Raw genomic sequence first — 456,692 nt, forward strand, 5'->3', positions numbered from 1 at the left:
GCTGGACATAAGCACGACATACTATGGTCTCTCAGTGTGTCACTGTGTCCTGGTTATGTAACTGAATCATGCTGCTACCTACTGCAGTCAGGGAAGTCTAAGCAGACCTTGGAATGCCCAGCCCCTGGGCCACGCAGATATAAGCATCTTATGCCACTACAGGCGTTTCAGGGGTCCACCTGCCACTCCGGAAGGACACTGGTTCCCTGTGGATGGCAGCGTGTCTGCCAGCCTGTGCAGGAGCTGTGGATGCTGCGAGATGTCTCGGAAAGCACCTGATGCAAGGCCACCAGCTCTATAGGTCGGGATTCAAACACAATATGTGAACAAACTGCAAAGGGCAGCAGACCTGACCCACCGCTGACCAAACGCGCGCTTTCTTCGGCATTGAGATTTAGCTCTCCCAGAATGAAGAGATAAGGCTCAGCAGATCCTGTGGGAATTAACTGTATGACCCCTTAAAGATGACAGCCTGGGGCGGTGACCACACCTTTGATGCCAGAGGAACTGCCAATGCAAATAAATCCTGAACTGTTGGCGAACATGGAACTCAAGGAGAAAAGCTCTTAATCTCACTAGACAGCTGGGATAAACATTTATAAAGGAAACATTTTCAAAAGGCTAGGCAGATTATAAAGGCACCAGGAGTCACTGAAATCTTGTTAAACATTGTTCACTGCATTACTCTAGATTTTAGTTCGAACTTACACTGTCAGATAAATTCCATTTATCTCCTGAATGCTTTTCTCACTGTGTTTGTTGCTAAGAATTCACACCTAAAAGAAGATTTACATTTTCTCCTTGATCAAGACAAAGATAATATTCAGCTTCAATCAGTCTAAGATGCCTTTCTGGGTTTTTTTTTTCACTTTTCTGGGTCAGTGTTTCTTGGTGTGACACTGAAAACACAGGCTGTGGTGTTCAACCCTTAGTGTAGGAGAGAAGGATGTTCTTACAGGAAAAGGACTGAATGAGTCCCCAAAGAGAAAGACTCTCAAACACTTCCATAGACTTCCAGCCTGACCTTGGGAAAACTACATTACTCTCCTCATGGATCTATAAAATAAGGAAATAAATGCTTTTTCTTCCCCTTCTGCTGACCTTGCCTTTTCCTACACAAAAGACCAACCACAATGGGAACAAATTTTAGTCAAGGCTCCTAATCATTCTTTCAATACAGCCTATCATGAATTATCAACATCATGGTAAATTTGGTGATTTAAGCAATGCAATAGCTTCACTATAATACAGAAACATAAAGACCTAAATGATATTTTTGGAAGAGCTGTAGAAGAATTCCCTTGAGCGCTCCCACACTTCCATTTGCTATCGTATCTCACTTGTCATTAATTACAAACTAATGAATGCCATTTTCTGTTCTGCATTGATACTTTACTTTCTCCTCCTGTGGGGCCATCAACCAGCACTGAAGGACGTGTGCAGACTGACAGCATTTATCTATGCCATCTCACAAAGCTCAGCTTTTCAGATAAAACAAGACTTTATTACAAAATAACCCCTCTTTCCAAAAACTAATTTCACTGATAATCCCTTCAGTTAGGTGCAGTCTGAACCAGAAATTAATTTTATCCATACTCTTACTTAGATGATGATAAGGCTGACCACATGTCCTGTGACATTTACCACAGCCCTCTGTACATTTTCCTGATGTGCTAATACCATCTTTTCACCCAAACTATCCTTAAGTAAGTCTGGTTTCCTGCATATTTTGCTTCCTTGGCAATACAGAGAAGATTATTTTGCTCCAAGTTCTTCATTATAAATTATGTTTGAGGCAGTGGAGTGATTTATACCAATAAATCTTGACCATTATCTCTATGCACTTAATGACTGTTTACAATAATTACCTGTGATATTAAATCTATACTTTCAAATTGTTACAGTAGTTGCTTGAATGGTTTTGTCTTGGGCTCACAAGCTCATTAACTCATGGGCATAGTGAAGTCATTAACAGAAACCAGGAACCACTCCTGGAAAGCTGTTTGGACAGAGTGATCTTATTTTTGGGTGGTTACAAGTCTGATAGTGCGACCACGATCTGTTCTCTTCTCCTTGACTGCCAAGTCACAGAATAGTGTGGGGTGCATTTAGCAGCATACATAACCACCTGAAAGCATAAAGGAAGGAACTGAGAGTGTGTCTGAAAAGTCAAAATTATCTAATTGCCTCTAAAACACACTGTAGATGGGCTACAGATCTGCAGACTATATGCTCTGTTAGCTGATGATAGAGTAAAAATGATTTTATATCACCTGGGAGATGGATGGGGATACAAGCTATCTCATGTGCAATCTAAAATAGACTAAGGACTGCCTGGACTATCCAGGACTCCTTGTAAGCTGGTCAGAAGTCCCATACCTTCATGGACTCTCTCCCTGAGAGCCAACCTTGAGAGAGACAGAAGCATCAGCAACTCCTGTTCCTACACCAGAATTCCTCATTGCCCATTTTGTGTAAAAGATGACAAGTGGTTTCTGGGGCTCAGATCACAGACTCTTCCCTAATGCCAAAATGGAGAAGGAAATAAAGAAAAAAAAAAAAAAAAAAAGAAAAATATCACAGAACTTAAAAGTGATCGAAAACTCAGTGTCATAACTTCCCTTCCCACCAATAGACATACTGAAGTTACTGTTAAAAGCTTTAATTAATCACACAACTTCAAAATCTGTGTCAGTAATAAAATAAATACAGACAGTACAGCCTGACTGAATATTGGATATGTTATTGGGTGTGTTATTAGTAATTAAGGTGAATAGTGATTACCTGTCTTGCTTGTTGATATTTTCTTGGGCAGATAACTATAGCTACACTAAATGACATTCTAAACATATGTTTGGAACATCATTCACTGATACATTAACCTCTTTCATATGGTAAGAAAAAGCCACACATATTAAGTTCTAATGTGCAATATTCAACTTGAGCTTCAAGGAGCAGTGATGGGAAATAAACTGTTTGCAAACTACAGAGTGAAACCATGTTGTGGCTTTATCACTCCACCATGAGTGTAAGATCATTGTTTACTCAAATTCTGAACTATGAGTCTTCTTTGTAAAAATACAGCATATTGATAGAAGTGAGTTAGACACAGACAGAATAAGTATGGTTAGTATCTGTCAGTGCAAAAGATCAGAGAAAATAAAATAAAATGACAGCAGTTTACCTTTCCCCCAGGAAAGAGGGTAAGAGGAAAATTACTGGATTGGAATTAATTTTAACAAAAAGGGACTTTATTTTCAAAACAGAGAATGGATGTTGCAATTAATTATTCCCAATTACTGTAGTCCAGCATATTTTGCCATATCCAAGATTCACTTCAGAAACTGGCAATATTTGGCATTTCACGTGATTAGCCCCTGCTTCAGGGTATCAGCTTTACCTCCAGTCCCCTCTCCTTTCCCCAGATTACACTGTCCTCTCCCCTGCTCCTGCAGTACCTGTGTTTTCATCTCCAACAGCAACCAAACCTTAGCTGCATCTCCAAGTCACTTTGTCTCCCACTTCCCATCAAAAGACAGCACTGAATATATGGTAATTCTTTATGTGCCTACATAGACTTCCCATCTCAAATTCCTAAGTAGCACTGTTCCACATTCTTAGATATCCACTTCTTTCCACTACAAAGGAGTCTGCACTCCATTCTTGCGGGAAGAGATGGATTAGATTAGACTGATTCTATGAACTGCTTTTTTTTTTCCTTTTGGAAACAAGACATTATAAAAAGGCAGGGGTTTGTATTATAATTAGAGTGATGAACCAAATTATCATTAAAATGTAGAAATTGCCAATGGACAACCAGAGTTTTTTCTATTAGTAAAATCCACATTTTTTCAAAAGTTAAAAGATCACATGGAAGTTGATCTTGAGTGAGTTTTCAAATGTGCAGCATCAAATGTACAGAATTCATCTACAAGCTCTAAAGATGACACTGCCTGGATATACCAGCACAGCAAAACCACAAAGGACCAGCTGCCTTCTGAGCTGGGAGGAGCACTTAGGTGAAATCAAACTTTTATAAGACAGGAAAGCGGGATCCCAGCACATGAAGGCTAAATAGCTGAGGAGCCAGAGTTGAGTGCTGAGGAGCATCACAGTTTATCCCATCAGGCTGAAACAGAGCACTAACAAGAAGTCTAAGCACAAAGAGAAAGGGTTTAAACCATTCAAGTTGAATAGCAGAAAACCCTGTTTATACCTCAAGTTTCTCTGTGATCTTGAGAGGCCACAATAATTTGAACCATTAGAAGGAAGAAAGACAGCGGCCTGTGTTGTGATACAGAGAGCAAAGTATTTCAGAGTCCCTTGGAGCAGCCTCTGGGGCATGAGTGAGGAGATTGCACAGTCCAGGGGAGGAGGGTGATAGCATATGACATCAATGGAACCATGAATGGTTTGATTTTTCGCATGCAGAAGGAAGGGATAGAAGCACAGATCATATCAGGTACTCCTAAACAGATGTAAGATAAGGGAGAGTAGGAGGGCTGTGTTTTTCAGGCAGAGAGTGAAAATGAAATAGATCTTGTATAAATAATACCTAGGAGGGTCAAACTCATCATTAAAGGACTTTCTTGGAACTCAATTTGTGCATGACGTTGGGCTCAGATCCACAGGACAACACGGGCATCTTGTTTCCGTTGACTTAAAGAGAAGGCAAGATCCTCAAAAGACCAGACATAAATAATATTTCTCTATGCCATTTCTCCATCTATAAATCAGGGATACCAGCACTCTGCTGGGATTTTGAGAAGAGAAACCCATGAAGAGTTTGCTTACACCAGGAGCAATGAACATATGAGCAATGAAGGTAAGGTAAACAATCAGACACTAATAACTTGTGTCTTACTAGTTTGTAAATATTACAGACATTGAATCCCATTCATTCCTGGTACAATGTCATTAATGAGGTCACATTCTGCATTGTCTGTCTTTATCTTTCTAATGATCCCTATGGAAAATTGAGGCAGAGAAAATGAGAAGCTTCATTGTGCTTAATATCCAAAGTGACAAGCCTTTGTAAGTGGTGAAATGAGATTCTTCTACACAGGTATAGTGATGAGGCTTGAAAGAAACCTGTTGCTGGATTAAACAGAGTAATTGCAGTACAATTAGGTACAAGCACTTAACTCCCCTCTTCCAAATTCTCAATTATAGTAATAAAAATGCTTTTGTTTTGTCTTTTGTGCTTCATGGCTTACAAATGCTCCTGTCTTCTGCAGCTGAAGAGAAAAAAAAAAAAAGGAGAGAGAGAGAAAGAAAGAGCTTTGACACATATCCAATGCAAGTGGTACAGTGTTCCTCGTGATACATTACAGCAATGCTTAAACCCTGACAGCCCCAGTGTAACAGCACAGCTAAGTCTATCACGGTACTTTCCTGCCTTCTGAAAAGACCTTTGGATAAAATGCAAAGAAACACTCTTAAAAAACCTTGCAGTGGTTTTCAGAATTATTTTTTGACTCATCTGGTGAATCATCTTCACTTGCAGAGTTCATGGGAGGCAACAGATGACAAATTGAAAACAGGATCCTTGTGATTTAGTCACCCTTGTGTTTCATGAGCATCATTCCTAACAGCAGGCAAAGGAGTCCTGATTTCTGCAAACATATCCATTATTGGCAAATATTCTCTAAGTCACCTCAGTGAAAAAAGATCTCCAAGATGAAGAAAGCTGATGTAGCTTCTTCATTACTTGCATTTCTTTTCTCACTGAATTTGAAGGACACTTACATCACTTAACACTGTTTCCTGACTGTATGGCTTTAACTTTTTTAAAAATTTAATTAGGCCAACAAAAAATAATCACTGGTGAAAAACAATTATCTTTATATTTCTTTGCATGTAGATCTGGGTATTTACATAAAAAATAAATTGCCAGGCCCTAACCAAATTTTACTTTGATTTTTGCCTGTCCATTGCACTGTTCACAAGTGCCCACCTCTAGTTCATGTCCTCTGCTTTCTTCCATCTCCCTTTTCTGTTTACAGGGCAGAGTTATCTAGAAATCTGCTGTTTGGTGGTCCTTCTTGATTTTGTTGGGTTTTTCAACATTACACAATATTTTTCACATTGCACACTCCTTCTGGGCTTCTTCACACCTTTTTAGTATCCAAAAATGCACAAGAGCATTCAAAATAAGCCCCACAGGACATGGGGTATGTAAAGGGGTACAAAGCAGAATGGAATCTTTAGGACCTGTAACAGAAAGCATTTTGGAAGTGTTTACAATTTCCAGGAAAGAGGAGGGTAGTGTTTGGTTTCAGACCCTAAACGGGATGGTGGATTTTGACCTTATCACCCTGCCACTTTCCTATAAGGTTAGTATTCAGGAACACCCTGGTATTTTTATCCATAATTTCAATCTCTTGGATGCTTGGGGAGGCTGTAGTTCATGGTAAAGCAGATTTACTTTAAGGCTTTACTGCCTCAATCATGCCTGCCACATGTTTTAAGCTTTACTAAGCCCACTGCTCTTAACCAGACCAGCTCCACATGTATAGCCACTCAAGAGATATTTGGATACCTGTTCAGCTGTCAAAACCAAAACAGATTCTCAATCTTTCAAAAAGTATTACCTCTTCTCAAGTGTTCTAGCAAAGGAAAAACCTTTCCTATAAGCGTTTTGGGTGATGCTGTGGCCAAGCAGAGTAGATGCTCAGAATCAGAAAAAATATGCATGCATCTTGGGCTCTGACTACTGAAAACTCAGTCTTGAAGAGTATTGAAGCAGTGCAACCCCCCTGTGCGGGGAATAGGGCGCTCTGACTCCATGTTGCAGAAGGCTGAACAAATTGCTTTGATTAAGCTAAATTATATTGCATTAATACTATACTATACTAGAACAATATCATACTAAAAAGATACTAAAGAAAAACCCATGACTGTCTCTAGACAGTCATGACACAGCTTTGACCCAGTTGGCCAATAAATCCAAGCAGCCTTCACCGGTGTCCGATTAACAAATCACTCTTCGGTAAACAATCTCCATAACACATTCCACGTGTGCCAAACAACAGGAGCAGTGAATAGAGATAAGAATTGTTTTCTTCTTTCTCTGAGCTTTCTCACTGCATCTCACAGCTTCCCAGGAAAAATCCTGGGAGAGAGAATCATGTCTCTCTCTCTGTTCAGAGAATATGAATACCACAAAGAGCACTTAGGTATTCACTTCATTTTATTCATATGAGTAGCCTCAATGACATTAATAGGCATGGGGCTTAAATAATAGCTGGATAAGTGCCCCGAGTTACAGAAAATAAAGTAAGAAAAAAGAGAAGCAAAAAGGAAAGAAAAACAATGCAAAGATTAGCTGATTTTTTTATTAATATTATAATTTCACTGAAAAATTCTTTTGTATATCATTATGCTAAAATCTATGCATAAATATGTATGCCTGAAGTTCCATTAACACACATTAATCCCACATTTTGTTACTGTGCACATTTCAGATAAGTAGGGAAAAAGATTCCTTGACCCAAAGAAAACGTTGATTCTGCCTACCATTTATGTAAAGTTACATCATATCTCCTAGATGTGTTTCAAGAGAACAAATGATTGTATTTAATTTTAAAAGCATCTCAGAAATGTCCAGTTTACTCTAAAGGAGTCACTTCTAAGCTTCTGCTGTTTGTCACCTTTCAGTCATTTCCTACATTTGATCTTGCCTGCCCACTTTTATGGACAACCTGGAATAACTTCCTGGTCAGCCAGCACTGTAGGCTCTTTCAGTAGCGCATAACAAATCTCCACTCTCACTTAAAATGCCTGAGGACTTAAATCTCCAGCTGCAGCTTCAGAAGAGCCTAGAAATTCCTCTAAGTCAGTACAGACAATGGCACCTAGAGACTGCTTTAGCAGACCCCAAAACAGGCAGAGAGGTTCAACTCAGTTGACTAAACAAGGTGCCAACTAAAACATCCCAGGGATTCAATATGGCACATGCACCTGAGAACAGCAAGGGCTGATGATGTTCCAGCAAGTAAAGGGGAGCTGGGAGCAGGGATGACAGCAAGGCAAGAAGGGCAACTTGCCAGTCACAGGAATGACTGCTCATCATCACACAGATCAGCAAAGGTCAAGGAGACTACTAGATACAGCTCCTAAAAGAAAGATGGGAGCTGCTGTGTTCGTTATTTCTCAGACAGTTCCTTGCAACCACCTAAGCTGGTCAGGACCCTCACACCATAAGAGGGATGACAGGACGAGGAGTTCAGGGTAGCCCATAACACCTGAGACAACACCAGACACTCACACCTAGGTAGCTGAACAGGCACATATGGGCATCTAACACCATGTAAGAGAACCTCACTGAGTGGCACAAGACCCAAAGCACTCTCACAGCCTTCCCATGCAGATAAAATACTGCAGGCATTTCAGATGTCACTGGGTGACTGCACAGACAACAGTGTCATGCTTCCAGCTGCTGGCCATCTCAATGTCTCTGTAGACTGCATTGATCCCATTATTGCCTATCTTCTCAATATCAATATTATATATTAATATATCTATTATATATATATATATTATATATATTAATATATCTGTATCTATAGGTAGCAAGTATCTATAGGTGGCCTAGTAGCTATAGAGGTCTGCCTACAGATGAATAATTTCAGATTCCTAATCTCTAAATCTGCCCCAGCTGTTTAATACAGTTTGTTGCGAAAGAGTCGGAAAAAATGGTCTATAGGAGCACTGGTTCCTGTTCACTGTCAAACAGAGAGAGACATAAGGCTTTTACTATTACCATTCTTTTGATCCTAGCTGTTGTGAAACAGAGCCATCTGCACTTACAAAAATAAAATCAAAACTAGACTATATATTTAATATTTTATATATGCATGGATATATGTTTGTATAAAAAGTAGTGAATTATAAAGGAACAAAGAGAAGGAACTCTTACTGTATTGGGGGAAGGACTTAAAGGTCACAGATATTTTATTTTGCAAGAGTCCTTTCCATGTGTCTGCTGCAACAAATTTCTTTGTAGATATGTTCAGCCCTAGCAGGCTCAGAAGTAGACATTGCTTTGTCTTTTCTGGATAGAAATATAAATGTTATAGGTTGAAAATTTATATGAAAAAAAAAAGACCTTTTAAGAGGTTATTGTCTTCTGCAGATCATGTTCTAGCTACATGAGAAAGAGATACTTCACAACAATAAGATATCTGGGACCCCAAGAGAACTCACGGATGAGGGAGACAGGGTGAGAGGCATCAGATACCCCACCTGAAGTCACTGCATGGAAATAGCCCCTTCTGTCTGTGTGCTTCATCTGCAGTGATGAGGATAAAAGCTTCTCCTAGGTTTGAAAGGAAAAGAGCCTTGAAGATTCTGAAGTGTTTCTGTACTTTGGTAAGTCGCATTGCATGAGCCACAGACAGAAACTTTAACACACATCTCATTAGAAACTGTTTGAAAACCACATACATCCTCTTTCTTTTTACAATGTCATGGTTTCAGGGCATTGCATTTGCAGGAAATTGGGAACCAGTCAGTCTAAAAAAAAGTTTCCTCTGGTATGACATCCCATCTCTCCTCTAAAGATCATCTTTTCTTTTCACGCCTCTCTCCTTTCTGACTTCTTGTCATGAATCAGAAACAGATGTGCTCACTTTTCCTTAAAGGCAAGTAAATAACCATGGCATGTTGTGATCCTACTGCAATGTATCCTCCTGCCCACCGCCTTTGTCCCTTTAGAACTCCATTGTTAGAGTTTTCAGAAGATTTGAGAATCTTCTGTAAATTTTCTGGCCAGAGTACGCTACATAGACTCTTGTTCTCCCAGACACACTGTCAGTGCTCTGTATTAGATCATAAATATGTATTTACATGAGGCTGATGCTGATAACAGCTATGAACCTAATAGAAGATTTTGCATTCACCAAGAGAAAAGATTTTCCTTTTTCATCAGCCTGTAAGTCTTGCTTTCAAATTCATTTCTTTCCACTGGATACAATCTAATATGGTTTGAGAGTATCATAGCAATCTTGATGCAGCACCTGTTGAAAAATACATGGCCACCTCCTGGGGTGTGGATAAAACCTCAAAATGGAGAATAAATAACTTATTATAAAGAACTGGATTTCCAGTTGTTATTCACGGTAATATAAAAGAACTCCTGCTTTATAATTTAGAAACTCCATCAGTTTCATATCTTTATAGTATTTTGAAGGCATACATCAGCTAGAAGGAAAGAATAACCATTTACTTTTCCATTAAGAAGGGTAGAAGAAGGGGAGTGATGTATTGCTTTCTATATAAAGGTACTAGACACTGCTTAAAAACTGAAAATGAAAAACCTCATAAAAATAAATAAGAACCTCATGTATTTCACCTGTAAAATAAATATGCTAAAGAAGGCCCCTTTCTTTAAAATTTTAAGGGGGAAAACCCCCTCAAACTAACCCCCTAAAAACCCAAAGAAAGATATACAAAGATATACTTTGACTTTGGGTCAAAGAGTGAGAAGACATGATCATAACAACAGATTTGTACTTCTGGCCCCAAACCAGGTGGAGAATGAGTTCGTAGTGGGGGTTATAGGTTCCTGTTGCATGCAAGGTGGGACAGTGGCTGTATCAATCATCCATGGTGTCTCAGTGGCAAATCCATGGACCAATGAGACACCTGACACTGAATTGAGTTTTTGGCCTCTTGTCCAGAACAAAATCAAATGCCATGGTATCACAGCAAGTGGAAACTAAAAAATGCAATATAGTGAACAATAGCACATAAAAAATATCAGAAGGGGATTCAAAGACAGAGTAGGCTGATATTTAGATGTTGTATTTCAGTTTCAAAAAAGATGGCTATTATGTGAAAGCTATGAAATGTGACATTTTTTACCAACTAGCACAAAGCTTCTTGATATATCTGTTACATACTTTCTCGGTGTGTACCTATGCCTGTGTGTGAGCACAAGAAAATGTAGGTTTTCATTACAGCTTTGCACTGCTTGAAGCAATCAGAGTGCTGAAGGTCTAAAATTATCTCATATTCTTTCTCTTTAGATTGTTTTTTCTGTCCCAAGAATGGGGTTGGATTTTCAAAGCTACCTGGAGAATATGGATGAATCTCAGTATTCACCCCATCAGCCATTATCTTGATCTAAAGTACACAAACACAACAGGAGCTGTCTGAGGATGGTGTATGCATAGGACAAAAAGAATTTGTATTAACAAGACCCAAACTCAGTCTACTGCCTACATCTGTACTTCTAAATTAAACAGTCCAGGGAGCCCACCTGGCTGTCCTGTTAAATGGTTTGCACAGTGCATGGCATGCTTTTTCAAAAAAAAAAAACTTGCAGACATAGTTTAGGACTTAGCATTGGCCATGGCCCATTCCCAGTAGGCACATCAGATGCAGCTCCCCTGTGTTAAAGGACCAGCACTATCATGCCATATCCACAGCCAAATTAATGAAGCCACTTCATGAAGTGATCATGGCACGACCACAGGCCCCTCTAATTCTTTTTGATACATCACACACTATGCTCCAGGCAAAAGAACCAGTAAAATGCAGTGAAAAACAGTGATTAATTATGTATACTTTCGGCAACAGTTGGGAGCAATGCAATTCAGAACTTATTTATTTGCATTAAAGCAAAACAAACAAAAAAAATCAAACAATAAAAGAGTACTGGAAAGATAGTCTTGTGCCTGATCACAGATCTGGCACAGCAGTGGATACAGGTCTTACCTGTGCTGAGTCCTGCTCTGTGACCTTGGGACTTCATATTCCTGCATCTCAGCTCATCAATAAAACTGCAATGACAAACTACCCTCAGTTCTCAGCTATTATACTCGCTCATCAGGGCAGTGTGTGAACATCTCTTATTATCCTTTTGGACAGCATGAAGCTCAATGGGCTCTCGCTCTCAATTTGGGCCTCTAGGCTTCTGGAATGCACCAAACAATAAAGTTGTATATTTTGAATAGCTTTAGTAAATAATCTATTAAAAAAAGAGTTTTCGCAGAGCTCGCAGTCTGCCTCATCATGGGATGTACTGCCAAAATTGTAACAATTAGCTGTCTATCTTAGGTACTTCTGTGGCTCCCAGAACCCTAGTATATCAGTATATCACAAACTTTAATGGATTTTTCCTCCCCATCCAGCTGTGAAGCTGAGAAGGCAGTGTTAGCATCGCCCTTTTACAGCAGTCAGTGAGACCTGTGTCTGAGCAGGGGAGCCTGGCAGCTTGGGAAGAGCCCTGCATGGCCCCATTGCTCCTTGCCCCCTGTATCCTCACTGTAAAGGAAATCCCAGCCTGCAGGATGGAAGAGGTTATGGCATGTCCTATCCAGATCCCAGACATGGGGAGTGAGGGACCAGGATCATGCAGAGCACATTTCTCCCTCTGCCTGGAGTTAGTCAGCAAGCCCAAGTAATTGGGAAAACTAAATGCCACTGATTTCAGAAAGGCTGATTTTAAATACACCTACAAACCCAGGCTGAGGCACAGATCTGTGTTTTTAAATTACATCTATATCTGATCACAACGTGAGATAGCTTACCCACTGTAGCTGCAAATTGTGCCAGATTGAGTGCAATTGTCTGTGTGAGCTGTGGGGTTGACAAAGCCCAAGGGGCTGACCAAGGCTACACAGGGCATTACTGACAGGGAAAGCCATTTTTCCTCCAGAAACTCCAAGGCAGACCTGCAACCTCTAAGCTGTTTTTTCCTTCTAGACATAATTTCCCTCCTGGGTAGCAGAATCAGGGAATCAGAATTTTGTAAATATCCTTTTCTCATCTTGATGATAATTGACCAAAGAAGTTGTCTTGCAGCTTCTGGAAATAAAGTGGTTACCTCGATTAAGTTTCATTTTAGGAATATGTTTTATTCAAGAGACTGTCAAACCGATTGTCAAACAATCTTGAGTACAAATTTTAGGAATAAGTACCCTGGAATTGCTGCCTTCCTTTCACAGAGACCAGGACCTGGAAGCAGAAAACGTTGGGTCCTTAGTGGATCTGAACGAGAGAGGAGATGTGGTCACCAGTTTCTTCCAACTAGACCTTGAAACCCTAGGCAAGGTCCCTGACCTATCACAAGAGATGGAGAGGGCCAGAAGGAGCTGAAGATTTTAAACCTGTCGTAGAGTAAAATGAAACTGTGAAAGTAATCTGCATTTTCAAAGAGAATGAAAGATGAGTTAAAAGCCAGGTGTGTTCTTTTCAGGTGATTTTCCCAAAGAAAATATCTGTAAATTTGTTTTCTGACAAAGAACTGGAGCTTTCCTGGTTCTTCTGTGACATATGTCAGCACTGTCATTATTTTGCTAAGCAGACACACTGGGTGAACAAGGCAGAGGTAGAAGCTGAGAAAACGGTTGGTTGAACAAAGCCATCCTTTCTTTTCCTGCTGTTAGGCAGCACTTAAAAGAAGCTGAGGTGGAAGCTAGTTTTCTTTTCAGCATGAGGTTGGAGAACACACAGGATCTTTAAATGCAGTTCAGCACCTTAGCCATTGAGCAAGAAGTAATTAAATTACATTTGTCCAGGCTGGTTGTTAAATTGTCCTGGGTGGCTGAACAATGGGTTTTTCTGAGCTTGGAGAAAATACATATTTTTACAATTAGGTGAAGAAACAAGAAGACAAAGAGATATAAGGAAGGATGTTTTAAATGACAAGAGCTACAGAGACAGAAAATTCCATGTTTGTGTTGCTAAGACAGCATGAAAGGACTTTAAGAAGGCTTTGAAAAAAGAAAGAGGATGTAAGGCAGAAAAAATTCAGAGGTATGCACATAGAAAACATATAAAGGAGACCAAAAGTATGTTACTATTTCTGTATTTTGTTTTTCTCAAAAGTCTGTTATGGAGTGATATAAATCTAAAACCAATAGCTGCAATATTAGTTAGACTATGGAGAATCTACAAACAACTCCTGCATACAACTGCATCTGCCTCTGCTCCAGGCATTCCCCAACTTCAGCTTTTCAGGCTCCAGTATGTGAAGGGCTCAGTGTTATACTCTGGAGGGGCATTGCTTTGAGATGCAGTGATTTGTGTTCCTCATGAAGTAATATGGTCTTTCAGGACACAGAGTTGCTTTTTTTTCTGGAAAACGCTTGCACACACATACAGACACACTTCACTTCGTGTGATACTTTCAGCAAATTTTAAAAAACCAGTTATCCATATTCCTAAAAACAGATGTATATTATCATTTCAGGCAGTGAGATATGAACATTTTTTAAATAAGTTACTGTTTTGTAATGCCTGTCACCACTGTCTTTTACTTAAGATGTGCAAAACTTCTATTGCGCTGACTTAAAAATTAACATTTCCTTTTACTTTGGGGCATGAAGACTCATAATTTACATTATTGAGAAACAATTTTCACAGTATGTTGATCTGAAAACCTTATGTTGTTTTTTGTGCTGTTACAAATTTTTCTTTATGTCTTTTTAAGCATCCCATTGCCACTGCTTTATGACAGTATGAGTGATCATTTGTGTGTTTGCATGTCTGTGCAAGTCAAGGCCTGTGTAAAAGGGAGCAATAATCCCCTGGCACACATATTTCACACAGAAGGTTTTCTATTTTTATATAGTCTTTTGTCCCACTACTTTACTTCAAGTCTTTTCAAAATATGAACAATGGTTGCTTCAATACATTTAAGATGCAATATGACAAATAATTGTTTGTAATAGATGTTCTTTTACAAGACAATCCACTCATGGCAGAGAGGCTCTTCTCAGGCACATGAGGGTGGCCTTTTGATTGAAAACAGCATAATTTCTGTCAAAAATGAAGTCATCAGGGACAAAAAACAAAATGCCAAGAAAATGCACACAATATAGCAAATTTAAAACACAGCTGTACCTTCCTTCTAGTGGCTAGTTCAGCTGGAGAAAACCATAATTATCTACTTTAATGTGGCTATGGGACCACCACAGAGTTTAGGAGTCCTGCAATTTTCCATTAGCAGAAAATTGACAGAGTTACAGAATATATTTTAAGTTGGACATGGATTTTGCACTCCTACAGATGGTAAGAAAAAGCCAAGAAGAATGTGAAATATTTCAATCCTTATGCTTCTGATTTAACTCTAGTCTTCTGTATCTTTTATTACTATTAATTTTAATTTAATTGGAAGGGCCTGCCCTCCTTTGCTCTAGGCACCACATACAGTAATTAAAATAATAAAAAAAAAGATTAAAAAGTAATTCAACAAAAATTCTTTTGATTAGACCAAATATCAGGGTCCAGTAGGTCATCTTACAGCATTTCTCAAAAATATTGTTCACAGTAACTACAGCTTTTGCTCTTGGGCCTCTCCAGGATAAACACCAGTGCAGGAGGTCAAGCAGATTAGAAAATCTGAGCTGAAGAGGAAATCAGAGTATTTCTGGCAAAAAAAAAACCAGCAAACAGGGTGCTCCATTCAGATGGAACTTCATTGCTAACCCCAGTTGCCTGGTTCAGGGAAGGTGAGGAGAAAACATTCTCCCAAGGAAACAGGTTAGTACTGTGCTGCTGGCATCAGTTTTCCAAATTCTCCTCGGCAGAGAGTAGAAGCCTGGCAGCCTGCAGGGCAGCAGTGCACCTGCTCCAGCTGTGTTGGCTCCTAAGTGGACTTGTACATTTTGCACCAGCTCTTGTTCCCAGATGCTCCTATAGGAGATGCCACAACCACCCTTCCTTAAGGTGGCTGATGCACTGGATGTGTCAGAGAAATGATCACACTCACCTCATCAGGAAAGGATTTTGTTGTCTTTGGCTTTACTCAAGGCCTCAGCTGTATTTTAAGTGCATTTTGCTTTTTGGGAACCATTGTTGTAAACCCCTTTTCATACTGACTCTCTCTGTACTGATTGACTTCCTGGGCAAAGGAGGTTATAGTTCAAATCTTCCAAGGATTTTAGGAATAAAGCAGCTGAGATGATAGCAAAATACACAACCTTTCTTTCAAGATAGCTACTCTATTAAACTTTTGTGGGATTGCTTGACAACACAGGTATACTTTAGAAAAGGCTGGACATACACTAGTATACCTTGGTAACTTTCTAAAATAATCATTGCTTATAGAATAATGTTTCTTTATAAATCAAGAAAAAAACTCTAATTAACGCAATTTCTGCTGAGAGAAACTATGCCTCATTACTCTATTAGTATTCTTTGAATGTGTTGATAAATTAGCTAGTAAAGGAGAAAATATTCCTTTGATTACACAAAGTTTTTGACAGGGTTGCCAACAACATGGTACTCTTGAACTTAGGAAGTCATACAGAGGCAAAGTACCACTGTGAATTAAGAAACGGCTAAGAGACAGGAGACAAAGTTAGAATTAATGGCCAAGTTAAAAATTTAAGAGCAGATACCTTTAGATTTTACGTTTGCACTGGCATTATTTAACATACCTGTTAGTACCTGGAACAGGAGATGAACAGTGAAGTATCTCAATTTGCAAATGACAATATATTATTTACATAACTGAGATCTGGCTATCATTTTAGGGATTCTCAAAGAAATTTAACATATACAGGTTTTAGCTTAATGAACACCAAAAATTCACCACTAAAAATCTGAAAGTGATACATATCAAACTGAGTTATACAGTATACACTGCTTCAAACTATGTTAGGAAAGAGATCAGTTGCAATTGTGATCATGTAACAAAGACTGCACTTGCAATTAAACAAGCAAATGCAATTTAATAGCAAGAAAATTCCTAATACCAGCATGTGAAATAATGATGTGCCATTATAATCTTGTATCCAAACAGACCCTGTTATCTCAAAAAAGTTATTAAAAATTACATGTTCAGAGACAGGTTGAAAATCATTACGAGCACAGAGGTCACTTGCATAAAATCAGAATGAAAAGACTGGGATTGTTGACTCTGCAAATTAGAAAACCAAGAAAGCCTACACAAAAGCATATAAAATAATGAATTGCTCAAAAAGGCAGATTGGTAGCTCTGTTCTCCTTAGCCAAGGAGACATTCAATGAAAATGAAAGATAATCAATTCAAAGCTGATAGAAAGTAATAATTTTTCATCCAGTACATGATAAGACTGTGCTACTCCCTGCAGCAAAGCAGTCATGAGACCAATAGCCCACTAAAACCCAAAGAGGAACCAGCTTTCTTACTGACAACAGAAATGTCCCTCCTTTCAGGAGCTTGGCAAAGTACACTAGAAGGATTGAAAATTCCAAGGTTTAAATCAAACTCTGGTGATTATGGACATCTTTGAACACCTCTCCTGCAGCATTCCCATATGGGGGAACATTGACTCAGCTGGTTTTGGCCATTTGCCAAAGATGGTCTGAATGGATCCTAAGTCTGATCTAATAGGGCAGCTCCATATATTCCCATCTTCTCATAAATAGGATTAAAGGACATGCCTGCAGTGATCCTCTCAGTAGGATTTTAGAAAATGTGTGGTGTAGTTACTTGCCAAGGAGCAGTTTTGTATTTTTGGGTGTAATTTCCACGATATGGCTCCTAAATAGTCCTTCCTGTGACGCTTCTGCTTTTACATGTCAGACTGCAGCACCTAGTGAAGGCAGAAGCTTTTGTATTGTCAGATAGTTCATAAAGTGAATTTTCTCTCTTCTTCTCATCGTGATAGATAGCAAAACTCTCCTTCCTCTCATTTACAAAGATTTTTCTCAAATGAACTATGAATAATTAAAATCTAACTCCATTTGTTCATTTTTTTCTTAATTGAAGAAATTAAAGATGTATGTAGTGTGACTTCAAGGACTGCATATGAAAAGATATACATTATTTTATTCAAGTATAGCACTTCAAATGGCACAGCACATATTTCTCTACTAATTCATGCCTCATTCAAGTTAAATATTTGCAATATATGTGGCAAATTAAGCTAATAAAAGCAACTTTATTAGACACTGGTGTTTTTGTCACATCTGCAAACTCTAATTTTTCCACCCTTGTGCTCACTGAACACTAAAAATTTCTTTCCTACATTTTCTTCTCCCTTTTTAACCCCAACATTGAGTTATTGCAATTATATTATTAATGAGACTGTCCATAGCCAAATAAATGAAATATAGATTCATTATGGACATAAGCCCTCTTGCTGCAGGGCACAAGCACACCACTGACTGTTTGGGTTAAGCAGAAATCTCCCCAAAGGTCTGCTTGTTACAGTTATTCATTAGGAGATTAGCTGCATCCTCCCTAGACGTATCTCATTATGATGGCTTTTGGAGTGTGGATACTGGAACAGACTAATAATTTATCAGGTTCTGTGCTGCTGTTCCTCTGATCCTAACATGCCACTGTTAGAAAACTTATGGGAGGTCATTACTGGAGGCAAAAGAATAAGCAACACCTAATAGGAATTATTTTCCATATGGATCATTTGCTAATTAATTTCATCTATGGCTAATGAAAAGATGATAGACCAGTAGATCATTGGATCATTGTAAAAATTTGCTTGCAGTGCATTCCTAAAGACTTTTATTTTTTTATTGTAAACATGCAACTGTTAGAATTTTGCTTCTCATTCTATTCCAGTGATTGTCCTTCCTACCCCATTTTTAAGCCATCAGTATATTATAACTTCAGTTAATTACACAATATAAAACATAGAAGAATGAGAAGTTTTTGAATAATGAATTTCACAGTGACATGGTTCCAAAATCCCTCCCATCAGACTATTTGCTGCTCCTCCTTATCTCCTGAAACATAACACTACCACAATTCCCACCATTTCTTATATAAAATATCCCTCCCAATTTCCCAAAGCCACCTTCAAACCCTCTTTCTCAACTTTGCTTGCCTAATAGGCAGGTGAAAGTTGACTTGGGCTGTGATTAGTTCAGCATTTCTGCACAGGGAATGTCCAATTGGTTGTTGCCAGATGGAACAAATAAACCATGGGTTGAATGCTCCTTGACATGACTTCAGCTGGAGCAAAGATATATAAACATCTACAAAGCTGTTGATTTCCACAAAATTTGTAGGAATGTAGCATCTTTGAAACCTTTACTCCTCTGTCAAATAGAGCTGAAATTCGCCCCCAAGTTCAGAAGTTACAAGGAAGGAGCTGACAGACAGCATGATGGCATCAGTCTCATTTCCTTAGGAAACTTGGCTAAAAATACCAAACCTTAAAAGCAAGAAAATTAAGTGCAAAAGACATCGTAAACTCTACAGTGCTCTCACAATAAATAAAAATATGTTATCCTTGCCAAGCACAATGGAATGAGATTTCACCATCTCGTAACAGGCTGTGAAGTGCTGATTGATGGTCGAAGTCAATGGTGCAATAAGAAAGAGACACACTGCAGAGTTAGCAACATAACTCTATTTACTGCCCTCAATTAGGTGTTGAAAGTTAACATCATAAATTAGTGTCTGTAGGACCTGACATGGATTGTTGTTCTGATCCAGTGTTTGACACTACGAATAGGAAATGCAGGTCCAGAGCTCCTCTTTAAGTATGGCCTTAAACACTTGAAGTCTTTGGTGATATTCACCTGTCATGAAGTCAGACACCTTGCTGGAGGTGCCCAAGCTGCAAGGCTAGTCATCCAAGCCTCTCACTATTGATGCTGGAAAAAGACTGGTTTTTCTGAAGAGCACCTCAAAACAGCTGCTGTGCGGATTCATCCTTTGAAGGAAGTTTTAACTTTCTCCTGATCAGCAAAAGAGGCTTGTTATTCATCTCATAACTTAAGCTCCAAACGTCGGTGTCTAAAGCTAGATAGAAGCACCATCAACCTTTAAAATACTTGCCAAAAGATAGAGGGGTTTATTAACACTTTTCCTTTTCATTTTTTCTTCTCTCTGATAAGACATAAAGCAAAACATCTTCATTTATTTCTTCTTTAATACCAGCATCACATATTCCTTTGCACCTTGAAAGAAGTCTATTAGTTGGCCACATTTTCCTTTGCTGGCTCTGTTAAAACGGAGATCAAGCAATGCTGATCTATGATTCATGAAAAGTGAGGTCTCATACAAATCACTCAGGCTCAGCCTGTATCTGTTGCAGTTTTGAGGAAACAACAAAATGTTGGGAACTAAAGTTGGGTCCAGGCCAACTAATTTCAACAAATTATTTCTGGATCATTCTGCACTGAAATGATTAGGGTGTGAAACTGTGAAAGCAGTAGTTTAAATAAAATATTTAGACCTAGAAGAATGCATCTTACCAGTCTAAAACAACTGCAAGGCTCAGTGATCTAAAACCATTTTGAGTCTGAGCTAGCAGACTGGATCAACTAAAGGGGTAAGAATAAGAAGATTAATCTGTTGTGATTGATCCTCTAGAGTGCTTATTGATATGAAGGGGGGTATGATAGCTGGGCTCCTATGTTCCCTCAGCAAAGTCTAAATTCCAATAACAAATGGCTGCATACTTTCAAAGTTCTTTCATGCATACCCAAAAAACTTGGTCAGCAAGTTACCAATTTTAGGCAAGCTATCTGACCAACAGGGCTATACCTCAGTGGTTAATTCTACTCACAGACTCACAAAGGACTAAACTGCAACTTCACCAGCAGCTCAGGGGAAGATCAGTGGCATAATTCACTGCCAAAGAAGGGAAAGGGAAATGGACTGTTTTTCAGAGGCCACAATCTTTTCCCCATTTCCCTCCAGCACAACCGTCTCAGCTCCATTATTTTGAACAGCTTTTTCCCCTCAGGCTCTTGCAATGCCCAAGCCTGCAGAACCATGACAATAATCCATCACCTCCCCATGTCTGTGGGGAAGTCATTCCTTCAATAAAGTTTCTCTCTGCAATGCATGGGTCACTCCACAACAGAAGATGGGAGGAATGCTGCACCTGTTGCATTAGATGCCATGAATGAGTGTGTTTCAGACAGTGGAAATAAACATGAATTCCTCCTTTTTGCCTCCACGTTATTAAACAGTTTAGTTTAGGACAAACCAGGCTGAAGGCTGATAGCCTTCATTTAGGAAAACCTAGCACTGTGCCTGTGCCTTTAGACCAGAATAATTCTAAGAAACCATACATTCAGGTCTAATCAAAGCTTTTTAAAAATTCAGCAGGTACCACCAGGCTGCAAGCAAATTTTGGCATTTCCACCTCCCATTAAAGTCCTTACTTGAAAATGAAAAACAAGTGAGATTCTCATTTATGGAAAGGTCCCTTTACATTGCAGAGTGGTGTGAATAGGTATCAAAAATATTGTGCTGCATATATATAACTTCACATGTGTGCAGAATATCTTGTGTGACAGGAAGCACTTCAATATTTGCTCAGTATTTCATCTCCCAATATAATTTCAATATGTAAAACAAATGTTACTTATGCAGCACACTCTTGTAAGTCATACAGATGCAGTTTGTTCCACCAGGCAGTTTTTATTAGTCACAAATCCTAGCCAGCTTGTTTCTTTTTCTTGTATGTTGTAGTGTTCATAAGACAATTGAGTCTGGGGACTGGAAAGCATCCTCATATGCAAATTTGCATATAAAGCATACCTTTTAATTTATTGTTTGGATATTAGGTGCCGTGACAAGTCGTATGATGTGTAATTGGGCCAGTGAGGATTTGTTGGTGTGTATAATGTATACACTTCTATTAAAGTACAGAAAGAAAATTACTTTGTCAATCATTTCTAAGATAAAAAGGGCCTGGAGAAAGCATTAATTCTTCTGCTGTCACTTCTGGCACTATAGTCCTTTCTATGCACAACTACATTTCAAAAAATATTGCTACTGTAGTTTAATCTTAAATAATTCAGAAGTTTTCTGATTTCTGATTTGATGCAAAAGATGGTCAGATGTGTTCGCACAGGCATGCGCATGCACACACACAACAGGCACCAAGGTCTGAGTTAATAATTTATAATTAAAAATCCAAATAGATAAAACAGAGGGGAATGACACTGCTGTCCCCATTTTGTCAGAGGAGAAGTAAACCCCACCAACAGGTAAAATTAACCCAAAGCAAGACTGGCACTGCTAGCACACATATCTTATCAATACACAAAACCATTCTATATCTGTGTTGATGCCTTCCCACTTTGTTGGAAATAAGAAGACCAATTCAATCATCATCAGAAACAAAAGCATTTCCTTTGCTTTGCTTTTACTCCAGCCTCGTCCACAACAGTGTTATCTTGCTCACAAACATCTAAGGGAAGTGAAGGAAAGGCAAGGTCCTCCGCTTTTAAGCTCAGACCTGCTGTCCAAACCCTTTTTTTCCACCCATCACTGTAAGCAACAAGGTCTCTCTTCCTGCCTCCTTGCTTTGTGTCCTCTGTCAGCTTTTACTGGATTTTACACTGCTCTTGGGGTACCGCAGCAAATTTTGTCACAAACTATCCACAAACTATCCTCATGCACCAAAGTGGAAAAGGTTCTGTCTTTGGGCATGCATGGAATAGATTAACCTACAACTTGACTGGAGTATCTGGATTTTTATAAAGGAAAAGAAAAAAAAAAAAAAAAGCAACTTGTCTTTAAGCAAAGCTGAAATCCATCTCTGGCTTCACAAACAAAATTTTTTGTGAAAACACCTTACAGTTAATAAAGTTTGCAAAAATACTGATTCACACCATGCAATCCATCCTGGGCCACCACTGCTTTAGCACTCAAAGCTGGTTCTTCCTACACTAGACAAACACCCATTTAGACTGCTCAGAAATTTTGAAATATAACATCACTCCTCAGGGGCATTTCAATAATATAATGAGCCAAAAGGCTCCTAGGGTAGCACCTCTTTGGATCAGTTCCCAGCCATGTTATGCACATGTGTACATACACAATCAATTGTTGATCAATGTGCAGCCTGGGGAAGGGCTTTGCAGAAGTTGCCAAGCCATTTAGTAACCAAGAACCAACCCACTCTCTTATTTATTGGCCACTCATTTAGTGGTCCATTCACTCAGTGTCTGAAGTAAGCCCTGCCAGGAGGTTGTGAGCCCATGCCAGCAATCCCAACAAAAAGCATGGAGCCCAGGGAGCTCCCTGGGCCCAGGTCTGCTCCAGGAGTAAAGAGCTGGTGGCCAACACACCCATCAGACTCCTCACGGTGTCTCCTGAGGGCTGTAGCTCACAAAAGCACAAGCATTTTCCTACCTCTGCTGTCCTAGGGCACTCTGACTAAATGGCAGAGAGGAGAGAGTCAGAGCCATCCCTGGCTTGGCATGGCCTCCTCCACTCTCTCCTGCCACATCACCTCACTTTTGCAGCCAACTATTCTTTTCCTGTGGGTTGCTCTTTTTGTATGTAACTTCTGAAGCATTAGTGAACTCGAGTCTTTAAAAGAATTGTAAAACAGCACAGCATCACATTGCTTCCTGTACTCTCTTCCAGCCTGGCAGAAACCTCAAGATCTGCTCTACAGAGCCTGCCAGCAGATAGCAAGAGAGCAGCTGACAGTGATCCCTGTTTTTCATCCTCTAGGTGCAGATGAAGGGCAATAAATGAGGTTTGTTTGGTTTTTTTTCAGTATGGTTTACAACTAAAGACAGGTGGAATGGGATGGTTCATTTCAAAACAGCACACCTTCCCCACCACCCCAAACCAGGGGGCCTACACAAAAATACGTCTTGCAAACAGTTCCTGACACAGGCTAACACTGGACCTGAGCAGAATTTGGGAGTGTGATGATTTATGCAGGCCAAAACTGTAGCAGGGCCTAAGATAAAAAATACAACAAAATAAACTGCAGTACTTCATGTGCCCTGGCACTGACCTGCAGGCATAACAGGCTGTCCTTGTACAAAGGGGCTTGGTGGGGGGGTTGGAATAAAATGATTTTTAAGCTCCCTTCCATCCCAAACCATTCTGTGATTCTATGATTCCACAATTTTATGAAATACCTCCCCCAGTGCTCCTCTGCTGATTCCAGGTATTGTTTACATATCTTCCCCCTTTTTTTTAACCAGGATTTTTCTACTTTTCTTGACTTCCAAAGCACAGACCCATCTCTGAGCTCCCAATCCCAACCACTATGGCTATGTCTGTTCTCCTCCTCCTGCTGCTCTTCATGTCCCAGCCGTTCATGATGCAGCAGATCCCAGCTTGCTCACTAGGACTGAAATCTTTAGGACCCAGAACAACTTTCCAGTGACAAAAAAAAAAAAAAAAAAAAAAAAAAAAAAAAAAAAATAAAAAAAAATAAAAAATAAAAAAAAATAAAAAATAAAAAAAAAAATGGAGGTAGCTGTATGCAAGGACAGCACTTCCCTGACACACAGGCAATCTATCTGCCAGACTTCAAGTCCTTGCCTGAATTAACAGCTAAAAGCAGAACTGGCAAAAATTTGCTAATAAAACAACTGTAAGATTTTTGTTTTAATATTGGCAGAAAAACATGTTTTCCCTGACCCAGTTTTAAAAAGTGCTGATTCATTTTTTTAAAGCCTCCTAAAATACTCAGCTAAACACAGACGCTTTTCATATTTTTGGAAAGTTTTAATCCAAGTTATTACAGTCTGGCAAACTTATAAACCACTGAAAACAGAACTCAAAAATGATAAGGACTAAGAAACTTTAATCACAGGCTTTGCAATGGTGGTTAATCCCCAGAGGGGGTTATTACACCAATAATAATTTTTAAAGATTATGGAATTATTTAATTTTTTATTTCTTGATTTGGAGAGATTTCTGGTCTAAACATTTTTTATGTCTAATTATGATAGAGAAATACAGCACTAGTAAAAGTTATAGCAGCACTCACATTATTTAGACTGCTAGATCTTGCTAAGTAAAAAAGCTTCTTGGTAGAGGGAACAGTGGCAGAGTAGCAGAGACCTTACTATTGTTCCTAAGCCTGGATTTTCTTCCAAAGGATAATGCAGTCACTAGTAGGCTGGTAACAAATTCACATTTCTGTACTTGAATATATGATTTCATTATTTTTAAAAAAGAGAGGGAAAAAATATATGTACACTAATTTTATTGCTTTTAAAGTGCCATAATGCTGTGAACATCATCTCTTAACTGGTGGAAAGATGGGCTTCCCCACACCATTACAAAATAACACACATTTCAGACTAGAAAGTAGGGAGAGTGATAAATCTCCCTTCTGAGTACCAGTCATCATTTTTATTGTACCAGGCAAATGCATTCTGGTTTTTAAACCTTCACATTAGAAACAAGGAATAGCTAGTTTAAACTTTGTTTAAAAGCTGGCCAAGGTTACATTTGCTTATGTAATCTTCATTAAATTCCAGATTCCATTCTCCTTTTTTTTATACTATTTCCAAATCCTAAATAAAAATATTAGTCCTCTCTGCTAGTTATTTAAAACAATTCTTGTCAGTTATTCTCTATCAACAAAAAACCTCCACCCTTAAAACCTTAGCTGATAGCTCTTTATAAAAAGCAATAACACTACCAAAAAATCCCCAACAAAAAAGTCCCCAAAAACCCAAACTCCTGGCCTTTCCAAACAGGCCAATATATTTGTAACAACATCTTTACCGAGTTCATGTATCTTCTTTATTGCTCTTCATAAACAGGCTATTGGATCCTTCGGACTTCCAACGTGAAAAATGAAAGAATTTCCTCCCATTCTTGCTTCTCTTATCTCATAATTGTTTTGTTCAGAGCAGTAGGAGAGACCAATATAAATGTCTCTGCTATTTATTTGCCCTTTTCAAGCTCATTCATACTTTTCTTGAGGGCATTTTTTTCTCCTTTTCCTTTTGAATTTTTATGCTTTTACTGCTCTGTACACACAAGCGAGTGAAATTGTTTGAGACTCTATTCCAGAGCCTTATGTAATGCTGATAACAGAGCAAAATATTTAACACTAAGATTTCACTGTGCTTTGTAATGGTGGTATGAGATAAAAAGTTTAGGGATGTGTTCAGCCCCCAGGAATACTTGTACAACAGAACTTACGTTCCCAAACTTGTTAATCTTTTGAACATGCAACATCAGTCATCCTTCCTTCCAGACATCCTGGGCTATGTTGTTAGAGCTCTTGTTCTGAGCTCATAAAGAAAAGGATGCAGGAGACAGCTGGATACCAACATCTGAAATGTCTGTCCTGCATGATAGGGTTCACAGATCATGCTTGTCTAGAGGTATGGCAAGTGCAATTGGAGAACTCCAACAGCTGTCTTCAGGAAACACAGTCTTTTCTCATGATTTTAGGAATATAAATTCAGTGTGGGCCTTCAAAGAAGTCCTGGGACAGGATACTGGTTGTATTGGGTTTCCATAACAAAGCTTTTGCTAGTAGGAGTTTTACAGGGGTTGCTTCTATGGGAAGCTGTGTAAGACTCCTCCATATCCAACCGAGCCAGTGCAGGTCAGCTCCAGGATGGACCCACTGCTGGCCAAGGCTGAGCCCATCCGAGATGACAGAAGCACCTCTGGGATAATAGAATTAAGAAAGGGGACAAAAAACAACTGGTCAGTTAGAGCCAGAGAGGGAAGTGAGAATGTGTGAGCAACAGCCCTGCAGACACCCACGTTAGTGCAGATGGAAACACAGGAGATGTTCCAGGTGCCAGAGCAGAGATTCCCCTGCAGTCCCTGGTGCCACCCATGGTGAGGCAGCTGTGCCCCTGTGGCCCATGGAGGCCCATGGGGAGCACAGATCCACCTGCAGCCCCTGGAAAACCCCACAAAAGAGCAGGGGGATGCCCAAAGGAGGCATCCTTTGTGGCTTCATTTCTCATTATACTACTCTGGTTTGATTGGCAATAAATTAAAGCAATTTCCCGAAGTCAAGTCTGTTTTGCCCACAACACTCCCTGACTATAATTCACAAGCCTTTTGTTGTATTTTTCTCTACCCTGCCCAGCTGAGGAGGGTAGTGATGGAGTGACTCTGGTGGGCACCCAGTGTCCATCCAGGGCCAGCCCATCACACAGATAAAAACCCATTTCCTGTGGCTGAGCCGTCTTGCCATATAACTCTGTTAACCAAAGTAGACACAATCTGCTCCTGCCTTGCTTCACCTCCCTGCCTGTAGCTAAGAGAAATTATTATGGATGCCTCTACCAGGCAAAGGTTTAGAGAGGACCATGGGTCAGCTGAGCCTTATGCATGCATACATATATATATATATATATGTGTATATATATATATATATATATATATATATATATATATATGAATATATACATAAGTAATTTGGAATTGAAATTCTCTACCTGACTCTAACATTCTCCCATAACCTTTTCCTAACTAAAACCTAGCACAGCACAAAATCTCTGCCTATGTTTTCAGATGACAGCCTGTAAGGTATAAGACTGGTATGGGAATAAAGGTGATATGCTATTAATTATACAACAGAACCTGCATTGAGAATCTAGACAAGGAAGTGTGGAAACAATCTCTTAAGGGAAATTGTCATTTGGTGTTTTTTTCTATCCTCTTTTTTCATCTGTAGGTTCTTATACCACGCTCACATCTGTAGCATCTAGTGGAGCATTAAGCAATGTGACTAACATCTGTCAAACGTGTGGTATCTGCCTGTGTGAATACTTACTTGGAGTGCTCCAGAGGCTTGGCAGCTGGTTGTCTTTTGTGATCTGGAAATCAGTCAAGGAGGACTTCTGCCAAATCAGAGATTTTTAGACTCTTCTCTATACTAATTGCAGCAGACATTCTCTTACTGAGGCAAAGACCAGCAAGTTGAGGACTGAAAAACAGAAGTACCCAGAGACACACCTTGCCTGGGATACTTGGACAAGTTATGTCTCCTGGGGACTGGTGGGAAATAGCACCTGTGGTGAAGTGCAACTGCTTTAACTGGCCACGTTGTGAGGGTCCAGGGACATTTTATTCAGGAACAGGGAAAAATTGCCTGAAATCTTTTATTACAGAAGTTGTCCAAAACTGACAATCCTGACACTTCATGATGTGGGTGACAGCTCATGTTCCCATGGCCAGCTCTTCAGTGATCATCAGGCTGCTGGGTAAGGCAGATCAATAACTGCTTTAATAAGACAGAATAAGAAGAGAAATACAGATAACAAATAAATCTTACATCCTTTTTGTCCCAGCACTCTGTGTTTGTGCAGCATCGCACACACCCTGGCTGGAATTTGCCATAGCCCACTGCGGGGAGTGGATCCCACCCAGGGAAATAAATATCACCATTTTGGTCATTTCAGCTAATATGTATTTTTTGTAATAGAAAACCACACTATTCACAAAGAACTTTTGCATGACAGCTTCTCACTGTACTTTTCGATAAAGGCAAGGCTGAGCAAGAAGTGTAATTGCTGCTACCAGGGGGAGCTGCCTTTGGCATCACTCACAGTGCTCTGGCTGAGGATGTACTGTGACCAGGAGGTTTGTGCAGCACGACACAGCTTGGAGGCCACCCTGGATGTGCAGCACAGGCAGCATGGCACAGGTTGCTCAGGCAATTGCTGTGTGCGTCACCAACAATCACAACATGCAACTGTCTCCCAGTAAAGACCAGTATATTCCATCCACCCCTTGATCCATACAGAGCCTTCCTGTCCCAAATATAACTTACAGAATATATCAGTAACGTATGGATTTCTCAGGTGTTAAATACAATGGCCAGTGGAGCAGACAGGGCCTGTGAGGGATCACTAATTCTTGACATACCACACCTTCCACACAACTCCCAGTACTGGCAGTAATGGAGGTGGGTTTGGGAGGTTGTAGCAGGGCTCCCCATGGAGGCAGGACAGTTGGGTGGCTGGGTATAGCTGCTGCCCCAGGATGTAGCACTACCTATTCTGCATTGTTTCCTCCCTCCTGATCTCCATTCCAGGCTCATAGTGAGCCACAGAACTGCTGCCATTGCCCCAGACGTGCCTTTTACCATTGACAGCATCAAGATGCATAACTCCATTTTAGTCATTTAATGGTCCTGCTTTCTGGTGAAAAGCTATCCACAGACTTTTTATGGCAATGTGACCTTGGTCAGCATTGCAGGAATGAGGATTTAGTTACGCCAGATCCCAGATTCAGAGCTATCTAAATCACTAATAATACTATTGAGAGAGAGAGGAATCTGTGTGGGATCACATCAGAGGTCTCCTGACAGCAGTGCTGTTTCCTGTCAGTGCCTGCTGTAACTGAGCTTTGCAGTAGGTCTCACACCATTTAAGCTCATTACCCTGGGGCTCACAGCCTCCCTGAGACAAGAAAATGTAGCTTGTGGCCGACAATGTCAAACATGACAGAGGGATCCAAGTATGAGAATGGATGTTTACCTTTTGTGATGCCTGAGAAATCTATTTCAAAAACGGAACTAAACATTATATCAGATAAACTTAGTTCTGTCATTTATGAAACACTTAAAGAAAGAATAGTTGCTGAAGTACACTTATATAATACAATACTGTAATAAAAAACCTAATAAAAAATTAGCTCAATTAGCTGAAACATTATTCTTTCAACCACTACCCTAAGACATATGTAAAATTTTATTATGTTTAATGGCTGTCTGGGCTCCTGCTGTAATGACTTCAAGAAGCTCACTGAGCTATGATGTTTTTGCCACATGAAGTTTAAATGGAGGGCAAGACATACAGAGGGAAATTTCAGAGAGAAACGCGACAACGTGCTGGGTTTGATGGAGGCAGGGAGGTCAGGAAAGAACAGGTAGATTTGTAAGTCATTGATGCAAAGCAGATAGCTGAAGCCATGTGAGGCAGCAAGCTCACTGAGAGAAGGGTTTTAAATGAGAAGATGAGCCAAGGACAGTATCAATAATCTGCAAGTAATTGCCTGGTTTTACACATCATGTCAGAGACACTGTAGGAGGTGCCTCCTGGGATTCACCTTAAATACTGTGGAGGAATTGAGCGTGGAAGGAGACAGAGGGTGTTTCTACAGAACTACTTTAGCTCCATTCAGGACTGTGTGCTAGGAGTAAATCTGATAAGTAAAGAAGTAAACCTGTAGGCTCATATCATGAGTAGTCTCAGAGGAGGCGAACTGGACTCTTGGATGGTTGGATTAAACCAAAGGATGTGCACCAGGTGCATTCCAGCTGCCAACAAGAGTTCATTTCCCTGGGTGAGAGTAGATCCAGTCCAAAGTAAATCCTCCAAACCAATTTTAGTGTGGATGACAGGTCCTGAGCACTGCTGCTGTCAGTGTTGCAGCTCACTCCTGCAGTGCCCCACTACTTGCTAATGTAAACACAGCCACAGTGGTATTTTCTTTCTAACTTTGCTGAAGACTTCCTGGATGGACTCACATAAATCATTTCCCTTCTCACGGTTGTGTCCTTCATATACAAAATGCTCTTAATACCACATCCTGTGCTCTGGGATGTGGAAAGGGTAAAATTGTCAACATACATCAGGCACGCAGACATGATGGTGACAAACATCCCAATATAATGCAGGGAAAACACTCTGAAACAATATTTGACCAGCATTCAGTACATAAGATGGGGACCTTAGCCTGCACCCTGAGGATACGCATATGGACGAGACTCCTCAATTTAGTGACTTGTGCACTTCTTTGCACACTCTGAAAAATGGGTCCTGCTGGAAGAGAGCATGACATAATAAAAACAAAGAGCTGAAGGAACAGTGCTGCCAGCTCTAACTGGTGGGTACCTCACCTTGCTGTCTTCACATCCTTTTGAGATACCCTGGGATGTTCCTCTGCTATGAAATTGCATAATGTTCTGTCATTGTCTCTTTCAGGTGGTTACAAAACGCAACTCACTGAACAACAGCAAAGGTAGTCTGTCCACATATTTATAAAAGGTCTACCATCTAATCTCTTTGCTTGAAGTCTGGTCATCATTTATTGTGGCATTCTTGAGGTTGATTCATTTCCATATTGAACCCAGCTGTGTTCTGTTGCAGAATCCATTGAATTCAAATCAGAAACACTGGTCTGGTACCACAAAACCTTGAAAGATTTTGCTAAATAATTCTACATTCAGCAGAACCGCTACATTTATGTTCTGTAGCAATCATCAGCGCAAAGGCTACTGATTTAAATGTAAATCACCCTTTTCACAAAAGGAGTGCTATTCCCTCTTACTTCAACAGTATTTCTTCCTCAAAAACAGCCAATTGTACAAACACTCCAACAGGATCTGTTTCTCTTGCTGTCAATAACTTCATCACAGCTGCAAATGTTCACAAATAGCAAACTTCTCAAGCCCTAAATCAAGAGGCCATGTCCTACTATAGAGTTTTAAATCGGTGAAATTCCTGAATTAACTCAAAAAGGACAGTTAGATTTTTGGAGCATTTTCTTTGACACACTTTACCACTTTTCAACAGTTACAGTATCCAAAGGTTTTCCCAGCTATTGAATTTGTGTTTGTTTGCTCGTTTCTGCTATTTGCACACAAATATCTCTCCACTACACTTGAATAACTGAAAAAGGGAAGATCCACACTCCTAACACCAAGCTGTAATAGCAAAGAACATTTTCTTGCTTTGCTAGCACATCACATTATAGAGGCTGCCCGTAATCTTAGGAGAACAGACAATGTAAAAAAACCTTCCTGCTTATATCAGACCTTGTTATTAAATTTATATCCATTTCTCATAATAACCTACATTTTCCTTTATCAGAACTCTGAAAAATAACTTCTTGTGCAGGACTTGAGCATGGCATTTGATACAGTCATCAGAGGAATTCTGATGTCCTGTCTGAGGGACATGGCAGGGATTAGTGGGATTGCAAGTAGATGGCTTCAATCACTCCTCACAGACAATACTCAGTGAATCATGAAGACTTTCTACTTCCAGAGCTATCACCCATGAAGTTCTGAAAGAGTCCACCTAATTCAGTGTTTAGAAGGCGACCCTTAGTGTGAAATAGCTTGGACTAAAACACAGGTAACACACCACAGGCATCCAGCACAAGCTGGAATTGCCTCTACACTTCTGTGCCCAAGGTGGCACAGCTGGCTGAACTGTGGACAAGGGGAGCTGGGCTGCAGAGGGGAGCACCAGTGACATCACTGCAGCCATACCAACCAGGGACAGTCATCCTTTCCACTGCTCTGCTGCCCCAAAGATCCTGGAACTTACTATAAAACCACAGTTTTGTATGGAAAATGGGAAGGATCAGTCTCCAGTTAGAACAAGAGGACCTCAAACAGCCTCTCTCTGCTCTCAACCCTACCTCGCCTTCTGGCACCTCTTTCCTGAGATACAACTAAAGACATCAAAGCCAAGTGATCAGTCACCACTCCACTGACAAGGGGCCTGGAATTCTTTTTCCAGTCCAAGGAAACACTCTGATCAGGTACCTTCTCCTCAGCACAAGGCTGGGAATATTTATGCAGAATATTAATATCTTCATTCATAGTTTTTGCAGATTATCCTCTGTTTCTTGTCTACAGAACTTCAAAAGCACGATTAATTTTAAATAATGTAATTGAAACAAAGACTCAAATTCATCTTTAGCAGGAAGAAAAAGAAATTTCACTGCAGTGTGTGCAGGGAAAGGCAACTGGACTACCCATATTCTGTGGGAGTGGTCCCTTGGCATCCAGTTGTCCAGTTTACTGACAAATTAAAACCAGGATGTCATTTCTTTTTAAAGACTTCTTCTTTGCCTAGATCTAATTATTTATCCTTCTCACCTTTTTACACAACATAGCTATTTCAGAAACTCTTACTAGGAGTGACATATATAATGTTATACCTACCAGCATGAGAAAAAAAGATTTTATTTTTTTTAATAACTTGCATCAGGGATAATACATTCTTGCTTTTTAGAGGGATCACATAGGTGTATTTCTCTTTGTTTTGTAGACCTGGTCAGCACAGTCTAGAGGCAAAGTTAGATATGAGAAACAAAAAGCATTTAGTACTTTCACATTACTTTAGTAAGATGCAATAAAAACATATTTTTAAACTATTTCTAAGAAATAATATATTCAACCAGACCAGCCTTTAGAGTACTTTTTTGCTGGAGCTCTCTGGTGGCACAGAAATTATTTTTACCAGAGATCTGCTTAGGAGAAAAAGGAAGAAAAGGCCTCCAGCATTCGTCTTGGAGTTGTGTGATACTTTTAACCCTTCTGCATGGCAGAGGGAGTTCACATGCTTTCCAGTTTATCCCATGTGCCTAAAATTTATACCCTGAGCTGCTGGCTTGTATTCTGACTGTATTTTACCTTTTAGTGTTTAGCATAAGCAAGCCCTGTGAATTGGGACACACTGTATTCCTGATGTTTCATATCAATCCTGCCCAGCATCTCCAAGATAGGATCATGGCTTGTGGCCCGCTACCATAACTCTATCAAAACACAGATTGAAAGAAACACTTCTCTACACACCTTCCCATTCATATCTACAAAAGCTTTCATTAATCTTCTGATTCCCAACTTCAAAATGAATCAGAGTATTTGAGACATCCCTTCTCCACTTTGCTTAAGGTTTTAAGTGGGAATCTACCCCTTAATATCAGGATGTTGAGCCAGTTGTCCAGATGGTGGAAAGTGATGACACTGTTGCTTCACGAGTATTTGCAAGCAGAGGGTCTGGCTTACTGGCCATGGACCTCCAGTAAGCCTAAAAGAGTAATTATCTTTAATACCCTAGTTAACACCTTGGTTAATTTAAAGATTCCAGAGTAAAATAGCTCCCATGACTGTAATAAAACTGCAGTCCGTTGACTATGAATGTTTGTACAGCTTAAGTCAGAAAAAGTAGGTAATTTACAATGACATCTCCTTTGCCTTATTCACTGTCCAGTGAAGGAAGCTAAACACCTCAATCAAAATAGTTATCTCATCCTTAAACTGATCATTCTTCACAGGCAAGACCAGGTTCTTCGTACAGCCACACTAGATGTGAACAGGTAGGCGAGGATTGTCTCTGGGCTCTTAGTTTATAATCTAAGCAGACCAAGTGAGAAAAGAAAATGTTGCCCTCCCCTGAGGGTAAACTGAGTCCAACATAAAGTGGTTTACTGTGAAGAAGGATTCCTCACAGCCAGAAACTTAACTGAGATATTTTAAGGTGCAGCTCAGCACCTTAATTACTGAATCATCTGTGTTGTATTCTCCTTAGAAGCAAAGGTTTTTCCATAATACAAATTCTTCCTGCAGGTCTGAAAGGTTAAGCTATTTAAGAAATGTGATTTCTTAAACCTGGCAAGATTTGTCCACATAAAAAATATAAAATAACAGTAATAAAGCATAAGTAGTTTTTACATCTCCAAAGGAAAGCAGAAAATATTAGTTAATTCAACCTTATAAGACCCCTATGAGTTAAGTACAGACTACACTTCTCAAATATGCATTTTATCCCTCCCATTCTCTTTCTCTAAACATGCAACCAAAATTATAAACAAGGTGAATAATCCTTCTGTGTGGTAACCATGGAAATCAGCTATATCAACTACTGTAAATGGCAATATATCCAGCAAGTTCACAAAAAGCAGACCTACTCCACCCTCACAGTACATTTCCTACATGCAGACACCCAATGACCTAAAAACTACTTTAATATTTTTGCTGAGCAACCTGTTGCAATATTTAGGTAGTGCCCTTTGTAAGCTTGTTTTAGAGGTGAGTAACTAATCATTTTAGTTAGACTGCTAAGGCAAATCCAATCCCAGTGCCTATCCATGCTTTAGACATTTTCTGGCCAACATAGTCCTGGCCTTTATTATGTCAGACCCTGTACCCGAAACAGGACAGGCTGTTCCATGCCAACTCTTTCTATCCAGATGAAATTAGCACTTGGAATGTTAATAAATAATATTCTAAATTAATGAGGCCAGAAGCACTATATTTTATGGTTTTGTTTCACCAAAGTTTTACATTTCTTCATAATTTACATTTACATTGTTTTCTTCATCATTTTAAGCAGACATGGTTTCACAAGAAGTCTCTGGACAGCACCTTTAGGATACAAACATGATTTTCAGCCTACTGCAGCTATACCACTGACAGATGCTCTACTTTTTTGATTACTTCAGCTGAAGAAATATGAAAGCAAATCCTTTTCTCTAAGTGCACTGATACAAGATTACAGTCACCTCTAATTCGTATAACCTCTACCCTTTTGTATGTCCTACCTCAAATGTTTTTTATTAACCTTGTTTTCTTTCAAAACTCAATTCCTGCAGGTGCTTTCCGGCCACATGATGACTAAGGCTGCTTAGTTTAATAACATCAGAAACTTTTTATGTCCTTTTTGTCCCATGAGGCTAAAATTCCTCTTACCTGCAGATATAATTCTTCACATAGGATCATAGGATAGTTTGGGTTGTAAGGGATCTTAAAGATCATCTCATTCCAACTCCCTGACATGGGCAGGGACACCTTCCACTAGACCAGGTTGCCAAAAGCCCCATCGAACCTGGACTTGAACACTTCCAGGCATGGGACAGCCACAGCTTCTGGCAGTAATCTGTTCCAGCGCCTCACATCCTCACAGTAAAGAATTTCTTCTTAACACCTGATCTAAACCTGCCCTCTGTCAGTTTCAAGACACCCTCCCTGGTCCTACCACTCCATGCCCCTGTAAAAAGTCCCTCTGCAGATTTCTTGTCAGCTCCTTTTAGGTACTGGAAGGTTCTATAAGGTCTTCCTGAAGCCTCTCTTCTCCAGGCTGAGCAATCCCAACTTTCTCAGCCTTCCCTCATAGGGGAGGTGCTCCAGCCATCTCATTTTCATGGCTCCTCTGGATCCCCTCCAACAAGCTGTCCTTTCTAGTGGTCACGTCATAGTGACCACATCCTAGTGGTCAGCTAACCTGGGGGCTCCAGCAAGTTGAGAAGGGACTTGGGCAAGCTAAACAGAAATAATTTAAATCCAAACAAGAATTTATGACAGGCAGAAATGGTTCCACTGCCATTTGACATGCCAAAATTCATCTTTTGGTCTCCAAAAGCTTATATCAATAAATGCAGCATACCTGTCCAGTTCTGCAAACCCTCCTGGTATTTAGAAAAGCATTACAGCTGATCTCAGTGAGAGCTCAGTCTGAACCTGCACTGCGTGTGTCTGTGCTCTCTTTCAAGCAACAATTTGCATAACAGTGTTCATTTCCAAAAAAAAAAAAAAAAAGCTTTACAGCCTTTATACCCACAAGGCCATCTCTGGATGGAGAAGACAGAAAAACAGAAAACAGAATGTTGGCCACCTGAAGAAAAAAAGGAAGATTTGGACAATACTGACATTTGGGACTGAAACCCTGGGTTTGTAGCACAATCATTGGTAGAGACCTACAGAGCAACATTCATCAAGCTCTGTGTAACTCTGAACCTCCAATTCCAATGAGCTGGGTGCCAGACTGGGACCATTCCACACAGAAGTGCCCAAACCTCAGTATTCAGGTTTAATTCTGAAGATAAACACAGAATACTTTATTAAGTGACCCACGAATCCTAGGAGATTCAGACTGAATTAAAGCTACTAAATATGTACCTGCAATTCTAACAGTTGTTTGCAAACAGATTCTTAAAACACTGTCCAGAAGCTCCCTCATGCTCCCCCATCTCCCTAAACAAAGGGAAATTGGCACATTTTAATTCTGTTCTAGTCAAGGTAGTTTTGTAGTGCCCCTTGCTCACTAGTAGCACTACCAGTGACATGATAAATACTTCTCAGGTATCATTCATCTTCTCCTTCTTGTTATTAAGGTGAACTGTGTGTGCAGCATAACATTTTGTTTTAAAAGGACTTGGGATTTTCACAGGAAAAAGAAGAAGATTGATACAATTGTCCATTCTTATTTTGGAGAAGGCAGGTGAAAGAAGCAGGTACCCAGGAAAATGGGACGTGGTGAGGTTTGCAAAGATCCTCAGTCCCTGAAATCTTGATTTAGTATGGAAAAAACACACCATGAACCCATCAGTGGCTCATGGACAGCAGGGCAGGGGGGAGGGAGGCTCAGGCTGTCACCAGAATGATTTGAGGGGTGGATTCACATCCCTGAGGCTGAACCTGGCCAGGGACACGCTGAGATCAGCACCTGTGGGCGATGGGCAGTGAGCAGCAGGCAGTGGGCAGGCAGGGATGGACAGCAGGCGGGGATGGACAGCAGGCAGGGATGGACAGCAGGTGGGGATGGACAGCAGGCAGGGATGGACAGCAGGTGGGGATGGACAGCAGGTGGGGATGGACAGCAGGCAGGGATGGACAGCAGGCAGGGATGGACAGCAGGTGGGGATGGACAGCAGGTGGGGATGGACAGCAGGTGGGGATGGACAGCAGGTGGGGATGGACAGCAGGCTGGGATGGACAGCAGGTGGGGATGGACAGCAGGTGGGGATGGACAGCAGGCTGGGATGGACAAAGGACAGGGACAGATAGTGGACGGCAGCAAAGCAGTAGACAAAGATGGAGAGAGGGCCGGGATGGACAACGGGTAGGGATGCTCAGATGGACAGCAGACAGGGATGGACAGCGGACAGGCAGGGATGGACGGCAGGCAGGGACAGACAGTGGACAGGGACGGATGGACAGAGGGCAGGGATGGACACAGGACAGGGACGGAGAGCGGACAGGGACAGACAGTGGAAGGGACAGACAGCGGACAGGGACAGACAGCGGACAGGAACGGACAGCGGACAGAGACAGACAGAGGAAGGGACGGACAGACAGCGGACAGGGACAGACAGACAGCGGACAGGGGCAGACAGACAGCGGACAGGGACAGACAGACAGCGGACAGGGGCAGACAGACAGAGGACAGGGACAGACAGACAGCGGACAGGGACAGACAGCGGACAGGGACAGACAGCGGACAGGGGCAGACAGACAGCGGACAGGGGCAGACAGACAGCGGACAGGGACAGACAGCGGACAGGGGCAGACAGACAGCGGACAGGGACAGACAGACAGCGGACAGGGACAGACAGCGGACAGGGACAGACAGACAGCGGACAGGGGCAGACAGACAGCGGACAGGGACAGACAGCGGACAGGGGCAGACAGACAGCGGACAGGGACAGACAGACAGCGGACAGGGACAGACAGCGCACGGCAGCCCCGCAGCGGGCCGGCAGCAGCAGCGCGGCGCTCGCCCTCTGGCGGCCGCAGCCCGCAGTGCGCAGCGCCGCTCTCCCCAGCGGCGCGCGGGCAGAGGGAGAGCGGGGCCCGACGGCCGCACTGAGCGCTGCTCTACCCTTTCTTTTCTTACTATTTCATCCTTTTCTTGGTCAGAACGCGAGATTTTCACACTCTGAAATGGCGCCAAATTGTAAAAAACGCGAAGCATTTCATTTTCATACTTCAGCAGGACTGTAAGATATATCGAAAAAGACAAATTAAGGCAAAGAGTGCTCTTCTTGATCCCTTAAAGTTTGTATTTTTGAATTTCAAGTCTGTGACTGAAATGGGCTTTATAAAAAGTGGATACTTATGACGTTATTTAAATGTTATTGAATGTAGTAGAGGTTAAGCAAGCAGAGTCCAGACACAGGCAGTGCTGAGTGTGGCATGAAATGTGAAAATGAAAAAAAAAAAAAGAGGAAATAATAAACCCTGTATTTATCACAGGCAGCAGCATAAGAGAGATCTAAGGAGAAAAGTTCAGTTTGTCTGACAGTTTAATCTGAAATTAAAATATATTTAACTGTTTATAAAAGGGACATGACAACACTTCTGCCTGTAAGGGGAGATTTCAGAAACCTGAAGATCATGTTTATAAAACAGAAAGTGAGGGCAAAATCTTTTCTAAATTAGGAGCCCTCTTCCATAAAGTCTCTAATTTAAAGAGAGACAGTGCTATATTGCTATAAAACAAGAGGTATTTACAAGGTAAGAATGTTGACCACTCTGACCCTTTGTGCATTGCTGCCTATAATTCAAATAAGAAATATTTTAAAATACATCCTAAGGTCTGTCAAGTTTTTCTCAACATCAAGCCCTGTTTTGTGCTGCCCATTCAAAGACAGCAGCAGGTTGTGTAGAGATCCAGAAATCAAAGAACACAACAAAAGTATAGTCCCTTAACTTTACTTAGATCCTGACTCTATATATGGATATAGAGACGAAAAATTGCATTTCAGAACTGTAAATATTCATGTGTGTGTGTCTCCCACAGCAAGTGCATCTCAGAAGGAAAGTTCTTAAAAATTGAAAGACACATTAAAATCCAAGCAGAATAATTTTGTATATACAGAATGTATAAACATCTGTTGCTTATACATAGTGAGGTTAAAAGTTAATGCACAACCAAGGGCCTTTCCTAATGGAAGCACAGCTCTCCTGATTGGAACTCCTTCATACAGAAATGCAGGATGTGTGTGGCAGAAATCTTGAATTCTCTTAAATTCAGTCATTTCCCTTTTCAGTACCTGCTTCATTCTCCTTTCTTTCAATGGAAGGCATCTGGTGTTAGACCACAGTCACTGTCCCCCAAAGAAAAAAATCCAGTATTCACATTTACAACTCTATATAAATATACCCCAATAAAGGCATTTGTGTGAAGTGTGGCAGGTAAATAAAGATGATGACATAATGGTGCATGCACTATTTAAAGCAAAAAGAGAGGAAAAAACGCTGTACGCTGGCCCTTGGTAAGATTAAACATCCTTCTCTTAAGGAAGGAAGTGAACCAGAACTGATTGGAGCTGGAGTCAGTGGAGTTTGGGAGAACTGCATGTCTGTGAGGAGGGTCATTCCAGTTCTTTTGGAAATCGATTACATTCCCCAGCTACCTACTGTTATATTGCACCAGGATATTATTGTACAGTCTTGCTACAGAGCCCTCCATTATAGAGCAGCTCTATTGGCATTTCAATGCTCAATGAAGGCTAGAATTGCCACAGAGGTTTCAATTAAAGAAAATTCAAAACAAAAATGGAGAAGGAAAAAAGAAGAAAAAAGGCTGGGTTGAAAGTTTCCAGCAAAGGTATTTATGGCTGTCTGTCACCTTCTTTTTTTTCTTCCTGGCTCCTGAAGGGAAGTCTAAAGCATCCATTTAAATTGATGTGTTTTGAAGAATTTTTGGGAGGAACCTTAATGGCATCATTCCAGTGGTGTAGTAATAAATAAAAAAATAGATATCTTTACCCATTTGGTATAAACTCAGCACTGCCTAAGTTAGATGGGGGTAAACTACATTTACCTGTATTCCCCCTTGACTGCATCACTGCAGGATGCTACTAGGACGTATCAAAAGTAGTTATTCCATCCATAGCAGGCTGTAATCACTATTTTTTCCTAACTCCTAGTCTGGTTCAAACACCCCGTGGTACCCACCACAACTACACAGGACTCCATATATTCTTTTCTAAACTGAACAGAACAGAAGAATGAGTGTTTACTGATTATTTTATACACAGCAACAAAACCAGGGCGCTGCCTGGATTGGCAGAGAACACAACTGCTTGAAAAATATGGCTTAAGTTTGCTTCTACTACAGTTTGATATTTTTAATGTTTTATCTTTTGTATTTATGGTCTGAACAAATTGGGTTAATTGCTTTATTGGCTGTACCAGACCCTATATTTGAGTTCAAGATTAACATTGCAGCCAGTTTCCAAGGTGATGGCCATTTAATTATTGTTTATGTAGAAGTGATTAACTAAATGCCAAAAAAAAAAAAAAAATCCTAGCTAAAACTTGAAAACAAGGAAGGTCTGTAAAAAGCTAAACAAAAACCTAAAGAATTCAGGCAAGAATGTGAGATCCTGTCTATAAGGGGGTTTATTTCCCTTAAACAATTTGATGTCAAGAACACCTTGCTGTTTACAAGGAATTTTCAAATCTTTAACTGCACTTTCACCATTCAGTTACATTCTTTAAAACTTTCCACAAGACAGGTCCAGAGTGAGAGGCTGTTGTGGAGGGCAACAGCCATAGTGGAGAGGGTTCTTTTCATGCACAGGTCTCTCTTTAATCCTTATTTTTACATCTTGATTGCATTTCACAATAGCAACCAGGCACTCCAGGCAGTGTTTTTAGGGCAATTACTACAATTCTTGGGTGGTCACTCTGCATTAGATTTCATGCCTTATAAAACAACATGAGGTGTGCCATAATGACTCAGAAATATACAGCCTTTCATGTCCTATTGCTTAATTAAGGAGGGTGTTTTGCAGGACAGATATTATTGCTAGTCTGTGGTTTTTAATTTTACTACACAGTAAAAGCACCCTAATTCATACCAGGAACTGGCAAACCTGCAAATTAACGCATTTTCTGAATTAGAAAATAAGTGAATAAAACTGCAGAAAGAAAATCTAAATGTGAACATGGCAATATTAAAGCAAATGTGCTCATTAATCCTGGGAAATATAGCTGAGTCTCATTCTGTTGATATTTAATAGCCTAACACCTCGGCTTTTTTAAAATATAATGAGTCTTCAGACCCCAGACCTACAATGAGCTCCCTGTGTGCGGACTCCTGCACAAACATGGATTTCAGCAAGGCCTCCCAGGAGAGCTGTCTGAGCATCACTTGTGGCCGTACTGAGAACAGGGTAACAAGATACTGGAAGGACTTGTTGAGACAGCAGGGTTTTGTGGCAATTATCATTTCTGTGAGGTGGTGAAATAAAAGCCAGTGATCTTCCAGTCACTTTTACATTAGCGTAAATACTGTAACTTTTAAAGCTATGCTTAATTTTTTGAGAGGCACTGATAAGCAGATAAGTCACAAAATTTGACCTACTTGAATAAATATCTATAATCTGACAAACAGTATGCTGCAATTTCCCTCTCCCTTCTTCATAAACCCACTAGCTTTTTTTTGCTGGCAATCTAAAATATCCAAATGCACAAACACATGGAGTAAGTGCACTCACCTCCACCTTGCTCACCTCCCTTTCTCCCTGTGCCAAAAGTTAGCAAAAATGTTGATCCCAACCTTTACCCCAAATTATTTTGACTCTGACAATTTTCCAGATGTAGGCAATGAAGGGTACAATTTCTAACAAATGCCAGTGATGTTAATGCTCTCAGGGTTCAAAGCCTGGTGTTTGAAGGCAGTGGGGCAGCACATAATGAGTACAAGATTCTCTAGCTAAACCCAACCATTCTTTTTCAAGCCACTGGTTCTTGCTGAAGGTCCTTGCTCTATCATTTTCCACTGGCCTTGTCTGGACAACTCTGCCTGCCTCATTCCTCATATAAATATACCCTAGACCATAGTACATTTATGAGCTGGAGGAGATGAGCAACAACCACCTATTCAAGCTTTGGTCAAGTTGGCCAAAACAGATTATTGACCAAGTTGGCCAGATGAGGTCATCAGCCAAGTTGACTAAAACACCTTCCAACCAAGGCTCTGCACAGCTTTGTTGACTCATTCCAGCAGCATACTCAAGAGCTCAGCCAGAACTGTAGCTTTCATCCTACCTTAGGAGAGTTTCAGCTCACCAAACAGCTGCCTGCACCTGGCTAGCAATCATTAATGCTGAATTATAGTCCCTAGTCTGATGGAAGCACATTCAGTCAGCAGTGAGCTAATTGCCTATCTACTCAATAAGTTCATGGGGTCACCCCTACAGCTTCAGACAGAAATCCTAAATCATCCATAACTGCCTAGTTCATGGTTTGCCGCTTTTTTCCAACAAATTATACTGGTATCACTCTAACCTGCAACAGCAGCTTCTGAGCATGAAGGTGTTATCCCATGGAGAATAAGGGAATTTTTCACCTGTATGGGATCCAGGTTTCATCCTAGGTTCCTGAAGAAGTGTGTGATGTCCCTTCTGAAAGTAAAGAAACACTGTACTACTGCCAGAGGAATTATTCAGGGTTCTTCAGTCTGAGACCTGACTATTTTGGGACCATGAGCCCCAAAATTACTGAATACTTTTGAAAATTACTTTGGGTCTCTGACCCACAGCAGCCATTATCTTAACAGCCTGTCTACAGTACAGCATGAGGAAATATTTCCTTCCATTGATTTAAAATTTATATGCAACCTACTTCAATGAAATGCACTTATTTTTCTCTTCCCCTTGGAAAAAGAGTGGGGGTAAAAAATAAAATAGCTGCTCCAATTTTATTTATGTTCTCTGTAGTCATAAATATCTGCATTCAGTCTCTCTTTTACATGCAAAGCAATACTGCAATCTCTCATGCCAGGCCCACTTCTGCTGTGGACCATTGTAGACAGTGGTCAAAATTTATATGGATCTCACAGGGAACCAGAATAAGGTCTGTGTATGAGCTGTCCTTCTACATCTCACCATCTGCACTGAAGTAAACAAAAAATGCCATATTAACATAGCTGGAAACAGAAGGAGAGAATGATATACCAGCATTTGCTAAATGTAAAGCGATAAACAGTTCTAAAAGGTGCTACAAATTATGGATGGCTTTAAAAAAAGAAGTTACAGCTGCACTATATGTGACTTTCTTAAACAGGTCCATGTTGAGACTCTTTTTTTAATGATTATTGCCTTTATTAATATGTTGTTGCAAACAATATGTAATATTAACAATATAGACAGCACTATAAAATAATTAAAAATATTGACAATTTTTCAACCTTGGAAGGAGAAAGATTTCATTACAGCCCCAGGTCTGTCATGGGCTGTATGTGTGCTCAAATTTGCACAGTTTCATTTAACAGAGAACCACAGAAGCCCTGGGATTTATCCCCAAAGATTTTGCTCAGGAGTGACAGGGTGAGAGTCTCATTCTGTAAAATACGATGATGTGGCACAGGTTTTAAATCAGTAAAGTATCCCTGTTTAGGAAAATACACCTAAGACAAGAAGCCGTAGGCATGTGCTTATGTGCTTCCACGAATCAGCCTGATTGCTGTATTTTTCCTGAGGCAGAGATAAGGTTTACAGACACAGGCCCCAAATTTGGACCAACCTAAATATTATTTAAATGCATCTCTTTCTCTTTCCTCTCCCTCTTTTTGCTGAAAGAGCTGGGTTTGCCACACATCTTATTCCTATCTGCCTTTATTAAGCTTTTCATAAATGTGTAAGAAAAAAAAAAATAATTCAGCATCCCAGACATCTTCTTGGGTTTAAGATCTTAACAAATGAGGACACAGCTGGGCTACTTGGTCTGTGGATTTGCTAGCTGCAGGATTAAGTCCAGCTGAGCTGAAGTTTATAAACCAAGTTATTGACTTTAAAAATTCTCATACCGCTTATCAAAACACACCACATTGAAAGAACGCCCTTCCCAGAATCAAATGTGGCAAAGCTTTCTCAATTATAGACAGCCTCTCCCCATACAGCCGGCCTTACCATAACCTTACTAGTCTCCTGCATCTATTTTATTTCAAGACTCACTCTCAACCTGCTGTAAAAAATAGTCTTTTCTATCTCCCATCCTAAATAAGCAGGGTCTGGGCAGCAAAAGGCTGGTGGCATATAGCCCAGCACTGAGAGTGGAAACAAATCATGCCCCAGCAGGCATCATCCTCCCCTGGCAAAGCCCAGGCTGCCATTAGGTGCTACTCACCTGAAAGGATTTGTCTCTAGTCTGATGTTAGCACAGCGCCTTTGCACATTGCTTTTCACTAAAGGTCTGATCCAGCTGCCATTAAAATCAATGAAAAGGCTCCCATTGACTTCAAAGGAGTTGAGATATATAGTATATTGCAGCAGATGAAAAATACCAAAGGAAAAGAAAACCTGTCTTTTAGTATATACTTTCGATTTTTATATAGTCTTCACCATAACAATGCTCTGAAGAAAGGGACTGGAAAATTTTCCATGTCTGTCAATGCTGAAAACAGGTGGGGGGTTTGGAAGGGGGGGGTGGGGGAGGAAAGTTTTGACAAAAGAAGATACTTCCCCATTCACTTCAAACTGCATTTTTCTGTCAAAAATTGTTTTCAGTAGCAAACATAATAAAATTCTAAACTGCAAATAAAGCCAGGGAAGTATTTTAAAACAGACCATCTTTGGAAACATACACTTACTCATCAGTCACCAAAATTTCTGTGACTTTGTAGGCTTAATAAAAAGAAAAAAGGTCGAATATTAGTGCTTTTATTGCTTGTGTCTATAGGGAGGATCCCAGTGCCTGACTCAGCCCAGCACTCTGTGACAGACATAAGATGGGATAACATAGAGGAAGGAGAGGGATTTATTTGAATACAGAAAGCTGGGCCTGACATCCACCTATAAAGCTTTATAGATGCATGTATTCAAAACACCTTTCAGCAGCTTTATATACCATTACAGTTATTGGATTTTTCATATTTGACTTAGATACAAATTATTTAATTAGAAATTTCAATACCTGCCTAACTATGAAACTCTTCCACTATTCTTTCCCCCAAAAAAAGAAAAAAAAAAAATATATATATATATTTACACCTAAGAGAATTTCCCAGCAGTCAAAACTTCTATGGAAAGCAATAGTACAACTGTGGTAGGCTAGATTATTCAGGGATTTGGATCAGGCCACACTTTGGTTCAGATCACATCTGGCTTTCCTTGAATGCAGCTACCCAACATTTGGTTATTGTTTTGTGAATACGATTTACTACTAAATTATTCCCTCTGGATTCACTGGAATCTGACAGAAAACATCTTGAAAGCACACATATGTTTCTATTTTTTTAAAAAACACTCAATTAATTCTCTGGTTTTAAAATATTTTATAACTCAGTACGTACAGCAGGTTTTTCTTTTTTCCCACCCCCAGTAGACTACTTTGAAGGAATGACAAGCTGCTGAAACTCTACACAGGGCATTTGTCCATTATGGAAGGGAGATCACAAAAGCATTTCACATCCTGCTGTTCAGAGAAAGAACAAGTCTATTTCTACCTCACATGGCAGGGTCGTGCACATGGTGGGTTCAAAGAAGAATGATGGAAAAAAGCTCTGTATATCAGATACAATTATACGAGACTTATAATCGACTGCACAAATGTAACTTACCCAAGAGATTCCTGCTGACCCTCTCTCAGAATGGCTTCACCTCAGGGATTCCCATCCACCAAAGGGTTCTGCAGATAAACAGTCTTTCCTCTGGGGTTAACCCCTTGCACACCCCAGCAAACACAGCATCCTTCCAAGGTACCCCAACAGAGGTGCTGGGAATTTCTGCTAAAAATCTGACCTGCTGGAGTGTGGGATGCTGCTGGGAGGGCAACACATGCACTTGAGACACACATGAAGTTCCTCCCCTGAGACCACTGTCCCCCCATCTCTGCTCAGATGACAACTTAGAGCTCAGGGACCTGATATATGCCTACAGGATCCACTGTCTGTGCTCAAATCAATCTTACATTTCCCAGTTGAGCGTGGGACGCCCTGTCCTCCTCACATGGGCAGAACACACTGCACTGAAACACACTGGTTTGTCAAACATTTTTATTAGTGACTACCAAAATACTGCTGGGAGCTGGCAGAAAACCCAAAGGTTTGGGTAAATGACTGAACAGCTCAAGGCCACTGCTAATGCAGTTCCCAGGACAGCAGCCCCCACACCAGGCAGAAAGGGAATGGCTATGTTAAAGGTATGATGAGCCTGATTTGTAGTCTTGATAAACAATTAATGCCACAAGGAAGAGATAACACAGTATTTTTCACTGACTCTAATGTCAAAATGTTACCTTTTCCTTTTGCTTCATGTTGGAGAAAGTATGGCGTTAGCACCTCCTTTTTACCAACACTACTGTCCTGTGAAAAGCAGAAGCTGGAAGCAATTAATTTTGGAACTCCAGCCCTGGACAGGCTAACCCATGTACCTAACTCCACATGAGTAGCCAAAGACCAAGGGATTATTCTTGAAAGTCAAGTGACAAACGTGAGCTTCTCTGGCTGAGGGTTTCTGACACGAAGGAATCCCAGCTCCACAGGACAAAAGGATTAGGTTTCATCCCTAGTGCCTAACAAGATGTTGCTCTTTAAAATAGTCATTGGTGCACAGGAATAGGAAATATAAATGCCAATTCTGAGAGAGACAAATTTTTTTTCTGTGTAGTAACAAATATGTTGAAATAGTCTGTGCTGATGAGTGAACAGAGTATTAGATTTAAATTCAACATATTAATGTACATTTCTAATCCTAAATTTCAAAAATTATTGGCTTTTTATAGGCTGAATAACACCTTCTGCACTCATTTTATCAAGTATCAAAATCATAAAGGTTAGTAAACTGGGTGGATCAGAATATAAACTAATCGGCATCTGGGATTAGGAAGAAATCTCCTCCAATTCATTGGTAAAGGCTTCCTCAAATATGGAACAGAGCCCATTATTGTTTGGCTGTTAATAATTGAAGTGACATTTGCCATATGCCATCAAAGAACCCGGAGTCAATACGGATTTTATCTCTGTTAAGGTCTGCAGATTCAGCCTCAAATTGTGAGTTCACAATTCAATAGTGAGTTGAGCATTCCCATTTTAAAACAGTTTTTGAAAATGGTGGGGATTACTTGGAAATTGTGTGATGCCAAGGTGCAAGGGAAGAAGTCACAGAGGAGCAGAAGAGAAAGGAAATAAGATTTTGACATAGGACAAATATCAAAGTAGGTGATCTTTTTTCCTTCGCCAACTGTGCTAAAGTTGTCTTTTTAAACTAGAATCACTGTGTAACTCCAATCAAATCACATTCAAAGCAGTTATTCCAGTATGTCCCTAGCTGCATTTCTGCAGTAATTTAAGTACGTTATTCATCTGCTGTGTTTCTCAGAGAAAGGGAAATAAACTGAAGGTGGATTTTTTTTTTCCCCACAGTTAAAAGTACATTGAAGGTATGACCTTAAAGTTAGGATAAACCTTAAGATATTACTCATTGCGGTTTTTTTTTTTTTTTTTTTTTTGAATAAATTTTGATAGCCTAATATAGGTGGAATTAAGACTCAGTTTCTTACACTTCAGAATCTCTAGAAAAGTCACAATTTGTGCTAGAGAGGAACAGCAAGAAAATGTCAGGGTCTCTGAAGGGGCCATCTCTGCCACTAAGCATTAATGACAAGTCTTTAGAGGCAGTGATAGTCCTTTCCCAGAAGTACAAGTCAGCTCCACAAACTAGCATTTTTCTAGAGCTGCCAAGCTTCTCAGCTAGGAAAAACCCTCTCTCCCTGATATCTCTTGCTGAAATGACTGCATCCCATGCCCCTGCAGTGCAGACCTACTGCTTCACCTGCAACTCCAGACAGCCTGTACTGTCCTTAAGGAATGCCGGTGGAAAGACTAGAGAGTCATAAAATCACAGAATGGTTTGAGTTGGAAGGGATCTTAAAGGTCATCTAGTTCCAATCTCTTGTCATGGGAAAGGAGCACCTTCCACTAGACCAAGTTTCTCCATCCAATCTGGTCTTGAACATTTCTAAGAATGGGGCATCCACAACTGGGTTGAAAAGTTACATTTTCCCCAGAAGAGTCCAACCACCAAAAGCTTTCCTCAGGTTTAGGTTACCATATAAAATCAGAAGTCTGTCTGTACTTGGCATGGCAGGGGCCAAGGGAGGATGCCTTGAGAAGAACGTAAGATGCGGAGCTTACGCAGGAATAGCTCACTGGCATGCCTTCCCTCACTCCAGCTAACTGCAGCAGTTGGATTAGTGACAGTGCCTCTGTGTTCAGCATCTCTCCACCAACGTTTTGCCTTTGGGAATTCATCCCAGCCCTTTCTGAACCACACAAACTCCAGCATTCAGCAGCGTTGTGCATGTCCTGCATCGAGAGGCTGCCCAGTACAAATGAGCAGAGCTCCCTCGGGCTGTTTCGAAGCTGGCGCCTGCTATTTGCCTCTGCTGCCCCAAGTGCAGAGGTGATGTTGTCACCTGCCTGGAAATGCTGCCAATCATGACGCCTGCCAGAGCAGCCAAACATGCTCCATTTTCAGGAATATGAGAGGTTATTGCTGTTATTTCTTAATGCTGAGTGAGGGTCTGCAAGCCTACAGCCCCAGGACTATGTGAAATATAGGGTTCCTAGAGGTTCTTCCTTGGGCTCCAGCCAGCAAACACCTGCTCACACACAAAACTCTCCATTCAAGCCAAAGGGATGACACCTGTCAGCACAGACATGCCTGCCATGATACCTGTTTGGCTTCCTCAGTGGAAGAAAACCTGCTCCAAGCTGCACCAAGGAGCCTGATGTGCTCCATGCTAATATTTGATTCACAAGTCATAAATTTGCATTGCTCATGTGGATGTGGGGTAACAGTAAAACAACCACTGAAGGTGGAAACTGCCACAATTTCAGACACTGCCAATGAGTAGTAAGTTACTGTAGTTTGAATACTTCATGCATTACTGAATCAAAACTTAAATTAAAGGCAACTTTTAGAAGACACTAATATGATTTCTCTGATACCTTCCAGATCTATTCTTTGAGCATTAAATTTTTAGCTATAACATGTACAGACCTGATGTTGTAAAATACTGAGAGTACTGACCTGTGATTTCCAGTCACTATTGAGAGTTTTCTGCCTGGGCTTTACATATACATGGAATCATTGCCAGAAACTAAGGTGGGTGTTCACAAAAATCACTTAGATTACTTCTGAAAACCACTAAGATATTTGGGATAAAAGACAGATTCCCTGTGGAAAATAATCATACAATCATAAAATAGTTTGGGTTGGAAGGGACCTTAAAGATCATCTCATTCCAACCTCCCTGTGCCATGGGCAGGGACACCCTGCACAAGACCAGGTTGCTCAAATTCCCATCCTACCTGGCCTTGAACACTTCCAGGATGGGGCACCCATAGTTTCTCTGGGCAACCTCTACCAGGTCCTCACCACCCTCACAGTAAAGAAGTTCTTTCTTTCTAATGCCTATCCAATGTGTTATTATTGTCTGCTTCTTCTAATGTCTATTATAGAAGTAAAAAGACAGATTTATATTAAACACTCACTCTGAAACAATGAGACTAGTAACAAACCATCCTTTTGAGACAGAAGGAAACATCTCCCAAAATATCCAGACATAGAATGAGATACAAAGAAAAATACATTTCAGGAATATTACTGCCTCTTTTTTTAGGCATATGAGGGAGAACACTCAGATAAGGGTGAGTCTGTCCAGCCACAATGCACAGAGAATTTAATGGAAAACACAACTGACACGACTACTTGTTGGCAGCATTCATGCTTAATTTATTTCTACGTGATCCCCTGGAATATATCCCTTTCCCCAGTATTCAAAGGGTTATATATATATATATCCCTTTCCCCAGTATTCAAATACAAAGGATTTCAAGATGCAGAAAACTTGCATCCAAGTAAAACAGAAAGGAGAGTGTTCCCCTCTTCTTCACTGAACAGGCTACGGGATTTATTGCATTGTATTGTGCCATTTCAAAATGGTTGTAAAAGTTTGTCCCTAGGCATAAAACCTGCTCACTTACTTTTTAGCAGTGCATCAGCTAATGAGCTCTTATTTGCCTTTCCAAATTAAATTATTCGTTACAGGTAGAAGGAATTCTGCAGTGGTGGGTTAAAAGTAAGAGAGTGAAAAAAGCACATTAAGCAACTTTTCTAGTCTGTTCTAATTCAAAGGTACTTTACTGTTCTAACACAGAAGTACTAAACTCACACATCAAGTAAAAGTTGCTGGCAAACTCTCAGGAAAGGTGCCCTTTTCTTTCACCATCGTTCAGCGGCAATGCTGCCATTCTCCTCTGCCTCCAGTGGTTATGTCATCTCTGAGGTCAGTTTTCTGCTTCTTGTACATGACTTGGCTGTTTATGAAATGTGAAATCAGCATCAACAACCTGTAGCAACTTCAAGAATGAAGCCCTGGGCTAACAAATAATAAAAAAACCCCTTATTTTTGCCCACAATGAGAAAAATCTACAGAGCTGCTACCTAAGGGCTTTCATTGCCTTCGGCACAGAAGGAATCCACATTTATAGAGTGCAGCCTAAACATTTTCACTCTCTGAGCTCATCATTTATTTCAGTGGCAGATGTCTCTATGTGAGACAACCTCGCCAGTCATCAATCCCTCTTTAGATTAAACATGAAAGGGGGTCTATCCTCCCATCAACACAGGGGAGATGTACTAATATGGCCCAAATTAATGTACTAATCATCCTTTGACAGAATAGAATTTAAAATATCCCAACTCTACCTCTACCACTCCAAAATCACACAGCCTGAGTCTGATAGTTTGAAAATCAGTGTTGGTCATCAGGGATCTCAGATTTAATCTGAATTTTTTCAGGGTATTGGGCACAACCACACACATTATGCTGGGGCAGAGGGGAAGAGAAATGAAAGGGGCAAGTCAGGGGACCGTGGTGAAAATCCCAACACAAGGCAGTTCAGCCAAACCCCGGCTTCTCCCCAGTTATTTAGTTACAAACCAGAATTTTTGTCCAAGAGAGCGCTCACAGAAAACACTATCTTTGCACATACTTGCTTGAATACACACTCGCATGGGTTTTCATTCTCAGTGTTTACTGGGGCTCTGGTTACATTCTCCAGACAATTTACTCATATAATGTGTTTTTTTTCTCCCTCTGGCTACCGTGAAGCAAAGCTTCAAAAGGGATAGGCAGGAAAAAAAAAATTCCTCTTGCTAAGGTTTTTCTCTCCTAAATACTGAGGAATTCTACTTCCCTGGCACCATTCTCACTATTTACATGCATGTAGCTGTGTACATACCCCAGCTTACTAACCCATGCTCTGCACGAGGGATATAACTGAATAGGGTTATTCATAACCAAACCCTCATACAGCTCAGTCTGTGCAAGGATTTTAGTCTATGCTCACGAGGCTGTGATTAGTCCTAGAGAACATTATGAAAATCAACCTGGCTAATTATTACTCCAAATAACTGAGACAGGAATGCAATAGAGTCTCCAGGAAATACTATAAGAGAAGCAAGATTTGAGTGTTTGCATTTGTTTGTTTGTAAATGTTCTCATTAGCTCATCTGCAAGATTTATGCTCCATGCAAGAATTACCAAGGGAAATTCTATAGACTGTTCAAAGAAAGAAGTCAGAAAGATGATCACATCACTCTTTTTGGATACAAAAGCCTCTGAATGCAAAAATTTTGTGCAGAATGTTCATCACAACATTGTTAATCATATCCTTATTGACTATACAAACCATTTATAGAAAGTTTCCCAGCATTTAAAAACAGAGCTGAGAGCTTGATTTTTATATGTCTCCAAGCAAAATGTTTTTCCCTATTTTAAACCCCTAAATTAAAGCACAGCAGTTTAGTCCTTGAGAGAGTACATTTATGTATGAAACAAAAAAAAAAAAAAACAAAAAAAAAAAAAAAAAAAAAAAACCAAAACAAAAAAAAAACAAAAAAACCCCAAAAAACCCACAAACCTGTCAGCAATCTCAAGACCTCTGCAAAAGCACAAATAGACAAAATGAGAAACATCTAGGTGATCCCAGTATGAACAGTGTGCCTTATGCACTGGAGACACCATGTAACCTTCAGGACCCCTGCCAGTCTGACATGAGGGAAAAGACCTAATCAGTTTACCTACTGGAATTAATTTTACCATAAATATGAAAGGAAAATAGTGCACTGAGGCACCTATGATGAGAGGAGGGTGTGTCTGCACCAGTGCAGAACAGTGGTAAAAAGCCATCCAAGGCATCTCTGATGCTCCAGATAAATGCAGAAAAATGAAACAACTCCCAAATAACCAAGATAATATGTGGTCACTTTCATCCAAGAGAAAAAAAATAAATCCTTCCTGACAGTCTGCAAGACCTCACTAAAGCAAAAAAATGAGACAGTGATTATTTGCCAATAATTATTCTATTTTGAAACTGTAGGTGTTCCGAGGATGGTGAGAGCAACCCTGGCAGTGCTGGTCCCCAGAGCCTCACAAGGGACTGAGGAATAGGAGGAATAACAGGTTCTCAGAGTGAGAGACAAGGAACTGCCACCAACATCCTGACAGGACTCCCACTCACACATGCACAGAAAGATGTACAGATTTTTCCACAAGGCCTATGAAAGGAAGTATTTAAAAATACTTATTTAACATCCTCCTAAACATTACTACCTGTGACAGCATTTACAGGGCAAACAGTGTTATTATTTAGGGCTCTGCAGGCTAAGAAAACATTTCTTCTTTTAAGAGTGGATTTGTCTGACTTAAGTTGGCAAACACTGGGTCCTGTTATGTCTTTGTCAGGTAGATAAAGCGGCTCCTCACTCCTGAGTATCTTTTCCATGGGTCAGTACCTACCTGCAGTGACCAAGTCACTTCTCAGCTTCCTCCCTGATGAGCTAAATAAGTTGAGCTGCTTATGCTTCTTGTTGTCATGGTTCTTTTCTGAATCCTTTTTCATACCTTTCCTTTGAACTTCCCTTACTATTTCCACATTGCTTTTGAACTGCAAACACCAAAACTGGACACGGTTCCTAAGAGTGGCCTTACCATATTGTTCATGTGAGCAGCATCAAATCCTCTTATCTGCTTGATATTACTCTTTTTTACATCTCAGGATTGCATTGGCCTTTTAGCAACAGAATTACAGTGAGATTTCATTTTGAGGTGCTTATTCAAAAAGAATCCAAAATCTTTTTCAAAGTCCTTGTTTTCCAAAAAGAGCTCCTACCCTGCACAGCCTCTTGTCTTCATGCTTTATTACACTGCTTTGCACTAACCTAATGTTCAGAATTTTTTAATTTTATGTTGACCTCTTCATAAACTGAAACAGGGTAAGTTTAAATTAGATATTAGAAAGGTATTCTTTACTGTGAGGGCAGCACAGGCTGCCCAGAGAAGCTTTGGCTGCCCCATCTCTGGAACTATTCAAGGCCAGGGATGAGGCTTTGCACAGCCTGATCTAATAGAAGGTTCCCTGCCCATAGCAGGGGAACTGGAACTAGATCATCTTTAAAGCCCCTTCCAATACAAACCATTTTATGATTCTATGATTGAGCACTTCAGGTCACTCAGCAATAATAATTTGTCCCTTTATTACTTATTCTTCCATTTGTTCACCATTAACCTGTGCTATGTGTAAACGCAATTCTGTAGAATTTCTTTGATAAGTGATAGAAACACTTGGCCTTTGCTCAAAACTTGATTCCTAAAGGAATCCATTAAAAAAGAGTTTTATATAATGTTCAGAATCTGTGAAAAGCATTAACCAAATAAAACCCAGACGTATCATTGTCATTTTAAACTGACTTTTACAAGACATAAGTATAAAGAAGGAAAATTTCTTTTTATAGTCAGAGCAATGATGCCACCCCCTTCCAGGGTGTTGTGGGGATGAACTCCCCTAATGCCTGTAAGGTACTGAAGGGACAATCTGCTTGCCTCAAACACCTACCTCATATGTAAACTTTGGGGTAAATCAGGCCTTCTAAAATAGGTGTCTATAGGTATGTGAGACCTTTGAGTGCCTCCAGGCTCCAAGGTATGCTGGCATGCCTGGCTGTACCTCAGCTCTATCCCCAGGAAAGCCCAACATATTCTCAACCTTCCCCTATCAAGTTTTCTATGGGTCTGAAGGGACCTTCTCTGGTCAGTCTTGATAGAAGGAAAACAAAGGCTGTGGAGAGTAGCACTGTCTCCACCTCACTGCAGAGCTTGGATATGATTCCCTACATTATCAGTGGCAACTAATGCAGGTGGCCACTAAGTCTTCTGAGAGGCTTCAGCAGCACCTACTTGTCTCATTTTCCTCTCTGTGAACCTGCTTCTGGTTCTTTCCATAGTCAGGTTTATGAAGTACTTAATATTTACACGGAAAATTCAGTATTTAATTAAGCTGAATTACATCTCAGCATTTTGCCGAGGTTGTTTGGAAGGCCATCTAAATATACAGAAAAATTATGTGTATATGCTGAACCAAAATATTATAGCATATATTTTGGTCCCTCTGATAAATGACAGAACAGCAACATCTCTGTGCCCAGAGTGTCATACCACTGCCTCATTCAGAGATGAAATGAATTATTTACAATTACATTTACCAGAATCACAGGATATTCTGAGTTGGAATTGACAAGAATGGGGGGCATGATGCGTCTTCTAAAGGAAATATGACTGAGTCATTTATATTTTTTTGTTCTCACTCTCTGTTCTAGTTATGCCACAGATGGTAGAAAAATAGAAGTCAAACCAATTTAATACAGACATTCAGTTCAAAATGGCATGTATTTTAGTTCTCCCTGTATAATTATGAGGAATAGGTGGAAACATATTGTTACTGTTTTAGACAAACAAATCAAACAACACAACTCCCTCTAAAATCACCTTGAAAGTCCAATTCCTCCCACATCCTCCCTCATAAACCAGTGTAGTAGAGTTACTCTGATAAAACTCAAGCAGCTGATACAATGACTTCAATGGCAATGAAAATGGCTTTCCATGTGACTGTGTGGGACTAGAGGTGACTGGAAATAAAGTTGTTTAACAGAACCCTCATAAACTTTCAAAAAGTCCAACAAAAACCTGACTTCTCTGCTCTCCCTAACCATTAGAGATTTTCAAATAATTCAAGACAGTGCTGTAGACTCTGCCAGTATAGTGAAATAGATCTTACTTTTATTACTGCCCATCAGAAATCACAATCACAACTCCAGCAGAACCCACTTCTGTCTTCTGGGGGAAGTTTTAGCAAATGGTTCTGTCATAGCTAAGAGAAATCAACTCAATATACTGCTTGCTCTTAGAGGATCAGACTCTTCTCATTCCCTTGACAAGTCAGGGACAAGGACGCTTTGGCTCAGACACCTAAAATCACACAAATCTTTATTTCACCAATTCCAAGCAAATGACTTCATAACCTCTGCCCACAGAAATGTGTGTGTGTCTGCAAACAGTTTGTGGTCAGGTTAAAGAGCTAAATGCCTGAGGATGTCAGGGATACGCAAAATTGAGGAGTTAGAATATAACCCCCTTGTGAAAAAACATACAGGAATATGGGGATGATCACATTTCTTCCTCATCTCTTGGTACAATAATTTCCCCCAGTAGGTTATCAACCAAACAGTGATGATCTGACACTCCTCTTCTTGTCTGAAGGTTGATTCTTTTCACAATAGTTGCCTGCCTTGATGACTACCCTGTAAATGACATGGAGGTGGGTATGGTTTGGGATGTATGAAGGACAGAATCCTTTTCTAAGCAGCTCCTGGTGACAGGACATTGTACCTGCCACCTCTGCCTTCCCACCCCTGAAAGCAGCTTTGGTTGCTCAGCTAAAGATAAAAGATTTGCTCAGAGAAAGAGGTATTTCATTTAACATGGTGTGCCCATTGAAGTCAGCTCTGTTTTTCAATAAATTCCACAGGTTAGTAGTTTTAAGCCATCTTAAATTCATATTTTGGCAATTAACTCAAACTGCACAGATAAAAATTACTTTAAATGCCGTTTCCTGCTTCCTTTGGGCATTATCTTTCTGTTAAATGCTAAGGATAATTGTAACAGATATATATAGATGAATGCTAAAGCAGAAGCAAACAGTCTTTATACTTCAAATAAATAAAAATAGATGATTGAAAAAACCCCTAAGATATCTTTCAAATCTCCACTGACTTTTTCAGAACCCCTAAACCCTCTGAATATACAAAATATCGTCTACCATATTTTCTAGATATTCTACCAGATCTATTAACATTTTCAGACAGCAAAAAATTAATGCATTGACATTAGAATCTATGTTGTAAACCTGTAATTAAGGAGATCTTAATTAGCTGAATGCAGGAATGAAACCTTCCAGTTAAGATCTGGGCAGCAGACATTCCTCTTTGGCTATGCTTAAAAAAATCTCAGGTAGTAATAATTTTGAAGATGAAATTTCATTACCTTTGAAATAACTTAACCTGCTTAAAAAAATAGTAGCAATCTAAAGAATTCTGTTTTGAATCCCTTACAGTAAATAATAATTTCACTTCCTTAGGCATATACAAACCTAGGGGATAAGTTTTACCACAAAGTAGGAAATATTTATAGGAACCTCTTTGCAAAATCCTAGTACTCAACTATTATGCTGGTCCCTGTGATACATGCTCACAGCTAATCTAATGGCATTGCCATCAAATATTTTTCAGACTAAAATGAAATCTCCAATAAGATGAATAGACCTGTGTGTCTTCCAATATTTTATCAGAAGATGGACTTGATGCTCTGACAATTCAAGATGCCATTAGTTTTGATATGATCAGCAAAGACAGGGGAAGTTGTATTATTTTCATTCTAATACATGCCTTGTAGCATAATGATCTATTGCTAAAAGAGGAAATCTCTTCTTTCAGAGGAGCAAGCTTTACCAGCCACCAAAGTCTTGCAGGCTATCAGCTGCCTAATCCAAAATTGGGATTCTTTCAAATAATCCTCAGCCTGTCAAGCACAACCCCATAACAGATTCTATTAAAGAAAAACCACAGCCCCATTCAAATAAACCCCTCACCCCTCAGAATACTTGTGTTTCTGGAAATAGATATTTTGTTTCATTAGCATTGGTAGGATCTTTATTTTCAGTGTTATTATGTGGACAAAGTTTTGCTTCCCTTAAAACTCGAACTACATAAGAGTAGGGAGAGGATTTCCCAAATGCTGAGAAAGGATGGGAGCGGCAGTGGATCTTTTCCAGTGCCAGGAATAGCATGCCAAGCATTGGCAATTTCTCCAGATCCAGGTATTCATCTTAATTTTTAAAAAACTTACAGACTGTTGCTTCACTTCATCAGTAGCAGGATGCCCCCAAATTCAGCCCCCTGACCTTTTCTACAAAACCTGCCAGCTTTCTTCTCAGAATCAGAGAAGAGAAAAAAAAAAGAATTAAAAAAAATAATAAAATGAAGCAGTTTCTTCTTAAATAACTGAAGTTACTAAAATAAAATTGGAGCAAGAAAATTAAAGTATAATGGTATATTCAATGTAATCAAATGCTTATTCTTCATGAATATGAAATTATGATGCTAATTCTGAGTCGAACTGGTTTAGATTTAGAGCAAAGTCACCAAGGATCAAGAAATTCTCTGAAATTCATTACCTGTAACTGAATGCAGAATCTGACCCTGTGTCAGCATTTGTAAATCAGGTATTTGACAAAATTTGATGGGAAAACGAAAGTCAAGATTTGAACACTATCTTCCTGAAGTGAGAGTACGGAAGTACCTTCCTAAAATGAAAAATGCGGAAAATGGTCAGTATAATAGACTCATAGGACTTCATAGCTTAAAAGTGCTCTCCAAATATTAGCTAAATCCTTACTATAAACCTGTGAGGCAGATAAGATGGAAGCACTTATGCTAAAAATAAATAAAACCTAGAACTGTCTCATATAACTGTAAGATTTTATTAAAAATAAACAGGGCTGGTTGGTATCCTTAACCTCAAGGTCACAAAACAAACTACTAGGCACTGGAGGATAGCAGCAGAAGCCAGTACTCCAAAATCACTGTGTCTAATTAAGGATTCCAAAGAATCTCTGCTTTATGCTCTCTCCTGTCTCGAAGCATTCGCTGTGAGAACATTCAAATGCCACCAGGAGACTGACATGCTACTTGTTAGGTCAACAGTCCCATTGAGACTTCTTCTCATCAGCTTCGTCAGATTCTGAGCCAACCATATATGCTGGGCAAATAATGCTCCACCAGGGCAAATAACACTGGGCAGGGCTCTCCTGTTCGAAAGGGAGAAAACCGAGGGGGGAAAATACCAGTTTGGAAATCAGAAGAGTGTGTCGTGTGTGCACGTGCTAAATAATTCAGCTTTAAACTGTTCTGAACTTCTGACCCTCACACTCCACTGTGATGTACAGGACTGGAGGTTTCAATGTTAGTCCATGATATGTGAAAGACAAAAATGTATGAAGCCTGCCTGTTCCACCGTGAGGCCATATTCAGCTAAAAGCATTCTAATATTAATGATGATGGCTGGGTTTAGAACTGTTTTAGTCCACTGCAATAATTTTCATTTGTTTATGAGGTTGGGAAGGGAGAAAATGAAATTGGTCTGTTAGTGCTGCACCCTGCTTCCTCCAGGCATTGGGCAGCATGTGTCCCTTTTCCAATAAAAACATAGATTTCCCTGTTTCTGTGGGTTGTGTGCTTCCCTCCCTTCCCTTTGCTGGCATTTGGCACAACTGCCTTACTTCTAACACATTAGAGCATAGATGCATTTTTTAACCAGGAAAGTAAGGAGAAAAGAATTTGATTAAGCTTATTTTTATGCTTACAGGAAATATAAAAGACAAAGTGTTCTATGTTTAAAACTACAGCATATGCAGCTTGTGTGCACATCAGAGAGATCCCTACAAAGCAGCACACGCAGATACAAGATTATACAGAAGAGACAGATGCAGATTTCCACACAGAAAATCTCTTGTGACTCCAAACGCGATGGATATAAAAATTAAAAAAAAAAAAAAAAATTGCGTTGTTGGGTAAGAATGGTATCAACGTATTCCAACACCCCTGTGAACTTGGAGAGGCCCGGGACCACGGCCTCGGGGAGCGGCGATTTCATAAAGCGGGGCAGTATTTCTTTCCAAGTACCCGCTACTTTCCCGCAGGCAGCGGGAGCGCGGTGACCTTTGGAACGCGCTGTCCCCCCGCACGTCTCCGCCGCGGGCCGAGGGCAGCGCTCGGGGCTGCGGCGCCGCCCGCACCTGCGCCCGGGCGGGGAAGCGCGGAGGGAGCGCGGCGGGGCGGCCCCACGGGGCGGCGGCGGGGCCGGGGCTGCCTCCATCCTCCCTCCTCGCCTCCCTCCCTCCCGCGGGGGCGGTGCGGCGGACGGGGCGGGCCGGGCCGGGCTCCACCGCCTCCCGCCGTCGCGGTGATTGGCCCGGCCCGCCCCTCGCCCCGGCGCCCAGGCCACCTCCCTCCCCGGCTAAAGCGGGCAGTAGGTGAGGGGAAGGCGGCCAGACGGGAGCATGGTCGCGGCTCCGCAGCCGCTTCCGCCGCCGCGCCGCGCCTCCCTGCCCGGCCTCCAGCGCGGCTCTCGGCGCCCGCAGCCGCGCGGGGCTCTGCGTTAGCGGCGGAGGCTGCGATGCACAAGCCGCCGCTGCCGCCTCCCGCCGCCGCGCATCCTCCCGCCGCCTGAGGACGCGGCCGCCTGCGCCCCCGCGGAGGGAGGTAAGCGGCGCGGCGGTGCCCTGCGCCCGCCGAGCCCCCGCCGCCGCCGCCCGCCCGCCGCGCCGGGCATCGCGGGGCTGGGGCTGCCCTGCGCCTGCGCTCGCTGCCCGCATTAAAAACTTCCTGCGTGCCTCCCGCTGACTGGGGGGTGCCGTGCGGGGGCCGGCGGGCCCTCAGAATGTTGCTGTGATGGTTTGGGGTTTTTTCCAGGGTTTTTTAATCTTGGCGTGGGGGTCTCCGCCCCCGCCGCGCACCCACAACTTCAGGCGCTCGCTCGAGGAGCGGCGGTGGCCGCGCAATTCCTTCCCCACCCCCCAGTCCCGGGGGCGGCGGTGTCCCCGCAGACCCCCATCCCTCCGGGGGCGGCTGTCCCGGTGGATCGTCCATCCCATTCCCGGGCCCGCTCCCGGAGCCGCCGCCGAACTGCCTGGCACGGATCGGCGCGCACCCCTCAGGCAGCCTGCTTCCCTCCCTGCCTGCTTCCCAAACGCCTCGGCCAGCCCCGTCCTCTCCCTGTGCCTGGCATGCATTCCCGTTCCCCTTTCTCCCTTTCTTGCTTCTCCGCATCCCCAAGCGTGATACATACGAGGAACTTTTCAGCACAACATTACTGAAATATATATATATATATATTTGTGTGTATATAAATATTAAAATATTTCATACGATTCCCATGTCGATGACATGTCCTCGCTGGTGTGAGGTTTGTTTGGCTGCTGCTGTGCTTTTCCATTGATGCTTTCCTTTTTTTTTTTTCTTTTTTTTTTTTCCTTTTTTTTTTTTTTTTTTTTTTTTTTTTTTTTTTTTTTTTTCCTCTGAGGGTTGTTTTCCTGTAACTTATCTCCGAACCCGAATGCTGCCTGGTGCCGTTCGGAGCACAGAGATGCATCCCTTGGGTGCCGGTTTTCGGAAGGTCTGGCTTAGGCTGGGAGGGAAAAGCTACTTTCTGTTTTGACATTGAGTGGACGTGGCGAGCTGTCCTTGTCGCGTGAGGATGCAGGTCTGTGATCCCCGGGATTTTGGGTTCAGGTCTCTGTGCCTCCCCGGAGGATGGAGGAACGGACTTCTGGAGATGGATGGTGGTGTTTGTCGTACACTTCATAAACAGTGTGTGCTCATCGTCTCCAATATTATTTTATTTTTCCTCCTCTGGTCTTATTTATTAAACTGAAAATACACATTGAACGCTGGAGACAGATTTATTTCCCCACCACAACCAAAAATGATGGAGCCTTGGTCATGTAGTTGGCTGCTTATCTTTTGTTACTGTATATAAAAACTGCATAGAGAAAGATACAGCATTCTAGTAACTAGATTAAGGGGGATTTAATCACTTTTCCATCAATGAAGGAAAAAGCCATGCATGTTTGCTGCAGGCTTATTACTTGTTTAAATGGAAGATTATATAGAGCATATTTCTGATAAATGAAGAAACTTTCTTTTTCCTGGTAGTCTTGAAAACAGCTGAGCAAGTGTGTGTGTGTGTGTAGGCACGTGTGAGTCTCTTGCACCGATTTAAACATTTATCAGGTTCTTCTTTTGAGGTACTTAAAAAACCCAAACTACTGTATCTTTAAGGTGACTGCAGATAACAGTATTATTGTTTCTTATAATTAGCAATCTGCTGAAACTTTAAATCCTCCTTGAAAGGTAGGATCTGTTTGAGAAAAGGGGTAGTGTTCCATAAGCTTTATTCTTTTTTTTATTATTTTTGCCTGCAAACCAAAGCAACAGTGTGTCTATTATTGTTGTATTCTGGCTTAAACTACTAATAGCTTTATTTTTTTCCCATGTGGAGAAAAATCAAGTACAGCAATATTTTACTGTGACATTTATCTGCGTCAAACTTTAGTTATGCTCAGGAGGTTGTTTAATCTTCTCTGAGTAATGTTCAGGATTGTGGCTTTTTGTTTATTCTTATAACCTGTTCTTATTGTGTGTATTTCTAGAAGTTATCTTCAGTTTAGGATGAAATATTGGAGCTATGCAAATAATTTAGTGATCCAACCAGAATGAGACTTAGCCTGCATATGTAAACTGTGCTTTTCATTGCCTTGTTTTGCATAGCTGTTTTTTTCCCATAACATCCATGTTGATATTTCCTAATAATGCCTATGGTAATTTAACTGAAAATTAACATTTGGTGTTTAAATAACTAACTCTTTGAAAAAATGAGGGTATCACTGTGATTTATTTAAAAGTGGAAAAACATCCTGTCATATCAAGTACTTGTCTTGCAAATAATGACCTGTAACACTTAATTTGGATGAATTACTGTTCATGTTCATTTTGCATACAATGAAGGGTCTTAAATGAATTCTGAAATACAAACTGGGCTCTTGGTGTCAAACTGCCTGACTTTCCTGCATTTGTTGTCTCCAGTAGCTTATGAAATGTGTGCACAGTGTGTCAACCTTTCCCTTAACAACAAAACCTATGAGCAAATGTTCAGTGTGAATTATATTACGGAAATAAAATATTCTATAGTTGTCATGGTTACAAATAGAGGCAGGGTTACTGGTTTTCATCTGCATGCTGGGGAGGGGGGGATCTAGTTTTGTCACTTTTTAATTACGTTTCTATTGAGTGATGGTCATACTTCAGATACCCAATATATTAAATACATGGCACGGTGATTTAGATTTTGTCAAAGTCTTGCTGAAACGAAACAAAAAGTAGTGGTGTGCAGGAACAAACCCTTGTTCATTTGTTTGTTTTTTTTTTTTGAAGCAGAAATCTTGAGGGAAGAAAGTAACCAGCTCTGTTTTGTCTTGGTTTCTAGATTACCATGCTGCCGGCATTGCTGCTCTTCTTCAAACAATAATAAAAAGTATATTGTGTGTATGTTGACTGGAAATCTTCTCAATGAAAGGAGAGGAAGGCACGGATCTAAGAATTACATGTGATTTCTGGGTTTACTGAGCGCTGTGCCTGGTACTATCACTTTTAGTGCCTGTTTGCGAGCGGAATTCATTATGCCCAGGTTTGCTGTGATAGTCTCTCGGTGATGTTGCTCTGCTCCCACACGTCCTCCTCTGCCAGGTAGCGATCCGTGGTGTCCCTGGGAGCCGCTGAGCTTTGGGCTGCGCTGCAGCCACCAGAATCGGGACCGTGACTGTTTGCAGTTGTTGGCGCTTATCCCAGTGCAGTGTCTCTCCTTCTCCATGCTCATCTGCAATTCAGTCTTGTCTGTGCCTACTTGTTTTCCTGACCTTTTAATTTAGTTCCGATACCTGATGGACCCAGTTCTTCTGAAGCAGAGAAAAAAAAAATAAATAAAGGACCAAAATAATTATTTTTTCCTTCCCTTCTTGCCTTTGTGTGCTGTGGTGGAAACTCACACACAGCATTAGGGTGGGAAAAGTACCCCATTATCTGTAAATGGAGAGTGAAATTCCAGGCTGTCCCACCTTGTTTAACCCTTGTAACTTGCATCATACCCCTGATGTGCAATTTATTTTTAATCTTAAAACTAATTTGGGGTTTTCTGTTGCACTTTGTAGTTTTGGTCTCTCTTTAATATTTTTGTTGAGGTTTTCTATCATCCCTTCCTTAGGCTGAGCATGGTCTTACTTGAGGTCTTGTAATGACTTGTCCACTAAACTACATGGATCATTTGAATTTGCTGCTGTAGGCTGTGGACCGAGGGAGCCCAGACAGCTGAGGGCCTGATCCCAAAGCTGCTCTCTTTGCAGAGCCTCAACTTTGTAGTGCAGCACTGAAGTCTACATCATCTTCAGATCACTAATTCTTTGTGCTGCAGTCGAGACTTCTAGCTAGCTAAAAATCTCAGCATGGGTTAGTGACTTACTTGGTCCTTCTGCTTTTTTGTTTTTCCTTCCAGATCTCCCATTTTGCACGGTTTGCTGATTCAGTAACCTTAAATATGATGTAGTATCATTAGGTTCTGTGATTTGTGTATCTAATCACTTCCTTAATGTACTCACCTCTCTGCAGAAGAACGACAGTGTGAAACCTATATCCTAAATCCCATAAACATACAAATTAGATAAGGTTGAATATACCTGCAGGTAACTGAATTACTGCATTAACCCTTTGTCATATTTTTAAAATAATTCCTCTTCTTGTTTTATGTTGGCTTACCCAGTGTGGAGAATGATTTCAACATCCCTCTGTGCAGACAACTCTTCCATAAAGTTACTTGTAGGAAGGTGGAGCTCCTGTGTGGAGGCTTAAGATGCTCTTCCCAAGAAGTAAACTGCCAACAGCAAATCCGAGTGTGAGGCTGTATGAAACATAAACAGCTTTGACATGCTTCTGTCACTTCTGTGTTTCCTTTGTTACCAGAAGTACAAAGAACTCCTCCTCAGCTATAAAGACATTAAAAAGAAATAGATTAGAAATATCTTATGGGAACACCTTTCTGTCAGGTTTTTGCAAATCAACAGTGTGTCCCAGGGTGTGAATATGCATCGTGTACCTGGTAAGGTGAAACGACCTGGTGCAAGTGGTGCCCAGAAGCCTTCCCGGTGCTGTTGTTATGCAGCCAGTTACCTCTGTGCTGTCTTGACCATCTGATAAATGACATTAACTGAATTCCTAGTCACACTCTTCCATAAATAATTTTATGTTGTGGATTAGAATATGTGGAACATGGGTCCATTTTGTCTAATTTTTACGTGCTGCTTTCTTTTTTTTTAATCTATGATGCTTAGGTTTGGGTTTTCAGATATTCACAACTTGGATTTTGGCCATAATTGGTACTAATATCAGAAAAACACAGATTTTTTTTTTTTTTGTGGTCTTAAATTTCAGGTAAATATAGTACTGGATTGCAATAATAATACTGATTCTGTGAAACAGTCTGCTGAAATATAGACAAAGACTTATTTTAAAATGAACTCAGTGTTCCTTTTGTAGTGTTCTGTGATTTGTGTTTTTGTTTAATTCCCTGCCATCCATTACAATATGCTATGTGATGTGTGATGTTAAGTGCTGGGATTTCTGTTCAGGTTTGGTTTTTCTTGGGTCAGTCTCCAGTTTTAGAGCTCTACATAAGTACAGGTATTACACAGTTTGATTGGGAAGCAGATTATATCTCCAAGTATGCAATGGAAATCCTTCAGTGCAGCAGTTTGCAAGAGAATCTGCCACTGATAAAATTCCTCTGCAACATTGCTGTTAACTAAAAACTGTTAAGTTGTGGCAGGAGTGTTTCTTGGACTGTCAGTGTAGTTGAGAGATACTGTGAAGAATCCTTCAAGTTGATACAGGGGTATCTGAGGCAATAACCACGTTTGGTAGCAGGACTCAAGTTCAGAAGATGCTAATTTATTGAGCTGGACTCTATTCATATGTCTCTTCGTATCTTTGAATCTTGGAGACTCATTATCAATCTCCACTCCTGTTGTTTTTTTTTCAAAGCCCTCTAGACAAACTCAAAAACCTCCACCCCAAAACCAAGATCTGCATGACAGTGCAGACTTCAGAAATCCTGAGTTTAAAGTGTGATTTAAGGCCTTTAGCTTCAGACACTTCTTAAAGTCCATGCTGATGAGTAATTAATATTTAAATCGGATAATTCTGCTCTAAGATCTGCTTTGTCAGACCTTGTTGTAGGATTTTGTTTTTGGTCTGCAAAAGCAGTGTTAGTGGATTTGCAGATTGCAGCATGCTATAGCTACTCAGAGGAAGGTTTATTTTCTCAATCTGAGGCTTAAACATGCTTTCTCCCTTAATTAGAGGGAGAAGAATTTAAATGCAGTTAGTTTTTCCAGCCACAGGTAAACCCCAGATCAAAAGGAGAGGTGAAAGAGTTCAGGAAGTTCATTGCAATAATCACAAGACATGGAGTAACTTTAAAGTGGATGCAGCTGTGTTTACCTGTGCTTTGAAATCTATATGTATTGCAAAGTTCAGTTGATTTGTAGCTTGTTGAGCACCTGAATTCATTAAATGATTCCTAACATATTGTGTACTTCAGAAACTTCATTTTTCACTTTCTCTTGATTTTTTTTATTGTCTCTTGCCTGCCAAGGGTGGAACAATGCCAAATTGGAACACTTCATACTACACAATGTTGTTGGATATATAAATGTCTGGAAAATACTTTTGAAACTATATGAAATGCTGCAGAATGAAGTTAAGCAGTATCTTTTTAAGCTTATTCATTAACTCTTCATAAAGTTTGGTAGACCAGTGGCAGACAAGCTGCTAATTTTATGAAGTTTCTTATGTTCTAATGCAAGCAGTAGAGCACAAAAATATATGTTTATATGAAATGTATAAACTATTTCAGCTGTATTGACCTATACACAATGAAATGGCTTCTTGACAGTGCCTGTATTCCTAAGTGCATCCTTAATATGGGATTGCTCAGTAGAGCTATTTAGCATGGTGTTTGTTCTTGGGTTATCATGTCCTGGAACACTGATGGCAGTGGAAGTTGGTTCTTCTGGTTGAGGCTTTTTTTCTTTTGCCCTTTACTGAGTGGCTTTTTAAAAAAACTAGTTGGAGGCTATAAGGGCTATCTGTGAAGACTCCATGAATGAAAGAAGGAAAAGAATAGAAGGAACACTTTTCCTAAAATTTTACTGGTAGTCACTGGAGTAGGGAGAAATTTCTGTAAGGGTGGAGTAAGTAGCTGCTTGATTATGAGATACTGGTTATATTTTAAGGGTTTTATTTAAAAACTGGATCATATAGATATGTACTTCAAAGATGCATCCTGTTTCTTTCTCATCATCTCTTCTCAGTTGGGGATAGGAGTAGATGCAACAAAGCTTAGCCAGATGTTCCTCATGACAGTGGACTGGCCTGCTTTCCCCCCAGTTGTGCAAACAGCTCAGTAGATTACATCTGAAAAGCCTCTCTACTACCACAGACACTTTGCAATCCATCCTACTCAGAGTAGAGAAATACCAGATACTCTAGGGGTATTGTGTGATAAGAGGTTATGAAAAATGCGGTGCCTTCTTTCTGTAGAAGGGCACAAAAAGTGTGTGACTAAAACTCCCAGGTCATCTCTGACAGACTTGCTAATAAAATGCAAGGCAAAATGTTAAATGTACTGCACTGCCCTCTTTATTATGCTATTTTTGGCTGATCATATGAGGAAAGTATGTATCACTTAAACAAAAGTCACTGCTCTGTCTTCCCTTCTTTCTCTCCCCCACACTGTTTCACATTTCTAAACACTGAGCATACCAATCAATATTCCATTAAGAGGAGAATTAACTTGGGAGAAGCTTGCATGTATTTGCATGTAGTAGCTTATTTCTTGGTCTGTGGCTTTGTGTTGCCTTTCCCCAGTGTCATATTTTCTTTTTTTTTTTTTTTAAGAACACTCCAAATATTTGTGCAATTACTTCTAGTAGTGAGGTTTGCCATGCCCCATCTTAATTTTGTCAATATGAATTGCTGGTAGAGCTGTCTGCAATGCCCTGCTTGCAGGCAACATCAGTCAAATGTTTGTAGTTACCTTTTTGCTTCTGTTTTACAATAGCTGGGCATCAAGGTACTAGGCTTCAGATCAAATGTTGCCCCCGGTTACACACATGTAGTTAACAGAAATCAATGTTGCATAGGCGTAAATGAAAGTTGGGTTTGATCTTTGGTCAGTTAACTCTTATCTCTTCTACACTGATGCTAGTCTAGATTTTCTGCAGGCTGGATTGAATGCCCATTCTCAAATTCAGAATTTGTGAGGCTTTGGCTGTCTGTGCCAACATTTTATTCCTTATGGTCTTTGCATGAGACTGAAAGTAAAAACCTCCCGCTTGCTTTCTGAGGTCTGAGCCTTAAGACTGCAAACAAATGTAATGAGATGTGATTAAAACTGCCTGTAGCACATAAGAGTGTGGGTTGTGGCTGCGTGGGACCTCCTGGGGAACCTCTCAGTTGATCTTGATGTGTGAATTGTCACAAGAGCTGCTGAACTGTGGACCAAATCCCGATCTAGTTAACACCTGTGGAGCTGACATATTCCAATATGTATCTGATGTTGCACCATGCTTCTCTGCCCTGAGGAACAAATCACTTGTGAAATTCAACTGTGAAGGTCTTGAGGTCGAAGGAAAAGTCTGCAAATCTCAGCAGATGACAGCAAATGCAAGAGAGGGGGAAGGAAATATTTGCTTGTTTCTGGTTTGTATGGTCTAGCTGCTTCAGTAGCTTTTCTTTTTTCCCCTCAGTTCATTATTATATAAAATAGACCAAATTTGTGCTTGGCCCAGATCTGTGCAGTCAAATGAAGTTACATTTGGTACCCTGAAAATGTACCATTTTTTAAGTTTATTGAACCTTTGAAATAAAGCCTCCTTCCTAGTACTTTCTTCCTTTTTGGAAGAAAAGTGTATAGTTTTATGATTAAACTTCTGGGCAGTTTGAGTTTAGCAACATCACAGCCTTATCTCTCTGGGCACTAAAAGGCAATGAGAAGTTGTGGCCAATATCTGAGTTACTTGGAGGAGGAAAAAAAAGAGCCTAGAAATGGTATAGGAAGTAAAGAAATATAAGGCTTGCCTGAAGTCCCTAAAATGTGAGATTGACTTTAAAAGTGGTACTTGGATACAGAACTGCAGCCAGAGATGAAAAGGAGAATTATGATTGCCCTAATACTCTTTATTTTGGTTTATTTGTTTTTCTCTGTCTCAGAGAGAAATTCTGAAAGCCCATTTGTGTGTGTATAGGGTATGTTCTTGCTAAAAAAGAAATTGAAGCAAGTTTTCCTTAAATTCACTGTTTCAATATCACACTTGAACAGTTCACAGCAGCATCCTTCAAGCCTTCTAAAAACTATTCTTAGACAAATATTGTTGTTGCTGCAGCTAAGTTACTGAAGTATTTTATTTCAAGAATAATACAAGTAAAACAAAAAAAAAAACCCCAACCTTTGTGCCATGCTGGCATTTTTATTCAAAGAACTGCATACAGCTGCAATGCACTGATGGCGGAATTGAGGGAGCGTGGGCTGGAGATCAAGAATGACACCAGTTGAGTCAGGTTGAGAGGCTTAAACACTGATTTTATGATGTAAGTGCAGGTGCAGCTTGAGCCCAGGCATCTCCTGCTTGAGGTGATGGTTAACCAGGACATCATCAGGCATTCATCTGGGGAAGCCAGGAGGCTGGTTAGACTCCTGCTGGAAGTCCTTGTTCACCGTTTCCTTCCCATTTTTAGGCTGCACTGTTTTTTCACGCAGTTATTCAACTTTAGGAAAACATGAACAGGCTCAGAGTTCCTCAAGATATTTACTAAAATGGCATCACACATGAATTATTTTAAGTCTTTTCCTGTCTAAATGTTACCTTGTGAAATTAAAATCTATCAGTTCATGGCTTTCAGTAGACCAGTCATCTCTTAGATTTGACTATAGCCACTTCAGGGCTACAAGTGGATAAGTTAAGTGGATAGTTTTACTCTAGAAACAAAGCATGAAACCCTTATTTTTATATAAAAAAGATTGCAAACTTAACAACAGTCAGAACTGTTCAGCCTTGGGCCATCTTGGTTAGAAAATTGAAGGATTATAAACCTCAAGATTAACCACAAGGATAAGATCCAAGAAATGTCAGTGCTCATTTTACCTAAATAATGTTACTTTTAATTTTAGGCAAAAATTTAGGATTAATGCCTGAGCATTGTGTTGTATATAACTATTACACGCACAAACAGACCATTTAATCTTGGCTTGCTATATCTAATAAATATGTTTCACTGTATCTGCAGTCAACATAATGTTCAGAGGCTTACAAGAACGATTAGCAGAAAGCTCATACAGGAGAACACCAAATGACAGCATTGCTCTGTGAAACCCATGGCCTCTGTCTTCAGAAAAAAAATGGTAAATGTAACTGTGAATATCTGTGTGGGCTGTTGGCCAAAAACAATATTACACGAAACATTTCTGATCTTAGCCAAGCCCAGAGCAGGTTCTAAGCATTGGTATCTGACCTGTCTGCCACTGGAGAGGGAAGGAGCTCTATGCAGAGCAGGGATGCAGAACTTGGATAAAGGCACGTGTCAAATAAATGAGTGGATTTTGACAGTGTTTTTGTTTCTGAGGGCAAAATGAGGGGATGAATGTTAAATCACATAATTTCTTTATACCCCAGAACAATATTGTGAGCAAAGGTTTGTTGCCCAGAAGCATCCAGAAATGCTTCACGCTCTATGTATGGTGGAAAGTTGCAAATATTTTTGCCATAAAGCAACAGCTAACTGCAAATTGTACTGTGGAAGCTGGAAACAAATACCTAACCATCCTGATGAACCAAGAAATTGCCATATTCTGTATGAAATGGAAGCACAAAGATTCCCAGGGAACTCTGGAAAGCAGTGGAATTCTTCCATTTTCCTTCATGTGACCTCAGTGTTCCAGTCTGCCTTTTTATTTAGCTGCCACTCTGAAGCTTTGCTGTTGCACACACATACACACACACACAAAATCCCTAGAAACTATGTGGGGTCATCTTGAGTTCTGTGTGTAACTGCAGTTTTTTTGGGCTGCTTTAGGGTCAGGCATGTACAGCCTCATCTGCCTGGTAGCTCTCCTCTTCCAGTGTGGCTGGTTTGCCAAAGCAGTCTGATATATATATATATGTATATGTGTATATATATGTATATATATGTATATATATATGTATATATATATATATTCTCAGAGTAGCTGTACATGCACTCTGCTCCCAAGTTACTGCATTATCTCTTCTGCCAATGCATCTTAAGCCTTTAGCTCTCTTTTTTTAGACTTATCTTGTGTCAGATTAATGAAAGCACCACCCACAATTATTGAGCATCTGAAGGATAAAACACATCATGTTAACTTCAGTTTATATTTGAGTTTTTTTTTTTTTTTTTTTCAATCTTTGATTTTTCTGTTGAGGCAATAAACTCTTCTGGAACAAGGGCTGTTATTTTTTTGCCTGTACAGTCAGAGCTGTCTCCCTAGTTGTGCCTGGTGCTCTAACAACACAAAAATGATTCATAAGCTCTGAAAATGCTGTTCTTCTCCACCCCTCCTTTCTCCAGTTCAGTCGACAAAGATTCTGTTATGCTGAGGCAAAGCAGAACTTTTCTGTTTCTCTTAATTACTTATTTTTAAAGATGAAAATACATCCTGGAGAGGTAAAATGAACGTGACAGAATGTTGTGATTTCTAAAACTATTTTCATAGGATTTAAAAAAAAATTGGGATTATTCTAGTCCAGAGATAGTGAGCAGTAAAACAGGTTTCTTAGTCAGGGGTGTGTGTATCTGTTTCTTCTGGAAGGCAAGTATGTGCTTTGTCTCACTCCATTAAAAATAGTAATCCCAGGAATATATTGAAGGCTCCAAACTATTTTGGAGGTGGTTGTTGATGTAGAGGTCCACAGTCACGCCCACCAGAGGGCATTTTATCACCAGTTTCTTGGGGAAAAAGTTTTTTTCCTTAAGTCGTGAATAAAATAGTAAATATTGGACGGGAAAGGAATGTATGAAACATTGTACAGATAGCTTTTTTTGTTTATATATAAATACATATGCTTATTTCCTGGCTGTATTTATATGTAAATAAGTAATGATGTCGGCTTGAATGGTTGGGTTTCCCCTCTGCTTTCTAAATACTTTCTAATTTTACTTAGGGATAGTCTGGGAAGAAAGGAATTCCTTAAAGCTCTCCCACAGCTGGTGTAGCCATCGCTTACCAGGACACTGCCCTCTCTACTACACAAGTGCAGCAGATGCTCTGGATGATTGCAGTGTAGCCTTGCTCCCCCTCTCCAGAGCACTCGGAAGCAGAGGCTGCTGTTCAGGAGCCCCACTCATTTAGGAGGCTGGAATTTGTGAATATAGTTCATAGCGAAGCCCCTGGATCTAAAGGAAGCACTTGGCAGCTGGGGAAGTGTACATCTGCCAGATGGACCTGACATCTTGTGTTTGGCAGCAGTTAATGCTAAGGCATGATATGCAAAATGCAAGGATGACAGCTAGGAAATGAATTTTTATTCTAAAAACTGTGTTTTGATTTTGGTTTTTGCTTTTTTACTCATCTATCTTCCATTATGAAATAAAGGTCTGCAGGAAGGGGAAAAAAAATCTGCTCCTGAAAATATCTTTTCTGGACAATTTTCAGGGTGTTTCCTCATGAAGCTGACATCTGTGCTGAAGGTTGGGCTGCCCTAGTTCAGATGTGTGACCTTCGTTGGCCTGATACAGAACATAAAATGTGATTAATTCCCTTCGATTCCCTATGGATAAATAGATTCTCTCCAGCAGAGCCCCTGTGACTTGTTTGCAGCCTCAGCAGAGGCCTGGGGTCATCTGAGACCAAGCTGCAAAGCCAGGCAGGTCTCTGAACAGCTTGTTCTGGGACATGTAGGCAGGGCAGTGGTAAAAGCCTTTCTCTTTGCAGGACATTCTCTGTGACTGTGTGGGATGTGCTGAGAATCTGGCCCTTATCCACAGTGGACAGTGATCTTGTTTGGGATGAAGGGAGGCCAAGATGCAAGGCAAGAGCATAGTTCCTTGGAGCACAGCCTCTGGACAGGTGCCCGCAGTGGGGATGGATGCACTGTCTGTTTCATGTGCTGCTAGTGGGGAGGCAGAAGGGCTTCATGGTGCTCTGGTCTGAACACTTTTCTATGCAAAATAGGGTGAAGACCCTAAAAAAATGGTGTCTGGGGGGCTGTGTGGAAACAATTGCTCAGATCTTAAAATGATTGCAATGAAAAAGTGAGGTGAAGGATTAATCAAGATTAGCTCTGCCTCATCAGCAGCAGGCAGTCTCCTACTAAACCACCTCAATGTTTTTCAGCCTCTTTTTTCAGATGATATATCCTTTAGCCAGGAAATATTTTTTCCCAGCAATGTTAGTGTCTGTGCAAATAAATGACCTATAAAAGAATTCTATTAATTCTCTAGGACTAAAACTTTGCATAACATTTTTAGCTAGATAAATTTGCTTTCTAGAACTGTCCAGATGATTTAATAAAGACCTATGTCTTTGCCACCCTGCCATCACTGAATTTAGTAGCTTAACATCTCCAAGGGTTGTAAAAGATATCTTGTGGTCAAGAGTTGAGAGAGTTGTGGGGGTTTATTATTATTTGAGGGCTTGAGTGTAAATTAATGTTAAGAGGACTGTGGATGTGATTCTGTATTTTGTATTTTAATTTTGCCTGTGGTGATGAGCTGGACCATGTATAAATGTGAGGACCCAACTGTAAAGACTGAATTGAGGGAGTGTTGTCATAGTGGGTGAGTTAGTCTGCTAAGAACTTTGCCAGTATAAAAACCCCCAAACCTGTTAGGGTAAAAAAAAAAAAGTAGATGGCAGCACTAAGCTGTTCTGAAGGAGAGAGAATTTGAAGGTGGGAAAGATGAAAAAGCCTGTTAAATCTGCAATTATTGCAACAGTGCAGAGCTCCTGCAACATGATAGCAACTCATATTAGCAAAAGAACCTTGCAATCTGGTTTCCCTGCTGTTACGCTGGAAGTAGATGCTACTGCTTCTTCTCGTTTCATTAGTAAGGACCCTGTGAGGTCTCAGTGTAACTCTGAGCTAAAACAAGCTCATATCTAGATTTCCTACAGAGTAACTTAAGGATTTGACTTGATAGCTGTTTGTATCTTGGTGCAATTGTATCAGAAACAAGTCCTTTGCTTCCAAAGTATGTTCAAAGACATGTAACCTCAACATATTTTCACTGAGGCATGTAGATCTGTGGCAGAGTTCTGAGTTATTTGTTCTGTTAGTAGGACCACGTAGCCAATAGTGTTTTTTCACAGAATTAGCCAATACCAGACTGAAATCTTATAAAGATGCTGAGTATTCTGCATTTGAATTAATATTTTAATGTGCCTCAGCAGAAGCCTTTCATATTAAAAAGAACTACTTGTCACCTTTTGCTTACTTTGCTGCTTTTCTCAGTCTAATGTCAAACACTGATTTAAGGCACCTCGGGAGGGGGAGGAGATGTTTGCCTTGGAGTCAGGTGACTGTCTTGCTTGAAATCTGTTTCTGAGCAGCAAAAGACTGTCTGCATTTTGTGAACTCCAAAATAAAGCAAGCAAAAAACCGAGTTCACTGTTATTGTACTTACGCTTTGAGGTAGCCTGTCCACAAATAAACTAAGGAGTTGGCAACATTGCGAGGGCAGGAAACTTGAATACTTTCAGGGCATTCAGCTTTGAACAGAATGGGAGAAAATCCATGTGTTTTTAATTACCATACTAGCTGTTTCCAACGTTTTGTCTGACCAGCACTCTCTTTAGGGTTCAGGAGAGCCTGCTGATGGTGCAGAAGGTGAGATGCTTGGACTCTAGTCAGGCTTGGTGCTGTAACAGCTTCCCTGGGGAAGCCTGTTTCAGTGGTCAGCCACCCTCTCAGTGAAGAACCTCTTCCTAGTGTCTAATCTGAACTTTGATCTTCTTTTGCAAATGGAAAACTAGTTGTGTGGATGGATATTTGGTGTAGCTAATGAGAAAACCGTAAAAATAATGTAAGACCCAGTAAATCAACAAAAAGAAAGAAAGAAAAAAAAAAAGCAAACCCTAACAAAAAAACTCAACCCAAGAATTTTTTACATGCGTTGATTTGTAGCTTCTCCACTGAAAGTAACTAACTTTATATGGTGGTGATTGCATGTATTGTTTGTTATTAGAAGTATTATAGGAATTTGGCAGGGTTTAAGAATGCTAAAATAAACTGTTATTTTAAGAAACAGCAAGTAAGTTCTGCTTCTGGAGAACTGGATATGTTTTGAGGAAAATTTTTAATATTACAATTTTTGTACCTTCTTGAGCAGCTAAGGTGGTTAATTGATATACACTAGGAATGAACTTGTTTATCATATGAATCTTATTGGTCCAGTTGTGACCTCAGAAAGATGGGAAATATGATATGTTTTTTTGTCTGAATTTAAGTTTGTGATACTCCTTAAAAAAAAAACCAAAACATTTAACTTAGTGGTTTTTTGGAAAAAAAATATTTAGTGCTTTTAAAGGGCTGAATATGTTGTGTCCAGATGAAGCTTAAAAACAGACTGACCATGGAGCTGCCAGACTTAAGTCCATTTAATCAAATACCTACTTCCAGCAGTTCCCAAGGGGGACCATGTATAAAAGGAGAAATGCTATTTTGATTTGGGCTGTTGTAATTATCTTTGTCTCAAAATACCTTTCAGGGGTTATCCCAGAAGTTTAATACTTTGTACCAAGATTTGTTTTATCCTACACTCTTTAATCTGTTGATGTTCTTAATCATATGTGTCTGCTTTGGGGCAATTCTTGCTTTTTTTGGCCTTGACAGCTTCTGGCTTCAAGCTCTGCAGTCTGGTTAGACATTTTTGAGACTATCTTATTTTTATCTCTTCTGTAACTTGTAGCTTTTATTGAATTTCCCTTTGTTATGCAACCAAGAAGAGAGAAATTGAAGTTATGATTTCTCTCTGCTAGTCATGATTTTACATTTTTATTTCATCCCTGAAGTCTGCTATCCAGTCTTCAGTTTGCCTTCAAATGAGCTTCTCCACATCCCAAATACTGTTGTTATGGTCCTCTGAGCATTTTCTGAGTCTCCAGTATTTCCTGTGGATTTGGGTGCCTAGCACAGAGTAAGGAAGCAATACTGTTGATTTGATAGTGGCGCTTCAAAACTGCATTATTCCTCAAGCTAACACATTGAAGGTTTCTTGGTATTGTTTTCCCTGCCTCACTGAGCAGTTGTTGCAGGGTTTTCTGTGACCTCTCCAGAATGGTGCCCATAGGAATTTAGGTGAAGGACTGAAAGTCTGGATTGCTTTCCTTGAGATGAAAATACTTGATATACTCTGTTTATTTTAGTACAGGTTATCATTGATGTTTTTAAGGTTAGGGGTTTCCCCTTTGCTCAGATCAGTGGCTCTTCTGAATGGTTTTACAGATTTTGGGGAATCTGAATTGGATCTTATTCTATCTTTGGAACTCAGCTAATGTCAAGAAATTCTCATTTTTTGTGTGTATATCAAGGGTCCTGCAGTTCCACAGGTTTCCTTTCTTAACCAAGCTTTGCATCAGTAGGAGATGGTGATTTGCTGAAGTCTGGCTGTTCCCTTACTGTGCTCAGGATTAGACACTAAGTTTTGTCCCTTTCTGGTTTTTTTACTCTCAGGAACAGATCATGGAGAGGAGGGGAAGGATGAGCAATATGACTCAGTGTACAGCATGTCCTCTCTGTCTGACAAGCTGTGCAGTCCCTGAGGTTTCTGTCAGCTCAGGCCAGAGCAGTGGCATCTTTAGTGCAGCCAGGCTTGTGTTTGAGTCCTCCAGGTCTACACATCTGTGTGTGATGGATTCCCCCAGCTGAGCAATGCTTGTCTCTGCTTGTATGTCTCATCCCCATCCCACCTATTTTCCTGTGTTGCCTTTATAATGAGTCAAGTTGAATTTCTTTAAAAAAACTTGATACCCACCTTCCCTCTCTGGCTTTGACTTCTGGTTGTCATTTCTCAGGTGTCTGAACAGTTGCCTCAAGGCTTCTGCTTCTCTGTTCATTTGTGCTGATTTAAGCTGAACACGGCTGATTTATGAAATATATCTTAAACAAAGTTGGCTGAATAGCAAGGTTTTATTTATCTCATTTTCTGTTTTTTTTCACCTCCCTTCATGGGAACTTAATTACTGAGGGCTAGAAATTATTTTGGTGGCTGGTATTTTTCTGTTTTTATTCAATTTTCATGAAAATTAGATCCAAACATAAGTACTGTGCATTTCCTTCACGCTGCAAATTCTAAGAAAATATCACTTATAAACAGTGAAACAAACAAATAAAAATGTATCCATTGCTTGTTTGCTTTGAAGTAATACTTGTATATAATCAAATGACTCCAGGAGCTGGCAGGCAGCTTTAAGAACAACATCAAATGTGATTAAAGCAAATACTCAGTTGGCAACCACTGGACCTTTATCACAGTTAAGGCTTCTCAGCATCAGACTTTCAGCACTTCTGAAACACTGTGAGAATGAATAAATAACCATCTTCAAAAAATCTGAGGTGATTGCATCTGTTTGGCCTTTGCCGTGCCATTTCTGCTCTGTGACTTTCTGCATTTCTGCTCCACGACTTTCTGCATTTCTGCAGTGTTTCATGTCAGGCTTTGCAAAGCTCTAGGAACTGGGAAGCTGAGATGCAGTGAAGAGAAGGGATTTGCCTGAGGCACTCAGATCAAATGTACTCCCAGTTCTGGTGGTAGAAATTGCGACTTGCACATTTCTCTCTAGGCTCCAGTGATCTGTTGTCCTGGAGGGCAGCACTGTTTGTTTGTGCCTGGGCAGCCTCGAAGGTGACCTGCCCTCAGGGCTGGGTTGGTGGCTCTTGGCTGCAGTGGGCAGGTGAAGTTTTGCCTGTGATTTGAACAGGTTGTAGTGGTGATAATAAAACCACATCTGCCCCACTGCCAAGGACTTGACTGGCCTTGTAAAGATGAAATTTACTTCTCGTGTGCCTTTCCATCCTAGTCATCATAAAATAGACAGAGACAAGACAATGGTATTTTATAATTTATTTTTTTTTTAATTCTCCAAAAGTAAAATGGTTCTTCCCCTCAAAAAGATCAAGAAATCTTCCTTATCATGTGCTGCCACAACAATGCCTGTGGCTTCCAGCACTTGAGTTTTGTCACTTTATTTTATGGGATACTTGTTCTTTATTTCAGTTGTACACTGGGCTGTAGAATGTGGTAAGCTCCTGTAGCAATGCCCTCAGTCTGCCCCAGTGTGCCTCTGTGATGGCTGACAGTCCCAGAGACCTTGCCAGGGAGCTGCTGAACACAGTATGCAAAGAAGTAGCAAAAAACCTATGGAATTGAGCTCTAGCAGGCAAAAAAATTATTCCAAAGCTGTAACTGAGGCAAGTTTTTCTGAGCTTGGCAAAGTAGGCTGCGATGAAGGTTGCCTTGGAACTGTCGTCATGCTGAAAGGGAACTCATGGTCTTTGGCTTGGGTATTATAGGATGTTAGCATAGATTAGAGCCACAGGGTCCTAAAGGGTTTGGTTGTCTTAGATAATTTTTGCTAGTGTGAGTAGTTGAATTGAGGCAGCTGCTGCAAACTGCTCAGTTCCTTAAATGAGGTGCCTCTTGCAAGGAGTCAGCAGTGTTCTGGTAACCTGGAAGAACATGGGTATCATGGAAGAACTAATCTGCAGTACAGTGCAAAGTCACACCTCTGGCACCGGTGCTGTGCAGGAGCCTGTGCATTGGCACAACCATGAATGGAGCTGATGGAACTGTGTGCAAGGCCATGGTCTGTCTTGATGAGTAGTCCTCATCCTATAGCTGCTGGATAGCTGTGGGAATTATTCTCTATTTCCCAGAGGTGATGTTTTTGCTTGTGAAAACTGAGTCATGAGGTAGGAAAAGCCCTTTTTATACCATTCTGGGTGTCTGATGCCCAGACGGCAGCAACAGCTGTCAGGCATCTCTTTCTCAGTAGCACAGAAAAGCTGGGGCTGTGGGACAGCACTGAAACTTCAGCACAAAGGTGCTCCTTCAGCACAAAGTGCTCCTTAGAGCACTGAGCTGGGGCTCAGAGCAGCAGCAGGTAACACTGCTGCAGAGACAAGGGCTGTAAGTGGAGTGCCGGAGCAAATCGAGTCTTGGAAATCTGAAGCACTGTCGGGAAGGGAAACATCCACTAAAGGAAAGTCAGCTGTGCAGGAAGGAGATGATAGAGCTTTTCCTGTTTGCACTTAAAGGAGAATTAAGGGGATAATCTGCTGTGGCAGCTGCCAGGTACCTGCTGTGGAGCTGCCTTAGTGATGCCCCAGTCCTTGCCCAGCACCTGTGCCTGCCAGCTGCTGATAGAGGGATGCAGCCATGGATGGCCCAAGTGGAAACGCCACTCCTTTTGGAAGAAGGAAGAACTTGGCTTGTGGAGAATAGGAGAACAATTACAGAGAGAAAAATACTTCCTTTCTGCATGGAATTAGTGAGTTCCACTTAAAGATAGTAGTATTGCTTTTGCAATCCTGAAAAGTTTCAAGAAAGGAAGAAGTAGCAATCGAAGGCATTGTTCATAACTAATCTTGTTGCTGAGACCTGTCAAGTCTTTGCGTTACTTGAATTATTTCCATATTTTAAAACCATCTGAGAAGGAAATTACTGTCCAGCTGTCTTCCAGCTGTATTTTCATAAAGTTGACCCTGCTTTTAGCTTGAGAATATGTTGCCAATTACCTCCCTTTCTTTAGTTACTTTCTTTAAATGCCTTATCTCCTAGTTCTTGACTTGATGAGGTTTCTCCCCATCAGTCATGAAGATACTTATACAAGTGTTAGGACAAGTCTTCAAACTTTGAATGGTGGTTGTGGGAGAAAATATTTTAAAGCATTTCACCCTTTTAGGGGAACATGGTCTTTCTAAGTCTGCATGGGCCGTGTTCTTTTAGGTGCTGTAACCAAGCTTAACACTGCTGTGATCTGGCAGGACTTGCTCTGACCTGAGCATGGAGAGGTCATGGGGTCCCATTTCCCTCTTTGGCTCTTGGTGTTTGACTGCCACTTGAGAACTAGACTGAGAGGCTGTCATTGGGCAGCATTTCTTGAAGTGACCTGCTTCTTTCACCTGGCAGTGACACCTTACCTAACCAGCAGGGCTGTGTGTGCCATACTGTATGCTTGCTTGATAGCTCCAGACTCCAGACCACAATCTTTTTGTAGTTTAGAAGCCAAACCTTGGAGTTGGGCTAGTCCCCTATAGTTACCAGCTGCCTGGCTTATAATCTTGAAGTAGTGCACCCAACATCTAATGCTAATTATTTGTCTATGCAAGCTTTCACCTATGTCTTTACTAAGAGGCAAAGGTTTGTGCTTTCAACATGAGAAAGGTCAGGGTTTACACTGTCCTATAAAAGCTTGTGGTTATGGACTGAACTCCTTGCTTTTGATGTAAAAAAACCCCAAAAAATCAACAAACTAAAATCAGTAGTTCAACACTCTTAAGCACGTATCCCTTAAAAACATGTTGGTCAGTCCAGAAAAGCCTCTTACACACTTATGAAAGAAAGTGTTGAATGTTTCCAGAAATGCTGTGTGTTACTGGCTTAGGACACTTCTGGCAAGTTCAGTAGTTAAGCAGTATTCTAAGCAGGGAAGCAGTAGGGAAACTCCCACTGATGGAGAGCTTGTTTAAACTATTTAAAAACTTAAACTGGCCATATCTTTACTTAAGTCAGAGGAAAATATTGGAATGTGTTCTTTTACTGAAAGAGATTTTCTTTTGAACCCAGCTGGACATTTTTAGCCTGAAAAAAAAAAATCATCAGCACAGGTAGATACCAAATCTGGTCTGCTGTTAGTCCTACTGGAAAGATTCCTGAAATGAAAACAGAATCACAGAATCATGAGGTTGGAAGAGACCATCAAGATCAGAGAGTTCAACTCGTTCCCTGACACCTCAACTAAACCATGGCACTGAGTGCCACATCCAGTCTTTTTTCAAACACATCCAGGGATGGTGACTCCACCACCTCCCCAGGCAGACCGTTCCAGTACTTTCTCACTCTTTCTGTGAAAAACTTTTTCCTAAAACTTCTCCAGCACAATGACGTATCAGTAGTGCATCCTTCCCCACAGTGGAAGTTCAGAAACACAAAATGTGGAGTCCTTTGCTACTTCATTAGTCATGAGAGGGGGCAGCCAGTGTTTGCTGTATCAGTTTGTTTTGGGATGGTGTTTTTTGTTGTTGTTATTGTATTTGTTTTGGGTTTTTTAGTTTTTTTTTAATAGTAGCTCTGAGGGGAAGCATAATAGCAATTGGAGTTCTGCAAACTTCAGCAAAATAGTAATCTGTTAGGAAGTATGATAATCAAAAACAAACTACATTTGTCAAAATAAATGAATGAAAGAGAGTTTATGGTACATTAACTTGTTTGCTTACTTGCATGTAACCAAATTCATTTGGATTAGCAATTGGTGTCCCACTCATTAGTGAATGTTAATTAGGTTCTATTGTGATACTTATTGGCAAATTTGAGAACGGAGAAAGAAAAGGAAACAAGTTATTGGGACCAGGCCCAGTAAACTGCTAAGCACTCTTCGGTTTGATCTGAATTTAAAGGTATTACTTAAACTTTCCTTCAAAACAGGAGAACCAGCTGCCTGCAGCCCACCAGGACGGCAGCAAACTTGCGTTGTCTGTCACAGCCCAGTTGCTCTGTGATTTTTTGGAAGATGTCAGAAGTGTCGCTGACCCTCCTGTGCTGCCAAGCCTGGGCCAGAGTCTGGCTTTCACCTCTCCCTGTCGTGCTGGGGGGTGAGCAGTGCAGCTCAGCTGCTCTTGTGTTCCACCCTTTGGAGCTGCAGCTGCTTCTCCTGTTATGCACAGCTTTTCCAGAAGGTACAAAGTTAAATTGGGGCGAGTCTTGCCAAATCCTTTGCTGACTTTGAGACTGTGTGAATACCATTAGTGAAAACTGACTGTATAAGAAATTCTCATGTTGCTGTTGGGAGAGGTAACGGCTGTGTCTCAAGGATTTCCATGCTACCGACATGAGGAATGAGGCACTGGTTTGTGTCACAGTCACAAGCCAAATCCCTGCAACGGAGCAGGCTTCTACATGTGTTTGAAGGTAGCAGAGGAGCTGTTTTGGCAAGTGCATTAACTCTTGGAGAATGATTAGGTGAGATGGAGCTCTTCCCCCTCTGTATCAAGGTGGTTTCTCTCCCGATTGTTTAATATTTTATGAGTAAGGTACAGGAAAGAAATTGCGTAATTCATTGAACTGTGTTTTAGTCAGATGTTAGCACTTCACAGTTCCATATGTCTTACTAGGTATCTCAGCAATTTTTTTTGGGAAGCAGTAAAACACGAAGCAAGCCACTCTTATCTCTTCTTGCTTCACCAAGCAGGACTGAAATGAGGAGATCAGTACAGTGATCCTGAGCCAAGAGCCTCAGAGGTTTTTAGCAAAGACTGCAGTGGCAAAGACACTGATGAGGTGACGTAGCAGAAGCTTCTTAATGTTTTTAACATTCAGAATGTAAAGGAAGAAGCCATTTTTGCTCCTACCTGAATGTTGTTTCTTTGTAGCAGGTAAAGAAGCTTGGTGCTTTCTTTGAAGCACTTATTGATCAGTGTCCCCTGCCTGGTGTGTCTGTGCCATCTGTGGGTAGGGATGTATTCCTTAATATTGTCCTGGTGAACTTGGCATAGTATTGGTGCTTTCTTGTATAACTCTTAATTAATCTCACCTGAAGTGTGCTTCTGATATTCTAAGTTTTGTCACCAAACTCTTACTTCTATTAGAAATATGATTGGCATATACATTTAGTGGTGTTTTTTGAAGAAGTTGTTGTTTCTTTATCTAGAGGAATATGATGAGCAAAACCAGGTTGAAGGAGTTGGTTATACTTGGTCTCCAGTGCAGCATTAGCTGCATACTGCTGACAAGTTTGGAAGATTACAAATAGCTATCGTTTATGCTAAACTCCTTATTTTCAGGGTATTACAACCTCACTCTAAAATGCTGAAGTACTTCCAATGGCTTTAAATAGGTACAAGTTAATTTCAGAACCTGTGGTAAAGCAGATTGATGAGTAACTTGGGGTAGTTAGAGCATGAAGAGCAATGGGATGTCATAACTCTCTGGAAGAGTCATCTGTGTCTAACTGAGCTCAGGATGATGTCATATCTCAAGCCGTTCTGTGATCACTGAAGTCTGCAGAGATAGATTTTCCCCTTTGTTGTCATGGGGAATCATCTGGATCAACTCCAGGCTGCAACTTGCTTGGACCTTCTGGTCTTTGGCTGAGAATTTTTTTTCAGGCATGCTGGAAACATGGTTCATTTAGCAAGGCTTATCAGCAAAGCCAAAAGCTGTGTTAAGAGAAGGTTTCTTACATTATTTCCATATGAGTATTTTTATTTTGCTGTGATTGATGGCCAGTGCTTAACCAGAGCATCTTGGGTTATGCAGAGCTGAATGTTTGAATGCTGAGCTGTTAGGTGCATAGCCAACAGTTGAAATACAAAGATTCAAATTAGATACCTTCATACTGAATGCAGTTCAAGGAATCACAGAATGGTTTGGGTTGGAAAGGATCTTTAAAGTCTAGTTTACCTCCCATGGTCAAAGATGTCTACAACTATGTAGAGCCCCATGCAGTCTGACCTTGAGCATTTCCAAGGATGGGGCACCTGCCACCTCTCCACAGAGAAAGATGTGCTAGTATTTCACCACCCTCATTGTAAAAACCTTCTTTATATTGAATCTAAATCAACTCTTTTATTTAAAAATTATTGCTTCTTGTCCTATTGCAACAGGCCCCGCTGAAAAGTTTGTACCCATCTTTCTTATAGGCCCTTTTCAAGTACTGAATGGCCACAATAAGTTCTCTCTGAGGCCTTCTCTTCTTCAGGCTGAGCAACCCAGGTCTGCTTTTCCTAACAGAAGAGGTGTTCCATCCCTCCAGTTATTTTTGTGGCCTCCTCTGGACCTGCTCTAGCAGGTCAGTCAATGTACTTTGTGTGCTGAGAGCCCCAGAGCTGGATGCAGCACTGCAGATGTGGCCTCAAGAAGGTGGAGTAGAGGGGCAGAATCACTTCTTTCTGAGTTCATAAGAATTCCTGAGCTCATGTCCTTGAGATAAACTGGATGTAGGAACAGTTAACTAAGTTCTCTTGTTGTGCTGTGAAAACACTGAAAGTGCCTGTCTTGGTCCAGTCGTAAGTGGAGAAGCAGAAGTGAGGCTCTCCTAGGGGTGTGCACTAGGGTAGCATCAGCCTTTTGGCACCACTTGGACTCAGCTGGGCTTTTATTTTTGTACCTGTCATTAAAAACTTAAACACTGAAGAAGGACATAATTGCAAGAATATTATATTAGGATTATTCTAGTAAAAGCCATTGGAGTTGGGATTATTAAAATCCATTCACTAGGGGCACATCAGTTCCTGTCTTGATCTAGTCTCTGTGATTTTTTTAAGCTGACTTTATTCTGTGTAAATTAAAACCAAAATTGAGACCAAACTCATTCTGAGGAAATTACTAGACTCCATGGAATTGAGCATAGTGCTTCTGGTCTTCGAAAATCATGCTTTCAACTTCTGCTCCAGGAATATCAAGTTGAGACTTTCTCGCAGTCATCTAAATCTTGCTGAGTGCTTTGAGTTTATCAGCAGGAGTACATGATGTGTTCTTCCCTTCCTACCCTCTACCCCCTCCCACAACTTTTTATTTCTACATGATTGGCCCTATGGGATATAAAATAAACATGCTTGCTCCAGAAGGCTCTGTAATGCAAGGAAGAATAGAGATCTGCTCTTCCCATGGTGACAGAATGCCTAAATAAATAGTTGCCAGTATGAGCATAGAAGCAGGAGTAATGGTAGTTTAACCACTAGGAAATGTATTCAAAGAACTATTGGTAGTAGAAGAAAATAAGCTAAAAATAAGTATACCCCTTCCTAATGTTGCATGGTGGGTAAAAGGGAAATATTTCTCAATTATCTATACCTCCCCTTCCTCCCCCCCTTCCTTTATTTGAAAATTCTCATTCAAAAGCGTAAGGGGATTGTCAATAACTGGGTGTGCAACTGTAAGTATTTTTTCACCCAGTAAAACTACTTTTATAGTTGGGAAGTACTGAAAATAGGTGCCTTCCTGCAGGAGGGTGGAAAGTGCTGCAAAATGAGATCTTACTCGCAGAAAAATGTGTCCCTTTGTTTTAAAGACAGCAGTAAAAGGATTTGTTTTAGGTGTTAAATATGTCAGCATTGTAAAGAGCCAGCAACCCACTTCATTTTTATATGTTTAAATAATTGTCCCTATGCTATGCTGCAGTGAATTATGATTAATTATACAAGTCACAACTTGGTAAGAACCAACCCATTAATGAAATACTATATTCAAGGGTTTGTTTTTCTGCACTTCTTTTTTATTAAAAAAAAAAGGCTGGCTAAGAGGGGCCAGCTGGCACTATTATAGAGTGATAGGGGAGAGCTGTGAGCATCGAGGAGGCACAGCGTGACGGAAGGCAGCCAAAAGGATTAAGGTATCTTAGAACTTCTTTGCCGCAGGCTTAGTCTGATGGCAGAGGGAACGTGTAATTCCTGCTTTATTTTATTTGTGGCACAAGTGAGGAAGGGGGTTGGAGTTCTGATGACACATTTTGAGGTATGCGGCCAGTGGAGCTGCTGCTAGGACATCATGCAAGTGCAGAGGGATAAAATGGGAAAGATGTTTTAGGTCACCTTTTTTCCTAAAGCTGCCTTCATGTGGGTCTGTTGGCATAAAAGAATAGTGAATGGAACTGTCCAAATGGCAGAGGTTTCAAGGGAGATTGGGAGTAATAAAAGAGTCCTCTGCTTCAGTATTGATGCTAGGTTGGTAGAACTCTGCAAATATTATCAGCTATTTTCATTGGACATTCAGGGACTACAGTAGTCTCCTATATTAGACAAATGTCTCGTTTAACCTGTAAGAGGATAGGCTGCCTTTTATTTCTGCTTTTTTTTTTTTTAATAAGCTACAACAATAAAGTAGTAGATATTGATATCTTTACAATTTGTTTCTTTGAACATTCAGAGACTTTATTTTACATTCCGGAGATATCATTGATACCAACTTCTGTGTGTGCATGTATTTGCTTGCTTATATATCAACTTACATATATTTATCGGTGTGTGTATATATATACATTGAAGGCACACAAAATTAATAATAAAAAAAGGCCCAAATTCTAGTTGGAAGTTTTAATATTTTTTAATAATCTAGATGTGAAGTTGATGGTGTCACTTTAATGCTTTCACTGGCAGTATCTCTTAAATACTTCTATATTCAGTTTTAAAACATAAGTACTTGTGCCTCTTATCTTCTGTGGCCACTGTTCTAGGAAAGAAAATCAACATTCTTTGTAGTTTTTTTACTTTCAAGGTATTGAGCCCTTGTGCCCTAATCTCTCTCGGAAGGGATTGTAGGAATTGAAGTGCTGACTTGCTGCCTGTATTTAAATCCTCTTTGAGAACTTTTAATCTTTTTTATTTAATATTTTCAAGTCAGTTTGCAGCTCAAGACTGCTCACAACTGCAGGGAGACTTGCATTTTGGGAAGGCAAGTACAACCTGTTCTGTGATGATTGAGATCTGGACTGTGGCATGATTAGTCAGCCCTTGGGGTAGAGGTTGGCTGGCCCTTAGGAGCAGCCCTTAAATACACACACATTCATATAAAGCTGTATAAAGCTGCTCATACTTCTGGAAATACCCAGTGGGTGTGCCAAAAGGCTTCTTGCTGGCACTTTGGGGTTGACTAACATCATTGCCTTAGCTGGGCTGAAGTGGATTTAGCTTAAGGCCACCCTCACCCTTTGGATGCTATTTTACAAAAGTAATTTGAGAAAACCTGAGAGCTGACAGAGATGGGCACATCTCAGAATGGTGGCAGGTAAACACTTGCAGAAGGAATACTAGCTCTTAGAAGTTCTGAGTTTGGAAATCTTTGGGCTTTGCTTTACCACAATCAAACTTTTTGGAAGGAAATCTTTTAATTCTCTCTGACTCAGAGCCTTGAGTGTTTTATTTAATATACTTGTTTAACTTACAGGTCTGATTGAGGTTTTTGAGTTGTGGGTTACTGCTTGTTTTTTCGATTTGCATTTGTTACAGGACAAAATAATTTTTGTCTTTACTATGTGTACTTTATAGCTTCCTAATACAATCTAAGCACTCTTTAGTGCAACGTGACTGGCCAAAAACATAACGAGCAGTAAATACTTTTATTAATATTTTTTCCTCTCTATTAAATTGCCATAATTGATGCAAGACGAGCACCTTATGGAGAAGTAGAGGAAAATTGCAGCTGGCAAGGTTAAAGTCTAGTCTGAATTGAGTGTTGATAAGACAGATGTGATGAGGGAGGCCATGTTGTCACTGTGGCAGTGTTAAATCTCACTCCCAAAACAATTGCGTGTAAAGCTCCACCTATGTGGCTAATCATGTTTACATTGTTGAATGTTTCCATAGCACAGCAGTGCCTGCGTGCTGCTTTAGATTAGATTAGCTGCATACTGTGTTGAATAGATAGCATTTTGACTAACTGTGTGTCAAATGATACAGCCACTATGAAGTGACTGAAGCAGCATCTTCCCCCGGCCTACCCAAACCTGCAGGTTTGTCTCCATGAGGCCATTAAAAATCATTAGCATCAACAGCTAAGTAGGGCTGACCAGAAGAGGGGATCTGAAAATATTTTTTTCTGTCTGTTGGAGGTTGAGACTGTTTTACTTGTAGGAGAATACTAATTTTGAAAAGCAGTGGTTCTCAAAATCCACTTTGTCCCTTACAAAGGGAGAGCATCACCATTTCTGCTGTGCAGCAATTTTGTGATCAAGTCCTGGATGTACAATCCTGCATAGACTAATATCTGGAAGTAGGTTATTAAAGAGAAGGAATGTTTCTCTTGCCTAGATGCTTATGTCCTAAGTAGAGATTTTTTTTTTTTTAATCTGGATATCAAGGGAAGTGGTGCCGTATGAACAAAAAAGGTGCCCTTTTGTTCATGCAGCAGTAGCACATGCTACGTTGTGTGGGTACAACTCTCTCAGGTGGCTGACATGGGGATGTCACTGTCACTGTGTGCACATCTGTCTTCAAAGCGTCTTGGCAGTTTGTGGATGCCTGTTGTATAGAAGCAAAAATAAATACACAGTTGTGGCAGTGTGCATTGCTTGACAAGGTGAGTTTGTTTCCAAAGCAGAAGCCTCTCCATTCTGCTTATTTTTAGGGGGTGGGGGAAAACTGATTAAAATTAGTTTGGAGGAACAGAAGCCTTCTAGACCACTTTAAAGCTCTACTGACTGCTGCTTAGATGGACAACTGCCACTGGTTTTCTTCTTACTACATTCACAGTATCATGACTCAGGCAAGCAGACACTCAATTATTAATGACTTATCTACAAAGAAAAATAATTAAAAACAAACCCAAAGCAATAGAGCACTTAATTAAGAGTTAGTGGTGGAGTTTCCGCTGTCTCTTAATGGAAAGCTTCCAAGAACAATTTACCTTCCAGAAAGAGTACCTGCATCAGCCTGCCTCATTAAAAATGCTTCCCGCGTAAACCAGAAGTTGGATCTTACTTTTAGGCAGGCAAATAAACTTATTGATTAGACACTAATTGGAGTTCTGCAGAGCAGGAGGGAGCCTGCATGTATTTCAGAGAATTCATGTAGAACCTTGCATTGGTGTTGCATTGTTGATGATCCCAAGAACAATTTACAGGAGGCCTAAGGAAACTTTGTCATAAAGATGAGTTTTAAGACATTTTACTCCTCTATCTTTTATGGCATCTCTTGGTATCTGGTTGGCTTCAAATCCCTTGGGCATTTCAGCAATGTCATTGTTACTGTGTGTAGTACCATTTATTTTTTCTTTGTTCATCCCTTTTCTATGTCTTAAAAAAACAATCTGTAGCAAGCTTCCCCCAAAATAGAAGGAAAATCTAAATGTCTGAAGTAGAATTAAGGTTTTCTGAAAATGCAAGTTAGCAGTACCTACTCATAAGATGTAAATCCCTTGTGGAAGAGCTGTGTATGCAGCATGTGCAAATTAGCCTGTTTATTTCTCCAAGAGGACGCATCCAGGCTGGCTCCTGCCTTCTGCCCTGGAATTCTCTCCCCCAGCAGGACTTTCAAGCTACTACAGTTCAGAAAACACAAGCTTTATCATGCAGGTCTTACTGCTGTAAGACCTGCATGAATAAAAAGCTGTCTGGGTCTTAGGAATTCACTGGTCACTGTTCCTGGGGCAAAAAGAATATAATTAAATAAAATCAACTAATTTTAGTGGAATCAAATTTCTGAAGGTGTTTACATCCTCACATTTCTGTCTTGTTTCTCTATGTTGCTGTGTGCTTGCTCCTTTCACAGAGTCATAGAATGGTTTAGGTTGGACGAGACACTTCAAAATCAGACCTTCATCCAGCCTGGCCTTGTCTTTGGTGTCTTCCTCCCTACCCTGTGTTTCTGTGATTTTTTTTCTCTCCATGCTTGTAGTGTAAGGTCTTTATCTTTGAAGTCCTGTTCTGTTCCCCTTCCATCTGTGAATGTGTGTCAGTAATTCCTGAGGATGCACAAACAGAAAGCATGCCAAGTAAGTTTCTAAATGCAATTTGGTAGCTGGAAATAAAGAGCAAAACCAGCAGGATGTGACCAGCAATGGCTTTGCAAACCAAAGGGTAAGTGTTGTGTTAAATGGAGTCACAGTCCTTTCTCTATTATTTTTTGATTTGAAATGCTGGCAGTTTCATTGCTGGAGGGTTTTAATTCCCCTTTAGTCCTCTGTATGCTGTGAGAACTGACAGTAACTGGCTAGTGAGGTAAATGATCTCATGACATTACTGTCTGTGATGTTTTTGTTTTGCTTTTCCCCCCCTCTGTGGAAGTCTTTAATTTAATTACTTGGTAAGAAGAGTTGGTGAGTGGTCAGTCAAGATCTTGCAGAGAGTTTTAACCTACAACTCGTTAGTGTGACTTGGTAAAAACCCCATCTGGGCAGGCAGCTTTTTGCAATCACTGTGGTCATCTGCTTTAATTATGTTACTATGTTCCCTATATAGAAGTAAATAGCCAAAATTAAATTGTATAAGTAAGCTGGTAATGAATAGTAAGTCACTCAATTTCTGACTTTTCAGTTAAATTAGAGATAATAAATAGTTGAAACCTTGGTAGTGTTTGTTCTAAAACTTGTTCTGACTCAGCTGTGCTTTCTCAGAAAATTAGAAGAAAAATTCTTTAAGCGTCAAGTTTTCTGTCATTCGTGTTTGAGTTGTGTGGGTAACAGAAGCTCAACAGTGGCAGGATGCCCTTTACATGAATGAGTAGAGAAAACAGCATTTATGAGACATTAGTCTCCACCTGTTTTGCATCAGCGATGGGCCCAAATTCAGTGGCAGAGAGAAGAATTGGAAGAGTTAAGTGAGGTCCCTGCCTACAAGATGACTTCGGCAGCAGTGGTGTCATGGCATGCATGTCCATGTCGCCATTCAGAGCCCTTGTTCTTTGTGTTTATTTAGTAAAGTTTTGTTTTCTCTGAAGGCTCAGCTTACCATGGTTTTTTGGCACATGGAGGCTCTTGGTTGGCACAGCCAACAAAGAAGTGCCTTCAGAGGGGCTTTGTCAGAGAATGCTTCCCCCCTGTGAAGATACCTAGATTTTTTTTTGTTTTTGCTTTCTACTTTAGCTATTTCTGAAACTTAGCTATTGATCTTTCAAAAACCTGTACAGTCTGAGTTTTTGTAAACCACCTATGATGGGAAATCTGAACAGGGCTGCTCCTGCTGGCAGCTCATCCACTAAAATGGGGCCCTCCATTGAGAACAGCATGTTCTCCTTCTCAAGACAAATAAATACCTTTTGACAGGTAACTTTCTAACTGTGTATTTGTGCATTGTGTTGCACATGATTCCTGACATGCCTAATTGCCTTGAAATTATAGATAAAGGTCCCGTTATACTGACTTGACAAAAAATGTTTTTGTTGTAATTTTTATTTATAAGAACATGGCATTTTTTCAAAGATATTTTTAAGTAAACCTGTTTATTCTCTAAGTACAGCTGTAAAACTGCTTTGACAGAGGATTGTTGATTACCCTTAAAACTACAAGACAAATTTTGGTCCATTTAACAACTTTGTGTGCATGATAGAAAACAGTCCAGCTAAAAGCATGTGGTGTAGCTGTTCCTTTTCACATGCAGGATGTTGTCAGTGGGGGATTGTTTGGGTATTTTTTTTTCTTTTTGTCTCTGATTCTGTTACTAAATGTTAGAGGAATCTTAAGGAAAATATCATCTGAATTTTTAACCTTGCTGAGCAGCCAGCCTGCTCTGAAGCTCCTGATTAGTGCAGAATTTGATCACAAAGCATGATTGAGAGTAGCAGCTTGTCATTGTGTGTGATTAATGACAGCTCCACCTGCCATGGAGTTTCCTAAGTGGTAAAAGCAATCCAAACTGGAGTGTCCTCTTCACTCAGTTGCAATTTAGGTTGCAAATTTAGTCTCTCATCTCCTCCCCCCTGGGCCCCCCCAAATAGTGTGAAGCTGAAAGAAATGATCAGAAATACCTGCAAAGATTCAGGATTACAACAGGAAATGGCTGGCTGGTGAGGGGAAGTAGTGGCCCAGAAAGCAGGGCAGGTTTGTTGGTGCTTTTGGTTGAGGGTCAGTGGAATGTATAAATACAGGTGTGCTGTGCTGCTCCTGATGGAGGTACAGCTGGTGCAAGAGGCTGCACAGAGCTAGTTCAGGTGCACTCCCCTTGGCCAGACAGGGTGAACCACTGGCTATCCAGCCTGCTCTGACTAGATCTTAGCCATATTTCAGGTTAGTTGTTTACTAAGTGTCAATTAGAATTCTTGCTACTTTCTTTTTGGAACATCTGCAACACAGCACCTCTCACAGTTAAGCTCATGTTCAGCTTCTGCTGACCAAAACCTTCACAGCAGTAGGAGCAGGCCTGTATATCCCCTACTTGGCTTTTGAGAGCTAATCAACTTGGTACTATACCTGGAGAAATGAAGCTACCTGAAGTATATTCCTCAGTAGTGAATGATTTCTGCGTGAATGAAGTCTTGCAGATACACCTAGTCATCCTGACTGATCTCACTAATGTTATTATGGAGCAGAGTCTTTCATGTGGCCATGGTTTACACCACAAGCACAGATTATAGACCTGCCTGGGGAAAGTGTGTATTTCTCTCTAATGGGAAAAGAAATTAAACTTCTGCAAGAAAGACAAAGCTATCATTAGTGGTAAATAATGTACTTCAAAATTGTGTATCAGTGAGGGCCTGCTCCTTTGCTCTCCTGCCTCTGGTAAACACTATACATAAATGATGCTTACAGTTTTGTAGCTGACAGATCAGAAATAAAAATACATTAAAAAAAAAAAGTTTTTCTGGCATTCTGTGCCAGCTGCAGATAGTTTGTCCTGGTAAAGCAGGTGGTGGTCGCAGGGATGCACAGGGCAGTGATAATGTCTCGTGGTAGGAAGCATAGTCAGGCTGGGGGAGTCTGTCCTAACACTGGAGGTCCAGAGGAGAATTTGAGAGGTGGCCTTGGATTGCGAGAATGACTCAAGCACATTCTAGCACTGATCACCTTTCTTAAAATAAAAGCTGTTTGCATTTGAGTCAGTGAGGGTGGGATTTGTCTCCCCTTACCTCAGACATCTAAGTTTAAGCTCCTTGCCCCAGGGTGCCTGCATGGACAGGAGAAAGAAATAGATTGCCCTGACCATGTGCCTGTTGTGAAACTGTTGGTGCTGAGCTTAAGATGGGGTTAGTGTCTCTCTCTCTTGGCCAGTTTGTGCTGATGTAACTGTTCCCTATTGTTCACCTCATGAAATTCATCAAGGCCAAGTGCAAGGTCCAGCACATGGGTCAGGGCCATCACCAGTGTCAGTGCAGACTGGGTGGTGCCACCTGGGGGTGTTGGTCAGTGAAAAGCTGGACCTGACTCAGCAACATGTGTTTGCAGCCCAGAAACCAGAAGCAGCAGTGCCAGCAGGCCCAGGGAGGGGATTTTGTCCCTTTGCTGTCTCTGGAGCTCTGGGATCCTGGGTACAAAAGACATGGACCTCTTGGAGTAGCTCCAGAGGAGGGCCATGAAAATGGTCAGAGAACTGGAAGGGTTCTCCTGTGAGGGCAGGCTGAGACACTTGGGGTTGTTCTGAGGATATCTTAATTGTGGTGTTTCAATGTTTAAAGGATGTACAAGAAAGCTGGAGTGAAGCTTTTTACCAAGGTCTGTAGTGGCAGGACAAGGCGTTACAACTTCAAGCTGAAGGAGGGCAGATTTAGATTGCATGTAAGGAAAAAAAAGATTCAGACAGGAAAAAAAAAAAGGTGGTTTAGAGAAAACCATTCTGGTGTCAGTCTGTGGTTGCACTGGATGTAGGGATGCTGCTACATTTGGTACAAATTCAGCATGAAACTCTCTGGCTGCCTCTGTGGTGCTGCTTGCTTCCAGCGAGCCTTCTTGGTGTTCTCGGCAGGGTAAAAGCTTGACACTTCATTTTAAACAAAAATATCAGTTTCCAGAGCTTCTGTTTTGAATGCAATATGAGAGAGTGTGTATATAAATACTTCCTCTGGCTCATGCCTCTGTCTGCACTGTGAATTAACATCAGTGTTTTGTCTTCACAAAAATGTTACCACACTATGTTGTTACATGCCAGTATGACAACCTAATAGGATCACCACTTCCAACTTTCCCCTCTCCTTATTGCAGGAAATTATATCAATTTAGCTAATGAGGAACCCAAATACTTGCAAATATTTGTATTTTGGCAGGCTGGTGTCTCTGCAATATATGGGCCTGTCTCTCCCAGTCTTTTGGTATTAGAAGATAATACACTAGTTATTTCCATTTCCTAGCCTTACCACAGAGTCTGAAGAGCTGCGTCTGTTTAAATGCAACATAGAACGTAATGTCTGGAGAAGTATTTGATCTGATTTGCCTTAAAAATGTGTATTTGTGGGGAGGGAAATACTAGGAGATGTTCAGATGATAGGAACTCTTAGAGTGCTTTTATTTATAGGTTGGCATTGCTAAGTGTATGAGCACATCAGCTCATCCTTTGAGATGATAAGGAGGTATTTCTGTTACAAGTTGAAATTGAGGCCAGCAGGGAGATGGTGGCCTGGCCCAAAATCCCAGAGACCCTGGTAAAAGAGGCAGCAAGAACCCAATCCTGTGAGTTCTGTTTCCTCTCAAGCTGGTTGGAAACAGGATGTACAACATCTCTAATGTGTAGAGGAGCATGACTTTGAGACATCATGGATATCCTTTGGTCCTGACACAGTTCAGGTGATCCTGCCTGTTACCCAGGCCTGGCAGCAGTAACATCTTGTCTGTGACAGTCCCATGTGCAACTTGCCGCACAATCAAGGGAATTAAACTCAGAAGACAGCAGTTAAAGACTTACCTTATTCCCTTCAAGCTAAGGATACAGCTGGGAACCTCTCTTGCTACCATGTGGTGACTTGCAATGACTTGATCAAGAATCTGTGTGATTGGGTAAATTAAGTCATTTATATTGCAAAGCTAATAATATTCTTGTAACTGTTGTGAAACTGGAGGTAGTTGTGGGGTTTTATTCCTTTATGGGTATTTCAGTTTGAGCAGTTGTGCAAAACAAATTATATTTATTTGGTTGATACCAAAATATATTCATGTTCTGTAATTTTGATCTATCCCTTTCCTGATACATAATTCAGTTACTGCCTTAAAGGCAGAAATAGCTTTAAGTGTACTGTTGTTTACTTCCATCAAAGCAGGATTTTACCTGCTGACCTATGAAGGACTCTTGAAGTTAGCTTTGCTGTACATGAAATGCTATTCAGCTTTGATAAATCTAAGGGGACTGAATATGTATGTTGTGAAGTCCCAGTAATGTGCAGAAAATGTAGCATAAGTATATTTTACAGTTGCAAAATAAAAAAACCAAAAGCCCTTGGTAAAATTGCTTAGCTGATAACTCAGAAACCAGAGGCATAAGTTGTTCAGAAACAGCAACAAAAAGAAAAACCAAAAAAGTAGCTTTTGTTTTTAGAAAGTGGAAAATAAGTATTAACATGACTGCTATCAGGAAAGGGACTCTAAAAAGGTGAAGTCTTGCTCAGCAGGTCTTAGCAGACCTGCTAAATTTCTAGGCTGTGTTTCAGAGTTTATTTTTCTTGCTTTCTTCTCCCCCTTCCTCCCAATGCATCCTTGGTTGGTTTCACAGAGCTAGCACAGCGCTGATCCAGATGCAGGGATCGGAATTACCAATGGCTTTGCCAAGCTGTGCCTCGCGGCTGTTGTGTGAGCCCCAAGGGGACAGGGAGTGTGCAGGGGCATGAGCTTAGCCAGCGGTCCCAGCGCTACTGGAACTGACGGGCAACGAGAAAAGAGTCCAGCATGACTCAGGAGTCTGCTGCAGGAGTATTAAGAGAGCATCTTTTTCTTGTAAACTGAGACTTGAGCTAGAAGCCTGGAAGCACAGTCAATCTGGAATATAACCCATAGCCTCTTAAAGTCTGGTTTTACCTCCTCTTCTTGTCCATGTACACTCAAATGAAATACTGTTTTCAGTCCACTTGGAAGAGAGCTGGTTGCTTGGAGTACGGGAAGAGAATAAGAAAAAAAGTTAAAACTAGTTTCTTCTATGTCAAATGTTCAATTTTGTGAAAATTGCCTCCAACTGATAAGGCTGCGGAACAAGTTCTCTGTGAATTCAGGCCATTTTGTGCCTTAAAGGCTTCTCCCTCAAGAAGCAAAAAAAAAAAAAAAAGAATAAAAAGAAATTCAACCGTCCAATTAAATATTGGAATTTTGAAAACCTCGACATAGCAATTAAACACAAGCCCCTTCCTCCTTTAATTTTTTCCGCCTATTCTAAACAAGCCGAAAGCACTTTGCAAGCTACAAATGGAGGTCATACAACAACCTAGTCCCTGTGGTCATTAGCCAGAAAACTGAAATACAGATGTCTCTGGGGCAAAATGAAGTAGTTTTTAAGTAGGACACAACTTTAGGACAAGAAAAGAATGTCATCGAGCCGAGCTGAGATTCTCAAGGTAACTAAGAAGTTGAGCCCTTAGGTTGTAATTTTAAGGGTCTGCAGACAGCTGGCAGAGGGACCACAGCCTTAAATGTGTATTTATTGTTGCATTTACCTGTGTCTTCAATGCCCTTTCGTGTCCCATCTCCCCCTTGATACGTGAAGTTTAGTTTGTAGCATCCTATTTTAAAGTCATTACTTGGAAATTTTGTGGTTGTTCATTTAAAATGTCACAGGAAGGTTGAAGGACTTTCTCTTCAGCCAAAGCATAGGAAATTTTTCCTTAAGTTGGAATAATTTTACTGTTGTGGTAACTGGGGAAATAAAATAATCCTGCAGAACCTGCCAAAATGGAAGCATAAACAGAAGCTTTGAAAGCCCACATCTCAAATGGAAAAAAGAGCATGTTCTCAAGCTGTGATGGTTGATAGATGTTTGTAGTATTTTGACAATAAATGCCCAAACTATATTAAAAATAAAGGAAAACATTGGAGTTTTGTAATAACTAGTATTTTTTAGAGACACTTTTGCTAAATTCCATCATCTCACTTAATTGTTTCATTAAATTACCAATATTCATTGTAGCAATTACAAGTGCATTTATTTTTTAATTTTAACCTACCATAATGGTATCCTACAGGTTGCAGAAGAGCACCCAAAGACATAAGTCTGAACAGTGTTTTTGTGAACATGGGATTTTTAACAGTCTTCCTCTTCTGTTAAAGGCTTTTTAAAAAAAGTCTTGATGATTCAACCATCTGGGGATTCATAATAATTTTCTGGAGTGTGAGAAATGGTCTCTTTCTTCATTCTATGTAGAACATTATGGGAGGTGTGGTAAAGCTTATGAAGTCAGTGTTGCCTCTGTCCAAAATGAGTCAGGCAGGATTCCTCAGGACTTGCTCTGTACAGGTGCCACCTGCTTGTATTTCTACCTTAGGCTGTGGTTTGGTAAGCAACCAGACCATTTTTTTGGGAGTTGGGGTGGAACATGGAGCCAGAGTAATGAGACGAGTGGTACTGAACTCTTATTACCGAACTAAAGTAATGTATACTGCTCTTCCTAGAGTTGTGTGATGTTATTTCAACACATGGAAGCCCTAAGCATACTGCCTATGGGAGGGAATAATGGTGTTAAATGGGAGTGAGGGCTTGGTCTTCCTCCATAACCTACCTCCAGATGTGGTAGTGGCCATAAATCTCTGGATGTGGCTGGTTCTAATATTAAATAGGACTCTGCATTTTAATGGGATGAGCATAGATCTGAGACATTAGCTCATGAATCTTAATCCACCACTGCCTATGACAATTCATTAACTTTTCTGTCTGCCTTTGAAGCTGTGAAATGGGTGAGTTTGTAATCCCTTCCAGAGGAAATTCTGGGAAGGGTTCCATGGCAGAGCAACCCAGGGGAAGCACTTGTTCCAAGGATGCTGCAACAAGATCCTTGGAAGGACCAAGATCTACATGATTTTCACTGTCCCATAGAAAGGTGTGGAGGTTGTGGATAGAGAAATATCCTGGAGGTAGGCTTTCCCAGCAAGGGGTAATGGGAACCTGCCTGGAAGCTGTGGATTGGGAAGAGGATGTTTCTCTGGAGCCCTTTCCTCTAGTCTTTCCACACAGTGTCCTTTGCTGGCTCTTTTATTAACATGGGTTTTAGACCTTCCCTCACCCTCCCTGCTGTGTCAGTGTTTCATCCCATTTTTTTTTTCTTTGCCTCAGAAACATCAAGACAAAATTAAACAGGATTTGAAAAATTATGTCACTCACATAAAGCTTTTGTCATTTTTTTTTCTGGGGTCTGCCTCTTTTTCTGCACCTACTACCATCTCTGTTATTTCGATGGGCTTTACAGAGCAGGCAGTGCTAGTTGTGCATTGCAGATAAAGCTATGACAGTGGTTTGTCCCAAATGATTTTAACACGAAAATAGTAAGTTCAGCATGCTAACTAAAATCTCAATACCCATAAAAGAACAAGAGGCAGTTCTTCTCAGGTGATGTTTGCTACTTCTCAATTCAACCTCTCCTACTCATCTGCAAGGTCACTGGGGAGGTCCTGCAAATCCTGTGTTTAATTTGATAATTTAACTTTGTCCAGATGCTTGTTATTTAGGTTTCTTGTTGCTGTGGCTGTTGAGAGTGATCCTGCTGGGTCTGTGAACACCCCATCTGTCTGACATGAAGTCTGAGTGGAAACGTAGGTAGTAAATGTACAGTAAGCCTGGCTGGTTGCTGGGTATGTTTCTTTTCTCTAGGATTGGGTTTTATGCGTAAGGATATTGCAGCAAGATCACTGGAGTTCTTAAGAGCTACTGGTATATTTGACTTCAATGTTTTAGATGAGCATTGTTTTAAGAGTGGTAACCTTTTACTGGTCTTTTTGATTCAAATAATGCTAATTTGATATATATTCCTATTGATATATATGATGGGGAGAGAGCAACTTCTCACCAGAAGCACAAGCTGAAATGAATGGATTGCACTGAAGAGAATCATGGGTTTCATTTGTTTAGGTATATTTTTTTTTAAGAGATTTTGACATAATTCTTTCAAAGACAGACTCTTTGTAATTTAATGTCTGGACTTTTCTTCCTTTTAGAAATGTGAAAATTGTTCTTTCCTCCAGCTATTTTCAGTGAACCACTTCCTAGAATTTTATAGAGAAAGAATAATATTTAGGTCATGGAAAGAAGGCTAATGGAAGTTGCCTTCAAATGTACTGTAAATATCACAGCAACAGTTATGAAAGAAGGAAAATTGTAGCTTCTCACAGTTTAAAAAATCAAGTAGCTCTGTTAAGCTATTACTTAAAACTATATGAAATGCAGTGTAGTGTCACATTAGACTTCTGTGAATGAGCCAATAAGATTCTTTATGAAAGAGGAGAAGTAACCATCCAAGAAAAGTAAAAGTGGGAAGATTAAGGCTGGACTATTTTTTTATTTAAATAGAATAAACTAGAAAGGAAAAATAATTGTCCACCAGAAAAGGCCTTTTCAGTGGACAGGCAAATCTTTGGGACTGAAAAGCTGCAGATGCCGTCCAGGCATACCCATATCACAATGCAGACATACTTGCAAGGATAAATAAAAATTGAAGACTTGTGGATGTAAAAATGAATGTAATTTTTTTTCCGATAGCTGAAAAGAGGTTTTTTAAAAGCCTGGGAATGGCTTGACAGAAATTGTTAAATATGAATAAGTTTGAGGTTTTTTAATTGTTTATACCAAAGTTGTGCGTATCAAAGAAGAATGTTAGAAACTGGCCTAGATAAGCATTCATCTGAGTACAGAAAGTCCCTCAGTGGCACCTGGTCAAATGAAGAAGTTAATCTCTCTGCTCTCACAGGCTATCAAATGTTACACTTGGCTCGTGGGTAAGGGCTCGTTAGTGACTGGGAGCTGCTGGTATTGGTTTTCAAGGGCCTGGGGAGACATTCCCTGGGGTTTTATGGCTCTGTCAGCTCAGGGAATGCTCAGTCAGGCCAGAAGAGGCACTGGCATGGCTGTGTTTCCTCATCTTTCCCAAACAAGGGGGTTGCTTGAGCTGCTGAACATCTCTGAGGCCGCTGGTGTGGAGATGCCCAGGCAGAATGCTGCAGCCTTGGAGCTGGCTGTGCAGAGAATGCAGTGCAGGTGCTCTGGAAGGATGGGCACATGAGAGGTTTTCCTTGAGTTATGCCTCAGTCCAGCTCTAGGTGTGCTCCTGAGGAAAAGCAGACAGTTGGTAGGAATTTGGCCACCAGCCCAGCTTTCAGGCCTCTCATACAGAGAGGGAAGATGTCTTCTGTGTCACGCAGTTGGACACTGTGGTTTGTCTCTGGCAGTTGTAGGGAACAGATACAATCAAGGGCAGAGAGCTTGGGAAGTTGCTGTTTGGAGAAATGTAATGTGAGAGGTGGGAAGCAGAGGGATTTTCCTCACCTTTGTTTTCATATAATCATCATTTCACATTAGTGTCATTAAGAGGGGTTTTTGAGACAGTACCAAGTCTGCACTCTCACTGCTTTTTCCTTTGGAGAGGCAGAAGGAAAATGCTTGGTACCCTATGGCTTGTTTTCATCTTGTCTGACTTGAGGCGTGAGTGGTTCAGCATAGAGCTGCCTCAAAAACACAAAACACAAAAACACAGTTGGGAAGTGGATTGGGTGAATGGAGTAGATATAGCAGACTTGAAACTCTTTAAAAAGCAATCAAATTTGCCTGTCGCTTGCTATTTAAATGAGTGCAGGTGGTATGTTGATGGGTTGGTTTTGGCCTGAAATGCTGTTGTGTAGAAGAAGATGCAGAGAGCTCTGGTTTTATGTGGTGGGTTTTTTTTTTTGGTACCTGCTAGGAATGCTCTAAAGTAAAAGTTTATGGCGCTGAAAAAATGGTTGAAGCATACCCTCAGTAAAGCAGATGCATGGGGAACTCCAGAGCAAAATGCTTCCTTCTTCCAAATAATCAAATTGGGGGAAAAAGTCAGGAAAGATCAAGATTGTCTGAAAATGAAGCTCTTCTATCATAAAGTACCCAGTTGCAGCTTACCTTTCTCTTGCCACACTCCAGACATTGATGGGACTCTAAATGGCTCTCAGTTAAATGTATGCAAACCAGATTGTACAAAGCAATGATTTAAAACAACAACTGTCTTTCATCTTTGGTGAAGACAACAAATATTATAAAATCTAAATTGTCTGGAAAAAGTAGTTTATCTTTGAATCCTGACAGCATTCAACAGCTGAAATATATAAATGCACTCAATTCTAGCTTTGGAACCTAGATTTAATGAGATGCTCAGAGGAAAATCTTTGGAAGGGCTTATATAAATTGTAGAAATGGGCCACTATGTTGTCACAGATAACTACTTTTTTTCAACTTTTGATCCATTTTTATAAGCAATGATTTTATCAGACAACACTTGGGTCTGTGCTTTACCTGTCCTTTTTTGAAAATAATTTTCAGCAGTAACAAATAATCATAGGCTGGAAATTGAGTCCTGTCACTGATGCCACTGAATAACAATCGGCAAATGTGGAGTGGAGCGTGAGCTGCTGGGCTCTGCATGGTGCAGGATGCACCTGCCTGCAGCTCAGCCCCAGTCTTCCAGTTTATTATCTATGGTGCAGGAAGAATGGAGGGGGAAAAAGAGAAAGGGTGTGGGTTAAAGCAGAAAAGAAAGTATTTTTCTGTTGGTTTCTTATCCTAAGAAAAACGTGCACCCTATAGCTGAGAGGTTGCAGAGCTCACACTTCCTCACAACTGACTTTCTTCTGATGCAACAGATTTCACTGAGCAATCTGCCATTCTCATTTCCTACTTGGTATAGCTTAGTGATGAGAGATGATACTGGCCTCATTGTCTTCCATTTAGTTAGGAAACAGCCCAGGATGTTTTTCAAAAGAAAGACATTCCTATGTTAACATGAAAACAAAATATGTTTTGACAAAGATAGGCTGATAGGAATGGAAACCCATGGAAATGCTGAAGGTTGCATCAATCTTAGGAGAAAGTTATTAAATTGGATCTGGTATCTGCTCACTAATTATAAACCGAAATTCCTGGAAGCAAAGGAATGCCCTTTTTATTTTCCCTGTTGTTGACAGCTAAAAATAACTTACGCTAAAATAGATGTGTTCTTTGTTTCTTTTTCGGTGTGAACGTGAGCTGTAGATACTGGAGTCTACTGCTTTTTCTTCAAAGAGCCACTCTTTGGTGGATATCAGAAAAGCAGTTAGGGACCACAGTCAGCACTGGGTCCAGCTGTCCATTCCATCTCCAGCTCAAGTTCCTGAAGGCCATCCTTCCCCAAAGGGGCAAATCAAAAGCAAGGAAAGGGAACCAGAAAAATGCCACATACCTAAAGCACGGCTCCCCTGTACATATTTCTTATGTGAATCTATTTATTGCCTTACATTCTGGGTTATCTAAGCTTGCTTCTTTCTTATGCCGCCAAGGCCAGCAGTCTTTGATGTGATCTGGTCTCAGTTTGCCAAATAACAGTCACTTTTCAGATACAACAGAATTTTTACCAGCTTTTTCTGCATTTTTCCACAGTGGCTTAGCCACCCATCTAGATATTGGCAGATGTTGTGGCCTTATAAATATGACAGATTTGAAATACTTTCATCTTTTCCTGGGAAATACCAATTTTGGTGACTCTTGTTTATTCATTGACTTCACTTATTTTAATACTTGATCCTTTCCAAGGGATTTGTTTTGAAGGTATTCAAATGTCCAGCTGTAGTTTCAGATTTTCCTTTCATTGCCAGGCAGTAAGCTGGAAATAACTTTAAAGTCATCACCCTTACCCCTCCTCCAGTGATCAGATCATGCCAGCATGTGTCCTGTCTGTGCTGCAAGGTTTTGTTTCTTCTTGATGATGAACTGTTTGTGCATTTGTATTCTTCTCTCTTCTTTCAAAATGTTTGACTTGAGTCTGATCATTACATTTTGCAGCTAATTAATCTTAAAAAATACTCAAAATTCGAATGCAAAAATAAATTCAGTTAATACTTGATGCTGAATAGGTTCCCCTTCCCTGCATACTTCAGTCTTCACTTCTGCACTGGCTGAGTTATTACTCAGAGGAGATATGCTTATGAGCAAATTGCATTCTTCTAATCAGAATCCCAGATTAGTTTGGGTTTGAAAGGACCTTTAAAAATCATCTAGTCCAACCCTTCTTCCTTGAGCACCTCCCACTATCCCAGGTTGTTCAGAGCCCCATCCAGCCTGGCCTTGAACAAACATTTCCAGAGATAGGGCAGCCACAGCTTTGCTGGGCAACCTGTGCCAGGGCCTCGCTCAAGGTTTATTGAGCTGCAGGAGTGGGTAAGTTTTTCATACATTTTGGAGTGAGATCTGGGGTAATAGTGCATTTCTGGTATGAGAAGGGTGTGTTGGGACTGGTTAGATGTTGGGATTTGACACTAGTAACTGTTTTAACACCATTTGTTTGGCTTTAGTTTAACCATACAGAATAAATGCAGACTGTGATGTTCTACTTTTGTTCCATGCTTTGTTCCATGAGGGCATCATGGGGGATTATTCTGCCTCTGTGGTGGCAGAAAAGAGAGAGTGTTTTCCATTTGATATGCACTTGTTAAATTTTGAGCTGGAAGATTGTAGGTTAGCTATGGGTTTCTGCTTCCTTTTTCAGTGGTTGAGATGATGCTGGAGGAAATTTCTTGTTTACTGATGGAAGGAGCCTAATATTTCTTAAGTCATCTTGGGTTGATATTTTGAGTATAATTTAATTTTCCTGTTTTTTCTCTGTATGCTTTTCCAGATCTGGAAGAATTTGGGGATTTTTTTTTTTTATCAGTCATCTCTTTATCCCAGAGTTTCAGCATTTTCTCCAGTTGGTTTCCACTGGCAGCTTTCCCTTAAGCTGCTGTTATTGTATCTTTCATGCCATTGTCTGTGTTGTGAAATGTTAAGCAGCTTAGCCACGACTGTTTAATTTCTCTGTTAAAGCTGATGTTTTGAATAGACTTGGCTTGCTTAGCCCCTCTCCAAAGTTGGTGGACATCCTCCCTTTACTCTTTTGGTGCAGGCTTTCACTTTCTAGGTGACAGCAGATTTCTGGGTCAGGCCCCTGAATTTAGAAGGCATTTTCTTTTAGTTCCTTTCAGAAACTACCAGTTTAGTGTAGTAAACTACATAAATCTTATTTTCAGGCTTTTTTTTTTTTTTTCAATTTATTCCTCATGCCAGCTGCTGATTTCTCTGAACCTGTGCATGAGAATTTGAATGTGTTGTATCATCTTTCCTACAGAGATATCTCTTGCCTCTGATTTCTGCGTCTCCAAAATTCATTTCCATTGTGGGAAGTGATTGGTGTACAGCCTAAAACATGTCAATTCTGAATTGTGTTGGATATGCATCTTGCAGTCCATAAAATCTTTTATTGATATTGATCTGAAATTGCTGCTGTAATCGTATTTAGTCCTCCAACGTGGATTTCTCTCAGTACTTTTTATTTTGCCTTTTTAAAGTTTGGGTTTTGTTCTTGCTTTGCATGAAAAGTAATCAGATCAGATGTCAGCTGCACTACACACTTTAATATCCTGGATAAGTTGAGCTACGTTTTCATTCCAGTAGACAGGTTTTTAATCTGATCTATGGGTAGATATCTTACTAGAGGAATGAATATTCCACCAACAAGAAACCCCAGAGCATTTCTGTCAGTCTTTTGCCATCATGACTTTTAAAAATTATTTTTATTTATTTATTTACTTATTTATTTCCAAGTATTCTTATGAATTTCATGCTGGTTGTTGTCAGGGCTCTGCAGTGTAAGCAGGTGTCATGGCTGAGGACCCTGTCACAGTTTGCAGTAAGATTCAGCAGCACAGTCGTTTTTCAGTGTGAGGAATCCTGTAATTGTTGTTTTCCTGTGAAAACATGTGGAAAGCAGAAGTTGGCTGTTAATTGGCTCTCAGTACACCAGCAGCATTTCAGCATTAGAAATCCTAGTTAAATGTTCTTTCTGCAGGGAGGGAGAACCATTTTCCCATCTTGTTTCATCATGTCTATAATGAATTCTTATATTTAGCTATATCTTTTAACCTACTCCTCAACATCAACATAAGCTGTGGATTTTGAGAACACACTCCTCTGTTTTCTGTTACTTGTATAGCTTTTGACCTTGCTGATTTTTAGTATCCCAGAGAACTATAATTGTAGCTAGTAGAGAACCACTCATTTTGGAAATTGCTGTTGCATTTGGAATATGTTACTGCCACTCCTCTGACTTCCCCAGCTGTGTGGTGCTGTGCTGCAAGTAAAAGGGGACATGGGAGCGCTCCATCATCCAGTGTTGTCAGCCAGCCTCGCCTGAGAAGTCACTGAAAGGGATTTGACTAACCCAGGCAAGGAGAGGCTTGCAAAGTGCAGCAGGGATGAAAACATTACTTGACAGGTTACTATTATGAATGGTAGAGCACAGTAGCTGTCTTCAGCTGTTTGTGAATGTCCACAGGCACAACTGACTTGTCAGAGCCTCCTTATCCAGATAATTTCTCTAAAGGCTCAATCCTTGAGATACTCCTGTAGCATGGTTTGTTGTAGAGCTGGCCTTGTTTGGCTTAGTGAGTTAACCTGCCCTACTCAGGTACATCTGTTGGCTTGTCAGGTCAGCTCATTCCTGAGGGTGATTGGAAGCTGGTGGGTCTGAAACACAGAAAATTACATGCTTTTTTTGTGTGATCTTTGCTCTTCTTGACCTGCCTGGCTTGGCTTAGCCTATACTGAAGAAAGTTGCAGCTCTTGGTGTAGCTTGCCAAGTTCCTATGATGTTCTGTGGCCTCTTCTGCCATGTCCATGTGTAGATCCTCAGGAAGATACCACTGGCTCAGGTGATGTTAAATTCTAAATTAGATCTTTCTCTACTTAGAGATGGATGTTTTCCCATTCCTGGTTGTGCTCAGCCCTTTTATACAAAAAGTAGGCACTTTTGAGCGTGGTCTTGATTGCATAATTTTTATACTTGTATTGTTATTATTATTATTTTTAGATCCAGCTTTGTGTGCATGGCAGGAAAATACCCATTCATATTGAAGTTGTGAAGTTTGTCTATTAAGGAAGTCAAAAATGATATGTGACTTGCTGTCATGTAGTATAGGATGCTGATCTTCAGTCCAGTACTGCATGTAGGTTTCTTGGCTGTCATTCTAAATTTGTAAATACATATAAAGCTATATATATGTCATATATTAAAAAAACAGGGAGTGTCTCCTGAATGTAGCAGAAGTATTATTTTAATGTCTTTTTCATTTATGTGACAGGGAATTGCAGTGGAAAAAATGTGCAGGCATGCATCTCCAGCTTTCCTTGGGATGTTGGACAGTGTTACAGATTAGTGATAACACATGTAATCACAGGCTGAGATTCTGCTGCAGGGATAATCTCTTGTTGTTTGTTACGTTGAGTGTTTTTTCTTTCCTTAGCCTGCTTTTTCATGAGTCCCTTTCTGGAGTAGATGAAGCCTAGTTTTCCTTTTATGAAATCCCAGTTGGTGATTGCTATTAGCAACATGTTAACATATTTCCACTAGCTTGCACCTGGTTTAAAAAAAAAAAACAAAACAGCCTGTGCTGCTTTGTTGCTTGGGTTATGAGGTTCAGTTTGAATAGCTGATTCCTGCTCTGTGCTGAGGTACTCAGTATTTTGCTTCTGAAAGAAGCTGAAACATGTTTCGTTGTGCTTGTTGGTTATCAAATTAAGTAATCTGGAGAAATTTAAAATGCAGCTATCTTCTGTCTTTTAAACAGTAATGGTGGACAGTGTCACAAATGGAAGGCAGAAGATGAGGTGCCACTGTTGGTGTGAGGATTTTTGGTAAGAGATAAAGCTTGCTGGCTGGAGGATCCTTGTAGCTGTGAGCAGTTAATTGTTTGATTAGAGGTTGGATTATTATATCAGCTTTGAATATCCATGAAGCAGTTACTGAGGTCCTTCCTAGCAGCTCTTCTACAGACAAAAAAGGACGGATAAAGCTGAATCAAACATTCCTTAAAATCAGTGAGAAGGATGTTTTATGTTTGGGAAATTTGGATTTGGTCCTATGATGCTAGAAACAATGAAGTGATTTAACAACTTGGCCTGTGTTCTGCTTGTTACCCACCACCCACCCCACCACTCAGTTTGGGTTATTAATTTTACTAATAGAAAATATATTGACTTTATATAGGATTCTTGGTAGTATCTCTATGAGCTTCTAAGATGCCAGCCAGGCAGAATCTGGGGAAACTAATATTACAAACTGATGTGGAGAGGGGAAAGCAAATTGAATGGCTTTCTAGAACATGACCCCAGAAATTTGAATGTGTCATCTGGAGAAAACATAAATCTCCAGAGTTTACATATCTGAGTCTGTGCTTAGTCTTTTGATTGACAGTAAGTAGCATTTCCGTGTTCCAGCACTCAGTAAACATGTTTTTAGGAAGCAGAGTATATCTGTTCTGGCTGAGGAATATACAAGAGTTGAACTATGTCAGTTGTTCAGGTTAAGTTCTTCTTAACCATCTCTTGGGGAAAAAAAAACAAACCACAACAATGTAATAAAACAGATGGAGAGCACTGTTTCTTCATATCTTTCTGTGACAGGCAGCATTCTTCTAACAGAATTACCTATATTAAATTATAGATGAGCTATATTGCAAAACTAACACAAACTTCTGTATTTTCCAGCCATTCTCCCCATGTTTGTCCCAAATGGCATTCATCTACAGATATCCATGACATTTCATTGTGGTAAAGCAAAACTATACTCTCATGCAGCAAAGTCCCTGATGAAGGGATTTCAGTGAAATGAGTGGGAGCAAGTCATTCTAGATCCATTCTCTGCAGCCATCAGGCAAATATTGCAAGAAACTTCCTGGAACTTGCTGAACTTCCCAGGGGAAATAAAACAAAAAAAAGAAAGCTTTTCTTGGTGAATTAAGTTGCATATATTTTATGTGAAGGTTAGCTGGGAATTCCATCTCGGCACAGGAGGCTGTCACCCTAGCTGCTGAGGAGATGCTGTGTGTTCTCCCTTGGGGCAACCAGATCCTTTGCCCAGCAGTTTGGAGATACCAAGGAAGAAAACAAGATTGGTGCTAACAAGTTCCCAAGGGGGCTTTTGCTCAGCCCTCTTGCGTTGCTGTAAAGCAACCTTCTGGGTGAGAAGCAGCTGGGCCAGAGGAGAAAGCAATGGGGTCCTTGCAGAAGAGCTCTTAAACACAGATATGCCCTGATGTAATTAACTCCCTTCCCTACCTAGTATGTCTTGCAAGAAGTGGGAATGCTTCACAGGAAATAGAGCAGCTATCATAACAAATGTGAGGTTTGAGGGGGTTTGTTCCTCACCCAGCACTGGCCTCATTAAATTGGAGCACAAGTTTTATGAGGAGGAACTGGGGATATCTAGCCTGGAGAAGAGGAGGCTCAGGGAGGATCTTACTGTTCTCTACAAGACCCTGAAAGGAGGGTGGAGCCAGGTGGTTAACAAGCAGTAGAGCAAGAGGAAATGGTCTCAAATTGTGCCAGGGGATGTTTAGATTGATTACTAGGAAAAATTTCTTCACTGAAAGGGTGGGCAGGCATTATAAAAGGCTGCCCAGGGAAGTGGTGGAATCACCATCTCTGGAAGCGTTTTAAAAAAAAAAGTGTAGATGTGCTTAGGTTTAGTGGTGCACCTGGCAGTGCTGGGTTAATGGTTGGACTCAACAGTCTTAGAGATCTTTTCCAGCCTTAATGATTGTGAGCTGCAGTTAAAGCAGCGTGGGCTGAAGCCCTCACTTGTGACTTAGGTCATCCAGATGTTTGCTATTACAGTCCTCTTTAGGCTCTGTATTCCTGAGGTTGCTTTAAATGCTGTAATTTTATTTTCGTTTGATTCTGTATAGCTGTATCTATATTAGTAAACTAAACAGGGCCAAGGCACAGGCTCAAGTGTACTTGTGCATTTGGGTGATGTCCACATGCTCTTGGGCCAGGTTTTGGATGAGGGCTTTCCCTAAATCATGCCCAGGTGTGGCCACATCTGTGGAAACAGACTGGACAGAAATGCATCCTGGAGGGGAGTTTGGGCAACTGGAGTGGCAGCTACAGTGTACCAGAAAATTGGCACTGGCCTGCTAAATGCGTCTTATTGGTGTGATATTTAAGTCAAGAGCCTTTTAGATGTTCTGTTTTTTTGGTTTTTTGTTTGTTTGTTTGTTTGTTTTTGTGGGTTTTTTTTGGTTTTTTTTTTTTTTTTTTTTTTTTTTTTTTTGTTTTGTTTTTTTTTTTTTTTTTTTTTGATGCCTGGAGCTGATAAGCATGTGGTGTATACATACAGGTGTGTGACATGAGATGGCAGAGCTGTTTCTGCCCCATGTGGTAGAGCTGGGATGGGGAGCAGGTTTGCTTTCCTCCCTGCTGGGAGAAGTAGGAAGAGTTCTACATGCATGCTCACATCCCATACCATGCTTTGATAGCCTGATGGTTGTAGCTGGCTCCTGGGGCTGATTTCAGGTGGGATTTCAGGTCTCAGGCAGTGGAGAGGTTTGAAGCACAGATGTCTGTGTTTAAGGCAAGTGCTTTAGCCACTGAGGCATTGAAGGGAAAGGGAGCAATGCTTTCTAACTGTTAAAGGGGAAAAGGCAAAAAAGCTCCACTTTTTATTGCTCTTGGCAGAGGGGGAGGGAGATGAAATGGAGCAAATTCCAGCAGGGAGATCACACCTGGGAAACAGAAGTGAGGGTTTTACCTACCTGCAGAGGGCCAGATTTCGTTATTTATTCATCTCTGTAGTATTTCCTGGGTTTTTGCTAGTCTCCTGGCCACCCAGTATCCCATGTTGTACAAGCCCTGCCCTAGTGTGCCTCACATGGTGCCTCATGGTGCCTGGCAGGGAGTGGAGCACTGCACTGCCACAAGGCAAGCTCCTCACTGCTTCTCACTTTCTGCAAACACTGAATTATCTTTTGTGATCTAATCTGTTTTAAGAGCTAGGAGTATTAAGTTTCATTCTCATACTGTTTTAAAGGTGGTGTATAACTACAGACCATTTTTTTTAAACATACTTTTCTTGATGTTTATGTTAATTCCTCAATGTTCTTGAGTTGCAGTACTCTGAGCTGATTCTGTTACTTGGTGAAATCCCATTCTGGTGCTTTGGAGATGCTTTTAATAAATACTGGTGGGTTTTCACCCCCTTTTTCTGGTATGGTGTTAATTTCTGACAGAGTTCTGTGACTACAGCCTTAAGTTAATGAAATTAACTTTTCTTGATCCAAGAGATTAAATGTGTCTGTAAATTTTTAAGCAGAACCAGTTGCTGCAATTCTCCATCAAAGAAAATCTTGTGGACTTGAACGAGTAAGACTTACAGAGTGTTCTCCTGGGGAAGCTGATTAGTTAATACTTCAGTAATATATTTTTCTTTCCTCTCCCCCTGCATCTCCAGACCTGAAACAACAGAAACGATTCCTAGATCAAAAGACTGTTTGAGTCCCTTTTATCGGACAAATATCATAAATGGTAGGCTCTTAACTTTTCACTTGAGTAACAGCTCAGGCTTTCACGATTCCTTTAATAAATTTAAAGTAGGTCATAATACCCACCACTGCATCCTTAAACTGGTATAAATCTTGGTTTTCAGAGTTTTAATTACAGTGGCTGCTCCCATTAGGTGGTCTTGTTTCATGGCAGGATGCTAGACAGCTCTCTTGCTCTAAGTCATTTATGTGGACTGCGGGTATGTCTGTCAAACCATAATGAGCAATGAAAGAATGAAGAATGTTAATTTAACCGATGCTGCTTTTGCTGTTAACGTAAGTACCACCAGCTGCACCTCGTAAACATTTGCTGTTTGCTTGCCGGCGCTTTGCTGTTTAGCGAGGCCTCGCGTGATTGATAGAGGCAGAATCAGACTGATGGCTGGCGTGCTGCAACTTTTCTGAAGCGCTGCTTCTCTGAATGCCTTTTTGTTGCAAGAGACAGCTCCTAAATTTTAATTGCTTTTCAAGCTACCGAGTGCTGCTCGTGTCAAATGCGGATAATTGTTTTATGACATAGAGGTGCTATAAATTAAGGAGAGGTCAGTGTAGATAATGCGTGCATTACCTGCTGGAGGAGTGATGGTTGGGTGGAAGTGACACGTAGGAGATGCTCACTTCGGTGTGCGGGGGTTCTCGGTGCTCACACACAGCTTCTTAAACAATGGGCCCTAATAGGAAAAGACTGGTTGCAACAATAGCAGTGCTTGAAATCACTTTATAATTAGAGAAATTACTGAATAATGCAGAACTCCACAAATGGCTTTTTTTCCCAGCCCATTAAGCGTTCCGGTGAACATTCGGAATAAAGCTGCAGACCTCCATTCACCTGTCAGTTGTGGTGTGCACTCAGCAAAAGCATATTTGGTTCCTTTCTGGTGGGTCATTAAGAGGGTGATGGACCCCAGGAATTTGACACAGGCCACATGTGCTCCAGTGCAGCTCACCAAGAATCATCTTGCCTTCCTGCTCTTGCTTCACTGATTAAGGTGCTCCTGTACTTCTTGGCATGAAGCTGCTTCTTATTGACATCCTGTCCAGCTTTTTCTTCTTTGCCTTGATAGTTTCTTGAAGTGTTTTTGATCTCTAGCATAGTTCCTTTCTCTCTCTGTCCTGATATACTCAGTTACTTTAGAGATTATTTACTACACCTCTGTTTTTTTATGCCAAATGTATGTCAAGGTGAAATGCTCTAAATCAAAATGACTGCAGTCTTTAGGATTTAAATTATTTAGGGTTAAAACAAAGACATACTCATAGAAGTAATTGATTTCTTTTTGTTCTGTGTTGCATATAACTTATTTTCATAATATACTCCAGTTAGTAATAATTGAAATGTTATGAATTGCAATGAAATATCTTAAATTTATACCACTCTTTGCTAATTGTAATAATATGCTTTTATCTCTGCACACTATTAATTTTTAAAACTTTATATTCTCAAAGTAAGGTAGCTTAATTAAATTTTTAACAGATTAATCCATGGCAAACTTTTTTTTTTGTACAGCTACAGTGAAACTCTGTTTTGAGTAGAGATGGGAGAAATGCAGAGTAAAGTAAACTCGTGGTTATGACTCACAGGACCGGATGGTTATGGCACTAGGCCACAGGCCAGGGTCTCATCCCTGCTTCTGGAATACTCCAGAGGAATGAGAACTGTAGTCACAATGGATAGAAATTTGTAAAACTTGCCAAAATTGTGTTTTGGATACCAGTGTCCTCCTTGGGTCAAAACCTACAACAGTAGTGTGTGTTCCTAGGCTTTAGAGTTAAATTTCATTGATTTCAGAGAATTACATTTATGTAAACTTCTAGTGTCTGTGCACTGAGATGCTGTAGTGAGATTTTTAAAAAATGCTTTCATGTAGTTCTAGGGACCTAAGCTGATTATTATAGAGATTCGTGCCTGTAAGGCTTTGATATTAGACTATATTATCTTTCCCACTTGGTTCCCTTTTTTCAGCCCATGACTGAGAAATTAACTTTCCTTGGTCTTATGTTCAGTGAATTGGTCCCAATAAAGAAAATACTTTCTGGATAACAGCTGGCTGTGTTGAAACAAAAAAAAAATAAAAATGTACCTCTGGACAGCTGAGGCTGAAAAAAGAAGACTTCCTGAGAAGGATTACCAAAGAGAAAGACAAATATACTAGCAGTTATGAAAGTAAATTATTTTACTTTTTAATACACAAACATGCTTGAGTTGACTTTAGATGTATTATTTCAAGTTGTTATCTTTTTGCTCATAATCTGAAGAGAATTCACTGATATAATGGTTTGGGTTGGTAGGGACTTTAAAGATCATCTAACACATCCAATAAAATTTTCTTTAAACCCTAATCTGTTTAAACCCTTATATTAAACCAAATTTTTAATACTTTGTTTTTTAAATTGAATCTGAAATTATTACATTTTAATCTCATGTAACTGAGGAATATTTGTTTTAATACAATTTAGTATGAATTGCATTATGCTTTCTTAAGGGAAAAAAGATCATTTCACTGTCGTGTAACAGTATTTCTGTTTAGTGGACTGTTTAATTTAGAGCCACAATAAATAAAAGTATATTTTTTATAACTCAAAGGATTGTTTTAATGGCCCTGACAAAAAAAAAATCCATTAAAATTTCATACCAGCTCCAAAGCAGGATGTTTTCCTTTACTGTACAGTTTTTCTTCTGGTTACTTTTTCTCCCCCCCACTCTTGACTGTGTTGTGAGCAAATCGAAGAAAAGACTATGTGGGTGTATTCAGGTCCTGTTTCCACTGTTCCAATGTGTAGCTTCAGCAGGAGACCTGTCCTCCCCCTCAGTGTGGATTCCTCACCCTCTTTCCATTGGCCAGCACAGGCTTTGAGTGATCGAGGGAAGCAAATCCCAATTCCTCAGTCCGTGTTGTCTCCCAGCAGCTTTTCTAGTGCTGCTTTTAGCAGCAGCCCTGAAAGCAACAGAAGACTTGAGCTGTGGTAGGAGGTGACAGAGGTTAGTGTTGGTTCCTCTTGCCACATAGCTGATTTGAAACTTACACCTGAACACAGTTTATGGAAGTGAAGAAGGGATAAGAGACCAAGCAAGCTATGGGTGTGCTTACCACCAAATATTTCTTTCATCTGGTTTCAGAGAGGTTGATGGTGCATTGGGACTACAGTGGTCTGTAATATGTTATATTGCTAATCCCCACTTAGACACACAAATATGTGCATATATATTTTTTTTTTTTTTTTTCCTCGAAGAACAAAAACCTCGGGGGTTGTAAGTCTACCTGGGTTGTGTTTACCTTGGTTTTGTATGCTGGACATGAGAAAATGAACAAGGAGATAGATACTCCAGCCTTCCAGCTCTTTTTGTTAACCTATGGGGGGGTCTGAATAAAGAGCACTGTATCTGTCCACACGGAGGCCACAAAGGTGGGATGCAATGGGTGAAACTCACAGCTTCAGTACTTCTCTAATGAGTTGGTAGCAACATTTCTTCCTCTCTGGCACTGGTCTAAGTTTTGCTTGAAACAAAATCTACTAGATTTCTAGATTAGATTTCTACTAACAAAATCTAAAAATATCTACAGTGTGAAGAACAAGAGTGCTTCAGTGGATGAAATATTCCATGTTTAAAATTGAATGGGTGGAGAAAATTAACTTCTGCTGAAAAAAACACCAATGACTTCTGATCTTCTATTAGACATAGCTGAAGTCAAGTCAGGTTGCATTAAGCAATAAACAAGTAACACTTTTGTTTTTCAACAGCTTCACTTACCTCATGCTAACTTTCATCAAGATTCCAGATAATATACTACTAACCATTATTTTCTCACCTAGGTTGCTCAGTACTGACAGATAATAGATGATCCTATTACAGATAGATTTGACACTGCATCCATGAAAATGTGAAAATTGGAGTCTCTCGTCATTATTTAAAATGTGTGCTCACTCACTCAGATGAGGTATAAGAGTCTGCTTTGGAGATAAAATAGTCCAGATTGCTGGAAAGGCTGCTCCAGTGTCACCCAGGTTAATGTAGATGTATTATGTATTTATATAGCCTATAGGAGGATAACTTTTTAGCAAGTGATTTGAACTGACTATGTACTTGATCAGGACTCTCATTAATAACCCATGGCCATGCTGTTCTCCTGGTAAGAACTTACCCTAGCGATCACAAAGATTAATTCTGGGGCTGTCCACTTCAGTTTAGGAGAATGTGTCCAAAGAAACGGGTGAATCATACAGAGACCTGCATAAACCCTGCTATAGATTAAGATCCTGTGCTGTCCTTGATATTTTGATTAAAATTACCATTTTTTTAGTCAGACTTCTGGAATTTGGAACAACAGTGTTTTTGTCTGAATGTGATGGGTACTTGCTCACACTGCATCTCAGTTGAGGGCCTGGTCAAACTGTAACTTCTGTGCTTGAGATGTCAGAGATAAATTGACTTCTTTCTATTAGGTTTCATAAAAATTGCAGTAATGTCGTTCAGAAATTAGCAACTGATGGATTGACACACAAAGTGGGATTTGATGTGAAAGAGGGAAGAAAGAATTGATTAAAAGTGAGAGAAGAAGCATTTTCTCTTATACTGGTAACTGGATTTCCCTGTTTGATGGGTCATGAGAGACCAGCATATTTGAAGTTCTTTGGAGAGTAGACAACATCCATGGACTGTTAGGAAATTCATTATTTTGCACATCTCTGAATTCTAATTATTGCAGAAGCCCTGCAGCTCAGCAAAACGATTTTGATAGACTTTCTTCTCAGCAGTGTGTACCTCTAGCATGGCACTTGTGGAAGTGGTCTTGGACCAGAGAATTGTCTGGACGAGTCATGTGAAGGCAGGGAGCGTTTTGAGAGTCTCTGAATTACGCATATGACAAATGTGGACTGTAAGAGAGGACAGTGATTGAGGAGCATTTGGATGAAGGTAACAGATGAGATGGAGAGCTTGCACCTGAAAAGTACATCACCAGAGAGCTGGAGCTGGGGAGAGAAGGCCTTTTTACTAATCCTGACATTGCTGTTAGGCCATGAGTTAAAAAATGAGGATGTAAACAGCAGCATCCCTGGTGCTGGGGCATGATCATCGTACATTCTCTCTGTCATCAGCATATTCTTTATGTCAATAAATGGGAGTGTGGTAGTCTTACTCAAAGCCTTTGATAACAGGCTGCAGGACACTGCCTGAGGCTGTGAGACAAATAACAGTGGTCTTCTCCATGGGTGCTATCTGACTTGTAAAAATGAGTACCTTCCTGTCTGTGCCAGTGCTGACTTGTTAGACACAGGCAAGCTCTGCTATCTGTGCAGCTGCTGAACTTGCACGTGTTTTAGTCAGCGCTGTAAACAGGAGCGTCAAGGGAACCACTACATTTTGTCTCCACAGATATGGCAAAGCACGAGGAAGATGGCAGTCATTTAATGATGGAAAGTTACTTGTTGTAATGCCTCAATTCATAATATTTGTGTAGAGACTGTCACCCGGGCTTATTGAGGAAGCTTGCTAGTTGGGAGGTGCTGGAGGTAGCAGTGATGTGTCACCCACCTACTGTGCAACTGAAGATATGTGATGGCCAGGATAATATAAATCCTCTAGGAAAATTATTTTTCTCCACTTATCTTGTATGTAGGCATCTGGATGACTGCAAGCAGTGCTGACTCTCCTTAGGGAAGGTTAGTGCTCAGGCTACCCACTGCTGAAAGTTTCTTGGCACCATATGTAAAAAACCTAAACCCTATGTTTTTATATAACTTAATTCTTAAATTAAATCTAGCTGCTCATTTTTAACAGCATGATCTCCTCACACAATTGAATCAATTCTGTGATGGTCATATGTGCTAAATTCAACAATTTGCATCTGGAGAACAAATTCTCACTGTGAAGGAATTGCTTCTTTTTCCAATTATTCTTATGGAATCCAAAGTTTGATTGACTGTAACCTGCACACCTCCCACACTTCCTCTTCTGTCTTTGCTTGCTTTCTTTTCTCTAAAGGGGATCTTTTGTAACTGATCTGCTTGTTCTGCTGTTTCTTTGGGAATGACAAATTAAGCCACGGGTCTTTTTATAGTGTTGCCATTGGGAGGTGGAGAGAGGGGATTTAGGGCTCCATTACTCTGGTGTGCTGCTGGCAGTCAGCTTTGGAAGTTTGGTTCATTCCGTCAGAAGAGTGGCTAAGACCTGTGCCTCGATGGTGTGAGTGTTTGACTCTTGTAATTTTAATAGTGAATTAGGATGTAATAAATGGGACAGCTTGTAAAGGGTTGACTAAGAGGATTATAATTAATGCCAGTCAACATGAGCTTCTGGAAAACAGATCCTGTCAAGCTAAGCTGGTACCTATTAAGTGTTTTTAATATGATTGCAAGTTTGATATTTATGGCTTCTGCAAGGTGAAGCCATAAATACTTGGTGAAACTTGACTTAGTGAAACTATTTTGATTAAGAAACAAGAACAGTATAGAAACATAGATCTAGTTTGATTTTGCAGGTATGAGGGATGGGAACTGAGATTGCCCAACTTCACTTCTCAATTTTGCACTCTCTCCTAAGCCAGTTGTCCTGGACTCCTTCTGAAGTTATGGGAGAGGAGAGAGGGCCATTGCTCCACCCTGAGTTGACAGTAGGGGAACATGAGCTTGTAGAATAAAGCTTTTGTTGCCTGTGTCAACAATCTTTATGTAGGTCCATAGGAGAACTTTAGGGAGGCTGTGCTAAATCTGGGTCTGCCCATACTGCAGACACTCCCAGAATGTCATGTTCAGGTTTGTCTGCACCTCTAGGAGGTGGATGAGATAGTGAGCAGATTAGATGTAAAGTAGTAGAGTGGTGATGGTGGCTAAGGGTGGAAAAACATACCTTACAGCCAGTGGGATTTCTTGCAGACATTCATTACCCTAATCCAAGAGAAAGAAAGAATTTATTAGCTTTTCTATTTGGGAAAGTTTAAGAAAGGAAGAGTCTTCAGTCTGTTTGACAAAAATATAGCAAGATTCCTTGTCTAGAAATGAAAGCCAAGAAAATTCAAAATAAATAATGAAAAAAAAAAACCAAAAACCCAAATAGGTTTTGGCAGCCAGAATAATTAATCACTAAAATCTTTTGCCAGCACCAGAAGGCATCACTAGAACTTTGGTAACTATGACAGTTTGGGGGTTTTTCTTCCTGAAAAAAGCAACAAATTAAGTCATGTGCCTTATAATGCGCAGGAGAATCAGACTGAGGTCAAAAAGGACTGCTATGATTATGCAGTCTGTTAAAAGTATGTTGGTCCCTGTGAAGAGGCTATGGTTTTCCCTGTTCTGGTCAGGTTCTGAGAGCCCTATTTGCATAGGGATGCTGTATTCTCCTGGTGTATGGCAGTGTTAGTTCACATCATAAGAGAAATGGTTGCTTTTGCCCTTTTGAGCACAGGCTGTTGTTTCCAAGCTATGGTACTGTGCTCTCCCTTTCCTTTTTGTAGCATCAGACCCAACAGAATGAGCTGTCATCATCCCTCATGTCTCTGGTACATCATGAACCAAGTGCAGTTCCTGCTTGGTTTCTTGGCATTGTGCAAGGCTTCAGATAAGACAAGGAGGGACACAGAGACTCTGAAGAGCCAAGTACTTACTTTGCCACCATCCTGACATTTTTTGCCACAGCCTGATCCTATCCTGCTGCTCTCCAGCTGCCTAATAGCGTTTCTCCCACACTACAAAAGGCAGGATCTGGCTGCTCTTACATCACCTGCAGTTGGTTATGTTACCTGACTCCTCAGCAGTCTCTGAGAGTCTTACTAGAAGAGTAGGGCTTTGTATTAAAAAAAAAAAAAAACTATCAGGAAATAGCAAACCAACAGGTTTTGTTCTGCTTCTGTTGGCTTTTGACAAATATCTGGAAAAGACATTGAACTGCAGAAAGTCAGTTCATGGTGTCAAAGAAGCTGAGGTCTTCTCAGTCTCAAATGTTTTAGTGCTTTTAATGTGAGTCTCTCCAGCTGCTTCAGTGAAGCATTGACATTGAGAAAATATGTTAGTCAAGCTGTCCTAAAACTTTCAGTCTTTTAATCTCAACGCCTTCAAACTATTTCAGAAGAAGGCATCTTTGCTGGTCTTTGCTTCAACAAAGAAATAAAAGATACTTCAACAAATGTACTTCCTTGCCTGCTACCTTTAAACTAAAAGTTCAGAGGGTTTTAAACTAAAATGGCCAGTTTAGGGGAACCTCAGTCCATCCCACCCATATCAGTTTGATGGCATTCCCAGCAGGAGATGCCCAGAACCTGGAGAGGGAATTGCAGATCTGCAGGAGAGTACCTGAATCCAAGCCAGCTTCCTCAGGGGCCCAACTTAATGCCACTGTGCAGATGTGGGGAATAAACAAGAGGAGTTGGAGATGTGAATGCCTGCAGGGCTGTGGTCTTACTGGCCTTGTGGAGACATGCTGGGATGGTTCCTGTGACTGGAATGTTGGAATAGAAGGATGTAGGCGCTTCACAAAGTGCAGGAGGTGGAAATGAGGAAGAAGTGTTAGTGGCCAGCTGGAGTGCATGGAGTTCTGCCTGGGGATCGATGAGAAGCTGACTGGGAGCTTATAGAACAGGATTAAAGGGAGGGCAGGGACAGGTGATTTTTCTGCCTTGGTCTTCACTGACAGGTGTTCCAGCCCAACTGCCTGAGTTGCAGAAGGCAAAGGCAGTGATTGGGAAAATTAAGAACCACCTGCTGTAGGAGATTATGAGTTTGAGAACATCTAAGGAAGCTGCAGAGGCACAAGTCCATGGGACCTGATGAAATGTGTCTGTGGGTTCTTAGGGAAATGGTGGATGACATCACTAAACCACTATCCATCATGTTTGATAAATTGTGTCAGTATCATGAAGTTCCCACTGACTGGAAAAGAGGAAACATACCTCCCATTGAAAAAGGAGGACATGGGGAACTATAAACCAGTCAGTCTTACCTCAGTGCCTGTCAAGGTCATGGAGCAGATTCTCCTGGAAACTATGCTAAGGCACATGGAAAATCACAAGATGACTGGTGACAGCCAGCATGACTTCACTGAGGGCAAGTCATGCCTGACAAATCTGGTGACCTTCTATGATGGGGTTAAGAGTGTTGGTGGATAAGGGAAGCACAACTGATGTAATCTACCTGGACTTGTGCAAAGCATTTGATGCTGTTCCGTGTGAAATTTTTGCCTCTAAACTGGAGATGTGAATTTGATGGCTGGACCACTTGATGGATAAAAAATTGGCTGGTTGGTTGCACTCGGAGTTGGGATCAATGCATCAGTGTCCAAGTGGAGAGCAGTGATGAGCTGTATTCCTCAGGGGTCAGTTTTGGGACTGGAGCTGTTTGACATCTTTGTTGGCAACATGAACAGTGGGACTGAGGCACCCTCAGCAGTATTTCAGGTGACACTGAGCTGCGTGGTGCAGGTGACACGCTGGAGGGAAGGGATGCCATCCTGAGGGGCCTGGACAAGCTTGAGAGGTGGGACTGTGGGAACCTCATGAAGTTCAACAAGGCCTTCAATGTGCAAGGTCCTGCACCTGGATCAGGGTGATGCCAAGCACAAAAAGTCTGGGCAGTGAATGGATTGAGAGCAGCCCTGAGGAGAAGGAATTGGAAGTGCTTATGGATGAGAGTCTGGACAGGACCCAACAATGTGCATTTGCAAAGTCATCAAGGATCTTCTTCTTAGGGCCATGAAGATGATCAGAGGGCTGGAGCATCTCTCTTGTGAAGAAAGACTGAGAGAATTGGGTTGTTTAGCTTGGAGAAGAAAAAGTTCCAGGGAGACCTTGTAGGCCCCCTTAAGGTACTGGAAGGCAGCAGTAAGAAAGCTGGAGGGAGACTTCCTACAAGGACATGCAGTCATAGGACAAGCTGGAATGGCTTTAAACTGCAAGAGCAGATTTGGATTAAGTGTTAGAAATTTTTTACTTTGAGGGTGGTGAGACACTGGCACAGGTTGCCCCGAGAAGCTGTGGCTGCCCCATCCCTGGGAGTGTTCAAGACCAGGCTTGATGGTGCTCTGAGCAATCTGGTCTAGTGGAACATGTCCCTGCCATGGCAGGGGGTGTGGCAAAATGATTTTTAAGGTTCCTTCTACCCAAACAACTCTGTGATTCTGTGACCTTCATCCAATCTCCAGCAAATCCAGTGGACTTCAATGAATTGTGAAGTTTACTCTAAGGCAATCTACTTTTTCACTAGATTGTATGTATTAGTCTTTCAAGAACTCTCACTATTAGGGTTAAGAATTTTTGACTGAACATTTATGATCCATTCAAGCTCCGTAATTTTTGAATGAACAGTCTTTTTTAGTACTTTATTTTTGCATGGGAATATTTTACATATCTTTTTTTGAAGCCCGGACATATCAGCAGCTTTTTTTTTGAGCTTTTAATGGGAATTAAAAAGTAAATAAACTGGGAATGAGTTAGAAGTTTTGACTTGCATCCTAAGAGTGATCTCATTTTGAGTCTTAACTACAGCATACCACAGAACTTAATGTCATCTGGATAAAGCAAGTCTATGTTTTACATGGTTTGGGGGAGGTAGTGAATTACATGCTCTGAGGATGGGCTCCTAAAGTGTTTTTCTGTGTTTTTTTTCTGGAACTTTGTTCAGTTGGTTTGGTGTGTATGCTTTAACTTCATTTGCAGCATCAACTAAAGGCCATTAATAAAAAAAAGAAGATGGGACTTGACAGACTATTAATACTGGCTAGCTGATCTTCTAGGGCTGTAAACTCATTACTAACCTGTAATATCTGTACATCTTTTAGTGTTTTGAAAGCATTTTTTAAATGAAAAGGCATGTGTAAATTATCTTGGCAAACTTTGTCAGAATTGCTCATTGCGTTTGAGTTTGCAAAAATAGCTTTGTTTATGATGTGGTATTTTTAATGGCATATTTCACTGTTTCCATTTAAACTTCGAAGTGACATCTTTGTTTTTCCCCTTTAAAGAGGAGCATAATCCAGATGTCTGTCAAAAGAGTTGTTGATGTAGCATTTTATGAGTAATCCTTATGTTTGAGGTTTTTATTTTGTCAGAACTGTTTGCCAAGCTCTTATGAAGCTCCCCATGAATATTATTGATGTACACTTCCTTTTAAAGAAGTGATTATCCAGGCAGGAATACAAACTCAACAGCCAGTTCTAAACCACAAATGTTTTCTCAAAAGTTATGTGATGTCACAGGAGGAGTTAATTTGTTGATGTTATGGAACAGGGGGAATACTGAGTGAATATTATTCTCCCCTTCCCTTTCCCCTTATTAACCCTTTGAAACACAGGCCAGCATTTGAGTCTGGGGACTTCAGCTGTTGCACAGAGTGACCTCAGGGGTTGCTGTGTGTCTAAATCTTTGATGAAGAGATGTTCATAGTTCCCAGCCTGTTTTCAGAGAGATCAGTGGGATTACGAGAAACTCAGTAAAACATTCCAAGTAGCTTTAGGTGTCTAGCAATTATCATTTCAAACCCAGAACTGATGGTACAGTGATGCTCTCATTTGTTGCTGCTAAAAAGTTTTCTATAAATATTTGAACATTATGTGTGTGCAGGCATCCTTCTCTAGTCATTTTTTCTCAGGTATTTCCTTAGTTTAGGTGGCTGTGGCTTACATTCTTTGGACCTTAGTGAAGACTGGCAGCATTGCCAGGCTTTTCCCAAGCATTTCAGAATCCTTATGGCTTGCAAATGCCCTGGGATCTACAGACCTCACAGCATTTTAGCTTGCAAATTAGTAGTTGGCTGGTTGTCAGTTGGGAAAAAGAGAGAGCTGTAAATTCTGTAATAAATAATATATTAGGGTAAACATAACAATAGTATTCTGCAGACATCGTGGTGCAGAGCAGTCGCTCCTTTTCATCAAGTCAGGTGGGACTGTGAAAAGGGATACATCCTTCATTTCCAGATCTCTGTTTTATTATTTCTATCCCAGCCTGCAACTCTTTTTCTATCCCAGCTCTGCCGAACTTCAGAGCCTGTGTAGCTTTTTGTGGGATATGTAATTACTCCTTTCTCAGACCACTTGCTTGGCTTCTGGCAAGCAAGGACAACAGCAGGACAACAGGTTACACTAGGCATTATAAAGCTTTTCATGGTAAACATGCTAAAGATACCAGATAAAGATAGCAGCACACAGTTGTCCCCAGCCTGGCAGTGCTGACAACTTTGGGTGTGTTGGTCTGTTCTTCCCTCCCATGTCCATACAACTTCCCAGCCGTGCTGAGCTCAGCTGCTTACAGTGACTGGTCTGATTTGGCAGATACACTGCCTATAGCACCCTTCTGCTGCCTGTAAAGCTTCACTTAGCTGGCCTAGCAAGTGCTCATACTTTATGCTGGAGTCGGTTTTTCCTCCCCCACCTCTGATTTTTTTTTCCTTTGCCTTGTTTATTTGCAGAGAGGGTGTTCTGTGTCTGGTATTTCATTCCTGCACTTCAGCCCCTGCCCCAGGCTGTGGTACCTGACTTAGGAGAGGTTGTTTGCAGGGCAGAGCATCTTGTAAAGGGCATTTTAAAAGCACTTCGTGCTTCAGAGTTGATTTATAGCTTGTCTGCACAGGCAGGCTTTCATAGAATATTTTTGTGTTAAACTTTTTCTGGGTAATTAACCTACAATAACTATATCCACATCCTTGGCTTCATCCTTTTTCTTGTCCAAATACTTTTTTCAACCACAGGTGAGACGTGGGAATGCACTCCATGAAGTGTTGCATCCTCACTGAGGTCCATGTTGTGCAGCTCTGCTGTTAAGTGATCACTTATTCAGGGAAAGTGATCTCTTATTTAGGGAGGCTCTGGAACAATGAGTCCCTCCTTGCAGTACTGAGTTGCCAAATGTTGCTGCCTGCTCCTTGCCTTTCTTCGGATCTGCTGTATGGCTTTTGGATACTTTGTCTCTGACTGAGAAGCTCTGAAATAGTGCATTGATACATAAGAAATTTGTGGGTTTGACTTGACATTGTATGAAATCATTGTCTCTCTCTCTTCCTCTCTTGCCTTTTGGAAGCTTCTTTTCTAAATTACTACTTAAAGCTGAGCTTTCTGCTTGCTGCTTGTGCTGTTACATATCTCATTGTTTGCTGGTGCAGGTGAACTTTTCTTTGGCCAACCCAGAACAGTAGAGGGGAGTCCAGCTGAAAAAGCTCCTCTCACTAAAAGATCCAGACCTGCTTCTCACTGACCAGGTCTTTCATGCCAAAGGCACTTCTGATTATTCCATTCCTTCATGAAGATACTCGTGTTGATGAGAGGTGAGCTGACACCAACTTTTTATACTATTGCCTGCAGCTGATTTAACCTGACTAAAGAGCTCTCTCCTTCAGGAAGGAGGAGATGCAGTATCTAAAGTACATAGCTTTAGATCCAGTTGCTTCAAGTCACTTAATTTAGAAGCACAGGACAGAATCCTTAACCTGTCTATTTTGCAGTAGTTAGACTCCCAAAGGAGAGATAAGGCTGCCTGTAAGGCACCTTCAGCTTCATGAGAATTAATACAGGGAATGCAGGTTTTACCTCTGTGCAGGGTGGTACACTATGACGAGAGAGAACCTGGGTTTGCTGTTGAAAGCTCCTTGCTGTGTTTCTGCCTTTTTCAGTTTTAATATTTTATTTTAGTGGTTCAGAACTGCCTGGCAGGTGTTGCTCCCCCACAATGGTAACTGCAGTAAAGTTTTGGTAAGCTTAAAATCCTTTCCTATAAGCAGCCAAGATTTTCTAAAACAGGGGAAAGAACACTCACCCAAATGCTAGTAAATCATGTAAGTTGCAGTCTGTTAAAGACCATTAAGTCTGTCTTTGTATTTCCCCAAGTGGTTTTTTACACTTCTCTGGAACTGTGTATCCAAGAGTAAGCAAACAGATTTTGAACTTTGGCCCATCTTTGTGTACCATTTTCATGGTGACAAGTAATTGCTTTTCTTGTTCCTTCGTTTCCTTCTGATTCTTCTTTCTTCAGATGTCCCGTATCCAGCTGCGAGTTCTGTTTTGCCTTTCTATATCACACTGCTGTCTAGAGCCTGCCATGTGCTTTGTAAATATTCTTCATGTCTTTCATTATTGAGGTGAGAGAGAAAAAGATTTCCTTCATATAAAACTGGCATTGGCTACTCAGACTTCTTTCCTGTCTGAAACCCATTTTATTTTTATTAGTCTCAATTGTTTTTTTTTCCTATTCTGTGAACTTCTGGAACAAGAGTCCTGAGATGGCTTTGAGAAGTGAAGATTCCCTAAGGAGAGCTTTCAGAGTAGCTCTGGCCTAGTGTTGCCCTTGGAGATCATGGGGTAACTATGATATGATGAGTCACTATGCAAAACAGAAATTGCTCCCTTGAGTAATTTCTCCTTTTTTCTTTCCATAAACTGCCTCATGAAAACACTGTTTTTTTCAGCAAACTAAAAACAAAGAAAATATTCCTTTTTTGTTTCAGCATTTTTAGGCAGTCCATGGTGTTCTTTAGTTATCTTGTGAAAGTCAGAAATTCTCAATTAAAAGTAAATTAAAAAGTCACAACAACATATTCAAGAAGTGTTAAATAAATAAATAAGTAGACCAGCTATTAGAAAAGTCTCAGCTCCAAAATGAGTCTAGACCTGTAAAGAAGAAAGGCTCAGGAAGAGCATGGAGCCCTGTTTGATGGACTGAACTATTAAGATGAGGGATAATGTGGACAGGATGTTTACATTTCCACACTTTCCCCAGCCTTGCATGTGCTTCCTCTTCCATCATCTTATGTTTTCAAGAAACTAACCTGCAGCTGGCTAGTGCTTAGACAGCAGAGAGATTTTTCTGCTTGGAGCTATATGACCTTTAAAGTTCCTCCCAACTCAAAGATGGCCTTGAACACCTTCAGGTCTTCTTTCATAGTGGGTGGTTCTTCATTTCCCCATTCCCTGCCTGCAGCTCTGGCAGTGTGGGTGGAGCACCTGTGACTGAAGACTGAGGCAAAAAAGTCATTAAGAATCATAATGTCCTCCATATCACAAGTAACTAGTATTCCAAACATTTTCACAACATTTTCACAAGTCTTCCCTGTTGTCACAAAAGTACCTATAGACACATTTGGTGTTGCCCTTGATGTCCTTGGCCAGATTTAGTTCTATCAGCACTTCAGCTTTCTTAACCTGATTTGGGGTGTCATTCATCTGGCCCTAATCTCATGCTTTTAAGCTTTTTTTTTTAGTAGTTTGATCTTTTTTCCTTCGTTTCTCAGGCTGATGGTGCGTTGTGCCTTTCAGCCAGCTCTCATTACAGATCATTCATTGCAGCATGAGCCATTTGGTCAGCTAGTCAAGCCAAAGTTGCTATATGCTTCATTTGCAGAACTGTAGTAGGAATTTAGCAGTTTTATTAAACTCTTAATGGAGCTCATTGCCTGACTGATCCACAGAATGACCTTGGATAAGTCATTCAGTTTTTCTGTGTGCTCGTACCCTTACCATCCTCACTTTCACCACACCTCTTTGGGCTGTAAATATTCAGCACTGAATCAGTTTCAGGTTTTCACAAGGGAAATTACTTGGTCAGGCTATTTAAACATAGCAAAAGTCATACATATATTCTGAAATATCCTAGCAGGGTAGGGAGATAACTTCCAAGGGGATGTTTTGTGTGCTAAACTTTCCATAGCTAGCAGGTTGGATTAGTGAAGTGTTACTCTACCACTTCAAAATTATTATAAATCATACACAAAAATAAAGTTTATATAAAATGAGAAAAAACTTAAGCTGAGGCAATGGGACAGAAGCCCCAGTTGCATTGCAGAGGGAAGTGCACTGTAAACTTCAGATCCAGATTGTATCAACTCAGTTACATGCATGCAGCAATCTTGTCATTGTAAGAATCTTCTTGGTAGAAACTGAAACTCTAGGGCTAAAAATGTGAAATCAATAGGCACAGTTATATCCACTTTTAAAAAAAATTGTATTGATTTGCAGATAATGACAGCAGTTCATTCTTGCAGGATTACATGCCACTTCCTGTCATAAAGATTACTTCAATATGTATTGCATCTGAAATGGACACTGTAGAGATAAAACTGCTTTGCTTTAATGAATAGTCATTTTACTCTGTGCATTAAAATGAGATATATTCCTTTAAATTTATCTCCAGGGATTATTTTGATTTCATGGGCAAACTCTGTGTTACCAAAGACTCTAGAACACTATTAAACTTTTAAATAGTCTTAGATTGCCTTGTTTTTGCAAGTGCTTGAACTCATCCTCTCTTTGATAGCAACTAATTAAGCAAAATATTGTGCTCTTTCTGGTCTCCTCCACATCCTTGATTAGAGGGTTAACACCATGTTGTCTTGGGTATTAGATGTTCTTTACTAAACCCTGAGTCCTACCAGCATCTAACTCTGTGCTTTTAACAAATTTCTGTCACCTTCTGGGGTTTAAGTTCTCTATTCTGATCATGGTGGTATCCCATTGAGCAGCTTTTTTCTTTTTTTTTTTTTTTTAATTCTGGTTCTGTGATTCATTTGAAACCTATTCTCATTACACATAGGTGATTTTGTCTTTGTGTGTTAAAGTAACTCTTTTCAACTCTTCTAGGTAATCTGGCTTCTCAGAAATCTGCTAAATGCAAGGGTTTGCTGTCCTGTTTACTGACTGTTACCCCTGAGGCTGATTTTGATACAGATTGTGGATATCACAGGGTAAGTGTGTAGATGTCTCTTTTTTGTGTGTGTGTGTTTTTTCTTGTATGGTCTCTTCCTTGCTTACACAAACACAATTTGGGCATTGCTCTCTCTTTTAGTGGCTGCAGCAAGTCCCTATTGCAGCACGTGCAACTGAGCATCTGTGTTACAATAGAAAAATATTGTAATATGATAAATGCTAATGCTGTAAACCTGATCAGGACTATTTTAATTTGGTGATGTAGCTCCAAGAGGGAGCAAAGTTTTTTGTGTATATAGGCCTAGACTCATGGGGCCATATCTTATAAAACTGTAAAAAGCTGTAAGAAGCTTATTTGGGTGTAGTGAACTTTGAGTTTTAAGCTGATAAAAGTGCATGTATTTTTATATTACAAATGAAACATTCTTCATAATGTACATAGTTAAAATATCTCTGAAGTTTGCAAGGTTGAGTTCAAATATTTGGAAAAGGGAGATTAAAGGTTAGTTGGTTTCTTGGAGGCATGGGAAGGGAAAAGAAAGAACTGATTCCCTCTCTTACCCAAATCTACTATGCAGATTACCGTTGAAACTTAAATACTTGACTTCATTGTTGAATGACTCTTGTGGAATTTTTCACCTCCTGCCTATGGGAGGAAAGTTCAATTTTGTGAACATTTGACTTTTCTTCTTTTCTTTTTTTTTCTTTTTTTTTTTTCTTCCTCAGTCTTGATCCTGTCTGTTATTTTTCTTGCTTATTCTGTTTCCTAGCTTCTTTTTGCACTTCTCTCTGTTTTTTTTCATTATGGAGCTAATCCTGTGCCTTTATGCTGTTTCTTGTCCTCTTGTCTTCCTTTGACCAGCTTTCTGCCTTCTTCCATCCAGATACATAATTTTTGGGATAATTCAGGCTGGAAAACACATGTGCAGTTGTCTGGTCCAGCCTCCTGCTCAGAGCAACATCACTTTTAAAGCAGGTTGCTGCGGACCATATACAGTTGAGTTTTGAATATCTCCAAGGATGCAAACTCCAAAATTTTTTAGACCCCTGTTACCATGTTTTACCACCTCATGAAAGATATTTTCTTCATTTATAACCTGCATTTTCATTATTGCAGCTTCTTTGTTCTTGTCACATCACCGCCCTTTCAATAATAGGCTCACTCTGTTCTCTCTGTACCTTCCCTTTGGGGAATTAGAAAACACAGTGAGATCTGGGGGAGACTTCTTTTCTAGACACCACTGTCCTCCACTGGGTTTTCTCCTGTATGTCAAAGCCTTCTTGTTCTGGAGGGCTCACGAATCCTGCAGGAAAGGGGAGGATTGCTTCCGTGGGCCTGCTGGCCGTGCTTTCATCAGCACAGCTCAGAATGGACACACTTGGTGTTTGTTTCAAGGGCATGTTGCTTGCTCAAATTGTACCTGCTGTCTGTCAAGACCACTAAGTCCCATATTATTTTTCATATTTTCAGTTTGTTTAAGCTTTCTCATACACTGTCATGCATTCCTTACTTCCAGAATTTGCTCTTTCTTCACAGGATTCCTTATTGAGCACCTGACTATCCCCAGTGCACCTTTATCACAATGTTTCTGGCAACCTCTTCCCATAAATGTGCATGAGCTACGCTTTGGAAATAGTGAAACACTCTTGGAAATAAGTTTATTTCCATGAGCAACTAGCTTAAACTTTCTATGCAGCTTTGATAATTTAAACTTATTTTTCAATTCCTGTTGTTACTATATTCACAATAGATCAGGAAGTTGTGTGTGTGCTTGGGTGTGTGCAAATGTGCATGAGAAAGTGTATTTAATCCTTTTTTCTGTACTGCCAGTACACAGCCATAAATAGTGTATGTAATAATATGTATATGAAACTTGCTGGAAACCAAGTCTGAGTTATGAACAAGACTTACTTTATATTCCTTCTTTATGTTTGTCCCTGCATGCGTGTGTGTGATGCTACAAATTGCAGATGCCAACAACTGTAATTGTAGTGGTGGTTAAATCAAATGCTCTACTCTTTTTCTTTTTTTGGTGGCCCTCATGATGAGTAATGCATCTCCTTTTCCTGTATTTTAATAGAGTATGTATGTTGGGAGCTATTCCTGAGGAGAAACACTCAGGAATACAGTCTCAGCGTTAGCTTGACATGATGATCAGATGGTTCTTGGGGAGAGGAGATGTAGTCCTGTGGTCCTGGAAGCTTTGCTGTCTGATTCCTTAGGAGAAGGACCAAGAGGACATCAGTAGTCCAGTGCTGAGTACATCATTACTAGTTTGGCCAGGGTGGCTGGAGCTCCTGTACAAATCCCTCTATTTATATCTGCCAAGGATAACAAAAGAATGCATTGGAGTGCAAGTGGAGCAAAGAGGGTTAAACATACTAAGTCAGGGGAAAGAACAATTGAGCAGAAAATAAGAGAAGTGGAAAGGAAAAGAAAATGTACAGAAAGGCGGATAAAGACTTGCAAGAAAGTGTGTTGGTTTTAATTCAGAAAAGTGTTGTCCAACTCATGAAGAAGTAGTTACACTAGTGCAGCTCATACGGTGATGAGTGACAGTTTAATTCACTTTCTGTGGTGGGGAATGTCTAGTGAATCTGGCTTGTGATAAGTTGCCACATTGCCTAGTCACATCAGTATGAAATGTCTGGGATAATCTTAGGCTGAATACCCAGTTACTGCAAAGTGATTCTGTTGGGCTGTGTTTCTGCCACAGTGGTCTAGTTATATAACATATAGAATTAAAAAAACTAGTAATTTGGAAATGAGAAGCCAGGTGTGTCCAAGCTTCCTCTTGGAGGCTTCTGCTGTATGAGAGGAATTGTTTGAAAATGCTCTGAGTTTCAGGATAGACTCCCACTGTCTCCTTCTGGTAGTGAGCTGCACGTAGGAGTTGCACACTTGTCTGTCTCACCCGTTGTTGGATATTCCTAGCTCAGCTGTTCCCCTTAAAAAGCCTTCTAACTCAATTTTTCTGAAGGATATAAATGCTATTTCTGCATGTTGACTGTAGCCCTGTATATCCTGACAGTCATGTGTGGTTGCAGTTTTTGTATTCCAGCTGAAGAAGTACTTAACCCCAGTGTTTTCTGGTTCAAACTGAATTAATTTTCACCATATGCAGCACCTCTTACAATAGTGCGGGTGGTGGGGAGGAATTTGAAATGATGTTGAGAGCTGTTTTGGTGATGAAGTTATTTTAATAACTGCAGGTCTCCCTGCACAGCAGACTGATTGTTTTTTGGAGTATTTCTTAGGAGGAGAGGTCAGGAAGGTGTGTAAACTCTAATGACCACGTGTGTTTAGGAGCTTGAGCACAGTGATTGTGTTTTGCTTTTCATTTTTCACAGTTTTCAAGTGGGTGAAAGCAAAGATTTGGATTTGTTCCATTTTATCCCTTTCAGAAGAAGGAGCAAGCCAAATAAAGTAAAGAAAAGTTAGTCACAGAAATCCAGGGTCACACTTCGTGGGTGAATTTGTGATAAGATTTGGGATGCAGCAGAGAAACCAAATAGCAACCTCACTTGTCTTTGAGATGGTATTCAAAGAACAAGTCACTTTGGGAATGACCTTGGAGGGATTGTCTTGTCCAAGATCCTGCTCAAATCAGGGAAACTGCAGAGGCAGGGCAGGTTGTTCAGGGCTGTGTCCATGTCCAAGCAAGTCCTTTAATACCCCTGAGGATGAGAGGTTTGCAGCCTCCCCACAAAGCCATTCTGATGCTTAAGCACCTGCTCTGAATTCTTCTTCCTTATCCCTTACCAGATTTTCCCTTGATGCAGCTTGCACCTGTTGCCTCTCTTACTGCACGCCCCAGGAAGATTCTGGCTCACCACATGCTCCACACCTTTAACCATCCACTAAATCATGACAAACTGGAGATGTATGGATATAAAAAGCTCAAATCAGTGCTTCCCAAGCACCTATGAATCAGGCAGTATTTTTTGAGTTTGCATCCATTTAACAGCATCTGTGTTGGGGTTTGGGGTTTTTTCTGGGTTTTGTTTGGTTGTTTTTGGGTTTTTGTTTGTTTGTTCGTTGGTTTTTTTGGCAGGGGGTTTGCTTTGTGGGTGTTTTTTATTTTTTTGTTTGGGTTTTTTGGTGGTTTTTTTTTTTTTTTTTTTTTTGAAAGAGGACTCTGATTTTACTGTGCTCTTATGTCGGGGAGCAAGGATGGAGTGAGGCACAGATAACACTCAGTCTTAACATCTCTGTAGATGCCAAAACAAAAATACCTGTGTTCATTTCTGCCTTTTCTGCCTATAGATAATACATGTCAAATAGACATGAATTTAGTCATGGAGCTTGGAGTTGGATATGGTTCCCATTCCTGTTTTTTCCACACCTGTCTTAGTAATACCTGTGCCTCAACTTCCATACCTTTAAAATAGAGATTATGCACTCTTATTCACAGGAATGCTACAAGTCCTACAGTAACCTAAATGCTTTTAGTTACTTAGGAGAAAACTGCTATAAAAAGGTTAAAATATGTATTTTTATGGTATAAACTATATGTTTGTACTTGCACAGATTTATGTTAACTCTCTACTCTTTGTAGGCTGCTTTTAAACCTAAGAAGTGTTATTCTGTAACGCATTGTGTTACTGTACAAATTGGATGCTTTTATCCAAATTACATGCTGGAAATCAAAGGTGACACACACAGGGGTTGTTAGGATAGCCTTATTTTCACACAGAAGATTTGGAAGTAGAAAGAAAGCTTAGAAACTTGATTCTTTTAAAAAGTGAGTTATTTTATAAAAGCAGTTAAGTATTCTTTCTGTCATCTTTAATAATAATGAGCTTTTTGGTGCTGGGATGAGTGATAATTGCAAATGGCAAAAAGTCATCAGAATGTTGTTGCTCTGATTGCAGATTTTATTAATCGTAAAAGAAATGATTCACCTAGAAAGGCTCTTTTATAAGTACTCATTTATATGAAGATTTTTGCCTAATTTATTTTGTTAAAAAAAAAAATTAAAAAACCCTCAAAACCCCACAACCAGGAACCTGCATAAACATAGTCCTGTCCTTCAAAACACTGATTATTTTGTCCTTCCCATCTAGCTTGCTTAAAATGTCATCTGTGGTCCTTCTTATCAGTGGCACCAATATTATCTTTGCCTCCTCTTCCTCAGAAATGTATGTGAAGCTTCTTGGAATTATTTTATAGTTGAGTACTGTGCATCTTCCCTGCATGAATTTCCTCCACATTTAAAAAGGATGTTTATCTTTTATGAATGACTTCTTGGGTAGATGAGTTGTTTGGCCCTTTACATGTTTCTGATATCATGATGTGTTGGGATTTGCAGATGTAAATTAAATTTTCATCTGTTTTCTCCCACTCTTTTTATGTTGTTTTCAACATGAGTCTTGAGTTAATAAAATGGAGCACATCCTTCACTGTAAGAGTACAATTAATCAGAGAGCCTGCCCTGCGAGCTTAAAACAGGGTACATGCTAAAGTATCTCTTTAATTGGGGTTTTCGATGGTAAACTTTTTGGGGTAATGGTGCGGCCTTTTCATGTGCCTGCTAGAAAATTCCTACAGAGAGCATTGCTATGGCATGAATATTCAACAGCTGTCTGCCCCTTATTCCTTATGCTGAAATATTAATAGAGCAGTGATTCTTCACCTAATAGTGCCGAGATCAGGTGCCTGCAAGTAATCCCACTGACAATATCCCAGCATCCTGCACACACCCCAGCCTTCTCGTGGGATCAGACCTTCCTGGACCACGCTGAACACCAGTTCCTCTCAGTAAATCCACAATTGCTATTGCTAAAATCATGATGGGCTCTGCTCCTGGCTGTGTGCCACCAGGTCACTCTTTCAGCCTGCAGAAGGACAATAACTCCAAGGGGGCAATAAAGCTGCTACTCACCATAGCAAAAGAGAGTTCAGATGTGCAGATGGAGAAGCACTTTACTATAATGCCCATTGTGACAAAGCTGTCTTTGAACGTTGCCATATTGAGACCCTTCACCTGGCATTGTGATCACTTGGGCCTTTTCAGGACTGGGTTGCAGGAGAGTTTGTAGCAAATCCTCTAAGGAAGCACAGAATTCCTGTGCCCTGCCATGCTTTGGGCTGTAACTTGAAAACAGAATTTCACAGGATTGATGTGGCAGTCTTCTCAGTGTATTTTCTAAACTAATATTTAAAGTATGTCCCACTAATTCTGGTCTCAGAGCTGGCTGTTGAAAGTCTAATGTATTTTAACACAAAATTATGCAGGCTGAAGTGAAGTTGGGTATGGTAGTGGAGCAGAGTCTTCTGTTTCATGTGTATTTGAAAGCTGAGAAAGCTTCTGCTGAAGTCAGACAACACTGGCTTGTCAAATTGCTCACAAACGAAAAGATTGCTCTGGGATGGAATTAATTTGCAGTATCTCATTTACTATCTTAGTTTTGTCATGAATTTCCCCTACTCGGCAGCCTGAAATGCCAAGTGAAAAAGTGTTTCAGTGGGAGATAATATAATATAGTAAGAAAATGTTATTGATCACAGTATGCTTTTACTGGAAGATGACTTTTTCTGACCGGAACACAAGGGACTTTGCCTTGTTATAGTAGGAAAATGTATTGTAATATGCAAACAGGATTATTGTTACGGTCACAGCAACTTTGTTTTTACATTCCACTTCTTCTGGAAGCAAGCTTCTCCACAGCTTATGCTGTCAGCTGGGCTAGAGTGAGAACTATTTCAGTTTTGAACTTCCAAGCAAGAGATTGCAGCAAGTGTTCTTAGTTTTTGAAGTAGGGAATAAATACTGTTTTCCATATCACCAAAGGTCAGGACTATAATTCAATAGGGATTACTGTAAGCATTTCATTATAATGATGGACTGTTTAGTGGTGGTTCTTTGTCATAATCAATTAATGTAAGTTTCCTCATCACACACGTGTTTTACATGTACCTTACAGACAGAAAATGTTGCACACTTGGGTTTAGAGTGGCTTCCACACACAAGGACTATGAGGCACTTAATTTTTCTATGTAATGCGGGAAGATTAGCGAGATGGAAGAGTCCATGTTGCTCACAGACATCTTATGTGGGTCTATGGACATAAGTGCTCTGCAAAGCATGAAGGCATAAAGTTGTGATGAGGTGCATAGTACAGGCAACTTCAGAACAAAGACACTTTTAAACATGTTTGATCGTAAAGAGGGCTTCCACTGCAAAAACAGTAACTCAGAGCCATTAAAATCCTACTTGCAGTGAGGTTGCTTTCTGCTGAAAGGCTCAAAATTTCCCCTTAAGAGTAAGCATGTAATTAAGATTATAATTCTTAAAGTTATTTTGAGCTATTTCTAAGGAAACTCATCCAAAGAACATTCTGCAAAACTTTACTCTTCACCAAATCTTATCTCTGTGTGATATAAGTCATAGTAGTAGCCATGTTAATTTAGACTAGAAACACGAACTCTCTTGGAGAGAGAGTTCAGGGAGAGTTGTGCTGCAAATCCAAGAATATTGTCTTTTCTGTGTTAGTTTTCCTTTTGCCCTGCTCTATTTGCAACATATCCCTCCAGTGGTTTTCTCTGTTTTTGTTGCAATAAATCTCCACTTCAGTGAATTTGAAGATACAAAGCTGTCTGCAGAAATTAATCTCTGGTACAGTAGTGGGTTACTAACCTGCTCAAGGTTTCCACATGGCAAAATTATTTCTTTACTTTAAGAAACCATTTCCTGCACAGGGAAAGCACTGTTACTAAAATGGTTGTTATATTCTGAAATTTAATTGTATTTCTTTGCAGGTTTTTCTAATTCAATTTGTACAATGAGAAGTTGGTGTAAATCAGAGGAGCAGATGTTAGTTGTGCACAAGACCTTTTTCCCTGGTCCCCTTTTGCAGACTCCTCTTCTGACATGTGCAGGAGAGAGACAACTTGTGTTATTAAAGCAAGCAGAACGGAACAGTTTAGATTTTGGCTTTTAAAAGAGTGAAAACAAAACCACAAGTCCCTAGATTTTCTTTTTGCCCTTTTTAGCTGCAGGAGTTTGCTATATTTTATTTAGCACAAGAAACATGACTTGACATTTAAGTGTAGTGAACGTTAATTGTTGGACTTCCCACAAGAATTAATCCATTGTTTGTACTTAGGATGTTTAAAAATATGCAAAATACTTTTTATTTTCCTTCATGGCTTAAAGAGAAGCAAGAGTTATGACCATCACTTCACTTCCCAGTCCCTATGGGACCTTGGTTTAAGGCATCTTGGCTCACAGGATCAGCTCAGCTTGTGTGGATGTCTGCCCTGTGGGACTCGTGCTCCTAAAGATGCTTTATGTTGCCACATGTTTTCTTGCTACTTGGCAGGAAAACGATGCTCAGCCTTTGTAATTCACTTCGTCTTCCCAAGATGTGCCAGAGCTCACCCCACTCACAAAGCCTGTCTTGTGCAGACACCAGTCTCCAAAATGCAGTGGCAGTTCAGGACGGCTGGGAATGTGTCCCTGTCAGCTGTGTTCAGTAAGGATAGGTAGAGTTTCAACACGTGTTGTTTAAAAACAACTCTATCAACACAGCTGTTCAGCATTTCCTTGCAGCCTTTTGTGACTAGCTCTCCAGAATGCTGTTTAAAATGCTACTAGAATCAGCTACATCTGGCCAACCCCTTGGATGAACTCAGGTATTAGTTTGATGTGCCTGAAAAGATGAATTATTTACACATAAATCCATTTAGTTTTCATGTTCCCTATCTTCATGAAGTGAAAGATGAATGGAGGGAGAGAGGAAAAAGATAAACCCCATGGGAGAACAGTTTGTGCTGTTGAAATCATAGTTATTTTATTTGGTTTTTTTTAATGGTTCTTGGTGGGCACAGTAAACACAGGGAAGGTATCATTCACTTTTACTGCATCTTGTGCTGAGTGTGAGAATTCAGTAGTAAGCAGAAAAGACAACAGTCTATAAAATCCCTTTGTATGTTTGTAGAAGAGCTTGATATAATGACATGAAAGGTATCTCTTAATCTATGCATCTAATTGTAATGCAGTAAAGAACAGCTTATCTGCTTACAAGTATGTGAGCAAAAACATTTACGCTGAGCATTTATGGGGACACAAAGAGGTGGCTCTTGAGGAGCAGAAAAGGCTTTCTAATTTCTTTTTCCTGCTTACGGGAGATTTGTTTTTTTAAAAAAGTCTTTTGCACAGAAGAGATAAATTGAAAGATGCAGATAAATTGGAAGAGGTGGTGAGGTTGCTGTGGGAAGATCATGGCCAGATTTGAATCTTCCCTTGCACAGTCATAAACCTGCTCCTGAGCTGCTTCATGTCCCCGTGAGACATGGCTCTGTACAGCCTGACTTTAAATAATAGAGTTGCCATTAGAGTCCAACATAAAAAAGATGATTGGCTGTGTGCTTGATTTACGGGAAGGCAGAAGTGGTGAAGCGTATGGTACACCAGGGGATATTTACGCCGCTAATGCTTAAAACGCAGCCCAGTGTTTTGCGCGCTGTAGATGCTTTCAAATGGCAAAAACAAAGGTGTGAATGGCAGTAAATCCAGTTATTCTGATAGTTGAATGGCCCCAGATCAAGATCAGGCTGTGCAGTCTCTTCAACATGCAGAGCAAGTCTGTTAAAGCCCCTGTTTAGTTACTGCCTGTTACAGGATTATCGGCTTTGAATCAAAGAAAATAATTTCAAATATGTTAGGATTTAGGGTATATTGTTTCATCTTCATCAGTTTCTAATGCAAGAATTATTTTTTCCAATTTATGTGCAAATAGGCTTCCAAAATCTGTTGCTGTGAACTGAGATTTTGTCAGATTCTTTTCCTTCATCAAATTACTCCTGTTCTGCTAATAACTGTCAAATTGCACCTCAACTCAGCATTTTCTTGATTTATCTTCCCTGCAGTAGCTAACAGTAGCTCTCTGAGGTGTATCACTTGGCTGCTGTGCAAACAGGCTGCTCTTAAGGTCCTGAGCTGTGCATTTAATTTTTTTTGAAATGTTACAGCAATTATATTTGATTCTTAGAAGAATTCACTGTTGACTCAAACTGGATAAATTTTTCAAAATGTGGAGGGTTTTTTCTCAGTTGTTCATAAGCTGAGCGGACATTTGGCATTCATCATTCTGCGATGTCTAAAACAAAATACTAGCTCTATGTTTTTAGTCTGTTTTTTCCTAAAGAAAATATTAGTCAGATCTTTCTGCTAAATAATACATTCTGCTCCATTTGCACAAATCCATCCCTTTCTATGCTTCTCCAGGAAAACACTTTATGGAGAGGGAGGTCCTGGAGAAGCTGGTTTGGGGTTGGTTAATAGCTCCCTTAATGTAAAGATGTTAGGGTTGCTTCTGTCTGCTTCCTTTCTAAAGGTCTTACTAATTAAAGAGCATTTGCTGAGCTTGGATTAATTTTGTGTGATACAGAAAATTCACCTGTATTCCCTAAAACACCATTTCTAAACAATTTTCTGTATTTAAAGCAATTTATTTCTCTCAACCCTCTATTTGGGGAAGACGGCTAGAAGAAAAAAAAAAAAAAAACAAAACCTAGTTGTCTACTAAGCCTCTTCATGCAAAGTGCATATTAGCCCTTCTCCACTCATGAAAGAACTCACAATTTTATAGAAGTTGCTTGATACTAAGAAAATGTAGATGCACACCTGTCTCTGTGTGCTGTGTGGACTTGAACCAACAAGATCGATATATCCAAATTACAGTCGCTTTGTCTAGTATGAATGAGATGCTACTTCCATTTTCAGGTAAAAGAAATCAACAACTATTAATTTGGCAGAATTATTTATTTCTTACTGATGATATTTTCAGTGTATCTAATCAGAGCACTCATGAATAGAAATGAAACAATTTAAATAGAGCCAGTGTACATTGTATGATCTTGTTTTCTCAAACTGTTCCATAATGCAGTGAATAAATTTATCTGTTCTACTGAAAAGACTTCTGCAGAAATCATGCACAGTGCTTTCACCTCTATTATTTAATACAACTGTTTTATAACTCTTGGAAGATGGTTATTTCTGCTGCTGCTACAGGCATCTGGAAAAAATGTTCATTTTGGGGCAAGAGAAGGGAAAAACAGAGAGTCTGAAAGTCCAGGAAGGTGCACCAGGAACACTTAACTGAAAGGTGTGTAGAAAATGATGAAGTGATCTTACTTCATATTGCCCCCCAGCCCCTGGAATAGCAAGGTCCAGATTTTCAGAGGGTAAAGTAATGACTGAAGGAAGGCTGGTCTGAATCAACATCTGAGCCCATTGGAGGCACAGGGAGAAACGCATCTGTGCAGAGGCAATGCTCACAGAATGTCCTTGTGGAACTTGAGTTTTACTCTGTATGATTGGATAAATGTGGGACACTGTGAGAGAGAGACAAGTTTTAGGTGGCCTCACCACTAACCAGCTTTTGGCTGTCCATCAGGCCTGTTGGGAACCTGGTGGGCTTTGCAGAAGGCTGTGTTCTCCTTGAGGCGTTGTCCACCGAGTGTGCAGTTTGGGGTGGTGGTGGCCAAGGGTGCCAGCATTGCACTTTACACTTGATGCTGGTGGAGACCACTCTGTCATAAGGGAATCTGACCAAGATTCTGTGGTCTGCACTGTTTAAAATGCCTTTTTAGTAAAACTTTTCATCCAAAATTAGAATTTGTTTATTAAAAGTTAGTGTATACTTAAACGTCTTGGCAGGCTAATTTTTTTCTCTTTCCTGTTTATTTTTTTTCCCCTGGGGAGTTCTCTTTTGCACACTCCAGATTATTTTATATGGGGAGCTCTGCTTATCCTTGGTAGCTAAGAACATAAACTGATCTTAGAGGTGAATCTACACAAGCTGGAAGCAAACTAGGAGACCAACGTGTTGTCTTATCCTTCCTACTGAAAGGATGCAGATATAAAATGCCATCATCATATCTGTTACAATGCCTTTAAAAATTGCAACTCTACTATCCAGGCAAGGTTTTGGTAAGCAAAATCTCCTAACTCAAACAGGTTTTAGATTGCCATATTTCATTCATAGATGCCAGAATAGAAATACTTGCTACCTCCATAAAGCTACCCTAGGATCATTCAGTATAAGCCATGGTATACATTTCACTTTTCCATAATTAATTCTCTAATGCTTTGGAAAGGGTTGTGGGCAGTGCAGGTCGAACTGGCTGCTGTTAATGATCTACCCTTTACTTCTTTACTTTTCTTCTTCTATTTTTTTTTTTCTTTTTTTTTTTTTTCACTTGAGGAATTTTAATCCCAAAATGAATTCCAGCACTTAAATGCTTTTAAAACCTTACTGGCAACCATCACCTCTTAATCTTTTTGCATTTCTTATGATTAGCAGTGCTTTCTAATCCTAACACCAGACCCAACAGCAACTGCTAACCGTACTACTTGTTTTACAGCTAAATCTAATCCTTCTAGGAGTCTGAGGCCAACATTATATTTGTCACTCTGAAATTACTAACTACAAGATGTTGTGGCAGTTCTTCAGTTGTTTTTTGGGTTTTATTTTGTGTGGTGGTTGGTTTTTTTTTTTTTTCTTCTTTTTACTTTATCATTCCTTATCATGAATTGATAAATACAGCAATTGGTATATTTCCAGAAAAAGATGAAAATGGATGCTTTCCCCCCCACCTTCAGTCTTATTGTTCTCTTTTTCTTCTCCTGGTCCTGGAGAAGAATTTGCTTTCTATCCGATTTTATGATTAGTAGTGAGATGTGTAGGTGTAATGTGTTTTAGTGGCTTTTTCCCCTCTTCCTTTCCCTCCCCCCACACCTATTAATATATCTGTTAGTAAGCTAATGCTGTTAGGCTATGCAGACTGCTCAGTGTGCAAGGAAAGCTAAGACAGCCATCAAATCCTCACTCTGCCCTGAAACATCTCTCCCTTGTGCCAAAGGCTCTGTGTGTGCTTGTGCATGAGGCAGCGACAGATTTTATATCCAGTGACTTCTCAAAAAAAGGGTAAGGAAATTGCTGTTGTAGATTTACTGGTGTGAGGTTTTTTACCTTTTTCCCACCTGGAAAGTTGTGTAGGTGTTCACAATCTCTACAGGAACTGCTCTGAATTTACATTTGGAAAGTAGGAAGGGAACATCATAAAACTGAAAACTTCTCTTTGTTGCTGCTTGGATTTTTTTTCCCCCATGGGAGGGGCCAGGGAGATTTATCCAGGAGCATGCAACCCCCAGATGACCCTATTTACTTAAATCCTGGAATTATTTTCAAGGTGAATGAAAAGAATGGCAGAGAGAGGCTGCAGAATAAAATGTAGCATTTTTCCATAATCACAGCAGGTAATAGCTAATGGCATCTTCTGCTGTTGCTGGGGTCTTCCATGGTCTGTTTTTCTTAGGTGTGATTTTCTTTCTCCAACCAAAGGAAATTTGAGCTTTATTTATTGGCAGCACTGAGAAAGCATTTTGGATTTTAAAGCAAGATAGGAAGTTTTTATATATTTGTATATATAAACATGTCCATTTGTGTTTATGTATTTAAAGAGCAGTGGTCCTTGCTCTGTGAAGATCTCCTGTCTGCTGGTCCTGGTGTCTGAAAGCTCGTCTGTATTCTCTGACAATGGACTAATAAAAAATGGTACTTCTCTCTGGGTTCTTTGCCTTGTTCATATACTCTTGCCGCCTCAGCTCTGGCAAAAAGTGCTACTTTTGTATTTAAAACAGGAACAGAATTGCAAAGCAATATGTAGTTCAAAGCAATCAAAATGTAACTGTGTCGTTGCCCTTTTCACCTTATTAAATGTATAGTTACTTAAATGACTTTAATCCATTACTAGCGGGATTGTCTGGCTGCTGGAAGAGGATACAGAGCTTCCATGTCTGCTCAGACAGAGCTGCTCCACATCTCTGGGGGGGAGAGCGAGTCCATGCCTGCTCATCTGGGATGTCTTCTTTTTCTGTTGAGCCAGGAAATCTCAAGGAGCTGCATCTTCCCCATGTACATGTGTGCCTGCCCAGCTGTTCTCCCTGCTCTGGCTGTTTCCTGAAGAGAGAGGTTCTGGCTGCCCCTTCCAGGGAAGTGTTCAAGGGCAGGCTGGATGGGGCCCTGAGCAAACTGGTCTAGTGGAAGGTGTCCCCCGTGGGAGAGGGGCTGTGGAACTAAGTGGTCTTTTAAGGTCCCTTCCTAGCCAAACCATTCTGTGGTGCTATTTCTGGTTTCCCAAGGTTTTTTTGGGGCTCTTCATGCTTCTTCTAACAGTTCCCTCTCCACTTTCTCTGTTTTTCTTTTTCCCCACATTCTGGAGTTCAATCAAGGTCCCTGTTGAGTTTGTACAAGGTTGTAAAATATTTTAACTGTGATTAATTTAGTCTTGACTTTCCAAAGGGATAAGTGCTTGTAATATATGATGAAATCAGGCTCCCACCCTTTTTAATTATTTCTCTGCTTCACACCTTTGAGTCCCTTCTCCCAGATAACTTCAAAATTTTGTGAGGTGGGGCAAAAATATATACGCACATAAAGTGCACAAATCAAAATTAGGCATTTTTAGTCAAATGCCATGGCAGGGGAGAAGCTGGGACGCTGGCTGGGTTTTCCCTGGCAGCCTGGCAGGAGACACTGATCCCTGCTGCTCTTGTGAGCTGCAAATACTCATGGCTGTGGAAGGAGGGGATGAAGTGAGAGCCAATCTGGGAGTTGGCAATATTCATATTGTGTCTTAAGTTACAAGTGCAAGTGCAGGGCTCTTAGTGCAGAAAGGAGAGGTTGAGGGGGTAGCCCCAAATTTTAGGGTCCTTATGCCTTGAATGCCATTTCAGTGAGAAAGTGGCTTAAGGAGGATCTAGAGTGAATTAGGAAAGCGTGATGATTAGAGATTGGGGTGAACAATACAAGAGAAGCACGGGGTAAAGAAACAATATGAGAAAAAATAAGTTGGTACCGTGCATAAAACATAAAGAAGTCAGGGGTGATGTTTGCAGACTTGCTGTAGTGTTGCTGATGGCCAGAGAGACTCTTGAGCTTGAGTGCTGCTGTTGTTCTACTCTGTTTACTTCCTTTTATAATTTCCCAAAGAGAGACATTTCCTGAGCCCTGCCTGCATAACTCTTCACTCTCCAGTCAGTGCTCCTGTTTCCTGCACATCATTATACCTACTTACAAAAACCACTCTAGTGAAAAAGGCAAGCATATTTATCTGACAATTTTGTATTTTAGCAAAGGCAGAATATCTGTTCCTTTCAAGTCTTCTGACTGAAAGCCATGCCAAGCTGATTTATGTAAGAAGTTGGATCTTCCACCATCTCTTTTTTTTAATTCAGCTTTGAGCTCCAACTACAGAACACATGTGGTGGGAAGCAGACAATCCCATTACCCTGTTCCTCCTTCTCTATATCTGCTTTTTTTTTTTCCGGTAGGTATTGCAAAAATCAATATTCCAGTTGCTGGGAAGGAAGGAGCGCTGTGCAGGTTGATACTGAGGGATCTGCAGTCTGTTAGGTGTGAGATTGCTTCCTCCTTGCACTGGTTACAATCTTGGCCTTGCTGCTTACACATTTTGGGTTTATAGACATAAGACAGATGCTTTTATGTTTCTATGGTAAGTTTCAAAGGAGCAGAATTGATCAAGGCTGCTATCATGAATAGTAGATGTTCAGTCCCATAAAAATTGCTTGTATAAGTAAACAGTGTTCCAGAAAGTGACAGTCCTAATGCCATATGTTGAATTTCATTAATTCTTTTACCTCTTTAATTTTTTTCAGTAGCTTTTGAGGCATGGAAACTGATAACCTTCAGGCTACTTTGTACCTTAGAAACCTCTCTACCTTAGAATAGCATAAGCAGTGACCTGTGAAGCTGAAAGGAAAGAAGATAGTGATTTAAAACATAATACAAATGTGTGGAAAATGGGAAGAATCTTGAGTTCGGAAGACATTGCGATTCAAGAATAAGAAGTTTTAACACTCACAGGGCCCTGAGTTCCAGCAGGGCAGCAATAATGATAGGCATAGCAGTACTTACTTGAAAAATTTTTTTTCTTACCAATCCCTCTCACTGATGCCAGCTCAGGTGTTGGGCTGGAGAACAGGGGTGGCTCTGGCTGTCAGCACTGAGGGTGGAAGGGTGAATCGATATGCAAAGCATGTTTTTAACTGCTTGAAACCCAGGGACATGCTGTACCTGACCACAGCCTATTTCAAGGTCTGTCAGCTTTGAGGAGTCAGCGAGCTGGCGGTGTCTCCTTCTGAACATACCCATGAAAATAATTGTGAATGATTAATTTTAATTACTTCTGGCTGAGGGCAGATCCTTGGCTGTGTGGATGGGTTTTATCACTCTCTGTCAAAGAATTGTCTGAGCTAGAAAAGTCTCAAACTTCTTGCTGTTGAAAGGTGTGTTAAGGAAAAGGTGTATCTGCAGGAGTTTCTCTTCCCATCCCTCACAGTCGCTTGGTGGTGCAGCAGCTTCAGCAGCTGCCCATGGTGTGTGACTTAGTGCAGAAAGCACTTGAAACTGGGAGTGGGGAATGGCTGGAGGAGAAGATGACTGATGGCTGCTTCTGTTGCTTTATGGTCTCTCTTCCACATGTTGTGTTCGTCTAACCTGAGAAAAGCAGACAGGATGACTACGCCAATCTGAAAGGACTGTATTTCTGTTACAGCTTTCAAGCACATTCCCTCTGCCTCATCATGCAGTGTGTTTTAGGCTCTGTCAGTGGTTAGAGTAGCTCTCCTCCAAAACAATCATGTTGGAGTTGCTCAGTGTACCTCCTGTAAAGCCTAATCTGGGGGCAGTGGTCTTTTTTCTCTGTTTTAGAGATGTACCTTAGACAGAGTGATCAGCTCTTCTTTACTGAAATCCCTGGCTTTCTCATTGTTTGTGTGGTATCCCAAAGGCTGTTAGAGAAGAACAGGTTTGAACCTCTTCTCAGTGTAGCACCTAGTTTCCTCTGAGGCATTAAACCAAAGTGTCTTCATTCTGGTTTACGAAGGTTTATTTATTTATAAGGTTGGAGTATGCATTTAGATACCCAAGAGCCAAGAGGAGGTCTATCAGGTAAGCTGCTGGTCTCAAAGTCTGAAACCTACAGCTGAAATCATGTGCTCAGCTTCACTCCCAGTTCCCCACTAGCTTGCTTTTTGGCATTGATCAAATAATTTGACCTTTTTTCCTTACATTTTTGCTTTTCTATTAAAAAAAATATACATCTGCTGGGCAGAGGCTGAATTTGTTTGTTTAATCCTTTTCTTTTTATATTCTTGTACAACATTAACAGGAAAAAATTTTGATTGGGAGTGTGTAGATGAGAATTGAAATTGCATGCAAAAATATCTTCCAGTCATTACAAAAAACCTAAAAGCATCCCTAATTTAGAAATGTCTGCTCATGGAAATAGTTATTCTCAGCCAGTGAAATTCAGTTTGGTACTACTAGACTTTGAACTATGAGAGTGTGCAGATCAGCAGCAAGGATTTATGTCCCTACAGAGTTTTAAGAAATATTCCTAATCCAAGAATGGTTTTTGGAAAGGTTTTCATAGAAGGCTTGCTACTTCTGATTTCAGTGGAGCTCTGTAGACAGCTGAACTTCAAGCCCTGGGCTCTTTATATATTCCTTACAATTTTATCATTTTATTATATTTAAATATTTATACAGACTGTATAAACTTGATACAACCTTGCTCTTGTAGGTGGAGGGGAGCACTACATTTCCCTGGGAAATTGCATGATGGTGTTAGAGTGGAGCCCAAACCACCTGAACCTCCCACCAGGGTTTGGACCATAAATAATGCCACCCTCAGTGCCTGGCATGGAGGGGTGTGTGTGACTAAGCTGCATTGCTGCATACTGTGATGGTAGATTTTCCTGCTTACACTAATCATGGTCATGTTCACAGCACCTAATGGAGTGCCAGAAATTAGCAGACTAGGCAGCAGCTGAGTCTTGTTCCAGCATGTGGGGATGGTTGGAGTATGTCAGCTTTAAAGGTTAGCAAGGTGGGCTTGTTTTATCCTCTTCCTTTAGTTCTGTTTTCTGTTCAGAGCTAAGATACAGTGATCGTGGCAGTCTGCCATTGTATTGTCTGTGCAGTTTCCTTTTGCCAGGATAATCATCATCTGGACCCTCTTTTAATTAAATTAGCTCAAACAATGAACCATATGAAAACTGCGCTGGGACTTCAGTGCAACTGCTGCATTCTTTTGGGGAGACTCGCACAGCATTGTTTGGTTTGGAGACTGATGAGGGGACTTGGCTGGGCATGCAGAGGCGGGGAGGCATTTCTTCATACTTGAATTTTCTTGGGCTGAAGTTTTCAAATTGGCAATTTTGAACAGGAGTAGGCTTTTTAATAGGCAACCTCTGTTTTTACTGTTTCTCAGAGGAAAGAGATCTTGTGAAAAACTGCTTCCATTTGAAGATTTTTTTCTGTATTTATAGTTGTTAAATGAAGAAATAAAGAAATTAAGTTGGTTGTTTCTACCATTATTTCCCAGATCATAACGGGTCAGTGGGAAATCTGCTGTCAATTACTGACTTCTTCTTGTTAATCTCTAATTTTTCTTAGCTCATGTATGTTTTGTTTTTTTTTTTTTTTGTAGATCAGTATACAATTTTTTCCTTTTCCCTCCACTACTAACTTCTAACCTCACACTTCCTATGGCACCCTTTACTTATTTTCTGCATTTTTGTTCTCCCTTTGTTTTTCCCTTCTGTACAGTCAAAAGAGATATCAAAATACATGCTTAGAAAATATACCATGAAATGGGGAACAAATGGAAGAAGGGGGAAAAATCATGTGCACTGTCTTTAAAGCGTGCAATTCCTTTTTGCCTTTCCTTAGGCATTCCTGATGTAACACAACTTATTGAATGATCTCTAATTATGCACACATCTTTATTTTTTCTAGTCTTCTGTATGGACTAATAATTAAGTAAATGGTCTTTTCCATTCCAACATACATGGAAAAGGGGTATTGTGATCTTGAACAGTTGTGCAAGGTGAGTGTTTGTTCTTGCACAGCCTAAGCAGCATTTAAGGTGTCAGAACCCCTTCCAAATCATCAAGAAATTTTCAGACAAAATTTCCCAGTTACCTACCTGCCTGTTTGTTAGGAAATGATGGAGAAGATAAGGAAGGATCTTTCTTTGTGAGTGCATTATGCTGGAGGCCCAGCTGCTGGTTTTTTTTCTGTCTGTGTACATTTTGATGTGTAAAAAACATGGAGGCAATGTGATTTATCCTCACTGAAGGATTTTGCAAAAGGGTGGATTCCATTTTCTCTATAGCTCTGTTTTGATAACGTCAGTTACACTTCAGCCAGATATCAAAAAACAGCAATGTAATTTCAGCACAGAAAACAGAAGTCAGAGGATGATTCTTAATCATACTTATACATCCAAAGCAAGGATAGAAGTGTTTTAAAGAAAGCACATCTGCAAAGTACAATGGTTTCCATCCAAAAATGCTACTGTATGTATCTCCCAGGAGACAGCTTGTTCTCTGTCACCATGACAGTGTCTCTTGGTGCAAATGAGGGTCTCAGGAGGTCATTCACTGAAAGGAGAATGTATAAGGGAGCTAGGGGGCTTGCCTTAGCTGCAAACAGCACACCTTTATTTAATGCCACGTGCATGGCAGTACCAGGGATGTGCACTGGAGATGGTGTTGCATGGATATGGAGAGGACAGCTTGAGTCTGAAACATCTGTGAATGGTGGTCAGGACTTTCTGAGGCTGCAGTGCCATTGTTTTCCCCCAGGATATGGGCTGTGTGTCACTGTGCCCTCACACTGGACCATGACCAATGATTCAGCTGGTCCATCCCCCCAGACCTGCCAGTCACCCTCCTGGACTTCCTGAGCTGTCTCCAAAGTGGCACATGGATTAACCAATAGCCATGTGTGCCTTGCAGGAAACCCTGAGTGACCCTCAGGAGATGATTATGATTTGCTCTTTTTTTCTTGAGGGCTGTTTTGATTAAGTGCCCTGGCCTGCCACATAGGGCAGCTACGTCATTGCTTTTGTTTACTGAATAATGGCTGAGGATTTGTGTCTTTGTGAGCGTGCATCAGTTTCTGCTGTTACTTTCTGCAGTGCCAGTACTAATTGTGGTGACAAGAAGCTAGGAAAAAAATGAAACAACATCCTAAAAATCATAGAAGAAATAAAGAATCCATTTCACTTTTAATAAGTCTCATGATTTTTTTTAACGGGCTGATTTGTGATTTTTTTTGTTGTCTTTTGCTACTTTAAGCTACTCATTGCTTTCCTCTTACTGAAGGATTTTGCAAACTGCTAGGTTTATGTTAATACACTAGCTTCATATTAATATGAAAATTATGCAGCTTTTGTACAGTTCCCTTCCATCTCTTTCTTCTGCTGTTTTCTTCTAATTAATGTGCAACAGAGTCCAGCTACATCAGGTAATTTGCCATTTGTCAGATCAGGTGAAGGTAGTTTGGTGCAAAAGGCACTTTAATGACATCTGGGTGAGCTTCTTTGCTAATTGGGTTTCAACATATGCATTATTGCCCACTTTAACTCAGCAGAATCATTTAAGTCTGGTTCCTTCACTGTTATTTTACACTTAGAATTTGTGACATTCAACCTTTATTTTCCAAGGAATATATATTATTTAATTATCAGAGATTGACAGAACCACTGAGGTTGGCAGGCCCCTCATATCCAGTCCAACCTGAGGCTGCCCTCAGTGTCTGCATGTCTGATGCTTTGTTCATGGAATGGCTGAGAGAATCCAGAATTTGGTGATCTTACTGAGAAAATACTATTTAAGGTCAAAAAATCAACATACCTTGCTTATTTAAAACGCTTCAATTCTGGTTTACACATATATCCTCCTGCATCCTTCATGGAAATGGATATGTGCTCCCCTCACCTAGGACACCATTTAGTTACTGTTCTTTATGCCTATAACTGTAGAGTATCTTGATTTTCATACAACTGTGTATTTTCTTTGTTATCTCAGATTCCCTTTTTTACCCAGAAGAGAATTACATTTTCTACCTGTGAGCACTGCTGCTGCAGCAAGTTGGAAAGCAGGATGCTAAAGGCATTTCGTTGGTACTTACTCAGTATGTTGATGTTGCAGTCACAGAAGGAATTGCAGTGTCATGCAAATACACCCAGTCTAGCTTGGTATCTTCAAATGCACCAAAGCAGTTTGTTCAGAAGCTTGTAATGCTCTACTCACAGTCAGATGGGTTTCATAATAAGCTGGTGTACCCTGCTGCTGCTTCAGCTGATTTATGGTGCTTGTATTTACCTTGCAACCCTATGACCATGTCATAAAACTGCTGATGTCGGAAAAGACCTCTGAGATCACTGAGTCCAACCATTAATCCAGCACAGCCATGTTCATCACTGACCTATGTTCCTACATGCTGCATCTAGATGATTATTGAATGCTTCCAGGGATTGTGATTCTATCACTTCCCTGGACAGCCTGTTCCAATGCTTGACCACCCTTTCAGTGAAGAGTTTTCTCTTAATATCCAATCTAAACCTCTCCTAGTGCAACTTGAGACCTCTTGTCCTATCACTTGTCCTTTATTCCTGCATGATATACTTGGAGGTGGGTTGTTTTATTTATTCTTTTTCCTAGGAAAAAGCCCTTCTTTCTTAATGTTTTGCACTTCAAAAGCCCTTATTTCTGTGAATATATTTTTTGGTCAGAAGGGAGTATGGTTAATCACTGACCTGGTTCCCTTGGGGAAACCTGTATTTTAATTTATCTGACCTTCGTCAAAAGCACTTACGCCTGTGGGGCACACTGGGGAATGCATAACCCCCTTTTTGAATCATAACCACAGTAATGCAATATTGTCATACAAAGGAAATTAGAAAAATGGATAATCAGGCTGGAATTATTCAGGAATTTAACTCCAGGGGAATCCTGACTTGCACAGGTGGTACTTAGTTTCCTGTTTCTAGTGCAAGAGCATACTTCTAGCAGCCCAATAGCCCTGTGCCTGGGGAATGGTTTCTGTGTGTCTTTTTAAGGGGGCTGCAGTGCAAAATGTCATGAGAACCAGCTTTTGTCACTGATAAGCAGTTAATGTTTCTTAAAAACTGCAGAATGGGCAGGATTTGGCAACTTCACAGAATGTGGCAGCGTCAGAGCAAGCTGGGCTCCCTTGATGTGACGGGATACACTCCTGACGTGCCAGCCTGTAAGGGCTCAGAGCCCTTGTTCTCATTAATGCTGCTGTTGAACACAAATGCACAGAACCACTTCTTTTTGTCTTCTGCAAAAATCCAAGCTCCTGTGCTCAGAATTGTTTTGACAGTTGGCTTTCCATTAACAGTGGGGAGAAGAGCGAAGAGCCCCTGTCTAGACCTACTTGCAGAACTATTATGGAGAGAAGAATAATCTTACAGGAGAAGTTCCTATTTCCAGGACCTATTTGTACATTCTGACTCCTCTCCGTATAATAGGATTACACATTTCTTATCACAACCACAAACTGGATGTGAGCCAGCCATAAACTGTGCACAGTGTAACAATATGATTGCAGGCGATCTTTTTTTCCCCTTCTCTCCTTTTTCTCTCCATTTCTTCTTATTCTGCGTTAACAGGGGAAAAAAATCATATTAGTGTAGGATGAATCATAAAGCATCACTTAAAACATTCCTATAGCCCAATATAGAAGCAAACCCACTTGACCAATGGAAAGTAATTACAGACAAGAAGTGTGCCTTAGGAGGAAAAGATATTGATGTTTGAAGTGTTTCCTGAATGCATACATTTGAATCTGGGGAAAGAATTAAGATTCTGTTGCTTTGAGGGAATCTTCATCTATTCATATGATAAACGTGGGAGTGACACTTAAAGCTGAATGACTGTGGACTGGCACTCATTGCATTGCATTGCTGTTTTCCTTAGCATGTGGGTTTGATTTACATAGTACTGTGGCAGTATTCTCTCTGCTCTGAAGTGTACTGGCTTCTAATATAGGGAACAGATAAAGTTTGTTTGGCCTGAAGTGTCTTAAAGCTAAATAAATTCTAAAAGGGGAAATCTGGGCATGTGGTGACTACCATTAAATAGGATTTAAAAAAAAAAAAAAAGGGTAGAGGGAAGAAGCCCACCCTCTTAAAAAAAAAAAATCATAATATACATAATTAGAAGTGGAAGTCTTTTATGGTTCCTACTGTTAAATGTTGCTGTAGCCATCTGCAGGGAAATGTGCATTCCTGGAGTCTGGCCAGACTTCAGCATTGTTCTGTGAGGAGAAGACGACCCAGATTGCCCTTCCCCACGTCTGTACCAAGCACATTCGCTGTAGCTATTTTGGGATTTTTAAACCTTGGTCTGGGAAAGTAGGATGAGTCGTAGCAGTCATTTCAAAGGTAGAGCCTCTGTTGAAGCTGGGCTGAACTATGAACAAGTGTTAAATGGTATTTGCGATCTGCTCTGCATCTCGAGGCTGCAAAATAGAAATGTTTGTCACTTGCTAACCTCCATTTATGAAATATGTTCTTGCAGGAGATGAGAGTGTCATTGTTCTCTTGCTGTTTGGACTAGCTTGCAAATTGGGGCAGAAGAAGAATAGCTTTCAAATAGTTTTGTACCTTAGTCCTAGTTTTGGAAGGACAACGCTTTGAAGATACTTGCTAGGTTATGTCAGCTCTGAGGTCTTTTGTTTGTCCTGGATCCCTCTTTTCCTCCCTGAAGCAAATGTGAACTTAAGAAAGGAGTGTGTGGGAGTGAGGATTCGGTTCTGGCAGGGATGCTGACCTTAAGGCAGACGTGGATGGGGATAACTGAAGGGCTTTCTCTCCCTTTACCCGTATGAATTAGGGTGAAATCGTTTGTGCTAGATATTTGCATTTGGTGTCTTCCTGAAGAAAGCCTGCTCACTGAGTTGTTAGAAAAAGAGCATTTTTAACTGAATTTTGCTGGCCATTTGTAGGAGGCTCAAAAACTTCTAATCAGGGTAAAAGTGTCTTGCTATAAGTACATAATGAAAAAAGCATAAATGTTCAAGCTGGGTGGGAAAAACTCAAGTCAAAGCTGTGGTCACTAAAGGCACCAAGTGCTTCTCAAGCAAGCGTAGGTGGCATCTTGGCTGGGGCAGCTGCTGCTGTGTTCTTGGCCCACAGATTTTATTAACTCAGTTACAGAAAAAAATTGTCAAATGAAACTGTATTAGTCATGATTCTGAGGAGTGGTTTTGGGAAGGGTGGGGAGGAAGGCTAACACAACATGAACCAGTTCTCTCTGGGTGGGGCTTTTCAGATTTCCAAGTCCCCTTCTCCCACCCTGAACCTTAACTGTGTTGTGTCTTTTTGAGCTGTCTGAAGTAATTCTGGAAGTTGTTGAGGGTCTAGTCACACATTTAGTCTGTAAATTGTATGTAATGTTATCTGCATTTATTTCAGTATTCAAGAATTGTTTCATTAATTTATTTTAAAAGCGTGGGAAATAACAGTTTTGAAAAAAAAAAAAAAAACAAACCAACAAAAACCACCACAACCAAAAGACAGTTAGCATGAAGCTTTATTGGGAATTTAATGTACAAGTTAGGAAATTAAAAGTTCCTGCAATAAATGTGACTCTTCTGTTACAGGTATACTGCAACATAAATTCCCCAGCCTCTACAACAACACTAATTTCTGAATATGTGCAAGATGGTTGACGAAGACTGGTTAGGAGAATTACAGCCTTGTTTTTCCTAGCTACTTCATTTAAATTCTTGACCTTAATGTTCTGTTAGCCTTCCATTTTCATGCTAATCTACTTCAGAAAAATAAAGTACAAACCATAAGTATCTTGCAACTCAAAGAACTTGGAGGGAGAGAGAGATTGCATTAATTTTTTGTGGCTTCATCGGTGTTGAATCCGTGACCACTGATACTGGTGCTGACATCCCTTGTCTTCATGGAAGTTGTCAATGGACCTATATGATCTGCTCTCCCTGAGACTGAGAAAATGGGATAGAAAGCAGTTTTTCATTTCGAGAGTGTGTAAATCATTTTTGGGCCCCACGTGGGACACTTTTGGGGCTGCTGGGAATGGGGAGGTGAGTAGGAGAACACATCTATGGGGTGCAAGGTGGAACCATTGCATCTCTGCAGGGGTAGGATCCATGTGGGGGACTACTCTGTCCCAGCCAGCCTTTGAGGTTCTTTTTAGGTCTGTGTCCTCTTTGCAGATATGTCCCTGTCTTGCTGACCTCCTGCTGGGATCACTGTTGTGATATTGCACTCACATGATGTGGGGGTTTTTTTGTGTGGTTTTTTTTTTATTGCAGTCATGATGTGTAGCATTTTCATGGTGCAGTATTCACTCAGAGCAGGACATGCAGACTTCTGGGGGCTCTTTCCCAGCTTTCCAGAGCTACAGTAAATCACACTTCTCTGAATTGCAGGAAATTTGAGCCATCTTTGCTGGGCCCCTGTCAGCAGTTAGCGTTTACTTCAGGACATTGTACAATTTCCCACTTGCATAAGAAACTGGCACACAGAACTGATAAAGAATCACTTCTGAATGTGGGTCACCCTTTGTGTGGCATCAGGCTGTATGTGGTGCTGGCAGAGCTGAGAGCCAAGAAGAACAAAGTTCCAGAAGTAGCCTCTACAAACTAGTTAGAGGCCCCTGGGAGACTGAAAACTGATTTTGTAAAATAAATCTCTGTCATATTTCATATGCAATGCAATACTAGTCCCTTTTTGAATTCTCTCGTGGCTAAACACTTCTATCATGTCCTTACCACCTGCTGCAAATCCAACAAGAAAACAAAAACAACCAAATCTTAAGTTGTAGCAGCTGAACCCATTTCAAATAGATCGTAAAAGCTATTGTTTACGATAAGTGTTATCTGATTGCTGGCAGAACCTGTGTTTATTGCTTTTTCCATTGTACAGAGAGATTTGTAAGTAGACAGAAGTCTATAATTATACTTAGTGGGACTGGAGAGCATATAAAGCATAAAATGAAATTGCTTGGTTTTAATCTGAAGTAGCATCACATCAAATTTTCCCCTTTTTTACATATCTTGGAACAAATATTTTGCTTTGAATAACATTGGAGGACATTTTGGGACTATCAGGAACATACTCTGTGCAGACTGTTTCCGTGTACTTAATGTTTCAAAATATTTTCACTGAAAGTCAAACACTGTGTGCTTATTGTGCCGGTGGTCATGAAGAAAAGCTATAAAGTGCAGTCTGACAAGTGTCATTGACTATCCAGAGTGAATCTTTCATTTCAGAACAGTAATTGGATCTTTTTCCCTCTCTGATTAAAAAAACAACAATAAACAAGCCAAGTGCAAATGGATCGGACAGTTCATTGTTTTCCATGTTCTAGCAGTCCACTTTAGAGCTCATTCTTTTTTTTTTTTATTTCCCACATGAAGAACAGAAAAGCCCAAATTATGTATATAATCCCAAGTTACAGCTGTAAAGTCTCAGCTCAGATATATTCAGTTGTATGTTTTTGGATGTGCTTGGCTTCATGTCTTTATTATTTATTGACAGTTTATAATATATTAGGTTTTTTTGTGGAGATAGAAAAATATTAATATAATATTTTCGTATTTTTATTTTCTCCAGTAGTGTCACACTTCATGCTAACAAAGCAGTCAACAACCCAATCCTCCTGGCAGTCACAACAGTCAGGAACAGAGAAGTGTGATCCACCATGACCAGGGTTTAATTTGATATTAGATGAGCCTTACTGCTGCCCTGTTCTCATTTTTGTTCTGGTGGTGCTGGCCAAGGTTGGTTGCTGTGACATTTCTTCCAGCTGCCTCAGTCATAAAGTCATGGAATGGTTTGGATTGAAAGGAGCCTTAAAGATCCTCTAGTTCCAGCCCCCGAGCCATGCCAGGGACATGTTCCACTGGAAGTCATCCATGTTCATCTAGACACAATTAAGTGAATCCTTAAGAATTTGAGATGTTGACTCAGTGAGAGCTGCCCACCATTGTCCAGGAGAGATGGTTTTACTTAGGGGTAAAACCTGCATGTTACAATCCCTGTGAGATGAGGAATGAGGGGGTTGATTCCCTCAACCAAAAGAAGGGGTTGATCTGTGGTTTTTGTCTGTTAAGGCTCTATCTGTACCGAGAAGATCAGCATACAGGCATTTTGACTAGGTAGGAGCTAACCTTGGTGGTGGTGAGTGCTGGACAGCCACAAGGGCAACACCTTTACCCTCTGCAAAAGCAGGGGAGGGAAGGGGAGGATCACATCTGAAAGGACCATTTTGGGAACACACTGAAAGCACTTCTCTGCTTTTAAATCAAAAGCAATGAAGGGTAGACCCTGTGAAAGAAAATTCAGAATTTCATGACCCAAATTCCTTTGAACTCAGAATGCTTAGTGTATTACAAGTCTGGACCATTGTGATAGCTTGTCTTAAAATAAGACTAATCTAAATTAGTCTTAAGTCTAGAACTTAATCTAAATGTTCACTGTCTTACAGAATGTGCCTGTAGGAGCATACTTGGCACAATCTGAATGTCAGATCTTTGAAATCCATTCTTCCAGTATTTGCCCCTTAGACTCACACATGCCTGGTAATAACACAAATTATATTGAATCATCTGATCACGATGCTGGGTCAAGAAAAATGTACCAGCATGTCCAAGAGCAAGAGGAGCAGGTTGGTTTGGACTCCCACCAAGCTTGACTAGCCTACTTACATATTTTGAAATTGCAGCTAAAGCTAATGGTCTAGGTTGGAGGCATGGAACAATGATATTATCTGCTCAGCTGGGTGGAATTCATTTCACAGATGCTCGTGCATGTACTGGTGCCATAAAAATGAAACGGTACTTGGTCAAGAGGATTTTAAAAATATCAGACTCTTCAGGTCATGACAGGTATTGCCAAGTAATGTAAGATCACGTGAGTTCTGTACAAGGACAGGCAGCAGCTGTCTTACACATGCAGTCCAGAAATGCCTGCAGATGTCCACTCTCTGTCCCTTCTTCCATGCTACTAGCTGCTAAATTTATCCCAACAATTTGGAAGAACATAAAGACTTTAAAGACTTAAACCCAAAGTACACCATTGCCCTCTGCAAAGAGGAGGAGCCCTCTTGGGCATGCCAGATCTTGAGGCTCCTGGAACAGCTGAGAGATCCCATGGTAGAACTTGAGCTGGACCTGCTGTACACTGTTACTTGTCTTCTAGAGAACTGAAGAGCGGGGTGCTGCATCAGCTCTTCTCCTTTATTTTCAGTATTAAGGACAGGTTTTTCTTTTCACCTTTAAATTTACATTAGAATTCTTGCATGATTTCATTCTTCTTTCTGCTTTGAAAAGCTAGAAAAGTAATTTAAAAATATCTTCGTTGTATTGGCCAAAAAAATCTCTTTCACTTTTGTTTCCTTATGCTCTGTGTTCCTACCTCTGATCTGTGTACCAAACCTGCCAGGGTGAAATTCAGATGTGGTTTAGAGTGTCTCACCCTGGTGACATGGTCATCTCTGACAGCTTTCTTTGTCAGCCTGTAGCAGTAGTTTCATATGATGAAGACAGGGAATAAATGTCTGAAAAGCAAATACGGTTGTAAAGCCCAGTGACAGAGGCATTAATTTCCTCTCTCTGAAAATGCACCATCATTCCCATTTCAAAGATAAGAGAATGCATCCATAGAAAACAAAACCATCTCCTTCACTCTGTTTCTGTTGGGAGCATTCCTTGGAAATATTGGCCATTTGTGGTATATTTTAGAAACCAGAAGACTATTTATGGAAGTTGCTGACAGTAACTGCAGGAAGCTTTTCTGTGTTGCACAGTCCAGTTTGCTCAAACTGGATGATGCCTCTCCACTGAGACTGCTGTCAAACCAGTGGGTGACATATGGGCAGCACTTGGGAGCTGGTCAGAAGTCACTGGAGGCCACTAGTTTCATATCTAGAGAGCAGTAAAATTGTAGGAGCCTTAGATGGGCTGTTTGACTAAACCTTGAATAAGACTATTCTTTCAAAGTATTTCTGTTACATCTATATCCTACAGCCCTGACTGTCTTGAGGATAGCTACAAGAAAGGTTCACCAAGTATGTGCTATATATATTAAAGATATGTTTACTATTTAAAAAAAAAAAGAAAAGAAATGCATTATCCTTTTACTGCTGGGTTTAGAAAAGATGAACATGTAGAAGTTGCTGATGAATTGGGGTGGCTGGTTTATGTGCCATGCTTGGGCTCTCCTTGCTCAACACATTGGAAAAATTTAGGCTTCTTGCCTTGAGTGTATGGCTGCCTTCTGCTGGTTGCTAGAAGACCATAGCATTAAATATAGCATTAAATCCATTTCCCCCAACATGTCAAAGCTTCAGGCATTCACATCCATCTATTCAAACCTTATTTTTTGGACCTTTCCCAAAGGCAGGCTCTCTACTCCTCTGACTAAAAATCCAAACTGGCATGTGATGTTCTTTTTTCCTATTGTTACAAAACCAGTGCCAGCAGTTGAGGTACAAAAGCTGATAGATGCTGTGGTGGGTAAGAGCAGTCAGTTCACTGGTAGAGATGCTCAGAAATGAAACTCAGATGCAGCTATGGACTTTGGGAGTTCACAAAACTTCAGTTAAGTGTCTCCTCTCTGGGTTGTAATAGTATTGCAGCTGTAGGCTTGAGAGGCTCTTTCCTTATTCTTTGGGACACTGAAAAAACTGACAGGTGAAGGAAAACTCATTGAAGATGTAGGATAACTTAGGTTACTGTGCTGATGTACCGGAGCATGTGGAGAGAAGCTCCCCGGGGTTGAGGCAAGGCAAAGGTCCCCCGAGCCCCAGCAGCACTCCTGGCTACACCCTGCATCACGCTCCGGGGACGCTCCAGCAGCCCTTTGGATATTTTTCATGTTCTGCAGCAGTGTTTTCCCTTGGCCCATATGTTTTCCCTTTTGTATAGGGCTCTGCTTCCTTGCCTGAGGAACTGTTGCAGACATCTATTTCCCTCATCCTTTCTGAGCCTTTTCTAAGCTTCCTTCCCCTTGCAAGTCTTTGATATATTCCCTTCCCTTCCTGATCTGAAGACTGGTAAGCACAGCAGGTGAGGAGTGCTAGTGCTGCATCCACTGCTAATTGGGCTCACAGGCTCATTCAGAGAGCACTGGCAAGTGATGTGCTGAGTTAATCAGGAGCTAGGTTTGTAGGAGAATGTTCGTATTATGTAGGGTAAGTAGAGATTTGCATGTCAGCTTTTAAAATGGGAGCTTACCAAAATGAGCCTGGCTGCTGCTTTCTGTTGTTGGTATCCCCATGGCCCGCATTTACCTGTGGTGTCTCAGCACCTTGACTCTATTTGTCCCCTCTAACGGCCTGGGAATGTGAAGGGTGTTGCCATCCCCAGCTAGGTGGTGCCTGGAAATCCAGGGCTTAGGGAGGAGGTTAAACATGTGTTGCATCCAGTGCTGCTGGTGGTTTCAGCAAATTCCTGGCTGTTTCTTCCTCCAGATAGCAGCAGGTGAAGTGTTGACACATCTTTCCTTCTGCTGCCCTTGCTAGGAGGGCAGCCATCCCTGCCAAGAGGGCCAGAGAGGCAGCTGGAGAGAGGGAGCCACATTCATCACAAACATCAGCGGCTGACACTGTCCACAGGCACATCAGGCATTGCTGAGGAGGTTCTTTCACCAGTCTTGGACAGCACCTTGTCATTGCAGCCCTCCTCCTGCTTATTCCAGCCCTTGTGCCATCATGGATGGGCTTCCCCAGCTTCACCTCTGCTGCTGTAGCTTATTGATTGTGGATCCTTTAATCAGGCCAATGCAAAATTACCCTCCTGCCTGTAAAAGACAACCAAAACTTGCTTTTAACATCATCCTGTTCAGTAATTTGGTTTACAGGATAGTGCCTGTGGGCTCTTGGGGCAATGCAAGTGTGGAGGCAGCAAATGACAGGCGGGGGCAGGCAAGAACTTCTTAGGCTGACTTTGCCTTTGAAGCCAAGGTATCCACTAACTATAGCTTCAGTGTTTTTGCCTAAGGTCATGCAAGAACGCTTGGCAGAGCAAAGAATTGAAGTGGGTCTCCCCAGATCCAGGTTACCACTCTAACCCCAGGACTGTTTTTCTTTCAGCCCTTGAAAATGGTCTAAACCTCCCATGAGGTGTTTTGCCTAAAATCTTTTTAGGCAAAGATTTTGCTCTAAAAAAGCAAGACTGTTTTGCTTTGAAAGGGGAAGTTCTTGTTCCTGTTTCCTTTTTTATGTAGTCCTTCTAATCTTGGCTTGCTAACTTATGATACCACTCCCCATGCATTGGGCAAAAGCTGTTTTCCCTGTATTTGAAGAGCCAGGAGGAGCAGCTGCTATCCTGCCTCTAATCTCTAGTTCTTCCCCCACTCCTGTGCCATGCCAGTGGGAGCCAGGACAAAGGAGCTGTGTGCAGAACACAGATCCAGAAGTGAATCTGTGTCATCCTTGAGGCCAAGAAATGGTTCACTGATGTTTGTTCATGAAGGATCCAAAGTTTGTCCAGGAATGACACAGCTGTGGAGCTGGCTGGCTGTGGAGCACACCTGCAGCAGAGGAGGTGGAAGCCCTCACCACCTGGTGACTTCCCTGTGACACAGTATGGGAAATGAGACTTTAGTGCTTTCCACCTGCTGCCACAGGATGCCCATATTGGAGCTGTGGGTACAACAACATCTTCTGGCTTGCCTGCATGCTGTAGAAAAACTGTATGAGCAATTAATTTCACTTCCTTATAGGCAGCTTCCTTCAGTCAGGTACTCTGACCGCCCCTTCTTCCAGAGGGCCATCATCCACTTGGGTCCTTGGTGCTTAACTGCACTGATTTTATGTGTTTGGAAAAAAATTAAACTTGGTCCCTTTCCTTTATGTCCTTTTCTGATGATGATATCTCATTCTTTTAAAAAATTGAGTAATTGCTTCAGCACTATTCACAGCTCAGTTGTGCAGGTGCCTGACTAAATTATCCCATGCATGTATCTAGTATTCACTCCGGCAGTCTTCTGTAATTGACAATTAATTTGTGAATCTTTTTCCATGCTGTTCTTTCACCTTGAGTGCTGGGCATACTGGATCTCTGCCACCTCATATTTCTTGGATAAAGTCACTGTGGCTTTTTGTCTTACAATGTCTGACTCTGAGCCAGTGCAACTTGTTGGGAAAAAAAAAAAAAAAAAAAAAAAACAAAAAACCTGCAAAATATAGTGTGCATTGGAAGATGCATTTAAAAAGGAGAAGTAGTTGCTGGAGAACAGTCTCTAAAACAAAGTTAAAAATCTTGATGTGTCCAGAGAAATTTCAAGAGAAGTTATTTACCAAGTAACACGATTAGGCAATGCCTTTGTCACCATTGCATTTTTCATTCTTTTGTTGTGTGAAGAGGGGATGATATAAATAATCTTCTAGGATGCCTTGTGTCCATCCCATTCAGTTGTATAAAATTCCACTGTGTGGTGCTTTGATTTCTAACCTTTAAAAGTTATGAGCTATGACAGAAAAAATTATAAACTCCCATTTGTTTTGTGTGCTTGTGTGGGGAAATTCTGTCCCAGTCCAAGCACCATGAAGCCTACAGTGCCTTAAACTGATTTATGAAGCCTTTTCCTTGATTTGCTTGCAGCTAGTATGTGTAAAGCCAAATACAGTTACCACACCTGCAGTAAATCAGCAATATATAAATGTTTTCTAACTTGGGAAAAAGTCCATTAGTGGGTGAATTAAACCTTTAAAGGACTCTTACTTCCTGAGTGTTAGGGTACTATAACTTTTATGTGTGATTTTAACACATTCTGAAATGTTAGGCAAACTACAAAGAGCCAGTGAGTATGTAAGTTGTTAATATATTTTAAGAATGGTTTGCTTCTAATAAAAAGGGTTCTGTAATGTAAATGTTGATGTATCAGCTCTAATGAGGGGCTTACAAAGCAATCCGAAGTTGGTGATTTGGTAGGTTTTATTGTTTTCTTCACCTAAGAGACCATCTCTGCCTTTGTAATAACATTTAGTTTTTATTAGGGACAAGCTAAAAGCCTTAGAGAATGACCAGAGAAATAACAGAGCGTTTGCTAATAAACGTCCCCCTTTTCCATATTCTGCACATCCTTCTTCCCTCCGCAGTCACTGGGAGCTGAACAGGGAGCAGAAGTGACCCTCAGTCTCCTCTGTGTTCCCGGTGGCAAAGGCTGAGGATGCCCCTGTGCACAGCCGTGCCCTGAGCTGAATTCCCAAGGCCTGAGCGTGTCCTGCCCCAGCAGGAGGAGCCCCGTGGTGGAGGGGGTGGTGGATCAGGCCAGGCACACACTGCCCCATCGGATCTGCCATCGAAGCTGCTCGCCTGGGCATTTCCATCATGTTCAAATGAGCCAGAGCTTAAACGCTTCAAGCACAGCAAGGCTTGGATAACTAACCCATGTAATTCTGCTGGCATGCTGGTGGCCATATGGATGCTGCTTGCATGGGCTGCTAGGCAGTGGCAAAATTGGAGGCCTGTCCTACAGTTGGCTCTTCTTTCTCCTCCTGTAATTCCCTCTCTCCTTTCTTCCCTTTGTCTTTCCTTTCCTTTGCACCTCCCAGCTGAGCAGGTACAGAGAAGTAAACAAGTTGCATCACTACACTAAATTGCTTTCTCTCTTCTTTCCTTCTCAAAAGCACAGAAGGGAATAGAAAAGGAAGATTAGTTGTGTTGGAGTTCCATCCTGGAGCTGTTCCTGTGCCATGGATTGCTCAGAGCTGAGCATGTATGCTTTGTCTGGGATAAATAACACTGAAACTCTGTCTCAATTTTCTCTGCAGTTTCTCCCTCTTGCATTCATTTTAAAATTTCATTCCTCACTCTCATTATTGCCAGGCCTGCTGTTGCGTGCCCAGGGGAGCCAGGTAAAACATTTTTATTTACTTTTGGTTTGGTTTGGTTCCACTTTTAGCTTCATCTCTCCAATTTTTTTTTGTGGGTTTTTTGTTTTCCAGTGACTTTGGGAGGAATGGGGGCAGCAAGGAAGGAGTGACATTTATACCATGTGTGAGACACTTTCAGATGTAAATCCATCTCCGGCAGCGTTAGACTGCTGGCTAATTCTTTCCCTATAAAGTCATCCCAGTCTGGGCTTACTGTCTCTACTACTGGTTGTAGTCTTGATCTCAAAAACATTTACATGGAATGAAGAGCACCAGGAGCTGAGAAAATTTGGGAATTCTGGATTGGATTGCTTAGATTAGTATTGGATAATGGATTAATTGGCAGTTTAGAGGTACCAGTCAAGTACCCTGATTTTCTCAGGAGCAGCAATGGTTTAAAGACTTCACCCTTTTTCTGTGTATTTATCTTCCCTGTAGCCTTTTCAAGCTGCCTGTTCAGTGGTGCTGATGCTGTAGTTTGAGACATGCCGTGAAACAGATTATCAACTGGTCTGGGCTAAAAATAATCCTTCAGCATCAGGAAGAGGGGAGGGTGCTGGGGTTTTTTTTTTCCTGCTTGCATCAGTTCACCATTTGGCAGGATGACCCACAGGTGATTGCTGCAGCTCAAACCAAGGGACGACACAGTGGTATGCAAGGATAGGAACAAGACAGTAGAGAGCTGGGGAGATGTAGGAACTCTATAAAATAGCTTTTCCCTAAGAATTTTGACTTCCCACTTGGCAGCTGTTTTTTGATGCACCTTGCTGTAGAAGTTTTCAGATGTTCTCACCATGCCTCTCTCTGACAATTCCTGTGCTTGCAGCAGCTGCTCTTCTGGTATCTCAGTGCTTTTGCTCTGTAGTTGATAGGTCATTTCAAATCCACCTTTACCAGCAGTTGCTCTGGGTGCTGGGGGAGAGACACACATCCCATTTGGCTACTGTTGATCTGAGAACAGTAACCTTTGCAGAAGGCCAGAGCAATAATGTTTTAAACCACAGACACTAAATCTGCAAGAGCATACCTGTCAGAACACTCTGATATAGAAGGTAATATCCTTCTGCAGGATTACAAAAGGGACATCAACTGATACAGAATTTACACAGCAACTTCCAAATTTGTGACTAAAACAGCTTCTGGGGTGAGGATGTGGAGCATTTTCTTACATGCATGCCAGATAAGTGTGGATGAGGAGGGGTTTGCAGAAGAAGCTCAGAGATGCTCTCTGCCTGTTTGTAGTGGAGGAACCATGGAGAAGGCCATGTGGGTTAGCAGACCACTAGACTGTCTAAACGCTCTTAAGGGACAAAGTTCAATCAGCTTTTTCCAAAGAGCATTATCAGTGTGTTGCACTAATCCCATGTAGCGGTACTCTAGCCTGACATAGGTACCGTGAAGTAGATTTTGGTGGCCTGGATTGGCCATGCTGATTTAGCAAAGACATTAAGATGCTGTCAAAGTTGATGGCATGAAAGACTTTCTTAAATTACTTTGTTCTTCTGATTGATAGAAATGAGGCTTTGCCCCAGGCGGGTTTCAATAGTTAACATGCCATGAACTCTGTGATATTAAAATTATTGCTCAGTTATTTTTGATTCTCCTGACTATTTTAGTATTTAGTTATCAAATTTATTACTTTGAGGTGTTGCTTTTTTCCCTTAACTGTGGCCATTGTGTGTTGAAGTTGGAAGTGTTCTGCTCGGTCAGTCAAGTATTTGTGTCCCTGTGTGCACTGTGCCAGACTGGGTCTGGGTGACAGAATAGCCTGCACTCTGATAGTACCTGGGTCAGATTTCAGCTCTTCCAGCTTCTGCAGTATCATTTTGGTTTTAATTTTAAAGCACATGGTAGAGGCAGGAGGGAGTAATCTTAAAATATTCACAGATACTCACATGCACAGTTGGGTTGTAGCAGAGATTTCCTAATCTTTCCATTTTCAAGGAAAGAGATAGGAAAAAACCCTTCAGGTCATTCAGGGCTTTGCTTAGAAAATGGTGGATTTATTGAGTCTGGAGACATCCTGCTGTTAGGGCTGCTGGGAAGGAGAAGGCCCAAGGTTCCTATTCATGCACAATAGTCCTATTTTCCCCCATTTCTTTCTTTTATTTTCCCTATGCCTTTATATTGCATTACCATGCTCTTGCCCTGCTCCCCTCCCAGCCAAGCGTGCCTCTCCATCACTGCACATTGTGGTGCTTTTCCCCTGCTGTGTCACTCTCTTATGTGCAATGGCAGCAGCAAAGTAAAACTGACTGAAATGCTGATCTCTGAAGCCCTGGCACACAGTGCTTTAGAGATTAGGATTTTAGTGCATTATACTCAGCTGCTATCAGAGCAGAGCTCTGTGACAGGGAAACACAACGCCAGAGCCAGGGGATCTGGCTTGGAGCTGAAGACCTGGTCCCTCCAGGCAAAGCTCTTCCCACATCTCCTCCTGCAAAACATCTTGGTGAGCGTATGCATGGATGGGCTTGAGTTTATGCAGAAGATGAAGAGGGATATCCAAAGGCAAGTTGAGAGCTTTTTCATCTAAATCGTTATCTATTATTAAGAAATTAAAAAAAAAATCTTAATAGTGAAACTGAAAAGCTTTTATGGCAAAATTTTTCTCATTGTTCCATCTACATCCTCATTCTTCCTTTTTCTTTGCTGGATTTAGCTTTTTGTTTTCCTAGAAGCTAAGGAAGACGGATATTTTTCCTCTTCTCCCCACAGACTTGCAAGCTCATATTGCTGCAGTAGCAATTTGCTCTAGATCCAGATCCCCGAGGTTCTTGGACAGTACGGGCATTTGGGGCAATGCAGTGTTGTAGGAGGACTAACAGCAGGCTTGCTGCTTGTCCAGCTTGCAAGGAGCCTGGCTGGGTTGTGCTGGGCACTTGCCAATTACCCCTGGAGCTGCTTGGTCTGTGAGTACCCACGGCCAGTCCTGCAAGGTGGACCATGGGATGTTTTTACACTTCGAAGAAGGCTTTTTAATTACTGCCCTCAGCTAGTGCCTGCTCCTCATTGCTTTTGAAAGAATCATTATTTAATGACATAAAGTCATTTTAAAAACTTGGCAACCTCTAATACCTTTATCAAATATCAGATAATCACATATTTTTCAGTGTATAGTTTTTCCATTGGCTTAAGGCCACTTAGTTATATAAATATTAACACTTGCTGCTGCTAGGTTTAAATCCTATTTAGAAGTGCATCTGTTCTGTATTCAGAAAGGGAAGAAATTATATCAGGTACCAGAAGAAATTCTCTCTTCTGGAACAGTGAAATGTTTCTCCAGCATAAGCTGAGGTTTGTGCTGCCTGCAGATGCTGGTAGTATCTGTCTCTCTGCTCTTGCTCTGTTCAGCGACTCCTACTGCTGCTTGCTTCAGCATCCCATTTCTCCTTCTCCTCAGCACCAAGCTTGGTTCCTCTTCTTATTTTCTTTATCCATTGGCACCACTTTCCCTCATGGCTTCTGCTGATTTTTGCATGCCATTTCTTTCCTGGTTTTTTCTGGTTTCATGCTTTGACCTTGACCTGACCTTCAAACTCTAATGAATTTTCTCTTCTTTGAATGTGGCATCTTCTTGTACCTTGGTGCTTTAGCACACTTTCTTTTCTGATCTCCTTCTCTGATCCATGATGTAGGTTTCCTTCCTGCATATTCTGTGACTTTAACCATCCAAGGCTCCTTTTCTCCTTTTCTTATTATAACTTTCCTTCACAGCCATTCTTAAGTGGGATTTTCCTGGTTTTCCTCCTCTACTACCCTGTTGCTGTGAAGCCATGAGGCACAAACTGCAGGTCCCTCACTGATTTCCTTCTTTTCACGTTCTTAATAGCCACTTTGAACAACAATTATACTTTCTCATCATATGCAGCTCTGCACTTTCAGTCATTTCCAGTAACTTCTCTTGGATTCTTGGTCTGACAGATTCATAGGGTATTCCACCCAGCTGTAGTTCTTGTTTTGCTCTCTACCACATTTTCCTGACTTTGGTTTTTATCTTTTCTTTCTGTTTTCCTGATTTTGCTACCTTCCACTTACTGTCCTCTTACAACCTGTCATCTTTTTTTTTGTGTTTTCCATATAAAAGCAAAGTCTGGTAGCTTTGAAGCATCCCACAAGTGGCCATTTGTATTTCTGTTGTCTCTTTTTCCTTGTAAACATGAGAAGTCAGCACTCACCCTGCTGGGGTTAGGCACAGTGGGAAACAAAAAATGAGAGTCCTTGAGCTGGAGTCCTTCTTAGTGTGATTTGAAGCACACACCTGGCTCCTGTGCAGACAGACTAGGAGCTGCATATGCATGAGCCATCCCATACCCCATTGCTGTGCTACAGACATCCCTTCTCTAATCATTTGGAAACTGAGCCCACGAGCCCACACACGAGCTGTGCTGGCTGCTTGTGATCTGCTCTTGGTCCCCTCTAGTCACCCTGGATTCTGGCTCTGAAGTGCCTCCCCTGTTTATCTTCTCTCTTTGAGAGGATGCTGAAAAAGCAGCTCTGGAAAGGGAAGCGAGACAAGGGGGAGGAAAATATCAGAGCCAGGAAAGTGGCAGAAAGGTCAACAAAAGTAGGGATGAATTACAGCTTTTCAGCTTAGCCAGGAACAGCACAAGGGAGACTGTGATAGGTGTTTCTCTAGCAGGGGAACACAGGTCAGGGAGTTTCCAGCTACATACTATACCTTCTAAATAAATAAACCAGTAAATAAGTAATGTGCATGTGGCAGAATTTTAAATAAAATAGAAAAGGCCTGAATTTTTTTCCAAGTGGAAATGTTGTTGCTCAAGTTACAGGACTCTGCTTTTCACCAGAAGCTGTGGATCCTAGGCAAACACTTCCACTGGCAGGGTTGGTCTGATTGACAGTTCCCAGTCTGCTGCCAGCAGACACATGACTTAAATAGACAGTGAGCTGTCCTGGGCACTATTTTGTTGGATTTAGTAGCATTTCCTAGCTGTTGCATACAGTGCCTGTCATGGAAGTGGCTTGACACTGTGTTCACCATCCCTCATGTGCCATGTTTTCCATGCAAAAGAGCGAGGACCCCGATGATGGGTGTCCACTGGGGACCCACGGTGACACCAGCTATTTTCCCGCAGTCCAGAGGCAGCTGTAGCTCATGGGTGCAACCAATGATGTGTGTGAAAAGCATGAAAGTGGAGATTTGCATTGGAATTTTTCTTCTTTGAGTAAAATATAGGAAATGTCTTGCAATTGAGACCTTTTCACATTTGATTAACCCTCATCGGAGATTGTGTTGTTCATATTTGCTTTGCATGTCTGACCCATGAGGCTGTGTCAGACCCAGGGCAGTACCATTGCTATGAGGAAAGTGTTCATGGACAGGCTGGATGGAGCTTTGAGCATCCTGATCTAGTGGAAAGTGTGCAGCAAATCTGGGTCTTCAGCAGATCTGTTTGATGAAAAAATGTTACTGTTCTCTTAAAAATATGCCTGTATATTTTTTTGTGATCAGCATAATGCTGTGCATTTAGAATTTCTGTGTGGCCAGTGCTGGTCACTGACCCAGGGCTTCTTTTTGAACAGGGAAAAGGGAGAAAGAAAGGACTGAGAATCCTATTCATTTCTTTAATTTATGCTTTCAAAAAGTAGCTGCTGCAATATTTGGGCCAGCACTGGCTGTGTTTCAGTATTCATGCCTGGTTACCCAAGAGTGGTTTTTTTTGTTTTTTTTTTCCCTTGGTCTCTCAATTTAAGTGATGCCTGGGGAAGTCACTGCTATGGGTGTGGTGCAGAGCTGGTGCTTGGTCTGTGCTGGTTGCTGCAAACCAAGAAGCTGGTGTGCTCTCTCACTTCGGGCCAGCTCAGGAGCAGCTCAGAAAAGCCAGACACAGTGTGTTCCAGTGGCCTGAAATCCTGGGAGCTGAGACTAATCTGCAGCGAGACGCTGATTCTCCCTGTGCCCTCAGGTCCTGCTGCCTGCTCTGCGCTGGGGACCCGTGGCCTTATGGCTGCAGCACAGCTGTGCAGCCATGAAGCTCCCTGCTGCTTGCCTGTGCCCAGAGCCTGCTTTTACAGGGCTCTTGCTGCACAGGAATGAGGGGAAAGCCCAGCCCAGCGTTTGCTTGGTGCAAGCCAGACTAGTTTCTGTCCTTGTCAAAGTGTTCCCACTGTCACTGCACCTTGTGCAAGGCAGGATAGCTGTGCTGCAGCCACAAGGAGCCCAGCAGAGCTGCTGTTTTTCCTACCTGCTCTCACTGCCACATTTACACAAGAGACAAGTTAAAGGCATGGCCTGAACTGTGCAGAGCCAACAGGTGTAGCCCCTACCCTGCCCCAGCTGTGTAAAGCCAGTATATCTGTGACCACTTGCTGGGCAAAGCAGTGTCAGGTTTGTGGGCAGGCAAACCTTGCTTTCTTGTCTCTAGGTATTAGCTCTGGGAAGGGCAGGATAAAAACAAGAAAAAAAAAAAGCCACATTCCAATGGTGACTTTCTTGAGAGGATGATGCCAGACTCTTCCAGAAGCTGGTGTGTATAGAAGTAAGATAGGGCATCGTTGCTCCTCTCCCTGGTGGGCAGCAGTGCAGAGAGGTCAGAGCTGCTGGGGATATGCAGCACTGTGCTGCTGTGCCACTTCCTTGCAAGGTTTTCCTGGTGCCAGGCTTTCTGTTTGTGCTCTGCCTTCTGCCAATCTGCACATGGTTAATCCCAGCTGGCAGCGAGTGAGATGGGATGGGATGGGCATGAGATGGTTTGTTCTGAGTGTCCCAGGAAACCTTTTCAGTGCTCTGTAAGACTTCACAACTTAAAACTCCAAACCTGACCTTTATTTTCTTACTGTTTATTCACATACATTGAAACACCTTTTTCTTTAATTTGCTCAGCATCTCCCAGATAGATGGTGTCCTGCCATGAAGTGCTGCTTCCAGAGCAAATCTTCTGTGATGGACAGGCGAGATACATAACCTTGCCCGAGTTTCTGAATCAGATTTCCCTGAGCTAAGGAAGGATCTGAATGGTGGTCAGACTCACTCCAGTGTCTGCTTTTCACAGATGTAGTGAAAGAAGCCTTGCTTTTTAATAGCCAATTCAGGCTCTGTAAATAGCTACTTTCATTTACTTTTAGTTTTACTTGTGTCATACACACAGACATACATATTAAAAAACCCCAGCTCTATCAAGAAAATTACACTGGAGCTGGGCTCTTCAGTGGTTATTTTTCTCCTGCAGCTCAAAACAAGTGCTTTAAGCTTCAAATCATTTTTAGAAACCTCTAGAGCATCATCATCCTATATTTGCAGAGTAAGGCATCCTGTATTTGTGAAACCACCATCTTCATGTGCTTTAGCTATGATGGCTGTGATGGCAGCCACCAGTTGCACTACTTGCTTATTCACATATTGGTGCTTCAGATGTGCAGGGTTTTTATTCACTTTGAGAGGCTGAGTGCTTCCAGAAGGGACTAGCACTCTGGCTGGGGCCTTCCTGCAAGTGGCTGTAGTGGATAATGAGCACAAACCTATTAAATAGTGAAACATGAGATTCCCTATCAGATAACGTGGTGCTGCTAATTCGGGTGTGAGGGAGATGAGGAGGTCATGAGGATATACCAGTGAGTAAGCAGGGAGGGAGCGGTCAGCAATGCTGGGGGTTTAATTCTTGTACAAAAAAAATACAGGCAGAAATACATATATTTTTGTGATTGCTTAAAAAAAAAAAAAAAAAACCAAAACCCAAAAAACCAAACCAGCTGCAAAGCAGAAAACTCCACCAGAAAGGCTTTAAATACAGAGGGAGTTAAATCCAGGTGGTATAGATGGGCTCAGATATGGTCATAATGGCATTTTCCCTTTGTAATTCCTGAGAGTTGTTTTTTGTAAACTTTTTTTTTCCTATTTCTGTGCAGACACTATATTACATTGGCATTGATTCAGTGAATTTATTAGTCTGCAGTAAAAATGAATGAAATTCTAGATGTACAGTTTCAACCACCTGCTGTTGTTTACTAGTGAGACTACCAGTGACCCTTGCCATCTATAAATACTTAACTGTGAATTAAAAGCAGGGGACTATCCAGTAGTTTTTCTCTTCCTCATCTTTCCCAGATACTATCTTGCTTTGCTTCCCCCCCCCATTGTTATTTTCAGTCTCATCTCTACTGCTTCAAGAAAAGCCAAACATTAAAAGCAAGATTTGATTTCTAGTGAACAGTAGACTTGGTCATTTGTTAAAAGGCTCATCAAGTTGTTTGACTGTGTGAAGATTTTTCTCTGGTCTGTATGGTGCTGACTTTTGGTAATGGCATTTTAAAGTGAAAACTCAGATATAAAATATCAGAACATTATTTTTGGCTCTCCTATGCTCGTAATTCTTATTAAGGAGAAAGTTGTATGCATTCATTGATTAGTTACAATTGTAACTTCCAAATAGCTTTAGGCAATATTACATCAGGACTGCAGTTTCTAATCTCCTTTTTCAACACGTTTTTCATTTCCCTACTTTTGCAAGTTTGACGTGGACCAACAGGTTTTTTATTTTATCACAAGACATTTAAAACCCCACTATTTTTGCTGAAGCCTAGATCAGCCTTACAATGTAAGCCCCTAGGAAAGATTTTGCTCCTCTGTAGTCTCACCAAGTAAAATTCACCTGCTCCCTCTGTGTCGTGAGCATCTCAGTCAACAAGACTATTACTTACCCTTTGATAAAAGCTTGGACAACATCGCCATCCTCACATCGGAGTTTCTCAAGGCCTTATTAGCTGTTGTTAGAGATTTTGGGCTGGGTGGATGTTCAGCTTTCCCACCTGCTGTGAGGGTATGCTGAGCTCACAGCTCTGTGCTCTCACTGAGAGGAGGGAGGCAATAAATTTGACTTTGACGCTGCAGAGCAGGGCAATACCCCTTAGCTGGCTGTGCTGCTTTGGGCTGGGATAGAGTTAATATTCTTCAGAATAGCTGCTATGGGGCTGTGTTATATTTGTGCTGAAAACAGTGCTGATAACACAGGGATGTTTTCATTATTGCTGGGCTTCCACAGAGTCAGAGCCATTTCTTTGCCTCACCCCACCAGCGAGGGGGCTGGGGTGGACAAGGAGCTGGGATGGGACACAGCTGGGACAGCTGACCCCAGCTGACCCCAGGGATATCCCAGACCATGTAGTGTCATGCTCAGCAGATAAAGCTGAGGGGAAGAAGAAGGAAGAGGGGATGTTCTCAGTGATGGGATTTGTCTTGCCAAGTCACTGTTTCATGTGAAGGGGCCCTGCTCTCCTGGGGATGGCTGAACACCTGCCTGGCCATGGGAAGGGGTGAATGAATTCCTTGTTTTGCTTTGCTTGTGTGCATGGGTTTTGCTTTCCCTGTTACACTGTCTTTATCTGAACCCCTGAGTTTTCTCACTTTTACCCTTCTGACCTCTCCCTCACCCCACCAGGGGCAGTGGCTGTGTGGGGCTGAGTTGCCTGCTGTGGTTGACCAGGCTGCTGCCCTCACACCTACTGCTGACAGCACAGGGCTGACTAAAATCTCTGATAAAAGGACAGTTTAGTGCCATTCATAAAAAAACCCCAAGAGCCAGACGGAGGTGGTTGCTCTCTGTGGGTCTGTGATGGGATGTGAAAGGAGATCTCACACCTCTCACAGAGCACCAGACAGCCTCTGTCAATCTCTGCCAGTAAAGCTGTTCTGGTTTCCATACGGTGTTTCTGCATTTATAGAGTTAGAGCGAATGAAGGACTTCTCAGCCTCAGGATTAGAGCCACTGATGTTACTGCTGGTTGTCCCTCCACCTTTACACAGAGCAGAGATGCTTCCAAAGCAGAAATCTGGGAAGGACCCACCCAAGAAAGGGGGGAGTTTTACAGGACCATCTCCATTTTTACTAAAACAGAGCCAAACCAAACATTTTCTTACTCAAAAAAAAAAAACAAAAAAAAAACAAAAAACATTCTTTTGCTGTATGCTTTATGTTTTATTTTGGTTAACCACCAATTTTGTGTCTAAACCCTGTTATTCATACAGTCCCAACTGCTACAGGATATGAAGTTAGTAAACAGCTAAGGAGAGGCAAAATTTGTACTGGATCAAAATGACAGGCAGCAGAACACTGGGAATATGTAAACCAAAGAAGCCATCGGGTTTGGGGTTCAGCTGCTTTTTGATCATAGGCAATGGGGATTTTTCTTCAGCAAAGTACACGTCTTGTTTTCTGGTCAACTGTTGTTATAGTCTTTTCTTCAGATCTTCCTACAGGGATATTTTTCCAGCTACAGCTTTTCTCTTTCACTGATGAGAGTACCTTTTGTTATCTAGAAATAGTAATTTTTATGACAGGGTAGCTGAAGTAATTTGAGGACTTAGCCTTGCAGTTTGCTCTCATTGAGCAACCACACAACTTGATGAAATAGTTGAATTTGAAGATGCAATTTCCAACTTTCCTCATTAATATCCTACATTAAAAAGTTAAAAAAAAAAACCAAAAAAAACCAACTGCTTCCAAACTTCTCCTGATGAGAAATTCTCCCAAATTCTACCACTTGTGTCCTGAGCACAATGAGAAGCATTCGGTTTTCCTGATGGTCTTTGTGGTAACAAGGACAAAAAGATGATGATGTTCAGAAGGTTTTGTAGAGAAGCCTATTACTGTTTGCTAGTGTTTTAAACCAGGGAAATTAATTCTAAGCTGTTTTGCCTAAATGGCTGAGTTTTGTAATTTTACCTGCAATTAAAAAAAATCAGCTTTTATTGAAGGTAAAAAAAAGATAATTATATAGTAAAATTGTTGCTATTCTCTTTTTTTAAAGACAAAGAAACATCCATCAGAACAGATGTGAATATGCAGACCTGTAGTAGTTTAGAATAATTGCTGTACCCATATAAGCCAGTATTTTTTTTCCCCTCTGTAATTTCAGTGTAGTTTTTCTTGTGCATTTCCACGTTGGCCATGCTTTTTCATTAGCTCTTTCATGGGCTAGTCCGTGTATTCTGAGCTCGAGTAATCCTTTTTTTGGAAGTGGTGTGCTTTTATTCCCCATGTTGTTATTGCAGCAGGAGGAAGGGGAAATGTGTGATGATGGAAGAGTTTTAACGTTTATGTATGCCACACATGAAGTTAGGCATCCCATGAGAATTGTTTGTGTTCTTGTATATGTGTGAATGAACATCTGTGGAATGACAGCTTAACAACTTCCTTCTGACATTATAAACGGCCCATAATGGTACTATTTATTTTTTTTTAAGTTGGCTTTCTTTTGTGTTAACACTTCTAGTTCCATGCTGATTTCAAACTGTGTTCACTCTATAATGAATTAAAAAGTTACATTGTTTTAGAGTCAATTAGACCTCAAATTTGGAATTAATGTCAGAATAGTAAGCCTTAAATGTTCAGGTAACAAGGGTCTAAATCTGGGTTCTTTCCCTGTTATTTCCTGTACTAACTTGCTCAGATGAGATATGATCTTTTTCCTTCCCCTTCTAATTTCTCTCTCCATGGCCTGAGAAACATTCTGCAGGTAGTCAAATTATCAGTTATACCTCAACAACCTGAAGATGCAGAGGTGAATATGTCTCACTGCTTTGTATCTCAGACATAATTTTAAGAAAGCAGAGAGATGTTAGAAATTCTTCATGAAGTTTTCAGGCTGTAAAGCTTGGGAATGCCAGGCTTGGAAGTGCTCTCAACTCACTATATCCAGTCACTTCTGGTGGATCTCCATCCTGGAATAAATCATTGAAATTTCAGCTTACACCCTGGCATGTTTTATGTCTTTATCTCAGCTATTTTTGCACCTTGTGAATGTTTTCAGTGCACAAATGTGTATAAATGTATCCTGAATAAAGTTCAAACTGAAAATGGGAAATCAGATTTGAAAGCAGCATTTTACTAAGTTTCTACATTAACTTCCCAATAGGAATAATAAAGACTAAAAGGAAAAAACAACCCCAAAACCCCAATAACAACAAAATGCCTCTCAATCTATTTTTGAGGGCTTGATCCAAATCCCAAAGCACAAACCTAATCAACATCCTAATGATTAGAAAGTCTAATGTACTTTCCTGGTAATCTCTGCCTCAAACCCTTAATTTCTGTCTGAGCTATAGCAGATCTTTTAGGACATTAACTTGTCTGGTTTACAAATTCTGAGTGATTAAAAGTCCACACCATCCTTATGTTTTTTTTCCCAGTGATTAATTACTACATGAAACCAACTGGTATTTAATATGTATTAACTATTTCTGTCTTGCCTTTAATTTTGGTTTTGTCTTCCCACTGACTCTTCCGATGGATTAAAGACCTGTGTTTAGAGATGTTGATCAACAGCCTTGTTAACCTCCTGCTTGATAACATCATGCTTCTTGAGCCTGTTCTTTATAGGCCAAGTTTTCTGTGCATTTTCAGATCTTATTTAGTGAATACTTTTTGATTTAATTTCTCTGCTTTATAGTAGAGGCACCAGTACTGGCTTTACTTATTTGTTATATTTTTCCTATATACGGAAGGATTTATTCAACTGCATAACTGCGACATTGCATAGAAATCTAATGCTCAGTTGGTAATTTATGATAACCCCTTCTTAGCAATGGAATATTGATTTCCCCAGCCTCTTCTATAGGAAGAAGGGGTGGCTTGAATATTAGAATTCTCTTGCCATGATAGCTCTGTTTAATATTGATTATCATAACCATATAAACTCTTGAGATCTAGTTGATAGAAAGTTGCTAGAAACTTTGAAAAACACATAATAGCTTCCAAGTAAATAGTAGAATACCCAGAACTGATATTTCTGACATCAGGCAATTCAGCTCCTGCATGTAAGAAATATGTGTTTATGCTAAAAATCCTGCCATAATTTTCTGCTTGGGGAATTGAGACTTGCTAAAAAAGTTTAATATGCAAAGCTGAAAATCTACATTTTAAAGTCCTTTTTATGCAAAGACACAAAAAAATTAGCAATTTTTAATAAGCAAATGTATAACTTAAAGAAAAATGTGCACCAGCAGTATGAACTGTATAGGTGGCAGTCATTTGGCTCAGGAGCATGGCATGGCAGACACTGAGCTCCCATGGAGGAGCAGTACAGTGTTCCCTGGAGCAGCACCCGGCCACCCTGTGGGACTGTGCAGGGTGGACAGTGCAGGAACCCCACCTTCAGTTGAACCTCTGTGGGGAATGCAGATGGGCAGAAGGTTATCATCAGAAGACAAATTTGGCCAGGATAGCTGGAGTGTGTGCTGCTGCTCTCAGGATAATTGCCATCAGCCTCACCGTGGGGTTCACAATCTCTGCTCGACAGCTCGTCTGAAGAAGAGTTGCAAAACCCCATCCAGCGGCAAGCACTCAACAGAAGCCACCTGAGATAAATAACCTCACTTTAACACCATTTATTTTTCGTTAGCAAATGGTTTTACTGTCTACTATGCTACATAAAGATTTTCTGATATTCATTATGAAAGTTGTATGTTATGTGCTTTAACTCAATCTAATTTGAAAAGGGGAATGCATGGAAACAGGCAGCCTGAGAAGAGCTCCTGATCTTCCAAGTCCTGGCTAAGAGAAAGATCCATGTCATGAACTTACTGTGCTCCCTTGTGAAACCCTTCAGCTTAAAACTGCTTTTGGAAGCTATTCCCCTCTTCTCCTGTCTTGTGGTTAGAAGTTTTCTGTTTTCTAACCTAATTCTATTTAGACATGATTATAACATGATCTCTCAATGTTATTTTTTCAGTATCTTTTGTAGAGTACAGTCGGGGCCCCCAATTCTAGATTATTGTCATTATTTTTCATACTGGGTTATGTCTGAGAGTCTTTACCAGATTTATGCCTGCAATGAATGTTTAAAATAGAGTCTGGAACACCCAGTATTCCGTTTGTAATGAAAAACTCGAGTTTTTGTTGGAGTAGAAGCTACTGCAATTACCAGTAACAGTTTTGCTATCCTAGCCTGCTTATTCTGACTCCTCTTGTCTCTGAAGACCAGCAGCACTCAAAAGCCATGTATAATTCTGCTCTTTAAGTCTGCATGTTTCCTTGCTGAAGTTTTGAGTTTTGAGATGTGACTTTGTGACTCCAATGATAGCATTTCCCACTGAGATTTATTGTGAGGCTCTACCCAAACATCTTATTCAAAAACAAACCCAGTTTTCTATTACAAGGAATTTTTGCTGGTGTACAAGTGAAAGGAGCTTTAGCCAATCTCATCTTGCTACTTTGCAGACCTATTTTATATAATAATATGTATTCATTTGACCCTGCAACTCCATTAAAAAACCCTCATTTTAATCCTGAAAATATCAAGCATCAGAATATCAAGAATACAGAATCAATAGTTGTCTTTTCTGTACTTAACATATGTCATTAAAGGTTGGATTCAGTGGTGAAATTTCATGTTTCACTTCACCCCCCCTGGAATTTTGAGTTTGTTTTCTGCAGAAGTTTAATATGCAGTGGTGCAAGGAGGATATTTAACAATACTCCTGGTTTCAGCTGATTTCCTTAGCAAATAATTTTGTGTGCTTCACTTTGCTCTAGTAATTTCCATAGTGTCTCAGATAAAATACTAAAAAGGATCACATGAGCTTTACCCCTCCCTGTAACATTTAGCCTGTCTCTTTCATTATAACAAAATATTGCATTTTACATGCCAAGTCTTAAAACCTTCCTTCTAAAAATGGTAACTGTATTTAATAACTAATTACTCTAATGATCCTACAGAAGTGCTCGAGACCTGTTTTAGTAGTGGTGTCAATTACAACCATCTGCACGATGAATAAAGGAACCGTGGCCCAGCTGTAGAGTTGAAGCATGTTGGCATTTTCCTACGGGCAGCCATATGGTACTTAACGAAAGCGAATTGTTCACACTGCAAACAGCTCTGCTCCTGATGAATGATAACGTTTTGTTCTGGAAAATGGTTCCACAAACACCGGGAGTATTTTTAAATCCTGGAAGTGTGTCTGTAAAGTGACAGGCTATAAATGGGAAGGTCTTTGGAAGGAGGAGAGAGGGTTGAGAAAGGGATTGTTTTGATTGCCTAGGGGTGTTCTAGCACAGCCTTCCTGTCTCTAATAGCAGTATCTTTTTTGTGCATACATAGCCCTGAATCTGTAAATTTTATTTATTTTGGTAAGGAAGCAGATAATTAGAAATGTAACTCTCATTTGCCATCAGCATGCCCAAGCTTGAAGCTGGTGTGAGCTTTAAAATAGCGAAGCTGAAGCTGTGAAGAATTAATAACTCTTTGCCTTGCATATGTGCAGACATTTTCTTACACTCAGAAGAGGAGGCTCAGAGTTGTCACCGCAGTAAGTATGTGAGCACACAAGTTGGAAACAGATCTTGGCTTCTCAGCACTTGGTGTTAGTCAGGGAAAAAAGGGCAGATAACAAATCAGCTGTAGAAACGATCTTCCATTGCTTTTTGTTAGGAACAGAAGTAGTGTTTTTTTTCCCTTCACATACATGATTGTCAGAGAATGGCTCAATGAACTCATTGTGAGACTGATGGCTCTTTAACCCCCAAATCATTAACCCCAGATCTGAGCTGAATCAACAATAGGTTGTTCCCATTTTATGGTTGATAGGTAACATTTGTGTAATGTGTTTGGTCTCAGTCCAGTATCTGTCTTCAAGACCTAACAGCTGCTAATGACCAGGATTGATCATTTTATTAATCTCGGAAATTGATTTTTTCCACGTGGTTTACTGCTTCTGTACATTATATGCAATCAGGAATCTTGTATCATCTGAATTCCTGTTTGATTAATAAATGCTTAATCTGGGGATTTTTGTTTTCTCCTCTGTGATGTAGCTGTAGGTGGAGGTTGGTGGTTGTTCCTGAGGTTTCATGCCCCGATCTCACCGAGGTGATACAGTACTCCTCACAGTCAGGTGCCCTCTGCATTTTGCAAAGAGATGACTGGTCTTAAGTGCCAGCACTCTGTGTATTTGCAGGCATCAGAGCTGCTTAAAACCTCTTGATAGGTCTTGCAGCAGTTTTGCAGGAGCAACACAGTAAAAAGCCTCACAAAGGAGTGCCAACCAGGTTTTCAATACATGCACCCAGAGGTATTTGCAAATGCACAGCAGCAGCACGGGGCCTACAGCTCTGAAGCCCTGTGCTTTTGGTCTTGGAGCATCTGTCACTTGAGCTCAAAGCAAATCTTCCTTAGCTCTCCACAGCACAGGGTGGATCACACTGCTGAGAAACCCTGAGTAATGAAACCATCGTCTGCTAAAGCCTCCTAACGCCAAGTGTTAGAATGAACACAAGGCTAGGAAATTGCTCCAGAGTCAGCTCAGATGTTTTTTTCTTGCAGCCGTCTTGTAAGCCTGTGTTTTTATCTGACCCTTCTTCATAAGCCATGGTTTTATGTTATAGGTTTATCTGCAAGCAGGCAAGGAACCCAGACATGGTGGGGTGCAAGCCCACCCTGGCACCCATGAAACAAACGGGGCTGTAATCTAAAAGGCATTAAGCCTCCAATTGCAGCACATTGTGCCTCATATCCTTCTGCTGTTTGATCTGTTACAGCAGCACTGCCTAATGCAATAAATCTTCCTCACTTTTAATTAATAGTTGTTCATCTGTACTGCAAGAATTTCAAGTAATATTTACATTAAAAAGAAGGCACAGGGTGGAGTAGGGAAAAATATCTCCAGGCAGGAGCATAGTAAAAAAAGCCTCTTCATCCAACTGAGAAGTAAATATTATAATTTGGGAGCAATACATTGAGTGTGTTTTACAGAGGAAGGCATAGCCCTTCCATAAGAAGCCAGCATCGTGAATTAAAACTCAGATGTCTCAAAGCTCTGCAGTGTTATTTAACAGTAATTCTGCATTGCATTTCCTCAAGGGCAGGTTCAGAGGTTCCTGCAAGCTCCTATGTTGCAGTTTGCAGCCTGTCTGCCTTCCTCTTCTGCCCTCTCACCCCTCCTGTGCAACCTCTGCTTTTTTACACACTCCATCACAGAGATTCATTTGACTTAGAATGTAGGAAAAAAAAAAGAAATGTGGGCCTGGGTATCTAAATGTGGAGATGTGTACGAACTTGAAGGCAAGCTCATGAATCTTATAACTAATACTTACCCAGTGTGTAGCTCTCTAATCGTGTTACAGGTTTCCATGATGCTTGGTCCTGAAGGGAATGAGTGAAAAAGTCACAAGGCACAGATACTGGCAGTGTGGGGTGCAGGGCTGCTGGTAGCCCATGGTGCTTGCTCAAAAGGCAATCTGCAGAAAGCTGATTAAAGGGAAGTATAGTGATGATAACTGTGTTCAGGCAGAATGTGTTGGAAGACCCAGCTCAGGATGCCTGAACTGAGTCTCAATATTTTGTGTATTTGTTGCTGTTGTTCACTCTTCTAGATTCCTGTGACTTTGTGCTAAAAATGCATTGGTGAAAGCTGGGAATTTTGGGTTGTAGCCATGTGGTCATGGAGTGGAACTTGAAAATGTCACCCTGTAAATAGTACAAGCATAAGAGCATTTGAAATAAATAAATGAGTAGTTTCTGAATTGGAATGCTTGTGTCCCAATTCAGTTGGCCCAACATAGGCATCCAGTGCCATTTAAGATGCTTCAGGGTCTCCTGTGGTGCCTCCAGCTTGCCATGCCATATGGGTACGGGTTTCCTGTAAGTCTGCTGTCATATTTGTCTTGCTGGCTCTGTGAAGATGTCTCATATACCCTGGAGGGTCACAAATGGTGCTAAGTGTTTGTGTTTAGGCAATGCAATCAGCCCTTCTTGTTGGAGAGCTGTGCAGCCCACCTGAGCTGTTCTTACATTCTCAACATAAAGGAAATCTTTGAATTGCAGGTCCAGATTACTGGCAAATTTGAGAAATTCCATTTGAACCTAGAAGAAGCCTCTTACTATGAGGAGAGTCAAATGCTGGAACAGGTTACCCAGAGTGATTCTTGAGTCTCTGTCTTTGGAGATGGTCAGAGCCTGACTGAACATGGCCCTTGGACACCTGCTGTACATGACCTGGCTCTGTGTGGCACAGGAGGGCTGAACTATCTCCAGAGGTGCCTCCCAGCCTCTGCAGTTCTGTGTTGTATGTGGCTCTGTGACTCTTAAGGCTTAGTCAAATAAAAGAATTGGAATTTAAGAGCTACTGCCATGTGTCAAAGTTTGTTCCAGTGATGTGGCAGCATTTCAAGCTTTTCTGTGTCCAGACTAACCGAGTTCAGTTCCTGCAAAAGATGCTGTGATCTTTGGTATAATTCTCTCACAGCATCTGCTGAATGCATCAGGAATTGCAGTGATCCACCTCTTTTTCACAAATAGTTTTAAGCTGTGGATGGAGAAACCTCACCTTTCTCACTCCATAGCAATGCCTTTGTGGTAATCCAGCAGAGCCTTCCTTCTTTAGCAGGGGAGGCAGACAAATAGCTGTCTATGCTGGAGTATTGAAACAGCCATGTTCAGTATTTTGGCCTGCAAATTTGGTTTTAATCACTGAAAGTCCCTCTTCCCACTCACTGTTTAAAAACAATTTTTTTAGCAAAATGGAAAAATTCAACCAATGGAAGATATTTTGTTTGGACTTAGTAGTTTTTCCACATACTAAAGAAATGCCTTCTCTGATCAAGCGAGAGCTCTTCTCCAGTTTCCTTTAGGAAAATATTTACAATTGTTGTTTCAGTTTGGAAACCTCTTCCATATTATAGCACTTCAGCTACATTAAATATTTAAAAAAATAATGACTGTAGAGCTGTGCCATTGGATGAAAGACAGAACTGAAACCACTTATGAATAGAATTGGAGCAGAGCAGTGTACTTTCCAAGCAGAGTGAAATTCAGAAATGAAACATCTAATCAGTACTTACCGTAGAATCATACTTACTTTTAATGTGTGTACACACCCCAGAGTATTTTAAAGATAAGAACTCAATATTATATTTATTTAGTAAATCTGAGTTTGTTTTGAATGCCACAGTGTAGTATTGAGACAGACAAGCTTCCATTCACTCATTAATTTCTACTACCCTTTTATTATATTTTTTTTTTTGCTTTATTTTGAAGACAGGAACAATCTACAGTCTGCTTAGATGAGTGGTGTGCAACACTTAGGTACTGGGGAGCTGCTGTGGTCCCCAAGCCCCCAAGCTCTCCAGCTCCTCTTGTTTTCATTTCTTTGGCAGGAGATCCCAGCACAGTCTGGAAACTTCATGGATGAATCTCACAACAGACAAACAGTGACTCCTGACATAGGATAAGACATGTGTCAAATGGTCACATCTTCTGAGCACAGCACCAAGTATTTTGAAAAGAGGGAGAGATTTTGGTTTGTTGTGCCCTGGCAGGAGTGCGGGCTGCAGATGAGCGGCACTGGAGCGCTGTGCTGAGGTGGTGAGAGCTGACATGGCTGATCAAAGGTGGGAGTCAGCACGTCAGGGGCACAGAGGGGATAACAGCCTGAAAGGGCATGCAGAGCCAAGATGCAGATGCTGATACAGTGGGGAATGGGGAGGGCAGGCAGTCTGGGAAGATAATCCCTGTGGCAGCCATTTGAAGAGATCACCAGGCTGCTGCCTTGCAGCCCTTAACCTTGATAAGGCTTGAGATTTCCAGTGAGACAGCCCCAGTGACACAGCTGTAGCTGGGGGAAGGAGACTTTGGGGGATGTTGTGACTTTCATAAATGAGCCAAGCCGCATGCGCTTTCATCCCAGGGAATATAAAAAAACTATTTAAAAATTGATGTGCATATATTAACCTGTTCCCCAGCCTTTCTCCCCTACCTTTGGTTTCACAAGTACTAACTGAGAAATCAGTATAGGATTACATTGAAGAGAAGGAACTAAAAACCACTTCAGCAGATCAGAAATAGCAGTATCACTTTCACAGCATTCGGACAAAATACACATAATTGACACAGCGTGGTGGTAGCATGAGCCTCGTTTTTAATGCACTTGAGGAGGGAACCTTGAGATACACTGGCATGATACAGAGAGAGTAGACTTGTTAAAGCCAAAGCTGCATCCAGGTTTTACAAACAAAATCTGACCCTATTCTTCCACAACACAGCTTTTTTTTTTCAAGTCACACAGCTTTTACTAGGGAAAAAAAAAGTACTTTAAACACTGCCAAAAATTACTAGAATTTGTCTTCAGATTTCAAAGAAAATTAAACAGATTGAGTTTTATAGTCCAGTTGTCTGGTAAAAGCTACTAGGAGGATAAAGTGGGATGTACACTAAATTTTACCTCTTCATTTGCTTTATTGTTTAGCTTTCAGTCTCTTACAAATGTCAACCAGAGTGGCCATCCAAACCTCTGGGTACCCATGATATATGTTGTAATATATGGGAATGTTCCACATACAAAAATGCCTATGAAAATGCATGTAAGAATACTTTGAGGGATGGTTTAGTTTTCATTTGAAGCAGGTTTTTTTAGTGTCTCTCAATGGCAGAAGCAGATAGCTAATCCGTACTAGAAACTCTAAATGGATGCCAGTTGTAAATGCAAATTACTTCAAGGAAGGAGCTTTTTAAAAGGTATTTTTTTCATTTTTAATTGGTTATAAAACTAAAAGCTGATATGCAAGTATTGTCACCGAAGTAATTAAACTGGACTTCAAAAAAATTAGTTTAATTATATTTGTGCAAGTTTCTGTGTGGATGACCCTAATTTCAGAATAAATATAGCCTGCATTGAGATAGATAAAAATCCACTTTCCAAACAAAAAAAATAGTGGCAAATTTGGTTTTGGAATCTGGATGTCCATATACATTTGTATGGCAGTAATATGTGTGGGAGCTAGTTTGTTTTCAAATATATATATATTTTTTTTAATACTGGTTCTAAAGTATTAACTGAAAAACCCATTTCAGGCATTTGCAGTTTTACTCCCTTAGGTAAAATGTTAGAAGCACAAAGAAAAACTCTCGGACCTCCTTGTCATTTTTTTCTCAGATGGTCACAAGTAAAAAGGGAAAAGCAAAGGCTAGATTTTATTAAAAATTAAAAAAAAAAAAGAAAGAAACAAAAAATGCTTGAATGTATTGCATATCTTGCTTTGATGAAATCCTAGACTCTTTCCTAGTGAAATTAAAGTAGATGTTATAAAATGCCTGGTAAATCTGCACTTGCCCTGGCCTCTGTGTTTTCCAGACCTCACAGGCTCTGCTTTTGGAAGGTTTCCTTCTGCCTGTTGGTGACAATATCAAGGAGAACTTCATAACACCTGAACACAGTTGTTTAGATTTTTAATTTTTTTTTTCCTCCCTGAGGGTCTTGAGCAGCCTTTGCTTACCACGAATCTCCTGAAATCTCTGAAGTTTTATACTTCTGTATCCTAGTTTCTGGCTGTGTTTGCCCATAGCCATCCCAACATGCCTGTGACAAAGTGATCAGGGAACTCAAGTTAAAACTCTGGTTTAAAACACATCATTTGCTTTAGCTGCCTCTGCTTTGGGTTAGGTAGTTTTGTTTGGTTTCTGTTTTCTTAAAATGATCTTAAAAGCCCACTAGCTGGGCTGACAGTTGCGGAAAACCGAGGTGGTAAGGGAGGATGGTTTCTCTCCAGCTCCTCCTGGGCCAAGCTGCTAGGAAAGTATTCAACAAATGTTTTGGAAAGTTCCCTCTTTTGGCACCTCAAAAATCTCTGCATGAAACTGTAATTCTCCTGCACAGCAGGAGTTAAAGCAATTAGCTCTTTGTGTCTCTTAAATCTCCCTTGGGTTGTGAGATATTTAACATATAAGTACTGACCACATCAGATGGCAGATATGATGGTATGAAAGTAAAAATAATTCCTCAGACACTGACATGGTACACAGTGTGATGTCCAGAAAATACAGAGAATAAACAAATTATTTGTGTCAAAGAGAAGTTTCTGTTTAAGCTGCAGGGAGCTGCCAGTGCCACCCTTGCTGCTGCCAGGACTTAGAGGGAGAAATGGTTGTAGTTAAAGTTGATCCTTAATGCTTGTCTCCTCCCAGCCATTCACTAAGTCGACCTATAGTCGTGGGTGGACAACAAAGAGAAGTACTAACTCTACAGTATGGAGAAAGAAGCTCAGAAATAATTGAAGTTCCTGGCTTTCATTGTGTCTTTCTAATTGTTGTTGTCCAGCTGAAGGAGTCAAAAGGGGGATTTCTATAGAAGTCCAGGGTCATTGAAGCCCTTGTTGGAACAACGAGAGCTTCAAGTTTCAAGCCTGGCCCAGCAAAGCATCTCCTGCCTTCAGTCTTTCTGTTGGAGAAAAAAAAAGAATCCACATATATTTATAAATCTTTCAGTGGTATTTTAACACTTTTATTCTCAATGCTTTTAGTATATGCTGCTTAAAATGGGCCTGTGTGCAGCCACATTATCCGCCGCCTGAATGACAAATGGTTTATCAAGCCCTGACAGAGCACTCGCTTCACACTGAATGGAGCAAGGCAGCGGCAAGGACTCTGGCTTCAGAGAGATTAACTTCCAGATAGGAAAATAATAATAAACAACAGCCCATAAGCAAAGGACTAGAAAAGAGAAATCGAGACCATAAAGCAGAATCACAATGATCCGAACGGACAAAGGAAAGCGGATTTGTATATCTGAGCTTGAAATATGATAAATGAGTGGCAGATTAACGTTGCTAGGCTCCATGATCGCAGTGAGATCTGAGAGAGGGAAACGTGGGAAGGGCGCTGCAGGAGAGCAGCAAATCTGACAGCAGCCAGTGAGCAGGGAAAGAGGGGGAAACTTGGATGGGGGTGAAGAGTGCAGGTCCCCGAAGGTGAGACTGGGGAGCTGCACCCTCGTGGAGGGTTTTGCAGGAGAGAGTGGTTTAAGGCTGGAAGATAGGTGGTGAGAACATCCAGTTTAATAAATTCAGCACTATAAAATTAATTATTTTAGCGCCTGAACTATGAACGCCCCCAGGATTTTAAAAAGGGGCATTTAAAGGATATCTCAGAGTTCATACTTTCACACTCAGATATTTGCATTCACATTTCTATTAATATGTCTTGATGCAATTTTTCTCCCTCATGGTGGAAATTTTTTTTGAATGATCTGAGATAAGTCTCATGGCATAAGATCCTGTTTGACCTGGACATCTGGGTAACCTTGGGCAGTTACATGAGCTATTTAAAGATCCTGCTCACCTGATTACTCTGAAGAGTGGCTCCCAGACTGCTCCCTTGTTTTTAGAGTCCTTTATTGGATGGGGGGACTTACAGTTTGGGTGTAGCAGTCATTGAGCATCAGTGCTAATTCCCAAGGTTATACATGGCTGTGAGTGCAATCCCTACCCTGTGCTCCTCTTAGGGATACTGAGTATCTTGTGCTATGGCATGGGAGAAAGCTCACAGAGAGACAGTGAAATTATGAAAGTTTTCATAGTAGTGTCACTTATCACCTGTTAACCTTCATAAATCACCCTATTACATGCTATTATGACCTAACAAATCACTCCGTTACAGCAAAGATTTTAATGTTAGTCCATGTGCCAATGCATTAATTAGAAATAGTTAATGGAAGCAGAGCTGGTAGCATATGAGAGCTGAAGAAACAGCATGGCCCAGTGGCTGGACTTGAATCTCAAACTTGTGGCACTCTGTTCATGATGTAGTTTGGGACTTGAGTAGGTCACTCACTCCCTGCCTCAGCTTCTTCACCTTGCAGAGATCATAATCTACCCTGCTTTTATGAAATACTCCATGCTCTAGAACTGAAAACTTTGCATCCTTGCTATATTTGGGAGAAGAATGGAAATGCTAGTGGAGTAATTGTATTTATTTTCAAAGAATTTGATAAAGAACTACAATTCAGATACTTTGGAGTGAACGTGCCCTGGATTTTGCACATCTGCTATGAGATGGCATCACTCTTGGAGAAATGTTTGGATAATAAAATACTGTGAATTGACACTACTGCCAAATGAGATTGTGATGAATAGAGCCTTGTAGTATTAAATCTATGGGTACTTTATGTTGTTATGACAATAATAGTTTGCACTATTGTAATAAGTTCCACTTCTTCTTTTAAAAAATAAATTTAGTTAGACCTTAATGCATCTTGGAAAACATACCCTCCACTGAAATCACATATACATCTTTTGGAATAAAATTGCTTTAAACATATATAAATGTACATTGTATGGCATATCATAGGCAGTTGTGAAATAAATGATGTTTATCAGTGTGCCTTATGTAAAAAGACTGCAAATACATGTTCCTTTTTGTAGTTCAGGTTTGACACAGTCATTGCCATAAGTCTTTTGCTTTTAACAAACAAGATTACATTGTAGCTGATACTTAAAACTCTTTTATTAGAAAAACCCAGGTAGAAAGCCATGCAGTGAGGGGCTGGGGGGTTATACAGAGCATTCTAGAGATTTTATTCTCCTTTCCCTAATTACAGATAAGGAGTGCCATGCTTACAGCTCAGCTTCACAGGCCCTTGAAGGATTTTATGATTCTGCAGTTGCAAGTGCAGTTTGTTGAAAATCTTGCATTTTCATAACGGGAGCTGGGATGAGACTCTATTCCTAAATCGGCAGGATAAAAGTACTTTAACTTAATAGGTGCCATCCATGTTAAAAGGATGATTTTGAAGATTATTAGCTGGCATGACTAAGATTTATGATGCAATCTGCTTTTTTCTCTTCCTTAGTACAGATAAGGGGGGTTATTATTGTTAGTAGAAATACCTATTAAAATAAACCCCATGAAGCAGTTTCAAGGATTTGATAAAAATGAATGTAAAGTTGAAGCTCCCAGCTTATCTCTAACTCAAGTGATTTTCATGGGGTTATAACTCTTCTGGCATGGGATGAAGGAGCAGGAGTGTGATTTTTATCCTTACTCTACAATAGAAGGGAAAACCAGATTTTGTATTCCTTTCATTAGCACATTACTGCTCATTACTGCTCAGGTTTACTTCTGCAAGGGAGAGTTAACAGAGATTGCAGGTAGGTGGGAGTGAGCTGGGAATTTGCATGAATGGCTCGTTTTCAGGCTGCAGTCAGCAGTGTCTAAATGCCAGGTTCTACAAGTAGTTTTAGGGAGAATCTTTCCTGCCAAAGTCGTGCTTAGAAGAGCTGGAGAAGCTATGGGTGGGAGACGCTTTAAAACACTCCCCACATGATGCTTTTTGCTGTCAAACATCAGGGTTTCAGGCTTCCAGTCCTGCCTGCTGAGTCACCTCATCCCTCTCTCCTACTTGTTGCTATCCTCTTACATCTAAACACTGCCAGGGCTTGATCTGTCGGTCCTGAGGAGTTGTCATCAGCATCAGCTGGGGATTTTGGCCACACGGTGTGTTTTTATGTCTCTATTTTTCCCAGGAAAAATGAGTGGGAATTATACTGAATTTGCACAAGAACAATAAGACATGCTATTGATTCTTTCCTTGATTTCCCAGCTTTTATATTTTTTCATGCTTCTTATTCTAGGTTTCAAAGGCAAATAAGCCACTTTTCATTCTTTTGCACTTGTTTTTGGGGTGTGTACATTTTGCTATTGCTGGATTACTGACTCACAGCCTTGTATTCTGAAGTGATCTTCTATACAACATCTAGTGAAACTAAATTATTACTTTGATTTAACTAAAAGCTAAAATTTTTAGGTTTCCTTTTTTTGATTAAAGAAAAAGTATCAGTGTGAGTGACTCAGAAAACATTCAGAAAATATCATTGCTTAACATTAAAGGAATAATATATAATTTGATATTTTAGGATTTTTTTTAAAAAAATAATACCTAATTTTTTTTTAAATTATACCTTTTGCATTTATGGGCCTTTCTGAGGATATGGGGGATATTTGTAAAGTGCTGAGGGTTTTTAAAATATATATATATATAATTTGTGCTATCCAGATTTTAAATGCTGTTGATTTAGACAACTAATTAAATTAGTTTTTTAGCTTCCCTTCTGTGCTGAGTAAGATATATTTGCAGGTTGTACAGCTGAGCGTGATCTTCTGTCCCCAAAAATGCTGGGGAATGCTGCATCTGCAAAAATATTATTTTGGCTTTTGGCTTCCTGTAGCCTGAAAACTTAACCTGGAGTCTAGTGACATTGGTTTGACTAATATTGTTTTTGCTTGGCAATGCATTTTTTCTTTTTCAAGGGATTTTGTTTCTGTTTCTTGGTGTTCTGCATGCTGCTGTTCAGGATATGTAAAAGCAAAGGAGTTGTGTCCCCAAGGAACAAAAGATTTTGCATTGGTGGAAGAGCATGGGGAATCATTCCTCAGCATTCAGATGCTGACTGAGAAAGAGATTGTTACTAAAATCGAGTTAAGTTTTCCATCAGTCCCATGGCAGAGCGCACTGGGCCCTCTACAAGCAGGTTCTCCAGTACAGGGATTCGTGTCTTGGCAGAGCGCTGGGATCTTCTTAAAATCATCAAGACTTGGCTCTGTCTGCTTTCTCAAAAGCCTTTTTGTGTCTTAGCCAGGTGGTGAGATGTTTTGGATTAAACTTCCAGCTGTTTGGTTGAAAGTTTCAGTGCCAGGTATGATCCAGTGATTTCTTGGAAGCTGGTGCAGTTTCCTCTCAGTAGTTTGGGCAGGGAGGTGTATGTGGCATTGCTCAAACAGGTCACTTCAAGCAGCCCAGTGCCAAAACTTGCATTCTCACTTCCTTCATATTTATTAAAAATGACTTGAAGGAAGTTCAGAACTTTTGTATTTGAGATGTGCTACATCTAATCTGGTTATCCAACAACTAAGAAAAAAGTCACTGGCTAATGAGTCTTAATTGTAACAAAACATCAAATCATTGTCACTTCTGCTACAGTAAATGGCATTCATTAAATTAATCCACTCCATTACAGAAGTATATTGCAGAGAATACCATGACCCAACTGCTTCTGTAACAGTAATAAGCTGAACATATCACTGTGGCACTATTAGGTATATTAGAAAGCAGTTTGAAGCATGGCTGCATGACCTGGAGCAACATCAGCAGGTCTCAGGTAGCATGTTTGAAAAAATAAGCTGCCTTAATTAGAGACAGGACCAAAGCAGAGCCTAGATGTGAACATTCCTGTAGTTTAACACAGCAGGAGATCAAAACCTGGAGCAAGAGCCTCTTTGGCTCCATTTGTAGAGCAGCACAAGCCAAAAGAAAACTTAGACCTTGAACTGGAAACAGGTAATTTAGAAATCTGAATATTGCTTCTTTTTCTTCACTCTTATGATCCCCTTATAACTTCAGAGTTAAACCAAACATGCTGTCTCTCCCCTTTTCACCCAGTATCAGAAAACAGAGAACAGCATCATTCCCCAACGCCACTTTTATAACTCTGCCATCAAAAATTTCTGGCAGGAGTTGCCTTGACTTTAGCTGCATTCAATTTCATACCATATGTGTACATGCACCCAAGGATGATAGAGCGCCTTTGTTGCTGGGGAATGGCCTGCTTTATTAAACATCCCCCTTGCCAAGGGGGAAAATGAACAGCCACAGTAAACACAGATGCAGGGAGGGAGGAACAGTCCGAGCCGTGTCACAGCGCATTGTACCTGAGGAAAAGCATCAGCCCCTAATTGGCGCTGAGCGCAGCCCACCTACTTAGCAAGAGAGGCTGCCAAGAGCAAATTGCCCCGGTGCTCTGTGCACCGTGCTGCCTTCCCATTGAATTCACTCAAATGGAAGGCTTTTGCCTTCATTTTCAAAACTCTCCATGTGTTGGCAAAACGCTGTCTTGGGGAGAGGCTCTCTGTCTAGAATAAAAACCTCCTGAGGATGCATTCCCTACTTTGCCTCCTCCAAGGGTGGTGCCACTCCAATTCTTCTCGAAATTTGAAGATGACTGCGGGGGAGGAAGGGGGGTGTATTTGTTTTGGGAAGAGGGGATTTATTTATTTTTTTTCTGGGAAAACACATTTTGGCCCAGGAAGAATGCGCAAAATGACAATCTGTCTTGGAGCTCTTAAGCTACTAAGCACAACATTCAGTGCTTATATGTTGTCACATTGCCAGCAGCGGGTATGCAGAGGCAGTGCAGAATAGAATGAATTAATGTATGCCATCCTTAAAACAATTCTGTTGAGAGCCAGTGCTTTGTTTTTACTTACAAAATCATAATCTCCTGTTTTGGCCCTTCTTTTGCACCCAAGCACTGAGATGTGGCAGGGATGCTCCTGGAAAAAACTGCACTGTGGGATTAACTCCATGAATTCCATCAGAAATAGAAATGGTTGGTCGATTGGCAGGTTTTCCTGCTGGTTGCTTACATTTTCCCTTCTAAGCTAATAAAATTAATTGTCCAAAACTAAAGTCCCCTGTGAGGAGTTAGCTGTAGACAGCTGAATTGGAACAGAATGGGGTTGCTGGTTCTCTTAAAGGTTTGTGCTCAATACCTTATTTAGGAAGGAACTTCTTTTGCCCCTGGTTTTTGGATGAAACTATGCTTAGAAACTTAATAAATTATAAGCTTGTCACTTCCATTTCATCACCGCTACATTCCCACCTGCTTCTTCACCTCAGTTTCCTCCTCTCTACATCTGAGAATAGGATTCAAGTCCTTTGTTTCTTTTTAATGGTGGGAGCTTGCCAAATTCTTGGTACATCGGGTCATTCTTGCTCACCTAATGATTTCACTTAGGGATTTTAAGTTGGATAAAACAAGGTTAAAAAGGTATGAGTACACAAGTACAGAAAGTTTTGCAAACCACCTATTTGAGTCCATCTTGTTTGAGGACTGGGGAAGGTCTTGGAGGAATTCTTCCTTTGACATGAAGCAAAGAGAGAAAAGAACCTGGATGTGGTAGAAGGGAAGGTGTGAGTAGAAATGGGAGATGTGGTGAGAATAAAGGGGAAAAATTGATTGAAAGATTAATTAAAACTGGGGGATAAAACAGGGAAAGGCATCAGGGGGCTGAAGAGTCCTGGGTTAAGCTGCATCTGAAGGTGGGGTGTTGTTGCCCCTTCCCAACCCTCCTCTGATCTAACTTGGGATCACTGAGCTTTCCTCAAGCCTTTCCTGTCATTCTGGGGACCCCGTGCTGGTAGGGTAGAGAGACCTAAGCTACCCTCAAGTCATGGCATTGGAGGGGTGAAGGGATGGGCACGGTACCTCTGTAGGGTCAGCAAGTATGATAGTCAAGTTTTCTTGGCTGCTTCAGAAAGACAGTTGAAGATTAAAAAAAGGTAGTAACAGCAAACTGTGTTTTGTACATTCCTGAAAAAGACTTTAATCCAGTGGTATGTGGTATTTCCCTAGTTGTGACAACTGCATAGTTGTTTTTCTCATTAGAAAAATACAAAACCACAGTGACTTCATGACTAAGGTTTGGACTAATTCCTCCATGAGGAATTCAATCTTGGCCATTTTGTTAAGTGTATTAAAATACACAAGAAAATTGTTGTTTCTTTTCTCTTCCATATGTGCATTATTGCCACAATATGACTTTGTGCAGACTTTACTGTAACCTGTACTTTAGCTGGTCAATGTAATTTATAACAGAAAAGCTACATATTATAATGCCAGAGCTTTCATAGTATGTGTGTTGCCTCCACTCTGCTCTTTCATGGCAGTGCTACAAAGTATTTTACCAGAATAAGTGTAAATCCTATAATCTTCAAAATTAAATGGGGAGGAAAAAAAAAAAACAAACAAAAAAAACCAAAAAAAACAGCCTCCATCAGAGCAGGAAGGCAGAAGCCTTCTGCAGTACCTCATGCAGTAATTGAGCATGGGGTTGCTTGAGGAAGGTCATGACAGACTTGCTGAATTGCAGAAACACCAGTGCCCTCTCTCATGAGTTTTGGCTGAGATGCTGGTGTTGGCTAAGCCTGCCCAAAAGCTCTTGTCAGAACAGTGGTGGGGACATGGTGTTCATTTGCCAGGTCCCTGGTTGTTTTTCTCATGTGTCTCCAGCGAACTCCAGTGCTCTGTTGAGCTGAACCTGGAGTGACGTAGGACATCTGAAAGAGCATAGGATTGTATCCACTCCTTGTCTTGGGTCTAAAGCTGGAGTTACAAACCAGCAGCACCACCTGAAAGAGAGCTTTAGCCCCAGTGCTGAGCATGTCCCAGGCTCATCGGCATCCGGTTTCTGGCATGGAAACTCTGAGCCCAGCAGATTTCTGTAATGCCTTGTGCTTCAGTTATATAGGGAGCCAAAGCTGGAAACCAGATCCCTCATCAGGATGAGTCACAATATATTATCTCCCCTTGGTGCTCAACTCAAAGCATCCCTGTGTTTTGGAGGGGCTTGTGACATGACACCAGAGGATTTGGGCAGTGGTAGCTCATTTGGGAATTTCCAGAAATCCTGCAGTGATAAATGGGCAAATGATGTTCCCTTTGGTTTATACAACAGCAGGACACTGGGCACCTAAATAGCTTTATTAGCACTAATGTGGCTTCCTGCAGACTCTGAGGTACATAAGCCTAAAGGGGTTTTGCACATGTTTAAATTAGATATAATGTCTGACCTCTGCTTTCCCTACCTGAGGACATCTTCTAGTTTCAGCCCATATTCTTTCCATCCTCAGCTCACCAGCTGAAGAGGAGGGATAATAACATTCTTGACCTCAGAATATTTTGTCATGGTTAAACAGGTATCAAGGGTGTTTGGATCTGGTGGCACTGGAGCAGTGTAAATGGTGAGACAGAACCCAATGGCACAGAGGAGGCAATTGTGCAATATGCAGATTTATTTTTTGTTTATGTTTGGCTCCTACCATTACCATGTTTCTCTAAAATTCTGAGTGTATTTTGTGTACTGTTGATCTTGCACATGTGCCTGCATTTTGCAAGAGAATTAAACAGATCCAGTGTAATGCCAGGAGCCCGTCCCCCATGTGAGTGGTACTGCAGACTCCTGTGCTGTTTCCTACGTGTGTTAGCAAAGGATGCTCTGGCACTCACTGTCACAGTATCTGAGGCTGGATTTGGCTTTCCATTCAGCCAACAGATGATGTTTCCAAAAAAGAAGCTTCTACAAAATGGGGAGTCTCTGGGAGATAATTACGTGGTTGTATAAATAATGAGTGAGATATTATCTGCTAGCTCTATAGTCACATCCACAGAGAGAAGAGATGAGCTTTCTTCGAGGGCAGTAGAGTTCTCTCAGCTCAATTAAATGGACGTATAGTACCAGCCTGACACTGAACATTTGTTCCCATAGGAGCCTGTTAAAGGGAAATACAGTTAGTGTTGCATACAGCCTGTGTTTAGACCTCCTGCTTAGATTATGAAAAATGTTAAAGCTAAAAAAAAGCCCTCATTATTTGAGTTCCAAAAGCTGCCTGGCTCCTGCACGCTCCCTGCAGCAGGGCACACCTTTCGCACTGCCCGATTAGCTCCGTGTTATCTAGCTGCAAGTGCCTGGCTTCACTATTCCTGTACTTTATTGTAAAGGGCTTTTGCTGTATGCAATTGAATGTACTGTAATCTTCTTATCAAATACCGAAGCTCTTTAGTGATGCCATTTTGAAATATACTTTGGTTTTTTAAATAGCAAATTCTTCTCTGGCTGGAAGGTCTCTGTTCTTGGTTTAGGCAGTGGTTGGTGTGTGTGTGTGTGTGCGTGTGTGTGTGTGCGTGCACATTTGGCTATATATAAATGCCTGAAACATGCTGACCCCTTTCCTGATAATGTTCAGTTGTGGGTTTCCCTCTAAAACACTAGAAAGAGAAGACATGGGTTACAAAGCTGGTAGCTGCCCTCCTGGGTAATTTTGGGTGCTTTTCCTGTGGTTTTTTTTCTTGTTATTGTTGTATTTAGAACCTCCAAATAGCTAAGTTCTCTCTGAACAAGAGCAAGGATTTTCATTATTATTTATATTATTTTAAGGGAAAGAACAAGGCTGGTCTAGTTTTGGGTATGAAACTGAAAATCTGAGCTCATATATTCTGGTCTCACATCTGTCAGTAACTTGTGATGTGACTTGAAACAAAATCACTTAACCTGTGAGTCTCTTTCCCTACCTGTAAAATGGGGTTGAGAGTAAGAGGGATGCCATAAGCATTAAATATTTAATGTTTGTAAAGTGCTTTGAAGACAGAGTGCCACATAAATGCTTATCATTGTCTTCAAATCCAGTGAACTGGGTAACCTTTTGTGGGAAAAATTTGCTAGAAACTGTAACTTTACAAATGAAGACCAAAGCAGAAGAAGAAAGGACACCTTGCAAAATTGAGTGTTAAGAATTTTTTACAAAGTGCAGTGGAGTGTCTGTCTCTAAAGAATTAGCAGAGGCAGTCTTCAGGAACATTGAAAATACTTTCAGAACATCATAGGATTCAGTAAGCCAAATTGGACTTTCCTGCTAATAAAGAAGGAAAAAAAAAAGAAAGTTCTAAACAAATGTCTCTGTTTAGCCTGGCCATAGTAATCAAGCATGTAATGGGGCCATTATGTGAATGCTGGGAAATAAGACATCTAGTTATAGACAGGCATTATTTCGAAGTGTATGTCTAATCCATCCTCAGTAGATGTGATTACTTACCTAGAAGACCAAGGAAATGGTATGGATATGTACTTTATTCGGGAAAACAATTGGTAGAGCACGTCATCTGTGAAGATCATTCCAAGCAGCTCGTTCACTTACATCAGTTTAGAAACTGTTTACAAGTGGATAGGCAAAAAGATAATAATAGAATGCATGGGGAAAAAAGTGAAAGAAACTGGGAATGCACATGTCTTCAAAGCATGAAATTAAGCAAAACCCAGCCTTTGAAATTATGTAGGTCTTCCCCATGATGTCTTTCATAAATACACAAATATATTGCAGATACAGAAATATTCAGTCCTTTCTGTCCCTCCTCTCTACCCCTACAGAGGATGAATGCGTGAACTGCCTTGGGAGATTATGGGAAAAAACTTAAACATCGTCAGGGCTGCAGTTCCTCCACATAAACCTGTTCCTGGATGAATCCTCCTCCACAGGCTGCAGCTCTTGCTTGAATCCTGCTTCAGAATGGGTTCCTCTCCATGAGGAGAGGTCTTCCATGGGCTGCAGTGTGGATATCTGGGGAAAAAAATCAATGCTGGAAATGAACTTCTTTCAAGGGCATAGTAATAGGACAAGGAGTAATGACTTTAAAATAAAACAGGTTTAGATTGGATATTAGGAGGAGATTCTTTACTGTGAAGGTAGAGAGACACTGGCACAGTTAGCCCAGAGAAGCTGTGGATGCTCCATCCCTGCAAATGTTCAAGGCCAGGTTGGATGGGGATTGGAGCAACCTGGTCTAGTGGAAGTTTCCCTGCCCATTGCAGGAGGTGTTGGAAATAGAGGATCTTTGAGGTCACTTCCAACGTAAACCATTCTATGATGATTCTATGGTCAGCTTCCATCATGGTCCTCTCCATAGGCAGTAGGGCCACCCCTGCTCCAGTACTGGGAGCACCTTCTCCCCCTCCTCCCTCTTTGGCCTTGATATCAGCAGGGCTGTTTCTTACACTTTTTTTCCATATTCCTCATTGCCTGTGCAGTGTTCTTGCCCTTTCCTAGGAATGTTTCACAGAGGCCCCACCAGTTTGCTGCTGAGCTCTGTGGTTCCCTGCAGTGGGGACAGGGAACTGGCTGTGGGCAGCACAGGGCCATCCCTTCCCCCCACTTTGGCACCATCCCTGCAGCTTCCCCAGGTCAGAGAAACTGCTAGGAAGAAAGGTGTTGAGAGGTACATCCGTTCAGTGATCAATAATTTTACCTTTTTATCTCTTTTTTTTGAGAGGGAACTGTTGTGGTGCTCACGGGCAAACTTAGGCATGTGTTTTAATTTTATGTACGACATTCCCGGTCCCTGTTTGTGCCCAGCAGGCAGGCTGCTGGATGAGCCAGGAGAGCTGTGCTGTTCAGAGTCAGAGCAGAGCGATTGTAACAGCCTCCTGCGCTTTTTGGCCTAAAAATCTATAAATTCATAAGACTTACAAGAGTGGTGTGGTGACTCATCCGTGCAGCAATCAAGGTGTCACAGCAAATCAAAAGTTTCCATCTCTTCTTTGAGATGGGGATTCGGAGAAAATGCTGACGGTAATTAAAAGAATTGCTCATCCCTGGCTGTGAAACTGCGGTGTGCCTCATAAGATATGCGTCTTATCTCCAAACTATTTATGGCTCTGTCTTGGGTAGTACGTGTCGGCACCCAGAGCTGTGGAGCAGGATGTGGCTTCCCAAAACGGGGTGTGCTGCTGGCACCTCATGCCGCATGGGGCTGGATTTGGCATTTGATGTTTTCCCCTGGTGTTCAGAGCTTTGCCATCATCTGTTCGGATTATTTACTTGGAGTGCAGTACCTGTGCCTGCTTCTGTTGATGCCTAAGAATTGCTTAGATGATGATAATTCTCAGTCTCAGCCTTTGACCACTGTTTGTGCCTTCACAGAGAGCCTGAATTTTAAGCCAGACTGATTAGTTAAGCTGCAACAGCATCATTGCATGGATGCTTCTCATAAAAGATGTAAGGTTTTGCATGTGAGGAATAAGTGCTCATAGTGGTGTCTCTGTAATATTTTCATTTATGTCTCCTTGTTACGTTCTAGATCTCTGAAAACAAACTCCGTAATAAGTTTTATAGCAGTAGCAAAATAATTTGCTTCAAAGGCTCACTATTAGATGTCACAACATACTTTTGGTTATCCTTCCAATGTGTATGGGGAAATGGCAATGTGAAGAAAGATTAATCAATCAGGAGAATGATCTATTATTTCCCTTCTCTTTTCATCTATTCCAAAAACCTGATGGACTGCGAGGCAATGTCTCTAAGCAGTGCATATAATGTATGCAGTTACTGCATGCTCAGCAGCCAAATGCAAACATTGCAAAGTAGAAACACAAGGTTTATCTAAAAATAAACAAAAAGGAAACAGAAATCTGTACTTCAGATTCTACACACAAGCTGTTCAAACAGTAAGGTCTTAATAGTAGATTTAAAAGTGTCAACAGCAATGGCCTTGTGTTTTTGCATGGTTAGAACTTGTCAGCAAATGCAGTCTTTTGAGTGATAATAACACTAAAAGGCTTACAACAGACAGTCCTTGGTGTACTGCAAAACAAAAAAAACCTCACAGGAACAACAAGTATCTGTTGACCTGGGGTCAGCATGGGAATCACAGGTCACTCTTGTAGGCTGAGAAGCTTCTTGAGGAAGGAGCAAAATCCGTGAAATCATTACATTGCTTAACCACACAAGTGGAAGGTCAGAAGGGAACAGACCTCTTCAGATTATATTTAGTACTATGAAGATTTTGGTTCTAGTAGTCGCTTTGCACTGCATAGTATTTTTCCCCCCTACTCCCTGCGCCTCCTCAGAAAAATTTCATCCGATCCAATCTGAAGGTAATCACATACTCATCAGCAATTTTTCAGCAGACCAGACAAAATTATTCTAAAAGCAAAAAACAAATTATTTTGCTCTACATATGTTTATGGACAGATGAGCCAGGCCAGGTCCCTTCAGGAAGATGCAAGGATGGGATGGTAGCAAATAAATATGCAGTGCTTCCAAATATTAAACTGTCCCCTGATGCACTACTGTAAATTGAAGTGAGTACTGTTGCTGTTAAGGTTGGCTTTACACATATTTTTTGCTGGTGTTGACATCTACTGGATAAATTTGCTACTGACAGGAGGAATATGCTCTGTTTCAGAGAACAGGAGAGTGCTGTCCCCTCCTCTCAGGAAGCTTGCATTGCACAGCTCTGTCTTGAACAGTCATACATCCTCACCGCTGCTTTTTTTGTTGTTTTGTTTTTGTTGTCTTCTGTTCCCAAAATTGTCCTGTGAGCAAAAATTCAATTTAAAGATAGTAAATGGCAAACACATTTGGGCAACAGACTGATGAAACAGCTGCTGTCTTTCTCCCATAGACCTGGATTTTTCTGTTTTGCCCAAGGCAGTAAAGGGAAATTAGTTTATTAGTTTCACGTTGGTCACTGGTGAATATCATCCTCCCTCACAAAAATAACACTTTAATTCTGCTTGATTTGAAATAATTGACCGATCAGGAGTGAGGTATGTGAAGGGAGCTACCAAGACAGAATTACACCGTTGGGCTGGAAGATCAATTGTTGGGGAGGAGAGCTGAGACACTGCAGCCTTATATTACACCTGCCTGTTTATTACACTTGGCCTGAGGGGAAGGCAATGCACCATTCTGATCTGTTGCCTCGGAGAAGTACGGATGTAAAATGAATGCAAAATCAGGGAACAGCAAGTTGGGTGTTTATGTTAATACATTTTATATTGATATTGAGGACATTTCAGTAAACTGAGCTTCTAGTTTATAGAACAGCATATGTGTTTTTCCTTTTCTCTATGCCAATATACTTTCCTAAATGTGGTTTGATTTTTATTTTTTTTAGCTTCTCAATAATACTTGTAGTGATTGACTGGTAGCAGTAGCACAAATACTTAGTAAAATTAGTCCCACTGGAAGATTACTCAGATGCTAGAGCTCTTCTTACTCCTCCTTCCTCCGCTCTTTCTGCCTGTTTTAACGATTTCATTTTAAGAAAAACAACCTTAGGCACAGGAGAGAGAGGAAAAAAATAAAAGTCACAAGAAAAAAACAATAGATAGACTTATGTTCAGCAAATCCTGGAACAGAAGCAAGTCCAGATGTTTGCTATACAGGCATTTGGCATGTATATAACAGCCTCGCTACAAGACTGCTTATAGAGTTTTTGACAGCTTTGGTGGAATGAAATTGAATTATTGCATTCAGAATAAAATGCAAAACATTTTGGCCAGTGCTTGCAAATCTAGTAGTTTTCAACTTATATTTTTAACTAGATTCTTGGTATTCTTAAATGCATATTTAAGTAGGTGCTTGGCAAACATGATTTGATTTCTCTGTAGTATTGAAAGGTTCTACATTGCCTAACATATCTTGAGAGGGATATGGTGAGAGGTTCATGATCTGTTTATTATTTGATCCTGTTACTTCTAAAGCAGCTAATTAAAAGCTGCAGACCTCTGGCCTGGAAAAGGTGGGCTGCTGATTTCCTGCATTCAGCAAACAGCCTTCATCCAACAGCTGAAAAGATAAAACACGAGTCACTTGCGCCAAATTAAAAGAGGGTGGTGGAAGAAATGGTAACAGGAATAGCTTTTAAGAGGCAGAGGAGCAAGCAGAGAGGCAGTTAACTTTGATACTGGCTGTGGTATTAATTCATTAGCATGGTGGCACTGTCCCTCTGGTTCTTTACGCATCACCTTTCAAAACAAAACATAAATAGCAAGTGGATGTAAGTGATACTTACTCTATTGAACCAGCTGAAAGTAAAGTCAATCCATTTTATGAAACATGGTTAGGCCATGAGAGGTGATGAGCTGTGACTGCAGATGGACAGATAACATGGGCTCTGGCCAACTCCAGTGACATGCACTGAGAAGGGAATGTTTTGATCCGAAAGCCCCAGGTGTCTGCCCAGTATTCCTAGCCAGATTAAGGGGTCCCAGGTACTGATGGACTGGTACTAATGGTGCCATGAAGCAAAAAGTGCCATGAAGCAAAAAGATGGAAGTACAGAAATATGCAGAGAAACTCCTCTCCAGACTCTCTGTGATCTCTAAAACAGCAAGAATGCAGGTGTCTCCTTAAGTGAAGAGCAAGCTTGTGAGGCTTTGTGAATGGAGGCTAGTGGCAGTCACACATTTAGGGCACCAGAAACTGGAAAAACTGTAGTTATTCCCCATGGGTCAGAGATGTTGTGCGTTCTCTGGAAATTCACTTACTGGAGGATTGGGATAGCTGCACCTTCATACTTCAGAGTGCCACAAATCATGTTAAAGCTTTGGAGGTCTTTGGATGCCTGTTGCTATGGACTGTGCTAGTCTCATGTTCAGTAAATTTAAAAGACATGTAGATGTGGCACTTAGGGTTTAGTGGTGGACTCGGCACTGTTTAATGGTTGGACTTGGTGATCTTGAAGGTCTTTTGCAACCTAAATGACTGATTCTATGACTTAATGTTTCTTTTATTTATTTTTTTTCCCTGAGACAATTTTAATGGAATGAGCTCTTTTTATATACCAGATGGTTAGAGTCTGTTTTGTCCTGTAAGTGTACATGTGCTCTTGATTTGGGGGAGTGATACATGTCTCCTTTTAACAAAATGTGTGTCAGAAAATTCTGTGTGGTCAGAGGACATCAGTCCTGGAAGAGAAAATTTATTACTTCACCTGGTGCTGGCTGAAGCTTTTTAAGTGTGAACAGTGATGGGGTGAGATGACCCAAAAATATCCTCTAAGAGGGAAATTTGAAGTGCGTTTTCTTTATTACAGCATTTTGCAGCACTGCAAGTGACTCAGAGATCTTATGCTGTAAAATAGGCTGCATTTAACCCTTACCTTGGCAGAGAGCTTTCTCCTGTAATAGTTTTGACTGATCGATCAGTCTTCCTTTAGGGTCTGGAAAATTGAGAACAGCAGTAAATAAAAGGAAATTTCTTTTGCCTTGTCCAAAATGTAATTTGAAGACCTAGTCCCCTTCTCCTCCCACCCCGCCTCACCCACCTAAGAAACCATCCCCAAAAGAGCCAAAATCCTGCTAATTAAATTTTGTGAGATTTATTTTGTGACATTTGGCAACACTGACAGTAGCTTATTCTACATTTCTGCTTTATTAACTATGAAGTCTTAGGCAAGATTAGGTATGTCAGGTCCTGGCAGCCGCTTCACACATTTTGAGAAGATGGCCCATTTCCCCAGAAGAAATCCAGTCGTGTCCCTGTCTCCCCTCCCCACCTGTCCCCATCAGGCACCCCTGGACCCTGGCCACCACTCGTCATCCTGCCAGCCCCTGTGCCAAGGTGTTGGCCACCGGCTCTGCCGTGCAAGTCTTCCTGCACAAACCCTGCACCAACTGGCCTTTAACACAGCAGCTCTTGGCATTTGGTTTCCTTTTGTTTGCTTTTCATGTTAATGAGATAATTTAATTAGGGAAGACAATGTTTTGGGCAGTGTTTTGCAAGCAGGAGTGTTACAGAGGGACATCGTTTTTCTCTCTCTCCGTTTTTAACGAGGCTGGGTTCTAGACACTGCCAGCTACCCTGGACCCTGCAGAGACATCTGAGGAAGTTATTTTGCTTTTGTGTGAAGTTCTGGTAGATTTTCATTTACAAAACTGCTGCATAAAATTTCAGTCTTGTTGCTGTAGAAGGTCTCTGGAAAGACCAAGAATCTGCAGCAAGTGGCACCTAGAATTGATTTTGGGGGCTAGAGGGTGGTGAGGGTTGAATTTTGTGCTGAGTTTTTTTGTAAGGTTGTGGGTATGGTTTACAACAAAGCCATGGGGGAAACCATATCAACTGTGAGATCTTTCCAACAGAAGCTTGAAGAGAAATAGATTTAGTCGTTTTCTCCTGGAGTTAGGAATTTTATTCAAATACATATCCCAAACCAGTATATTTTGACATATTTTCTATCAATTTATGGTGATAAGTATATCTGAGGATGTGGATGGAGGCCTTTTAGAATAGTCCAAGAAACATGTATGAGCACTCCTGCACCTAGTGTAAACTTCATGAGTTTGTGTATGTCCAGGTTTGGCAAGCAACAGGATTCAAGACAGGACTCATCTTCACCTTCTGTTCCAGCAGTGTGAGCATCGGGACAACCCTGAATCTTCATGAACTTTTCTCACCCTGCCAGTGCTCATGATCCCTGAATTGAAGGATGCGTTACCCACTCTGCTCAGATTGTAAAAAAATTAGTATCTGAAAAGCAGATTACCATAGATAGGAAATGATCACAGTGAAGATAAATTTCCTAGAAGCGTAGTAATAAACCATACACTTAGAGATTTAGAGATATTTTAGTAACCCCTCGTTTAGGAAGGTTATATTCTGTCAACTGTGAAGGAAAGAAACTCCAAGGTATGGTTTCACTCGCATCATGAGTGGGTTTTTCTTTTTTATTTGGATAGTCTAATTTATCTTTTTACTTACCTAGGGGGAAGATTTCCATATACATCTGAAGTACTCAGAAATAAAAAGTGCACAATGTTTTCTACAATATTTTGAGATAGCAAAGCAAAAATCTAATTTTTGCTTCTTGCATAGTGAGCTTTCTGCTGAGAAAACACTGTTGTATTCATGCTCAGAACTTTTTTTTAATATATCTCAAAGCATCACCTCCTCCAGCATATATTTGGAAAATTAAATCCTATACAATCTCTTTAATCTACTGCTCCTTTATCACTTACAGGGTTAGGATTTGGGCTTTTTTTTTTTTTCCTTTTTTTTTTCTCTTTAAGATCTGATTGTAGCAAAGCAGCTCAAGTCTCTCTGCCTTGTCTTGGATTTTACAAGAGCTTTAAAACTGTTTACAAGACTAAATCAGTGGTTTACAAAAGTAGACCTTGCTTGATAATAAAATTGTTTCCTTGCCTCTCAAATATTTCTGGATCTTATCTTTCTACACAGCTGCTTGTAGTTCAGCTTTACAGATTCTCTTGATTGCATTCTTTTTGCACTTGTCTAACAGAGTTCTTTCATTGAAGTCACCCAAACAGAAAAATAAAAGTAGCTAAGTTAAAATAGGGAAAATGGATTAGTCAGATCGGTGTAGGCTTGTAACAATGTTTCTATATGTGTCTAAGAAAGTCTTTGTAAGTTATAAAAATGTTGAGCTCGAATAAAACATTTTGCTTGGCATGTTGCGGAAGAGCTGCTCCTGAAGCTGCCAGGACTGCTAGTACCTCGTTTTATTTTGACTTCCTTGAAGATGTGTACATCTATGACCTGACGATGGAGTTATATCCAGAATTTATTGTAATACTGATATATTTCGATGTGATTTTGGTGCCATGTGCATAAATTCCGTTTTCAGACCTGTGCCTGGGGAGAGGTTGTTGTGTTGATAGACTCTGATAAAACTGCATGTTGTAACATTTCCCCTGCAGCATATATGTGAAATCATTCAAGCTTAGGTACTTAGACATCTTCCTTTTTATCAGTTACAGTTCTTCATGCTGGATCTGATTCCAGCAAATCTCTCTTTTCCTCTTTTTTTTTTTGTGTGTGTGTGTATCTCATAAAATACTTAGGCATTACATGCACTTAACTGCTTTTAAAGCTCTCTGATGGGCTATTTTACCTGTACTTCCATTTATCCTGTCTGAAAACACGTAAGATTATTTAGCTGCATATTTTAAAGCTGCAGCTTCTTTCTTTCTCCTTTTCTGCCATTTCCCTAATGACCATGTATCTACTTCCGTCACTGTCTCCCAACATCTCTCGCCTATCATGTTTCTGTAATGTTATTATTTAAAAGGTAAATTTAGAAACAAATGCTTACCCAGGAAAAATTTAAATTAAAAGCTTGACCTTTATTTTTGAAGTCACTTAATGAAGTTGACTAATAGTCTAAGAAATCTGATTCTCTAGCTTCAGACTGGCTGAAAGCCTGTTTTTCCTTATATTTATATCTGTGGGGACAGGCACTTTAAGGAGACCTTGACTAGATAAGCGTGGGAAGCAGGGAAAAAGCTGCTCCAAGGCTCGAGCCCGGACTGTCATTTAGAGGAACATGAATAGGAAGCATTTTTTCTGCAGAACAGTGAGTGTTTTGGGCTTGGGGGAAGAAGGGCTATGTTTAAATGTATCGAGCATAAAATGAAATGTTAACCACTTGAGTTTAATAAATCTGCAGCAATGATCTGTTTGAATCTGGTAAGAGCCCTGAGGACAGCATGCTGCTATCTCACACGCTGCTGGCCTTTTCCTTTCCTCTGAGTGTGTGTGTGTGTGTGTGTGTAAGTTGTGGAAACAAGGATCAAACGAACTTGCATAAGAGATTTGGTGAAAAATGAGTACCAGGAGGAAGGTGGTTATGTGCGATGGAGGATTTCCAAGTGGCCAAAGTGTTTGGGGTAAATTTGGAGGCAGGATGCTGTCATCTGTGTAAGTGCCCTACATTTGAGTCCCGAAGACACTCACATTTTGCCGAAAACTTCCTCAAATATTATTGTTGAGTAAGCTGTTAATATGAGATATGTCTAAAATTCCTGGTTGTAGAAAAAGTTATGTTCTCTAGCAGGGATTTACTTTGCCTTGAGAGGGATAGATTTAAAGTAACTTCTTTTTATGGTCTCTCTCACCTTGCATTGCATGTTGTGGCCTTGTCCCATTCCTCTGAAGGTGTTTGGTATTGTTTCATCAGTCTATTACCCTCTCCTGGTCTACCCTCCCAAACCCATCTTTCTCTAAAAGTAAATGATGGGGGAAGGGGTCAGGTGCACATATAATCCTCATGCCTGGCTCCTGCATAACCTGTCTGAAACAAAGAGGGCTGTGTTCTGGCATTCTTTTTGCAGCACAAGCACAGTGATGCAGTCTTGGGGACTTCTTACCTTGACATATCACTAAATCTCATTTTACATTTATCATGGGATTTGTATTTACCTCTGGTTGCTCAATCTCTCTTCTTGAGCTTATAGCCCTTTCCACAGCCCTCCTTTAATACCAATTTATCTCCTTTTTTTGCTTTGAATTTATCAGTTCATCCAGTAACTGCTATGGGCTTCTCTCTCTTTTTTTCTCTCTCTTTAGTAGGGTGAGGGATATTTTCCCCTCTAAGAGAGTTTTTGTTCCTTTTGGCTGCACAATAAAATCCTTTGATTCTATGTGACAAATAGGAACACTTTTCCTTTCTAGTACAGATTAAAGACACCTGGCTACTCTAGTGATTACATCTTGAGTAGAGGGTGAGGGAAGTGTCTCACTGACTTCACCACCTTCTCCAGACAGTGTGTCAGCTGAATTGGTTGTACAGAGGGATTTTCAGCAGTAACAGGGTACAATACACTTCCTCATGGACTACGAGTCTGAGATGCACAAATCATACATTCTTTCTCTTGCTGGCTGTGTCTCCATCATGGGTTTATGGCTCTGATGTACAATGGACATATCTGAGATAGCCCAAAGCTTATCTGCTCTAGTACTGGCTCCTGCATGTGACAGTGTGGAGCATCATGCTGGCTGAAAAATCAACCCCACAGCTGAGGTTGATAGATCTGTAATTAGCTGGCATGGTGTCTAAAAAACAAGGTAAAAATCTTCTTTCTTGTCCCCAGTGCTGCTTAGAGGGATCTAAAACTAGGTAAGAGAAAATACCTGCACATGAATGTTGTGGAAAACTTCCCTTAGAAAGGTAAAAACACATTAATTAATTGTAGCTATTGATGTTGATACTTGTAAGAATTAGGCATTGATGTTTCTCCTTCTCTCTCTCTCTGCAACAGAAAGGGGTTTTTTTGTTGTTTTTGTTCTGTTTTGTTTTGTTTTGTTTTGTTTTGTTTATTTTAGGAGGAAAAAGAATTTCAAAGAACATGTCTAGAAAACTGTAGCCTAAAATCAGATATTGTGGAACTTGTAGTGACAAGGTTAGGGTTGTGGCTGGATTTGATTATCTTAGAGATCTTTCTCAACCTTAAGGAGTCTGTGATCTGTGACTGCTGCCTTCCCTGCTGTTTGAATGAGGTTTCCACTAGCCTCTGTCTCTGCTGTTTCTCAAGATGGTTTATGCTGCCCTGTGTCAAGTTCTGTGCAGAGGAATGTGATGATTACACTTGACTCGGGACACACTGCTGGAGAAGATCTTCTTATGAGTACAGAATATGTTTAAAGCATCATTATTTTGATTGTGATCCTCAACATCAATAGTCTAGACAAAGCATAAACTCTGGATCTAAAAATACACTTAAAAATTAGCTAGTCTGTTCACAACCCATTTCTTACCTCACTCAGCAGCTATTTATGAAAACACTTTCTATTCTTTCTAATTTTAAATAGCAAGCACTAGCAGTTGAATACTCATTTATTAGATAGTTATCCCCTCCGGTTTTTCTGCACATCTTGTTGCTGTCAAGAAACTTTGTACCCAGCCAAAAATGACATGTTGAAACAAGTAGTCTATATTTAATGCAATGTACTGGGGAGAAAAAAAAAAGAAAAAAAAAAAAAAAAGAAGAAGAAAACTGATGTTTAGCCCCAGCTTTTATTTTTTCATTGGAAGTATGAAATACAGTAGCTGGGCTGAGAAGAGAATGTGCTCATGAAGAGGGTGTTGGGTTTTAAGTAAACTTCTTATTGCGTGGCTTAGTCACAGGCTTTTTTCCTGCTTGTTATTGACGTACTTGCCTGTCAGCCTCATCTGATAGAAGGAATGCTAGGGGCAGGGTGCCTGGGATCGTGTGGCAAAAACTGCTTTCTGTTGACTTGTGTGCATGTGTGCCGCTGCTCTCCGCTGAATTAAATGTCAGATGTGCTCAGGAGTGTGGGTGGGTGGGTGGGGGAGATGTGATTTGGTTCTCCCTGGTTGCCTTGTCAAGGAGTACACTAATACAGCTAATGGAGATCCTCGGGCTCGAGAGGAGAAGGGCATTCACTTGACAGCCACCATCCAAACAATCACAAAAGATAGCTTCATACAGCAGTGGAGGCTGTTGGGATTAAAAAGAAACTCTTTTGGAGGCAAGGAGTAATAAAGGATATTTTGAAATTGCAGCTTGCAGTTTGCAGGCTCCTTTTTTGCCTGACTTAGCAAAATGGTTATAGAACAAATGAAAGTGACGTTATACCTGTGGAATTTCTAACCTTTAAAGACACTGTGTTTAGGTACTGAATTCATTCTGAGATAGTTTTCACTAGAGAAAAAGTTTGCTTTCTTAACCTCTACTAAAAGAAAAGGTTCTGTTTTCACTGCAGCAGCTTTCACAGCACTGGTGTCTCTGGATTTTCCTGTGGTCATTGTACAGCTGAGCTCACATGGTCCTCTGGAAAATACAGAATTAGCTTTCTGAATGAAAGTATCAGATGGCTGCAAAAATGAAAGAGAGAGGAATCTAAGTAAATATCAGAACCATCAGCCCTCAAATCATTGAGTCAAACATTGCATCACATTCTACTAGAGGAAAAAATAGTTGGGTTTAGAAGAATGTTAATTTTGTGGTCAATACCAACACCACTATGGTGTGGTTCCCTGTGTAGGCTTTTGCTTGAGGTGCTCATTCCTGGAGAGCGAAAATATAACCATCAAAAATGCAGCTTATTGGGAGATTTGGTTTGGCAAAAACCAAAGTGTTGAATATAATGATTTTGGGAGGGAATTCGGTGGGGTTTTGTAATATTCATATATATTATTGAATTTTTACCTGAGGAAGTGTATTCTTTGTCTCAGCTAGTAACTCTCTAGTGAACCAGGTGAACCTTTCATCCTTTAGACATAGTGATTTGTTTTGTTTGCCTTTTTCATTTCTACCAGGTGAATAACTAACATTGTCAATAGGCACACTGTTTTATAACACTTCTAAGTTTTTTATCTCTCTTAAGAAGTTTCTTATCTTCAAGTTTCTGGGTGGGTTTAATTCTGGCTCCCTCCACAATCCTTATAAACAGAGAGTCTTATCATCCATTTTTGTATCTAAGAATCTGTGAAACAGCATTGCTTCCACTGACCTGATGTCATTATTACAAAGAACTTAGTGGATTGTATAATGCAAATAAAATAAATCAGGTGCTGCAGTGACCTGAATACTCATTATTTATTTATGGAAATAAATACATTTAGAATTTATTCATATTGTTTCTTCTATTGCAAATGCTGTAAACTTTCACTTACTCAGAACTCTGCTGGGAAAATAGCATTATTGCCACCATTCTGCACATTAGGAGACCTTGCCAGGAAGACTTCAGTAACTGCTCTAGGCTATGTAACATATAATTATCAGAACTAAGATTAGATGTTGGGAGTCTAGACTCACAGCGTTGTGTTAAGGCATCCCTCACCTGTCAGATGCAATCTGTAGATAACAAAGACTGAAAGGGGATAAGGACAGGATGATCATAGAACAACTTGGCCATAGATTGCCTATGTGTATTAAGTGTTTTAAGTCTAGCCAGAAGCACAGGAGGAGACAGAACATGTTCACCTGCCCTATACAGCAGCCTTACTGTGGGGAGGTGTCACAGAGTGAAATATTCTTGTAAGAGCTTCCAGTGAGGAGCTCTAGCAGAAAGGGGAATGTGTGAAGCAGTATTTGGCTTTGAAAATAGAGAAGTAATGAGTAGATTTAGCGGGTAGATTTTTTTTCTCTTTGATTTTCAGCATCAATATTTGGTCATGTGTCAGGTACAGGAAAGAGGCTACAGAAAAGATCTGAAGGCTACTGAAAAAACAGAAAGATGGAGCTGGTGGGAATGTTTTCCTGTTGTCAGAACATTGAATTATGACTTTCTTCTAGCCTGGCTTTTCACAATTTGTGTGTTTTTGCTTGTTATTTTGATGAAGAGTTTGGGCAGACGGTGTTTCTTCAAGTCTGTGGGACTGGGCTCTCCACTGTGTCTTTGTACTTGTCTAAACTCTTTCATTTGTGTTCTAGATTAATATTCACTATGACACTGCTTTCTTTCTCTTGATGTTCAGCTGGGAAAAGAGGAGAAACTGTGCTCTCCTAAGGCAGAGAAGGCGTGACAGGGTCTTGCCTGGTGGTTGCAGTCCCTGTGCTGGGCCCTCATCCCTTACTCCTCTGTGTCGTTATTCTTCCAGGCAGGCTCTCGAGTTCCCCCTGAGCCGCAGCTGCCCTCCAGCGAGATGTCACGGCACCACAGCCGCTTTGAACGAGATTACCGTGCCGGGTGGGAGCGCCGGGACTGGAGCTCCAACGGGAACCATGTGGGCAGCACCAACTGCAGCAGCGCCGCCAGCACCACCAGCAGCTCCCGGCCCGGGCTGCTGCCCCTGCCCATCGTCCCCTCGCGCCTCCCCACCCCGGCCACCGCCACCTGCACCACCGGCAACAGCGAGGTCATCACCAGCCTGGTGGCCAACTCCTCCCCAGCTTCCAGTACCAAAGTAAGAATTCAGATTTTTTTTTTTTTCCTTTTAATTTTTTTTTTTTTTAACGTGGTTGATATGTTGAAAGGATGTTAGAGATGGACCATCCCCTGTCCCTTTGTAAGGCTTGCATTCATGGGATAGCCAAGAGTAGGAAAACAAATTTATATGCGTAGTCTGTGTATTTTTAATTCTTTTCTGTGTTGTGCATACACAACATAGAAAAGAATTAAAGGTCATTCTTGCTCCAAGACTGCGTGTCTCCATGCTTCTGAGAGGCCCAGGCAGAGCAAGTGTTTCCCTCCTTTCACCACTGCCTACGTTTGGGCTTTCTGTGGCTTTCCCTGGAACTTACTGCTCCCATTTTTCTTTTGGGAATGCTCTTCTTGTCTGTTGACCAAGGCAGAGCTGTGGTTGACAGCAACTGGATGTGCTTCTCATCCAGAGGCAGTGGAAAGTGACTAAAGGTCAAAATATTGGCTGAATGGTGTTTTCTCTTTAGTTAATAGTTTCCCATAAGGTTTTCAAAGCCTCATTCTTAGTGCAGGGTGGAGTAAAACTGTGGAACTGCTATAACCAGGCTCACTCATTTGTGCAAAAATGCACACTAAGGACTGATACAATGTTAAGCACCAAAGAATAGAAGTCACTAGTAAACTATCGGGCTTTTTTGTTCTAATATATTATTGGAGGGAAGAGGGTGAGTTTTCCTTTAAAAAAAAAATTAGGTATTGTAGAACGGCAAAGTACATTTGATATTCTTGGAGAAAGTTTGGGTTTCTTTCTGCATGCAGATTCAGGCAGAACAGCTGGGAACAGAACAACCTGGCAAATGGTAAAGGTGACCACAGTGCTGGCAAAGTGAGACAGAAGCGCTGCTGGGTTTCTTTTTATGATATTTAACATTTTCTTTCAACTTACTTTCATTTTAATAACTGAAAGTGCCAAATGCAGCAGATGTAGACAGAGGGAAAGGAGACAATGAAGTTATTTAAAGTAGGCCAAGAGCAAGCTGAAATTTTGCTGCAGTACCATTATTCTATTGATTTTTTTCACACTGTAGAAAAACAAGGTCAATGCTACAGAAGGAAACATTAGCCTAAAGTGTGGTTGTAAAAATTTGCCATGGCATCTTAAAATTATTATCATTTGGAAGAAGCTACTCAGATTCTGATCAAAACATTTTTAGTGTTCTCCAGATGCTATCCAGTGATAGATGCATTTCAATCATGCTTTGTCTGGAGATGATTGAAGCAATTTTGGAGCCAAAGCAGTAGTTTCATTTATCATGACCTTTGTTCCTGGGTCTGCTTAGAGTCCGACAATTGTCTGGAGCTGATCAGCCCTTTTCCCAGATGTTCAAAACCATTTTGAAGCTTATCAGTGCTAGTAAACCATGTGTTTATTGGGGGAGAGGAGGCAGGAACAGCAAGTTAAGTGCCTTTTGATCATATGCTAGATGTGAACTGTCTTCTAAATTACCTTATTAGACAATTTTCCGATGACTTTCATTAGTAAGAATGTTTTGGCATGAATAGATCAAAAGCAATAAATAGACAAGAATGGAAGTAACAGGAGACACTTTTTATTCTGAGAACTGTTAATCAGCTGTGTAATCTCCCATAAAATAAGTGTGTAAAAATGCACAGAGTTTTTGTCCCAGCTTCTTCTGCTGTGAATCAACTAAGCAGCTCTAACTAAAAGCTCAAACTTGCATGTATTAAAGAGGAACAAACTGTGAAGAGGTGAGAGAGGTAGGGAGGTAGGTAGGTAGATAGGGTAAACAGAGATGTAAGGGTATGGTGCTTAGCAAGCTTCTTACGAATAATGTGAAATGATGTCACAAAAAACATTAGGTGCTCACACAGACTCCTGTTCACCCTGCCTGCCATCTCTCTCTCCCTCTCTCTCTCTCTCTCTCTCCCCCCACCCCTTACACACAGCAGACTTACACTTATGGTGAGTAGTGTAACCAGCCAAGGCTTTTCCCTGGTAGAATCTAGCTAATGGCTAGGCATAAAAAATTGCAGCTATATACTGAAGAGATCACAAGTTAGAAAAGCAACATGGTTACTTGGTGTCTTTTAAAAATAAAAACATAAAAAATAAAAATATAACAATACTTTAAAAACAAGCCAAGCATGTGCTAAGTTGCCTTGAGCTGTGGAGAGATCACGGCCTGCCTACCTTTTGCAACCATTTGTGTCAGCATGTTTATGGGGATACCAGGTTGTGGGGGATAGGTGACATCTAACAGCTGGATTTGTTAGTTCTGTTTTGGGACTGAGATATTTGGTTGCCAAGCTGCCCATTCTGCAGGCTGAACCTCCCCCAGCATTATGGCAGGTCATTAAATGCTGGCAAGGGTGTGCCCTGCACAAAAGGTGAACAGTGGATGAGGCGTCATGAAGCAAGAAGATTGATAACCTGTATCTCCTTGTCCTATTGTCTGAGGAGATAAGTACAGCCACCAGTGCTGCCCCAGGCTGGGGTCAGAAGGGACTCTTTGTCCCGTCCAGTTACCAGTTTTGACTTCAGCATATCTTCCCGAGCTGGTTTGGTGATCTCAAATCACACAGAACTACCATCTGTAGCCCTTCAGATTGGGTCCCTTCTTACTAGTTACCCTCCCAGTTAAAAGTTTGCTTCATTTTTTTTTGTAAATCATCTAGTCTGTCCTCAGTCCTTTGGTCCCTGGTTTCTCTAGTTTCCTGCTATTGACCAGTTTTGGTAGCCTCCAAATAGCTCTGCATCTTTTGCATCCCCTCCATTCTTCATTTGCCTTTGAAAATACAGGTGCGAAAACTTAGATACCCAAACCACATGCATCCTTTCAGCAGCAGACTCACCATTCCCTTGCATGGGGATAAGACTGCTCCCTCCCTCTGTTTCCATGTCTGTGTAGCTAATAATTGCTCCAGACTTTTTTTGCCAAAGTGCTAAATCAGTAGTTATTTAAAATGCATAAACATGGCATCGTCCTCAGTTATGAGTTATCAAACAGCCATAGTATTGTTAAAGACTAAAGTGAAGTCTGTTTGACAGGATCTGTCTTCTGGGTACCTGTATTTGCAGATATTGGTCATATTCCCATCCTTCAGCTCAAGGTTAGCTGAATTCTAAAGTGACAAATTCAAAATGGGGGAAAAAACTTCTTTTCTCTCTGACATGTAACTGGACTGTATGACTTGCTGTGTGATGGAATTGTTCAGGGAATTTATAGATTAATTGTTTTAAGGACCAGTAGTCTACCTAATCTGGCTGAACCATGGTCTTTAAAATTGTGTAAATGTATGTAAGATTGAAGACTTTGCCAGACTTACATGATATGAATAGAAAAAGCATTGGAAAGGAGAGAAAAAAATGAAACCATCTTCAGGGGGAAGCTTAGGATATGTAAGACTAGCTGTTAGGGGGTTGGGTTTGGTCTATATTTTCATGCTTCTGGAAGAGCTTTTTACTATCTGTGGAGGACTTTAGAAGGTTTTTATTACTAATTATTAATGTGTAGGAGAACTTTCGAACTAATTATGCTTTGCAGACCTTTGAAATTTATTCTCAAAGCGTACCTGTAACCTTCTTACCACAGATGCATTGGTACAAATCACACTTAGTGGATCTGCCACCTTTAAGTGGTTATGGATGTTTGGTCTGCGTTATTTAAAAAGAAAAGCTGTCTTTTCCCAAGCTGAACAAAACGACTTTGCATGCTGTAACCCATTTCATTGGAGGCTGCCAGAAAATATCAGAAAAACTATTTAAACCTCATCAACCTCTAAGTTGATGCTGCACACCCAGTATATTGACAGGGAAAGTGAGGCACGCAGAGGTAGTGATTTTTGAGTTTTCTGCTCATTCTGTGCCACTGTAAGCAAAGTTTTAATTCTTTTACTCAATTTGTTTTTTCTACCCTGATTCTCTACCTAAAGGGTTGGGCCACAGACTGACACCCAAAGGCAGCACAGTTTGGAGGAATGAGTCCTCTGCTGGAGATATTTCCTCAACCCCTCTACCAGTAGTCCGTAGGAAGGTGGAAATCTTGCCAATAAACTCTGTGTTTGGATCAATGTGTCAGACTCTGAGTGCAGCCGTTTATGATGACTGAGTTCAGGGCAGGTTCTGTACATCGTGGGTGGGGTTTTGTTTTTTTTTCCTGCCGTGAGGTTATTTATTGGTCGAAGGAAATTATCCAAGAAATCCTTATAAGACTACAGCACTGCTTAAGATACTGGCAACAAAACAGTCTGAAATTCATTTAAGGATGCTGCACACCATTCCAGCTATGTTTTCTGTTCATCTCAGCAGCACCTTCATTCTTTGTTGCTTTTGCGAATTACTTTGCGAGTTACTTGTACAATTTTCTCCATCAAAGCTCCTGTATCACAGCTTCAATTTAGAAGTGTTGTCATGGGCTGTAATTTGAAATTTTATTACCAAGAGATTTTTTGGTTATAGAACATTTACTTTTATCATCTCTATATTATTTTTAAATGCCTGAAAAGATTGATACATCAACAGAATCTGTACACCACCAGCCAAGATCTAATTTTTTTTTCAACCTTAATTTTAAAAACCCTTTGCTTGGAACATAAATTGATTCTTCAGCCCCCCCCAACACTTAGTGATTTGTTATTCTCAAGGTTAAACCTATGACAAATTTTACAAAAACAACAGTCTTCAGTTTTGATAAAATTTTTTCTAGTTGAGCTCAGGGATAGCTGTGCAGTTTTAAGTCTTTAAATAGTGTAACTGAGGCATGATTGTGGCCTCCTGTTCTCACAGTACTCCTTTAGCATTTAAGACTTGTGTGTTTTTGCTACCAGAGTTTATCCCACTGTGGTTAGCCACAGGTTATGGTGTGGGAGGGAAGACAGTGATGATCAAACATTTGTTAACCTCTCTGGAAAGTCAGGCAAGGATAGCAGGCGAAGAAGTAGCCACCGCTGACTTTGTGCATCTGTGCAATTAAATAGCATTAAAAAACAAGTGGGGAGGGAAGAAAATTCTTATGTTAAAGAAAAAAATAGTCAGTGTGGCTGAGGAATGCATTGTAAGAAGGAATAAAGGGAAACAGAAGTAAAATGTTATATTCTTATTTCCTTCATGGGCCAAAAAAATGTAGCTCCCTGAACAGCAGCCTGTCAGATGCTGATGATTTGCAGTAGGTTGCAGGATTTGTGTTGTCTGTTCTCTTTCTCTCGCTTAGGAGGTGGTGATTTGTGAAGTTGGTGTACGGCTTCCACAAATATTTAAAATATTGATTAAGCAGAGGAAGAATAAACACGAATTGTTTTTCAAGTTGCGCCTTATGTTGTACATGACTAATTACATACAACAATTTGCTCTGCTACGGTAACTGAAATTTATGTACTCTTTTTATTATAAAACATAAGATGCTTGCATAAAGAGAGAGATTATAAATATTGGAATAGAACAGTTGCTAGAAAACAGTCAAAATATGCGGTGATGAAATATATGGGATTTGCTCTTCCAGCTTCTCTGTGAAAGCTGTTCTTCTACTCCCCTAGGGTTTGCACTCAGAGCTGGCGTATTTTTGTCACCATTTCAGATAGCAGCCTGGTGATTCTTCAGTGAGGATGTGACATAGCAGTCCAGTCCAAGTGCAGTCCAGTGGCAAAAGCTGTGTTAAAGATCTTCAGGTTCTTTTGGCAAATTATTGTGATGGTACACAAGGCTTCAGTTGCTGAATGTCAAATTGTAACAGTGATTTTTTTATTTTCCAGAAACACATTTTTACCTCTGGATACATTTTTAAAATAGAGTCATGTCTAGTTTCATTGATAAATGAGATGCAAGTCTGTTCCCATCTAAGCAGAGACTTGGGATGCACATGAAGTTCTGATTATGGCAGACTATGACATGAATGCTTAGGAAATCAGAGCAATACAGAGTACATAACACTGATGGTTTGTAACAGAACAAAAGGACTGGTTTTCCCTGGCACCCAAATCACATTCTCCTGGTTCTTTAGGCTTGAAAATTCACTAAGCTTTGTAAAATTTACATTTTGGGCTGACACACAATTTAACTGGATTGCAGCTGCCAGACTGAGGCTTTTGTGAGTAGTCTGCAAGCAAGGAGAGAGAGACAGAGTGAATTATGTTGGCCATGACATGCCATCACACCAGCCCAGCTAGGGTGAAACCAGCAGGGTGCACGAAAAAAACCCAAATCATTATAGTATCGTATTGGTATCCTCAAATCAGAGAGTTACTTTAGGAGTTGAATTTGAGGAATCAACAGCTTGAACAAGAAATGAGAGGAAGAAACATAGATTTGGTCATTGACTCTCAGGACACATTTTTCTTTACTCTAAATACAAATTGACAAAAAATGTCTGTAAATTGAACTGAGCAATGACTTCTGCTGAAGTAATCGCATTACGCTACTACAAAAATTTACAACTCCGGGGTATATTCATACCACCAGGGCAAAGGGAGATTGGTGATGGGTTCCAGAACTGATGTGATGAAGGTACTGAAGCAGAGGAACAGATTCTTTCCTTTGAAGGAAGTGGAGATGTCTTAGGTGTTTTCCAGTCTCCTCTCTAAAAGGCTATTCCTAATGATCTGTGGCGCTAGGGCTTAGACTGTGCTGATGATCTGCCACTTCCTCCTACCATCTCATTTCAGTATTTTTTCTCAGATGCATCTGTACATATTTTTAATGGTGTATAAATTGGAACATACAAAATGTGGGTTTAATTTGTCAACTTTTGCAGATACTTTCTTGGAGCAAAATAGGTTGGAAAGCCCTGGCATGCTCATTAATCTGTAAAGTCATAAAAAGCTGCTTGGATTTTTTTACTTGCAGTGTGTTTATCATCTGTTGAAAGAGCTAAGAGGTCTGGCCAGTTTCTAGGCCCAGTTCCATTTGAAGATGAAAGGCAGCATTTTTGAAGCACTAATTGACATCGCCAAATACTTACAAGGTCATAAACATGACAGCTTTGGATAAAGAAAAAGGAGTATTTCTGGGCCTTGGCACTTTAAAGAAAAAATCTCTTAACTTCCAAAAGGAATAAATATCAGTCTTAAAACCTAAATAAAATTTGTGTTGGCCAGGATTTAAGTCCTTGATTCTTTGAAATTATTTAGAGTTATTTTTATTTTCTTATTTCTTTCTCAGCATTACATCATTTTCACGTGTATTAGTTGCAGATTATCTATTGAAAATAAAGCAATATATATACTTCTGTCATTCAGGAGTCATGGGTGTTTCATGATAAAATTTGTCCCAGCCTCCTGTCAAGATAAAAAGGCCTGGAAACTGCCTTGCCTGTGATTTGATGTGGGTTACTAGAGGGTTTATTTCCAAGGAGCAGCACTTCTAAAGGAGGGCAGGTTCTCTGAGTCATAGGTGCATATAATCCTGAGGTTGGTTGCTGTAATTTAGGAACGTAATGCTATTGTCAGCATCAAACACAGCCACAGAAAGAATTTTACAGGGGATCACTTGGTGGTTTCCTATTATTTTGCTGTCAGTGCTTAATAGGTAGGGTCTGGAAATTATTTTCAAGAAAGCTGATACTTTCTCAGCAAGGTAATTTCTGATTTTGGTGTTGCATGAAGAGGGTAATGTCAGAGAAATCATTGATGGGAAGGATAGCTTGATTGAGGTATAAAGGAGCCTGATGTGAACAGTTTTTAGAGGGCTGCTCTACTGTTTGGGTGCACTGTCTGCATACCATAATTTTTATTATAACAGGAAAACAATGGTATTTTTTTAAAAACACAGTTTTAAGGCATAGCAGAAGGAAAATGCATTATATGTATGACAGATGTAATACTTTCTTGATGACATCGGATTCCTCAGCTTGCAAAGCAAATGAACCAAATGAAAAGGAAAGAAAGAAAGAAAAGAAAGAAAGAAAAGAAAGAAAAGAAAGAAAGAAAGAAGAAAGAAAAGAAAGAAAAGAAAGAAAAGAAAGAAAAGAAAGAAAGAAAGAAAGAAAGAAAGAAAGAAAGAAAGAAAGAAAGAAAGAAAGAAAGAAAGAAAGAAAGAAAGAAAGAAAGAAAGAAAGAAAGAAAGAAAGAAAGAAAGAAAGAAATAGAAGGGAGAAAAGCTTCACTTCTCCCTGTGATTTCCATGGGCCTTGAGTTCCTCCTTGATACAAAACTTGTCTGTGAAGCTGACAGACACAAAAAAAAATTTGTCCCTGGGAGTGATTAACAGGACATTAAACTCTGCACACTGGCTCTTTGAATTGGGAATGCTGCACCTTCAACCACTGGACACAGGCTGAAGTGCTCCGGGCATACCGGGAAGCTCTGATCAGCCAGGGCTGACGCTCCAGACTGATGTTAAAGCATCACCGCTGCCCTGTCTACAATCCTGAAAATCCTCTTGAAAAAATGTCCAGACCTTGAAGAGGAGCGTGAGGATCTTGTGACTCTGTGGCATGAGGTGAGGGCAGGCTGGGCTGCTGCTAGGGAGGGCGGCAGTGCCAGGAGTCCTGTTACAGCAGCGAGGCTCCCTCTGCCCCCACAGTGCCACAAGGTGCAGTCATCTCCTGCAGAAATGGAAATACACGGACTCACTTCCTTGGGTGTGGGCAAAACAGAAGTTCCTTGTCAATGCCTGTGAGAGCACTGTAAGGGAGACCGTGGAAGGAATTCCTCACACTTTTTCCTGACTCTAGTTTCACTCTGTAGAAGCAGCTCTGATGATTTGTAATTCACATTTATTTTAAAAGAAGCGTGTGTAAAAGGAGAACCAAGTTATTTTGTTGGGGTTTCTCTTGGAATTTGAGGCATTACTGAACGTTCAAGTGATGGTTAGCTGCTGTAACATTCTGTTCTTGGATGAAGTGGGCACTTTTCAGGAAACAAAATTCACGTTTGTTTTGGTTTGGAGGAGCCAGCTATTCCAAATTCTCCCGAAGATTGGTCTGCCTCTGCTGGTTTTGGTTGTTCTCTGCTCCTGTCAAGTTGAAACATATGTGGTTGTTACCCACTACAATTTAGCACGACCAAACTGGTTCACTATGGAAAAAAAAAACTTGTAGAAGTTCTTCAGAGAAATAAATGCTGTCTGTGAACTGGTGTTTGGGTGCAAAACAATATGCATCCACTGTATAAATAATGAATAATAACTAGTAATAAATTCTTCACATCATAGCATTATTTCTTACTGTTTATGATCCCAGGTCTCTTATGGTAATCCTGAAACAAAGCACTGGGATGTATGTGAATAATATTTACTACTACTAAGTTGTTGCACAAACATGCCCAGAAGAAGCAGCTTTCTTGGCTGTGTCATTTGAATGTTTAAGATTATATACTGCTTATATTATAATAATATATATAATTAAAGTTATCCTTTAATTCCAAAGGGTTATACAAAGCCCATGCTTTCAAAACCACTGAAGTAATGCAGCAAGTGAAACATTTTTCATCTGGCAAGTGAAACACAAGAATCATTGAGGTTGGAAGGGGCCTCTGCACATTGTCTGGTCCTGCCCCCTTGCTCAAGCAGGTTCACCTTGACCCAGCTAGCCAGGACTATGTTCAGAGGACCTTTAATATCTCCAAGGAAGGAGACTCCAGTCCTCTGTGGGCCACCTGTGCTGGTGCTCTGTCATCCTCTCAGTAAAAGAGTGCTTCTTGCTGTTTATAAGATTACAGGAATATTTAGGTTGGGAAAGATCTTTAAGATCATTGATTCCAACCATTAGCCCAGCACTGCCCAGCCACCACTAAACCATGTCCCCAGGTGTCACATGTACACATCTTTTAATACCTTTGAGGGTGGTGACTCAACCACTTCCCTGGGCAGCCTGTTCTCAATGCTAAATAAATCTTTCCAGTGAAAAAATATTTCCCAATATCCAGTCTAAAACTCCTCTGGTGCAACTTTCCTCTTGTCCTATTGCTTGTTATGTGGGAGAAGAGACTGATCCTCACTTTGCTACTAACTACAAACTCCTGCTTGTTGCACATTAGTGCAGGTGCAGGGTCCAAAACTGAGGAAGGTCCCAATATAGCTTCAGAATCTCCATAGGAAACACTACAAACTCAGCTGCACATAACCAGAAGTACTCTGACCTAACATCAAAATGTGCTTTGTTTTGAGCAGGAGACAGCCAAATGATCTGCAGAGGTCCCTTCCAACAAAAAGCATTCTATAATATCCTGACAAAATCCTAGAACTGAACCAACTCTTCAGTGTATTTCCCAAGGCAGAGGATTTGATGGTTTGCTTTAAAACAATACCCAGAATCCTCATCGGCCAATAAATACCAGAACTTTGAATTTATTTTAGGTCTTCTGAGCCTAACTCCTATCTTGGCATAGTCATCACAGTTTTGCTTTTGAACAGCTTGTTTCCTTTAGAATTTTTGTTTCATGCTGGGATGGAGTAAGACTGAATAATTTATCTTCCTTTTCCTCAAAAGCTGAGCAATAGTTATACCCCACATGGATTTGAGACATTATTATCTTTCTAAGCTTCCATTAATTATCTTTATCATCCCTGCTTTTAAAGGTCTAGCATTTATCTTTCCAAGGTTCTTCAAGCTGGATTATAGAGGAAAATTTGAGTGTATTAATTCCATTCTTGCTTATGAAGTTTTAAACTCCATTTCATAAACATTTTTTCTACTGCTCACAATAATTGTACTGATAGTTTTCCTGTGACCAAAGTGTCTGATGCATAGAATTGATGACTTTTAAGGCCATCATACATGTGAATAATTATCTCAGATGCACTGCTTTGATTAAGACACAGATGTGTACAGGTTTTGAAGATCTGGATTGTACGTGCATTGTTTGCAACCTGCAAAGCTGCCATTCACCTTGTTTTCTCAGCCTGCTTAGAAATGTTGTACTGCTGTACAATAAAGTTTAGCTCAGGAGCACTGCAGGATAATATTTTAAATTGTCTTACATGTCATCTCAGCTATGATTTGTACAGCTGTTACAAATTTTACAATAAATCCATCTTCATAGAATCATAGGATGTTTTGGGTGGGAAGGGACCTTTAGTTCCAGCTCCCCTGCCATGGGCAGGAATACCTCCCAGTAGAAGAGGTTGCTCTGAGCTCCGTCCAACCTGATCTTGAACATTTCCAAGGGTGGGGCAGCCACAACTTCCCTGGAGAACCTGATCTAGTGCCTCACCACCCTTGCAGTAAAGAATCTCTTCCTAATCCCTAATCTAAACCTACTCTCTTTACATTTGAAGCCATTCCCCCTTGTCCTGTCACTCCATGCTCTTGTAAAATAGTCTCCCTCCATCTTTCATATAAGCTCTCTTCAGGTACAAGAAGGCTGCAATTAAGTAACACCAAAGCCTTTTCTTCCCCAGGCTGAACAATCCCAATTCTCTTCGTGCTCATTTCCATTTTTGTGCTAGGTAGATAATTCCCAAGTTTGCCTGTAGGTTGCCAGTGGTTGCTTTGCAAAGGGACAGGGCAGTCCAAGTCTGCTGTCAGTGCTCTTTAGAGACTGAGAGATGCTCTTGGATGCAGTGCACCAAGTGGGGTGACAGAGGACCCTTCTAAAATAACCAGAAGTCGAAGAGTAGAGCAAGACACCTCTAAATTCACCCAGACAGACCCCAACTGACCACTTTACTTTGTGTTCCCCTTCAGTTCCCTGTGGAGTATGTTATTCCTCAGCTTGTGCTAGGTGCTTCTCCTGTAAAATAGTGCAGTGGAGTCCTCTCAGGAGTGGAAATGGAAAGAGAAAAGACAATGCACACAAAAGTCAGCAAAGGAATTAATGGTTAGAAAGAATGAAAGAAAAAATGGCTCGCACTGGGTATAACCAGATACTGGCACAGATGCACAGAGATGTTGCTGCATACCCTGGAGCTACCCAAAATTTAAGAGGTCAAAACCCATGCAATCCAGTATTGTCTTTGGCTGCTCTGAGGAGGAATTGTACATGGTCACTTTCCAGAGCCCCTTCCCATGAAACCAGGCTGGTTATTTTTTGATGGTAAAAGCCAGCAAAGAGCTGTGGAAAAGAGCCTTGGAGAAAACTCAGTCTAGACTCTCCTAAAAGGTTTCCTTCAGAGAACAGAGAGGTAGTTATGGAAGTCACCTTGACCTTGACTATAAGTCTGCAAAGGCAATCTTGCTCACCTCACCTTCTGAGCTGTTGGTAAGGGAGCGAATTTGCTCTGCAGCAAAGACCTTTTTTATCATTCTTTTGGTATGGATCAAAGAAAGTGGTTCAAAACCAGAGAGAGATAAGGCAGTCACAGCAGTTGTTGAGCAGTGTGCTTTTTGCATCCAACTCTTTGAACCAGGACACAAAGCAAAGCTTAGGCAATGCTGCAAAGTTTGTGGACCAATTAATTTAATTAATTTATTTTTTCACCTTTTTACTTCAGTCTCAACATCTTTCTCCTCCTGTCCCATTTTCCATCAGACACTTGATTTAAACTCTTCCGACACTTCCCACAGCATTCCTGACTGTACTGGAAGCACCATCACTTGTTGGCAAGTGCCTCTGAATCATGGTAAGAAATGAAACACCCTGGGTACTTATCACAACTATCCTGACCTTCTGTTCTTTTGCCACAAGGAACACCTTGGTGGAAATAAGGCTATCCGGAAAACAAAGGAAAAAAAACAAAAGCAAAACAAAACCTGAAGAATAAGGAAGGGAATCATGACAATGCTTCAAGATTTAAATTTGGTTGGATACACTTTTTTTTGTCTGTGTTCCAGCCAGCTCTGCTCACAGTACAACTGTGTTTGGCGAGGCCTCCCCGAGCAGATGAAGCAGTGCCAGGGCACAAGCCCAAGAGCTGGAACTTGACCATCTATACCATTAAATTGTTAGCACAGGCTCTGCCTTGCACTCAGCCTGGACCAGCTAGTGCTGTCATAAACAATTCCCAGGCATGGCCTAGGGATTAGCAAGAGCCAGCAGCCATTCCCAACTGGCAGTTTGGATATAGCCACCTTGTTTTGGAGGGTAAAAGTGTATAATCCTGTGAACGTGGCCAGGCCATATAATTTGGCCTTAGAGCCATATAACAGCTCCTGGCTCAGTTTTGCTTTCTAGTTATTGGGACGATTTTGTGTTTGAGGCAAGTGTAATTGGTTTTACTTGACTCCACAGTTTCATACTTGATCAAGTTGTATCTGAACAATAAGGAGCACAAGCACATCTCCACTTTGTCTCAGCTTTAGGCCAGTGTACCTGTGCAGTAAGATGGTGTGGTCTGACCCTATTGAAAATTGTCACAGCAACTTGAATAGTTTCTGAATTCACTTTTCAATTAAAAATAAAAATGCATAGTCTAAGGGAGTCTAGAAATTTATCTTCTACAGAGTTGTGTCAGCTGGTTTTCAGAAATCTTTGTCAAGGTTTTGCACATGGGCCACCAATTCCTGGCAAATTGAGTTTCTATATCAAAATGAATATGTTCTATGCCAGGAAATTATTTTTGTATTTTCAGTTGCATCTGGAAATAAGAGATTGTGTTAGATATTGGACAGATGTTAACATGCATCTGGTATGAAAGATCATGATGGCCATTAAGCATTGAAGCAGAAACACCTCTCAATACCTGCAAAGTTGATTTTTTGTTTAGTAGCCTGTCTCTTTTCTTCTTTTCTCACCACAGCAGTGAAAAGAAAATAATACTGCTTTTTACTAATGAAAGCCCAGTAAACCTATGCTAGCTGCCAGGACTGGGGAAATTCCAGAAGTGTGGTTATATCCTTTTATTCTGCCCTGTTTTCATCCTCATGCTTATATTTCCAGCTGCCTGAGGTACAGTTATGTATGCATCTTGATATTTTTTAAGATGAATTATGAATGCCTTTTATTAATGGAAGTTGCCTGATTCCATGAGCAGAGAGCTCCAGACAGCTTTACTGGCACATCTTACTAGCACTGCAACAAGAAAGACCTGAGGTTTTGGTTCAGCTTCAGCATTTTAGTCATCATATGAACCAAAATTAGTGTTCCCACATGTGGCTCTTTCAGACCACACACTCCTAGCACAGCCACAGCGTGGGCAAACAAAATTAGAGCAGCCCTGTTACTAAGTGTGTCTTCATGTGGGGTGGATTTGGCCTTGATTTTCTACCAGTGCTGACAAATTTGGAGACTTCTCAGTGCCAGATATTTTATCTGAAGCATTTCTCATAGGAAATGTCTACTGGTCCATTTATGATGGCATCTGGATAGAAATCCATGGCCATATGTTATATTTGAGATAGTTCCCCTCAGAAGAGGCTACAGAAACAAAGCTTGGAGCACCTCACCTTTGGTGTTAGATTTTGAAGACTTCTGGGGGACTCACTTTCTTCATCCAATCAACCATAAAGTCTGCTGAATCTATCATACCTTTGTAGAAGAACAGTAGAAGAACATGAGTCTATTTGATGAAGAGCTTAGGAGTTAATAGTGGGGTGTTTTGCCAGTCAGGTTCAGTCAAATGTAACAATATTAGCTTGGGGTAGTTGTTCAGTACTGTTTGAAATGAGCTTTTTTTTCTCAGCTTTTTTCCCTTTGTGTTTCTGCTTCATTGTGTTCAGTGCCCTGGCTGTTTGCTTTTCCTTTGGAGGTGAGTGTTCCTGGACAGAATGAAAGTACAGAGATGCACGATGTGCAAATGTGCATTCCACTGCTGAAATCTTTTTACAGGAGCTGCACTGCTTGGAGAGAGAAAGAAAGGAAGAAATGCAGTTGCCAGAAGCAAATCTAAATAAGCTCCCACTCCACTGTTTTCAATTTACTGGAGGAAATATCTTTCTTCATATCATTTGACTTTTTGATTGTTAGATCAAATTGAGCCGGGTGGAATGAGCCTCAGTGATCAGAATACACGACCTGAAAACCTCTGTTTGGCTGCTCTCTGGTCTTTGTGCAATTGGTTTGCTTAAATTTGCTGTAATAACCTTTCAAGAGTCGTGTACGCATTTTTCACCGGACCCTGCTGTGCATTGTGATTATGTTATCTGTTGCCTCCCTGTTTAAAGTGTTGTGTTGTGGGACTTGGTTTTGGGGAAGTTTTTCTTTTTGCCTAGGTCTGTCCTGTGTCTTCTGTTCCCTCCAAGCTTTTACTTGCAAAATAAAAGGTTATGTTGCTTGTTATGTATTACTGTCTGTATGTCAGCCCTGATTTTCTTCCCCCCCTCCCTTATCCTTTTTAAAGTATCTGCTTAGTAAAGGATAGAGCAAGCTCTGAGTAGCTCTGATAATTGGGCAGTCTGAATTCGGGCATGGATGTTGGATGGTGAGTCGTGGGATGGAGGCTGGGTTGGAAGGCCATGTACTCTCTTTCTGAATAGGACAGAGTGGAAATGCCCTTTCTCTGAGTGCCTCTCATCAGCGAGCCGAGGGGAGAGCATTGAACAGGAATGCAATTGCATGGCCTCGTCCCCCCACTCAGGGAAAGCAGCAGATGCTGGCAGTGAACATAGTGAACTGCAAATGGGTGAAATAATGAGCTGAAGTGATAGCTTAATGGAATTATTAATGGGATTTGTGTTCAAATAGTGAATGAGGATTGATTTTTATTAGCATAGGTTTTACACATGTAAACTTATGCAAAAGATTACACCCCACTCATTTCCCCTTCTCTGGTGGAGTGTTTATAGAGTACGCTGTGTGCTTCAAACTTCTTTAAATATTGCCCTTTCTCTCGCTTATCTACCAGTGCTTCTCAGTGTGTAACTCTTCATCTGAATCTGTATAATAAACCCAGAGATTTAACGAGGAACAACGAGGAAACCTTGGAATGAAAGCAGAAGTAGTAGGTGTTCGGTGGGAGTTTGCTGTTTGCTTGTTCATTCTCACCAGAATAAAAGACAGGAACATGATGGAAGCTCGAAATGCTAAAGTGCAGCTCTCCACAAAATGTGAGGCCTCTGCTAGGAGGGTCTGTATTATCTACGAGGTGGTAGTGAAGATGTCATAATTTTGAGCTGGCATTTAAAGAAATGTCAGAAGCATTCAAGAAACCCCCTCTTCAGCTTCCACCCATGTATCTTTTTGTGTCCCCAGTCCTGCCATCTGTTTTCCCAAGGACTCTGGTTTTGATTACCTTTTTGTTTGTTTTTCTGATAAATGCTGTGTATATCCTCTATGCCTGGCATGTGCTTCCAGAGATTGTTTGCAAGCCCCTCACCCTCTTTGTGCAAGGTTTTCTCCTAAAGAACTATTTACCACCATAAGTCTGGCAAAGACTAATCCTCTGATTATGGCTGGATTGTGAGTATTTCTGAATGCATCTGTATTTAGGAGCAGACTTTGCCAAATACTTGTTTGGGAGTGTGTGTGCAGAAGCACATATGGTAGTACTCAACATTTTTACCTGTCATCTACTTGCTTGCTTCTTGTGTTATTTTCATCACATGTCATTTTTGGATGTGAGCTCTGCAGGGCAGGGACTAGACCATTCCTGGCATTTGGGAAGTTCTTTGTTTCATTTAATAGATTTTTATTCCTACATGTCTTTTGAAAATCAAAGAAAATTGCTTTGTTGCCTTTCTGCCCTGGTACCACAAGGTCTGTGCAAAGTTCATTGGTGACCTCTAAAAAAAGCTTTTTTTTCCAAGGAAGCTGCCATATTTCACTGGTATTGTGATAATGTTAAAGCATGTTTTATGCTGCTAATGCTAAATCTGTTCATAAAAGGTGAGAACAGTCATGGTAGGCGAGACTGTGCATTCGTACAGCTCAATACTCTGCCTCCAGTAGGATTGATATTGCAGGTACACTAGATGCATCCTTCCCCAGAATGTACTGCCCACAACTGTACCTTGGGGATTTCATTTACCACATGTATCTTTGTCTTTTTGCCACATGATAAAACATGGAGCATTGGCTTGCCTGCAAGCAGGCAAGTAGCCCTGTTGAATTCAGGATGGCTGTCCTCATCCCTACTGTTCATGGGTTTAGTTATTTAGATGGATTGCTGTTTCTTAGGGAGAGATATCCTCGGCAGGTGGCTGCTGTGAGCAAAACAAAAAGATCTGAAGTGTGCTTGAATCTGTCTTATCCTTAAAATCTGCTTCTATAAGGGAGAAGGAGTTCCTCAGGCTCACATCAGTGCCTGGAGGCATGCACAGGGACAGGACTTGGTTGTGTCTGTCCATCTTGTACTCCCTGGGCCAAATTACCAAGTAATTTCCTGGGCTGAGGAGGGAGAGCCTGCTGGGTGAGCCTTGACTTGCTGCTTGGGAACCATAGCTAGACACTTTCCTAAACGCTGGTATTTTAACAACCAAGCTGTGTCAGGCAGGAGGAGGTTGGATATTAGGAAAACTTTCTTTGCCCAGAGGGTGGCTGGGCACTGGAGCAGCTCCCCCGGGCAGTTGTCAGAGCACCAGCCTGACAGAGCTCAGGAAGTGTTTGGACAAAGCTCTCAGGCACATGGTAAGATTCTTGGGGTGTCCTCTGCAGGGCCAGGAGTTGGACTTGATCATCCTTATGGGTCCCTTCCAACTCCAGGTATTCTACAATTCTGTGACCACAAATGTACATGTAAATTATGTCTGATGATTCTGTGGAGTCAAATGGATGCAAGATTGAGGTCAGATACATAGTGATGCAGGAAGACTAATCTCTGATGGCTGTGATGTCTGTTTCTGAAAAAAATTGCTGACTATGGGATTTTTTTTTTATTGTAGAATCACATTAGTCCTGGGATAGAAAATATTAGGTAAAATATATTGTACTCATAATTCATATTAATGGAAATTCAATAATGGCAACCTGTCACTCAAAAAGATTAGAAATGAGTCCAAGTGTTGTGCTGTAAAAACATTAAAAAAGCATTATGAATTACAATCTATTGCACCATGTTTTGCACGTTATAAATAATGAAGGGAAAAACTAGTCCTTGGAAGTTTTTGGATTGTCCATTTTGAGAGAAGCCAGCAATTACTTTGTAGAGCTGACTGTGCACCATTGATCTGACTTATGGATTTCATAAGTGCAGTGGTCTGCTAATTTAATAAACGTGCTCAATCTGTTTTTAAACAGAATACAGAACTTTGAAAAATGATTTCCTTTCAAACTAAAATTAACTCTTATGGCTTTTAAATATTAGACTGTGATATTTGCTTCCAGATTTTCATTAAAATACCTTCTGGTTTCACATTTTTCCTGGGATGGGCTCAGTGCTTGCGGCTCATGTTTTATTATATTAAATACTCATATTTCACTTATGCTAATTTGGCATCGAGTTATGAATTGGAGTTCTTAGGCAAACCTTTATTTGGTTCTACATTGTCAGTAAAGCTTGCAGCTGCTTAAAAAGTTTGCCACTGCCAAAAGCTTAGATAAATATGTGCTCAGAAAACTAGAACTTGCTGTGTATTGGACAGAATATTGATAGACTGTATGTGATATCTCATCTAAGTAGTTTGTATGTAAAGCTGCAAGTTTTTGGGAAAAAATTTGCAGTGTTTTCAATAAATTTGCAGCAAACTGAGTAAAGGGAGATTTCCTTGTCAATTTAATGAGTACTCTCAAGCATGAGCTGTGATTATTTTTGTCTCTACTCTATTTTATCTGTTGTAACCACAGTAAGTCATAAATCAGTTCAAGCTGCTCTTACAATCTGGCTCCTTTTGTGAATCTAAAACCTATCTGTTGGACTTTTAGGTGTAAAAAGGTCAAACAGTGTGATGGCAGTGTACATCAGCTGAGTTTCAGGATTTGGTGATGGAATATCCATTAATGTCCATGGGATCTTGTCATCTGAATTCTTTCTCCCTCCGTCTGGATACTCACCTACTGTGTTGGAGCACAGAGTGTAACTGGGGACCAAAGTCTTCCTTGTTAAACAAATTCTGAACTTCATAATGTCTAGATCCATCCTTCCTTTCCTTCTCCAGTCTATGCAAAATGTATGGTATCTTGAATTAGCACTGACAGGGTAACTGAAGGAGCTTTAGTCATGTGCCAGGTTTAATTCATTTGTTATCAAGACCAAGAAGTGCATGTGACAGTGACAGCAATAATTATCTTCTTCTGTAAAGAAATGCAATACAAGCTTATGCATGTTTTTTAAAGGGGGTTAAGGAAGATTAAGGCAATTATACCTATCATACACTTGTGACCTGTATTTTTATCAATCTCGACAAGCTTAGAAAGTCTGATGGTACATCCTGGGCAAGGAACACCTAAATCCAAATAAAATAACTTTCAACTGGTACCGTATTTGTACTGCAGACTGATAAATTGCTTTTTCAGAAATCGGCTCTGTTGAATTTTTTAATAAAGTTAATGGGCTAGGACAGGTTGCTGTCTGCTTAGTGTATTCTGGATACAAAATGAAATTCCCTCAGTCTTATTTAATATTACAGGTTTGGGGTTTCAGAGGGAGAAAATGAAAATCAATGACATTTGCAACACAACACAATATTGAAGCAGCAGGATTCAGGAAAAGTAGCTAGTAACTGTCCTTGAGGACTCCCACTAATTATATTTTTTAGCTTCCACCTCCTGCAGATACAGGACTAATGTTATTTACTTTTCTTTATTCTGGCTCTGTTGGATTGCTTAAGCAGCTCTTATGAGCTATTTGAATAGGGACACCTTTGAAATTCATGCATTGCCCGAGATCCATTTCTTGCTGATATTCAGACCATTCCAGGGTGTTTCCATTGTGAAGGTCTTTTGAAGAGCCTGAAAGGTGAGGTGGTCCAAGCACAAGCATTTTGAAAAATTGACTTGAAGAAGCAAACTTCTACTTGACATAGGGCAGGGGCCACGGTCACATAATTTTGGATGCTGATCTCTCTACATTTGGGTACTGGTATAGACTTTGCAGCCTTGCTTTGGAAAAGGCTTGTCTAAAACTAAATGGAGATGCTTTTAAGAGAAGTGTCTGTGAAAATACAAGTTTGCAGCAAGTACATTTGTCTTCAAATGGAGAAATATAATGATGTCAGGTCAGCAGCAGAGCAGCAGTGCTCCGTGCCGTGCTCCGCTGCCCAAGTTGAGCCTGTCAGTCCTTGGGAAGTTGAGAAGTCAGCTGAGAAGTTGACAGTGTCATCAAGACCAAGTCCTGAAGGCCTGGTCAAGAGGCTGTGTCTGTCAGCTGAAAGACTGAGCTTATGGGCTGTGTCTCGTGGTAGGAAGGAACAGACTTGGCAGTGTTTCCCTGGAAAAAGCGACATTCCCGCGGACAGCAATCTCTCTGCTGCTCATCGGGCCGTTCGGCACGTCTGCGTCCTCTCTCCTGATCCTGACAAAATGTCCCTTCTCTCTGCTGAGCTCTCTCCTGACTCAGCAAGTCTTTCAGCTGTATTTGTGCTCTTCCTAATGAAAAAAAAAATAGAAAAAGCTGTTTCTTTTTAATGAAATTTCTTGTATGAGATCAGAAAATGTCAAATTGTTTCATTGATCTTTGTTGTTTTGTTTTATTACTTAAGCACTAAAAATGAAATAGATAAGACATAAATGAACTGGCTCATCTGTTGTTTCTTCCCTGCTCTTGAAAGGCTTTATTTTTTGTGCCTACCATACAGATTTGTCATATGTAATGAACTTTTTTTTGCTTCTCATCTATTTCCATGCTTTTCCATTTATTTCTCCATCCATTTCCATTTATTTTTACCTCCAGCAGTGTGGGGTACCTGAAAACTCTCTGTTGCATTCCTGGGAACAGGCTAAGCAGATGAGGCATAAGGAGAAGTTTAGGGAAACACAGAGCCCGATCCTGTTTCAATTGACAGCTTCTGTTGAACCCTTGAGGCTTTGATTCACCTCATATATCTTTGTCCATCCAAATGTTAGGCATCTGTTTACAGTTGGCCTGTAGCCCCTCTTTTTATTCAGCAGAGAGAACTAGCACTCTCCAAAAGATGATTTTGATTTTTCTCACCCTGCAGTAGGTGGTTTGAAGGTCTTCTTTGGTATCCTTTTCTATTCCCATTGGATACAGAGGGACCCTGTAGATCACTTTTGGAAATCTGATATTGAAATGAAACCCATCTTCACATTCTTTATCATTTTATCCATCTGTGGCAGCAAAAGCTATATAATTACTTGAAGATCTAAATGTGAAATTAATGCATGTTCTGTAATTGGTTATTGATACTGTAAGTATTAATATCAGTATTATTATTATCCACCTGCTGAGGGAAACAGAAAATCACATCTTGCCTATACTGAATCATTTGAGTGCCAGAAACTTTGCCAAGTGTTTCACTGCATACATTTATTCCCTCTGTTTGTTATGCTTTTCCTTTTGCTGTTCTTCATTAATGCAAAATTTTCTCATTTGTAATGCTAGTAGGAAGCGCTTGGCCCATTACACATGGCTTGGTCATAAACAAGGTATTTGCTCTTTCTTATGAAAAGAAAAGTGTCAGGAAATTTCATTCGGGGTTGTTGGTGACATTATCACGCTGGAGTTTGTTGTTAGAAAACTATTTTCTCTGCAGACACAGCACTCAACCTCAAGATTTTGAGGTAAAACCACACAAATAAAGCAGTTCACCATTTCTGATCAAATTGCTCATTTTCAGTTTTGTGGAAAGGCTATAAAGGAATATATTAAAGGAATAGGAGAATCTGTAGATGCCATGGGGAGCTGGAAAATGAATAAAAAAGAACAATGGTGTTTTGAGGCTATTGAGGAGATGGGACACTGATTTCAAACTGAGAAGGGACAAGAATAAGCCAGACCATTGGGTTGGCCTTGAAGCACTAAGGAGGGAAGTCAGCTTCAAAAATCACAGCTTGTACTTCTTTCCAGTGTGTGTTATCTGACAGCCCACCATGCTGAATAATGCAGGAGGTGGAATTGTTTGTTTTAAATGTCTAACCTCCATCACTATAAAGGCAGGTAAACATTTTCCATCTCTGTTACCTGGCATGAAGGATTGTGACCGCTGCAGTTGTGGAGTGATGAGAGAGCCAGTGGGAGATCTGAGGGGTCTGTGTTTACCTCTTGAATATGTTCTTCACAGAGGTCTCAGTCTTGGGCAAACCATCCATTATGTGTGGAAACCTATTGCCCCCTGATTTTAGTAAAATGTAGGTGTGGACAGCTGTGGAGCTGGACTTCAGTGTTTTGCTTTGGTGTCTGTAAGAGAGGGGAATGCAGCCATATCAAGGCTTGTGAGAATATACACATTAAAGGTGACAAGGGACTCCACAGCTTCATCTATATTTGTACCCTGAACAGTCAGACAGGACATGGGCCCAATGTTTTCAAATTTTTGAACAGTGCAAAAACAAATTGTGCTACGCAGCGTGAAGGTAAATTGATTTAAATTCTACCAAATGTTATCAATTGATAATATATCACCATTGCTAGAAAAAAATGACAGCTCACTGAAGGGAATTGGGAAAATAAAGGGATGTAATCTGGAATACCACATGGTCCAGGAAAACATAAAATAAGACAGTAAGAAACCAAGACACTGTGATGTCTTTGGGACTGGTCTGTTTGCAAGAACATGCTTCTAGGCTTTGGAGGCTTTGGGGAGAGTTTCTAAACTCTGAGAGGCACAGTGGCACCATTTTTAAACAGAACTATCTCAGCTATCTGCCTGTTTGCCATGTATTCCCTTGGAGCAAGGATTGCAGGGTGAGGATATGTAAGTCCAGCTTGGTTGCCTATGCTGGGCTTTGGTTTATGAGTAGAAACCCATCTTTCTGCGTAGAGCCGGTCTTGCTCAGTTGCTGCAGTTGAAGCTTGGGTGCACCTTCTGTTTGCTAAACCATGAGATGGACTTTGGAGCCAGCAGTGCCTAGGATCTCATGGCTCAAACCACCAGGACTTTGTTCTTAAAGCCCTCAGGAAAGGGCATCAGAACCTCCTAGATAATCACCTCCAAATTAGCTGTCAGTGTAATAGTATAATTAACGAGAGCCAGCAAAGACCTTGGTTGTATAAAAGGAGAAATATCAAGTAAAAGTAGTGGAAGTTCTTTGATTAAAGTCTATTCTATTAGAATAGTAAGGCTGATGCTTAAATACTCTGCCCAATTCTGACATTAATGACTGAAGAAGATGGAAAAATACTAAAGCAGTTCTTAAGGAGGGCCATAAAAACTATCCAGGCCTGGAGAATAAGCCATAAAATGTGTTTCAGTCTATTCAGTTTCTTAAGGGAGGTTGGAAAATGATTATTTAGGAGCTGACAAATGGAAAAATAGCTGAAGTGGAGAACATGTAAACCTTGCAAACAATATTGACTCTAAGGGGCAGTGAGATGATACTGGGAAATCAAGTAGTCCCAAATGATCTTATGAGTTCTTCTTAGGTCGTGAATCTAGAAGAACGAGAACACTTGATAAAAACTGCACTTTTAAATGACTAAAGGACCACAGTCTTCCACCTAGGTGCTGTGGTGTCTTCTGATCTCTTGAAAGGTTTTCATTTGAGTAGGTCTTCACTTGGAAGATTTATTTTGCAGTAGTAATAAATATTTGGCTGATTCATTTGGAATACAGTCAGTTGCAGAAATGAGGGGGAAGCAAGTTATATATATGTTTATATATTTTTTCTCTTTTTTAAAATTTTAAATTTTTTGCCATGAGAACTCTTGATTTTAAACCTCTTGCTGTTCCTGCTAGAAATTTCAGTGCATGCATTAGTGCTATGTTCTTGTAATGCTGGATTATTGGATGATGTGACCTCACAGAATCACAGAATATTCTGAGTTGGAAGGAGCCCACAAGGATCATGAAGTCCAGCTCTTCAGTGAATGGCCCATACAGGCATCAGTCCTGTGACCTTGGGATTGTTAGCACCATACTCTGACCAAATGAGCCAATGTCAGTGGGTAAAGGTCTCTGCAGGGAAAATGGCTGAAAATTAAACTCCTGTAACTGCAGCAATGTTTGGGATCTAAAATTATGCTTAGAGAAAGATGTGTTAATCTTACTGCTGTATTAATCCTACTTAGCACTTTACCACAATTTTTTACCAGGTCTACTGCAAATGTCAAGGTCCTCAGTTGCTAAATGTCCACATTTGATTTCTTCCATTTGTTCCACCATTTTTATTTATATAAGACTATTTTCTTCCCAGTTTTTTTCCCACAGTTCTTAAATATTTCTTTTAATCATAGCACTCATTTTATCTAACTGTCACTAAAGTAACTAAGACTACACTCAGCAAACTTTTAACATAATGCACAATTACTCAGATTGCGCTGAGTTTGAGTTTGAGGCTCATTCCACAGTAGGGCATCAGGGAGGCCATTCCTTGTATCTGACAATTTGTTAACCCATGTAGGTCTTTCTGTAAGACCTGGGTACAAAAGGAGAGGGGTGTGAAAACACACTGTGTGGCACATGTTGGGCACTGTCACATCATTGAAGGCAGCAGTGAAGGCACTTGGTGACGTTGCTGAGCTGATGGTGAGTAGGGTGTGGGGTCCATACAAGGTAGAATTGTATGGGTTTGAGGCTCAAAATGCTTCATTCAGCTTTTGGATTTTGCCTTGTTATTACTCTGTATTTGGCATTTCTCAGATTCAAACTTCTGAGAGCCTTATAGGTGGGTGTATTGTGACAGCACTAAAAATATGGACTTTAGAGTCGTGACAAATCTCGTCTAGTCTCATAACAGTGAAATGTTTACATAGTTATAAAACACTCAAGCATCTGCCCTGTTGAGGTACATCTTGCTTATCTATTTTATAACATTTTTCATCCTGTTAGCATTCGTGATTTCTAGTGTTGCCAGCTCCAGATGTTCCAATGTTGTGACAAAGTCCTCAAAGTCTTAAGATTTTTACAACATAATAAATTTTGAGTTGCTTTTGTTTCCTTTATGGCTTCTGAGATTTTGGAATATGGTCAGGTTGCATTTCACGTTACTCCTTGTGACAATCAAGGTTGGAAAACGTTTGTCTTTTTTTGAATGAAAACAGAGGTGGCCTTTGGGAATCATTTGTAGCCATGTCACTTCTACTCAGCCGTAAAAGAAGGTGCTCCCAAGGGGATGGGGGGGGAGGGAAGTAAAGTTCAAATAACAAAATCCAAAGTTTTAACCCTAAATCTTCCTGCTGCCTAACCCAAGGGATAACTGCAAGTTCTGCAGATGCCTTACTTTTTCAAAATTTGGAATAATCCTGACATCTTCAGCTAGAAATCTGTACGTGCAAGACCTATCCCTACCTTAGAGTTAAACTTGCCTGGGATGTAGAAACCAAGTGGTCCTTTACCAGAATCAACATAGTGGTATTTCTCAGAGTATGCCTTTCAAAGAAAAAAAAAAAAAAAACAAACGGATTTAAGGAAATCTGAATACAAGACTTCAGGTCAGCAGCAGCTGTCTTTTTTTTTTGTAAATAGCATAGCTCCAGGAGATCTTAAAACTGTCAAAAATGGTGGGGAAGGAGGATTTTGGATAGAGATTCCAAGTGGCATGTTCATCATCTCGTCAGGTGTGTGCTCTCTGAAGAAGCTTTTTCCTTCAAGACCTGGCAGTGGATGCTCTGCTCATTTGTAAGAGGAAAAGGAAAAAGCCAAGGTCTGAAGAAGAATGAAGGGATGTGTCCTGCATTTGACAAAAGGAAGGCAAGCCCAACTACAAGCAAAACAAAACAAAACAAAAAGAAACAAAAGAAACAACCAAGCAACAACAAAAACAATTTTGTTTTTATTAAGACAAAAGAAGGAAAAAGGTAGTCTGACAAAACATATAGTCTGAGAGTAAGGCTTCAGATCTGCAGGGCAATTTTGGGGTTCAGATCCTATGGACAGTAAAATAAAGTCAAACTCATATGGCACATAACTTTGTAATATAATATTAAGAAAGTATTTTAATTTAATTATACATTTAATTTTAGGGGGTTATATTGATTTTTTAATAGATACATTTTTGACTTTGCAAATAATGGAATAACACTTTCAGTCTTTCAAGAATATCCTTGTGATGTTTTCACTGTCAAGTCAGTGAGAGTCAGTCTCAGTTATTAAAAGTCAGACTGAAGCTTGCAAATCCAGGATGCATGTGTCCTTTGGAGGTGAAAAATCCAATTACAGCAGCATGCGTCGGGGAACCTGCAAGCCTGGGAGGTGGGTTTATCTCGATCTGAGTAACGAAGGTTTGTAAGAGAGCTGGCATCACAAGTTGCTGGGCCCCGGAGAGAAGCATTTCCCTGTAGATAGCAGCCAGGCTGCTCTTGTTAGAGGCAGAGAAGTTCTCCGTGCACCAGTCAAGCCCCAGATTGTTATAAATACTGAAGCAGTATGAAAAAAAAATCCTTTAATTTTATAAAATAACCACAGTATCAGACCACTAGCTTATGAAATAGAAGACCTACTTCAGTTGCCTCCTCAGTTTGAGGAGATTCAGACTTACACTTCTAATTCTCCAGGGCTGTTTTATAACACAGCAATGTTTCTGAACAACATTCAGTATTCCTAGAGTAAGGATACAAACCTGGGCCTCTGAGCTTCCATCCCACAGTGGGGCTGCAGAGCCACAGAGCCCTAAATGAAGTGCAGGAGAATTTGAGACTCACTCCTTCCCCCAGCTTTCCTGCTGGGCTGCAGATACTTAATGAGGTTCTTGCCTTTTGGGAGTTTTCATCTCAGTTTGCTGGGTTTTGCGAGACTTACACATATATGCACATATAAATATACATAAACATGGTACATGAAGTCCAAATGTCTGACATGGAGTTCTGGGCTCTTCTTGGATCAAGAAAACATGGATAAAGCAAACATGGTCCAAAAATCCTGTATCCTTCCATATAAGATGAAGCCACAGAAATAATCTCCAATTCCCATTCCTGTACATCTTGAGTAGTGAAATTCTAAAGCTCTGGTTTCAGAGCATTTCTGGTTAAAATCTGCAGCACTATCAAGAGTGCCTAGAAGGGACTGGAAACAAACATCAGAATATTTATAGGGTGGTCTGTGGTTCCCAGTTCAACCCTGCTGGCAGGTGCCAGACATGATGCTGGGACAGGGGAGCGCGAGACACTGGGCATTTGATGCAGGAGGGGAGAATGGATAAGGATTAATGGTGCTACTGTGAAGGTAAAGGTTAAGAATACTTTTGCTTCTTTCTGTTGCTTGGGATGAAGAGCTGTGAGCTTGATTTTTTGCCTCATTTTTTTTTTGCAGTTTCCATCCAGATCTTTCTTGGATTTATTTAGAGGGATTTTTGAGATTTTTTAAAATTGGATGTTAAGAAGATTTGTTTCTTGGTCCATATTTCTGCCATGAGAACTAAGTCTTTGAATCTTATTAAAAACTCTACAATGTGGTGTTTTGAAAGTTACCTTGCAAGTTAAGCTGAATTATTTAGCCCTCTATCCTGCTTCTGTCACCACTTCCACAATGTGAACAGATTAATCAGTGTCAGTTTTTTACTTTTTGATTGTAGGAAATTACCTGAGCTGTAATTTCTCATTCACTTTCTGTCTGTGTTTTAAGGAACAGTGTAAGAGTGAAGACCTGACTGTTGGGTTTTTTACTGTCTTTACAATTCTTAATAATTCCATCTCTGTCAATGGAGGCAACTGGCAGAGCAGCCTTATCTAGTGAAAAGTGTCCCTGTCCATGACAGGGGAATTGAAACTAAATGATCTTTAAGGTCTCTTCCAACTAAAACCATTCTATGATGGCAGGGGTCCATGTACAGAACACTGTTAGGTAATAAAATTCTGGTGCAATAGGGAAAAACCCAAACTTTTAGGAGAATCACTTAATACAAACATCTCAACATACCTGTCGAGGTTACATATGGCAGCTGAACTGGTTGAGGGACATGGACAATATTTCTTAAATGGAAAATTATTCAAGCAAGTCCTACACTCTGGGGTTCACCAAAAGATTTTATTACAGCTGAAATCTACTAAAGTAAATGTACTGAATAGACAGGGGCTGGGGGAAGCTCAGAGGAAGCCCATCTGCTGAGATACAGAGAAATCTGTGCTGTGTAGAAACGCACTATTTGTTGCATCCCTCTAGATGCCTTTCATGTTATGAGGTTGAGATGGTGAGAATACAGTTTATTTGGGTGCCTGAATCATTTGGTGCACCTGATTATTCTGTATTCAGGCTTTAGTATCTAACCTTCAGAGCCTTCCTTCAAAATGCAACACTAAATGAAAATATTAAGCACTTTGTACGTGATCCTGGTAACACTGGTAAATCCAGTGGTTTCTCATACAGAAAAGAGAAGGAACTAGCAAGAGGTTTGGTGCAGGACTGAGGTGGACAGAGCAGTAAAGACAGTAAATTGGCATCTTGCTGCACTGTTTTCACAGCAGCCAGCCCCAAATTTTCCTGAGCAGCAGGACTGACATGGTATTTAGAAGGTGAGATTGAAGAGCTTGTAATGCAGTTGTGTTAATAAATGGCAATGTGCCTGGACAGGTGAGAAAGGGCAATGCAACACGAGTTGGATAAGTGTGAGCAGAGAATAACCCCATGAATCACCAGAAGGAATGCAGTGAACGTACACCCGTGATGACTCTCCAGCCTGTAAATTTGTGGGCTGTATCATCCTGTACGTTCGAGGAGCTCTGGGTTATTGTAGCATGTACTCAACAGATAATCTGTTGAAGTTTTCACTGGAAATACACTTTTCTTTTGCCTCAGAAGAAAAAATGAGACTCAGTTTCCTTAATAAAAACAAGTTTCTACAGATACTAGAGATGCAGCAGGCAAACCCACCAGGTCTTCAGCTTCACAAGGGTATAGATCTCCTCTAGGACCTCTGCTCTGCTGCAGATGTGCGTTACCTCAGGCACTTAAATCAGGCACTTAAATCAGAGCCTTCACCACTGGTAATTTATTTAGTACTGAATTGTGAAGGCTTTTACAAAGGCAGCAGAAATGCAGGCAGTCAGCAGGTTGTTGGGATGAGTGAGTCCCATGGCACTGAGGCACCCGCGTGTTCCCTCCACCAGCCATCGGCCGTGGCCAGCACCGTCCTACACGGAGGGGCAACAGAGATTCCCCCCAGTGAGTGGTGGGATTTTGAAGACTGGCAGAAAAATTGGGAAGGGGGCAACTACAGTCCAAGCCAAGAGGAAAGCTGCTAATAGTGAGCTTTACTGTGATGTGAAGGGAGCCCTGTTACTCACGACTCCATAATGGGTGGGTTATAGCTGAAGATCCCATATTAGGAGATAATCTTACACTATCAGTGGGAACTAGGTAAGAGCATTCTAGCTGGAATGAGCAAAGAAGAAATTGCATAGTGGATTTCATGAAAATTAAGGCTTTGGGTTGCTGTACATTTTAGCAGTCTTGAGTAAATGTAAACCTGTGTGTATTTTCTGGCATGTTTTACTTTGCTCTTTCTAAGTCTTCAGCCAGATGTAGTTCCTTACATACATTTTTAAATTTCATTTTTATTGTACTGGTGAGGCAAATATTTAAAGAAAAGAAGTAGGGGGTTGGGAGAGGACCAAAAGTTAATGTTATAGCTTTTTAATTAGAAGTCTTTTAAATTACAGCAATTTTATACTCTAGTAAGTTTTCAGGGCCATTTAGATTCTAAAATACCTGCCAACTGGGAAACCAGCAGTTCAGTTGTTTTATTTTTCCTCCATTACATCTGCAGCAGAATGTGACTTTTATAGACATTTGCTTTTCCCCCAATGTTTCCTGCTGATGCATTTCTTTGCGCCACTGCAGTCTTCAAAACGCTGATACCATCTCACTGCTGTGTGTTCAGCACCTCTAATCGTCTTTGTTGGGTTTTAGGTAGGGAATTGATTATTCTTCTGGGTTTAAGGTGATCCATGTCTGCAGGTCTGCAAGTACCAAGAGGAGGAGACATCCATTAAATATTCTCACACACCCATCTCCATTCACTCTTTTCCTTGAGCCCTTTGCTTGCAGATGGAGGGTTTCTTCCCTCCTTGCCTTGTTTGCTGGCTCCTGGAAGAGTCATCTGGAAGTGGTGACATTGCCATCAGTACAGCCCAGTGGTGTGCTAAATGAGAGGCGAGTCATGTTAATAGTCCTGCACAACCCTACGTCTCATGAATATTTTAGTTTACTGGCAGAGCTCCTGTTGTGCTGCATAGTCCATGCTGTGTGGAGCTGCAGTGGTCTGGAATATAATTGGTGAACAGGGAATAAAAGAGTGTTTCACATTTGGAAATTTTCAGTGATTCTTAGAGATAAGCTTGGTAAATTAACATAATGTTGACAGGAAAACCATGGGGAATTGATTTCCATCAGGACAGAATCATAGGGCATCAAGTGGGGTTTAATATGGCAATAGGTCAACTCTACACTGACCTATCAAATACACATCTAAAATAAATCAAATAGTTGGAAATATTAAAAATCAGACCCCAGTTATTATCTCACCCTGTGTTTTGATGAAGAAATGAATGTTCAAAGGCAAACAGGCAAAAAGCACCATCAGCAATTTGCTGTGGGAGTTTTCTCTTTTTTAAGCTTATCAAGAGTTCGTTTTCCTGAGGGTTCAGGGGTGTTTGGTTCTATTCCTTAATCTTCAGAAAGTGTAGATGAGGCAACGAGAAGTAATAATCAGAGCAGAGAACCCTGATCTAAGTAGATGAGACGCTCCAGAGAGCCTCCTGTTGTGTTCAGCAAATGCCCAGAGTATCTGTCAGTGCTGGTTTGTATTAAACTGCTGCCTGACGGGGCTGGGATGGGACGTCAGGGAAGGTTACAGGACGCTCGATGATAAGTGTGAGGCCACCTGTTGTATCTGGACAAGACAAGATCTGACGTGAAAGATAGCTGGAGGTGTTCCTGTTGTTTCCCTGTATTACATTCTCTCTCTTTTTTTTTTCCTTTTTTTAAAGCAGTTATGTTCTTACAGAGAAATACCTACATTCTGGTTTTGTCTTAGTTTGTCTTTCCCAAGTGGAGTGTGTGTGTGTGTGTGTGTGTGTGTGTCAGAGGAATCTCTATAGTCTTCATTTATTTTATTTATAGCTTTCAGGGTTAATGTTGCTGTTGATTATTCATAAAGAGCTTTATCAAACTGTTTTCAGCTAGGTAAAATTGGAGGGGGAAAAAACTGTATTTAATTATTGATATGGCCAGTCTGGTTCATAATACATGTTGTCCATGTGTCTTCTAGTACATGGACAAAAGCTTGCTTGAACACTTTTTTCTCAGTTTCTGGGCTGCTTTTTCAAACGAGATATCTTTTGCAAGTTTCTTACTTCGGGGTTAAGTGTATGAACCCTGGCTGAAGGCTGACTGCAGGGATAGATGATGTTGAGAGGGTTGAAAATGCCCCCATTCAGTAAAATAATGACCCTTGAAGAAGGCCCAGCTGCCTCAAACCCCATCAGCAGGCTTGGAGCTGGTCACCAGCATTTGGGTGAAGGTGGTGGGCTCAGGGCAGAGCCTTCTCCCAGGAACACAGTCAGTGTTCTCCCTTCCGTTTGCTGATTTTCTTTGCTTTCAGGCTTTTCTGCATAGTCACACTGGAATAAAAAAACACACTCCAAAAAAAAAAGGTTATGCTGTGTATCTCCCTCGGACTCCTAACCCAGAGGTAAGGGTCTCTCCTGGCTGACTGATGTCCCTTCAGCCAGGGAAGAATTTTAAAGGGTCTGTGTGGCTCAGATACATTTCCAGCTGACAGCTCTGTTGCACAGGGTTGTTTTAAATGCAAGTTAACTGTCAGCACTGAAGCACACGGCATGAGGAGAAAACTAAAGTAGTAAACTGGAAGTTTGGCTGCAGTGCACTCGCAAGGCTTCGCCTGGCGCGCTCTGGGACGCACCGCAGCCGGAGCCAGCCAGCCGTGGCTGGGTGAAGCTGCCATCCACGCAGAGAGAAGCTGCAGCAAGGCACTGCCTTCCTCCCGCGTGTTTTTCTGCTGGGGCGTTTGGCTCACATGGCCTGAAATGAATGAAAATTTTCTTCTGGGGCGTTTGGCTCATGTGGCCTGAAATGAATGAAAAAATTTGGCAACCTGATTGACAGGTCAGCCTTGAGAGGCAGCCAAGATGTGTAGTGGTTATCAGGCAGATCCTGGGCATGGCATCACCTGTGCTACACAATAAACACAGATGTGGCAAAGACAAATAGCGAGCAGAGAGGAGGATTCGAGTGGGAAGCAAAAGCGGCTTTTGCATAGATGCGTGACTGGAAAATTTAGTAAACCAAGCAAATTGCTTACCAGAAGCTTAAATAGGATTCCTCTGGTATCCAGCAGGATTCAGAATCAGTGAGTGATTTATAAACCAGCACATCCACAAAGAGAAATAGCCTTGCTGAAACTAGCCAGCCAGTGCCTTAGCAGTGTAGTGAAATCACTTCAATAAATAACTTCCTTTTTAAAATAATACTTTAATGCTTCAGATTGTTAGCAGCATATTTGTGTAGCCTTGAACTTCTCAAGTGTGTTTTAAAGCAAAATATTTAAACAGCATTTTCTGCATTTGTAAAGTCCTGACTTGAAAGTGATGCTGCATCTTGTGCAGGGCTTGATGAATCACCGATGCCCAAGGCTGCACAGAGGATCCAGGTCGGGCTTTGTTTTAGGTGTTAGTGATTCATCAGTAGGTTCTGGGGAAATAAACTGGAACACTCGTCAGGTCAGGCATAAGAGCCTTCTGTTCATCTTTTAATCCTGGAAAAATAAAATAGATTTCCAATGAAGGAAAAAAAAAAAAACAGCAGAAAAGTATTGCGTAAAAGCAGTAGAGGGAAGATTACTCTGAACTCAGCAGAGGAGAGCAGTTATCACTTGAAGATAAGCAGTGGGTAAAGGCAGGCTTAGTTTTGAATCTTTTTAGAGCAGTGAACAAAAGAGTTATTTGGCCAAGATCAAAGGTCAGTTCTTAACTGTAGCTTGTTAATTGTTGCACTGGATATTGCTATTTAGGTACCAATTTGGTGACTATTAAGAATTTTTCCAAAGATGATGGAAGTGTTCCCAGCAAGCTTTGCCAGACCAGTTCCACTCGGTATTGATGTATTAACGCCTACAGAAATCTCCATGGCCAGGAGAGTCAGGTCTTGCACCCCATGACTGAAGGACCTTGGGCTTCTGCAGCTGGAATGGGAAGCCAGAAGGTGCCAAGAGCAGGGAGCGGGGTTTCTTCTCTGTTTGTGGGTATGGCTGAACTGTGGCTGCTGCCAGGGTCCTTGAGCTGAGTTGTAGAAAGCATCCTGGCTTATTCCTGTGTGCTGTGCTCTGCACAGAGTCCACATTTGGTCTGAGACAGCAGATCCCTCCCTCCCTTCTCCATCAGCCTGATGTGTAAGGGCCAAGCTGCAGCCAGAACCAAGTTAGCAGATTTAGAGGCACTTTAACCACAGTGGAACCACATCTTCAGTTTGATACAGCAGATCATTTGACATGAAATACCAGGGAGGCAATTGTTAGCACCAGCCCTGACTGAAGTCTGGGAATGAGTCAGCTCTTGGGAATTTATTCATATCTAGTCATAGCTGTTGGAGAGAAGATGCATTTTTCTGCCTGCCTTGTTTGTTATAAACAATGCACGTGTTATCCTTGTGAAACAAAAGTAATATGTCTGCCAAACAAAGTCTTGAAACAAAGACTGAACCTCGACAAATGCAGATAAATTCAGAAATTAAGTCTCAATTTTCAACAGTGAGGAAAATTGACCAAGAGGTCAACATATAAAGAGATTTCTGCACTGAATCTCCATCACTGTTGATTTTTATATGAAGATTAGATGCTTCTTTACAAGATACACTATAGATCAAACAACAATCAATTCAGGGAAGTTCTGTGGCTTCTATTATGCAAGAGGTCATGTTGAGTAATTTCAAAAGGTCCCTTCTGGCCTTCTCTATGAAAAAAAAAACCACCATTAAAAAAATCACAGTTTATATAAAATACAATTCTCCTCCTGCCTGATGCTAAATGAACTGAAAAAGCATGTTTGAAGGAATCTAGCAGATTGTTAAAAACACTATTAAGAAACTGCAGCTGTGCTGGAGACTGAAACACACTGTATTTTGTAAGGTTAAGCAAATAAAATTTGTTTCTGGTAGGCTAAATATGTATTCATAACCCACATGGTTACAATTTATCTCACTGTTGATGTCTTTGAGGACATAGTTTTAAAAGTCCTATGTCACTTAGTTCACTTGTGAATTGCTCTTTTATCTCCTGTACAGCTGACACTGCAGTGTTGGGGAGCATGTACTCTGCAGTGCTGTGGGGTTTGTTTGTTTACTTTGTTTGGTTTACCTTGGTGTCATCTCTGTTGGTGATGACAAGGTCAAAGAAATTTAGCCTCCACCAGGAGCTTGCTGTGGGGTGAGTAGTGATGCTTTTTACTGCCCTGGAGAGGGGCAGGAGTCCCTTTTGCACCTGCCTGGCCATTGCCTTCACCTGATGAGCTGAGCGGTTGACTGCCATCCTCATTCAACAACTTGGCTCAGTCTTTCAAGTTTTCAGGGACAAGGCTCTGGAACAGCTCAGACAGAGGCCAAGACCACATAATAAAAGTCCAGTTTGCTGAGAAGGAGAAACAGGAGCCACAGAGAGGAGTGTTGGACCATCCCTGCGATGCTTGGTTGGTGTTGCTGGTGGTGTGCACAGCAACCTGAGCTGCAGCCATGACTGCTGTGCAGTGTCCCCAGGGCTCTGAGCTGACTGAGCATTTGTGGTGCTGCAGGTCACTCAAAGTGTATAGTGACTGGTGTGGTCCTTGCTGCTCTATGCCCTGAAGGTGAGTGGAGGCTGGAGAACAGGAGAATCTCCTGTGGTTTTACTGTCACTCTACACCGGAAAGCTGTGGCACCTCCAGGAAAGTACTGCATGGAACAGAGCAGGATATGTGGTGCAGCCCTAGCATCTCTTAATTATTGTTTTTAGTATCCATAGTCACCTGAAAGGTTAGGCAATGCAACATTATTTTTGTTTTTTATTTGTTTTATTCTTTGTTTTCACTTCAGTCCTTTTGTTCTTCTGCTCCCTTAAACACATATTTTCTAGAGACAGTTTTGTGGATGCTGAAAAAGACAGTGCAGAAACCCCACCTCAGAGAAATGTGAGCTCAGGCTCATGTTTGAGACATTTTTCTTAGAGACAAAAACCACAGTAACCTGGGTAGGTAATATTGAGGACTTTTATCACCAGTTAAGTAAAGAGACTGTGATTATTTCTCTCATGCATGAGTACAGATTAATAGTACCTCTTCTCTTGATTTGCAGGACTTAATGCTGTAGAACAGCCAAGCTGAGTTTCATCCTCACGTGTACTTCAGAAAAAGTCTAAAATTAATTACTTTTATTAATGCTGTTGAAGGTTCATCACACAGTGGGTATGGGATAGGATGGGGCCCATGCAGCTCTTATGTTTGTATCACATGAGGCAAGTCACAGCACCTCTGTGCATCTCCTTTTGTGCCATCCTCTCCCCATCTCTTAATTTTCCTCTATTTTTTTTTTTTTTGAGCTAGAGACTCCCTTCTGAGGCAAGTACTCTTTCTTATGTATTCCTAGTGTGTCTAGCCCCAGCTGGGATTGTAAGATGCTGCTGTAATACAAACAAACAAATAATAATAACTAGAGATAAGAAGAAAAAGTATCCAGCTTGAAATATGGATCCCAAGGTGCTTGACAGAGAGAAAACTAAGCAAATCTTACACAGAGGTCATTGAAGGAAAATAAATAAGCATGCTCAGCTGCCAGATTTACAGGCTCCCAAGAAAGCTGCAATTAATAAAATACATTAATTGAGAAGTGTGAAGAATATCTTAAAGCTTAATGCATGTAAAATATGTCTGTATACCAGAAAATAAACATCACATTGTGAAAAGGCAAAGTTTATATTGCATAACATAACCAAGCTCAGAATGACTCCTGTAACTAAGTAAAATTTATGATGCACTGACATGAGACACAGAACACTTTACCAGTATGTAATACATTAGTCCTGATGCAGTACTTCATTGTTTCTAATGGAGTCACAAACTTAAAACATTTTAGGGATGGCTGCTTGTGATTTTATTTTTACCAAGGCTAAAAAGCCTTTAAGTAGTTGTGGTAGATCTTGAAGCTGTAACTGTTCTTTCTACATGGACATTTCACTTTTTCAGAACCCCCTGATAACTGTGGAGGGTTTGTTGTTTTTTTTTTTTTTTTTCCCTTTCCATCAAACGTTTCTTGTTGCAGTTGAGCAAGAACAAGTTACCTACATTTCCTGTGGAAAGAGAGAAGAGGGGGTTGTTAGAACCTAACCTCTGCATTTTCCTTTCAGTCAGGCACAATTTCTTTACTTTGTAATCAGTGAAAAAGACATTTTTATGCAGATCACAGTTCTGTTTATTATCAGGTTGATTGATCCCTATATATTCCTTATATGTTTTCTAGTGTCTTCAAATGTTTCAGGATTGGGGCTTAAGACTTTTTTAATTAAGTAGATTTATTGTATCTTTCATTTATTTCCTCAGCTACATGAATTAAGCTTCTTGGAGTGATTTTCATAGATTCTGTTCTTTAATCCTGAAAGCAGCTTTGTTCTCTCTTGTACCTTAATATCAGTTAAAACATTTTTGGGAGGGGAAAGAGAAAGGTTTCAGACTGAAAACAAGGCTAGGACTTGGCAGATCCAGGAGAGGACAATGATTGATCAGAAGGTTTTGTCTTGATAGTGTGGAGTTTTATGATACAACTTCTTCCATTAGAAGAGATAGAGAGAACCTGCTAGGTCATAGAGATAAGGTCTCCATCAGTGTTACTATGAATTCACTTCATTAGGGTTCATATCTTACCTTCTGTTCCAAAATTAGTAACTTGAAAAATGTGACTTCCAGCTGATTTGAGAGCAGGACTATAAACCTTAACTCTGGATTCCTTCTTGCATATTAAATGCAGTCCATAATATCATTCTCAGTATGCTTTTTTATGATGGACTGCTTTTTTTGGCTTTTATTTTGCGTCTGACATTGGTGCCCCAGCCCTCTGCCTCCAGGTTGCTCATCTGTTTGACTCTTCCTAACACTGCCATGGTGTTTGTGAGAGTGAATTCTGCTATTACTCCAGGGTGCTTTCAAAGTCCTTCTTGTGGTCAAGTTCAATTCCATTTATTTTTGACATGTGTTTCCTGCTTCAGAGACTGCAGTGCATTGCTTTATATTTCTGTCAAACTTTGTTTCATAAAAACTTTATGATTCTTCTTCATTGTCCATCTTTCTGCTGCCAAGCACTTAAGTCCTTAATTTTTTACTTTTTTTCTTTTTTTTTTTTTTTTTTTAATAGACATGACATTGATCACAACCTAGGGTAGAGGGTTAGGATGAAACATCTACACCCCATGGTTATCATGGCAGTAAATAATTGCTTCAAGTCTATTTTTTATGCTTTTCTCTGTGATTCATATCATACTATGGTGTGAATTTCACAGTATGCTTCTAGAGACTTGGGTGCATCCATTTAATTAGACACTTAAACAAGGTGCCAAAGTTAGGATGATCCCCATCTAATCAGAGGAGGGCACCCAGCAAAGGTCTTACCCATCACATCGCTGACCAGAGAGGGAACTTTGGGAACAGCATGCCTGGGACACTTCATTCACGTGCTAGGGAATGAAATCCAAGTCAAAGTTTCCCACTTTCAAATACTGGAGTAGATGAAATTGCTGTGTTTCTTATCATTTATTTACCCATGTGATTGCAGTCCTTTTACATATGTGTCCCTCAGCTGAACATCACATAAATTCTGTTTACAGACTTCATTGAATTAATCAAATGTGCCTTTAAGAATGATGGACACTGTGTTTTTTGAGAGTTTGTCCTTGATGGGAGGAGAACTGGAAGCAGTGACATTGTCATGCTTCTAGGGACCATGGCAGGTGATGAGCAGAGGGAGAGATGGGGAAATCAGCAGGAGAAAAAGAAGGCAGATTTCTGGGAGTTATTTTGCAAGGGAAAAACTAAAAAGATGGGAATATTATTCCACATACCATCTTTCTTCTGAGTGTTCTGATTCAGAAGTAGAAGTTAAGAGTGCCAGAAGTGAGATACGATTATAGTTCGGAAAAAGGAGGAAGTGAAGGACTGTCATTGAATGCTCACATAGGCAGTGACACTAGGGTACAGTCATCCAGACTGAGAAAATAAGAGTTCTTTTCCTCAAGCCAGCTCTGTAACCTTGAAAAATTGGCCTGACTTCTGGCATTGACACCTCCTCCTGGGAGTTGTCCATCTTACCCATTTAGGATATAAGGTCACTGGATTTGGGTGGCCTCCTGCAGTGCTGTGCCAGTGCCCAGCACGGCTGGGATCACATTTGGACCCCAAGCCATGTTGAAAGCAGTAATACTTTAATACGCTGCAAGCCTAGGCAGGAGGAAATTGGGAAGTGCTGTGTGAAAACTTGCAGTGAAATAACTGCTTTTCTCCCAGCAAACCACCTGGGAGATGTGTTTTGTTTTGCTTTGATAGCTTCTGACACTGTGTCTTATATTGCGACTTGTCAAATTATGTCAAAATTGTGATATGCTGCCATGTTACAAACCGTATTTATTGCTAATTTCACACTAAAATGTTATTCCATATCACTTTGTAATCTGGTGCCATATTTACTGATTTTTGTATTCCATCTGGAACTTATCAGCCTTTCCATGCTGTCTGCCAGTAGCCCAAAAGTTCCTTCCTTGATCTTCTCTAATACCCAGGGATAGCTTCCATCTGGTCTTAGAGATTTGTTGCTTTTAAATTCCTCTAGATTATTTTCTTTCTGTCTCACTGGTGCTGAAATCAGCTCAGATTGTGTATGTGACATGGGCATCTTTCCTCTTTTTTTTTTGAAAGGCATTTAGAATATACTAATTTATTTTTAGCTTTCTGGGTATCCTGCAGTTTTCTTCAATTTTCTCTTCCATTCCCTCCCATGATTCCAATTCTTCCCATGATTGAAATACTTTTGTAATTCTCCATTAGGAATTAGTAAAACAGCAAAAGCAAGAAATTAATGTCCCTAGCCCATGGGGCTTTTCACAAAGTTAGATGAAATTAAAGCAAAATAATGAGTAGAGACACAACTGACTTTTTTGCATTCTTTGATTTTCCTTTCATAATTTATGTAGTAAATAATTTCTTCTTTTTCTTTTTTTCTTTCCTTGTCTTTTTTTGAGGTATGTGACTTGTTATCCTTTGAGTGAAATTACATACCAAATGTATTTTCATGTTGTTTTGCTGCTTAGGGTCATGACATGTATTTATTATTTTTGAAACACAAGTAGTTTTAATTATTTTGCTGCTACTCATGTAATTCTGGATAGCTGCTAGCAACTGAGCTTTTACTTTTTTTCTTCATGTTATTAATAAGGTATTGTTTTTAAATTTGTGAAGGTTTACTGCTGCTCATCCATGTCAATTAAAACAATCATTTAAAGCTTTGGTCATACTCCAGGAGAGTCCATTTCACATTTATTCCAGGTCATATGCTTGTTCTCCACTTTAACCACCCACTTCTATCAGATCAAAGCTACCCTTGCAGGTGTGTTAGGAGGTTGGATTACAAAAACGTTTCCATAGCTTGAATATTAATAAATTTTGATAGCCTCCACTTTTCTTTTAATTCAGCTTGCCAGCAGACTCTACATCCCTTAACATAAACATTGCTGCCTTTTGATTTAATATTCAGTCTTTCCATGTCTCCACAGCCCCAGGAGACAACACAGGGCCCTGCATCTGTAAAAATACGCATTTTAGCAGGACATATCAACTCCCCTGCTTGGATGAAGGGGTGGCCCTTACAGCTGCCTTGCATCTTGAATCAGTGGAATTTACCACTCTGAAAATCTGGAGTGCTCCAGGGAGGGAGTTACTCCTCGTCATGAGTGAGCATGGAAGAACCAATGTCTAAACTGAATTTTGTCTGGGAAACTGTGTTTTCACTGTGGATCTGAGGTTCCAGTTAATGTCCCCTCTGCAAGGAAGGTGGTGTGAGACAGTAGGAGCTTCTCTGCTCCTGAGCTCCCCATGATTGAGCCCCTGAGAACACTGCTCTGGACATTCATGGTCCAGAGGTAGGAGATATGGTTGACTAAACGTTAATAATTATCCCTACTGGTTATAATTAAAAGATGTAATTCATACTATTTATCACTCACATTTCTGTTTTTCCTTCTGGTGACTCACTGGCTGAAGCATAGCAGATTCATCACAGGTTGAAGCATAGCTTTTTATTATTAAAAAAGGAAGGAAAAGGATTTTCAATTGGAAGATCAGAAGTTTGTTGCATTCCCATTTCTTCATTGGAGACACTTCACATCTCTTTATTAAAAAATTCTCCAGTAGAGATTATACCTTAGGCAGAGTCCAAATTAACTTTTATTAGATCAAAGTATCTTATTTCCAAAATCAGCAGTTAATGCCACCTCAGAATAACTCATAGTTATTAATTTAGTTAAGAATGACAATGGAATTTCACTTTGTTTTTTCCTTTGGGTCAATACTTTCTTAATCAACTTTAGTTTAACCCAGATTAAATTTCATTGCAGAACTTCTCTTTTTTAATCAGTTTATAAACATGTAGAGGTAAGCTAACTTACAGACTGAAGGAACTTTTTTGAGGGAAGCACCAAAAGAAGCCTTTGAGATAGTCAATGTGCTAATACTAATAATCTTATTTTTCAATAGGTCCTGCTCTTCCTCACTCTCTGAGAAGTAATAGTCTGTGCAACCTGGGATTTGACAGAGAATAACAAAAGCTGCTACTCTGTTAAATTGCAAAGATATTTCAGTATGCCATTATAAAAGCAGTGAAAAAGAAATTAAAAGTAGATGGTTTATTGGAGCTTACAAAGCTGTTAAAAATGGGAGGGGGGCGGGAAGAGGAAGCAAAGAAAACCCAAACTAAGCAGAAGTACTTTGGTAAGTGCCTTCTCACCTGTAATGCTCAAGCCTAAGTGTTCCTACGGAGGTGCAGAAGCGCTGGACTTGCTGATTCCTGGTAGCACCACTGGCTCTTCTGTTCTGAGAGTTTCTTGCTGCAGAAGATTTACTTGGAAGGAGCCAAGCAAGGAAAGCTTTGATGAGGCAGCTGCTGTTCCCTGCCCCAGTTCAGGGAGAACTTCTGCTGCAGAGTCACTTGTCAAGGTGTTGCTTGAATTCAGACTAGCCATGCCCTTCCTCTCCCTCAGGTTTGGTTCACAAGCTTCTTCCACTCCTGGGTATGGTTTGGAGGGTGAGTCGTCAGCAGGGTTGGGATTGCTTTTGTTCCTTCAGTGGAAAACTTTCCACCTTTTTTTCAATCCAGACATTTTCAGAGTTGTCCTTGTGGTTCTGTCAGGGGTAACTCAATCAAACCCCACTCCTGTTCCTAAGAGTTAAGCATGCATCTCTGAAAGTAAGATGTCTAAATTTTCCAAATTTCAACTCTTTACTCAGTATTTTAAATCATTTTTCCTTATGCCTCCTTGCAGCCTTAGTTCCTTATCCTCTTAGTCCCTTGTCTGAGTTTCCCAGTTAACACAATATTTTATGCTCAGATGCCTCATATTAAAAATTGTTTATAGCATCAAATAAAAACATGCATAAAGCATCTTAGCATTTGTGTAAATGTAATCAAGCAGTTGTAATATGGAAAGTCTGTATCCAAATGAAAGTGTTTGCAAATATGCATCTGAGGAAGAACTTCCATAATCCTTAGCACTGCAAACACTGGTGGTTGATGCCCGCTAAGTAGTTTTACACCTATTAATGTTTTTCTAATTGTTGTAGAAACACAAAGTGCTTATATATGGATGTTTAGGGGAAGTTTGGTCTTTGTTTTGGGCTTTTTTCCTTGGGTTTGGGGTTGGGTTTTTTTGAGGTTTAAATTGGAGGCTTCATTTTCCTTGCTGAAAGAAAAGACAGTTTATAATTCTAACAGTATATCCGGTGCACCCTCTTCTCAATAATTCAGTGTTAACAGGATCCTAAAGTTCTTTCTCATCACCAGGTACTTTCCAAAGGTACACCCATCTTAAAAAAGTTCTTATGATAATCTCCACAAAACCACTATGTAGTACAAGAGGGCTGTGTGGTTCTTTTCTGATAAGATGCCCTTGTTGATTTATTTGCTTATTGTCAACATGATTTCTGGATTCCATTCCTGCTGCAGAGTGTGGTTTGTAATTAAGGATGCCTTGTATGAAGAAATCTGAAGAAAGCACCATGGTAACCAAGAGACAAACAATTATTTTAAGGTCAGGTGTGAAAAAATACATACTACAAACTGTTCATTCCAAAATTGCATTTGGGATCCTCTGTAATCTCATATTATAGAAAGAAACCTGGCATTAAGGCTAAGGAGAACCTGTGGTCTTTGGCACTTGTATTCTGTCTTAGGTTGGTGGAAAGAGATCCCCACTTAAATCTTTTATATGACTCCACAAACCCAATCTGGTTGACCCCAGTACTGCGTGAGGAAGTGGTAACACAGTGCTAATTCCCTAGCAAATAAGAGTCATTCAAAATAGTTGTATTTAAAAATACATTTGCTCACACATTTCCATCAGTTGCAGGATGGAGAAGTCTGATACAAGTTCACTCCAGATGTTTTCCTTTTTCTGTGAATATTTATGGTTTTGCTTGCAGAAGGAGCAGCACTTAAACAAACACCCTTCTGTCCTTACTCCCTCTAACGTGTTTTGTTTTGGAAAAATGCAGTGTATGCATAAATGTTTGAAAAAAAATGCCCCTCAAGCTTTAGGTTTCTGCCAGACTCCTACTGATAAGCATGGCTCTGCTGGAATTTTCCTGTTCTTTTTGCAAAATCACTTGCATAGGTAAGATAGCATCTAGTGAACCTCTGGGACAGGTATATGGTTATTTGTATAATGTAAAGCAAACAAGAGATAGAGAAGATATCCTGTGTTTGCAGGAGCAGCATTGGGCAGAGGGTGTTTATTCCAAATGCGCAGAGAACTTTTGCCTTGTGTATTTATTTTAGCAATAATATACCTTCACTTCAGCACTACCCAAAAAGTTAAAGGTCATCATGTGTGGATTCAGTGCTATGGAGTGAGGTTTGAATACACATTCGTAGTCTTCGTCCATCTGGGAGTCTTCTCAGAACCTCCAGACCTCTGGGTGGGTAGAGTTAAAATCTGGAGGCAGCTCTGAAGGATATTACTTCTATTTCATCAGTAAGGCTGGATTTGCTAGCAGAGCTGGGAGGTGATACCCCCTTAGAAATACACATCAGGTCATTTGTATCCTGCCTGCAGTGCAAGGTGCATTTCTTCTGCTGGCATTTTCTAGTGTAAACAAACATTGCAACAAACATAATAGCAAGAAATCCAAGAGCAAGGGAAAAAACGTAGCAAACCAAATAAACTCCCCAAACCAGCCCCCACACTCAGAGTAAATGAAGATTTACCAGTGCACACTCATCTTTTACTTGAGCTGTGCCACCTGCCTGTACCAAATATGAGCCACTGCTGAATGCTCTGCTGGGAGCTGTGCAGAGAGGTGCAGTGTGTAAGACTGGTGAACTTTTGGGATGGTTTAGGATGGGTTGAAGACTCTGTTAGGGTTTATATTTGCATTGTTGTTTTCATGCAGTTTGTTCAGGCTAAGACAAAACCAGGCCCTTACCTGCAGAAGTGCAATCCCAACCCAGCTGGACTCAGCGACTTGGTAGAAGTCAGAATTTCATCCCATGTGTTTGGGTAAGCACAGAGAGACCCCTGAAAGTCTGAGTTGTTGTGGCAGGGTAGGAAGAATGACTCTGTACGTTGACTACACCTGTTCATAGCCTTAATAGAGGTGCATTTATGGAAAGGTTGCATGATCTTTAGAAGGGTTCCTGAAGAATATTTTCACAGTAGAAACACTATAATGCACTGTAGTGAATGAAAACTGAGATTATTCTGGGCAAAACTCTGTAATTCAGCAAATCACTTAATTCTGTGAATGGAAATGTTTTCCTTCCTACTTCAGGGTACAAAGAATTCTTTTACATGAATTCTGTAAGCTTCAGAATTCAACAATGGCAGAAATGTTCTTTTTTATACCATCCGATTTAGATGATTCCCTTTTCAGGCAATGTAAAAAGTAAGTTGGCTGCTGTTGTCTGCTTCACCTCTCTTACTTTCTTTCTTGATTGTTATTGTTCTTACCCAGAATATCCTACTGCTTGATCAGTGTCCTCATACATGGTTTTTTGTATTATACCTACTTAGAATACTTAAAATAGCTCAGTGGCACTTGAAGAATAAATCTGGAGTTAATTTGATTACAGTGGTTATAAGATGTAGCAATTAAGTGTAATAATTTTTAAATAGTATGATTTTATAAACATTGAATGAACATAATGTAAGCTGCAGATAACTCCTGCAAATTTATAGTAAACAACTTCATTGTTTATTTTGACAAACCTTCTGGAAGCTTGAAATATTAATTTACATTTTTATAGAAGTTGTTTATGCCAGTAAGAAGAGAGAGCACTGTATGTATTTTAAAGAGTGCACATTTAGGACAAGAGATTGAGTGTCTTCATGAATCTTTTTGAGAAACTACTTTAGGTTTCTTAAGCAGGGTATAAAATTTGTTTTGGGATGGCCCTGGTCTTCTTAGTTAGGAATTTCTTCAGTCTTTGTTGTCCAGTAAAGGAATGAAAAATTGTTCAACACAAACCATAACAGCCATCTCAGTGAGAGACATGCAGAATTAAATGTGCTCTGCAAAGTGTCTTTGCTATCCTTTTTGAAATACAGTAGTGAGATCTGGGCCCTGAGTAGATGGAAAAAGTCATCAGAACAACGTGAGGCTGGGAGAACTTGAGCAAAATGAGAAAGCAGCTCCTGAATCAGGGAAGGCACATATTAATTATTTGGCTTATTTGCTTTGTTCACTTCGGGCTGATTTTTGTAAGCCATCATTCTCCAAAAGGAAAGACAATAGTCCATTCCCTTCAGGTGACAAGGAGATCCTTTGTTACTGCAGTAATTCTTCACAGTTTTTGAAGCCATGGGCACACGTATAAATAAAAGATGAAGAGCCCTCTAAGAGCTCACACATATAAAGACTGCAGGTAAGCAAACCTTTTTTAATAAAGGGTTTTTTTAAATAATGAGGCAATAGCAGAGCCTCCTAATTCAGTGCTTCACTGGCTTTCTGTTGAGGCTGGTTCAGCTCCCTTGGGAATTTAAAGCCACTTTTTAACCTGCCTCACTTCTAAAGGCAAACAAGTTAGCTTAAGTTTCAAATGTACACACATGGCTCAAGCTCCTTTTGCTTCTCCAGAGGGGAACATTAAGAGAAAACAAGGATATGTTACTGCAGCTTGTTTGTTACTTGTTGTTTTACAGTAACTCAATTTCTTGTGGTCATCTGTGTATAACCTTAGTCCAGTGTAGAAGAATTTATTGTAAATAAAAAAAAATCCCATTAAATTCTCATTTTAGTTCAGCCTTTGTGCATCTGTTATGGTGATGTTTTGCTTGTATTGTGTGTCAGTCCAAAGGTCTGAATGAAAACACATGTCCTTTCAACGTCATGTGTTTGTCTGTGCTGTCAGTTGGGTAAAAAAACAGGGGATTGACATGGAAGAATTAAACTGGAATGAGACATATTGGTTAGTGTAGATCATGGATAAGACAAATTGTTTTACAGGTAAAAAAAAAAAATCCTTATTACTGAAAGTTGAATGCCATAAAATCTACATTACATAGAATTTAAGATTTGATAGCCAAAATCTTAATGCACAATTAAAAAAAAATATCTTCCAGCTGTCAGACAAGTAAGTTTTTGTTTCATGTCGCTGACTCCTTGATGTCTTCTCAGCTTAACCCATGTCCCATCCCTTCTCATCCCGAGGCAGGGAGGTAAACAGATGTCCCTCTGAATGATGGGCAATAGTAGAAGTCTTCTAGCAAAAGACTATTTTTACTTCTGACTTCTGCCTTTTTTTTTTTTTTTTTTGCTAGGTTTAAAGTGATAGTTGTAGGAAACAAGAAAAATGTATTGACTAACTATATCAAGTGAAGTAAAAGTAATACATGTTCCTTATCACCTTTACATCAGAGGGCTTTCAAAGCAGCATCTCTGTATTTGAGTTGTTTTATTTTCCCCTCAAATCCACAGTGGCTTTGTCCTCTTGGTGCCTTGGCTGCAAACACAGTCTGTAAAAGCATAAGCCAAAAGGGGTCTTGGGGTTCTGTTTGCTTTCTATCATATACAAAAAGCCTAAATTTGGATTTGGGTAGATCACCTTCACAGTATAAATGAAAAATCAGATTTTTTCCTCTTTTATTTTCTCTGGTTTTATTGCAGTGGGTCATTGAAAGAAAGCCTGGAGGGACATTCTGGAATGCATTTTTCTTCCTTCTATCTTATTTTGTACATTTGAACTACTTCAGCAATTTCTCTCCTTTTGCTGGACAACTCCTCAGAGAAATTAAAGAATTATTTATTTATGATTATTAGTTTCCTTTCAGCATTTAAAAAAAATGTCTTCAATGTTTGAATCATGCCAGCAGGCATCAGAAGCAAAATCTGTAGCAAAAAAAAATAAAAAAATAAGAAATAATGACAAATTCTATCCAAAGAGGAGAAGAGAGGAGAGCTGTTCAGCAACAATAATTAATCAAGTTTCTCCATGCTTCCGATGCCTCTAGAAACCATCTGACAAATTGATGGGGTTTGGGGTATGCCCCGAAGATGGAAAGGTCTGAGCTGTTTCCTTTGTGGCTGAGAAGGAGAGCTCCTAAGCCTACATGAAAGGCATTTATTTTTATAAACTCCTCGTTAGCTATAAAAAATAACCTTAATCATTAATGTTTATCAAATGCTGTCCTCTGAAAATGCTGGGTATGCTTCCATTTCAGGCAAGTTTCTGCTAGGCAGCTTTTCCTCTTGGAACCAGTTGGAGAAATACTGTTCCATTCTTCATTCATTCTGGGCTCTTTGAGTATTTACAGGAAAACACAAGCTCCCCCTGCTCTGCCTTCCTGCAGCAGGCCATCAGTGGAGGCACATCACAAGGAACCATCTCTGAGCTGTGTGGAACACAAAGCTGGCTGTTGCCAGCCTCCTGAATTCACTTCATCTTGTGTCCTGATTCAATCTCATAGCATTTTCCCTTGCATGTGAAAGTGGGCTTATGCCTCATTATGAGAGTTTCAAGCAAAGGGTTTTGCCTTCTGGGATCTTCTACAGTCAGTACCTCTTGATCTCTTTGATTGATGGCAGCTGCCTAATCACAGTGGGAATAGAAGTAGAAACTCAGGGCAGCAAAAGACAGGGGACGCTGGTGAAGACAAAAGAGTTTCATTGTAGCCTATCCCACAGTCTTAGCCAAAAGACAAGATTAGATTTGGGTTGTTGGGGCAGAGGCTGAATTGGCTGAATTGCACATTCCAGGAGACCTTGGTCTCACCAGAGGTCAAAGATGTTAACAGACCCCCAGAGGACCCTGAATTTCTTCACCCTTCAGCAGACACTGAGGACAGGCTACAAGGGATAAAAAATTCTCTGCTTGTCATTTTCTTAGAACATCCAGAAGCTGATGTGTGGCCATCACATATTACTAGAAACCAGTGTTACTTAAACCATCTCCTTTGTTCCACCAGTTGTTTCTCCTCCCAAGATCCAGTGTCCCTGTAAGGAGTGCAGCTCTGTTTGGTAGTTGTAGAGGACACATAGAGGGTGTCAAAGACAGATATCCATTTCATAATGGACCTTCTGTTTCCTACAGATTGTCTGAACTGTAGAATTCTCTTACGGTAGCAGCAGAAGCTCCCACTACAGCTCCTGGCCTTCAAGGGTCACCTCAGAGATGCTCATTGTTTCTGATCTTCTCATTATTAAGGCAAAAGAAAATAATTTTTCAAATCTTTCTGTTTTATTTCCTCTGAATATCCCCTTCAGATACTGGAGAATAATCTTACCTTTTTGTAGATAAGGCTGTTCCATTGAGAAGGCTGTGGGTGGTGGCTTCCCTGTGCTCCTTTAAGGTCTTGATCTTGGTTTTTTGAAGTTAAATTGCCAGAAAGGACCTTCCCTAGAGAGCACATGCTGGATTTTTTTGCCCTTATACGTCCAAAGAGGTCTGCATGTTCTTTTGAAACCTGTGGGTTTTGTGGTCACAGAACATCAGTTATCCTAATTAAAAGAAGATTTTTGCAATGTCTTTTTATTTTAAACTATGCAAAAAAAATCTGTGGTGAGATGAGCTAGCTGGAAAAAGCTAAATATGCTTATTGTGCCAGCCTGCAGCCACATTACATCCAAGCTGGCCTTCCTCTGGCGTTCAAGAGTATTAAACCATCTAAAGGGAGTTGCTCCCGTGGTCATGGATCTCCATTTATTTACATGGAAACTGGTCTAAAGCATCCTGAAATACAGGGTTTTTCCCCCCATAAGATGACCTGAAAAGGATCTTTGCTCCTTGAATCTAAACCCCTGGCATTGCATGGAATCATGTTACTGGAAGCACTGTGACAGGGAGTTTCAGTCTCCATCACTGTCTAAGGAAGCCCTTTCAGAACTCCACTTTTCTGCTGGTGTGTTCAATGACATGTCATGACCTTTCCCTATGAAGAAAAACCTCATTTTTTGTTTACCCCACCATTAGCAGGGAGCAATTATACAACCTCACGCTGTTATCTCTCTCCTGTCAGCTTCCTTGCCATGTGCTCCCTGCAAGATCCAACTTCCATGGTGACAGATTGGACCATGAACTTATTTCCAATGGAAAACAGTTTGCAGCTTTTAGAGCGAGGTTAGACCTGCTAAAAAACACTGCTATTTAGACCTGGTGAGCTCACCAGGAGGATATTAAATAGATTATCTAATCTGTTTGTTTCTCTTCCTCCTGTTGACATCCTGTCAGTTTTGTTGTTAGTCAGAGTTATGAAAAATGGACCTGAAAGGAGCCCGCAGCATGTGAACTACAGCATGTTAGGAAGGTAAGAAAATTGCTCAGGGTGTCCTGCATAGAGATTTCTCTGGATGAAGACAAAAGTTAAAAAATCCACTTGTACCACTTTGATTGTGCTCTCTTTTAGATTACTACACAGCCAAAAGGTAAAGTATAACACCTTTAGAACTGTAACTGAGAGCAGCACTGTCCCAAAAACAGAAACATGGAGAAATACTCCTTTCATGTGCAGCAACCAAGCAGACTCATGGCATGTCTGCTGCCAAGATCCAAAATACAGCCAGGAGAGCTTGCCCAGTGGGGGAAGTATTGTGAGGTCAAGGCAGGTGTGTGTGCACACTCCTGGTACCTCCATGGGCACAATTACAGTCCCACTTGTTTATTCTGTAGCTCAGTCAGTCCTTGAAATGACCACTTTAGGTCCAGCATTCAAAGTGTATCTAAAACCACAGCAATTAAACCCAAGCCAGCACAAGGTGAAAGGCCTTTGAACACATAACCAATACCATGGCAAGCATGAGAGGCTGATATCCCTGATCCATAGATTTAAGAAATTTCTGTTTCCATTTCTGGTAAAATGAGTCCCCGCAGTTTTAGTGTAACCTAATTGAACAGGATTTGAGCTCTACTGGGTTTTTGCTTATTTTTTGTAGACTGTTCCAAGGCTGGTCAAGAGAATTTGAACAGTCCTGCTCTTCCCTTTGAGATACAGGGACACAAGGCCATCCTGCTGCTGTTGGCTGGTGTAGGATTTCATGTAATACTGCCTTGATCCTGAGCTCGTAGGGTAGTAGGTGCTACCAGAAGAAAGTGCAGTACATAGGGAGGGTGTCTGTGTCTATATCCAGACAGACACTCTTAGGAACATACGACCTAACAGCGATCGCTTTGGTTCCATCTGCTTCTGTTCTCCACCCAAACATGCATACTTCTACCAAAGAAAGAAAACCTCAAATTACTTGTGTGGTCTGCAGCTGAGCTACCAACAGAACATACATATATATATTGAGTGAGCCAAGCCCTACTGTTCCCAGGCAGCTCAGCTTCTTGCCGTCATTTCAATTACAGAGTTTTGTTTTAGTGCGAGATGAGTAAGAATCGTGAGTTTTGGCCCGAGACTGCTTCAGCAGTTATGTGTCATGCTTCATTTTACTGCACAGCAGTTTGCCAGATATACCATATTGGAAACATGTTGATCTTTGTCGTTTCCAAAACTGACACTTCCTTTTCCAGTCCTGCCTGTAAAACTATTTTAGTTGGACAACACTGAGCTTTTGAAAAAGGCTGATGCTGCACCCCATTTTGATGTTGTATTTTAATTCAAGGGTTTATTCAAGACTCACATGCCAGTTCAGGTTGTGATTTTTATTTTATTAGTAAACATAGTGATATTGGGATGAAGCCATATTACGAAAACAGAGACACCCTTGGCTGATCCAGTGATGGAGAGGCATGCCAAAACCTGTTTTGCTACCCATCAGCTCTTATTTCTGTGTTGTTTCTAATTTTTATGTGAACATTCTGGCTTTCTCTTTGCTACAGAATTACTCCTGGTCATATCAGTACAGCTTGTGCCAGTACAAGCCTCTAGTACAGGCAGTGCCATAGTCTGTTTTAAAGCCATTATGAAAGGTCAGAAAAAGTGGTGTGAAGGACTTTATTACAGAGTTTTAGGATTAGGGCCATGACCTAGCTGCTGGAATTTCAGTCAGTAGTCTTTCCCAAGTTGGCCAGAACTTGAGGATGTTTTGATTCCTTGCATGCTAAATTATTAATCTCCTCTTAGGTCTCAGGTGGGTCTGGCAGAGCGTGCGATGACAGGAGGAAAATAGGTCTTTTTAGAAACTGTAGCTTGAGATAAATGAAGCAGCTGATGTTGGTCTTTGGCCTTGTTACCTCTGTCCATTGTTCTGTGTATCTGCCCTCTGGAATATTGCATAACTGTAGAACCATGGAATGGTTTGGGTTGGAAGGGTCATTAAGGGATCACGCAGTTCCAAATCCCCTGCCATGGGTAGGGACAGCTTCCACTGGACCAGGTCGCTCCAAGCCCCATCCAGCCTGGCCTTGAGCACTTCAGGGATGGGGCAGCCACAGCCTAGAGTTGTCCATCACATAGGACTTAGTGTAACCCCTCACCTGTCTCAATGTATCTTCACCAATCATCTTAAAAATGTGCTAAAGAGGAAACATACAGAGACAGCTCTTCAAGAAATCAACATGAGGAATTTTCATGCTTAAGTGATTTTTTCTTGTAAAATGAAACAAGGATAGCCTAATTTCATTTTCTTCTCATTAAGAAAAATTCCATTTTTATAGAAATTCTTTCTTTCTGACATAGATGCTTGCATCTATTTGTGATTGTCTCCTTTGGGACTGGGTGAAATCAGTAATTGCCATTGGTTTTTGCATCCACTGGGATATGCACGTGAAGCTCTGTCTGCTTCTGTGTAGCTCTTGCTGAAATCCAAAACTGCATTTATTTTCAGTGTGAACACAGCCAGAGAGAAAAGTTAATCCCAGCATCTTGAATGCAGCATTACCTAAAGGCTGATGATATAGAAATAATTGAAAGTAAGTACAGCAAAGTTGTTGAGATAAATTTTGACATAAAAATGTAGGTTGGTTTATAAAAAGTTGCAGTGACAATAGGTTATAGTGACAGCTTTTCAACAACTGTATAAGCCTCCAGATGAAAGGGAATTTGGCTTAATGAATTATAGGCAGTCTGTGTAACACAAGCTCCTTTTATAGGAGCAGCTCAGAATAAAGAATAAACTTATTCATACTGGCATGTGTTAAATAACATCATTGTTAAAAACATGGGGTCGAAAAGAGACTGAGAAATGAAGAAATTAAAAAAAAAATCTGTTAATATCTCAACCTTTGGGCTCCTGAGTAGGGCACTGACTGCTTTGTTTCAGAATGATCTGATAATGAAAGTTGTCACTGGCCAACTGTGGAAGCTCACAGCCTTCTGGTGATGAGGTGACCCTGCTGCAGAACCTCCACCTTTGTGCATTTGCTCTGGGTCTGGAGTAGCCTGAGCTGTTTAAGGTTGTTACTTACACCTGGGGACAGATAGAGCTCCTGAGAGCATTTAATTTCCAACCTGTGGCACGGACAGGCCACATGACCTTGGCAAATTACTTAATAGCTGCTTTCCCGTCCAGAAAATGATGATGATACTTACCTGTCCCCAGGAGAAACATTTGGGCTTCATTAAGGATTAGGACATGCTATTAGTTTAGTTAGTTGTGTTGAAATGTGCTCAGTAAGCAAAAGTTATTGTTAAATAATGAATGAGGAGCAATGCTGTCAAAGTAATCCAAAGGACTGAGCCAGTCTGAGAGCGGTATCCAAATAAAATCACATGTGCCATGATGTCAGAGCAGGGGAGTGCAACTGAAAACTAAGAATAAGCAGCAGATGTCAGTGACTCATTAAAATAACAAACTTGTATTTCTAATTTTGTCAGCCTACCGTGGCACTTTCGATAGGATGGATTAACCGCTGATGAGCTTGTAGGATTTTTGACACACGTGGCGGTGAGTTAAGGACATGGCTGTAGCCTTCTGCCTGCCTTGCTGGATCTGTCTGTGGCTGGCTTACAAGGCAGGATTCAAATACACAGACTGAGGATTTAGAAATGCAGGAAATTTCTGTGAAGCTACTAATCGTGGATGTATAAAATTGTTAAGTTCTCTGGGTAGGGAGCGCTTTATTTTGGTCGCAAGTATTTTTCTAGCAGGTCTGTGACTTCAGAAATTTTCAGGTGGCCTGATTTGCATCTTCCAGCTCCAGCCAGCAGCCATGTCATGGATGGATGCATTCACTGTGGAAGTGGAACCAATACAAAGTATGAGGTATTTTCTTACAGCAATAGTCATAAGGATTTGTAATTATTTATCCCACTCCCTGTTTCGTGAGTGCAGAAATCTTAATTGTACTGGCAAAGCAGATGTGTATGTTTTGTCAGCACAACTGTGTGTTTTTGATACTCCCTCTCCTCAAACTCTGCAAGGACTCATTTTTCTCAGCATATTTTATACTTAGGAGCACCTGGATCGTTACCCATGCACCTCATGAAGCCTTTTTCTAACTCATTTTCCTAATTACCAGCCCATCCCTGCCTCATGTGGATAATAATGCTTTCATCCGTGGATAACAACACTTTCATCCTTGCACAGGTGAAAGGATGCTCTCCACAGCAGCCATTTTTTTTTTCCCTTTGCATCTCTAAAATGGCCTAACTGTATTTTGGGGATGGGTTTTTGTACCAACCCTGAGCTCTGCCAAGGAATGCTGGAGGTCCTGCCAAAGCCTGTTGTGGAGCGCTGGAAGAGAGAGTCTGGGAGAAGAAGGAGCTGAGTGGCTCCGTCGGCCTTCGCCTGGCCCCGGGCACTGCAGTTCTCCCAGAACACAACAGAGCCTTGTCCAGCCCTGAATGACAAGCAGTTCTATATTAAGGGAAACATGAAAACACAGCTTATTAGAAGCCACAGGGTTGATTGAAAGCGTAATAAATGGCAGCCTACCAACAAAGATTGTTGCTCTGGGTAGATAATCTGATTAGTAAATATTTATTTCATTACAAAGTCCCTTTTATGGTTTGATCCGTGTGCAGTCAACAATTCCAAGTGACCTCTTCAGCATTATAAATGGGATCTGGAGGTTCTGCTATTTGAACCAGGGATACCATAAACAAATAAAAGTTTCAATGCTATTGGAGGTAGTGGTATGAAATGCTGTAGTATTTATTTAGAGAATAAGTGGCATCTGCTGTTTGGTTGGGCAGTTTGTTTATTTTGGACTAACTTGTTTAATCTTAAACTTTGAGAAGATACAGAAATATTGCTCTCATCTGGGGACAACTGAAAATCATTAACTCCTCAATTACTGCTGTGTGGACATTCATTTCATTGGTGCTGCTCACTAACAAATCTCATCACCTAATGGCCTGCAAATTGTTTGTACCTGGGTTTTTCAAGCTCTGTAGCAAATGCTTTCTGCCCAGACATGCCTGGTGTAATCAGTTATCAGGAAGAAAGGGAAAATACACAAATTTTCATCAGCTTTGCTGGTGCATTATATGTACCAAAGCAAAGCAAACAAATCTGAACATCGTAATAGTAGCATTATACATATATATTGCTCGTCATTGTCCTCAGAACTCTTCAATGTAATGTTCAAGGTTTGCAGATAAAATAAAAGCTTTTTTACTTTGTCCAGCATATCAGATAAAGGAATGCAGATTGAGGAGAATGCAGCACTTTATCCCACTGGAGGTTGCGGTTTTAGCTTTAAATTCGGAAAATGCTTAAGAGAACCTTATGAAATGTAATAAAGTTCTCTTTCCCTGAGCTCACACTCTCAATCTGAAATTGTATTGAGGGAATTTGGGTTTCAATAGTGTCCTTACGGAGCAGCTATGCTTATTACTTAGATATTAGAGATGCCCTGTTGATGTACAAGCGTTTGAATTCCAAAGGGAAATAAAGTCTGTATTTTCAGCTTATTATTGTACAATATTGTAGGCACTCTGCAGTAAGCGTCTGAAAAAAACTGTTCTTTTTCCCTTCTAACTTTCACCACCTAACATGTTGCCTTGGCTTTCTACCTCTACTGCAAAAGAAAACATCAGCTTAAATTTCCAATTCCCTAGTAAGAGGTTATGTACATTATAACACTATTATAGCTAATGTAGTTTATCTACTTAATTCTTTGTGCTAACAGTGGTGGCCACAGTCTGAGGTTGTCATGACACCTAGGTGCTCAAGGAAAGGAGTAAAATTACCCAAGAGCAGGCTGAGAAGCAGGTAGCATGTTGTTTCCTCCTTTGTCTATTCCAGCACTGGCTTTTAACATCCTGCTGAGTTTGCCCTGTAAATACAGGGGCACGCCAGTGAACACAGCTCTGGGATGGCTCACTCAAAGAAGCAAAAGCAAAACCACAGAGCAGGCACATGGAGGAAGTTGTGGATGCCTCATCCCTGGAAGTTTTCAAGGCCAGGTTGGATGGGGCTTAGAGCAATTTGGTCTAGTGTGAGGCATCCCTACCTACAGCAGGGGGGTTGGAATGAGGTGATTTCTAAGGTGCCTTCCAACCTTACGATGATTTCTGTACACTCAGAAGGAGCTGCTCTGGGTAAAAATGCCTTTTCACTTCCCTCACCGTCTCTTTTTGCCTTGCATTTGCTCCTGCAGCATTGTGGGAATACCTTGCTTACAGCCTGGCTTGTGAATGCCTTTCCAAATCATCCTTTTTGCCACCCATGCAGTAGAAACAGAAAACTGAAAGCTCTCAGCTTTCTCTGCTCTCGGCGTGAAACAGAGCATGGAGGGGATGCTCCAGGCAGGCAGCAGCTCCAAGTTAACTGTCAGGTCAACAGGGAAGGCCAGGAGCTGGTCAGTGAGCTCCCAGTGCAGCTGGGGTGATGTGCCCGCCTTTTGTAATGGACAGGGTTATTTATAAATGATACACAGAGGGATTTTGAGGTCTGAAAAGGCAGCGCCAGGGCAGCGTCAAAAAATACTTGAAGGTTTTAGTTCAGCCAAGATCGCTGGCCATGTTTTCCACAGCCCAAAATAAGCTTCAAAATGAGAGGGAATGAATGACTTCTACTGGGTCTCAGAAGAACTTTCTCCACTTCCAGTTGTGCAGCCATTAAAAGAGGGACAAGCAGTGCTATGCAGACATCAGGAGAGCTCCTCTTCTCTGTTTTATTTATTTCTGACCCCAGCAAGTACAGAAATCTTGCTACTTCAATAAAAATTAAGGACAGGATTTGCCCAGCTGAAATGAGGAAGCTTTGGCATTGATTTCAATCAGGATGGCTGGAGCTGAGCACCCACATGACTTTTGGTTCATGATTCCTATGGGCAACTCAGCACTTTTGTACATAACTATTCTGCTTTGCATTTCATTATGTTATTGAAGCTGTATTCTAACTCTAGGTTTGGGGGGGCTTAACCCCTGAGGTTTATTTAGGAGTGAAGGAGAAAAGTCACTCTTGTGCTATAATGCTTTTTAGGACACCCTGATGTAGCAAGATAGAAGACATGTAATAATTTATTGCCACGTTAAATATTATTTTTCATGACACATTTATGCAAAGCTTTGTGCCATTAGGTTTGCACCATCACCCTGTCTGTGTGCACATGTCCACACATCAATACTCACTGATATCGGATGTCCTGTCAATTCCCTGAAGTGACGCAGAAGTGGATTTGAAAGCATTTATTGGCATTGAAGAATTGCCTGTATCAATCCAAGATTTTTCTCCCAAAGAAAGGAAGAGCCCAGCCAAATAAACTAAAAGTCCTCTGAGATGTGCAGTCTTTGCTGCTGAAATATTGAAAGGGATTTTTTAACCTAAAGAACAGTTTTTTTGCAAAGCCTGTAGTACACAACTTGCTCAGCTGGGTTGATGGCTAGAGGGGTGTATTTTTTTGTGTTTCCACCCTTAGTTTCATGGATTGCTTACGAATAGCAAGGAGGCAGCTCTTCAAGTTGAGACTCCATACACATGGCTGCAACCTTCAGAGCCCTGGAGATGATGAGGCAAGCTGGGAGAGCCTGAGCACACCTGTCAGGGAGAGCAGATTGAGACAACTCAATATTATCACCTATTCCACTAAAACCTGATGAGCCAATTGTGCTGCATTTCTCCAGCAAAATGCATATGTAGGCTTTATGGCTAAGAAATATACTGCACAAATTGAAATGGGAGCTAAAATGTCCAGTTCCAAGGGAGTTCATTGTGGAGAGAAAAATTTCTCATGCTCTTTTCCTGGGCTTTAGTTTTCAATTTTATGGGGTTGAAGAAGTCAGCTTATTGATAGTGTTGATAGTGTGAATTGTGGGTCCTCTGCAGGTGGTGGTAGATGGCAGGGGCCTGTCCCCAGTTCCCCACACATCCCAGCTAGGTCTGGGAGTTACTTTTCAGTTGATTGGCAAAGAGTTTGCTGGAAATATTTTTTCCAATAGCTTCTTTCAGAGCAAAGTGGGTGGTCTGACTTGGGTACGAAGGAGTGGATAAGCAATTTCTAGCAGTTGGCAGTTCATCACACCACTGGCCTGTGCATCCTTAAGCAACAGCCTGACTTCACATAGCATTTCCTTCCACTGCAAGTTTTGGCAGCTCCGGAATGGAAAGGGCTTCCATAAACAAACAGATCCTTGCATGGATCAGGACTCAGGTCTCAATCTCCCTGTAACATTGCCATATGATGCCTTTGCTCTCACCTTCCTCAGCTGGAATTTGAAAAAACCAAACTCAGACTCGAGAGAGGCTGTTGCACTGTAAAGTTTTTAATCCCTAACTGATCAAATTGCTTCATGATTGGGCATATCCACTGTGGGCCAAGGGGTGATGGAGGGCTCACAAGTGATCCTCCACATGTGCCTTTTCTAAATATAGAGATGTTGATGAAATCCTGGTCTCCAGAGGGTTTCTAAACTGGACAGGGCCTCATGTTCCTGTGTGGCACCCTGTCCATAGCACTCACAGCTTTGCAAACAGGAAAGCCTTCCAGCCCATCCCCATGAAGGTCTTGGGGTGGTGTCACCCATGGCACACTTAGCTCATGGGTGACATCAGACCTGAATTGAACTCCATGGTCAGTGTCGGCCACCAATTCAGTCATGTCACACTGACTTGTCCAATGTCTCTTTCAATTATGCCCTCTGTTCATATGTCCTTTAAGTAATTTCTTTCCTAACTTCCCTCTGTTAACAATTTCATGATAATATTTTTCATTTTTCCCCAAATGTCTGCTACCTGCCCATTTTGTGTCCTGTTTACTGTTGAAACTCCTTTGCATTATGTATTCAGTAAGAAATGTCTTGCTCTACGAAATGCCTTCTGCCTACAAACACCCCATTTCCCTTAAGACTTCCAGCAATGATCTCTGAAAATATCCACACCACTTCACAGAGAGCTTGTCTCTGGTGTATTCAGATGTCAAACTGTTTGTGTCTCGGCTTGGAGCAGACACTGTCTCATTTGTTTGCAAAGCCCTACTGCACACATGGGATACTTCTCAATAAATAATAGCACCAGATTTGTCTGCTACATCCTATAGTAAAATTTCAAAATAACCCCAAACTTTTCACAGTTGAAGACTGTCTCTCCTTGCTTTCTTCCCTGCATTTTAAAGTATGTTTTTGCTGTACCTCCATTAAGCTTTTGCAATTGCATTCTTCAGTGTGTGAGAGCTCACCTTGCACAAAATCAGGCTAAAAATCAACTTCAGATTCCCTGTGAAGAATCTTCCTGGAAAGGATGGGATTTCTTCTGATGAAGAAGACATCGTGGTCCCTAAATACCACTTTTTTTTTTTTTTTTAAAGCCTGGAGACTGGGTGAGATGGAGGGTGAAGTGAGCAGCAGAAGGAAAGCTGATGCATTTCCTGTGAGCTGAACCCACCATGGATGTGGGGTGTCTTACACCATCCCCACAAGGAAGGAAAGGACTTGTTCTTTGACACAGAGCTGGGCCAAGCAGGGCTAAACTGAGTAAGCTCCATGTGGCATCCCAGCCTTCTTGCCATGCTCACCTCTGACATGTCCAAACCCCTGGCAGTAGCAGGGCACTGAGCAGCGAGATGCGACTTTGGTCACGGTGCTGTTTGCTTCCTCCTCCCCTCCCACCTGGATCCCTGCTGTTTCTTTTCCACTGGCTGAGTTGCATGAAGCATCCTGGGTTTTTTTGCCCATTGGGAGTAAAATAAAGCAAAATGGGGTACTTTAGGTAGCTGTTGCAATTAAGTGAGTGGTATTGTGGAAATCATCCAGGCAGTACCAGAAGAGCGTGAGCTGCCGTGGAACCAGACAGCCCTGCTCTGTCCATGAGTCTGCTGCTTTTGATACAACAGTGTTGGCATTTTCAGGGCAGGTGCGTGTGGAAGCAAACAGGGCTCTGAGGGGGCTTGAAAGAAGGGATGTTGTAAATTTACAGTAGAAGCACTGTGTTACTAGAGGTGCCCACAGGCCTATTTCACCATCCTGCTTTTCTGCCTGTTGTCCCTGCTGTTTTTGAGCAAGCAGGATATTTAAATACATGAAAAATTGCTGTCTCCAAGGGACACTGCCTACTTAAAACAACAACTAATCTGTGAGGTGACCAACCAACACCACCACCTGAGAGTTTTGGGTTTGTTTGTGCTCATGAGTGTGTCTGCACAGCACAGCTGCTTCTCTGCTCAAGAGCCACTAGAGTATTGTAATATTGAGGAATCCTGCTCTTGCCCAGAAGCTGATAGCAAAACAAACCCTTACTGTCCTGACCTGCAATTTGTACAGTGAATGGCTTTAAAATTAAGGCTTGGCAAATAATTGATCCATCTGGTAGACTGCCAAATTGAAAAATATCATCACCAACACCAGTTAAATGCTCCTAGGTGACTAAACAGCACTGGGTCTATTTCTTCTGATCAGCACAAGAGCTGCAAAATGGAGAGGAAAAAGAAAGTACAAGGAGAAGGAGGTTTTACTGTTAAACAAAGGAGTCCAATGCACTCAAGAAAAAGCTTAGTCCTTTGTAGAAAAGTGAGGGAGAGAAAGGCAGACTTCACAGAGGAGGAGAAGTGCATGGCTGCCCTTTCCCCTGGTAACTCCGCAGTTCAATTCTGCACCGAGGGTGGCACTGACCAGGGTTGCCATCCCTTTCCTGCCTGGTAGAGCCTGGATCCATCCCCCTGTGAGCAGCCAGCCTTGTGCACTCACTCTGCACCTCCTCCTGCCCCTGCCACGGGTCTGGGTGCTCAGACAGCAAGGGGGACATCCCCACCATGACATTACTCACACCTTCATATTCTCTCTCCTGATAAATAGTGCAGATACTTCCATCCAACAGACTCCACGAAGTGAAGTGCAGCCACGTGGGAGGCTGGACTTCTTCCTGGAAAGTGGAAGTCTTGATTTGCATCTGCCTCAGAGCTGGGCTACAGCAAGGCTCCCACTATTTCCCACCTCTCAAGAGGACTATGTTGAAATTGTTTTCCTTTAGTCTCTCCCATTTCACATTAGCTCTGCTGTGCACCAAACACATAAAACATGCTGTACATATACGTGGCATCATACAGCATTAAGTAGAAATTAATACAAGTCTGCTCTTGTAGCAGATGTTCTTGCAACTCCCCAGAACAGAGCAGTCAGGCATTAAGGAAGAAAGAAAATTAAAATAGGCAGGAATAGCCCACCTGGCTTGCTGTTATGCTGAATTTTTGGAGAAGAAAGCAGCAAGAAGCTGGGAAACATGGTCAGGGATGGGGCTCTGCCATGAGAGTCCTTTGAGTGAGAAGACCTGACCTCAATCAGAATAAACTGGGAGGCCCCAAAGGATGGGTGACAGAGAGCCTTGGCAGTATGTGACATGAGAGAAGGCCAGCAAAGTATCTTGGGCATAAATTGTAGTTGAAGCCCTGCTTTGGCAGGCTGATAGATTTTTTCGGAATCAGATGGACATTAGAAAAATATATTTTCTGGACTAGATTTTAATTTAGAGACCGATCAACTGTGGCATTGTCCTTTCTCTTAAAGTAAGGTCACCTCCATGTCCTTAGGTTGTAGAATACATGTCTCTCCCAGATATTCAAGTCTCTGAGGCACAGTTTAATTCATAATGTTGTAAATATCTTCAAGTTTGCCAGTTCTTGTGATTTGATTGCAAGTTTTGCAGTACTGCGTGATTTGGAAAGGGGAAAACCTCAGCTGTGAAACTGTGAAGCTGTGAGGAAGCATGTTTGGCTGTTTTTTTTGTTTTTTTTTTTTTCCCTGCTGGCTAATACCAAAGATCTGTTAGAAGTATCCTGAATGTGAGGGGCTTTTTCTGAAATAAGTAGGAAAGGCAGTTGCATTTGCAAAGAAATACATTTCCTTGCCTCAGGTTTGGTACCAGGGAGCCCAGTGGACCCATCACATCTGGCTGTGTCACAAGGTCTGAAGCCAAGCCCCCCACTGGGGGGGCTGTGCTGTTCTTTCATGTTTAAGGACAGGTGCCCAATTGATTGTATAGATTAATCCAGACTGGGATTAATCTATACTGGGTATAGATTAATCCAGACTGAACTATTTCGTGTTCTTACTGCATTTAACCATTGCCATCTGTCTTCCTCATACAAATTTGCATTTCAGCTCTGTATCTTGATGAGAACAGGTTAGCCACATTTTCTGTTAGCTGGGCTGGTAGGAAGTAGGCTATTTTCTTTTTGTCCCCAAGAACTGTAGCAGAGTCCTCTGCTGCTTTGCATAAGTTCCCTGTGCTCAGATGTTTGATTTATCCTGGTCTTTAAGCATTAATAATTTCCTTTTCTCTCATTTATCATCTCTGGTGAAGTTAGAACTCTTCATGCAGATACAGATTGTTCTAATAATAAAAATAGCAGTAAAAATAAGTCTTGGTGCCTCTGCTTGTTCTGCAACAGCTTTTTCTGGCTGGAGAAGTATCTTTCACATACATCAGGGAAGTCCTAAGCATGGATTTAGGCTGAATAGAGAATGGATGTGAAACATGTTGGAGTGAGTCCAGAGGAGGTCACAAAGATGGTCCAAGGGCTGGAGCACCTCTGCTGTGGAGGCAGGCTGAGAGAGCTAGGTTTGTTCAGCCTAGAGAGGAAAAGGCTCACGGTAACCTTAGAGCATCTTCCAGTACCTGAAGGTACCTCTAGGAAAGCTGGAGAGGGACTTTTTACAAGGATGTAGTGATAGGACAAGGGGGAGTGGCCTTAAGCTACATGAGTGTAGGTTTAAATTGGATATTGGAAAGAAATTCTTCACTGTGAGGGTGATTAGACACCTGAACAGGTTGCCTAGAGAAGCTGTGGATGCCCCAGACCTGGAAGTGTCCAAGGCCAGATTGGATGTGGCTTTGAGCAACTTGGGATAGCGGAACATGTCCCTGCTTATGGCAGAGAGATTGGAACGAGATGATCTTGAAGGTCTCTTCCTTCCAGGCCAAACCATTCTGTGATCCTGTGGTTCACTTGAGACTGCCCTTTATGTTTGACCTTGAGTTTTTATAGAAGTATGTCAGTTTTCCTTTTCACTTAGTCATTAACCCTTAGCAAGAAAAAAAGATAAGAGGAGATTAGAAATCCAAATAGGTGATCTCTGCTGGTTTTTTTTAGACAAGTCTGTGGTATCCTCCATAGGAGATCCAGTGAGCAAGTGAAGCATCATTTCCTCTGTGCTTGCTCTCCTTGGTCTCTTTTCTCCCTGCCTAAAATGAGATTAAAAAATAAACTCATAAATACTCTTTGCTGCCTGCATATAGTGTTTCTAAATTTCGCTCTTTACATATATTTCTTTCTTCATAGCCCCTCAACTGCTATTTGGTCATTTATGCAGGAAGCTTGTCACCATTGTGACAGAGCCATCGTCCTACAAAGCCATTTTAAAATAGTCTTTTTCTATGAGCAGAACAAGAGAGGTTTATGCTGATGACTTCTCCTTTATCTCAGATTTTATGTGTAGATCGTGGTAGGCATTTTATTCATGTGTTTGTACAAAATGAAATAATTTCCCAGCTGTACAACTCTATTAGGCATGAAAAAAAAAATAGGAAGGTTTATTTTGGGCAGGTTTAGGGTGTGTTTATTCTCACACCCTTGAAATACTATAAATATTCACAAGCATTTTTCAAATAACATCAGATCTAATGGATGATATTTAAAGTTACTAAACGTTAGATGTGTTATTAAACTGATCTTCTGAAAAATACGTTCTTCTCTTGTAATTAATCTCATTAAAAAGTCTTTAGCTGGTATGGAGAAATAATGGATCTTTAATGTTTTGTTTGATATTGAAAGCAAGTTTAATAGTGAGACATTAAAAAGTAGTTTTAATGTGCCACTCAGCATGCATGGTGATCACTTGCAATCGATGATGCCTAATCTAAAGGTGATGGAAATTTCATCTTGGGCCAAAAAAGGTGCAGGAGAAATGTGCTGAGAGAGGATGGGATGGGTAACTTGGCACCTGAGGACCAACATCTTCCTGCTCTGAATAGAACAGCCCCAGTGAGAAGCAGCTCATCTTGCATGTCAGTAGTTGGTAGTTCAAGAAGTCACATATCCCAGGCTACCGGTGTGTGGTCCTATTTTATGAAATATATACACATGTATTCCCAACTTTCTTTTTTATGATAGTTCTCATAATTCATGAAAATGCTAAAAATCCATCATCTGAATTATTCCTGTTTCAAAAGCAGACCTCAAAGTTTATCTACAAGCCAAATGAGACTGGCCTCTAAATGTCTCTGAAATATCTTGTAATCACTGGAAACAGTTCAGCTGGACCTTATTCAGGCAGACAGATCTTACTCTTCTGTGGATCTTGTTCAAAGAATTTCCCTATCTATTTTGGGAATGGGAACCACCTATGACAAATATCCACAGACCTACAGGATCCTGTTGGAAGAAGACTGTGAGTCAGCCAGCTCCCTAAGGATTTGGTGTTGGCAACTTAAAGACTTTCAGGTTAGAAAAAAAAAGAAAAAAAAAAGAGTGTGAAGCAAATACATCGTTTAGTAAGAAACCTTTCACTGAGAGTAACTTAAAGATACTTCATTGGGGTTTATTGATAAAGTAAAAGACCAACTAATTCTGCTTGCATGTAGCAGGGTGTTGGGCACCCTCTGACAGGTGAGAAGGAAAGGGTAAAGGTGGAATGTTGGGATTTGAATAAGGTCTGTGATATGGTCACTTGTAACATCTTCTCAAGTAAACCAAGGAAGAGTGTCTGAGCTGACAGGGCAGCCCAAGACAACTCAAGACACGGCCTGGCCCATGCCAAGGCTGTCCCCTGTTTGTCTCAGGGGCATTCACATGTGGATGATCACCTAATGGAGAGGAGAGGAAAGCTTGGAGAATAGAGAGGTGACTTTCTGTTGACTGGTTTATCAGTGAGAGGCAACTCGGTACGTAGATGTGGAAGTAGAAGGGAAAAAAAAAAAAAAAAAACATCAAAATGCACAAACATAAAAGGGGAATTCACTGGCTGGGAAGCAATACCTGAAATAGGAGGTTTAAGTCAGCTGGTAGGAAAGTCTTGTGACAAATACAGCTAAGCACTGAATTGGGCTCCTTGACAAGGTTTTGAATTGTCTTCTCAGGAGACCTTTAAAAACTTGCGGTGATAGGACATTGGCAAACAGCTTTCAAATGTAAGAAGGCAGGTTTAGATTAGATGAAGGAAGAAACGCTTTGAGGGTGGTGAGGGAATGGCACAGGCTTCCCAGGGAGGTTGTGGATTTCCCCTCCCTGTAGATGTTTAAGGCTAGGAAGGATGAGGCTTTGAGTAACCTGGTCCAATGGAAGGTGTCCCTGCCCATGGCAGGAGTGTTGGACTAGACGATCTGTAGGGTTCCTTCCAACCCAAACCATTGTATGATTCAATGATAATGAGATGTGTACACTAGAGTCAGGCTGTGTGTGTGGGTACCACCTTTGAGGTGTCCCATTGAGCTCCTTCCAGCTTTCTGCTTGTTCCATTTTCAGGTAACACCTCACAGGCTGGGCTCATATCAATATCAACCTGTAATGGGAGAGCGTTGGCACTGCGCAAGCTCAGCGCTGCACCTCCATTCCTGCTGAATTAATCTCCCTTAACTTGTAACCTATTTCTTGACAAATACTGTCTGGATATAAAACAAAGAAATATACTTGACAATAATGATGGAATTTTTGTGCTTGTAGAATTGCTTTGGCAACATCTGTTTTTTCTAACATTTAAATAGAAAAAGCATTACAAGCTTTCATTTGCAGTTTAGGTAGCTGGGAGTTGAGGTGGAAGAGTCTTTGTTTCATCCATGCTCATTGCTAAAAAGACATGGGGAAATGGGTGGCAAAACAACCTGCTTAATATTAAGAAATGGAACTGAAAGTGCAAATTTTCTTGGCTGTGTTATAAGCTGGGTTTGGCAAGTCATACAACTCTTCATTTTACATAGCCTCTCTGAGGCTCAGTCTGATCTCTCTTGGGAAGTTCTGGAGTAATGAAGAGAGACAGAACCATGTAAGTGCTAAATATTGCTACTCTGATTTATTCTCTGCACAGTTTTTTATTTAAGTGCTACATTTTTGTATCTTCCTTAAGAGGAATACAGGGGCATTTTCTTTCCCCTTTCCCTATAGTTCATAGAAGTTTGTGTAACCAGTTTTTGGTGCAAACTGGAACCTCACAGATTTCCCATTGCTTCTAAATAAATTGCTACGTTACATCATCAACATGTTTGTGAAGAACATACATGTGTAGAAACTGCAGGTAGAATGTGTGGAGCCTGGCAGATACCCTGGTCTTGGTGGTGATACTGAATACTGTGGGCTAAGAAATATTAAGTCACTGCGACAGTGCTGAACACAAAGGGATAACTTCCTCTTTCTTGTGGCACAAAATCAATGCATAGCGTCAAGACTGTATATTGACAGCTTGATTATAAAGGACACTGAATATACTTGACCCTGGAATAGCACCAGAATGGAACAGAACAAGACATTTATACAGCTCCAACAAGGGTAGCATGCATTAAATCCTGCTTGCTATTCTTAGTTACATGAGATATTTTTAAATCTTGTTACCATTACTCTTTCTTTTTCAGATCTTTTTGCTTTCTGTTTGCTTTTCTTTAGCACTTTGGCACTCATGCTTCCTCCACGTGTGTAGCTGGCAGTTCAGCTCTGTGACAAAGCTTTGCCACAACACACCACTTCTTGCTCTCCTGACAGATCTTGCTTAGTTTGTGGGGGGAAGGCACAAGCTTGTCATTGAGACTGGGTGATAGCCAAATGTTACATGAGTTTTGTCCTTTTGATTTCTTGTAGCAGGAGTGAGGTTGATGCCATGGGGAGGTTGGCAGTGTCCACACTCAGACTGGGGTTGGCGGGAGCCACAGCAGCAGAGCTGGTGGGTCTCCATCACCCTGCTGAGCAGTAATTTGTCCTTCTGAGCATAACAGCAAAGGAGCAATCCCCATGGCATGTCTCTCTGCCTTCCTACTTATGTTTTCCATCCTGTTTCAGGTGTTATGTCCTCTCTTAACACCAACTGTGAGTTAACTGGGCAAGAGTGCTGGTTATCCTACCCACTTCCAGCTGGAGTATAAGACAGGGGACTAAAATGAAAGACCATAGTAAACATTATGATTCATTTCATCCAAAAAGGACAAAATGCTAAAAATGGTAGCAAGAAAAATCTCTGCCTTCTCTATTTTAACTTGTGGATAGCTGCAGTTACTAAAAGCATATTAGGCAGTTGCAAATGAGGGAGAAATTAGTCTGCAGTGTAATTGCTAAAAATGTATTTGGCACTACAAAATTTGTGAGAAGTTCCAGTTTTCACAGGAGAGTGTAACCTCCTGCTTGTGAATCACTTCTGTGGCTTTGCTTCCTACCTCATTACTGCCTGACCCTGAGCATTGCAAAACTTGATCTCTCTTTTGCCACAGAATAAACCACAGTGACATGATCTGCCACCTCTCCTTGACGTGTTCTGCTTCCAGTTACTGTTTCCTCTGTCATTTCATTGCTGGCATAGTTCTCATAATACTGTTATCTCTGTTTCATTGTTGTTGCCCTTATTTTCCTTTGGCAGTGAGCACAAATTTCAAAGAAATGAAAGCTATCTCAGCTGTTTCCCCAAGCAGAGCAGTCTCACCAGCCTGGCTATCTGATACACCCATCCCAAATGGGATTTTGTTCACCCTTCTCTGCACATCTCTTTTTTCTTACCATCTTCATTTCAGGAATGACTAACTGATGGAAGAATCTCTCCCAAAGCCAAGGAGACACAAGCAGTTGTATCATTCCTTTTTTCCTTTTTTCTTTTTAATATTTTTCTTTTTATTTTTTTCTTATTTGAAGGGCTAACATTTAGAGATACATCATTCATTTTCTACAGTCAGTAAGCAAAGGTCAGTCTGTGCTGTAAACAGAGGTGTGATTGTGGTACAAGTCAGGACACCATCCAAGCCTTAATCACAGCAGCTTGTAACAAAAACAGGGGAGATGCAGCAGGATAAATGTCATCTGTGGCTCACCGTGTGGCTGAGGATCCAGCATCATATCACCCAAGGAGCTGCAGTAACATTGGTTCAAGTACTGCTGGAGGTGCTGCAGTTGTAATTGCTAGCCAATTATCGCCCAGATATCTTCTTTGGTTTTTTTACCCCCTCTTTGCAACAGATCAGGAAGGAATAAAGCTGTTTTAACTGAGGTGGGTACTCATCATTCCCCTCCCAGTCTCAAGCTTTCAGGCAGGCACACATTCAGCAGGGAGGAGTTGCCTTCCGTGGTCTCAGTGACTGTTTCTAGCAAATTTAAGCAGGATATTAAATTGCTATTTTACATTCTTGCAAAGCTGCTAAAGCAGTGTGGATAAAGTTGAGTGCACATCCGTCAGGAGAGGAAACATTATCCCCTTTTTTTTATTATTTAGAGAATATTGTTGCATACAGATGAGCTTGGCTCTGGCAAGTCACTTAGGGAGAAAAAACCTTCAAATCATTGGAATCCACTTACCATGTCATTCTCCCTCTCAGAGTAACTTTCAGTCCTAGGATCTTTGTAGGAAGCAGTTATATAAATTAGGGAACTGAAACGTGTTGTGTTTATGTGTATGTTTGTGTAGTATCCATCACAAAATGCAGCTGTCTCAGAGAGGGATTTTGCAGTGCTTAAGAGGTACACCACATCACAAACCAGATGACAGCACGCAGGGAAGAGAACCTTATGCAATTAGAACTACAATTTGCTACAGAGAATAAATCTGGCAAACTCATCCCTGTCAAGTTGTTTATCTGTTTAGGTCAGTTGCATTAACAAAGAGAAACTCAAAGCACTGTCTCCGTTTGTGCTGGGGGTTTCAGCACACTGAGCTAGAAGATCGTCCTTAAAATTGGTATCTTAGGATGTTATGATACAAGACAAGAGGTGGATGAGCAAACAGATGGAGGGAGCACAACTAAGACCTTTACATTTAACATAATAAGCCATAGTGGCACCATCTGCCTAACTCTTCTGGAGTGTTTTGTAGTCGAATTCTCACATAAAACACCCCAATTTTTGGGAAGATTGCCATAAAACTTTTACTGACTGCAGGGAATCAGGATTTTCACTTAAATCATATTTCTGGAATACTGTTACAGAATTGCACTTTTGAATATTTTATCCATGGCTTTGGTCTAGAAATAATCCATCAAACTGTGATGGGATGCATGCTGTTATTAGAGCTGATTTTCCTGCTCTTGTTTGTTGTTGCAATTTGGGGAGAAAGGCCATAAGTTAAATCTCTAATTCACAAGTTTTAATGTAAATCATATCCCATTACAGTACATCATAGTGATATAATACAATATGTTAGTTTGCCCTAAGTGGATGTATTTGTCTCTATTTTCTGGCTCAGATAATAGTTACCATCTGGGTGTGTGTTAATTTTTTGTTGTTGTTTCTTTTAATCATTTGTGTTGCTGCTTGTTCTAAAGCCGAAAATGACTAAAATTTGAAGCTGATTTAGGAAATTGCCTGGAGAATATCAAAAGGAACATCAGACACTTTAAATGCTTCACATTTTTAACCTACTACCAAGAACATTTCAATAGCCTTGAGGCAAGTTCCTCCCTTCATTCTCTGGTATCTGTCTTTGGATATCTTATAAAATCAGCAGCGTTCGGGCTGAGCATGAGGAAGAAGGGCAGAATCCCAAACTTCAAGCCCTTTCTTTTATGTGGATTTAACAAATATCAGATAGTGTTGTGAAGGGCTTTGGTGTCCCCCACCCCCACATGCAGAATGAAGAGAGATATGTCCAGCCTGACTCCAAATCCGACTGTTCCTATTTCTGGCTGCTGTGAGCTTTTGTGCTGCAGTCAGTTTTGTTTTAGGAGTCTGTGCATATAGCTGTAACATTCATTATCTGTATATTTTTATATGCATGTATTTTGTATATCCTTCAGGCTGTTTGATTCAATCTCTTGCAAATCTCTACATCAAGCCAGTAACGACACATCATATGAAGGAATGTAGATGCCTACTTTGCACCTAAATTTTATGTTCTGGTGAAGATGTCCCTGTAAAGTAAGTGCATAAATTCCTTATAAAGCCACTGGGGAGAAACAATTGCTTTGAAGACTCCCAAAGAGTGATCTTTTCTACCTGACTTTGACACTTAAGTTGCTCTCAGTAGTGCTGTGATCTTTTTCCTTCTGATGAAATCTCAGGGATTTGAGGCATGATTTTTTTTTTCTTGTTCTGCTCTGGTGCAAGGTGACTGTGCTGGTCAAAGATCACAAAGAACACACTGAATTAAATTTGGCCTCTGCTGGGGAGCAAAGTGTGTATATTCAGTTTTCTGGTTTGGGGCACCTATGAAAATATTTCAGATGCTGATTTGGAGAACATCAGTGTGGGCTCCAAACCTGCACACGTTTAGGTAAGGAGTAGATGCTTCACAGCATTACACCTGCCTTCTGACTGATTCCTCATGCATAGGCAGGCATATGGTTGTAAAAACTTTGTGTTTCAAATCCTGCAACTTTTAAAACCTGAGCAAATACAACCCTCTTTATTCTGGTGCACCACTGTCCTTAGTGCCCAAAGAAGCTGTGGATGCCCCATCCCTGGGAGCATTTGAGATCAGGTTGGATGGAACTTTGAGCAACCTGCTGTAGTGGAAAGTGTCCCTGCCCATGGCAGGGGGATTGGAGCTAAATGGAAGTTCAGATACAGCTTTCTAGACTGCCTTTGAGCCCTTTGCCTAATTTAATTTTTCTCACCACAAACAGAGCAAGGGAGAATTTATCCCAACAGCTTTCCCAGACAAAATAAAAAGTGTAAATCATATTTTCTAATTATTTCTATTCAGACATGGAAATCCAAATCACACAGTCCCTAATGATGTTGCACACAATGAAAGGAAGGGCCTTTACCCAAATACTTGACTTCATTGTGTCATGATTAGAGGCAACAAATAAATGAGAGAAAACAAGAGTTTGGTTAAATGGAAAAGTCATGGCTATTTTCTCTCTTCAAACTGTTTTGATATGATAAACTGTGAAAAAAGAAATTACACAGGAGAAAACACTTGAAATTATTACTGGTATTGTCTAACAGTACCATTTGCTTGAATACCTAATGTTCAGACATCAGTATTTATCAGAAGCAGTCTTGAGATCAAATCCTCTGAGACTGACTTGAGTTTGAGAAGCATCTTCCTTTGATATAGAATTTTGTTATTTACAATATGCCTCTGATGAAGGTTTTTGGATATAACAAGACTTATCTGGACCGGATATACAGCCACATGATAGATGTATATATGTCACCACCAATATATATCGGCATCCAAATCAGACAAAAGGAAAATAGATTGAAAATTGACACCTATCCCAAATGAAATTCTTTTGTTTGTCGTACATGCTAGAGTTAAGCATGACTTTGCCCATGCTTTAGGCTCTGTCATCTCCTTTGTATTTGACTGTAAAAAATATATCAGATGGAGTGTTGCAGTTGATTCAGAAGTTCAAAGGTGGGGCACAGAAGCTTCATGTATCTGCATAACAAAGCTTCTATTAAGTGGAACCAGCCATACTGCAACAGAAAAAGTGGCAAGGGCCTTAAAGGAAATTAAAATGAGCCATAACAATTGGAATTCACACAAGAGCATAAAGGATCTTCCAAAGATAAATAATATATGCATTAAAAAGGGTTGAACAGGAATTAATGTGATAATGGAGATTATCTCTCAAAAGCAAAACAAAAATCATAAAATAAAAATAAGAATGTTGGGTGAAACACAAAGCTCCGTGACACCATGCCTATGAAGGCTTCACAGGATAGGCACATCTCCAGCCTGGGCCTTCTGCCTGCACAATCTCACAGGACACCTGTGAGATGTGTCCCTGAAATGGACTGGTACATGCTGAACTGGCTTAGGTTTGATTGCAAGAGGAAGAAATGTTCTGGTGCAGCTGTGAGTTAGTGGTTTGGATTATTCAGTTGGGGGACTTGTTTGTTTGTTTGGTTTGGTTTTTTTGTTTGTTTTAATGCACAAGGCACATAATCAGCAGAATAGCCCAATCCTTCTGAATATTGGCAGTGAGGTCATAGGCAGGATGTCCCTGTTCACTCCTTAGGCAATATCCAAAGGCTGTAATGGAACAAAAGCCATAAGAATTTGTTGTAACATGGAAACCCATTATCAGTGTTCTAGACCGTTGCAATAAGAATTTTGTTAGGTGAGTACATGCTGGTATTCGCATAAAGGACTTTGCACTGCAATAAAGAATGCAAGAAAAGCCATCTCTGACTGATCAAAGTCACAACCAATACACAGAGCTCAGGTCTGCTTTTGTAACCACCCTCCACCACCCCCACCTGGAAGATTATCCAAATGATTTTGGAAAAACTCTGACTCGTGAAGTCCTTGAGGGCTTGTCCCAAGATCATCTGAAGTCAAAGGGCTTGTTTATATTGACTTGATGAGTTTTGGATCAGACGCCTTGGCTCCTCACACATGTGACATCCAGCTCCCTAACTGTGTGCACATAAAAGGACAGAACATAAAAGCAGTCGAGTTTCTGTGACTGTGATTGTCCTCAATGATGCTTGGTACTCTTTTTCCAGAAGAGCTTCTGCTACCTTCTCACTCCAGGCTGTTTTGATGACTTAACAAGGAAAGCTGCTGCCATCAAACAAAGCTCATCCAAATACACATTTTCCTTTGATGCATCCCAGGTCTTGAACTGAATTTCTTCAAAAGCAATAAACAGAAAAAAAGAGAAAACAATTATCATCTTTGTGTGTAGACATCTGAGCTTCTAAAACAAAGCTTGCTTTCATGTCTTCCAAGTGTTCAAGGCTAGAAGTAGGCTTTTGACCTGATTCTCCAGGGAAACTCCTTTAGAAAATAACTTACTCTTTGATTTCTTGTCAGGATTTTATTTCATGCCAGTCTTCCTAGACTAATATTATAAAAATGGCAATTTCAAGAAATAGCCTTGAAGCTGTAGAGAGGATGCTAATAGTTCCAGAAATAAAGAAGTTGCACATCAATTGGAAAACACAGAATTAGCTGAAAAAATCAGCATCAGCAGATGTTCTGGCTGTCTGTCGTGAAGACAGTTTCTTCACACTGGTGGATATGGTACGCCTTTTATTCACATTACTTGTTAGAGTGGTTGTCAAATTTATCCCCACCAAGGACAGCAGGAGCCTACATTCTCAGGGATGGGAGTAAACACTTCACAACAATAATTTTCTCACATTGTCATATTATTTTATTTTACTCCTGGAAAATACATTTTTCATCTAGTGGATTCTCTGCTTGTAAGATGCAGTGGAAATACTTCATGACTGAAAATATTTCATCCTGCTTACTATATTTTATTTTTGAACTTCCTTGAGAAGTGGCTCAATTCTGAAGAATGATGAACACATTAGTGCTCACATTGAAACCTGGACTGCATGAGTTTTACACAATTTTTCTCGTTTTCTCTTTAACGCTGCCTATCTTCTACTCGGACACAAGTATTTGTAGATGGCTGACATGGAACTCAGAGCCAGAAGACCTGGTTGTACTTCTCAAACCACTTCAGTTCTTCAGTCGTGCACGATAGGACTGAATCTTTTAGGCAGGATCTTTGCATGTTCTTTAGGAGATGACACTGATACACAAGGAAATATTTGAGCAATGCTACTTCACAAGAAGACAGTAAAAACAAATAACCAAAGTTCTATTTCACATAATCGTTAAAATTGCTAGAAATTATTTGGGGGTCAAAGGAAAAGGTACTATTTCCACATCAGAAGTTAATCCCTCAGTATTCCTTTGCTTTAAGACAGCTGTCCAGACTTTTTACTCCTCACACCTATCAATTTCCATTGTGTTTTATTAGCCCAAAGTCAAACTTATCCACCATTTTTTCCAATAAAAAGCATTTGGAGATGATACCTTTCCATGCCAGGCAATGGTGTTTTTTAGTAGTCTGTTGTTTTCCTTTTATCATTGACTGTCTCTGCAGCCTGTGACACATTTTATTTCCTCATAACCAATTCAGCCGAAGTATAAGAGATTTAGTTCCTCCATGTATTTGTAGAGTTTGGGGCCACAGATGATGCCTGTGATTACCTTCTGAAAGGCAATAGAGTTAGATCCAGTGGTCCTGGAACAGATCCTGTACTTTATGATGGACAAAGAACATGGCCTGAAAATATCCTTCATTCTTAGTCTAATTCATGATGGACAAGCCTCTTTGTTCCTTGACACTATGTTCCAATGGTTAACTAACTGCAAAACCTTTATCTTATTTCCTCTCTGAATGTACCATTCTACAGCTCCCAACAACTGGATCCCTTCAGTCTTTGTCTCCTGTGTTAAAGAATTAAAAGGATTTTCCCATTGTGAGGTAGCACTATGCTTTGATAAAGTCTCCTCTTATCATTTTTAGTGCTGGAAGACATGACAGAAGATATTTTAGAGTCAGAAACCAAATAATGTAGCCTTTGAGGAAGCCTCTGAGGAAGCCATGTGCTGCATTACATGTAATTGTTTATGCAATGCAATTTCAGGGACATGACAGTCCTTTTAGTGTCATACTGTAAAGATTTTTACTATGCCCTGGAGGAAAACATGACAGAAGTAAGCAAACAAAGCTATTAATCACAAATCTATGGGTTTTTTTCTTTCTTCGTATAAAAAAGGTGTCAAAAAAAAAGCAATAAAACTTGTCATTTGTTCCGTTATTCTCCAAGAAAGATGCAAACTGCATCACCCACACAAATCATACCTAGGTTTATTGTGGAGGAAAGTGATATTAAATCCTAAAATGGAGCACAGATAATTATCATAGATAATCCAGCTAGCTCTAATGACAAGTCTGTTTAAAGAGGTCTTTTTTTTTGACCTAGCACAACTGAAAATGTTTGTGAGAAAGAGGAAAGCTTTAATTCTGTGACTTGATGTAGTTTTCACTTAAAACCTCAATATCATTTAACCTCCAGTTTGTTTAAGTAATTACTTGAGACAGAAAGTTTAATGAAAATTTAGCATCTTAAATTCAAGTTAGATCCCATATAGACTCTGTCTTACCCTTGTTGACTCACATTGTCTGGCTGTTTGGGGTTAATGCAAGAAGCCTTTAAAACAACACAAGTTAAAACAATATGTTAATGCTCAACTAAAACCAGTATCAATTACAGGTAAAACTACAATTGCTGTCATTTCTTCAGGTCTAAGTCCAGGTGGCAGCTTGTTTTCAAAAATGCAGTTGGGTATTTTGGGGGCTGTTTGGGATCCTCCTTTTGCCTCTTCAATCTTAAATATATGATCAGTGGTGAGTTTCTCTGCTTGCAGTGATGTATTTGAACTGGGCAGTAGTTTCCATTCCTAATTCACCAGGTTCTGTAATGCCTTTGAAATTTTGTTTTGAAAAACTATATCTTTTGCAATATCATTGCAGTCCCATAACTTCTTAAGCTTGACATTCTTAAGAGTGCTTGAAAGTTCTCTCACTTGCATTAAAAAAATATAGATTGTGTATATCAAAGTCTCCTGGCTTTATAGATAAAGTACTTTGAAACTTTATATTATTAGCATGGCACACTTGCTTGAAGTACTAAAATAGTCTCTTCAAGTGTAGCTTCTATTAAATCCTTCTGTAGGATTTGTGTAACTTAAAATTTTAATTAACATGTTTCATAGCCCTGCCAAATACTTAACTCCTCAGTTATATACTCAAGCAATCCCTTAGTTATTAAACAAACAAAATATTGATTACTTGTAACAGAATCTTCCTCCTGTCATAAAAGCAGGTACCTGCCATCATCCAGTTCAAAATAGCATCAAGGTTAAACCACAAGCAAAGTTTAAAGCTGGATAAATTATTTTCTGTTACAGGATTTTTTTTTTTTACAAAGTTGAGAGACAGAAAAAAGTTTTAAAATAGTCTGAACACAGGTAAACAAGGAGGTAGTCCCCTCTAAAAGAGGTAGTGAATTGACAGTAATCCAAAAAACTTCACTTGAAGTTTCTCAAATGTAGCATTCTTTTGACAGCCTCTTATTTCTTGTAGTGTTTGCAAAAGACACCAGTGTGTCATTTATATCAACATTTATAGTAAGACATTTCTTCAGAGGAAAAACTGTGGTTTACAATTACATTGTTGTGCAGGAATTAGGTGGGATGTTTTTATGGATGAGCTTATGGCTTGAAATAACTGAGGTTGCTGCATTCTCAGTGTACTCAATTAAAGAGTTAATTTCTTGGCATCTTCTAGGATAATCATATTTTGGAGGGGAGAGACAAAATTGTCTTCAGTAGAGTCCCAGAATTACTCTGATTATAGACATCCCTAAGGAAAGATTTTTGCTTGTCTGGCTTGGGAGACTTTTAGCACCTTATTAAATTTAAGTTTACAGTTTCAAGTCTCACAGTGGATATTTTATATGTGACAAGAAAATTTTTACTGTGTTTAGAGTACTTAGGAGTTTCAGGGGATGTCTGTGTCAAAATACAGAGTAGTAACCAAGTTTCCTGAACTTTTACTGTCCTTTCCTTTTACTGCTTACTCCCATTTCACTTTATTCACTGGAGATTCTAATTCTTCCCAAATTGCTGTATTGGAATCTAATTCCCTCACATTGCTGTGCTTTGAGAGTCTTTACGTTGATGAACAAAATTAGTCTTTTTAGCAAGTAATTACTTAAATTACCTTAATTATATAATAATGTAAGGTCAGCAACAAAATTATATATACTTTAGTTGAATTGTTATAATGCTAATGACATTAAGTGCGAAGCACTAACTTCCATCCTGTCTCTCCAAAAGCCAAGGTTTTGTACAATCCCACTGCAGTTTATTGAGCATAATTTAGTTTGAGGTGTTTATCATAGTGGAGATAGCCAAAAAGGTATTTGAGATAATTAGTTAAGTGATTTTATAATTGCTGAAACATCTGTTGGAATTAATTCTGGCAATGTAGCCATTTTATTGAAATAAAAATATTCTCATAATACTTTTGGCAAAATAGCTCCCTCGGAGTCATTGAAATGGCTGTGGGGAAGCATTTGGGGCATTGAATTAGTCTTTGGGTACACAGTGCATAAACTGCCTGCCCTTCTGTCTTTCCAGCTTAGGAAGACATAGACAGGCTCAGTACAGGAAGTCTTTAGCTGCTCATATTAAAACCCTTTCAGCTTCTTCGGCACTGGGGTTCTTCTGCAGGTTCTTCTGAACAGCCCTTGTGTTCATGGGGTGTTCCCTTTGTGCCTTCCCTGACCTCAAATATGCCAACACCTCAGTCCTTTCACTTCTTAGGGCTCTAATGAGAATTCACAGATCTATTCGTTTCAGGGTTATGTTTTTTGTCACTTCAGACAGCTGTAAGCCTTTTTCACATCCTTTTTCAGAATCCATAAATGAAGATGAACTTCTACAAACACAGCTATTATTTAGACCATTTTTAGAATTTAACAGCAGCTAACATTTTGAGAGCTTACATTTTGGAAAATGACAGTGATGCTGCAATTGAGTATCTGTGGTAGAAAAACACAGTCTCATGGCAAAAACTGTAGGTAGAAACTAAAGCTTGTAAATGCATTTCTTTAGTGAGAGCAGGTGGCATGTTTGCCATTAAGCCGTGCCAGTGAACAAACACAACCTGGGTCCACGGCACCCAGGAATGCTCAGCTGTCTCGGTGGTTCTTGGTGCAGTTTTGCCTTGACCCAACCGAAAATGTGATTTATGCACAAAAAAAAAAAAAAAAGGGCAAGAGATGGTGAGTGGGAAGAAAGTACTCAAGCAGTGTCCAAGCAATAACATTGCGTCTAATGTTCTGAAATTTTCTATGAATATATTGGCAAGACAGGGCAGTCAATGGACACTGGTATTAAAGACAGGGAAGGAGAAAAGAGCTCAACAGATGTATATCAAGGCAATAAGAGCATCTAGAGAGGTGTAAGTGGTGATGGAGAGGAGGATGGGATGGCGGTGTATAGTCTGTATTTACAGTCATTAAGATTAAAAGAATTTATGTAGTTCAGTAGGTGCAGAGCTGGTGTTAGCTTTCGCTTTTACCTTTTAGAACAGACAAGTTTAGTAAGAACTGGTTACTTCAAAGCTAGCTTAAAGGTATTTATGAACTTGTCATGTATCTGAAGTTTTCTCACCTCCATGAGAAAACAAGAGAATTTTTAACTCCAGGTCATTTTCTGAAAGAGTGGAGAGATGGCAGGGCAACTGGTTGGTTGTCTGCAGTGAGCAAGACCTGCTATAAGGCAGCTTACTGTTTTAAATGGGATGAAAAGTATTTGATGGAAGAGGTGTGAAAGGCATTCAAAGAAACATCCCAGGGTATTTCTGCTGAAGTGCTGCATATTTTCTCTTTCTGCATCACAGTCATCACTGCTGAGCAAGACACCCATGTTCCTCCATAGCTTTCTTCAGAGGGGGTAACAAAAAAAGTTAACACAAAAAGGCATTGGAAATAAGGACTTTTCTTTCCTCTTTTAAAAAATGTTAAGATTTTTTTCCCAGTGATATGTGTGGTTGATCTTATTTCAAAGTCACTTTGAAATTTTGGAGAAAAGGAGGCTCAGGGGGACCATATCTACAGTTCCCTAAAAGGAGGTCGTAGCCAGGTGTATGTCGGTCTCTTCTTCCCAGTAAGAAGTGACAGGATGAGATGAAATGGCCTCAGGTTGCACCAGAGAAGGTTAAGATCGGGTATTAGGAAAAATTTTCTCCACTTAAAGCATGGTCAGGAATTGGAGTAGGTTGCCCATGGATTGTGAAATCAACATCCCTGGGAATTTTCAAGAAGTGCTTGTATGTGGCACTTGGGGATGTGGTTTAGTGGTAAACACAGATGGGTTAACTGCAGGACTCCATCTTGCAGGTCTTTTCCAACCTTAATGATTGTATGACTTTAGGGAGATATATGGTGGATGAAAATTTCATTGCAAATGAAAAGAACTTCTAAGTTTAAAAAAAAAAACTGAACAAAATGTTGAATTGTATTGCAACCAACAGTTTGTTTCCTCACCATTTTTATTGGCATTATTTTTATAGTAGAGAAACTTTTTTAGTGGCAAATCTTGTGGCTTATGACATAACTAAAGCCATTTAAGAAGTTCATTCTTCTGTGACTAAACTTTCATCTTTCAGAATGTATGTCGAAACACAAACATTGACATCTGGAATGCTGAAGCTTGTGAAAAAATTTAGCTGGAGGCAGAGCATTCAGTTAAACTTGTTGAATCAAAGTTTGCAGTAGGCAATCAGCATCACCTCCCTGCCTGTAAAAAATCATTTGTTGGTGTTCAATAAAAAAAAAAAAAAAAAAAAAAAAAAAAAAAAAAAAAAAACAAGTAAGAAAATATTAGGTACAGTTCAGACTTTGCAGCTGGTGACTATTATTTGTGTCTCTAAATCCTTTTGTTTCCACAGAAAAGTTTGTCAGTTGGCAAAAGCAATACAGGCAGCACAACTGTTGTGTATAATGCTGAGAAATTGGCCAGGAATTTATGCTTAGGTAGTTGCAAGTTTGTAAGTGACAAAGAAGGAATATCTGCTGTAGAAATGGGTGGCTTATTGGGGTACATTTGCGTGCATAATTACAGAAGTGTGTGCAGAAGCACAGTGGCAAACAGCATTGGAAACCAAAAGGTGTTTCCTCTTGAAAGGAGTAGGGGAGCCTACTGTTATGACTGTTATGCATCCAAAACTCAAGAAAGATCAGCTAAACTCATCCCTGTCATTCACAACCATAAATTACCTTGTTTTAAAGAGCCTGTTATGCATTTTTTTTCCTGTTTTGATTTCCTCCACTCTGTCCTGTCCCTGCTTTCCCCAGGAGTCCCACAGGGGTTGAACCTTTGCAGTGCCAAAGAAACAGCACAGTGGGGATAAAAAACATAAGGGATGTTTAAGCCTTAGTGCCCACATTTCCCATGGCGTAGGCGTGACCAAGTGATACAGGGCTTTCACCAAATTACCTCATACTCAAGTGATTTGCTGAAAGATTGTGTCCCATAGTGCTTATTTCTGTTCAGCAGACAGCGGGTAAATAATGCCTTTCCTTAGATATAAACACCAGTAGTTTTGTCTCTGTAGATGGTGGTGTGTTCTTAGAAATCAGGGAGCTCATCAAGCCCAGACTAATCTCAGATTTTGCCCAACAAACTCTCACACAAGGACATACTCTCAGTGGATGAGTATCTGGCACTACATCTGAGCAAGATCTGCTCTCAGGTCTCCCTGGCTCCATTCCTAATGCCAGAGTTTGGAGAATTAAATTAATGTCCATGGTAGAAGAACACTAAACCAGACAACGAGAGAGCAGTGACAGTCACTGTGACTTAAGGCTTTTGACAGGTCTCCCATAGTACCCTTGTATGCAAATTAGGGCTGTTATTTCTAGATTTTGGGTAGGTATATTGTAAGGTGGGTGAAAAATTAACTGGAGTAGTCTTGCATGGTTGTGACCATGGCGTGAAGTTGGTGACTAGCTCCTGGGTGTTCCTCAGGGGTCTGGCAGAGGCAGGGGAGCACAGCAGGAAGAGAGGAGGCAACAGTCACAAGCTACAGCAAGGGACATTTCAATCAGTTGCTTAAAATAAAATTATGTGGTCTAATACTGGAACAGGCTGGCTGAAGCATTTCCATCCTTGGAGATATTCCATACTCCACTGGGCAAAGCCCTGAGCACCCTGATCTGTCTTTGAGGCTGGCCCTGCTTTGAGCAGGAGGTTGAACCAAACAGCCTTAAAGTGACCCTTCCATCTTAAGTTGTGCTACGATTTTATAAACCACAGGACAAAAACTATATTTAAGAACACCTCCAGTAGCCTGGCTCCTCATTTCCATGTAAAACATTTAACACTGACTTTGGAGCAAAGCAGGATCTATTTTAAAGTCTCTTCTGCTCTTTTGTGTCCAGGGCCACAGATACCTTCTTGCAGTAAATTGTGCTGCTGTAATGGACTTCCCAGCAGTGCAGGGAGTGGGTGTTGAACCAAGGACACATGAAGCAGCATTCCAGGGTAGCTTATTAAGTATCATGTCCATAAGGCAACCTGAGTGCTTAGAGCCTTCTACTCACAAATGAGGTCTGAGATCTTTGGTTGCCCTTTCTCTCCACTGTGCACTGAATTTGGCACATAACAAGGTAGTCTGAGTGTGATGATACCGAGCCAGCTGGAGGGCAGGAGGAGATGCTGATGGGTGAGGTATCTTTCCTGCTGTCCTTTGATATAAAAAGTTAACATTTAATTGTTGCAACTGCTTTTACTGCAGGCTCTGATGTTAGACAATTACCTTATCAATTTCTAACCTCGTACCTGAACCCTGAGGGTCAGATCTGTACTTGGTAGAGCTGCTGCGTTCACTAGGTTTCTACTAGGGATTGGTTTGACTTGAGCTAAGCTCTGCTGTTATCTAGTAGCAAAGTTTGGAGTTTCTGAAATTGCTCTGCAGTGCAACTGCTGTGCAGAGGATTACAGTAGTTTCAGTGTATCCTGTGGCTGAAGGCCACATCTCACCTGGCCAAACAATAGTTTAATGGCAAAGCCAGTTTTAAATGTTCTGTATTAAAGGTGCCTGAATTCACCCTGACCAGTTTCCGTTCTTTTTGAAGCTGTGACCTTTTATTTACTCCAGAAAATAGAGGGGAAAGATCATAGAATTGTAGAATGGGTTGGAGTGGAAGGAACCTTAAAGAATATCTAGTTCCAAGCCCCCTGCTGTGGGCAAGGACATCTTCTACTAGATCAGGTTGCTCAAAGCCCCATCCATCCTGGCCTTGAACATTTCCAGGGATGGGGCAGCCACAGCTTCTCTGGTCAGCCTGCTCCAATGTCTCACCATCCTCACAGGAAAGAATTTCTTCCTAACATCTAATCTAAATCTCTCTGCTTTTAGTTTAAAGCCATTCCCCCTTGTCCTACCACTATCTGCCTGTGTAAAGATGTGGCAAAAAATTTAAGGGACTTTTAGAGAGCCCCTGGGGACAGAAATTGGAACAGTATTTTCATAATTATTCCACAGACTAGTCTGCATGACATCAATGTGATTCATGCAAGGTCATTGCAATATATCTTAGTATCGGAGTAGGAAGTGGGAGCAAGATTCTAGGGGGAGAAAAAAACTGTTGTATGTCTGATATTGGTATAAAGTACAAACAGAATCATAAATAAATGGTTAGGTTCTGTCTTGAGAAGTTCGGGTGAAATAAGGTGGAAGGCACCTTTAGAAAGCCCCACATTTTCATAGGCCATTGACATATTGTTTGATACAGATTATCTATGAAGGTACAATTTGATGATAACCAGCACAGCAGTAAAAGTGTGTAATAAATAATAAACAAAATATAGAATGCTTGGTATAATTGAAACAGCCAAACATTTATGACCTAAACTTTCATTAGTGCCACTGCCTCTTCTAAGGGGAACAGTGAGGATTGCCACCTATTTCTAAATGCAGATATTTTGCAGAGTGATTTCTTTTTGCCTGCTCCCTCCCAGCACTTCTCATTGCATCTCTTATTCCTCTTGAATGATTATATTGCATTTTGTACAATAAATGGTATTTGAGTGTGTATTGGAAATGACCAGGATTGGTAATAGAAATTAAATAAAATATTGCCTTTTTTTTTTTTTTTCCTTTTAGTAAATTGCTCCAATGGTAGCAAATTAACAGTAAATTGATAGAGAAAGGTAAGCGCAGATCCTTTAAATCATGGTGAAGTTTTTGGCATTCAAGCTAGAAGTGTCTCAATTTAACACATCATTGGTTTGTATTATTAGAAATTTCATTGGTTTGTGGAGCGTATGATGGTTATGCTCTAAAATTGAAAGTACATAGACTCAGGACTTCCACAGCAGGCTGAGCTCTCACGCAGTTACTGATCAGTGTGCAGCAACTGCCATGGCTTGTTAATAAGCACAGGCAAGCCACCATTAAAACCCTACTTGCCACTGTATAGAAAGATTTTTAACAGTACTTATTTTCTTGTTTATAGTTCCATATCAATCATGAAATGGGAACTGAGAGACCAGTAAATGTCATTTGCCACTTTTCGAGAGGCATGAATTTATCATCTTCATTGCATTTCATCGCATTCATCTGTTTCCTTCCAAACGGGAGTAGGGGATTAGACTGGAAATGTGTCTTGAATCATTAAAAGAAACTCTACTTAAAATAGTAGGGTAAATTAAGCTAGCAAACTTGTTTCAGTTAATAGTTAGTCAGAATGATCCCAACTCTTCTTGTACTGTTTTGAGCCTTGTTCCCTGAAAATTATCCTAGAACTCCCTTGTAATAGGAGAGATACTTGGTTAAATAGTAAAATATTTTTAGATGCTTGCTAAACTTTAAGAGGGTCTTTATTTGCCAGTTTTTATGGCTGCCTTCTCCATGGTGTATTTGGTGGGCACTTAACAAGAGTTTATTACATCTATAAAGTCCTAGCATGATATATATTCCTTGTCATGTTCAGGCTATGTTAAATGTGCCTTCTGTCACGATCATGAGGCTGGTTTTATTCAGGTGGTGGTTTTCCCATCTGTGGGGAATGAGAATTCCTCCACTTTTGTGTGCTGTTAGGAGGTAATAACTTAGGACTTAAGATATAGTGTTTGCCTTTTCCCACGATCTGGTGGACTTGTCTGTTGTCAGCCTTTTGCTCTTAAGGCCTGATGTTCTTCATTGTTCCTTGCTGAATAGAAATTACTAAAATGCTTGTTCTGATGTAGCGGAAGAAACTGATGTGTCTGAAGCACAGGTGGTTTCACTGGCTTGTCCCAGTGGTGCCCCCTTGGCAGGGCAAAGCAGCATGGGTTCTGCTGGGGACATGTCTGATGACACAAAAGCTTGGGTAGGTGATGCTTGGGATCCTCTGCGGTCCTGCGGCATGACAGGACATAGGCATGGCATGTCACCAGGCTGGGTAAGGACACTGTTGGGCCTTTATCAAGTAATTGGAGGTCTCAGTCATGGGATGGAAGAGTGTTTGAAAAACACTTGTGAAACCAAGTAGCAAAGGGGATGCCAGATTACTTCTTTCTCATATCTGAAAGCTCCCAAGAAGAGCATAGCGGGAGCAGTTAGCAAGCTGGACCTGCTCTGCAGGTTGCAAATTAAATAATCTCATGTAATCTATTCCATGTGCTAAAATTCCTCTGCGGCTGAGGATGGTCAAATCCAGCCCCAGTATAGGCAGACAATTCATTAAGAGGTGCAAATCCTACCACAGTCATGCAGATATATTTGGTCAAGGACACTGTGATTCAGGACATGGCTCCTTCAGCACAAAGAATATCTGCACCATCTACACTCTCACTGAGACATTGCTCTGCAAAGCCCTTTTTTAATGGAGCCAAAACTGGGATCTGAATGAGTTGTACTTGAAAGCAATTGTCTCTCTCATTTTAATTAATCAGTACTGGTTGAATACTACTGGTTGAATAATGTATTTAATGAATAATGCTGTTGTCCATCAAATAAATTATTCAATTAATCTTTCTTTTTTGCATTAGCTAAACACTTCTATAGAAGTTTGGAAATATCCACTGAATAATCTATTAGAATGATGCATTGCTTTTCAAATATATGATACAACAAATAATTTTATCTAGTATTCAGCCAAGTTTTCCCTTAATTAAAATTTGCATGTATATAACAACTGTGCCTGAAGAATCACAAAGACTTTAGGTAATAGGAGACATGAGGTGGAGAGAAGAGTTTCTTTATGTGTTTTAGCTGCTGTGGTATTGTGTTCTAAGAGTATGTCAGGAATGGCAAGAGTTCTGAAGAATCTCTCTTTTTTTGGTTTGTTTTTTTTTGGTTTTTTTTTTTGGTTTTTTTTGGTTTTTTTTTGTTTTTGTTTTTGTTTAATAGAGTTACTTTTAGTCTGAACTCCAAATAAATGATACATGTTTTACCAATGAAGTGCAGCCACCCTTGCAAGAGAACTGGTTGGTAGTCAGTTCATTGTACAAGGGTGGAGAATGAAGAAATAGAGATGAGGAAAAGAGCCAATTCCACCACGGATAGATTCACATGGCAGATTCTGACATGCAGAGAGCTCTCACTCCTCTCAAACAGCTCAAGAAGCCCATCTCAGAAGGGCTGACTACTCCTATGAGGGTCCATAACTGCGGATGCCTGGGGATCCAGCCTTCAGAACTAATATTTACACCAGCACTGTGCACAGGCACGTCAGAAGCCTAGACAATAACAAAAAGATTTGGTCAAAGCTCTAATATGAGTAGGGTGATGGCTGACCACTGCTTCCTTCAGACTTCAACAGACTTCAATCTTGTGTGCATGTACAGATACTGGGGCTGGGATGCAGAAGGGAATGTGCCCAAACCCCCTGTCCAACTTGCATCCCCTGTCTCATTTCTGCTGACATTCCAGTGCCCCCATGTCCCATTTTTGGACAGCTCTCCAAGTCTGGCATTCAGGGGCCTTTAGGTGCCTCTGGATTTTCAAGCTTCAGGTTTGGCCACCCTAACTCCATCTCACTGGACTTGGGCAGAAATCAAGAGCCCTCTGCCTCAGCAATTATGGAAATTCCTGCAGTGCCTCCCTGTATTATTGAAGAGAGCTGACTACCCCAGAAGTGTGGCCCTGGGAGGCATGGCCAGCTGTGGTGGTCAGCCTGGATGGTCCCACACTGAGGTGCTCTGGGAGGTGAGTGTCCTGTCCCTGAGGAGGGACTCAGGCAGTGGGAGGCTTTAGCTGTGGACGAGTGGAGCTGTGGTGCACAGGGTGGCCCACTGGGCATTTTACACTAAAATTCACTTAAATAAAGAATGGAAAGCCAGTCCTGTTTTGATTTGGAAGAGGAAGGAACTCCTCTACCCTTGCATTTACATTTTTCTTTAACTTCCAGTTAGTAAAATGAAAGAATGATTTAGAGGTTCAGAGGATCTCCATGAAGTATGAAATAACCCAGCCACTGCTGCATTTGGGGATCTTGAAGACAGTCAAGGAACTACGATTGAGCCCATTAAGGTCATCTGTTTTTGTCTCAGCAAAATCCAGAGGGTTTTGATGTTTAGCAATTCAGTAAAGAATGCTTTTTAAAGGGAAAAAAAAGTAATTTATTCAGGAATTTAAGCCCTGGGCTTTATCGCTAACCCTTGGGAATGGTTTTATAACAGCTCACCATCTCTCTAGTTTTGTGTGTCTCTCAGAATGATGTAGGCTCTTGATCTAGCCAACTTGCCTGTATCTTTATATTAAAGTTGTACTTCTTATGATTGTGGATTTAATTTAATGCAAACGGAATTGTCTAGGTGACATGATCAGACTGTGTTATGCAAACTCTTACATTATGACATTGCTCTCACACTAACTAAAAGCTTTGTTGCAACATATTAATATAGAAAGGGTTATTTGTTTTGCTAGTAATAAAGGCTGTGTATTTGCTGTTTAGAAGTAGTAATAAGGTTGACTTCTACACAACCTTGGGGAGAAAGTTGCGTTATATATTTATTTTTGAAGAGTTAAAAATTAAAAATGCATCTTGTGTATGTTCAGCTGAGACGAGAGCGAAGGAGAGTACATACAAATTCCATCAAATACAATTAGCATAATCAGAGGCTGGATGAGAGCCACAAATGATTGCACAAGGGGAAAAGAAGTAGTTCCTGGGATCTTGGTACATTGCCTGAAGCTGAAAGGGACGCAAAGCAGTAGGAACTATTTTTACCCAAGGGCAATTTTTGCTGATACTGCCCTTGCAAGCAGCTCTTATTTTATTATTTTTATAGATTCTTTTTCTGCCTTAAATTTGTATACTGAATTATCCATGAGGATAAATGTCAGAGTGGATTAAGATTAAATTAGGAACTAGATACTTCAAAACAAAAAAAATATCCCTCCTTCCTATGTACTCCCTTTAGTTTAGTCTAGGGTTTTTTGCAGGGGGATGAAGTTGGCTTTTTTCCCTGTAGATGCACTAGGCTGCAGCTACACAGACTGTATTTTCCTTTGACTCTTTACATTCAGTTTTAGAGTACAGATAATTTAACTTCCAATATCCCATGTTCTTTGGTTTAGGTCATCATTCTCTTCATAGAGTTCCTGAATTTCTTTCTTCTGCTTGTAATATAGCTGGGTGATGTTCTTTGTAATTTTTTTTCCCTTTTTCCTTCTGGTTCTGCTGCAGTGCACACAGGGGCATAGTCAGAGAGTTTACAATGGCTCCTACCATCCAGAGAGTGATGAGTAATTTAGACCACTTGTTATCCAGGGCTGCCAGACTCCAGCTTCTAACAGAGCCAACAGAGAAAAGTAGGCATGACACCAAAATTAGGTACCTGTATTATTACACTGTTTAGCTGCTGCCCCTAGATCTTACCAAGTTAATTATAATAACCCTATTGATGTTAGTGGATGAAAGCTCAGTCTTAAAAAAATCCCCCCATGTCGTACACCGAGTTTTTGCCTATCTGCAAGACAATCTTTTCCCTCCCTGTGTCTTTTTTTCCCAAACCGGTGTTTTTTTCTGTCACTTTGTGTTTCATCTCTTGTTTTCTCATCATGCTCACCTCCTTTCCACTCCCTCTGACACATGCAAATGTTCCAGAATACATTCTTGCACTCGTACTTTATTAGTCTTTCTCAGATGCATACTTTTCTGGTTTTTATTTTTTGCTGGGCTTGTTTTGTTTGGCACTCTTTTTACATTTTAATGCAAAATATGCTTAAGGGTGTCTATTTAAAACTGCAGTTGTTTAAACACTCCAAATGGTCCATTTGAGAAGTCAGAGGAGTGCAGGGAATGCAGACAAAGGCAACTGATGATGACTTGTATGTAGCACACCTTCCTTTGTCCACAAAACCATGTTTACAGCATTGATCTGACCAATTTCTGGCTCAGAGCAGTTTCCAACAGTTGCTTAGTCTTTAAAATATTTTTAAAAACATTTAACCCCAATGCTTTCTCTCACTTTGTGCACTCAGAGAATTTCCCCAAGAAAAATTCCAATAGGAAGGAGTTGGTCAGTTGAGCACTACTAAGATGTTTTTGAGAAGCAAGATTGGAAGCACATACAGCTGGAAATAGAGTTCTCTTCCCATCGGGGAAATGCCTGTTTTCTGAATATAGGAAAGATTTGAGGAGGTTTTTAGATACACCATTCTTTCCCTCTGGTACTCTTCCAGTTCAGATAATGCTACTCATGTCCCTGGGCTTGCAGCTCAAGGTAAGATGCTCTGCTGGGTGTGTGACAGCTTTTCCAGACATGGAAATGTCACAAGTTTAAAACCTCCCATTTTATGTCCTATACAGCTGTAAACAGGAATTTTATTCCACTGAGAAAGGTAGGTTTTTAGTTTGACGGTGGAGTTAGCTCTCCTGGCTAGTTCTGAAAGGGCTTGAACTCCCTCAAGCTTGGTATTGAAAAGCTTTAGACAATCACATTTTATAGCTATTCTACTTCTATTAGTGAAATAAAAAAAAAAAATAGAGACCTACCTAGTTCAACCTTTGGTAAATAATTTCAATGTACAAATTTACTCATGAAAGAGAAGGAAATAAAATACATCTCTAGATGACTAGTTCCAGAGGCAAATAAATAATTTTTAAATAACAGCAACAAGAGTATCTTGCACTTTTCACCTGTTTAAGAATCACAAAACTTTTTAGGCAGCAACTGCTGTATAAAATGTGAACAGGGAAAGCGGTTTCCATGTGTCCAGCTTGGTGCTGAATGTGGCCATGATGCAGTGGAACAGCGTGGGACTGGATGAGAGGGCTCCTGCATCTCCTCAAATCAAGAGGGGAATATTAGTCAGGCAGAAATGCAATTACTGGAGTTGAAACTGGGCCAAGACAATGGGACTGACAACACATTCCTAGGAAATGTGCTCTTTGATCGTAAATATCTGTGAAGCAAGCTTGCCAACCATATTGATTTTGGCAGTGGATTATCACTGACAGCCAGGGTCTGCTGCCATCCTGCTTAAAGCAGTGCCCTGATAGATTTTTGGACAAGCAGCCAGGGCATATGGAGAGAACAACTCCCAGTATACATTCACCCCATCACAGGTTCCCTGAGTGTGTTGGGTTGGCCCCTGGAGAAGTCTTATGCAGGTGCTTGGTGCCAGGACAGCAAGTCCTACCCATTGGGGAAGTGCTGGCCCCACACAGACCAGGTACAGGTGCACTGTGAAATGTCCAACCCACTGGCATCAGCAGCTCTGTGCAGGTGCCCATCCTTTTGCTGAGTCTCATCTGGCTCTGCTCCCTTCGCATCATGAGCTTTGACCAGAACGAAATGTGAACAAAGCCTGACCTGCATGACAGCTTTTTTCCTTCAAACTCTTCATCTGGGAGACAATTGCTGGCTTTACCAAATGTAAGACCCAGGTTTCAACAGCCAACACATTAGGTAGTGATACTTAAAAGCTGCTGGTACTTTTGTTCTTAAATTAAATTGAATATAGCTACGAAGGAGGCTGTTGTAAAATAATGAGATAGAACTTGAAAGTTTTATGATGATGTTCGTCTTTGTGTGTGAAATGCATAGAGATTGTGTTCTGATCCTCAACTGGTAATTCCAAGTCCTACTGTAATACAAATAATAACCAGATATTTAAAATAGATTAGAATATACTTTTAGATCCATTAGCATTTCGGTTAAATTTGACAAACAATTTAGAAAATCTATATGAATTCAAAGAGCCTGCTTATCATATTTTGTGACAGCTGGGTGAATACTTGACATCTTTGTGCTCTTAAAAGAACATATGCAAAGACTCAATTTAATTTGTAGGGTTGAGGGAATTTATTTGCCTAATTTTGAGCCCACTAGCACATGATGGATTTGAAAGTTCAGTTCTAACAGGAGTATAATTGGGTTCTCATTTCACTTAGAAGAGAGCATGATAGAAAGGGTGAAGAGAGAGACAGAGACACGAGGAAAATAAAGTAAGAAAATGAAACTGAGAATGCTTTTGAAAAAATTGCGATGAGATTGAAAAAAGAATGTAGCAATGCACAGCATGAGAAAAAGCCCGTACATACAAATAAGTTACTCTTTAAGGGGACAGAAGAGACAAGATAATACATTCTTAATCATACTGCCAAATGTCTTTTGGCTGAGAAGAGCTGATGCTTTAAAATTTACTCACTGTCATAGCTGAAAACAAAGACAAAATATTAAGTCCCTTAAGTTGTGGGAAGGGAGAGATGGATGTTTCTCTAAATACTTTCTCGAGTTCAGTAAGTAAAGCAGCTCATCAAATGTTCAGTCTTGCAAGGAGAGTCCTTCAGCATGAATACCTGGTGCAAACAGTGAGCTGCAAGGAAAGGATACATGGCCATGGCCATACAAACCAGATTCCATGGGTGAATATCTGCCTTGCTGACCAGCAGTTGTTGTCTCATGTCTCCTGTGGTTTCATTTGGGACGAAGACCATCTCACACTCAAAAGGTCAGCTACCAGAACACTCAGGTCTGTTCCCTGCCTGCAAGGAAAGTCCTGGGGCCATCACAAGTGCCAAAGTCCTGTCAGGTGACTGGATGGGCATGATGTCTGCTGGTAGTTACCAACAGAACATACTTAGAGATGGAAGTGGCACTGTACCAAGTAATAATGAAGGAGTCTTCCCATACAGTTCCTAAATACTTTCGTAAGAGACAAATATTTGGATTTCTTGATTTGGATCTGACCTGCTTACACATGATTTGCCTTTTATTTTTGTTCAGACTACAGCAGCTCCTTTTCTTACCATTTTTGAAAGATGGGTGAACCCTCTGCTTTGGCCCCTAACGTGCACAGTGGGATGAGTGGCAGTGTAGATGTCTTCTGACTCTGTGCTCCTAAGGACTGCTGCCATGTGAGCAACGCATCCAGTCCAGTGTCCTTCCTCATCCCATGCAGCATGTGGGGCCAGGATTCACAAGCAGCACAGTGTTCCAGCACTCTAAAGTAGCTTTATTAACAGTCCTTAGGGAATACCTCTCTACAGCCCTCATTTATCTATTAAGTGAATCTCTTAGCAGAAAAAGAGGGCAGGAACTGAGTCTGGTTTCAGTCTAACTCAGCATTTATATTTTCCGAATTACTTCCAAATGAGCTGGCTCCTGATGTCCCCAGCCTTTCTTTTGCCTCGCATCGAACACAAAGTCCCTTTACAGCTGGGCACTGACTGGTCCAGTTGAACCAGCATGAGCCCAAGGCATTTGAAGGTAAATCTCTGTTCAGTGCTGTAGGACCTTGTCAGCTGCTCAAGGTTTAGCTTAGTACACAGCAAATAAAAATATTTCTCCTGTGATACTTGTATTTACTTTCATTTTTAGATAGGAACTACATTTTCAGCTGTATCGCTGGCAACTTTCATTAACGCTCCTTGTTGAACAGTAGCTTTTTCATCTTTATGCTTTACTAACACTGTAGAATTAAATGGGTTTTTCTGTCTTTTTGATTGTATCCTAATATTCCTTCATGTTTTGATCTCTGTGTAGTGCATATAGACTGGAAATTCCTTGAGGTACAGATTCCTGGGGAAGGAGATGTATGGGGATGTATTTTTTCTTTAGAGGGTGCCTACTGTGGCAGAGCCCCACATACTGAGGTACTGTGAAATAATAGTAATAGAATTAATGTTGTTGCTGTTGTTATTGTTATTATTATTATTATTATTATTATTATATTTCTTCGACATTACCTTGTAATACCTAGAAAAGTCAATTTTGTTTAGAGTGTATTAAGAACTCTAGGACGAGAGGAAAATGGCAACCTAAAGATAGAGCAAATGGCCCGAAGTCAGAATACATTTCTGACTTTATACAGCAACTTTTCCTTAATCCGATCACTGGTTAATTTAATCCTGTTTCCTTTGATTGGATCCCCTGGAACCAAATAATTTGTATTGTGTTTTAGTCTGGTATTTCTGATCATTGTCTTTGTTAATTTGATCAGGATTGATTGAAGCAGTCATTGAAAGTAAATCATATAATTAATCAAATGCAGCATTAGAAAAGCAGGCCCTCAGTGAGTCTTAGCTTTTACCTCGTGTTTTTCTTCCCCAGTATATGAAGCCTGGATTACTTTTAGAAAAAGAAGATGAACCTTCATATAGCATCCACAGCTCAGTAGTAGAAAGAGAAAGAGATACAGAAACATCTATGTACATATGCTTCTTTAATTGTGAGTAGAATAGAATAGAATAGAATAGAATAGAATAGAATAGAAGTAGTTCAGTGGGAAGGGACCTACAGTTATCATTCAGTCCAACTTCATATCTCCTCTCAAAGCATTTAAACGTAACAAATTCTGTGACCCTTTCTGAGACAGCCATGTTTGGTGGAAGATCTTGCTTAATGACTCAACTTCTTGCTAACTCAGTGATTTTAAGAAACTCAACATGTGATCTATGTTTGAATTTGAATCATCACTAAACATAAAAAACAAGATATGGCTCTGTGCTTTATTCTAATAACATCTGGATAATATGGTACAGTCAGTGTTATTGTCTGAAGCTAACAGTCACTCCAAAAACTGTGATATGGGTGGAAAGGAGATTTTGGATTCTCAACAAAGATAATTTCTACCCGTTGTGTGGAAAGCATTCCTGTTGGGTTTTTTTCAGAGTAGGTATGTGGTCCCATTTTGCTTCTTCTCTCACTCTGATCAATAGCTGTGACCAAAGTTGGCGGTTTTGATCTGCACTGTTAGATATTTATAGATTTGTGTTCTAACTGAAACTTTATTACAACAAACCAAGGCTCAGTTTGTCTTCTGGAGGCAATGGTTGTACAAGAACAGCTAGAACTCCCCTTGCTCTTCAGAAAGCCACAGCAAGTTCAGCATGGGACATGCCTCCTCTTAAGGGATATTACCTGCAACGACCCCGGGCTGGCCTCCCTGGCAGTCCATCCGGGGGAATACAAGGGCACTGTCTGCCCTGCACCCATCCTAGCAAGAATAGCAGCTTCTGATGGACCATGCATGACCTGCAACAGTGGAGGAGGAGAATTAGGAAGATCAGATAACAACTTGCTGTTGTAGGTGAGGTATCCCTACCAAAGGTCATTTAATTTTAGCTTGTCCTTCCCTTCATGGCTTACAGAACTAACCTGTGTTATTTAGTGCTCACAATAACCCTTCTCTCTCTCTCCCTGTCACCTTGACATTTCTTGAGTGGGAGATTATTTTTAGAGGTGGTTTACTTTGTGTTAACTTCCTGGGAGCAAAGAGAGTGTGAGGTTTTATGCTTTTTGTAATATGAATTTTCTTTTAAGGATACATAACAGGGGATTTTCAAAAACAGAAAAGTCTTTGGCCCAACTCGCATCCTTGCTGGATTTCCTCTTCTTAATTAGTCCAATGGCTCAAACTGGATGCCTAGAAGAATTTAGTCTTAAAAGAATAAAAAGTAGAGGAATGTAAATCAATGAAAGAAATGTAAGTAGAGCTTAATCTTCATGGTATCCATTTATCTTTGGATGACAAAGGAGTGTTTAGCATCACAAGTTGTGAAGAGAGTAATACTAAAGGATCAACCGAATCACACCCAAAATGAGAATGAGGTGTCTGGAAAAAATGTGCGGTGATGTAGCACAATTCTGACAAGTGCGCCAGTAACACTAGACCAAGCTATACCATTATCAGTTTTGCTTTAAATCATGTGGCTGTGGACAGCAAAGTATGTCTAATGGCCATTTGGTAGATTTATATCTTGGGATGCAATGTGTTTGCCATAAATCTTTTAGAAGGATGGTGGTTGAGGCACCTGAGGCAGTCATGTTAGTCCACGAATCCGTTCTGCTGAAAGAAAACAGGAGAACTGGGCAGCTTCCTATTGGTGGCATGGAGATAGAGAAACAAAACAAGCAGGAATGCTTTGATGTAAAACCTACAGAGCAGAAGAATTGGAGAAAACAGTGACTGTGTTTCCAGCAAAATCATATATTAGCAGTCTATTGTAAATCAAATTAAATGACTGCCTCACTGCCTGATCCTGCACTGAAGTTCTTGTGTTATTAAAGCTCTGAATCTGAATGGAAGCAGGGTTGTATCTTGAGATCTCATTCCCAAAAAGCATCTGCCAGTCACGTCTGGTCAAAACAGCTTGGGGAATGTTTACCTTCTTTTAGGAACCAATGGGATATTGATGGGTTTGAGCTAGTTTTACACAAACTTGTTTGAATCTTAAAGAGCATTTTCATCTCTCTGCACAGGGGAAAAGGTTTTTATAGCAAAGGAAAAAAGGTTTTAATAAGAATCATTGAGATCCGTGATTTTGGGTTAAAAGGGAATGCAGTATATTATTGTAGTATTTTTCACTGTGAAATACATTAGTGTTTCTTCTACACAACCAAAAATTTTAACAAGACCAAAGCAATTACAGGAATACCCAGATTTTAGATGTTATCTTGGATGTAGAAAAAGGAATGGATTATTAAAGTATATAGTGTCTGAGAGAAATAGCACTCTAATGCTGTTTTTTACATCTTAATTTTAGTGACTGCATAAGCTACCTTCATAAGATGCTCTTAATTGAATATTTCAATAGAATTTGAATAAAGTCTAATATATCTGGGATTCCTCCTCCACTTCTTAAAATATGATGTGAAATTTATTAGTCTTAATGTACATATCCCAGAGCTAATTGTTTTATCTTGTAAATCAGTTTCTCATCTTTTTTATGGCTTTTACTTTCAGATATAAAAAATTCAAGAAATTCTTGATTGAAAAGTCTTTTTTTTGTTTTGCAGTAGCAAAAGGGGGAGGGGTCAGCTTTGTAAGTGCAAAAGGATTTTTAGTTCTTTTTTTAATTATTTACAAATGCTGAATTAAAGGACAGCAGAGTTTAAATTATGCATTAAATTAGCATGTTACTGACAAGTTGCAATTTTTTAATTGCTGTGATCCAAATTCAGCCAAAATTTAATAGCTTAATTGGAGTTTATGAACTTAAGGCAGTGATAAACCCCAACTTATAGGCTTATTTTTCTTTTTGCTGTGAAAGGTAAGCATGCTGTTTCTACAGTACTGTCTGTCCTTTTGTTTGAGAGTTGACTGAGTATACTTTGATCCTTTTTTTAGAAAAAGAATTCTCTGTTCTCCCTTAAAGAAAGCTTCCCGAGACCTGGATCAGATTATGGAAACTAAAGTGAGCACACAAAAGTGCTTGTTAGAAAGTGAAATATATGTGCAAACTAAATGTGCCCTTGATGATAGCCTTATTGATCAAGCCAAGTTAATAAATCACTAATATCACGCAGCACTGTTCAACACTCACAGGCTTATATTGGTTTTCTTTTTTTTCCCCCTTTCTTTCTATGTGCCTGCTGTGTAGGCAGAGAACATGCACTTTCCTGCCACGGACTGTGTACTACAATTGAAATATTGAGTTCAGAGGGCTTGAATGTAAAATGTCGGCATCCAATACAAGAAAAACGAACTTTTATAGCAGTAACTTACTGCTGGGATTGGAGCATTTTACTTCTTAAGTATTCCTCTTTCTTTCTAATGCTTCAGGCCCTCATCCAGAATGAAATTTGGGGTCCTGTTTGGACAATTAAAAGAATTCCATGGGAAATTTTGCATGAAAATGCCAAATGGAGTGACTTCTGAACCTAGCAATGGCCAGCATTTGCATTCAAGATAAATGTTTCGTTTTCAAGAAGTCTGCCTTTAGGTTGTTCTTCAGTAGCTTTGCCAGTACATAAGGGTAACATCCTTTGTGCCCCCTTGGGATTCTGGTCTGACAAGCACTTACTGCATTATTGCCCATATTTCCTTAAGCCCTCTGACAAAAAGCACTTATGATGAACTGGATTTATCTGCCCGTGCCATGGGATGCCTGCAGGATCTCTGAGAGCCCTCTCGGGTTGCGCAGTGCATGTTCTCTGTAGCTGCTGCATTGTTCCCGATGCCGCGCGTATTCTCCTCCGTCGTGAGATGATTTTGCATTCGTAGCTTTGCTCTGATTTGGGGTTGATCTGCATGCAGACCGTGTTAGCAGAGGAGGTTCTGCTCAGGCTAAAGTGGGGCTTCTGTGCTCGAACCCAGTGTCGTGCGCTGATGTCCCTGGTGTCCTGGAGCAGCAAGTGTCGCAGCCGGGACCTTGGTTCGATACCTCAGCTCCGTTCCCTGATGTTCTCGCTGAGAAATGAAGGCAGCTGGGTGAGTACCTGAGCCTCTGCTGGTGCAATTGGCCAAGACAGAATACAAAGTAGTATTTATGAAGCACTTCTTGTCATTTCATGGTCCTGCATTCATTCCTAGCTAATGACTGGAGCACTGGTGTGAGATCAGTGGTTGTACTGGGCAGTCAGCCAGCAGAAAGAAATAGACGCCACCTGTGGTCAATTCACAACCCTTTTCTATCCCATTTTCTCTGTTCTTTTCCATAATCTCATTCCTTCTCTTTCCTTCACGAACCTGCAGGTAATGTGGATGGTGAACCTTAGAAAAGATTGATGAGACAGAAGCAGTTGACACTTTCCCAGTATGGAGTTATCTTCCATTGCATTGTGAAATCTACAGAGTTTTGGCTTTCTTATTTATCAGCATAGCCAAGGCTCAGTCTAGGAAAATTGGAGTTGATTTTGGTGGTGGGAAGAAGCTGGACATGCTCATACATGTGTCTTCTTATCAGCTCACAAACTGAGTGGTGAGAAGCTGTGCTCTGCATGGAGCCAGGATCAGGGCTGGGTAAAAGTACTGATGCTGTGCTGGTCTGGAACTCTGTGAATATGTGGAATGCACCTCACTCAAGAGAGAAGTAGCAATATGTTTCATTAGTTCAGTAAGTTCAGTGGAATTTAACAAAGTTTAACAGTGATTTACAAAGGCTAAGTAAGTTTGATGGTGAGGTTCACCTTATTAATTACTGCATGCAAGGAGGGCACAAATGCAAACTGAGTTAGAATCAAGTTAGAATGTTTTGCAAGAGACTGGAGATGCAAAATGGTAAGGAAGACTCTCCCGATGAGTCATGAGGTACCATGGTGGAACTTAGGTGCAGTCAGGTCCAGTCTGAGTCTCAGACAAAGGTCTGTATCTAATGAAAGACATAAGAAGTGTGAGGAAGAGCATTCTGTTGAGTCACAAGGTTCAGAGTGGATCCACTTGCATTCTGAACTCATTATGGAGCCTTGGTGCAGTTAGGTCCAATCAGGGTTTCAGATTTGGACAAGGGATTACATCTAATGGAATGATCTATTATAAGTTGATAATAATTAATATTGAGTAGCTACATGAATTAGTAATGTTTCATTAGTATTAATTTAGGTTCCTGACAGATCTGCCATTGGTTAAAGGTCTTGCTGTCTCAAGGAGCCTTCTTGAGAGTTGTCCCAGCTCAAGGAAGGATCAGTGCCATGTAAGCAGGCTGCCTGGCCAGAAGAGCTCAAGAAGGCTCACTTAGGCTGTCATACTTCTGGAATAAAGAGGTTGGGTTATAGTCCAATTGCATGTGATGGAAAAGGTACACATGACTCTCCTTGTACCCACAAATTTCTTTGCTCCTTCATTAATGAGTCTTGGAAAAGCCACCAGCTATTCATGTGTTAATCACATGATCAGTGTTGCAAGCTCATGTGCATTGATGTTCACTGTGTCATTGTTTCCTTCATGGTTTTTCAGAGAACAAGTTGAAACTAGAGAAGTTCTTGGCCTGGACACGGATCAGACCTTTACTTCCTTTGCAGCCTCTACCAAACTACTGCAGTTTGGTGAAGAGGTGGCATGCATCTGTCACAGGGATGTGGGCCTGCTGCACTCATGGGTTTCTCCAAGCCTGTGTCATTAACCTGGAGGTGGGGAGTGTTTTTAAATCCTCTGCAAAGCAAGGACTTTACCCCACTGCTGAGCCATGTGTTTCTGAAGGCTGTGCTGTGGTGCTCCGGAGCTCGTCCTGACTGGTGGCTCCTCACTGAATGGTGTTCAAGGAATTTAAGTATTGAATTATTCTGTCTGCTCAAGAGGGAACTTAGACTTCTTTTGTCTTTTATGCAGGGTAGTAACATATTTCCTATAAGTTAACTGTATTACTCTCTTGTGGCTCCCACATTAGTTTTGGGAAGAGAAAAACAACGCTGTGTCATCGCAGAATTGCCTGGTGATGGGAACTGTAAGGCAGATGAGTTCTTCTCTCCACCCATGAGCAAGTCCTTGAATGAGGTTTTACTGCAGGACTGTTCTTTCTGTTCCTCTTACACGCTGGCCTGTCAATATCTCTTAGGTTTTTAATATGTTACAGTACATCCATCTCTTGAAACAACAGTTAATTTCTGTAGCCCAGCCACACAGCCAGTGCTAGGGAGATATTGCTGTCATCACTGCATCTTTAAAAGCTCTGCTTCATCCTTAAGAGCTACTTTGGCCATGGACTAAACTCAGAAATATACTTGGGTCCTGTCCAGCGCCGTGTAGGAATTTGCTCCATATGAAGATTTATCCCTGTATGGTTCAGATTTTACATGCATGCCTACGAATAATACCTGTTTCATGCAATATTTAACAATGTGAACTACAAACCCTTTGGTGCAGAGACCACTAAACTTTTTAGAGCATCAGACACATTCAGACTTCAAACTCAACCAGGGCCACCAGCCATTACCAGTTAGAGGCATAGAGAGCAGCTTTAAAAGGAATTCCTTCATTAAACGGAAGTTGCTTTTACCCATGACAGGCCATAAAACCAGAATCTGTGGCAGGGAATGTTTGCCTCTGTGCATGCATGCATCTTAACCTTTTTATTTTCAGTGGGAAGAGAAATAGACTGGGTTGCATATTGGATACATTATCTTGGTATTAAGCTGCCATTCCCAATCTCTTTTGGAAAATTGGAACAGAGATTTGCTACTTCTCATCCATCACTTTAAATGAAGGCCTTATTAAAACAATTTTGATTGCTGGGAATCACAAATAGTATTCCTCTTTCCAGATTAGTTCTTTTTTGCTCATGAAACTGTTCTAATAGGTTTTAACACTTCTGAGCCATAACAGGATGTATGTCAGTGGTTCCACAAGCTCTGGGGAATTTGCTTAAATGTGTTTGTAAGGCCCTTCCAGGAGGTGCTTGGTGGTGTTAAGCCTGGGGAAGATTGTATTGGAATTTTTGTTGTTGGAATTTTATGTTTGCTTTGTTGGGTTTTTTAAGTCCACTAACATACTCTTTGATGCTATTAGTAGTACAGTAGGTTTTATGTTTCCATTGACACAAAAATGGTCTTACTAAAAGTTTAGATCTTATTTCATTACAGATTTGTAAAGCTTAGGACTTAAAGTCAGACTTAGTTGTAGCTATGCCTCCTCAATGCCTAAGAGTAGCTGTATACAGCCATGATGCTGTATAGACCAAATCACTAATTCCTAATCTTTAGCACCAGCTGATGGCTGTGAACTCATGAACTTTCTTGTGGATATTCTGAAAGCCCCATGAATCTGAAGGTTTTAATGTTTTAATATAATAAGGTTCAGTGGACCAGCTGTACAACAATTACTGTTGCCTATGGGCCATGGTTTATGACTGCTTGAGCTGCAAAAAATTGACAGTCTGGCAACTTGTCTGTGTTAGTCTCATGTAATTCCAGAATTGTTCTGTCTTGCTCTCTTCTGCCTGTACATCTGTATTGCAGTTAATTTCCTTAAAACTGGGAGACTGCTCCCTTCCGGAGTTCAAAGTGGCAGGTGGTGAAATGCAGACTTCAGCTGAACATTTTTATTGGTTCTTAATGGTGCCTTCAAACTAAAGAGGGAAAAAATCCTGAGATTTTATTTTGGGATACTCTATCCATGACAAAGAGCACAAATTGAATATTTTACAGGTGCTAGAAAGATGCTGATGATTCCTTGAGTAGTCTTTGTAGTCTGCCAGGAATTTCAGGCAATTAACTAGCCAGTGCTGCTGTTGACTAGTCAGGCTTTAACAGACCTTTTAGAAACCTTTTGGTCTTTTCATGTAAATAGGCTTTTGGCAGGGATGTATACCCAGCAGATTTTGTAATGCATTTCCTTTTTTCATGTGTTCCATGTTTAATTCAAACAAGCATCTGACATGAAAGCTAAAGATAAAAGTGTAACATAGTACAATTAGTTTCTGTGAAGTCTGTGGATCACTAATGGAACACAGCTCTTCCCCCTGCACAACTAGCATAATACAGGCCATTTTTTGGTCATTTGTGTTGTACATTAAAAGCATCAAATAGAGCACTGTCGTGGGCCTGAGCGAATGGACAGAAAGTTCCTTTGTTTGATAACGCTGGAAATAATTTCACTTTCCAGAGACGCAAATGGGTAATTGCTGCAATCAGATCAGAGACATATAGCACTTGTAATGTAACCCTTCATGTATTAAGAAAAATAAAGCAGAAATGAGATCAGAGACCAGAAGTATGTATACATTTTAAAAAGAAGTTCAGTGAGCTGTTTCTCTCTTTCCACCGCCATTACGGTCTGTGTTTCATGGATGTGTGTTGTGATTTCATACCAACTGATTTCTGGCACTTTCTGATCCAACAAACACAAGGTCAGGGGTACAGTTTGAAAGCAGCCTATTGGATTTGTGTGTTTAAATCCACTGAGCCTCTAAGAAGCAGGGTTTGTGAGCATGTTTAATGAAATAAAATTGGGCATTTGGTGAAGGTGAAGGAGAAGCATTTATTGATAGCAAACCTGATAACCTCCTTCCTCTTTTTTAATGCTCAAAGTATGGAATTTAGATCTAGATTTGGCTGCAAACTCTACCAGTTTCACTTGTGTCAGGTATGGTGCTCTAGGGTTTTTGGAAAACAAGTTTCAAAATGGATCTTTGTAGGATTTAGCACAGCTGTACTCCTTTACCCATTCTTGACAAAACATATGGGTTCTTTTAAAATTGTAGCATGTATGTCATTCTACATTATTTAAGGTAGAGGAATATTTTTTTTTTTCTTATTTTAGATCAACACTGTTTTAAAGCAGCTTGGGAATGTAACAAAATTAAACAAGATGCTGCCTATCTTGACAATGGCTCACAATAATGATAAGTGTATATTTCAAATCCACTGGTAAGACCCAGTTCATACAACAAAGAAACGCAACACACAGATGCCACATGTGGAACACACTGGGCGTGATTTGAGTCATGAATCCTCCTTTTGGTTACTAAAAATGCCAATTTCTCTATATTGCATTTACATTTTTTAAGGCTTTGCTTTAGAATAAATATCAGTATTTCTGGGGGAAGTATTTTAACTGATATATAGGCAGAGAATGGTGGTGGGTCTTTTAATTTTTTTTTTTTTCATTTATTTATTTATTTTCCTACTGCAGAGTGCTTTGGCTGCTGTTAAACAGTTTAGCTAGACTCAAAGGAATACCACTAACATGAACCGGTAAACCACCAGCACTGTTATATCCTCATGTGTCAAAGACCTCATACAATGTAAAAGCTAAAGGTATTCAGATTAATCATTTTCTCAGGACAATTTATAAATAGAAAGCATTTCAAAACCGAGACTTATTTATTCCCCTCCTGCCCTTTCTTCACCATGAATAGGCCAGAGTTCTTAAAACTCTTGACTGTCTGCATGTCCTCTCTTTATGTCTTTTCTGACTCATTTTTATTTCAATTTCAAAAGTTATACAGGTAGTCAAAATGGTTGGGACAGAGATAAATGTGACTCTAAAACCAGAATATCATTGTCCTTGGTGCAAATAAAACACGAAAAAAAATCCATAGAAATTACAGTAAAAAACCCAAAAAACACAACCCCTAAACTATGGAAAAGAATAAATTGATGAGTTTTGAAAAAAAACAATCATAGGAAAAATATATTAAGAATCACATTTCCCTGTGAACCTCTGCATTTAACAAAGTATAGCATTTCTAGTGAGGGAAATATTCCCATTGTGGCTTCTGGGAGCAAAGAGAGCAGCACAGCAAAACCTGTGCCCTCTGTCAAGGTCTGCACACACAACTCCTGACTCCAGGAGCCCACCGAGAATAAAGCTCAGGTAGAAAAATGGAGTGGGTGTCAGGAAAGATCAGAGGCTCTTGGGTGAAGGGGGGAACACTGGAGCAGGGCAGGTGTTAGTGGGGAAGAAGGGCAGGCAGGAGGAAGCAGGTGCCTCTGGTGGATTTGAAGACAGGAGGAATGACTGATTGGCTTGGGGAAGGTGTGCATGAATTTGCAGAGGGCATAAATGGGTTTGCTAATAACTTCCTTTCATGGGCTGATTGAGGTACTGGTGATGGGTGAACAGGCTGCTGGTGTTGACAGAGATTTCATTGGTACAGTGTGACCTAGGGCATTTATGGAGCTGCTGTACCCCCATCTCTGAGCTAAATTACTTCCCAGATGTGAGGCAAACAAGCAATCACTCAGACGGGTCTCCTGTTCTTTGTGGCCTCACTCTTCAATACTCATTCAGCAATAGGCAGCTGGTTCCGTTTGCTTGGTTTAGAGGTTCTGACACCAGTAAAATCAAAACAAAACAAAACACTTTTAATCTTCCAGCAATGAAATACACAGCAGACTTAAATAAATGAGACCTGTTGGAGGACTCTTGTTTTCTACAAGCCTTTTCTCAGCAAAGGCGTGATTGTTTGGGAAGGTCCCCTAAAATTGCAGCAGGGGTCTGGTGTAGCATTTAAATCCATGTGATAGGTTCTTCCTCAAGAGATCTCTTTCAGATCTTGTCTGCTTTGATGATTATTCAGCCCAAATCCTTCCCCTACTTTACAGTTTTTTTAACCTCTCTGAAGATCTGCCAACATACCCACTTTAGCAGCCATTGATGTTATGCTTTTTTTTCATTGGCATTCAATTTCAAGGGTTGACAGACAGTAAATACGAAGACTTCTCTTTACTGTTCTCCAGTAATTTGTCCTACAGTTGTAAATAAGTCTCTCTTGTTCTGCCTCCTGCTAAACAAAACTCAGTATTTTTGGAAGAAATTGAGCAAACAGAAGATTGTTCCATTATATGTAGCTGCCACTGAGTAGATATTACCATATCTGGGTTGTTTGCTGGGTTTTTTTTTTAATTTCTATGGCAAATGAAGTGACTTATTTCTGAAAATACTAGTTTGTTGTGGATTTTTTAAGGTAGATCTACTAAATTTCCAGAAACATTTTTTTCAAATATATTGTATTTCCATAGAGACATCTCATGCAAGCCAGGAGGACAATCACAGAATCGCAGAACTGTTAGGGTTGGAAGGGACCTCTGAAGATTGTGTAGTCCTAACCCCAAAGGAATGATATTTAAAGATCTTAGGATATCGTCTTGGACTGTAACAAACAAGCAAGCTACTAGTTATGAGGAACCATAATTAATCCCAATAGTCAAAACATTTTTATTCTGTATTTTTCTTTCTCTCTGGTAGACACCTTGCATTTCCAAGACTGAAAATCAGCCTCAAGGACTTGCAACAAGTGTCAGGTGGGGACAGACACCCATCAATCAGTCCACGCCCTGGGACACTGATGAGCCTCCATCTAAACAGATGAGGGAGAATGAAAACCCAGGTATGTCTCTAATCTTATTTGTAATTCTACCAGGGAAAATCGTTCAAAGCAAATTCAATGCACTATCTCCATTTACCTCTGTAAATTAGACTTCATTGTGAGCCTTTTCTTTATTCTTTAGCAGGGGTTTTCCCTCATTGTAAAGACCCCTCAAGTTTCTTCTATGCCGGGGCTGATACAAATGTATTAAGATGCTGCAAGTTCATTAGAGCAGGGTTTTTTTTTATCCTTCTCTGCCTTCACTGGAGGGAAAGGCACTCTGTAATACTTTAAGACTTCTTTTATGTCCAGAACTACCTGAAATGATTTCCAGCTTCCAGACACATATCATACATTGTGCCACTATGCCAGACGCCTAATTACGATGTCTTTGTAGTGGCTGGAGCACCATTATTATACACACAGAGTGTTTGTCAGGGAGCCGTGAAAGCACAGCGGGGAAAGAGGTTAATTTTCTTGGAAGCGTGTGCTTAAGCCGCATAAAGTGCAAAATACATAAAACCGCAAACATGCCGCATGTCACCTGACGAGTATTTTAACAATTGTGCTCACATCACTGCAGCAATTTTATGCACTTACTGCTTGGAAACGGCTCCAGATCCCAAACTGCATTAGGTATTGTGCAGCAGGGCATGTCGGTGCTGTCCACGGGTGCAGGAGGGGAAGGATGAGGATGTTGATGTCTGATCTCCCCCGTGCCGAGCCCACCACCATTGCCAACCTTCCTTCATGCCACAGGTGCAGCACCCTGGGTCACCACGGTGGCAGCGGGCAGCCAGCCCGCCCTCATCACGCACTCCTACGGGATGACACAGCCGCCCACCTTCAGCCCGGCCGCCAACGTCCAGGCCCCCGTCATCGGCGTCACACCCTCCCTCCCGCCGCACGTCACCCCCCAGCTCCCACTGATGCCAGGCCACTACCAGCTCCAGCCGCAGCCCTCCCAGCCCCTCAGCAACATGGTGGTCAACCTCCAGAGCCAGCCCTTGTACACCAACAGCCAGCCCCTCAGCATGTCCTCCATGAGCGGCGTGGGCCCAGTGGCCTACCCAGGCCCCGGGGCGGTGGGCAATGGCCACCTGGCCTGCCCCATGCTGCCGCCGCCGCCGCCGGCCCTGCCCTCAGCCGCCCTGCCCAGCAGCGCGCCCGCCACCAACGGGCAGGCGGCCGCCCCGCTGCCCCCCAACGCGGCCGCGGTGGGCGGCCCGGACAACACCAACGGGGTGCAGATGCTGCGGACGATCGGCGTGGGGAAGTACGAGTTCACGGACCCCTGGCACCCCAAAGGTAAGGCGGGCCAGCTCGGCCCCCTCGGGCGCGCAGCGGGGGCAGGCGGCGGCTGACCCTCGGCATCCCTGCCGCTCGCTCTCTGTGGGCCTGCCAGCTACGGCGGCTGCCTACGCACTTTTCTAAAATGCAGAGCTTCTGTGAGTTACTGACAACAAAAAGCAGCCTGGTAACCGGAGGTACAGCAGGCTGTGGGCGAAAAGTAGTAAAAAGCAGCTTTCAGGCCCATCAGATAAGCTGGTGTTCTCAAGGGTAAAGCAGCCATCATCCCGTGCCTCTCCCTGTGAAATACACCCCATGTTTCCATCTGACCGCTGTTCTGACTGCAGTTGTGCATCTGCCACAGCAATGACCTCCTTCTTCAGCCCTTGTCTTCTCCCTGCTCTGGTAGGAGCTCAGGCCAAGCACAAGTCAAAGCAGACTGCAGCTGAACAGCCCAACATGTTCAGCGTTAAGGGTAAAACTCTCCATTACCAGCTTCATTGGGCTCAAATGCTGCAAAACACATGACTGAATAGTCATGAGTGTTCTGAGAGGCTGACCTTTTCTGAGGAGTACTTTGTAAATGAGCCCCTCTACCAGGTCACAGTGGAGTGTTATTTCCGAGTGTCTTACTCCAGACACTTCAAAACTACCAATGCTCTGTGTTCCAAGTTTCTAATTGCATTTGGAGAGATTTCCCTTCCTCCCTTACAAATCACAACTGGGCCACATGTACAGGTAAAGCAAAATGGAGCTTACAAAAATATTAATGCAGACCTATCAGCAAAATCAATTAAATTGATTTTGTAAAAAACCAGCACCTTCATTAAGTCTGTGATATTTTATGTATGCATTTCTATTCAGACACAATCCATGTGTAAATTATTTATTTGCCACAAGCTATTAAGTTCTGTTGTGTAGCTCTGAATTAAAGACAAGGAATCTCTATTAAAAATGATTAGTCCAATAACTCTCACTGCTCTTCACATAAATTGTTCTTTGGTATGTGTAAACCCTTACCAAAGTTCCCTTGAAAAGGAGTTCAGATACAATCTCAGCAGTACTTTTGTAAAACTAGATATTCAGATTGCTTTTAAGTTTTCAACTCCAAACCCCAAATATGATGAGGGCTCTTGCTGTATGATAAGCTTCTGAATTTTTCTTCGAGCTCTCTCTAGATGGGCTTTAAATGACACTGGCCCAGTTAGGTAGCCAAAAATTAACCAACAATTACAATAGTATTGTTAATTCTTTCCCTTTAAAAAAGAAGAAAAAAGCCCAAAGTCCACAAAAGCAATTTGTCAGGTCACGTTTATAAGTTACAAACCATTGATTTCATGGAAGGAGAAAGGGGAGGGATTTATACTCTGTCCTGGTAGACTGAGTTCTGCTGTATGTCTCTCTCCTCCATAGGACCTATTTGTCTTCTAAGAGACATCATCTCCACTTTCCATAATCACCTGTCCCAGTTTTCTACACTGGGTACTCAGATGCATGATCAAATTAACGCAATTTAAAGGATTACTTGCTGTCACTGGAGACATGTGCAAATACACAATACAAGGGAAAACACATAAGCTTAAACCACTTTCACGGCAGTAATTTGATCACATATCTGAGCCCTAGTGACACTAACCTAGTGAGACAAATGAGCATGTCAGTGACTGCACACTTGAGGTTAGGAATACTCCTAAATGCCTCGCATACTTAGGGCCAGCAGCATGAGCTGTTATTTACTCTTCCTCCATCAATTAACCTTCAGCAGATCTATAGCTAGCAGATGAAGTAAACTTCAAATCAAAGCCTAAGTAAAAAGATCGTAAAATATTTAATCAGTCTTTAATATTTGATTTACAAATTCTTAGTCAGACTTCTTGCTTAACCTGCTATAAACCCTAGTCTAGCCTAATAGTCCGAGCACCCCAGGGAGCAGTCAGCCTAGGAGATGTTCATTAAGGTGCAGAGCAGAGTTCCTCAGTGGAGGATGTCAGGCATGCCAGACCTAGATCTGGTCCTGTATTTGGAAATTCCTGTACCTAGAAGGATCATAAGGAGAATATTGAAACAAGCAATATTTCTAATCCATGGCAATTGCTGACACATGAGCCGTACTGTACCTCACAAACTGCAAGCTAGACAACTGTTTTTCCAGGGATTAGGGAGCTTCTCTGTGACCACCAGCTATTGAGTTATTCTCATAGTGGTTAAAAGCAAACAAACAGAACAGAATGAAGCATGCATATACAAATGTCTCATAAGCAGGACCTATTTTATAGAGATAAAATAATCCCTTCCTCTGTTTCCAACCTAAAAAGCTCTTACATCTAAAGCTGTAATTCTTCATGACACACCTGAAGTCAGAGAAGATATATGTTGGATTTGCTTGTTTTGAATGAGAGAGGAATAATCAGGAAAAGGAGACAACTGGGTGCTGAACCAGACCTTAAACTCTCACTAGAATAAGATTCCTAATATAAACTCTGTGAGTTTCAATGTGGCTTGATTATCCAATTATTTTATGTTTTAGTTTCTGCCCTCAGGGATTTCAGTCTCGAAAGCCTGACTGATTTCACAGTCTTACATGGTAGATACCTTTCTCTCCAATAATGAATGGAAACTAGGAGACAGTATTAAGCTGTTCAAATATCCAAGTTCAAACTAGTTCCCTACAAGTTTCATTTAAATATATTCTCTCTTTCTTGGGGAATCTTGGCCAGTATTATAATAAGGGCCACTGCTAATGGCCTTGAGATCTATCTCATTATCCTGTGGAACTCTGAATTATTATTTCACTTGACAATCCAGTCTTGTCCAGGTTTGAATAATTGCCCAAGTATCCCTTAAGTGAAAGAACAGTTCTTGCTGGTTAATATGATAGGGTTTCTTATATTTTTAGATTTTCTTAGGGACCTGATTTGAAACATCATGCTTTATTTCCCATAATTATCTTTCCTTTGGCTGTGTACGTGTATGGGCCATTTTATACTATGTTCATGCAGAACTAGGTTTCTTCCTCAGCTGTTTCTAAATACACATAAATAAATAAGTTGCCAAAAGTTGAAGGCACTGCAAGTGTGCCATATTATTTGCAATAGGTCAAGAGATCTCACATGACTGAAAGAATCATTTCCATGGCTCTGCAAAAATGCATTTTGGTAACAAGAACCATGATATAAAACAGATACGTCATTCTCCAGTGTTACAGCTAATTTTTACCTAATTCCATTTAAACTGTTTGTAAGAAAAATTGTGCATGGATTAGAGAATCATCTTGGTCAGAATGAGTTATGTTCTTTAAATAGAAGTTAACTTTAACTACATGATCTTATTACTTAGTGAATTTGTAAAGTTGTTACATTACGAGAGACAGAAATAAAGTTTCAAAGGAATTATTGCTTTTAGCAATGTATGAAGAACTGTAGAGCTGCCTTGTGAAATGTATGGGGTCTTTTACCATACACAATGAACAGGAGTTCTGGGAGGCATCTGCTTAGACCTGTAGTTTCCCTTTGGATAGGATTAATGCCAAATACTCCTATCTGACTTCAAAAGCCATGACACCTTAACACAGACATGTAACCAAATATTTTAGGACAGAACCAGCCCTTGTTTTTCATCCATGTCCTAAATCTTGCTCTAAAGGTTAAAGTACCAGAGCAATTAACAAAGCAGAATATTCAGAAACATAAAGATGTTAATTGTAAATGTATTCAGTGAAAATCTGCTGAAGTTCTCATAGCCAAATTTTTACGTGGCTTCTTCAGAAAATACAGAGTTGCAAAGAATATTCAAACTGATTTTCAGGATCTTCAGGCTACATGATGTGGCCAGCACAAATTGTCACTTGTACAATGTGCCTGCAGGGAAGAGAGAAAATCATCATCCTTGTGTCAGAGAAATTTCTGACACAAGGTGCCAGTGTCCTCTGCTATGGCACAGTGGCAGAGACCAATGTCTCTGTGCTTGCCAATCCAGCTGAGCCAAACAGAGAGGAATTAATCAGTCTGATGAAGGACTGGAAGAAATTAGTTTCTTTGCAGAAACTGAGTAACTGAGATGTGGTCCTTGTCTGTCTCCTGGAGCAGAATGCTTCCTGATATTCAAGATTTTTAAATCCAAAACTGAGCCCTTGGTGGATACCTATGACATCATGTAGAACATAAACATTCCAGCTTGGACTCTGAGATATATTACACATTTGGAAATACACTCCCTTCATAAACTTGATATACTTTGAAGCATAGTTTCTAACACAAAAAAATGAGGCAAATACAGTACTTTATTGCAGTACTTACTCCTGCAGTGTAAAATTAACCATGGACATCGTGGGGTTTAATTTGTGGATGTTAATGGAAAATACTGATGTTCGTTTCCATAGTATTTGTGTTCTATAATTCTTTGGTTTGCAGTCCTTAACTAGTGGGAAAAGAAAGCAGATGCTAATTAGTGTTCAGAGTGTAATGACTGTAGAAGCAGAACAATATCAGAAATAAAATCTGAATGTTAATCCTTGTAACACTAATTTCTTAACACTTCATTTTTAAGCATCAGCAAATAGCACAAACTAAACAATAACAAAACTGCAAAGGAATACTGTTGCATCATCACTTATTGATTGCACCTTTCACACTTGACTTTATTGCATTGGAATTCTCATTAGGCCTCAGACAATATTTACTTTCCTTAATCATGAATAGTAACAAGGCAGAGTACAACATTTTGTCAATAAGTATCAACTTTTTCTTCAGAAAGGGCTGAATTTTCAAAGGGATTTTAGCTTGACCTGCATTTCTGTGAGTGCACCTAGTTCCAGACATGAATGTGGGGGGTGGAGAGTGTTTAAATTCTTCATGTAACCTAACATTTGTTATTCTAGTAACATTAGTTAAAGAATATTGTGTGATGAAGACTCTAGAAAGCTTCTTTTTCGTTCGCTGCCTTGTACCAGAATACATGGCCTTGTGTAACCTTAGGAAAACCTCCCTTTTGTCTAGAAAGGTAGAGAGATAAATAGATTATTAAAATTATAGATATAAAATCATATGTAAAATTGTATGGTGTGTCTGTGTACATGTATATACATATATATGGATATGTATGCACATAGTTGTAGGGAAGGAAATCTACAATAGAAATTACTGCATTCTCTCCAGTTGTTTGTAGCAGAGTTAGGTTAGCATGGAAGTGTTAGCATTGTGCATGCCTCTTACTATGTTTTCCTTAGAACAGTGGTGATTTCCTGGGATGGCCTAAATGGTACCAAGGCACAGATGAGTAGTGGTCATTTGTAAGCTCAACTTGGTAATGATGCATAAGAGTTCACAGAATCACAGAATGGTTGAGGTTGGAAGGGACCTCTGGAGGTTGTTTGGTCCAGCCCCCTTGCCAGGCACAGCCATTTAGAGCTGTTTGCCTAGGACAATGTCCAAATGACTTCTGAATATCTGCAAGGATGGAGACTGCACGAAGCCTCTGAGCAAGTGTCAATAACCCCCACTCAAGAAACATGTTTCCTCATGTTCAGAGGGAGCTTTCTGTGTTTCAGTTTGTGCCAGTGCCTCTGGTTCTGACAAGTGAGGATCATGAAAGAAGCCTGGCTCCAGCCTTTTTGCACCCTCCCTTCAGGTGCAATTTATATACATTTATGTAATTTCAATTTATATACATTGATGAGATCCCGCTGAGCCTCCTTCTCTTTTCCAGACCGAACAGCCCCAGCTGTCTCAACCTCTACTCCTAGGAGAGGTTCTCCAGTCCCTTCATCATCTTCATGCTCCTTTGCTGGACTCGCCAAGTATGCCTCTCTTGTATTGAGGAGCCCAGAACTGGACATGCTGCTTGAAGTGAGGTCTCACCAGTGCTGAGTAGAGGAGCAGGGCCACCTCCTATGATCTCATAGCAATATTTGGCCTAATGTAGCCAGCCCAGAATACCACTGGCCTTCTTAGCTGCAAGAGCACACTGCTGGCTCATGTTTTAGCTTGCTCATGCACAATAATAAACTTAAAGCAAACAGGTCCTCTAAAATCAAATTTTTATCAATATTAGTTACCATCTTCTTTGATTAAAATAATCCTAACAGGACTGAGAAGTTGATGAGAGTATCTAAGCCATCATTTGAGTGAAAAATGAAATACATTTCCCCTTTCTGTGGTCCAAGCAGGGTATTTTTCATAATTCCTGTCCTTTTAATGTCACTGTTGGTCAGGTCATGACAGACAGAGATTTACTGAACTGAAGAGTCAAGGAGGACTTGTAATCGTCCTAGAACATTGCCATGCTAAGCATACAGCAAAAAAAAAGGTGATTGAATTATCTTTTGATTGACATCTCTAAGTATGTCAGTGACTTGAGATTTCGCATTTCAACTGGAGGAGGATCTTCTCAGCACCACCAATATTTTACGTGGGTTATCATAAAAAAAAAATCAAAATTGGGGCGTTGATGAAGTGAGTCAAAACTCCCTGAACCTGCTTTTAAAAGTCATCTGGTCCCTGCTGCTATTTTTTGTACATCTTCTTTTTAAATAAATGTCAGATTTGCAACTGTAGTTTATCTATTGAAAATACAGAGCTGAAAAACTTTCATTTTGCTGTTGCATGATATTATGTCATCATTTGCAGACTCACCTAGTTAATTAGACAGTAATACATTTGAAGTTGCCTTGAATTCCTTCCCACTCTGTAGTCTTAAGTTTGCTTAGAATGTGGTTTCATACCAAATATAGTTTTGTCCATGACAGTGGCCATCAAATGCATTCAACATAAGTCTGAGAGGCGGCAGAGTTCTGCTGAATTACTATTTTCTCCCGTCCACACAACACTATATTTACAAGGTGCAAAATTTCTCAGGGGCTGGATGATAACCAAAATCTAGGATCTCTTTCGGCACAGAATACATAAGTGGCAACTTTTTATAAATACAGACCAAATTTTCAGGCAAGCTGCCTATCCATCCATATATCCATCCATCCATGTATCCATCTTTCCAAATACTGTTCCAGCAATCCCTTGCAGTTAGCTGGAACTGCATTTGGGTGTTCTAAAAGTTATTAGTTGTCCAAAATCCTTGCAGAGTTGCCATTCTCCTTTCAGAACTCATGTTTAATATCTGGTTTCTCTGACCTTGTCTTCCCTTGGTCATCTGTTTTGTTCAACTCTTGGCACATATTTAGGTGCAACCTTGTCTGCATCCATCCCTTTGGGTGCAATGGGAAACATACCAGTTCCCTTTCACTCCATCTTCCTGTGCCTGGAGCCACTGTAAAACTACCTTTCCTGAGAATTCAGTTTGCTCCACAAGTTTGGCTTTTCCCAAAATTTCCCACTAAGATTTCTTCTTCTACACAGCAGCATAATTCTACTTCTTTTGATATCATTACTTAAAATGTGGACAGTCAAATTATAGCTGCTGCAGTGTCAGCAGAGAATGGGGACTTCACACTCAGTCCAAACTCAAAAAGCTAGGTCCATCCAGTGTCAGACTGTGCATTTATGTATATACATAAATGTTCCCAAAATGGGCTATTCTGTGACCTCTGGAGATCTCCAGAGAAGCAGATTTATTAAATTGCCGATGAGTTTTGGTTTCCTTACAAGAAAGTGAAAATGTTTTTTTTTCAAATCAGCAGTCCTCCATGGAGCAGTGTCTAAATTCTGAATGAAAAAGAATAATTTCTGTCTCATTGCATTCAGAATAAGAATTATTCTGTCCCATGTTAAATTAAAAAAATCTGAATCGATCTGTGAAATACAAACATTTCCAAATAGTGACTTTTCTTACCCTACTGTGCCTTGAGATTGCTAATGATAAGCTCCACTGTCCCACAGCAAGGTGGGCTTTGAGTCATGGTCAATAATAACAACAGTAATAATAATAATATGGGATTACCTAACACCTCAAATCTTCTGAAAGATATCATCAGGGATGAAATCATCACAAGGAAGAAGATAGATAAGCTTGCAGAAATGATTACTCATAGACAAAACTTCTACCATCTAGATGTGCAAATAAAAGCGGCCTGAAGTTTTGTCCTATTAAATTCAGAAAATTACATCATTAAGTGTTTTATGTACTTAGTGCTGTACTGGAAAAATCTCTGGGCTGCAAAAAAATCAGTAAGTTCAAGAGAAATATTTGACCAGGATGGTTTAAGTCAGCAGCATTTGCCTAGAAAAGGTGCCAAGATGCTTAGTCAAGTTTGCACCATATGACTATGTAATACTTGCAACAGAATGGAGGGTTTGCCTTAAGACTTTGTACATTATATTTTGCACAGTTTTGCTCATTGGCATTACTCAAAATAAATAAAAAGAATGTAGGGTTAAAGAGAACATTATGGTTTTTATTCATGATTTCACTGATATTTCAGAGGGAGACAAAATGTGTTTTGCTCATCAGTCTGCACATGGAAGTATTTGGGTGAGGATGAGGAAGATGGTGCAAAAAAAAGGTAAATTCAGCTAAAATAAAAGAAGTCTTAAGAGCAATGTGGGCTGACACTCCTGTTCAGTCTGACTGATTTATGGAGTATCCAAATCCAATATAAAACCCAACTCCTCTGTGTGACCTTTTCCTTGTGAAAGAAGAGGGAAATATTCCTTGCATTCCCAAGCTGTGGTTCCTTTAAACCAAGGATCATTTTGCACAAAACACTACCATCCTGTGGAAAACAGAAGGAGGAGCAGTGATAGTAGATTCCCATTGCCTGTAACCTAGGAAATACATGATTCTGCTCTTTGCCTTTTCCAGCGTGCTGTGTGAACTTTGTTACAGATTCTCTAGATGGCTGAATTTTATGTGTTAATATGTTTTTCTTCTAGATATTCTCTTATCATGGCCATACTGTGCCATTTTAACCTTTTTTTTTTTTTTTTTTTTTGAGGGTTTTGTTTGTTCTTCTGTAGGATGGTTAGAGCTCTGATTTGGAACCCATGTTGAACATCCAAATAGAGAAGCACTTTTTAGGAGCATTTTAGAAGATTTCTTTCTGGATGGATAGCAGGTACCTCCAGCAGGAATCACTCAAGTGATTTCAGGTTTAGACAGATGCAGATATTTAATCTTCCATATATAAAGAATCATCACACTTCAAAGAAATGCATAAGTCTCTCTTTCATTTGTAGAAATGTATCAAGAACAGAAGCTCATATTCCTTCAGCTCCAGAATAACAAACTCTTCATTGTATTTTACTTGTTGGAACAGTACAAGCAAATTTGACATCTTGTCCAAGGATCAGCTGTTCAAGGACAGTCAAATCTGCTCATGAGCAGAAATTCAGTACATTTCAAGAAAAGCCTGTCTGTGAAAAGCCCACACCAATAAGAATTTTCTCCTTGAGAAATTAAATGAGTTTGACAGCCCTTTGCTGTGCCCTCATATTTTTGGATAATCATTACTTTATTCTTCTATTTTTTTTCTTTCTCTCAAAACTTCCATATTGGTAAACCTTCTGCAGTGAGTCTCAATGTTATCAGTCAGGGCTGCCTTAATTCACTCACTTCTGGGGAGATGAAGTGGTACTGAAAACACCTCTTGGCTTTAAGGGTAAACTCAATCAAGAATTTTACTAAAGCCAGGAAATTATTTTATCATATATTTTTGTCCAAGTCTGTGGATGTTGAGGTGGTAGATTCAGTATTGCAGTAAGTTTTGGTATTTCCAAAATAGTCTTCTTTTTGTTTTAAAGAAAGTAGAGAAGTACTGAAGATCCATATAACTGTCTAGAAATAATGTGTTAACATATTTAGAAGACAAATTCTTAATATCAAAATATGTTTTAATGAGAGAAGGCACCTATTTTAAAAATATGAAGTCCTCTTACATGTATTGAGTTGGTAACATTGTCTCATTTCTACCCATTCAAGTGCACTGAGAATGTTGGGGGTTTAATATAATTTCTCACTGGGTTAGGAGACAGCCAGCCCTGGAGTGGAGTGGGACCACCTAGGTACCCCCAAAAAAGGGGTACCCATATTTCCTCCAAGTGAAATAAGATAGGTGGTTTAAAGGATATAATTTATAATTATCCAGACTGGATCTAGCTTATAATTACATAGTCCAAACCTATGCAAAGACCCTGAAATTAATATTTCATGTTTGGAGGGAAGAAAGTGTTTGGCTGGGTTGGTAGCTGTCTGTCAGCCATGAACTGAGGACCAGGAGAGTTCAAGGAACCTCCCTTGAATCTTGAATTTATGTCCCTAAAACAGATGAAGAGACATTTACTTAAAATCTTAAATGGAAAACAGAATATTTAAAAAAAGACACTGTAATAAGGAAAGGACAATGATAGCATCTTGGATTGTTATTACGTGGTTAGTAAATGAGAAAGATAAATCATCTGTATTCAAAACTGAAGTCTTGGTTATAAGAGCCCTAACCAGCAATCAGGTCTGTTAGGTAAGATTCCTTCCTTTACTTAAATTTAGAAAGTAAGAATGTCACTCAGTCATTAAAGCACAGGCAGCTAGGGCCATGTAGATCCTAGATGTGTTACTACATCTTACGTGGTTGCTGAGTACTGGGAGAACAGAGCTCTCCCCCAGGTTCTGGCTTTTTGGAGGAGACCTGCCTATCCCAGAATATGTCAGAGGTCACCAGGGCCCAGTGAGGTAACAGCTGCACTGGGCTCCTCTGGTTGCCCAGCTCAATCACTCTTGGTTCTTTACTGCACTAACTAGGTTTCCATAGATGTGATGTAGGAACTTATACACTTTAACAATTTGAATTCATCAATTCCATTTTAAATTTCATGGATATTAAGAGTCAAGAATCTCAGCAGATGGACAGCTCAGCTGAACATAGCTCCTCTGTCAGAGGAGCTGGCAATATAACAAAGTATGATTTTTAAATTATTTCACTGTCATTGTATTAAGAGAGCATTTTGATAATGTTGGTTCAAATCACCTAAAATTAATACAGTATTTGGGCAGAGTAAACAAACACATCAAGCTCTTTTTTGTGATCAAAATGGCTTTCCTCTTCTGCCTGTGGAGAGCTACTTCTAGATGTGATACATCCAGTCATTTACCAAGCATCATTTCATTAGCACCACTAAAGCCAGTTTGGGCATATATTGTCAACAGTTTTGATTCAGGATTTGTTGAACTTCTACTTACACTCTTATCTCACACAATTTCCAGTGCTGTCTTATACTGTTTAAAATACTAAGGCCTGCTAAGAGGGTTAATGCTGAGAGAGAGGCTTATATACCTCATTGAGGAGCCATCATTGCAGTAGCGCGGTGTCCCGCAGGGGGCTTAAGCTTTTCATTCAGCAGTGACTCAGAAAAGGACAAGAGCCGTGTTCGGTTTCCACCAGCGCTCAGTCTTTTCTCGAAGGCTTCCTCACTAATTCCCAGCTCATCACGATCCTCATCAGCCTGTGTAATGTGCTCATCACATGCTCATTTTCAGCTTTTGATTTGGCCTGGCTGTCTGCTGGGGAAGGTTTCCTCTGGTAGGAGTCTCCAAGTGCATGAACAAGTGAGCTCTAAGTGTTACTAATAAAAAATCCTTTAATCCACTTTAACAATGATAAATTGGACCTGAGAACTCCTCTAACTTTACAGATACATTTAGTTCAGAATTTCACTTAAGTCAGGAAATCATTTTATGGGCAAGAGAAAAGTCCTAAACACCCTGATGTGGATGATGGGAATGAAAGGCCAAGTGCTTAATTGCTCTTACTGTATCTGAAGCACCTACTGATGACTGAAGCTTCCACTGACATGGCTGGTTCATATAGATTCATATGCCATTATTTTTATTCTTAATTCACTGTGGCATTTCCCTTTTTATTTTCCCCACATTGTAGCTGGTACATGATGAAAGGAAATAACTGATCTGGGCCACAGAAGTTCAGATTGAGCAAAGATCTGTCTAAAATGTACTTCTCTGGATTTAGATGGATTTGCTACACTGTCTTGGTAGTAAGTACCTGACACCTAAAATCTGTATTCTTATCCACCTGCTACCCTATGTTTGCTTCTGTGTTAAAGAACATAGCATGATCAGACACAATCAAAAATAAAGTCTCTTTATTATTCTTCTTTCCCAGAAGCGTGGGAGTTTGCACTAAGGACTCATCTACAACGGTTTGCGCCTCGTGTAATCCCTATATATCTCTGTTTCAATAGAGGCACTTGAACATTTCCCAAACACAGCTCACTGCAGTGTTACACCAGGCTGGAAGCAATCCAGGCAGCAGGAGTGCTCTTGGAGGGATGTTCACCCTACCTGGACTTACTGCTCCTTGCTGGGACACCTCAGGTGCCTCCTCCATGCCGTCATCTTACATGACCTGTTCAGGCTTTAGGAGGCAACTCACATCCCAGTACCTGATTTCCAAGCATCCATCCATTATATGGCAGCAATTGTAGGCTCATTGTTTCATGTCTGATTTTGAAAATCTGGCCCCAGCAGCAGGTTTCTGTGCATCACTGTACTAACATCTGGCTTTTACTGGCTTGGCAGACTGTCTGTATCATTAAGTAGAACGAAACTATTCACTGATATGGACAGAGATGATCCTGCATCAGTTTCCAAAAGGATGGTAGGGCTATTGGCAAATTAAATAGTTGAAGAAATTCTCCATCTCTCTTCCTTTTCATGATGTATCAGGGACTAAAATTGAGAGGAAAGCAGAAAACAAACTAATGTGAGTGCAATTCCCAAATTTCAATCTTCTGTATATTATGGGTCATTACCCGTTAATTTGCTAAATGGCAGTTTCCTATGAAAGAAAAGTTTTGTTTAGCTGTATAATGATGACAGATGATGTAATTAGTATCATCCTTGCACTGAGAATGATAAAAGCATTTCTTTTGTGTGTCACTGCTTTTAGACAGTATAATATCAAAAATGATAACAGTGTGAAAATTGGACCAGCCGCCTTCGTATTGTGCACGTAGAATACCTCAGTATTATGATACAAGTAATGACAGGTACTTTGCCATGTATTCATTTTCTGCACTCTCTAGCCTTTATATCTCAGCAAAATTAAAGCACAGCACTAAGCAGACCAGACGTGCCTAAATGCAGACCCATCTGATGAGCCTGTAAATGGCCAGCGTCCCTTTACTGTTGCTGATTATGATAATTAAGCAATTGCAAACAGGGGTTTTGAGGGAGAACATTGAATCATTTTTCAGTTAAAGAAGTTGGGGGCTATTTTAATTTCAGGCCACATTTGTTGCTTGAATTAGTTTTAATTATATTCTGTATAAGAACTTGCCCCATATCCCGGTCTTGATAGTGGTAGATATTCTCATTTAAATATAAATAAATGCCAAACTTATTTAACATGGAAAAGTGACTGCTGTGACTGTGTAGTAACAATTTTCTCTTTGTTGCCATGGTTTGGATTTTTATATAAGCTTTGCAAATATAATAAACCTAATGGAGCTCTTCATCCAAGGAAATGGGTATATTCAAGAAAATAAATTACATTTTGCAAGCTAATGAGCTCTACTAATTGTGTTTATCCTTGTGAATTAATACAATTTAAGCAAATCTATCCCCTAAAATCAAGCATTTGATTGCATTTTAGCTGCATGGAAATCAGAACATCCGGATCAAATCTGAGTTTACTGGATATCCAAGGGGTAGGGGGGAAGGTTAATCTTCATTGACTTGTGCAGCTGGCACTAGATGCTAGTAAAGTAGGAAAAGTTAGATTTTGAAAGTTCTGACTTTTGTTTGCTTTTTTTTATCCAACTACTTCCCACACAAGCAGAATTCCCAACAAAGACTTTTGTGTATTAAATCCCATGTAATACAGCAGCAGGCGTGTACAAGTTATGGTAATTAGCCCACATGCCCACAGGACAGGATAAAGGAAGGCAGCAAAAGGGAATAACAGTTGTACATTCTAAAAGACAGCTTGTCTTCATCCACTTCCCTCTCTCCCTCCCTTTTCTCACACTTCCCATTGCCAACATTGGATTTCTTTTTTTTTTTTTTTTCCTCTTCCTATAAACAGGTTTTTATTTCAGAGAGGCATTTTGGGAGATGCAGGACAGATTAGAAAACTCTCAGTATATTCTGGCAGATTTTAGGTTATTCTCCCAGTTGGCTTCTTGGAAGGATGTCAGAGAGTAGAGCAAATGGTCAGTTTGAACTCTTGAAACTCTGCAAATAGCCCCAAAAACTCTCGAGCAAACTGCATTGGTCAGCAGGAACAGGCAGGCAGGTGCTAGCCAGAAGGTTTGTGCTTGAGGAGGGTGACAGCAGCTGTCAGCAGTGGTCCTTATGGAGGCAGTTTAGCTCGCCACGTGTTGGGTTGCTGCCATTTTTAACACCGTGAGCAAATGCATGCCTGAGATGAAGTCTGAGCCTGGCTGACTGTACTTCCTTAGTCCCGACTGCTTTTTTATCCTGCCAGATAATTTTCAGCACTGATGCAGGAGTCCCAGCAGTTAACAACCGTCACAGATTCCTCAGATAGAGCTGCTGTGAGATCAGAGCTCTCCTGTTTCTCAGCAGCCAAGATCTCCCCCGCTTCACTTAAAACCGGGATTGGGAAGCAAAGCCAGCCTTCCTTTCTCAGCTTGTGAAAAAATAGCATCTTAAATATGGATAGCAGACACAAAACAAGCTCAGAAGTGAAACTGTTGGTTTGTTTATTGCAGCTTAGGTTCTGACCTAAGATCAGCCAGGCTGATCTTTCCTTGACTGCGCTGAAAAAAAGATACTTCTTGCATCTCTGGTATTCAAGTACTGAGAAGGCCTGTTAGGACCCATCTTCTAGAAGTTTTAGCTTAATTGCATTTGTTTAGTGAGAAGAGCACAGTTCCTCAGCATTGATGCAATTGTGCAGTTACAAATATACTTAGAATGACTTCTTGTCTATGAGTGACAAGCTTCACTTGTAAGAGTGAAGCACCAATATGTTTGTTGATATAAAACAGTGATTTTAGAAAGTTTGATAATAAACACAGCAATGGTTAAACAAAATCTGGTGACAAGATACCCTTGATTATTTACTGTAGAGAGGACAGGGTCAGGCAAAATTGTCAAGGAGACTGTGTCCTTCAGTCATGAGGATCAGAAAGGACCCACTTGCATTCTAAACTCCTTTTCAGAGAGGAGTTTAGGTGCTGCTGGATCTAGCCTTAGTCCCAACAGTTTATGTCTTAAAGAATTATCTGTGTGCAACCAATCCTTTGTATCACTTAGCTAAGATTCGAAGTTTAGCATGCTATTAATCACTTACCAAGAACCTCTTGTGGTAAGAAGTCTTTCAATTTTGAGGAGTAACCTTGAGAGGTATCCCTACCCAAGGGGAGATCCTGGTGTGCAGCCTGCTGCTAAGCAGGGGAGCTCAGCAGGCCCTGGGCTTTCCCCTTTTTATGGAGCATGATAATTGACTCATAGTCATATTTGCATACCAACCATACATGTTAACTTCTCCAAAATTTTCCTTGAGTCAGACCTTGTTCAACACTGTAGTTAGGTGGGTGAACTGCTCAGATTAGTCCTTGGCTGTTGTGTTGTTATCTGTGTCCACTTTGAGCTGGATACAGCAATCATGACCAGACACATCCATGATGACCCCACTGGTGGTTTTCACTTGGAGAGAATTACAGGAAATAAAGGTCAGGTTGGCGAAGGGGGGAAGCACACTGTCATAGGAATAAAGAAGAATAATTGAGAATGATAGTATGACCAGACTGGAATAATAACTTCAGGGTAAAAAAATATCTAGTAAAAGAAATATTTGTATAAGTCTTGATGCACAGAGCTGTTCTGGATTCCATAGATGCTAAGCTCCTCAAGGAGGCATTGACATAGGCCATAGTAACTTCAAGGATGCATGCAGATAGATACATAACTATAGGGTCCCAAAGTACACATTAATGAAACCATTATCTTGTCAATGATTCAGAGTGCAGAGCTATCTTTAGCAGAAGTTACTATGATTTTTCATAAGAGAACATGGAATTTAGTGACATTTTTATTATTTGACATCACATCACTGTTGAAAAGTAAAGAGGAAGCCAGAAGAAAGATAATGTACAAAAAGCTTTACATGAAAAATATTGTTCACCTCTGATGGAAATTACAGGCAGCTAGGAGAAAAGAATCTGGAGCTTTTTCAGTTCTTGGCATAGAAAGATTTTGGTAGGATCAGTTTAAAAGTTATCTGTTGCAGCAAAACTGCATCTCAGAAATGAGTATGGCTATGATGACATGATATCTTTGGGCTGCTGACTTACTGCACAGACCCCTGTGTATCAGCGAGAGTTAAAATCAAAGTGAAACCTCTATTTTGAACTTCCTTTTCCTGCAGCATTTGAGCAGATCTCCAGCGTTTCATGTCTCGCCACGTGGGGTTGTAGAGGTCACTTCTCGAGCCCCATTGACCCCATGCAGATTTATTGTGCAATTGTTTCAGTGAAAACAGAGCTTTGAAGCTTCATGCAGGTTGCCTGGTGACTCCCACAAAGTGCTGACCACCCCAAGGCTGAGGGAAGAGATACCTGCACAGAGCCGAGCTTTATTATGGGTTATAAAGCTGGGAGAGGTTTGAATGATAGAAGGAATTCTGGCAGACTGCTAGCTCTCACCATCTGGGAAAATGGGAATGTTTATTAATAAGAACCTTTGACATGAAATGCATGATATGTGCCCTCTGTGCTAGGCCCATGATTAATAATATTAATTATGGGGAGTTCATTATAGTCTCATGGGGATGTGATATGTAATTCAGCCAGCATTTCATTGTAAATTTGCATTAATGTCCACTTTAAGTACAGTAGCTATCTATAGCAATGCAGAAGGAACTGCAGTCAATATGTACAATAACATAACCTCCTTATTAAAATGATGGCAGACTTCTACTTCAAAGAATTATAGAATTATTAACGTTTCTCCTACATTAAATCATTGCTGTGTTTGGCAGTGTAATATCTGTTGCAACCTACCTCCTAGTGCTATTAAAACTTTCCTTGGTGGTGGTAGAAGAGTCCAGCTCCTTTCTGTGTTGAAAAAGGAACCAGATAATTTTGAAATCCCTTTGGAAGTAGTCTTGATTGCAGTTTCATTAGCAATTAAAAGAGCATGTAACCTAATGGTTTTTCTACCCCAGTCCAGAGAAATTATGCACAGTGGGCAGCTCTTCAGTTGGTGTAAACCATCAGTGATGTAATGAAAGCAATGAACCTTCACTGCTTTGTGCTGAGAATCTTGCCTGCTCCAAATTGTTCAAACATATGCCTTCCTATGGCTATGCTTTATTGGTAACTTGCTTTATAATGAAAAAATAGTTCATCTTACTTGGAATTCCTTTTCCCTAATTTGCTTTCCAGGAATCCTTGGTGAAACTGCCACTATCTGGCCTCAGTTTCTTCTGAGCCACATGTGCTCATTCACTTACCGTCATAAAAATGACCCTTATATACAAACATGGTTTCTTTCTGTCTTTAGGTAGCATCTCAGAAACCAGCAGGCACTAAAGCCACTGCCTTCCTGTAGTGGATCCTGGGAATGGCGGGGAGGACCATAGCTGTAGTGGCCCCAAGTATGTATGCTTTTAAGCAGCTGGGGAAGCAGCTGGTGGCACTGTGGGAAGCATCATGCAGATGCCAGAAATAGGCTGAAGGACAGAGTCTTCATTAAAAGACTCTGTCTTTTAATTAAAAGACTATCTATATGTTAAAATATATAAGTATATAAATATGGATCCAGTCAAACCAAGAAGAATAGGAGAGAAGGGTACAAACCCAGGTATTGTTTTCTTTTGGAGGAAGCTGCAAAGCTGATGAGTTATTATTCTTATTTATTTGTTTGGATGGCAGTGGGTTGTTGTAGCATGGGTCCCTGCCAGGTAATAATTAGCATTAACTCCATGATTCCAGAAGGCTGATCAATCACTTTATTATACTATACTTGTTAAGAAACCCATCACCCTGACAGACAGTCTGATATAGTTTGACCTAATTGGTCCTTAAAATACAAACACCATCATCATTGGCCAATTAAGAAATCACCCTTTGGTAAACAAATCTCCATAGCACATTCCACATGTTCACAACAACAGGTGCAGCAAGTGAAGATAAGAATTGTTTATCATTCTTTTCTCTGATCTTCTCACAGCCTTCCTCAGGACAATGCCTGGGACAGTTGTGCCTGTTGCTCTCTGTGGAGAAAGCTGCTGCCACAGTGGGTTTTAGAAATGCAAGGCTAGAAGGGACCTCCTGGGTTTTTGTGTCACATCTTCTGCAGTCGTGGGTAGCCTTGAGCGAAACATCTCTTAGGACAGTCCAAGGATCACTTGCCTTACATTCCAGTGCATACCAGGAGCCACAGTATCCTTCCTCTCTGAAATCTGTAACCTGTAGTGAAAGTTGGAAGTGCACAGCTGTACTGTGCCAAAGGAAGACAGGGTGAAAACTCCAGATCATCACCAGCAGCTTAGATCCTTGGGAGTTTTCTGTTTGGGAACTTGTTCAGTTTTGTTGAGTTGCCCACCCAAACCAGAGAGTTGTAAATCAAAGTGGTTCTACAAGTGCCTGTCCTAGAGAACTGGGTAGCAGCCTGCAGCCATTTGGCACTGAATGATGCAAGTCCAGATCCAGCACCTGTTGGACACTAAACACTTTTCTTAGAATCCATGCAGCTGACCAGCTCCTGGGGAAAAGGCAGCAGCTGCTGGGCAGAAGTGGTTAAATATAGGAAATTAAGAATGCCACACCCAACTGGAAAAGAAAAGAGGGAGACAGGAATCTAGCAGCTCTGAAAATTCTTACTGGTGAGGAGGGCCCTGCAGTGATCAGGAATTTGAGGCATTTACACCCTCTATTTTCTGTCTTATCTGTGACTGCACCTACACTCACTCTACATCTGCCTCAGATAATGCCCAACATAGTTTAGTGCTGACTGTATTAATGAGTGTCATTTCTGAAATGTTTTGGAGGAGCATGTGAGAGCCCTGTCTCTCGCTGCAAGTCACATAGAGTTGCTGAGATATGTTGTCCTTAATTTGACTTGATTTTTTGTAGCACTTTTAATAGCAAAAATGCTGTGAAAAGCTTAAATATGAAGCTATACAGATTTAGCACAGATGGAGTTTGAAAAGGACATTCAACCTTCTCTAATCTTCAACTGAGATCAGCAAGTAAAGCATAAGGAAGGACAACCTGAAAGATAATATTTTTCATTGTGATAATTTAAAGTACTTTAATTTCACTGAGGCGTTTACATAGCCCCTTATTGAAGAGTCTGAGTGCTCCTTTTGCTTTAGCTGAAGGACTGTTAAAAAGAAGCAGAAAAGCAAACCTCTTTTCCTAGCCAGCCTTCCAAGGTGGTGCCAGATATCCTCGCAGAAAAAGACAACAGTGTGAAGTCGAGGAGGCTTAGCTGCAGATTGGAAGATTATCCCTGTTCTTTGGATGAACAAAGCAAAAGAAGGTAAGAAGAACAGGGAGAAACACTCCTATTTTGCTTTATTCACCTGCTGCACATGTATGCAAGAGAGAGGCTCAGGACACGCAAGTATCCAAAGCCCCTGGCCCTGGTGTCCCTCTCCATTCCAGGAGGACATCTGGCCAGCACACACTCCTCTCCTCCCACCCCTTCTCCTTCACACTGGGCTGCAGCAGCTCAAGCTGGCTGAGCCTGTCGTGGTGATGATATCATGCAGCTAAATTAATTCCAAAGCTGGTCATGCTTGGAATTAGTTAGACAGGAGACAAAAAAGGAAACTGAGAAAGAGGGGAAAATGGGCTAGGTGTGAAATACCATGCAAGGAGAGGGAGTAGTGGCTGTGGTCCTAAAGGTGCCTTAGGGTTCGGTTTAACACAGAGGGTCTGAGGTGACAGGAGCTCAACAAGCCTGCATGGATCCCTTATCTCCATACAGGGTTTCACTAAGTGCCTCTTGGCCATTCAGCCCTCCAGAGTTCGAAATAAGTGTTCCTTTCCATTTCAAGGGCAACACTTAGATGGACATAAAGATTCCTCATCTTAATATACTCCATCTTACATACAGCCGTCTCACTTTACCTGATTCCCTGACTTGACCTTGCTGTGAAGCATAACCCAGGCCCAGGAATGAGCAGTGCTGAGCAAACGTGTTCACCATTCACAACCTCAGCATCTGCTGCAAGTTTGGGCCAATAAATCACAAATGTTGGGAGGAATGGGCCACCTCCTGCTGCATGTCCAGACAGCAGTTCCCACAGTGGGGATCTGATCCTTGACTGAACCTCAAGGCACTGCCATATGCAAATAGTAGTAATCTCTGGTTTGTTGTTCCTCCAAAGGCAGATGCACCTGCATGTGTCTGTCTGCTTAGAAGCTTAAATAAACCCAGTTGAGTTTTTTTTTGCTTTTGCAAGCTTGATTCATTAGCTTGATTTTCAGAATGTGTAAAATACTTCCTCAGAATGGCTTTTTGCTATCTTTCTCCTAAATTTGCCTTAGAGAAGACTTTTTATAAATACATAATTTTTAGTCTTCTGATATCTTGGATGCTGTCTGCAAAATGGTGAAAGAGTTGGCTTGTAACTCTGTTATTTGAGGGTCTTTTTCATTGTTTCCAGCATAATAATCTCAGAGACCCCATGAACAATGGAAAAAATAGTTATATTACAATTTTATGGCACATGATGTAAACTCTTGGGAATGGTCCTGTGCAAAACAGGGAGTTGAACTTGATGATCCTTCTGGGTCCCTTCCAGTGCAGCATATTCTGTGATTCTCTGAACTTTATATGTTGAGGCAGGTATAAGGAAAGGAAGGAGAACTTCAGGAAACCATGGTATTTTAGGAGCTTTTATATACAGCCACTCAGACAAACTTCTATATAATAATCCCTAGCAGGGACATCAGAATTGCAGCCTCTACCTACTTTTGCATCTTTCCTGCAAGTTACCTTGTTTATTTTGTACAGTTGCTCTTTTGTACCATTGTTGCATTATTTTTGCTTGCATACAAATAATATACAGATAGCATTTATAACATGATAAGAGAAAGTAAAAGGTGGCTGCATCAAGCAGCCTGTGAATTATGAGTGCCTCTCTGGTCCTGCAGCCAAAAATAGTGCTTTTCACTAAAGTTAGTGGTCTATATCCTTCCTAAATTGCTGTACCTGATCAAAAGCATTTGCAGAGCCAGGACCCAAACTGTTACACAAGACTTCAACTACTTCAAATACAGCAGAGAAAATTATGATTAGGTCCTTGAATCTGTTTCTAAGTGCTGGTCCTAGCTTTTCCAGATACACTGTTAGCTCCTGAGTGGCTCAACGACTGGTCTCCATCTATCATCAGTGGACAAAGCATTGATACAGGACTGGCCATCTTCTCTGTTGACTGGACAGCAAATTTTAGCACCTGGCCTGGAATAGAGGTGTGTCATTTGGGATGCTGAGCTTCAAGCCTGGTACTTGCAGACTGCCTTGCAGATCTCAGTTTCCTCACCTTATCCATAGTTAAGGGGAAGAGGTGTTCTATGGTTATTTTATATTTCAAGTTCTTATTTAGAAATGCAAGACTTGGGCTTCTGTATTTCTGTTAGAAGTTATTTGAACAGTTCAGAGGTCCCTTCAAACCTAAATTATTCTGCAGTTCTATTAGTCTAGATTTTTGAAGAGTTCCTTAAAAATAAAATTAGCTGGGGAAAAGCATAACTTTCAACTAGTCACAGAGCTAGTTTAAATCTCTTCTTTGAAAATTTCCCTTATAGCTGCTCTCTGAATTGTGCAGTTTGCCCTCCAGGACCCATTTGCTCTCTCTTGGCAAATCAGGTTCTTAGAGATGAAAAAAAATGATGGGAGTATTTGGGTGGGGGGGAAGCCTGCTGCCCAGAATCTAATAGACACCCAGAATCTAATAGACACTGCTTTCCTGTGTGAAAGCCCATTAGACTTCCTATATGTTCTGTAGGGAGCTGTCTTGATGCTGAAGTCAGTACTACCTGAATCTTTTGGGTTAATTAAGCCCCTCAGACCACACCTACACTAATAAATTAAGGATGTATGTGATGGGTCCCTGGTACAGACATCCAGCTGGCACTGAACAGGTTTCATCCTTCTTCTTAAAATCATGCACTCATCAAGAGAGGGTGCCTGAGTGTAAACGGTCTCTTGGGAATGATCCCTGTCCTGTTAGGAGAATGTTATTTGGCCCAGACCAAAACCACATGAGTGGCAGAGACAACTGAGTTCTAGTGCAGAAGAGTGTTCCCTGGCAAAGGTGACATTACTAATACAGATGTATCTTCAGGGAACCCAAACTTACAAACACCTATTCATGAGTTCCAAGTAATGGCACAGTCTTCCCTCTTCTCTGTGAATGCTTTTGCAGGTTCTTTTTTCTGTTTGGTGTTGTTTTTTGTTTTTTTTTTCATTTTTCTTCCATATTCACTCTTGAAATGGTTTGGTTTTTGTTCTATTGCAAATTCTGGCCCCTTATTTCATAAGGTCTCTGTGATTCTTTCTGTCAAATCTTCCTAATTCATTAGGACTAGGAGTGGCAGCATGCTGTTCCTTCAGCCCACATACGGACAGCATCAGATGGACAACATCCTCTGTAGTACCATCTGCCAGTAGAGAAGCTGAACCTTTAACTTCCAATCCTGGCTCTTTGCCCAAATTAAATAATCAAGTGTAGACTGACCACCATGGTTTCTGTGAATCAACCGAGGGAGGCAGGAGAGACTTAGCTTATTTTATTTTTACAGATTTTGTACTGTACAAAATTTTATATACTTTAACAGCCAGTTTTTGTAGTCCTTTTCCATAAAATAAAGCCAGTTTTATACAACCCTCACTTGCTACATCCTTACTGGGGCATTGGTTATGGGCTGTTCATCACAGACGCTGTCTCATGGCTTTGTTTTTATGGGGCATATAATAAACTGTCACTGTGGTTGCAGAATATATTGCATCTGAGAGTGGTATGAAATAGTGGATTTTGGGGTTCGTTTCAGCCAGAATTCTCCAACCATTCCTCCTCCATAGCTTTAAGCAGAAACAGGCAGTCAAACATTGCAATGGCATGTTATTTCATGTAAGGGCTTTTTTTTTTCCTGCTTTCAAAACTAAAAAAAAACCTGCCAGCAGTGGGAATTGATCAAACTGTAACATTTGTGTGCGACACCCTAATGGATGCTATAAGCCGTTAGCCTGGCTTACAACATGGCAGCTAGACAGGCATTTTAGCTGCATCCTTTTACATGCAGACCTCGCTGTTAAATCGTGTTTAGCTAATCTTGCCTTAGGGGAAATTGGATTTCAGCCCCTCTCCCAACCTCAAACCCCACTGTAAGATAAAAAATTGGTTTTTAGAAGTCTCTTTTTCTCTAAGGCACTTTAATTGGCATAAGGTAGTTACTCCTATAGAGAGGCTATCGATTAGCATTTTTATTTTGCTATACATTAAAGTACACCACTTTCAAAAGCGTTTCCTGAGCTACCAAGGCAATAAACCTCGCAATAAAAGGCCAGAATGAGGACTGACTTGGCTCACTTATTCCTGCTGGTCTTGTTGGGTTTTTTGTTTGTTGTTTTTTTTTCGTTTGGTTGGTTGGTTTTTTTTTGTTTTGGTTTGTTTTTTTGTTTTTTGTTTTTTTTGTTTGTTTTGGGGGTTTTTTTGTTTGTTTTTGTTTTGTTTTTGGGGTTTTTTTTTGTTTTTAAAACTGACAAATGGCTGAAGCTGTGTTTCATCAGCCTTCTCACCATTCCTTGAGTGAAACCCAAGCTGGACATTGGAGTTGGTATCAAGCGCGCAGCCAGATTTTCCTCTGGGGTTGAGGGACCCGGAGTTCCAGGTAGCTTTTTCTGGTGCAGCATGTTCTTCAGTGCCTACCTCAGGGAAAAAAACAGGCACAGTCTGTTCTTAGTCCTCTCCTCCTTCCCCAGCTCTGGAGTTGCTGACAGTACTGTAGCACCAACCCTGAGGATGTGGGACAAAGTCATTAGAGAAAATAAAAGATTGAGGGGCTTTTCCCCAAGAAAATATGCATGTGTCTTAACATCTCATTTGATTTTTCCAGAATACTTTATTAGGCTTTAAAAGTCTTTAATGAATTATTATATCTTTGAAAAGATGTTAAAATGCATCTTTTAGTCCTCAACACCTGTTTTCAGCATGAATACACTGGTGACCAGTCTCAGGGCTTTGTTCCTTTGGGCTTCTTTTGTTCACAGAAATTAAATAAGTTACAGTTTTAAATGTAAAAGTCCCTCAAGTTAAGTGTGTCTCACATCTGTGTCAAACTCAGTTTTCTCTTAGTTAATGGGTTACTGACAGCCTGAAGTCAGGAATTTATATGCATTCTAGCTGCAGAGCATGTCTGAATGCCTCGTTTTTTCAATTTATCTTTTGTCTCCTACTGCCTGTCATATACTAGAAGCAAAAATAACACTTGGCCTCTTTCTGTTTGCCATCACCAGTGAAAATACAATTTACATATGTAGATGGCAACACTATGGGTTTGGAAATTTGTTTATTCAGTAAAGCAAATACTCAAGTTGCCAGAACTTTGTCGCAGTAGAGAACTCAAGAGTACTCAAGAGCAAAAAATGTTGAGTGAAAAGAATTTGGTGGTCCCAGTCCAATCTCATTATGTTACTTATCATCAAAATCCAGGTCTTGGAGGCAAAATAATTTTGACCTAAGACAAAGCATCTGTCTATTTGCTGAGTGATTTCTTTTATAGAAGCCATTGTGGCTTTGCCTGGATCTTGTGTTTAATGGTACTTTGCATCCATCTATGCCACTGAGACAGATTTAATTTTAGAGTGTTTCAGAAGCGCCTTTTCACCAATCAGACATTAGCTGTATGAAATCACCATGAACTACTTTGCTTTCTCAGCATGGCTCAGCTTTATCCTCAGTCAATAGACATCTTATCAATCCTTGTTCAAAGACATTCTCTTGCTTCCCCTGGGCTAGTGCTAGTGATAGATAAAAAGTCTGCAAGCTTGGGTTGTGATTTGTTAGTCCCAAGTTATTTGAGGCAAATGGATAATAAACAAATTTTAAAAGTCCACCCAGTTCATTAAAACTTGAAGCAGTCATTTGAAAGTGTGGTGGGGATTCTGAGGGCTCTCAGCTTCACAGCATGGCCCGTGATGATGCATGTGCAAACCAAAATGTAATATAAAGTATACTTCTTTCATCTTCACAAAGAGGTTTTATCATACAGCCTTAAAGACCTTTAGATCTTTCTACATCTGAAAGGAAGAGCCAACATATCTTGGAATTTCTCAGTATAGATTCAGAACCCCTTTAGTGACTATTCCTTTGAATCTCTGGGTTAACTCTCATTTTTGTTTTCTATTAAAGTTTCTTCTTTTATTACCTTTGTACTTACAAAGGTCATTAGAGGATTATCCCTAAACTTCAGAATGTGAGCAATTTCTGACAGCTCCTGCTATTTCCCTTCCTATGGTTAACTTGACTTTTCACTTGAACCAAAAAAATAATTCTTATCATTGCTTTATCTTGATTCTAAAAATTTCCCTGAAGAACATCTTCAGTTTTCTTTAGTGTTAGTGTGACAGTCTTCCACCTCACATCAGACAAATGAAAGGTTTAATAAGAACAAATTTTCCTTGTTAAAATTAAGAACATTCTATGTCTGTGAATTAAGACTATGGTTTTAGAAGTAAATGCATTGGTACTTCTATAGCAATTAGCTGTTGTTAGAAAAATCACTTAGTTTTTCTCAGATTGGTTTACGGGTACATGGGAAAAACATAAACAAAGCTTCTTTTTTAATGAAGATAAATATAAAATGGTCTGCAATTAAAATATACTCTGTGAGAAACTAATTGTAACCTGTTTGTGTGCCCAGATAGCTTTCTCTCCCTATTGACTAGGCTTTCAAGACAGCCATTAGTCTAAAATAAACAGCCATTTCCAACTGGGAAAATTACAAAGAACTTCAGAGAAGGCTGGGCCATCTGAGGATGCTCCAGTATGAGAAGGCAAACGTGAAAGCATTTAAAAAGCAAAGAGCTTTTCTCTTGTGGGCCAACATGTAAAGGAGTGGAGAGAAATGAACGTGTATCAGCACCAGTATGAGCGTTTACTGTCGGAATGCAGTGACGGGAAAAGTGCAGGTAAATGTGGAATGTGGTAAATCTGCCATCTGGTTTAACCCATCCTTTTCCTAGAAATCCAAGTATACTGTCATGGAGAGACGTTTCTGCTGCTGCTGCTGCTTTAGTTTGTCATTACTTAGGATAAAAAGCTCTACAGGCAGATCTGTCTGATGTTACCAGCCCTGAATGCCTGGTGTAGGGCCTGGGGTAATAATATTCCCCCAACCTGACAAACATTTCTGAAGCAGCAGAGGGGTGCTAGAATATTTCCTGACTTAATTTGAAGAATTTTGACTGTGGATTCCTCATCCTCCTGTCCTTCTTGTCCTCCTCCTCCTCCTCCTTCTTCCCTACCATCATTTTTACTTTGTTAGAACCCATCATGCCACCAGCTACAAACAGATTTGGATAGCTCTCAGATTACAGTTTCCATGTCCTTGTTCATCAAAGGTTGCAATAAAAGTCTCCAGAAATAGACTGATGGGGGCAGAATTCTGGAAGGCCCCAGTCTGTCGGGATACCAGAGGCTCAGGAATGCCAGTGGGATATAAGCAGATCACAAAGAAGTGACAGGAATTCAGCATATAGCACTGGACATTCAGCTGAGTGAATAAATATACTGTCTTTCTGCCAAATTGTTTAGGGTTATTGAAGCTAAGAGAGCATTTTACTGGAAAACTTACGTTATAAGGCATAGAGCTATTAGGCATAGCTACCCTACCTAATTGTGCAAGTGATCTCATTTACAATTGAGAAAGGTGGAGACAAAGACTACAGACACGAAGATTTTATTTTTGTTTAGCTGAAGGAAGCAAGACGTATATGGGTATAAGTCTCAGAAGCAGATGTGCACAAAAATGTATGCACGATTTACAGGAATTATATATGTAAACTTGATAATAATGCATGTGGCAGAAGACTAAAGACCTATGGGGTAGCTTGCATATGCAAAATTACTTACTGATTCTTTAGACCCAGTTTGCACACTATGATGTGACCAGATTAACTGCCACCCCTGTGGAATTTATATCCTTAGAGGTGAAGGTAGAGTTTTATTGTTCTGTGATTCTGTGATTCTCTCGTCTCTTTAAACAAACATTCTATTTCATCAACCTGTGTTACACATAAAAAGTTAAAGGAGAGCAAAAATAGCTAAATTGAAACAGTGCTCTGATCTGTCTGCTTTGGCATCATGTCTTGTACAGTAGTTAGATCTGATTTTTAGAAAAAAAGTAAAAGAAAATCTGCAGGAGACTTGTAGGACCTTTTCTAGGCTTATATAGCTTATTGCTTTCATTTGAAATCTCCTTCTATTAATATTTCATAGTTTCAGAGTAGAAAGAAATCCTTATGGCTGAAGGATGAGAATAGCAGGATTTTCTCTTTGTTTACTTTTTATGCAAGGTAGCTGGAAAAGTAAGTAAGGTTTCTCTGGGAGTAGCAAGGATTTGACTGATTTTTTAATAAAGGTTTTCTATGTTGTTGTCATTTCATCATGTTCACTTTCATCCAAAATCAGTTCATTTTGTATTGACAACTGAAAGAGATTTCTAAGACTTTTGTAAGGTCTGAAACTTACACCATCAGTGGGTCTCACTATTGTTCCACTGTTTTTAATTTGATTAGCCCATATAAGCCATAGTTTGCAAAGATTTCCTGTCCTTAGAGACTATAATTTTTCTCCCAATATTTATTAAATACCTGATGAATAAAAAAGAGAGGATTCTATACTGCTTCATATGTTCCACTGAGGAAATATGGAAGATCTCAGGAGCATTAGGAAACCCTCTATCAGATACTCTTTGAAAACTGCAAACTGCAACCACAAGACTCTGTCCCTAGAAAGCCATCCTTGCATGCTCCCAAACTGACATGTTTTTCTTGCTGAATGTCTAGTGGTCAAATGTTGCTCCCCACTTGATTGCACTGATACACTGAGTGAAGCATTTGGCTTGTTGACTAATAAGCATTAAATACAATTAATTGCAAGGGTTCCGAGAAATGTTACTTAAGGAAGAGCAATGCAGCTTCTTAAATTTAAGTATCTGCAGAGGAAATATTTTACCATTGTATGGGCCATCATATTTTTAGTTGGCAAACAGTTTGAGAGGGCTGACACTGTGCATGGCCCCAGCACTTTAGCTGGTTGGAACATGTCCCTTCCCACTCAGTCCCCCACTCCTTAGACAGGGAGGCCAAGGCCCAAAGTTGTGGTGGCTTGCTAAGGTTCACAGAGCAGATCTGTCACACAGCTTTGAATCACAGCACTTGGTCTCAGCAATCTGCTCGTCTTTTCTGAAGTGAGAGTAGCACATGCTCACACACACTCATTTCGATCACAGTCCCTAATGCTGATTTACCAACAGGGTTTCAGCTTCTCCTCACATTATTCCCACACATGCTCAATTTTTTCCTCCAGTTAGGACACAGTAAGTACCATCACAGTCCTGCATCACCCCCTAATAGCTCTGCAGGCATTCAGCTTGGCACCTGGGAGTTCTGCAGGGAATGTATGTTTGTGGAGGATTAAGGACTTGAAGTCGGTGGCACTTCATGATTTTACTGACCAAACGATTCAAGCTGCCTTTGCAAACTACCCATCAGAATCCTGCTGAATTTTTCTGGAGGCTGCATTAGTTTGTGTAATCCTGAATGTGGAATGAGTGCTCATTATTCTGTCTCTGAAAATGTTTTCTCCTAGGTTTGATACCACAGTTTCTGCTGTTCTGTGATGTTAGTGTATTCTGTCATTACCATGTGCTTATATTCTTATTCTAAAATGACAATAAATAAAAAATCTTCAGTGTAGAGAATGGGGACAAGTCAGACAAGCCTGCCTGCTAAATTACTTTCCATTCCTGTGGTGGTTTCTCTGTGATTGGATTAAAAGAGGTTGTCAGTGTATGCTCATCCTGTCCCCTGGCTAGGTATAAATAAAGGCTTGGCAGGTTCTAGTACAGCATCTTGTTTAACCTCTACAAATACCAATATTTACTCATAAATTTAAAACAATGCATTCAGCCTTCTCTTACTGGAGGGCAGCAGGAGTAAAAAGTGGCCAGTCATGTCCATGGCATGTCAGCTCTCCCCATGGGCTTTCCCTTTCAGTATGTCTTGCTGTCTCCTTTTGTTTAATGTAAGAACTGAATTATGAACTGCTCAGGAATTCCAGACCCATTACCACAGTCTGCTTTGCAGAGAGCTCTCTTTAAGGCGTTCAGTGATTGCTTTCTCTTACATCCCAGAGTGGAGCTAGACATGAAACATGTGCCATTCTGTATTTTCCAGCAGTTGGATATTGTAATAGCCACACTCACAAATCTGTGGAGTTGTGTCCATGCTTTCATTATGCAAACTCTTTTCTTTCCTCTGGTTCCTCTAACTTTTGCTGTTACCAAGAGTGCAGTGGATTTAATCATGTGTGTGGGTAAAATGGCATAGAAGAAAAAAAACTTGGAAATTATGCATATTTTACATAAATTGATTATTAAATTCAAAATAAGAATTATATTGCACTACATTTCCATCATTTTCTTATTTCAAAAAGTGATCACAATTGTTACAAGGGCACACCAAAAAGGGATCAAAATCCTTGCAAAGGTGTATGAATGGGGTTGTTTTCTATAAAGTGAGTTTTTACTTAAAGAGAAAAAAATGTTTACTTCTGAAATGGGCTGTATCAGGCAGCCTAGAAAGAAAATACACTACTTGAGAGAGCCACTGATTATGCAGCAGCAAAAGAAAGAGATTATAGTACTTCTGCATGGTCTAGATATTGAAGCAGACCCTTCTGCCCATTCCTTTGTTCCCTGAATCCCTATAGAGCATTCCTTTGTTCCCTGAATCCCTATAGAGCCTTGCCTCCTCTTTTCACTGTCACACTTCTGCAATCCCTTTGAGCTGCTGTGGCTTCCTCCCAGCCTCAGTGTGTCTCATTGCTGCCCTCCAGCCCTGGCACAGCAATTCTCTCTGCTTGTGTTCATTTTCTTTTACCCTGACCATTCTCTGTCCCCCTGTCCCCAGAGAGGCTTAAGCATTAGCACACCAATGCACAGGAGTCAGGCTCTGGGCTGCAGTTATCAGTTCTGAGCTGGGCTTTAAGGACAGAGATCACAAGGGGCAGCAGACACAGCAGGGTGTCACACGTAGGACAGGTAATAGGAAAGAACAAAAGAATTGGTACATCTAAAATCTCACCTCTTTTGAAGACCTAGATTCCTTTTGGAAACTTGGATTCACACCCTCAAGCTCCTTGTTTGGACCTTTAATTCATGAATGACCAAGTAGAGGGGAGGTGGCAAGGAAGAACAATCTTTTGGGTCGACACTCTGCCTGAAAAATAGGAAACCCAGAGACACAGTCCCCTCCTCTGTGTTAGAGACTCATGTCTCCCGTCTCCCAGGGGAGCAGCTAGCCTAGTGTCAGGGTGGACATTCTGTGGATGTTGGATTGTTGCATGTGGCAGTCACAGAGCTAGAAGATCAAGTAGGAAAATCCATTGTGGCCCACTAAACCATCTGTGAGGGTGGGAGAGAGCCCTCTTTGGAGCTATTTGACTTGGTTTGTAGAAAACAGATGTTACAAGGAAGCTGCACCCTTAGGGACCTCCCTTGTGGCAGAAGCAAACAGGAAAGCTGCACAGCTGAAAGCAGAGGAGAAAAGCGCAGGCCTGAGTTTAAGTACAGATCACAAGGAGCAGTGGGACAAGCAGGCAGGAAATATGGGGATGTGGGACAGTGTACAGTTATGGGGAAACAGCAAGCCCTTCAGCCAGGGGCCCTTCCCACTGGCCATCCTGGAACCATGCTCAAGGGTAGATCTAGGCATCCTCATCCTGCTGTTCCCATTAATGGTTGTGACTGTGGTGCCATTTCCCTTTTTTACCCTCACTAGCGCTCCGACCCCTCGGGGTATGCTGTGCTCTGTGCTCTGTGCTGGATGTTCACCCAGTTAAGTCCCCCTGTCATAAATCAGGCTGGCAGGATGGTCTGTGAGGAGTCTGGGTATAACTCTCTTGCTCTTTTATCTGAACTTCTTGGTGATGTTCTCGATATCTGTGCAGGAAAGATTTGATGGAAAGGCTAAGGCTATCATTCCTTGAAGATCAAACAGGCTCCTAGGTGACTGTCTAAGATCCTGTCAAACTGACAATTTTAAGGCTGCCAAGTTTTACTTTAATTATATATATTGTATAATTAATGTAACATGAGATACGTGTATACATTTAATAGTGTTAGGATGTCTGGGGTCTTGCATAAGTTAATAGATAACCCAAAGTAGTAAATAAAACAAACATGTGGGACTACTCATAAAGAGAACTGCTAAGCAGCACAAAGACTACAGCACAAGGGCTGCAGCTTTCAGCAAGCACAGTTGGAAGAATCAGATTTTGTGAATTTCCTGAAAAACGTTTGGTCATAGGAGTGAGTTAAAGCATTCATAGTGATCTGTGATGCCCTACATGATTTATGGTCTACAGGTCTAAAGGAGACCCTTCTTTTATGTGTGGGTATCACAGCTGAAATTAGGGGAAGCACCTCTGGTGAAGATTTCAGAGGCAAAAAAACTGGCACACTGGAGGTTGCCTCAAGCGTTGCCTTCTGGAACATATTGGTTGGAAATGAGATCAAAATGTCACATCTCTGTGTGATGGGGTTGTACTTCGGCTGCTTTCAGGTCCTGCCTCCTAATACAGGTCTGGTACAAAGCTTGTTGAACAACTGCAGGCAATATGAGAACAGCTATAAATGAACTTGGGAAATACAGCCTGATCTGCATATTTTCTGCTAAAGACTTTTTGTAGTTTAAACTTATTAAGGTTTGAAATCTGTTAATATATCATACACAAGTGATATAAATAAGTGAATTCACAATATTATTGCCTTTATTTCACAGAGTATCAATCTTACCCTGGCTGCTTCTGTTTCTAAATCAAATGCATGAAGCAGCTGTTCAGCTTTCCTACAGGAAAACATTCACTTCAGATTTTACTGTTGCTTCTGAAGAAACTCTCCTGTTCATACTGGCAAAGCAAAGGGAAAGAAAGTTTTGCAGGTGCTGCTAGACCCCTATGAAAGTCTGTGTGTTCTCCTACATTAAGACTGAATTAGGGGAGAATCAAATGGAATTGTCAGTGTTGTAAAAAGCTGGTCTTAGGAAGCTATGCAAAATTAATATTCAGAAAGGATGCCTACTTCACAACCATGAGCAAAGGTCCTTCAGCTAGACCTTCTAGCCTAAAGAAAATAGATTCAACTCCAGTGCCTCTAAACAAAAACAAACAAAAACAAACAAAAAAAAAAAAAAAAAAAAAAAAAAAAACCAAAACCAACAAACAAAAAAAAAACCAGAAACAAAAAACCTGTATTTAAAACCAAGGGAAGAGATTTACATGAGAACACAAGACTGCAAAAGATCTTTTTAAGAGGAGAAAAAATTAGATTTATCTTCTGAAATCTGCAGTGAGTCACCACAGGTCATGTTTTATGGGGATTTTATTGCATGCTTCATGTGTACCTTGTAGAATAAAACCATATGCATCTGATTAGATTACTTAGTACTGGGAGTGTAAAGTAAAATAATAAATTGAATGCAATTATTTTTAAAGGAAATTATATTCCTGCTGCTTTCTGTCTGTCTGCTGTCTTCTATCTTTTTCTCTTTTATTGTCTCTTTTATCTTGGTTCTAAGATGGCTCTCAGACCATATCTACCTTGCAATCCCCTAGTTTGTATGAAGGCAATTCACAGCTCAGTGCACTGCCTGTCTCCCCTGATTGTTTACAACTGGTTTATTAACCAGGCTTTGTCTTGGACTATCTGTGCTTCATCAGGAGGGAGAGGGAGAGCACGGTTGTTCATTTTGCATTAAGCATTTGTGCTGATGTGGAAACATCCACCCATACCCCTCAGTGGAGATACCTGTGTTAAAATGAAACCAACTTTTGTAGGAAAAAAATTAATTTATTGCCAATGCAAGGTTATTACTTGGACCATATAACCCTGTGTAAGTATATGATATTGCCTCCACCTAAGAGTCCTGTATTCCTGATTAAAAATTGCCAGAGGGGAGTATATGCCTTGCAACCACTTATCTGCCCCGTTTTCAATTTCACCTGCTACAATATTCCATTTCAACTCTTTCTTAAAATTTTCCAGCTGAAGTGAAATATTTGACTTTCTCATTGGGCTTCAATTTGGGGTGAGAGGGCAGGGGCTTGAGAAATTTTTTCCTTTTCCCTGCTGCCTTCCTGTTCCCTCCCCTAGAAATATGTTGCCACAAGTGCCTTTGGCAAAATAGTGATTAGCTATAATGAAGATCTGTCTGAGAGAGATTACAGCCTTTATGAGGTGGCATTTTTCAATGTGACTGTGCCTGCACCTTCCAGGCAGTTTGCTTTCTCTGGATACAATTATATTTATTTTGTTCTATAGTTTTAAATACCTAGGCTAGGCCAGGTTGATTTTTGCATATTATTTAAGTAGACATAACATATAATATATTGAATCTCATGTTCTATCATGATATACTATCATCCTTGCCATCTACAATAATGGATCCACATGTAACTATCCACCTGATCCCCACACTCCCAAGAAGACATTGCAGCAAGATTGAAAAACTGTTGGAGAGGTATATCTAGTCTAATGATTTTTGCATCTCCCCTGGCTCTAGACATTTTTCCTGGGGTAAAGATTCATCACACATCGTTGCAGGCAGTCTACAGGGTGGATGTTAATATTTGAGATATTTTATCAGGGCTCTTTTTTCCATCAGTGTAGATCTAGACAAGAGAGAGTTTGTGGCAGTTAGTCTGATCCACTAAATGTGAACTGTGCATGGCTCCTTTGGCTCTGTTGACTATGTCTCCTCTGTTGAGAGCCTAGCTTGAGATATCTACACCAAGTTGGATGGGTCACAGTCTGTATATCCTACTCAAATCTTGGCCTTTAATTCTACAGATGTCTTACCATCAGTTGTTGCTGTGAACAACATCATCTTACCTGCACTTTCCAGGTATCACGTTCAACATGTGTGCCTTCTTTGCAGTCTGGTTGAATCACAGTCTTGCTGCTTTTTCTGCCCTTCCATGATACAGGCTTTCCAGGTCATTCTCATAGCCTGAGCTCTTCTCCTGTCTCTCTTCATCTCATATCTCAGCCACCCAAGTTTCATGTTCTTTGACTTGGACATTGCCAGCCTTGTTCCTTTTAGAGCTTTCACAAAGCTAACTGGAACTTGTGGACTTGTCATCACGTTGCCCAACTTGATGAATCTTACTGCCCTCACTTTATTCTGCTCTATCAAATATGTCACCTGCATTCACAATAAAGATCCTTAGAAGTCTCTGTCTTTCCTGTCTACCAGTTTTTGTCAATGAAGAAGCTACTTTGCTCAGACATATGTGAAACACCAATCTCTTTTGCTTGCAACCCAGCACTGTCTTTTCCCATTCTGCTTCTTGCACCAGGAAACTAGACACCCCTAAGAGTACCACATAGTTGTCCTGCCAGTTCATCTGGAAAACTCTTCTCCTTCATGTTTAGCAGAGGCTCACAGCTAGCTCTAGGTTTGTACTTAGACACAAGCTGCATTCCCACAGGGACACGTCCCTGCCTACATCTAATGCACACATCCTTTGGACTGCCTGTTTCCTTGGAAAAGTCCCATCATAGGCATTTTTCCCCATGAGCCAAGCAGCCATTCAGCCATGCAGGGGTCCTTATCTATGCTTTAGTTTTAACTGAAGCTCTGTAGGACTCCATTACAAGGTTGGTGTTCATGTTTCCCATTGCTTGAACAAACTTTGTTCTGACTTGCATTGCCCTTCTCAGTGCTCACCCATTCATTTTCTAAAGCAGTATTTCCCCCAACCACACACTCACACCCACACACACTGCAAAAAATAAGGAGAAATAATTTACTTTTTCTTTTAAAACATGGCAACATGCAGGATTGACCACTTCTTCACCTCTTGAGAGTATCGCTTTGTTAACATCATTTTCAATAGAAGTCTTTATCTGTGCTTTTACAGGTCTAGCCTTTTGAACCCTCAGCAGTATGTTCGTGGACTTTATGGTTTTAACCAGGTCCATTATTATCTAAATACTTGGGAAAGCAGGCAGGGGAGGGAAGAGAGAATGACAAGTGACTTCTTAAAGTGCTGTTCTCGGTAGCTCTTTACAATATACATTAGGAACAGCGGGGAGAAGAGCTTTCATGATAGATCTGAGGCTGTTAAAAAAAGAAGCTATGGTGCGTAGTCTCAAAAAAAAAGGAGGGGTTGGTTCATATCTGTCACCATTGGGCTCGGCATTTCACGTTTGCATAGGGTGATCCTGTTGTGCACAGTCTAGACAGATCAGTGTCAGGTTTACCCCTGCTGCTTTACAGTCATGCTGGCTATAGTTTGCTCATGAACAAAATCTCTTTAGGTGTTTTGGGACACACAAGGCTTAAAATCTTTAAATGCTGCTTTCTAGAGTGTGTTTTCCTATTAATGGGCCCATAAAGATCTCCTTATTTATTATTGTTTAATTATATGCAACCTGTTGCTCCAAAATAGCTGCACATAATTGCTATTTGTTTCTGGGCAGGCTTCTCTGTACATGTATTTAAAACATACATTTTGGGTTTAGTGACTCCTGTGTTACTGATGGTTCAAAGTGACTTTATTTTCCATTGTCTTCTCTCTAAATGTTCTTCTGATATTTAGAGTGTCAGTGATGATATTATTATATTGCTGTTAGCTATTGAATGAATGATTGCTGTTGTATTCTGAATGTGCTGATGCTGAAAATCTGTGATATAAATAAACTTCCTCTGGTAACATCATTATAATAGCACAAGCAGCAGAAATTTATGGAAAGAACAGATTAAATGCTTAGACTTAAATTCTTCAGTGTGCAACTCCGCTTAAACTGCTGTGTCTGAATTTTGGGTTGCTGAATCAGGTGGAAAAAATCAAACTGACACATCGCTTGTCTGTGCATTTTTACTATGATATATTATGTTACTAAAAGAAAAAGCTCAAAATCTACCATTGATAATCCTGGCTAAAACTTGGAACATAAATTATTAAGATCTGTAGTTTCTTTTCAAAGTGGCCTGGGACTTAATGCATATATCACAGCAAAGAAATGTAACATCGATATGTACTTATGCATTATGAGACGTTTTTATGTACGTAATAAAGCATTCACTATGTAACTGTTTATCTAAGCAACTGATAGGAAGGTTGAGAAATTCACACAGTTAATCATATTTATTTAGCTAATTAACAGCTAATAGCATTAATCATAAAATGCATGAATATTTTAAAAGTAATTTATTATTAAGTATGAAAACTATTTTCAAACTTGCTTTCCAAACTATATTTTGTTTATTTATGTTGATAAAATCTCCCAAGATACCCAGTCTCAGTATTTCATGTACTCATCCTGTAAATTGAAAATGCAGTACTACACCAGGAATTTACCAGAGATCCACACACCTCCACTAACCATCTCCAATTACACAGTGTAATCACTCCTAGGCTAGGGAAATGAGACTCCCAAAGTCAGGGGTGCTTATCTCTGGATTGCTACACCTTGTGTGGAGCCTCAGGATTTCCGAGAAATAGGTTGAAAAGTAATATTATAATTATGCAGTAAGACTAGTGCACTGGTCCCCAACCTTTGCTGCCCCTTGGCAGCAATACTGAGCAAGTAATGTTGTACAGTGGGATCATAATTTCTCCCTGTCAGCCTTAAGTGTTAACTCCTTGATTCCCTGTGGCTCAGAGCAATGCTGTCCATTAACAACCTGTGGGGAATTAATGAAAAAGCTGAAGACATCACCAGCATCTGTGTTTCTAATTCAGTAGGTTTGTTCTCTTCTTTTCAATAACTTTTTTACTGCAAGTTTAATAGTGCCCAGTGAGACTCACTAATAAATGAATGAGTGTTCATTTCCTGCACAGGTTTTGTCAAATTTGCCCTATTATCTATCTCCCAAGTCCAGACTAAGAGTAATAGAGTGACAAGTCTCATAGAAAATTGAGGAGACGAAGATATGTCTCTCTGGGGGAAGAACAGGAAGATGTGCATAAAGGCAAAATTAAAGTATAAAACTGGAAAATAAAATAAAGCAGCATTTTACCTATATTTTCCAAATGTTTATTTGTACCACATTTAAATTAATTGAAGTAAATGACTGAACTCAGAGGGTATGCTTAGATGAAATTATAACCAGTCACAGAAAGCATTACAGCAGCACATTAGCAGTGCTGTGGGGATGGCTGTGTAGGAGGCATTTTCATACAAAATCAGTTTTTTTCTTAAGTTATTTATAATTGTTTCAGGAAAAAACTGCCTCCCTTCAGGTCTTTGGCCTGTAGAGTGGATGCTTGTTTGTTTTATGGTGATGCATTTTCAAATGTGCCATGTTCCCTATGGCCATTTTAGAGTTATTGTACTGTGGTACAACAGGTTTATACCAGCTGAATTCTTTTCCAGATTTTGTTTGTCTGGTTTGGGGTTCATTTTCAATGAGCTCAGCGTTAGTTTATTGCAGAAAGGAAAGCTTTCAGTCAGTAACTGAACTCCAAACTGACTTGGACCTTAATCCTGCAATGATTTATGCAGATATTTAATGTGTCCATAGGGCAGCCAGTGAGCATGGAGTCTGTGCTTTATGGGGCTGCTTCCCTTTGGAAATGGGAGATCTGCTGATGACAATAACTTAAAATGCTCACTTAAAGTGGGCTGCAGAGCGCATAATTAAACACATTCGAGTCTCATCATCCTGGGAGACTGTTTCCAAATATTCAGAAATTACCTGGGTTTAATTCTCATATAAATGCTGTTAAAGATGAAGAAATTCAGTGTAAAAATAATGAAACTATATATTTGTATGCACATGTACAATTCAGTATTGGATCACTTCACTCAAATTCTGAACATAAGTTACATTTCTCTTTTACACATAAAAAAGGAAACTGCAGTTCAGCCATATTATGATCTAAGTTTATACTAATATATTGCAATTTGTGTGCTCAAAATGGTCATTTTAGCTTGCAAGTATTTTCACATTTAAGCTAATGTATAAAATCATATAGATAAGGCCTATAAAATTATACATTGTTGCAGTCCAATTGGATTATAAGAATTACAATTTTCTTTTAAATGTGTATGTGCTTTTGTAAACTTATTCAGTTACTAGTTTAATAGAGAATAACATCCTTTTCTGTGTTCTTGTGGTGGGGGACTGAGAAGAGGAAAGGGAAACATTTTCATCCATCCTGCAGAATACTGTAAAGAAATTTTAAAGAAGAAATTTTAAATTATATAAAAAGGTTATAATTTTCTGTGAAGTCATATGGAACTCAGCACAAAGTGCTGATGACTTATTTTCATGTAAATTCTTCATCTTGATGTAATTCACATGGCATCAGCACTGATAAGTAATCAGACCTTTCTGATAAAACCTAAAGCACAGAAGAGTAAATGAATGCCATACATTTAACTCCTGACTGTAAAGCCATAGTCTAACCTTGATTTCAACTGTAAAATCCATGAAATGTTCAAAAAAACATGCAAACCAGGGTTACTGCAGTAAAGGTGAGACTGGCAGGAGCTGACGGTGCTGTAGCACACAGGATTGCTGCTGTGGGGCACGACCCACTGTAGCCACCCCAGACTGACTTTAAGCCTGCTTAGCTCCTGCCTGGCATGCTGACCTCAGCCATGGGGCAGTGGCATATTTAATACATAATTAAAGTTATGCATGCTAGTAGGCTTATGGACACCCTGCTCACTCAGAGCTGAGGATTCTTTGTTCAGATCCCAAATGAATTTTGTTTGTGTGTGTATCAGTGTTCTCTGCTGGCCAGGGACAAAGACATATTAATACTTATTCAGTCTTTTGTAATATCCTTCACAATCTTCAAATTAAGTTCCGTGTAAGTATATTGTAGTGTTGTCGGTTGTTCATGTTATTAATCCTGAAATAATAAAATGTGTATTAGATAGAATCAGGGCAGCTCAACAGTATATTGCAGGCTATAAGCTTTCATTAACAGCTACAAGAAATTTTTTGTTAACTCAATGTGTGTAGAGACAGGGAGGGAGAGAGCTGGAGGGAGTGTGATTTGGGTTTGATAAAGAGAGGATGAAACAGGAGTAGGATTTGGATTCTGGACAGCTCTGGCTGCTCTTCAGGTTTTTCCATCAGTTGTCTTCTGGCAATACATTGTGCTGCTTGCTCAAATATAATAATGGTCCTTTATAATGGTCTTTAAAACATGTGTTTCATGGGCCAGGTAGGTGTGCAAGAGGGTTTTATTTTTTTTTTTTAATTGCTCTCAGCAAATAGGTGAATGCAGAGTGCTACAGAATGCAGCAGCTTTGGGGATTTTTTCCACTATGATTAAAGAATAGTTCATCTATAATCAGGGGAGATCTCAGTCACTAGGAGATTGCAGTGGCCAAAAGGGGTATTTAATCATCTGGCTAGGATCAGATCTGGAAAGAAAGGCCATCGTTACGGCTGCAATCTGACTGCTGAGGAGAAGCAGTCAGAAGTGAACCTCCCGCTCTTACTTCCATCCATCTGCTCTCTCCTTTCTCCATTTTTCTAAATATTTATTTTATGCCACTTTAATTATGATCAGCAGAGGCACTTGATAGAAACTCTTTGTTCTGACAGGTGGGGTGAGTCCTGCAGTTTCAGGGAATGGTGAAGGAGTACTACAGAAACAAGAGCGAGATGATAGCACACACTTGGAAGGACAGGCATGTGTTTATTTCCCAAATGCTTGTGGCTGGCGTGGCACGTGAAAGCCCGTTTCACGTGTTGATATGCAGTGCCTGGTGCTGTCGTGTTCCTCAAAGGCATCTGATGTAGCTGAAGCGTCATGACAACTTGGCTGTCTTTGGGATCAGAAGGTTCAGCATCTCTTGGGCCTGCTGCATCTGCTGGTTCATTTGGCAAGAGAAGCAGTGGTTCATCACAATGTCTTTCACCTCCCAAGTTAAGCAGAAGAATATATTAATTGTAGTTATGTGTTGTCATCTGTACACTCGGGAAACAATTAGGGAAAACCTTCCTAATTTTCAGTGCAAGCTGAGCCTTGGGTGTTCAGTAATAAACCAGGAAACTGTGACTTTGGTGCTTGGATGTATTGGAGCTGAGCTAATAATGAAGTGATTCTTTCTCTCCTTCCTTAAGTCTGATCTTAGCACTGTATTTGCACAGTTTTCTGAATTTCAGGTGCCTGAAGTTTCCCCAAAGTAGCATTGTTATGTAGCTTAATAGAAGCTTTTGTGTGGGATTATATACATTTGAGAAAGGGAATCAGCAGATTCTTATAAATGAATAGTGCTGCATTTCTTTAGCAATATTTCTCCTTTATCTACGTTTCATTTTTTCTCACCAGATATACAAAGAGAAATTGAGTCAAAAAAACAGTTGTGGCTATTGCTATACAAGGAAACAGCATATTGTTAGGGAGGGAAGGTGGAAGCTCTGTATCTTGTGCTTTGGTTCGGCCCAAAGGAGGCTGCAGGGTTTGTGCCAGCCCCCAGTGCAGTGCAGAGAGCAGGAGTGCCCTGGAGTGTGCAGTTAAGATGAGTTGAACTCTGCCAGTTTAAGCAATCAATCAAACCAGTCTGCCTTCCTCATCACTTAATGCAATGAATGAGATCCATAATGTACCATGAAATGAGAAGCTTTTCTATGGAGGTTTAAAAACAGAAATGTGACTGCTTAGATACACGTTGTACAATTGCCTTCAGTTCTAAATCATATGCTATCAACTTCAATTAAGTTGAAAACTATTATAAGATTTGACTTTTGCATCTGGGCAGGGTCTGAAATTGGTATGTTGGTCATAGGTAAATACAATCTGACCACCGAAACATGGAAGAAAAAGTAGGAGACTACACCGAGACATTGCAGCTAATGACAGCTCCAAAGCTGCAAGGCCTGGTTTACCAGCATTCCTGTAAATCAACTTCTCTATCATATTTTAGGCACTGGAAATTCTGTAATCATGCCACTGTGGTTAAAATTCCCTTTGCAAATGGCAATTGCATGTTGTAGGATTTCTCAGATGCCCCATCCATGGTGCTGATGTTGCTTTAGTGCTAATGGCAGTATAACTTTGTCAGTATTAACAGATGCAGTGGCTTATCTAAGCCTATCATTATAGCCATATGCTCACTGGGAAAGTGCAGTATCCTATTTCACAGAAAGTGAAAGAATTATTGACAGTTTAAGTGACAGCATGATATGGGTGACTTGTAGGTCTCATGGAGAGAGGCCATAGTGAAAAAGTTGTCTGATGGTGTATTTTGGTTTTTTTTTCTGTCGAGTTTAAATTGTCAACACTCTTTGTAATAATAAAACTCTTTGCATGGAGAGGACTATAATTTAATTTACTACTGTGAATATTGATTCCTGGATAGTACATTCTTTATCCTGTAGATGACCTAGATCCTTGTTTCCCTAAGGGTTTTGAATAATAACAGCAGCAAAATGGTCTGGATTACATAAGAGACTTGATGGAGATTAGTTACTTTCTCTGCTGACAATTTTATTCATTTAATTTCTTCCTCATATTCTGTGTCTTGCTTTGTAAGCTCGAAACCATTGTCAGTGAATTGGTGTTGATCAGCACTGAGTGTTTAAACATTCTTCCCAATCACATTAAAACTTATATTCAAAGTAAACCAGAAAAGGCTGTATTCATTTTGAGACATGATTTCATTCCTCATAAATTGAAATAATCCTCATAGAGATGATTACTCGAAGTCGCTTATTGGGAGGATGGTTGCCGTGTGCTCCCGACAGAATTCCCTCACAGCAGTCATTGTGGTGAAGGGTTGCATCTTCTTTAGAAACTGTGGGAAGTATTCCCACAATGCAGGGAAAACTGATGGAACTCCCCTTGGAATCCACAAAATCCCCTATTTCCAGCTTCTGCCACTACAAGAAAGGATAAGGGATGCAGAAGTTATACAAGATTCTTTTAAAAAATAGGGAAAGGCAGGAAACAAGTTTGGTAGGAGAGAAGAGGGGTGTGGAAAGGAAGGTGGGATGGGTCTATCAGTTGCTTTCTGAATCCCCCGTTGAAGGTACAAATGGATGAAATACTTAGGTTTTTGAAGGCCCTGTAGCCATAGGGGCCAGTGATCAGTCAGGGTATTGGGAGCCTAAGAGAATTACCAGGTCTCTCAAAATTCCCATCTACCCATAGGAACGTGGCAGAATTCTGTGTGGAAAACCCTGAACAGAGCACGACAAAGTAGCACAGTTTCAGCATAAAACAGGGGTTACTTCAGCAGGTTTTTTAGCAGCACTTCCTTTGCCCGGTTATTTTGAGCCACTCTAAGGCGATTAGAGCGGCTCGTTACTGACACTGAGGAGCTGAGAAGGCGAGTTGTGTTCCCTTTTGAGAAAACTGTCACTATCTCTGCGTGAGCTCAGATGGAATTGAATAAAAGTCTGTTTTGTGCTCAGAGTAGCGAGTGAGCCCTCTTTTTGCTTTCAGTGGCTGGGGGTTAATACAGTCAGCTGGGGGATCTTAAGCCTGTTTGCTCCGTCCTGCAGCCGCCTGCTCTGTGAGCTCTACTGCAACAGGAGTATGTACATGAAACACTATTTTCCCTGTCCTCTAAGCATTTCAGTGCTGCCCACCAAAGAAGCCTTTACCTAATTTAGTGGCTGTTTTCTCCCTGAAACACTTTTCAGTCAAGGACCTGATTAAGTAATACTTTAGGTTTACAGCATCTTTTCACCACCATTATTAGAAAGAAGTAGGAAAATGTAATTGCCTGGACAGGATTTGTGATGCACACATTTATTAGCATAGATTATTTCGTATCTAAAATGGATACATAAAATTGCTTTTATATAAAAATAGAATTCTAAAAATGTTGTGAAGTGCCTTAAAGTTATGTTTTAGTTTTATCTAAGATGAGACAAAAAAATCTGACAGTACAGCTGTGAATCTGTAATGGACATAGAGGGAGAAAATTACTGTCTGTGGGAAGTGATAAACCCTCTAAACACATCTCTGTCTGGCACCACAACTGAAATATGAGGAAGAGGTTCTTGAAATAATTCAAATATATTTTTATTGAAAATCAAATTTTCAAGTTTTAATAACAGACTTTTAAGGTCAGAAGGTTATGTGATTTGTGTACAACACACAAACCTGGTTTGTGTACCAGGAAAACCAGAATACTTAGCCACAGGTTCAGTTTCCAAGTAGATAATTACCACAAGTATTCTTAGGAATAGTATAGCCACTTAGGAAATGGTAAAATGAAATCTGAAAAGAAATTCAGGATGGAACAGCCTGGTTCTTAGTCATAACCTCAGCCATTTGAAGCAGACACATCTTTTATGTCATTCAACATAGTCACTGCTGTTCCTTAAAGATCTCCCACACTTCATGTTGTACAGTATGTTCCTACTTCACAATCTTCAGGCACAGAGAGAGAAAAACTAATAGTTTCTGGATAGGTGTGGTTTCTTAATTAAGAATTGCATTTTAAATCATCAAATATATTTAAATTTAGTCCTGGAAATACTCAGTGTTATTATTAGGACTCAAAATCTAGGTCAGCCTCTCAGAAGATTCTGAGATGAGGGCATGTCAGCATGGGCAAAAGCATTAGCCATTCAAGCTGCATGTGAATATGCAGAGCTTCATAGGAATTTTTATTACATTAAAGAAAAGGGTTAAGGAAAAAGCCAGAAGGGTTTGGTGGAGAAAAAAAATCTGAATTTGTAAGTAACAGGATTTTGCAATTTAGCCCATGTGTTAATGGCCAAATAAGCCCTTAAAAGTATTCTTTTCTACAATACTTCATTTATGGCTACTGGTTAATAAGGCTACTCTGATTTCAATAGCTGCCTTAATTTAAAATGCTACCTTGATTTTCACAGGAATGGCTCTTATTCCATGAATAAATTATTACTTTGTCACTGTTTTTGTCAGCACTATTAACTATGGAATATATTCTGGCTGGTCATTTTAAGTGTCTTTCTTATCAGTATTGTGCCTGGCATTCATTATCCTCTTATCTCTCCTCCATTTCTCTCAGTAGAGAGGTAATGGATTGATTACTTTCACTGCTGTATTGGTCAGGATGTACAACAAATTCTCTTCAGCTCTACAGCTCATTCATCATGGATATCCTTTAATCCCCTATCCCTGAGTTTAAACGTTTCATTCTCTTCATATATATTGGATATTATTAGCAAAGACTAGAATCCAAGCAGTGTGCGGCGTGGGTTTTCGCTCTCCCCGGCTGCACGCGGCTCTTGGGAGGCCGGCTGTGGCGTAGCTTCCACGTGCTGCCGGGGTTTGCTGCCGCGGGTTCCCGGACACGGCTCCGTGTCTCGGGCGCGTGGGCCGGCCAGTCTCTGTTACCGTGCGCTAGGGACCCGGCAAAGAGGTAAGGAATTTGTCCATTTACTCCGTGCTTGGCAGGAACGGTTTATTGGTCACGTGGCGCGGTTCGATGGAAAGACGCGACCGCTCCCGGCACTCGCATGGGAGCAAATGGCGCCTGACTGCCGGCGGGATAAGGCTTTATAGAGGGGCGGGGCGAGAGGATCCACGGCCTGCCGGCCAATAGGGACGGCTGCCGTGACGGTGACGCCAGCAACAGCGACCAACCAGAGAACCCCGCAGGGGCGGGCACCGAGCCAGAGCGGGCTGAGCGAGACCGTGTGGCTCGGGGTGGCCAGCACGGGGTTTCCCGGGGCCGGACGGCAGGGTGCTTACAGGAGCGGCACAGGGGGAAGAGCCGGCAACAGGCAACATGGGGGCAGAAACCGCGGGGGGGAACAACGCGGGGGAAACGCGGGATTACAGAACTTGGCTTATTTTAACATAAATTAAAAACCCTAATCTAAACCCAAACTCCGGGATGCAACATCTCCCCGCTTAATAAAATATAAAAGGAAAGCAGTGGTGTTGATTCAGTCTCTCAAGCGGTGGCCTCTTCTCCCAGCTTCTTCTGCTGCCGCAACTGCGGTGACTGCTACGCAGGTGGAGAGGGCCTGGAGATGGTGCTGGGGCTGGTTCTTTTCCGGGTGTTTAGGGATAGGGAAACTGGGAGGCAACTTTATTACAAACATGGGGATTTGGGACACACACAGACTGGGGCTTTGGGGAAAAACATTTTTTTAAGGAGATTGTAGGGTCCTTTTTCTTTTGCGTCGCCTGCGGTTTGATGCAACCCCCCGATTGGTGGGGTCATCTGCCACGCTCAAAGGCACCCTGATGTTCTGAACTACCACCTGCACAGTTACTTGATAACTCACAGCTCCCCTTAAGGTGCTGTGGCCTGCCTTACTTTTAGCTTCACGCGAGGCAGGTGCGCGTTGTTTCTTCAGTTTTTTTGGGGGAATGGGATCTCCCTCCCCCCCTCTCCCCCCTCCCACTGTCCCTGGGGGTGCCCTGCCCAGAAACGGACATTGAACCACAAAATGTCCTCTCTGATTGCAGTGGAAGCACTGGCGTCTTGCTGGAGGCTGCTTCGGACCAGCGTTCTTTGGGGGCACGGCATCCAAGGCAGCAGTGTTCATGGATGCCGCTTCCAGGACAAACTTGTCCTGAACCTCCGATCCCTCTACATGCCTCTCATCTGTCGGCTCGACCCATTCCACGGAACCTGGAAAATGCTCAGAAACCCACATCCCCCTGCTTCCCTCCCTCCCGGGTCTCCGGGAACCATGGGACTGCAGAGGCAGGGGCTCCGATTCCCCCCCCTCTCCTTTTCCCTCCCGCCCAGACGTCTGGGGCCCATGGGAACTTGGAGGTAGGGGTTCCCGTCCCCGTCCCTCTCCTCTTCCCTCCCGCCCGGCTCTCCGGGGCCCATGGGAAGATGGGGGTAGGGGTTCCCGCTCCTCCCTCCCCCCCCTTCCCTCCCGCCCGGATCTCCGGGACCCATGGGAAGATGGGGACAGGGTACGGGCAACAGGACGGGGGCTGCCTCCCTCAGGCAGCGGGGTGGAGATGGCAGAGCTCTCCCTGGTGGGGGAGGGCGGAGTCGATGACTCAGCAGGGACGACATGCAAAGGACTGGAGGGAACACCCACACGAGGGGGAACAATGGGTGAGGGAGTAACCTGAACTCCCGAGGGGGCGGCACCCACGCCCACAGGGAGGCAGGTGGGGGTTGGGTCAAAGGCGGGGACATCGGGAACAAAGAACAGAAAGGGGTTGTGGGAAGAAGAGACCCTGCCATGTGGCCGCCCTCCATCTTGGGAAGACAAAGGGATCGACCACGTGGCCTCGGCCTCCTCAGAGGAACAAAGAAAGGGGTTTAAAGAAACAGAACTGCGCGGGGTAGCGCCGAAACTGGGATTTTCAACTGGGAAAAAGGGATTGGAAAAGGGGTTTAGGGTCGTGGCCTCAGCGAATCGACCGATCTCGCTAAGGCGGGGACGCCGGGGTGGCTTGGGGGAGCCAGGCGCAAGGTCCACATTTGTGGAGCTGCCCTGCGTCTCAGATCGACGGGGTGCTCCCCCTCGCCCAACCGGGTTAGGGGAAGAAGGGGTAGGAGAAGGGGATGGGGAAACAGATTCAGAGGGAGTAACAGATTTCCCGGATGGTTCTTTTCTTTCCCCAATCGAGTTTCGCGCGGGGGCTGATTTTACTACATCTGTGATCAACAAATGGAATTTAGGGAAGCAGTCATCTATGGAGGGATCCCTACCGATCCCCTCTGCTAGCCTTTTTCCCACTTGCTCCCAGAATTCTGTTTTGCGCGCGTCCTCGGTAGACAGACGGGGGAAAGCAAAGAACAACCACCGAACAAATTTCTTAACTAAATTTTTTGGGTAGGGGCCCTTCACCAAAAGGATTTCTTTAACTTGGGAATAAAATTCCTTTTGTTGGGCAGATAGCACGGTCCCCATGCTTCTTCCACCCAAACCACCTCACCCCTGGGGCAGTAAAAAAGGAGAAAAAAAAGCAAAAAAACGCAGGCGACTCCAGCGGCTGCCGTTCGTGCTGCGCGCCGCACGTCCCAACCTCGGGAACACGGCCAGCCCTCCCCGTATTAGCTGGACACGTTTCCACGACTAATACTTACCAGACTGAAGTCTCTGCAAAGCAAAGCTGCCACCAGGGTCCGGGAGTCCCGGGAAGTGTCCTTTCTTCTGCCCTCCTGGCTGCGAAAGTTTGCACTTCCTGTCCCACGCGGGACACACTGTCTGGTCCCCCGTGGGCGACGGAGACTTCACTGACGTACTTTGGAGAGCCCCTGCTCTCGGTTTCCGTCCGGCACGGAGCTGTGGTCCGGCGCGGACCACTGCCCGCTCTGGCTTGGCGGCGGCGCTCCCCCCTTGGCGGCAGCGCGGCCCCTGGCCGGCGGCGGCGGCGGCTCCCGGCGCTGTTCCTGAAGCTCCGCGGTGAACCTCCGTCCACGCGATCAGCTCAGCGCTGGCCTCGGCACCACGTTCGGGCGCCAATTGCGGCGTGGGTTTTCGCTCTCCCCGGCTGCACGCGGCTCTTGGGAGCCCGGCTGTGGCGTAGCTTCCACGTGCTGCCGGGGTTTGCTGCCGCGGGTTCCCGGACACGGCTCCGTGTCTCGGGCGCGTGGGCCGGCCAGTCTCTGTTACCGTGCGCTAGGGACCCGGCAAAGAGGTAAGGAATTTGTCCATTTACTCCGTGCTTGGCAGGAACGGTTTATTGGTCACGTGGCGCGGTTCGATGGAAAGACGCGACCGCTCCCGGCACTCGCATGGGAGCAAATGGCGCCTGACTGCCGGCGGGATAAGGCTTTATAGAGGGGCGGGGCGAGAGGATCCACGGCCTGCCGGCCAATAGGGACGGCTGCCGTGACGGTGACGCCAGCAACAGCGACCAACCAGAGAACCCCGCAGGGGCGGGCACCGAGCCAGAGCGGGCTGAGCGAGACCGTGTGGCTCGGGGTGGCCAGCACGGGGTTTCCCGGGGCCGGACGGCAGGGTGCTTACAGGAGCGGCACAGGGGGAAGAGCCGGCAACAGGCAACATGGGGGCAGAAACCGCGGGGGGAACAACGCGGGGGAAACGCGGGATTACAGAACTTGGCTTATTTTAACATAAATTAAAAACCCTAATCTAAACCCAAACTCCGGGATGCAACAGCAGTGCATCTTTTATAACTCTTTACTGTAAAACATAGTTACTGAAAATGTCTGTATGGGGGTCTGTCTCTGTTATACTGCTCAGGGGGTGTTTCAGTGCCACAGAACCACTGATTCAACAGCATTTGCGTTTTCTGAAATACTGAATTCTGTGTTGCAACTGGAGAATTACTGAAAAGAAAAACCACAAAAAGGGTTCTTTTTGGTGTGGTACTCCCCAGTGTGCTGCATATTCCCATGGTTAGTAAGAGAATCTATGCTAAATGGGTGCATATTCTTAATTTTAAAGTGGTATTTGAAAATAAAGACCATTTTCTTGTAAAAATTATGGATGTAAAAATTATGTGCTGTACATTGTACATTCATACTATATGGAAAACTCTGTTGGAGCAGCTGAGTGGGCATGACAGGGTTTTCTCACTGTACCAAGTGGAGAACAGAGAGTAGCAGTACTTTCCTTGGATTTTCTAAGAAGCTTGTTCTTCCTGTTTAAGTTGTCATTGTAGAAGAGTCCAGAAGGCATCAACATTTTGCTTGGAAGGACCAAGACAGTAGAAGAATGATAGGACAAATTGAAACTGAAAGTATACATAAAGTCTCTTCTAGAAATAGAAAAAGAAGTTGTTCCTTCCTGAGGTATATGAAGGACACACAAAGTCTCTGTACTGCAAGGGAGGTCCCCAGAATGTAGCCATGTGTGAGAGGTAGCTCTGTATCACTGACTGCTCATCCTCTGGGACATGCATTTGCTTTTCTTGTCACTGGCACTGTTCCTGATACTGATGCTTATCAGTTTGGTCTGCACCCAGGCACTGTCATGAGGTTATATCAGCACCTCCTGTGCAGGAAGGGCTTAACCTGCACTTTTTGAAGGCATTGGCTTCATCCTGGGAACAGACTAATCTTCATTCCAGAACAAATAGAGGCAAGAAATATTCTTAATCTTCCCAAAGGGTATTAGTCAAATATACGGAAAGGCACCAGTCACTACAAATTACCTAACTCTGAGAAGCAAACCCCAAAATCACTGATAGTCCTGGGACTCAAGTCTCCATTACAGTCAAGCCCTTCCTGAGTCTCTTGCAGATGAAGGCTTCTTGCAGTTCAGTGAGATTCATAAACAGCCTCTTCAATGCTCTTCCCTCATATCCAACCTCATCAATCAATATTAAAATCTTCTCAGATGGGTGAAGACTAATAGAGAGGAGGGGAGAAATTAAAAAATTGATAGCCACATGGTGACCTGGAGGAGCATCAAGTCCCTTCAAATAGGGTGGTGGTATTCGTGCATTTGTTTTTAAATAGAAGAGACATGATGTCAATAAATTAAAAGAAGAGTCATCTGAAATGCAGACAATATTCAAGTTACAACAACCATGATGCCTCTGGATGGGGAAGAAGCAGGGAGGAGGGAGATCTAGGCTATGATTCTAAGGACCTGTATTTGAGCATGTATCTTACAATGCTGTAACAGACTGCAGAGAGCAGACCAAGAGCAACTCATCCAACGTTTAAAGATGTAAAGAGATGGAAATTTTTCTTTTTTATTTAAAGCATAAATAGTAAATTACTGAAGCATTTCCAGTAGTGTGTCCACCCAAAATAAACCACAGAACCGCTGCATATTTTCCCTTGAGAAAAGGGAAAGAGAACTTGCTCCTGATGGCAACACACTTCCTAACATGATGTTTTGCAAGAAAAATATATCATATCAAGATACTTTTGACCTGTCCTGCCTCCTCAATTAAAATTAAAAAAAAAAAAAAAGAATCCTTATACCTATATTGAATCTCTGGGGAGGCAGTCCAGAAGGAAGATTGTATTGCTTCAGCTGGGTACTGAAATCTCTGTAAGCAGCCCCTTTCCTCTTTGACATCTCCTCTTAGATGTCTTGTCAGAGTCTCTGCCTCTGACATCTCTTTTCGATGTCTTTTGTAGTTGCTTTAAATGGAACATGGCCAAAAATTAAGTTCTCATCCTTCCCTATGTCCCTTTTATTGTTATCAACATTGCTATTATCATCTCCGTCTCTCAGCAGTCGGCATGTTCATAGTTACACTTCTGAATGTTTTACTTGCCAGAATTTGTCTGGTCAGATCAACAAGGTTTTTGTCACTGCTCTAGAAGTAATTAGGAAGGACAGATTTCTCAGCAAGAGAGAGGCACACAAGCATATCTAGACCCGTGTTAGGATCCGTGAAGGTTACTGCTTAAAGGGATAAGATTTTTAGTAGGGCAGTAGAGCCCAACAGAGGGGAAAAAATATTTCTCTCTGTGCTGTTTTAATTTGTACTGAAACTATTAATAGCCCAGGCTTTTCTCATTTCCTGTATTTTTCCCAGTGTGTTGTCCCTTTCTGCTTCTGCTCCCACCAGATTGAAAGAAAGAGTTATTTGTTGTCTTTAGAAATGTCATTTGTCCTGTATCACAGTATTTGATTTCCTGGCACCTTTTGCTCAGCTCCATGGTTCACAGTGGGAATAATGTTGTGTGTCAGTGACCCCATCATATTATAGTACAACACTGAAATTCTTTCAGGTATGCAGGAGAGGGAGAACTGCTAAGCGTTCAATGTTGCACTCTCCCACAAAGAGCACTCTCTATTTCAGCCCATCATTTATTTAACATTTGACAGCCTCCAAAAGGAAGGGAGGCTTATCTATGCACTTAAATGGATCCTGCAAGGATGAAATTCAGCCTATATTACCATCAGACAATCTGCAGATTCACCTAATTTGACTAATTTCTGCTAGTATTTTAATAATTTAAAAAACAACCCTTGCAGAAGTCCTGCTTTTTCAGCCTGTCCTGTCTTTGGATGCAGGCTCCAGTATTCAGCCAGAAATCGATCATTTATTGTGTTTAGAGAAGGTTTTCCCCTGACTTTGCTCCTCTGGCCCTGGGACAGGGCACCACCATATTGTTTTGATTTGGGCAGGGACTTGGGACTGAGAGCAGAAGGGCTGGTGTCAGGGAGCTGCAGCCTCAAAAGCAAAATTTCCAGTGAGTTTTTGGGTGCTCCATTCTCAGGTAGTGCTGATGCACACACTTTCTGTGTTACGCTAGAGCTTGTGTCCACCTGAGTCCTCAGGCAACTTGAATCTTCTCCTTGGCAATGACATTTCTGCTTGTCCTGGCTGAACTCCGGTATCCTGTTTCTTTTATCTATACCAAGATCACTTGAAGTTCAGCTGCCGTTCTCTATTCCATATCTGGATGGCACCCACCAATGTGATATTTCTAGCTGACTAGTGCCAAATAAGGTTCTTTGCTGTTTTTCAAGAGTCAGGAGCTTCTAAAGTACCATCTCTTCTAAACTACTACCTTTTTCATGGATTACCTCTGTGACTTTATTTTAATTATTGCATCAAAAACATATTCAAATATCCTGTTTGTCATCAGGACCACATAGTGCTGTTCTTAATACACTAAGATCATTATTGAGAGACTAAATATTTTTCTTCCATATAGCTCCTGTTCACTGATTTGAGAATTCTGATAACTTTATATGTTTCTGCTTTTGAGTTCTTGTGAGTTAGTTATATGAGATTAATTACTAAAATAAAATATGAATATAGAGTATTTTCAGATGTTTAATAGCTGAAGAAATAATAGCCCAATTTCATTGAAGATGCACAATTTTCAAGAAAGTAGCTTAGAATATGAAATATTTCTTTATTGACATTTATATTAAAATATGGTACTTAATTTCTGTTTGTTTCAATTTCGATTAGAAATGCTAATTCAAATAAATTTGAGCTGAGAAAACAGTTTTGAAAACTAGCAGTTAAAAAGAGATCCGGAACCATCACTGAATAGGATATGGGGAAAATTAATGCCATCCTTCTTAAAGCAGGTTGAAAATGAAAGCCTGAATGAGTATTAGCACTATTCTTTAAAAACATGCAATACAATATTCATTAAGTTTTGATCAAATGTTTTACACATGGAGGATGATTCAGATCTTTTTATAAACTGATTTTATTGTAGGAGCATTTTACTATTAGATGATTTGTCTTGCTAGGAAAATACTCTCCTCTTATTACATTCAGATTGGACTGAGACTTAGCTGAGGAGATTTTGAGATTTTGGTTTTTGGTTTCCTAGACCTATCCAGGATATCTCTCCTTCTGGTTTCACAGAAACAAATGCTGTATTGACTCTTTGCCATGGGAAGTTTTGAGAAGGCTATTATCAAACTCTGAAAAAAAATATCCTGAACTTCTGCTTTATAATAACTTTTTTAATACAGTATCAGAAAGATGCAAAAGATCTGCCTGGAGACTGACATTTAGCTATTGTGCTCTTTTAAATTAAATGACAGCTCATAGAGGCATTCCAGGGCTAGGTGTAAAATTCTGTTATTTAAACGTTGTCAAAGCTTGGGTTTAATTAACTCTAATTCAGTGTAGTTTCCCCATCCTTGCATACTCTATCTGTCTTTCTTTCAGTCCCTCTCTGTCTTTTCTTTCTGCTGGCCTTGAAAGGCTTCGGGCACTTGTCAGGGTTACAGTGGGATTTCAAATGCCTTCATGCCGGTTGCTGGGTGGAAGGGAAAATTACGTCCTGGCAGAGCAGCAGCGGAGCGTTTCATTGTCACCTGGGAGATTCGGGTTGCAGAGTAAAGCTAGAGTGCTAAGTCCCAGACTGGCGGGGGCTCTTAGTGTTCCAAATGATGTATGGTGGTTTCTGAGGCAAACAGAGGCACCTTGCTTTGCTGATCAAAAACGTGTAGGACGCATTTGGACTTTCAGAGCCAGAGAGAACAGGTCATTTGTCAACTTCACCATCAGATGAGGTGGCAGAAGTTGCCCTGTGCCTGTCCTGGAAATCACAAAATCATAGAATGGTTTGGGTAGGAAGGGACGTTAAAAATTGTCTCCTTCCAACCCCCTGCCATAGGCAGGGAACCTTCCCCTAGACCGGGTTGCTCAAAGTCCCATCCAACCTGGCCTTGAACACTTCCAGGAATGGGGTATCAACAACCTCCCTGGGCAACCTGTTCCAGTAAATAATTTTACCAATCTCACCAACCTTCACAGTAAATAATTAGTTCCTAATATCCAATCTAAATCTACCTTCTTTCATCTTAAAGTAATTCTACTTGTCCTAAATGTCTCAGGAAGGGCTGTGGTGCCATCACAGTCTGCAGTTCTGGGATAGCAGCACACTGAGGATCACAGCCCGACTGGGACAGGGACAAGTAGCAGCTCGTAAGAAAATCAGCCAGTAGCATGTGTCAGGGGATGGGAAAGCCATCAAGCAGTGGGGTGGCACAAACATATAAGATCAAAGTTTTAAGTTGCCTTTCCTTTGGTGCTCATTCAGATTACTATTTTTTGGCAGAAGTAGTTCAGATTAAACATTCAGACAACCATTCCTGAATACTTTCAAAGAAATAAACGGCTTTCTATCCATGCCTAGCTCTCACTTCTCCTTGAAATGCTACTGCAGTTCCTCGGCCTCTGTGGGTATATGAATTACTAGTCTATTTCTCCAATGTGATCTAGGATGAGAAATATTCCTAGGCCCTGAATAGCAATTTTGTAATGAAAGTTACAGTAGAATAGACCAGGAACCAAACAGTACCCATTAAGGTTTGCTTTTATGTAACCAGCATTCAAAAGCAGTCATCCAGCCTTCAGGTGATAACAGTTTTCCACCTCAGTTATGCCCAGTTCAACAGCTTGGTTGTCTAAAATAAACCCTAAACTTCTCTTCTATTTGAATGCCATTTCCCTCTTTGCATTCAGTCCACATTCTTTTTCTTTCAGAGCTTTCAGAGTGTTTATGGCTTCAGAAGCCTCTTCAGTTTCTCACGATGACTTCCCAAATAGTGAAAAATCACCTGCTGATTTTCCCCATACCAGGAGACCTCTTTTTGTCCTGATCAGCTCCCAGCATGTGCATGGTGTCTTTCATGCCAATATCTCCTGTCCCAGGTGCTCCCTGGCCACTGGGAGCAGTGGGGGCAGCCCTCAGCAATCTCTGCCTTTCAGTAGATGAGCATCAACCCAGCTGGATCAAAGGAATTTAAAAATGTGGACAGGTAATCAAAGCTCATCAGCTCTCCTTCCTTTGTACTTAGCAGGGATAGATGGACAATCCTGAGGGAAACCCAGATGTGCTGAAACAGATGTCCAAGGAAGCGAGAAGACTCCCCCACTGGAGCAGCCTGTTTCTGTCTGCAGAAGGAGCCTAGAGACCAAAATTAAGGCCAAATGCCTTTTACGCATCTAAATGTAGATTTGATAAATTTCAGCCCAAAATATGTACCCTCTGTAAAAATATGCAAGTGTGTTTATCATAATTTAATTTTGATAAGCAGTATTTTGAAGAGTGCTCTCCCATCCTCTACCTGAGGGACTGGTGAGGAAAGCGGGCGCATCCTCAGCCGTCTGCTGCAATGCGAACAGAGGTGGACTGAAACAACTGTCAAAGCTGACACATCAAAGATCTTTCTAGCTTTTCACAGCCTTGAGAAAAGACAACCTACTCAGATGTTTTCCTCATTTTTTTCTAGATTTTCCAAGAATAGCCCCCTTCTAATTTAAAAAAAAAATAAAAATAAAGATAATGCCATTATCTTTCCATCACTCAAGGACCACTGTGATTTTGCTTATTAAAAACAATGATCCACATGAGATATCATTAATACTGTAAAATAAGACAGAGCTAACACTATATATTGCCAGTGCATGTATAGTGTATATGTGAAATTATAAACTTGAAAATGGGTGTACAAAATACACATGAAATTGATAAAAGGGCAAAAGGTGTGTTACTTTCCAGTCTAGTAGAAATGAATAGGCATGTACAGAACATTGTTCTCCTCTGCTGGCTTTTAAGGCACGAAAAGCAATTTGAGATGTAGTCTTGCTTTAATGCCATTTTGATTCCTCCCACAGTAACGTCAGTGCCTTCCGCGTGTGTGTGGACACATACATAATGTTTCTATAAAAGAAACTTAGTTCAGTTCTGGTTAAAAATGTTTTGTTGCATTTCTACTATTCATGCAAACCCTATTTTTTTTTTTAGTTCCATGAAAAAAATGCATTTCAGGTTTATTGGTGAAGTTTCCACCCAACCCATCATGGCCAATGCTTAGTGCCATGTGTGGTGCTTGGCTTTAGGTGCCAGGGAGATGACTTGGTGCAATTGAGTTCAAGGAGACTGAAGATAATGGGTCAAACTGTGCTGTATTATGCCACGAGGCCTGTGTTGTTACAGGTCCTAGTGCAGGCCTGTGATCTGTTGGGAATGCTGGAAGTCATTTTCCGAGGGAGGAGCTGTAAGGTGAGGCACAGCCCCACCAGACCAGACTGAGTTTGGCCCTGAGCTAGTGATGCCCACACACCACTGCTCTGTATTGGGCTGTGGTTCTGTCATGCCCTGGCTCCTTTGGAAATCCAGTGTTGATGTCCTACACTCCCCTCCAAGGTCTGGAAGTACCTCATGAGGTGATACGGGCACAAGCTCTGGGGCTGAGTACCTCGAGCATCACATCATCCGGAGTACAAATCACTTCCATCTCGCAGGAGGTGAGGGGGCAGTTTGTTTTGTGAACTCAGTGCTTTGATTAATCTATTCAAATATCAACATGCCTGGTGAGGTAGAACAAAATATCCTCTGAATTTATAAATATTCATATACTAACATCTGCCACATCTGCATAGCTATAACTCTGTTTTCATGGGAGGAAAAGCATCTCTTTGAGGAAGGTCCAAAGTAGCAGAGGGTTTCTCTCATCATACCTGTCACTTAGCAAGTTCTGTAACTTCTAAAGATCTCTTACAGTTGCATTATTTTAGAGTTAGCCTGGTCCACAAGGATTTAACTCCAGAATAATTGCTGTTAATGTTCCTGGATCATTTTTACTATGTGTATGTGAGGTAGTATATGTTTTTTACAGCATAAAACAGCCTCTTTGATCATTTCCAGTCTGATTCCTGCCACTGGCACAGTCCTGAAACAGCTATGCTTTGTGCAGTTAATAGAGTCAGATTTTCCTTATAGTGTTGACCTCTACATTTGGTGCTTAAAAATATGCCTTCCATTTTCTTTGGCTTGGCACAAGACTTCAAAACTCCATGTCCTTTCTTTTTTTTTTTTTCCTTGCTTTACAGTTTTACTTTATGTATGGTTATTCTGCTCCAAGATGTCTTTTCACTAGGTTTACTCCTAGCTGTGTTCATCTGAATTTTGCCTCTAAGTCTACTTGGCCTTCTTCTTCCAAGAAAAAAAAGAAAATAGCCCAAAAATATAATCAGCAGCCTTGTTTGTCACTAGATTCCAAACAAATCTATAGCAGCTGGCTTGCTAGTTATTAAAAAAAAAAAAAATTACTGTTTTCAAAAGGTCATCATGCTAGAAATCTTTGTTACTTCCTAATTTTTAGGCATGGGAAAGGCGTTGTTTCAGTGCACCACCAAATAAGTGGGTGCACAGCAACCCTATTGTCTTTTTGCTTTTAAAAAGAACTTGAAAAGATTGTTCCTCAAGTAGTTTCACATTGAGTCCTTTATTAAGAATGTCTTTTTTTCCTTCCAGAAGCTTTATTCAGTACTGTACAGTTGTTTTTAAGTAGTTATATTAATTTTTCTCATTTATACAATGAATGCTAAGGATCACAAAATAATGGTTTGGACTATTTCTTGGGTCCATCAACTACAGAGGAAGAAAAATATAAGAATAACTAGAATTTGCACTTCCAAACTTCCAGAGTTCTGAACTTTGACTTCTTTTACTTGAACCAGTATTAAAGATTGATGTGAAAATGATGTAAAATTTGTGTGATTAAGACAAGAATTGTATAGTCCCCCACAAAGGGGGATTTGGGTCTTGCTTTTATGTGAAGTTGACATTGCAAACTGCTGTTCCCTGGAGAACAAGCAGAGTTTTGAAGCTCTGATGAATGGATGTTTTACAGAGTAGGTTCTTGCCTTCCTGCTCTATCTTTTTAACCTTTGACATTACTTTGGTTAGTCAAAAGCAGTTTGATCCTATTATTTCAAGAGAAATCATTATTTGTCTCTATGACAAATTACAGATAGGTTAAATTTTCAAGAGCTGTTAAGTCCCAGGCTCAGACCCCAGAGCTGCTGCTTCACCTTCAGTTTTATTTTACATTTACAGCATTATGAATCTTTAAAAATAAGTTGCAGCCTACCCAAATTACACTTCAGTTGAGCAATTTGGTGTCCTTAGGAATGCACTGAATTATCTTAATCACATTCTCAATGATATATTACTACCTTTAAAAATTATTGCTAGGAGAAAATCACAAGTCTGTAAGAAGGAGCTGAAGAATAAAAGTGTAACAGTTAAAGCAAAAAAGGAAGATTAAACAAAAGCCAAGACAGAAGTTAGATTGGCTAAAAAATTCACATAAAAAACCAAGAAATCAAGAAACAGTGTTTCTTTGGTGGTATTGCAAGTGTGTGTCTCTATAACTGTAATTATTATACAGTACAGCCACGGGGACCAAAATCTGCTCTTGATTAAAGGGGTGTCTTGGTTTAGAACTGGGAAATACTCAGTGTCACTTAAAAAGGCTTTGTGTCACTTTAACTCCATGGGACAGTGCACAGCCACACAGGCTGAAGCAAGCTCTGATTATGGCAAAGTAGGTGCTGCTTGATGGAGTAATGACAGTGTCTTCAGTGAAATAAATTGTCCTTGAAACTATTTTTTCCTCTAAAATGCCATTTTAATCAGTTTTTCCCAAACCACACTAATTAGAAAAGTCATTTAACCATCATTAACAAGGTACATATTTCCAGAATTTGTTATGAGAAATGATGTTGTTTCAAAATGTATTTTATATTTGTTATCCAGTTTAATGAAATTTAAATAGCAAGTTGATATGATAGTTCATTACGATGTAAAATGGTCAAATACACTATTTTCATTTTAGAATGTCATGCTTTTAATTATGTTGTTGCTATTTAGTACTATAAAAACGTCCTATTTTCTAGGTCGATGTTTCGTATTTGTGTTATGATTAAAACAGTTTGACATTTTGAATAAAAATATACTAATTCGTTGTATTAATTAAAAATAATTACCTAGGAAAACCATTTCCAAACTAACCTAAAGACGTCAGCTCTGTGAGACTTGACAGTTGTGCCATATTGTCACTATTAATGACATTTTTTACAGCAAAGTAAAAATGTACATACAAAGGGGAAAAAAATAAATTAAGGACTATTTTCATTTTTAAAACTGTCCATGAAATCTTCAGTCCACTGAAAGGGTCACAAGTACTTGGAAAGACAAAACCAGCTTTTGAAATATTGACATTTCATGTGAAACATAAAGGGCAGCTTTTGCACAGGTAGATGTTTGTTCTTCTTCACTACATGTTGGCCTTCTGCTGTCGGAGCAGGGAGGGCAAGTACACGAGAGGTGGAATCACAAAGCCCTTGAAGTTTAGCCATAGATTTTTAATGAGGTTGTTCCCAGGGTTGTTAATTTGTACACATAAACTGCTATTGCCACATACTTAAATAAAAGTACCACCATTTTTATTATATGTGTGTGTGTGTGTGTAAATGTATGGATTGGAGACATGAGAAGAAATGAATGAATCTATAATCACCTCCCCTGAAACTGGTTCAGACACAGTACACACTGGTTAGAGACTCCAGGTTCTACGGTGTCATAGGGCAACATATCATTGAAGACAAAGTAAATGATCACTAACTGTTCTGTTCCCTAGGAATGCAAAATAAAAATTCAAAAGGCGACAGACAATAAATGGTTGTTATTTCGTTTCCAATCCTGCATGTTCCTTTTTGGAGCTTTCATCACTGAGTTTAAGGCTGCCCTTTGTGAGGACTCAGAGGAAGCCCTCCTCTAACTTGGTTGTAAGCCCTGGTTTTGTGTGTCACAGATCAGTGAAGTAGCCTATGGATAAACATCTATAAATTCCCATCAAGAATCTTCTATCTAAATTAAATCCTATTATTTTCTGTTTGCCTAAACTGTTACATATCCCCTCTCCAGAATCCTCATGGTTTCAACAATAGTTTTCAAAGATACCTCCCAGCCCTTCACATTTTTTACATTTCACTTTCTTTAATGCCCACATTCAAAAGTGGAAACAGTAAATGCTTTCCTGTGTATGTGACTTTTCAGATCAGTGCAAGGGGCTTTATGGACCCCTGTAAGCCTGCAAACTACTGTTGGGCAGCTCTTGTTCTAGATATTTCGGTCATTAGCGAGAAAAGCTGCAAGTACCTTAAATTAAAATAGATCTTTGATTTCTCACTAGGACATCCAGAGAAGAAATTCACTTCAATTCTTTTGTGAAACTTTATAACTTTGTCTTCCCAGTGCGGGCTGGAGCCCTGGTGAGGCTGTCATTTGAACTGGAGCTGTGTTGCAGCCTCTTTTGTTCTCTGCTCGCCTCAGATGCCGGCTCGCTGCCTGCTGGCGTGCTGGAGCGAGCGGGATGACTTGTGGTGACAGCTGTAAAGTTGTGGATGGGAGCAGAGAGAGGAAAAAAGCCCTTGTTCAGTTAGGAGGGGTTTTATATCTCTCTGTTGCCATAACTACACAGAAGGAGAAAAACATGCTTCTTTCATGCTTGTCTAGATTCAAAATTGCCTGTTGTCATCCTTTCATAGGTTCAGCACCTTTGCGGGTTGGTTTGAGTAGCATTTTCGGATTATGAAATGATTGTGAAATTTGTATATTGCCTTCACAGTTGAAATTTTGACTTAATCACCATGTTTTCTGAGGTGTTCCTTTGTTTTCATTTGTTTCTGAAATGTTTTAGCCAAGTCTTATCAACCATCTTCATTATGTGAAAGCCATTCAGCTCTCAAAATAGTCTTTATAAGCTTGCTTAATTCTTAGAGAACCCATAAATTTTAATACTCATTAAATAAATCTGTGTCCTTTAATCTCAACCAACTTCTTAAAAGTGTTTCTTTTTTTTTTAATTCTGAGTTTGGTAAGGCAGCTACTTAAGCACATCCTGATAACTTAATTCTCTGTGAATAGAAACAACATTTGCAGTTAAATGCTTTTTTACATTATCAGCTAATTATGGCTCATATTCTCTTGCCACACTGTACAAACCCCCTGCTCAGGCAACATGGATACTAGGAAGTGACTTTACTAGGATTTACACAAAAATACTTAATAATAATAGAAATACCTTCCAAGAAGTTTGCTTAAAAATAAAGGCTTAAAAATCACAGTTTTACCCTATTACAGGAAAACATTAGTTAGGCAGAAGTGAGAAAGACATTTTACAAAATGTTTCATAAACAACTGTGATGCTGTTAGACTTTGAAAACTTTACAGTGCTTTAAAATGTAGGCGAAAAAAACAATTATAAAGTTTTTCACATCTTCAGGACAGATAGAATGTAGAGATTTGAAATTATTATTGTAAGTAGGAAGATGTTTAGATGAAATCTTGACACAAATTATGACTTTTTTAACATAAAACACCATGTTCTTAAAGCTCAAGGGGGCCCAAAAACTAGTTTATTTATCATTTTTTCCAAACCTGTAGTCATGTATGATTCTTAGGTAAGTTAACAGCCCTGTATTTAACTACTACAAAACTTCTGTAGATAAGAAGAGTCATGATTGCAGCCCCCCATACCTGCTGAAGCTACACAGCAGGGAAACAGTTGCTGAAGTGGAGTTGTTGGATTGCAGAATACCCCAGGGAGGGCCTAGATTTGACAGAGAGAATTTTCTCTTTTTTTTTTTTAATTTTTAAAATATTATTTTGCAATATTTGATTACGCTTATCTGTTCTGATAGTGTAATGAATCACTAAGACTTACTGTGGGGACACACCAAAAAACCAGTTCTCTGTGATATGAGATGTCCACTGGACCAAGAAATACTGTCACATGCATTTAACCCAGTGCATAACACATGCCTGCAGTAAACCATCCATGGAGTATATAGACCTAAATACTGAGATTCAATACTTTGTTATTTATAGATGATGTATAATATCTTCTGAAAGGGTGAAATTTCAGTGCTCAAGATTTGAATGCTTTTATTTGCCTTCATTAGGCATCCTGTACAGCAGTATGTGAATGTTAGAAAATATGTGCATTACCACGGTCGAGTAAAAATGTATTTCAAAGATTTATGTTGATTACACTTACGTACATTTTATGAAAAGCCTAAGCCTGTTGAAGCTGGTCAGCCCTGCTTTGTTTAAATGGGCAGAGGAATAGCTTCATCCTTGCTAATTGATGTATACTAAGTGCTTTGAAGTCTTTGATTGTCAGGTGTTATACCTTAGAGTTGTGGTAATCTGGAGGTTGAGATTTTTTGCTCTAATAGATGCAATTTGCTCTGGATACATCACTGATTTGTTTTCAGAAGCGTGTTTTCGTTTGGGGTTTTTTTGTGTGTGTTTTTAGGTTGTTTTTTTGGGTCTTTTTGTTTCTTTTTTTTCCTTTTGCAACACACATGTTTTGTTTGCTGGCTAGTGGTGCAGATGTGTCTGTGGCTGCTGTTAACATACAACTGGCACCAAAACTGGTCAGTGTTTCACTGGTGCTGCCATGTCAGGAGCCTGTTGGTGGTCACACCAGCAGTTTCACAGATGAATGCTACTTGTTCAAAGCCTTCAAAACTGGGAAACATTTAGCTCATGCCTTGCACTACATAAAGAGATCAAAAAGTTCCAAAAGCTATCCCTTAGTCTTCTGCTACAAGCAATTAGGATAATACTGAATCCATCTCAGACCACATAGTAATAAATATTTTAGCCTTCTCTTAAGTATGGATTGATATTCAGGTCTGCCTGCTGGTAAATAAAACAATCAGAACTAAATTTCCCTTTGAATCTGGGCTATTCTGCATTTCCAGTGCTCACAGATTTTTTTTTCCCCTTCTCTTTCTGCCTGTCTCTCTCATTTTGTCTCCAGAGAAAATTATTGTCTGCCTGGAAATCAAGTTACAGTGCTAACTGACATAGTGGCATGTTATATGTGGAGAGGGGACCGGACTGGCAGTTTGCTAGAATCTCCTGGGCTTTGTTTGCCTTGGCTAATACAGAACAGGCTGCTGCCAGCTTTGTATTTATTCAGGGGTGAATCCTGAAAAAAAAATCCAGCAGATCCTGATATAGGAAGCTACATCTTTATCTCAACATTTCAGTGGGTATTTTTATGCTTGGTCCATTGGTCTTGCTGCCTTTCCTTACATGGATCACAGTGTGTGTTAGAAAATGAGAGAGATCAAATTGTCTCCGTATTCTTTTCTCATTCTTTGCATCCATATATGTAATATAAATGCAGTTCATTTTCAAACCCGGTCACATATGCTCACTGTGCATTTGTAACCCTGTTTGATTATAAATTAGCAGGCATGGATACCATAGAAGACTTCACCTCATAAATCAAAGCAGCCAAGGCATTCTAGCCCCTAGACTCCTTTTTTATTATTTTAATTCATAACTGTGGTACCAAAATCTCTCCAAAGTTGCATCTAAAGCTTTTTTTTTTTTTTTTCTCCCCTAGAGATTAAGGGTGTAGTTCGTCTCTGAATATAATCTGAAAGTATGTTGAAATAGTTCTGTGGCCTAATATAGGGAAATATCAATTCTGTAATATGTGAAGGCAGCCTTGAGGTACCTCCTAATGTCAGTTCCAGTGATGAAAATAGCCTGAAAATTAATTTCAAAACATGATATAGTGTCTTCCCTGTTTAGTGTATTTAGAAAGGTTCCATTTACACATAGGGTTGCAGTTGTCTTCCTCAAGTGAATAATCACCACAGCTGACTTTGTTGATCCTTTCTCATCATAAAGTGAGAAGAATTTGCCTATGTGAACAACAAAAATTTATTTAGCACAACAGGGCATCTCATTGCCAACAGTCCTTTGAGTAGAATTATCATATATACCACGTACATGTTGTTCAGCAGGATTTAAAAATATTTTCCAACTCTCCAGCATCTGTTACTGTTTTCTTTAGCAGCACAGGTGTCTAACAGTGTCAACACAACGAAGATCTGGACAGGTTGGTCTGCACTACAAAGTCCTACTGCCGTGGCTGTACCAGCTTGGAGCATGACAACTTCACACCTTGCATTTCACATTGCTGTGCTGACAAAACCCAGCAGAAGATGACTCTTGTTGCCTTTGTTCAAGGCTGGTGTAGCTGTGCCAGCAGTGATAGCTCTCCATCAGCATATGCTCCATCTTCACCAGGGTGTGTAGCTGGGTAGCACAGGCTTGTCAGGGCACAGCCTTGCCACGTTCATGTTCAGTATTGAGCTTTTCTCAGTTCATTTTATCTGGCTTAAGGGCTTAGGAAAGCAAAACGTGCAGGAGATAGCCAGAACCAGTTGAGCATTTTCACGTGCCTTGGGTGCAGGATGGTGTCCTGTGGAAACTCCATAATGAAAAGAGACTATGAGAGGAGGACTGGGCACACCAGTATCATGCAGACAGTATTTTACACCTCCATCCCAAGCCTTTATCAGCCTTGGCTCTTTGCTGTACAGTACAGAGTGAGAGTGCTTCACCGTTTGTCTGCCTCCCCCATCTCTCTGATAAAGGATCTTTGCACAGACAGTCCCAGCTTTCTTACACCCCCTTCTCCCTCTGCTCTTGGAAAAAAGTTCAACTGAAATTGAGATCCAGTAAGAAAAAAAAAAAGGTGGAAATATTTATCTGCAACAGATTAGTTGTCACCTTCTGAAAAAAAAAAAATAAATTACTGTCTGGTCCCAACTAATTATTAAATCTCCCTCAGTAATCCCTGGGGAGAGACAGTACATCCTACGTGTCCAAGCACATGGAACTGGTTGGGTTGTGCCTGACACAGGCTCTGTCTCTGTTCAACTGCAGAGACAGTTCAGGTAACTATCCAGTAATCTCCAGGGTCCAAGAAGAAGACTGAAGATCACAGGGGTTCTTCCCCAGAGGGTGGTTGGGCACTGGAACAGGCTTCCCATGGCAGTGGTCACAGTACCAAGCCTGACAGAGATCAAGAAATGTTCAGACAATGCTCTCAGGCACATGGTGTGATTATTGGAGCTGTCTCGTGCAGGGCCAGGAGTTAGACTCAGTGGTCTTTGTGAGTCCCTTCCTACTCAGGCTATTCTATGACCTGAAACATCCTCATCTGATTCTCAGCCTGATTCTCACCAGGCTTCCCTCATTTTCCTTTCACTTTTCCTTTCAGGCCACTAGATATTAAAGAACCTATTTTTTACCCTTGGTCCCAAGTAAAAAGGTGTTCTCCAGAGGTGTGTGCTTGTCTTCACATCACAAGGAATATTATGTAGCTGATTTTTTTATTTGTCAACTGGGAAATAACTAACCCCCATCCTGGACATCATGGGAGACCTTGAAAGATGGATGATGATCATCCTGGTCTTCCAGGTCAAGGTGTCTGGAGGAGTGGAGAACAACATCAGCCACAGCAGTGCTGAGAGTGTCTGCTTAACTTCATCAGCCTGGCCTAATGAGGCAACTGGGCATGGAGTTGTTACCTCTCTGCAGCTGCTTCAAGCCACGTATCAACAGCACGAGGGTATATTCAGCAGGTTATTGGGGTAGTCTGCAGACTTTGGAGTTCTCTGTGTGTCTGTGGATGTTGTGGTGAGGAGAAGGACTTGTCGAAGTGGCAAAAAATCCTGAGTTCTTGTGTGGTTCACATGGGAAAGGTTCACCATGGTAAACTCCTTCCTGTCACTCACAGCTGTTTGACTTCTAGATCTTCTGATTCATGATTTAGTTTCTTGTATCTACCCCTACTCTACCACTATAAAAATAAGCAAGTGTGGGCAGTGCTGGGGCTTAATGGTTAAAATTTTTGTTTTGCATAACTAGAGCATAACATTGGGAATTAATCTCCATACTTATTAAGGGAAGAAGGTAATTGGATTTTCCTCCTGGTAACTTTTCTTGGCTTTTCCATGTTTTCTGTCCCAGTCATGAAAGCATAAGGCTATGTGAGCACGCACTGGTCTCTTGCACGTTCCTCACTAGAATAATTAGTGATGTTTCATCAATTACCCTTTGCAGTTTTATAGAAGGTTAGTTTTCCCAAGTAAATTGTTTTAAAAGCAGTTTGTAAAAATTATTTTTCCATATTTTGTGGCTCATTATATTTTAGTTCTTGCTGCCCTCTTTTGAAGCTTTATCTACTAGAATTTAAGGAAAGAGTACTTTATTAAAAATGGAAAGAAACCTGAGGGTTTCCATTGTGCCGTGGGAATGTGCATTAGAGAGGGTCTTTAAGTATCCAGTCTTCACTGTGCTTAAAATACAGAATAAATAAACTTTGGGAATAAGTTCCTTGTTCATTTTTTATCTTTGATTTTAAGTATTTTTTTAAAAAATACTCACTATATAGTTTTTTCCCTTTACTTGATCTACATTATTACACAGTTGTGCTTGGTCCTGTATTTGATCCAATGCTTGTGAGCTCTTTAGTCTAATTTATAATTTGTCCATTAATTAAGAGGGAGAAAATGTGGTGTGATGGCTGAAGCTGGGGACCAAGAATCAAAGCTTCTGAGTTCTTCCTGGCTCTGTTTCTGACCTGAGGAAAGTCACTTACATCTTCTGACCTATAATGTCTCTGGGACTCTCAATATAATTATATTAAATGCCCCCAAGCAATGATAATGGCAAGACAGAAAATGTTCCACAGAGATGTTCAGTTGCAGGTTTCAGGTCAAGTCCCCTTTAGGTTCAGCCACTATGTAGCTCATGTAATTTTAGGGTGTCTCTTGTGCAGTTCTTTATGAAGAAAGTATTCAACCAGTCTTTCACTGAGAATGATTTACCATCACTAGTGAAGAAGGGGACAGAAAGGACTGTCTTGGTTTCGAAATCTCATTCCAGTGTGTGTGTGTACACCTGTGTCAGGAAGAGAAAATCCCTTGCACTAGGGTAGAGCAATGGCTGTGATTCCCTGAGGAGAAGAAACATCAATGCTCATCCTGCTGAAACTCTGCACCTTAACTGTCCTTGAACTTCATTTTTGCCTGGATCTCTTAATAAAACAAGTAGTCAAATGAGGGGAAAAAAAAAAAAAAAAACAGACAAAGAAAATAAAGTCCATTAGAACAAAGAAGTGAGAGGAATAAATAACCCGGTAGGAAATTCCCAGCACATCCCTTTTTGAAGGTTTCAGGAAATTCCATTTGTTTGAGGAAATGCTGAAAATTAGGAGGAGCCCAGAAGAGGGCCTAGCAGGAGACAGCTGAGGTCATTTTTCACTGCCAGGACTGCGCTGTGTTGTCTCTTCTTTTACAACTCATCGGCAGGCATTATTACCTGGTGAAAAAATTTGTTTTGCAACTCATCCTGAGTCCTCATAAATCATTAATGCCTGGCTAAGCACAGTGTGAGCATTACAAATTCTCTGAGAATGAGGGCCCATTCTGATATAACCTTGTGTCCAATACTAATGCCTGCTAGTTATTTAGTAATACAAAGGAGCCTGAGCGAGGAAGATCGATGAATCAATGCGGTCTCCTGACTTCCTTCTCCTCTCCACCTGCCTCTCCTCTTCTAGTTCAGATACTGAGCTGCAAAAATTCAGGACACTTCATAGTCATCTCTCTGGTGGGCAGCACTATAACAATTTAGGGGAACAAGGAGGGAATCACAGCCTTCAAATGTCTGTAGGAAAAAGAGGAGCTTTGGTTTCTGATTAGAACTTGTTCTGATTTCTGGGTTTTTGTGAGCCAAATTGCATCACTGCTCCAGACCTGTTTTCTGGTTTGCATCCCTTAATGAATGCATGCAGCATAAAGCACATTCAAGTGTGTAAAGAGCATAGATAGAAGCTGTGCCCAGGAGTGAGTGTAATTAAAGGGTGCTCAGCAAGTCCAAATAATGAGCCCATTACCTGTGGGAGCTGCTTGGGGAATTAGATGCTCAAACCAGCTCTCACAATACTGGAGGCAGCACAGAGAGCACAGCATCAATAGGTACCGTGGCTGAGCTTTGTGTCTTGCTTTTCAGTAATCTTGGCCACAGTCAGGAGTCCAAGGATGGTCTGTACTGATCTGCTTACCCTGAGCTCATTTCCTAAAACCCCCAGCCCATTCAAGACTACAACTCTCCTCTCCTCTCCTCTCCTCTCCTCTCCTCTCCTCTCCTCTCCTCTCCTCTCCTCTCCTCTCCTCTCCTCTCCTCTCCTCTCCTCTCCTCTCCTCTCCTCTCCTCTCCTCTCCTCTCCTCTCCTCTCCTCTCCTCTCCTCTCCTCTCCTCTCCTCTCCTCTCCTCTCCTCTCCTCTCCTCTCCTCTCCTCTCCTCTCCTCTCCTCTCCTCTCCTCTCCTCTCCTCTCCTCTCCTCTCCTCTCCTCTCCTCTCCTCTCCTCTCCTCTCCTCTCCTCTCCTCTCCTCTCCCACAGGATCCATTTGTGCAGTTGCTATTCATACAGTTGTGCCCTTTGAACACTGTAATAATTGATCACGAGCTTTAAAAGAGGGAGATGGAATGAGGTGAGGTGGAGATTGACCCTTTGTGTGAGCGTAATCTCAGACTTGTATGACTTAGTCATGGATAGAGCTCTTGTCCTGAAAGGCCTCTGCAAGGAAGGTTCTAAAGTCACAGATACAAGAGAAATGGGACTTGAATAGGAACTTAGGAAAAGTGCAAATAGGGGTCAAAAACAGTGGTTGGATCAATTTGAAAAGGGGAGAGAGTATCAGAAAGTTTAGAGGGAAAAGTAACAGTCTTTAAGACATTAAATGATAGAAAATTGATGTGAGAAAAATGTCGTTGCTGTAAATGAAAGTGGGAAAATGGACCATGACAGAGAATGGGAGAAAAATTATTCATATATGAAAAGGGACAGAAAAATGCTTCCTCCATAAATATAAAGCACCTAGTGCTGTTCCTGTGAAACCAGAGACCTCAGTCACTTTGGCCCTCAATCAAGTATAACACCCCTTGTGCGCAAACCATGCTTGATCTTTAGCTGAGGCCCAAAGTGTTCCTTGTGCAGTGAGACTTCAGGCATCACACCTCCAGCAAAAGCCTGAGACTCCCCTGCACTGGAGTGAACATTCAGATCCCATTTTAGGTTTTGCTCAAAATGTATCATTGTACCTCAGCTGAATTTGTTAAAAATAGTCCCTGCTCCAGCACCCACAGGACAAAGTGGTTTATTTTCCTCTATTACAGATCTGACAAAAGCCTGCTGTTATTTCTGTGCCCTCTCTAATGATCTGCTTGCTCTCTGGAGAGCACTGACCCATTTCAGCATAGAATAATTAGCCTTTCAGACACTACTGTGTTTCCATTAAATAGACATAAATGTGCAAGGTGACATTTATTTACTTAGGCCTTAAAAATATGCACCACAGATGTTGGCGCTTGGGAGAGTATCAATTTCTTTTCATGAAACAGTTGTATATTTGCATGCTTTTGTGTCATTAAACACTAGGCTTGGCTGAAATGACTCCTGTTGAGTTTCCTTGAGGAAGCAGGAGAGCACAGGGATTATTTGGGTCTGGGTTTCACCATGAGACCCTTTGGCAATGCTTTGGCAGCTAGCTCTTGCTCAAGCCTGTCAGTAGCTTTGAGCACAGTTAGAGTTAGACACCCTTGAGGTCCCTTTTAATTCATGTAAGGACTCCATGTAAGGAACTGTTGTTGATTTACAGATCTGTCTGAAGAGGAATATGTTCAGGGTGTTACACTGAGGAAATGAGAACCTTGACCTATTGCAAACATAAAATAAACCCAAAGTCCTTTAGTATTTAAAATCAGCTCTTCTGTCATCTTGATCACTGGCTTCTGAACCACCAGGCTATTGCCCAGGTGAAAAGTATATTATTCATCTTGATAGCCACTTTAGTCTGCAAAGTTGCAGGAAAGTCTTAGCCTTAAAAGTCCAGGCAGCATATAAAACATGTAGGTTGCCTAATAGTTCACATCTCCACATGGAGACATGGCATGCTATCTTTTTGTTCCATTAGCACCAATAGGCTCTATAAAAGGAGACATCACACAAGGTAGGTGCTTTATTGCAGGATGGAAACACTTTCATAGGTTATTTTAATCATTATGATTCTTTCATGATGTGTGAAAGTTGATTGTTGCTGTAAATGAAGCCATTGAAGGCTAAAAAATAAAAATGCTGTGATGGTAAAAATCCTTGGAGTGCAAAAAATAGGAATTGCTATAAAAGGCAGTAATTTATTCTCTGCATGAGATTTTTTTCTTATCATAAGGATGCTTTAAAGCTAATTCGGAACATATACAATTGTAGTCTATATAGCTGAGGTATATTGCAAGGTGCATTGCCAATTTAGCTAATTTTTATGCACTGTAATTTATAGATTATTTAGAAGTGCTATTTTTTATGTCAACTGGGAGGCTTAACACATTTTTACTATGTTAAGGATAAGTTATTTTTGCAGGTCTTGTGGTTTTATTATTTTGACCCATATCCAGTTCATATTGCATCTTAATACCATTTTTACTAATATTATTCTAGTATGTTCAAAACTTATTTCCATTTGGATAGAAATTCATTAGCTCTTGATTTTGATTATAAAAAATTACTTTGACTTTTCTGTGATAATGCATTCTCTGTGTTTCTGATTTGCTGATACTGAAATATTTTATTTTCATTTTTAACCCTTCCAAATTTAGGAATTGTTTTTGCCTTTTTTTTTTTCTGTATATATATATTTCCGTTGTTTAGACCTACTGGTTCCTGCTTTTTTCTTTTTTTTTTAATATGTTATGTTCGTAACTTCTGACTGTCTGTGTTGAGCCAATCTTACCAACAAAAATATCAATTGTTTCCTGTTTCTCTACTTCTTTACAAAAAAAATGAAAAGTAAAAAGTAAAAATAAAAAAACTCTTAATGGGAACCCTGGCACTGTCTGTCTTCTCTGTTCTGCAGAAATGTTGAAGGAGTTGAACCAGCAACGCAGAGCGAAAGAGTTTACAGACCTGAAAATTATTGTTGAAGGCAAAGAGTTTGAAGTCCACCAAAATGTTCTAGCTTCCTGCAGCTTGTATTTCAAGGACCTGATTAAAAGGTTTGCCTTCCTTCCAGCTGTGATCTGCTCTGTTCTTTTGTAGGGCGCATTTGTGTCGCTTTTTTTTCCTCCCCTCTCTTGCAGGTTTATGAAGATTGAATCTCCTGTCACAGAGCCAGTAGCCATTCTTTCCACCTCCTCTGAATGTATTTCCAAACTGAGGCTCAGATCCATTTGTTACACATCTGACTCGTACAGTGTAATTATTTCTGATGAGTAGAGGCTGGTTTTGGCCGAAGAAAGTGTTCCACCACTGAGAGATCTAAGATTTAAACTCCACTGCTAATGGTGATTCAGTCCACAACTAAAAACTACTGCTGTCGATGTTTGCAAGGGACTCTGTCACACACGACAAAAGTCTGTGCTTCAGGCTGCAGAAAGCCATCAGCATTCAGGTGAACGGTGCTGAGACATCGTGCAAATAAAGCATTTGGAGTACTGTCATCCCTTCACCCTGAAATCTTTGTTACATGCTTTTGTGTGGCTTTTATGGGCAAAGGGATTGATATTTTTATTATCTGGGGACTTTTAAAAGAAGAAAAGACAACTGATTAATTTCTCTAGAAAAAAATCAGAAATAAGATGATTTTCTGTTCAAAATATAGCTTGGTCTGCATGTTGGACTAACAATAACTTTTTCATACAAACACTTTAGCTTAGGGTAGGTACAATATGTACATTTTCTAAACATCATCTCCACCTTCGCATTTTCCCCCCTCTGTTTCTAGCTGATTGATTCTAAACAGTGCATGATAATCTTTTTTTTCCATTACATTGATTTTTCAATTTGTATGCTTCATATACTTGCATAGGAATAAATTGGTACTCTTGTATTATTAGTAAGTTAGAGTAGCTAGTAGGGAGGAAAAAAACCATGAGGATAACTTTCATTTTTCTCTCAATCATCAGCAAATTAATGCAGCTGCTGATTTTGCTTTGCAGTATTTTCCTGAGCAGACTGAGCCTGGACTGTGCTAAAAAAATGGGATTAAAGAACATTTTGCTTGCTTTAAATCCTGTATTTAAATTTTGCCAACTAACACAATAGTGACTGTATTTTATTTCAGGATGGCATATTGGCTGGTATCTCCTTTCAGTGTATTGTGTCCTTTTGCACAAAGCTGGTTCTATAATTATGGATATATATTACATTTCTATGATATAACTGTACTGACTGCCTCATCAATTATTCATAAAAAATATGTTGGCCTAGGAAGCATGTCTTTTCCCCTCTGTAAATCTAATGATTGCTAGCAGTAGCTATGCCAGATCTCTCCTGTCCTTTCTCTTCTGTCTGCTCATTATTATTTAATTGTTAAGGCTACAGTATATGCTTTTCAGGGTGATAAAGAGTAGAGTCTACGGGAAAAGAAAAATTATAGAACCAACTTACAGAAACCAATTCAGTGACTGTCCAAAGACTGTCATTTGGATTTTGTTGTGATGACATCTGCTTGTGTGCAGAAGTCACCAGGCAGCATCTATTTCTAGAAGCACACTGACGAATCTTGCTGCTTTATTATTTAGTTATTAAATGGAGGTATACGATAGATTGAGCACTGCTCTGTTAGGAGCTTCATTAAAGCAATATAAAAAATTAAAATCCTATATTTTGTGAAAGCAAAAGCCTAGTTTTCAACACGTATTGTCTTTCAGCTGCCCACATAAGGCTTGCATGCATTAAAAGAAAAAAATAGTGGAAGGTTTGGCCTGTTTGCTAAACTCACCACTTTTTGCCTTCTTTCACATCATCAGCAGCAATAAATATTCCAGAGGTCAATTTGTGTCCACCATCAGGTCTCTCCATCCCAGTTGCTTTCCATATATAACCTCAGTTGCACATATGTAACCTTGATGGAGGCTAATGGAGTTGCACAGGTGTATCCAAGGCAAAAATGCCTTTATTACTGATGATGATGCTTGAATAAGAAAAAATTCAGCTTGATGTCAAGTTGAGTTTGCAAAACTGTCAGGTGAGAAAAATAAATATTCACCTGTAAACTGAGCAAATGTGTCTTTGCAAGACAATAAACTCAGTGCTGTGGGGTGGAATTTCTAAAGACTTGCTTTTTGTAGGATATTTGCAGTGTAAAGCCTTGTCCTTTCTGAAACCCCATGGAAGTCAAGGGCTCAAATTGCAAGAGGCACTCAATTTTTTGTGGGATCATGCCCTTAATAATACACAATCATTATAGTTCATAGAGTTAGAATGTTTACAGATACAATACATCTAGAATCCTCTATGATATTTGTTAGCAGCTCCTTTGAGACAGCACTTAAAGCTTTATGTGATTTATATTGCACTCCTTGTGTTATTATAGAAATCAAAACAAGAAATGGCAGTTTTTCTTAAAGAATAAAAGAGATCTCTTTATATTAAATATAATAGAAAGGCCATTTCAATCAGTGCAAGCCAGGGTTAAACCCTAGTGTCATTCCAACCACAGGCACCGATGTGTCACCAGAAACATCAATGAGAATATGATCTATTCATGAAGGTACTGTGTACATCTATAGAAACATGCAGAAATAGAATCTTTCAGAGTATTTACTTCAGCTTATTATTTGCCATAGGCTGGTTATTATTAACCTCATATTCTGCCATTGATTCCACTGTGTGTTCAAGTTGGTATCTGATGGTAGAATAGCAAGTAGTCTCTCAAAAGAATAAAAGAGAAATGTTCAAAATCAAATAAGAGCAATTATTTCCTTCTCAAAATAAAACCAAAATACAGATAAAAAACATAATAGAACTAGAGTTATTCCTCATCTTGAGGAAGGCTATTTGATGAGAATTAGTCATAGTAGGGAAGAAAATACATTGTTTTTATTGCACTGATAAAAAGATGATAACCAGGTTTGATTGTTCAAAACAATTCTAAAGTTATTTACAAAACAAATTTGGTAATGAGAGTGCATTTTGAAACCCCTTTAGTTTCTTAGAAAATGGCTAATCCTGTGCTGAGCATTCTGCTCCTCATACAGAAAATCCTCCATTCCATGTGATTTATCTTCTAAATATATGAGCCCTTTTGAACGTGTTTTAGTCCAGTCCTGAGCCTGAGCTCAACACCATACCAGGCACCTGTTTTGGAAACAGGTAATCCCTGTCAGAAGCTGCACAGCACTCAAGTCTAAGCCAGGACTTGGTGTTCATCTCCCTCCCAACAGCAATTGACCATGGAAAACGATCTTTTAGTGCAGAATCATCTGAAAAGGATCATGTGTATTAGGAAAAGCAGATGTGAAATATTCCTGATACCTGTTCTGCATCACTGTGCCCAGGAAGGGAGAAAGGTGAGATTCAGGGGAAGGGTGAGGATCCATACAGGACTACTGCAGGGCTTCAGGAGAACATGGATGATAAACAGCAACTGGGTTGGGGCACTGTCCTCTAAAGGGCATCTTACATATTTTGAGTGCACTGCCAACCACATTGACTCCAGCCTGTTTGACTTTGCTACTCATGGAATCAGCCATCTCAGGGGCTTAATTTATGATACAGACAATGAAGAGAAGAACCTTGAAGGCTTCCTGAAGGATCTTTTTCTCCTAATTTTGGTTCCTGTGTGCAGGCAGGGCCCCTGGCCCAATGAGAGGTGCTTATGTCTCATGTTAGCTAACCAACATTTAGGTCCAAGGCTGGCATTTAAGGCAGGTTGAGTCTAACCTTCTTGACTGTTACTGCAGTCTGCAGAGAGGAACACAGACCTCTCCAAGAGGCAAGTCCTCTCCCCACAAAATAGGTGTCTAAGAGATGAGGTGAAGGAGGAGGCCATTGCCCTTTCCTATAAAAGAGAGGGTGATTTGCATAGACAGTGAACTTATGATGGGTGTACCATTGCTACCCTCAGGGGTCCAGCCTGAGTTGGCTGTCTGGACCTCTCTGCAGTTGGGAGGAAAGATGGGAATGTCTGTAGGACAATACATCCTGTCTCACAATAAATAGCATGATTTGCCTTCTGGAAGTGCTTATTTTTCATGACCCAGAGAGAAAGACCAGTCACCCAGCCTGAATCATAATTGACTAAAAGGACATGAATGATTTCTTATGGAAACTAGTGGTTTTCTTAATGGCACATATTTATGCTTATATTTGTACACAGAAAAAAAAAGTGACAGATCCAGATCCATCAAAAAATGCATCTCCAAAAACATGCCTCTTGCAGAGTGCAGGTTTTCTTATTTAAAACATTCTTGGTTTGGGGGAGGAAAGAAATGAGCTCTGTTTTTGTCCTAGAAGAAATGGTGGAAGATGGGTGTAGGGATGTGTAGCGGGAGGAAGGAACGAATGGAAAATCCCATGAAGAGCCATCTTTTTTATTTCCAGCTGTATTTGGGATAGACAAATGCAGCTGCTGAATAAATGGAATTTCTGATATTTCCGTAACAAAAAAATGTTTCACCGGAACATTTTTATTTGCTGCTTTCGTCTTCTTTACCCAGAGTACTGGAATCTCAACCAAATATGACATTATTAAAAGGAAGCACTTGATATAAAAGTCTCTTCTTGGCCAAAATGCTTATAAAAGCAAGCTCTTAAAAGTAGATTTCTCTCTGGTCAGTTGCTAAAGATACACAGATCTTGTCCTACAAGCTTTATCTTTAAGTCATCTTAGGTATCTGATTCCACTGGCATAGAGTGGTAAGTCTTATGTACAAAGAGATTCTGTCACAAGAAGCAGTATTTTGGATGCATAGTAATCTGGCCCAGCTATGTTCATCCTTCTTTTCCTACAAAGCAGACCCAGTGACTTCATGGCCAAATTGCTTTTCCACAATACCCTGCCTTTTTCTCAAGTCTTCAGATTTTTGATTTTTTTTTTTCTAAAGTACTCTTTGAGGGCTTGAAGGCAGGGCAGGAGAAGTAAAGCATTTAGGGTGAGAAGACCAAATTCCTTTTGCTTTACACCTACACAGAAGAGGAAGATGTCATTCTGCATTTTACACCATTGTGTGGAAAGCGAGCATTTGGATGCACAACAGAGAGACCTGCCACTATCCATCTGAAACAGCCTGACAAAACTGCAAAAGCGTTTAAGTGTCTGGAAAACAGACTGTCTGGTTTGTGTTTACATTCTAAAACAGCAGGATGAAAGAAAAATCTACTCTTAGTGACCCCTTCATGTTTTCCTGCTTATTAAGAGTCTTAATTTTAACTCTAGGAGAGGAGCAAGCAGCATTTCCACATCTGCATACTTCAGCTCCATTGTAGAACAGAATGAATGTGGAAACAAACTATAGCATGTAGTTAAAAACAGAGAAATAGAGAGTTAAAGATATGATGTTTGTTTCTGATGCCAGGAGAGGTACATTGTGCCTAGAGAAGGAGCACCAGGGGTTTCTGTTAAACCATTTAAACCATGAGAATAGGAGGTCACATGGGACTGTAAAATATCCTCCACCCTTTACTGCAAGGGGACAGGTGTAAATTGTGCTGTGAACAAGGTTTTTCTCTTAAACGAGGCAGTGATAATTGCTGTGTGTTGGGCACAAGATCTTGGCATGGGACACAGCTCCCTGCTCTCGGTGGCCTATTTCCGTGAGTGCTGCACTCGCTCTGCCTGCCCAGGCAGCCACCTGCCCGCCCCTCAGAGCTCCCTGCTGGGCTTCACATTTCTCAGCTGCCAGACCTTGGAAAATGTGTTTTCATCAGGCAAAAATGTATGGTCTTCTACATAAATGAATGGCACTTTACAAATATTCAGTGGTGTTCTGTGCTGCCACAAAAGCCATCGCAGGTGTTGCAGCCTGGCTGTTTCCAGCCCTGCACGCATGGCTGTGGACTAGGAGGTTGAGTGGCTTGGGCTGGATGCTGCTCTGCAAGGAGGGGCAGAGCAATGTGCCCTACTCTGAAGAGAAACCCTGGCAAGGAGGACAGAAGGGCTCCTTTTCAAGCCTTGAGATGCAGCACAGAAATTAATCTTCTGCCTGTAAAATTCTGCCTTGTAATGGCAGCTGTTCTCAGAGGCACTGAGCAGATCCCTGAACCTCTCACTCCTCTCTCTCATTGACAGCATCTCCGTTTACTGTAGTTGGGACTTCTTGCTCCCGTAATTTCTAGACTCAACCACAAATTCTGCAAGCCTTACCCAAGGAATGACAGACTAATCACCTCTCTTGCTCCAGCTCTACCCATCCACGAGCCACCCAGCTGTCATGCAACAGGTCTCAAAATACCGGTGCCAGTGACCTACCTGTATTTACTTACATGTCACAGCCCTGCCTAGGCTTAACTCTTGTTAAAATTCAGAGGTGAAAGGGAACAGTTATGTAAAGAGGTGCAGTTCAAGATAAATGAATCAAAGACAACAGAAAAAAAAAATCTTCTGTGGCATAGAAACAGGAGCCACATTCTTGAAAACTGTCATTTTTGGGGCAATTCCAAAAGCCAGTCTTGCCCTAAAATGAGGGTAATCAAATCTCCAACTCCAACTTGTTTGTAGGTAGCTCCAGGGAATAGTTCACTCCTTTCATTTATATCAAGGATTAGCCACTGCTGGATTGGGATAATGAATTTGAATTAATATGACCAGGTTATGATCATATCTGATCGTGGTGCCCTCTTTTTGCTTGCACAGTGCTGAGCTTCAGTGTCTGAAATACTTCTGTAGGGTGGATAGGCAGGGGCTGATAGGGTGAGAAGAGCCACGTGACCTTTCCTGCCTATACTGTAGCCATAGGTGAGGTGCTTCATGCCTTTCATTGATGTCTCTGGATGTAGAAAAGCACTAGCAACACCCTGTAGCTGAAGGAGAAAGAACCACTGCCTGACAGAATTAATTCTAATTACTGTAATGCTGATTGGGATCCTTGGGCACTGCTATAATCATAGTAGTAGTAATAAATAATAATGGTGGTTATCATTATTTTATTATTGTTTTCCCTCTAGACATTGAAATGATGAGAAAGAGTCTTGGATAGACTACCTAGATAATTACTTGTATAAATTTCACCACATTCCTAAGAAATAGATTTATTAGCTGCATGCCAGCTCTGTGCTAAGCTGGTTTTTGATGGTGTAATAAATATCATTAAAAGAAATCAGATAGGAGTTGGGTAAGGGTTTGAGCTTTAAGTTTGATGAGAATAAATTTTTATTCTGTCAACTTACTTTTAATCTTCCTTCCTATATAATCCCCTAGAACCTGCTTGCATCTTTTATTTACCTTTAACAAATAGTAGCTCTCACCCAGGTTGTTTTGCCACTGAATTAGGCTGCCAGAGATACTTGCAAACAAGGTAGATCCCACACTATTAATAAGTTGTCCCAGTTATTTTGCTTCTCCACTAGTACCTTGCAAGATGTAGTCTATTCTCAGTCCCTAGGAAGAGTCTAGGTCATGAAACACTTCCAAGGGCACGTGCTATTCACTTGCCAGTCATTTAAGCCAGCATCTTCAAACTCGTCATCTTCTTTCTTAAATCTCAGCAGGGAGCCAGATTTGTGCCTCCAACTGTGATCTCCAACACCGTAACATTACAGGCTGCTGCTGATCCTGCCTTTAGAAATGGTCCTGGCTGAGCATTTGGATTGTGTTCCATCAGTGAATGGCATTAAGGGTATATAGGAAACGTGGCTCTTTTGTTTGCTTTATTTTATTCTGGCCATGTTGTCTGTGAACAAAAGCGTTTGCTCTTAATCCTGTTGTTCATCTTGGTTTGTAATGATCATTTCTGTGATGGTGAATTAGCAGGAGCTGCTGGTGCATGCCCAAGCCCACAGCCATTAATTTTCCTGATTTTCTTCTGATAGAGCAGGTGCAAACTGGCAGCATTTGACCCTAATAAGTTACACTAGTCTTGCCAGATTTTGTTTGCCTGGAACAAGGAACATTATTTGTATCAACATCCTGATAAAAAGTGAGCAAATGGATTTGTTGGGCAGGTAAATTTTCCTGACGAATTTGCAAGCCTGTGTTTAAACAATGTAATTTATTTAATCTTGTGATTTTACTAGTTCTTTATTGTAATCATACAATAGAATCATTACAGTACATGTTTTCTTCTCTCATGAGGCAGATGGATAGTGACTGAGGCTTAAAGATAACGTTTATCTACAAGATAGAATAACGAAGGCAGAGATTTGCAAGTTAATACATTTTGGGCTGATAAAACAATTCCAAAAGAGAAGCAATGCTGGGGTGTATTTTTTTTTAAATCCTGTTAATAAAACATTCAGTGACTTATGACATACATATTGCAATGATGTTGCTCTATAAATGTCCCTTCCTGTCATCATTTACATGATTGATTACCTTGCAGCTGCATAAACTTGTATAACTCGGTAAATAACCTATTACCTCAGTATGCACATGGTTTTTGGTGCATGTTGTGGAAATATATGTTATATGTTTGGGCATCTATGCTTTTATATCTCACGAACCCATAATTACGATAAATCAAGATATTCAGTACAAAATACAACTTTCCATGTAGAGTGCTGAGTCTGATGTGTACATAGCTGAAGATTGGCTGTAATTTAACAAAGTTCCTTTTCTGCTTCTCCCAATATATGTAGACATATTGGCTTTGAACCATTAATCACTCTGAAGATGATAAAAAAATCAAATAGTGGACAGTTAAAATGCAGCATCTTTGCACTCTCGTCTTTGCCTGAAGTTTCAGTGCTTTAAGGATTAAAGTAAAAAGTTAAAGTTCCACAATAAACAAGATGTTCAGTCTAAATTGTGTGACTTGAGCAGCAGTTTCTAATGAGCACACAGCTAACAGTCTCTTAAGCCTCATGAGAAGCTGTCTACCCCAGTCTGGAGTCCTTTCTTTGGTAATCAAAATAATTTGACAGAGATAAAAAGAAGTAGCTTTTCTTTGGTTAAGTGCTTCATCTTACATGAAAATCTTGGATTTCCTGTTTTCTGGAGTCCTAAATACTGTCCAGGGAACAAAGCAATTTAATTTGATTTTTTTTTTTGTCTTGTCTATCTTTGTAGAAAATATTTAGCTCTCTTATAATGGGAACACAATTATTTTAGGGTAAGCATTTATATCCCTAATTATGAAAACAAGCCAGCAAGATCAGCATGTTGAGCTGATAGGGCAAATCCTGGGAAGGTGTTGGCGTGGAGAGGCCAAAAGGCAGCTGGGTGATGGGACAGGCCATTGCTTTGGTCCGTGCAGGGAGGGACCAGCCCCAAAATACAGGCTTCAGTTTCCTCAGTCCAGGGTGGAGCTGGAGCTCCTCCCTGCTGCCAGCAATTCTGCAGCCTCCTGTCAGCTCAAACACTTGCTTTTAGTGGATGTGATTCAGATCCCTGAGTTGTATGAGACCCTGAGCCATAGACAGTCAAAGATAACAATTTTTTTTTTCCTTACGCTGCCAGAATGAGTGTGTTTTCCTATTTCTTAAAGATAGATTCTGAGTGAAATATGAACAAAATTGAGGTTATATTATGGAGCCAGCTCTTTCCTGCTGTCTCCTGCTGGGAGAAGCAAGTAGTGGTGGTAGGCTCACAGGTGGACCTTGGAGAGGCAAAAGGAAAAAGTCCCACTTGTCCAGGGAAAGATCACAAATAACAGTTCTAAGTGTGTCTTTATTTTAAATGTTAATAATTTATTTCAGTGCCCTTTTGGAGCACAAAGCTTAAATACACGTCATACCTCTGAGTCTATGGCATGGTGAGTCATATGGCTTCGAATGTAAATAGGTGTCACAAACTCTGTCAGTCCTCCTGTTCTCAACCAGGCAGCCTGGGTGGAAGCTGAACCAACTGTTCCTAGGCAATAATGTACATTTACATAAAATGTTTCACATTTTTCATGTTTATTCTGTGCAGATGGCTCCATTTTGAACATCCAGAATTTGTTTTGACTTTGTGACTGCAGCTTGTAAACAGAGCGTTGGCTGGCATCTGCACTGGGTATAGGTAGCTTTTCGTATTTGATCTAAAATTGAGTGAAGCTGTAGCCAAACCATTAGTCAGTCAAAATAATGTTGCAAGCCAGTTAAAGGCAGCATATCCAAACCATGAGGGAAGACTGAATGAGAGACGGTAGCGCTGTCCATAAATTGACAAATTGATGTGCTCGCGGTGTTTCACTTACACAGCTACTTTATCCAGACTCTAAATGTGGCTTTGCAAATCAAGGCATCTCACTATTAAATGTTCTGAACAGAATCACACAGACGTTCTGTTATGGGAACGTGTTGATACAAATAATGCAGGAAAAATGCATAGATACACATCTATTTATAACTCAAGATGCAGAAGACTTCAGTTGCATCACTATTAAACATGAAATCACTATGGCTGATTCTTGTATATGTGTATTGCATGTTTGGAAATTATTTTCAAGGACAAATAAATAGCAAAAAATGTAGATTTCTCTACTTTTTCTTTTGTCAGTTCCACTACTAGATCTTGCAGATGAAGTATTAGGGTTATTTTTCTTGCTATCAGGTATTGAAACATTTTTGCTCTTTCCTATATATTAGTTAACAGAAAGGGACACTGATTCTGATTCGTTATTTGAGAGTGTAATAGAGCCATCTTTTGCTTTAAAGGGTTCCCTGTGCCTTTGTCTTCTCTAGTCAAAGCAATTTAGTTGAAGGATAAGCAGCCCAACTATGTTCAAAGGCATTCGCTTGATTTTGTTGGACTTAATTATTCCAGACAATCAGAATATTTTTCAGTAACTCCCCCCTTACCCATTCAGAGTATATCTGTGCTTTCTGCTTATCTGCAGGTTCAGTTCTGCTTGCACATTGCTCAGGTCTATCACCTTGCTGGAGAAATACATGATTTGTAAATCTGAAAGAATTCCCCAACAGCTACCATAAAATTAAGCTGTTAAAGAGCTCTTGGAGCTTGTTTAAATGTAGACCTAAACAAATCTCTTTGCTGTTTAGCTCAAGATAAATCTTTTAAAAAGTCCTGTTCTAAATCACTTCCCAATTTTAATGAGTTTATATATCAGCCTTTGCCAGATTTTTACTGTAGCTTTTCTCTAAGATTATAGCCATGATAAAGTAAGGGCTAAAATTGTTTATTATATATTATTCTTCAGAAGCAAAACTTTTTCCCCCAGAGGCTGTTGGGAAAGCTATTGATTTTCTGCCACAATGTGAAATGTGTGACCTTTATAATATGAGCAATGATTACAAGGCCAATAAAATGACATCATTCTGTTTAAACTTTAGAGTTCGCCGGGCAAATAGCAGAATGTGCCACATTTAATGATGTCCATGGACGATAAGGGGGCATTGACTGGCTTCAAGTGAGACTGAAACATGAAGGAGGCAGGCTCTCAATCCCCAAAACACCTCATGTTTGTGTCAGGAGTTGGGGAACAGGAGTGTATATACCAGGTAGAACTATGACTTTTCCCAGCTCTTAAGGCAGGAAGTTGGGACTTTTCTGGTAACAGGCTTTTCTAAATGTTTGCATTTACTGATGTCACCAACAAAACTCCTCCTCTTGTGACACAGGATGAGCTATTTGGGGAACAGCTCTATATATTGCTACAGATTTTCCCAAATCCACTGCATTTGCAGTTACAGGACTAAATTCTATTCTTGTAATACGGCTTTAGCCACTTCATTGCAGTTCCTCTAGAGGAGCCAAGAGAAGACTCTGTCCTAAATAGATGAATTCTAACTGCACAGGGCATATGATATCCTAAGATTAGTGAAAACAAGGAACACAGAAACCTTTATTCAGGCTTTGAGGAGAATGTTACAACCTGATTCACTGAAATAATTTCATAAAAAAGTCTATGGAATTTCCCTTTTCAGTGACATCAGTCTGTTCCCTGACATTACGTTCTTCTTATCCTTCAGACACTTAATGTTTGATCCATTAGGACCTGCTTCAGCCAATTCCCTGCCCATTCTCCAGCCTCTACCAAGCCAGACCCCTGGCATGGAAGCTGGGGTAGCTGTGATTTCCCTGTGCAGTCTGAATCCAGCCTGTACTTGGTATTTGATCCAGTCAAACATGGAGCCAAACAGCTTGCTGCTTAGAAAGCACAAGGAAAACAGCACAACACATTAAAGGCATTGCAGAGGCAGGAATAGGGATAATTTTCTTTCCCATTTCTGGCTCATTGTGTAATATCAATAATCTCTGTAGCTTTGTATTATACTTGCCATAAGTGGCTCTAGTGATTGATTAAACACCTTAGCTTTTCTTTGGCATTTAATCAATTGCAGCAGCAGTTTATTGCTTGGTGTATTACAAAGTAAAAGAGATTATTACTTAATTATTGTGAAAAATAGCATCTTGCAGTTGTTGCTAGCATGGGTATGTGTCTGCACTGACATTGGTGTCACATCATCCTTTCCTTTGTGCTCCTCATCTCCGCACTGGGTGCGATTGTGCGATTCCCAGTGGATCATGCACGGTCCTTCCCGCAGCTGTCGCCAGCACAGTGCAAGTAGTGGCATTAAATAAATAATTGCTTATGGTAGTCCCACACTGCAAAGAGCCTGACTCTTGCTTGCTGGGTACCTCCAAACCTCCCTGAAATTTTAGGTGATATGTTTATTAACCAGCCCACATGAAAACAAGCTCATTGTCAGGTACAAACCACTTCTGGGAGCAGTTCAGCAAGAATTACATCGGTACCAAGAGGTATTTGACAGCCCAGAGTGCAGCACCAGATGTATGTAAACTGGAGATAAATCAGATATGGGGCATATCATTGAGGTGTGAGTGTGAGAAAGGAAAAAACCCAACATTTTGTGACATCCTCTTGAGGATCTAGGAAATGGCAACTCTTCTGTTTGCTACTAGTGGATTTCTGCCTCAGTTGCAGGATTGAATCCATATGCAAGAGTCCAGAAAGAATACTGTGGTGTGATAAAAGCACAAGGATTTAGACCTTATAGACCTCTGTCCCTGTAGGGTATAACAGGTGTCGTGGTCAGTATGTGTTGTTAGCATCTACTTGTAAAATAGGGTCTAACCCATTTGTGTTGCCACTAAAAGGGACAGTTGAGTATTTAGAATTTTAAAAATGGGGTTTAATTCCTTGGTTTACTCCTGACTCTTTGTGATCATAGGCAAGTAATCTTGTCTCCTTGTGCTTCAGTTTCCTCCTGTGAATGGGAGTAACCATTCTTCACTACCTTAGAGAAGACTAAGAAATTAGAGACTGCTGTCTGCTCCTCCATTGAAAATTAAACCTCTTTAAAGTTTTGATCCATCAGAGATTCATCTGAGTTAAAGCTGTGCCCTTGACTTGTCCAGGGCTGGTCAATGAAGGACCAGTGACAAAGCATCCACTGCAAATTTTAAGCATTTCCCCAAATGACTTTAGGTGCTGTTGGGGTGGATGGTTGGGGTGTCATGCGGGAAAAAAACGGAACCTCGTATGTTGTTTATTTTTCCTGATGGTAGTAGAGGTCTGACCATCACCTTTCTAGGCAGCTGTGCAAACCCAAGAGGTTGGTAGTGCTCGTGGTAGTCTTTGCTCATGCTTCAAGCTGGCGTTGCCTGTGAGTAGTGATGCTGTGGCCAGTCCGTATCTGTCGCGCTGCATCGTGTGCCGGTTTTGTGTCACTCGTGCAATAGCTTTTGCAAGTACTCGAGCAGAACTGGAGCGAGCAGACGTTGACTGTCCAGTGACAAACAAAAATCTCATGTTTCTTTGAGAAGGTGCTGGATGGTCCTAACCATTAAAAGAGTTTATTTTCTTACTCCAACAGATTTCCCCTCCCCTCCTTGATGTTACCAAATTTATCATCACTTTTGTCTTTCAGGTGTAACCTGTCTTTAGTGTTGCAGACACATCAGCCATGCATTAAGAACTGGGCCCTTACTTTGTAATTCAGTATGACTTTCTTTTTGTCCAATAATTTCACAAGCACTAATGCACACTTCAAATGCAGGAGATACTTTGATCCCCAAATTGTTCAGCACTTCATGCAGGAAAAACCATAGGCCACAGTCATGAAACTCCTAGAGGATGGCTGCTGGCTTCCTGTGGCAGAGCTGGTTATTGTTTCCCCCCCCCCTCCCTTCTTTGCTCTAACCATTTTGTCTGTCTAGCTTGTCTTGTATTCAGTTTTCAAAGCAATTGCCATGAAGGGCTTCCTTTTTTTAGTGCCTAAAAGGGAACAATAGATTTTTTAGAATAAGCATATATTACATTTTATATGGCCATCTGTGTACCATAGATATCATATTGATCATATCTGCAATTTAATATAATATACAGAGAAGTTCAAGCTAAATAGAAATTACTAATTGTTATTACTGTTTTTTATGAAAAGGTCTTTAAATGTATGCTTAAGTGCACATGACATCTAAAATTATTCTAGTGCTGGATTCTTGAAAAAGTGGATGACCTTTTCTCTTGAAATTGGAGAGTGGTTTTTCTTTAACAGTTATATTATGCACAGAAGATGAGATGTTAACCAAGATGTTAAAATGTATTGTTTCCCTTTGAAAGCTAATCCTGTTCCTCATTTTCATTAATGTTGAATCATTCATTTTCCTTTTTCTTTTTTTTCCTTTCCTTTCCTTTCATTTTCTTTTGCAACTGTTTTTGCATGAAAATGCAAAGTAGCAATAAAGATTTTTCGTAAGACTTGCTTTAAGACTCTTCTCTTTCAGATCCAGTTAAAGTTTTTAAGTTCAGTTATTTTAAATTCGTATTCTTCAGTTCCGTAAACAAAAATAATGGAGAAATATAATGAGGTGCAAAGCAATTTTCTAGCCCTCACGAATCAATAAATGCCAATAAAATGGGGATGGTGTAATGTCCATAATTTAATTGTCTGCTGTTACCAGGTCACCACGAGACAGCAGCAGAAGTGGGGAGAAGCTGGAACTGGCCATGTCCAACCTCACTGCGGATGTCCTGGAGTTGCTTCTGGAGTTTGTTTATACAGGTTCTTTGATCATAGATTCAGCCAATGCAAAAACACTACTGGAAGCTGCCAGCAAGTTCCAGTTTCATACTTTCTGTAAAGTCTGCGTTTCATTTCTAGGTAAGAATCATTGCATCTAGTGAGGTTTTAAAATCTTGTGTTAACGTTTATAAACCTGTCTTTGAACAACTCTTGAAAGATAATGAAGAAACCCAAGATGAAATAGAGTAAAATAAAGTAAAACAACATTGATTTGGTTTGTGATTTGAATTTCCAGTGCTGACATGACGGCCAATGGAAAATGGTCTACAGAAGTGTAGCTTGTTGCTTGAGTGGCAACAGCTTTCCCATCTTGTATAACCTATTTTGTTGAATCTTGTTCCACTCTTGGAACCTTGATGACATTTTGTTTCCCAGAGGATGATCGCTGCATAGATACCAGGCTGTAACACACAGATTACTTGTAACTGTGAGAGCATATTTTGGGTTCTACACCAGGCCAGCTTGGTCAAACACCAAAAGAGTTTGGAGGTGGGCTCCAGTGGAGGAAGAACTGCAAATCTGCCAAAAAAATAAGGACTGCATTGCAATAGGTGCAATTTTCTTGCATTTGTGAGAAAGTCCTTCTTTACATGTCCAGTGTTCCAGATTGAACGTTCCTGGGGTTTGTTGCTCCATACAGAGCTATGGCCTAATGTCATCATAAAGGTGGGTAGAAGGAAAGGTTGCTGTGCCCACCCCTGGTAACTGGTGTGCCCTGTGTGCACAGGGAGCATTTGTCTCAGTGAGGGTCTAGAGAGCAATATCTTTGCCAGTGCCTCAGTCCCTCCTCTCATGGCCACAAGAAATCCATTCTTCTTGCCAAAAGCAGCATGTTATTCTGCTCCTTTCACTTTCCCTCTGCTGGAAAGCAGAGGGTATTTCAAAACAGTCCAAGATTTCCAGCTCAGCTAAGCTTTACTGGCCAGAACATGAGCCAGACAGACCTGGCATGGCAGAAGACAAGCCACAACTGGAGCTCAACTGAAACATGGTGGTTCAAATTCCTGTCTGTACCACAAGCCACTCCTTCACTGTCATAGCTGTAATATCAGTTAATAAGACAGTAATAATTTAAAAATTAACAGAAATGTATTAATACCAAAAAATTGATGTTATGTGATGTATTTCCCAGGTATAAGTAACCTTTACCTATAAGTAATCTTTTTTGACATCTGATTTCTGCTTGGGCTTCTTCAACTTCCATCTTGATGTGAGAGGCATTGTTCTCTCTGAAGCCCAAATAAATTGTAAGTTGTTCCTGGGCAGTTCTCATTTGAAATTGACATCTACTGTTGCAGAATGTGGAAGATGAGACTTCAGAAAAATGTTACGCTCAAAAAACAAGAACAACAAAAAACTCTCAAACGAGTCCAGTTTACTGCTGTGTTAATTTTCACTGCTAAGCCAGCCTGCTGGCAAGATGAGTGGTGTGACTAGGCTGGTACAATGCAGGCATCAGTAAAGAATCTCTGGCATTGTAGTCTCCTTTCCAACTTTTTATATGCCCCTTATTTCAAAGTCTGTTCTCAAATGGAGGGGGTACTGGTGATGTGAAATTTATGCTTTCCAATCTCACTATGGACTGTGCAATTTGAATGAGGTTCTGGCTCTGGCATTGCTTGCTCCCAGCTTCCCTTTACCAGTTTTTTACAATGATTAGATCTTACAGTCTTTCCAGAAATACAGGATGTGTTTAAGTTGTGATATCACTGAAGATTCAGCAAAAAAAAACAAAATACATTTATTTCACCGAATCACTGTGAGAGTTTTCTGATAGTTAATATTTTAATTCAGTGAACCATGTTATGGTGTGAAATAGTAGAGTTGGTTATAAGTTCAGTGATATATGAGGAGTCACTGGAACTTTGTATTCGCATTTGGAGAATTCACAGAGTGTAATTGCTTATTTTTATTTATAGCTGTGACTTGATTGCGCTACAGAGACAGCAGAGTATTTGCCATCTGAAAAGTTTAGGGAAAAGCATTTTGTCTTCTCTGTGGCTGTGTTTTTATTTTTCACCTCAGCCACCTCTGCGCTGTACAAAGCAAAAGTATGGTAAAATCAGGGGTGTTTTTTCCTGCAGGGTTTCTGGAGGGTTGACCAGTGTAAACAGTGAATTTTTCCCATCAGTATATGTCTAAATAGAGAGAGAAGGGAAGTTCAAAGAAGTAAAAGCCCCAGATTATTAAGTCTGTTCAGCATAGCACAGTACAATCTCAGAGGAAAATCGGGTCATCCTTTTTCAGCCATGAAGATCCAGGAGGATCCTGGTGTGGTGATATCCAAGCAGCTTTTGTGTCTCTATCCTGGGCTCCTCAGCAGCCTTGGGCAGAGGCACCCAAATTTTCTTGCACTTTTTTGGTGAAAAGATGTGGCAAAATGTGCCAGGGAAGTAGTTTCATTTCAATGGGAGATTTCTTAACCATCTTCCCTGGGATAATTATAGCCATGTTCTCTCTCTTCCTCACATGCTAACTCCTTCGCTTTTGTCTAGACCATGAGAAATGAGAACAGTTTTGTGCTGACTGATGCAGCAATGGTGACAGGTTCATGCAGGCACCATATGATAACTGGACAAATGTTTGCAAACTAGTCAGGATGTTGAAGGTATTTCCCCCACCCATATGGCTGAAGACTTGAGCCTTTTTTTTTTCTTTTTTTTTTTCATATTTGTTTTATGCTGTCAGCACAGTCATGGCTTGAATTGGGTTTCAGATGATTCACCATTATCACAGTTTTGGTCCAGGGTGCATGGACACCCATCACAGGAGGGAACATATTCTGAGCTTGTACTTCAGCCTTCGCTGATAAAGCAAAAGTATTCATCCTTAAGCCTAAATAAGCTGGTGGAACCTGGTAGTTTCATGGACCAGATTAGGAAAGAGCAGGAGCTCTGAATTTTCTTAGTCTCCTGAGCAAAGAGCACAAAATCAATGTTTGGAAAGAGTATTAGAGGAAGCAATGAGAAAAGCTGAACGATTGATCAGTGAAGAGACCTGCATTCCTCAGGCACCTGAGGAAAGAAGAGGCCTTTATGGTCCTTATGAATTCAAGAGAAAGTATTATAGGCAATTTTTTTAATTCATCCAAGGTGGAACTTCACTGCTCAGCCCTGGAGAAACCCTAATATATGCACTTCATATAAACTCTGTATCAACTTCAACTATATCTGGAGATGGGAGGAAGGAAGACTCTCACAGGGAAGGGAAATCTTTTGGACAATTCATTAGACAATGAAGGCATCCAATAGTCTTCCACCTATCCCCCATCTTCACATGCTTTTTGACACTACTAGGAGTACCTGAGGAGTACATTTCCCATCAGAATGTACACATAGTATCACAAGGATGTCCACATTTTGTGCTGTTTTTAGTGATATCCAAATCATCATCTAGAACACATTTCTCAGTGAAAATGCTTAATGCACACAAGAGGGGGTTTGCAACCACCACTGAGCTTCAATTGTACTGTTACCACAATCTCACTGAGTAATCCTTCCTGCAAACTGTTTATCTGTGGTGTTATCTCAAATCTCCCCACTCCCAGAAGTGCAGTTGGAGCAGTCTGCCTGGCTGATTGTCTCCTGATGATGCTGCACAGGATCCTGTTCCAAAGTCACTTCTAGCACAGTGGAAAATACCAGCTGCTGATCTGCATTATTGTGACACATGTAGCAACAAATACGCTATCCAGCACTGTCTCAAACCAGAGAGAACCTACTAGATTGCATCTGATATCCCTAAAGTCCACTCATGAGTCTGTTACAAACTACCCTTGAGCATTGGGAATAGCTTAGCAGTCAGCATTTGTGTTCTGAACAGAGACAAGGTGAAACTTAAAAAAAATGTGTTGTTACAAGCCCAGTGTCACTGTGGCAAAACAACAATTACTGTAAACATGCCGGTGTCCAAAGGAACACAGCTCAGGAGCAGACAGAGCAGAACTGGTCCTTTGCTGTCTTTGTCATGCCAGAATTGACAAGTACCCCTGGACTGCAGTCATTTGGGATGAGTTGTATTATACAGCAGAAGTCTATGTCTAAGTAGTCATGCAGGCTCCCTTTATAGCCAGTGAAGAGTAACAGACATTGGTAAGGCAGGGTTCTGCTCACTCTGGAGTTGTCATCCAAAATATTACCAGATTAATCTAGAATATTACCAGATTGCTACTTGGAATTGCTTGTTTATGGGTGTGCAGGGATATAAATGTGAATGCAGAGTTGCACCACAGACATCTGAAGTTGAGAGACAACCAGTCTTGCTGCTGAATTTTGAGTCAGAGCTGAAAAATGGGGGGATGAGGTGGTGTCTTTATATCTCTATAGGACAGAGATTTTCCATATTGCCTACAGCTCTTGTCCCAAGGTCTGTCTTCCTCACCAGCAGTGAATCCCTCTAGTTCACATGCCAGTCCTCATCTTAAAGAGATGTTGCTGTGCCCACGTTGCTGTGGTTCTCATCACACAGAAGTGAAGTGCAGAGAAGTGTGTTACCAGCCCCCTGCACATCCTCTAATCCCACATGTCCCTGGGACCCCTCTCCACAGGGCCTCACAGTGGCTCCTGAACCAGGCAGGGACATCATTGGAATCTGCCATCAAGGGGTTTCTCAGGGAAAAGGAGGGAGTAAAGCTCCAAGAGCCAAGATGGACGTGCTTAGACTAGTGTACCAGGCTGCATCTGTCACCCAGTGCTGTTAGAGCTAGAGAAGCTAGAGATCAGAAGAAGTCAGTTGTAAGCAGTGTTTTTTCTGCTGCACACCACAGGCTCAGCTGGAAATGTTGTGGGGATCTCTCCTGATAGAGGCAAAACCAGTCCTCTGAAGAGAAAGACTCTTGAAAGTCTTTACCATCATGTGCTGCTTAATGAGTCAAAATTGATTATTCCCTTCATTATTAACTCTGTGAGGATAAGGTGGAACAGTGGCAGATTGGCCTTTGACTTGAGAGTTTGCCAAGAAATTATAAGAGTTTTGGGCTCTGTTAGATGATTACTTTACCCCAAGCCATATGTACACCATGAAACTATGCCAGCAGACAGAAGCAAGGAATCTGGAAGATGTTTTTGATCTTTTGGGGGTTTTTGTGGTTTGGGGTTTTTTCCTTTCCTTTCCTTTCCTTTCCTTTCCTTTCCTTTCCTTTCTTTCCTTTCCTTTCCTTTCCTTTCCTTTCCTTTCCTTTCCTTTCCTTTCCTTTCCTTTCCTTTCCTTTCCTTTCCTTTCCTTTCCTTTCCTTTCCTTTCCTTTCCTTCCTTTCCTTTCCTTTCCTTTCCTTTCCTTTCCTTTCCTTTCCTTTCCTTTCCTTTCCTTCCCTTCCCTTCCCTTCCCTTCCCTTCCTTCCCTTCCCTTCCCTTCCTTCCCTTCCCTTCCCTTCCCTTCCCTTCCTTCCCTTCCCTTCCTTCCCTTCCCTTCCCTTCCCTTCCTTCCCTTCCCTTCCCTTCCCTTCCTTCCCTTCCCTTCCCTTCCCTTCCCTTCCCTTCCCTTCCTTCCCTTCCCTTCCCTTCCCTTCCCTTCCTTCCCTTCCCTTCCCTTCCTTCCCTTCCCTTCCCTTCCCTTCCTTCCCTTCCCTTCCCTCCCTTCCCTTCCCTTCCCTTCCCTTCCCTTCCCTTCCCTTCCCTTCCCTTCCCTTCCCTTCCCTTCCCTTCCCTTCCCTTCCCTTCCCTTCCCTTCCTTCCCTTCCCTTCCCTTCCCTTCCCTTCCTTCCCTTCCCTTCCCTTCCCTTCCTTCCCTTCCCTTCCCTTCCCTTCCCTTCCCTTCCCTTCCCTTCCCTTCCCTTCCCTTCCCTTCCCTTCCTTCCCTTCCCTTCCCTTCCCTTCCCTTCCTTTCCTTTCCTTTCCTTTCCTTTCCTTCCTTTCCTTTCCTTTCCTTTCCTTTCCTTTCCTTTCCTTTCCTTTCCTTTCTTTCCTTTCCTTTCCTTTCCTTTCCTTTCCTTTCCTTTCCTTTCCTTTCCTTTCCTTCCTTTCCTTTCCTTTCCTTTCCTTTCCTTTCCTTTCCTTTCCCTTCCCTTCCCTTCCCTTCCCTTCCCTTCCCTTCCCTTCCCTTCCCTTCCCTTCCCTTCCTTCCCTTCCCTTCCCTTCCCTTCCCTTTCCCTGAAATTCCCTTTCCCTTTCCCTTTCCCTTTCCCTTTCCCTTTCCCTTTCCCTTTCCCTTCCCTTTCCCTTTCCTTTTTATTTTTTCCAAGACAAAAATATGGTAGCTCTGGGCTTCGTAGCTATCAGTTTACAACCCATCTCTGGGCAACCTTTGAGTGACAAAATCTACTGACAGCAAACAGTGCCACTGCTGCAGTCAGCTTGAGGAAATGGGCTCCTTGGAGTCAGTACAATCAACTGATGCAAAATGAGATAACCTAGTTTTGAGACTGCTGGATCTGGAAAAAAAAAATAAAAAGAGTTGGGAGGGGAAGAAAGCAAAATAAACCCACAAAACTCCTAATCTCACGTCAGGTTAAAAAAAATAGGAAAAAAAAAAGGTTCATAATCCCATTTTATTAAAAGCCACATATAGATAGTGTGCAGGTTTTCAATCTGATGAAGGCAGAGACTGGATGTAGGGAAGAATCCCTGAGCATTTCCAGAAGAAGCAATCTGATGAGAGTTTTGTTTGAAGAAATATGGGGCTATTGCACATTCCTGTCCAGTGCTCTGTCATAGTGCACTAGGATATGACACTGCCAAATGTGATAGACTTCTCTGACAGCACAGGAGCCTGCCACTGGTACCGATGCCTTTGTGATCTGTTGCAGTCTCGCTCTTATTACTTTTTTCTTTTTCAGTTCTGTATCTTAAAATAATATATTCTTCTTATTAGTAGTGGCTTGGTTAACAAAAGATGCAAAGAATCTGAGAGTTCCTCTTATAAATGTCTAAAATTGGTGGGTTTTTCTTCAAAATAGCTGGAAAGGAAAAAAAAGTACAGCCAAATGTATGGTGTAGCACACTTCTAACACAAAGCTACACACTGTGCTGCTGCTTCTGTTTGCTGGGAAGGAGATAATGCTGTCTCCTCTGTGCATGATTTTCTTTGAAACCCACTACACAACGTTTAACAGAAGGCGTTAGTATAATCTGTGTTTTGCATAAGGGATGTCATCACATTCAGCAGCAACAAAGTTCCTTTGAAAAAAAAAAAAAAAAGAGGGAGGAGGATTTTTTTTGTTGTTTTTTTGGTTTTTTTTGTTTTGTTTTTGAAGTAGCTTAGTAGCTGAACAGGGCAAAAATTATCATAAAGTGACTGCAGCATTCTCAGAAATGTCCTTAGTGCTGTTTGCATTTATTCTTAAGTGTCTGCACTGGCGTTTACATCTTTGCTGTTCCTTAAAGCAACATTGTAGGCGGTAGGAACAGCAGCAGTCTCTTGGCTGGGTTCCCATCCCTTGGGAAGCCCCAGATACTGTTATGTCAGTAGGTTTCCCCAGTGCTTTGTGGAGGCTTACACAAAAAGCAAACTCAAAAAGTACATTTCTCTCCCCATCTCCAACTCACTTTTTGTACTTTAAACCCCAATTCCAAATTAAACCAGGGTGCTGCTTCTAGTTAACTCCCTGAAATTAATTAGGGTTGGAGGTTTGTCCATGACACTTATTTTTCTCATGATATTGGAACAAGTGTTAATCTTGCTTTTAATAATTCTCAATTGCCTTTTTTGTTTGTTTTTTGCCCTTTTTAGAGAAACAGCTGACTGCTAGCAACTGCTTAGGAATATTAGCCATGGCTGAAGCCATGCAGTGCACTGAACTATACAACATGGCCAAAGCTTATGCCCTGCAAATTTTCCCAGAGGTGGCAAACCAAGAAGAGATCCTTAATATCTCCAAAGACGACTTCATTTCCTACATGTCCAATGACAGCCTAAACACCAAAGCAGAAGAGCTGGTGTATGAAACAGTGATAAAGTGGATTAAGAAGGACGCCGCCATCAGAGCTCAGGTAAAAATAATCTCAGCAGCCTCACTCTGCTCCGTTCCCATTAATGTCTCTTTTAGAATAGAAACCATCTTCATGCAATTTTAACCATACGGGTGTGTGGGAGATGGGGTGGGCAGTTCAGATAAAAAAAAAAGACAAAGGGAATGCAGGCTATGCACAAAATGTATGTAATTTCAAAATCTGATCCCTACATCTGATCATTTAGAATGAAAATCTCATTTGTGACATGCATGGTACAAAGTTGTTGACTGTAGGCTCAGTCAGAGATAAATTGAGAAGAATTACAGTTTTGTGAGATGCTGCTTTAAGGGGATGCATTTCAGTAACAGCAGGAAATAAAAAAATCTGTCAGAAAATCTGTATTTCTTTTGATGCCACATACTGAATGAGTATAACTCTAGTTCATAAAATAAAGATTCTGTATCTTTATTGGCTGCTTAGAGAATCCCTTGGCTTTTATGTATTTATTAGAGTTAGCCTTTCCTCAACCATATGAATTATGCAGTCTGCTCTTGTCTAAAGAAACTGAGTCTGTAACTTTCCTGGCTCTGTCTCAAGATAATGCTAGAAACAGTGACTGGAGGCTGGTGATTTTCCTTGGGACCAGAAGTCAACCCTGGTGATATCTAAAAACCTGCTACTTGCCTGAGTCAGTTCTGTGGTCTGAACCCCAAACCTCTCCATTTGGAGGCCAGTTCTCTGCACAGACCCCATAAGGGGAAGATTGTTTTCCCCTTCTTTGGAGGCCAGAGTTGTTTCTGTTGACCCCAGTCACAGTTTTGGCTGTCTTAAGGTTGACAGTTGCTCATGGACACCACTGTATCTCAGGGAGGCGCTTGGCCATGTTGCTGATGCCATCCCACATCATGACAATCTGTACCTTCTAAACTGAAATGCGAATTCAAGCACCTAAACATGCAGTTGGATGTTAAATGTGTCATTGGATGTGATCCAGAGCAGCTGCACATCCACATCTCACCTCTAAAGTGGGAGAAATAGTAATTCCTGCTCTCCCCAGGCTGCTGGATAAAGGCATTAAGGACAGTGGGGTACTGCATACCAGGCCAAGCCTTGCTGCCCGTGCTTCTTCACCAGCTGAGCTCCTGGTCCTGCCAGAGCCTGCAGCCTGCTGCCCTGTGTGCCCAGGAGCTGTGGCTCAGCAGGACAGTCCTGTGCTGGGCCCCACCCCATGGTCTGACCACCTCCTCCATGTGCTAGCAGTGCCATTCAGCATTGTCCAATGTTATTATTGCCTAAAACATTCACACAGTACCATGGATTCACTGAAATGCATGCTGGCCTTGAAAAACACGCTGTTTTACAGAGTGTTTCCCTGAAGTTTGATGGCTCTGTGCCACTCCGAACTTAACGCGACCTCAGGGACAGTTCCCACGGGCCGGAGTTCGGGAGCCCTGCCGCAGGAGCCTGTTTGCCTGGTGCCAGCAGAAGGTGTCACTCACCAGATGGTCTGGCTTGTGTTCTCAAAACTGTGGTTTTAAATATTTCCTTCGGCATCCTGCTGAGGCAATGTTGAGAATTTGTTTTTTTAAGTGGTGTTTTTTCTTGCTGCTACCACCGCCATCCCCTCCTCTCTTCCTTTCATGTTACAATTGAGTTGCTTTTCTGGGTTTTTTTTTTTATTCCCAAGTTTCCTTGCCCTCTGTCCTGGTTCTGCAGTGCTTTTTGTAGTTTATGATGGCAGTTGTATTTGCTTCTCCAAATTTCTCTGTGGTGCTTTAGTTTCATGCATTACTTTACAGGAACTTTTAATTTTTAATTTGTATTTATCAAGAGATAAGGGTTTTGAATAAATTACTATTGAAGATACCAAGAAGAAACTATTTTCCTGCCCAATCCTACCACTAAGCTAGTTTACTTAAATAGTAGCTCTCACTTTTCTTAGTACTGTGTGCACTGCTTGATCTATTATAAAGCTCTTAGTTAAATAGGTACTTATTTTTTAAAAGTAGGAGTTCACACCATGAAAAGTACCATCTTTACAGTAATGACTTCTGCATTTTCAGAGCCTGGGAACAAATAGTTTCCATGGTGGATAGGAGGGAAGATAGATCTAAATAATCTTACTTCTAATGATGATGAATAAAAATGTGTGCATGGTATGCAGCATGGCCCACCATGCCAAGAAGTGCCCAAGCTCCTGTGAGATGCACAGGCTGCTCAGAGCTTTGGAGAACTGGGCAGCCATGGCAATACTGAACACAGGATGAACCTTCCTGCAGGAGCTGAGCATGGGTATTTTTATTTTATTCACAGTTTGGAGATAGGTTCTATGAGCTGCCTTTAGACTCTTTGGGGTGGAGGACACCAGGACCTTTGGGGTGTCTTGGGAGGGTTGATGGTTGCCATGAATTGCAGCAGTACCAAGACATCACTTCAGCTCTACTGCACTCCTCAGGTGACCCAGTCTGGTTTTATTTCTCACTCCCAGAAGTCGTGCTGGCAGTTAAATCCTTCCAGGCATGGATTTCCAGAGCCCTCTTCTCCATAGTCTCCCTATCTCCCTTTACCTTGACAGTTCAGGCTCTATTGTCACATTTTTATTCTCAATAGCTCCAATGGCAGGTAACTAAAATGCAGCTTTGGCAGCTTCTTCCAGGTCCTGCATTGGGGATTCTCCCAAAGGTGGAGGTCTGGCACAAACAAGTAAAGGACTGTGCTCTTCATCTCACCTGCATGTCCATCTTCCCTGGCAAGCCTGGCAGGGGCTCTCTCAGCAGAGACATCCCTGCAGAGGAGTTTCTCTCTGAATCGGCACCCTCTGCCCCCAGGGCAGCTGCAGCCCTCCAGAACTGCTTGTGCTGTAATGGCTTTGTGTCACTCTGCAGTGCCTGGGGACAGTAAATCTCACCACTTGGGCTCCCCCACCGCAGCCTCATCCTGTGCTCTTACAACAACTTATCCATCACTGCCTCCCCTCCTGCCCAATTCCCTGCTGAAAGCCTCTGGGAAGGGGATTTTCAACGGAGCCTCCTGTTCTCCTGGAAAGGCGTTGTTTGCTGTCTACCTGCTCTTCTCTGCCATTCTAAAAGCTTTTCTTCAGATGTCTGGCTGTTTCTGCTTTTGTTAATTCTTTCCCACCAGGCTGGAGGGCAGTGACAGGGAAGGAAACAGGATTTTCTTGGAAGGCAAGTTGAAAAGCTGTTCTCTGGCTGATGTTTAATTGTGCACATTGTGCTCATATGAACAGTGCTCATAAAAGTGCTCTGTGGCATTACAAAAGACAGCACCTGAGCCTTGTTACAAAGACAGAACAGCAGTGCTTTAAGGGTTGCTGATCATCTGTGTAAGATGAGGCAGTTCAGAGTGTCACATGTTATACCAGGATTTGGTAAATAATTGTATCCCCCTAGCTTGTTGGAGCAGTGCCCCAGCTCATATGGTAACATTTATAAAGCTGGTTTAGTGCTGCTGGTAGTGCATTTTAAAACTGGTCTGCCCAGAAAAAGCAGTCTGTGAGGTAAGGTCAGGACTAGTAGGTAATTTCCAGTGGACACAGAGCACTGGTTGCAGGAGTCCTTGTGATTGCTGTCACTGAGTGCAGAGCCTGCATCTGACTGACACGTCTGGGCAAGCTGAATCTACTCTTTTTTCCCATTTATTTCTCTTCCTGACTGATGGATGAGATGGTAGGGTTTATCCTAACAGTTATCCCCTTGATAAGCTTATTACAACTCCAGCGAACTCATGCAAAAAATATATTGTATAATGGAGGCTTTGCTGTCCGAAACCAGCACAGTCTGAGCTGCCCAAACAAGGAAAGAGTTCTGCCAGGCCCCACACAGTCTTCACCTGAACACATCCCCCAGCTCTCTGCATGGCCTTGGGCAGGTTGTTTCACCTTTCTGCTCTCATTTCTTACCCTGTAAGCTGGAGGGAAGTGATGCCTCCCATGAGGGCTGTTGGGAGGATTCAGTGGATAACGAGCCACACTGTCCACAGGTACTGACGACTGCCAAAGCTGCTCAGAGTCATGCCCAGCGTCCACATGGGATGGGAAGGATGGGAAGCTGCTGGATGCATAGCAATTGGCTGCCTGTCCAAACCATAGACATACCAAAGCTCACTGGATACATTCCCACTTTCTCTTCCAAGTCCAAAGTTGTATGTTTTCTCTGAGATAAAAAAAAAACATACTGCCATGTTTTTTAATAACAGAAAACCTGGCAAAGGAAGAGTCCCCATTGCATGAAGCTTCCCTCTCACCCTGAGGAGAGACAAGACATGAGGAGAGGGCAAACATTTCAACAAGTTGCCCAGAGAAGTGGTAGAAGAAAGGCAGACATTGCAGTGATGAATGAAGGACAAGAGGGTCAGCTGAATGACTGCCACCTTTCGTTGTACTCTGCAAGGATACCATCATGTGCCCTATTTCCAAACCTTTAAAATCATGGTGACCACAGCAATACTAAATGTCTCCACCATAAAGGCATTAACAAGCTTTTTATGAACTTGAGTCCTCAGAGGCAGATTTATCTAAACAGCATCTTCATGGTGTCTGAGAACCAGAGATGCGTAGACAAATTTGAGGTAATTTAGAGAAGAGCAACACAAATGATTAAAAGACTGAAGGAACTGATGTGAGAAAAAAAAAGATTAAAAGATGTGAATATGCATGACTTGGCCTAATGACAGCTAAAGAGGGATAAATGTCTACCAGTGTTTGAAGCCCCAAGGAGAGGGGTTGCCTGGAAGGATGCATGGGAATAACAACAGTAAGGACCACTGGGTTGAATTTGAGACTTGGTAAATTAGTCTAACACTAAGCAAACACAAAGCCCACCTGTAAGCTCTGTATCTGTCAGTGCAGGTAAGGAAAAGTGATGGAGAGAAGGAGAAGAGGATTTATGTCAAAAAAGCTACAAATACCCATGAGCTATATTTTGGCAGTGACAGAGAGTGGCAGTTTGAAGGCAAGATGCTACAAAGGAGAAAGTGTTGGTGACTGTGAGAGAGCACATGGAAGATCCCTTATTTCTCAGGCACATTTTAAAGAGCCTCCATGCAGAAGAGTAGTTTGCTTCAGGAAAATGGAGAATCTGACAGGTAACAATGACAATTCCAACTCTGTTCTGTGATGACAAGGAGGTAATGATAGAAGCTGATAGCCAATACCAGCATGTACAAATTACTTAGTACATCATAATAAGAAATTAATTGATCAATCAATGTACTCAAGGGCATAAAGTTTCGGGAAAGAGTGTTGGAATAAATGTGAAAAAGGATGCTTCCAAGGGAGCCTAAGTGAATTAGGCACTAACACTCTGTAACACTTCAATTAGGCTTCTTTGAAAAGCCTACACTACCCTGGTGCTTTGAAATCCATTTGTGGGAAGAGCAGACAAATACAGAAAGATGCCATAATGAAAGTACAAGAAGCTTCAATTTCTCTGAAAGTGAAAAATGCAAGGGATGAGCGGTAACCCCTGTGATTTCCCAGGGATGGGCTGCTCAAAGAGCTCCAATTTGAATGAAGCTTTTGCAGACACTCAGCTCCCATACGAGCTTACAGAGGGAGAAGAAAAGGCAGCAGCACAAATGGAATCAGTCCAGGAACATGCCCTTAGCTATATATTGGAGGAAGGAACTGCATTAAATAAAAAAGAGGATGCAGGTGACATTAGCAATTCCTGAAATTCCCTCTCTACTAAACGTCTAAGTTTTATTAAAGAGATACCCTTGACAGAAAATCTACAGAATTATTTCTCTGAAGTTTTAATTGGTTTGAGGAGCTCCCTTGTCTCTCTGTCTGATCAGTCATTTGTGGCTTTTCCAACACATTTTCCTGTTTTTTACAAATCTTTCTTCACTGTTGCTGAAGCAACAGCCTTACAAAGACCCACATCCAGAAGCGCTCCCTTGCCTTGTGCTGCATGCGGCCCCAGCATTCAGGAACAAAATCGTTTTATATTCTAGTCAAGAAGCATTTTAGAGAGCTATGGCACATGGATTCACACGCCAGTGTATTGTAGGGATGGAGAAGTTTATTTGGTTCTGTGAAGCACCTGAGAAGCTGCAGCTGGTTTGTTTTTGGCAGTGTGCTTTTGAGGGCCATTGTCTGCTGTGTTTGAATAGGTGACTGCCCATAAGCAAAAGAAACACCACGTACCCCTGGTATCATCTGCAGGAACTTCAAGAGGCTATTTCATAGAGTTTAGTCAGCAAGCTAGAGAATGCATGGTAAGAATGAGGCTTTTTTTAATCCTTATCAGGCAGATTCCAAGTATGATGGATCAATGATTTATCTTCCTGTGCATTTAAAAGCCTCTCATCATATTACTACTGGAAATACCAACCTGAGAGCTGCTTTGCAAACAGGAGAACAGGACAGCCACTCGCTGGTGACATTACAGTGTTTAGTCAGCTGTGCTGCCATAAAGATGTCATGTTGAAACCTGATTGCAGGAAGACAGAGGGGCTGCTCTTTCCTTCTTGCTGGGCATGAGATTTATGCACATGGCATTCTGCCACAAAGACACCAGCTGAACCCAGTGCCTGCAAACCAGATTTTCAGCCACATGTTTATCTCATGATATTAGGAGGCTGTTGGCTGACATGCTACCAAGCCTTTGGGTTTAATCTGAAGGCAGTACTGCAATTCCAAGAAGTCAATGTGGGTGATTAGTAAGTACCCCAAGCACAGCAGAAAGCTTAGTTGGGCTTGGATATGAACTTGGGTGTAGGAATGTGCAGGAGTTTACTGGAAGCACAGTGTGTCTTTGTAATATCCAGGAGTTAGATATATCAAAGCAAGACCCCTTATTACCAAGTAGCAGGGCAGCACTGGGAAAATCTAGTCAAAAAATACTTATTTCTGAGAATGGCAGAGCAGTGCACCACTTTGGCTTTGGGAGAGCTTTGGCTCTCCCAAACCAGCCAGCTCCCTATTGGGCTTGCATTTGGAAACTCAGAGATAGCAATATTTTGAATATCAGGATAGGTAAGCTGTGGGTAAGCCTGGTTTGGGCTGGAGATGGTGATAGGAAGGGACCACTCATGTCACCTTTCCAGCATGCCAGCTTGAACAGCCACTATGCCACATCCCCAGCTGTCACCATTGGCATGGGCCTCAGCCGGGTGTTTCTTATTAGCATGTCCAGTCCTCATTTGAAGGAGTCTAATACAGTGGGGACTTGGTTCTGCTTCAGATCTGCCTCTGATGGCTTCCTCCATCCAGGGAGGTTCTTGCTCTCACACTGGGACATTGCACAACATGAGGTGAGTCTGAACCCAGGGTTCCTATGAGACAACATAAATCTCCTTCAATGTGAATCATATATATTCCTATTTCATAATGTTTTGAAAACTATTGCAATTATGCATAAAGGGTGAAACAGCAGTTTATTGGAGCAAAACCCTGTTGTAATGTGAGAAATCTACCTTCTGTATTTGTATTTCTAGCTGAAGCCTGTTTCTCTAGGCAGAAGGTACAAAGGGGCCTTTGTAGGGAGAACAGTAAACTAGAGAGACAGATGAATTATAAGGCGTAAGGGAAACATTATTTTGACCTCTTTAGGCATTATTTCAAAAATGTTAAAAATCTTGAGAGCTTTCCAGTGGAGCATTTAAGGAGCAGGAAATATAACTCTGTAGCAGTAGACATACTTCCTTTAAAATCTAACTGCATACTGTTGTGGCCCAAGTCTGTGCAGTACAATGAGAGTCCCTTTGGAAAATACTTGTGAGGATTTTACTGGATTAGAGATTTGAGAATAAAAAGATTATTTTTAATGTGATAGTGAAGTGGGTTTTGTTACTGAGACTGTGAAGATGCCAGAACAAAGCCCACTTGCAAGCAAGCATTCATAATACTGATGTAATCAGTAGAGAAGAAATGTCATGAAAAGTTTAGCAAAGTAAATGTTCTCACTCAAACTACCAGTCAGGAATAAAAAAAAAAAAAAAAAAGCATTAGAGGCTTTTGTAGTCTCATTTGCTGAAGTACTGGCCTGCCTAATGAGATGGGAGCAACTTGTGTGTGAACAGATTATTAGGGAAAGGCTGAAACGAGTCAACCTCAAGGTATAGCTGATAATGTTGATCACATATTCCTCAGTCAACACTGACCCAGTGGTAACACTTAGGCTTCCTCATAGCATGGTCACAACCTTCTGAGCACACCTAGGACAAGTGGACACAAAAATTCCCACCAGAGGGCAGAATTAATTGCCCTCCAATTTGTATTGACATGTCATTGTAGGCATCTTAGTGTGCCATGATGTGAGGCACACAATCCATTTCCCAGGAGCTGGTGGCTCACAGTTCTGGCCCAGAAGGGGACATTGATAATCTCTGCTTCCCCTGGTGCTCAGTGCATCCTCTCAGCTTACATTGCTCTGGGGACTGTTAAGTGTGTTGACTAAATCTCTCTTAATTATAACATGAGTTTACACATGTCTGGCTGGCAAGTAAATACTTGGCTTGTATTAACCCATTTAGGTGTCTGAATCTAGAGCTGAATCTCTTCCCGGAAATGTTTAGTTAATTAGGGAAAGATAAGATCTCTTAAGATTTTTCTCTCCCTGTTTCATATGAAATACACTTGTGATTGCAGACTGGTGGAAGATCCTGCTTTCTGTTCAGCAACTGAAATCAGTGAAAAATCACAAAAATATGTGCCTTGAAGCAGGACAGATAGCATCTCTTAGAAGCCTCTTCTCTGCTGTGTCCCCAGTGACTGTCCACAAAGAATTTGCTCATGTGGCAGCAGTGCTCTAGCTCCTGCAGAATCACCCTGGCCATATCACTCAGCAAGGACTTTATGGATGAGATCTTCTGCTGGTGCCAAACCTGAGCAGCTCCCTTCACCCAACAGGAGCTACAATGAGGTTCACATCACCTGAAAAAAATAGCCCTGATGGTGTTCAAAAACTTTCCTAGCATTTTAAACAATAAATATTTAGATTTTTTTCATAATGGTGTCCATTTTCAAGGAGCCTGAGGTGTGGTCCTACATGTTTATGAGTTGGTAACTCCTAATTTAGGCCCAGAAGAAGTATTAATATTCTCTCCTTCACCCTGGCATGTAATGCAGGCTGTAGAGAGATTCCCAACAAAGACCTGAGAAATATTTCTACTTGTCTAGCCAGCACCTGCAGCCAAGCAAGGAGAAGAAAACATTCCCAGGGCTACAGGCACAAACCATGACTCCAGGGACCCGAGGTGGATGAATATGGCAATGTGCCCTGTGCATGTATTCTGCTGCTTTAGTGATAACTGGTAACGTCAGTAGGTGCAGTAGATGTTTCATAGCTGTATAAGGCACAACGGAAAGACAAGAGAGAATGGAGAGCAAATAACAGATGGCAAGGAGGTTGAAATGCTTTACGGTGCTTATTCCGGTCTTAAATGAAAAGGATAATAGTAACAGGGTATTTAGTACAATCATAGCTAACAGAGCTGGGAAGTCTTCATAAGGGAGAATCCAAAAGAAAAAGGCTGCTGATTGCCTAAATCACTTGAATATTCTTAAATCAGTAAGGCTAAATGAAATTCACCCTTAACTATAGTGCTTAAAAGAACTGGTACGAAAAGAGGTTGCTTTATAAAAGCTTCTCCTGCCTTGTGAAGATGCTGCCATGGTTCTCACTCCTTAAATCCCTTGGTGAAAAACACTGCAATTCTATGTACCCTTAATGCTCTCAGCACCAAGCCCGAGCCGTGGCTGTGTGTGGTCGTGCACACACAGACACACACACAGAGCCAGCTTTCTGTAGCTGTTTGAGCAAAGGGAAGAATAAGAGTGAAAAGTGACATCGGTTTTGATATGTGACATCAGCTTTCTAGCTGATGAAAGGGAGCAGCATGTTCTAATTATTATTCCCCTTCAAAATAAGACACGAGCTCAGACAAAAGAGGAGAGAAGGGAGGAGGGGAATTCAGGAGAGAAACAGAATCACATTTTCTCACTTATCTAATTAAAGCGAAGTGGGCGAGCGACAGGGAGAGCTCACTGTGCTCAGGGAGCAATGCTGCCCCATTTACTCAGGGAAAGGTGGGAAATGGAGGCAGTAACTCCACTGGGCCCATGGGAATTGTCCCATCCCTGACAGAAAGGAGCTGTTCTCCCAGTGCTAATTGGCAGTCAGCTTTTGGACATGGTGGTAAGTGGAACACCATGTCCCCATGTAGTGGCACAGCTGTCTGTGCTGGTGTTTGGCACTGCTTCGTGTTGTGGCTGCTTCCAGTGCAGAGCAGCCTTGGGACTGTCAGGGATGGCTCTGGGATGTCCCACCATGCCACAGGGAGGTGCTGGCTCCTGTCTTCACTCCCTACATTGTACAACTTTATTTAAACTGCCCTTTAGCAACTTGTACTGCTTCCTGAGCAGCCTGTAGTGGGAATTAGCCTCCCCCGTGGGATTGCCTCGCTCACTGGCAGCGTTCCTTCTCTCTGCATTATTCCCCTGTCCCGATGCCACGTTTCGTTTTGGCTCCCATGTAAGGTTAAACGCCTCCAACCTTCTTAAAAAAAACACTTCCTGAAGTCAGATTTGCCACCCACTGCCATATGTCCACTGCTTCCTGTCTTACAAGGTAATGACATTAAGATATCTGCAGCCAAGTGCCTCACATTTGTGGCTCCAGGGAAGGAGTAGCTGTTGTACCTCCTAGAAAGCACCTCAGAAATGGATTTCAGCAAGGGAGGAGTGTCTTCTTTTATGTTTTGAGGTTGATGAAGTGATCTCAAGCCCTACTTGGCTCTGTGCCACACTAGAGGTAGTAGCAAGGAGTCAGGAACAAACTGTTCACAGAGGTTTTTTTTTTTCCCCAGAAGAGAAGCACTGTCACTTTTTCATCCATTTTGCATCACTGAACAACTTTTTTATCCCCAAACAATTGCAGAGTGGCCAGGCTTCAAGTGTTTAAGCTGTACCTAAAATTGTCAGCTCTAGTGTTGAGAGCTGATAAGCTGGGGACTGGGAGTCAGCCTGAGACCCTTCATCTCCCTGGGGCCACAGATCTGCAGACACGTGTGGGGCTCGGCTGTTACAACCCCACAGGTTGTTGCATTTTTGCTTTGACAGAACTTGCACCATGGTGATGTGGCTCTCCAGTAGGAGAGCAGTGTGAATTTGGAGGAGGCATCCAATTTTCCTTCTAAATTTAAGCTTGCTTCCTCAGTTTGAGTGGGGAAAGGGGAAGCCCTGGAAGTGCTCACAGGTGTCACTGCATCCTCCACCTGCTTGGCCAGCCCGTTACCCAGTTCAGGCCATATCCCTGCTCTCCCTTCTCACTATGCCCCTGCTCCATTCCCATCCCTGCTCCTGCTCCTTTCCTGCTGTGACTTGGCTCTCATACACTGCAGGGACAGGCATGCTGCTGAAAAAGAAAGTAAGAGCCAAGTGGCTTCTGGAAGACCAGAGGCATCTGCAGGCCAGCAGATGCTGCTGATGCCCACAGTTCCTTGGGACCAACATGGACCTCAGGAATATTTATTTGCATCCTGGCCTCAGTCCCAGTTGGGATCTTTGGATGCTGCCACTGTGTGAATATTTATTGTAACAGATGATTATCTTTTCTTGCTGTTCACCCTTAGTTTGCATCCTGTTTGTCTGCCTTGCTTCTGGAGTTCTGTGTTTTCCCATTGCTCTGCTTTTCACTGTATTCTCATACAGTGTTGTGATATACCCAACTATATATAAAAAGAATAATCTGGGGATGGACTCCTGCTTTTTCGATTGCAGTTTTCTCTCTTGGGGTTTTGTTCTCCTTTAAGCCTTGTTTGGTGACAGACAGCTTCATTTGCTCAGATATCCTTTACCCTGTGAGGTTGAATGTATTTGTTTAGAAGATGAAACTTACTGTCAGTATTTCTATAGCACCCTCTGGAGTCAGACTTCCCTAAAAGCTAGAGCTACATCATTTGTTTCACCAACAAATAAACTCTACTAATTGAAAGATTATTAGCAATTGGTTGATCAGGCTCTACCACAGTTGTTGAAATCTACCCTATTAACTGACTTCTGTTTCACATTTATAGTGCCAGAAAATACTTGTTTGGGGGTTTAATTACAATGCAACAACCACACTCACATTTCAAGGTTAATTCAGATAACTGAAATGCTCACTCCATGTCTCCACTGCACAAGGTGTTCCATTCAGCTTGAGTTCAAAATGAGCTTTTATTTTCAAAAGTTCTTCCATACACTTCTGTATAACAGGAGTTGCCACCTTTTGAAGATTATTTTTGGTCTCTGGGACTAAACCCAGCCTGAGCCAGGGAGCTCTGAGAGTTGAATTGTCTCTATCCCACTCATTCACTAGGCAGAGCTTGTATGCAGCATCCATGACAAGTGTCTTTCCAGGCTGGATGACAGGGAATGGTTTACAGGCAAGGAAGTGGAGATGCCAAGTGGCTGAACTCTGACATGAAGGCTGCATGTGTTATTATTTCCCCCCCTCCACAGTATGCTGCGGAGCTGCTGGCAGTGGTGAGGCTCCCCTTCATCCATCCCAGCTATCTGCTGAATGTTGTTGACAATGAGGAGTTGATAAAGTCTTCGGAGGCTTGCCGGGATCTGGTGAACGAAGCCAAACGTTATCACATGCTGCCACATGCCCGCCAGGAGATGCAGACACCAAGGACCCGGCCCAGGCTCTCTGCAGGTAAAGCAAAACATCCTTCAACAACACCAACCCCCTGGTTCCACATTTCCTGGACATGCCCTGGGACAGGGCACAGACCTTGGCTCCTTCCCAGAACTTGGTGATATTTCGATCTCAATTTTCCATTGCTACTTTCCTTCAGAATTTGGGAGCATCTCCCAGTGGGTGGACATGGGTGTTCAGATATATGCTCCTGAATTGGGGTTTAAAAGGAGGCTAAATTTGAGGAATTATTATCTTTGACAGAAACTGTAGTGTTCCTCTGTTGTCCCATTGCCCTCTATGCCTCAGTTTCTCTAGTTGCAGAAGTAGGTGAATAATTTGATTTCTTTGCCATGGAGCCTCTTGTGGGGAGCATCTGTCTAATATTCATCAAACACCTTCACTTTCACAGCCCTTTGTAAGTATAATATTTTCACATGGCGAAGCTGGTGTAAATATGGTATTTTTATACTGATGAGTACTAGATCAGACTGTTTAATGCCTCCAGAACAAATGGATCATACATAACATATTCCCTTTTAAAAACACAATAACTTTGAAGAACTGAGTCTTAAAAAGTTTCACACCTATTTTTCCTTTTTGGAAAACTGCACAGAAAAACCATAAGCTCCCTCCTTGCCAGCTAAGCCCACATCATGGTGATGTGAGAAATATCCTAAATATTCACTGAACAGAGAATGCAGATACTACATAGGAAAACTGCATTCAAGAAGGAGTCTGATGAAGCAGGTGAATTGTTTTAACATGCTGCCTGTACTTCTGCCTCCCATAAGTACAACAGAAAGCCAGACAAAACTTTCTGTCACTGCCACTGATGCTAATGTGGCACGGAGATGGCATATCAAACCACGGCATTTGCAGCTTCGGGAGACTGCTTCATCAAGGCACCTTTCAGAAGGACGAAGTGTAGAGGACTTTCAATAACAATCTACCCTAAAAAGTCTTTCATTAAAGACGACTAATGGTGTGATGTTTGAAGGGATTTTTGAGAAGTGCTTATTTTATGTATATAAAATTGTAGGTGTAATGTGATCCATTTCCAGAAGCTTGTTGATGAGGGAAAAGTGATTCTCTCAGGGTAAAGGAGGGTGATTATAGTTTTTTAGGTCAGAGTCTAATTATATAGAATCATGTTATTTTGCATATCAACAGCATTCATGGAGGCACAAAGGATCTCTAAACACCCTTTGTGGACTTGCTGCTGCATGTCACATACGCTCTCGAGGTCATTGATTATAATCAAGTTATGTCTTGCACAGGTGATTAGATTTTATGGTACGGCGCAAAAATAATGATCTCTTGTTACTGAGAAATATTTATTTTAAACCATACAGCACTTTATCTTAATAACTTTTAAGAGAGTAACCTTGCTTGAATGACACAAATATATATTTTGAAAATGTTAATGAAGAATGACGAGAATCCATTACTCTGCAGACACATTTCTCTCTGCTGCTGCTCCTAATCCCTCTCACTGGCAGTCTCGCTCCTGCCCCGCACCTGTGCACACTTATCTGCGGGCTGGGAACTGTAACACATCTCAGCAATGGCTCCAGTCAGGAGACAGCTCCTGAAACGGTGATGCCTTCCAGCTTGTGGCCTCCTGGTCCTTCTTCTGAGCCTACCTCTCCTGGCAGCACATTGCACAGGGGCTTCCAATTACTGCAAAAGGGTTTTTAATACTTCAGCTAAATACCAAGTCCAAACCATCCCCAGCACGTGACTCTTGGATGGAGTCAGAAAGCATCCCAGGGTTATACTGTGACCCATCTCTGTGGGAATGAGTCTGGAGAGGAGTTTGGAGTAACACAGAGTTCACATATGACTCAGCTCTGGCTGTGAAGTGGGAATAAAACCTCAGAGATTTGGACTTGGAAGTTTTGGATGAACAGACAGTTTGCTTGCTGGACACCTTGCATGTAACAGGCTTGGGGGAGCTGTTCAAACACAGATAAAGCTCAGTAAATAACTGTATTAAGGCAGGGGCCATCTTTGTCATGTTTCCTAGCACCTGGTAGACCAAGACCATGATCTGTGACTTGAGCACATGTTATCTGGGTCTGGAAAATCTGCTTTCCCTGGGAAAAGGAAAAAAAAAAAAAACAGACAACAAACCCAACAAACAAAAATATCCAAACATATCCATAGCTTCACTTTCTCCAGACATTATATTAGATTTTAATGTGAGAAGAGTTTCTTTAGGTTAAAGTCCAAACATGCTTTTTCTGGATAATGACCAAACTCCAAAGCTATCACAATCCTTGACAAAATGCCCATTTTCTTCAAAGGGAGAGAAATTTGCTACCTGCAAATCTCACTCAAAGACTGTTGAAGTGAATGGACACCTTTACATGGAACTGCCTTTCTATTTCTTTCCCCCATGTTTTGCCCAGATGGCATTCTCCCTCCCTAGTTCTCCCAAGAGTGTTCATAGTGTCATTCCTCACCCACTGCTCCCCCTACACACACATTCCATTTTTTTCTCACCCTTTGTGGTTTGATTGCAGACTCTAAAACAGATTTATATACGATACATTAAAATTTCCCTGACTGGTGAGTATTTTTGGATGGGTTCCTGCCTGGTTGAGAGGTGCCACTTTTATAATACTATTTTTCTTACTTGAATCCTAGGAGTAGCTGAGGTAATAGTCTTAGTTGGGGGTCGCCAGATGATTGGCATGAACCAACGTGCTTTAACAGCAGTCACTTGCTTAAATCCTCAAAACAACAAGTGGTACCCATTGGCCAGCCTGCCTTTCTATGACCGAGAGTTTTTCAGCGTGGTCAGCGCTGGAGACAACATCTATCTCTCAGGTAAGCAGCAGATTCCATAGAAACAGAACCACAGAAGAGTTTGGATTCAAAAGGACCTTTAAAGGTCACCTAATCCAACCCCCCTGCCATGGGCAGTCGCACCTGCCACTACCCCAGGTTGCTCCAAGCCCCATACAACCTGGCCTTGAACACTTCCAGGGATGGGGCAGCCACAACTTCTCTGTGCCATGGCCTCACCACCCTCAATGTAAGAAATTTCTTTCTTGTGTTCCAATCTAAATCTCCCTTCTTTCAGTTTAAAAGTCCTACATCTGATCCTGTTGTTACAGGCCGTGATAAAAAGCCTCTTTCCATCTTTCTTATAAGCCCCCTTTAAGTTTTGAAAGGTCACCCCAGACCTTTCTCTTTTCCAGGATGAAAAACCCCAACCTGCGTAGGAGAGGTGCTCCAGCCCTCTGACTATTTTCACACCCTGTCCTTGGACTCAATTTAACAGGTCCACGACTTTCTTGTCTGGGGACCCCAGAGCTGAACACTCAAGGTGTACTCAAGGTGGAGTCTCACGAGGGCAGGGTAGATGAGGAGAATCACCTCCTCGACCAGCTGGTCATGCTGCTTTTGATGCAGCCCAGGACACAGCTGACTCTCTGGGCTGTAAGTGCGCACTGCTGGGTCATTTCCTATTTTTTTGTCCATCAATATCTCCCAGTCCTCCTTTAGAGGGCTGTTCTCAATCCATTCACACCCCAATTTACTGGGCTGGGAGAAAAGTTACAATACAGGCAGCCGAGACAAAGCAGGACCTGCTAGAGCGTTACCCAGCTGCTCTGGGGGAGAAAAAAAATTTTAAAAAGGTAGGAAGAATGTTGGGAGAGAGGGATTTCCCTGCTTTTATCATTCTCCATGTCTCTGCAGTGTTAACGTACTCTCAGAGCAGTCAGCAACAATATTTTGCCATTGCAACGTGAAGAAAATAGGTCTGACAACCATCAAGCATGCAAAGAGGTTTCACTGCCATAGAAACACAATTTAAAATACTCTCTGTAGTTGAATCTAAATGGTAGGTTATGGAATTTGAGACAGACTGAACTGCTGAATATGTGACCTACACTTAAAGTATTTGCTTACAGGAGCATTCATGTTTTGTACTTGTTGAAACCTCTCTTCTGACAGTAGTCACTAGCCCTATAATCTTCTTAGTTTTGGTGAAACTGAGACCACCCTCCTTAAAAGGCTTTAACTCCCAAAGTATCTGACAACACCATGCTTGAGCATCACAGTATCTGGATTTTTGCCGTCTGTTGGTACCTCTGCTTGGCTAGAGGGGGAAAAGCAATTCCCACCAGACAATGCAAGAATTCTCTGATGGCAGCTGAGTGGGGGTGGATGATTAAAAGAGGAGGCTGGGCGGGGAGGTGCGGATGTGTGTGATCCGAGGATGTCGTTGGGAGCACAGATGCACCTGGCATCTGTACCAGTAAGGGGTTACAGCTGTTGCCTTTCCCTTGCCGAGCTCTCTCAGTGCATTTTCTGCAGTAAATTGCTGCCTGTGGTGTTAAATTCCATTAATACTGCATAGAGACCCTAAGAATTGATTGGAAATTATTTCTTGATGTTTTTTTTCCCATGCTTGTTTGCCCATGCTTGAGAGCAGCTGGAGCAAAAGTCTTCTGGGGAGGCTTTTGTCAGATGTTGGCTTTTAGTTATTCTTAGCTGAGGTGCTTTCCAATATGTACAGCCATTTTAGGCTGTGCCATACCTAGTAACAAAAGCTTAAAATCCTAATTTCAAAGCTCATTTCAGCTCTTTCCCTTGAATCTGGATGAGTGACCGGATGGTATTTGGTGGCTGCAATAAGGAGAGCTGGAAATGCAGCTAGGAGTCAGTTGATATTTTGCTTTGCTCAAACATAAAAGACAGAGGAAAAAGGGAAGGGGAACCAACAGAAGTGAGAATGGCCTGCTGCAAGCTCCAAGTACTGGACCTTGCACTGCATAGCATAGGTTTGGAGAGCAAAATACCAAGGAGGAAGTCTGGTTTTCTCATTAAACTATGGCACTGTGCCTTGTTCATTTTCCTGGCTTGACCACTGACTCCTAGTGTGGTCCCAAATAAATAATTTCACCTTTTTGTGCTTCAAAACAGGATAGTAAGACACCCACTAAGTGGCTACCTTGGAAGCTTCAAGCAGAAGTTAAAAAGTGACCAATATATTCACGAGATCATCTTGAACTGTTTTACAGGAGTGGTACAGCTGGTTCTGTCTTTTATCTGCAAATGAAAATAAATAAGAAGTTTGCCCCTGAAAATTAGAAATTAAGCCTTCAGTCCAAGCACTGACTTTATTGTGCCCATATATGTGCTGCTTCAATCTATCACTGTATTAAGCATTTTAGGTTTCAGGCTGGCCTGTGTCTCGCAAGCCAAGATACACTCAGCCTCCTGACACCTTCTTGCAAGTGTTGCAGTAATTTAATAGACTGGAAGTTATTTATGAACGCTGAGAAGGGTCTATCCCCTTATGTATGTGTCCCTCGTAGTCTGACATCTTGATTTCTTTATGTCATCTTATTAAAAAAACCCCAGCCTTTGGGGCACATGAATAAATGACACAGATATGCATCATCGGAACAGATGCTCAGTATTGAGGGTGATTTATTTTAATTAGTCAAATGTCATTTGAAGAGTTTTTACTTTGTAGCTGCTTTGATTGCTGTGTGTGGAGCTGCTGCCGTTGCAGGATCTCACGTAACTCTCCCCTTTTCTCTCCCACGCCCGCCCGTGGGTGCCAGGCGGAATGGAGTCGGGTGTCACGCTGGCTGATGTCTGGTGTTACATGTCCTTGCTCGATAACTGGAACCTCGTGTCCCGCATGACAGTCCCAAGGTGTCGACATAACAGTCTGGTGTACGATGGGAAAATTTATACCATTGGAGGGGTCGGTGTGGCAGGCAACGTTGACCATGTGGAAAGGTAAAAAAAAAAAAAAAAACCACAACTGAAAAAAAGAACCAAAAACAAATCACATGTTGTTTGCTGGAGCTTTTCCTTCATGCTATGCTAAAGGACACATGTTTGCCTTTTAAAGGACACATCAAATGGACTGTATGTGTTAAAACAAGCTTTTATAACAGCTAAGAAAGTAGGAAAGTAGGCAGGATTAGATTTCATTTAAAAGCTTCAGTGGAAAGCATTGTTTCAAAACCAAAGAGGAAAGTTGCCAGCTTCTCACTTTGCTCAGGGGAGGGAAGAGAGGAATTAAGCTTCTTTGGACATTTTTCCAGGTTATACAATGAACTAATAAACTCCCTTTGAATTTAGTATTGATGAAAGTGTTTACAGACCACAATAGTACTTTTTAAAATCTTTTAATCCAAAAAAAGCAACAGCAAAGTAAGTTTCTTGTATGTGTTTTCCTAGTGTAGCATCTCAACTTTGACCTGGCTGGAAGATCCTCCCTTTGGTGGTCTTGGCCTGGGGCTGGGACCTGCCAAGTTCAGAGTAAAACAACCAATAATAAATGGAAACAGTTTTGAATTCCTGGCTGAACAAAGATGGGAGAGAATGGAAATTTCTCTTTTCAAGTAGACTCCAGATGTAATTTTTTTCACATGGAACTTAAAAAAACAGGAAGGAGCAAAAGTGAAACAAAAATATTTCACTAAGTAAAATTCCAAAACCAGCTGATTTCTTGTCACCCATGGCATTCAATAAAGCCTTAGATTTTATATCTATATCAATTTTTCATTAAAAAAATAGAATTCACTTTGAAATTCAGTTTATGAGAATATTCTATTCCAAAAATATCAATACAGTCTTAGCCTTCCCCAAACACTTAATTGGGAAACATATTTGGGAAATGTTTTTCCTAACTGAATGTGGCAACCAAAAATATTTTGGGTCAGTTTAAATGCTGAATTTGAATACTTCTTCAGTAACATTTTGAAGCAGGCATTTTCCAGAAAAAGTTGCTCTGACAGGCAAGACAAATAGGGATAGGTCATTAGGAAGAATTTCAGAGGAAGAAAAAAACAACACATTTTTCAAAAGGTTGGGAGCTGGTGTTGGTGGTGATGCTATCAGCCATCAGGGAAATGCAGACAGCAAAGAATGAATGATAAATCATAACAATGAACACAACGTGTGAACACTGCTCCCCTCCTTCACCTAGAATTTAAGGTGGGCATTGCCCACGGGACTTGCTTTGAAGCAAATCTCATCCTTTTCAGCAGATTTATTTCTGGTATCTGAAGGTATTCATCCCATGATTTAAGTCAGAAAATTTTTAACTAGCAGAACTGTTTTTGTGAACACAGGAAGAAGAGAGCCCAGGAAAGAGACACTGTTTCATTCCATCTCGTGATAAAGATGAACAGCAAAAGAATGCTATTGAGAAATCTTGATAGTTGTCATTGATTAAATTATCTCTTTTCAGTTTTCCTTGGGCCTGATTTCTGCTATTCTGATTCTCATGGTCACTCTTTATTAAAGCATCCAAAATGCCAAAATGCTGGTCAGCTGAATGAACCCTGAATCAAGCAGAGTCCCTCCCGCTCCCTCCCTCTCATGTCAGTCACCCCAGCCCTCACCACAGATGACATTGCAGCCTGCAAAGTCACACTCAGGCCCTCGGCGGCCCCTGCTTGGCTCAGTGAGAGCAGCAGTGCTGGTTCTCCATTGTACCAAGCCCACCAGGAGACCTGGATGTGGGAAAGGAGCAGATTTCCTCCCTATCATTTCAGTGCACACTGTCTCAGCCACAATAAGGATGTCTTGTCATGGGGATTTGCTAAACCCGTGGTTATAATTAATCTGCTGTTGTCTGTAGAGTGGCTTGTGAGACAGAGCTGTGGAAAAAGTGCAACATGGCCTCCTTTGGGCTATGCCAGGAAATGAGAGAAGTTTGGGGATGTTTCCTTTTTTATACTTCATATTAAAACGACAGTAGGGGGTGACAGAAGTGAAGCATAGCATGGCTGAAGCTGTGTTTTAGGAAGGATGTTTCAGGGTCTGCTGTCAGAAATGCAGGTGAGGGACGGCTGACTCTCCCAGCAGTGCTTAACAAAGTCAGGCCTTTTCACACAAAAGCACTTACCATTTGGACAAGGCAGGATTCAGGAATTTAAATTGCTGTACCTATTTTTGCAAGCAGTGAGGATTTCTGAATTTGGATTGCAGCTTTGGAAACAAACATATTAAAATACAAACTAAAATTACTTTAATTGCTGAGTTGGCTGCTGTGTTACAAGCAGTGAATGCCCACTTTTTGCCTCTGCTTTTCTTCTCTCCCCTCCTCTAGAGCTACAAGAAACCAACTTTGTCCCACCATATTTCTGTGTGGATTGCACATTCCTCTTTCAAATACTGTGTTGGTTTGGATGGGACAGTGTGATGCAATCACTCAGTAAGGGGGTAAACCTCTCTGTCGTTCCAGCCGGTCATATAAAAGCACTACATTAAAGTAATGTGGCATGGTCATATGCTCCATGTCAAGTGATGCCAAAAATTACGTTTACCTCTAAAGTTATCACTCCTCCCCTCAGTGTGGAATTGCAGACACACACTTCTGGGTTTGGGGTAGTTTTTCACCTCCTAGAAGGCCTCTGAGATTGCAGCCTTCTTATCCCGCCAGATGGAGGTGCAGGGGCTTATCCAGGCCTGACACACAATGCTGTCCTGGGCTGTGCCACCAGTGTGAAGGGCAAGGCACCGAACATCCTCCCTCACTGGACCACCTACCACCTCCCCTGGTGCACATGCAGCTTATCTTTCCCAACCACATTTTGCTTTCTGCTTGCTCAGTCAGCCCAAGCGTGACCATGCCCAGCTTTGGCCAGGTTCTGACGTGTGTCTGCTGGCATCGTGAAGAGCATGTCTCCACTCCAGAGTGACTTATCCTGACCTCACCAGTGAGCAGACCCAGAGAATGATGCCTACAGGGTGTCTCACCACAGTGGGTATTCAAAGACAGAGGACATAGCATTTTCTCCCAGTTCCTTTCTTGTTCTCCATATGTTTTTCATGGAATTATTTTAATATTTCATCCTAAATGGTTAAAATCTTACAAATACATTTTTTACAGCATCTTGCTTTTTAAAAGCAAATGTCAGACCACCTTAGCTATACATGATGCCACCTGCCTACACTTAATACATGTGCTGCACCATTACAAAGCCTTAAAGCAAGTAGGGACCACTGGACTCGTAATGATTTATGGCATCAGGTCCTGTGTGCCTCTCTTCATGTTTTCGGTTGTGTCATTGACGCTGAAGGGTGCAGCTTCACCCAGAAACTCTGGTGCCACTTAAAACTGCGGGTGTTTTCCCATCAAATTCAACAGGGCTGGATTCTTTATCCTTTATCTGCCATTTGTCTGTAAGGTGACAGCAAAAATTCCGTCTCAATGGATAATATGGGACCATCAATCACAAACAGATGAATAGAGTCATTCGTTACTCATCTTAAAATAATATGCATGTGCCAGAGGGGCTGAGTTATAAGTCCATTTTTGTGGCTGTGCATGGGTATATGTTCAGGGAAAGTTATGTTTTTGCAATGAGTGTTTAGGGAAATAACAGCATGGCTGCAGTTCTCCATCAAGCCCCTCTGGCAAGGTTCTGTGTGACAGGAAGCAAGTCATTAGGTGTTAGGCAAGAAGGTATTACACTTTCTGTCTTCTGCTGAGATATGAGTTGAGTTGGGAGCTGGTGAAATGAAGTGGATCCACGAACTAGGTCTTTAGATAATGGATGGGCCCTGTAATATATGCAATTTAAGAGCCGAGAAGGCTGCGTATGCTGACAAGACAATGTATGTGACTGGAAGTGTGGAAATGTGGGTGCTTTGTGGTTATTATATGTTTGAAGGACAGAAGAAGATGAATCCCCTTGACCTGACAGCACTTTTGCAATAAGGTTGTCTAAAATTGGGAGATTACTTTTGTTGGCAGTGCATATGTTGAAGACAGTCTAAAAAAATCAGTGTAAAGAATAAGCTTTATACATTTTAGAAACTGGTTCAGAACCTACCGTTTTACTGAGATATGATCATGTAGGAATTAGGGGTTCTCCCCCAAGGAAGGTGGACATTTCTTCACCAGGATTGCCATGCACTGGAACAGGCTGTGCAGGGGAGCGTTGAAGTCACCATCCCTGAAGGTATTTAGAAGTCATGTAGATGTGGCGCTGAGGGACATGGTTTAGTGGTGGGCTTGGCAGTGCTGTGTAAATGGTTGGACTCAATGATTTTAAAAGATCTTATCTAGATGAAAGAAAATCAAATATATTGCCTGGTCTTAGGATAGTTTCTTAAGCCTGTCAGAAGAAAAGAAAAAAGGCAAAAAATAGTAATTCTTTGTTTTGATTTTAAATATGTGAATCACCTGAAGAGCAGTTCAATATGACACTGTACTGCTTTAGTTTAAATAGAAGCTTTCCTGCAAATAGAATTAAATAATTATAACTGAAGGATTTCTTGCAGACTGACAGAAATGGTTAGTGTTAAGCAGCTGACCATGATGTAAGGATCTTATAATGTGAATAAATGAAGATACACATATGACTGTTTAACTTAGAAGGAGAGAAATTAAGAGACTGAGGAGGAAAAAAAATACTGTTTTCAGGTACTGAAGAGATCAAAAGTCAAGAAGGCAGTGAAGCGAGTGGCACAGCTTGAAATGAAGGGTTTTCTGCTGTTAATACTGAGGTGGTAGAGAAAGAGCAAGGAAGGAGGAGTTGAACGAAATGAATGAAGGACAGGGAAGACCAGTCCCACAGATTAAATCCTAAGAGTGAAGAGTTGTGGAAACTAGCAAGGTTTTATTTCTGCATGTGCTCTCTTCAAGCATGAGCTGTATCTTCTGCTGGGTTCAGATCATTTGTTGTATCATGAGTATATAAATTATACATATGCATATATTATACATATACATACATTCTATATATAGATAATGTACATATACACATATATAAGAGATCTAAAAACATATAAGGTATGTGTGAATAATACATAAATCAGCAGGTAGTGAGTGCACAAGGGTCAGATGAGATCCCTGTGCTCAGTGCAAGTGACACATGAATGACAGGTGGGGACACGTGTCCTGCAGGGCTGGGGACCAGCAGGTTGCTGGGGCAGAGGAAGGAGCATGAGGGCAAGTGTGTAAAACCACACATGAGTCCATAGCATGCAAGGGCTGCAGACCAGGAGTCAGTCCTGTGAAAGGAGATGTCCTTGAAGATTCAAGTTCAGCAAATTGGTTGGGCTCAGTAGGCCCACAGCCAAGGACAAGCATGGGCACACCAGGAGGGAGCAGTGGAGGAGAGGGAAGAAAAACCTTTGCTTGGCTTGAAGCCAGCTCACATTATGTCTCCATCTACGGCTCCAAACAGGGGATTCTAATGCAAAGCTTGACTAATGGAAAGAGATCAAAGTGATTATTCTTTGAATCAGTTTCCTCCCTGATGGCCCTTGAGCAGGGCTGGTGTGACAGGCAGCCAGGAGCCCCATGAGCACCAGTGGCCGTGGTGTAATGGCAGTGCCAGAGATGACACAACAGATGGAAAAACCCTAGGGCAGGGAGGTAAAGCAGGTGTCAGTATTTTCTGTCCTGGGAGGTTACAAAGGTTCACCTTCATTCATTTCTAAACCAATTTCGATAATCTGGTGCAAATCCTTCTGTGAACACATTAAGAGCTGACTTGAGATAGACCAAAATGATGGAAACCTGCCTTGCAGAGACTTAAGGAGCTTAGACTACTTAGTTTATCCCATAGAAGGTAAAGAGTTGACTTTATTATTTTCTGCACATCCATATGTGAAAGAGAGAGATTTGATAAGCAGACAGATTTATAATCCAACAGGGAAAAAGAAACAAATCTTTCTGATGGGTGGAAACTGAAGCAAAACAGACTAGAAATCAAGTTACCTATTTTGAAAGGAAGGAGTGAACTGGAGGAATAAATTCCCAGGGGATGGAGGGACTTGGTGGACAGCTCTCAGGAAGCCTTGAAGGCATCAATTTCTCCTCTTCAGCCTCAGGACTAAGCCCATGTTAGGTAGACAAGAACTTGCTTCCACCTACTTTATGGTTCTCTGATTTTTTAAACCAAATGACCTTCAAGAAAATGGGGGTGGGGGGGTTTAAACTTCACCACATGCACCTGTATCCAGTAGATTTTCAGCCTTTGGCTTTCAGCAGATGAAGTGGAACTTGTCATTTTTGGTTTCTCAGTGGCAGATGAAGGACAGTAGGAGAAAGAACAGTCAGCTCTGTCATTGCAGAGCATAAACAGAGAGCAGTGGAAGTGGGTTAAAAATGGGGTCTGAGGGACCTGAGGCCTCAGTAGGGAAATTCATCCAGAAAAAGGATGACTGTTTTTTCAATTTGAACCTTTCCACAGTATTCCTATAGATGCAGGCCTCAGCCACACCCAGCCCCCAGCATACATGAAGGGTATAACCCCTTCTTCCCAAAAATATATTGGGACAACCAGAAAGTCGTTGCTCTTGTCTTGGGAGCTGAAGTGTGCCAGGTACTTCTGCCAGCAACAGGGAAGGGACTTGGCTGCTCACTACCCCCATCTCAGACCACTTTGACTTCCCAAAAATGTTCCTGGTGCTAAATCAGAGTAGATGGTGTGAGACAAAATATATCAGTTGACAAGTGGAATGGTCCTAAAGGAGGAACAAGAGAAAGAACACTAGGTCAGTTCTCAGCTCTGTTGTTTTTCCCATTATATACCCAATTATAACCAATTTTTTTGACAAGACATCAAGAATTAAATTATCAATTACTGCAGTAGCTAAGTTAGCAAAGTATGTCCCAAAAGCAATGTGTGAAACTTTATATTATGTGAGGTTTTTTTGCATATCTGCTCGGGTGGATGTGAGTGCTGTTCCCTCTGAGTGCTGTGGGTGAATGCAGGAGATGCAGCATGTGGTGACTTACCTGGAGGAGCTGCTTGTGCAGTCAAAATGCATCTACAGGCTCAGGTTTGGTACAAGAATCAGCCCAGTAAAGGTGTGTCACTGTGAATGCTCCCAGCACCATGTTGTTTAATCTTGTTGTATTTCTTCCCTTTGATCTGTTGTTGTAGATGAATTTAATTTCTCTGTAACTAATTTAGAGCATCATACAAGGCAGCTCTCCATGCTCATTATAAGGGACCTTCCTAATTTTTTTTTTAGTTAAAGTTTGCCACCCTCTTGCTTTTGCTTCAGTTTTATGAGTGTGATAATTACTTTCAGTTATATTACTAGGAAACTCATTAGTGCATTTTTATTAAGCACATTATTTTCTGCTGTTTATGCCATTTTTATAATTCCTCACTTTTATTTTCCCCAGATTTGAGCAGTGAAAATTTGAGGGACATGTTACAGAGGGAGAATTCCCTTATTGCCAAATCATATTTTGCAGATGGGTTCATGTTCATCAATTCATTTCATGTTTGCATATTGCATATCACTGCCTTTAAGAGCAAAAGCCCTGAAAGGGTGGTGAGGGCTTCTGTTCTGACAGTCAACAGCTCTGAAAAATCACTATGCAGAAACTCCTGTTTGACTGCATCTGTCATTACATGGAAATACAGAAACCTAAAAATCACATTATTCTCCACTGTCTCGAATACTCATTTTAGCACAGCTATTTGGATCTCTGCCACATTATCTTTAAAAAAAAGGGATGCCTGTACTTGTGATGTTGTCTAAAATGACTCTTCATCCATGGATTGTTAACTGTATATCCCTTATGGTCAATGACAATTAAATCAGATACTGATGACCTTAAAACTAATTTAGCACTTCCATGCATACTGTTTTCTGTTTGATTCATGTCAAATACAAATGCAATGGTGGAATCTTACTCCAGCATTAACAGCTGCAGCATCCTGAAATGAAGCAAAGTTGCTTGGTTTGCACAATGAAAATTAAATACACAATGAAAATTAAATGGAAACAACTTATTCTGGCACAAAATGAGAGTTGCTGGTCAGTTAACTAGAGTAAAAGGAGCCATCATGTTGCATTATATTGCAGGTGAGATGTGTTCCACAAGCTGAACAACTGAAGTATATTAACAGTTGCCTGCCCACAGTCACTATTGGATACCTCTGCACTGATTAGCAAGAATAATCTCATTGTATACTCATTAAAAGAAATTAATCAGTGGAAATCATCTCAACAAAGATGTCCTGAATTTCTGCACCTTGGACTATAATGAGATTTGAGAGGCATATACAGAAAACAGAACCAGCTTTCTCTGGGCTTCTATCCATGTTTTGAAACCTTAGAGAAAAGCATTCATTACACCATTTACCAAGTGGCTGAATTTGCAAGATGTTAAAAAAAATACATTTTCCACCTCTGCTTTTCTTCTGCTTGCCAAGCTGCCTTTCTGTGCCTGTGTTTGCTGCCCAGTGCTGCTCACCTCAGCTCACTGCGCCTGCTGTCGTCCCCAGGTACGACACCATCACCAACCAGTGGGAGACGATCGCCCCCCTGCCCAAGGCCGTGCACTCGGCCGCGGCCACCGTGTGTGGGGGCAAGATCTACGTCTTCGGAGGGGTGAACGAGGCCGGCCGAGCCGCGGGGGTCTTGCAGTCCTACATCCCTCAGACCAACTCGTGGAGTTTCATAGAGTCCCCGATGATTGGTAAGCTGTGTGTGGTGTCAGAGCAAATCTCTGTGCTACAGGTATCTGAATGCCTTTGCAGAAAGCAAAGGAGTTGTGGGGTAGGAGGGGATATCCCTATAACACATTGGCAGGAATGCATAGATATTATACCAGAGAAGCAATTATCTGGATTTCCGCTGAAGGCAATTGTCACTCATTAATACAGACTAGTTACCAGCTAGAAGTGATTAGTTCAAAGCAGAGGAGAGAGGAGAAGAGAAACCAGTTCCTAAGTATGAACAATTAGCCATTTTAGATTTAAAAAATCTCCAAGTGCAGTTAAAATTCATGCTGGCATCATGTGTTGTCCTATGTGAGCTCAAGTAGTGGATTATCACTCATGGGTTTGTTAAAATGCTGCCTGTCCCGTGGGAAGTGACAGACATTCTGAACTGGGATTTATCAGTGATGTCCACAGGCATATGTGCTTCAGAGGCTGACAGCTTCAAGATGTAGTTTATTAAAACTGTGTTTATTAGTTTATGAAGCCCTTGAGCTCACCAAACATAAAGAGGAAGATGAGAAACCAGGTTTTCCAATGTACCAGCCAATGTCAGAGGTGGTGACTTCCTTCCAAAATTAGAACAGCACTCAGAAGTTTGCAGCTTACTTGCTTTCTGTGGCGATTTGCACCCTGAGTGTTTAGGGTGCTTTTGGCAATGAGGTTTAGCGCTCAGCCAGGCGAGGATGCTCCTGCAGGCAACAGCTGACCCGGGTCATCTGCTCTGCACTGGGCTCTGCCAGCCTTCGGTCTGGCTGCACCTAAGTGGCCAAAGAAACAACTCCCACGCAGTCATTGCAGAGAAGCTGCTTTCAGAGTGGTTTGCCTTCACCTCCTAGTTCAGAGAATCATACAGTTGTTTGGGACCTCTAAAGGTCATGTAACCCAAGCAATAACCAAGGACATCTTTCACTAATTCAGTTTGCTCAGAGACCTGTCCAACTTGACCTCAAAGTTTCCAGGGATGAGCCATCTACTGCCTGTCTGGGAAACCTGTTCTAGTGTTTCATCATTTGTGTTGAAACTGTGACTTCATTTTTAAAAAATCATCTTCTCATTACTGAGCCTTGGAGCAATAGGAGTAGCAAGTAAGTAATCATAGAAGGACAGCTGTAAGGTGTTCAGGTAAGGCCTAAGCATAATCAGAAACTTAGAATGAGCTGTTTTTTCCTTGCACCTTGTTACAATGATTGTTGCAGGACCCACTTTTGCTGTGGGTCCTGGTAGATCAGGACACGAGGAGCTGGCGCTCCGTGGCCGCAGCCTCCCCTGCCCAGACCGCGGGGCCACAGCTGATCCCGCGTGCGGCCTGACACAACATGACAGGCGCAGGATGCGGCATGGAGCGCCCAGCGGGAGGGCGTTAGCCGGCCAAAGGCACGTTCATGTAAGACAGCAGCACAAACAACCCCACTGCCCGGCTTTCCCATCACGTGGCTACAGCTATTGCTGCTCCTTTAATCCACTGACTGACAGTGTGAGGTTTTCCTGGCCTTGCAGCATACTGCAAAAAGGAGTGCATTATGCAAAGTTCTATTCCTCTTCCTTACCATAGTAGTTCAAGTGTCACAGGAGCTAAGGAATCATCCCCTGTGCTCGTTAGGGTCTAGCAAGCGTCAGCACCATGTGTACTTAAAAAAAACATCTTAACCATCCAGAGTTGTGTTCATCACCCATAGTTTTAATAGAGTTGTACTATTATTTCTTAATAGTACAAGAGTACATTAAAGATTCTCATGAAGTTAAAAGATGGTATTTATGTTTTCTTGGTGTAAGCAAAGTTCATTCGTTAAGCTGAAGGCATAAAATATATGATAAAACAAGGAGTTCTTTGTTGGGTAATATATAACGTAAATTTACTTGCAAATAACTTAAAATAACACGAAGTCTGAAAAATGGCACCACCATGGAGAATGTCTGGGAATGTGAACTGGTGTAATGCCTGATCTTCACTACAAGGCAGTGGTAATTCTGGAAATATATTTTAATTTCTCCAGCTCTACAGAAACCATAGTGTCACCAGTATTTTTAAAGTATCCCCCCCAAGAACTAGATGCAGTGCCAGGTACAGTACAGACTAAAGGAAAGAGGAAGTAGAAGGAGCCTTTTGCAAAATGGAGCTGGGATCAATTCTGACATGATCACTGCCAGGGTGCCTCTGACAGTCTCAGAGCCTTTTTGTGTTGATTTGTGAATTCCTAAAGTGTACCTCTGAGCTAAGGCAACTGAGATGTCTGATGGTGAGTTCTTACAAACTCAGCCCAGAGATCAGTGAAACCTGTTTGACCTCAGATAGGACAACAGTTTATTTAAAAATGTCTCAAGCGTGCTCAGATATGCAACAGTAGCTGCGGGTATTGAAAGCAGCCAAGGTCTGTGGAGATTTTTAGACCAGTAGTACCTGTCTCAGTCCACTGTGGTATTTTATGATAGTGAATTGAATGCACCATAGTACATGTTTGAACCCAAAAGGTCCATCTCTTTCAAAGCATCACATGCCAGCCTAACCCAAGGCAACACTGGTATCAATCATGGCTCATGTTTTGTCTAGTCTGAGTGGAAATCTGAGTGAAGCAGGCTGGACACTGACATCCTGCCTGTGCAGAGGAAATACAGACTGGAGACTGATAGCAAGTCCACACATCTCAGCCCTTGCTCTTCTGCCTGGAATTCTAGGAATATGCATTGAATTCTAGTAATAGGCAGTGAGTTCCCATTTATTCTGTATGCTTCAGCTGTCAGGAGGTGTTGGGACATGGATGCCTGTGAGCAGTAGGTATGACACCAGGCTCACTGACACGCTGCATGCGGATGCTGTGGAAGCCTTTGGGCGAGTGTTGGTCACACACATCCACATTTGGGGAGGAGAAGGCCTTACTCAATACCCCATCCTCTGCCCCGTGTCATTCCTTCCCACCTTGGAGTGGGCAGATGTTCCTGCAGCAGTGCAGCCCACAGCTGGATGTCACTGGGAGCCTCACAGGGCTTTCACACTGCGTATTTATAGTAAACCACGGTGCACATCCCCTTCTCATGTTTTTAGATGTAAAAACAAAAGTCCTACATGAGTAAATGAAGCAGGGCTATGTACTTGCAGCATCTGCCTTTCCATTTCTGGACAGGATGTCCTGTATGGCTGTGCTAAAAATGTATTCCATGCCCAGCTTCCTGAGCTTTGTCTTATTTAACAAGATGGCCATAGACATGCTGAAGTCAGGGATTCTAAGTAAGCCTAATTACTTGGTCACTGCCTTTTAGTTCACATTGTGCCTTCATGACAGGGCACTAAATTATACCTTTTTTTGATACTCTGAACAGTATCAGAACAGTCAGTGTGGAATTAAAAGTTTTTATTAACATTTTTTGACTGTAAGAAAACCAGTATTTAATTACCATGACTATTAAATTTTTAAATCTGGTGAGAACAAGAGAACAGAGATCTAAGATCTGTGATCTGTGATCTGTGTATTTCTGGTTTCTAATCCAGGTATCTAGTTCCTCACCATACCATTTACTCCTGCACTGATATCTCAGACCAAAGTGGGACAATCATAGACCTAAGAATGCAAAACCTATCTGGAAAACAGCACTAGGAGCATCTGCACATTTTTACTGCACTGTCCCATGGCTTATTTTGGCTAAAATGAATAATAGTAATTTTTTTTTTTTTTTACTTTAAAAGATAAATCAGATATATGTCTTGGCACTCTCCCAAGGCCAGTAGTTTGATATTTGTAGGAGAATATAGGTGGATTTCACCTGAAAGTCCCACTGCAGTGAGTGTTTCATCTCATTCTTCAGTGTATTTTTCTTCCAATGACCACTTCTTAGTGTTTCTCAACCTACTAAGCTTGAATTTTTATCTCACCCATTTCTCCTCTGTACATGCCTTGTGTTCTCTTCAGAATGACTTTTTCCACTCCTCAGTGTTTCCCTACCTATTCTCTGCCCTGCAAAATCAGTATTTTTGTGTTGATATATATTCAATGTCCTCTTCACTCCTACCTCTCCTTCATCTCCATGGCTGTTCTTTTTCCAACACTCTGAAACTGAAGTTCACCAACACGGTGCCCATAAATTTGATGCTAAAGCTGCCCTGCTGTGGAAGGTGGAGCGTCCTGCTTTGACATGGGCCATGCCCACCACACATACACAAAATATGGTGTTTGCAAGTGAGGACACTCAACTTTGGGGTCTCCAAGGAGGGTTTGCTCAAGGGTCAGTGGGGAAGCCGTCGGGCTGGCAGCCAATTGTGCATCTGGAAGAGATCAGCTCCCAGGAGAGCTCTGAGCCTGCAGGGTGACATCACTGATCACGCAGCAGCTTCACCTGGGTGTCACGAGCTGTGTTCAGGATCAGATCACAGTCTCCTGGTTATCCTACAGCCGTGCCATTCTTGAGGTTGCCTGCAGAGTGTTCAAGGAGGGGAAGAGGCACTTACTATTAAAAGCAGGCTTAGTTTGTATGAACCAGACTCCTTTCTCTAATCTGCTCCATCAAGTGCATCAACCTCCCTACCAGGCACCCACACCTGCAAGGAGACAATTTGGTTGGAGTTCTGCCTGGACTGGTGGGCCTCCTACATTTCCTCCTCCCAATAAAAATGTTTAACTAGCTTGGTTATAATAACCTTTTTCCGTCTGAAGTGCTGACATGCATTGCAGTGCCCCTTCAATCTCTAACCGAGTGCATTACTGGAAGGCAGTGTAAGATCTTTGAGCAGTCACAGAAGGGAAAACAGGACTCTGCTACTTGGCCATGTAATGTAAGGAGAGATGTGAGAGCCATGGACACATCCCAAGAGCAGCCTGTCCTCCCTAAGAGAAGAGTACAGCAGCAGGTTAAATCATCAACCTCACGTGAAGGACACCTCTGGCTCAAGGATTGTCATGGAGTGTACACTCCTTCCTCCAATGGCCTGTCACAGAATAGAACTACTGGCTTATCTTCCTGTAGCAACAGAAAAGGAGAAGGATGTTATTATGTTATCCACTTGGAGAGAAGATTACCTTTTACCTATTCTTTCATTTACATTTATTCTGCCTTCTAATCTCAAGTGTGTTTGCTGACCTGGACAAATCCCATTTAAGATTTTCCAGCCTGAAATGGATTACTATATCCAACAGCCTCAACAATTAGACTTTGGAGAGGAAAGGAGGCTGCTTCTCTGTTTCCATGCTTCCTCTCCCCTCTCTTCCTTTTCTCCAGCAGCCTTTTGAAATACCCAGTGGCCCTGCTGTATCCCACAAAAGCCTCTGACACATAGAAGCTTATGTTCACACCCAGTAGTTTTGTCTACCTCCTCTCCAGCTTGCTGTGCATTGACCAAAAACCCAACCAGAACATGTTTTTGCAAAACTAGGCTCCCCACCAGCTACCTTGCACTGGGACCATGTTAAGGACTTCAAACAGTGACAGAAATTGGAGTCTCCTGAGAGTTTGCATGAGCATACCAAGCCCTGAAAAAGACACCACCACAGGAAGAGTGTGGGTTGCACCTGGGATGAAGTAAGGTTAAAAATTGAAGGTGGTCATCCACACCAAAGTATCAGGAATGATGACTTGAGGTTTCCAAAATCCCAGTATCCATGAACAATTTCTGTCCCCACAGAAACAAAACAAAGAAACAAAAAATACAACAAACAAAAAAAAAATACCCACTGCTTCCTCTCTACCTGTTTCTGAAGGGGTGTCCCTCATGTCTTTTTGCTGTATCTTCATCAGGAACAGGAGACTTTTCTGTGAACAACTCTCTTCTTGAAAGAAACAGCAAAGATTTTTCTGTTTCTGTCTCTCAGACTTACTTGATAACCAATCTATGAAATTACAGCAAAAGATAAAAGCAGTAAAAAGACAACAGATTGGAGATGTATGGAAAAATTTATGAGGATCAAACACGATTGCCTCTTAAAAAAGAAAGAAAAAGAATATCAGACTGTCTGCCTATTCAAAAAGGGGAAAAAAAAGTCACTATAAAAATACCCAAGGGGTTTCCCTCTCATTCTTTAACAAAAAGAAATGTGAAGTCAGTGATTCAATCCCCTGAGAAGTCACTGTTTCTGCCATGAGGGAGCCACAGATAATTTCCCTGTGAGATTTGGAAGCTGAGGGGATTTTTTTAATGCAAGAGATTCATTCTCCTTTAAAACAGTGCTAGTCAGAGAAAAAAAAAAAAAAAAACACCCAGGAAGATGTGATAATTAAATATGGAAACTTTCTGGTGAGTGTCTTAAGTGGAAAAAATGTCACATATGCAAGTCTGATTTGGAAAGGGATGCGAGCCGGGTTGTTAGGATAGATAAGCCTTTCTGATGAATTACAGTGGCTTAGTGGCACCGTGAAGAAACTGAATACTCCTTGTTCTATTTTCTGGATGAATTCGTTTCTTGCCATCTGTTCTCAAGGATCAGTGACATTTTCCTAATACAGCCATGTTTTTTTGACATATGCCCGTAGATACTCAGCGTAGTAGGAGCTCAACTTTAACCCATCACATGGGTTCTGTCTGTTTCCCTGCTGGGTGCTTCACCCCTGTGGGTCCCCCTGGGCACGTGCCAGGATGGGGTGGGATGAACTGAGCCAGACCACTCCATGGCCATGCTGGGACAGAAGCAGACAACACAAAACCATTATTTTCATTTTAGTTTTACCAGCTGAAAAAGCAATTAAGGAGATACCTCTTCTGGAGTTGTTCATCAGCTTTTGCTTAACTCCTGTCAAATTAAATCTCTGTTAAATATTTAATGGAATAAGGTAGTTTTACAAGAACCTCAGGGTTACAACACACCATGCAAGAGGTAAGCAAATCCCAAAATAAAGCTGCCAGATCTGGTTTAAGCCCATCCTTTTCTGTGTTCCTAAAAGGACACTGTCATAATGCTGTAGATTTGGGAGGAACATATAAACCCCTTTGGTGTTATGTAGAGGCTGGTATCAGAGATGTAAGAGCACAGTAGAGGTGGTATCTCACCTCCTCTCCAGCTTCTGCGTGCAGGTCCTCCTAGGAGGAGGTTGCAGGGGCTGAAACCACCAAGACTCTGTCCAGTCTGATTCCTTATTGGAGATGAGGGGGGATCAACCTTCCCTGAGCACGTGAAAATGCAGATTTTGGGAAGGCTTTAACTTATATATAACTACAAGTGGAGAATTTTTATGTGTCTCCTGACCCCAGGATGGTCTCCCAGGAAACATGCCCTTCACATCCCAAAGGGCTAAGCCACCTGCCCCTTAGAGAACTGGTTTTGAGGCTTATTTTAACTCAAAGAATGTATTTTTCCATCTTTTGTTCCCAGGCACTACTGACTGGTTCCACAGAAATGTTGATTAAAAAACTGTATCTCATCAAGACAGACATCATCATGAGAAATTTCAGCCCAACTGGCTCATATTTAATAATGTGCATATGGCATGCTAGCAGCATAAGGGACAAGCCAACTAATTAGATTAGAATTATTTTATTCAATAATTTATGATTAGTTTTACTAATATTTCTAATAATGCCACAGCTAACAAGAATTTTAAAGTGTCCTCAGAAAATCTGATTCAACTGGACTCAGGATGAGAGATTTGCTTAATTTCAAACTCCCAACCTCACACAGTTTGTTGTTAAATCACAGGACTGCTTGGAGATACACACACGTCTGAAAATAAAATTGTGGGTGCATTTATGAGACAGATAAAGGTGAAAACGAAATCAGGTCTCAGAAAATCTTCTGGAAATGGCATGGGTGACATTCCCACAAGCAAAAGCACAATATAATAGAGTATCAACTATTTGATATTATTAAGGGGTTCTCTGTGCTATGGGCTTCTGCTATACTTAGCAGCTGCACAGGCATGGGGAGCACCTGAGCTAAAATTTGCAGCAATTCAAAATTCTGAAACAATCTGACATCTTCATTTCATGTGGAACTTTCATGGTGACTCCATTAGGCTTCAGGAGAAGATAATTGTTCTTTACCAGTTTACAGGGAGGCACATACTGGGGGATGAAGAAGTGATGAACTTTAAAAGTGCCTTTGAGAACTTGGAGAGAGGAGAACAAAACCAGGAAAGGTTTCCTCATTTTTCTTTCCCTAGCCTTGGAGGTTTAGAGAAACGTGACTTATCTATAAATAAGGGGAATGTATAAATAAAAAAACAGTCTCCAAACCCGAGCCTAAAACTGATCTCAGTGTTGCTTTCCATTGACAGATAACAAATATGCTCCTGCAGTCACTCTCAATGGGTTCATCTTTATTCTTGGAGGAGCTTATGCACGAGCAACCACCATCTATGACCCAGAGAAAGGCAATATTAAAGCAGGTCCCAACATGAACCACTCCAGGCAGTTCTGCAGGTGAGAAAAAGCATTAAAATGGAATTACCGGTACCTTAAAATTTTCTGTTGATAAATAAGCTACTACAAGTGAAGGGGAGAGGGGAAGGGAGGTGTGAACCATCTGGGGTTTTTCTTCATCTCTTTTCTGTACATGCTCAGGCACACAGCATTTCCCAAAGTGTACATTCAGCAGTCTGTTATGGTTCATGTGTCTCCTCACATTCAGGCATGATGGATCATGGGGTGGGATGTGAGTTGGCCTCCTCCAGTGATTACAGGAATGCCATTCTCAGTTTGCCCTGTGCAACTAGAGGATGATCAATACCCTCTGTAGGAGAGACCACCATAATATGGAATGTTTTTGCTAACCAGCTAAGAGGTCCTTGAAAGAAAGAGAATACTGAGTAAGCGCCACACACCAATATTAATTACTATTATTTATTAGGTGCTTGTGATTGCTTTTCGGGCTCCTTTCCCTGATCATGGTCACAAGTTGAACCAATTTCACCAATTGTCTGACAAAAATAAAACTTGGCAGCCATTGCAGTACTGGCAGCACTTAAAGGCCTTTTAAATAGTTTTACATGGCTGCTACTGAAAGACGGGCTTGTTCTGCACTGTGCACAGCCAGCCCTTCACAGAGCAGATTCCCAGGCTGGGGAAGGGCTGAGCTGCTGGTTTCCTGGAAAAGCCACAGCTGGTCTCTAGACACTGCCACAGGCACCAGGTGAGGGTTTGTTATCCATGTCTGATGCAGCAGCACCCTGAGGCACTGAGCCAAGCCAGGGTGGAGGGGATGTGCCAGGCACTGTCCCGACAAAACACTGGCTGGGGTGGGAGGAAGAGCAGCAATGGGCAGCAGGAGGGCCCACAGCAGACCCACATCTTCCAAATACTCAGCCAACTGCACCTTGCTCCAGGGGTGTCCCTGGCCCCCATCCTACTATTAGAAAACACTTCCATGTTTTAACTTGGATTTAGCCATTCACTTCAATGCACATGAGAAAATGCCTTTTAAGAAATCATGCTCAGTTCTTCTCTTTTTGCTGTTTTTTTTTCTCATTTTCACCTTTTTCCCTTCCTTTTATTAATTTAAGGGGCGCCCTCTCTTGGCTGCTGGAACAGATATTGCTGTAAGGAGAGGGGTCAGAGCACCAGCTTTGTCCCAAGCCAGCTCCATCCCAGTGGCCGCTGCCCTGTTCCCCTGCTAAGGACACATCCTCCCAGGCCCTCCACTCTAGCAGGAGGCAAAGCAGGATGAGGAGTGCAGTGCTCAGACAGCATATAATGATATTTTTCTCCTGAAAACCAGAAATAACAGGCACAATACCACTCAGAGCTCTAAGCTGTAAAATGAAACATGAGGGATTTGGACATTTGATATGTTTCTCCATCTTCCCATCCATCATAGAGAGGGATGAGCTGCTCTTTGAACATCGTGGGTTTGTAAAAAGTAACAAGAATCTGTTAAATATACAAGAGATGCATGGCTGATTTCAACTGTTGGCTGAGCACCTCACCTGAACACTTGCCAGGGTTTCTAACATGAAGGGATGCTTTGCTCTGCACCCTGCAGAACAGAAAGACCAAGGAAAGTGAACCAGTGACCTAAATATTCCCTAGTGCTTAGGCACCATAATAATGGGCTTTGTTTAAGTAGAATTTGCCACCCGTCCATAAAAAGTAACTTCAAACTTTTAAATTACATTTCTTTCTAATGCCTAAAGCAATGGTGGTCAGGAAACTTACATTTATAGTGGAATGGTCACCAAAAAAAATACATATAATTGGAAGCAAAAAAGGCACCATTTCAAAGATTCTTGAATGCAGTAGGAAACAGTCAAGGAAAAATATTTCAGCCCAAAGACATGTAAATACTGTGACAAAACCTAAATAAAACAGTGTGTGTGGAAATAGGGAAGATGGGGGATCAGCAGTAACAAACAGGTTAAAAACCTGCTGCTGCTACAGGAGGCTGAGGGAACCATTGCTGAGGGCGAATGGGAGTAAAAAGAAAGGCATTTAAAAACTTTGGGGATGAAATTTGTAGTTTGAATCAGTTATAAAACCACTGCTGATGAGACTGATGAGGCAGCAAAGTAAAACACAGACCAGTTGGGTGGGTGTTTCTTATCTGTATTTGGAAGGGAGCAAGGAGGTTTGCTTCTTTGTTCTGCTGTGAGGAACCAAAACCAGTTACTATTGGCAGCAAGGAAAGATGGGAACTCTGAAATTATATTCTCAGATCCAGCAACCCAGCTGTCTTAGACACAGGTGTCTTTAGAGACTTCATTGAGAAGCTGATTGAACCACTAATGTTGATTTTTAATAACTTTTCAAGTTGAGGATGGATCAGGGCACTGCCAGAGTGTTTCTGTACTTTGAAAAGGTGAAAAGGAGAATTTCAGTGCAGCAATTAATTTTGCAAAGTACCAGCATCAAGGTAAGTGGTTTCACTTAGCCTCATGTTGGTCCTCTGCAAAATACCAGAGTGGTTAATTTGGTATTTCATCAACAAATAACTAGATGCTAATAAAATAATGAAGATCAATCAATGCACTTTTCTGGAAAATGAAGCTTGTTAAACTACCCTGTTGTCATAGACTCATTTAAGTTTGAAAAGACCTCTAGGGTCCTCGACTACAGCGGTAAACCTGACACTGCCAAGTCCACCAAAGGTGTTGGGAAGCCTGGCTGCTAAAGACAACTATGATGCTGTAATATACTGCAATTTCTCCAAGGTATTTGGCTGGCATTATATGGAATTAACAAGGCAAATGGTAGAGAGATTAAATCTGCTTCACTGACAGATCTCAAAATGTAGTTGTTAATGAGAAGGCATCATTCAGCAAGGCCACTGGCAGCAAGCATTTCTTCTTCTCCAATGCTATTTAATACATCTATCAACAATCCAGGTAATAGAAAATCTCTCCTGATAAGGCTGCAGGGGGCTTAACACTTACTGGGTACAAAATATTACAGAAAGAGCTATTTTATCAGTTCCCTGAATATCTCAGTTGAACTGTCTCAAGCCAGCAGTGGTATTTTAAATACAAAGACATGGAGCAAGCACACTCATAGCAGTCCTGCTCCCTTAGAAAGTCAGGCTCTCAGAGGAGGACATAAACAAGATCACTCAGAGCAGCACAACATGAGCTCACATCACAATGCTCTGGATGAAAGGTCAGTGCAATATTGGGGATTTAAAACATGCCCCAACACCAAAATGAAAACAAGCTGAAGCTGGGTAAAGCGAGTGCTGCCACACACGGCGCTGGGTGTGGGTCCTGGGTCCTGAATCAACATGTGAAAATATCAGCAGAAATTCAAAGGGAATCTGCCAAAAAGACCCCACATTGTAAATTAGACCTTTGACATGAAACTCAAGGAGTTTATCAAAGAAAGGCTGAGAAGTGACTTGATCACTGGGAGCAAATGAAGAAGCTTGCAGTCTCGCAGACAAAGGCGTAGCAGGTTACAAGGGCTGGAAAGTCAAGTTACGTATCTCACAAGTGAAGCACTTTTCCAACAGCAAGGATAATTAAACAGAGAAGCAGCAAGGGAGGGGGTGAACTCACCAACACTCGCTGTTTTTAAGAGGAGATTAGATACGTTTCCAGGAGAGATGCTGCCTGGGGAAATGTCCATGGCCTGAGTATACACAAGCTCAGATTAACTAAGCACAGAGGTCCCTTCTGACCTTAGCCTGTGAATCTATAAATTCCTCATTCCACTCATTAGCATGGATCACAAAAAGCATGGTTTAAAAGCAGCAACATAAACAACTTAAAAATTAACTGCATGCTATTGATCTCCTCTCACCAGGAATCACTCAATACTGAATTTGCTGGGAAAAATCTTGACCGCATCACTTTTATTTTTATCTGCTTTGTTTCTACATGTTAGTGATGAGGGAGCATGATAGCCTTGAGCAGAGGGAAAAGAAATGTGTGTGACATTCCCTGCTTGTGAAAAATTAAAGGTCCATTCAAATGTTTTAATATCAAGTTAAATTACTTTTAATGAAAAATGAAAAATAAATGGTTCGGGTCTCCAGCTCACGATCAACAGAAGAGCAAATTGAGGATCATTTTCAGATTAAGCCCAGCCTGATGGAAGTCAATAAGAAATTCATGCTGATGTAGAATTAACCCTTTGAAAGATAGTGCTAAATGGGAAAAGACCTATAATAGGCCTGAAGCATTTTAAAATTCACTGAGAGGTTGAACACCTTCCACACAACAGGTGAGGGAAATATTTTATATTTCTCAAACATCGGGAAAGTGTGAGCTTTTTGCCACACACCCTTTCTCAGTTTGGCAGCCCCTGTTTATTTGCAGGATCTTGAGATGGTGGACAGCAGCCAACAGGAAGGAAAAGCCAGGATGAGATGATGACACCTTGCTCTGCCACACACCTCCCTCCAAAAAGACTTGCAGATATCCCTCCCTTTCAGCATGGCAAGGCCTCCCTTTGCAAGTGGGAGTTCTCCCTCCCTGCAGTGCCCTTCAAGGGTTTATTTTTCCACAAGTGAAAAGAATACCAAATGCATTCCTGTGCATGATTAAAAATTCCATATTCTGCTTGCTTAGAATGCAGGCAGCGTGCAAACAGGCTTGTGCTACAGAGAGCCTCCACGGGGCAACAGCAGCAGCATGGTGGTGCCAGCAATAATTCCAGAGAAGCTAATTTAGTACCAGCAATTCCCAACAGACACCAGAAAAGCATTTTCTTCCTCCTCCTCTGACTGCTAACCAGTAAGATTTATTAGATGGTTCTGCTGAATGGAAGTCTTTAATAAAACTTTGACTCAGGCTGAGCAGCACAAAACCAGGGTCAGTGTGGGGATTATTTTACACATACACATACCCCCCACCCCCACCTCTTCTTTTCAAGTAAGGCCTTGTTTTTGAACAGCAAAGCATGGTGCCTCCTGTACTGACCTGCTAGGCATTGCTGACCTACAGCACCAGCTACAGACTCCCCAGGCTGGCTCCTTTCTGCCTTGCAAAGCTCATGGTAACTCCAGGAGCACTGGAAGGGATTGAAGCACAGCTTGTTTGGATGGATTTTCCCAGGTGCAGCTATGATGGAACAGGTTTCCTCAATGGCCATGTGCTTCCCAAACCTACAGGCAGGAAGGTTGGTGTGTTCAGCCGCCAGCATTTGCAGCTGGAGGTGTTTGTAGTCCAGCCTGTCTGGAAGGAGACATAGGTGTGGGGCTCTGCTCCACAGACAGCAATGAGAACTGCTGCACCAGACTAACTTGCCAGGCAGTAATTTCTGTAGGAGCTGATGACATGAAGGATTGTGGTGGGCATTAAAGCATAACTGATATAGACAGAGCACTCAGGCCATTACTGATGTGCTGTGGACTGTGGAGTAAAACACTGCTGGTTTTCAGCAACAAGTAACGATGCCACGTGATGGTTTTGGATCATTAGCAAGGGAAAGTGCTCGTGGAGTAGGGAGAATATAACTGGAGCTTGGCCAGAACACCCACACTAATAATCCCATTCCAGGAAGGGGCATGATATCCTCCTAATTGACCATGACTAATCTGGACCCTCATTTATCCATCTCATTGTAAAGATGACACTTCTGGCAGTGTGACACGGCCACCCGAGCTCGAGCCTTCTGCGACACAACAACCTGGCTGCCAGCGCGGCCACTCTCAGCACCGGGGCTGAAGCACTGCCACCAAACAGGGGACAGCGCTTTGTCCCTGACTGCCACCACCCACAGACACAGGGCCAGCAATGCCTTTTGCTCCAGCGCCGCAAACCACCGTGCAGGTGTCTCAGAAAGGTCCCAGGTTTAACAGAAAGCCTAAGGGGCACCTGCAGCTCTGCCAGGCACTGCCCAGAGCCACACCCTGCAGGGGCTGGGGCCCTGGAGGCTTCCCTGCTCCTAACACCAGCTCCATCCCGTTGATGAGCATCCTGGAATTACAGAATATCCTGAGTTGGAAGGGATACACAAGGATCATCACATCCAGCTCCTGTCCCTGCACAGGACAACCCCAAAAATCCCACCAGCGTCATTAAGTTCCACCTCCAGTAAAGACCTCCTGAAATCTTAGGGCAGGAAGGAAATTTGTCCACTAATAAACGCAGGGATCTTTTTTCTTTTTCCTTCTTTTAAGCAGATCCTGTGTCAACCTAACTGATACTCAGTAATGTTCATGGAACTGCTTCAAATAAATGTGTGCTTCTGCATGCATAGCCAGAAATGAGGAGGGAGAAGAACATTATTTGAGGGCTCAGAAGGTACTAAGCTTCAGGCAGTCAAAACAATACACTAATTCAGCTATTTCAAATCTTTTGCAACCCTGAGAGTTAAAAGACAGAATTTTTAACAATTATGTGTTAACATTTCCTGATGAGGCTGATGTGATATTTAGGACTGAGCAGAAAATTTTGAAGCAGTAATAAAATTAACATTTCTTGTAATCCCACTGCTTTATGATATGTCCAGCAATGTCATTGGGAGAGATAAGTGCTAGAGCAAGGGCACCCAGGCATTCACCTCTCAAACATACAGAAAAAAAGACAGTGACATACTCTGCATCCAAATCTTATTGCCCATCAGGAGATTTCCATCTTCTCACTCTACCCAGCTCTTGTCAGGCAGCAGTTCTGGTTCCCACAGTTCAAAAAAGGCACAGATAGACTGGAGAGGGTCCAGAGGAGGGTTGGAAGGTTGTTCAAAGGGCTAGAGAGCCTGCCTGATGAGGGAAGACTGAAAGTCTTTTCTCACTGGAAAGAGATGGCTATGGGGACCCTCACAGAGTATTCTAGCACGAAAAGAGCAGCCACAAGGAGGATGGAAACTCTCTCTTGACAAGGAGCCACGGGGAGGAAACAATGGGACAAGAGATAAAAGCTGTACAAATAGAGGCTTCATCGTGATGCAAGAATTTCTTATAGTGAGATCAGTTATTCACTGGAACAACCTCCCGAGGGATGTGGTGGAGTCCCCATCACCAAAGGTTTTCAGGATGTGATTGGACAGGATGCAAGATAATCTCATCTGGTGTCCCTTTCCCACAAAGGTTGGACCAGATGATCTTTCAAGGTCCTTTCCTGCCTGGGCTGTTCTTGGATTTTTTGGTTCAGTGATTCAGTTTGTCCATCAAGTCCTTCAAATGGCAGCTGTCAGAGAGGGGCCTTCTCTGCCATTTGATCAGCCTGGGCAAGGACTGAAAGGTGGATAGGCAGGGAAGAGATGTAAAGGGTGTTTAGATTACACAAGCACACCAGTCATGGACAGTCAGGTCCCCACCAGCCCTTGGCACACCTCAGCCTCATTGGGATTTTCCTGGGAGTGTGATCCAGAGCTTCATGGAGGTCAGCAGATGGATCAGACGACCCATAGTAGTGTCAGGGGACAGTCGCAGCATGATCCTCTGACACTGAGCATTGCTTGGGAAATGAAGGATGCCCAGGCACTTCAGGAGAATCTGTCATAGAGCAGGAGAAGCCTCTCTAGTGAACAGCAGTAATTACCTGCAGAGTAGAAAGCTGGGTCATTCATTAGCCTACACGGTAATAATTTGCTGAAACTCATTTTTTTTGGAAGGAGTGGCTGAAGTGATCTGGATTTGGATGCCCATTACCTTCTCCCCAGGCATTCTACTGGAGAGGTGGAGGTCTGGCTGCTCCACAGCCAAGGAAGTCACTGGCCCAAAGCCATCAGGGTTTGTGTCCCTGCAGCAAGGCTCTGGCACAGAACTTCCTTCCTTCCTTCTCAGGCTCTGACAGCCTGTAATTATTTTATCTCTCTGGATTAATGGCACCAAGCAATAAACTCGCATCCTAATTATTGTAATTATTTCTTTCTTTGTATGTCAGCCTTGGTAACGATGTTTTTACAGCTGATAGGATGGAAGGGAGGGGAGAAACGAAATACTGTCACAGTAAAGAAGAAAGAGCAATGAGCATACTCCTTTCCACTCACTTTTCTTAAGGTTTTAGAACCCACTTGAGTTTTCTGTTCTCTCAGGTCCCAGAAATTAGCAGTGATTGTCCCAATACTACAAAGTAGCAGCAATTTAGGATTAAATTCCTAATTATCTTAAGCACCTACCTGCCACTTTAGCCCCAGAGATGGCTGAATGTCTCCAAAGTTCCCTGTTCATATGAGGACCCACTGTGTGCTCAGAACTGCCTATTTTTTCATGGCAGGAGCAGCTCACTGCTTTGCTTAACCTCAGGCATGGCTTTATGTCAGTCTCATCTATGGGAATTGCATATGGAGGGAGCAGAAGTTGCTCTAATCACCATTTAAAATTCATACAGTCTTCCTAAGGGTGGAATTCAGCATCCATTTCTTCCCCACTGTATTTGCACCATGAGTGGAAGGTACAGGATTGAGCTGCTTGTCCCAGGCGCTGGGCAGGAATTCTTTCCAGGGCTGTAGCCCAGGTTCCAGAGAACAAGGGCAGCACTTGCCCACTCGCTGTAACCCCAAGTTCAGAGCATGGGCTGGGGAGGAGCCCAGAACCAGATCATTTTGAGAAGGTTTCCTTGGCTGCTCAGCTGCTCTGCGGTGGCAGCAGCTCTGGCTCAGAGTAGCTCCTACTAAACATGCCACAGAGAAGATTTCACTAGAAGGAATGTGGGTGGCTAAGATGCAACACAAGAATTTGTAAAGCACCCACGTCCCCGTTTGGAGACCTAACGTGAGATGCCCGAGGGAAAACCGGCACTTAAGGCCAGATTTCAGCTGTGCAGCACAGAGTCAGCAAGGAAGGGCTGGTGGCTGCTTTGCTCCTGTTCCTATGGTCACCTGTAGAGTCTTCCCTCTGGTTATTCCATTCTTCCCATTCAGATCAAAAGCTCCATGCAGAGGAATTTCATCAGTTAATGAGTGGTAGACCAGCCCTGTACATCAGTGATGACTGAGGACTGAGGTGCTCTCTGTATTGGTGTGAGGTGCTGCCATCTACACCAGCATGTCCACACCAGTAAATTAAAGCTAAGGCCAGCAGACCTTGATCATCAGCACTGATGGAACCAGCCCCAGTCTCCATGCTCCGCACTAATGCTTGTTTCAATTGCCCATTATTGATAGTTCTTCAAACAGATCTTTTTTGGGGATCTTTTGGAGTTTGTTTCATTTTTCCCACTTAACAAAACTGATAATTCATTTAATTTTTATTTCCTTTTTTGCACCAAGCATGGTGTAGGAGTACTGGTTTAATTAGTAATCAGCATTTCATTAGAGAACCAAGGCAGCAGAGCTGCTTTGTACCACAGTCCATCTCTGACATTAGACATCTTCTTCCACATCCCAAACCACATCCCAAACAAATAAGCTTCCATCTTCTTCAACTTCACAATCCAGAAAAAAAAGAAAAAAAGAAAAAAAAAAGAAGAAAGAAAAAAAAAAAAGAAAAAGTAAAACAAAACCATCAGCCACTACCCGAGACCCTCATTTCTCAGCTCTCATTCTGCTCATTTCAACAGCCCATCCACCACATCAGGAGCCTGGGATGGGGCAATCCTTCCCCCTCCTCAGGCCAGATTTTGCAAGCTGAAATTCCCAGCCTGCCTAAAAAGTAACTTGTTCCTGTCCAGAGATGGGCTTTCCACCCCTCAGCAAATATCCTAAGTCCAAAACTGTTGTTTAATTAGCACATTTCTCTGATTTAGTGGGTCAGCTGGTCCTCCCACCTCTGCCTCCTCCTGGGCATAGGGACTGAGCCTTGGCAGGAGTTCCTGCTGGGCAGTGCCTCTCTGCCACCAGCTCTGGCTCCTTTGGAGGTGAGCTCCTTCTCTTTCAAAGCTATCTTTCAGGATGTCACTTGCTTTACTCAAGTCCTTATTCTTCCCCGTTTCTCCCTGACGTTTGAAAAATAATTACCCGTGGTTCAGTAAGTTCATTAGCAAACTCCCTCAGGAGCCTGGGCTATGCATCATCCAGCCCTGCTGATTTGTGGATAGGCTCTAATCAAATGTTTCAAGTCTCCCTCTCCTTCCTCCTCCTTTCAGATTAACAGTTATTTTGACAAGATTCTCATTATTTCCTATTTCCTGGCGGTACCCAGGGACTAGGCTTATTTGAGTCCTCACTGTTGTCATTGTGAGTTTATTTTTAACCTCAGGCTCTGCTTGTCCACAAGGACATCAGAGTCTTGTGTTCTTCAGAAGCACGTGGCATTGTCGGTGCCATTTTAGTCTCAGTTTATCGTATGTCTTCCAGCACTCTCTGGCTTTTGCCTTTATCGCTTTTTATCTTTCCTCTTCCCAGTACTTCAAAATTAGCCAGACAAAATTACTTTGTTTTTACCAATCCTAGAAGATCACTAAACTTTTCCACCTTGTTAGATCTAGGCCATCTTCTTGGTTGCAATTAGTTTCTCATCTTCCCCTCTTGTTCTCCCTGCTCTCCAGGTACATACTCTCCAAGTCTCCCTTTTCCTTCCCAATGCAATCATTCATCAGTTGCTCTCCAAATGGACCCAGCTGCCAGAAAAGCCACTGCCAATCCCATCCAGATTAACAACATCTTTAAATCAACTTAGAAGGCAAATTTGGGCTTCCTGGCAGATGAAAAGCAGACAACCCCAATTTTGGGTTCCCCCCACACAGTGCAAAGGTGGCATGGAGCACACGGCAGGCCCTGCACTGGCTTTTCCCACCCAGATGCCTCTGCCATGCTCTGCCATTTCCAAATGCACACATGGGAGCCCAGCCCCATCTTCATCATCCCAAAGCAGTGTCCTGCCGTGTGCACCCTTGCTCAAGAGGCCAAGGCATAAAGTGAGAGGAAGAGGAAGAGATGAGACCAAGGGGCAATTTTTCTTTCAAATATCTTCCACATCTGGGCACGTTCCCTCTTACCAGGAGCCTATGGACCATAGGATTAGCCCAGCTGCATTATTCTTGATTAACACAGGGTATCTGAAGTCAAACACTTTCACTTTAGGAAAGCAGTAAGGTCTTTTGTCTTCTTTAGATGCCAATAAAGAGCTGCCCTGTCATTCTCTCAGCTGCACAGCCACAACCATCAGATCTGTGTGCCCCAGATCTGTTTTCCCATGCACAACTCTGGGGTGCACAAGGACAAAGTCAGCGGGATCTCCAGGACCCCATGCCAGGACACAACCATGGAAGAGGCTGAAGCAACAGAACATTCTTGAAAATTTTTACCCCCCATTTTGTAGCATTCATTAACAATTAAAGAAGTAACTTGAAGCAAGAGCTTATTCCAGCTGAGGTGGTGGGAAGCCCAAATTGCTTGGATTGGTTTTGCATGTGCGAACTATTACAGGGACACACCACCCTGCTGCTTTTGCTGCAGATGCCATGTGTGGGCTGGAGAAGGATCTTACTTGGACTTTCATCTGTTGTTTACATTAGAGACAAGAGTTACCTACCTGGCAGGAACACAAAAAGGATTAATTTTGGGGAGAGAGAAGAGAAATGCCCACACAGCTTTATAAAGATAAGAACAAAAGGTGTATTCATTGTTTTCCCATTGTTATAAAAGACTGGGTTTGTTTTAAGCCTAAAAAGAAAATTGCTCAGTAAGACTAACTCTAAATTTTCTTTTTTTGAAATACACAGTGCTGTGGTTCTGGATGGAAAAATCTATGCTACTGGTGGGATTGTCAGCAGCGAAGGACCTGCCCTGGGAAATATGGAAGCCTACGACCCTAAAACAAATACGTGGACACTTCTACCAAATATGCCCTGCCCCGTTTTCCGACACGGCTGCGTAGCAATCAAGAAGTACATTCAGAGCGGCTGATGTTCCCCAGGAGTTGGATGGAGAACTGTTTGTACCTGCTGAAAGCAGGCAAGAAGAATACTATTACTTAAGGAACAAAAGCAGCAAAGCCAGCCAGTGAACATATTGCTCTAAAGTCTTGAATAGTGTCTACATTGAATGTAGAAAAATCATCCTCACCTTTTGGTGAACAAGGAGCAGAGAGCTCCGTGCTATGTAAGATATTGTAACTTAATAATGCAAGGGTGTCACTAGATGTTATAGTGGCACTTGTTCTGGACATCGGCTTTTGGTCAACCCAGGTGCAATAGAATTTCTCATATTTTTTAAGCTGGGGAAGAGAGGAAAAAAATAATCTGCATTTTACTTTAGAGCTCAAGCTTGATTCTTGAAATAACCATGCAGATTAGTTTTACTATTACACTTTAGGCATCAATCAATTTGAAAGGTCAAAGTGTCCTTACCACTTTGATTCCTACATTTGTTTCTAATACATGCTTTTCAATACCAATGACTGAGAGAATTTTTGTGTGACAGATGGCTTATGTTGATGTCAGTCTTCCATCAGATCAAACAAATACTTCAGTTCTCCAGAGAAGAGCCCAAAAGCGGGGTGAGGTGGGGACTAGGGAGAAGAATAATAGCCACTGGTAATAAATTCCATGTAAAATGATGAAAACAAAAGGTCTGTTGGGCTGGATGAGTTTGTGCTCCTGGTGATTCTCCTGTGGGCACATATGGCTGTGCCCACAGTGGGGGGTGGGGGGGCTTCTAAACCTTTTCCTCCGGGTTTCTGCTGATGCACTTGGCAGTGCTCGATTCCCGCAGTGCAAAATGGAAATGATTTGGATTCCAGAGGCATTCTCCTGATAAACCCACTCTTCATTCTGGCTGGAATCACAGTAAATGCGCAGCGTAGTGTGGGTTTGCCACGTGTTCATCAAACACAGAAGATGCCTCCTGTGGCTACGTGTTCAGTTTTGGCTCTCAACCAAAATTTCTTACATCGGGATACATGCCACTATCTTTTATGTAAAGGATAAGAAGTTTTTTTTATTTTACTTTATTTTTCAAGTTCCTTCCCTAGGTGTGGAAGCCTTATACTTCTTATTTACAGATTTTAAACACATGAGTTTAAAGCCCATGGTAGAAAAATGCATAGACTTAAGCCCAGTGTAAGAGACTTCAAATTATTACTATGTAGAGTTGTAAGTATATGCACAGCACAGGGGTTATATTTTTATATATATTAAAATATTGTCTATCCAGAGAGCATTGTGATGTGGAAATTCTTTATAAATTTATACATAAAAGGAACAAATGGGAGATGGACTGGGTAACATAGAGGGGGCAGGGGAAAGAAAATTCAGCAGTGGAAAGTAACCCCAAGCTAAGGATTGTCTGGTTTCCTTCCAAGTAGAGGGGAAAAAAAAGTTGCCATACTTGCCTTTGCAGACTCAAATCCCAAATGCCATACCAGTAAATCAAGAAGGAGAGTCCTGTACAGGGAGTGGGTGAGATCTTGCATTCAATATCTAGTTGAATTTCATACCAAATACAGTAGCCTTTTTATATGGAGGGAGGTCTGCCTACAGCTTTGGGGAAATCAATGCAGATGTTTAGCTAATCATCTTATTTTATTAATAATCATTTATAAAATAAAATTTAAAAAAAAAGACATTTGTATCTTGCAGTATTTAAAGAAAATGTGCTCAAATCAGCTGAGTCAAGCTATAGGGTGACTCAAGCCTCTCATTTTGACAGTGAGGTTCCAGCCTTTGTTATGCAGTTGTTTTATTTATTCTTTAAAGAAAATAAAAATAATAAGCACAACAAAACTATATACTAGTATGTCATTTAAAGTATTTATGTCAAACAGGGTGCAAGTGTGAACCTAAAGATTGGAGCACAAGTTTCTAACTGCCTGGGGCAGGACTAATTTTAGTGTTGGTGTGTGTCTACCTCCAAAGGAGGTGCTACCTGTCAACAAGACTGAAACACATTTGACATTTTCAATTTAGCTTATTCCTTCATTTCTCACACTGGAACAAAACTGGCTATTTCTGTGAATAATATTAAAAACAGGGTTATCTGTAATGGCATTGTATATAGTTTATGTTTACTGTTAAGTTCTTGTTATATTATAATAAATATATTTATAGATCTAGATTCAGCATCCAGATTGGATTAATTTTGTCATGACTGATCAAGGAAAACACTGTACAAATGGGGACTTCATGTTTCAACCCAGCCAGGGATGAAAATGTATTCATTCCATCTAGTTTCTCTTGCAAATCCAAAAATTTATTGCTAATACTTAAACACTCAGAAACTTCCTAAGTGCTTTCATTCTCATTTCAGAAAAAAATCTCTTAGAAGTAATTTTAGATTTTATTCAGAAGAACTTTCTTGTTCATCTATTTTCCCAAATGTACTATTAAGTAAAGAACAGAAGGGCTCCAGATAGTTTAGGAAATGATCTTGAAAAAAAACCCTGATAAACAGCTTTTTAACTTTATTTCTTAAAATGAAGGCAAAGATTTGTGCTGCACTGCTGCTGCAATGTCTAAAAGATAAAAGCTGCATTTGCCCTATGGTCAAAATTCCTTCGTATCCAGTGTGGGAGCTTGGTACCTCGTTCAGAGAGCAATTCCACGCAACCATTCATGGCTTCTTTGATGTTTCATTAGGGTGTCATCTGGTAGTTGTAAAACTGGATCTGGAACAAAGATGAGCCAAATATAACTAGTCTCAAATACCATCACAGTGGAACATTTCAGCCGGATCTGAGGAGGTAATTTCTGTTCCGCACATTAACAGAAAGAGCCTAACATTTATTGAAATTGTCTCCAGTTCTTACAGAGTATTTAAGAGCGTGAACTGCAGTTTTTAAACCTTTTCGTTTAGGCTTAGTGGCTGAGGTTGAACAGCCTGTGAAGATTACTAAAAGCCTTGCAATTCAATATTACAAAATCATGCTGCAATAATCCAGACCAAGTGGGGTAAGTTGCCAACCTTTCATCAAGGCTCTGCATGGATCTCTTACTCAGCACTAGTCAATCATACTTGGTAGGATGAACAAGACACAGACTATTTACTTTACTTGTATGTGGAAATTATTTTAGTTCCCTTCTGGGAAGTTGGCTGAGTGCTTTTGCCAAATGAATCATATGCACATATCTGCTCAGAGATTTTTCTTCTTAAAAGCTTTAAGAAATTCAGGGGGACAGACTGGCTAAGCAACCTGATAAAAACTCTTTTGCTCACTGGTGTGACTCTCCCCTGGCCCACCTGGGAAGGAGAGTGATTTCCAAACGGGGCTGTTCACTGCATTCAGGTAATCCCCCACCCCTGACTATTTACACAAGTCATCCCCCTTTCTCCCATTGTTTCATCTAGCAGCAAACACACTGTACTAATAAAACCTCAGCAACCCCATTTTTTAATTAACTGCAGGTAGGTTAAGGCTGAGCTTAGCACAGTGTAACTGCAGCAGCTAATTAAGAGCACTGGGTACACTCCAGCTTGCCCTTGGAGGGGTCCAGACAAGCCGAGCACCAGCTTGAACACCCGCGTTCTGCAGCTGCAGGGATTAGCCAGGAGAGCAGCTGCTCCCACCCGGCTCCACCAGCACAAATCTGTTTAATCAGCAGAGATGGAACAGGTACAAGTGGCTTCAGGTACTTGACCACCCTCCTCGCTTCTCGTGAAGGATTTGTCCGGAAAAAAGGGAACAGATCCCAAAGCTTTTCTCTGCTGTTTCCAATGCAAGGGCATGGTCTCAGAAGCACACTGCTGCTCTGTCCCACTGAAAAAAGGTGACGTAGTGTAATGTAATATCAAATAAAACTACACACAGCCTATGTGGTCAGGACTTGGCAGGCTGCAACCTGTGCCAGGTCTGTAAGAAGACACTGACTCTGTATCTACTTGGACATTTTTAACTTGTCATGCTAATACAAGCCTTTTAAATTGGATGAGACCCTTAAGTTCACCCCTTAATGCCTTCTTTCCCATTTTAAGTCAGCTCAAAAACAGGAGCTGAAGTGTGCTTTCAGCTGAGGTAGAGATGCCTGCACGTACAGGAAGGCAGCACCAAGTTGCCATCATCAGTGAGTGTTCTGGGTTGATAACTTTGGACTGCAGAAAAGGCCAGAAAGAAAATGGTCTGGAGGGAAGCAGATGGATGCATCCCGGGCACGGTGTTCCCATTACTCATTACATGGAGCTGGACAGCAATACCGGAACAGAAACACCGTTTTCCTCCAAAAAGCCAAGCTGTTTGAGGCATGATTAAACACTCGCTGAGGTTAGAATTCATGAAAGCAGGAGCTGACATTGTGGGCTCCTCAGCCGAGCTCTGGAAGCCTGAAAACAAAAACTAAAGTGGCAGACTACCGTGAAAAACAGCTCTCCCTTTGCTGGTCACCACAGGTTTTTTTTTTTTTGTTGTTGTTTTTTGTTTTTTTTTTTTGATAACACACACTACTTTCAGGAAGTCCTGTTTAGCTAGCAGATTTCTTACAGAGTAATAAATTCCAATTTTCTTTATCTAAACAAATTCTACTTCAGTTGGCAGCAGCTTTACACACAGAATTAAGTGTTTTGGCTCAGTTACTACCTGGGAAAGAAAGCTCCAGTGATGCCATCAAGTCATATCTGCCTCTGCATTTTTCATTAGTGGTGGGTTGTACAATAAAAGTTTGAAAGGCTTCCTGCTTTTAATTTCATTATCTGTTGGTTTTGAGCAGTGTTCTTTCTTCCTTTGGAGTTCATACATACCCCAGATCTTACACAGCAGGATTCATACTGGCAAAATACAATATCAAACCTTTGCTGCTGCTCAGCATCAGTGACTTTTTCCTATGTTTATGTGGCTAAAGAGCAGACACCTACCTAAGGTCACCTGTGACATTCCTACAGAAACATCAGCTTCTCACCTCATTAAAAACAATACATGTTAATAAAAAATAGGTCTTACAGGCAGAAATGAGCCAATCCCTCTCCACATCTTGGGAACTTAAGCAGACTCTAATTTCTAATGCAATGTCCCTGTGCTGGTGGGCAGCATCCAAATAACCATCAGGCTATTGAACAGGGAAGGGGACACACCAAATGCTCTAAGAGTATCCCGAGCCTGATGCTCCACCTGAATCACTGTTCTTCTACCACAGAAACAATAATCAGCTCTCACAAATCAAGCCTAAACTGCCAAACCCACTGGAATTTTGGTAGTTGTTTCCATTAAAAGAGATAATCTTTTAATAAGTTATATATTCTTGTGTCCAGTGAATGCAGTGCTCCATTGCTTGTTACATCAATTTCAATTTTACCTGTTCCAATTTAGGCCCAGCTTTTCTGCAGGTTCCCTGTTTATGTACTGGAACATTTCAGGCTGAGAAAGCTGAGGCTGTTGAGCCTGGAGAAGACTACAAGGGCACCTCATAGCAACATTCCAGTAACTGAAGGGGGTCTAGAGAGAATCCAGAGAGGCACTCTTTGACAGGAACTGTTGAAAGAAGGGAGATTTAGGTTAGATATTGGGAAGAAATTCTTTCCTGTGAGGGTGGTGAGGCACTGGCACAGGATGCCCAGGGATGTTGTGGATGCCCCAACTCTGGCAGCGTTCAAAGGCAGGTTTGATAAGGCCTTGAGCAACCTGGTCTAGGAGGAGATGTCCCTGCCCATAGCAGGGGATTTGGACTAGATGATTTTTAAGGTCCCTTCCAATCCCAAACATTCTCTGATTCTATTATAAAAAAGCCACACATAGCCTTTCTGGGGAAAATTAAAGTGAAAATGTGGCAGCTTAGGAATGGCTCATATTTCTGTTTGCTGCTTGGCAAGAGGTATCCCCCTATGGAGATCAATATGTCCAGACTGCTTACTACCTGGAGAGAATATGAGACTTTCCCAACTGCATAAGGGGTTTTTAATTCCAGAGGTAACCTAACACTCAACTACCTCCAGAAAGCCCAGAAGTCTCTGCCCTGCTGACATTCATTTTTAATAACATGGGGGTATTTCAGAGAGTGCCAATAATGTGACAGTTATCAAAGGGCAAGTGAAATGACTGGGTAATTATAGGGCATTCACCTGACATCAAGCCCAAGTAAAAATGGAAAGATGATATCTAACTAAAGTGATCATGAATCAAAGGGATAAGAATACAAGGATTTTCTAGAAAATTGGCTGTATCACACAAAGCTGATCTCATTCTCTGACAGGATTACACATTTGATTGATAAGGTAATAGATTTTCAACAGCATGTGACAAAACACTTCAGCTTCCTCATGGTACAGTATTCAGACAGCAAATATTAAATGGGCTAAGAAAAGCCACATTAATTGAGGAATATCTAATCTCTTCGAGTAATTCTCAATTTGGTACTATCAGAGTGTTTCTAATGGGGGAATCCTCTTCTCCCAAAGTTCTTGAAGGAAATTGTTGACATAAATCACTAGTCACAGACCTGTGGAAAAGGAGATTAGCTGAGGGAAAGATAATGAGGTCTGAACAAGTCATACATATGGTGCTGGCTCATCTGGCTGGCTGGGACCCATAAAACTTCTTTTCATAAAGTTAAGCAAGACCTCAGAGAGGTGGGAATGGGGAACGTTGACATTCAGGATGGAGAACTGCATAATGAAAAGCTGCAAGTCTG

The 456,692-nt window shown here is 40.9% G+C and overlaps 1 protein-coding gene and 3 long non-coding RNA genes across 9 annotated transcripts; 2 read left to right on the forward strand and 2 right to left on the reverse strand.

Annotated features, from left to right (window-relative positions):
• The first annotated feature begins 59,633 nt into the window (after positions 1-59,633).
• Positions 59,634-452,203, forward strand: KLHL29 (kelch like family member 29). 2 transcript variants are annotated; one of them, XM_053937487.1, is made up of 15 exons: positions 59,634-59,797; positions 125,874-125,977; positions 206,125-206,430; positions 301,177-301,290; positions 308,485-308,626; positions 309,365-309,913; positions 379,960-380,098; positions 394,852-395,051; positions 402,639-402,898; positions 415,326-415,524; positions 418,159-418,341; positions 421,095-421,275; positions 429,756-429,949; positions 438,165-438,309; positions 449,865-452,203. In XM_053937487.1, the coding sequence occupies exons 3-15, from the start codon at positions 206,170-206,172 to the stop codon at positions 450,046-450,048; spliced, it is 2,751 nt and encodes a 916-aa protein (XP_053793462.1). In that variant the 5' UTR covers positions 59,634-59,797; positions 125,874-125,977; positions 206,125-206,169; the 3' UTR covers positions 450,049-452,203. The 2 variants fall into 2 exon arrangements, with proteins under 2 accessions (XP_053793462.1, XP_053793463.1); XM_053937488.1 differs by lacking the exon at positions 301,177-301,290.
• Positions 145,526-147,099, reverse strand: LOC128785197 (uncharacterized). The gene is made up of 3 exons (XR_008429802.1): positions 146,955-147,099; positions 146,678-146,761; positions 145,526-145,987 (listed from the first exon to the last, which is right to left on the reverse strand). It is a non-coding gene; the product is annotated as an uncharacterized LOC128785197 (long non-coding RNA).
• Positions 252,653-255,394, reverse strand: LOC128785196 (uncharacterized). 2 transcript variants are annotated; one of them, XR_008429801.1, is made up of 4 exons: positions 255,306-255,394; positions 254,859-254,996; positions 254,154-254,333; positions 252,653-252,759 (listed from the first exon to the last, which is right to left on the reverse strand). It is a non-coding gene; the product is annotated as an uncharacterized LOC128785196 (long non-coding RNA). The 2 variants fall into 2 exon arrangements; XR_008429800.1 differs by lacking the exon at positions 254,859-254,996.
• On the forward strand, positions 255,536-262,442 carry LOC128785195 (uncharacterized). 4 transcript variants are annotated; one of them, XR_008429799.1, is made up of 5 exons: positions 255,536-255,621; positions 257,635-257,719; positions 258,624-258,693; positions 258,921-259,004; positions 262,278-262,442. It is a non-coding gene; the product is annotated as an uncharacterized LOC128785195 (long non-coding RNA). The 4 variants fall into 4 exon arrangements; XR_008429798.1 differs by having other exon boundaries at positions 258,944-259,004; XR_008429796.1 differs by lacking the exon at positions 262,278-262,442 and adding an exon at positions 259,336-259,666 and having other exon boundaries at positions 258,944-259,011.
• Positions 452,204-456,692: the final 4,489 nt, after the last annotated feature.

Source organism: Vidua chalybeata, chromosome 3 (genome assembly GCF_026979565.1).
Source record: "Vidua chalybeata isolate OUT-0048 chromosome 3, bVidCha1 merged haplotype, whole genome shotgun sequence".
NCBI lineage: Eukaryota > Metazoa > Chordata > Aves > Passeriformes > Viduidae > Vidua > Vidua chalybeata.

Excerpts from the sequence above, each read along its gene's own strand:
- KLHL29 (XM_053937487.1), top strand. The coding sequence starts at position 206,170 with ATGTCACGGCACCACAGCCGCTTTGAACGAGATTACCGTGCCGGGTGG. Across the intron at positions 402,899-415,325 it reads ACGCCGCCATCAGAGCTCAG|TATGCTGCGGAGCTGCTGGC; the intron begins GTAAAAATAATC and ends CCCCCTCCACAG. Across the intron at positions 415,525-418,158 it reads CCGGCCCAGGCTCTCTGCAG|GAGTAGCTGAGGTAATAGTC; the intron begins GTAAAGCAAAAC and ends CTTGAATCCTAG.